At 39.5% G+C, this 576,716-nt stretch overlaps 16 protein-coding genes and 3 long non-coding RNA genes across 38 annotated transcripts in view; 9 read left to right on the forward strand and 10 right to left on the reverse strand.

Annotated features, from left to right (window-relative positions):
- The first annotated feature begins 12,622 nt into the window (after positions 1 to 12,622).
- errfi1 (ERBB receptor feedback inhibitor 1) lies at positions 12,623 to 18,237 on the forward strand. Its single transcript, XM_011474825.3, has 4 exons — positions 12,623 to 12,856; positions 14,758 to 14,966; positions 15,141 to 15,220; positions 15,393 to 18,237. The coding sequence occupies exons 2-4, from the start codon at positions 14,812 to 14,814 to the stop codon at positions 16,424 to 16,426; spliced, it is 1,269 nt and encodes a 422-aa protein (XP_011473127.1). The 5' UTR covers positions 12,623 to 12,856; positions 14,758 to 14,811; the 3' UTR covers positions 16,427 to 18,237.
- Positions 18,238 to 24,095: 5,858 nt separating this feature from the next.
- mrps16 (mitochondrial ribosomal protein S16) lies at positions 24,096 to 27,559 on the reverse strand. The gene is made up of 4 exons (XM_023954870.1): positions 27,382 to 27,559; positions 27,197 to 27,228; positions 25,454 to 25,720; positions 24,096 to 24,704 (listed from the first exon to the last, which is right to left on the reverse strand). The coding sequence occupies exons 2-4, from the start codon at positions 27,207 to 27,209 to the stop codon at positions 24,568 to 24,570; spliced, it is 417 nt and encodes a 138-aa protein (XP_023810638.1). The 5' UTR covers positions 27,210 to 27,228; positions 27,382 to 27,559; the 3' UTR covers positions 24,096 to 24,567.
- A 26,299-nt stretch (positions 27,560 to 53,858) lies between these two features.
- pax7 (paired box 7) lies at positions 53,859 to 97,000 on the forward strand. Of its 3 annotated transcripts, none has more exons than XM_011474827.3 (9): positions 53,859 to 54,388; positions 55,355 to 55,590; positions 56,162 to 56,291; positions 56,632 to 56,760; positions 72,951 to 73,150; positions 81,135 to 81,300; positions 81,668 to 81,864; positions 93,100 to 93,349; positions 94,355 to 97,000. In XM_011474827.3, the coding sequence occupies exons 1-9, from the start codon at positions 54,301 to 54,303 to the stop codon at positions 94,468 to 94,470; spliced, it is 1,512 nt and encodes a 503-aa protein (XP_011473129.1). In that variant the 5' UTR covers positions 53,859 to 54,300; the 3' UTR covers positions 94,471 to 97,000. The 3 variants fall into 3 exon arrangements, with proteins under 3 accessions (XP_011473129.1, XP_011473130.1, NP_001292564.1); NM_001305635.1 differs by having other exon boundaries at positions 54,301 to 54,388; positions 56,162 to 56,306; positions 94,355 to 94,470; XM_011474828.3 differs by lacking the exon at positions 56,632 to 56,760 and having other exon boundaries at positions 56,162 to 56,306.
- Positions 97,001 to 122,602: 25,602 nt separating this feature from the next.
- Positions 122,603 to 134,935, forward strand: park7 (Parkinsonism associated deglycase). 2 transcript variants are annotated; one of them, NM_001104721.1, is made up of 6 exons: positions 122,603 to 122,759; positions 123,194 to 123,295; positions 128,250 to 128,309; positions 129,775 to 129,844; positions 134,110 to 134,196; positions 134,511 to 134,775. In NM_001104721.1, exons 1-6 carry the CDS (start codon positions 122,670 to 122,672, stop codon positions 134,669 to 134,671), a joined length of 570 nt encoding a protein of 189 aa, NP_001098191.1. In that variant the 5' UTR covers positions 122,603 to 122,669; the 3' UTR covers positions 134,672 to 134,775. The 2 variants fall into 2 exon arrangements, with proteins under 2 accessions (NP_001098191.1, XP_011473046.1); XM_011474744.3 differs by having other exon boundaries at positions 122,727 to 122,821; positions 134,511 to 134,935.
- A 211-nt stretch (positions 134,936 to 135,146) lies between these two features.
- On the forward strand, positions 135,147 to 230,183 carry kcnab2 (potassium voltage-gated channel subfamily A regulatory beta subunit 2). 6 transcript variants are annotated; one of them, XM_011474830.3, is made up of 16 exons: positions 135,147 to 135,256; positions 173,049 to 173,216; positions 179,858 to 179,899; positions 210,875 to 210,918; positions 211,178 to 211,215; positions 211,519 to 211,598; positions 215,196 to 215,240; positions 215,699 to 215,743; positions 215,998 to 216,041; positions 216,303 to 216,389; positions 218,007 to 218,092; positions 218,253 to 218,373; positions 220,730 to 220,824; positions 221,800 to 221,920; positions 223,748 to 223,836; positions 226,415 to 230,183. In XM_011474830.3, the coding sequence occupies exons 2-16, from the start codon at positions 173,140 to 173,142 to the stop codon at positions 226,502 to 226,504; spliced, it is 1,104 nt and encodes a 367-aa protein (XP_011473132.1). In that variant the 5' UTR covers positions 135,147 to 135,256; positions 173,049 to 173,139; the 3' UTR covers positions 226,505 to 230,183. The 6 variants fall into 6 exon arrangements, with proteins under 6 accessions (XP_011473132.1, XP_011473134.1, XP_011473133.1 ...); XM_011474831.3 differs by lacking the exon at positions 135,147 to 135,256 and adding an exon at positions 144,977 to 145,278; XM_011474832.3 differs by lacking the exon at positions 179,858 to 179,899.
- A 1-nt stretch (position 230,184) lies between these two features.
- On the reverse strand, positions 230,185 to 297,814 carry megf6 (multiple EGF like domains 6). 2 transcript variants are annotated; one of them, XM_011474833.3, is made up of 38 exons: positions 297,092 to 297,814; positions 296,174 to 296,308; positions 295,322 to 295,431; positions 285,462 to 285,566; positions 257,307 to 257,429; positions 250,662 to 250,784; positions 247,466 to 247,591; positions 246,763 to 246,885; positions 246,012 to 246,134; positions 245,787 to 245,924; positions 243,104 to 243,226; positions 242,860 to 242,982; positions 242,247 to 242,417; positions 241,889 to 242,020; positions 241,675 to 241,803; positions 241,472 to 241,600; positions 240,467 to 240,601; positions 240,211 to 240,345; positions 240,009 to 240,134; positions 239,799 to 239,930; positions 239,383 to 239,511; positions 239,170 to 239,301; positions 237,193 to 237,321; positions 236,988 to 237,116; positions 236,630 to 236,758; positions 236,420 to 236,548; positions 235,435 to 235,563; positions 235,213 to 235,341; positions 234,282 to 234,410; positions 234,027 to 234,158; positions 233,829 to 233,957; positions 233,617 to 233,745; positions 233,254 to 233,382; positions 233,038 to 233,166; positions 232,353 to 232,481; positions 232,140 to 232,268; positions 230,990 to 231,118; positions 230,185 to 230,705 (listed from the first exon to the last, which is right to left on the reverse strand). In XM_011474833.3, the coding sequence occupies exons 1-38, from the start codon at positions 297,193 to 297,195 to the stop codon at positions 230,641 to 230,643; spliced, it is 4,809 nt and encodes a 1,602-aa protein (XP_011473135.1). In that variant the 5' UTR covers positions 297,196 to 297,814; the 3' UTR covers positions 230,185 to 230,640. The 2 variants fall into 2 exon arrangements, with proteins under 2 accessions (XP_011473135.1, XP_020558803.1); XM_020703144.2 differs by lacking the exons at positions 257,307 to 257,429; positions 285,462 to 285,566; positions 295,322 to 295,431; positions 296,174 to 296,308; positions 297,092 to 297,814 and adding an exon at positions 253,948 to 254,145.
- A 4,240-nt stretch (positions 297,815 to 302,054) lies between these two features.
- Positions 302,055 to 307,745, forward strand: LOC101175148 (aflatoxin B1 aldehyde reductase member 4). Its single transcript, XM_004068646.4, has 7 exons — positions 302,055 to 302,532; positions 304,333 to 304,520; positions 304,611 to 304,715; positions 305,103 to 305,199; positions 306,906 to 307,005; positions 307,113 to 307,242; positions 307,426 to 307,745. Exons 1-7 carry the CDS (start codon positions 302,250 to 302,252, stop codon positions 307,585 to 307,587), a joined length of 1,065 nt encoding a protein of 354 aa, XP_004068694.1. The 5' UTR covers positions 302,055 to 302,249; the 3' UTR covers positions 307,588 to 307,745.
- Positions 307,746 to 307,759: 14 nt separating this feature from the next.
- Positions 307,760 to 314,924, reverse strand: mrto4 (MRT4 homolog, ribosome maturation factor). The gene is made up of 8 exons (XM_004068647.4): positions 314,800 to 314,924; positions 311,379 to 311,437; positions 311,191 to 311,294; positions 310,002 to 310,083; positions 309,842 to 309,909; positions 309,604 to 309,755; positions 308,240 to 308,316; positions 307,760 to 308,161 (listed from the first exon to the last, which is right to left on the reverse strand). Exons 1-8 carry the CDS (start codon positions 314,825 to 314,827, stop codon positions 308,012 to 308,014), a joined length of 720 nt encoding a protein of 239 aa, XP_004068695.1. The 5' UTR covers positions 314,828 to 314,924; the 3' UTR covers positions 307,760 to 308,011.
- An 874-nt stretch (positions 314,925 to 315,798) lies between these two features.
- iffo2 (intermediate filament family orphan 2) lies at positions 315,799 to 357,266 on the forward strand. Of its 4 annotated transcripts, none has more exons than XM_020703145.2 (9): positions 315,799 to 318,476; positions 345,762 to 345,822; positions 348,607 to 348,702; positions 349,149 to 349,154; positions 350,490 to 350,654; positions 351,084 to 351,226; positions 351,556 to 351,757; positions 351,861 to 351,959; positions 353,359 to 357,266. In XM_020703145.2, the coding sequence occupies exons 1-9, from the start codon at positions 318,001 to 318,003 to the stop codon at positions 353,590 to 353,592; spliced, it is 1,482 nt and encodes a 493-aa protein (XP_020558804.1). In that variant the 5' UTR covers positions 315,799 to 318,000; the 3' UTR covers positions 353,593 to 357,266. The 4 variants fall into 4 exon arrangements, with proteins under 4 accessions (XP_020558804.1, XP_020558805.1, XP_011473137.1 ...); XM_020703146.2 differs by having other exon boundaries at positions 315,804 to 318,476; positions 351,586 to 351,757; XM_011474835.3 differs by lacking the exon at positions 349,149 to 349,154 and having other exon boundaries at positions 316,593 to 318,476.
- Positions 357,267 to 358,813: 1,547 nt separating this feature from the next.
- Positions 358,814 to 370,001, reverse strand: terf2ip (TERF2 interacting protein). 2 transcript variants are annotated; one of them, XM_023954874.1, is made up of 10 exons: positions 369,911 to 370,001; positions 367,158 to 367,395; positions 364,813 to 364,946; positions 363,395 to 363,636; positions 361,614 to 361,700; positions 361,322 to 361,522; positions 360,919 to 361,273; positions 360,741 to 360,832; positions 359,381 to 359,821; positions 358,814 to 359,298 (listed from the first exon to the last, which is right to left on the reverse strand). In XM_023954874.1, exons 2-10 carry the CDS (start codon positions 367,382 to 367,384, stop codon positions 359,077 to 359,079), a joined length of 2,001 nt encoding a protein of 666 aa, XP_023810642.1. In that variant the 5' UTR covers positions 367,385 to 367,395; positions 369,911 to 370,001; the 3' UTR covers positions 358,814 to 359,076. The 2 variants fall into 2 exon arrangements, with proteins under 2 accessions (XP_023810642.1, XP_023810641.1); XM_023954873.1 differs by having other exon boundaries at positions 360,919 to 361,522.
- Positions 370,002 to 380,746: 10,745 nt separating this feature from the next.
- pparg (peroxisome proliferator activated receptor gamma) lies at positions 380,747 to 421,011 on the reverse strand. 3 transcript variants are annotated; one of them, XM_023954652.1, is made up of 9 exons: positions 420,455 to 420,575; positions 398,796 to 399,089; positions 397,330 to 397,496; positions 394,015 to 394,153; positions 388,735 to 388,934; positions 385,981 to 386,086; positions 384,710 to 384,909; positions 384,213 to 384,456; positions 380,747 to 382,044 (listed from the first exon to the last, which is right to left on the reverse strand). In XM_023954652.1, the coding sequence occupies exons 1-9, from the start codon at positions 420,504 to 420,506 to the stop codon at positions 381,797 to 381,799; spliced, it is 1,650 nt and encodes a 549-aa protein (XP_023810420.1). In that variant the 5' UTR covers positions 420,507 to 420,575; the 3' UTR covers positions 380,747 to 381,796.
- Positions 421,012 to 427,137: 6,126 nt separating this feature from the next.
- syn2 (synapsin II) lies at positions 427,138 to 517,472 on the reverse strand. Its single transcript, XM_023954875.1, has 13 exons — positions 516,411 to 517,472; positions 473,459 to 473,516; positions 469,833 to 469,924; positions 466,211 to 466,367; positions 466,010 to 466,099; positions 440,912 to 440,974; positions 439,809 to 439,951; positions 437,451 to 437,525; positions 436,538 to 436,640; positions 436,105 to 436,281; positions 435,838 to 435,904; positions 429,245 to 430,070; positions 427,138 to 429,031 (listed from the first exon to the last, which is right to left on the reverse strand). The coding sequence occupies exons 1-13, from the start codon at positions 516,845 to 516,847 to the stop codon at positions 428,878 to 428,880; spliced, it is 2,442 nt and encodes an 813-aa protein (XP_023810643.1). The 5' UTR covers positions 516,848 to 517,472; the 3' UTR covers positions 427,138 to 428,877.
- timp4 (TIMP metallopeptidase inhibitor 4) lies at positions 441,653 to 465,182 on the forward strand. The gene is made up of 5 exons (XM_004068652.4): positions 441,653 to 442,146; positions 449,137 to 449,234; positions 451,374 to 451,488; positions 451,803 to 451,927; positions 463,677 to 465,182. Exons 1-5 carry the CDS (start codon positions 442,008 to 442,010, stop codon positions 463,872 to 463,874), a joined length of 675 nt encoding a protein of 224 aa, XP_004068700.1. The 5' UTR covers positions 441,653 to 442,007; the 3' UTR covers positions 463,875 to 465,182.
- Positions 517,473 to 521,137: 3,665 nt separating the features above from the next.
- Positions 521,138 to 525,515, reverse strand: LOC110015107. 2 transcript variants are annotated; one of them, XR_002290190.1, is made up of 3 exons: positions 525,188 to 525,515; positions 523,334 to 523,418; positions 521,138 to 521,260 (listed from the first exon to the last, which is right to left on the reverse strand). It is a non-coding gene; the product is annotated as an uncharacterized LOC110015107 (long non-coding RNA). The 2 variants fall into 2 exon arrangements; XR_002290189.1 differs by lacking the exon at positions 521,138 to 521,260 and having other exon boundaries at positions 521,571 to 523,418.
- tamm41 (TAM41 mitochondrial translocator assembly and maintenance homolog) lies at positions 524,634 to 532,407 on the forward strand. Of its 2 annotated transcripts, none has more exons than XM_020703149.2 (8): positions 524,634 to 525,286; positions 525,524 to 525,706; positions 527,900 to 527,992; positions 528,135 to 528,285; positions 529,585 to 529,730; positions 530,594 to 530,699; positions 530,922 to 530,984; positions 531,684 to 532,407. In XM_020703149.2, exons 1-8 carry the CDS (start codon positions 525,149 to 525,151, stop codon positions 531,773 to 531,775), a joined length of 972 nt encoding a protein of 323 aa, XP_020558808.1. In that variant the 5' UTR covers positions 524,634 to 525,148; the 3' UTR covers positions 531,776 to 532,407. The 2 variants fall into 2 exon arrangements, with proteins under 2 accessions (XP_020558808.1, XP_004068698.1); XM_004068650.4 differs by having other exon boundaries at positions 524,693 to 525,286; positions 530,534 to 530,699.
- A 2,609-nt stretch (positions 532,408 to 535,016) lies between these two features.
- vgll4 (vestigial like family member 4) lies at positions 535,017 to 573,314 on the forward strand. 2 transcript variants are annotated; one of them, XM_011474838.3, is made up of 6 exons: positions 535,017 to 535,170; positions 537,787 to 537,860; positions 560,607 to 560,829; positions 567,455 to 567,704; positions 567,846 to 567,963; positions 569,068 to 573,314. In XM_011474838.3, exons 2-6 carry the CDS (start codon positions 537,797 to 537,799, stop codon positions 569,322 to 569,324), a joined length of 912 nt encoding a protein of 303 aa, XP_011473140.1. In that variant the 5' UTR covers positions 535,017 to 535,170; positions 537,787 to 537,796; the 3' UTR covers positions 569,325 to 573,314. The 2 variants fall into 2 exon arrangements, with proteins under 2 accessions (XP_011473140.1, XP_004068699.1); XM_004068651.4 differs by lacking the exons at positions 535,017 to 535,170; positions 537,787 to 537,860 and adding an exon at positions 550,788 to 551,239.
- Positions 535,174 to 546,705, reverse strand: LOC110015108. 2 transcript variants are annotated; one of them, XR_002290191.2, is made up of 3 exons: positions 546,367 to 546,699; positions 546,162 to 546,288; positions 535,174 to 535,368 (listed from the first exon to the last, which is right to left on the reverse strand). It is a non-coding gene; the product is annotated as an uncharacterized LOC110015108 (long non-coding RNA). The 2 variants fall into 2 exon arrangements; XR_002290192.2 differs by lacking the exon at positions 535,174 to 535,368 and adding an exon at positions 539,469 to 540,486 and having other exon boundaries at positions 546,367 to 546,705.
- On the reverse strand, positions 563,689 to 567,447 carry LOC110015109. The gene is made up of 2 exons (XR_002290193.2): positions 566,574 to 567,447; positions 563,689 to 566,460 (listed from the first exon to the last, which is right to left on the reverse strand). It is a non-coding gene; the product is annotated as an uncharacterized LOC110015109 (long non-coding RNA).
- A 163-nt stretch (positions 573,315 to 573,477) lies between the features above and the next one.
- Positions 573,478 to 576,716, reverse strand: part of atg7 (autophagy related 7) — an 85,209-nt gene continuing 81,970 nt past the window's right edge. The window contains exon 19 of the mRNA XM_004068648.4: positions 573,478 to 573,981. Within this exon, the coding sequence (XP_004068696.1) occupies positions 573,949 to 573,981 (33 nt within the window). The 3' untranslated portion in view covers positions 573,478 to 573,948. The remainder of the gene's footprint in view (positions 573,982 to 576,716) is intronic.

Below are 576,716 nucleotides of genomic sequence, written 5' to 3' on the forward strand. Positions count from 1 at the left end.
TTATTTCAATAAGGCAGTGTGTTTGAGTCTGCAGGCCAGTGACTATCTTCAAGCAAGGATTTGACTCTGGCATGAGCTGGCACTGAACTGTTTAACTTTTCCCAGGCTTTTGGTAACACTGTGACAAAAAACAGTGACGTGGCTTAATAGCTTTAGGATATTTATCGCTTAGTCTGTTTCACGTGCTGGATTTTAAATCGTCTAAGACAGGGATGTCAAACTCATTTTCACTGAGGGCCACATCAGCATAGTGTCTGTTCTCAAAGGGCCAGATATAACTTATACATGTAACTAAATGTAATGAAAGATAAATGTAACTACTCCTTAATGTTAAATAACTCATTATTTACTTTAACTTTTTAAAGTGACAGTAACACTTGCATAGAAAACCTGTTTGCTTGTTACTCTAACATAAATTCTTTTACATTTGATTCTGTCAGGTTACGTTATATGGACCGTGTTTAAATCCTAATGTATAGTTGCCCAATCCCATATTTTAAGTCCGATTCCCCCTAGATATGTATAATTCAACACCAATTTTTATTTTTTATTTAAAAAAAATTAAAAACTTTTATTCTCTCGCGGGCCACATAAAATGACACGGGGGCCACATTTGGCCCGCGGGCCTTAAGTTTGACACATGTGGTATAGGAGGATGAAGGAGCTTAAATTGAAGGAAAAACTAATTTGGTAAGATTCAGTTTTAAAGATGAATACATCTACTTCTTTGTCTTCTGGTTGTTTCCTTTTCCAAACTCTGTGCAGCGATTACTCAGAAAACTTGGCCCTGGGCATTTGCGTAATCGTCTGATGCTTTGTACTCAAGGAAATGTTGTACATTTGTGACGGTGTGGCTCCTAAAGCAGGACTTGAACACTTTGCATCAGGAAACTGGCTTGTGAGCATGGGTTCATGCACACCACATGGGCACTGATCCCTGAAAGGGTGCACACAAACTATCTGTCGTAATCAGCACTTCTTATCTCAGCGTCCACAGAGGGGAGGGTTTTATCAGCTTGGAAACACAAACTGCAGGGAGACAAAATGTACACAGTGTGACAAGGCAGGGACACTGTGGGAAGAAAACAGGAAATAGAAGACAGGCGCTAAAACAAACACGTTACATATAATCTTTCAGGTTTTCTTCTGGACAGGAAGAGATTTTTGGACAAATATCTTTCAGTACTTTATAGAAAGAGAAAAAATGCCAAATTTCTTTGTGGAAGAACTTTTTGTCTTTTGGTTTTACTATCAAAGACAGGGATGATCCTGTTTCCCACCATGAAGATTGCAGACATTCCACGAAAAGTAGAACATACGAACTTAAAGCAAATTGTATTGAGTTTGTGAAGAAAGGAAAGCACATGAATCAAAGCTGTATGTAGTTTCTAAAGTGATACGCAGCTGGAACTAGGAAAGAAGTTGAGGATTGATGTTTTCCAAAAGTTTTTTAAAAAGGGTAACAGGTATATGAACATTTCCTCAGGGCTTAAACTGCATAATAAGAAAAAAAATGTATAGCTGTTTTGAACAACTTGCTTGTAAAGGCTAAAGGTTATTGAACTGATCAGAGAAGGTGTTGTGGGTGACCCGGTGTTTGCTGTGGCCAGTGTTTGCATCTCTGAATCATTTGCGCAGAACTAAATGAGTTAGTTGTTCCTGTGGGTTGTTAGCTTTAGTGTCCTGGCTGTCAGGCTCGACTGCTTATCTAAGACAAGCATCAGCTTATCAGCAGCCAGATCAGGACTTGACTTTGACATGAGCACACTCCAAGCTTCTTCATTTTTCCCCCTTTTTCCTTAATGTTGCTGTGCAGCTTAGACAAATATCATTTTTACACTTTCTGTAATCAAAGACGAGCTGAAGTGCTCAGAATAAATTAAAAGATTGTTTTACAAATGTCTTTTGTATTTGTACAGTACATAGAAGAGTTTCCCAAAAGAATCTACTCATTCTGTCTTTTTCTCAATTGTTTAAGTATAAAAATGAATTTTTTTTGGTGATGGATGAACAAGCTCCACATCCTTCCTTGCTGATGTAAAAAGTGCTGATGTAAAATGGTGACAACATGCAGTGTTGTCTACTGGGAGGTAAAGTATATCCTGGTCAAAATAGGTGTGCCTCTGGCAGTCCCTGTGGCTCCAGTCATTAAATCTGTTGCGAGTGGTTTGGGTTTAACTTTCTCCATGGCAGCGTCAGTTCAGGGTCAGGCAACACACGGTGAGTAGGAGCTCCAGTGTTAACACCTCAGTTTCACAGTCATGTGTCATTAAAACCGCTTCAGTCAAGCTTTTGTGCTAAGTGTGGGTGTTTGCTCTCCTAAGTCTACTTCCTGACTGACCTTTCTGTCACACGCAGATTTTCCTCACTCGTAGTCCTCAACTACATGAGAACTTCCCAGAACATTTAAGCTTGAACAGCTACTTTGACTGGACCAAAAGAAAATGCTTCTCCCTTCCTTGACTACGGCTGAATTAAATGGGTTGGTGGTGCTGACACTACTTAGGCCTTTGTTGACTGAGTTAAAGTCATGTCATATAAGAAACCTGCATTACGTCACATGGAACCACACAAACACAAGGGCAAGCAGAGCAAGGAAGGAGTGGTGTTCCTGGATTTGTACAAGTGAGGTGTTCAGTGCAGGTCAGCACTTTCAAGTCTTTTCTAATAAAACATCTCTTCCTTCTTCAGTGTGCTGAGCTGACAAAAGCTACACTCATACTGCAGGTCCTAACTCTGGTCAGGAAAATCTAACATGCTCACGCTTCCCTTTTGATTTGCATCAAATTCTAGTGTGGGCTCACTTGAACTTGACCCACATCTCCAGCATCGTTTTCTGAGCATGCTCAGAAAAACCCACAATTATTTTGAAAGCAAAAGAAGCATCAAAACGATTCATAACAAGAACATGGAATCCAATATAAATCCAACCTCGGACCACATTTCAATGGGACTGGGTTAAGATTTTTTTTAATGGTTTTGTGTTATACGGTCTGCAGCCGCAACACTTAAAGATTCATTCCAGTTGACTTCTTACGGACTAAAACCCGTAGGAGCCGCAAAGTCTTGACCCTTTTGAAAATGAGGCAGTGATTTGCATAAATGTTACTGTTATGATCAATACTGAGGAACCATTGTTCTTGGCATGAATAAAAATAAACAAAGAAAAATAGACTTTTATTTGAAATATGAAATAGTTTGAAAGGGAGGTTCATGAATCCCTTTCAAAATAAAAGACACCCTGTGCCATGTAGGATCCTCTCAAGGCAGAAAGTTTAGTAGTAGGTAGTGTAATGTCAGCAGTAAAATAAATATATGCACAAACTATTTAATTGTTGTTAATGCATCTCAGCCAGAAATGTGTTAATCAGAACAAATTAAGTGACCCTTTCCATGTTTTTCATAAATCCAGCTTGATATCTGACACACCTTAGGTATGAATTCTGGCTGTGGTTGCTGATCTCCGATTGGTTTTCTGTGGTACACAGAGATCCAAAATCTGTCAAAATATTTTAGAAGGACTTTGATAAACTATGAAGCCCCCTAACTTGACGTATTGGAGGAGCATTATGGGTAGGAACCTCATGAACCAGTTAGGAACCTCATGGGGAACTATGCTTAAAATGTTTGTGAATGAATTAAATTAAGTTTGACTCATCTGGCTCTTTGTGTCACTCGATGAGGCTTATAGTCCAAGAAATATGTTACTTTATTAATTTTTGAAACTTTTTAAAAGAAATTCTTTAATCAGAGAGCCAGAATGGAGGAGTGAAAGGGCCACATGTGGCTCAGGAGTGCCAGTTTCCAGACCCCTGATTGTCCTAAAACATTGAAACCAGGTCCCTGTCATTTTGGCCTGCAAAGTGAGAGCAGCCCAACAGGTGGCAGAGAATTGGAAAACACGTTCAGTGTTAGCCTGCTTTTTCTCACCCAGTCCTCACATAGTGCTGAAATCAAAATGTTGTTTGGGTCCTGTTTTTTCCTCTTCATCTGACATATTTGATTGCACTTTTCAAATTGCTAAAGCTTGGGAAAAGTAAACATAAACCTTCTGAATTTGATTTTAAATATAAAGAAATAACAGGATTTTAATTTTCAGCCTTTTAAAGAACCCCCTAATTCAGTTTGATTTAGCACAGAGATAAGCCTGAAGATACAGTTCTTTAACTTTCTCTGCTGGATGCTTCCTGTCTTGATGGGAGGCCAAATGAAGCTAACTCTGAAAGGAGGTGTTGCTGTGGGAGTGGGACGCGTAGGTGGCTGGGGTAACAGTTGTTTTGGACTTCTTTCAATGACTTACAATCTTATCTGGTCTCAGTTTGGAATGCATCCACTACACTAGTTGGTGCTGGGAAGAATTTAGGAGAATGTGCATCCCATCTCTTGTGCAAATAGTAAGCTTTGCAGAACCACAGATAACAGAGGGCTACTTTATTGCACTTTTGAGCAAGATCACTTCAACATTTGGAAATCTGGTCGGAAATGTAAAAATCCTTGATCGGAAATACTCAATTGGGCTTTGTTTTGCCATTGCAGCTTCTCAGAAACTGTTTTCCAGGTGCAACTTTTAGCAACTTAACAACCATAAACTTAATTAGCAAGTCTTGGTGGGAACTTTGTGAGCTCATAAGACTGCAGTCATGAAGGATAAGCTCAAAGTACACTCTCAATGTGAAGCAACACATTGTTTTACGTAAACAGTAAAGCTTCTTTCACAAATCCTTGCTGAGACATTTATCTGGATTTAGCTGAAAATCTTGGTTTCACGTGTAAATTATCTACCTGGCCTTTTTTCCCCAACACCTAAAGATCAAAATGAAATGATGTCATGCCAAGTAATATTTACAGGTTACTTTTAATGAGTGTAAGGTGTAAGCCTGAGAATCAACAGATGCATTTCAGTGTGCTCATGCATGGGTTTGGAAAGCAAATAACTGCATAGAACAACAATATTAAGGCTAATTGTTGCCTCCGTTTTCTATCACTGTCTGCACGGTGTTGAACTGTATCTTGCTCCCCTTAGTTTTATAGCCTGTAGTCTGCACAATTATCTTAATTGTCTGAGAGTTCCCATCCAGCAGGTCACAGTGAACTGCCATTAAGCAACAGTCTCCACATTAATGGGCAAAATAAAATTACCACATTTTTACAAATGACATTTCGGATTGCCTATTGATATTTACATTAAAATGTGCATGAACACTTAATTTCATGTGATAATGCTTCTTACAACTTCCCTTCCTGGTTGACTTATCTGTATCATTTTTTTTCTTTAATTCACAGAGCCCTCATCAGGTGATCATTACTGGAAGACACCCATCCCTAATGATGACGGACCTTATCTTGCAAGTGGTGCACGGTTCACAGTTTAATGTGTCAAGGGAGTTTCATGTTTTTCCACCAGCACAAAGACCGCTTTTCTGTCATGCACGTTTGCTGCTTTGCTACCAAGCAGCATTCTGCTGACCTTGACTGGGAGGTGTGTTCAGCTGAAAATGAGGTGTGTACAGGTAACTCACAGGCATGCTGCCAAAAAACGGTTGCCAACAGCCTGAACCATGTCTTTGGTGGACAATCAACATTTTAACTGGTGGTTGATTGTCTTGTGTGTTCCTTCCTGAATGCTTGCTCAATGTGCATCTACTATTTTTGCAGAAACAAGCAGCACTTTGCATTTAAAGCAGAAAAAAATATGCACATACCCATCTGCGTGAGTTTTTTCTCAATAATGCTCTTCCATTTTTTTTTAAACATTTCTTATCTCATGATCATGAAATAGCACGATGGTGTTGCACAACATTCTCATGCCTCTGACTTTGAACCAAATCGAGGATATCTTTGAATCCAAGAGTTAGACTAAATGTGAATTCACAAGAAAATTATAATAACTTGTGAAGGAGAAATCTTTTAGAAAAGGGAAATGAATTGTTCTTATATTTATGGATAAAGATGCACCTTACTTTTTTATGGAGTGAGCTGTTTTCTCAGAGAAGGACTACATACCCTAATTATGTCAGCTTTCCACTAAATACTGTTTTGGGTCAATTTCAGTGGAGACTCTTAGAGGAAAAAATACAAAAGTGCTGTAATCAGGCACTAAATTCCTGTCTCCCTTCTTTTCTGTGCATTTCTTAAGTGTTAAGTCAGGTTTGTAAATGCAGTTGTGTGCATTGTTGCACTGACTTATAAGTCCACATCTATGACAAGGTCATTTTTTTTCTTTTTAACTGAGCTGAAAGAAAAGAGTGCTTTGCCTCTGAGCACACAACTCCCACACACCTTCACGCTCAAGAGGCCCCTCGTGGTGTTTGGTCTGGAGCTCTTTGGCTGATTTACTTCCTGCGCCAGAGACTGCAGCGATGCTTGGCAGCCTGTGCCTCCAGAATTTACTGAAAGGCTTAAAGAAGTCAAGGATAAACTGAGATGTATTGTTGAGTTAGAAGACACTATGCCTGTTAATCCCATATATCATCACTCCTTTCAATCTAAGGATAAAGATATTTCATATAAAGATATTAGATGTTTTTATATAGACCTAATTTACAGAAAAACTGTCATTCTGATCACCCAAAACTGTTTTATCATTCAAACTTCCTAAATCTTGTCTTTGTTACGTGATAGAGGTCTAGTGTGAGCAGTGAGAATTACCCGTTCACTGAGAGCTAAGAATAATCTGCTGGCTCCAAGATAATCACAGACCTCATTTTAAATAGTTTTTGAATGTTCTTTTCTCTTTAAGCTAAGTATACAGTAATGTGCAATGAGGTGCCCCCAGAGACTCTTCTGTATACACTTCCACATAATACATAGCTATTTCTCATAATTATAATGGGTTTAGGAGAGCCAAAATGTTAAATATAAATCTGTTATATTAAGAAAATTGACAAAACAACTATTAGAATTTTCTTTTGCAGAGGAACTTGTTTAAATCATGAAATGTAATGTTAATCTAAAATAAGAAAGTTGTTTTAGGTGTTTAGTTTAGTTGTAGTTGTTTTAAAAAAATGTAATGGTCTTATAAAGTCTGCAATAATATTTTAATTTTTGTGATGTCTTATTTTCTTATTTTTTACATCTGATATTTTATATATTGATATAATCTAAAAACAAAATGTGATAAACTCAAATTTCTGATCCAAGCTTCAAACGTAATAGCTAAAATGCTTCCACACTTTTTCATTTTTAGACATGCATTTTCAAAAAGTGTGTTTTTCGTTTTTTTTCTTCCATTTTTGCACATGGCTAATCTCTCCTTAACACATGGATAAATGTGCGAGTGCTTTAATTCCACAGCGTGACTTTGCCTAAACACCTGGAAGACAAAGAACAAACGCTGTTGTGTTTAATAGCAGATAGCAGTTTAACCATTCATCTAGCTTGGTTTTCATCATGTCGCCTCCAGGCCATTACTGCACACTTACATTTAAATAGGACCATGCATTTCCACCCACGCAGGTTCTCTGCCCGGAGCACCGCATTTTACTCCTTATGTATGCATCTGCACACCACACTGCTAGCAGGGAATGGAAAATGGGAGCAAGGCCTCATTTCTACACTGATGAACCTGTTCTTTGGGAGGTTTGAGTGAGCTATGATGCAGAACCTTACTGTTGTAAGAACTTAATGTAGCTGCTGCCCAGTGCCTCGTCTGCTGGAATTCATCAGGCACCCTAAATCCATTGGTGAATGGGACAAAAGCCACTGTGACAGAGTACATACTCTGCCCTGAATGACTCAGTCTCTGTCATCAGGCTAGGCTTTGGACGTGCTCACGGACACAATCACTAATGAGGAAACAGGCCTTGCTCAGCTCACAGAGTTTAGCTCATCTGTGGCATGCATCTGTGTGTACAGCTGTGTTTTCTGTTTCAGGTGTACCCAGAGTGCAATTCAAACTTGACCCTACGGTCATTGATTTATACCTCCTCCGTCAAAAGTACTCCACTTTGATTTAGAAAACATTTGATCTTCTTGTTGGACAACATCTGAAATCTTTATCAGGGGAGCTAGGGGCTTTGGGCCACAACATGTGCATAAAAGCATCTCCCATGGTTGAGGATGAAACAAGAAAAAGGGGATCAGATGTAAGGAGATTAGATGTAACCTAACATATGTGGGTTTCTCCATACAGTGAGGTCTGAATTTCCTTTTAAACAGGCTAACAGCCGTTAACATCGGAAACCTGGATTACTAGTTGGCCTAAGACCCAAAGCTTCTGTTTTGTTTAAAATACAATGTAGACATTGTGGGTTTCATTTTATGGGGCAATTTTGGATTGAGCTACAATGCAGACTGAGTATATCAGAGCATGTTAGCGGTTAGTCTGGAAAACAGCTTCCATCCTTGTCGGTTCATCTTGTTGCAGAGCTGGATGAGGATCAGAGGCTGGAGGAGAAACAAACCAGTGTGACGTCCTCCACATCCCCACAGCAGCTGTTTTCACAGCTCCTCTCTAAACATGAAGGAGTGTTTGTGTGGATGTCGATCAGTGGGATCAGGGGTTACTGTGGAGGTCATACTAAAAGAATGTTGTTGGTTTTTTCCTCATAGAAGAATTTGCCATTCTTGATAATTACCAACAAGTCTTTGATTCATTCTAAGTCATAGGGCTGAGCTCGCCAAAAAACTCCCTCGCTCTGAGTCTGAGGTGATCCAGTTCCTGAAGTCTAAACACGCCCGTTTATTATAAAAGGAGGTGGATGGACTTGCTCCACCCATTATTAGCAGCACCCTGTAGCTCCACTTGAACAACTCAACAATACTGAGGAGTGATGCAATAATGACTAGGTATTGCTGCTTGTCACTGCACCACGAAAGAGGAAACATTTGTGTTAGTCATTTTACTTTGAAATCCCTCCATTTCCAATACAGGACCTGATCACTGAGTGAGACATCAGGAAAATATCTGAGTTACTAATGTTTTGGGATTTTGGCATGGACTCGCTGCCATGGAAATGGGAAAATGGCAGGACAATCCTTTGGAATTTTAGTTACAACTCCACAAATTCGAGCCAAGTGTTGGAGGAATAGGATCAATGTGAATTGAATTAATTGATGCATGCAGAACTACACAACTGGACTTAAACTCTAACAGCTTCATAAATACATCCAATGGTCCAATGAAATTTTATGGTAAATGGTAAATGGCGTATACTTATATAGCGCTTTTCTACCTACAAGGCTCAAAGCGCTTTACAGTCACAGACCCATTCACCCAGTCACACACACATTCACACACTGGTGGCGGTTCCGCTGCTGAACACTGGCGCCAACCTCCCACCAGAGGCAAGGTGGGGTTCAGTGTCTTACCCAAGGACACTTCGACACATGGGTGTGCAAGGCGGGAATCAAACCGGCAATCTTACGATCATGGGTTGACCGCCCTAGCGCTCCACCACTGTCACTGCTTTTTGGTCTGTCCAACAGAAAATGAACGACAAATAAATGATACATAAATAGTGCTTCGTTTAGTCACTAAAACCACAAAAATAGAATTAAGTTGTCGCCAAACTAAAAAGTGGACGAGTCATTAAAAAACACAATAACATTACAGTACAATAATTTTACAAAAATGTACATTTGTTAGCTTAATTAAATACAACATTTTTGTCTCCCTTTAGGACAATACAATGCAAATTCTAATCAATGTTTAAATTGTGCTATGATCTACTTCACAGCATATGAAAAATGTGATTTTTTTGTTGCATTTTTAGCAGGAAATTAAACTACTTCTATTAATGTGCTTTGATATATAGTTAAACTATCTTTATGGTTGTAAAAATTCTCAGCCATTAAGGTGATGTTATCGGTGGATTCTTTTCGTCAGAGCAACTGGACTCTACAAGAGGCTGATCAGGAAGGTGTGTCCCTGCTCATCCGATGCAACTTTTTCCACTTTACAAAAACTCAGAAAACAAAATTAAACAGGCATCATAGTACAATACTTTGGTACAGTGGAGGAACCAACTGCAAATCCACTTTTGGGCAATAAAAAATGTGCAGATTGAATCTGAGATGTAATAAACTGGGTGAAAAAAGCTTTATTTTGTAATCAGTTACTAGCAGCGGCTCCTGCCTGCTCCGTAGACTTCTCTATGGGTTCAAAGGATTGACGTCACCTCAGCAGGCACGGCTAAGTCTGTATCAGTGTGAACTTTGGATGGAGTCTGAAAATGTGCAAAATCTAATTAGCTCAGCAGGTAGGGGTAATAAATGCTTTGACCTCACGAAATAAATAATTTACAAGGATGATGAAATGTTATTTGTGTAAATATTTGGTTTTTATAAAGGGGTGTTGGGGGTGCTTTTATTAGACAACTTCATCAGCTGATGGGCCCCAATGCTGTAATGCACAGTGAAGGGAAATCCCTCTGTTCTCCCATAGCAGCTCAGAGCGAAATAAGCCAAAAGCTGTCACTTTTTGAGTGGGTGTTCAGAGCATCTCAGACGAGGCACAGTGCGAGTCATGAAGGCAAAACCAAAATCAAAACAAAAAGGCAGAGTGACACTTCCTGAGAAGCATATCCTCCCTGACACCAGACCTTCCATCTGCCATCTGAAGCTCTCCCAAGGGCTGCCTGTGGCTTCGTCTGTTGCTTAACTCCCCAAGTGAGTTTTTTTTCCCCTCCATGACTAACTTTTTCAGGCACTTCCTGTGAGTGATGACATCACATTGTGGTTCACAGGAAGGGAGGGGTAAGGGAATGTGGGGGTGGAGAGACGATTTGGATGTGAAGTCTGTTTATCTCCTGGCACTTGGAAACACTTCCACTAAATAACAGACTTAGGGAAGTTAAGCGTGAATGCATGTAAACTTACTGAACTTTTCAAACTTTTTTATGTTCTGCATTCTTGGTATGTACCACTTGCTAGCTTTGATTCCCTCATTTGTCTCTAGCACAAATAAACTGAAGAATTCCAACTGCAAAGCCCACTGTCTCCCCTGGTGGTCATAGCTGGTCCAGAGGAATTCCAATGTCGTGCCGGAAATTATAAAACTGGATTAATGAGTGTCTGGTCGGTGCAGGGGCCAAGTATGCATCGATAAGTCTTTTGGGTCTGAGGGGGCCTACGAAAGGATTCCTAAACTTGTGGACAAGAACAGTGTGTTCTCTTGTGCACAAACACACATCTTTTATTCCATCATCGATACAACTCTTCTTCAACCCATTTACATGGGTAGAACACCTAATTTGGTGCTAGTAATGGAATTAGTGGGATAATATGAACAAGTGCACTCTTTCGTTTTTCTAGAATAAGACTTATAGTTTAAACTCACACTGCCTTCCTAATGGATTTATGTACAGATAGTGCAAGGAAAACAGGTCGAGCAGAAGGGAAGCGTGCAGGCGGCTCAGATGCATGTGCTGCTTGGTGCAGCTGGCAGCAGAGCAGGATATTTGTTCTCTGCTTGTCTCAATAAGCTGTACTGCAATGGCTGAGCGAGAACATTTTACATGGGGGCGGGGGCAACTACAGCAGAGTGGAAGGCCATGCAAATGAAATAATAGAAAATATATATAAATAAAGACATACTTTATTGAAGGAGCTCAATATTTCATTTCAAACTGTTACTTTTGTTATTTTTGCAATTTTTTGAGTCCCTCTCTGATCATCTTTTGACCTAATGTAAAAGTGCTCCCAGTGGTCTTTTTATTCTAATTATGTCATCTCTAGGCAAAATCCAAAACCTGTGTTTTTTCCAGGACATAGCTCCTGCAGATCAACAGGAGTTCATCAGAAATTTACTTCTGAGTTGTGCAGAAGTAAGCCTGCCTTCATTTCCCATCAACTCTTTGTTTACACTCTCTCCTACTAGCTTACAGCCCCTCACAACCCCAACCCAACATTAAAGATTTAAAAAAAATGGGGAGCAATATTGGAGCTGTCCAGCCGTACAGTTTTGAGCCACATGCCAGCTTGGATGAGGAAAATGAAAACATACATGATCTATTTTTCTGCAAGTGGATGCATCAGAACTGAGCTGAACAGAGAGCTAGAAACTATCACCTTTTTCAAATAGTATGCTTTCATCTCCTCCGTCTGTATTCACCATGATTTGAACAAAGAAGTATTCAGAAACAAAATTGTATCTTTCTTCTTTATCTATCCATCATGAGAAAAAGGCTATAAGAACTTATTAAAAACACCAAAAACAAAATTTTCATTGGAGTGGGTCTTTAAAGAAGCTTTTTTTGATGATTTCTTAATCTTTGACAAAAATGATGCTTATATGATTTTTGGGGTTATTATTAATAACCCCAAAAATAATTATTAATAGCCCCAAAAATGGGGGGCAAAGCTTTTTGCTGCCCCTCCGTAGGTCCGCCCCTGCTGCGCTCTTTTTTTTTATATTGATGGCTTTAGCTTTATTACTGCACATAGGGAGTTTAAAATCAGAATTCCAATGTCTTCATTTTCAATGAATACTTGTCTAAACCCTACCATAGTGGCTCATTGGAACCTAAACCCCCGCCCCTCCCCGCCGCCGCTTGTGTAAATAGATGACTGTCCAGCCACCTTGTTTTATTTCAGTGTGAGTTCCGGCTGGAAGAAGACTGTGGCTTTAAGAGAAAGCGGGGAGGGGCGGAGTCACAGCGTCTGCCTATAAGAAGTTTCCCAATGCAACAGTGGACTGATCTAGAAGTGTCAGAAAAGCCTGAGCGCAGATAACACACGCATACACACGCGCGCGCGCGCGCACACATGCAGGCGTCCCGTTCCTAAAGCAACAGAAGACTACCAAAGCTTCAGAGACTCAGGAGATATAATCTGTGGACCAGGATTTGGAGTTTCTTTTTTTTTTTTTGAGGGTGCAGTGGGTCTGTCAACGAAGGAGAATTGCCAGTCTATTTCGGTGAGTCCAGAATGTGATCTGAAATGTCTGGTCAGACCTACAAAGCTCTTGTTTTGTGTTCCAGCATGGACTAACTTAATGCAACATTAGATCAGCTTTTTTTCTCCATGTCATCACTCGTTCTATGACATTATTGTTTATTATAGTGATAAATAAAAAAGTAGGACTGAAAAGGATCATGTGACCATATTTTGGTTCCAACTTTTGTCCTATAGCATTGTTATGGCCTTACCTTTTGGGCTGCAGTATTGCTCAGAATGGTTTCCACCCACAAAAAAAGGGAAATAACAAATCACTGCATCATCATTAAACCTGGCCTTGCCAAATAGCTGACTTGTGTCTTGTGTCGTGAGTCACCTACCTGCTAGAGGCCTTTTAACCATTATTATCTCAATCCGGTAAAGTGAGGGGGTGTGCACAGTGTTTGCTTGCCTCACAGGTAGAGCGAGTATGGTTGCTTGGAAACCTGCTGCAGGGCTGTCACGAGCGGGGTGTGAACTCTTTGCTTGAGGGACTATAGACGACACAGACTGTATCTGAGCACCTTGGATGCCTCTGCCTGTACACCTGGGAGTGAATTGCTCTGCTCAGGTTTGACCTTTAAAAAGACCCACGTCCTGTGGTCATCTGATGAGCAGTAACTGCCTGAAATAATGCCTCCGCAGGAGAACTAATGCTCTGCATGGCTACATCATTTGTTTAATCCCACTGCCTGTAAATGCTCCTGTGGTTGAGTTCCAGAATGAGCTGTCTTTGCACCTGTTGCAAGAGGAAGCACAAGCCCCTAGGGATTCATTATCGAGGATCATGTTGCTTCCCATCCCAGCGGAACCGACTCAGAGGCTCTGGATAGTGGGCTTGCATGCCTTGTTGGGCAGCTTGGCTTCGACTGATGCCCCTAAAGCTTCCTGTTGTTTCAGAGCTTTGTTTTTCCCCAGCTGTCAGCTCAGCTCATACATATGGCTCACAGGAGACTGTGAGAGAAGGGAGCCTCGCTCATTTCAGTCATCACGTCTTCATTATTAGCTGAGCTTCATGCGTGTGCATTCATCTCATTTGGAGTCTTATGGGGAAACGACCATTAGGCTGCACCTGTTAGAATGAACCGTGAAAAAGAAGGACTTTTTGTGCTGCAGGCTGCTGCTGGTGACAGGATTCCACATAAACATCCAATGCCTTTCAGTCGGTCTGTTTTGTTCCCTTCCGCTGAGACACTGATGCCTGTAAGCTCAGTGTCAAAAGTTTGATCAGCTTTTCTTACAGCATTCAGCTGACTTCAGAAATATGAATGGGCTCTGCAGCCCTCTGAATATTCTTTGTTTACACAGCCCTGACACACTTGACATGACACAAACATTCAGGTCACTTGACATGAGGGACTCTTGCATCATCAGGTATATCTGTGGTAACCGGAGGAGCCCCCCCGAGTTTCCTGCTCAGGGGAAACAGGATTACAACACTCTGGTGCAGCACAGTCAAATGCTACAACAGACAACCCATATCATAAGTGTGTAGAAAAGACGTTTTCAAGGTTATTTCTGCACTTAAGCTCCACATAGGCTTCAGTTAGAGTTCAATTCTCCATATACCCATGAAATTATTTAGTTTTTAAAATACAAATATATACATCTAAGGTATAAAACTACATCAGAAAACACTGGTTTGTTCTGTGTTTTTAATTACGGAAATGTGAACTTCTTATGGTAAGGTGCTTTTCAAAAGTAAGCAAGATTAAATAAAACATATATGCTATTTTTTAGGAAGATTTTTCTCTTACTGTCTAAAGGATGTTGGCTTTTTTATTCAAAGATTTTTACCTGGCAACCTCATTTTCTCTTCCATTTCTGCACTCTTTGCTTTCAGTCATCATCATTAATGTCTGTGCTTTGGTTGTGTTATAGGTACAACAGAGGCAGGGGTAGCCAGCCGGGCGATCTGAGTGTTTCCTGGCTTTGATGCGACCCGACTGTGCCTGGAGCATGTCCACAGTGGGCCTGACTGCCCAGGAGACCTCTTTTCCCATACAAAACCCCTTCCTCCAGGGCGGCTTCTGTCACAGCATGGCTGGATCCAAACCCTCCTTGAGCTTTCGCCATGAGCTCATGGACAAGTGAGTGTTTAAGATCAAGAAGGTGGTGGTGGTGGTATGGTTGGTTAGAAAGCTTACACTGGTTCTGTGAGGCATGATAAAGTTCTGTGGTTTGCATCAGTGACATATTACCTTCTAAATTATGCAATGCTTGTACATAGCTCTCCTAATCTGTAAATCTTTTTCCTTTATTAGCTTCTACTTTAGCATGGCCTCATCAACTACAGATCATACTTATCGATCTCCGCAAAAGGGGCAACTTTCAAGCAATGAAAGTAAGTGTGTTTATGTTTGATGAGCATGAATTTTAAATTTCATGTGTTGCCTTTGCTGTTATGCATGAATATCTCAATGAGAACAAATAGTTGAAGGATGCTAAGAAGACAGGCTGTTGTGAAGCAACTTGTCAATTGAACTGAACTGTTTTTTTGTGTTTCTCTCTTAAAGGACATATGTACAGTTCACACAGATTACCTTCTAAAAAATTGCGGCCCGCCCTCCTCTCCCTGTCCTTCAGTCCTGAACCATCCACCCCAAGCCCTACAGATGAAGACCAGGTGGTTCCGTCATTCCTGAAGCTGTCAGTTAAGGACTGTGGCAGCCCGCCACGGACACCCGACAGATGTTCCAAACCCTTGCCTCCAATTCCCCTACAAACAGACATCTGCCATGAACAAGCTATAGACAATGAGGTGGAATTTTTCACGAGTACGGACAAAAGCTGCTTGGTTCCGAGTGATGACCAGTGTTCCAAACCATCTCCTTTTCGATATGGACAGCTTCACAGACGGAGCTTCCGGGACTGTGGGCAGATTAACTATGCTTACTATGATGGCCCTTTAGGAACAGATAGGTCTGGCCATCCCCAGCAGCACCATCAGGTGAAACATGTTCAAGCCGTGCATGGACATCATGAACAGCAGCAGCAGCAGGAGCCACTCGAGCCAGTGGTATGTCAAAGATCACAGGACAAAGCTCAGAGGAAGTTGCGGCGTTCTCACTCTGGCCCAGCTGGCTCTTTACACAAGCCGCGCCTCATATGCAACAAACGCCACACCTATGGTACTGATAAACCAGAAGTGCCACCCCCTCTTCCTCCACGTTCACTCAAGACAGGCGACAACCGCCGCTGGTCAGCAGAAGTCTCGTCTGGGGCTTACAGCGACGATGACAAACCACCTAAAGTCCCCCCAAGAGACCCCATGTCCAGAGGCAGCTCTCGTACTCCTAGTCCGAAGAGCCTTATTCCCACATATGTTAATGGGGTAATGCCCCCTACTCAGAGTTTTGCACCTGATCCCAAGTACGTAAGCTGTCGGAGTTTTTTCAGACAGAACAGCGAGGGTTCTCCCTGCATCCTTCCTGTTATGGAGAACGGAAAGAAGGCCAGTGCCACGCATTATTACATTTTGCCTCAGAAGTCTGCATTCATGGAATCACCTTGTGACTGCAACTCGAGGAGGAAGGAGGATTTGGTTTGAAGGGCTTTAGCAGAAACCGTAGAGGACTCTATGGAATATGAGCAAAAACCACTTGACACAACAGTGCATCTGTACATCAAACTGCTGCTTTTAGATGATAAATGTCTGCAACACCTACACATCCTGAACTGACAGGATAGCACACTGTATACAGTTACTGGTCATGTTGACAGAAAGAAAGCTATCGCCTAAAATACAGCAAAATCTGTATCTGACTAAAGGCTGTGGGACAACTCTAACACATTGTAGAACGTATTTTGATATGGTTTTATTTCATTGTTGTGCTGTTGTTTTTGATGATGTGGTGCAGTCAGAGGGTGCAAGCAGGCATTGGATCTGATGTGCTCAGTGTTTCATGTCTGGAAAGGTGAGGATGTGATGGCACTGGGCCTTTTTTTTTCATGCTGCTTTTGTCTCTCACAGGTCAGTGACATAAATGTGCATCACTTAATATATGAAGTTTAAATCCAAGCCTGGTGAATTTTGGATTAAAAAAAGAAAAATGAAGGATATTAGTACTCAAATTGTATCTCTGTGTGCTATTGTTTATCAAACACAAAATAATTTATCTTTCTCAATGAAGTTTCAATACTACTCAAGCCAGCCATGTCACTGTGAATTTGTACTTCTCATGGCATGTTGTTGCTGGCAGCTATGCCTTTTTCCACTAAAATTTCTAGTGCAGCTTGTGTGTTAATATTTGTATGTACAGTCCTACGGTTGTGCATTATGTGTGCATGTGAACAACCTGACAAAGTGTTCAAACGACGTGGAGTGCCTTATGTCAGTGGAGAGTTGTCAACCATCCTTGTTACTGCGTGCTGTACGTTTGCAGCTCACATTTTAGTTTTTTTCTTTTTCTTGAAGTCTCCAGGTTTCTTTTTATTTTCTGTTGCACAAAAATTGGTCTGTTTAAATGAAAGTGAGTATAAGCTGATCTTTTTGAAATTTCCTGAAACAGTTGGAGCTTAGTTTTGAGTCGCTAGAAACCCATTAGCCTCAAGCCCTACCTCATGTCGATGTTAATCCTGTATTTCACATTGACCCCCCCAAAACAACCAATCAAACCAGAATATCCAAACCAGAAAAGCAGAGGAATTTAGCCTCATATTATACTTGGCACTAGTTCTATTTAAAATTTTTCCACGATTTGGTCAAGTGTCAAAAGAATATCTACAAAGGAAGCTCTTGGGTCAGAGAATTTAGCCCAACCTGTTAATACAAATGCATTACAAAGATAATGCAGGCTTCACCTGTCTGACACAAACTTTCCTGTTCTGCACATGCATTCCTGTCTTACGTGATTGCAGTGGGTGTGGTCCCAGAGACTTTGGCTGCTGGCAGCCAAGAAAATGCATGTATTTTTTATTGTTGTAGATTATTTACGAAGTATCAGGATATTATAGAAAATGTAGCACACGTGTTAAGAAACCCTCTGTATCAAAAATGTTGTTTTAGTTTGGGAAACAAAACAGCTAAGGTCAATCGGTCATTGAAGTAAACTTTTTTTTTTTCCTTTCTTTCTAGCTCACATGCCTTGACAACCACTATGTTGCTTTTGACCTATGTTTGAAATGTTTACATCTTATACTATTTAATCTTAAGGTATTCACATGTCTTATCAGAAAAAGTAAAGCTGAATGAAGACTAGTTTATCATAAAAAATAACATCTCTGCTGTTGTGAAGACACTGAGAGAGTTCAGTATGGTGTGTACAGTATTTAACAATTCAATGTGTTGTTATGAATAGCTGGTAAGCATATAGTCTTTTAAATGACAAGGCCAAAATAAAAATAAATTATTTATGAGTTTGTTTCGTTCTCTTTCTGTCAAGAGTGATATCTCCACTCAGCTGCTTGGCCTGTTTTATCACCCACACGCCCTCATCCTTTGGCGTTTTGTGACTGGCCTCTATCCAGAGAAAGGAGAGTAGCAGGTGTACTCTCTTCCTCTTCCTGGTTACAAAACTTTTTTTTTTTTTTTGCGTGACTGCTTCGATGCTTCCTGGCGGCCAGTTTTGCACATGCTGATTAAGAAAATGTTGCAAGTCCCTTGACAGGAGTCCATGTGCTGCGGCAAGGAACACCACAACCCTATGAAGCACCGGGCTTCCAATCATGACTGAATTTCTTATAGTATGCCACTAATTCCTGTTTCCAACAGCTACTTGGTTGTTTTTTCCCCATTGTGGTCTCAAAGTAACAAAAAGTGGCATTTGAACATTCAAAACATCCTGCAAACCCTTTCACCTGGTTCACTTGAGTTGCTAGGCAACAGCATAGGGGATGGTAACTAAAGAAAGGCCGTTGCTGTGCTTGTATGTAGCTTAAAAAATATATATATATATATATATATATATATATATATTTTGGCACTATTGTTAATGCAATCCATTCTAAACTAAAAAGTAATTAAAAAGCAGATTTTGTAAATTAAGCTTTACGTTTCATTATTTTTATTTACCAAATAGGGTCAAAAATATAAACAAATGTTTGTTTTTCTTTTTCTTTTCTTCCTTTCAAATCCCAAACTGCAATGAACCTCATATTTCCACACTCAGTTGTTTTTCTGACCTGTTTTTGTGTAAAAAAAAGATAGGAAATGAAGCCTATGATTATGACTCATTTGCACATCTTAATAAGTGCATAAGGTGGTATTTACTCCGCTTGAGCAACGACCTGAACAAACATTCTCATGTGGGCTTAGGGCTGTCTTGAAGCTTTATATTATTTTTAACATGCTGAAATTATTGACATGCAAAAGAAAAAGGACTCTGACACACTAAATCCTCAAATTGACTTTGTGAAAATTTGGTTTGGATGTAGTATATCTTATCATTTTATTTGGAAGACAGTTGTTAATGTTTAACTTCTCCTAAAGCATTACTGGTTAAAATGTACTCAGGTCAGAGTGCTTATGTCTTAAAGACAGCAAATTAAGCACTAGTAAAAACCTTTTTAACTGTCCATATCTTTCTACGGAAAGTAAAAAAATACATTTTTTGATCTAGATTTGTCCAAAAACTTTCCAGATTCAATGTATTGCATATTTAATGTCTTGACTGATCAAGTCAAGCAACATCACATTCTCACTAAAACTAGTGAAATGTGTAAGTTTTAACTTCAGATCTCTATTTTGCCATTTTTGGGGACCGTCATGATCAATCCCTTGTATTACTCCTCAATTACCCCTCTACCTTTTCTGTTGTTTTGGAAACCAGTTTAAATTAAGGCATTTATGCCATCTAGTGTCAGAGCTTGTAAAGAGCCCTGAGATTTCCATAGGAAAAACAAACCCTTGACCCTTTAACCTTTTGACACCCAATGCATTTCTTGGGTATTGAAATTTCCATGTAGTAATTTTCCTGTTTCAACTACCGGCCACTGTTTGTTCAAATGGTTGAGAGAAATAAACAGCAATACATTTCTAACAGCCAGAGTATGAGTGTTGCGATACAAATTCTTAGCTACATCTGGAGTACTAATGGCTGGATTGGGGGGTCTGACATGATGGAAATGGCTGCCTTATTAACAGTTTGTTGACAAAGGGAGGTTGGTTGGTTGGAGGCTGCATTTATGGTAACTGGAAAAGTTGGTAAACAGTTTTAGAATTTGTTGTGGGCACTAGTGTTTTTAGGCATTTCTGGCTGCAAAGCTACGGTGGCATTTGTATCAGAGCTGTGAGCTGAAGAGGTCCGTTTGTGATCAGTGGGCGGGAAGTTGATTTGGAGCGGCCTGGTGTTGTCAGTACGGTTGACTTGTTCATGGTTACCTTAAGTGACTGCTGACCATGTTCTACAAGAGTTTTAGTGAGTGCAGACTCCTCAGCTGAAGGTGAGGACAGCCTCAAATTGTCTTTGGTCTGTTCCTGCATGCAAATTTTAAACTTGGGACACACGTGTACAAGTTTGTGGTAGAGAACTTTGTGTAAAAATATCCAATTCTCTTACGTGACAAACCCCCAAAGGTTTAGGAATGAAGGTCTTTTAGGAAGAGTTGTTCTTTAGGTGCTGATGCTAAGACCTCTTATGGGTACTGTTGATGATTGGATCGCACAGGCTTTTCCAACACAATCATTTAAATTCTGCGCTGTGGTTGCTCTTCCTGGTATTGTAATGCTGTCTTCAATGGAAACTGTTTCAGTGAACTAGACATTCATTGTAAGTGGGGTTTCTGTATGACATGTGGGCTACATTGGTTTCCAGGAAGTAGTTCAGGACTGACAACTTAAGAGACCTGTGATGATGGAGCGGAGGTCAATGCAGGATTTGAAGGCTGTTTTTTAAACTTTATTGTTCTATTTCTGTAGGGGCTGTATTTACAGCACTTTCCTTGTTTTACAATAACGTCAACTCGTTTGTCTTTTAGGTTCAGTGTGAATAAATGTAATCAAGAACAAATAGGTAAGCTTGATGGAATTATGGGGTAATTTGTTCTTCAGTTCAATCAGCCACAACATCTAAACCATAAATAAAGTTGATTAATTAAATTGATACAAAGTTTTAGAACAAAAACTTTCTGTGAGTGGAAGACTTGAATAAAAAGATGATCTTCTTGCTAAAAGAGTAAAGAAAAACTTTTAACAAAATATGTCCGACATAATTAATTAAAAAATGACCACTGTTGTCATGGGCTCAGCGTTTGAGAATGAGGTCAAAGGCGTCAAGTAATTCTACCTACATATAATTCTTCTCCATTTTTCTATTTCCCTAATTTTCAGATGTTTTTTAATTGAATGAAAAAAACTTTTTCTAAACATTACAATATTCTTTTAGCACTAGCCTCTTAACCTGCTTGGTTGAAACGTACAGAAACCTTACTTTTGCTATATTTTGGTAGTGTAAGTCATGACTCATAAAACTTTTACTCATCGCATGCTCAATTACTCTTACATTACAACAGAGTTGTTGTCTAATATATTTTTCTGATTGTGGTCAACCTATTTTAATTAACAATTATCCCTTGTGCTATCTTAAATGACCCCACCCTTACATTGACGTGTTCTCCCTACCATGACAAAGGTGGGTAAATGTGGAAAGATTTCATGTAATCCATGGACACCAGTGAAGATCACAAATCATTGAAGAAAAAAATGGTTCAGAGCACTGTCTGGTGGGTCTAGATGACCCAACCCCCAACGTTAAAGTGCCTAGGATAGCACAAGGGTTACAAAAACATGAAATAACTTTTACAGTATTGTTATTACTATAGTTAAAATAGACGACTAAATATGAAATACTTTGTGATACATTTGTCGGTTTAATTTGTTAGGTTCTACTTCTGCAGTAATTTAAACAGGACTCGTAAGGCATCACAGTATATGTGAAGTATTACTTTTGAAGAACAGTAACAAGTAAGCTAAAGCACATTACAGTTTGGAAGTCGTTTGCACAACACTCCACACGTGTGACTGAGCTGTGTGAAGTCTTGACTCAAAGAGAAAATGTGCTAAAAACAAAGTTTATCATACTTAATAGCATCAAGGTAAAGATTAATGATCATGTTGAAATGGGATGAGTGTGTTAGTTTATCCTTAACCAGGTATAGTTTGTGTAGACAATAATTTATCACTACTCTGAAGCATCTCACCACATTAAAGAGCATTTCCTATTGCAACATTGGTCACAAAAAGAATGTCTTCCTTCATCGCTCAGTCAGGTTCATTTAACTTAATCCCTCGGTCATATCTCACCATTCCCTCCATTTACTTTTTTGTTTCACTCACGGCTTTGTTCAGTTGGACTTCCTGTCAAACATGGGGCTTTTGTGGAGCTTAGGCTCTAAGATAAGAATGTTCTGCTCTCACACAGTAACAATTCAGACAAAAAGAACAAACATTTAGCATAAAAAAATATCTATATATAGTCAGGTGATCAGCACCTTCTCTGTAATTTTTCAATCTAACCACAGATTTAATGTTTTTGCATTTAAATTCACAATAATAATTCAAATGCACATTGAAGGATCACAGTAATATAACTGAATAAAAGAAACATTTGCATAAAACAAGGTTTATTTATTTGTGGAACTTGTCTTAAGACAAGTGCATTTCAATGTGATTATTACAAAAATGCAGTTTTCTCTCCCTGTTTCAGTTTCTTTAATCTTCTTTAATCTTCAACTACTAATAACAGCCAACATTTGTGACACTGGTTGGATTTACATGTTTTTTTTTCTTAAACTGCAATTCAGAGATGAGTAAATGTCCCTTTTAAAACCTGGTGAGCTCCTTAGATGATCTTTTCTCAACATGCAACACAGATCCAGGATTTCTACAGCGGTTCGTCCTTCTTGTGCCCTTTCCTTCTCCCTCTAATCCCAATCCGTGGAAGTAAATGTCTTTGGCACAGACCCTGGTTCCGCTCTCATTCCTTCCTGCTGTGCTGCTTTTCATGCTCATTAGATTGTATTGATTATTTTTCCTCCTAACATATTGAATTCCCCCACTATTAGTATATTGTGATACAAAGATGAACTGGATTGAAACTATTTAAGATTATTTAAATTTTCAGGCTGTGTGCATTTAATAATAACAATAATAATAATAATTATTATTATTATTGTATGCATTTAGCTCCTTGAACTGTTTTGTAAATGATAAAATTTTGATGTAAATTCATGTTAAAGGTTAATAAAGAAATGCTAGAAAACCTTCTCAAGTTCCATGAAAATTACATTTTAATGTTTTGTAGTATAATTTCACCAAATAACATGTGCTCTTTAAACAAAAAAATTTTTTTGTATGTTTTTCTTGTTATTGAAATTACATAAATGTCACAAATCCACAAAGAAACAAAATACTGTAACTTATTCTTTCAGCAACAAAAAAATTAGAATTAGAAATGCTTGAGCAGCTACGAATTGGATAGATAGTTAAACATGATCACAGGGGTGAAACAGTAGAGAACACTTCAATTCAAATATGTTTATGTTTGATCCTGAAACCATAAAAAGTGAAGATTAAAAACAAAACTTCCACATCTTTTTTAATGGGGGAAATTTCATGATGATTTTGAGAAAGATTGAGAAATTCTAACTAAAAATCTGAGTGAGAGCTTTAATGCTTTTTAGGACTACAACTGTTGTAGTTGTGCGTCCAGCAGGTCACCCACAGACTTTGCTGCTTTGTGCCCAATATTGTCGTTGTGATTGACTCACAAACAAAATAAATAAATGAACAGTTCATACTGGTCAACATTAAATACTTCCCAACATTTTGCTCTGTAATGTTCATGGTTAAAGTAAATAGGAAGAACAGACTGACGATATCGTGACGAGCAAGAAAAATTTAGAAAGATCATAAGATTTTTTTTTAATTGAATGCAATACACTTCCATAGCAACACCATCATTACCAGTTTAATAATCTCCAAAATATTGAAAGTTCATGACTTTTCCAAAACTTTGCAGATTTTGTTTTTCACAAACTTTTTAAGGACCTAGAAATTGTTTTTTCAATTTCCAAAACCTTTCGAGGTTTTTCATGACCATACGATGGTATATTTCATAAGGAAAAAAAAAGTCAATTATAGTTAAAAAAAAAACTTTTTCTATAGAAGACTAATGTATTTTAATATTGTTTTAAGTGTTGCTAACTGTGCATCATGTTGGCCATCAAACCTATGGCGTAACCCCAATCTTGCTTTAAGAACTAATAAATATTGAGTAGCCTTTTTTTAGATAGTTTCTTTTTATTAAATGACTTGCATCCAGGCATGTCTCCAGTTTACAAAGGTCCCGTTCCTTACAGAACCACATACAACCACTTCTTTGTGTTTTAAATGAAACCTTTTATTTGTAAGAATGAAAGACAGGAAAAAAAATGAACAAAAATCTGTGAGTTCATCATTTATGCAGACCTATGACTGAAGTGTTTGAACTGAAGGAGTTTCTTTTAAACAAAACTGGTCAATTTTTTTAAAACAAATTATTGATGTTTTCTGATATTTTACAAAGAACTTAAAGAATAACCAGAAGCATTTGTACTTTTAACGCCTCAACATATTTGGTGGCTCTTTTAGCCAACTTGTGGTTAAAAGGCTACAATAAAAAAGACTGAAGTCTTATCAGCATAAAGAAACTGTAGAAGCTGTTTTGTCTCTAAGCATCAGCAGCATCTCTTCATAGTCCTCAGCTTCACCTGTCAGACTTCAGCGGGCTTCTCTGTCTGCCTCTCAGCCTCTGCTCCTGCTCCTGCAGCTTCACTCAGCTCTGCCTGGGCTCTTCGCCGCTCGGCCTCCGTGATCGTCATGGGGTGCAGCGGAAAAAAGCCGGCCAATCCTGAACACCGGAACAAAAAAAAAAACAGTTCACATGTCATCCTATATTGAAAATATGAATTATCTGTTGCCATTAAAGGCTCATGTGTAACAAATCTGAATCTGAAACAAAAATACTTTATTTTTAAAAGCTTTCAAATAAAAACCCAATTTTCAACCAAACTAAATTGGGAGCTGCAATAATAGCAAACGGTAATATCTAAGTCAAAAATAGCATTTATACGAAAATGATACTTTCTGGCGTCGATTTCATTCATCAATAACTTGCACTATGAGATATTCTAAAGAAAAAACTAAACACGACTTCATTGTGTCTTTTTAGATCCCTCAAACCAGAAGAAATGGAATGGAAAGAGGAAATACATAACACATTTAGTTTATTGTATAGCAAAGGAAAGAAAACTAAGTTTAAAAGTCTTTATTTCACATGACTAATTTTTATTTGAGAAATGTATACATTCACTTCTTTCCACTCCCTTCTAAGTAACTAATCAAACTATTTGACAATACACTGATTGTGCCATGTGTGTACTGTATGTATAAGTGCAAACATATCTATTTATGATTAGGAGCCATTTAAATGTATAATGTTTTACTTACTTTCTAAGAAAATGTATTAATTAACATCTTTTGATATATCTGTGTTTTTTTGTTATTTATTGTCATTCTCCTTGTTTTCTGAAGAACCTGCATTGGTGAGAAATATCAAAGTTCTCTGACAATTAGCTATGTGGCATTTTTAAAACACACCCAAAAGTTTGGCCACTGGTTTTGTTGGATGTGCTCCACAACCAATCCAGTACTTGATCCGGTCGAAGTTGAAGCTGACAAGCTTCTCGTTGTAGATGTTGGGTAGGGGGTCGTAGGTACCCAGCTGCTCTAAGTATTTGTTGTCTCTAGCTCGTTTGTTGTAAGCGGCTACGATGCGATAAAAAGGTCTGTTAGCTTGTTTATGTCCTGCAAGGGCCAGTCGGATGACAACGTAACCCCCGTGATATTTCTTGAGGAGAAGCGATGCTGCAAAAAGAAATGAACAGAATTAGCAGAGTTAGAAAAAAATTCGATTCTATGGTTCTCATCTCATGGTCTCACTTTTATCCAACAGTAAGAGGATGAACACAAAGAACATAAAACAAACATTTTCATGGCAGCTAAAAGGACAGATTGATTATGACAAACATTCACACAAACATCTTTTGTTTGATGGCAGCTTTACAGAAATGAACCGCAGTCATTTGAATTATTTGTATGTTTGGTAAGAGGAAAATTCCCAGGCAGAGGTATATCAGGACTAAGACTAGGAACAAAGCTTTAGAGTCCGGCGACGGTGTGCTCTACACTATTGCAACTGCAGCTTTGCATTGCTTTCAGTGATTGGCTCAGATGCAGCCTTTCAAGCATGGAAACCCATCTATAAAACTCCCTAAACACTGTTCTTGAGCTAACATTTAGAAACTAAGAGTTTGGAGCTCTGTCGTCATGGACGGTATGCAAAATTGGCAACCTTATGACCTTAAAAACTCCCTTTGATGAAAATCGTGGTTTTTTTTACGTTCTTGTGGGGTTTCTCTGTTGATATCAGACATACATAAGCAAAATTAAGTTTAAAATTACGTTTCAGAGTATTTATTTCTTCAAATCATAATGAATCAGAAACAGATGAAAAAATGCAGATGGAAAAAAGTTGTAATTGTCATGTAAAAATACAATGGGTGGGCCACAAGGTCCCTGCGCCGCTCCATTTTTATGCATCCACTCGCAGACAAATAGATCCATCAACGTCTTCTTCATCCAGGCTGGCTTTTGGCTCAAGACTGTACAGCTGGATGGCTCAGATTCTGCTCGCCATTTTTGTTTCACCAAAATGATAAGAAGGGTAAGGGGAAGCGGTGTTGCTCTGTGCAAATGAGCACGCTCACAACTCAAAGGTCACTTTCTAATTAACTACTGCTGCTTGGCAGAAATTGTGCCCAGAAAACAATTGTTTTTTTTAATGTATTTATTTATTTATTTTGCCTATAAACGGCAAAATCATGACCGCACGACCACTGAGAAGCCTTTTAAAATAGATGAAACGATTGGAGTGGGACTTTAACATCCAACGCTAATCGGCATAATTGGCATAGTTTCCATCCCCTGCCACTTTGTTTTTAAAGGACTGACAGCTGAACCTAGAATATTCTGTGTCATAATGGATATTTCATCAATAGACTTTTTGCACAGGTGACATCCAATCACAGCACCACACTGGAAATTAATTTATAATTATATACATGGTGAGTGAATATTTTAGCAAACAGTTTTATATATATATATATATATATATATATATATATATATATATATATATATATATATACGCATATGATGTTCCCATGACATTTAAACCTCAACAGCAAATTTGTTTCCAAGAATTGTAATATTATTGCAAATTAAACTAGCCTTTCCAAATCCTCATTACATCAAGATGTAAGTACGGCAAACAATACTCACATAAATGCACCATGGTGTCTGCCGAAGGTCCCCTGCAAAATACAAATAATTATATATTAAATCAGTACTTGTAGAACAAAAATCGCGGCAGCGAATCCAACGCTTCTGTTACTTAGACATAACGTCAGTGGCTAACCAACGACGGCTAACCTTTAGAATACAATAGGACCCGCGTTAAATTTTACCTTCAAGGACGTGAAGCAATGTAGGAGAAAAAATTGCAGATGTCGCCTGAGGTCTGATGGTGCCTTGGTATATGCGACACTAAAAAAAAAAGAACATGTTTTCTCGTGATTTGTTTTAGCAGAAGATGTAATGTGACATTTGTCAGGGCGCTGCCATGTTTAAACAGGAAGTGACGTATTACGTTGTTAATGTTTCACTTGGACGCTAGATGGCGGAGTTGCATCACTGTCTCCCATAAAAACGTTGCACCAATGCTCCGAGCTGAAAAGTCTCCTGAAACGTCTTAAACTGTAAAAATGAGCATGTGCCCATAATGTTAGTGACATTCTTAAGCGTATGAGTAGATTTAGAAAAAAAAAATGTACAGGTCAGATTAAATACATATAGAGACATTAGGGGATATGGTATTTGTCAAATATTTTATCACTGACTTATGTAAGTAAACATACAAAGAAATTATAAAAGTGTGATATTAGCATTGACATAAGAAAAAAATTAATTTCCCCTAGCTTCTTGAAGCATTGTTATTATTTTGGATTAGCACAGGGTTGAATTAACCCTTTCATTGATCATTGGTTGTATTTGAAAAGGTTTTATATTATGTTCTGACAAAATGCTGTTCGATAATATTTATTTAACTTATTCTTCATTTTTAATTATTTTTTCTCCGTTTCTGTGTCTAAAAATAGGTTTAAAAAGCTTTTAAAGTACAAGTTTTCGATTAACACAAAGTTTTCAGATCATGGCTGAAATAAATACAAAGAAAACATAGACAACTGTTATAAATAAATTTGCTTTTAAAGATTTTAATCCAAATATTGTGTTTTCTAAAGTCAAATCAGGATCAAACAAGTATGGACAACAAATGAGTTCTTAATACTAAAAATGCCACAATTTACTGTATCTTTCATTATATTGAACCAAAAAAAGTGAATCAGAAAAGTCAGGAAAGTGAATCGCTGCATCCCCATACCAGTAAGTTCACATTGAAAGTGTCAAACACATCGTGCTGAATTTACCATAGTTAATATTGTTTTATTACATTACATTAGGCTTAGTATAAGCCAACTGAAAGGTTTTTCCTCATTGTTACTTGTTTCATAGCAAATAAAAAGAAAGGAATTTTCCGATCTTATAGTTTTTTGTTGTTCTTTTGTAATATATAAATATTTTATTGAACTGAAAGAAAACTGTGACCTAAAAATCGATGGTTAAATTGAATTGTGGGGAAAGTCAATCATTGAATCCCTATACATGTTACATGACAAAAACTTAAAACTAGACGCCAATAACATTTCAAAATTCCAAAGTAGGTATATCTTTTAAAATTTTGACTTATTGCAATTTATTTTAACATTCAATTGAATATTGTTATTAAATTTCACAAATGTAATATTCTTTTGAAAGTAAATAAATAATACAGGCTATCATCCAAATCTTTGTGAATATTTTATGGTAGACTTCATTATTGTGCATCAAATGGGTACTTTTGTATTTCTACGGAACCCGTGTCCTGACATGGGAAAAATAAAATATATCTCGTTCCCACAAATTATTATCTTGTTCCCAAAAATTAATATTCCGTTCCCACGAAATATTATCCGTTTCCACGAGATGCTATTTCTTTCCCTGGAAATAATTAATTGATGTAAATGAAATAATTATTCACGTCACAAGTCATTCATAAACACAGATGATGCATGATGGGATACGTAGTATGTAGCCTTCGGATGTTAAGTGACTGCTAAAGAGTATGTTAATAAAACACAAGTCCTGTATATTATTTTTCCAATTCAACCCTAAACTACAATATCCCATACCAAAGCTGGCTGGCCAGTAGACGGCCAGCCAGCTGCCCGAATGCCGGCATGACAAGCAAAAGAGCTCTGCGGCGGAGTCCAGAGAATCGCTGCGGTATGGCGAAGCACAAAGCTTGGACATATTCAATCTCATGATATTTTTCTTACATTCATTGAGACAATAATAAATTGATCATTCTTGTTTTTCTTTTTCCTTTCTTGAACGAATGTGGGTCACAGAGACACGGAAGTTACCACTGATAGCGGCTTTTGCGGCAGGACGGAGAGCATATCCGTGTTTATGAATGACTTATGACGTGAATAATTATTTCGTTCGCACTAATTACTTCTTTTGAGGGAACGAAATAGTATCTCGTGGGAACGGAATATTATTTCGTGGGAGAGGAATAATAATCTGTGAGAACAAGATATTAATTTGTGGGAGCAAGATAATCATTTGTGTGAACGAGATATATTTTTTATTTTCCATGTAAAGACACGGGCTCTGTATGTTTCCTATATTGTCCCCTCCATAAGGAACAAACCATGTGCCATCTTCCCTAAGATCAGACGTCCTCACCTGGGGTTACATGTCCCGCATCTCCTGCCATGGTGGGGTACGTAGAACTCTCAACCTTCTCAAAAACATTTTTCCTGGCCCCCTATGGAGAAGGATGTGCGTGTGCGTAGCTGCCTGTCCCACCTGTGCACGCTACAAGACGTCCAACTCTCCCCCCGCTGGTCATCTGCACCCTTTGCCCACTCTTGGTCATCCTTGGTCCCACATCGCCGTTGATTTCGTGACCACACTTCCTCCCTCTCATGGCAATACCGTTATCTTCACTATTATTGATAATTTTTTAAAATCTGCTCAATTTATTCCCCTTCCCCAGCTACCTACACCTACTGAGACCGCTGACATCCTGGTCAACCATGTTTTCCGTCAGCATGGCATTCCCTCGGACATTGTATCTGACCGCAGCCCACAGTTCATCTCTCAGGTTTGGAAGGCATCTGCTCCACCTTAGGAACCACTGCCAGCCTCACTTCCGGGTACCATCCTCAATCCAACGACCAAGCGGAGAGGGCCAATCAAGAGCTGGAAGCGGCCCTCCGATGTCTGGTGGCTCAGAACAATGCAGACTGGTCTAAGTACCTGGTGTGGGTCGAGTATGCCCAGAATACTCACCCGTCTTCTGCCACCGGGGTGTCTCCCTTCAAGGCCTCCCTTGGGTACTCACCACCTCTGTTTCCATCGCAGGAACTTGATTAGGCAGTGCCCTTGGTCCAGCATCACCTCCAACAGGGCCAAACCACCTGTTCACGCCAAGACCTCCAGCAAGGCCACTGCAAAAACCCTCCTGCCAAGCCACGACTCCAAGCTAAGATTCCCACTCCTCATCTTACCACTCATCTGAACTCTGTCACCATATTTGTCATTGGATCAGCATCCAGGAAAATAAATCTTGTAACTTACCTTTGCACTCTCCTCTGTTTCCTTCAGGGTTCCAGCATCTGGGTCTGTCTTGGTTTTTGAGATCACGACACTCAAGAGTTTATCAAATCAAATCATCCTACAAAAAATACGAATTGCAAGAAGCATACACGGCAACAGATTGCTGTAAAATTTAATATTAAATTTAGATGAAGGCGATACATACAAGTTGGCACAGCATCAGTGGAAAATTTATTTTCACAAAATTCTTTTCAAGCATAGCGCTTACACTGAATCATACGTTTTTGAAACAAGTGTTTCTGGAAACACCCAAATTAACCCTTGTTCTATCCTAGGTGTTATGGCGTCGTAGACGTAGCAGACCCAGATGCTGAAACCCGGAAGAAAACTCACATCAAGGATGACTTTAAATGGTTTTATTTTACCAAAGGTAAATACGTTTCTGAGGGAACTTGGATGTATTTCCTCCGTGGATTGAGCTTGGTGTTTCTTGAGGTGATGCAGACGAAGAGGGGGGGGGGCGACACGAGGACGCATCGAACCGTGGATCCGGAGGGAGCGAGGCTTGGGCGCTGAGGACAGCGGGACCAGCTTGAGATGACGCGTGGACGCCGAAGACGGCGCAGACCAGCTCGGAGCGAGGCGTGGATGCCGAGGACGGCAGGACCAGCGTGGAGCGGGGGAACCAGCGTGACCAAGGTAGGAACCTGAAGGTGAGCACAAGACATGGTAAGTATAGAGACAAGATTAACTTAGCTGAGACTAAAAGGCCAGGCATAAGCACTGCAGTGAGTATAACAAACTGGCATCGACTTCTGGTGAGAGCTCCCTTATGAAGACCGGCAGGATGATGAGAAGATGATGATCAGCTGGTTCCAATCAGCAAGGTGGTGAGAGCTGTAGGAGGGGGGGAGGTGAACTGACAGGCACCGTGACACTAAGCACTTTAACATTGGGAGTTGGGTCATCTAGACCCACTAGACAGTGCTCTGAACCTTTTTTCTTCAATGATTTGTGATCATCACTGGTGTCCATGGATTACATGAAATCTTTCCACCTTTATCCACCTTTGTCATGGTAGGGGGAACACGTCAATGCAAGGGTGGGGTCATCTAAGATAGCACAAGGGTTAATTAAACACATCATGTTAAAATACACAAAAATTCTTAGTTCATTTCTGTTAATTGTATTAATATGACTTATTTGATTGTTTTAATGACGTTTAGAATTGTATTCTAATATTTCATTAACCCAAAAATGCACACTAAACTTCAAAGTCCCTGTCTTTTAAATCAATTTTAAAAAAGAACCCAATTGTTGGAGCAGTTTGGACAGCAAATGACTCCATTTTGGAAGTATTACTTTGTCTTCGCTTACTTACATTTCCTTAAAAATTGGCCCTGATTTTACTCCATAGCCCTTCAGTGCAGTTTGAATCCACAGTACATTTTAACCCAACATGTTTTGGATGATTTTGGGGTCATTAGTAAGACCGATCGCTCCCAACAGAATTGAACAGTTTGTATATTGAATAGTGTTTTATCAGTAAAGCACCAAATCATGCTTGACACTAATATTTATTTTCACTGATGTGAAAGTCCCTTTTCGCAAGTCAATTTCAAGAAAAATATCTTTGCATATCATTTCAAGCCAAGACCCAAGCCTTTGATGATAAATCCATGTCAAGTCTCCAGTCTTAAACATAGTCAGAATGAAGATTTACTTATGACAAATTTTCATGAAACTACTATTAAACAGCTTTTGGGGGGGTGGTGGGGGGTGGTAATTCGTGTTTGCAAACAGAGCTTTTACTTCTAGACCCAGTAGTGAAGAATTAGAGTTAAAGAAAAAAACAGGAAAAACAAAACAAATGAACATTGTTCACAAGTGCCAAACTTCAAATTTCAAGTCAAGTCTGAAGTCTTTGAGGTAAAGTGTCAAGTTAAGTCTGTTTATGGGAGATTAATATGTGAGTCAAGTCTGATTCTCAAGTCCAAGTCCCCCTCTCTCATGTGATGTTTAACATCAACGTTTAACACTTTCATTTTGGTCTTTAATGTCTAAAGGATTTTAACCCACAAATGTAATTATTTAATTTCATTTAACTTTGTAAACAGCATTTCTTTGTTGTGACAAGAAGCATTTTTTATTTCTTTTTAAAACAATTAATTCATGTTCTCAACTAGGAAGTTACTCTTGAGCTTTTTCTTGCTTCTTGAATATTGCATAGACTGTGTCATGACTTGCTAGGCGAGGCAGACCCAGGCGCTGGAACCCGGAAGGAAAACACAGGTGAGTTATGAGGTAAGTAATATAGTTTATTTTATGAAGTCGTGGCGAGGCTGGAGGCTTAATAGAGGCTCGTGACATGGCTGGAGCGTTAGTAGTGGCTCGTGGCGGGGCTAGAGGGTTAGTATTGGCTCGTGGCGTGGCTAGAGGATAAGGCGTGGCAGGATGTTTCCAGGAACTTCCGTGAGGAAACTTATGCTCTGGGAGACGGTAGACTCAGATGAGCACTCATGGTTAGTAGTCCTGTAGATGAGGCGCAAAACGAGATAAAGCAAGAGCAAAAACACATGAGCTGAGAATAAACTTAGTGAACAGACTATGCACCATCAGGGGCAACGAACTGGCGATGAATGCTGGCACTGGATCTCCTTAAAAAGGTCTGGAGGATGCTGAGGTGAGTGGACACAGCTGGTTCGAGTCAGGAGCAGAGCAGACAGGGGAGGGGGAGGAGAGCTGCCAAAGGCACCACGACAGACTGAATTCCTTGGATGAAATGCAGTGTTTAACATTTTCTGTAGACTGCAAAAGATGACTAAATAGTTTGAAGCTAAAATGTACTATTTGACAAAGATGTCAAACCAAAACCCTCATGTTCAGGTCAGGTGAGTTTGCTGGCCAACCAAGCACATTAACACCACGATCATTGAAGCAACTTGTGGTGTTTTTGGTGGAGTAATTGGAATAACTGAAATTTAAAAAATCTGCCTCTCTATGTAGTTTGTCAGAAGAAGGAAGCATGAAGCACTGTGGGGTGTACTGGTAGATGTCTGCAGTGACTGTGGACTCAAGAAAAGACCTTGGACTAACACCACCAGATGACAAAGCACCTCAGGCATCACTGACTGTGAAAATTTTCCCATTGGACATCAAGCAATGTGGGTTCTGTCCTCCTTTTTTTTCCTCTTCCAACTCTGGGGTCTTGATATTTATATTGACATTTCATTTTACCTTGTACAACTTCAAGACACCCTGTGCCAGATGCAGCAAAGCAGCCCCAAAACAGAACTGAGCCTCCTCCATGTTTCACAGGAGGGACAGTGTTCTTTTCGTTGTATGCTTCAATTTTGAGTCTACGAATATAGAGCTGATGTGCCTTACCAAAAAGCTTCAGTTTTGTCTCATCTGTCCAAAGGACACTTTTCCAGAAGCTTTGTGGCTTGTCAACATGCATTTTTGCAAATTCCAGTCTGGCATTTTTATGATTTCCTTTCAACAGTGGTGTCCTCCTTGGTCCTCTCCCATGAAGTCCACTCTGGCTCAAACAACGACGAATGGTGCGATTTGACACTGATGTACCTTGATCAAGGAAATCACCTTTAATGTCTTCGGAGGTTTTTCTGGGCTCTTTGGATACAGTTCCAACTATCCATCTCTTCAATTTGTCATCAATTTTCCTCTTCCGGCGACGTCCAGGGAGGTTGGCTACTGTCCCGTGGGTCTTAAACTTCTGAATAATATGTGTCACTGTTTTCACAGGAATGTCAAGCTGCTTAAAGATGGTTTTATAGCCTTTACCTTTACGATGTTTGTCTATAATTTTGTTTCTAATGTCCTGGGACAATTCTCTCCTTCGCTTTCTGTTGTCTATGTTCAGTGTGGTACACACCTTTTCACCAAACAGCAACGTGACTATTTGTCTCCCTTTAAATTGACAGACTGACTGATTATGGGTTTGAAAACAGCTGTGATGTCAATTAAAGGACATACCTGAGTTCATCATGACCCCCTGGGCAAATTAGTTCTCAATCTTTTATGGAAGTACCATCATTTTTGTCCAGCCCTATTTCATTAGTTTGTTACTAATGAAATTACTAAAAAGTAATAGCTGATTTTGATGATTTAATTTTCAATACATTTTAATTTATTGTTACTCTTGAACGTTTCAAGTAATTTCAGTGAGCATTGTGGACTTTCTTTCTTTAACTGAGGGGTACCAACAATTTTGTCCACCACTGTACATTCAAATTTCTGCCACGGCACTAGTGCTCATCATCTTCTATTAAAGGAGACCTTGGCATCTTAAACTCCCTACACGTGGGAGCGGCTACTGATGAAGTAATGCTGATTTTACAGAGGAGCTTAGGATCCAACATTTCTACATGACACTCTCTGACCCTCTTGTGGTACCCACTGTGCAGTGCCCAAGGCATTTAATTCATGTTTTCATTGCAGTTTTGCAAAATATGTAAGGGTTAATGGTCGACAAAGTCTGCATTATCAGAAATTAAAGCACAACGTAGAAACCTGAGCTGTCCTTCACTTCGCCAAGTGCAATAATGCTGATAATGCACACTTCGAAGGCCATTACAAGATTCTGTCCACGACATGCGTCTACAACTTAATCTTGTTGAATGTCTGGTCGTTCACCTCAATTATGTGTCTTAAATGCAGTGTGGCAAAAAAGTTTTTAGTCAGCCACCAACTGTGCAAGTTCTCCCACCTAAAAAAATAGGGAGCCAAGTAACTTTCATCATAGGTATACCTCTACTATGAGAGACAAAACAAGAACAAAATGTTTAGAAAATCACACTGTTGGATTTTTAAATAACTTATTCGAAAAATGATGGTGGAAAATAGGTATTTGGTCAAGTAATATGTCATGATATTTCTAGACTTGGCAGACCCAGATGCTGGAACCCGGAAGAAAACCCAGACGTCGTGAGGTAAGTAAGAGGTATTTAATTTACAGTCGCATATTTTGGTAGCAAACTTGAAGGATGGCTTCAGATGACAAGAGGAACGATGTGGATCAGGAATCTTGACCTCTACACCTGTAGATAGTTACATAAATAGTCTTGCGATATACAGTACGTATGACACTCTTTTGTTATGATTATGTATTATCAACTGCTCCACCACCCCCCTTAATCTCCCCCATCTTAACCCCTCACCCTCCATCTGTAATATCCTACTCTCTTCTTTTTTCCATCCGGTCCAAAAAGGAATGCATACAAACATAGTTGATATAAATAAAGTTTAGCCTCAAATACAAAAAGGGTTTATACAAATATACTCATTGTCTCTGAAGATCCATAAACCTACATTTTAATAGTAAAATTAGTCCAACACAACAGGCCTTCAGCTATGATCTGCCTGCTCAGCTTTTGGACAGGACAGGTTAAAAAATAAATACAGAAGAAGAAGAATGTTTGTGTTGCCCAGTGACAGCCCCAAAACATCACTGCTCTGGAGGAGATCTGCATGGAGGAATGGGGCCCATATACCAGCAACAGTTTGTGAAAACCTGTGCAAACTTACGGACGTACTTATGGTAGAGTGTCTTCCCTGTGAATGGAAGGGTTTCAGTTTAAATCCAGGCCAAGTCATACCAAGAGTCTAAAAATGGGACCCAGTGCCTCACTGACACTCAGCTTGACACAAGGAGTTGGATTGGAGGATTAAACCGCCAAATGGTTCCTGACCACTGCTGTGTGAAAATCAGACAATGGGATTTTCTGGATTCTTTTCCCCTCATTTTGTCATAGTTAAGGTATACCTATGTAAATTACCGGCATCTCTCATGTTTTGAAGTGGGAGAACTTGCACAATTGGTGGCTGACTAAATAATTTTTTGCTCTACTGTACATCCGCTAACCTCCATAAGTGGCTGCTCTGACCATGAAATTAAAAGCCCCAAAGCTAACAAAATGGAAATAATAAAAACAAACGTCTTCGTAAAGTTTCTTTGGGCAGAAAGGAACCATTGAGGAAATGGAGGAAGAGTCTTCAACTCCAAAGAAAAAGAAATCTGCTATTTACAGGCAAAACCAGGAGTCTTCCTTGAAATATGGATTTTTTTGAGACAGTTGCTGTTCCCGGTACCAAACCCACGTTGCATAACATTCAGCCACTGATTCTTTAATGTTATACATACACTGATAATAAAGTTGCAAAACATGGTGGATTCATGTTTGTTAGTATATTAAAAATATTAGTTTCATGACGGTTGTATAATTTTATTTTGCTTCATTTATTTGTTACACCTAAAAAGCTGGACGGGGTTGAAGTTAGCCTCTGATTCAAAAGGGAAAACCTGTATCTACATTTATAGCAGGTGCAAATGTTTGACAAAGCATAAAGATTCAATTAAAACAAAGTTCATCAGTGGAAACTTGTCAAGAGAACATTCAAAAGTTTTTCTACAGAAAAGCTGAATTAGGCAGGTGTCTGTTCAGAAATTTTAACACAGGAAAAAAACCCACAATGAATCAATATTTATTTAAAGACAAAACAGGATTTACAATTTTACATTGAAAGATAATGTGAGCCTGGAATAAATTATCTGTGTTATTGTGAAATTCCATGGGGAAAAAAACTGTAATGCTACATTTGTTGAATTTTTACAAATTTAGAAATAACTTCTACAAATCAACAACTATGTTTCATTGAATCTTCCTCATTCGTAAAATATCTACAGACAGTTTCCAATTGTTTATTTAAACAAAAAAAATAATGTAATAGCATTTTATTTGAAAAATGTATATTTTGGAAACTGGCAGCTTAAAAAAACTGAAACGCCACCTTCAGTCCCAGCCTGTGAAAATATATCCTGACATTAAACCGGTCTGTGGGATAGAAAATGTTGGAGACCATTGCTGCGGTCACTGTCTTCTAAACATCGTTCAAACCAGCCCCTTCTCATGACTGTGTGGCCTTCTGATCCAGACTGAGGGAATTGGTAAAGTCCCACTCCAATCATCTTTTGATCCATTGTAAAATTGTTTCTAGTGAACTTTTAATTATGATTATGCCATTTCAAGTCAAAAAAATAAAAGCGGTGCAGTTTTCTCAGATATAGTGTCTGATTTCATTAAAAATCGCCTGAGTTTTGGGCAGGACTGTCGGCGTATAAGAACCTCATCTGCCTTCTCACCACCCATCTATTAAACTATCTATTAAACATCATGTAAACTAACTTTTCATTGAAGTCAGTCTTTAAAGGATCAGGAAACCCTCTGCAGCTATTTTGAGTTGATTAGCTGATTAGAATAAGGATAGGTTTTCAAAAACAATAGTTTTTTTTTTGCCTTTTTGTTTGTTTGTTTTTTACAATATTTTAGTTTTCTGAGACTTTTGGGATTTCCTACCCAAAGCCATAATCATGGAAATTTCAATTCTTACCATTTAATGAATTCTTAAAGCTTGAAATATTTCATCTACATGTAATGGCTGTAAAAATAACTTTGAAATGGCCAAATGAAATAGAACTTTCTTTCTAAAATAATTGATTTTTTTTTATTTTTAAATTTTTTATTAAAGAAAACTCTTGCTTTTGCCTGATTTGCTTAAACGTTTGGCTGAATAAATGAAGTATATAAAATGTAGTGTATAATTGATTGTCTGAGGCTAAATTGATCTTGAACAAGATGGTCAAACCCCTAAAATTTGGAACATCTCTTTGGTAAGAAAAAACGTGCTACTCAAAGACCTTATTTTTTTTAATTTTGGTTCTAGTTTTGCGTATGTCACAACACATATAAATGCATTACTTGATTTAATATTACCACATGTATTTTTTAAACAACTGCATAGATGTTTTGAGTTTAGAGTTTCCAGTGAAGGTGAAATAGAGATTCCTTGAGAGTGAATTCAGATGCCACCATTGTGGCCCAAGTGTGCTGATATTCCAGTCCTCTGGTAGCCCAAAAGCCCCACCTCTAGTCCCATCGTCGGAACATGAAGATTTCACACTCCTGTTGTGTAAAGCTTGTTTTTCTGTGTGACAAACACATGGTTTTCTCTGAGGAAAGGTCACTGAACACACCAAAGAGATGGGACCTTGTTTTTTGCAATTCTGAAAACAAAAAAGTGGGAGTTTCATATTTCTTCTTATTTATATAGGAATAGTGCCACTTTTTTGTTATTAATGCCACAAGGTACACAGTAACAGATGAAAATGTATATGGAGGTAAATGAAAAAAAGATGACAAAACAATGGCAGGCAAAATGGATAATTTACTAAAACATAATTGATGGTAACAGCTAGTAAGGAAAAATTGTTAATGAAAACAAAAGGGGAACCATTGATTTGCTGCTTTTGTAATCATTCGTGATGGAGAAATATAGTATTGACTGATAAGTTTACAAAAAAAAAGAACATGTTGATTTCTTATATTCAATATATTAATCGTAACAATTGACGTCTGAGAATAAACTGTTACTGTAGTCTGACTTCTTCTGGTATTTTTTCATTTTTTTTCCCATGCATGGCCTCCTGATTATTGTTATACAAATGTGTACTCTAAATGGGTACACAAGGATTTTACTTTGTTTATTTTACTTTATTTATACTATTACTTTTATTCTTTTTTGAGCAATTGCAACAAATAACTGATTTGATTAGATATCCACTTGTTAAAAAAAGTGGCTGCTTGTTTATTTGCAGCTAGTTCAACATAAACCAACTAAACAACAAACTATAAGCCATTTACAATTCCTTAAAAACTCACTTTTTCTATTTTTTGTCATTTAGTTGACCCCCTTTGTGATAATGTGTTATTATATACATGTTTAAGTACAAAACATTTTTTTTGTCAACAACTGTAAATTATTAATGTTGTTTGACCTCTTAAGACTTAATTTCTCTTTGATTTAGCCCCATAACAGCAGAGTTAAAGACCCACTCTGAGGAAAAGCATGTTGTTGGTGTTTTTAACATGTTTCACGATGTTTTCATGATGATGGACATAAATAAAGAAAATCAAACTTAGAATTGCATTTCTGAGCATTTCTTTATTCAAATCATTGTGAATTAGTAGCAGACAAAAAAACACTGTCTGAAAAAGATTGTAGAAGTGACAAAGGTGCTACAATCAGCAGGTCATAAGCTCTCTGCTCCGCTTTATTTTGATTTATCCACTTGCAGACAAATAGATCCATTTAGGTCATCATTTTGCTCGTCTGAGCTCACTCACAATTGTACGGCTGGATAGCTCCAGTATTGCTCGCCATTTTTTTTTGCACCGGTAATTTTAGGTTGGGGTTGTGAGGGGCTGTAAGCTAGCGGGAGAGCGTGAAAACAGATTGGTGACAGGATTTGGGGGGCGAGCTTACTCTGTGCCAACAGTCTCGCCCACAACCCAGAGGTGAGTTTCCGATGAACTCCTGCTGCAATGCAGAAACTGTGTCCAAGAAAACAACATGAGTTTTTTTATTTTGTCTAAAAACGGAATAATCATAATTAAAAGACTATAGGGAACACTTAAAATAGATCAAAGATGATCGGACCTTAGTAATAGAACCGAAAATGTGATCTCTACTATGAGGACCCCAGTTCTTAAAAGGTTAATATATAGAAGGCAGAGCTTAGTGGTTGAGTGCTTGTCAGACCGTTTACTGATGGTTTAAATCTCATCGTGGTTTTAACCCGTCTCTCACAAGTTTTAACCCCCTGAAATTAGTACCATTACATACCAGGGCTAAACCTAATTCAGTATCACCTTTAATGGAAAAAGCACTAAAGAATATATTTTTTTATATAATTGGAAACACTTTCAGGCATGAAGGGGTTAAAGCATTCTCGTGAGACTGAGTGGCTTTTACAGATTTTCTTTTGGAGTCTGAAGATGAATCCAATCTTTATGAGCTGATCATTAGATGGTTCTGGCTTTCAGTTATGGAGGTCGTGATGATGCAAATGTTTTTAGACTATGTTCTTCAGTTAAAAAAAACTAAAACAATTAAACCAAAAGTGAACATATATACTTAGGCCTGACAAAACCCCTATCAAATAGTTTTTTAATAAAAGCTCCATAAATCACAAGGTAATAACTCTATTAATAATGGATCTTCTAGTATGTGCATAAAGTAAATACACTTTTTTACATTTTAATCCAAGTTTAATCATCTCTTTAATATAAATAACCATATGATTAAATTTTGACAGCCCATTCAGCTTGTAAAGAGTTAGTAATTACCACTTCCGTCCACCTTCGTATTTAGTAGTAAATACTAAAACACCTATATCTATTTTTCTAAAGAGTTACCACATAAATTTGGGACACATTACGGTCACTTAATGAGCAAAAATCACTCATCTCATAGTCTAACTAACTTAACCAAGTAGTTAATCATCAACACAGAACTGCTTATGTGTGAATTTGCAAATTATTTTAACATTTCACACAGCAAACATGAAAAATCGTGCACTAAGTGCCTCAATTTCAAGAATGAGAAGTACTAAATGGTTTTTCAAACAAATCTAATTGGCTCTCACATGTCTTTAATTGGAAAGAATAACAAGATTATAAGCGTATTAGTTTAAAAAGATTTGAAAATGTTGTCATTCTGGTTTGTCACTGGAATAATTCCTCTAACCAGATGAAAAATCCAGTACAGAAAACTTTCTTCTCAACAATCAGGGCAGGAATTTAGAGAGGCAAGCCCTATTACTGAGCTGACCATGTTTTTTTTCCAGTGGAAAAATCCGAAAATGAATAGAGGCTTTACACAGTTAGGCAGCAAACAAAATGCATCTTACATGGTAAATCGGGATGCGTGATTATCTGAACGGTGACATTGATTCTAGTTGTGGCTCACACTCTCTCGTGAGGACCTCATGCTCCTTGGGATACCAAGACAAGTTGTTCCTCCTCTAATCATCTGTGACAGCTCAGTTAGAGACGCTCAGATGACCAGATATTTTACTTGGAAAAAAAAAAGGCAAGGGGGAGCTCGTTTCAAATGACGAAGGCTGCTCCAGACGTTTTAGTCGAACATGTCGGATTTTAATCTAATTATGTGGAAGACACGCTGAGCTTTCTCAGATACTGTACAACACCTTTTGCTTCATGACTTGGAGTGTCACTCTGAATACTTTTAGATGTTCATCAACACTAGTTTTTGATCTTAAATTTTATTTTGAGAGATTTTCTAAAGCATTTTGTTTCCTAAAATCTAGGAAGTTAAAAAAAATTGTTGACGCACAGATGTGGTGCTCACAATTTTAGTTTTGATTGCGACACAGATATATAGCATGCATGATTACTCTTTCATGAGTCTTTCTCAAGTGTTTTTTGTTACGTTTGCAAATGTTCCAGTGTTTTTAAAAGTATCTCAAGAGTGTGAGGATTTCTTAATCACTCTGTCCCCAAGTATCATTTAAGCCTAAAACTGATAAAAAGCTAACTTAAATGAAAAGCATGACACTTGCAACAATAAATGTGTTTTTCTGAAAAATGACAGAAAACTAGAAGAATTGTCCTAATAGACTCATATTTTAGGTTAAGTGGGGAATCAAATGTAGCATTCAACCCAAATAAACCATGTGCAGCTTATAATAACTGTGCACTGTCAACTGTCACCTGGTTAACCATCAATCGTTTGAAGGAATGCAATGCTTAAGTGCTTGAGTGTTTTGGTGCCAAAATGGCAGGCAATTCCGGAGCTATCCAGCCATTCAGCTTAGCTTAGATCCAGATTCCAGCAAGGATGAGGAAAACGAAGACGATCATAGATCTAGTCGTCTACAAGTGGATGCATCAGAATGGAGCCGAGCACAGAGCTTGTGGCCTGCCTGTTGTAGTTTCTACGTAACAACTACAGGCTTTTTAAAACTGTATGTTTTCATCTGGTCCTGATTAACAATCATTTAAATGAATAAATATTCAGAAATGCAATTTAAACTTAATTTTCTTTATATATGTCCTCCATCATTAGAAAAAAGCTATAAGAATGTTAAAAACACCAAAAACATGATTTTCTTAGGAGTGCATCTTTAAATGATTTGGATTTGAGGTCTTTACTTGAAACATAGAAATACAATTTTAACCTTTGTGTAATGCAACATTAGCAATTGATGCTCATTTCCATGTATATGCAAAATTTATCTGCTGCAAAGCTGACTCAACACGGAAGAAAGCAATCCACAAAAACGTTGTTTATTAATGTTTTACAGGAGATGTTAAAACAGAAGTGTGATCTTAATTGACTAAAACGTATGTACTGGATTTCCTAAATATATGCCAGCAGCTGTATTTCATATGCTATTTAAAGTAATTGGTAAAAAAGTGCAAGAATGGATTTTTAAAAAAAAAAGAAGTAAAAATTTAAACTAAATTATGCTTTAGTTTTTAAAATAACTACATGCACAACACATCAAATGTCACTTTCAAGTCAAGTCAAGCCGGTGGAGGATGTGAAGACACATCAGATGAGACTTACTTTTACAAATATTGATGTTGTTGTTTTGACATCTCTTCTGTCTAATTCTGTTTTTTTTATATGTGAGGTTGAAATCATATGACTACACATAAAAACCCCACATGCTGCCTTGGAGAGGAGTCATTCACTTTAACATGCAACACTCAAAAATAGTGCAGGGAAATATCTGTACCCAGCCATCAGCAACATCACAGCAAGACAAGCCCTGAAAGGAGTCTATGTCCAAAGATGAGATTTTAAAAAGCAACACAAAAGATTTCAACTTCATATTAATAGAATGTTAAGAAATAGAAGCTCTAAAAATGACCAGATTATATATGGGTTGCTTTCATCCAACTTACAAGATGCAATGTGACTCACATCTCTTTCATCTCCCTCAAACAAAAATAAATTATATTGCTTTTTTGTTGAAAAAGAAAATATAGTTAGTCAGGGCAGAGTACAATGGCAACTTTCATATTGAAAGTGGAAGATCTTTTCTTGATAAGCATCCGTAATAAGGCTTTCATGTGAGGCCACGTCAAGGATGGTATTTTACATTTTTCAACCTCATGGCAGCTTTATGTTGTCTTAAGTTTGTTCTTGAAAGGAGCAGCATATTCATAAGATTCTTCAACTCATTTAGTCAGAATAATGGACCTTTTCAATCACAGATGCCGTGTGACTTGTAGACTGTCAGCTCTTTGTGATGCCCTTTTCTTTTTTAAGCATCTGTGTCCAGCATGAGTAGAGATAGATGTTATGCTTGCAGAGAGCACCTAATGGGAAGATGGGATTCGGTCACAGATGGAGGGTCAAGTGATCTCCCTTTTCTGGAAGAATCTTTCAGATGGTTGTGGTGAGACTAATTGTGATAGCATGCAAAATGGAGCCATTACTTTTATCTTCATTAACAAAGAGACTTTTTCTTTTTCTGTGCCTTTTTTTTCCTGAGATTTATCAACTCTTGCAGACACTGACTGAGCCAAAGATGCTCTGTGTTCTTTGGAACTGAGAAGGCTTTGCTTTAGTTAATAAAGTAGAACATATTTTTAGAAAAAGACACATTTAAAAAGAAAAATGAGCAAAACTCCCAGCAACTTTATGTAAACTTTTACTCTGCAGTTGGTGTGTTAATCAAGACCACATTAAAACATGACTTTTCAATATTTATTGGTTTGCATTTGCAATCAAAGCCTGCAGCTGTGATTTATCGCTCAACACTGAGCTTCATAAAACAGATTATTCTACCATTTTTTTCATTTACTTTATTATTTTTCATTAACCTCTAAAATATAGGTAACTTGACATAAGGACAATTTAGAAGCCATATAAAAAGAAAGGTTGATGTATCATGATGTTACAAAATCCTCCATTTCTCATTTGGCTTTTAAAATCAGGCATATTTAACTTCAACTGAACAGAAGCATGCCATGTAGAATCAGTAATATAAATAAAAAATAACAGCTTTTTGACAATACACTGCACAGATTACATTGAATAATTGTAATCTTTTACTGTCATTTTACAAGACTAACATTCTTTTGCAGGAATCTTGTCCCCTTCTTTTTTATAGTATTGCTTAAACAGGTTTCAGTTAATCAGCATTTCTTCCTTTTCATCTATTTTTTTCGCACTTTACTGATATCGAGTAGAAAATTGAATTCCTTTGTTACCTTAAATCATTTCTGATTTGCTGTTTGTAACCTAAAGTTGCACGACTGACCCAAACTATAATATTTCTACTCCCATGCCTATAACACTAGGTTTAATGGATAAACAGTGGGGAACTTCAAATCACAACAAACAAATTTCACTATTTTAGAGAAACAATTATTTGTTTAGAGTAAGACATTACTCCTGCACTTTTATTTCCAGCTAGACTGTCTTAAACTCTACTGTAGAACGTTTTTACTAAAGTATGTTTAAACTCTTCAGTGCTTTGATATATTAATTTATTTTTACTGTATAGCAGCTCACTCCAGATGTTTTAGTAGGTCTCAAAGTTATTTGCACATTGATGCCTATTCCTCCTAGTAGACATAAGAATGTTCCAAACTACAATAATCCATAGTGAATGTTGGAAATCTACTTTGAAACACTAAAGTTGCCTCACACAAGAAAATGGGATTGTAAGTAACCAACTGTAGCAAAGGCTTTTGATATTACATTTAACCAACTAAAACCTGTGGAAACCTCAACAGAAAAACACAAAAACACAGAGTTATATGTCTGTTCTTCTGTTGCCCTTAGTTTAAAGTCTGGCATTTAAAAATTATGTTTTGCTTTTTATTTTGTACTGACATGTTTTCAAAGCAGGTGTCAAAAATGAGAAGTTGCTTGGAGTTTCATATATAGATTGCCTATAAACTAACTCCAATCATCCTTTGACCTATTGTAAAATCATTCCCAGTGGTCTTTTAATTATGATTATGCAATTTTTTTTTTTGCCTAAATCAATAAAGCTGTGTTGTTTTCTTTGACATAGTTGCTGCAGAGCAGCAGGAGTTCATTAAAAATGTCCCCCTTCCCGTCATCTATTTCTTTGCCCTCTCTCCTGCTAGCTTACAGCCCCTCACAACCCCAACCTAACATTTCCGGTGCAACCAAAATGGTGAGCAATATTGGAGCTATCCAACTGTACATTTTTCAACCAGATTCCAGCTCAGATGAGGAAAATAAAGACATACATAGATCAAATCGTCTTTAAGTGGGTTCATCAGAGTGGAGCAGAACAGGGAGGACCCCATATTTTCTACTTAACAAATACAGTTTTGTCTGATTCACAACGATTTGAATAAATTTATACTCAAAAATGCCATGTTAAGCTCAATTTTCTTTATATATATATATCTATATATATATAGATATATATATATCTATATATATCTATATAGATATATATATATATAGATATAGATATATAGATATATATATATATGTCCTCCATCATCAGAAAAATGCCACAATCATGTTAAAAACACCAGAATCACCATTTTCATCAGAGTGTGGCTGGTGTTAGAGGAGAGAATGCAGAAGACACCACCTGCATCCTGGCTCATTTCTCTTCATTGACTCCAACACATGTTTGTGTTTTGTTCTATTTTAGACAAAACACATATTTCCCCCCAAATCTGCAAGATTTGCCTTTTTTCCCAGCAGTAATGTAACACTAAGCTTTGCTCAAATCTGCCGTGTCATTCTTTTGTAATCATATTAACACCAAAAAAGAAAAAACGCCATTCAATGAATTTTCACACCACCACTTAGAGGTAATAAAATAATAAGACGATTAGCGGCCGGTGAAAACAGACTGGAGCAAAGGTAGCGCTTGGCAACATTCATCCAGAACAGTGCAAAGAGGTCACGACCTGCTTCCTGTGCTGCTGCTGTCCTCAGACTTTCATTGGCAGAGCCGCAACAGCAGAGCCACACTGGTAGGTTGTGTGAGAGGACAAGCGGATTTGGCATGCACATCAGAGCGTGATACCCAGGCATTTTGCTCCTATCACATGCCACACACACACTGACACTCACTCACGCACACAAACAAGTACAACACACACAGAGCATCTTTGGTCGTGTAAAATGGATTTTAACACTGGCCACAGTAATGAAACGATGCCAGCAACCCACAGTATTCCTTTACAGCCAACTCGCTAAAAGGTCTGAGTGTACTTCTATTTTCCAGTCGTGTAACTGCACTAAAATAAATAAAAAGAAAGCTCTTGAATTATTTCAGCCCTCTTTACATTACAAAAAAAGATCATCAGGTTGGTTTGCTTAACTGGACCGAGCTCAAATAACCAAATATGACAACTGTGTTCAGTTTAATTGCATCAGCAAACATTGTAATCACTGGAGAAACCCTTCTGGTTGTGCTCAAGTCAAAGCTTTGAAGGGATTTTGAGGCTAGTGACGGATATCGTCAGGGATGTATCCTTCCAAAATGTTAGCTGACTGATTTAGTCTCACGCGCGCTTCGGGGAAATCTGTTCATCTCTAATCTTTCACATTTAGGTGTTCCTCTAACCTGTTTGTTTAACACCCAGCAGCGTTGCACAGATTTCTCAGCATGTAATGGTTTAAGGAGGAAAAAAAGGCAAAACTCTTCTCTGAGGAGACTGACACTAAACCCAGAGCAGCCTTATCTTAAGGGACATTGTAGGCGGCCATGACAGGTTACATACCATTTAAAATGTTGCATTATGTCAATGCGTTCGCGCCGGTCTGAGGCAAATCATCAAAGACACAAAATCAGCGGTTGGCGGCGATACGGCACCTTGTTTACGCGGGGTTCGGACAAGCAGACATCGCATTAAACTCTCGCGTCATCTTTATGTAAACAACTGAGGAAGAAAACGGCGCGTTTCAGGCGGAAGTGTTATATCATGTGACGGTGGAGCAGAAAGGAGAGATTTTTGTTGGTGTCCTCTTGTGTTAAACCGAAGAGGGCAGGTGAGCTCTGCCGCAGGCGATAAGAGCCTCGGGGTAGCCATGTTTTTTTCACATTTTTTTGAAGGGCATAAAGAAGCACTGTTGCAACAGTCATCATCAGCACTTTATCATGTGCCTCGTGTTTTCCACTAGTTTGGTCCGTGGCTTCAACGTGTGAGATCCTCCTCATTTGCAGACTTAACACTCCCTCTGTCCATGTGTCGGACCGGCCACCGTCTTGACTGATTCGTCTGTAATCAGACTACATTTGCACTTTCTTGATCTTTTCCAGAGGCTACATTTCTGTTTATTGCATTCTGCCAGGAAAAGGTGTAACCTGGGATAAACAGGGTTCACACTTTAATGAGCATTGACAGGATGTCACCTGCTCTGACTCTGATCAACCCTTAGCCAGTGCACTTCCAGGCCGCACTCCTCCAGCTGAGTCTCTGTTAGTTTGATGTCACCCGCAATAACTCGTTTTGGCTGATGGAACTGCAGGGGAAGAAAAACGCAGCCTTACCCTCCACATCTCTGAAACTTGGCCACATGACAGAGTCATTCCCAATATTTTAACCCAAGTCTTGCCACCCTTTGAGTCTTGCTTGTCCCTTTTTGGTAATCTGATCTCTGAAAATCCAAATCCTGCTGTCCTCAAACGTCGTCATTGGTTGAATGATGGTTTTCTTTGTGAGTTTGGGAGTTTTAACACATTTTGTTTTTCCTTTCCCACACTACAGTCAGGGAACTTGATGTTGCAGCGATAAGCAAGTTTGTCATGAAGTGTTCGTCCTGCACAGACTCCAAACCTCTTTGGCTGATCTGTGATCTATTAGGATGTTGAGAGCAAATCAAACAAGGAGTTTTTGACACTTGTTGTTCCATAGTTTTCAAGTTCATACACGGAAGGAAACTCAAAAAAATGTAGTTTAGGAAAAGCAGCTTTTTTCTACTTGTCACAAGGTGGCTGGTTAAATTCCGTCCCTTGGCAACGCACATCTTGATTTGTGAAAATATGTGAAAATGGTAACAACAACAAAACGATAAATGTCGTTTTAAAGACCAACTCAGATCATCTCTTGACCTGTTGTAAAACTGTTCCAGGTGATCTTTTAATCATAACTATGTCATTTTAGCCAAAATGATAAAAAAAAACTGTACTTTTCAGGACACAGTTTCTACAAAGTGGCAGCAGTTCATTAGACATTTGTGTCTGAGTTGTGGGCTGGACTGTCGGCAAGGATTAAGCGTGCCCATTTCGCATGATCCATCTGTTTACACTCTTTCCCTCTAGCTTACAGCCCCTCACAACCCCTACCTAACATTACCGATGCAACAAAAATGGCGAGCAATGTTGGAGCTATCCAGGCGTACAGTTTAGATCCAGATTCCAGCTCAGACGAGGAAAACAAAGATATACAGTATATGGATCGGGTTGTCTGTGAGTGGATGCATCAGAATGCAGTGGAGCAGGGAGCTTGTTGCCAGCCCCAACGACATTTTTTTGTCTGATTGCAACAATTTAAATAAATGCTCATAAATGCAATTTTAGTCTTTGTTTTCTTTACAACTGTCCTCCATCATCAGAAAATGCCATAAAACATTTTAAAAACACCATTTTACTCAGTATGGGTCTTTAAGTTTAAAAGGAATTCTGAGTTTCAGCAAAAACAGAAAATTACGAATGACATTATTTTTACATGGTTTATTTGTACAGCAGTCAATGAAAATCAATTTAGCAAACTGTGTTCTATATTTGATTGTTGATTTTCTCCTGTTCCATCAGTTAATGTTTTGTGTCTTTTACACGCTGTTTCATTTCTTATTCTTAGTCCTTACTTTGTTTTGAAGTGGCAAACTTCTTTTTTTTTCATGTGAAACCCTCTTTTAGAATTTTTATTTTTATTATTTTAGTTCACTGGGGGACAAATTCTGATCCATATGACAATAACACAGACCTGCTTCAGGCTTAAATCAACCCCTGGATATGATGCTTTCAAAGTCATCCTGAATGTCAGGTAAAATTGACTCACGCTGTGTCCCTGCGGATGAAAATAATGATTTTTCTGTTTGTTTGTTTTTGTGAGAACAGTGAATGATGATCATTCGTTGTTGTTCTGACACACTGAAAGAGAGTGTTGTTCTGGTTTGCTTCTATTTTTACTTGTTTTTCTAACCTGATGGATTTTCATAGGTGTGTAAAAATTGAGAGTTCAATATCTTTGACCTTTACAAATTTGATCTAGGACTTGTCTTTTAAATGTACAAAAATTGTGACATTAGGAAAGATTTTTTCATAGTTTTTGTTTTACAAAATAGTTTAAAAAAAGTAAAAAACATTCTTTCAAATTACATTGTCTTTCTGTTTCCTATTAAGTGTAGAGCCAGAAAGTCAGGAGGGGGTATCGCAAGACCACAACCGTCTTCCACTGTTGAGGAATTCTTGTTCTGTGTTTTAAGGAGTTATCAGGATGTGATAAACAACCTAAATCAGCTTTCTTTGATTACAGTTCCTGCGCACATGAAGCTTCTCTCCAGCCTCCTCAAGAACACATTTCACATTTTTGCTCTCTGCTGAAAATTACTGCCACAAGAGGATGATGACAGATTTGGATGATTATGAACAGATGTGAAAACATCTCAACATGTTAACAAGGCATGGAAGCTCTACTGAAGCAGCCTGAAACCCCCTCTGTGGTTTTTGAGGCTTTCAGCTGAGGTAAATCATGAATAAATACAGCGCGATGGCGAAAATGTGGTTTAAGTTTTGGTCAGTCTGCAATGAACAATATTGTGTGTTTTTTAATCTTTCAGCTGTAGTTTGTTATAGTAACATGTGACTTTACATGTGGGTGAATTGAGTAAAAGGGAAAGATGCATGAATAAGAAAAAAGAAATCACAGGGAGAGTAAATAAATGTCTTTTTGCTTTATTTTTTTAGAAACACACTCAAAAAAAGGAAATTACCAGCCAATTAAGTCAACGAAAAAGTAACTTGTCATTTCAACCAGAAAATTTTATGTTTGTAAATCTTACGTGAATGAATCATGTCGATTGTACATAAAAATAATCCATTTAAAAGTTACTAATTTCAATCATGTTGATCCAACATGATACCATTAAATTGGATACATTAGTAATCGCAAGGAATTGTGGGATTCCATTTTCTTTGTCTATCTGGGCAGATTGGGGTCTAAGTGTGAGTTTTTGTCCATGGGTTTTATTGTCTAGCTGTTTTACTCTGTTTTAACTAGTGATTTAAACTGTTATGTTTATTTTTTTTTGCACCATGAGTTAAAGTTTGGTAGAGGATGAAGACCAACCCCCTTGTGTGGCAAACTGTTAATGTTCCAATACTTAACACAGAGTTCGCAGTAATTGAGCTCCTGTCTTGTGATGTGGGACTTTGCTGGGTAATTCATGTCTTTGATGTGAAAATTAAAAGACCCATTGGTTGTAACTTTGGAACAACATATCAATTACAGATGAATAAATAAAATTATAGAAATAAATAGAAATTCAAGTTAAATAAACTTAATTTACTTAGGTGTGACCAATTGAAGTGATTCAATTAAATTGGTTCAACTTTTTTCTTTTTAGAGTGAGCAACAATATCAATTTAAAGTTGGGTGCAACTGCTCTATTTAAATTGAATCAACTTAAATTTATTAGTTTGAACCTAAATACATTAAGTTGACCCAACCTAAATACATTAAGTTGAGCCAACCTAAATAAATTAAGTAGGACCAACATGATTCATTTTTGTTCAAGTAACGCAATCTAATCATGTGGAAATCCTTTCCATAATTTTTTTATGTTCATTCAAAGTGAACGTTTTTTGAGTGCAGTTGTGATTTCATATGAGGACAGTTCAGTGTTTATTGGCATGTGGAATAGAAAAATAGGGATTTACAAACAATTATAATTTTACAGGGTAAAAGAAAATCTCAAACGTGTGTTTTTGTCTTTTATTGTTTGATTTTTTTCTTTTTAATTCTGTTTTTCTGCAAACTGTGTTTTCAACACAAATAAAAAAAACATGTGTAAGTCTTTTGTGATGATTGACTCTAAAACATAAAGTTGGAAAAGGCCATTTAAAGAAAATTGTCAACACTTTTGAAAAAATATTGTATTTGCACTTGATGGCTTCATGTTCAGCCTTTATTCCTGCAAATTAGTAGATTAAAAAACTGGCAAAGCTTCTCATCAAAGCCACTTTCTGTTTTGTCTTTGTGAATAACTTAAAGAACTGCACAAAGAGAAGGAGGAGGAGGAGGAACGGGTGGGGTGTTCACCTACAAGCAAAAAAAGAAAAGTAATTGCCATAACATAAATAATAAGGGGCTATATGCAGGGAAGTGTTTGAAGAGCCGGCCCTGATCAAGATAAGATTGGAGACAGTATCAGGAGACAGAGGAAGTGTTTTTTGGTGTCTGCAGCAGCTGAGAGGAAACTTCAGTGACAGAGTTAGTCAGCCAGACGCAAAGCTGAACCCTGCAGAAACAAGCAGCCTAAATGGGGTTTAAGGTGTGACGAGGATAAGCGGGAGTCAGATGCATATGTGGGGCTATGAAAGTGACATGGAATTTACAGAAAAGTGGCTTTTGTGTCGTTTCTCAAACACTATTTCATTGTATTTAGAGCAGCATCCTTGCCCTTCATTAAACTATAACTCTATAGAAGAAAAAAATATATTTTCCTGAGAATTTAGAGTATAAATCTGACTCTCCTACTTCAGCTGCAGTAGGCTTAGGCTACTAATTTCATGCCATTAAACGTAAAGTGAAGGTAAAAGTGAGCACATCTAATCGTTTGACTTATGCAGCTGTTTTTAGTTAGGTCAAGTGCACAAAACGTGCACTTTTAAAGACTAAGGCATTATTAAAGATCTTTTTTTTATCATTTTAATGCTGCTATCTAAAATCTTGCCTCATGTGTTGTTTCATTTTGTCTCTTAACAGCAAGAAATGTTTGGAGCAACAAACTGCAAAGCCTGTTGAATTCATTACATCGTAAACGTTTCTGCACAATGCCGATGCTTTTCTGCATGGTGTAATTATTAACAGCTGTGGCAAATGAATATCAGGCTTTAAAAGATTAGCAGAACAGAGGTAAGACCTGGTGGTGCTGCATTGTGGAGTAGAGATTGTCGCAGGAAGGAGCGCGGGATCCTTTCCCTTCAGAACCCTACCTGCTGCTGCTGCTGCTGTTGCTGCTGCTGCTGCTGCTGCGGCTTCAGGAGGAGAAAACAGATCTGGACGCAAATGCGCCGTTGTTTGGACTGTCCATGATTGATGCTTGACTTAATCCAGTGCTCTGTGCGCCTTCCCGGGAGGTTGGCGGTCTCTTTGTGCCTCCGTGTCCCATGTGAAGCAAACCAAAGCGGGAGTGTGAGGGTCATAGCTATTCGGCAGGGTACCAGATCTTTCCCACCGGCACATCTGCATGTGAAATCGCCATTTCACCCCTCCACACTCCCTAATTGTTGCTAAAATTATTTGTGAAATTGCCTTCCACCAGGAGTGTTTTCCACGGCAATTGTCACACAATTTTATATGCACGGTGGGCCCACAGAGTTAACACATGCTGCTCCTCTCCTCTGCCATATGGGCCCTTTCTGTTTTGCCTTTAATAGTGACACATCACAATCAGTTTTTTAAACAATTACCTTCGAGCAATTACTTGAACAAGTCAACCTGTTGTCACCAATACCGGGTCGATCCGAATGTTGCAGGGTAATTGCCACAAAAGCTGTGAGAGCGACTTGGTTGTTCATGCTGCGCGCATTATCCTAATTGAAAGGTTAACAAGCTGAAAGGCATCTTAAAGTGTAACCCTGGCCTGGAAGAGCTGCTTTGGTGCCGTTTAGCGCGCAGCGGGCCCCAGAAAATCAGCGGTGGAGACTCAACTTTTGATGGACAGATTTCATTAAATTGGGATGACTCAATAAAAAAACTGATTGAGAATTTCTGCAAAATGTTTTTAAAATAGATTTTATTAATATATTTTTATCATGCGCTTCACTTTTCTAATAGTTTATTTTACTTTGGAGGAACACTTTTTACTTTATAAAAAAAAAAAAAAGTAAGAAAAGGAATCTATAAATACTAATATTTCACGGGTTTGATCAGCTGAGTGACGCCCAGACAAGAGGCAAATGCTTTCAAACATTATTTAGATCTATTGCGATCCTGAAGTGCTTTTCTTGTTTGGGCTCTTGTGTGAGAAGCGGCAGTGAATTAAAAAAAAAAAAGCGCACGGTGCTGATCTGATTGGTCGGCCGGCTCCTGGCTAAACCCACTCTCCTTCATCCATAAAAGAAAGGGCAGGGAGCCTATGGGAGCGCGCGGCTGTCTCCTCCTACGACATGCACGAAAGTTGGCCACTTAAACTACTTCCAGCAAGCCACCAGACATTATACTGAACCCAAACTAGAACGAGGGGGAAGAGAAACACCAGCGCTCTCAATTTAGGTGCCACTCCTCCATTTCCAAACCTAATTTGTTGCAACATTTTTCTTTATTTTGTGGCACATTCATCACGTCAGGGGAGAGGATCAGTTTTATTCCCCCCTCCGGTGGAAGGAGAGCTTGTCAAGATCACCCGCCTGGGATTAGGATTTGACAGCAGCGGCGCATCTTGTTGAGCGTTTTGAATACATTCCTTTTTTTTCTATTTCACTTTGTTGGGGTTGTTCATCGTTTCTCTGGTTGGGCTGGGGGTCTGGGGAGCTTGGACTTTCTCAGAGCTGAAGGCTCGATCAGTGTCCAGTTGGGTGTTTTTGCCTGGGTGGCTAGATGATGGCTACTCTGCCCGGAACTGTGCCTCGGATGGTGCGCCCTGCGCCAGGCCAGAATTACCCAAGAACCGGTTTCCCCCTAGAAGGTAAGGAAGGGGACAAGGAGTGCTTCTTTTTTGGACTTGTGTTCGAACCCTCAGTGGTTGCCCGCTGTGTGAGCCCTCAGATGTGACACATGCTGAGAAATAAAACAATAACATTGTTGGAACAAAAGCGCAATCACTGCGTATTAAGTTCAATTTAGTTTAGATCAAAATGTTTTTTTAACACAATACTTACATATATATATATATTATTTTGTCAAATGAATACATTTAAATAAACTCTGATAAATTATATCCCAACTTTACTGCTTATCAAAAAAGGCCTCTACATATAACCGTCATATTTTAGTTTCTCTCTTTAATATCCAAATGTTTTCATACATTATTTAACAAATATCTGCAATTTTAACATGTAAATCCATTTTTTAAAATAACTTTAATTTATTCTACTTTTACATTACCCCCACTAAAATCACCAGACACATATGGGCGGGAAAACAAAGAACATTTTTATTTGCATGCATTTGTGGAAACACTTTTCCCAACACCCACTTCGTGCTCAAGTGCTTCGGACGGAAGCGTAAAAAACCACGTAGCTCGCGAGTTCCTCGAGCCCCGGGATTTGCTCAAGTGTCCTGCTGCTGGAAATGGCAATAACACACACAGCAAAAAGATGGCTCAAAGGATCACATCAATATTTGTACAGCATGACTAGGAATAATCAAGGTGGGGAGAGTTGGCCACTTTAGGGTCTCTTGAATGTGAAATTGCTTCCTCAAGTGGCCTCGGACGCATCCTGTCATCCAGACTAAGGCTGCGTCAATTTGGCACCACGCTCCTTTGAAAATGTGCAATATGATAATGAGCGCGTCCTGCTAAATATCAACAACAAATGCGCCACTGATGGAAAATTATCTTTTCAAATTGAAGTGATTTGTTTTTGTTGGTTTTACTTTTATTATTTTCTGCTGCGCGTCTTTGAAGCTGTTGTTGTTTGTTGTGGCGCAGTGTCTACCCCTCTGGGCCAGGGTAGGGTGAATCAGCTTGGAGGAGTGTTCATCAACGGGAGGCCCTTGCCAAATCACATCCGACACAAGATAGTGGAGATGGCCCACCACGGAATCCGACCCTGCGTGATCTCGCGGCAACTGCGAGTTTCTCACGGTTGTGTGTCCAAGATCCTCTGTCGGTACCAGGAGACCGGATCCATCCGTCCGGGAGCCATCGGAGGCAGTAAACCCAGGGTGAGTGGCGGTCCGCCGCCCCAAAAAACTGGGTCACCGCAGCAGGCTGATGGACCCCCTATCTGTCATTTTTATTTTAACAATCCATAAAAGTTTTGTATTTTAAATAATATGAGAAAAAAAACGTATTTTTATATATATGAATAACAGATTATGGATTTAATTGTGCCCTTTTTGTTAATTAAATTCACTGCTTCATCCTTGATGACAAAATGCAAATAAAAAAAATGTTTTAGGCTTTAAACTAAATAACATAACTTTTGGTTTTTGGTTGGAAATATAGAATTAATAATATTTCAAAACATATTTATATATGTGCATTATAATAACATACATTATAGGTCCACACATTTATAAAATATAAAATGTTTTTTAATGAGTTAATTCGTTTTTTTAAACATAAACAAGTATCATATTTCTTTTAAACCCCCTAAAATGTAATTAGTTTTTTTTTTGTGAATGAGATTTTCTTAAAATAAAATAGATAAATAAAAATACAGGTGAAACTAAAATTGTTCGTTTGTTTGCCCCCCCCCCCCATTCTTGCTTGGATTCCATTTCAAACCTAAAGCAGGTGGCAACTCCTGATGTGGAGAAGCGGATCGAAGAGTACAAGAGAGAAAACCCTGGCATGTTCAGCTGGGAGATCCGGGATAAGCTGCTGAAGGACGGTGTGTGCGACAGAAGCACAGTTCCTTCAGGTGAGGCTTCATCTGGTAAGCTGCACTTTTTTATTTTTACTCACTACCAGTGAACACTGCAGCATCACTGACTTCAACATGTCCACTTACTGAAAATGAAACCCCATCAGTAAGCAGCTGTTTGACCTAGAAAAAAAGAGAAAGCTCCTGTTGAAATGTGGCTTCAGTGTTTCTGTTTCATTTTGCTTTAACATTTTGGACAGTTTGGTTTAAGCTGGTGCTTCATGTCAAACTTTTGCTGTGCCTTATTCTGTATCCTTCTAAAATGTTTGATAGGATTATTTTGGTTCTTTTATGGGTTTTAGGGCTAATCACCCATTTACCTTTTTGTTGCCATTAGTGAGCTCCATCAGCCGCGTTTTGAGGGCCCGATTTGGCAAAAAAGATGACGAGGATGACTGTGATAAGAAGGATGAAGATGGAGAAAAGAAAACAAAGCATAGCATCGATGGCATCCTCGGTGATAAATGTAAGTTAACTCAAAATTTCTGAAATTTCAAATTTTATTATCATCATCAAAGTGGGGGAAATGTTTGAAATAGACTTCCTGCCTAAAATCAGATTGTGGGGGGGAAAAACTGTTCTTCCGAGCTGCTGCTAAACAGGCAGAATTCATGCCTGCTCTGATCCTCCGAGCCAGGCACTTGTTCGTTCATGCAATTATTTATGAGAGTCTTGGCAGAAGGTATTTAACTGCAGAAAATTAATTTGTGTGGCGAATTCCTCCTTATTCATTTTCTCAGTCATTTAACGACCTCTAAATGACAGCTGACAGTTGACCCATTTTGCAAACGGTGTCAGTTCACTGACATTTCAACACTTGTCAGTTAAAGTGAAAATCAATCTTTGAATTATAATTATTATTTTTATTACTATTATTATTATTATTATTTCCGGGCACATAAAACAATATATTTTGTCTGTTCGCTTCCTTGTTTTCTACCCTAAAAAGGTCAAATGCTTCTTTAACAATAAAATGTACTAAATGTTCATCACACAAATATTAAAAATAATAATCAATGTATAACGTTGTTTTTTTACTGTCCTGCTTTGCCGGTTTTACACCAATAAACTGAGACTTGCGCCTCTTTAAACCATGCAAACTTTGGCCCTCTTTTATGTGAATGGATTGGAGACAAAAATGCGCAGAGGCTTCATTCTTCCTCAAAAGGACCCCCCCCCCCCCGCTCCAAATAATAAAAAATAGTTTAAAACTTGAATCTGAACTTCACGAGCAAAACCTCCTCTGTCGACGCTTTTCTGAAGTGATGAGTCCGCGGCACAAAAGCAAATCCTGGAAAGCAGGGCGGCGAAAAGAGGAGACTATAGGCCTGACCATTCTCATGGAAAAAAAGGAGAGAAAAGTTTGGACAAAGGGCAGGAGCAGACATAAAGGGGGATGAATAATTCAGTACGCCCCGCTGCTAGATAGTTTTGTAATTTTATATAATGGCCTTTGGAGAAGAATTGGTTGATAGCGTGAAAACGGTCCTCTTTTCTGTCACACCACGCATTAATGTTCGAAGAGAAGAAAAAAAATGTCACCATTTTGTTGCAAATATCTTCTGTGTTCCAGCAGAATGGTTGTAAGCACTGCTGGCCGAAAAACGACCGACATCTTGAGCCGGACCGCGTCTTTACGCACAACCATAAGGCGGTTAATGTGATAGTTGGACGTGTGAAAGGTTGAATTATCACTAAATCATCAGTTCCCCGCAGACCCGCGCGCTGTACGCAGACCGCGCGCGCGGGTTTCTGTCGCTTGTGTTTTAAATTAGGATTGATTTACGTTGCTATAAAAAGCGACGCACGGTGCGCGTAATGTAGTTTAGACGACGAGCATCCGGATGGCGTTTAATAATGTTAATACTTATTAGAGTAAGCGCTTGGAACGGCGCTTGCTGAATAGGTGGCTGTGTTCGTGCCGGGTGTAATAGCTTCCAGGCATGGTAAGAAATGTATTTATCCCCAATCAGCCCCTCACTCTCTCTGAGTTTGAAGCACAGTTCTTATGTGGAGAGGGGTTTTAAAGCAGATTAAATAGAGCCTTTTATTTCTTTTCACTTTCATCTCAGAGCGGAGCTCATAGTGTCTCGCCCTGGGCGAAATAAAAAAACATTTTTTTTTATTTATCCAGATTTTAAGACTTTTATTTATTTATCTGTTAGTTTATTAGGTTTCGCTATTTGGTTTTCTCATATGTTACATCACAGGTTTACTTCAATTTTATCTTCACTGGGATTATTTTTAATTGAACAATGGAGGTTGTTTTTATTTTGCTGCAACGAAAAACGTTGTTTTTCCAAAAGGACATTTATTTGATTTTAACTGGGAAAATGTTCCACTTTTTTTCACTTTCAAGATTCACAACTTATGCAGAAGCGCATGAGCTCTGCAGAAAATTATGCGCAAGAATCTGGGGAGGAAGACGGTGCCAGCGCACACGCAGGCGGCATTATTTTGCGCATGGCCTCGGACGGAATCAGCCGTAATGCACGCTTTTGCCACATTGATGCGTCCTGTTACCGGTCACATGCAGTGGAGACACGCAGCACACACTTCAACAGCATTTTCCCTGCTCCCCTCTAATTACAGATGACACGTGGGGTCACTTCAAAGCTCGGGAATGGAAAAGAAAAAAAAATCAGAGCATTCATCAGGATACATCAACTTTCTTTTTTTAATCATCTTTCTGCAGTCTTCACTTTTTTGTTTGGCATTTATGATATGCTCAAATCATCAGACACAATTTCCTTTGCTCCAAATTCCAAACGCAGTAATCGACAGGCCATTGTTTTCCTCATGAAACAAAACAAAATAAGATGCTTCTGTTTATAAGAATGAGTGTATTTTCACTGCACAAACACACACATGCGCACAGAGATATCCACTCCGTGTGCGCACTTCCAGTCTCTAAGTGTATGGTAATATAATGTAGCTATATTTCGGGTCTAAAGCCGCGCTGAATGAGAAGGACAGGGGAATGAAGCGGGAGACCACTTCAAACAAATCCATCTGGAACAGTGTGTGAGAGAGATTCAGTGAAAGTATGGGGAAGTTATTTAGCTATTAATAACGTTTTTTCCTCAGGCATTGAGAGTGACTCCATCTGCACTTTCTCGCAGCTATTTGGCTGGGTGGAAATTGAGGGAGACCCAAATGTTGGGCAGAGATAACATACCCATCATAGCCCAGACCCTGCGCTGTGCATCACTGCATTAAACTCGGATTAACCTCCCCTGTCCCCGCAGCCACTCAAGCCACATTTCACTGGAATTTACATTGGTAGGCCCGCATTTCTTATGGAAAGAGTTGAAAGAAGCAACTATTATTATTATTATTATTATTATTATTATTATTATTATTATTATTATTATTATTATTATTATTATTATTATTATTGTGTTTTATTTAATTTCTAATGGATTTGTTTATCAACTTTGAACAAGCAATTTCCCCAAAATACCTATATGAATTAATTTAACATACTCTTAAATCACTTAATGTTATTTTTTTCCAACACTATTCAGGTTTTTTCCATGTTTGGATATTTTTTTAGGTTACTTTTTGGAGCAATACTACTTTTGGGGATTAAAGTTCATTTTAACTCAATTTATGTTTTTCTTTTTTCTGAGTTATTTTCTTTTATTTTTCATTTTTTATTTTTTTAGTTTAAACAACCCAGAAAAAAGTCATTCCCTTTTTTTTTACTTTAGAGTTGGGTTTAAAATGACCCAGCATTGGTTATTTTTAACTGTGGAGTTTTTAGTGTGTGATAAGAATAGCCTGAAAGTTTGCGCTCTTAAGTGAACCATTGCTAATTGTAAGATCTGTTCATGTAGTCTGTTCGTATCTATTTATGGATTGTAAACTAATCAGCAGCCTAAATATTTATTCAGATCCGTTGATCTGTGGCTTTTGTTTTTTTGAAATGCATGTGCTGTTATATTGTTGTGCTGGTAATTTACTGCAAGATGTTTTTGATTAGTCCGCCTATAACTGATTAGTTATTGTAATGATTATTTTAAGTTATACCTAACCGTCACTCTTTTTCTACTCTAATGACATGAAATGAGACAGTTGCTGCAACAATTTATTGGCAGGTTTAAACTTAAAATGAACAAAAACAAATAATCTGAAAATATAGGTAAAGTTCTTTTCAGCATGGTCTTAGTGGAGCATGTTGCTTAGCAACTATGTTTTACCATGTTATGGTTAAAAAGGCTTCACAAGTAGAGATTCAGTTAAAAAAAGATGTAGCCTGTTGCTAACTATAAAAAAAAGTCTATCCATGCTTTAATTAGGCCTTATTAGAGGATTTCATTTTTAATTTGTGTTGTATTTTTGATAGTAGACTATTTACACGACTTGATGATAGGAACGACTTGCGGTGTAACAAATTGCCCTTTTGGTAACTTGAGGTAACTTGAGCAAACTGTGCAACACAATAACAAGAAACCCAGTGTTATGAGTAATGAGCATCATTTCTGAGGAGGACAGTTTAAGCTTACAGACCTACAACCCGGCAAGGCGTTTCAGTGTCAGGAGCTTTAAGTGTCGAAAGCATTAAAGAAAAAAAAGTAGAGTAGGTTTAAATTCACTCTGCGCTGGCATTTGACTTTGATCACATGAGAAATATTCATGGAAGCACAAACACCAGCTCTGTCACCATTATCCAGGCTGACAGTGATACCTCTCAAGGCTGTCTATTAATTAAAGTACCGCTTACCATGTGGGACGACTTCCTATCTGGGCACAAAAATGGTTTTTCCATCTCTTGTGGGGCTCTTGAAAAGGGGCAATCTTCCCTCTCCAGCTTCTTGTGGGAAATTTAAAAGTGTACAGAGGAAGACATGGGGATTTCTAGCTCATTTATAAAGACGAGTTTATAATCCTTTCCTGCTTAATAACTTAAAAGGATTCAATTTCTTCCCTCATTTACGGGGTTATGATCACACATTGTTAGATGCAGATAGCAACATTTCAAGGTTAACGTTTCCTGTTTGCAAATATCAGAAAATAAGCTGTAAGCCCATAGGTGCCCTTTGTTTGGCCAGCAAATTTCCTCTCTCAGCACTGATAGGGCCATTTTAGATGTTGTTAGAATTAATGTGATAACAAGAGTGATGCTGCTGAAGACCGGCTGGATAAGATGCCACAAAGCGTTTGTAGAATGATGTGATATTTAATTATAGCATATAATTTCACCACCGAGAATTAAATTCCGTAGGCTTACGCAGACTCTGAGGATTGAGTGACTGGTTGGGGGTCTCAAGCCATACGAGACAAATTAAAGAGGAAGCACTGCCCTCCAGGTATCCTGTCACAACAGTAGGGTGCTTCAGTGCGTCTCTCATTTCTGTCTGTGTTTTACTCCGCCAATTTTCACTGTGGCACTCTTGGATGCTGTGGCGTGCCTGCAGGGCTGTGGTCCAAAAGAAATAGAAAATCTCTATGTTTTATCCTCTACTTTCCTTCCAGTTTGATTTTTCTCTCCCCTCTTTTCTCATTTTTTCTACACACCACACACAACAGCTGGGGTTTGAAAACTTAAAGAAAGATCATTTCAATTTTACATTGACCAGAAAGTACCAAAAAAGTTTTTGTCAATGTTGTCTTGTTTTTGGTTTTAGATCATTTTATTGTAAATCATTTTAAACAGGAAGACGCTGTGAGTTTGTCTAAATTGCCAATATTTTATATTCCAAAGTGTTGTGCAATTATTACAAATAATAATAATTTTCTTGTTTTTTTAAATAATCACATGTGTACTTCAAATATAACAAATTTATGCCACACTTTTTACTATTATTTTCCTTTTATTTAGTATTTTCAGCCCGTCTGCCACACACCCACTTCAGCCCTTTAATTTATTCCCCAAATTGGCAGCGTTTTGTTAACATTAATGTTTAATTGGCTGTAAGAAGATGAATGAGGCTGACAGGAATCAGCTGTCCACAGATTCCCCTGTGAGTCTGACTCGGAAATCATAACCTGCCCAGCTTTTCCCTAACTGAAACCAGCTCGTTGAACTTGTCACATCTAATTAGTCTGTTAAAACGCAGCCAGTGAATCAGGGAGAAACAGTAGGCGGTTTGGTCCGGGGCAGCCAATAAGGCCTTTTTGGGTCAAATAGTAAAGGGGTGGGGGTCAGTAATGGTGGAGTGGGCGATGGGGGTATGGGGGGGATGACAGCGTGGCTGAATTGGACTGCTGCAAATATTATTTTTATCCTTTCTTTAACTTAAACTCTTATTTACCAGCAAACTAAACATGCACTGGTAAGCTTTGATTTAATCATGAAAAAATATATATCTTTATGAACGACTATTTCATATTGAGTTTTATTTTATATCTATCTATCTATCTATCTATCTATCTATCTATCTATCTATCTATCTATCTATCTATCTATCTATCTATATATATATATATATATATATATATATATATATATATATATATATATATATATATATATATATATATATATATATATAATGAGAGAGAGAGAGAGAGAGAGAGAGAGAGAGATAGATAGATATATATAGATATTTTTTTTACAAACTTAAACAACAGATTAACAGTTTGCTTCCTCCACACTTTTTCTTTTGCAATCTATTTTCTTAGTGTGTTAATACATAAATGAGGAAAAATGACTGTTTTATTCATATTTTAAATCTTAAACAGAAATTCATACATATCTAAATGTCCATATACTTCCTTTAAAATAAACATTTTTGGGCTGTTTCCTTTTAAGACACATTTACAGACTTTTATTTTGTAAATATTTTCAATTAAAGGATCTCTTTGTACCTTCTGTGCAAATGTGTGAGATTTTGCAGAAGCGTTCTTTCTTCGTTGGAATGGCTTTTTTTCCCTTCTCGTCTACTTGCTACATGAAGTCCCTGTGATGTTTGACAGCCTACTCTCACCATTGTTGGATGAACGGCCACAAGAATAGAAAGAGAGAAAGAAGAGGGAGGAGAAAAGGCCCTTCTGTTATTTTCGGTCTTGTGACTTGCTGCATAGGCCATTCAGCAAAGTTGATGAACTCCTCCAAAAAGTTTATTAAGGGGACGAAAACAATGCAAACCAAAGCCTCCGGGTGCCTGCGCAGACAGTTTATAAACTAGCTGCTATTGTGCCTCAAAGGCAGATGCATGAATACTTTTGAATAGGAGCCTTCAAACTGACACGATCAGGCTGGACAGCAGCAGTTTTAAAGAGAGACAGGGTGCTTCTGCTGGAGCTCAGATCTCTGCCTTTTTTGCATTAATGTACATCTGCAAAGGAAAGGGGGAGGAGGAATTGTCATGGTCACAGAGTTTCTCTGTGGCTTTGTTCTACATGTGCTTTAAAAAAAAATGATCTGAGATCGTCTTGGATTCTTTGAGTCCAAAATTAAAAAAACGCACATAAACTTATGTCAAAGTTCAATTATTCATTAAGTCAACATGAATGCTTTTAGTTGATGAACTCCTAAAGTAAAAAGAACAGCATCCCGGTTTTTGTTTTGGATAAACTGGGTGTGAAAAGTTGGGACATTTCTGATCATTTGTGCAAACAGAAATGAGCTTGTGAAGTCGATTCCTTATTTTTCTCTTTTTCAGTAAACAATAGACTGTCACTCTTTGTCCGTCCACCCTCCTTCTGTCCCTCCCACCTCCACTCTCCCTTTTAGCCCTCTCCGTCTCTGGCTCTGTGCCTCTCAACATCAGAGGGAGTCCAGTGATTTGTGACCCCAGCAACCCACACTTAATCTGGCTAAAGAGGGAGAGCATCCCGTTTTCAGCTCGGCGGGCCCCAAACAGGCCAAGCCTGCTCTGGCAGGTGTCACCATTAGCAAACAATTGGTCCCCAGTCTCATGGCCCGTACCCCAGTGCGACACTGAACCTAAACTATTTGAGACTTGATGAAAGGATGCACCAAATAGGGAATGTGGACGGGAGGAGAGGAGGGTGAGGACAAGGGAGAGATTACACTCTCAGACAGCTATTAGCAGGGATGAGGCTTTTCTAAACAAACAAAAAGAACGAGAAGAAGACGATCAATATTGTGTTAGTTTAGCGAGTGGCAGAGTGGCTTTGGAGTATTTATTTTCTGCCCCATTGTTTTTTTCGACCTTTCAAATGTCTGTGGGCCATATTGGCAATCCAATTAGGTTCTGAGAGGGTCCCTGGGAGGCCCAATTTTTCTGTCGGCCAGTTTGTGGGCAGTTCATTCACAGATTTTGTGTTGTAATGAATCCTGATTGGCGAGTATTACTTTGGATGGTGGACAATGACCGGGTTGTCTGCTGGGGTGGGGGGACAACACTCTGTGATGACAGAGGTCTGCTTCACCCGGTGGGATTGCAATCCCTCCACTTCATTAGACAGAAACGTCTTAGCAAAGAGGCCTGAGGTAATGGGAAGAGAATGAGTTGACATGTGGACTGCTGCTTCTGTTGAGTTGGTATATGTCCTGACAAGAGGGTCTATGTTTTTTTAAAAGCCATTTATTTATCCCTCAAGACTGATTCCTTGCCATGCCACAAGAAAAGACAAGTGTTCGCTGCGGGGGGGGGGGGATTTGTTTCAAAGGTTTTAATGGGAAAACCTCTGGTTTTTGCAATTGGAACAAAATCATATTTAATTATTTTAGATGTCAGCACCAAAAAATAGAAACATCTCATTATTGTTGCTGGTATTCTGCAAACAAATTGTTTAAATATGTGTGAGGAAAAAACCACAGATTCTCTAAAAATATTTTTCAGAGAACTACAGTAGTCAAAATAAGTTGATTAATTTATTTTTAGGATTGTTTCTGCTTCAAACAACACAACTAATATAGAGACATTTCGAAAATGTCCATTTAAATGTTCCTCAACTATTTTCAAACCATATTTTCATCTTTAAACTTTAACAGGAGAATAACTTTTATTACGAAAATTAAATTTGGACACATTATGACCAAATCCTGTAAGTCTGTAAACACTCCATCGCTTACGTTCCACTGTGTTTGATTAAGAAACTGGAGGCAGCGCTTTTCTTTTTGACCTGAAGCACCTTTTTCTCGGTTGCACTGGTGATGTGTCCCCTCTTTTATATTGAATTTATTCATATTAATTTTCCTTCCCAGCATTCCCTGTCCATGTTTAAAAAAAATGATGACTGAATTTCAGTAAAAAAAAGCTAAACTGATCAAATCATAATCTCTTTCTGTGAAATTGAGAAATAAACAGTCGTACCTGTAATTCAGTCAAAATTTTTATCCGATCAGAGTAAAAAAGAAATGTAACGGATCTTTGGCTTGACCATTAAGCCGTTGATATTGAGCTAAACAATAAAAGAACATGAAAAAATGCTTGTACGGTACATCAGGATATCTCAGGCTTTATTATGTCCATATTAAATTATGCGACGGATGAGCGGACTAGAGGCGCATAATTTATTGAAAGAAATGTAGTTTCCTCCAATTCGCCTTGCTAGCTAAGGTTGTCAAAGTCTGACAGCTGGCACAGATCAGGACAGTGTGTTGCATTATGGCCGTCCGCTGGTTACCATGGAGTTGCATTAGAAAAGACAAAAAGCATTTCTGGCTAATTTTATTACAATACAGGAATAGCCCACATAATGTGCAACAGTAATTATGTTTAGCACAGTGCGCCCACGCTCTCCCTGAGTGATGAATGAGGAACATTGACCACGGTCTCCTAGTTTTAAAATCGCCATTAGCCTATGCTACTTAGGGCCAGAACATTTCACATTTTATGCTCTTGATGTGCCACACCACTGAAATATTCATTTGTTTTAATTGTGCAGGTTTTTTTTTTTTATTACCACAAAGACAATAAACATGTTCCCCAAGTGTTGCAAATCAGAAGTGTGTTTTTTTTTCTGTCGCCACGCTAAAATGTGAAAGCGCTTGTCCAAACAGTGGGGTGGAGCTCCTGTTCCATTCCACAAAATAACAACTTGAAATGTTGTCCCCCCCTTTTCAACTAATGGGCTTATTTCTGCATCGTCAGTCATTCTCTCCTTGGGGAATATGTAGTCTCAGTATAAAAAGCTTTTCTGCTGTGAACATTATAACCTCTTACTATAGGGGGACTCTTGGAAATTAATGCCAAGCACTGAAATGCTGGAATGTGTCCCAAAAAAAAGGCTTTTTATGGAAAATGTTTAGTTGATTCTTGAAGATAAAGTGGTTTCTTTAATATGTGAGATCAGAGGAGACTGGTTTTTAAAGATTTCTATTTTCTAAGTTATGGTGATAAAAAAACAAACGTTTTGCTTTCACAAAAAATAAGGAGCTAATATGATAGTAATTATCTTTGGTCAAAGTGTCTTTTAAAGGAGAAATGTGGTGTTCCTTTCAATTATTTCTTTATTTTCAAGCTTTGTTTCAGCTCCTCTTTCACAAACTCCTCTTTTCTTCTGGAAATCTCAAACTTTTCCACAATATTTGCAGCCCATCCCTGTCCAGAAAATTAGAAAACTTCCCTGAGGCACATAAAAATGTCCAGTGTGCATTCCTATATGCTGCCCAGTAATCTCTCCTTGGCTTTATTGAGAAAATGATTTGTTCCTCCAGGAGTCCTCAGCTCACAGCCTTGAGACGTAGCTGTTTGATTTCCTGCGTTGGTTTTTAGAGATCTATGCTGGGGGACCGGAGCACAGGCTCTAGTGCCATTTGGAGGAGACCCCCATGGGCGCTTCTTTACTTTCTTGTGCTCTCTTAATTTCATTACTTTGGTGTGACCTCAATTAGCAAAGACTTGGGTTCAGGCTGTGACATTCTGTTCACAGAAGAGAAACCCCAGTGTGAAGTTAAGTCTTAGTGAAGAAGTGAGAGGTGGCAGAAGTCTTATATCCAGAGTTACATTTAGCTTCTTCTGAAGTTTCAAAATGATCTTTTATACATTCTGTTGTAAAGTTTTGTTCTTAAAAATAAATTGTGCACAAAAAGTTCAAGTATTTAGTAAAAACTAATGAAAACTTGAACGATTAAAGGTTATTTCTGCATGGAATTGATGAGAAGAACCAATGCAGAATAAAGAAATAATAATGCTCCAAGACGCCTTGAGCCCTAATCAGAAACATTGCACGCCTTGAAGTCAAAGGCAAACGTTTATAATGTCTCTAATATCCCACATTTAACCAGTAGTACGTAAAATAAAAAGAATCCCACCCTTCAAGCTCTTCACGCTTTCACACTTAGGCAGCGCAGAGGCATGGGGAGTCAATATGTCAGCGTTTATGGATGCCCTGCGGAGGTGCACAGGGCTGTCAAGCCTCTATTCATGCTCTAATGGCCCCCTGAGGAGCTCGTCTCTCTGGGCTGAAAAGGCCGGGAGGCCCAGTGGACGCCCTGTTGTTGAAGGTGAGCATGCGCTCTCATGGACGCGCTGCGCCTTCATCCATATGACAACAGCCATAAAAGAGCATCGCTCTCACTGCTTCCCCCCCTCTCCTCTGCATACCCCTCAACCCCTCCACTTTCTCCCCACCTCAAACAGAGAGAAGGGGGCTAATTGTTTGTTGTGAGAGCCAAAGATTATAGAGCCTCCCATCTTTCTTTCTCCCTTGCCTTTTTCCTCCTTTTTTTTAAACCCCCTTCTTTTTTCTTTTTTTTTTCTTCTAAGGACCACGATTCTGTCAGACAAACAAGGGAAGAAAAGTGTTGGAATTTTCCTGAGGAATGTCGATCCAAGACAGCCTTAAACTGCCACTCTGGCAGGCAGAGCTTACATGCTAAATTGCAAAAAGCTAGCCCCTCTTTTAGTTTCATCACATAGTTATTGCACTCGGTCGAAGTTGCTTTCTCACGTCCTTGAACTGAAGTGAATTTTTTTTGGCACAAGTGCTCCTGGCGAAAAGCCACTTGCTGTAAACCTGTAACTGAAAAGATGTAACCTTGAGATACAGCAAACACCACTGACATCTGCCTGTAAAAGGGTGAATTTTTCAACTTGAACTCCACTTAATGTTTGATGGAATAAAATTCAGCTAAATTACAAATTATGAGCCCCAAAAAATCCACCGACAACCAGGGGAAGTTTTTTTTACAAGGCCGAGTAAACAGTTAAGTTGATGTTCTCTTTATATTCTGTTTATCTTGTGTTTGGAATATTCAATTGCATGCAGATATCCACAGGAAAAGATTATTCAGAGACAAACTGTGTTTAAAGCGTTGTGGTTATCGCTGTCTTCTATCTTGTATTCACATAAGGGTCCTATCTCATACATCGTAAATGCCTTGAATCGCTTGCCTCCTTTAAATTGGCAAGCCCTTCAGGATGAACAGGCAAGTGTATTAAACTGAGATGCCGCACCATTCTCCAAAAAATGCAAATTGGGAAGTTGTTAGTTATTTGATGTTGCTGCACGATCCCCCCCGCCCCCGAAACATCCCTCCACTCCAGTGTTGGTGGTTGAATCGCATGCAGTCCTAGGGACAGGCAGGGCTGTTTATATGCAGGCCTGGAGCAGAGAAGACAGCGCAGAGACAGATGCATGTCAGAGATAGCAGATCCCATCTGAGGCAGATGCCTCTTATCGCAGGCCTGTTTGCATAATTAGTCCTTTTGATATTCACTCCCTCTGACTGACAAAAAGTATAATTGCAGTATCTAGTACGACAAAAGGTAGGCACAAAATAAACAAGTCAACATAAATAGGGAGAAAAGATGTGGTGTTATTTTTGTCCTGTGGGAAAAGAAGAGGGAGGAAAAACAGCATTTTGAACTAAATCTGCTGTCAGTCACAGTCAACTGGTGTGACTCGGTGCTCAGAGGCTGGTCCTGTGAATGCTTGCAAAACACTGAGCGTGAGGCCTGATTGTAATTATGCTGGAACTAATATGCTTTTCAAAATGAGCCATTATGAGCTAATGCTGCACTGCCAAAGCCCTGTCTGTATTTGTCCCTCTGTCTTGAACAGTTTGCAAAGGTATGCCTGATATTGAGGCCATGGGTTATGATATCAGAGAACAGAGATGGTTGCTATACTTTATGCTGCTTTTAGGTGAGTTAGAGTGGAGGCCAGTTTTGCATCTGCTGCCTTCTTGCAGCAATTTTTATAGCACTATTTAAATGCATTTTATGGAACCCAAAACAAATGCAATTTTAAAATAGTTTTATATGTCACAAAAACACATTTAAGGAGATACCAACAGATCTACAACTACTAACAACTACTAACAGATCAATTAGTTAATTGCCACAATAAATGGACTGTATGGAATGGAATAAAATGGTCTGTTTTATTAGCATTACCTCAGCTTCACTGCTGTAAAGTGAACAATTTGAAGATGGAGTGTAGGAGGGGAGGAGAAGACATGAGGGCCGGGGTTGAGGAAACTGGGTGATGAGGATCCCAGCTGCTTATGGTCTCTTTGGAAGGTCAGCAGAGGAGCATCAGAGAAGAGCCTTTTAACCTCCCAGTAACCTTAAAAACTATTCACTTAAAGCGCAGGTCACCCAAGGCAAGATGGTTGCCTCGATGTAAAGATCTGGTGGGAATTTAACCGTCATTAGACCATAATTACGGTGGAGTGAAAACACCAAATGTATTTTCTCCACATCTTCAAGGTTTGGTCAGCAGCAAGTCAGATGTATATATATATATATATGTACATATATATATATTTTACCATTTTTTATATCTCACATATAACCAGAAATAAATGTTCAGCCAGTTTAATCTACCATAATGGTCTCTGCAATGTCATGCTTTTTTCCAACAGTGTTCTTCTTTGCGCATGCTCCCTTGTCTCCACCGATTTTCACGAAATTCCCCCTTGGTAGCTTTTTGCGTAATCGGACGGACAAACAGACAAAGAAAATGACGTCGATTACATCTCAGCTCTCACCTTGCTGGGGGAGATATTGAATTTGATAAAGATGGAGAAGCAGAGTATTAAAGCTATTGCTGTGGCTGGTCCTCCCTTTATTCTGAATCCTATTTCTTAGCAGGTTCTTTATTCTCCAACATTTCAATGTTCAAAGGAAATGAGGGGGGCAGAAGAAAAGCTTATTACACCGGAAGATATTTGAAACTAATTCTAAGAGGTTGTGAAATATCTCCTGGAATTTTATTTTTTACTTTATTTGGGGAAAAACACATTGCTGTTATCAATTTTAAATCTAAAACTTTGTGTTTACTGCAATTCTTTCTTTGCTTACTAATAAGATTTCTAAGAATCTGCAAATGGTAAAATAAATCATAATTTATATTTATATGTTTCAATTTGAATGTTGGTCAACTAAATCTTTCAGAAGCCATGAAACCCAAGAAGTCTAGGTGCTTTTGCTCAAATAGCTCCCGGTGTTATTTTTCATCTTAATCAAGCATTTGCACTGACAAAGTAGAGTGTAAACCTGATTAATTCCTATTTATAATTTAAATCATTATTGGGGTAAACCTTAGAGGGCCCCTGGAGGAGAGTACACAGCACTAATCATGCCCAGTGGATGGAACATAATTAGATTCTAATTGGACAACAACTAATGAGACAAGGCACGAGTGGTTTATCAATATCCACTGAACCTTTGAGAGGGAATTACTGCAGTCGTATTATACAAAGGTCTAATCAGAATGTAGCTTTTTGTGGCTGGTGGACCTTTAAAGAGTTGACCTCGGCAGTCGTGCATGGATTTCATTCAGTCGCATTTTATCTTTGGTAATTTAATCTTTTGTAATTTAGAGCCACCTCTGAGGTGCTTGCTTTCTTTCCATTGTGGTGTATTCATTCTCTGTTGCAGGCTGAGCCTCACATCAACAAAGAAGGCAGCCGTGTGTTATTCTCTTTCCCTCTCCCACCAAATATAGTCAGCATATAGATGAGTTTTAGACCCTCAGTCCTATTTGGCTCCATGCAGCAAAGACCATGGTCCATTTTGCCTTACTTATCGCAGACAGGGCTGTTGACCTGCTGCCTCTGGTTCATGTACAAGAGCAGATGTGTTGCAGTTTAATGATTCTTTTGGTATTTAGCAGTCATTAGCTTAGTGGCACAGATTGCTAAAGAGGTTTACTGGTGTAGTAAAGCCAATGCAAAAAGCAAGAACAAAGAAAATAATGAAGGGGGATTTTTTTTTTTGGCGTCTTTCTCCAAAGTCCTCTGAACATATGTCCATTCCGACCTCCGTTTCTTCCCGCTGAGACACAGAGGTGACTTTGGAAAGTGATCTGCAGACTGCCGGGCTGGTCTCAAGTGTCGTCATGGCAAGTTACCGTGTAAATGAATGTAGGCTTTTTCATGAAAACCAACAAAGGGGTTATGTGGTGTATGTACATATTCAACTTTGTATGTTCAAGGGTGTCTGCAGTGGTGTGAGCTTGTGCTTCAAGAATCAATCTTTATTAAAAAGGATAAGACTGAAGAATTGATTTAATGAATGCGGCCTCATGTCCTGCAGCCACATGTAATCCGCAGAGAATCATTGAGCACGAGCTCAGGGGGACAAAAAAATGTTCGTAGAAGACTCGTAGAGTGGTCTGTAATGATAGTCTCCACATAATCCCATAATTCCTTGTTTAATTAAACTCTGGAGCTGGCCTTGAGACTTCACCAGCTCTGTTGCTCTTTTGTTCTCACAGTTGTTATTTGGAAGCATGGTCTGAGTATTCCTTTTTTTTCCTTCCACTTATGCTAAAAGATTTGACTGAAGTAAAACCAATGTGAGCTGTGAAACAATGAGTTAGACTCAGGTGAGCCTCTCCGGTTCAGTCGAACGGCATAAGGTCTCCTCCAAAGCCAGAAATCGCTTCTTGCACCCTCTTTTTTAAACATCTCCCTTTTTTTTTGTCTCCCACACTTTCTGGACTGTGCATGATGCAATCCAACAAGGCCTAGAGCAAGACTGGCACATCACTCCGCCTTGTCAATGTCTCAATGGGGAAATTATGAAAATAAGAATTTTATGACATGAAATGAAAAGGGCCATGTAGTTTGAATAGACATGCAGAGGAGGTGAAAATGATGCAATTTTCTAAATTCAGTTATAATGGTAATGTGCAATGCTAATGCGTATTTGCTGTCAAAAATTCCCCTGTCGGCCTGGATTGTACAGCTTTGAGCTGCATCTATATTTCTCAAGCAGAAATTCTGCTCAGTTGAATGCTTGAAAAGTAATGTCAAATGTGCTTTAATTCATTTATTGATAGCAGGTGGAAACACACAGGGACTGAATAGGTTTGGTGTGATATTGTGCTCTATTTTACACACTTTGGCTAAGTTGTGTATAAGCAGTGCACCCTGGGCCATTGACAGAGAAAAACAGGGTGAGGAGCAGCAAGGTGGCCTGTGCAGATTAACCCCTCCACGCATCAGCACCCCTCTCCCTCTCAGCTCTCAGCCCTCACCGCCTCTGGGGCCCAGCTCAAAGGCAGGATTGTATATCAGGGCCTCTTCTATGTTAAATAAATATCCACAGATTAAGATAATATTCTTCCAGTTGTATATTCAGAGTAGAGTAGCTGTCATGTGAATCCTCTCTGATGCCAAACCTCCTTCTCCACAGCAACAAAGGAGGCTCCTTTTTAAAATGCAGATAACGCTGGTGTTTCCTGCAAACAGCCCACAGTTAATTCTCACAAAAGACGACCTAACTTCGGTTTGATTGTGTTATCTCACAGAAGGCACCCTCTGCACCTTTCTCCTCACCTCAGGTAGCCGCACAGATGACGGTTCAGATGTGGATTCGGAGCCCGATTTGCCCCTGAAGAGGAAGCAGAGGCGCAGCCGCACCACCTTCACTGCGGAGCAACTAGAGGAGCTGGAGAAAGCTTTTGAAAGGACACATTATCCTGACATCTACACCAGAGAGGAGCTGGCTCAGAGGACAAAACTCACGGAGGCCAGAGTACAGGTCAGATCCACTATTTGTGAGCCTCCGTAATTCAAAACGTACTCCAAAAACTATCAACCTGCTGTTGTGATTACATCTTTAATGTTGCAGCTTTTTAAAATTGAAGGGGTCTAATTTGAAATATTACATTTCATAAACTTTTCTTTATACTGCTTCCTTATTTTATTCATTTTGTATTGATTTATTTGTACACGGCAAAATATAGAAAAAATGTAAAAATCTTTCATATTTAAACCTTTTCTTTAAATAAGCAAAAGAAAATCTGACAATGGGTTATGAAAATAGTCTTACCAAGAATTCGTAGTTTAAGAAAAAAAGTCTTGTCACAAGGACATGTTTTTTTTAACTATAGGGGTATAACGAGTAATCGACCTAATCATTGAATCGATTTATATTCCTATGATCCAACCAGATCGGTTTGTGTGAGGCAAGTTGTTCATTGAATCGACCTATACCATTATAAAATCTTTTCAAAATGAAACAAATCGATAATTTACTTTGGAAAATCCCATATGGATGGAAGCACAGTTTGTTTTTTTAAATATAATATATAATCAACCAAGTGCATCACAGTGATGCACACTTGTGATGCAGCAAAAATGAATCAGTGCATCATTCCAGTCCAATGTGTGGAAACACTTTGAATTTAGCTAAGATAGCCACACAGTGTGCTAGAATGTGCCGACAGAATGTTGATCATTTTGATGTAGAAAAACAACAGTGGGCTGAACTTAATGAAACTAAAATGTGAATGGATTTGTCTTTAATTCTTGTTTACATATTTGTTTGTACACGTATTTAATTTACACTTGATCATCTTGCAAGAAATCTAAGAAATCTGGAAAACCTAATCTGTTTAGTACCCGAGTGTTTCTCTCTGAGTCACACTGGTTGAATTTTTGGCTAAAAAGGTCCTGGATTGATTTTAGGTCAGTGAATCAGATCGAAAGGGAACGTTTATAATGAACCAACATTGACTATGAATCTTATCAACAACAACAGATTACCAATGGTAAAAATGACTAAGATTATTTGCAAATGAAAACTTTCTTGATAAAAGTACTGGCTTGCAAGTCTGAAAATAAGACAATTTCTTCAAAACAAGGGACTTTTTACTTTCTTAAGATTCAGTATCTGCAGTGCATTGTGGGTGACGGGACCTCGAAGTGAGCCTTCCGTTAAGCAGAGAGAGCTTCTTCCATCAGCATTGGTTAAAAAGCCTTCAGAGCTCTGTACAAACAGAGAAAAAAAAGAAAAAATGACAAAAAAAGACACCACTTGTTCTTCCAACCAGAGCACTGATATATTCATCTATCAAGACCATGTTCCGCTTTTATCATCGCTCACTGTGAAATTTTGGAGAGTTTGCTTTCCATTATTACCCTTCATGTTCAAACGCTTGACAGAGAGACTTCCTGCTTCCACACTCCCGAGCAGCAGCGAGCGCGCTCTGACAGCCTGAGTGCTCCTCGGTTGTATGTGAGATTGAAGAAAGATGTGTACAGTAGAGTTACAGCAGCAGCTGTTCCCCCAACGATGGAGAAGGAGAGAAAAAAGGGGAGAGAAAGGGAACGCATTCCTGATGGATTTCTCATTTCGGCCTTTGGCCAGGATCTCATCCCATCACTTTCAAGCTTGCCGCTGCTTGTAAAACCCTCCACATATCACACAGGGCTCCTCATCCTCTCCAGGGACCCCATGCCCGGACAACAACATTAATCAATCAGCCACTTGTAGTAAAAAAAAGAAAAAGAAAGGGGGGGACGGGTGAGGGGTGTGTAGGTTAGCCCTCTCCTCTTACCACAGCCCCACAGACTCACATTAAAACTACCCAAACTCCTCACCGCTTGCTAACTGTTCATCACACTGCCAACACGCAGCTCCGGTAACTGATTCCACACATGTCTTTGTCTGTCTTAAAGCACCCCCCCACCAACATGGAAGAGTTTCCGACATATCTGTGTGTTTAATAATTCACTCAGAATGGTCTCATGGTTGGACCTCTGTTTGGCTGCAAACAGAGGTAATAAAACAAAAACGGAAGAACATATCAGCTGCTTCTTATGCTACGTACACAATAAGCATGTGATGCGTGTCCAGGAACGCACTAAATATACATTCTTGAATGAACGGTTAGAATATGATGTTCACACGTGACTGTCGCTACCCAGTACTGACGCTTGAACCTGCAGTTGTGAGAAGAGTTGTGAAAAGAGTCGTGGTGCGAAATGTCAAAGCGGTGTAAATCTGGTGAATCTTACTCCAGGCTTTTTCTTTCACAGCTCTATTCTGATATGAAAGACTGTGTGTCCTAGAATTACGGCCGGGCACAAACAGAAATGACTAATTTCTCCTTCATGATTAATTTTCAAACAGTTGGCACTACCGTGAATTAAAGGGGGGATCATCCATACGTCACTACCAAATCTGAGTCCCTGATTGGTCAAAGTTCAACTGGTTTAACTTTCTAAGGACGTTAAATGGACGTGCATAGACACGCATAGAGGCGCGTTTACATAGACTCATTTGAAAGTGGCTAATTGAACAAGCGTGTCAGAGCCCAGTGTGAACGAGACAGATTGTAGTCATGCTTATTTAAATGAAACACAATGATAAAGTTCAAAGAAAACGTTAGCAGGTTCGTGCTTCACCGTTAAAACTACAACAACGTCAATAAACAACTGCATTTTTTCTGCTCCCATCAGAGTTACCATCAAGGGCAGTAAAACTTCATTTTGGAGGGTAATTCATGCCCATAGAAATACCTGTGACTTATTGGAGCAGTGTGGCAAATATTTATGGACCAGCACTCCCAAAATTGGCTAAATGTGAGAGCAGGAGAAGAAAGACACTGGAGTGACTGCTGTCTCTTTGCAGTTAGATAATCAACTTAAATAATCTCATGTGAAAACCTGAGGAATTTGAGTCATGGCTATAATTTGTTAATGCTGTTTTCCTTATAATCTAATTTCTTAAGGCTTTGAAAGTCTCAAAAGGTCAACTCAAACTTAATTTTCTAAGAATGCTATAAAGAAAAAGGAGCTCTGGTAGCCAAAATAAATGTCCTTCGTATTGCTGCAGCTTGTATGCTTCAAGGAACAGTTTATCTTTGTATGCTTGTATGTCAACTTTAAGTTAATCAAATTTAGAATCTTTTTTTCTTCTTAAAATGCTTGTATAATTTTTTTTAAATACCAAAACGCGAAACAAAGTCCCACCCCAGGTTTTCACAAGGGTGCCCACATGGCCCATTGTGAATCAGAGGAGAGGACACCCTTCGGCCTGAGAGCAAAGCTTCTCCAGAACAGCTGCAATGACGCATCCTGCAGATGTCCAGACACTTACTACAGTTTGGGGCTCCCATAGACACTGGGGGGCTGTGGATGAGTCTCCAACACTCATATTTTACCAGGAATTTGTGTGAGCTGTCATGCTTCTCTGTCATCCATTTGTCATTAAACATGGTGATAATGTGGAAAGCAGTTTTTAGCCTGGTGCAAAAAAAAAAAACAAACCAAACAAACGTGCCTTTAGAACCTCCGTAAAAACGCGAACGTGTGTCGTCAATTTAACTGGTGAAATCTTGCGGAAGTGACAAGCTTAGCTCTGACTCCAAACCTAAACTCATAAACACAGCTACCCCCATTACCCCCAAGTGTCTGCCTTCGCCTGTCATTTTAAGCACCTCTCACCATCTATCTTGGTCAGCTCAACTGCCCCTTTCAGCTGAGCTACTGGCGTTCCTTTACCACCATGAGTCCTGCAATGGTTTTATCACCCCACCTGACAAATTGTGTGATGTGATCCATATCTCTCAGCAATTAGTTCCAGGCTGTCTCAGTTGGAGTGGATGCTGCCAATTCCACCTTCACTAAATCCTCTGCTCATGCCGTGTGCTCTTTCCTTTTCCATCTGATAACCTCTCAGTTTTAACAGAAGCAAACAGCAAAGCTATTCCATGAGAGCATCATCCGTGCGTGCGCTCCCTCTGAGGAGAGGACCAGGTGCGAGGCGCGTTCAGGAGAAGGAGATGTGCAGGCAATGGGCTGAAGGTCGCTGTAAATCAGCTCTCACGGATGTGGCAAATTACATTGGCCTCCTGTTTAAACTGAAGTTTTTAAGAGACTGAGAGCAATACTGAATGTTGGCTGAAGCTCATCATCTCAGCGTGCAACTGCCAGCTCGCTTTACCAAATCTGTCACATAGGTTCTCTTTCATTACCAATAAACATTCTGCATGTAGCTATTATAGTTAGTGGAATCTAATAAGGCATAAGCATGGCTTTTTATGAAGCGTGCAAATCAATTTGGTAAAAAGTTTCCTCCTTTATCTGTGGTTGTGCAAGCCTAAATGAGAGCACAGGGAAAACGCCCGTTTGCTGGACGTTTTTAGCTATAGATGATGGAACTGGAATCAACTGAACCAGACGCACATGCATTTAACTGGGTTTCCTGCACGGTTTGTAAATCATAGCGTCCTGATAATGCATCAAGCTTCAGTAGCCTGCAATGAAAGAAAAACCACAACAAAGCGAAATAGTCGCAAGCAAACCCAATAGGCAACTGAATTCCCGCAAGTGCTGGTTTACTTTTCATAAAGGAATAAATAGGATTTGTGTAGATTGTAGGGGCAAAATTGTTGCAATGCATCAATGTGAATGTTCTAACACTTTCTTATTATTAGAATTTAAATGACTTTGGTACAGTGCTTCTGTACTCCTGATACTTATCAAGCTAATCCCACTCTCCTCACAAATTCACACTTCTAGCTACTTTAATTAGCATAGTGCCAGTCTGGAAGGCAGGCAGGGAGGGGAAAGAAGAGAGAAAAGAAGCTGGATGTGTGAGGCAGGAGTGGGGGTGGGGTGGGGGGCATTGCGTGGTACGAGACAGAAAAGGATTTATATGTTGAAGCTGGTTGCATCACCTCTTTGCATTTTGGTGGAAAGAAAGTCAGCGGCCCATTTTGTTTTGTCATTATCTCTCGCTGCTTGGTTTTTATCTAACGAATGTTGCAAATTGGCTCCTAAAAGCCTTCCCAGATTCAGGTATTTGCAGCACTAAATCATGGGGGATTGTTTAGCCGAGATCCTATTGAATACAAAGCCAACACACAGTATTTATTTAATTTTTGTTTTTCTCTGCAGTCCAATGTCATGCATGTACTACACTGAGGATTTTTTATCGCTGATCTGCGAAGGCAGGATGTAATTCTTTTATATTTTTACCAACATTGAATGAAAGATTTAGATCTAAAAGACTAATTTATGCAGGAATTCACGATAAGGAAAAATTGTAGCACTGCTTGTGATCCAATTTAAGGTTTGATGTCGGTATCTACAACCTCCTTTTGTGCCTGTCATTCTTTTTTATTCTATTTGTACAAGCTGCATGTAAACCCTCCAAAACTTTCTGCACAGCGATCCACTGCTGCAGAGCTGTGCAATAGATGCAGAGCAACCTCTTTATTTCACAAAAATAAGGCAGGAGGGAGTCTCTGAATTCTGCTTCATACTAGTGGGCAGATAGGGAGACATGCAGGTGGTGCTGCAGCTTCCTGTACTGCAGAGAATTAAACCGGATTGAGAGCAGAGAAGAATCTCTCGTCCAAGGTGACTTTGTGATCAGGTTCCAGCCTCAGAGTGCAGCCTCAAATCCTCAGCTTCAGGCTGTATGTTAGTTCAAGAGTGGATGTGTGAATGTGCAAGACTGCACTAGTATTGCATGCATATGTGTGATAACATATGGGCACGCGTGCATTGCCATTTTGAGTGTAGGTTTATCGCTGTCTGTGCTGAGAACCTGAGGACCAGAGAAAGCCACTCTCTGCTGCACAGTCGGTTCTGCTTCCATGTCATTGGAGTGGATGAATCAGCCCCCTTTTGTGTTTATTTTAAAAAACTGGATTGTATTTTGTAGAATGCACCATTTTGTTGACGTAATGGGTTTTTATGCCATCTCGAACCACCAAATTACAGCAAAAAATGTAGAAAAAGAATTCATTCCAACAGATTATAATAATTATATGCATTTTTAAACATTTTGATATGCCCTTTTGATATGCCTTTATTTCACAGTCAAAGAGCCCTTATTAAGCAGCATTGTGGTAATGTAACCCCCAATGGTTCGAAGAGGTTATGGTTTTCTAACATCTAAAATTTCTGACAAAAATAGGCTCAAATCCCCCCGGTTATTCATAAAAATATACAAAACAACCAAAGGGGTTAGAATTGGGTTTTTCTCTAATATAAAAAATACTTCTGACATTAACAGCAGATGTGTTAAGTTTGATTTAATAATAAGCTACCTGACATTAACCTGAGAACGAGGTACGACTATGTAAAGGTTTTTGATAAGGTCTGACCCCCCCCCCCCCCACACACACACACACACACACACACACTTCCCAAAATTCAACCCTAAAAAAGGGGACAGTGGTATCAATATTTAAGTGTTTTTGTGTCTGCTGTGATTGAGCACCTCCTTCCTCAGCTTGGATGACAAAGGCCGAAGGAAGTTAAAGTGAGCATAAAAGAGAGGTGGAGTGAGTGGACGGGGTCAGAGGTGAAGTGGCACAGCGGGGTGGGGGAATCGGGAGGGCAAAGAGGGAAAGGGGGTGCCCCTCATCCCCCACCCGTGCACCCCTGCCTCCCCCCTCCTTTGGGCCAGGCAGCTGTTTGTCTGGCCCATTCGGGGCTTAGTTCACGTCGGAGCACGCTCCACTACATCCCAATAGCGTAAATTTCATTGGAGCCACATTTGTTTTGGAATAGCTGCTTGAGGGATTCCGGACGGCTCTTTGGAAGCAATCGGGCTTGAGATGAAGATTTCCTGTTGGTTTTTCCATTTGTACAACTGAAGTTTGGCCTTTTCAGCAGCACTCACACAGCAAGCCGCAATCGCCTGTTGCATCTTATTTTTCCTCCTTGTAAACCGAGCCAAAGGCGGAGAGCGGAGAAGGTCTTTACAGAAGCAGCGCCCTGGGTTTAAAAAGAACCACATTTGAATTAAGATCTCTGTTGGGCTGAGATCCCTTGTAGGCCTATATGAGTTCTGTCTTATGTATGTTTGTGTGTGTAAAAAGAGGCAGCCCCCAAAAAGCAGAGTATGTCGCTGTGTAAGTCCCCTTGAAAGTGTCGCTCTTAAAGACCTGTTTAAAAGGGACGCCCCCTCTTTGTGTCCACTGTTCTCTGTGGCGTATGGAGGGGCTTTTGTCCCCCTCTTTCATGTTCTCTCACAATAGCCCTGGCCGTTTGAAACACAACAGTAGATGAACTGCGCTGACAGTGTATTAAACTCTGATGAATTGCTTGTGCGAGGCATAGATCAATGTCCTTCAACCCCAAGCACACAGTGAAGCCTTAGCCTTGTCTTGGTTAAATGGAACAGGTTGCTGGCTCCTTTCAAAAGAGCCTGATTATATTCATGTTTTGTTGAAGCAGAAGGCTTTTTAAAATGTGTAAATCTTTTGCCATTCTAAAGAGTCCTCTTTTTCCCCTTCCATTCAAGAAACTGACATTGTGAGTTTGTTCTCTTTGGGTGCTGCTCATTTCTGCCATGCTTTTGCCAAATCTAGTTTTAAAGTTGATATTAAATAGCTTCGTCTCTAAATAAAACTGATGAAGAAACGTTTCAAGATCGTACAGGATTCTCTTGCCTTTAGAGAAGTAATGTCCCCCTTTAAATGTTCTTGACTTTACAAACACTTTTGTAAAGTATGATGCACTAGATAAAAGCCCACCTCTGACCTTTGAATGACTTCTACCCCATGAGAAGGGCTTAGAGTGGCCTGTTTACACAGATTGTAGCTTCAGCCATTTAAGAATAACAGCTCTAACAGAAGCTGCAGACTAGAAGCTTAGAAATGGAGTCCAGCCATGCAGGCACACTGAGCGGAATAGCCACAGCAAACAGGATAAACTGAATAAAAAATGTATAGTTTTCTCTTCAGAATGTAAATGTTGTGCTGAATCTAATCTTCCAGGTGTGGTTCAGCAACAGAAGGGCTCGGTGGCGTAAGCAGGCTGGAGCCAATCAGCTAGCAGCTTTCAACCACCTTCTTCCTGGAGGGTTTCCACCAACAGGGATGCCAACTTTACCCACATACCAGCTGCCGGAGTCCAGCTACCCCAGCACCACCCTGTCGCAGGGTAAAACTCTTTCAGGCTGCTCAACACAAACCTACACCATGCTGTGTCCTCTGACCATAATTGAATTTGAGCAAAAGATTACATTAGTCCTGTTTATTAGTGGTATGCCTTCATATTTTATGTACATGTTAATAAGGTTGTATTAATCATGTGCTGCGCATAAGAACCATACAGCAAGTAGTTATCGTTCATAATCACATCTTTGCCACAGTAAAAAAGACAAGTCTCACACTATAAAGTTTCACGTCAGTCCCCCTCCACAGCTAATATCTGACACATGACCCAATCAGCTTAAGCTGAGCTGCAACTATTCTGAGAAGTTGGCACATCTTTTTATGCGGTGTTTTCATTTGTGTGTGTTCCTCAGAGGGCAGCAGCACTCTCCACAGACCCCAACCACTGCCTCCCTCCTCCATGCATCAGGGAGGCCTGAGTGCTGACAGCAGCTCTGCGTATGGCCTGTCATCAAATCGCCACAGTTTCTCCAGCTACTCTGATACTTTCATGAGCCCCTCAGCATCGAGCAACCACATGAATCCAGTTGGCAACGGGCTCTCCCCACAGGTCAGTCCACATTGTCCAATATCTGTACAAAGGCACGCAGTGATGTTACCTCACAAGGTGCCATTAGCACTCTTTAGTCTGCCTCGTCCCTGCTGCTCTTCTTCTTCATCAGAATGTGTAATTATATTCAACTGAAATTAAAAACTGAAACAGCATGTTCAGCAAAATAACTGCCAGGGTGGGCTTTTATGTTCGCCTTTCCAAAGCCCTGGATTTATTTTAGCTACTCCAAATTACTACATTCGTAAAACAATTGGATTAACATCAACAAATTAAAATTCATCTTGATAGCACCGCAAGTGCTCAAGCTGCTCCAAACAGCGGTTTCGACTTTCCTGGGACATCTAAATCCTGCACAGTGCAGTGAGAATGCATGCAGATGAAATAATTAGCTAAAGCTTAAAAATGTAGACCCATAATCTTCTTCATGTAATTGTCTGCAGCTGCAAGAATATGCTATATGTGAGTTTGTTCATGTCTTTTTCTGTGAAACAGAGGAGTTTCACGCTGCTGGTCATTTCTCTTGTTACTGTGCTCGGCTGTTTGACTGATAGATTTCTGGCCCTTTTTTTAAATTTAAGTACACTGAATTTTGCTATTTTGGTGTATGGGATTGTGTGTGCTGTTTTGTTTTCCTCTATTTCTGAAAAGTGCAGGATTTTAATTGTTAACCTCTTTTGGACACCTTAGTTAATGAGCGTTTAAATGTCACTATGGTAAGAGGTTGAGCTGTAAGTAGCACAGAATGGGAAATGATTTGGATTGATGCAAATCGTGTAAACGGAGTGAATTATACACAATTACCCATCAATACTGGCCAGTATTGCCCACCCTCACCAACAAGATGTGGTTAACAGGCAGAAAATAAGATTGAAATGGTGTGTAAAGAGTTGAAAATGAATTTCAATGCTGCATTTGTCCACAATTACCCTGTCGTTCACACGTGTTTTATTGGGAGTTTTTTTTATTTATTTTTTTAATATTTCTCAAAGCAGATTGGAAACATTCTTGGTATTACCCTCTTTCTTCAAAGAAGAAAGAATTAAGGATTTTGTGACAAAAAAGAGATTTTCTCTCCTGCTGGAGCGACGGAGGATAACATGGAGGCTCACAGCGTGTTTGATTGTTAATCGTGGCACCGCGGTTTTAGCTGCTAATGCTCTCACTGCAAACCTGCAGAAAAACACCAGGAACGAAGAGTGATTTTAGTATTATTATATACATATATCTTTTTCATTAATGGCTTCCACTACTGGCGTGGGGTGCCCTGTCGCGCTCTTTCCCTTTCTTCTCATGCAATTGGAGAATGTCGTGGGATATTAAACACTTCCTGTCACAGTCAGGATTAGGACAGGAGCTTTTGGGCAACTGTACAGCATGGATTCCAGTATTCAATTACTCTTTCAAGTGGGATTGATGAAGGTCTTTCCAATGACATACTTATCAAGCATTTTTCTGCGCATTATTTGTACTTTTAGTTTATTTTGCTACTTTAAAGTCAAATACTGGAGTCTGTGCATGTTTCATAGATGTTTTCATGGTACACTGAGAGGGAAACGGTCTGTGTGCCAACAGAATAATGTGTGGCATTCCTATCAGTCTCTCAGCATGCAGATTCATGTTCCCACCGTCAGCAGAAGGGAAGTTAACTTTCTGTTGCTGCGTCCCGCAGCGCTGGCCAACCCTTTTCATTTCAAAAGCATGCAAGAAAAAAGAATAAAAACATCTTATGGTGCAGAAAACTTTTAGAATCAATGTTCAGATTGATTTAAGCTGTTACTTTTGTTTTCCTGCAGTGTAAAAGTTAATAAAATAATAAAAAATTTGAACAGAACATCTCAAAGATACTGTCGAGATAGGAGGAACAATTTGATGGCGCTAGGAGCAGATCTGTTTGCTGGAGATATGCTTGTGCATTGGTACAGTACGTGCAAGCCATTTCTTCAAGTGCCTGGTATTGATAGCCTTGCAGTTGCTGTAAAGATTGACAAATATTCTGTGATTCGCAGTAAATGGGCTGCGGTGGCGAGGTGCCATGTCTGTAATGGAATCCTGCAGCGTTCAGCAGTCCCGACAGGAGCCCGCTTCCATCCCAATTCCATAACCCATCCCGACAGCTCACATTTTCCCATTACAGGCAGTGGCAAAACCATCCACACTCCAAACTGCTTGGTGTCATTGTGGGATATACAATATTTTTGGCCGGTTCAGGAAAGCAGTGTATTAAAGGGTCAGAGTGAAGCTGTGCCTGACTGGGCAAAAGGTATGGAGCCAGAAGTGTGTTTTTGTTGTTGGTGTCCTTTCATTTACCAGCACAGCGGGTGTTGGAAACCGGAAAAGGCAAGGGCATGAAGGTTTCTAGTATTTTTTTTAGCTCAAACTGTCTCAGTTTTTACCATCATAGAAAGAAAAAGCTTGAAAAACTCAAACATGAACCTTTCTTAAATGAGGCTTTGATGGTCAAAAGTCAATTATTTCTGAAGAACTAGTCTTCTTTCAACAAAGTTGAGGCTGGAAAAAGACCTTTAGGTATTTTTTTCCCCCCCAGATGATGTGCAGCAGACAGATTCATGGCCATTGCATATGTGTGAAAACATTTGGGTAAATTCCTAATCATTGCATGACAGGGACACCTGCTGGGGGAGGAAAGAAAACAACTGCTGGACCGGTTGCAGAGCTGGAAGATGAGCTGAATTACTGAACTTGGGTTTTTACTCTTGTGGGAATTTCTAGAACCAGGGAGGAGCATTTGTAGAATAAAAAAGGTCCACAGCTAAAGTGCTGTGTCTGCAAACAAGAGGTAGGAAGGAGCAAATCAAAGTTGGAGAGAGATATTTTGGATAAGGATGATGTTGCTGTTGTGATGGCGATGAAGTTGAAAAAGTTTTGTGGGGAACTTTTTTTTTTTTCTTTCTCGCAGTTTTGTGAAAGTGTTTCGGAATGACAAGGATGTGTGAGTGTGTATACGAGCAGGGCCTTTGGGCTGTATGAGTGGGCCGGGCCTACACAAACACGCACACACACACACACACACACACACACCAACACATACACAGGATCAGAGGCAGAGCGACTCTCACCCCTGCCTCCCTTTGATCTGTGTCCCCAGGCCTGCCTGCCCGCGCGGCGCTGCACCGCACAACGCACGCTGACACCATGCTCACCAGCAACTCCCCACAACTGTCTGAGAGAGATAAGCCAGGGGAGACTCCAAACTGTGCTGCTGCTCTTCCATTAGCTAGCGCAGACGCTTCTTTTAAAAATGGGATGAATTATTTTTAAGAAGCAAGCTCTGCCGTTGCCAAAAAAGAAAAAAAAAAAAGAGGGGAAAATGTAAGGAACAATCTGGAGTGCTGGCTTCATTCCGCCTCCCTCCCTGACTTCTAACAAGACATTCTGCACCTGAATACCAATGAGAAGGGGAGATTCGTGTAGTCCCCCACATTATTAAAACTTGGGCATTAAGCCTCTCACCGGGCACTGTGTCAGCTGGCAAGCTCCGCTGACAACAAATCAAAGGGGATGAGCGCATAGCCTGCATTCAACGCTCAGCCACTCGCAGAGCAAGTGGGGGAATACATACTGGTTAATTAGAACTCCCATTAAAACAAATACTGTTTCAATTTGGCAAGTACAAAAAAAGATGTAAGAGGCTTTCAAAAAAGGAGACCTGCTGTTGGCAGTCACCAAGAAAATCCAGGGACTGTAAATCATATCCACTGGCTATACTGTTTCTGAACAGATTATTAGTGCTCGCTGTTGTTTTGCAACACTTTTGAACTCTGAGAAAATATTTTTTCCACACCAAATGATCCTTTGCAAAAAAAAACGTAGTTGTCTTGTAAAAGATTGTTACGCAAACTTGTCAGCATTAGGTTTTCATTTTGCTCGTCTTTCAAGTGGAAACTTTGAGACCCCGTTCAGAAATAGGAAGTGCCAGGTAAACAGCACATCGGTGGCTTTGAATGTAGGCCTCCTTCTCCAAAAAGTGCATGCATGCACCTGAGCCATTTGTTGCTCGCTTCCTCTTTTGAGTCTCTCCTCGCTGCAGAGTGCTGCCATTTTGGTATTCATTCCAAAATATTTCTAGTTGGCGCTTGGTGTATTCATAATCTATTTTTCACCTACCAACCTTGCTTCCCTCCACTTGGCTTTTTGTCATCCAATGATGCCTTGCCAATAGTGCTTTGCATTCTCTCCCTCTCCCCACCTTCCTCTCCTGCTCCAGCTTTCTCCCCTGGAGAGGCAGCTCTTCTCCCTACGCCCAGATGAAAGGCTATGGCGGACAATAAAAATGCTATTTAAATGCAAGGGTGTTTGTGTGCGGGTGAGAGATATTTCCTGCTGAAAGTGAGCTGCTGCATCCTGATAAATAGTAAATATAAGGGAATGTGATTTACATTTATCTTGCAGAGGCAGCCAATATGAATTTCAGTAAATCCTAGAAGATGGGGATTTAAGGAGGAAAATGACTGAGACTGATTCACATGCTGTGTGTCCCACGCAGCTAAAATGCCTATAAGGTGGAGAGTGGCACTGCTTTTATTAAAGTACGGGCGCAGACACTGATCCTATCTAAAACACTTATTACACATGGGCATACACAGTGTCACAAGCTCATCTGCGGAGATTCCCGTCTCATACGGACACACAATGAGAAGGCAGATGGTGTAAACAACAACAAAAGTAATACAAAAACAATTGTAAACCTGTGGAAAGGTGGAATATCTGTCACAAACTGGAGGTGACTCATCTCTCTGGCGATAGAATGCATGGGGTTGTGGGAGGGCTGGGGAAAAAAGGTGGGCTCTTTTTGGCCTTCAATGCTAGCCCGACGTTTGGATTGTTGTCTAGCCCCATGCGGTTCCTGTTAGTTCCAGATGCCACTCTGACAGGTGCATTGCTGTGATTAATACTTTCTGACTTCTTCTCCCTCTCGGCATGTCCCCCTTTCTTTACTCTGCAGATTCCCCCTTTCTCTGTCACTTGGCAAAGCTCATCCAGCTGCTAGAAAGACTTCTTAGGGCAAGAAAAAAAAGAGCAGAAACATGTCAGCAAGCATCATTGCTCTTGTCTCTTCATCTGTCGCCTTTGACAATGGGATGAGAATGGAATAGTGCTGGATCCTCAGCTGGTTGTCTCGTGCCGCAGCTCTTCCCACTCAGTCTCCAGCTGAGAGCTATTTCACTATTTATTTACATGTAATTATTGCTATGAGGTGCAGTTATTAACACTGTCAAGAACAATTTGACCTGACATTTTTCACTAGACCTGGCCCCTGCTGTTTTCAGCAAACAGTCTCCACTCCTCCTCTTCTCCCACCTCTTTCCTCCTCCCTCCCGCTCCCTCAATCTGCCTCGCCTTCCTCCCCGGAGCACACACACAGTCCATGCCTCGCTGGAACCACTCTCCTGGAATCAGAAAATCTGCCGTTTAATTTAGAAGAGGCGTCTGTGCAAGGTGCGAAGAGTTGAAAGTGTGTGTTTGTGTGTGTGCCTCTGCTGAGAGGGGGCCCTCTCTTGTTCCCAGTGGCTGAATCCATCCCATAGTTACTCAAGCATATCACTAGCAGAGAATAGAGGATTGCTCCCCACACATTCGCCAATTGCAGTCCAATAGACGGCATATTAACCTCTGGTTAGTGCGGGGCCAAGTTTATAGCTGATACAGTGGGACGTTTGGGAGGGAGGCGACCTTCCTCTGCTTTCAACAGCTGTGCTATCTTGACACAAGCAAAGTGGACCAGAAAGGAATTAAAAATTTGCAAGGTGAATAGGTCTAATCTGAACACGAACTCTCATCCATTTTCACTTGTTTGAGCTTCTTTTGTATGCATGAACACCTACGGAGGAGAGGCAGGCGCAGAGGGGCAAATGTGTTGTGAGGATTGACAGCTTGTTCCAGCGCCCGCTAATCGTCCTCATCTGTGCCTGGCTTGTCAATGCCCAGATTCTGTCAGTGCCAATCAGCAGCCTAATTGAACACAATTAGCGGCCCAACCCAACCCCGCCAATACGCATTTTATTCTTCAAAACCCACTTCCTCCTCTGCATCGCCACAGCCCGCCCCTCCACCCCTTCTACCTCACATGCTGGCTCCCGATCCTGCAGCGATGGTGGAAGACACTTCAGTTTTTATTAACGTGCTGCAGCTAATTAACGCGGTGGCACTCGGGCACGTCATCTGCTGCCTGCCACCGTCCCTGCTGTCTGCTGCGGCCCCACGCCACCCCTCGCGCCACCTCCACCGTGACCAAAACGCTTTAATTCAATTTATGCAATCACTGTTATTTTTAAATAGTCATTTTGTCTGCTCAGATGTGGGGCCTTACTGCCCGCTGGGTCGGCCTTCTAATGTGAGGAATGGGGGAAGGGTGGGATGCTGTGGGAGTTGACTGACTTTTGGGGGGGAAAGTCTGTGACATTTTTATTTGTTTGTCCGATTTCTATGTGGACATGTTGCTAATTTAAGTAAATACATATTTTCTATTCTTTTAAATTCAATTATGCTGGCTGCCCATGTAAAAATCTGGTCTGTTTGCAAAGTCACACACTTTTCAGACACTGGATTTGTGTCACTTGTGGGTCATGGAATTAAGAACTGTTCTCTTTCTGTAATCACACCCCCAGGACAGGCCTTCAAATATTGATCTGAAAATTCAGTGTCATCACTGTGGATCTTTAATCGTTCCCCGCTGGAGCGAATATCAGCCAGGCAGATCTGCTAAGGTGCACAATGCTATTCTGCAGCGCTCAGATAACTTGCAGACATTTGGAGTGCTCATTCTTCCCTGTCTGCCCCAGTGACCTCTGCCTAACTTAAAGGTATATCTTGGGGGCATTTTGATTTGGGCAGAACGGGGAGGTATCGGTGACAGAAGGACTAATCCAGTATTGCGCAGATTAAGAGTATTTGTGGAGTGAGGTGTGTTGGAGCTGGTGCTGGGTGAGGAACAGAAGGGGTTCCTATCAGCTCTCCAGGCAGGCTGGCCCTCAGGCCACCACAGTCCTAGAGGAGTTTTTGTACTTCCACTTTTCTTTCACCCCCAATATTGGTCTCTCCTTTGCCCCTTTTTGCTTTATTTCCAAGTGCATACACCATTTTCTATTTTTTCTCTTTACACAGGTAATATATTGCTGTTTTAATCCAGTAAAGGCTAATCCCTTAATCAGGTGCAACTGTGACATCTGCCACAAGGGTTATAATTTTTTGGATAGTTTTTAGTCACTTCCAGAAGTGTCTAGACCACAGGTCAGCAACCTAAAGCTCCAGCGTGACATGTGGCCCTTTTACCTCCCATTATAGCTATTTGGCTTTTTTTAAAAATGCAAACAATTTGAATAAATATTAATGTAGTTAAGTTGAGCACATGTTTATATCTTCCGCTGCACAAGAGTGCCTAGTTGTTGCTCAGGTATCAGTGCATTTACAAGTCTTCTTCTTTCTCTTTTGGCTATTCCCATCAGGGGTCGCCACAGTAAAACAACCTCTCTTTTGAGGATGAGTTGCATGGTTAACTTGCCAATGTTTTACGCCTGATGCCCTTCCTGACGCAACCCTCACAATTTATCTGGGTTTGGGACCGGCACAGAAGCAGAGAAGCGAAGAGGGAGCAGCCCGGATTTAAACCTGGGTTCCACGGATAGAAGGCGCCGCAAACCAGCACGAGCTAAACTGGCTTTTATCATTGCATTTACGAGTAAAAATTAAAAAAACAAAGGATTTTATAAAAAAAAGGGGGGAAAGGGTGACAGTTTAACAAAGTCACAACAATAGAAAATGCCCTTTTTGACTTGGCTTTCTTGCATTTTTAATTCGTCCTCCTGCAACAGGAGGATGTTTTTTAACACATGGTGTACTTTATTTTGAAAGGAACAATGCTGCTGTCAAACTTAAAGAAGTTAAAATGGTTTTGTAAAGAAAATATAACTGTTTTATGATTCAATTATTGTAAATATTTAAAAGCTACATTTTATAAATGTATACATGTGATTCAAATTTTAAAAAATTATTTCTATTTAAATTTCGGTTAGAAAAAAGAAAGAATTTGCCAATCCAAGTGAGTGTTCTTGAAATAATCTATAATGGTTTAAAAATAATTAGCACATTCTTGTTCTCTTCACGTTTCTCTGCCAAGTTTTGATCAGTTTTTCCTTGTATGACTCCTAGCGCCGCTCTCAGCTTTGTCTGGGTTTTATTCGACAGCAAACACCAACAAAGGACAACTAGTAAACATTCAAGCAAACTAAAAAAATAACAACAACAAAAAAAAAACACATAATTGGACTGTCGAGGAAAATTAAGGGGCTATGAAAGCATTTCTTTTTGTCTAAAGTGTGCTATTTATTTATCTGAAAGGATGCACATTGTATCAATTTACACTTCCCCGCTCACTTTGCCACAGGCTGATGGGAGGCTCAGAAGTTGAGAGAATTAATTACTTTTTATTATTATTATTTATAAAGTAATCTGTCTGCAGAGAATGAGGGACGAAAAAAAATGAGAGGGTGTGAGACAGAAAGGGAGGCAAGAAACGCCCTGGAGCATTGTCCTTTAAACTAGGTCCTGGCTCGCATTATCTCCCAAACCAGCACTCACACAAAGTCAAACAACAAATGAACAACGGGCTGCTGAGAGCGCGCTGCGTGCTAGGAGAGGGAAAGAGAGGAGGATGAGGAGGAGGAGGAGGAGGGAGGAAGGGAGAAACTCCTTTATCTATGAGAGTTTTTCCTGTATTTATGAAAAACTTTGACTTAAACTCAGTAGTTCTGTCTCAATATTTTAAAACGTGTGGCAGAAATAAACTGATTTATTTGCTAACATCATGTGTTAATATTATAACATTTGAAGCAACAGGTGAAGAAAAATGTTACTTTGATGTCTAGAGATAATTTTGCTTTATGAAATGTGTACAAAATAGTCTCAATCCTAATAGTTATCTTGTGTAAAAGTGCCACAAGATTAAAGATTAAAAGATTAAAGCCAGTCCAATGAAAATTGTGTTTTTGTTGCATTTGTCTTATGATGGAAAACATATATAAAGAAAATTAGGATTAAAACTGTGTTTCTGAGTATTTCTTTATTTAAATTATTGTGAATCAGAAGCAGACAAAAAAGTCCTGTTGGAAAAAGCTTGTAGCTATGTCGTAGATGCAACAATCGTGTACGTCTTTGTTTTCCTCGTCCAAGCTGGCATCTGGATATCAAAACTGTATGGTTAGATAGCTCCAATGTTTTTGTTGCACCACTAATGTTAGGTTTAGGGTTGTGAGAGGCTGTAAGCTAGCGAGAGAGAGTTAACAAAGGGATGATGGAAAATGAGAGCAGACTTACTTGCGTGCCAACAACTCAGAGGTAAATTTCTAATGAACTCCTGCTGCTCTCAGGAAACTATGCCCTAGAAAACGATACAGGTTTTTTGATACCCTACAAGCGGCATAGTCATAATTAAAAGACACTTGGGAACGCTTTTTCAATAGTTTAAAAGATGATTGGAGTGGGACTTTAAGAGCAAGTTTAAAAGTAGATGACTTTGCCTGAGTGGACTAACAAAAATAAGTGCTTTAATGAAACAAAAACAAAAAAAGTATGCACAGAAAACCAGGATCTGCCCTCTGAGGTATGCCTCATCCAAACTCATTAATATACTCCTTTCATTTATACAAACGCGCATCGCAATCTATAGCAGCTAACCCGTCCTAATTTGCTAAAATAGAAAAGCTCCAATATGGCTAAGAAAAGAGGCCATCTTCTTTTGAAGAACTTGTACAAGCATGACTAATAATGGAGCCAAATGTTGGCCATTCTATTTCATGAGGAAGCGATGTGATCAAGCTTCCATTAACCAGTGACTAAAATGGACTGGTGCCCTCCAGCTGTTTCTTGTCGGACACTTTGCTGCTTCCTCTTCCTTCACTTTACATTCAGAATATTCACCCTTCTTCCTCCTGTGTGTTTAACTCAGCTCCATATGTGAGGAACATGTGTCCTGCATGAAGGGGGCTATGAATCTTGTTTCTTATAGATAAATGTCACACACTTTGCCTGCAGATGTGTAAGGGACGGTGGGGTTTTCCTCACTGATAGAATGAACATGTGGAATTGACTAACCAGCCTTTATGTCTCTGGTTTGCTTGTAGAGCATCCTTATGGAGGACATTTCCAAAGATGAATTTATAGAAAGTCGTTTATTTACCCTCTGTGGGATACTTTTGGCTGCACACATCAGTGGTGCATTGCTCCTGCATCACCACATTTGTCTTTTCCTGCACACTTGCAGGCATTTGTCTGTGTTCTTATCACCCCTGTTTAACCACCTCCATGATGGGCTAATTGGTTTAGCAGCAGAGGGGCCAAAGGCCAGAGCAGCATAGCAAAGCTCAACATGAACCTGATGTTGAGAGGAAGGCCTTCCTGCAGCAGGAGGAAAGCATGTGTGAGACGGTTTCCTATCCACCACACCCTCTGTCTGACTCAGACACACCACACCACTCTTTACTTAAGAAAATGTGCAGCAAAAGATAACAAAGCTTCACTGATTTATCACTTCAGCTTGATTAAGCATCTTCTATTGTAAAATATTTTCCAACCTTCCTCTGATAAATTCAACTTATCCGCTACACTGAACAGAATCGCTTTCATGCAACATAAACAGAATCCAGACTTTAAGGTTCAGATGAACCAGAACCTGCAGCATCAATGGTCCACTCACTTTGGTTTGTGCAACCTTCTTTGTGTGGGGATCTGAGGGGATCATTTACCAGTTCCAACTCCATTACTATTCATGAGATGGGTAGGCTAGGGGCGAGGGATTAGGGACTCCCTTGGCGCTTGTTGAGCTGTAGGCCTGGGCTCAGGCCTCAGGCTCTGGGACAGGGGCTGTCTGGCAAGGATGGTGGGTCTATTATCACCCTGGGACTCTTCTGTCCCACTGCAGAACACTTACTGGCAGAGCCAGCTAATGGAAACAGTATCTCTTGTTCGCTTTTCTTCTTTTTTTTTTTTTAGGTAACCTCATCAGGATCCTTGTATCCTTGCTCTTCAGAAAAGATGGGAAAGTTATTCCTTTTCCCCATTTCATAGCTGAAATGGTGTCTTTCTGAAGGCTTGTTCACCGTGAAGAGCAAAGATGACACTACTTGCATGAAAAAAGTACCATTTCTCAACTCGGTGAATGCTTTGATCATTCGTTTTAGAAATTTCAAACATCTTTCTCGTCCTGTGCTTTCTTTCCAGGTGATGAGTATCCTGAGTAATCCCAGCGCAGTACCGTCTCAGCCGCAGCACGATTTCTCCATATCCCCCCTGCACAGCAGCCTGGAAAGCTCCAACCCCATCTCAGCCAGCTGCAGCCAACGCTCTGACAGCATCAAAAGTGTGGACAGCCTGGCTTCCTCTCAGTCATATTGCCCCCCCACCTACAGCGCCACCAGCTACGGCGTGGACCCTGTCACTGCAGGCTACCAGTACAGTCAGTACGGCCAGAGTGAGTCAAACTCTTTTTTAATGTGTCGACTAACTAAAAAACACTATGAATGGATGCCGTATCCAACAAGAGAGCCTTCTGACCTTTGGAGCCTGAATGGTGGAGGTAGACACGTGCTCTTGATAAATCCCCCCTTCTTACCCCACCACCTCCATCCTGGTTCAGAGCTGCCTCAGTCACACCCCACTCCACTTGGATGGGAACGAGTAAAAGGGCCACTTCAAAGAACGGGACACCCTGAGGGGCCACAATGTCCTCTTGCCCACCTCTCTTTTTCTTGTTTTCCTCACTCATACCCCCGCAGGACAGGAAAGAGTTTGCCTTATTAGATTAGCATAATTGAGTGATGCTGTCAAAGCCATTCATAGGAGGTAAAATGAAGCACACTTCCCCATTAAGCCCACAACTGACATTTGTTTGTATTTATGTGGTTGTGACTTGGCATATTGTGCATCTGGCGACTCTCATTTTCAAAGTGGGCCCATGTTGCACATGAATGCAGGCCTGCAGTGCCCGTCAGTCTGTCACCTCTTGAGTGTGCAGCGCAGCATTTTGAAGCTGACGGCAGTGCGGATGTGAGCTGATGTGAGGTTAATTAAGATGGTGATTGAGCACAGTGGATGGGTAATGAACGGAGGAGAGAGGAGAGAGCCGCTGTCTGACGATGAAAATGATCGGCCATGCAGAGTGTGGAGGGCATGAAATCAGAGATGCCAGTAGTAATGAAGACTGGCACACAGAACACACACAGGGGCCCATGTGAGTGACAGCATGGAGGCTTTACCAGGATGCACATGCTCTGTGCCAACAGCATGCCATCCTCAGACAAGGGGCAGGGGATGGATGTTTATCTTTCACTCTTACTGTGTGAATCTTTTATTTTACTATTTTCTTCTGCCATAACTCATTTCAGCCCTAATCACAGGATTGAGATGAGGGCATGACCCTAAACTACCACCTGTCTAATCCACTTTTTCTTCTTGTTGTGCTGTTGTCTCTGTGCAGCTGCTGTCGACTACCTGGCTAAGAATGTGAGCTTGTCCACCCAGAGGAGGATGAAGCTTGGGGACCACTCGGCGGTGCTGGGGCTCCTACAGGTGGAGACGGGACAGGCCTACTAGAACCTGCTCCGAACCCACACCGATTTCTTTCTTTTTCACTCTATGCCACCAGCTTCACGCTCCATCAAGTCTGAACTCCAGTGTCCCTCTGCTGCTCATTCTCCAGCTTGGCCATTTCCTCAGAGAAAGTGACAAAGTTACATGGGGCGGGGGGTCGCTTTGGGGAATGGAAGTCAAACCTGTTTGAAGTAACAGGTGGCTTTCTCCATGTTTTTCTCAAATATATTTGTGCCCCTGTCCAATGAACCCCCCCCCCCCCCCAAACCCTGTTTATTTTTCTCAAGGGGGCAGAGACAATTCCAAGGGTGGAGGGCCTGCTCTCCGCCGTTCCATTGGTGCAGCTCAGCACACATTTGACCTTCCACAACATGTACTTTACCTTGCTGTTCATGGTAGTTAACAAAGCCAATATCACTTGAGAGACTCTAATTCTTGTTCCTTTTTTGATATTGTTAAGATTCTCCTTGCTGTTATATGATTATGGTGAATTCTGTTGTTCTTCAATTCCATTTGTATCTTTTTTCTCTGTTAGGTGTTGGTGTGTAAAAGCACGCTGGGTGACAGACAGTCTCTGAGTGTCTATCACCCGCGTATGTTTGTGTGTGTCGGCACAGGAGTGGATGATCGTTTTCCAAGCTGCTCTTCCCCGAGCTCGAAGCGATTTGACCTTCCCACTTTCATATTTCTCTTGACATTCCTAGAGGACTTGGCCACTCTGTGGGAAGTCTGGCTCGGATGGATTCAGCAGGGAATTTAAGCGAGGGTTTTGGCGACCAATAGCTTTCCCGTTTTAACCTCCTTCCCATCCTTAGCCGTCGTCCACGGGGAGAAGGCATTGTTTGCAAAAACAGGATTGGGGAAATTAATGTATTTTGAAATATGGACCTTGCCAAGGAGGGCTAACTCAACTCCACCTCCGCCCCCATTCCTTCCAAATCCCATCTGCTAGGGAAATCCTGGGTGACTTAAACAGTGTAAAGCAGATTAAATCACACAAATATAATGTCAAAGCTAATTCACAATGACCCTCTCTATTGCTAATGTCCCTTTTTTACTTCCTCATTTATTTAACCTTTTTTTTCTTTTAACGTCTTCACTTGGTTTCTACTTTCTGACTAAATAGGCATTCCTTCAATACATTCCTAGGGCTGTGTCTGCAAAAACACTATGAGCATTCCAGAATTTTCTGTCACAAGATTAAAAAGTAGACAAGCTGTGCCATTTACACGCGCTGTGGAAAATCTCATAATCCAGTCAGTTGTGAAAGGCCACAGGTAAAAACCACTGATTGTCCCCCCCACTTCATTTTGGACCGGAGCCCTGTCTAATCCTCTACTTAAAGTACTGAATTATACAAAAAAAAACACACAAAAAAAGACAGAGAAAAAGAAAAAATGCATTAATAGTGAATATGAAGCATTTGTGTAGTACTCATAGTTAACTTTTGACATGATCTGGGACCAGCTGTTCCCTTGAAGTATTTTTTCCCCTTTCTTTCAGATAATTTTTTTTAATTGACATCATTGTGATGATGTATGCAGACTTTTGGCAGAATCTGGTTCTCTTTCACCTCTAAAAACATAATAATGTACAGTAGCTGGAGGAGATTGTGTATTGTTTGTTTAAAAAGCTATGTTTTACACTAAAACAGAAAGTACATTTAGTGAGAGGTAAGCGTGGGATCTGTGGAAGTAAACGTTTTTATTTTAACTTCTTTCACTAGCTTCTTTTAATGTTGATTTTGTTTGAATTGTATTTAATTGCTTCACCTGTTTCAGCCAAAAGTGCGGTTTCTGTTTTTCTGCCCTTTGCGAAAACAACTTTGTATAAATTAGTAAAATCTTATTTCCACGGGAACCTTTCCAAGCCGAAAGGAAAATGGAGGCTTGGTGTCTTCAGATGGACTCTCCGGACCACTCTGTATATTTTAAAGGCGGTGAGAAACAGTCTCATCTCTTATTGAACTTGGACCACGTGGGTTGGTGCTCTAAATGGACCAAGGAGGAAATTCTTCGGCGTGTGCCGTTAGGGTTGGGCCAAGCATGACTGTGACAACAGCTTCTCCTGCACCAGAAAACCAAGCAGAGTCACATATGAGTGGTGGACCAATGAGACTTCAAGAGAACAAAGGAAAGCTGATTCTGCACTGAACTGCAGCTGCTGCAGCTGCTCCGCTTAGATGCCTCTCTCGTGTATATTTTAAAAGGACAAATTTTAGAATTGTCTTTAGTGTATCAAAACCATTTCTAACACTTGCTTCAACAAACATTTGGATATTTAAGGTATACAGCTCCTTGCCCCTCCTCTTGTCTGTTTGATCCCTAACCCGTTTAGTTGCTTTCTGCCATCTGTGCTTTCCTTTCCTCCTTTTTCAGTTCCGCATGTGTGTATATTATCATGGTATAATTTATTCTGCTGTATGAAGTATTAGAGTAGTGGGAAACTTGTATTGGTATTTACTACCTTCAGCCTGTTGGTGTGTTTACTGTAACACTGGCGTAACTGTTATCAATTAAAGATCCAAAACTGATTTGGCCATTTGTTTCCTTTTTGACTGTGTGAATGATGGATTTTTGTTTTTTTAATAAAAAAAGTTACAGTTTGTTTGCTAACAAGGCATCAGTTTATCTGTGTGTGTGGGAGAGTGTATGGGTGTGTGTTTTAGAGACCCACTCTAAACATCTTTCAACTATTCTAAAAGTGTTCTTCCCAGTGGTTTTTTAATTATGATTATGCAGTTTTTAGATAAAATAAATTTTAAAAAATGCCTTTTTTTTAGTACATAGTTTCTGTAGAGCGGTAGTAGGTTATTAGAAATGTAACTCTGATATATGAGTGGGACCGTTAAAGTGGGGGAAACCCACCCCATCTTCCCGTCATCCATCTGTTTATACTCTCTCCCACTTTACAGCTCAACATAACATTACCGGTGCAGCAAAAATGGTGAGCAATATTGGAGACAAGGAAAACAAAGATGTGCATGGATCTATTTGTCTGCAATGGATGCATCAGAATGGAGCAGAGCAGGAAGCTTGTGGCCAGCCTACTTTATTTTCTATGTAACAAATATGCTTTTTTTCAAACAACACATTTTTGTCTGCTCTTGATTTACTATGGTTTGAATAAAGAAATACTCAGAAATCCAATTTTAAGCTTAATTGTGTTTAAATATGCCCTCTATCGTGAGAAAAATGCTACAGGAACATAACGAAAAAAACACGTTTATTAAAAGGGGTCTTTAGGCATAAAACAATACAATGTATTTGTCATCTTTTAGAGATTTGAAAGGCCAAAACAAAATTTCTGAAAATTAAAGTAGAAGCAAAAACTTATCAGCATAGCAGTTGGTTGTAAAAATAAACGATGAAGAAATTAATTGCAAGTTTTCTCCTTATGCTGCAGTCCCACCTGCATTGGCGATGTGATCAGTGAATGGTCCGACACCCAACACGGAGAGACATACAGAGTGTGTATGTCAAGCTGCAGCTGCAGGAAGTAATTCATTCTTTCCGGAGACCACCAGTTTTATCTGTCAAGTAGTTTGCAAGGGAATGTGGTCAGCAAATGTTTTGTGGTCAGCGCCGATGGACTAACCAGTTCAGGGCGTTCAAAACAGCAGGAGATACGTGAGACACACAGGTATGTTCTGTGAGAACGTTTCTGCAAAATATTAAGACGTGATCTCCTACTGATCAGAAAAAAAGCAAATGCAGCTAAACCGCTAACTTTTATGGCCCATTCACATGCAGAACAATAACTAATGTCGTTTGCATTAAAAAAAATTGAAAAATTAGTATTTTCAAATGTATACCAATTCAAAGGTTAAATGTAACCCTATAAATTGAACAGACCCCTGTCCTGAGTCAGATTTTATATGCCCCGTAACAAAAAAAACATGAATGCTACTAACGTTCCATTTCTTTTAAATTGAATGGAAACTACGCTTTTTGTTTCTATAAAACTGATTCTAAACACAAAAATGTAAGTGTCTGACATTTTTTCAGGGAGCCATCTAATAACATCCCACAAGAATTGTTGCCAGACTCTCTCCCTGCTGTGTGTCATCCGTCCTAAATTCCTCTGAAATGTTGTGTTCTGGTCGTCCAGATTAGACCACGATAGGTGCCATGCTTGTCCCCTTTGCTCCGGCTTGTCTTCTGAGGTGCCGGGCTGGGAGTTTTGTCTCCCTCAAACTGGACCAGGTGGCGGCTCAGTCGTTGGTGTGTAGGAAAGCTCTGTGACACTTGCCTCATCTCTTCTTTTGATCCTCTAATTGATTGACTACAGGAGCAGAGGATAAACAGAGCCCGAAAGAGCCGATTCCACTCGCCTCGCTGGAGTGCTTTAGATAAAATGTAGAGACCCGAGCTCTGCGTTCTTCCATTCCTCTCTTCTATTTGGACATACGGGCATTTAGGGTGGTTCTGTGCCATGGTGGCTTAGCTGTGGGCTGTGACCTCAGGCCTCCTGCTCCTGTACAGAAATGGCTGGCAAAAATGGGTTTGTTTAGATCACAGGGATGGAAATGAAACTCCTGAGCCTTTACTGTAGAAACCAGGAGGTCCTATCACTCAGGAGGAGGTGATAGGGAAGTAGCAATGCCTTAGACTTTTAAAATAGGTCAGGGAATGGGGGCCTCTGATTTAGATCTAGTTTTAAATTGTGCTCCTGAACCTGTGATAAATAGCCTGGTGCTGAAAGTCAGGGAGACCATGATCACAAACCGACAAAAAGCAAAAAAAAAATATAAAGAAAAGCAGGAAAGAAGTTACAAATCTGTCTCATTTTGAAATAAAAACTGTATTTCAAGACACAACTTGACAAAAGTCTGAAGCAAAAGTGATAATTATATTATAATTTTTATAAAACTGTCTTCATAAAGAGTTCAGAACCGTGTGCAGGTATGCTAAGAAATGATTAAGAGATGCTCTGGGGTTCTTGATTTTATTCTTTGAGATTATGTGTCACAGGGGGAAAAAAAGCTCCCAGCTGTCGCCATGAAAGTACTTACAGTGTAATAATCCCCCAAATCCTGTAATTATGCCAGCATACGCTGTATACCTGAGCCTCAGCTTTGTGCTCGTCACCTCAAGGATCCCCTGACACAGACGCACAGCTTGCTGTGCTATATCTCCTTACCAACTATGTATTTTACATAGGGAGAAAATCCTATTTTCAGAATATTTTAGGTTCTTCGAATTTCATGGTTACTCTTCTCAGGTATTTTAAACAGATAATCAGTCATGTATAAGTAAAAAGTAGAAGCTGAAATAAGTATTGTCCTACATTAGAGCCATCTAATTTTAACAAGAATCCCTCTCACCTGTATTCCCCTCCACGTGCCGATTACTGTCTTACAAGATCGGCTTAGACGTTTACATCCGGAGCTGCAGCTGCATTTGTAAGCGCTTCCCTTAAAGCTTCTTCTCAAACAAAAGGAGCAGAATAAAGGTCCAAGTAAAGTTGTAAATCTAAGAAATCGCAGCTAGATAAAAATCGCTGTGAAGTCTAGCTCAATTGACATTCCAAATCTGTGCTCCCTTCATAAACTAATTAATATTAATAACAAAAATGGAAATGAGTGCAGTGGCAGCCCTAAGTGACGAACAAGCTGGGAGCATTCAGTCAGGAGATTCATATACAAGCCCTTTCTCAGGAGAAGTGGGCTCTAAACAGGCGTGACGGCAGGGCATAGACCGCCATACACAGAGACAATTTTTCTAGATAATAGCCTATCACGCAGGATACAATTTAAATTAAAAAATGCAATTTTCACCTTGAAATGAACAAATGATTACAATTTCTATACAAATTAAGGCATCCAGGCTGTGCCTCAGTACTGCGCCAGGGCCATGAAACCTGACATAATTACCATGAAATACATTTTCAAATATTTGTATTTTGTCCATTGCTTTAAAACATGCCACTCTGCCTTCTGTGGGTTTGTGATCTCACCTTCTGGGGGAAATACATAAAAAAGAGGGAAAATCATCAGAGATGAAAAGCTCTTCAGCAGGAAAGATAAAATGTGGGGGGAAAACAACCTCTCATGCACACAGTAAATCAGCGCAGCTCGGCACAGCGGCCCCCAGAGCTATCTCTAAAAGCCAAATTACTGCTCCTTATCTAAGGAATCATATCTACCAGTTATCTGCTCCTGAGATAGGCTCCTCTCTCTCTTGTGCCTTGTGCTCATCGTCAGAAAAGCTATTTATTTGTGATTACAGCCACCCTTTGAATAAAAGATGTTTATGTTTGAGATCCAAAGTTTTGACGGATTCCGAACTCCTCAGATTCTTCAGAGAGAAGAGTATTGAAGGCAGAAAACCTTATTTGAGGAAGGTTGCTGGGGGTGGTCTGCTGCAGAGAGAGGGATGAAAGTGTTGCCGATGGGAAATATGAGACAAGACCTCAAACTTCTCTGACACTCCTTATCACACCAGTTTTCTGAAAGGGATTCACACAGAGATGAGGAGTGGAATTGACTTTAAATGCTGAACTTTGCGTTTGACACACGGGAAGTTCTGGCCGGTTGTTTTCAGGAAAGACTGGACAGCTGCAAAGTTTGGAGTTTTTGATGTTGCATATCTTTAATCTGTAGTCTGAAAATGATCAGACTTTGCTCACAAATTCACAAGTTCAACTCAGGATCGCCAACACTTTTTGGTGCGTAATTTGAAAAAAAAAAAAAAACAGTCGATAAAAATGTCCACACCTCACTTGCTAATTTAAGAATTCTTCCCGCCTTGTTTTCAACTCTTTTACTTATTGTTATCAAAGCTGTCATGCACTACTTGTTAATCGCCTCCTTTCTGCCTCCTCTCTTTTTTCCTCCATCTGTTGAAGTCCCTCAGCCAGAGAGGTGCACATCAGATTTCAATAGTTGACCTCTTAATGCTGAGGTCAGTGCTGCACCGGCAGCGATTTCACACTCAAGATGAAAGGGAAATGAACACTGAGGATGCTTGGGGTGACATGGGGCCCCGGCCACGGCAGCCATTGCCACTCTAACCGCTTCACTGCACCAAGGCTGGGATCTGAGGTGAGGCCAGAAGGAGATGCAGAAATTGAGGTCTGGATAAAGTCCATGGCCTATACAAATCTGCTCTGAGTGTCAGCATCGACAGAAGTACATTCAAAATTTAGTTGGCAGCAAATTGTTTGTAATCAAGAAAAACATGTAACGCACAATTTTTGTGTAACATTTTTAATTTTTTTATTACATACAATGTTTTCTTTTCCCCCCCCAAAAAACTGCTTTAGTTTTAGCATTGTTTTTTTTTTTCTTCCAGTTATCAATTTTACATCTGGAGAAAACGCATTTAAATATTCCCTATTTTTAATTTCTGGCTCAGAATTTAAGATTTTCTGGCGTCCTAAGACACAGCCATGTGCGTCGATGTGGTCAGCTGAATGCAGAAACACAAATGAGTTTTTCAAATTAGAACATCCAGACACAAAAACATAGAATAGCCTTGAGCGAGCCTAAATGTCCTTCAAGTAGACGAAAAACCAAATCAATTTATTTTCGCAAAAAAATTCTAAATATTATTTAATAATTAACTTAACTACCATAAAAGAAGCTAAATAAAATTATATGATGGATGAGGGAAACGTAGTTCAAACAATTGCTTCATCTTAGAACAATATAGGTTTGAGATCATGCATTTGAGGACAAATTAAAAATCTAAAACACTAACTTTAAGTTACTAATGTGATCGGAAAAGACTAACATGTAATATCATCAGATAAAATCAAAGGAAAATACAATAAATTTGTGAAAAATAACATTTCTAGATGGTCAAATTATCAGTTTGTAGAGGATTCTTGTTTTATTTTTTATTGTTTTTTATTGACATTAAGTTGCACCCTTTTAGCTGTTTTGCATGTGTTGAAGGAGCAGCTCACCCATGAATGACAGACCAGTAAGTGTTGTAAACTCAGGCTTGTTGTACTGTGGAGGTACTTGAGTGAGAAAAACAGAAGAAACAGTCCAAAATAAAACATTCAGAGTGCAGGTTTGTTTTATGAAATGGAACCATTTTTGAATTCTGTGATGTTGCGCTCAGATCTTGCAGCTCTGTTGACCACTGGTGAGCAGAAAAACATGGGAGACAGCTGAATGACTGCACTCAACATTTTATACTGACATGGTTTTCTCTTCAGCTACCGTCCTAATTTCATTCATTTACGTCATCCACAGTATGTGCTCAACTAATTATTCAGTGATGATGAAACTCAAACAAACTGAGCTGCACCGCTTGTTCCTGATGTGGTACGTAATGCAGAGATGCTGATAGAAAGAGGCAAGCCGCCGCAGCATCTGCAGCTCTGAAGGAGCTCCTTCGTGTCACCGCTGCAAGAACCACTGAACCCTGACAGATTATTCTTTTCCACAAATGAGTCTGAGCCACGTGAAAGGTGTCCTGATGCTTTACATCTGCCTGCCCACTTACTTGTGCATTTCTTTGCCCTCATTGAATGGCCACTGAGAGACAGTGGGACAAGGCTCGCAGTGAATGGACAGTTTGGTTACACCGCCATGAGGCTTGAGCTCCTCAGAGTAATGTACCGCCTAAGTACCTGTCAGCTTTATAAAAGGAGGGAGTAGACTGTGTAAATGTGTGTGTAAATAGAGTGTCAGATCAGGACCCCAAGGACTGGAGGTGGGGAGTGTGCACGTGAGTCCTCATGAGTGTGTGTGCCTGCACGCACATGATTGTGCGTTTTTTTTTCTTTTTTCTTTGGTGCTCACTGATGCATGCGCAAGGACATGTGTGTGTTGGAGCATGTGCTCGTGAGTGCCACAGTAATGATCATTTAACCCTGCTCAGCATTCCCCTGGGCTCCTGGTCCACCGTTTAGACTTCACAGTGCTGCAGGCTCTCTGCCTCTTCTGTCTGCTTCTCACGGCTGGGCACAGTTGGGGAGCGCCTCCTTATTCATTCATGAGAGGTGCACCGGATAAATAAAAAGGTTCATTACTGTGCTAAAGTGTTACTAATGACATGTACCTGCCACTGAGCACCTCCGAAAATCTAATGTGACACACTAAAATGGAAAATCTATTCTGCTGCACCAAGGCCTCCAGTGGTGCCAGCACATACTCTATGGAAATTTCTCTCCGCTTGCCCTCCAATTGTGTCTCTCTAAAACCAATATTTACAATCCCATAGCCATTATGTCCTACTACGCCCTCTGCGCCTGCTGTTGCGACCTCCGTATTAGTTGAAAATTGGACTTTGCAAACTTAGCAGGGGAGACGAGACACTTCTCACAGATGAGAAGGGGGCAGCACCAGGGGACTCAGCATGAAGCAGGGGGGGGGCTCCTGACTCCCTTCTGCCCCAACCCAAAACTCAGTCACAAAATGCCAACAAATATACACATAGTGTTGCTGCACTCCATCTTTCCACAGTTTAAAGTAAATGCCAACAAAAGCAAACAAGTCACTGAGTGTCTGACTTCACATTAAAGCTTGAACTGATTCTTTATGCTAACGGGTTGTGAGTTTTGAGTTGAATTTTGCCACCATAATGTTTCACCTGATCACGTACTTTCATCCACGCTAATACGCTTGACAGAACCATTGAACCAGCGACGGGAAAGGATGCTTTGGCAATAGTCTGATTGATGCAAGGCAAATGCAGCCACAAAGCTTGAGTGACAGGAGATGGGCAGGAAGAAGAAGCCTTCAAAGCTCCCACATTGACAACACTTCACATGTTTGATGACACACTTCAATACAACCGCTGTGTAGAGCACAACCAACTCATTTCTCTGACAATTTTACCGTGCTTCCATTCTAATGCGACAGATGTTATTGTTTTAATAATTTTGCAAGCAATAAATTAGCCTAAAAGTGTTGCTTTTTAATTAAAAGCATATCTAACTGCAAGACTTTAATTGCATATTTTTGTATAACCTTAGATTTGACCATAGGTCAGCTTCTACGTATATAAAACAGGCATTTATTTTGCAAATGTGCAAAGAAAAAGATAAATATTATCAGCAAAGTGATCACCTAAATAAGCCTTTGTACAGTATGAACTTAAAAAAGACATCTTTGAAAACAAAATTGAATTTAAACGTGGAGAGACAGCAAACATCAAGTCTTACCTAGTAACTGTTGTCAGATGGCTTTGTATAAATTTTTGTCTTGCTTTAAAATAATATTCAAAAATACTAAAAACATTTTTTTGGAAATTTCACCTCATGGTGCCTATTGATGCAAATATACACCAAACTACTTTAAATTATCTAATTTTAGCATCTACCTGAAAGCAAAAACATTTTTTTTCATAGCTGGAAATGAATTCACTCTTTAAGAGGGTAAAAGATCACCAACACTTTTTGACTTATAACTTGTTTTCAAATCTTTGCATGATAATGCAAACTCTGAGCGCTAAGCTTCAAATGATACAACTTTTCTTTATGCCTCAGATTGACATAAAGCCCAGAAAATAACGTCTGCTCCATTCTTTGAGTCAATAAATCAAAAAAGGCTTTTTTTTTATTTATCCACTCACCATACTCATTTCAGAAACATTCACTTTTTAAATGACCCTGAATCTCTCCTGCATGCCCCCTGCTCTCTGTGTTATTACTCAGCTGACAGGGTGTCAATGAGCTGTGTTTGTCAGCCCCCCGCCCTCCTGAGCTAAGGGACTTGTTGCATCTTTAAGGGCCTAGAATCTAATTGAATCACGACTCTCATCTGTGTCTCAGCAGAGTTTTTAAATGACTGTTTGCTCAACTTCTCTGCCCATTTCCACTGATTAATTCATACCAAGCCAAACAAAATGTTCTGCCTTGTTTGTCATGTCACATCCAAGCCCTGCAGCCCAGTCCTTATCGCAAGAAATGTCTTCAGATGTGCGGAGACCCAACAGAAAACCAGTGACTGAGTTCAAGGAGAATATCATCACTCAGTCAGAGAGACATTAGTCTTCTTGAAAATAATAAATACATTTCTTTAAAAAAAAAAACATCGATGTCCTGAGGTTAAAATCCCTCTATGGCAACACAAAGCATGAGAAAAGCGGAAAATTGTACAACATTCACCTTTTTGACCAGACCAATACACGGTGGCAAACGAGCATTTATGAAAACCTAATTTTAAAAATGATTACGGTAATATTTTCATATTTAGGAAAAACCTTTTATATGCTTTATTAATTAAATGTTATCACAGATTTGCTAAGCAGGTATATTTGAAATGGAAATGTAGAAATAATTTATTTTATAGACTTTCTTGATCACTGTCTTGTCAGGAATTTTGGGAATAAACATTTTTGTTTTGCTTTTTCCTGTGTTTTGTAAAGTATGGGTGTTGGTAACAAAACATTTGACAGTCTGTATAATTTCTGTAGTTTCTGTTGATTATGTCTTTGTTTCGAATTATTTTCCAATGCAACTTTTTATTCTTTTTATTATTATTATTATTAACATGGACATTGTTTGATGATGCTTAAACCCAAACTGCACTGATATTCTAAAGTGTATTTATTTTAAATTACCCAGAAAAGGAATTGTTCAAGTAAGATTTTTCTTTTTTTTAATTTTCTTATATTATACAGATTTTCCTTGATCATACATCCACCATAATCTTTATTTTGCTCAAACAGAGCCAATCAGAGAGGAGGTGATGTTTTTGCATGATCTCCAAAGATTTATTCATTCATTCATTCATTCATTTTCTTGACCGTTTTTCCCTTTTGGGGTCACGGGGCTGCCGGAGCCTATCCCGGCCACTTGTTTGACCAGACCAATAGACGATTTATTTCATTTAAAAAAAAGAAGGTGCTCAGGTTTTGGCTGGTTCTATTATGCTGAAAGGTTCCTTATTCCAGCATTTTCAGCTCCAATTATAACCACAGCTTCATTGGACTAAAAAATCTACATGCAAACTTCAATGTTAAAGCAAAACCACTTTTCTGTAGTATATGCCTTAATTGGCCTTTTGTTTCTTCGGTTTTCCTTATTTGTCGCCGCTTAAAAATACGGACAGAAAAACAAATATTTAAAAATGTAAATAACCCTGTTTCTAAGTTTGACATTCTGCCCCAATTTAAAGTATTGGATCATCGAATTTTAAGGTAATGTGGCATGGGCTTGTGTAAAAAATAAAAATCAGATAAAGAAATATTCTGACGCATCTTGTCATGTAGTCTATCTGCTAATGATATCATTGAATTAATTTTCCCCAAAAATGAAAAATCCAAGTCTGATTTTTATTTTGTTTTAGTAAGATTTATTTCTTAAAATTTAACCTGATTTTTTTCTAGAAACTCCTTTAAAACCATTTGTCACTGGGCAAAAACAAATGTGTTTAAAGTGTGGGTGGTAATATAGCCTCAAAGACATGTGTTTGTGTGCCTAACAGAACAGAGATCATTAAGTTCACAATAGATCATCGTAAGAGTTAAATGCTCTCCTGTTTCTGGATGACTATGGGCCTTGTGACAGCCTCTGTGATCACAACCCCCCGATGCTTCCCCAGGGTCCCATAAACCACATCAGTCCATCACCCTGACAGAACGTTCGGATTCCTGTAAGGACCCCCACCACCGCCACATCAACCACCAGCATCCAGAGTTTAGTTCTTTAAATGAAGTACAGAAATTTCAATGACTTTTACTTTTTCACATTTCAGTCATTTTAAATGACTTTTAAATTATTTTTTTATTTAACATTTTTACCAGTCAGGCTTACTATTTTATATTCAAAAATTACACATCAGGGCTCAGCTTAACTTCCATTTGTTGCACTGTCTAAGTGAAAAGCCAGCTCAGTTCCTTATTCAGCAACCTCCTCAGTCTGTGATTGACTTTTCCCCCACCAGCCTGCAGCAGATGAAGGAACAGAGCTTAAACCTGTTACTGTCAGCTTCTCACCTGGATCATAAGAACTCCTGCTCGGAGCATGCAAACCAATATCCCCCTATTCTTCGCACAGCCGCCCGGGATTCACTGCACTGGCTTTTCACAAAGAGGAGAGCCAAGCGCACTCTGTGTTATCTTATTGAGTTACCTGTAGCTAAGCTCTGAGCGAGCGCACACAATGGCAGGCAGTTAATGACAGTGCAGGGCCTAACCCCTTGTCCCCTGCCTTTCCCTGAGCCTCATTTCCGCGCGGCGGCTGCCATTTCACAGCTGTTAGCCACAGACTCTCTTTGTCATGATTAAGGGCAAATTAATAGATGCCTCCTGGTAATCAGCTTTCATTAGGGCTGTCAAACCGTCAGTGGCATTCGCTCAGTGCTCAGGACTTGGGATGATCACCTCCCATTTGAGAGACAGTGCCGCTGACAGCTGAGAGGCTGCTGTATTTGGTGCAGCTGGTGTGGCTAAAGTGTGGGTAACCAGTGCATTAGCACGCTCCTTCATGGCACAAGTGCTTGTAGTTGGTGCTTTAACAGTTCTTCTCCGTGTGGAGCTGCAAGATGGAGGTCATCGCGGGAATGACATAAAGAGTGGTCTTTCTGCTGGGTGTAATTGGCCCCAGCATGCTGAAAATGGGCTGTGAAATGTAAGGGGGGGTCAAATAATTGATTTTCCTCCAAATGCAGAATCCAGGGCAGGCGTGTTTAGTGAGGAACATACAAGAGCAGTTCAGCCCGGGCTGACTGGCATATCTGTTGAAAGTTCCCAGGGGCAGGGGAAGAGATAACACACACCTGAGACCCCGGAGCAGAGGGACGGCCATGGCGGTGCTACTCAGAGGGCAGCAGCGAGGATTCACATCAAACTTCCTCCCTCACAAGCCTGTATGTGGGGGTGGGGCTCATGCACACACACACATTCGCGCTGAGAATGATGGACAGAGACTATTGTATGTAGAAATACACTCTCCTCTCTCCCTCTGTCCGTCTCCGGTTCTCTTTCTGTCAGCCTCCCACCCTCCGTCTCTCTGCAGCATTTCTGGAATTGATGAAATAAACTCATCAGACTTCCACCAAGTTTGGTATTGTGAGGGAGAGCTGAAGTCATTTCAGTATGTAGATTTCAGACTTAAACCCATAACCGTGTTGCGTGGTGCATGACCACCCCCACCTGCTGGAGAGAGAAGGCTCGGGTGTGCATGATGGGATAGGGATGGCTGTAACAGAGGATACAGCCTGGTCCTGTGAATGTTTACTGATTTCTCAACACTACAGCCTAGGGGAATTAAGACAATAGCCTTAATGCAAATGGTATAATCTAGTGACAAAATGACACTTTATTTGCTGTGCCAAAATGGAGCTGGAATACATGTGTAAGCTAATTGAGAAGAACCAGCCACTTAACCGTCTGCTGTGCTAAAATAGCCTTCATCTTTCATTTGAAGGATTTCTTCATAGGAAAAAAAAAAAAAAGATGAATGAAGATTGTCAAGTTCCGTGATCTCTGTAATTTGATTTTGCCCAAAACACAATGATTACAAAACTTTTGCATTTCTCCCAAAGAGTCACTGCTGTCAAAAATGTAGATGAGCCACCCAAAGCTGGCACGTTGAGCTCATCATAACAGGGCATTTGCGCGATGCGTCGTCACTTCTCTTCAATTTCCTTAAGCATCTTGGTAAATTGCACCAAACAAATTCAAGATCAACTCCAGCGTCAAAAACAATGCACATAAATCCCATTTATTCAACCCATATTGTGCCGCAGAGGGCCCCTGTGTTTGCATGAAGGTAATTACAGTGGGATTTGATGTTGTGGTGTGCCCAGAATTCTCTAGCTTTAGATCAGGCTCAGGGTGCTCCACCCCATTAATACTCCATATGGGGAACCCAGCTGTGATCAGAATTGGACGAGCGGGAGGGGAAATCGATTTCATTTGCAGGATTATTGATGTAACCAAGATGCTGTTTGTATGAAACATAAAGTCTCATTTCAGAGGTTATGGACAAAACTGGATTGAGGGGCTGGCTATTTGTTTTGTTCAGTGAAACATTACAGAAACAAAGAAGTCGGTGCGCATGCTGCTGTACCGTCTGCACCCGCATTGCACCACATTAATACTCTGGAACAATTTTTTTTTCTTCTCTTTTTCATCTTTTCCCAGCCACCTCTCCGCGCTGACACAAACAGCTGCATGCAACAAATACACAACAAGGTGGGGGAAAGAAAGGAAGACTGTGGGAAAATTAATGATTTAGTGCTGCGCAGGAGACAAACACGAGGGTTCAAAGTATCACATATTGTTGGAGTAAGTAGTGACCTGGCATCCAGCCTTTTTTCAGCCTTTGCCAAACTTCCCCCTCCACCTGTTCCCTGCATATTTCGGGGGGGTGGGGGTTTATAAGTCAGGCTGACGTGTTGGCGAGGTGATCAAACATACATTAAAAAAGTATCAGACTTTCCCAGGGTTCAGATGGCCTAACAGCTGGTTCTTTCAACTGGATCTGTCTCTCCTCTAATATTCCTCCTTGTTTCTCCGTCCTCTGTGCCTGGTGGGGACCATTGTGGTTCCTATTCATTCAGCAGCAATGGCTGGAATGATGGCAATCAAGACGGGAACATTTTTGTTGTTTTTTTTTCTGTTGTGTTGCGCTTCACTTCTCAGCTCAGATGAGATTGTCCCATAAAATTGAATATTGCCAAATTAAATTATAGAATAGCACGTATGATAAAAATTAAAAATTAAAAACTGTCAATTTAGCTTAAAGTTATACCATCAAAGGCATTTGTAACAACTGGCTCTGGTCGTCAGTTATCGCGTGGGGGCCTGTGAGGGCGGTCTCCTTCTCCCGCTTCCTCGGCTTGTTCAGAGCAGATGTTCGGGGCGCTCTTGTGTCAGTGATGGGCGATGTAAAGGCAGACTTACACATGTTCATGTCGCCATATCTTTACAACTGAAGAAGGAAGTTATGTCATCGAGCCAGCTGGCTCTAATGTGCACAGCGGCACTGTGTGAAAAATATGGATCAGAGGGGGAGCCAAACTTGAACTTGGCCGACTCACTTAGAAATATTTTTGCTTTGGGTTGGAGGTGTTGAAAGATTGAAGGCACCTGGGGTGGAACTTGTGCAAGTTTGAGCATTCATGCTCATTTTACAGCACTTTACTTTTGTCATTTACACTTGTTGTTGTCTTAAGAAAAAAAAAGAATTAGGATTCAGCTTGCTACTCCTGGAAGTTGTGGTGAATGTGTATTTTGTCAGAGAGAAATCTGAGCCAAGCCGTTTTCACAGGCCGTGTGTGCTGTTTTGATATGGGCCTGTTTGGAGTGAGAGGGGCAAGAGGGCCCCTCTGGGAGAGAGGGCTGAAGCTCTGTTCTGGGGTTTAGGTCTCCATCTAGCCTAATAAAAAACACTTAAGCCAAACAACCCCCTCTTGCTCTCCCAGTGTCTGATCCTGGGAGCTACCTGTAGGCCTTCCACAGAACACATTTAATAACCACCCCCATATGGCCTAGCCTTGCTGGGCAGTGCACAAGCACTAGAGTAGCAGCACACCATTCTGGGAAAGGTTTTCTGCTAACAGACTGTTGCAAAGGGTGCATACGAAGATCCGCTCAAATTAAAAAAATTGTTGTTGGTGTTTTCAACATGTTGTTGCACTTTTCTCATGACGGAACATATGTAAAGAAAATGTAGCTTAAAGAGTGTGTATTCATTCAAATCTACAGACGGTGGGCCACAAGCCTCCTGCCCCGCTCCATTCTGATGCATCCACTTGCAGACGACTAGATCATGTATGTCTTTGTTTTCCTTGTCCGAGCTGGCATCGGACTAAAAACTGTTCAGCTGGATAACTCTGACATTGCTCGCAATTTTTGTTGCATCAGTAATGTTAGGTTGGGCGTGTGAGAGGTTATAAAGCAGGAGAGAGTTTAAACAGATGGATGATGGGATGGGTGTGCCAAAAACTTCTACCCACAACTCAGAGGTGAAAGAACTCCTGCCACTCTGCAGAGAGTCCCAGAAAAGGACCTAAGTGTTTTATTTTATTTTTTTATAACAATAATTAAAAGACCACCGGAAATGCTTTGAAAATAGATCAAAAGATCATCGGAGTGGGGCTATAACCACCACAAGACTCTTCTTCAAACTTTGATTCATTTAACCACACTCAAAACAAAACATGTTCATGTTTGCTTTTCTCTAATTTAAGACATTCTCCCTTCAAGGTGCTTGTTGAGGTGGCTTTTCCTTTCGCCACCATAATCCCTGGTTTCGTTTCCACACAGACTGTGATGTGCATGAGCAGGAACATAATAAAAGAGACTTTTGTTTTTCATAGTGTTAAACCTGGATAAAAAGTGGCATTTTTTTATTTGTTTTGCCTCATGTTTGATTCTTGGTAATGCAGACAATCAACAGGGTAGAGGAGTTAAGTGCATTATAAATTACTGAGAGGGAGCCACCTCGCTCTTGGAGCTCATCCTGATGCTACTGCTGCCACTTTGGGTTATGTGAGGAGGAAAGTACTTTAGCGAAGACCGTGGAGCTGCGCCACAGCGCTCCTTTGCATATCAAATAAACAGCAGAGCACCACGGCTGTGCCAACCCAGACGGCTATGTTGTATGTACTCTCTGTTGCACATGCATGCATATGTTTGTGAAAGAGCCATTGAAGTCTATTGAATATCTCCTGTAATGCAGGTCATGGTGAAACAGTGTCTATGATGAAGTGTTTGCGTGCAGACTTCTGAGGAAGCGTCTCGGATACCGAGCTTCACCTACGACATGTGACATTTTGCATTTGGAGCATCACAGGTGAATCTGGTAATTAAGACAAAGCTACACACAGTGAAGATAATTAGGAATTTTACACAAGTGAGGTTGCATAGTAGCTCTAACTGGTTTTGTGCATTTGAATTCAGGTGTATTTAAATGCTGCATGCCATGTCTGACTGTAAAAAAAGAAATTTTTCCATATTTTCATGCCGAAATCCCTTGTTTATACTTCATTTCTCTGTGTCCCCAATCCACAAAGTAAAGATCCATGACTCTTATTTTCATAACAAAGCTTTCCAGGGTCCAGCGAACAAACTGTTGTATGGGTGTACTATTGATTTCACATTCACACGTCCAGACTTAAAGGGACTATAGGATTGCCCGTGAATCCCAAAATCTCTGTGCTACTCACAGTCTGTCAAGTTGACATCCACTCTCCTCTGTAAACTGGCAAGATTATTCACTCAACAGGATCTCTCTGCCTTTCATCCTGCAAACTACAGGCCAATTCCACCGCTGACAGCCAAGTGATAGCATACAGATGGAAATGAGGGCGAGTGGGGGGAAATGGTGCTGTTTGTCAAACACTGGAAAGAGCTTCTGGGTTCACACACTAGACTCGCACCAGGCTGGGTCTTCTGAACTGACTCAGAGTGAGGTCTGAGTAAAGCAAATCGTCCACTTAACACAACGCATGATGGCTGTGGGCTTCCCTTTATTGCCAATCTTAACTTATAACAAATATGCAGCAATGGAGACAAAATACAATTTTCCCGCTGTTACTGATGTCACTTGTCTGTGAATGTAAATTCTTGGTAAAAATCTGAGAGGAACTAAACTGGTCTTAAAACTTTATAAAAGCAATATCTGCTGTGAAATGTATTTTTCCTTTCCTTGAGCGACAGACTCCTCTCTGCAGTACGCTGAGCTACACAAAGACTGTCATCTCCCTTTTCAATGAAAGCAATGGTATCCGCTTGGAGATGGTCATTGTGCTCTCTGGATCACAATTCACAGTCACTGGAAAGAAACCAATTTGAGCTCCTTTCAAGATAATGCAAATAAATATCAGCCCCGATTTGCCTGTTTTTTTTTCTCTCCCAACTTTTCCTCTTTTCACCACTTATCAGCGAGAAGAGCTTTTCGCTCTTTCTTGAGGGTCGAATGAAAGGTCTCTCTTTTTTTTTCAGAATCAAGGCAGTGGAGAAGCCTGGTCCAGGACTGATTCATGTCGCACACACTGGCGGGATGTTATGCATGGATAATTGATTGTTAAAGCAGCATGGCCACTGTTGGATCTTGATGGTGCTGCCGAAATGTCACCTTACTGATGTTACAGCGGCGCCGATATTAAAAAGACTGCTCTCAAAGACTTCCATCTGAGCGCACTGCTCTCCCACTGTGTCTGGGAGAGACAGCACTGTTTGTCAGGCTTCTATTTCAGTGAGACAGATCTCGCATTTGCAACCTTATCTGCACAGGACAGTGCACCCACTTCCAGAGATGCATTGAAGACTCCCAATCACAGGGATATATCGCTTTCCTTTTAAAGTGAAAATCAAACGTGTGGGAATACTGAGAGAAAAAAAACATAATTGAGAACTCAAATGATTTATTTAAAGGTGGTTTGTCTCCTTCCAGACCCAGAAAAATGACACGCCTCGCGGCAAATACCCCTTTTAATAATAATAAAGAATCCGTCATTTTAATGAGAATCTTTGCATTTAGATTCTAGGAAGTTTCAGTCAAAAACTACTTGAAAACACCTCACATATAATGACCAATAATGTCTGCATTTGTGAGAATTGTAAAAATAATTTTAAAAACTAGTTATTTTTAAAGTTATAGAGTTTACCAGCAGCCCAGATTGGATTTGAAGACTTACAAGACTACACTTGCAGGTTTTATCCTGCTGTGCACAAATGAACTTCTTCAGAGCCTTTCGGCTGCTCCCTTTAGGAGTTGCCACATCCACCTCCATCTCCTCTGCATTCTCCTCACTCACACCAACCACCCTCATGTCCTCCTTCACTTCATCCATGAACCTCCTCTTTGGTTTTCCTCTAGGCCTCTTCCCTCGTATATTCATCATCAGCTTCCTTTCACCAACATAATTACTGTCCCTCCTCTCAACACATTATCTCTTGAACGACTGACATCTGTCTCCCCAATCCTACCCACCCTGGTCACTCCCAAAAAGAACCTCAACATCTTCATCTCTGCTACCTCCAGATCTGCCTCCTGTCTCAGAGTCTCTAAACCAACAATATGGCTGCTCTCTCCACACTCTTACACACCTCTCTTTTCATTTTTGATCTTTGGTCACACATCACACCTGAAACCTTCCTTCACCCCGTCCACCTGCTTGGACACGCCCCTTCACTTATTTCCCACTCTTACCATTCCTCTGAACTTTTGAACCTGAGTAAATAAACTCCTCTTCCTTGTTCACCTCTGCTCCCTGTAACTTCTCCATTTGTGTCCAGACTCTCATTTACACACAGTTACTCCGTCTTGCTGCGGCTGACCTTCATTCCTCCCCTTTTTCCAGAGCAAACCTCCATCTCTCAAGATGTTCTTCTACCTACTCCCTCCTCTCATTACAGATCAAAAAGTCATTTGGAAACATCATTGTGGACAGAGATTTCTGTAACTCCACCTTGAAGTCCTTTTTCACACCGATAGCACACCTCATCTCTGTCTTACAGCTTTCATACATGTTCTAAACAACTCCAATGAACTTCACTGCTACTCCAGGCTTCTTTAAGCTACGTTCACACAAGGAATGTTCAAGAACGTATTAAAAGCAGGTTCTTGAACATGCCTTTAGCCTGTGATGCTCACACTGGACAAGCAGAGAGGGGCTTCTTTTCCTTTTTTTGCTGTTTACTAGCACATCTCCGCCACCTACAGTTGGAAGAGGCTCCTGGCTCCAGGCTTTATCTTTCACAGCTCTTTCCGATATTATAAAAGACTTCAGGTCATTTAGTTTTGGTCGGACAAAAACCACAATTATTAATTTCTGCTCCATAATCAATTTTCATACAGTTGACACTTCTGTGAACCCCTATGTCATTACCAAATCAGTCCACGATTGGTCGAAGTTTGACCTGGTTTAACTTTCAACATGCATTTTATATGAGGAACCCAAAAATGGTCGTAGAAACTTGAGTGGCGATGTGTGAACACGCAAGTTTTGAACCTGGAACCCCAAAATGCACATTTTTGCACATTTACGAAGACTTTTCATTAAGTTGAAGCTTGAAGACGCGTTTCTGAGAGCGTCACACAAACCATTTCTCCTCTCTCTCTATCCTGTCATAGGTTTGTCTTTAGCTCCTTTGGTGCTCCCTTCTCTGTTCTTCTCCAGATAAATCCTCAAAGTAAATATTGCATCTGTGGTTTTCTTAAGTTACATTAAGCTAATGCTAAATAAAACGCAAATAAGGTGGAATTCTCACGACAAGGTTATGTCATGAATTTATGTTTAATTAAATGTTTTTAATTCAGCTGTGAAAAATTGTGGTTACCTGTATTGTATTGTAAATGAATCTAAATACAAGCCATAGAATCTGGGGACTTTCATTAAAAGACTATTTAAGGGGAGGAGAAGACACAGGAAGGAGTCAGCTGGCTTGAGGAGATATTATTTTCACCTGGAAGTTGACTTCTCCACATTAAGAAATTATTTTGTGCTCAATCCATTTTGCATACATATTCTTTAGTAACTTGACTGGTTCTAAGTATTTGCTGTAACATGAAAACATACTGTTGCTCACAAATCTTCACATTTGACCTCAGCTCAACTTCTACTTCTCTTTCCCAGATTAAAAAAGTTTTAAAAATCGAAAAAGATCACTGAACATATGTCCCAAATTAAAAAAGAGAATAAAGAAAATGTTTAACCTTCACTTTTAGGGTTGAATCTCTACCTGTTACTTAAAAAAATCCAGCAGAAATTATAGTTAATGAGCTAAAAATCCAAATTCAACAGCCAAACAATTGCTAATTATGTTGCCATGATGCGTAAATAAATATAAGTTACACCAAAAAAAAAATGTTTATTTAGATTTGCTATAAACAAACAAAGCATGAAAAAAATATATATTTCTCTGTCTTTTTCCTGCAAAAAATATAAAAGCTCATCTATGCGTTTGGCAAAAATAAGAGCAGACATAGGTTAGTTTCTGTATTGAACTCTTGGGGTTTTTTGTTACCTCATCCATCCTGGTCATACTGAAGCAATTTAGAGATCAGAGCTTTTATTATGATTAAGTGTGAATGAGCATGTAAACTTAGCCATGCACTGACAGAAACTGGCCTGTCCTCCATGCTGCCATGTAATTCCTGTTTGGCGTGAAAAAGGTAAAAAGCCCCCAGCCTGAGCTGCAGGAAGACCCAAACTAGACAGGCACAAACTTACTAAACCATTGGGCTGCAGTGGAAAAACTGAAAAATGGAGTATTAATAGACACCATATGTCTGCATACTCTGGAGTCCTCTGCGTGAATTTTATTAGCCAACATACAGAATGGAGCATCTAAAAGACGGGTGTAACGTTGCCTGAGACAGTTACCGTGCGAGGAGCAGGCCTGTAATGTGTGAGAGTCATGGCCCGATCTGTCATGCTGGGGTTTTTAAGAGGAAAAACAGGGCTAGCAGCTGTTTGGTTCACCTGTCCTGTCCTCTACACGGCTCTCCATCAAAGCAGAGGCTACTGTCCGCCTTAGCTCCTCAGCATTGACACATGTAACACTCCTATCTAATGTGACAACATTTACAAGAGCCTCTCTATTTACCACACTTGTACAATTATATGGTGCTCCATTTGTGTAAGCACACTGGATACAGTGGGAAAGATGTCCGTGGAACTTTTACCTGGGCTGGGTTCTGTGGGACGGGGATGAAATGTGCAAAGAAAAATGACAAACCACGATGTGTTAGGCTTTTCTAAGACCATACAAATATGTTAAATGTGTTACAGGGTGTGACTATTCATTTTAACAACGATTCAATTCATATCTATCTTGGTTCATTCTGAACGATTCGATTTTCTGATCTAAAATCAATCCAGGACATCTTCAACCAGTGTGACTCAGAGATAAATACCTGGGTACTGAACAGGTGAAGTTTTTCAGATTCCTTTTGTTTCTAGCAAGATAATCAAAATGTGTAAATTAAAAATGTGTACAAACAAACACACAAGTAAACATGAATTACTGCATTCACATTTTAATTTCATAAAGTTCATCCCATTGTTGTTTTTACACATCAAAATAATCCAAACTGAACATTATTAGAACATTTTACCACACTGTATGGTCACATGTCTTTGCTAAATTCAAATTGTTTCCACACATTGGACTGAAATGATGGACTGATCATTGTTTGCTGCCATCACATATGTGTTGTCTGCTGTCATGCACTTGGTCGTTTTTACGTGATATTAAAATAAACCTGTGCATCAATCCAAATGGTATTTTTCAATATCAATGTAATTGATTTAGTTTGTTTTGAACTGATTGATCAATCAGACAAATCCATCTGGTTGAATTGTAGGAGTTTAAAGCGATTCACTTAATAAGCTGATTAAAATAGTTGTTACACCCCTAGATACTTAAAAGAGGACCTTTTGTCTTGTGCATGTGTATTGGGAAAAAAAAGAAAGTACGACACTGTGCATATGAGATTGAGTTTTATTTAACTGTTCACACATATGTTCCCTTGTTTAAGGGGGAAAAGTTACTACAGCGCTATTTAAGCCTTGGATTATCTGTCTGCGTCCTCTACCGCTTTAGCATCAACATGAATTCACCCACTCAGAGTCTATCACACATTCACAGAGCTCCCTGAGAGAGAGCAGACCTTAGGGAAGCCCTGGCAGGGGAGGGGGCCTCGACAGAGCCGAGCGAGTTGTGGATGCACCCATGGGCATGGCCCTCTCACTCTCTGGCAACCACTTCGTTAGGCAAACAACACTAATCCTCCTTGTGTCTTTATTGCCCTCTGTGCAGAGGAGCAGGCCGGTGCTGAGGATGGGGAGAAGCATCGCTGCAGGGCCAATAACACCAGTGCTCCTGTTTGAAGATAGGCCACACTGTACAGCATTATGACATCTAATAGAGGCAGGCTGAGAGCAAAACAGACTGAAGACAGAGAAGAAAGAGAAAAAGGAGAGTCCTCAAATAAACGCCCCCTCTTTCTCCTGCTCCTCCTCTACCACTTGGGTGGGGGGCACAATTTGAGGATAGGCAGATTATTGCAACCAGAAATGACTGTGAGGCTTTTCTGCTCCATGTTGTTACACATACTCAATAAGCTAAACAACACATTAATGTGCTGCCTTAATTTATAATACAGCCTCTGTGGTTGAAAACGATTTGTCATGGATTGGATTTACAGGAATCTCATTTTGGATATTCCAAAGCATTTAGCACAATTTCTTTAATGAATGCTGGGACGTACTGCACACCCAAAGATGTATTTTTGTTTAGTTTACGTTTTCCTAACTATTTATCATCGCCCACAGAAGTTGATAACTCAAAATTTCACTTGTACCTATCCCCACAAACAGAACTTTTGGATCAAATTCTGAGGACTGATTGCATTGGCTGCTGGTGAAAAGGATTTCCAGTTCATCTGCCGCCATCTTGTGTTGGTGCGCAGCAGCTGCCTGGAGACGCAGGTGCACAGAGTTCAATGTCACCTTTTTTCCCAGATCTCCTCACTGTCTCCCAGCTGTCACCTGAGCGCTTGGCAGCATAAGGTAATGGCATCAAGATGCAATCAAGATTATATGCTTGTCACTCATTTCATGCTCTCGGCAGCTCACAGTATGTGAAACAGACACAAGATAAAGCCTGCAAACAGATGGAAAGATAAACTTCCTCTAAATATTCATCGCTTTTTTAAATGCAGAAATGGGATCCCTGAATGCTGCCTTTAGCTTACTAAAACTGAGAACTGGTAAGACAAAGGTTGCTCCAAAATAGGATAAAATTAAGTAATGCAAAGAGTTAATTTCAAAGAAAAATCTGAAATTTTCATTTCTATGTAGACTCAAACGTTATTTAATGCTTTAGTCAAAATGTTTTGGTGCTCTGGGGATATAAAAAGGGTTTTCCACTGGATATCTCAACTGAACAGAGTCTCAGCTATACGCTACATCCCTATTAGCAGTTTATTTCCATGTTTACACCATTTCAAATTCTTTGCAATAGTAACAGGATTACTTTGTGATAAATGGCAATTTGTGAAATTCCCTTATTTCAGTTTGAGGATTTTATTTTTTCCCCTTCTCCCATCTTATATCCAAAAAAAAAAAAAAAAGGTTTCTACATTCTTGTCTCCCCTGAGGTTTGATTCCAGAAGCCCTTCAGGTTTTTGAGCAGACCTCTGTAAGCAGCCAGATAAAGCCGAGCAGAAAAAGGCCCAATGACTCTGACATCAGGGAGCGGAGGAAAAATAATAATAATAAGACAGAAATCCAATGACAAGCATGAGTTTGGCATATTCCAAAACAAAACATGCAATACTAAAAGATGTGCCATCATTTTTGGATAATTAAACTGATATTGGTTCTTAAACAGAAAGTCTTCAAATCCATAGAGCACATAAAAAAAAAAACTATTCATTTTTTCAGAAAGATTAGTCATTAAATTCATTTTTTAACAGTTAAAAATTTGAAAAACCTTGGGACACAGTGTTCTTATGGAAACAAAACAAAATTCTAATTACACGGAGGCCAGGTTGCTTAAAGAAATGATGTCTGCATGTTGGGTGGACAATGTGTGAGTCAATGCAGTGCAAGGAATAATTTAAAAATTTATTTTGAAACCGCAAGGTTCAGTTCTGGGCCCAAAATTGTTTATCATATAAATGACTTATGTGAAATTTCTTTATTTGATGACACAAACATTTCTGCTTACAAGTGACAATTTACAACAATTGTTACACATACACAACTGGGTCAAACAAAAAACTGGTTTGATATAAATAAACTATCTCTAAATAACTTCTTTGTATTCAGTAGCAATATAATATTTCCCAACTCAAGCACTGATTGATGGTATAAACATAGACATAGAACATGAAACCATGTTTAGGAGTAATGATTGATGATAAAATATGTTGGAAACCTCATATCAAACAGACCAGTTTTAAAATTTCTTGAAGTATTTCCGTCATAAATAAAGCCAAATACATCCTGGCCATAAAATCACTGCATATTTTGTCCTACTTCTTAGTAACAATAAAAAGATTCTGCATTACAGTAACCCAAATAAAACTGTGGACACATCCAGATTCTGAACTAAAAATGTCCAAACATTTGTCAGTTTAAACATTAATACAAAGAAATTATTTTCAATCTTTACACCAAAACTCAAGAAATAATGGTTTAATGGTCATTGGGTATTGTTGATGTCAGAGCCCCATGATGATTTTGATGAATGCCTGGTGATTGAAAATAATGTGATTGATGGCGATTAATAAAGAGCCAGCAATATACTTCTTCATTTTTTATTTTTTTGTGTCAAAAATGAATGAGTATCAAGGAGTAGGCTTCAAAAAATACAGCTTCTGCCTATCTCCTTTTCAAACATGTGGTTTTTATACGTTGTGTCAAATGAAGACTTTTTTATTTTCCCCTCTTGCCTCAAAAGATTTGCATGACTGAACGAGTGATTATTGTTATCAATTAGCCTGGTAATTTATCTGTTATTTTGGAAATAAACTGAACAATAAATAAATAAATAAACAAATAAAAAATACTATGGGCAAAAGTAATAGATCTTAAGAATGTTTAAAAAACAACAAAGCACCAAGTGCCATTAGAGGAACTCATCAACAATGTTAATACTTCAATTACTTAAGATTTAAACCTTAAGATGAAATGAAAAGCTTGTAAACATGAAATTCTGTTTGGCAGTGGCCAGACTGTTTTATTTTCATGATTTATTTATCTGCATCAAAAGTCACAAGTTAATATATTTCCGCGCTTCATGTCCTCGATGGAAACATACTGAGGGGAATTTGTAAATGCACATTAGTGAATTAATGTATGAAAATGAGCTTGAGTGTCTTTGCGGGTCTGGTTGAGTTGATCCCCAAGCTGCATGTTGGTAATCACTGCTGCTTCTTGAATTCACTCACAGGCACGCAATAAACAACTTGCTGCCAGCACCCCCTACGCTTTTGTCTAATCCGCTGTTTTACTGGGCTTTGGTTCTCCTTGCAAATATGACAAACTTCAAAAGTAGGAAACGTAAAGACACAAACTGAAAGATGTGCCGACTTACACTCAAGCAACCAGACATCAAATCTAGCACCTAAACTGGAGTAGGAGTCTGCATGGATGTAACACCTACGACAGGTGTGCAACTAACCAGACCAATGAAATAGAACATGTTCTTGAAGAAAATATTTGTTGGTATGTGTTTGAAGTTAGAATAAAACTTTTGTTTGTAAGATTCAAAGTGGTGATGACTAGAACTTAAGTACGATATTGATCTTCCATTTATTTCACTAACTTCTTTGCTGAATCTGTGGCCAACACTACCATCTGGTGGAAGTACGGTCACATTGCATGCTGTTGAGAAAGGTTTGTTTGCAAGTAGCTTTATTCCCTTTGGCAAAATTCATTTTTTTTTGATACAATGCTTTGATAATGTTTCTTTTTTTAAATAGAAGATTTATTGGTTATGTAAAATGAAATTAATTTAAACCACTGTTTACTATAATTTTGTTGTTTTATCAAGATAAGTGGACATTAACAAAGTTGCAGTCTGCTGCTGTAAAGTTTAAAATGAAGAGTTAAGAGACAGCATAAAATGTGAAAAAAGAACTCTGTTTACTATTACTGTTAATCCAACCAGATGGATCTGTCTGAGACAAGTTGTTAACCCTTGTGCTATCCTATGACCCCACCCTTACATTGGCGCATTCTCCCTACCATGACAAAGGTGGATAAAGGTGGAAAGATTTCATGTAATCCGTGGACACCAGTGAAGATCACAAATCATTGAAGAAAAAAGCTTCAGCACACTGTCTAGTGGGTCTAGATGACCCAACTCCAAATGTTAAAGTGCCTTGGATAGCACAAGGGTTACTCAAATCGGCCTATCCCAATGTTATTATCTTTTTTTCCAAATGAAATGAATCAAGTATAATTGATGCTGAAAAATACTATTTGGATTGGAACATGGTAGGTTTATTTTACTAAAATGTAAAAACGACCAATGCATCTTATCTCTGAGTCACACTGGGTGCATTTTTGGCTAAAGATTCCCTGGATCGATTTTAAATCAGTGAATTAGATCGTTCAAAATAAACCAAAATCGATACGAATCATGTCGTCAAATTATTATGAGATTGATCTGTTAAAATCGCCACAAAACATGGGATCTAGTGAAGGGGGATAAAAGAACGATATCTGGCAACCCAAGTGCAGTCAAGCTCCATGCTTCTCGCTGCGTGAAACAGCACAGGCGTTGCAGCGCATTTTCAGCTGTAAAAGCAAAACTGTTCGAACAGAAATGGCCGGAAAAAGAGCTTTAGTAATTCTGTCTAAAGGCGCAGAGGAGATGGAAACTGTTATTCCTGTGGACGTCATGCGCAGAGCGGGGGTTTGTACTCGTTAGCAGGACTGACGCAGATGCTAGGAGTTGTTGTTAGCAACTTTAATCAAGTTAGTTACAATTTTTACAACGAACTCTGCGAGTTGATTTGTATTATTCGAACATCAACGGCCGTTAATATAAATATGAATTGTCCTAATAATTATAGCTAGGTATGTGGAGGTTATTAAAGCTAAAGTTATATTAATGAATGCTAACATCGTACAGCTGCAGATTGAAAATAAAAAAATAAAAATAAAACTTCTATAAGAATTTCTAGTGAGTCCAAAAAAGGTTGCTTTTCTTTTTGTCTCTTGGTGGTGCTAACTTTAGACGGAATGTCAGGCTAAATGTCAAAGTCCACGGTCACTTTAAGTTTAAGTCGACGCAATTTCATTCCCTTTCAAAATAAGAGTGTCAGTGCATTTCTCTGTTGTTGGTAGATCGCTGTGACTGTAGCGGGTCTGACCGGAAAAGAGCCCGTCCAGTGCAGCAGAAACGTGGTCATCTGTCCCGATACTAGCTTGGAAGAGGCCAGCAAACAGGTGAGTCTCTGCATCTCACATCATCAGGCAAAGTGATGGCAATTGCGACGGATTAAGCAAATAATGGTTCCTAATAGCATTTATAGGTCATATATTCACAGTATTACAGAATAACTAAGATAACTTTTTGTTTTAAAACAAATGTTTTTAGCCAACCCATATCTGTGGAAATGCAGCGTTGTTCACACAACTGATGTAGTGATATTTTAAAAATAAGAAAAATGCAATTCAATAAGGGATATAATCAAAAGTTACATTACAGTGCCATTCATCTTTTTACTATTTGGAAATGAAAAAAGTTTAAAAAATATAATAGTTTTTTTTTTTATTGTGAAAAGATGCATCTGCACCATTTACTGTCAACATTCTGCACATAAAAATATTTATAATCGTGATATAACCCTTGAATTATCCTCAAATATTACTCACGCATATTCACCCTTGGGGTCAATTGGACCCCAGGGATATTTGCCTTCAGAAAATCCTTTACATAAAATTGTTAACCAAGTTTTTGGTGTGTCAGGCACATTGTTTATTTGTTGAATACATAAATAACCCCTTGATAATGAAACAGATCAGTGGGTTGACCTGTTCTCTAGCGCCACCATCAGGCCAAACTTTTAAATGATAATGAATGTATCTTGAAAGGTTTTCAGACAAATCTTCTCCAAATTAACGACAACAGTAATGACCACAAAGTTTGAACCCTATTGGTTTTGGTGATTACATGACCTTTGCTGTAACGCCACCATCAGGTTGAACTTTAGTTAGTCTATCTTGAAAAATGTTCATCCAAATCTTTTCTAATTTGGGTGCACATTCATGACTCTTACAGAATAAAGCATATTGGTTGATGTTGGTGACCCCCTCTACCTTTATGAACATATTTATTTACTTATTTTTGTCTCCTTTTTTGTGGCATATTTGTGGTTAATCACTATAAAGTCTCACTTACCCCTCCTCTCTTGTTATCCGGGCTTGGGACCGGCAGAGTTAAGAGTTTTTATTTTCTTTTTTTAATGTTTTTGTGTGAAACAGAAAATCATAATGAGAACACAAGTGAGATAGTCAGAACATGGAACAGTTCTTTATGTCCAGAGTCGAGCTTTTAGTCTGCACTACTGTACACAGGATGTGCAGAGAGTTTGTGCATGCTCCTTGCAGACATATTTCTTGCTAAGAGTGCGTCCCACCAAACACACAGTCAGCCATGTTGAAGACAAAGTCATTATTCGAGCTCTATGAAAGTGACCTTCAAGTGCTACAGTTCAACATTATATTTATGTAACAGAAAGTATATAACCATCACTTGAAAATATTTTACATGAGATAATAATTTTAGAGGAGAGGCATGTGTAGTTGGAAAGACTTTGATGTGATCGACTCACATTGGCTTCCTCATTTTGGCAGGAGTTCACACCAAACCACGAGAAATATCAAAGTTCTCGTGGGAATAGTTGTTTTCTCCACCCCCCTGTTATGTACCAACTCAAAAGTATCAACTCTGCACCTGAAGGTGTGGGGATGTTAGGTCACACACTAGGGTTGGGCGATGTCCCGTAAATTGGCCGTTGACGATGTTTGCTGTCAACCATCGGGATGGACGATGACATCGCCTGGGGGGGGGTATTTTTACATTTTTCGTTCTTATATAACTGCTATTCGTTATTTTGCTTTTTTCATTTTATTTCCCAACTAATGACTAATCCGCGATGATCCAGTATAAACTGAGGGAAGTGACTTTAACAAAAAAAGTAACAAACAAAGTAGAAAAGAAGTGTAGTCTGCTCCCGCACTTAACTAGCGAAGTGGACCGGCGGAGTGCGGATTTACAGCTTTGTGTTTGATGGGAAGGGGGGGGGGGGGGGGGGGGGGGAGGTACATGAGCGGTATATGTGGGAGATTTAAGACTGCGATCCGTCCCGCAGCTCTAGGGGTACAAGCAACCGAAATCAGAACCGGGTCTAAAAGTGTGTGTCTGAGCACAGCTCGGATCGTCAGCACACACACAGCGCTGTGGGGCTGTGTGAGCTCCAAAGCAGAAATGTCGCTCAGTCCTTAGAAAACATTCAAACAATCACGTGGATTTGTGTTTCCAGTCGTGTCCCGACTAAATAAAGGCTGATGTTATTCACAGCATGCAGCGCCACCCAAAGCTAATGTTGTTAGCCCGTGTTAGCATACTGCTAATCCTGGCTCCGTTCAGAAAAAGCACTGACCACACGGATTAAAATTCAAATGATGAGCGAACAGGTGTTTGATAATAACCGTAACATTATTAAAAGCACGTTTAGAAGATCATCTCGTATTTTACCGAGCTGACATGTCAATGTATATAGCCGCTCGGCGCTGTTTAACATTGTTTTGTATTGAATTGTTACATTCAATAAAGTTTGAAAAAAAAAGCCGCTCAGCGGAATTTATATTCTTCCGGTTTCCAAACCCTACTGCGCATGTGCGAATGATTTATTCCGAGCGAAAGTGTGACCTTAGTGAACGTTTTTATATTCTGAAAACATTTTTCTGGGCCCATCTACACGGTTGGATTCTAATCCGACCATTGATCCCCTCAAGATATTTTGTACATGTAACCGCGGTTTATGGTGTTGACTCGCAACGTGGCGGGGGCGTGGCATCACGATGGTGGTCTCTCCATCGGGATGTCAGTCAGCCATCACGATGGACGATGATATCGTCCATCGGCACAACCCTATCACACACAGACAAGTTTTACACAGGTAAAACAGCCTGGGGTCAAATTGACCCCAGAGGAACACCAATGTATGCAATATTTGTTTAGCACATTGAAAAAAAATATCATGATCATTTTATGTTTGATCAGTTGTCCCCATCAAATTAGGAAAAGTCATGAAATATGAAGTAAAAAGAAAAAGGTTAACTATTATTTTTTTAATGACAAACATTGAATTGGGGTCAAATCAACCCCAAGGATAATAGGAGGGTTAAGTATTTAATGAAAGCAAAGCAAAACATGGGATGTTATGAGGGAAACTCTGCGATTAAAAACTGAATAGTCTACTTAATATTCCATTTATGTCATGACATTGTGTGAGGTAATGGTGTGTATAGTAACACTTTTTAAGAAGAGGATTTAGAAATCTAAAGTACACTCTAAATATCACCTTGTTACTTGCAACCTTTTTGGAGAACCACCGGTCTATGAATTGCATTTTCAGTAGATGTTCTTTATTTACATTTATTTGAAGAGCACCAATTTCCATGTAAAACTATCCAAATCGCATTTTTTAAAATGCTAATCCTTCCAGCAATGGCACAAAACTGTATATACAAATGCATGGAAATGCTGAAGGATGCAAGGATGTCTCCTCTGTCATGTGTGCCTTTGCAGGCTCGAACTGCTGCTGTTGCACCTCTCAGTCATTTACTGCTGCGATAAACTGAAGGATGCAATTAGAAGTGCAGTGTCATACCTGCAAGCTTTATTTCTGTTTCTATTTTCAACACACATTGTGTTCTGTCTTTCACAACAGACAGCTTTAGGCTGGTTTGTCTTTTCGGCATAATTATTCCTACAAAGGTGAAGGAAAGAACACATGGACTGGTCTAGAGTGAAATGCGAGGAAGAACACAAAGAAGTCTATCTCGTGGTCAGGACTCGAGTTTTTTTTTCTTACAACTCATGTTCATGAGCAAGTATAGTCAAATCTCAGTTTAATACATTAAAACCCACAAAATTATAATGTGCAATAAAATTAATTTGTTCAGTGGTTAAAATATACACAACCAATGCAATCTTAACAAATGACTAAATGCATTTTAATTACCTAAATAATTGATGCCATCGCTGCTTCATTATGAAAAAATAATTCTGATTTGCAGAAAGAAAAGAGGTTTAAATGTTAGAAATGAACATTGTAATTTATAGGGGTGCAGAGGAATGTGGCACATATTGACATTAAACTGTTAAGACTTATAGGAGTGGCTTGTGTTTAAATATTTAAATCCAAAGATTGATGATTGCATCAATTCTACGGCTGGGCTACTTAATATTAACTTAATAATATAGTTATTTTCACGTCAGGTGATAAAGATATGTCACAATATAATCCAAAAAACTGTTTTTTGTCAAAGTTGAACTCTGTTCATAAGAAAAATGTGTAATCATCAGCAGGTTGTTTAGATTTAATTCCTATCAACAGATGCACTGAAGGAACATGAACAAAGATAAAGTTTTCAAGTTTCAAAAGAGAACATAAATAAAACAGAATGCTGAACTGATTGATCTGTTCCATTTATAAAGAAAACATTCATTCTACAAATAAATTCTAAGGTTTTCAAGTTTTACATAAGAAGCATAAAATTGACAATGGACATCCTGTGAATAAGCTAGGAGCCGGGCCCGAATTTAGGCATGGGCAAGGAATCCCCCCCCAAATGCCAGGAGTCTAGGAAAATGTGCCCCCTATGAGATCGCCACTGACTGTCTTTTTAGAAGAACTTTCCATCCCATAACAGCCTCTGGTCGGCGTTCACAGCTTAGGACACGCCCCCTCCGCGTGCTCACGCTGCTCTCTTCCTCCTATCCGCTCGCTCTACCTGACGGTGTTAAAGGCACCACGACAATCTTAGAACATGATGGTTATTTTAGAAAACCACAGAGAGCCGCTTTTGCCGACCCCTTGCCCCAACCACTAACCCTAAAGCTCTTTTCTGTTTGCTCAGCTGCTGGAAGGAATAAGTTCCAAAAAATGAAAAATTCAGCAACAGTAAAAGCATTAATATTATAAATATGTAAATGAAAAAAAGGGTCACAAGACTACTTGAAATAGGTTCAATTTTGTTGAAATATATGGTTTCCCTTTTATTGTTGAACACTAAGTTATAGTTAAAGTTTAATGTCATATCTGTAATTTGAACTTGTGTAATATTTGACATTCTGGTTGTAATGATGAATATTGTGGATTGTCTTTAGGGTCCCTATGATGTGGTGCTGTTGCCAGGAGGAATGCCGGGGGCCCAAAACTTAGCAGAGGTGATTCATGATTCATGATAACAGTTGGGTTTTTTACATAGTGAAGGTTTGTAGACTATCTTCTATACCAGCATCTTTCAGGTCTAAAAGACCCAAAATGTCTATTGTTAAAATAAAAAGACGGTAAGAAAAAATTGAGTTTCTCTGTTAAGAGGCAATTTCCTTTTATTGTTTTAAATGAATAGATTGTATCCATTTAGGTAAAATATTTGGACATCATTGTATCACCACAGAGTTGGTTGAATCTTTTAGGTATCGATTCGTGTATCGAGATGCATATCGACTCATTTGAGAGGGAAAGCTACACACCCCTATTAAACATGGAGGAAACCAAACTGTACAGTGCTCCTTACATTCACTTCTTATTTTACTACAACAAAGTTTGCGTATCAAAGTACAGCGTTCCCTTGTTTATCACGGGGGTTACATTGTAAAAATAACCTGCGATTGGTAAAATCCACAAAGTACATTTATAGATATTTTAAGGCTGTAGAATCCCTCACTGCACACTTTAACACTTTTCTCAGACAGACATGAACATTTTCAAACCTTTCTCTCTTGTTAAAACTTTCAAAGTTCAAACCTTCACCGAAAATTAGCCATTATTATGGATTGAAAACTCAGATCTGTTGGCAATTGAATATGTATGCAAATGGAATACATGCAATAAAGGAGACGCAGCAGACAAATCAGTGAAATAGTGAGACTGCGACAGGTGAACCACAATATCGTGAAGGGCCACTGTATAACGAACAGTTCTGAAACATGTTATCATTGTTTTAGAGTTCTGTCGTGCAGATCTTTTAAACTTTTATCCAAACTCCCTAGCCACTCCTTGTCTTTTTCTTAGTCTGAATACATTTGTGCCATTGAAGTTGGAAGTTAAATCACGTCATGTTTTGAAACATTTTCTTGAATTTGAATTGACTCAATCCTTGTAATTTCATATTACAAACATCTTTTTAGGAAATTTTAGACATTGTTATGTACTATGTCTTTGGTCATTCAGATTTATTTGCCAGTCTCTGAAATTCCTAAACAGCTGCGTCTTGCCCAGAGCATGATGGGTAAAGGCCTCTATGTGACTATGGAAAGCATTATTGGTAATGTAGATTGGTGGGACTGCAAGAAAATAAACATGGTCAATACAAAAATGCATCAGTATGTTAATAATATATTGCCTGTTCATTATTAATGTATCTAGTCCATCATAGAGCCCATTAGTCTCTCTGTGTTCCAGCGCTGCCGTAGAAATTGTCTTTTAGGATTATAAATTACAAGTAAAAGTAAGCAATAATCTTACATAACTACTGTAGTCAGAAACGGCTCTGAATGCAATGAAACCTGTTATTATTTTAATAGATGTGTTTAAAACACTCCCTGCTTGTTGTTGTGGTGTAGTAAACATAAACCTAGTAGAGTGCGAATGACTCACTGTGCATCTGCTTTCCACCTTCTCCTGCAGTCCCCTGCTGTGAAGGAGGTGTTAAAGGATCAAGATGGTAGAAAAGGCCTGATTGCAGCCATCTGTGCAGGTACTGCTTCAGAAAACAAACCAGTGGTAATTATGTGGGGCTCACCTCTTCATTATTTTTATTATTATAACAATTGCTGTTCCTTTAGGCATACAAGGGATTCAGGTTTAAAAGAAATGTGCAAAATTTAAAAAATAATCAAAGTTTTTATAGTTGCGTTGACAACGGAAGTTGTGTGGCATAAACTAACTTAACAGATTCCAATAGAAAACCTCCAAAATCACAAGTTAAAGTAGAAATTTTGGATAAATGAAGGTGCTTATTTCAACGATTTAAAGACCCACTACAATAAAAATTGTGGTTTTTACGTTTTTAAAATGTCCTTGTGGCATTTTTTGATTATGGAGTAAATAAATAAAGAAAATTAAGCTTAAAATACAAAAAAATGCAGTTTGAAAAAGAGCGTATTTGTTTTTTTCATTCATCTTCTTGACCGTTTATTCCCTTTCGGGGTCACGGGGTTGCCGGAGCCTATCCCGGCCACTTGGGCGTAGGCAAGGGATGCCCTGGACTGGTCGCCAGTCTGTCGCAGGGTGGAATGTCCTCAATCACACATCCATTCGCTCTCACACTCACACCTATGGACAATTTAGAGTTGCCAATCAACCTATGAAGCATGTTTTTGGACACTGGGAGGAAGCCGGAGACCCCGGAGAAAACCCACGCATGCACGGGGAGAACATGCAAACTCCACACAGAAAGGTCCCCCATTGATGTTGTGTTTTTCATGTCCCCCAGCTGGGACTTGAACCGGGGGCCTTCTTGCTGTGATGCAAGAGCGCTAACCACTGCGCCACCGTGCAGCCCTATTAGCGTATTTGTGACACATAAAATACACTGGGCGGGCCACAAACTTCCTGCTCCGCTCCATTCTGATGCATCCACTTTCAGACAAATAGATCCATGCACGTCTTTGTTTTCATCGTCTGAGCTGGAATCTGGCTCAAAACTGTACTGCTGGATAGCTCCAATATCGCCTGTGATTTTCTGTTGCATTGGTGATGTTAGTTTGGGAGTGTGAGATAACAGGAAAGTGTGTAAATGGAGAGCTCTCACTTATGGGAAAAGGAGCAGGGTTTGCTCCATGCCAACGGTCTCACCCGTAAACTCGAAGGTGAATTTCTGATGAACTCCTGTCGCTCTGAAGACGCAATGTTCTAGAAAACGACCCAGGTTTTTTGATTTTGGCTAAAAACTGCATATTTATAAGGGAAAGACCACTGGAAAATGCTTTCACAATAGATCAACAGATGATCAGAGTGAGACTTTAAACATATTCAGAAGGATGTTTGTATGATACTGTGTAAGAAGTCATCACAAGAGCAAATGTAGAGATTTTGGCATTAATCTGCGTAACCACACAAGAGCTAAAGGTATGAAGAGTTTGATGACAAAAGAAAAAAACAGACATTTGATAAATGGCCCTCTGTTACAATTGATGCCAAATAATACAGGAACTGTAAAATAAAGAGGAGATGTTTGTTCAGGAAAATGCATTGAGGCAGTGTGATTCATAGGCTTGGATGGTTGCAAATGGCAGTGGAGCTCTGTGGTGAAGGGGGTATTTTGGAGAGGCAGCCAGTGAACTGTGAAAAGTGCAGCTTTTACAGGGCCTGTTGGGATTGGAAAGTTGACTTGACAATGTTTCAGCACAAGTTTAAAACTCCCCCATGCACCTTTTATTAGGTTTCATGTATGAATGGATAACTGATGATTGTATTGTTGTTGTGTATTATTCTTATTTGATTGCTTGAAATAAACCATTTCAAATCAAATTAAATCAAAATGTCATATTTTAATATGGGTTTGGGTATTTTTTTTTGGTTCATTGGGAACTATTATTAGTCCAAAGAGTTTAAGGAATGCCTCTTACTTGATTGAAATAAATCATACGCCGTCAGATTTCAAAGTTGATTAAAATGTGGTCATTTTCAAATATTTTACATAAAAAACCCTTGTTCCAAAACTACTGAGAAAACTCACAAGTAGTTTGATTTACTTGTTTGCTTGTAGGTTAGGGGTAAAAAAAAAAGATTGAATGATTTAAAAAAAACATCGATCTTTAGCTTTAATTAATTAAATCAATTGAACAATTTTACTTTAAAGTCATTCTTACTTTTTGTGGGGGGTAAAAAAAATCCTTAGTTCATTTTCTATGATAAAAATTATGATTTTTGTTGATGAAACTTCCACTTTTATGAAGTCCACATCCGTGGTTTTTTGAAAGTTGGTTTTCATCATCAAATAAAAATGGGTTTATATAGAGATTTAGGGGAAGAAAATGTATTGAATCAAAATTTGAATCAATTTAGTGTTTTGGCAGCCGTTGATCGTAACAACGTTTAAGTATTATTACATAAGTAACAGCGTTATAAGTTAAGTAACTGAGTAATTTAAATAATTACTTTTATCCCGGCTGCCACGCTGTTTTAGTCACTTCGTATAGATTGTAGTGCGTTACCTTTTAGTTAATTGATTTGGTTTAAACTTTTTTTCTTTCCCTGAGCGTCTTCTGTGTCACGCGACGGGGGTTGTCCTACTCGAGATCACGATTGGAAAGGGATTCAGGTGGGCGGGGGCACACTGAAGCGCTCCAAGATGTGATTGAGCAGCGCAGCCAGCAGGATCAAATCAACAGGACGTGTCAGCATTTTGAGGCTGGAAATATTACGTTTACTTTCTTTAATTAAAACAAGAGGAACAGATGTTTGTCAAATTCATGCTGTGTATCGGAACAAAGACATTTACCGACGTCCATCTGAAGCCATTTAAATTTAATGAACCACTGAGCCTCAAACTTGTATTTTTTCATCTCACAACCCACCGAGTGTGTGCTCCGGTGACAAAGCAGAACCGTTAACCTTATTGCAAAGTACCCTATGTGGTGGAAATCATGCTTCCACTGATCACTGTTGACTCAGACATTCGGAGATCTGAGCAAAGCCGAAGATGTAAAACGTCCATAAAGTAGATTAATGATGAAAGTGCAGCTAAAGACATCATTTCAGGGGATACTTGAAATATGTTAGAAACATTCTCTTTTATTATCATGCAACATTTGGTTTTGCCTTTATGTAAAATTAATATTTAGATTTATAGTTTTCTTGCTGCAGTTTTGAAGTGTGATATTTCTGACTGACAATGTTAACGTTTAGGTTAAGATTTAGATATTGTTATTTTATTGTTATTAATTATTCCTGTTGCTTTCCATTGTTCCCCTCTATTTCTAAAAAGGAAATTATTTTGTTTATTTAAAAAAAATTGGATACCAGTAACTAAAAGAAGTTGATACTTCAAACCTTTATGTTCAGTTTTTGAAGTTAATATCATTGATTTTTCTATATAGCTTTTTGAGTGTTTTTGTGTGATACTTCAAAATTTTCTTTAGAGTTCTATACTTCAATTCCCTCGCTCTCTGATAATTTAACAGAATTTCATTGGTAGAAGTATACCAGGATACAAGAAGTGTCAATTTCACTAAATTATTGAACTTAAGTTATTAGTTGTTTGTTAGCAGCTGAGGAAAAATATATATTTTTTTAGCCATTTTAAATTATTTTTAAAATGTAGTAACTGAGTTACTAACTCAAATACTTTTTGGGTTGATGTAACTAGTAACTATAACTAATTACTTTTTCAAAGTAAGATTCCCAAAGCTGGCCCTAATGAGCAAAGACGGGACAGAGAAAGAATTTTTAGAAGATACGGAAGGGGATAAATCCAGCAAAGCGGATTGAAAAGTCTCCTAAAAATGTCTGAAAACTGCAAAACACTATGCCAAATTATAAACAGTGTTAACTTCTCCATTTTAATAAAAGTTCTATTTTATTCATTTCTCCTTCATTGTACTTGAGCTGTATCTGAATGTCTTCTATGAGACATGGCGTCTTTTGAGTTGGGACTCGTCTCAGGAGTAGTTTGGACTTTCGGTCTGCTGCCCTGAGTGTGAACAGGAAAGCAGCCAAAGCAGCACGATCAATAGTTTTCTATTAACTGTTTTTGTTTGGATGAGCTCACTGCACTGCTTAGACATGGACAAAGTTAATGCGGCAACCCCACCCTTTTTTGTTGCTTTTTTCTTTCAATAAGCTCTTCAATAATAAAATTCTTGCCTTTTCCTGCTTGAAAATTTGAAGGTTTTTAATCCCAGGTTGCTGCATTTTGCTTTTTTTGGGAGGAAACGGAACTCTCTCAATGCTTTTTTAAATATTACTTTTCAGCAGGAAGCTGTCACATGAGACTTGAACAGTTTTGCACTTTTGCAGGCCCTACCGCTCTTTTAGCCCATGGCATTGGCTTCGGCAGCACAGTCACAACGCATCCTGCCATGAAGGAGAAAATGATGGCTGGAGGTAAGAAGTTGGTGATTTCTAATCTGCTGCTGTCATTTCAGCTAAGAAACGTGTAATTGTTTTTAAACAGCAGCAGATGGTGCTGTACTGGCTGCTCCTTTATCTATAGTCTTCCTGCAATGAGAGCACACCACTCAGAGGTTAAAGCAGTTGCAGGAATTTAATAGAACACGCTAGAACTGGGTCAATTGAAATGACAACAGATAATCCGTTCCTGAAGCACGTTGATGGGCAGCATGTGCGATTTCTTAGCTGCTGTTTGAAACTCCTGTATGGTCATTAACCAAATCTTTCTTTTTTTTTTTTTTTTTTAGATCACTATAAATATTCAGAAGCTCGAGTACAGAAGGATGGACATTACATCACCAGCCGTGGACCAGGAACCAGTTTTGAATTTGCCCTGACAATCGTAGAAGAACTTATGGGGGCCGATGTTGCAACTCAAGTCAAGGCTCCTCTTATTTTGAAGGACTAAATGTTTCCACTGTCACCTAAAAAAAGAGGCCTTGCCTCAGTAATAACTATTAAATTCCTTAAACTGTGTTTCACATAAAACAGTAAATATATTTTTCAGCCCAACTAAGATTCTGAGTGTTCTTCCTGTGTCATAGATGCTTACAAATGCTTTCAAAACGGAAATAACACTAAAATGCATTCAAGAGCTTTTCAAGCAGTCAACATGCTCAGCGTATTTCGACAGTTTAATGTTTTTCAAACTAGAAATAAAAGTTGAAAGTGATGGATCTTTGTAGTGTTACTTGTACTGTAGGTCACTGACGTGTTTTCGCATGCCTGCGGCGGTTGTTGAGACCTAAATATAGACGGCATATTGTGTTTTAACGGGGTTACAATTCAGAAGGCGGGAAGCAGAAACCGAATGGATTGACGGTTCAGCTGACCAATCAAATCCCCCAGCTTGGCTGCAGTTGTGGCTCAACCGACGAATGGCACGCGGCCGGTGGGCGGGGCTTTGGAGTCAGCGCATGGTAGCTGTTTCAGAGCAACACAATCCGGAGGGTCTTCATCTCAGTCAAGAAGGAAGAGAAGCGTTTTGACGAAGGTAAGAGCAGTAGGTTTCGGAAATACTTTGGTTATTTGGGGTTTTGTCAACGAGTAATACTCACCCGAGGGGCTTTAAACGGCAAGGATGGTCCCTTAAAAATTTCATTCATTCATTGTGCGCAACGAAATCACATAAATAGCCACTAAAGGTGTGTAGAGTTTAAAATTAGGTAAGATTGTTAAGCTACAGCCGAAACAAGCAGCTGTCTGTTACAACAGTAAGTGTGTGTTTGCCACTAGGACTCATTGTACTCGCCGTGATTAGCCTGCTAAGTGTTCAAATAGGTGAACATCAAGTTCGCTGCAGTTCTTGTATAATGGGTTGAATTCAGCTTTTTTTTTTTTTTTTTTTAAACTGGCCCGGTGGGGGAGCGGTGGCGGCATTACGCGCTCTGATGTGCTGAGACTAAACGCACAAGATTGAGTCCTCACGCCGGGAGATGGCTCTGCAGAGATGGGAGCCGACATGAGACGTCGGTCTGAGGAGCCGTCCGTCCTCAGCAGCCACCGTAGTCAGCCTGAGCCGCAGAAGCTGCGTTGTGGAGCTGATGGGAGTGCGGCAGAGGCCAGCTTCAGTCCATCAGACCGAGCGAGGCATCCCCGCCGCCGCCGCCGCGAGGAAACCAGCTAGAAAAAACCTTCCGCTCTAATATAGGACCATGTTCAAAACGCAAAACTGCTGCCTTTTAAAGAATAAAAAAAAGACTTTTGCCTGCTAAAAAGGACAAGTCAAGATGCTATCTTAGTTGTCTCGTTTTACAATGGGAGGAAATGCAACCCTAGTTTTTACCTAACAGCATTTTCAGAGTGAGAAAGTGCCTGACAGTACTGCCGGACTGCAGGCATTGTTTGCAAAGCATGCAAAAGTCAGAGGTCATGATTAGAGAGCAAGTCAAATGGCTTTTTAACACATCATTATGCAGTCTGACGTTCCCTGTTACACACTTTATTTGCATTTTTTTTAATTGATCAAACTCAAGAAGGCGAACTCGGTGTATTGATTATATGTCTATATATGAATACAAAAAAAAATCAATACCCTTGCCATAAAACGGTCTTCAATATTTCATTTAATGCTGTTGCTGGTATGTAAAAGCAACATCAGCCCATTAAGTGCCTCAGCTAAAGAACCAATATTTGCCTCTCCCTGGAGGACAAATGCTCTTCTGCCTGGACAGTTTCTTGACAGTACTACACAGTCCCAAACATGCAATATTTGATATTTGTATATTTCCTGATAAATAACATTTTGCACTGTTGCACATAGCATGTTAGAATTATTCTGCTTGAGCAGCTGTACAGTAAAGAGCTTGAGGCTTGACTCCCTATTTCTGGATGGGGCAGAGCGGGGTAGGGTAAGGCTGTAGTCTCTGTGACTGAGTCATTGGTTTAGCTAATGATGCAATTAGAATGCTTCACATTGCATCTACTGATTAGACCATAGGGTTCTCCATAGAATGTCACTGCAGTAGTACTTGTACCATTTGGCTTAAAAGGACCTACCGGTATATCTACTCATAAGGAAACGGTCATGCTTTGAGGACAAAACCTACTTTTAAACCTTTATTTTTTCCCCAAATGCGTTTAAAAAGCATTTGAAATGATGTCATACGAATTTTTGAGGATTCCATTGAATCTTGCAAGGGAATTTTGCAAGAATGTAGTTATAAACTAAGGAAAAGGAAACTAAGCTGTTTATTAACATTGTTGAAGCCAAACTATTGGCACGAAACACAGCTCAGCCCTAAAGCAGCAAGATTTTTTTCTTTTTTGGACAAATGTATCCAAATTGTCTCTAAGTTGGAACTAAAAAAAAGTTTTATAATTGTTTAATGTACAATACAAAACATTACCACAGTTCTTGAATAATACATTATAAGGGTCTAACCATTCATTTTAGCGATTTAATTCATTTCATATGTCGTTGCTGGTCCAATTTATAGTCAATAATGGTTCAATTTTAATGATCCAATTCGATCTGATTCACTGACCTAAAATCGATCCAGGACATCTTTAGCCAAAAGTTCAACCAGTGTGACTTGCATACTGAACAGCACAGGTGAAGTTTTCCTTGTATTTTTTTGCAAGATAATCAAATGTAAATCACATATATGTACAAGTAAACAAGAATTTCTGGAAAATCCATTCACATTTTCGTTTCATGAAGTTCAGCCCACTGTTGTTTTTACACATCAAAATAATACAAAGGGAACATGTGTGTTGTCCGCTGTGATGTTTTACGTTATAGTTAAAAACCTACCATGTCCAAATCCAAATGGTATCTGCCAATAACAAGATAATCAATTTATTCCTTTTTGAAATGATATTGTTATTGTATAGTTGGTCGATTCGATTAAATTCGAATAAGAACTTGCTTCAGATAGGAATCGTAGATCGTAGGAATATGAATTGATTCATTGATTAAGTTGATCAATTTTTACACCCCTGATACATTTATTTACTAATTTTAGTTGTGATTTTTCCTCCTCAAAAAAAATTCAGGTTTGATACCCTCTACTTTCATTGAAGACGAAATATAACTATATTTTAAGAGGAAAAAAACTGAAGAATTGAATTATCGTTGGTACTCAAGTCTTTTCCTGAAAACGTAGCTAATACCTCAGCCACAACTGTCCTTATGGGTGGATACAAGTTGTCTGCACTCCAGAAATAGGCCAACCTGTACGGACGTTATAGACTTTTGTGGCCCGCAGGAAATTTCAAGGTAGTAGACGACTTGGTGAGCCTATTGGACGAAAATATTCTTGCACTTCTTTTTTTTTTTTTTTTTTTTTGCTAGAGGCATGCTGCGAGTGACACGTTCTGGTGAGTGCCTAAACAACTCGCCAGGGTAAATAAGGGGGAAGCAGGCGTGTCGTACAGAATTGTATTTTTTTTTCCAACCCCATGAACATTGCGCACTGCTCAAGGGGCCTGTTAGTGATGTTCAAGTGATAAGTGTGTGCTGGTTGCGTGTTCCGTGCTTGCAGCCTGACTGTTAGAAATTAGGCAGTTAGAGTGTAGTTTGTGTGGACATCCCATGGGCGTTCTGCAAGCACTTATGTGTCATCTGCACACCCTGTGCTTATGGCGTTTGTGCACAGTCAACAAGAAGTCAATGTTTGCACCTCACTAATGGCTAGAATGCGGCGATAGGGCACCGTACGACAGCATCACCCTTATGTCAAAAGTGGGTGAAACTTACATTATCCTTACAGATACTTCACGATGCATTTACCACATGCACCATCATTGTATGTTCCATTTTCAGGACGTCCATTAAGGTGGCAGCATGAACCACAAGGTAACTGTAAGACACTCCTGCGCTCCCTTTAAGACTCCAGTCTACCGCCATTTATGGCCTCGGTCAACTCCCGTAAAGGTGCATGTAACTAAGACTAAACTATCTTCACTTTATGCTAAGTATAAAGTTGCATTACTGGACTGGTCTAATCTAATGTACTGAAAATTATGCTGAAGATCTGCTTCACTTATATATTTGGTGTTCGGAATAGACATGCTTTTATTATTGGTAAATGTAAGGAAACCCTTGAACAAAAGCTAATATTGTTGCAGTATTACATATATATATATATATATATATATATATATATATATATATATATATATATATACATTTGAAAAGGCGTGCTGAAAAATCTGACATTTTTGCATTTTTTAACTGTAATCTACCAAGTTAGGGGTTTAATGAGAAATGTGTATTTGTCTTGGCTTTGCTGGCTCTCAAGCTGCATATTTTAAAATTTAATGCCCACAAAAAGGATTACCACTCCAACAATTAACCCTTTACAGATTTAAACATATTTTTTCCCTAATATTGCTGTACAAATACAAACGGATGACCTGAGCTCTTATTTTATTTTGCTTCAATAATTAGATTTTGCTGCTTTTTCATTGGAATCTTGGTCACCTCTAATTTAGCTCTCTGTCCTGCATAAATCCCAAAAGGCCAGATTTATTTTAAACTTGTCCTCTGTGGTTCTTCAGACAGAAATGTCAGTCAGAAAATACACACAGTACAAGACGTCCCCTGTAAATAACCAGACAAATATTTCATAGAATAGCTGCATCTTTGTACCACCATTGCAGATTGCCCTATTGTAGCTGTGGGTCTGTTGCATGTAGTTTGAAACAAACTATGACTAGGAAGTAAAAAAAGAGGAAGCAAATTGGCTAGTCCTGCTCATTTTCCGACTATTAGATGTTGATAAGCGGCTTCATGTTCTTACCAAAGCATGATCACAGGCCAAATATTTTTGATGTTTTTCTAAATTGGGCTGGGTTGTTTCCACTTGTAATGCATGAAGTGTTCTCTTATTCTCTTTGGAAGACTACTTGCTGACTCTTTGGTTAGCTAGACATCCCGTTCTCATTCACACTTCAGGTGAGATGCACCAAGGTTAATATTTTCCAAGACCCTCCTTTTCATGTTAACAGGGATTTTCCTGTTTGGTCCAGGTTTGAGTTTACTGAGCAAAGATGGTACGTTCAGGGAAAGTAAAGTGCAGCGATCAGTTCTAGCTATTCCAGTTGAGTAAGTTTATGACTAAGTATTTGCCACACCTCTATATTTTTTTTTCTACAAGTTGTCCCGCTCAAAAGATAAGATAGTTCTGTAATGTTCATTATAGATACACTTCAACAGTGAGAAACTGGATGTAATAAAAACAAAATGCCAAGAAATCACCTTGTAGAATTAGTTTGTATGTTGGTGCAGAAAATAAGTATTTGGTCAATGACAAAAAATGGCTTAAATACTTTGTACTTTTAATTGGCAATGACAAAGGTCAAGCGTTTCTTGTTGGCCAGACATTTGACACACAACTGCTGTTATTTTGGTCCGTTCTCCCATGAAGATCTTCTAAAGGGCTGTAATAATTTGCTGCTGTTGATGAGCTACGGACCACGTTTGCTTGCTATGCCGGCACCCGGGCAGCTGGCTGGCCAGAATGGAAAGGCAGCCAGCCCAGGCCTCCTCAATCTTATGATAGTTGTCTTATTTTCATCAATATAATAATAAAAATATCCCTTACTTTGATTCTTGTTTTTATTTTTCCCCTCTTGAACTAATGTGGGCCACAGAGACACAGTAGTAGTGGCAGAAAGATGTTTTTGCAGCGAGAGACAGAAAACGTCATGAACCCAGACATGGAGACGTAATTACCGATGGTTTTCTAGAACTTCTTCAAATACATAAATCCAATCTAAATAAATCCGATCGAACACAGACAGAAATTTGAATGTATTTGCTATAAATCATGGTTTTATTTATATCCATGTTTTTGAATGACTTATCTTGCGATTTGGTTTGTGTTTATTGGCATAATTTTGATTTAATGGAAACAGTGTTATTGCGAAATTGTATTTTTTTTCCGACTTTTCTAGAATTTTGATTGCGTTTTGTGCATTTGTGTAATGGAAACACAGACTGTTTTCAGTTTCTTATTGAAACAGTCAATAACGCGGGCCCGGGAAAATTGTACAAGCCGTTGAGGGAGAACCATTTGAACATTTGAATCTGCTAACGGGAATTTTGCATTTGTTAACCTTTATTCTCATTTTAATAGTTCTCCTGGTTCATCCATGTTGAGCCCGAAACACACGGGAAAACCTTTTTTCTTTTTTTTAAAGCTTTTAAAAGAATTGCAAAATAAGAAGGAAAAGACCTTTTCAGATGGCATGGATGAAGTCTGCTGCCATTTGCTACCCAAAATCTGTCTGAAGCATCTGCTTTGTCAGTTAATAACTTGCGATAAAGAAAAAATGTCCATTAATTTTAAGAGTCAATCGCCATCTGTGCTTAATTTGGTCCGGATCGAATCCTGCGCTTAGTCTGTATTCAGATTGCCGTCTACTGGAGATTTCTGTTTTGAACTAAAACCTGTAAACAAAACCATGTGACTAAAGATCGCTTCAATCATTGTCCAGAAATTATGAGGGTGGGGCAAAGACCAGGGTCCGCTTGGGTAAATCCAGACTTTAAATTTGTTCCGGATTATCGGGGGAAATGAACTCTGGCTCACTTTAAGCGAACCAAATGTGTCCAGCCTGAATACACCCTAAGGCATTGTACGAATATGTTATCCTGTCCCTTTTGCAGAAAAGCAGCCTCAAAGCATGATGTTTCCACCCCCATGCCTCATGGGAGATATGATGTTGTCGGGATCCAGAATTCTTCTTGTCCAAAACACGGCGAATGGGGTTTATACCAAATAGTTCATTTGGATCTCACTTATAAAATTCAAAAACTACACAATAAGAAGACACCAATCTTTGTGAGGAGATGGTTTTGTCGTTTGTATAATTATTATTTTTGTATCGGTACATAATTAGAACAGATGAGACGTTTTATTATGAAAACAGAAAGCAGTGACAATCGTGTTTTATGCTTGGCTGTAAACCGTGTTATGGGAGGGGGAGCATGACATTTCTAAAGTGCGGCTGGCTTAACTACGATTGAGCAAACAGCCGCCCCTTCTCCGTGGGTAGCGCTCTAGGACCGTGTGCTTCTGGACAACGTTGCTGCCTTAGTGGGCCCAGATCCCCCAGGTGAGAACTGCGGAGCCAGCAGGCATCGTGGCAGGGGTCAGATGGGGCGTCTCCGTTCCTCTCCCGAGGAGGCACGTGGGCGACTCAGGCCTCAATAAATGCTGCTGCGAGGCGGAGTGGTCCTCCGCTGGGGACTTGGCGGGCAGTACAGGTATCGGCTTTCCGATGGCAGAAAGAATTTGCGCTCAGTGTATTTAAACATGCATATGCAGTGACGCATGTATCAGAGAATGTTTGATTGGCCGTTCTGCATGACAATCAAGTCATGTACTTCTCGATGAGGATGACGATACAGTGACGTATTTTAAAAAAATATATTTAAATTTTCTGTTTATTTATCTTTGATGATATACCCACATGTCCTTCGACGTAATGAGAACCCCTGATATACAGTACATGATCTCTGGCAAGCTTTAGCCGAGCTTGGTCAAGTGCAGACTTAAGCAGGTGGACCTTTGGAGCTCTGCATGATTTTAGTCCCAGATTATGTCGTTTGCTACTAATAGTAACTTTTATACTGTTTGTTGACCAGTCCCCCTGTGTAGTTCTAGGCGGGTTCCTCGCCATTCTCAAGATTCTTTGTCCCCCATCAAGTGAGATCTCACATGGAGCTCTAAGGTGGAGGGAGGTTGTCAGAGATCATTTATTTCTTCCCTTTTCTAAATATTGCTCCAACAGTTGATCTCTTCTCACCAAGCTTATAATTTGAAAAAATTGCTATAAAGCAAAAATATCAAAAATCAGGATTAGCAAGAACATGTTATAAATGTAACAGAGCAAGAATGGTGACTCTGACATATGACAATTGAGTAATAGCTGTTTATTTCCCAATAGAAGTCTATGGGATTTTGGCTTCTTGGAACCATTAAGTGCTTCCTATATGAAACGCAAGGGAAGATGCGGTCATCAGTCTAGTCTAGTCTAGTCAGATACAGTCAATTGGGTGAACAGATGTATTTTATACAGAAAACCACTTCAAACAGGTGCTATTAATACAGGTAACAAGCAGAGGGTAGGGCAAAAGAAGTAACAGGTGGACACAATTTTTGCTTGTTTCTAGAAGCTAAACATTCCCATTCTAAACATTATACAAATAATTTTTTTTTTAAAATCATACAAGGGGATTTCTTGGATTTTTTTTTCTGACTGTCATTTGTTGAATGATAATGAACATTAGGACCTGTCTTTTCTAGTAGGTGGGACAACCTGTAGAATCAGTGATTGTTTTTAAAGTGATTTGCTTCTTTGTTGTAACAATCACAAAAAAAGAGGCTTATTACAAGATGAGCCCAGGTGTTCTCCAACTCTATAAATATGTCAGAGCTTAAAATTTGGTTCTTTTTTTAAGTCACTATTTAAATAGTGGAATCATTGGTTCATTTAATGTACTTTCCTTATATGTTATGTTCCTGTCTGATGTGATTTTCCTGTACGCTGCAGAAGCGCTACCTCAAACAACACCGTGGGTTAAGGGGCCTATACCATACAAAATCTAATTTTTGAGCTTTGAGCTCAAGCTGTATTTTGATACGTTTCTGAGTATTCCTCTAAAAACCTGCACTCTGAGCATCAGCTCCTCCCAACCCACGAAAACGAGCGGGTTCTCGTTTCCCCTTTCAGACTAACACACACCCACTATCTCCGCTAAGCTATTGTTGAAAGGCTAAACAATTTAATTTAAATGCAAAATATGCACATCCATCTTTGCAAAAGTTTGGATGTTTGTTTTTGGGGGCAAGATGCAAACACACTGCTGAGGCTGGCCCTAGGATGATGTCATGAAATGGGCGGCACCCACACGGAGCGAAAGCCAGTGCCTCAGAGATCGGGTCGTCTTACTTCCGGGTTGGGAAAGAGCTCAGAAAAATAACTAATATTTAATTAAATTTTAGTTCTTTTATGTGCCAAAGGTAATATATTTTTATATGCATAGATATTGTTTATTATAAAAGGCTTAACAATAGCATGGTATAGGCTCTTTAAGGCTGGTGCAGTATTGCATTGTTCTGGCCACAAAGTAAAAGCAGAACTTTACTGGCAGGTCATATTGGCAGAAATTTTACAAGCTGCCCAGACAAATAATTGGTTTTTTATGCAAATATTACGCTGACACAGTCATGCATCTCTATTAAATAGTTTAATTGGTTGGGTGGATGACGATCTCACCATCACTGCAGCATCATTTTTAGAGCTACCTGGTCAAGTTCCAACGCCTGGCATACAGAGTAAACTCTGTGTATGAAGATTATTAGGTAAACAACTTCTAAATAACATTCAGCGTAACCACGGAGGCACAGTATGGGGACAACGGGTGTGGCCATTTGTGGATTTGCAGGAATAGTACATTTTTAAGGTCCAGTCAAATCAAAAAAAGATTCTTTACTAAATATGTCTTATTTAAACTATTTTTTGAAAAATGATTATGTTGTCAGGTTTTTACTTTTTTTTTTAAATCGGTAACATTAGGTTAAATCTTCATAAGCTTTGAAAGAGTCTCGGTCTTACAGTGTATTGATTTGTGCTAGCTTTACTTGCAAATAAGATCAGCAAGGTAGGGTCAGTTTCTCAGAAGTTTCCACCCTCATGTTTGCCATTAAAATTCAAAGAATCCTGGAGAGAGAAATTGGATTAGGATGTTTAGGACTATATTTCATAACAAATGATTGATTCTTTTAGGGAAATAAACGTCACACTTGACATCTTTGTGTGTATCAAATGTGTTTTATAGCCAAAAGACATTTTGGCATACAAGGTGGTACTTAAAGGATTTTTGGTTGTTAGGCAAGGATCCGTCCGCTTAAACTAATGATACTTTCTGACAAAATTACGCATTCGATTTCTTCATAGATCTTACATGGGTCTTGTTATTCCCTCTTGTCTGAGTTTGAGTGCACTTTGAGCATTGTTCATTAGCTTTGTGGTTAGTTTAATTTTAACAATCTACATTGCCTCGTAATGGAATTCACACATAATGCGCACTTCTGCATTATGTGCTCCACTTTACCCTCCTTTTCTCACTTGTCATTTAGAGGACACTCTTGATTTACTGAAAGTACGCTTACTCAAATGCTGAAAGTGCAACATGAGGTGTGTATGACTAAGAAGAAGAAAGAGGGAGGGGCGTGTCCTTTATCACATTTCCTCTGCTCAGTGACTCCTAAGCCTGCACATTTCTTCTGTCTCTTTTCCCGGTGTTTCTTTTCCCTTCATTTATGTCCTGCCTTTGTCTCTATCGCTTTTGTTCTGTCTCACAATCTCATGTCAGACTTGCGTACTCATCTGGTGCATAATCGTTGTCACACTGGATCTTACATCCTTCGCTCTTGTCTCATTTCTCTTCCCGCTCTCTGTTTTCCTGCTCAGTCCTTTAGATTTCAGCTGCTTCACTCACTGTGTTCTGTTTACCCCCCTATTCCTGCTGACTGCGTCAGGAATCTGCAACAGACTGAGGTGGGTGTTTTAAGACCATCATTGCTAGGTCTGAGGCTGCGTGGTTTCTCTGTTTCCTCTCTCCTCTGCTCAACTCTGTTAGTTTGATTCGAGAAGATCATGCATGTCTGTCTCCAAAGTGGAGCGAGTACCGCACTGTCTGTGAGCAGCAGCGTTTAACATTGTCACACACCGGGCTAGCGACTTAGCACATCTATCTCTCCAGATCTCTCTGACTGTCTGAAAGCTGTCTATGCGGTTGATAGTGCTGCTGCTGCATTGAAAACAGTCTTTGCATACCTTATTATACTGGCAGGAATTTTTCTCTCTTCCTGGGTGCAGGCTTCTGTTAAAACACGAGGATTGATTTTAGCCAGACTGACCTGTCCTGCTGCTGTTCCATCAGTTTAGAGGATGGAACTGGTCTCACAGTGTTGTTGTGGGTTTCTGAAAGGTTGTGACAGTCATCTGCGTCTACCCAAACATGCGGCTGTGTTTGTGTGTCTGTTGGTTTCTATGCCGGGGACTGATTGTTGGAAGCTAGTAACGCTGCACGTACATGCACGAGCACTATTTCTGCTTTGTGCATCTGTGGAGGGGTGTGTTTGCATTTTTTGTGCATGCACACTTGCCTGCCTGTGGGCTCTGGTCCAAGAAGAAAGCACAGGAGACGCATGCTGCAGGGTTTCAGTTTGGTGCAGTAAGCTGTTGAATGCACTGTAACAAGCAGAAAAAGACAGACTCGTGAGCTGGTGTCCTTCCACTGGGCTGGTACAACTATACTGCAGTACACATCAGGGCTTGTCTAGAATGTATGCATTTAATGTTTCGTCTAATAGAATAGTACTTGTTTATATTTTAATAGTCGATGATGAAAGAGACAAGACTGAACATCAGTATTTTGTTGAATTTTTTTCACTTTTTTCTCATTTTGCAATTGTATAAAATGCAGCAGTGATGATGTAAGAATATTTCTAAGACTTTCAAAGCATCGTCAATTCAAAGCACTGTGACATTTAGTGACAAGAAAGAGCTAATTTATCTGTGAATGACAGAAAGGCTTTGATTCAGTGTTGGGCATTTTAGTTGCTAGATAGTAAAAGAAGAAGACAACACCCGTTGATGCGTCAAACATACTGGACCTTTAACTTGCTGATTTCAAAGTGAACAGCTCTGAGGAGTCACTCTTTGAGGAAGAACATTTGAAAGTGCAGATGAGTTCATTTGTAGCTGTTTTTTCTTTTGTTTTTTATGGTATTATTAGGGCTGGGTTGATAAAATCCCTTATTTGATCTGAATCGGTCCAAGCTTAATAGATCAATAACCGATCCATGAAAGTAGAGATTGATCTTTTATGGTCCATGGCCGGAAAAATGTTGGAAAATGGTTTAAAGTACTGTTTTTGCTCAAATCCTCTGGAGAAAAGTGTAATGCTACAGCTCAAACTCCACCTAGTGGCCAAACGGAAACGCTTTTTAGTAGAAGTAGAACATTGATTCTAGAATATGAGCCAGTTTTGAGCCTTTAATGATCTGCACATTTTTGTTGGAGCTTCTCTGTTTGAGCAATCATGTAACACTGTATGGTGTTAACAATCTCATTGGTTTAGTATTTCACTAATACATTTTACAGTTTGTGAAAAACTACGGTACATTCTATTGCTGAATAAAAAAAAACCTCTTTATGTTTAATAATATTCAAATGTCCTTTAATAATTGTTTCACAGAGTATCAAAAATGTTTTAGAAGGGTTTTAGATGAGTAAGAGTCTCCGGTCCCTAATCCCGGCGAATAAGGGGGAACACTGTAAATCTTTATAGTACAGATATTAAGATCTTTACCTTTTAGTTGTATTAAAGCGCGAATATAAATTGGAATCAAAAGATATCAACACGTTGTGGTTCCTAAATCTTAAACCACACATCTTGACATTTTTTGCTCCATAGTAATAGTGGGTTCCCAGGACTTAATGGTGGCTCGATTACCAGTGCTGAAGTAACAAGCACTCATCAAAAGTGACTTGTGAGCATGGATGGTATTGACTAAGACAGAAACACATTATCCAAGAGTCCAGGCAACAGCGTGCTGACAGTTCGTGTGAATTACAGCAACAGAATAGCAGGTGTGAATAATGGTTTAGCACTGACTGTTGTGGTTGACGTGTCTGTGTGACTTATGAGACATCATACTGTTGGTGATGACAGTTATTGAGGTCATGTGGATACTTCTTGCAAACATTTTAAATTGATTTACTTTAAAGAACATGTAATGTTTATGCTCAGACTCCAGACTGCTCCTTTATTTACCAATAGACATCCATAGCCTGCCTGAATGGGGAAAAAAGTCTTGAATTGGACTGTGTGTTTCTTTTGAGGTGACTTCAAAGCAGCTAACGTTTTTCTTGCTGAGCGTGTGACCAAAGGAGTTCTCGTATCCCTTTAAATTCTTCCACACATTAGCTAAGCGTTCAGACAGAACAGATGCCTCTAATGGTTTTGCGGCCATTCTTTGGCTGGTGATGCTCCAAGTACTGTCAGTTTCCTAGCACAAGCAGGTATAACCAGCTGCTGATACTAAAAAATAAAAAAATAAATATTTGTGTACATTGAGAAAATCAGAGGAATCCAAGCTTAGTTTTGTTTATGCCTATTTTTTTTTATTTGATTTGCCATTTGTAATGACATATTACAAGTTCTATTGTTGCTGCAAACAAAAACATAAATAAGAATTTTGGAATTTTGAAGTAGTTGTTTTTTGTCTTTGTTGTGCTGAATGGTGTCGGTCTGTACTGAGCTCAGAGTGCTGGCAGGCCTGACACAAACGTCTCAGACAAGCAGAAGAGAAAGAAAAGTGTTTGCTTGAGAGAAGAAAAACCTTTTAGTTAGCCATTATTAAATTTTGAGATGGACCATTAGGGTTTGGCTTTACAAGACTAACAGGAAAATCAACCATTTTCCTTTTCCTTTTAAATATTTTCATATTTTCTGTAGAATGACAGGGTTTCTATTTATCAGGTACCTTTCCACCTCCATGTCTTGGCTCTCCTACTTTTTTCTTACTCTTAAAGTCCTGCTCCTGCTAGTTAAAGTCCTGAGGCACAAGTAGCTCCACAACTATGATGATTTTACCAGAGTGATATTAGGTATGAAGATAATTTTGATATTATTTGGGGAAAACTTTAGAGTCCTTCCAAATTCCAAAGACAACTTTGGCAATTGAATCGGTTAGATCGAAAGATGATTTTTCAAAATAGAGATATTAAATGTTCTATGGTCTTCAAGGGAAAAGCTATCTGATTATGTGCAAAAAAGTCCCAAGTCTGTTGTAATGTATTGACTGTGATTGACATTTAAAATGCATTAAGTGCAAAATTCCTGGACTTGGGCCTCTCTTGCATGGGTTTTGATTTATCCCATAGATGGCAGCACTAGTTATCCAATATGGCAGCGCCCCTGTTTAATTCAAGAAGGGCCCAAGTCCAGAGACTTTAGTTTGCTAGTCCTCTGAAATGATAAAAGTGAGGTGCTTCATATTATAGCATTGTGAGCTATGAACTGGTGCTAAATCTGGGTAAAGTATTAATCTTTTGGTGTGTCTTGAACTAACCAATTCAATTGCAAACAGATGTTGTGTTTTTGTGTTCATTCATTTAAAAAATCAAATTAATTCTTTGATGGGTTTTTATCTTTAGAGAGGCAAACATAATAGAACCAGAGAGTGTCTGTTAAATATCTGATAACACCACTACGGTTATGAACCTTTTCCTAGAGCTGTTGAACAGCACTTGGGATGGACTTTTTTTCGACTAAGAGCTACTGGAAGCATCATTTGAAACCCAGTTGTGGTAATTGAATTGGTTTAAGTGAATATCACGAACTGCCTGGACTATGCTTCATGCCGGGTGTGTCACTGTCACATGATTTTCTTTTCCGCAACGTGTTTCCAACCAGTCATCATATTGCCACCCATTGGCTGGAGCTCGAATATTGACTGTGCGGACTCCTTAGATTTTGCTCACTTTTAGTACTTTTATCAAATCTTTGTCATAACAGAAAACCAACAATATTCCCAAAGCTGCTGCCCCTATGAGAGCTCCGTAATGTACCGTAAGAGCTACTGTTTCAGAATATTCCTTAGAGTCATTGCTAGTGTGACTGCCACCATTGCATTTTGCCCCTAAGACCAGGGAAGTGCTTGGCTATTAATGCAAGGGTTAGTCTCTTGAATGTTCCTGGGTCATTTTCAGCGGGGGACTGATTTCTTTGAGAAACTACATGACTTCATGTGTTTGTCCTAAACACCAAAGAATATCAAATCACACATAATCATCAGCAAACTGCCCCCGCTGTTCCAATGTCACCTCTTCTTTTGATGGGCAGGACTTGAAGACTTTTAGAACAGCTCATTTCACCTCAGCTCATCCTTGTACTCTGCTTGTGTGATCACTATGTCTGATTGCTCCAAGTTCTGGTCTCTGTTAGAATCACTTAAGGCGCTATAAATATGTTGGTCCACTTTTTCCAGTGAACAGACAAGGTTCCACTGGGCCTTTGTCCAAGAAGCAGCTTTGTGAAGACATAGAATTGTTAATAAATGCAGCACAACACACTTAAAAAATTCCACAGTTGAATGCTGACACAACTAACCATAATTTCTGCTGTACGGCTCCTCTTTTGTCTATTGTATAGAGCAAAATCAGGGCCATGATGTTTGTTTGATGGAGAAATGTCTTCCATTGAAATTAAAAAAAGGTGCAATGAAATCTAGGTTTTAATGTTAAACACTAAAATATTCAACAAACTAAACAACACATTTTCATCATAACCTTTTGTTTGAAATGGTTTGTTTTATATAAGTCCATTGTTTTTATATTTTCCATTAATATTACTGTAATTTTTGAATATAATTTTATATTATTCTCTCTTTTTTCATTTTCAAATAAAAAAATGTTATAGTTTCAAACATTACCTTTTCTATTTCAAATGCATGTTTTAGTTAAATTTTTTCTCACTTTAGACCTAAACATTTTAGTTTCAGGTCATAGTTATTGAAAATAATTAAACAGTTAAAACCAACAGTAAAAAAAAAATCTACATTGGTTTACATTAAACCCAAGAATTTTACCTATACCTTTGTAATCTCAAACGACATTTTTCATTCAAATAAAGAAAAAATATTGCTCTCACTTAGCTCCATAGCACGTGAAGAAAAAAAAACATGGTTTGATGACTAACTTGCAGGAAGAAAAATGCTTTATTTTATTTTTATATTTTTTCATATTACAGATGTGTCTTTATCTAAAAGGAGGTCAAAGGTTTCAATTTAACAATATTAAATGCATTTTGACTGTGGCTCAAATTCTCTTTTGCTGTAGCCCACATAACAGGTTGAAACAGACAGATGGACAACACTGTGGGAGACAGAGTGACAATTTAATAGAGATATAAAGATTCTGCTAGAAGATTTTCAGTGGGTATTTTACACTAAAGGAATGACATCCATTATCACTTGGGCTAAGAATTAGGGCTAGTGTTATTAATAAACTAAAAAAAAAGCAGACACACAAAACTTGAGTGAAAAATGTCATGTATGAATGAAACTGTTCTTACCTATGAAGAATATGACACACATTTTTCACTAAGTGTAACAACAACAAAAACCTTTAGGTTTATATCCAATGGTGCTTTATTTTCATACTGAAGAAATATTAAAGAGAGATGTACCTACAGATTTGGTGTTATTTAATCAGTAATACCTTAGTACTAAGCTGCATTGTTGAATATCCTGCAATAGGAAATTATGCGTTAGCCACCAACTGCCCTTATGGTTAGATATGGGCTGTCTGCCTGTTAAAAAATGGGCAAACCTGTGTGGGGTACGCAGGTGACTCACCCAAAAAAGCATGGTAGTTGACTGCTCGGTGAACCCGTAGGGCGAAAATGTTCATGAAAATGTTTCTATGGGCATACTGCAAGCGACAGGTCACATTAAACGCTTATACAACACGTAAGGGTAAAGTAGATGGGACACTTGTGTGTTGTATGGATTCTTTCCTTTTTTTTTTAACTCCCCTAAATCCCCTGACTGTGCCAGGGGCTTGTGAGTTCTGTTCACGTGATAAGTGCGTGCTCCTTACGCGCAGCTTTACTGTTAGAAATTCTGAACTTGGACCATTGGAGTGTAATTTGGGTGGGCATCCCACAGGCATACTTCTGTATCATGTGCACACCCAGTGCTTGCTCATTCGTGAGTACTTCAGCACCAAACTAATAACTAGAGTGTTGCTTGATAGAAACCGTGTGACAGCATCACATGTATATCATCAGTGTGCAACTTACATTACCCATACGGATACTTTATGATATACTTGCAACATTCGAACCTCAGGTGAACTTCAAGACAAACCTGCGCTCCCCTGAAGATATAGCCTCTCAAATCTATGACCCTCCACAGGTCAGGACAACCCAAAAACTCACACCATCTGTATGAGTCAACCCTCATATGGGTGCATGCGACTGAGGCTTAACATTTCTCTGCACAAACACCTCAGACTTTCATCCAACACACTTACCCATTAAATACGCAAATAGGAAAATCACCAGTGCTGTAACACCAAAGCATGGGTCACTCCCCATATGACCAGTGACTCATATGGAGAAGCTTTACAGAGAATTATCAGTGAGTTTAGCATTTAAAATGTTCCGTTCATTCCAGCAGTACTGAGCAGTTTTAATGGTAACAGAATAGTAACAGCTTGCCTTTAGCTACTACACCCATTCATTATTGCTATTAGCAGGTTTCTATATATTAATAGAAGCTGTTATGCTGAGCTATGAATAACACATTGGTTCACTGTAACACCTGGACATATAGCACTGACACGCCATCAAAACAGGAGCTTTTATGATTAAACACACAGAAAGCCTCTAGTTAAAGAGTGTACCTGCGGTTGCCTGAGGGACATGGTGAAGCGGAATTTCGACTTCAGCATTTATTCTTCATGACATAGACTGTGGGCCAGCCAACGGCATGTATGTGGACCTGAATAAACAACATGATTTTAACCCTTAATGCTTCAGGACGCCTTGTGATAAGCTTTTTTCTGACAGTGCAATTGCTATGTTTTTAGGCAAGGAACATGATGTAGTGCTTTTTTTTTGTGTTAGCTCAAAAAGGTTGGCTGTTCCATCAGATGTCCTAGATACTCATAGCCTTGATGTTCAAGCATACTTATGTAGAATCTTGTATATGGCCAAGGTTTTGCCCTAATTACAGAAAAACGGTCATTGCATTTTGTGTGACCGCCTACATGTTGGCAAATTAAAAGCAACTCCGGTTGTATAAAACACTAGAAAAGGAATCATCAAGCAGTTCTGTTAGTCCATGTTTTCTCCCAAAAACTGTAGCACTCTATAAAATTCAAATACCATGATAGGCGGCCTGCACAATAAATCACAATTTTTTTGTTATCGCAATTTCAAGATGTGCAAATACGCATATTGCAAAAGACAGTTAAATGGTTATCTTAAATGTGCTAAAACAATCTTATGGACGCTTTAAGTATGTAACGAATCAAAGAAATCCATTTATGCATTTGACTTATTGGATGGACCTCTTCACATTGTTGACCAAATGGATGGAGCCCTTTTATGTTAGATGTTCGCCTACTATGTAGACGAGGGTCATTTGGAGGATAGTTTGTTATGTTGACTCTTATTTAAATTAAACTGGTGCAGTGAAATTTATGTTTTTTGGTTGTTTTGCTGTTTGTTAATGCATCGCAAATTATATCTTCATTGCAATGTTGATCACTAATATCACAAATCGCGAGTTTTCCCTCATATCATGCAGCCCTATACTATGGTAACAAATAATAATAATAATATTCCATCTACCACTCTAAGTAAACAGTCGGTTGTTAGAGAAGAACAGATGTCTAAGTGTCCTGAGGTGGTCTGTATGTGTGTGGAACGTGACCTTGGCAAGTCATCTGTGAGTTTGTCAGATATTAACACACGCATGATGTAATATGTGTCATGTATGTCTGAGCTTTTAGTTGCTAAATGCAAGAGCTTCTGCAGCTTCCGATCTCACTGATGATCAAGGGAAAACATATTAGTACAGAATGACACTGTCTCACAGCTGATGGCAATAAGGAAAAACCTAAACCATCTAAGCTGGCATTTAAAAGATGTACAGTATATTTTGAACCTTATGTGAGACATTATGCCAAACCGCCTGGAACATCACATTTGTGTTCCAGAACTCTTAAGGCTGCCACTGTTTTTAAAAGCACAGCATGGAGCCCAGGTGGTCATGATTGCATGTGTTTTGCTCTTGTATTGACACCACTCTGTTTATTAATGAGTTTGTGCTGATATAAGGGATGCTCCAACCAGCATCTTTCATAGACTTTTAGCATAAGAACTTTCTACATACAGTTAAGTCCATTTCACCATTCTTGTTAGTGAGAGTACCAATACATTTTTACGATGACGTATAAGTGTGTTTGGAAATAGTTTTATAGAGTTATTATGCATACCTGCATAGGTTTGTAGTAGGCCTGCACAAAAAACCCCGCAAATTTATTATTATCGCAATATCGCAAAAGTCGGGAAAATTACAATAAATGGTAACCTTAAATGTGCTAAAACAATCTTGAGGCGGCTTGAAGTATTTAACGAATCAAGTAAATCCCATTATGCATTTGACCATTTGGATTAAATCTTTTACATCATTGACCAATCGGATAGAAACCCTTTTATGTCAGATGTTCGCCTCCAATGTAGACTAGGGCCATTTGGAGTGTAATTCAAGTTATGTTGACTCTTATTTAAATTAAACTGTTGCAGTAAAATGGAAATAATGTATTTTGTTGTTTTGCTATTTCATTGTGCATCGCAAGTTATATCATCATCGTAATATATTGATCACTAATATTGCAAATTACGAGTTTTCCCTTTTTTAGTGAAACACCCCAAACACACATTTGCTAAGCAATTAAAGGAAATCTAAGATGAGTTGTATTTGCTATTTTATCATGTTTGTAAATTAGTTAAAGAGAGAATATGATTTAGCTATACTTGCATATCAGAACAACTTCTAAATGCATGTTTTGCTTTAAAGTGTTTTTTTCCCCTCTGTTCTTCATCTCTGTACTTGCAGCTTGAGTTTTTTCCTCTTCACTTATCAATCATTCATAAATACAGTTGCAACTCGTCTGATATCAATTGACTGTTTAGTTTAGCAGAAGTGAAGTTCTTTTTCTTTTTAAGTTGTGACTGTTGGGAAACAAATATTCAGAGTGCTGCCACTTTGTAGTATTTCTCAGACGTTACCACCAGCCGCTACGACTTACACAGCTTATGTAAATTCAGGAAACACATTAACCCTTTTGTTGTGTGTACATTTCAGACAAACAAAACCACCTTAATTTAACCTCAGAGCAACATTCAATATGAACAAAGAACTAGCTGTTGTAGCCAACTTTAGTTTTGGTTTCAGATCTGTAGATCAGTGTTTTTCAACCCTTTTTGAGCCATGGCACACTTTGACCTTGACTAAAATCCTGCGGCACCCCAGCATCCAAAAAAAAAAAAAAAAGGTGAAACTCATAGTTTGTATTGATTTACAGCCCCTCCGCAATCTCACATGCATTTTTGTGATAATTGTGGCAGAAAAAGCTGGAAGTTGCAGCTGTTTTTTCTAAAAGATGGAATAAAAGTTAAGTTAGAAGATTTAAAAACTGTTTGATGTGTGTTCGTTGTGGTTTGAAGACGTTTAACAACAAAGATTCATTGTGCACTGAGACGCTGTCACTTTAAACCAATGCATCATGGGAGCTGTAGTGCAAACAGCCGCCGAACGCAGATAGACTCGCTTCTCTGAGCTTCATGGTTTTGTTCACTTGTTCCACGGTCTGACACCGGATCCTATGGAAAGCTACATCGCTAAAGACGAGCTTTAGCTGGTATTTTTGTTAGAACTGAGCAACTTTATGAGTAGAATCGGAACAAGGAAGTGAAAACTTTAACCACTTCTGATTGGTCAGACTGATGACGTGTGAGTAAGCCTCCGAGAAAGGAGCGGGACTTTTCCGAAAACGTCTTAAGTTACGGCTAAATCGCGGTACCGTCATTCTTATCAAAATATGTCTTTAACATAATCAAATAAACACAAAGAAAAAAGTATTTTATGACCTTTCATATTCCTAACTACTCAGTGTTTTATCAGTGCCTATTTGGATGAACAAAGAGCTGATATCCTGGAGATGGTAAATCTTTTTAGATCAGTTAATGAGGGCAATTTCCCACGGCACACCTGACCATCTCCCACGACACACTAGTGTGCTGCAGCACACTGGTTGAAAAACACTGCAGTAGATGGTTAACCATCTTAGATTATCTTAAACCTTGACAGTTTCCAGGGGGTCTTAAACGTCCTAAATTTATGAAACAATAAATAACACCATAAAAGGATTAAAGAGTTTTCATGTTTTATCTGAGTTATGAAAAAGTCAGTGGACAAAAACTATTTTCAAAAATGCTTTTATTTCCTAAATGAATTTATAAAAATGTATAAAAATGCTAAAAACTATAGACCACCACTTCTGGAATGTTGGTGCCTTTGAATGCCCGGTGTAATAGGAGGCAGCGTAACCAGTTTTTGCTTGATTCTTCAAACTTATAAAAACAAGCATGCTGGTAATTCTCTGTACTTGACAAGGATGAGCAGAAGCCAGGCTGTATAACAGTTCAGGTGGCTGGAGCAGAGCTTGACTTCCTGTGCGATAGCCACATTTACACCATACAGAAGCAAAGCTAAATTGTGTGAAAGTACATATAGCAGTTTGCAATGTTAGTGAAAAAGAACAGAAACGTTTTCAGCATAATTTTTTTCTAGTACACAGAAAACACAAAATGATGCCTTGTTTGAACTAAATGCTTACTTTCTGATTTCTGATAAAGGTATTATCTGAGTTTTAAATATGATGCTTACCATTAATAAAGTGAAAATTGCAGCACAAAATAACAACAAATATAACAAATGGAATATAGCCATCCTTTCAACAGAAACTTACATAAGTTAGGATTTATTAGGGGAAAAACCTAATAAACACTAGCAGCATTCAAGTTACACAATTGGTCAACTACTTTACATTGATATTTTTGTTTCTTTCCTGATTATCTCCTTAAAAATGTTCTGTTCTTGTTCAAGACAGTAAACAAAATTTTGCCAAATACAGATACATTTAGGTCTCAACAGACTAAGCAGATGTAATTTAAATTTTTTTAAATCTTATTTTTGTTTATCAATGAAACCCGGTATACTCCTGACTTTACAAATGGATTTCCTCTGGTATTTCACAGATCATATTTACATTCTTATAGTAAAACTGAAATGTCTAACTTTTAAATTGTAGTCAGAAATAAATATGTTTAGAGTAACATTTTGCTCTGTCCAAATCATGTCAAGAAAGAACTCAGTGTACATAGATTAATTTGTTATTGTTTATGTTGATAAAGATAAAATGACATATACTCTTCCATCACAAAAGCTGGTCAACGGTTGTTTTCTTACACTTAACACAGACGCATACACGCACACACACATGCACACACGTTCCTTTATTTAGGTCTATAGCTCCTCTTGCTTTGGAACGTCCGTGCCCATATGTTATATGTGGTCTCATTGAGCACCAAGCAGGTTGCCTCCCTTTGATCCTCTGCTCTCCAAAAGGTGTTTGTCTTGTGTTCTCTATAGGCTTCCTTCTCCTGGGTTTACTCAGCCTACTCAAAAAGCAGTCATTCATTTCAGTTTTTAAACCCAATCTGATATAAAAGCCACACTTGTGTTTTGTTTTTCTTGCACGTTAGGAGAAGACATTAATCCTAGCAGCATTTAGTGGAAAAAGAATGTCTAATTTGATACGCATTTTTAATACTAAGAGCATATGCAAAATTGTTGTTCACCTTTTGGTTTATCCCTTCAGGAGTCGCCAGAGCAAAACAGCTTTCACTGATTTACAAAGTTGGTTTGGCAGAGATTTTTATGCCAGATGCCCTTCCTGACACCCCTGTATTTTATCGGGCTGGGGACCGGCACATGAGGACCCAGACTTGGACACCGTTCTGGCTACCATTGACTGTAGGAGGAGTTGAAGAAGGCCGCACCTCTACCACTGAGAGTGTGCTCTGGTGAATCTGTCAAACGCTTCGAACGTTCGACCCGAGCCACTTACTTTTATTGAGGCATCTGATTCCTCATTTTATAACTTAATTAACTTGTGCTACAGCAAAAATATGAAAAAATTAGGATTAGCAAGAACAAGTTAATAAAAGGAAAATCAAGTTAAAAAACAGTTATGAAAAAAGAAAATTCATGAAAAAAAATTTTGGATTAGCAAGAAGTTGTTTAAAAAACAGTATCAGCGCAAGAATGGTTATTCTAACAAATAGAATGACTGAGTAATAGCTGTTTATTTCTGAGTAAAAGTCTATGGCACATGTGTCAAACTCAAGGCCCGGGGGCCAAATGTGGCCCTCCATGTCATTTTATGTGGCCCACGAGAGCATGAAAGTTTTTTTTTTTTTTTTTTTTTTAATAAAACTAAAAAATTGATGTGTATTTTTTAATTCTAGGGGGAATCAGACTTGGAATATCGGATTGGGAAACTATACATCAGAACTTAAACACTGTCAAAATAACCTAACCCGTCAGAATCAAATTTAAACAAATGTTTTCTATGCAACTGTTCTTGTCACTTTAAAAAGTTATAGTAAATAAATAATGAGTTATTTAACATTAAGGAGCAGTTACGTTTATTTTTCATTACATTTACATGTTGTATATACAAGTTATATCTGGCCCTTTGAGGACAGCTGCTATGCTGATGTGGCCCTCTGTGAAAATGAGTTTGACACCCCTTCTCTATGGGATTTCGGCTTTTTTGGACCAGCTCGTACTTCCTATTTTGAAAGTGACTTGGGGAACGGTCGCTCAGTCTAATTCTTACTTTCTGTCAAAAGTGGCTGTAGGCAGTAGCGTGAAGGGTCTTGCCTATTGATTGAATATGAGAATTGGACAAAGCAATCCCTCCCCCTTCATGTTCCAAAAAGAAAAACACCTGCTGGCTACAAGAAGCCAAAATTCCATAGACTTCTGTAGGGAAATAAACAGCTATTACTCAGTCATTCTATTAATTAGAATGACCATTCTTGCGCTGATACTGTTTTTTAAACAACTTCTTGCTAATCCAAAATTTTTTTTCATGAATTTTCTTTTTTTTCTTATCACGAGCAGTTCAAGTTATAAACTGACCGGGTCCCTCAGTAAAAGCATGTTGTCCCCACTGACCCCTACCTCGAATGTTTGATTGACAGATTCTCTTGAGCCCGCTTTCAGGGGAATGGGTGTGGATTTCGAACATACTCTCACTCATGATTGGCGACAGTAGAAACATTGACTCAGACCACTCGCACCAATCACTGTCATCTGGCTCCAACATGCAGACATCTTTATTGTGGAAAAATGGCGACTGAATTGGCTTTATTTTGCTTGAGCTGGAAGTAAGGCATTTTCTAAGAATGACGTTACCCAAGATTCATCCAGTACTCTCCTTTCTCAAAAGTCTTGCCCAAGGACCCACACTGGATGAAGCTCATTGTGCCAATGAGAGTCAAACCCTGGTTTCCTGTGTGTCGATCATGCACCTAACCAACTGATATACAATACTTATATTTATTTAAAACAAAAAGACAAAATCAAAAATAACTGAGAATAAGTAATTCTAATAAAAAAACAAAAGAAAAAACAAATGATTGACAAAAATTGCCTAATGTAGTAGCTCCCTGCCTGTTTTCTTATGTAAGATTGTTACTGTCTCAGTTACAGTATGTGTTTGAAGACGGATTGTATTTTTAAGCAGCCTAAATTTCTTTGATTTTTTTTTTTCTTTAGATATACACTGATCTCCTTGTTGTTTTGTGTTGTTATTATGTAAGGTTAAATGAGGCTGCAGTAAATGTCACAGCACTGTAGGCTACATCACTACTAAATTTACTTAATAATAAAGCTATATTTATACATGGCATCATTAGAAGTGACAGAATCATTCCCCTTTACTCTCACAACCTTGTCAGCAGCGGAGATGCCCTGTCCCCCTCTGCCACTTTAAGACACAGATATCACATTGGCTGCCACATCTTTAATTAGCCACCCCTAGATTTGTATTACACTCTTAAATCATTGCAGCACTGACTCCAGATAGGAATAGGAAGAACAATAGAAATACATACATAACCTTTTTGCTTTTTTGCCTTGGTATGTTTGTTTTCCTCAATTTTGTTTTTGCCTCAACCTAAGTCTGTTCAAATGTTGACCAATGCGTTGTACAGGTGAAACAGAAATAAACGAGGTTGTAAAGCATTACTTCAGAGCAGGTCAGTAAAATAAATAAAAGAAAATGTCAAACAACAACCTTTGCTAGGCAAGGGCAGCCGGTTTGGAGAGAGATCAAATTTTCAGAGATAAATTATTGTTGTGGAGCCAGTTCAGAGAAAGCATATCCACCCAATTCAGGGTTCAACTAAGGGATACAGAACAGGAATTCTATTGTGGAACGTACTACCTATGCAATGGCACAAGGTGAATTAGGAGATAAGTAAAAGGTGGCAGTTTCGTCGGTGGCCTTAAATGCAAAAAATTAAATTATACATGTAATGTGAAACTCAACTAGCAGCCAATAAAAAGCACGGCATTCAGGGGTAATGTGTCAGTACATTTTAAGCGAGGTCAGATGCTAGTATAAAGAGCATTGCAGTGGTTCGGTCTAGAACTGATGAGAGCTTGAATGACTTTTTCAAGGACCTTGCAGCCAAGAAACCTATGTTCCCCCTGAAACCTGTTCCCTAAAGTGCAGTTAAGTGTCAAAGAGTACTTCAAGGGTTCTGACAATGGTCATTTAGGAGTAATGATAAAGCATCCAGAGAACATTGGCTCATCCCAAATGTGATGAACTTCAATTCTTGTAATTTAAAAAAAAGAAATTACTGCTGAGCCAATATTTAAAGCCACCAGTGCATTCTGCGACACAGGAAATGGGACATAAATGAGCCATGTCAACGCAAATATAAATTTGAAGATCATTAGCAAATATGTGATTAGCCATGCATTTCTACAAAATCCCACCTTGAGGGGAACAAACTAAATCAAATGAATATTGATCCTAGAACTTAGCTCTTAGGCACACTGTGGATGAAAAAGGAACTGGATTGCAGAACTTCGTACCCATTTTCAGCACAAATGTTCTTGTTCACTTGTCAGTTGCTTGATTTAGCTTTACTTTATACGCCAGATCTACCTGCAACTTACCTTTCTCATCATTCCATTATGTTCTTAGCTGGCTCCTTGTTATCTTTTTACTCTCTGCTGCTGCAGTCTTCATTCATACTGAAGAACTGACCTCTATTGCTCTTTTGAAAAGGCCGGTAGTTAAGGAAAGTAGAGAACTTCTCATGCATGTGCGACACTGTACAAATGAAGAATTAGTTTCCTTTAGCAGAAAAAAACGTTTTTTTAAATGTGCTTTTTCAAAAAACAGTTATGCCATTTCAAATGAGGTCTGCAACGGGATAATGTCTGAAAGTGACGCCTAAGCATTAAACGCCGTTTAAAACAACGGCATTAGTTACCTCTCATTATTTTTTTCGCTAACAGGGTAATCTAACTAATTGTTTTTTGGGTTTACAACACCCTTAATGTTTCTCAATGTTCTATGTGATCCATTCATACGAACCAATTCAATAAACTGTACAAACCAAACACAACATTGGCTGATGGAAACTGGGTGGGTTACAATGATATATGCCATTATAATTGGCCAAGGCGATGTCATCCTTTATGGTAGCCAATCAGGGCTAACATTCATTTAAACACACAACCCAGAACACTTGATCCATACACACAAACAAGCGCCAAACTCACAAACTACTTAATAGATTTAAACACACCTTCAAATGTTTACTTTTGGTGTGAACTAAATATTTAATATTTATTAGTTTGATTTCTTTTGTCATAGAGTTGAATACACTTTATAATATCTTCATTTCCTTTTGTTGCCAAGTTAATACCTTGAGTGCAGGATAAACTATTTTTGTCTGTTAAAATGTAGGAAATATTGAAGCACGTATACATATATATTTTACTAATTTTCATTTAACGGATCAGAAAAATTCAGGTTTGTGCAGTTTGGTAGCAAGTAATTCTAACTGATTACTTTTTAAAGTAATTCCAATACTGATAAGAATCCTGTATTTTAACAGTTGAACTTTCAGTAAAGAACATTAGAAAACATTGGATTGGATTCATCTTTAAAATGTTCACCTTACAGCAGCTCATTTTGTTTCTGACAAATGCTGGAAGAGGCATGCCTGTGCAGTTAGACGAACAGTTTTGTCTGATTACAAATCTTGTTAGAAAATAATCAGATTTGTCCATTTAGAAGAGATTATACCACCCAGCCTTAAGCATCCCAATCCATCCTAGCGGTTTGAATCTGAGTACACGGTAAAAAGATAAGACTGACATTTATCCAACCTAATTCAATCCCATTATCCTACTTCAATTCCAGCAACACTAGGCACTCTTGTGTGAAGAGGTACAGGAGAATACTGCTTACTTCAATCAATTTCAAGCCCAGTTTTGATTAAATTCATTTACGTTTGGCTGGCAGGTAAAAAAAAAATGGCAAAGATGAATGCAGGACAAGAGGAAGAGAGTTTCATATTTCTACTGCAGTGTTCCTCTTTCAGCTCCTTGTTGACTGCAGCACATTGTTTCCCTGCAATGCCAACAAATGCTTTGTTTTAGCTGCACAGGACAGACTTACATTCATCTTTTTACAAAGGGTTAGAGTTAGGGTTATAAAGCTTCTTTATAGTCTGATTTATTAAAAACCTTTAAGTCAAGAGCCAGAAGTAAAAGTTGAGCTAAAAAACACAAAATGCTGATTCATCCTCATGTCAGAGATATGAGTAATGGGAACAAATCTCTCATTCTATAAGATAACCAAGACTTTGACAAAGTATAAATATGTCTAGACTTGATGGGCATTCTTCCTTTTATAAAATATTTGAAACATTGTTTTGGCTTATTTTCCTTTACGTCTTTTTCATTTGAACTAGTTTGTTTCAAGTTGTCTTGTAATCTCTAACTTTACCTCTAGATCTTTTTATTTTTACGTTTATTTTCCAAATGCAGCAGTAAAATGAGGAGCAGTAAAAAGTTACTGTAACATTTTTATCAGCAATTATGAAATTAGCAACTATGTAGGCACAAGGGATCCCTAGTCTGGGTCCCCCTGTGCCAGTCCCCAGCCCAGATGAAATACAGGGTTGTCAGGAAGTGTAGGTGGCGTAAAAGTCTCTGCCAAACCATCTGTGCGAATTAGTGAAAGCTGGTTCTCTGTGGCGACCCCTGAAAAAATATGCCGAAAGGTGAACATTTGTGCTAAATGAAAGCTGGTGTACAGTGTACTTGTACTGAAAAAAGACGTTTTTTCTATAGTGAGACGACGGTCACATATCCCAAAAGGCCACCATATTGCAACCTAAATGCAAGTTTTTCAGCAATATTGGCAGGTGGCTGCATGCCGGCATTTGTAGACAGCAGTTGCATTTACACGCTGCAAAGCGGCCGCTGAGGTTTTCAAAAAAAGTGCAGTGCGGGCAGTCAACGAGGGCTGTTGAGATTGGCCGGGGGACTGGCGATGACCGGGCGACAATCTGGGAATCCCAGCCACCATGAGTCCAAATGGGGAGATGGCATTGATGCTGCACAAAAGTCATCATGGTGTTGATAGCACCACAGCGACTCCCAGACCTGTGTATTGACGAATTGCGGTTGATGCTGAGAAGCATACGAAGAAGACAGAACAATTTGCTTTCTTGGTAGGCATGTTGTCTCAAAAATGAGTAAATCTGTAAAGTGACAAGATTATAATGTGTGTTTATGACCAGTGGTGCAGAATGGCTTGCTTTATAAATACCCCTTGTAGGCCCATGGCAGTTGATATGGACGGCCGTCATCAGGAGACATTTAGACATCGTCCAATCAGCGTTGCTGCAGGCCGGTGCCACCAATTTCGTAATGACGTCATCCCCCCCCTGACTGACCGCTTGACTGTGGCCATGACCTGCATTCGTGACCTCGATATTGATTTTTCAAAAAATCAGGCGATGATAGATATATGTGATCATAGCATAAGCCATTTTGCTGGTAGTGGCTGTCTACAATTATTGGTTCTAATGATGTAGTTTAAAAAATATACATTTGGTTCCTTATTGTTAAGACGGTGTTTTATTATTCAAGTTTAAAATATCTTCATTTAATGAAAAGAAAGCATGTTAGACAATAAAACAAAGATTCGATACTGCAAAAATCCAAAAACCCGACTTCCTTTTGTCAAAGCTTAAAGTTTACCCTGCACAGTTCTTCCAACTCCCCTCTCCATTTGCAAGTAATTGGGGCATTCTGCCCAAATGTATTAAAAATGATTACATTTCATGCACTAACAACTATTACTCACCGTAAAGCAGTGGCTGTGGTGCAGTGATAGAGCAGTCAGCCTCTGATCAGAGTATTGCAGGTTTGGCTCCTGCCCACTCATCTGTCGAAGTGTCATTGGGCAAGACATTGAACCCCACACTGCTCTTGGTGTTTACAGGTTGGCACCAGTCTTAAGGCCCGTACACACCGGGAAGAATATTCGCCAGGCGTTATTCGCCAGCGTTTTTCGCCACGTTTTTTGTGTTCACACCCAGGCGATTTTCGCTGACAATGAGCCGAGCGAACATGCAATTTCATTCCCTGACATTAGATGGCGCTTAATGTAAACAGAAATACTCCTGTACACAAGGTGGCGCTGCGCAACTTTAGGCTTCTTAAAGTCGCTTTTCACTCAGAAGAAGAGAGCAAGTATTTACGCGCTTGTCAGAATAATAAAAAGAAAACATGAATATTTCAAGCACCAGTAGCTCCAACTGGTGCTTGGTTCGGGGATATTTTAGAATGTCCGTCATTATTTCTTCGCGGCAGTGTAGACGCTACTTGGCGTCTATCTTCTTCGCTGGTATGTGTGCTCAGCAAGACAGTTTTGTGTTTGAGCGCCCCCAAGTTGTGTTTTACTGTAACTTCAGAAGCTCCAGACACGTGTGCAAAAGCGGCATTCTCATTGGTCGAATAGATTTCGACGCGACGCGTCGAAAAAAAACAACGAACCCGAGGCGTTTTTATTTTTTGACGCTTTGACGCGTGGCGTTTTTTCGCGTCGGTGTGCACACTCTCATTGGTGCCCTTTGTTTAGTCACGAGGCGTTAAACGTCGGCGAAAATCGCCGGCGAAATTCGTCCCGGTGTGAACGGGCCTTTAGGCAGTGGAGCCGACATCAGTGTGTGAATGTGTATGTATGTGCATGCTTGTGTGCCTGAAAGAGGGGCGTTTTGGGAGAGACATTGTTTAAGATAGTCTGGTAAACTCATGTTGTACTAATAAAAGCCTGATGCTAAACTTATTATGTTTTTGCTCTATTGTTAAAGCCTGACAGGGCAGATTTGAACATGGCACATTGACACTGGCAATTAAAGAAACTAACACAGATAACAAATAATGATAAAGATGAGCATTAAAATAATTAAGATACCAAGGATTATAACTTTAGTTGACAAAGGCCAGAACGAGATATTTACAGCTAAACTTTAATCCATGTGAGACTGCTCATCACAGCCTTTGATGGATCAGGCTTAAAGTTTGACTATAATCTGTCACAAATGTCTGTGTGTGGTACAGCTGCAGCCATTCAAGAGTTTAATGGTTCCTGACAGCACAGCTCTCAGATGCGCTTTTTATGTCTTTTACCCTGGTTGGGGGGATTGGTATTGGAAGTTTGCTGTGTAATTGGGTTATTTATGCAAATTGCTAATGCATCTTTTTCTCACTTGGCAGACATTGACTTGCATCCTTCTGTTATCAAGGGCCCTCTGCTGCTTACATATTCATAAAATCAGTAACTATGATGAGATAGACGTTGCTTAGAACCCCATCTTTATGTGGCTTTGATTCTAAGTATTTTAGGCCATGTGCACATTCCTTTGTGAATCACTGTTGGAGCTTATCCTTAAACGAGTTTACATCAACTTTTTTTCCCCTTTGCCTGACTGGACTCCCATGTAGGATATCCCCGGCAGTTCTCGTCTGTTACCCTGTATCCCTGTTCAGCAGCCATCTGCTCAGATCGGTGTGTGTGTGTGTGTTTTTTTTTTTTTTTTTTTAGCGGCTTACAACACAGTACACAACACGGTGCTATGCTTTCCAGGCCAGCAATGCCTGCCCGCTTGCCTTGCTCACGTAAGCCCTGTCTCAAGAGTGAATTCACTGGCTGGGTGTAGGTGGATTTATGGATGGAAAGGCCAAACAGCAACCTTTTGTGACTCAATTTTGCATTTTGTGTAGAAGGTGCATGAGCTGAAGAGAAGATGTGAAGATGAATGTATGTATGTCATGGTTGCTGTTTTCGCATCATTACTGTATTTTATTTTATGTTTACTTGGAGAAATACATTTTTACCTAAGTGTCTATTTTCAAGTGTTTCTATTTTTGTTTTGTTTTATTTTTTTAAGAAGGCACTAGAGATTAGTGGTTTTGTAATGGGGCAGGACAGCCAAAAGCTTTATTTTGCTAGTTTAGTCTGTTTGAGATCAAATGATTCCATCAAATGCTGTATTGCTTTAACTGCTTCAATGGCTGCAGATCTGCGGTTTTAGTGGCCATCTGCCATTAGGCATCTGATTGTGAACAGGAACTTCTTGAAAGAGAAATTGTGGCTTCATAGATCTATGTTGTTTTTTTTGCATAAACTCACTTTTGAAGAGACACCAGTATTTCTTTGCTTTGCTTGTATGAATGTTTGTGGTAGTGGACACACTCCTCACTATGTAATATTGCTGATGAGTTAAGCATCAAAGTTAGGGCTGCGTGATATCAATAAAACTGATCAATGATCAACATTGCAATGATGAATATAACTTGCCAAATATGAACAAATAGCAAAACAATCAAAAACATCATTTCCATTTCACTGCAACTGTTTAATTTAAATAAGAGCCAACATACCTTCAATTATACTCCAAATGACCCTAGTCTACATAGGGGTCAAACATCATAACATAAAAGGGCTCCATCCAGTTGGTCAACAACATGAAGGGCTCCATCTGATTAATCAAATGCATAAAAGGATTGATTTGATTCGTTAAATACTTCAAGCTGCCATAAGATAGTTTTGGCACATTTAAGGCAACCACTTATTGCAATTTTTGCCATCTTTTGCGGTAAACATATTGCACTGCTTGATATGCGATAACAATACATTTGCGATTTATTGTGCAGGCCTAATCAAGTCCTTGTTAGCACTAAAGACTAACCTTCCATTTCCAAATATAAGGTCAATCAGGAAGAACCGAGTGTAGCTATTTCACCAAAAACCAGTGGAGGGAGGTTGAAGTAGGGAGCAATTTCCCATGGACTCCAATGATTAAGAAAAAAAGACTTTACTTGGAAAAAAAAATATTCAGTTAGTATTGCTATTTTCTTATATTCTTGACAACTGCCACGAATAGAAGGGATTTTAGAAAAACTGCCAATTTGATGAAATCAAATTTATATGTTACACAGGAAAAAAACTTAAAAAAATTAAAGACCAGATATTTGAACATAGTGAAAGAGGGCACTGAGGATAGTAGACGATACAAAAAAAAGGAGATGGGAACATATAATCTACTGTCGTCATCTTTAAAAGGAACAGCTGAAAGATGACAAAGATATGTTAAAAGTTGTTTAAACCTTATAGTTAGACATTGGTAGTAAATGTTCTCCAGGTTCTAGTAGGGGTCCTAAAGTACATGCATTCATCCAGAGCCATCTGGTGCGACCGTGTGGTGCATGCACTTGTTTGAAGAATATGCCAGATTAACTTAAAATAAATCCTGCAACAACAAACACATGATGCCAAAGCTAGAATGGAGCCAAAAAAACAGCACACACCTGTCACATGTTCAATTTGACCAACAGCAACAGGAAAAAGGCGAGCGGTGGACAGCGTGTCAGCTGTGTGACAGCTTATGTAAGTGTAAATATGTCTAACTGCTAACACATTTAAGATGACTTCCAGAGGTGAGAACAGGCAGAACCAAAGTCATTACAGACACAACAGCCACAAACGTCTCAGCATCAGGGCAGCCCTATACAGGAGACTCTAGGCCTCTAGTATTTTTATTTAGCCCTGTACCATTGTTACCGGTAAAAAAAGAAAAAGTATTTTGGGGGGAAAAAACTGTAGACTAAAAATGTTACAAGTCTGCCAAAATTGTTTTGCAATGCCCAAAAATACTGATTTATTTGTTTTTATAGCTATTCATCTTTTAGGCAAGACAGCATTTTTACTGAAACAATTTAATTTTTTATTTGTAACAAGGTCGTTAAGGACAGACTACCAGTACTATGAAAATTAATTTTTTGGTGTTTTTTTTAACATGTTCTTGTAGCATTTTTCTTATGATGGAAAATATATATAAAGAAAATTAAGCTTTAATTGCATTTCTGAGTATTTCTTTATTTAAACCCCGTTGGAAAAAGCTTGTAAATGTGAAGCAGGATCTACAAATGCAAGCCAGAAGCTCCCTGCTCCGCTCCATTCTGATGCATCCACCAATAGACTACTAAATCCACGTGCGTCTTAGTTTTCCTCGTCTGAGCTGGTATCTGGCTCAAAACTGTACGACTGGCTAAAGTTCGGATATTGCTCACCATTTTTGTTGCACCAGTAATATTAGGTTGGGGTTGTGAGGGGCTGTAAGCTAGCAGGAGAGATTGTAACGAAAAGGGATGATAGAAAATAGAGCGAGCTTACTTTGTGCCACAATCTCGCCCAAAACTGCGAAGTGAATTTTTCTAATAAACTGCTGCAGCTCTGCAGAACCTATGTCCTTTTTTGATTTTGGCTAAAAACTTCATAATCATAGTTAATAGACCACTGGTAACGCCTTAAAGTAGACCAGAAGATCGGAGTGGGACTTCAAATTAAACCACTACTTTTTTTAAAACAACTTTTCAAGCCAAACAATACAGAATCTTGACAAATAGTGAATCATGCAGAACTGGAAAGTTGTGAATATTTGACTCAAAATTGAATCTGTTTAATGGTTTGGCAGTGAAACTCATGCTTTTTTTCACATTGTAATTGTGATCTTCTGTTTGCTGCTAACTGTTTAGTTTAAACCTTCTTGTGTGTCAGTTAATGTTGATTAAACTGTTCTTTACCAACATTTTCAGAGGTATGACTTAGGTTCTGCTCTGTGAAAAGTCTGGTTAATCCTTTTGAGCTACTTGCCTTTGTTGCCACAATTTTCTACATCTTTGTAGAATGTTTCACCAAATAGGTGGTTGGAGGTGGTTCAACTACTTCAAACCGCTCATGGTTTCTGAAGATCCAGTACTGTGAAGCCTTCAACTGGAGTACAGCAGTTTGTCTGCTGTAAGTTTGTGACTTTAAGAAGGCAAAACCACAGTTTGGGGGGATAAAATAGGCTTTGGTATCTAAAGAACCTCCATTTAATTTTGTTTTTGTCTCAGTTAAAATCTAAACAGAACTTTTGACAACTTTAGGCATCAAAAGTAAAACTTATACGGTGTGTCTACTTTCCTTAATAAGAATAGTTATTTATACTTATTAAGGCAGCAAATGGCATAAAAATATAATAGTTTGAAGAAAATAGTGATTCTAACTGAAAGGTTTGAAGATGAAAACTTGATCACATCAGATTTAATCTCTAAACTAACTACATTTATGAATACTCTTTAGAAAAAAGGAAACTTGTATTAATTTGATAATTTAGTTGTAAGTGAACAAAAACAATACAATCAAAGCAAATTGGGTTGTTACTGTTTCTTCTGCCTAAAGTGCATCTCCAAAGTTATTTTAAACCTGACAAAAACTTGAACTGAGTGATTGTAGAGATATCTTAAAAATTCACAGTCTATTTATAGACATTGACAGCTTTGGGTATTTGCTCAGTAAAACGTTGACATTATTTTGCCTCCAATCATTTTTGTTACCTTTTAAAAGTAAAATGTGAAGGCTCGCCCCCCTCTCATATTAGCCTTTATGCCCTTTCCTGCTCTATTTGCAGCTTCAGTCAGCATAGTGCACCTTTGCCCATTAGCCCAGTAAATCTGAACTCTCTAAGTTGAGCCGTGCTGTGTTTTTAGTGTACCGCATTGCTGCAGTCAGCACTAGCACCCTCTCCGACTGCAGCTCTCCAAAGAGACCTCTGTGAGTTTGCTGCATTGCTCTACAATCTTCCATGGCCAAATCTGAAACACATGCACATTTTTGTTAAGCAAAAAACTAACTTATGTAATTAAAGTAAAGATGTAGAAAGAAATTCAAACTTTTCCAATTTTAGAATTTATTATCTTTGTGCTCAAATTTAACCCTAAAATTTGTTCTTTTTTTATTCATTTATTTCACTTGCAACCTATGCAAAAAAAAAGTGCTTAAAGAAAGTAAAAACACATTGAGAAATACGTTTGTTGCCCTTTTCTGTTTTAAAAAATAGAGGGAAAAATACATTTATCATTAACCCTAACATAAATGTGTTATTTTTGAAAGTTCAACATTATAGCTTTGTAAAATATTTTTCCACATAATTTACTCAAAACCAGTTGAATTACTTTGGGGCTTTTAAAAAAAAATAAAATTCAGGATATTTCCTATTATGCAAATTATTTGAGTTTGGATTTTATAAAACTAAGTAGAGACTAGGGCTGCACGATATGAGGAAAACTCACGATATGCGATATAATTTGCGGTATATTAACAAATAGCAAAATAACCAAAAACATAATTCCCATTTCATTGGAAAAGTTTAAAAATTATACTCTCTCTCAACGTAGGAGGCAAACATCTAACATAATAGGCCTCCATCCGATTGGTCAGATGCATAAAGGGATTTATTTGATTCGTTAAATGCTAGATATTCCGATAACGATAGATTTGCGGTATATTGTGCAGGCCTAGTAGAGACCCTTAAGAGTTATTGCATAAAGAAAAATTATACCGTTAATCGTACTTGATAGTATTAGAGCATTTTCATTTTTATAAAAAAATGCTTTGGAACAAGTGCAGTAGCAATAGCAAAGACAATCCCCCAGATATCAAGTAAGGCCCGTTCTTTTTAAGCGTTCACCTGTGGACTTAGCGGTCCGTGTCTTCTGCGTCTTGCTCACTATAAAACAGTAAAATACTCCAATGCATTTGATCTTTAGTGAGATTTAAGATTTACACATTTTTCACAGGGTCAAAGCCATATTTAAAACATGCCATTCTTTTTCTCAACTTCCTATGTGAAATATGCGAGCTTTAAATATGTGTTTGAGTTAATATGTTTTATCAAAGAAGAGTCAACATCCTCGGATGAGTCTTCATTTCTTTTTGTTGCCTACTTCCAGTGGATGTATCTGCTGTCGAGATCAAAGACAACATATTGCAAAGAGCCTCGACCTGAACAAAACAGTATCATTTGTTTGAAGAATAACACTTCCAAAAGTCTAAAGAGATGCCATCAATTAAATTGTTCATTTAGTTTTAGCAAGAGTTTGAAATCTTAAAAATTAGTAGTTTGTTACTAAATGATTCAAAATGCACAAAAATAACCCTTGTTAAGTCAATGCAAATTGACCCTGTTTGTTGCTTTGACTAAACACAAGGTAGACTTTGACAGCCTTTAGTATTTTTATGTGTTCAGTCATTTATCCAACCAATATAGATGACTTTCCATGCACCCAAATGCTTTCAGGAACGAGAAATTTAAAAATACATCAGTATATCGGTTTCAAAAACCACCCACCTGGCCAACAATATCCTGTGATTGCTGGTGACAGACGATCCTCAAGGTCTCTGCTGGCAGTATTGTAACTCTACTGTCATGCTTTTTGTCCACCAGGGTCATGCAATCATCATCATCATCATCATCATCATATAATAAGAGGAATGACCTGTGTTCAGTGGAGCCATGATTGAAATGAGTGCTAAATGTGTCAACGGGAGCATGGGACATGCTTTGTGCGGCTGGGAAATTGACGGGAGGTGAATGTCACCTTCAAGTTATCATCGCAATGTCGGTTATGAGCCACGACTTACACGAGTGCAGCGACGGGTGAAATAGAGTAGCGCGAAGTCTCAGCTTATAGCTTTGTCAGTTGCACACAAATGTCAGTCTGTCTTGGTGTATTTTTATTCCCATCGTAAACTAAGCTGAGATGTCAGCGCTGCCGATTGCATCCTTGCCAAAAATATGGGATGGTGATAATAGAAAAAAAGAAGAGTTCTTTGAAATGTGTGTTAATGGACTCCATGTGTGCCTAACCACCCTCCTCATACTCACCATGCTCATTTTTGCTTGCCATGTCTCCAGACATGTTTGAATTGCTCCTCCTCTAGAGTTCCTCTGAACAGTGGATCAGCTGTGGTTTACTGAAGTGAACTCAATCAAGTGGACTGAGCTTTTTACATTTATTAAACTGAATGTTTGTGTTGTCTGTAGTTTATTGTATGACTGTCTTTTAGCATATTCGTTTTTTGATGTTGTTAATTTCAATAGTTTACTTACTGTTTACTTGTTACAGAACTTCACAGAAGTTAAATTGCTTTGACTGCTTATTATGGTGACTTACATCTTCAGTGTGAGGACATGACGCCATCTAGTGGTGCAGAGATGCAAAGCAAAGACAAAAGGAGGCAAAATATTCCCACAAAATCACATTCACAGTATCTTATTTATCAAATAGGTATTGTGGATTTTGTGATGTTCCTCACATAAATGGCCAATTTAATTTTTATTTTTGTCCTTCAGATCTATAAATATAGATATAACGGTAATCTAAAAGTCCTTTCTTTGTGGTGCCTCAAAGAGGCACTGAACTCCCTATTGAATGCATTACTGTAACTTAAAAAGATAAAGGAAATATTAGCTGATATTTTAAAATAAAATTGGCAAATGTCAGTTACTGCTGCAACAAATACGTTCAAATACTAAATTTACTTTGGGTCTTGTATATATGTCTTCCAGGCAAAATTTAGCAATATTTTGCTGCTTATAGCTTCTAAAAATAACATGTTCTGTTCATATCATATGAGAACAGAATGCATTCTTTTGCTTTGAAAAAAAGTTTCACTTCACCTCACCTTTTAATGAAAGAAATGCCTTCATGTGGATATTTCATCATGCAGCAACATGATACGGTTTCCCAGCCTCCTTTGGGCTTTTGCTGTATTCTCATCACAGCATCTCCCTATAAAGCACAATTTAAGTGCAGTCAGGTTCTTTTAGCAGCAGCGTTGTCTTTTCAAAGTGCACCCAGGGAAATTCCCAAATCCTTTTAGCATTTTCCACAAAGCCAATGAGAAGCATTTAGTAGCAGAATAGACATAAAACATTTTGTGCAAAGCTGCTTATTTTTAGATCTCTATTGTAAAGCTGATCCAATGGTATTTTTGTTGTTTGTGGCGTAGTCTTTTTAAACATGCTTTCAAATGATGCAAGCAAAACAAATTCAATTCCGTTTCGATTTTTATGATAGAAGACACTTTCATTCACCTCTTAAGGACACATTTGTAGGATGTCAGCCGTGTGCTTTGAAACCCGGTCGCTCACTCATAAATGTCTTTGCATTTCTTCCCAGAGGCCTTCAGCACTGATTCAGTTCAATCTGTGGTCCCAGTGAAAGAGCACTACCCCCGGCAGGCTGGCCCCACCCCTTCCAACCTGCCTCCATGTATCCTGAATCTACCACTGACTCCCCCGCCCGTCTCTCCCATCGACAGACGGGCTCCCCTGGAATGATTTACAGGTGAGCTGAGACAAACACCTCTGTAGCCGTCATGTATGGGTCTACCGATACCCCTGTTGTTGCACACGTGCCATTTATGGAACTCTGCAAGCTTTTCCTCATCTAAAAGGTGAAATAACTATGGGTCATCACCACCCACTACTGCCCCTAAACTTTATTCATTAATCTGTGTGACAACATGGTCCTTAGAAACTTAAGATTATGCCAGGAACTCAAAAAATAAATAAAAACAGATTAAATAGTTGAGGACTTCTAGTCTGAAAAGATGTTTTGAAATTTCTAAGGATTCTTTTTTTAATAACTCATGAATGGTAAGATTATGGAACAGGGATTATCCTTTCCACAAGTGACCTAATGATCATCGGGTCATGATGACCCGATGATCAAAATACTCTAATTATACATCAGAACTCCCTCACTTCTCCCTAACTACTAAACATATAAATACTGTATATATTGGGGCAAACAGTATTTAGTCAACCCCCAGTTGTGGGTGGCAGTGGCTCAGGAGGTTGAGGGGGTCGTCCAATGATCGAAGGATTCGTGGTTCGATCCCCGCTCCCCCCAGTCAACTGTTTCTGTGTCCTTGAGCAAGACACTTCACCCTTCCTACCTCCAGTGTGGCTCCATTGGTGTGTGAATGCATACGAATGTCCCGTAATGGTCAGAGGGACCGTAGGTGCAAACTGGCAGCCACGCCTCTGACATCACCAAGTATACATTATACATTATATAAGTGCTTTGAGTGTCTGGAAAAGCGTAGATAAATCTAATCCATTATTATTGTGCAAGTTCTATTTAAAAAAAAAGAGAGAATCCTGTAATTTTCATCATAGCTAAACATCAACTATGAGAGACAAAATTAGGAAAAAAATCCACAAAATCACATTTTCTGATTTTTAGATACCGGTAATTTATTCGCAAATCATGGTGGAAAATAAGTATTTGGTCACCTACAAGCAAGCAAGATTTCTGATTCTCACAGACCCGTAACTTCTTCTGTAAGAGGATCCTCTGTCCTCCACTCGTTATACTCGTTATTTGACGCCTGTTTGAACTTGTTATCTATTTAAAAGACAATTGTCCACAACCTCAACAGTCACTCTAAACTCCCCTAAAGCCAAGACCAAAGAGCTGCCTAAGAACACTAAAAACAAAAATGTTGACTTGCACCAGGCTGGGAAAACTGAGTCTGCAATAGTTAAGCAGTTTGGTGTGAAGAAATCAACTTTTGGAGCAATTATTAGGAAATGGAAAACATACAAGACCACTGATGATCTCCCTCAATCTGGGGTTCCCTGCAAGATCTCACCCCATGGGGTCAAAATGATCACAATAACAGTGAGCAGAAATCCCAGAACCACACGGGGGGACCTAATGGATGACCTACAAAGAGCTGTGACCAGAATAATCAAAGACTACCATCAGTAACAGACTAGGCTGCTAGAGACTCAAATCCTGCAGTGCCAGACGTGACCCTCTGCTAAAGCCAGTGCATGTGCAGGCCCGTCTAAAGTTTGCTAGAGAGCATTTGGATGATCCAGATTAAACCAAAAAATAACTTTTTGGTAAGAACTCTACTTGTGTTTGGAGGAGAAGGAATGCTGAGTTGCATCCAAAGAACGCCATAACTAATGTGAAGCACGGGGGTGGAAACATCATGCTTTGGGCTGTTTTTCAGGAATGGGACCAGAATGACTGATCTGTGTAAAGGAAAGAATGAAAGGGGCCGTGTATCATCAGATTTTGAGTGAAAACCTTTCATCAGCAAGGGCATTGATGAAACCTGGGTGGGGTTTTCAGCATGACAATGATCCCAAACACACTGCCCGAGTTATGAAGGAGTGGCTTCGTAAGAAGCATTTCACGGTCCTGGAGCTTCCCTCTACCCCTAAAGTTATCCCTCCAGGGGAAGCAGTATGAAAAAAATAGTGTCTTGAAATTCAAACATTACTAACGCTTAATGACTTCATTCATTCAATAGCCACCGGTCATCTACGTTAACACGTAGCTGTCAGCGCTCGAAAATACATAATACCATTGGTTTTATAAATTTAAAAAGTCGTGCAAAAACTCAATACTTACATTTAAGTGTAAACTTCCGGGCTTCACAACACACCCACGTGAAGAAATGTGACACGGAGGACCACCCTACTGGGGAAGGGATAGCTAGTCCTAAGTCTGTATGGCCCCTCCTCAAAAAACCACTTTCGGACACCACTAAAGCTCAAAATCCCCCAACAACTGGAGCAATAGGGAGTAGTCAGAGGGGTAGGGAAGCAATTCCAATTCAGCCTTGAAGTCACTAAAATAACCCACAAAACTTCCTGGCTCTCTTGCTTCAGGTAAGTTTAGAGTTCATGGCTCCACTTTAGGAGAGAGACTGGTCAAAATGGCTCGTATAGCAGAGGGCAAAATTGAATAACAAGCTACGAGAACAAAATGAAGTATTTCTCTCAGTTTTTACAGAAAACCCTTTAATATTCTCTGTTTTGTTTGGAAAAAAACTGTGAACTAATCTGGCAAAAATTAAACTTCTTTAAAAAGCTGTATATCCTATTACAGCTAGTGTAAATAACACTGGATTTCAGAAAAAGAGCCTCCTAAAGGTCAAATTTAGTGGTGGTAATATGATGATCTTGGGCTGTCTTGCTGCTCAAAGACCTGAAAGACTTGCTGTAATAAATAGAACCGGGAGTTCTGCCGTCTACCAAAAGATCCTGAAGGAGAATATCCTTTATGTGTTTGTGACCTCTAGATGAACTGATCCTTCAGTCCATTTTGACTCTGCATTAAGGAGTACATTCTCCACGGCAGAGATAAAAGTCGAATTTTTGTAAAGTAATTTGATGTTTTTTATTAACAAAATTGTAAGTACAAATAAAAAAAAATGCTAAAAAAAATGCATGTTTGATTATTTTCTGGATACAAGATGATAAAGTATGTAAAGATAGAATGCTCTTACATAACATTTTCATCAATTTTCTTTTCACATATTGCTTTATGTTTACATCATTTCAAATGGATTGAAAAATGCAGATGATATAAACAGCTTTTGCTAGTAAACAAATAAGTGTTTGCATTTTTTTATTCAGTGGGTTATTCCTCACACTGCCTTCATTGTGGCTTTCACAGTGTGATACAGTGCTGAAAGCACACCGGACCCTCGTCTTTTATAGACTGGAGTAACAAAATTATGTCAGTGGATTGGAGAAGATTAGGGCGTGGCGGCTTTATGTGAATTCTCTGAGAGCCTTGTTCCGTAGGGACACTGTAGTAAAGCTGCACATGAGCACTTCTGAATTTTGAAATCTGAGAGCCACTTTTTTTTACACTTAAGTGCAGCTTTGTGCAGTCTAAGACTGAACTGAGAGCAAAAAAATCTTTTTTATTCACATTTCATCGTTTGTTTCATTTATTTTCAGCTTTTTTTAATGCTGCACAACCCTGTTTTTTCCATATCTAAATGGGAACATAGTAAAATAGTAAAGTAGATTTATTTCATCACTTATTTGATAGAGGCAACGCATATTAATGTGCCAGATTATAGCAATTCTGTTGGTCGGCATCTGAAATCTTTCAGCAAATAAAAACCAAAGCATCATTAAATACAGGAACAATAAATCTCAATAAAAGAGGTTTAAAAGGTTATCAGTCTATGGTTTCCAGAACCACTTTGCTATGAGCCACAGTTTGTGGTGAGTTCTAAAAGTTTGTGATGTCAGGTTCTCCCTCATGGATGTTGATGTAAAGCTGCAACGTTGGAAAAATCACTTATACTTAGTTTTTAAATATGAGTCGTTAGTGTCCCCTTCCTCCCTTATCCACTACAGATTGTCTTGTCCAGTGTTTTTTAACCTTTTTCTAAACCAAAGTACATTTTCTTCTTGACAAAAATCAGAAGGCAATCACCAGCAACCGATAAGAAAAAAAAGAGAAACTGTTGTCTGTCTTAGTGACATTCCAGTCCCTTCAGAATCTCACGTGCATTTTTTAATGGTTGTAATAGTTTTATCAGTTTTTCTTTTTTGCTTGGATAACAAATGTAACTAATAAATGTTTTATTTATTATTTGTTGTATTTCAGTTTAGTTTTAGTTAAATGTGCGTTCACCTTAATTCATTTTTTTTCATTTCATTACTTATATTTAAACGTGACTCCAATTTTTTTTAAGGAGTGCTTGACGTCTAAAATTGAATGTCTTTCAAATCAGATATTATTAGAAAGCAGCTGCTTACTTTAAAAAGACAATAGGACCAAATACTGTAATCTCTGTGAATAATTCCTTTATGCTCCAATGCAAACCTTGAAGGAGAACTAAACTGTTTAGCTCTGTTTACATGAAGAATAATTGCAAAATGTTTGATATTTGCATTTTTGGTGCTTCATGACAATTAACAGTAGAATGATTGGCGGGTTCGGTTTTAAGGGGGTCAAACTTTTTCCAAAATGAGAACAAGGTGGGGCAAAACTGCGGTACAGTCATTCTTCTCAAAGTGTCTTGATTAGGAATCAAATGAACACAGAGTTTAAGGTATTTTATTATCTTTCATACTATTCAGGTTGAAACCTGGGCCTGTTTGGATGAACACAGAGCTGAATGTTTTTATACCAGTTGGGTGAAATTGAATAATTTCCCACAGCACACCTGACCATCTATCATAACACACTAGTTTACAGTGACACTGGTTGAAAAACACTGCCTAGCCCATGTCAGTATAGACCAGGGGTAGCCTGGATATGTGGTCAGTCTTTCAACATTTTCTAAATAGGCTAAAAACATAGTAGTAAGAATAAAGAAACTTGAAGACAAGACAAAAGTTGAAAACTATTAGAAAATGTCCGCCTGTAGAGTGAATTCATATGTAAAATTAATCTGGAATCTAGAAGTATTTCTACTGTAAATCTGTGATGTTTAATATCTGAAAACGGACCTAACTGCAGACGTTTTCTATAAGAAGGTAAGCTGACTGTTACAGTCCGAAAGAGTGTGGAAAATGTATGTGGAAATTATTTCAATATTCAACCCAGTTTCCTTTAACGCTAATTTTGTCAATTGTTTGAAGTATTTCAAGCATTTTTCCCCCCTTCTGCGTTAAAATGAAGGGAAATGAAGTTGTACATTGTTCTGTTTTTCTTACAAATCTGTGTTCAAACCATTGACTGTATAGGAGAAGTGGACTGAGCAATTGTGACGTTACTCGTAGAAAATGCCTTTCTTCCGGTTGCAACCAAATGAAGTCAATTCAGTCGCCCTTTTTCTGTGATACATCCGTTGCTTTGTTGGAAGCACACGTCCTCAGTAAGCAGTGATTGGTCTGTGTCAGTCTGAGCCTACATTTCTATGGAAATCACTCTCTCCGATCAGGAATAAGCATGTTAGAAGGCCTTCTACTGAACAGTAATTGGTAAATGGCGTACACTTGTATAGCGCTTTGAAGGCCCCAAGCTCTTTACAGTCACAGTCCTTCACCCATTTACACACACAGACTCAAACACTCTGCGTTAGGTCAGTATTCATACACTCTGCTGCCGAACGCCAACCTACTGTATAACCAGGGTAAGGCGGGGATCAAACCGGAGATCTTCTGATCAGTCGACCGCCCTACCTCTGGGTAACGACCGCCCCATGGCTTAGGAGAATCCGTCAATCAAATGCTTCGAAGGTTCGATGCGAGGCCACCTGCTTTTATTGACTCATCGGATTAGTCGGTGTATAACTTGAATAACTTGAACTACAGCAAAAATGTAATGCAAAAAAAATAAGAGGATCAAGAACATGTTAATAAAAGGTATCAGAGCAAGAATGGCTATTTTTGAGTATTAGCTGTTTATTTCTCAATAGAAGTATGTAGGGTTTCAGCTTTTTGGGACCAGCGGGTACTTCCTGTTTGGAACGCAAAGGGGGAGGGGCCACTCAGTCAGTCCAGTTCTCTTATACCGTCAATGATTGAAACTCTTGCTGCACAAGCTTCAGTTTTGGAGTAAACAAATGTTGATGTGTCTGGATGTAAAGAGATTTTCCTCCTTATTCATAAAGTGTATGTTTGGTGGGAATTATTCTTGAGATAGTTAAAGATATGCTGATGTCAATGCCCGTTGCGCACATTTGTGTTTGTTGGATTGTGTGCTGTCTCTTTAGATTTGTTTCTTTCTTTTTTTTGTGGTTGCAGTTGAAGAAGTCATACCTTGTCTCTACTTTTAAGACACAATTTAACAGAATAACCTATAAATTATTGGTATCATTTATGACACTGTTGTTCAAATTACAGCTGCGATAGAGTTTGAAAGTACCATTTTTTGACGTTTCACTTGGTGAAGAAACATTTCTTTGGGATGCGAGTCATTCTGAATGTGAATTAATTCTGAATGGTTTATTTGGACAAATTTCAGACTTAAATGGCATAAAAAGGTGATCTTGCATCTTAGTCCAGGTGTTATTTTGAACACATTATGAAAATTGTCGAATAATAATAACATAAATAGTACAGATCTTTAGGAAATGTGTCTTCTGATGTTCTTTTTTCGATCACTTCTTGTGAAGTTGTGCTTTGTCTGCTTTTCTTTCACCTCTAACGTATTCTTTCCCATCTTTATTAATTGAAACTGTCTTTTTTCCTCCTTTCCCTTGACATCTTTAGCGCTCGTTATGGGAGCCCCAAACGGCAGCTGCAGTTTTACAGGTACCTGTCTCTCTGTGTGTGGCAGATGCATACGTGCTCAGGAATCATTTCTGTGTTTGTGACCCGTGTTTGTTTGGCGTCTGCATTTTTGGTTTAAGTTGAGCGGGAGCTCTGTTTGTATCCTCGTCCTTTTTGTTTTATTTCACTGCAGTAACCTTGATGTACAGACATGCTGTTCTGTCACTTAAAACCAGGCAACCATTCTGTGCAGCACAGATAACACTTCTCTTCTGCTATTTAGCTGCCAGTGCAGATCCAGTCTAAACCTGATAGGGATGACGGGAGCTTTGGTTACAAGGTTGCTGACAAAAAACCTTTGAATCAACAATAGTTGTTTGTGTTTTTTAGTTACAAGATTTAAGACTTCCAACTTTGCACTTATATATTTAACTCAATAAATTTAAAACAAAATTGATCACATCAAAAACTTTCATTTTTGTTCAGATTTTCTTAATTTTGACTTTTTACAGTTTGTAGCTTTAAGGATCTTTCACTGAAAAAACACACACGCCTGTTTTAGCATTTCTGAAGAGAAATTATTATAAATGATATCGATAAGAACACATTTAGGAAAGGTTGTCATAGTTTATTATCTCAATATTCAACTGATCCAGTATAAAGCACTGACGGGTTTTTCTGGCAATGAACTCAAAATTAAATGAAGACTTTGCTTATTTCTGTTTTTAGTGCAAACCTCTTTGATAACTAAACATCTGTTCTAACTGTATTTTCCTCAAGCAGTCCAGTAGGAGGATAGAATGAATCATGATAAGGTTTACATGGGTAAAGTCACCTTTAATTTGATGCAATCACTCTGTATGGTTTATTGTACTTTGGACACATTTTTGGTACTTTTATTTCAGCTTCATTGTTTCTTTTTTTCATTACAGATAAATTACATATTACAATCATCGACTTGACCGAAAATGACAGATTTTTGGGCTGCACGGCGGCATAGTGGTTAGCACTCTTACTTCACAGTAGGGCAGCTCTGGTTTGAAACCCAGCTGGGACCTTTCTGTGTGGAGTTTGCATGTTCTCCTCATGTTTGTGTGGGTTTTCTCTCCGGGCACTCAGGCTTCCTCCTGTAGTCCAAAAACATTCTTTATTGGTTAAATGATTTAAATTGTCCCTATGTGTGAATGTGTGTCTGTGATGGACTGACAACCCATTCTGGGTGTACCCTGCCTTTGCCCAACAGTAACTGGGATAGGCTCCAGCAGCCCCAGGACCCCAACAGTGATTTAGTGGGTTGGGAGGATGGATGGGTGGTTTAAGGGTGTGACTCTATATTGGTGTGATGTTCTTGTCTTTCTGCTTTGTATCTGATGCTGACATTGACGCTGGACAGCCAGTCGGACATTGATGGTTGTTGGCATTATTAAGACAAACACTGTTGCGTATCGACCCACTTGTTAGTCCAGTGAATTTAACCAACAACCCCTAAGTCAAAGTTTTACATCACTTATCATGAGGTCACTTGTTATAATAATTAATCAAAAGCTGTCCTCTGTGGATTAAAAACATAAAATCTATGTTTTCTTTGTAACACAGACACTCCAGAATATCTGCTAAGGTGGTGTCACCAATGACAATTCTTTTTCATACACGAGACCGTCAACCTCCAATCAAATGATAAACTTTTGTCGGCTTCTTTTTGTTTCCGTCCTATTTTATAATCTATTTGGTCCAAAAGTAAGTTATGCAAGGGATTACTGTAGCTGTTGCTGTTGGTACATCATTTGAGAGAATGTCTTCCAAAACAGTAGGAATGTGGACTTCTGGCTCTCTCATGCTAGTGGAGGTTAGTAATAGTTTCAGTGTTATGCCTGCTAAGTCTCACGGCTGCAAATGTGATAAAGCAGTTTGGAGGCTTTCATATTGCCAGCTAACAGCTTTTCTTTTCTTTTTTCGCTTCAAATCAATTTCTATTCAATTTTTTTTAATTTCAAACACAAATTACATATACACAAGTTTAAAATAGACAGATAAAACAAGACAGTGTGCTTGAAAAGGAGTGGGTTGACGAGACAATTCTTGTATGATCCCACCCCTTTTTACAACACCTGATGATCTGCCTATTTCTCTTTATTCACATTACATTCTGCACAGCACCTATGCAGAAGTGACATTTTTGTTGTTGTACAGTTCCATCAGTGACATCTTGTAGGTCTCACTACAATTACATTCACAGTTGGTGAATGTCATTTTCTTCTTGGTAGTCCTTTTATTTCTTAGTGTGAGCCTTCAGGCCAGACTCATACAAAATTCCTATGCTTAACTTCTGCTGCACACAAGATGTTTTTATAAAGAAGAAAGGTGTGAGAATGTGAAGATCTTTTTTTTTAACCTCTTGGGAATCAGTCCAGTCATGCATTTCATCTGGAATGGATATGGGTTTTAAGTTTTGTGTTTTTAAGCAATTCAAACATTCCTAAAAAGGACATCTCATGTGTTTAGGCGTAAACATGGAAACTCCTGGACCTAATAAAGACTTTACAAAAGTTGTTTTTTTGTCAAATTTGACAATTTTTCCTTTTTTGTTTGTTTCTAGTAAGCTCATTATGATACATTTTGTACTGTGTGCACATGCATATGCATCTATTCTTTTTTTTTGTTTGTTTTTATTTCGTAAATGTGAGTTTGTGCTTTAAATGTACCCAGGATTCATCCACCTCCCCATTGTCTAGCTCTTAGCATTCTTTCCTGTGGAACAACATTAGATGCTTTTAGTGCAAAAGCTTTTGTGAATAATTCAGGCCTGATAATATTTGCTGCGGTTAGCAGAAACACGGCGGGCAGCTAAACGACATAAATGGATTTCTTCCATGTGATCTCATAGAGAGGGAGAGGAGGAGAGGTGTTGGTTGGGATGATAGAGTTTGGTCCAAGCGGTGAGGGGAGGGATGCACTCTCTCATTCACTAATTGGTTTAGACCTTTTTCTAGTAAGACACTCCCAGTTTGGGTGGACCTGCTTTATGACCGTCCACAGTGTCTGTTTATAAGAGCTAACTAGCAACCCACAGCCTTGCTCATGAGCCGACCTCCAAGAAATCAGGTGAGTTTGAGGGCAAAACGTGTGTTTTGAAGCACGCCCAAACTTTTTGATTGCATGTGAATTTTGTATGTGAGAATATATTGTTAGAATTAACTGATGCGACCTGCATGCAGCCTTGCCTGAAGCCTCAGACAGATAAATTCTGCTTTACTGAGATTATTTCTGTTTTACTCCGACATTATGTTGTTGGTCCAAAGGGGGAGGCGTAGAAAAATATTTGTAGTTGATGAAGGAGCCTTTGTCTTGTCGTAATGCTTCTGTATTTTACCTAAGTTCAAATATTTGGGTTTTCCAACCTTAGTGCAAATTTACAATTCACCATTTGTTTGCCACATTTAGAAACTGTTTTATTGGAGGATTTGGTTGGACTTTGAGAATTAGACGCTTTGCTATGAGGCAAAGAAAATGCTGTTCAAGATTTGATTTTATTCTGTGTGGATATTTACACGATCAATACTGTCTGGAGCTGAAGTTGTTTGCCAAGTCAGCAGTACAGTGTAATTTGATGTTCATGATGCATTCTCTTTAGAAAAAAAACACACAAAAATCTAAATATTTTTTCAGTAATTTTGGTATTCATCTCCTGTGAACAACGCAATACCATTATCTTCAGTTAAAGTTTATAATTTTATACATTTATATGTAACGAGAAAAACTAAGAGTGCAGTAGTCTATGCCGCTCATTCTTAATGTGACATTGTACATTACTTTACAATGTTTTAGCATTAATACTTTTAGGATATCATATAGGAACTGGACTCTGAATATGAGATGTACTCATACTACTAAAAAGGGTGAACAAATGAGTACTATGACTTCAGGCTGTAATACTTTAAAAAAAAATTTTGATGGATTGTTTTTTTCTTCCTTAAGCTTGTTGAGCTCTGACAGATCTACACAAAAGGCTGTAAGGGTTCTGCAGTGAAGCTTCACTCACTAATTTTGATAAAGGTGAGAAATGTCTTGTGAAACAGACAGGAACCTGCTCCTTCCAATTTCTAACATTTCTAGTTTGGTGCATTTAGATTGTGTAACTATTTGTTAGGCCAACGTGTTTACTCTGATTTCATCGTAATCACCAAAACTGTAAGCATTAGATGAAGAGCTCCCCTGTGAGAGATTTAAGTAAGACGGGTCCAATATTTACTTTAATTGGCAGCTAAGCTCAATCAGTGGTTCTACAGAACCACTAAACCTTGGCCTTAGGTTAAGAGCCATGATTCAAATTGGGTTTTAACCCTTTCTGACGTCCCAGGCCGCCTGCACTACTGTTTGCACGTCTGTTTTTCAATACTAACCAAATTCTTCCTATTTACAGTATATAGAAACCAAAAAAAGTTAGAGTTCCTGTATCATGCATTACGTCTTTATCAGGGGAAAATTCTTCCATTCAACCAGTAACAGCAAAAACCTTTATAATTCAAACTGTGTGTGTCTTGTAGATTTAATCAGGTGTTCACAGCATATTCATGTCGAAGCACAAGCAATCATCACTCCCTGCAATCAGAAATGACATCAGTTCCCTGGCAATGGGAGTGTTAGTCTGTTTTTTCTTTCTGGCTTTTATTTTATTTCTTTTACTTTTTATGGATGAACTTGGCTTTCTGTATATATTTTATACAGAAAGCCAAGTTCATCCATGAACGTGTGTTTTATTTGGCCCCATTTTAGTTTTGTTAGACTATATAAATGGGAGAGTTTCACAAAGAATTATACGGAGACATTGAACTTCACTTCTACAAGGTTTAAAGTGTTTTTCTTTTACATTTCATATAAATACAGCTAAAAGATTTTCATATTTGGAAAGGAACATGTAAAAAATCATTTTTTAGGTGTTTATTTTGTTGGAATGGACTTATTTTCAGGTAATTTTAGATTGTACTGAGATAAATTAAGTTAAAATGGATCAACAAACAGCACTATGGTGTGTCAATATGTGAAAATATTCTCAGGCTGACTTGTTCCTCTTCAGGATGTCGTAAAACCTTGTGAATCTATGTTAAAGACCCTTCTCTGATGACATTTTTGTTCCTGGCATTTTTTTGGTTTAATTCAAATTGTGAATCAGGAACAGACGAAATATGTTATTTGAAAAATGCTCTGGGGAGGCCACAAGCTCCCTGCTCTGCTTCATTCTGATTCATCCACAAGTAGACAACTAGATCCATGTTCGTCTTTGTTTTCCTCGTGCGAGCTGGCATCGGGCTCAAATCTATACGGCTGGAAAGCTGCGATATCGGTCCCCATTTTTGTTGCACCACTGATGTTAGCTTGGATGTGTGAAGTACTGTAAGCTTACTCTACGCCAAGAGTCCCGCCCACAGCTCAGAGATGAATTTCGAATGAACTCCTGACACTCTGCAGAAACTATGTCCTAAAAAACAACCACAGGATTTTGATTTTGGCTAAAAATGACATCATAATTAAAAGACCGCTGGAAACACTTAAAATAAATCAAAAGACGATAGGACTGAGTCTTTTAAAGTGCTTTAGTCACCTTTTGACTTTGGTGTTGCAGCTTCTGTATGTAATATCTGAGGTTGGAAAATTGTTCTGCTGATTTTTCTCTTTTTTATACTTTATTTAAGGGAGAATTGACAGTAACTAAAGGAATGTGGCCCCTCCTCTCACACGATGCACGTTTGAATGCTTCCTATTTGCAGATGGCATTTGTCCTTTTCTGTCCTGCTCCTTATTTCCAGCAAGTCACCTGGATGCTCCCTATCAGTGTTACCCTGGCAATGTGTACCTGTAATGTGAGGGGAGTGTCAGTATATTATGCAGACTCTGATTACAGGATGCATGGCCGTGTGCTGCTGCAAGCAAGAGAGCATTTCTTTCTTTCTTTTTTTTTTTGGATCAGGTGCTATTTAGAGGTGTCCGTACCCTGGCAACTCTTTGCTTCAACTGTCTCACTACTTTGTTTTCCACTGCACGGGTCTGAGCTAGCGCTACGGAGTTGGGGAAGTATGTTTGCGGGAGGGTATTCCAGCGGGCCCCGGATGCCTTCTGACAAGCGCAGATCCAGTTATTGTCCTCCTGAAAATCTGCAGATCCCCAAACCGCCAGGGCCAGGAAGCGGTGTTCGGAAGAGCAGCAGCAGCGGCAGCGGCAAGATGCTGTCTATGTCATACAGTGAGAGCATCCGAAGCGGCATCAACCGCTACCACTCGGACCAGGGGCTAAATCAGCCCCCAACCCGGCTCACTGACCAAGCTGAGCTGCAGAGACTGCGGGAGCAGAGGATTGCTGCTCAGATTAAGAACATGGAAGACTTCCTGAAGATGAATGGCTTAGCCCTGGAGGAGTGTGTGTCTTTTCAGACAGGCATGAAGTACAGGTAAGAGAGAGGAAGAGCTTTAGGGGGCAACTCAGTATCTGGACCCGGACTTGGGTGAGTGCAGAGAGGCAGCAGGTGAAATTGTATTTGTAATTCAAGAGCCAAGGGTTTAGCCGTCTTCTAAACAGCTCTGTTGTAGCTATATTCTGATTTTTCTTTCTTTTGAACTTGTTGCTTTTTTTTTCTAGAAAGTGATACTTTTTTTATTTTTTTTTTGGCAGGCATTTTGTAAAGTAGTGTTCTGCTCCTTCCATGGTAAAAAACCCACATGCTTTGTTCAGTGCTCTGGTCAGACTGGACTAATGCACAGGTGCTGGAGCCCAGGTTTTATTTTAATCATCTAGGTCGGTGGCATATTTGCCCAGCTACATAGGAAGGACATACTGCTCCATAAGGAGTTATCTGGCCCCTTAAATTTGCAGTAACTGTGTTTTTACCTCTCCCCTTGATCATTTACAACAGTATTTTCCTTAGTAAACTCTGTTTAAGTTCTGACGTGTAAAAAAAAATTTCCTTTATTGCTTTTAATTTAGATAAATGCCATTTTGACTGTTTGCCACTTTCCTGATCATAACTTCAGAGGAAAAATCTGTTTTTTTCTAATAACTTACAGCTTTAAATGTAAAATATAAAGTTGTGCAAATTCTTAATCTTTCTTAATAAGAAAGTAAAAATAATAAATAAAAAAGTATGCAACAAAACTTTTAAAGAGGCTGAAGTTTGTAAATCTTGTGATTGTAGATTGTTATTATAAACATTAGTGTGACATTAGCGCTTGTTTCTCCATTTCTAATGAGCGTGACACACAATACTGAGGAAAACCCAAATTAGAAACCTGCTGCTTCGGCTCTTTGTTGTCCTGAACTGTTGAACTGGCATGGCATGCTTGCTGTCTGTTGTCTTGGCTCGTGTGGCTGGCTGGGCTGATGTTGGTATTGTCAAGACGTTGGATTATTTTCATCAAACACAGGCACAACTGCTGTTGTTTTCACCCGGCCGGTGATATGATAGGAGGCAAAGCTGGCTCCCTTCACCAGCATTGTTGTCATCTGCAGGCACAGTTTCATGTCACCACCTGTACTTACCTTTATAAAGCAGACTCACTGGTCCTTTGCAGGGTTTGTTATGGCTGTGTGAGCCCTTAAAAATAAATGAAAGAATAATGTTGTAGTCACTACTTTTTGTCAGAACTACTTTCGGGATTCTCCATTTATCGTACGTTTCTGTGGTTCTACTGAATGGTATCAATGTTGAATTCAATGGTTAAATATCTGATTTAAAAGTGATTGGTCAAATTCCAGAAGTGACTACTCGCTGTTGTAAACAATTGTAAATGTAATGTTAAAGGACAAAAAAGTTATAACAAGAACCTTTTCAGGGACAAAGATTTTTAAATAATGGATATTGTATTGACTGAATAGCCACAAAGGTATCCAAAATCAAAATGGAAATTTTAAAGTATGAGTTAAAAAATGTATTAAATATAAAATTGGAAACGTTATATAAGGCTTGAAACAAAGAACAACTATTTTCTATTTGTTTATGCCCTGATTCAAAAAGCCAGGCAGCAGTAAGGAGCCAGCTTGATGTCAGAGTGGAGACAGGAAGCTTTGTGTCTCCTGGACTATATAGAGAAGGACTGAGTGGTTATGGCTTTTATAGGGACTTAACACTAATGGAAGAGGTAAAAACATCCATTAAGTCTGTGTCTTTAAGCTACAGCTTCCCTTCTTCCTTTTTTTTTTTTTAAATCCTTTAAAAATTTAAATTTTCCTAAACATACCTCAACATAAGTTTATTTGGAATTTTTGAATGAGTGGCAATCATTGTTTCAGTGGAGTGTCATTATACTTTTAGTCACTAGAGGGCAGAGACGGATCATTTCTTTATTGTTACAAAGCATAAAATATTTTTTTTTTTAGTTATGCTGTTGTCTTGTATATTGTTAAGATTGTTCTTCATTAAAACGTTCCTCAGTAAAGTATTGAAGGAAGCTAAAAGCAGCTTTTTGACTTAAAGACGTATTTTGATTTTTTTTGTTATTACTTGCTGTGGTTTTAATATTGCTTTCCACTACATTGAATTGTTCACAAAAAAAACCAGCTGATAAATAAATTATTTTGTCATTGGCAGTCCTCCCAAAGCTATACGTTTAAGTGCCTTAACCCCAATCCTAAGCATCATTCCAAGCATTACACCTTTATTTTGTCAACAAATTTGTGTTAGTTTGAGTTTTCTCTGGATTTGAAGCCAAGAATAATCAGTTTTATGCTTTACTAGTGGCTTATTGACTCTTGTGCTTTGGAATTTTAGCTATTAACATAAACAAAGAGTGGAATAGGACATTGCTTAAAGTATGTGTTCAATTAAAAGGTTTTCCAAAATTCAAATACATTGTGAAACACTGTTAACACACACACACACACACAGCTGACATATGTTCTTAACCCTTGTGCTATCTTAGATGACCCCACCCTTACTTTGACGTGTTCTCCCTACCATGACAAAGGTGGATAAAGGTGGAAAGATTTCATGTAATCCATGGAAACCAGTGAAGATCACAAATCATTTAAAAAAAAAAAGGTTCAGAGCACTGTCTAGTGGGTCTAGATGACCCAACTCCTAATGTTAAAGTGCCTAGGATAGCATAAGGGTTACAGGAAAAGGAAAAACTTTAAATGACTTTAAAAGAAGTTTGATGATACATTTTGTAACAAACATTTACTTATTCTTTCTTGTAAAAAAAAAAAAAGGCATAAATATTCTTTTTAAACAGATAGAAGTCATGATGTTATCTTATGGTTTCAGAATGAATGGTGCTCTTCATCTCATCTCCACTTGGCGGCACAGATGCTCCAGTTTAGCGGCTGAAGTTAAGCAGAGGTTTTAATGCAAATATCTGCACTGGCACTTGACATAATGCAGTCAGTAAATGCAAGCAGCCTCGTCCACCTCTTTGCAAGTCCTGCAACCTTGAAGTTTTATGTCCAGCAAATGCTCAACTCTTTCTTACATTGGAGGGGAAAAAATTCAAATTAAAAACATGGTATATTGCAGAGTTATAATATTTATTCACAGTTTGTGTTATTTTTTTTGTAAATGCTCATACTTTTCCTTTCTGCCACCTAATATTAAACGTCCAAAAAATGCATTTTGATGATCAAATCTTCTCAGATTTGCTCAGCTTTCAGTATTGTCTCATTCTGCAGCCCTGCAGCGTGTTCTTTTTTATTAGATCTACTGTGACGTTTTGCATCAGGCAATCCCCTACTTAAGCACTAAATTTAGAAACCAAGTCGTATCCACAGCTGCAGCTAGATACAGTTGACTGGGCTGCGCAATTAACCTGTTCACTCAATATTGTTTACCTCAGGCAAAATGCCCGACAAACAAACAACTGTGAGCAGCACACAACTGTCCTGGCTTTACCTCAAAAGCAGGAATTGATGCTCACTAACATGGAGTGATATATCTTTGGTTTCCAGAGGTGGCATCTCCAGTTCCTTTTAGAGCTAACTGTGGCTAGTTTAGTCTGACAGCTTGTCAAAATGTTCTAGTCAGAAACCAAGCGTAGGCACAAGAAGTGGAAATGCCAAGAATTACACAATGCCATTTTGTTATGATTTTTGTAGGTTATTGTATTTAAAGTCCTGTATGCCAGAAACATAACTAAAAAACAATGTGTGGTTTAGCCACAAAGTTTTTGTATCTTTATATTTGAGTTCACTTTACTGTAGAAAATAAAGGAATCTCAAATGAGTCATTTCATATGGAACAGTTCTTGATTTGATGTTTGATGTTTAATACTATTATTCCTCAAGTGCATGTGGTTTGTTTGTATTTTTTTTTTTTAAATATCTTAGTATATCTTAGTCACTTTTAGAGCCTCCCCAGACCTTCACCTAAGGCTGCTTCTTGATGGTGTTCAACATCTCAAGTTTACATCTTCAACATTTGAATTTTCCAACCCAGCTTTTTCAATGAACTCCTGACCATAACTGTCTTACTGCTTGCTCCTCATTCATTGTTGCGACATAAGCTCTTGGTTACAGATTACGCACGTGTTTCATGCTGAATAATATCCACAAACGATTTTTTTTGGACACTTTTATGGGTTGGTTGGTTGGCTGCTGATTAATTCAGAGGGAAACTTGTTTCACATCTGACTGACTTCCAAGAAATGCAGTAAAACTGCTTTTGTAATTCAACAAAGGCAAATTTAAACTCCATTTAGTAATCAACATTTTAGTCCGGCCTCCTTGTGTTGTTGTGTAAAAGCTGTTTCTTTCTTAGCATGTCTGTTAACACGATCCCTTCTGTAATTTGCCAACACGTCTCATGGTGAATCACTTGGATGCATGTTGCAGCATTTTTCTGTTTTTTTCACTTTTGTTTGTGTGTCTGGCTCATTTTTATCATTAGCTGCGTTTTTATTTGGCTAAATTCTGCTCTATGTCTAAAAAGTGTTACTAATGTGTGTACATTTTATATATGCAAAGTAATTACACCTAAAACATTTATTAAATGGACCATAAACCTCCTACGTCACACAAAGCCTGAACTGGTTCAGCCATGTGGAATTACGGTTACTCCATCCAACTCTACGTTCCTCAACGATTGGGAGAAACAAAGTAAAGTAAATTACATCCCTAATAAATCACAAACCTTATCTCTAATAAAATAAAACCAGCTGGTTTTGAACTCAATTCTCTACAGTTGTTATAAATAAAAGTAAAGAGAATCTTCTTTCACTTTCGGCTTCTCCCATCAGGGGTCGCCACAGCGAAACAACCCTCCCACGAGGAAGAGCCGCATGGTTACCTTGGCAATGTTTTACGCCGGATGCCCTTCCTGACGCAACCCTCTCAATTTATCCGGGCTTGGGACCGGCACATCAGCAGAGAAGGGAATAGGGAGCAGCCTGGAATTGAACCCAGGTTTCACAGATGGAAAGCCTCGCAAACCAGCAAATAAAAGTAAAGAGAGTAAAGAGAATAATACACAAAATAACCACTTAAATCCGTAATGCATATCAATTTATATTGGGTGTAAATTTGAATGTTTTCATCTTAGAGTTGATGGGAATTAGTAGGCCTGCACAATAAATCACGAAATATCAAACTGTGCAACACGCATAATCGCAAAAGTTGGCGAAACTTGCAATAAATAGAAACCTTAAATGTGCTTCAACAGTCTTATGGCAGCTTGAAGTATTTAACAAATCATAAAGATATATTTATGCATTTGACCAATCAGATGGACCCCCTTACGCTGTTGACCAATCAGATGGAGCCCTTTCAAGTTTGATGCTTGCCGCTTATGTAGACTAGAATCATCTGGAGTGTAATTTAAGTTATGTTGACTCTTTATTTAAATTAAACTGTTGCAGTGAAATGAAAATTATGTTTTTAGATGTTTTGCTATTTTAGTCATGTATCGTATATCGTCATCGCAATATTGATCATTATCATGGCAAATCGCGAGTTTTCCTTACATCTCTGCAAACATCACTTATTTAATTACTGCAAATTCCATTGCAAACATTACTTGCAAAGAAATTAAACCCATTCGGGACAGAGCTTGTCACAATAACTAACCCTCATCCTTTCTCCTCCTTTCCTCCTTTGGTACACGCAGTACAAAGCTTTTCAGACTTTCCAGACTTCTCTGCCTGAACTCATGTTTTTGTGACAAATGCTAACAGGCAGAGGAGAAGGCCTGCCTTTAAACAGAGCATGTGACAATGCTTGCATTTATTTTGCCATTTTTTAGTTTAGTATTATTCATGTTGTAGTTTGTAGTTTAGGCTACTTTGTTTTTACTTATAATGCTTCTAAATCTGTATATTTATTATAAATTAAGATACAGTTGTTCGTGGAATATTAACAAAACTGTATTTTCATATTAAAATAACAGAATTCTCTTTCTCCTTTTCTTTCTTTTCACGATTACATAAATTACACAAGTGCAGGGGATTCCTGTTTAATAATTTTTTTTTTGATTGTCTCAGTTCTTTTACTCTGTTAGATGTGTCAGAGGGGACAGCTGAGCTGACAGCGCCTCCTGAGCCCTGCTGTCTGCCGGGAATCTGTCATGTTCACTGGAGAGTTAAGAATCGCAGCACTTGCTTCTCACAGATGTGACCTATGTCCATCCTTACTCCTCTATTATTTCCTTAGGAAATCCCATAATCTCTAAAGAATGAGTCGACATTACTTTATATGTTTGTTAATTTAAATCTGAAGGTCTTTTTGAGTTTAATTGTCTCAGATCATCTGGCTTTAAAGTTGTTTAAGAAAATCATTTGTCATTAGAGTGACTGAACAGCCAGCACCCACAAATCTTAAGATCCAGCCTCCAGACGCATTATGCTGCCAGGAAAGCATTATCGCATTTGTCCATCAACACTGTCAGCCTGCCAGACCTCACTTTACTTTGCATTAACTTTCTGAAGCCCCTGTCAACCTCTCAAGCACACTAATGCTCCTCTTTCTCCCCAACCCTAACCACATATCAAATTTGGGCAGGCTTCTATTTTCACGCAACGTTTAAATCCTCATGGAAGCTGTTCAGTAAAACTCAATGAATGGTGTTTAATTAGCTGTGGTCATTGTGTTTGGCCGTACATACATAGCATTACCAGCCAGTGTTTGGCACAAATGGTCCTAGCTGTTACATTTAAACAGAAGAAAGCTGAACTGCACACAGATTGAACATTAGCTTTGAATTTTTTTAAACATATGTATATATATGTACAGTACTGACCAAAGGTTGGGACTCACCCTCTAAGTTTTCTTTATTTTCATGACTATGAAAATTGTAGATTCACACTGAAGGCATCAAAACTATGAATTAACACATGTGGAATTATAACAAAAAAGTGTGAAACTCTCTCTCTCTCTCTCTCTCTCTTTCTCTTTCTTGTGGGGTCACAGGGTTGCTTGAGCTTGTCCAGCTACTATCAGGTGAAGGCACGTCAAGACCATGGACAGTTCACCAGTCCATCTGGCAGACAATCTGAGCTGTATTTATGTTTTCCCCCTTTGTCATTACGTCAACCCCAGAGTCGGTCTCAGCAGCGTGCCTACATCGCCCCCACGAAAACAAACAACAACCGAACTTTTGCAAAGATGGATGTGCATATTGTGTGTAAAAAGAAAATGTTTAGCCTGTCACCACTAGCTCTGTGGAGACAGTGGGTGTGTGTGTGTGTTAGCCTGGGGGTGGTGCTGGTAGAGCAGACTCTTCCTGGAAGGGGCTGTTCCTCACTTATCTACATCACAATGTGAGAACCTGCTCGTTTTAGGAGGGGCTGGTGCTCAGAGCGCAGGTTTTTAGAGGAATACTCAGAGATGCGTGAATGGCTCAAAATACCTCTTTGGGGTTGTTTTCAGTGAGGAAAGAACATTATAAAACACTTGGCTTAAAAGCTTAAAAAAATAATTTTGCATGATGTAGGTCCTTTAAATACTTTTTAGTAAAATTAATAAAAACATTAGATTGTATGTAGTAAAACTTTTGATCAGTTGTGTGTGCCTTGCTGTATTAGATGGAAATATTTTATTTGGCAAATAGGGATCGTTTGATAACTGACTGATTTCCTGAGTCCCACGCTGACCATCTTTTGATCTATTTTTAGGGCGTTCCCAGTTGTCTTTTAGTTACAGTTTTGAACCAGATGCCAGCTCAGACGAGGAAAATGAAGATGTACATGGATCTAGTCGTCTAAAAGTGGATGTATCAGAATGAAATAGAGCAGGGAGCTTCTACGTCACAACCACAACCTTTTTCCAATTACATTTTTTCGTCTGCTTTCGTCCTGATTTCCAATGATTTGACTAAAGAAATACTCAGAAAGGCTACTTTAATATTAATTTTCTTTATAAATGTCCTCCATCTTAAGAAAAATGCCATGGGATCATGTTAAAAACACCAAAAATGCAATTTTAATCAAGTTTATTTAAATCAAGAGTTTGAATTTAACATGGATTTGAAGTTATTTAACATCTGAGTACTAATAAAACTGATATCACTAATGTAAATGTCTTTTTAAAAAATAACATAAAACTTCCTTCAATGACATTCCTCTATATTTGACTAGTTTAAGTTGATAAAATGCAATGTTGAATTAGAAACAGAGCCTGTTGGGTTTTTGTAAGCATCTCTACTGGTCAGAACCCTTTCTTAGGAACTTTTCATGAAAGTTTGTATCTTAAACTGTGCTCCTCAGCTGCAGTATGTTGGCTGTAGTTTGGTGTAGGTCTGTTGTGTGAGTTGAAAATCCTGTGCAACCACAACAGACTCTTGAGGCCTCATTACAGCGTGACGTCACTGACGGCCTGTATGACTCTTTCACAGAGGGCTGCAAAGAGAAGCAGAATCGAACCAATAATATTGATTGTGTGTGTTTGTATGTGTGTGATTTTCTTATGCATCACTGGCAAAGTAGTTGGATTGCCAATAGCCAGTGTGAAAATGTTTTATTGTACGTTAATGGTTTTAAATCTGGATCTTTTGTCCAGTTTGCTGTTTTTTCCTCTTTGTTCCCTCCAAAGAAGAACAGGTTTCTTATTAATTCTATTCTGCCACAGATTTAATCATGTCAACACCCAGATTTAGCTGCAGTTTTAACTTTTTTCACCATTCACATTTGCTAAAGCAAAGGGTTCCATCTGCAGCACTTCTAGTGATGGCGTATCGGAAGATTTTTTTAAAGCTCAGTAAGTGACCAAAAGTCAGATTCCTAATCAAAGTGAGAAGGTGAAGACTCTGACAAATGGGAAAATATTTTATGTGAAATAAAAACTGATTTGTTTAGCACTTCTGAATATCACGACAGGAATTCAAAAGTCTTTAGTTTTTTAATTACTACAAAAATCATTTGAAAAGATCATCCCTTTTTTAGCTCTAGTTGTGTTCTTAATTTGTACACCCAAAATGCAAATGAACTTTCTTTTCAGTGATATGTCTTCGAGGGCTGATTTATCTTGTGGCAATGACTGAATAAACAAGGAATCCTAATGCACACTTTGATGAATGGCCACAAAATAGATTTTAGCTTAGGCCAGTGTTAGCCTGATAAGTATGTATTTAAAAAAACAAAACAATTAAAGTGTCCTAAAGTTTTAAAAGAGTAAGCAGCTTTTCCAAATGATCTTTGATTCTTTGCCCCTAATTGTGCAATGGAACATTTACAATCAATTATACTGAATAAAAAAAAAAGAAAATTAGATGAAAATCAAACCACGATCGTTCTTTCTAAGTTTCCATATGAAAATACACACACAGGTCACTGACTGGATTTATTGGCTCATTCCTCCTTCAGCCATGCTCAGAGATAGGGTAAGTAGTGTTTTTTTTTTCTTTTTTTTTTACAAAGTTTTGACTGTCATAGATAATTAGCTCTCACTTATCTTTAATAATCATCTGCTTTTTATCTCTTCTATTGCTTTAGTGTTGTGTTTTGTGAAAAGCTCGTAGTTAGATTGAGTTGGCAGATGTGAGTTATTGGATCACAGCCAGCGGCAGGCAGGGTTTATTGCATTAGGCATGTTTTTGCAATGTTGTGTTTGCATATTTTTGTAGCAGTTAATGGCTTCTGCTGTCTTTTTTTCTTTTTAATTACGAGGCGATGGTACATGTGGTGTGCTGAAATTTCTGACATTTTCCAGCCCTGATGAACATGCCGTGTTTGTGCGCCGGTTTGCATTTGGTGGTCAAATTTGTCATCTTCACAAAATGCAGTTTGACTGATCCGTTGTTAAACTGCTGAAGTCTGCACACTTTCATCGATGGCTGCAGCTTCAATTAATAAATGTGCAGCATTTATAACATTAACCTATTATCACATGTCTTGGATGTTGGAATAGATAATGTGATTTTAAAGACCTTCTTAAATAATCAATAGAACACAGAATCACTCAATGATTTTTATTTTAGTCTTTTATTTTCTCTTTTACTCAAACTTGGAAAACTCTTAGATTATTGTGAGTGGTGCATGGTGTGGGCTTACTGAACTGCAACTGACTCTTGTGGCCCCTGAAACAGAGCAGAACAAGCAGTGGCATCTCCTTTTCCCAACAGTACCACTCGTCACTAAAGATCAGTTTAGTATTTTGTTTTCACGCTGAACTGCTCTGTAGAAAACGAGAAAAAACTGCAGGGTTGTGTTACCTAAAGATGGTTCTGCTCCTATTTCAAAAGCTGACATATTTGATCATATCACCTAGCAGTTCCTTTAACCGGTCTGTCTTTTCTAATGATCCCTTGGAACACTTTTGACTCACCTTGCTCTCAAAATCAAGACAATAATCTGGTTTCAGTTCAACTTTAGTCCCCTCAGAGTTGTATCTAAGCCCAAGAGACCAAACGGTTGTAAGTCTAAGAATAGTTTGCAGCATCCCTTTTGCTGTACTCCTTTGATGGAGGTTTCTTCTTTTGGTTCTTCTACAACGCCATGCATGCCTGCTCCTAATGGCATCTCTTTTAATTATCTCCAAGGCTCAGCCGCTGGTCCACTCAGATAAGCTTCAGTATTATATTACTAGGAGTGTGCGCACCGTCTATTGTCTCGTCAATTTGCAGCCACTCTGACACTGAGTCCAGCTTCTGTGGTGTTCACTTTCAGCCTCCAATTATTACCATCATATCTTCAGTTTAATTTGTGCTTCCTGATGACCTAAGAGCAGTTTTGTAAGCAGGTCAATTCCTGAGTCGTCATCCTTCAGGATGAGGCTGAAAGGAGCAGAAATGACCCTAAACCCACCAAAGACAAAGAGCGTTGCCTTTGAGTGACAGCTGCTTTGTACCAAGACTGATAAAGTTACATAATAAATATTCGATGGGTAGTTGAATGTGTCCCCTTTTTTTCTGGGGCTGCTGACTGTTACAAAGTCCAGCCCTCAAAGCCCTCATACCTCTCTTTCCTTCTGACGAAATGAACTAAATCAAGCCGGACTGCAGGGCAACAGATGGACAAATATGAGGACAAAAATGTACGCTCCTTTCTTGGGAGAGGTGCTGCACACACAACGCATTTCTATGGCGTGCTCTCACGCTGCTGTGAGTCTCTGAATTTTCCTCCTCATAGCCTCTCTTCATATCCCTCCCACCACATTCACTCACTCCCTCTCTCCCTCTCTTTCCTCTCATCTCTCGCCTTTGTGCTCTATCTGGCTTTTTGCTTAGCACAAGCCAAACAGATGTAAGTTTAATCCAGGCAACAGTCAAAGCTGGGAAGTGAATCTGAGGCTGTCCCTTTTTACCAGCGTGCCACTGTGTTGACAGGATACGCATCAGGCGGGGCAACTGTCAGGAAGGCGAGATGAAATGCTCCTGGAGCTGCACACCGGGCTTTATTTTCTCAATTCCTTTGCTTGGATCTATTAGTTATCACTCTTGAAGGTTGATTGAAGCTTACTTTAAAGGAATCTACAAGACTGTGAGTCTGACTGTTGTAAGGTAGAACAAGCAGGCGAGCATGTCGAGGAATGGAGGAACAATTTAAAAGGACATTCTAACAACTTTATGTTTTTTTTTTGTTTTATCCGTCTCGTTAAAGTGGACTCAGTCTTTGTTTGCTTTGAATTCTGCAGCGACTGCAGGTGTTTCTCCGTCTGGATTTATACACCTGCTGTCCAAGAGAATTGATGGTTCTCTACCCTGACCTGGACTTCCTTTGACAGGATTTTTATTTCATCAGTGATTCATCACTCTTTGCCCCCCCCCCCCCCTTTTTTTTATTGCAGCTTGAACTCGCCACTTATTTAAAAGACTGGGCAGTGATTTCCAACAAAAGCCGCAGTGTTTGGTTTTTAGAGCAACAGCATCTTCTGGACAGAACTGTCTCGTCATTTTGAGAGGATTTGCAGACTTTCCACCGCAGGGAGTATTTCATATCTGATTTACCCGCAGCAGATTTTAATTAAAAGCCTCTCACTCGGACTGTCAGCCGGAAGCCAGGATGCAGGTGTCATTAGTGTGCACAGATCACCGTGGGGGGGTGAGCCGCAACACAGAGGACCGTCTGAACCGGCAGAACGCCAACAGCCCCAGCACAGGCACTCGCAGCAAGTTCAGAGCTGTGGCCATGGTGGCTCGAAGTCTCGGGCAACTCTCTGTTCAGAGTGTGCCCTCCTCCAGCGAGCAAAGTGTCAAGACTGGCATGAAGTATAGGTAGGGATGACTGAAATGTTAAGCTGCCACATTCGAGTCTGACCCTAAAGGAGGCAGATTTTAAATCAGTCTGACGTACAGTTCGCTATCTCGTATACTTGAGATTGATACAGTATTTTAATTTCCCAAAATAAGTGCTCACCAGAAGAGACCTGGCAAGAAACAAATGTGCATCAACCTCATTTTGCTGTGTTTTTTAGATGTCAGCCTAAATTTTATGTCAAAATATGAAACAAAAATTGAATCTCTAAAGACAGCAGTAACTCATGCTGCAGTTTGATAAATGTAGCAGTAAAAACACCCCTGACATGCAAATAAAAACAAACATTACATAAAGCTTACCGCAGGGATGCCGCTGGAGCTTGCAGGCATAGTGTGGTGCAGCAAAGGGTTTTTATCCCTACCCCTTCAGTCAATAACTGTGATATTTACAGTTCAGTTGCTTTCGGTCTGATGTGGTGTTTAAAAAGGCTCCATATTTTATTTACTGGAAGAAACTAAGCCTGTTTGGGTGTTAAATTCAGAAGAACCAAAAGCTGGGAAATGAATATGTTTGAACACAACACATTTCAAGCATCCAGGCTCAAGATTATAACACAAAGCATCAAAATGGAAGGATCCTTTGTGTTACGAAATCATTCAAATTAGTTAGGCCAATGTACTTGAGCTAAAAAAAAAACACTGGGAGATTTAAAAGAAAGAAATATATCTCTAAAGGAAAATGAAAAGCTCTGAGGGTTGAAGAGTTAGCGCTACACTCAGAGGTAAAGCACAAAACCTGCATAGATTCAGCTGTAGAGTAAAATTATTAATATCTGCTGCCTTCTGACTAGAAATGGGGTAAATTGGGTTGGAAACACAAATAATAGAACTTTATTTTATCTAAAAACCATTGCAGCAATGTAACATTTTATGTAGTGTATGAAAGTAGTGAAAATACCTAATTATGTTTTCGTTTTTGCTCAAATACACAACAGTGCATATGAGCACCAAATAGTTGTTTCGGTTGAGTTAGTAATTATGAATTAACGGAATTATTAGGTTATTCAACTTTAAATTCTTCGACGAGTTGTGTATTCAGATGTTTTTATTAGAACTAACTCGCAGAACTTTATGGTTGTTATGTTTTTTTTTTTCATAAACCTGTTAAAACAGACTTGAGTGTGAAAAAAATCTGTAAGTTCAAATGGTGACGTCTGTGCCGCAAATCTGAAGATAACAGAAATGAAAGCTTGGTTTATTGTTGAACCCAAACCAAGAGCTGATTGGAGGAGCCAAGTTACCCGCCTGTGTTGTCTGAACTCACATCGCGATCCTTTGTATCTGATTAGCTAGCGGCATCCTCGTCATGTAGAGGCACACTGTCATTATTGAAGCTAATGATATTGAATGAGAGAAATTATTTTCTGCTTGGGGGCCAGCGGCTGTTTGTGTTCCTTGCTGTTGCAGTGCACTACAAAGTACATAACGGGAAGTGTGTTTTGGAGATCTGGGCTTGTATCTGATGTAAACCGAAGGTAATGCATGCCTTGATGCAGCATGAAGCTCAGAGACTCATGCACTGAGGGCACGACATAGTGTTTTTGGTTTTGTTTTGAAGAGACAGGAATGAAAGGGAAGCAAGGAGAGAGTGAAGGGAAATGGGGAGGGGGGGGGGGTGCTTTGGTTAATGCTGGTGTAACCACTATGCCCAAGAGGAAGAATAGTGGGCTGGAGTGATCTGCGCTCATGTCACAGTGAATCTCTCAAACTCTTGAAGCCTGCAAAGCCTTAAACTTCAGCGTCCATTTCTCTTTTTCCATCCTTGAGCTTCTTTCTTTCTCTGATTAAGAGACTTTTTCAGTTTGTCCTTTTGACAGCTTGAAGAATTCAGTGGTTTTAATAACTGGACCCCCGAAAATCACCACCTATCATGCAAAAACCTTCCTTGATTATCAGCACATCAAAACATTCTCCTGAAATTCAGGCTCCACTGAGTTTGCTTTCAGTTCTCCTTTTTTTATCCCTTCATTGCAGCCTTGAATCAGTGCTGCCTGCATCTTTGAGAACCTGAACGTGTAAGGCAGAGAGTGACCTCTATCCACAAGGCCTGTGAAACCATCAAAGCAAGCATTCTGAGGGCATGGAGGCTTTATTGGGCCGTCTGTTGTTCTGCCTATGACTGATTTGACTGGTTAAAATCGCCGGAGTTGACTGTGAGCCTGCACCTCGTCAAAGGAATGATAAATGCCTCCAGTCGGAACTGAATTAATGATGCTCACAGAGGCTTGTGATTATGTAAAGAAGTGGGGGAATGGAAGGGGGGATTGGGAAACAGTGCAGGTGAGAAGTCACCAGGCTTTTGGTCCAGCGTTAGTTTTCTCGGTCAGCTGAAGCCTGCTGATTTAAAGAGTTTTATTTGCAGAGGTTTAGCAAAACACGCACGGTTATGCTGAGGTAGATAGGAGTATCGTTTTACAGCTGGACTGCCATTTCTGGGCTTTGTGTCGACACAGGAGTCAGAATTCATCTAAAAGTGCTGTGCTGAACAGTTAGGTTTCCTGCATTTCCAGTCAGCATCAGCGACAAAACTCCTCTCTTCTTTGGTGCATTAAGTCAGAGGTGAGTCACTGCTGCTCCCGTGTTGTAACTTTTACACATAACTCGCATGTTGCTCTCTTCTCTTCTCTTCTCTGGAGGTCCAATTTTAAGGTTGACATTGGATTCCAGCCACGGCAGATGGCCACTGGCAGCATCGTGTTAGTGGATGGCATTTAAATCCCACCACTGTGTTGGGCAAAGTTGTCCTGTATCATTATCAGCAACTACGCCGAACAAAAACCCCGTCCCCTACGGTTGTTTTTGTTTAGCCCACTCTGTGGTCACTTGAGAGAACAGATGGCAAAAAGAAGCGAAACGAAAAACTGCGAGCAAACTGACAGGATTGGAAATAGTGAAAGTTTTAATCGTTTCAGCATTAATTAGCTCCATGTGGCCTTTAACATAAAAGCTGTGACTGCACAATCAAAGTGCAGCGAGACGTAGTGAAACTAAGCATTTCCTCCTTTTTTATGATATTATTATTTTTCTGATTGCACAACCAAATCAGCACGCAGAAGCCAGGCTCTGGCAGGGGTGACAAAAGCTGTGGGTGTTGGATTTGGGTTGTCATGAGTGTGGGTGCACGCTGGGACGTTTTTATTGCACTCCGAGGGCTCTCATTGTCGGGGAGGCAGCTTCCCACCGCATTCACTCCCCATTGAAATACAAATCGCCAAAATAGACCACGTTAGCTAATAACAAGGATTCTACGGCTCAGTTTGTTCTATCTAAAGATAAAGACTCAGCCACCTCAGCACCATTCTCCATGTCCTCACAGCATTTACATGCATTCAGAATGGAAAGTGCCGGCAGAAACTTCGGAACCCTTAATTTTAATTTTTCCATGAAAGGAAAGCGCTCTGTAAGGCAGGGGCTGCACAGGAATATGTTGCATTTGTGTCTTTGAGTGTGTCTGAGAAACGTGCTTGTGTTATGTCAAAAGAGAAAAGTAAGGCAGCTGTTCTTTTTTCGCTTCACTGCTAAACTTTAATTAGAGCCTGCATGTGTTTGTGCGTTATTGTGGCGCTGCTCCTCTCTGTCGGTTTTTAGATTCGTAAATGCTCGGAAATATTTCCGGATCGTTTGTTAGATATTTAATTAGTCTTTTATCTATAGTCTCATATTTTAAAAATGTAGAATAGGTGCATTTGCAGTATATACAGTCTTATCTCAGACTTTTAGGAAGCTGCCCTATTAGGCCGTCGCTATTCTGCTGATGGCAGCATGTGTCTGGAAGCCGCATTAAGCAATTTTCTTTTTTCTTTTTGTTGCATGTAGCATTAGTTTCTGCATGACAGACATTTGAACTGCTCGTTACATAATGTGCGCGACACTGATTGAAGAAAAATAAAAGAGAACGGAGAGGGAAAACTGCATTTTAGCAGGAGGCCAGGGCTTCAGCTTACGCAGCATTATGTTTGGTTATGTGCGTGATGAATATTTAACTTGGCATTTTCTATGAAGGTAATGTGACCTGTTTGTTCTCAACTAAAAAAGCCCTCAGACTTAATCAACAAGACCCTTCACCACTGTGTTGTCTTTATTTTGAAGAAACCTCTCATTCAGTGGTTGTTTAGTTTGGGCTGCATTATTTTTTGTTTCACAGAAAAATCTTCTAAAACTTCTCTCAGCTAAGACAGTTTGGCTAATCATCAGAATCAGAATCGCGTTTGTCATGTGCACAGTTTACACTGACACACAAAATGTCGTTCCAGTACAACCCAAACAAGATCAGACATACAACAGAAATATGCACATACAGTTCAAAGTTGACTATTTATTGATAAAATATTAAAAATATTCAAATATGTTTTCCACTATTACTGTATTTTCTTTACATTTTCAGCATAAATGACTCAAAAGGGCATACAATTCACAGCTTAAAGAATTGATACCCACTAAGCAGCTGCAGCAGAACAGAGTGCCAGTCTGCACATTTATTACATTACTTGTATGTCAAAATCAAGTCCCAAAGCACCATTTGTGTGCAGGAAACGTCCTGAAAAAGAACTAGACTATATTCTGAAGTCAGAGGGAAAGAGGTGAAAAATAAAAGTCTAACCTTTAGGCTGACTAAGCATTAACCAATGGCTGTATGACGGAACTAGACGGAGTGAGTGTGATGTCACCCATAGAAAATGGTTTACTTCCGCCTCCAATGAAATTAAGTCAATTCAGGCGCCTTGTTTTTATTTATTTTTTTGCAATACGGACGCCGCCATGTTGAAGCCAGATGACATCAGTAAGCAGTGATTAGTCCGAGTCAGTCAGAGGCCACACCCCTACCCCTTGAAAGCGGGCTGAAAGGAATCTGTCAATCAAACATTTAAATGTTACACTTGGAAACACTGTTATTGAGCCATCTGATTGGTCAGTTTATAACTTGAAATAAAGAACAAAAATATATAATGTAAAACAATTAGGACTTGCAAGAAGAACATAAAAGTAGTAAAGCAATAATGGTGATTCTGACCAAGAGAATTCTGAGGAAAAGCTTTTAATTTCTCTATAGAAGTCTATGGGATTTTGCCGTCTTGGAAACAGTAGGTTTTTCCTATTTGTAATGTGAGGGGGGAGGGGCCACTCAGTCCAGTTCTCATCTATAGTCATTGGTTATAACATATCAATACCATCTATTAAAAAGGACAATTAAAACGTAAAGAAAAAAAGAAAGAAATTTACCATGTTGGAATGGAAACCAAACATTTGCATTTTTAAAAGCTGATAGGTTTCAGTGCAAAGTTATGGGCTAAAGCAGGAGCTCAAGAAGCATCAGCTTTTCTTTTTTCTCTGTTTATTTCATAATTTTTGCTTTAGGTCTCAGTTGTATCATCCCCTTCAATGCTTTTGTCATTTTCTGTGATGATTACAAGATGAGGCATCGTGGCTGCTGATTTGAGCAATTTCCGTTCCACATGGAGAACTGTTTGCAGGAATTTACTTCCACATGGAAAGGCTTTCTTGGAACTTTTTTGGGTTTCGTTCTAAAAACTCCTATTCGTTTTAGAGCTGCAGTGAACGGAAAATGAATTCCTAAAAGCAGAAAGTGGGATGCAGGATGAAGGTGAACTTTCAGATTTATTCAGACCTCTGCTTTTGGAGCAGTTCTGCATTCCTGGAACATATTATTTCTATGCAGCAAGAAGTGCTCCGGTCAAGATTCCTTTCTCTTCTTTGGCTTGCAATTTCTGTATTGATTAAAGCATTCGCAGAAAACGTGTTCTATAAGGAAAAGTGTGAGAGCAGAAATATAGATCTGTGTATTTAGCACAACTTCCTTCAATGTCCCTCTCTGCCTCAAAGGATTTTAAAAATCTAAATCTTTTGAAGCCAAATATTGTAAGAAAATTCACAAAATCTTCTATTTTTGTGTATTTTTTCACTAACTTAAATTAATTCCTCCTTTCATAAAAAAAAAATCATCCAGCATCGTCTCTCCTACAAAGTTTTAGACCCTCATATCTCCTTTCAATACAAGTCCTTTCAAGAAAAAATGCTGCCCAACACCTTAAAACCCCCCAGTTACCCCACCTTCTACCACATCGATTTAACGATTTAAGAGTAAAAAAAATGAACTTCTTAAAGGATTTTGAATCATGAATTGATTTGTAATAAAAGCTCAGCACAGGAGCAGCTGCTTTAGCTTTGAAAAGCTTCTATTTGCTGTTTTTTTACAGTGAAAAGCAAAATATATTTTGTCACCGGGGGCACTAGAAGAGACTTACCACACTAAATGCTTTTTTTTATTTTTTATGATTGAGTTAGACGAAAACAAATTCAGCCTCAGGAAACCTCTGGGTCTTCAATCTGTTAATGCCCAAATAAAAAGCAAAGTTAAACAGCCATCGACAGCTGCCTGGACTGCCTTACTGCCAGTGGCCCAAACTGTCTTTCTGACATCTGAATGTATGAAGCTGTTTACGTCTTGCAAGTAAAATTACAGTTGACGTCTTTTCAGGCTGTTTATAATGGCTTTGGAAGCAAACAGCACATCACAGTCTATATAAGGCTGGAATATTTAAAGCTAAAAAAAATGCAAAAGCAAGATGAATTTTAAACAAAGTAATTTGCTTCAAGCTAAGAACATAGCATGGGTTTTCAGCTGAGGGTATCAGCGCTTAACCAAAAAAAAAAAAAAAAGACAATGATGGCTTTTCCTCAGTCTCTATTGATGCTAAAATGAATGTCTGGAGATTTTATTACTTTCCATTTTTGGTAATTTGTCAAAGAATGGACGATAAACTAAAAACTTGCTTAAGAATATTTTCATAGTTTTAATTGTTCCAAAACATTGCTTATATATGAGAACTGGACTATTACTCACAGAAAATGACTTTCTTCTGGCCCCAGTGAAGTGAAGTCAATTCAAGCGCCATTTTCTCGCAATAATGACGTCGCCATGTTGGAACCAGAAATCAGTAAGCAGTGATTTGTCTGGGTCAGTCTGAGTTAACGTTTCTATGGCAACCCATTCCTGCCTATCAAAGGTGAGTTTGCTGGAAGGCCACACCCCTACATCTTGAAAGCAGGCTCAGGAGCATCTGTGAATCAAATACTTCAAATGTGTGACCTGAGACCACATACTTTTATTGAGGCATCTGATTGGTCAGCTTATAATTTAAATTACTTGCAAAAATGGGATTATGAAAGAGCATGTTCAAAAAGGTAGCAGAGCAAGAATGGTGATTCTGAGCAATAGAATGCAGCTGTTTATTTCTCTTTTCAAAGTCTATGGGATTTTGGCTTCTTGAAGCCAGTGTGCACTTCCTGTTTGGAATGTAAGGTGGGGATAGGCCACTCAGTCCAGTTCTTATTTGCAGACAATATTCCTGAATGTATTTAAATGTTTTTGTAGAACAGCATCGTATACCTTTATGTCTTTAAGTAGATATTTTTATTCCTTATTTAACAGATTTAAGAAAATAGTGCATTAATAATTCCTTCTTTTTTTAAACATTTTTTTATTTTGTCCACCTGCTTTCTTACTGAAGAAAGTTTTTGAATCCCTCTGCAGCTTCAAGTCGTTTCCACACAAAGCAGGATTTCAATATAGCAGATTTCAAATAATAAAAAAACGTTTTTAATTATTCCTTTTTTTGCCCTTGAAGGATTACTTTGTTCATTCTCCTCCATTCAAGAATGGCCCTCAAATATCCATTTGGGGTTTTTATCAGATGAAGGACCTGCTCCTTTTGTCCAAAGTTACAAAAGAAGGTCATTCAGCGGGAGAAAACTGGATTCAACCCTGAGGTGAAAAGCTTTTGGACTTGTAAAAAGCAGACTGGGCTGTCTTTTCATGCCATTGAGGTAACTGGATAATTGGGCCTTCTGTGTTGCATGCTTGGGTTTGACTAAAACAAAAAAGGAGCAGGTAATAAGGATGAAGTCTTTTTTTGCCACAGCTATTGTGTTTACAGTTTCTAATCTCCATATTTCTGATTTTACTTACATTACAGTAGTTTTTAAAAAGCTCTTTGTTTGCTATCTTTTAATCTCTTTCTCCAAATCTTACATCTATCTACACCAAGGACCATCTCTAATGTTAGAATTGAGATGTTTATTATTCCAGTTCACTCTTTAAATACTAATGAGTGTGGGGGGTTTACTGGTTTGTCATCATGTGTGACTGAATTTTGAATATTCTTGCACAACGTTCCAAAACGGTATGTCAATTCTATCTTTTCTTTGGGTTGCAAAGATTTAAAAAAATTTGGTTGACCTGATGTCTATGTGTATCATTTATAGTATTCCCTCTGGCTTTGCCCCTGCCTCTGCACTGGGGTTACTGTCCTGCACCGTTTGTGACTCTGTCATTGAAGGGAGTGTTGAAGGGACTCCTGTCTGATGTCAGCTATGACCGGATGCTGCCTCTTCACAGGGAGGGTCCATGCAGCACAGCTCAGTCTTCACGGCTGATACAGGACAACAGATCAAAATATGATTGAAGTGGGACTTTAAATAAGGATTACAAATTCACCAATATTAGCTAAACCTGAATAAACATTTAAAACTAGTCAGGCTGACCAGCAGGGATGCAACGATGCTACTCTTCAAGATTCGGTTCAAACCTTGACTTTTGGACCATGGTTTTTTTAGATTCAATATACGATTTGTGTATCACAAAACAAAACACAAAAATGCCTTTTTTGATTTGCGAACAGACAAGTAACAACTAAGCAAAACATTTTGGTTGGCTTATGCAAAGCCTTTTGTAATGCAATGAAACAATAAATAATAAATCACAATATGCGTTTGACACTTCAAATGTAAACTGAGTGGTAGGCAGAGTAGGCATGCAACAATACACTTTGTCCACGACATAAGGCAACATAAGGTTCATTTTTAAAACATGAATTATGGCATCGCTAGTGACCAGCTATCCGGTTCTTAGGCACTGCTTCATCTTCAATCTCTTGTCCTTTCCTGTGGTTCAGGTCTGTCTCTTTTAGTGTTTAGTGTTCCAACTTTCTGGCTGCTTCCTGTCCTCTCTTCTGACACAATTATCAGTCTCCCACCTTGTTTTTCATGGGCAGATGTTTCCAGTAAGTGTGTGTAACAGTTCACACTGTCTGATTGAATCCAGACTCATTAAAGATAAAAATCTACCACTTTTGATTGACTGCAGTAGAGGTTGCCATGGCTCGCTGTCCCCCTCGAACTCGTGTAGACTTTGCTAACGAAGCATGTTGCAGTCTTGAACCAGAGCAGTACTGGTTCACATTAGGGTTGTGCCGATGGACGATACCATCGTCCATCATGATGGGTGACTGACCTCACGATGGAGAGACACCATCGTGATGCCACGCTGTGAGTCGACACCATAAACCGCGATTACATGAACAAAATATCTTGATCGCTCAATGGTCGGATTAGAATCCAACCGTGTAAATGGGCCCAGAAAAATGTTTTCAGAATATAACAAACGTTCACATGGGTCACACTTTCGGTCGGAATAAATCATTCGCACATGCGCAGTAGTGTGTGAAATACAGGAAGAGGAAATTAGTTCCGCCGAGCGGCTACATACATAGAAATGGCAGCTCCGTAATATACGAGATGATCTTCTAAACGTGCTTTTATTAATGTAATGGATATTATGAAGCGCCTGTTCGCTCATCATTTTAATTTTAAATCCGTGTGGTCAGTGCTTTTTTTGTTGAAGAACGGAGCCGGAAAGAAGCCCGTGTTAACTTATTAGCAGTATGCTAACACGCGCTAACAACATTAGCTTGGGTGATCATAAATCCATGCGGGAAACGCTGCAATCTGCAGCTTGGCTAAACGTAAATATGTGGGAATAACATCAGCCTTTATTTTGTCGGGACACGACTGGAAAGACAAATCCAGGTGATTGTTTGAACGGTTTCTGAGGACTGAGCGACGTTTCTGCTGAAGCTTACACCGTCAAAGCCGCTGTGTGAGCAGGGGGTCGAGCTCTGCCCCGGACACACACTTTTACCGGGACACCTGGTGTTTGGTAGCTCGTTCACGTAGAGCTGTGGGACGGATCGCAGTCCTAAGTCTCCCACACGTAACAAAGCATCCTCCCTTCCTCAAACAAAGCTGTAAGTCCGTCTTCTCTGCTAGAGACACGGTCGCTCGCTCCACCGGTCCACCCGACTAAGTGCGGGAGGAGCGGACTACTTCTTTTCTAATTTTTTTATTTTTTTATTTGTTAAAGTCACTTCCCTCAGTTTATACTGGATCATCGCAAATGAGTCTTTAGTTGGGAAATAAAATAAATAAAGTAATAAAGTAAACTAACGAATAATAATTATATAATAGCAAAAAATTAACAACCCCCCCCCCTCCCGACGATATCATCGTCCATCCCGATGGTTCACTGCAAACATCGTCAACTGCAAATTTAAGGGACATCGCCCAACCCAAGTTCACATTTGACCTCACTTAGCTCTGATATGTGACCAAACAAAGCCTTTATTGAGTCCTCAGCCATAGATCAGGGGATATACAGTTTGTTCTTTGGAGTAGAATTAGCAAGTCATAGTTCAAACCAGAAAACTATATCTGCTTTTGTTAAAATCGTCAAACTTGATGTTTTGGCTTGAATCTGCTAACTTTGTATTTAAAGAGCAGCACCTGACTGCTGCTTAACCTTTATTGCTAAGGAAGCTGATAATGCTGATAATGTGTTTTTACACATTGCTTCTATTTGTTTTTTTATATATATATATATGTAATGACTGAATGTGAATTTTTCATAAGATAAAATACATGACACAAAACACGTAAACACTTTCAGAAAATCTTTTGAGTTTCATAGTTTTTCTTTTACTATATACGTTTATTTGAGGCTCTTTTGCCCTGCATCTACTTTATAGAAGGACTCATTCATCTAATTTAAAACCATGTTGAGGTTTGTCTTAATATATTTACTACAGTAAGATCTGGAATTAAAATTGCATTTTTTATTGCTTGTGTTTTACATTTTTATACTAACTTTCCTTTTAGTAAAAATATATTGCGTAAAAATCTTGATCCATAATGAAAAAACTTCTACTGGCTTCTACTTCTACTTTCCTGTCTGGTCAGAGGGCTCCCTTTGGTTCCAGTACAGACTGTGAATCAGTGCAGCAGCACCCCGGGGGGCTGTTTCTTTCATGCAATTAAGATGTGGTTGGTTGTTGATTAGCTTTATTGTAACATGATTACAGACCTCACCGACCGAAAACGGATTCAAGCGTTGCCCTTTTCATGAACGGGCAGACCCAAACGACTGACAAATTACACAAGCTAAATTTGGTTTGTTAAAGATAAGTCGATGCAATCGAGACCTTAAATGTTGAATCTTAAAAGGGTACTGGTTATCACTGCAGCGGTTCTTTTGGTGTCATACCCACACGTGCAATCAGAAATCTGTTCATACATTATCAGCGCCCAAACACGCCTCACTCCTTTCAATCCAACTGTTCTATACAGCCAGTCCTAAAAAAAATGGAGATATCCTCCCACATGCTCACTGTGACTCCTGCACATTACATAATCTCTCCATGCACTTTTTTTTAACTTGGCCAGATTATCTCAAGTGAAACGTTGACCAAAAGTGGCACGCTTTATGTTGAATGTCTATGATTTATGTGACATTTGAAGGGTGCTGTGGTTTAGTCACATTTTTTTTTCTAAAACATACAAGTAATCAAATGTTTGAAAAAACAGTTTGCACTGCTGCATTTAAAGTAGAAAGCCTATTTCTTTTTAGAAATCCTCTGCATAAATCAAAGAACCATCCAGAGTCACGACTGACATAGAAGGGTCTGTCTGGGCTTTGATTAGCTGAGAGTCGGCAGCTTTAGAAGCCCGTTGTTGTGACTAGTCAAGCTTCCGAGTTGCTGCAGGGCATTCAGAGGCTGCAGGATCCCGGTGTGCTGTGAGAAACTTTCTCTGGATGCCATGGTGGGCCTGCTTCCTCTTTCTGATTCATTCCTGACATTTTATTGAGCACGCACACACTTATCATCCTCAGCGTCTTCTCCTCACACATCCACTCAGCATATGTCAGTGCTCCAGTAGATGGGGGGGCTCACTTCAAATGCATGCAAAGCCCTGCTCTTCTGCATGACTGTAAGCCTCCACTGCAGTAAAGACCTCAGGGAAAAGAAGGCGAAGCACTAGGAGAATAGTACTTATTTAATTTCTTATTTATTATCATTTTTCATTTTTCTTTTCTGGTTCTTTGTGAAATTCTTTTAAAATAGAAACAAAGCCCAAAATAAGGTAGAGTCTGAATGCAAAAGCACCACCAATCACTGCCATCTGTGTGCTGCATTAATGCAAATTTATTTCTCTTTTTAATCTGACAGAAACCTTGGCAAATCAGGTCTGCGGGTATCCTGTCTTGGATTAGGTAAGATCAAAAGTTTGGTGAAGACCGCATGACAGGAATATATGACCCCTCCAAACTTGAACACTGCCTTTTTTTTACCCAGAGTAAAAAGAGGGTGTAAAATCACTGAAACACTGTTCCTTGAAGACTCACCGCGTCACAGCGCTATGTGCTGCATCACTTTGCGCAGAACATACGATATCACTGCTCACTTACTTATCAGTTCCCACATATGTGCCTGCTTGATCTCTTGACCTCTTCTCCCTGTTATCGCCTGCAGGAACATGGGTGACGTTTGGTGGACAGATAACGGACGAGGTGAGAGCAGATGGATTTTTTCCCCCTGTTATTCACTGCTTGGAAAGGAAGACTGCATGTAACCTGGCCTATTTGCAGTTTCTATAGAAACCTTGTACTTTGATTATCATTTCAATTCAATTCAATTCATACTGCCAATGGGAGCCAAAGGCAACAAAAAAATCTCACAGGAAGCCAGAGCACCTAATTCTGTAAAAACATAAACATAGTAAAAAAAGAAAAAAGGCCCTTACAACTTTATGTTAAAGCTCTCACCTCATTGTGCCCTGCCCCTCTGTTCCTTACCCCCTGTTTTCTCAACAGATGGCAGAGCAGCTGATGACTCTGGCCTATGAAAATGGCATCAATCTGTTTGACACAGCAGAGGTCTACGCTGCTGGGAAGTGAGTATATCCGATCCCGTCGCTCACTTATTGTTGATTTTATTGGTCATGTCCCAAGGGACTATACAGCTACCATTTATAAGGAAATAAACACATTCATCTGTTGATCCTATCAATAATTTTTAAAATCTGTTCAATTTTTTAGTGGATTGTTGATTTCAGTTGGTTTTTCAGCCAGCATAATGCTCTGTGTTGTTTCTGGCGGGGCTCACAGGTTAAGTCAGTGGATCCACGGTGCAGCTGAAGATGCAATCCTTTTCATGTTTCTTAAAACTATGTTATAGAACTCCAGCTGACGTCATAGCGGGCGGAATTTTGATTCATCCTCAGTGGATTTTTCTAAAATCTCATCGTGCTTATTTATGTATGTAATTTATTTATTATTTATGCATTTCCTTCAACAGGACGAAGCCCATTAATAGATGAATTCACGCGCTAAAACATTTTTTTTATTACTCCTGTTGCCGCAATGTTAGCACATCTTCAGTTATATTCAATTGAAATAATGCATTTTAAAAATAAAGGGTTTGAAAAGTTCACACTTCTGAAAATATTATTAGTTAAAAAAAAATGTTTGTGACCTAAATTTCCTCTGAAACCTTAATTTTAGTTAAAGGACGTAAACCTAAATCTATAAAAGACAATTCAAAGATGAATGTTTTTTCTTTTTGCTGTATCTGCGTCACATTTTTAATTCAGTTCATTTACAAAAGGCTAGTCAAGAATGTCTCAGGGTGCTGTAATTACTCATGTTATAAAATCTGTAGTCCCGTTACCCGTCACACACCTGGATGTGTGACATCTGTCCTCCACACATGACCCACGTTGTGACACATGGAGGCATCAGATCCTACTTTTAGTGTCTTTGGTGTAACCCAACCGGGGATTTAAACCCACAATCTTCCCAGGGGGGACTGAACTGGTTGGTTACCACTTTTTAACTTTATATCCTCGACACCGAGCATCAGCGATTGGAAATCGGCACCAAACTCTGGTTTTCAGCAAATATATTATTCCTTTTCTTGCCACTGATGATATTGTAACCCCAGGAAGTAGGGATGCCTCAAACTCATTTAATCCACCTTTTTTGTAAGATACAGATTTGATGTAAAGGATTATCTGTTGGGAGTAGGATCTCAGATTAGTCGCATCAAGTCTGTCTCTAATCCTCCAGAGAACACTCTACCTTTCTCCTGATGTTATGGAGGATGTTTGGGAACACTTCACAGGCAACAGGGGAGAAAATAACTGTCAGTTGCACTGTCCTGCTTTTTCATCTAATACCTTCACAGCTGTTGTCTGACACATGTCAGCCATCCACGAGTCTTTGTTCTTCTGTCAGGAGCAGTAAAACAAGAACAAGGCTGACCTTTGACCCAGACGCGCTACCATCCTTGTCTCTGATCATCACGCTTCCACAAAACAAGCCAGAATTCAATAGAAGGAGACAAATCCGACTGGTGCGCATGTTCCTTTAGCAGCTACAGCTGAGAATCTGTTACGCAGCTATTAATCCAAACAGAAAATATCAGCTTTTATCGCACAGACACGTGTGAGCTGAACAAATCACACGCTTTGCTCATGAGAATGAAGGAGCTTTGATGTGAAGTCCTTCATTCTGCCTTTCGGTTCTTTAATCAGTCACAGGTTGATGCAGTAAGAATCTGTCGGTGACGGTGCAGTCAGCCTCACTGATGCTGATCCCTCTTTGTCAGAGCGATAGTGAAGTCTTAGCTCATGTCATTTAGCAGAAATGTTTATCTTCAGTCACAAAGCCAAAAACTGAGCAGCAGAAAAATATTTATACATCCACATTTTGTTCTTTTGCATACCAATGCAGTGTAGATCATAATTTCTTTGGGTTATTGATAAATCTGCCCCATAATTTCCTGTGCCTCCTAGGAGTATTTGTCAGGAAACACATTAGGTCTTTTTTGCAAGACACCTATCAAAACAACATTTCATTTACCATCCAACCAGTGACAAAACAGCTGCACAACTAAAGAAATATTTGAAGGTCAAACAGCCTTATTCATGCATGGCTAATGTACTGTTGGATCTCAGCTTCTGCCTCCAAGTCACAGCATCAACTTTGCAGCACAGAGACCTAATTAATGGGTGGATAAACAGTCAACCTGCTTAAGGCGTCTTGCACCTTACATTTGGGAACTCAGCTTACCATTTTAAAAGTGGAGCTGCTCATACTATCCCTGTTTTTAGGAGTGAACTTATGCAAGGAGGAAAAAAGAAGGAAAACTGATTTTAAAAAGACAGAGAGAGGAGAGGCTTTCATTTTAGAGATTTTTTTTTTACATTAAAGTTCATTGTAACAGAAATGCAAAAAGACACAGGAAGCACAACTGGCTTGGAGGTTTTGCATGGGGGAAACTGCAGAGGAATACTGCAGTGTCCCTGGTTGTTATAAAGTTACAAGTGTCTTTGAGAAAGTTGAGACCGAAGGGTTTCCCCGTCAGACTGACATCAGCACCAACGCTCAGAACAGTGCTGCCCCGGTTATGCTGTGGCTTTAGTCTTTAGCCACTGGGTAGGAATGTGGCCTCGTCTGAGCTGGCATCTGGATAATGCTGTTCGGCTGGATAACTCCGATATCGCTCGCCATTTTTGTCACACCGCTAATGTTAGGTTGGGGTGGTTGGGGGCTGTAAGCAGATGGAAGATCGTGTAACAAGATGGGTGACGGGAAGTGGGGGAGGACTTGGTTCACGCCAGCGGTCCTGCCCACATCTCAGGGGCAAATTGAACTCCTGTCACTCTGCAGAAACTATGTCCTAGTAAACCACACAGGTATTATGACATTTTGGCTAAAAACAACATAATCATAATTCAAAGACCACTGGGGATGCTTTACACTAGATCAAAAGATGATTAGTCTTTTAAGGATTTAGTCAAAAATAGGAGAAAAAAGTGTAAAATGTGTGTGGCAACCATTTAGAAGGAAAAAAGAAAATATTTGTTCAAATGGGATCGGTCACACACTCTTAGTGTGTGATTGTGAAAAATCTCCACGTCTGTTTGTACAGCAGCATCCAGGCTCTGAGCGTTTCTCTCAGTCAGCATGTGTCAGTCAGATGACGCTCCAGCAGCTGCGGCGAGCTGTGAACTATGATGCTGTTAACCCAGTTTTACCACAGATGCATCGCTGCACCCGAAACCATCTCAAAACAAGCCGCGCTTGCTGCTGTTCTAAGTCTTTCTCATGAAACTGCAACCATGAGGCATCCCGGTATTTCTCAGAGTAAGAGGACCGCAGAGACATTAGACTGACATCTTTCTGCTCAGCCATAATGAGCCCCATGTTGAACATAATGTGGCTCATTAGCACTTCTTGGGCTGCTAATGAGCGACATAGTGGAGGCTTAACAGCACAGCTGGGTCCAGACCCCAATGACTCTGGCTACGCAGCCAATTTAACACCCACCTATACTGAACAGGTGCTCTTTTGCATGAAGCTCCCCTATGCATTAAACAGTGTGTGCAAAGTCAGACTGAAAATCAATGATCAGAGGGACGCCAGAAAATATGTCCCTTGCAGGATACTGTTCCATTTATCTTTCCTTGTGTTCATTTGCTTCACAGGGCGGAGGTGGTGCTCGGAAACATCATAAAAAAGAAAGGATGGAGGTAGGAGACATGCTTCCATTGGGTCAGGGTTGATTTTTTTTTTTTTTTTTTTGATTTCCGCCCCCTTCAGCGTTACTTATCTTCTGTCCTCTCAGTCCTGATGTATATCAGGTGGCTTTGTGTGTTTTGACCTGGAACAGGAAGGTTTTGAACACAATATTAATGTGGGCAGCTGTGTAATGCCCCCTTCAGAGACGCTGAATTATGAATGAACTTTAAGGCCTTGTGTCTTGTGAGTCCAGGATTGACATTTGCTGCTTGAATGCTATATTTTTAATGTCATTCCTCGCATTCGTTCAGCGGTGCCTTCACCCCTGACTGAGATGATCAGGTGATTGCTGAAGAAAATGGCTTCATTCTGAGATAGACTGTAATCAGTTTGGGCTCAGATATCATCATTTTTCTTTTTGAGCCTCTACTGTTTTTCATCCTAACAAATTGTCATTCTTCATTTTTAGACGTTCCAGTTTGGTGATCACAACAAAGCTCTTCTGGGGTGGAAAGTAAGTTTTTTTTGTGTGGCTGCCAAACAGAAAGCAAATCATTTGGTATGTCCCTAGACTTCTGTGATGCTCATGCACCTACTAACAATTTCATAGTTCACCCAAACTGATCAGTCGAGCTCTTTCTGCTGAGCAGAAGCATCTTTTGTGTGTCACAAAGACTGAGATGAAGTTCTGTCTGCACTGATGAGTGAGTGCGGTCAGACTTGAAATTTCTGGTTATTATGCAAATTCTGTGCTTTGGTTTTTTTCAGAGCTGAGACTGAAAGAGGCTTATCCCGAAAACACATTATTGAAGGTAAGGAGCAGCGCAGCATGCTTTGGGATTACATGTTGATGCTGTAACAACAAATAACTCTAATTAGCTGCTTTGGTTCGAGGGAATCAAAGCTGCGTCTTAATGTTTGATCTTCTCTTGAAATTATTAAAGCTGCTAAGAAAACTTTTGGGGACAATAATCCAGAGATTCCCCAGCCCTAATTTTAATTTTGCATTTCAGTATTGTTGCAGCTGTGACGGGATATTACAGCTGCTAACTTGGAGCATTGTTTTGTTATAGGTTTAAAAGCCTCACTAGAAAGACTGCAATTAGACTACGTGGACGTGGTTTTTGCCAACAGACCAGACCCCAACACACCTATGGAAGGTAACCCCTTGACCTGTTTCTGTGTCACCTTGATGTTGTTTTCTTTTTTCATTTCACAATCTTCTTCATATCTGTGACTACTCAACTGTAAGGAGGATGTAGAACTTTATAGTCCCTGTAGCATCTATTTTTAAAGGCTGCATGTTGTCTCCACCTCCACAGTAAGAACAGTGATAGACACTGATGCGGGAGACCTTTAAATGGCACAGGGCTAACCGTGTGTGGGCTTAGCTGGTGGCACAGTATCCATTTGCTGCGCTGGCAGAGGTACTTTTCAGGCTAAAGTTGAATCCAGGGTCACCGTTTGCCCTCGGTTTGATGCTTCGCTGGCTCTCTTGCAGTGTCTCCTTTGGTACAGGAATCCAATCTGTGGAAAAGTCAGTGGGTTTTTCTTTGCTTCTATGCTCTTTGACAGCTAAATGGTGTTTACTTATATAGCGCTTTTTTACCTTGATTTTAAGGACCATAGCACTTTAAAGTCACAGCCCCGTTCAATCAATGGATAGACACACAATCACGCACTGACAGCAGCTCCTATATCTTACATGACGCCAACCTGTAACCACCATGACTGTCTTGCCCAATGGCGCTTCAACACATGGGCAGGCAAAGCAATCTGCATCTGCAGCCGCCTCCAGCTACAAAGCTGGGTTTGTTGCACCGCTGATGTCGGGTTGGGGTTGTAAGTGGGAGAACGTGGAAACAGATGGGTGATGGGAAGTGGGGGTGGGCTTACTGCCACTGTGGACGGCCACAACTCAGAGGAGAATTTCTGATGAACCTCTGCCGCTCGGCAGAATCTATGTCCTAAGAAGCTTTTTCTGATTTTGGCTAAAAATGTCATAATCGTAATTAAAAGACCACTGGGAAGGCTTCTAATAAAGATCAAAATATGAGCCGTTGTTGCTTGGTACACACCTTTTTCTCCTCCATGCTCTTGTTTAGGAAGCCTTATCGTTATCATAACACATGTCTCAAACAGTAAATTTCATTTTAACTGACATCACAGGCGGAAATTACAGCTGGGTGATGTGAGATTTAAACATGATATCAAGCAAGTCAGACATGGCTGTAACTCCCTTATAAAAGATGCTCATCTTCAGAAACAATACCAGCAGAGGAATCTCGTTTACATTCACCCAAAACATTGAAGGTTGGTGGGGAAAAAAGCCTCTCTGACATACTTTGAACCCTCAGTGCTTAAAATACACAAGCTGTCATCCAGGATGTCAACTCACTTTGTGTGCGATTAAAGATTTTAACTGCTACGCGTATGGCTGTCATCTCCTGTTTACTCACGGGATCCCTTTTCATGTAACATGTTGCAGATCAAAAAAAAATAAAGGAAAAAATCTCTACACTGTGACTTCAGACAAGTTCTTATGAAATTTAAACATGAATATCATTCAAGTTGGCCTTGTTAAGATGTCGTCCTCATCAGGAGGCTCTGCTCTCTGATTAACATAATCAGCCTCCCCCTTCTCCCCTCCTCAATGGACGGGGCCGATTTGGCTTGCAAATGATTACAAATATGTCTCTTGTAAGATTAAAGAAAAACCGTATAATGCAGGTTGCAGCTCATGGTTACATGACGGTTTTGTGAATGTGCATTTGCAGAAACGGTTCGAGCAATGACGCATGTGATAAATCAGGGCATGGCCATGTACTGGGGAACGTCCCGCTGGAGCCCAATGGAAATCATGGTGAGAGATAGTGTGTTTCTGCAGAAAATTCTCCATATTTTTAACGCCAGCTTTGGGAAATTCAAGTAATAATGTCGGTTTCATTTTGTAGGGAAACCGTCATGTGACTCTATCCTTTTTAATAAAGCTTGACTGTTTATATTACTTTTTCTTTTTTTAGGAAGCGTATTCAGTGGCGCGGCAGTTCAACCAGATTCCTCCTATCTGTGAGCAAGCAGAGTACCACATGTTTCAGAGGGAGAAGGTGGAGGTGCAGCTCCCTGAGCTCTTCCATAAGATAGGTGAGTGGTGGTGCATGTGTGGCTCCATCTGGGAAACTCATCGCCTTAAGCAGCGATTTAAAAGACTACAGTTTTTTATCTCTCACCTTAATGAAAATCATGTTTTTGGTATATTTAACATGTTCTTGCAGCATTTTTCTCACGATGGACATTACTATATATATATAAAAAAAATTCAGAAACACCTAAATAACAACTACACACTATAAAGCATTAGTTAAGCAATAGCTGAGCATGAATAAACACTTAATAAATTATTTCCAAAGCATCACTCCTACTTTCTTAAGGGTAAGAAAGTAGCTTATATGTGTTGTTATTAATACTTTATTCTTGATTAAAAATAATTACTTTTTTGTGTATATTAAGGACATTTTAAGACTTCATTCATTAACTATTTAACATTTTAAAATTAGCTATTAATTGATTTACAAACCAATTTTTTTAGAGATGATTTTTTTAAGTCCTAAGTTTAATTTTCAGTGTAAGTAAATAATTAATGTCTTCATTTTCCTTATCTAAATGGCATCTGGCTCAAAACTGTAGAGCTGGATAGCTCCGATGTTTCTCACTGTTATTTTTATTTTTTTGCTATGCTAATGTTAGCTTGGGCCTGTGAGGCTGGAAGCTAGCAGGAGAGAGTGTAAACTAAGGGCTGATGGGAAATCAGCCAAGGATAACTTCTGCGCCAGCGGTCCCGCCCACAACTCAGAGGGGGCGGGGGCACACCCAGTAATTAGAAGTAATTGCATATTTTTAATTGAATTGAGATGGTTCTGTAACTGCAGCACATTACACAAAGAGAGTGAAAAGATATAATGATAAATATCATCTGTTGATATTTATAATAGATACCAACACAATACTTAATTTAAAAATTTAAAAATAAACTTAAAAAAACAACATACTTAGCACCAGTAACAGATGGAACTGACCTCATCCATACTGGCTTTCTTTTTTGACCCGTACACCTGTCGGGCTTTATTCAGAGCCCTCCATGTGATAAAGTTACTGCTACACATCTTACCTTCCCGCCGTCGATGACGTTTACAATCGCGACTTTTTCTCGTTGGTTTTACTCAGTCCCATTTTAGTTACATTTTTTTTTTTTTTTTTTTTTTTTTTTTTGGGACTAGTGAAACAAGTGTAAAATAACAAAATAAGACAAAAACGAGACTAAACTTGCAAAAAAACAAAAAAACAAAAAAACAAGAGAAAGACAAGTAAATTATATTAAAAAAAAAAAAAAAATTATATAAACACCAGTCCAAAAGGGAGTGAGATTTGAAGTGGATGGACAAGATGCAGAAAACACGTCAGCCTGAGGTCAAACAGAAGTCTAAATGACATTCACCAACGGATATTCTGCCCATGTCAGCTGTGCAATATTTTATTATTTCATAAGGATTTTATTTGTATGATTTTTGATCCGCTGTTGACATGAGGACGCTGTGGTCTTTAATGTATTATTTATTTTACTGGAAAAATGTTTATTAATATCATTATAATTCAAATCTATTTCTGTGTGCTGTATTCCTCTGTTTTGCTCTTTTTTGTTGGGAAGGTAATGGAACATTTACTCAAAGAACCATCTCTAAATAACTAGTTTGTAAATCATTTAACACCTAACTTAAAAATGTTAAGTAGTTAATGAATAAAGTCTTAAACTGTCATTAATAAACACATTATATTAATCATTTTTAATTTAGAATAAAGTATTTTATAACAGCACATATAAGCTATTTTGCTAATGCTTAATCGAGTTGGATTGATGCTCTATAAATGATTAAGTGTTTATTCATGTTTAACCATTGTTTCATAGTGTTTAGTTATTATAAAGTGTTGCCAAAAATTCAGATAAAAAATGCATTTCTTAATATTTATTTACTCAAATTGTCGTGGGTCAGGAGCAGAGGAAAAATGCAGTTGGAAAAAGCGTGCAACTGTGATGTAGAACCTCCAATCGGCAGGCCACAAGCTCCCTGCTCAGCTCCATTCTGATGCATCCACTTACAGAAAACTCGATCCATGTTCTTCTTCCTTGTCCGAGCTTACATCTGGTTCAGAACTGAACGGCTGGATAGCTTCAGTATTGTAAGCTAGCAGCAGAGAGTGTGAAGAAAGGGATGATGGGAAGTGTGGGGAGCCCTATGCTGCGCCAACAGTCCCGTCCAGCATTTAGAGGCAAATTTCTAATAAATGACTGCCGCTCTGCAGAAACTATGTCCAAGAAAACTACCTAGGCTTTTTTAGCTTTTGGCTAAAAACGGCATAACCATAACTAAAAGACCACTGGGAACACTTTTACAATTGATCAAAAGACGATTGGAGTGGGACTTTAAACTTTCTTTGTTTTCAGGTGTGGGGGCCATGACGTGGTCTCCACTGGCCTGTGGGATCATCTCAGGGAAATACGACGGCAGGGTTCCTCCTTTCTCTCGAGCGTCTCTGAAGGTAGACATGTCGCCCCCCCACACACACACACACACTTGATCTCACCTAACTCCAATCGTGTGTGTGCAGCCCCTCATCGTGCTGTACCCCCCCACACACTCACTGGTTGCTGGTCGTTTTCATTGTGCTTTTGTGTCTTTCAGGTTCTGTATCTGTGTACCTGTGTGTTTTCAGTGCCGTGCTGACCCCCTGTCTTCCTCTGCACCAGCACTGCTGTTTGACGCAGTTTGCCAGTCGGTTCCACCGAGAAGCGTTTTAGTGCGCAGAAGAGTTATGGCACGACATCAACCCAGATCTCATTTCTGCAATTAACATTAGCTGAAGCTGAACGATCAAAGTGAATCCTGTCACACGAGAGTCTTGTTTTCTCTCAGCGTGAGGAAGCCAAAAGCAGATTCTAATGATGAAAACAGGAAGCTGTTGTCAGAGTTTAAGTGAGAAAATATTCAGCCCCAGTGGACCTTTCTGCTGGAAAGGGACAGATCTTCCATTAGCTGCGATGCAATTATGTGTTTTGGAAATAAGCAGTACCGTTTGGCATCCAGCGTTCACTCCAAACACCTGACGATGTGCAGTGCTGTGTGTTATTGTGGTGAACTGGCATGATGTCTGTTTGTGGTTTTTGCATCTGTAACTCCCAGTTGGACCCTGTCTGGCTCTTGTGTTGGTGTTGTGCAGTTCTTTCTTGCCGTTTGGCTTCTTGTTGTCTGTGGATGTTTGTGGTTTCAGTCCTTGTCCGATGTGTTGCAAAAGGCTGTTCAGGATGCTGCTTGTTGTCAGACAGACTTCTTGTATTATAATTGTTTTGTTTTTTACTTCACAACATTTTTATAAAAAGAGGCTGGAGCTTTGTTCCCCGTGCTGAACAGGAGACAGAGTCACGTGTTTAAAAACAGGCCCTGGTGACACCGGCGCTGCAGAGCAGCAGTGTGAGCAGGGCTGTGTTTTTGAGCAGGTGTGCTGTGTTTTCGACAGGGCTACCAGTGGTTGAAGGACAAGATCTTGAGCGAGGAGGGCCGGCGTCAGCAGGCGAAGTTGAAAGAGCTGCAGGCAATCGCGGAGCGGCTGGGCTGCACTCTGCCCCAACTCGCCATCGGTACGCAGATACACTCTGCTGCTCTCTCTCTTTCTGTCTGTCTGTCCGTCCGTCCCTCTGGGGTCAGCGGCACGAAAGAATCCTGGAGCGTGAGCAACATCCTAAGCATAACATTACAAAAATGGCTGAAAAAGATTCTGTAAGGTGAGATTCAGTTTGAGCATGAACGCAGGGATTGCTAACAACATGCAGCATATGCAGGCTGGCGGTGTGGACATGAATCCAACAGCTCAGGGCATCCAAACAGCTTCCCAGAAATAAATCTAGTGGGCAACGCGTATTGATTTACTGCAGGGCAGCACAGCAGAAAGGTGCAAACCTTAAAGACAGTCAGCCCTGCGAGGGCCGTTATAGCAGTATACGCCAGCGACGCAGTGAATAAATCTTAAAGCAGATCCAATGTAGATTTTTTTTTTCACCGTCATTGTAAAACTAGTGTCATAAACTAGACTTCCCTGCACTTTAATGGGCAGCATGAGCTCGTCCAGCCTCAAAGACCCGCTCCAAGGAAAACTGGGCTTTTAACTTGTTCTTGTGGCAATTTTCTGATGATGGAGGACGAAGAAAATGAAGCATTTCTTTGTACATTTTTATTGAAATTGTGAACCAGGCACAGATGAAAAAATGAAGTTGGTAAAAGAGCTTTTTTGTTAAGTAGAAAATACGCTGAGCAACTCTAAAGGAAATTTCTGATGAACTCCTGCCGCTATGCAGGAACTGTGTCCTAGAAAACAGTTTTTTTTAATTTAGACTAAAAAGGCCTAATAACATAAGAACATTTTTTTTAAAATAGATTAAAATATTATTGGAGTGGGACTTTGAAGGAGCCGTGATCTGGAATAGGAGCAGCAGGACCATCAGCGCCACTGTGGCGTTACAGAGCTTGAAGCGGCAGGAGAAAAGCTTCCATTCTGGATTTAGACTGCGACTAGAGAGCAGGACGCGGTAATCTTACCTCTGAGAGGTTCTTCTTGTCTGGTGTGTTTCCAGAGTGTTCTCATTATGATGGATGTTTGTGTGGAATCGTAATCCCACTGTTTTTACCTCAACATTCACACTTTATTCCATAATCTGCTTACACCTGTGTTTTTTTCCCCCCGGTTGCATCCAGATGTATAAGATGATGCACAGCACAATGATTACAGCACAGCTCTAAGTGTGCATTTGTTCTCAGTCTGATTTCCAGCCCGTTTCTGAACAACTACGATCACACAACTTCAGTTTTGAGACACAATGTGTTCTCTGTGTCGGCTGCCACACTTGATTTTGAGCAGCGAGCATCCATCGTTAAGCTCTTCTGTCAGCATCATTCTGCAGTGTAGTTACTTCAATAGTGACAGGAACTCTGGCCTTCCATGACAAATGACGCCAGTCGGTTCAACGCAGTGAGGTGAGCAAAAAAGATCCGAGCTGGGGAGGAGGAGCCATTGGAGTTTCATGGCTCGTTGTTGTAAACAGATGAAGAAATGATCCGTGGAGACCTTTCTTCTCCGTGTGGAGGGTGTGTGGGGGGATTAAATGTAACAGTTCAGCCACAAAGTGAATGATTAAAGGTGAGTATGTGACACAGATTTCTATTGGAACCCTCCTGAATCCTATCATGCCTAGTTTTAAATAAGAAGACAGTCAGACGTTTTGGAGTGTTGTGAAATGAAGTTTTGGATCAGCATGTCTGCCAGCACTGTGACTGGAAGGCATCCTCTTTTTAGGTCAAGTTCATCTGATGATTTCTTCTTCTCTCGAGCGTTTTTTTTTTTTGTCACAAAGAGTTCCGTGCTTGTTGTCACTACGGTGGGGGTGTCATTTCTGTTTCCCGCTCTCCTGCAGCGTGGTGTCTACGGAATGAAGGGGTGAGCTCTGTGCTTTTAGGGGCGTCCAACACCGACCAGCTGATGGAGAACATCGGAGCGATACAGGTGAGGCTTCGGAAGGAGCAAGTGAAGAATAAAATGTGTCCCCGGGCGCGTAACAGCCCTGTTCTGCCCCCGAACGCAGCTGTGTAGTTCAGCGCTACATGCTCGGCTGCTTCACTGTCCCACGTTAATAAGGTCAGAGAAGCATCCATCGTCGGGGGGGATTGGAGTCGAGCTCCCGGGCTCTTCTTCCTGTGCTGATAAGACGTGCTCTTTAATGGGCTTCTTGGATGGCTGCTGGTGACGTCCTTTCCTCACATCTTAACTGGTCCCCGCAGTAATCAGCATCTCCACTTTCCACTGTTTGAATTTTCTGTTTTGGGATTTTTCTTTTTGGCTGCACAACAGGTCTGCTTGTTTGATGTTTCCCCTCCAAAATGCTAAGTTCACATTTTTCAAAGGTCTCTGCTGTTTTCTGATATTTTAGAATGGCCACCCTAAAGTAGGCCACAGCCCCCGTCCCTTCCCCCCTCAGAGCAGGTTTTCCGTTTCCTCAGGAATTAAATTAAGATTACTTGTTTCATTCACTGCCTCCATTACTATACCCTTTGTTGCAGTCATTGAAGCATTGATTTCCATTATTATTTTGGGAGCAATAAAAAATAAAATCATTTATACGATGAAAAATAATTAAAAAAAGGCATATAATAAATGTGTATAAATGTTCTGTGAGGGCTGGGTTTAAAAAACAAATATTAATAATAATGGAGATGGATGCAGCTTCACTTTTAAAAACTACACTGCAAAAAGAGGTAGCCTAGAAGAAAATGACTAAAAAGTAGCAAAACGCAGCAAGTCCTTTTTACCTAATAAATTCTATAATGAAATATAAAAATCTAGAAACAAGGAGTTCCACAAAAATGTTTAAAAAGGGAAAAATAAGCTAAAAAAACAACTGACAGAATGACTTCAAATTGGATCTTATACAACCCCAGAATAAGTCCTTATTTTGCTACTTCTATGCAAATGCTTTGTATTTTGGGGGGGTTTTCTGCACCTAATTGTTGTTCATTTTGAATATAGTGACAAAAAAAACGAATTTAATAAGTAGAAATGGTTTATTTTAGAAAAAAACAAGCAAAATGGAAACAGATCTTAGTATAAGTTGGCCTATCTCAATAAATCCTCATGAAATCATGAAAAACTAGCACTTATTCTTAGAAGGTCTACATTATTGTTTCTTAAAAAATATCTCTCGATGTCTTTTGAACTTTTCCTGAATCAAACAAGTTGAGTTTTGAAAACCTGATGAGGTTTACAATGCACCATAAACATCATTATTTTATGGTTTAAGGCTTGGATGTAACAAAGCATTGGGGTGATGAAAATCACATGCTGATGATAACTTACATCGTTTAGAAAAAGAGGTCAGAGGGGCAAAAAATAGCCTAAATGATAATTCTATTCAAACTACGCAAATAAAATCCGCTTTCAGGGAAATATGAAAGTGATGAATATGTTTGCTGAATGATAAAACTGGTGCTTTGAAACACACACACGTTATTTATGGACTGCAGAAGAATGAGTGTTTCTCCCCCACAACAAATGAACTCTGCACAGAAAACCACGCCCACTCCCCCCCCTTTGTTGATGAGCTGCCAAAACATCCTTTCCTCACTTTGTCTTGCCGCTTTAGTCCCGATGAGCGGGCCCGTTATCAAAAACATTCATTACTGCTCTGGAGATGACTGGAGCGCATTGTGACAGACTATTCATCCCCTGTTTGTCAATATGTAGGACTTTTTTCCCACTGCAAATGCCATTTTAACCTGCTACTTCTATTCCTTTATCAGGTTTTCAATTGTTTTTCTTTCCTTCTGTAGCTTTTTTATTTGACATTTTTCCCCGTCCCGCCCTTCTTTACATGATAAAAAGCCAGTTTGCTCTGTAATCGATCAATAACAAATGCGAGACTGAACTAAATGCCCCCCTCTCCCACCCTCAGCATTAGCTGCCTTCTGTTTCCTGATATTTTAGTGCTTCTTATCAGAAAACCTGTTAAAGACCCACTCCTGTGAAAATTCTGCTTTTGGTGTTTTTAACATGATCTTGTAGCAGTTGTCTCAGGATGGAGGACATACATGAACAGCATAGCATTTCTGAGTGCGCCTTTATTCTAATCGTAGTGGATCAGATGGAAAAATGCAGCTGGACAAAGCTTGTAGTTGTTACGTACAAACGACAGTCAGCCGGCCAGAGGCTCCCTGCTCCACTCGATTCCGATGCATCCACTTGAAAACAATTAGATCCATCAATGTCTTTGTTTTTTTCTCGTCAGAGCTGGTATCTGACTCAAATTCATAAAGCTGTGAACAGTCCCAATATTGTTGATAGTATAAACAAAAAGGGAAATGACTCCACCCCAATGGTCCCGCCTACAACTTAAATGTGAATTTCTAATAAACTCCCGCCACTCTGCAGAAACTATGTCTTAGAAATCGACAGGCATAATCATGATTTAAAGACTTCTGGGAAAGCTTTGAAAATAGATCAAAAGACGATGGGAGTGGGACTCTACACCAATAGTGATGTTGACCGCATTCATATGTTTGGAATCTAAATGCATCTGTTGTGTTTGTAGGTTCTTCCCAAGCTGTCGTCGTCCATCACGCACGAGGTGGACAGCATCCTGGGGAACAAACCGTACAGTAAAAAGGACTACCGCTCCTAACGCGCGGCTCGGCGCCGCCCCGCCCGGCCTGCAGCTGCAGGGCCCCACCTTTGCCTGATCCTCTCTTTGCTTGAGCTTTTACTGAGTGAGACCCTGGCGCATGAGTCTGGCCCCACCAAGGCCACGCAGGGCACCTCATTTAGAGTTACAAGGATAAGTTGAGAAAAGGGTGGGGGGGGCAGTAGTCACCTCCACAGAGCGAGGACGGGATAAACAAAGAAAGACGGACAGCAGTAAAAGAGGTTAGGGAAATGCGCTCATACGTAAATCAGTTATACATTCAATCCTGCTGAACATATGTTAAAACCCATAGAGAATAATTAGAAAATCATTTTAAAAAAGTGTTAAAAAAAGAATAAATAAGCACACGCTTGCTTGGCAGCCAGATTTCTATTTTTTGTTTCTCAGTTATTTTCTAAAACGGAATGCAGCTAAAGAGAAGTTCATAGAGTTTGAATAAATGAGAAAATACTGTTGCACATGTACCTTATGCATTCGTTCCTGAGACGCTGGGACAGGCGTCCAGGTTCCTGTGAGAGTCGGTGTTGTCGACATAACCAGCCCAGTCTGGGCTTCAAATATCAGCACTTTAGTACTTACTGTCAGTATCGGGGGTTGGGGGGTAGAGAGGATGGGTCTTAATGTAATCTTATCTCACAGCCATTGCACTATAGAATCACGTCGCCTCCTGACGGTTCCCTCGCTTCGTCCTCCCTCTGCGTTTTCACTGGCAGCGCGTCTCCCGCTTCTCCTGCTGAACCAGGAAGGCGAGAACTCAACAGGAATGGCTGCCCCCTGCTGGCGAGAAAGTCCCCTGCAGTGATGGAGCTTGAGCTCGGGCAAAAAAGCTCTGCCACTGACAGCCGCATTTGAGTTTCCCTGCTTCACTGTGTTCCCCAGTGCGCCGGCCGTCCCCCTGAGGAGCTGCGGTGCAGGGAGTGATCCGTCCTCACCCGAACCCCTCCTTGATCAAGTTTTGTTCAAGAATTTTGCCTTATTTGCAGTTGGATCAGACTGTGCTTCGGGCTTTGGTGTAGAGGAGCAGCGCGGCAGCTCAGGGAATGAAGCCGGCGGTTTCAAGCGTTGTTAGCGGTCAGGAAGTTGTGCTCTGTTGTCTTGTCTCATGTGGGGTGGGGGGTGGGGGTGGGTGGGGGGCAGCATCTCTTAAGCGTGGCTAGAGCCAAAGATATTTGACTTCTTTATCTGTATTCGCTGACACCCTCTGGCATTTTACGACCACTTCCTGCATCATAGAAAGCATCTTGAAGCATGTGCAGCCCAGCTTCTTACACATCTTTGTTATAGACTGTACTCCACACATATTTATATATATAAATATAAATACATATATATATATATCTTGACCTAACCAAGCTCTTTTAGCGGTTAAGAAAAAAGAAAATCCTTCATATGCAGAACGCATAGGACAGCTTTAGGATCGGTAAGGTTTGTTTCAGGCAGCAAGACTGTGATGCCCCCCCTGCATCATTCTTTGTCCTTTGGGTGCTCTCTTACTGTGATTTAAGCACAAGTGGATAGCATGTGGACCATCCTCTCAGCATGGACCTTCTTCACCCAGCCTACAGTACCAATAGGATGCTTCTCAGCGTTCTAACACATGTACGAAAAGTTGATAAACTGATGAAATTAGGATCAGGAGCGGTGGAATCATCAAAAGTGAAGGTCACTGTGCGCGATTTGAGGGGTCCGATGATACTCGTAGGTTACTTTGACAGCAGCAGAATCACTAAAGGTCTGTGCTGCTGCTCCTGTGTGTGTGTGTGTGTGTATTAGACTAAGACCCCCTCTTACCCTGCTGTGTTATTTTTTAATTCCCTGTGTTTTTATGTGCCTGAAAAAAGAATCAAACAAGCTTTGTCTGTGAAGTTCATACTGAGATGCAGGGAGCGGAGAAAAAGTCTGAGATTTGAAGGGAATACAGGAAGTTTACTAAATCTTAAGAAGGGAAACTTCTTATTTTCTGTCTTGCAAGAAAAATAATCTTATCAAGAAAGTGTTTCAACATCACAATTATCTTAGTTTGAGAAAACGTGTTGGTGACTAGATTTTTTTCTTAAAAAAGATTTTTCTTACCCCAACAGCAGATTATTATTATTTTTTTTTTACTTTTTATTTTCTTCTCTTTTTTTTTTGAGAATTTTTTCAGCGTAGGGGGTGGGAAGCTCAGTCGTTCCTGCTGTAAAGTGAAAGGTGACTGAAAGGGCACTTTCTGCTGAGGACGACAGTGAGTTTAGCTCAGACCGCAGCCCGTCAGCTTGATCCTGCAGTAACAGAATCCAAAAGCGGGTTACTCTTGTGTTTCTGAACACAGATCAGAGCTGCACCATTAGCTGGTCTATAGAGCTAACATGCAGACTTAGCAAAAAAAATGAGGATACTTTTTTAACTCTCTCACATTGAAGATGTCTGAGATAAATGTCAAACCACCACAGTGTTAGTCAGAAGCTGCAGCCGGGCTAACCCTTTCTTTAAATGACTGATTTGGACGCTGTTTTTGACCGACAGCATCAGCGCAATCTCCGTCTGAGTTAGACCCCGATTAAAGTACTCAATATAAATTAATGAGCTCTTCTTCCCAGGTTAATTGGTTTCTCTAAAATGTCCCGTGTGAATGAGGTGTGAATGTGAGTGTGTATGGGTGTGTGATTGTGGCTCTGCGACAGACTGGCGACCTGTCCAGGGTGTCCCCCTGCCTTCGCCTACGGGTGGCCGGGATAGGCCCCAGCAGCCCCATGACCCCGAAAGAGACAAAACGGCTTAGAAGATGGATGAATGAATTCTTCTTTGGCATTTTCTCTGACAAACTGCTTCGTTTCGCTGCAGATTGTCGAAAAATGATTTTAGTCTGTCATCTCGTTTTCATTGTCATGTCGGGATAATGACATCTACTATCTCGTTATCACAAAAAAGAAAGGATGGGAGGCTGTCTGCAGCTTCTGGACAAACCAACAAGGATGCACTATTTCCTTCCAAAGCAGCAGCTCCTGCTGTCAGATTTAGAGCCAGATGTGGGCCGTCAGCCTTCTGAAAGCAGAAACCGATGAACGTGTTTCCTAAATGCTCGGCGTTTCCCTTTGACTTGTGACACTGTGCGTTTCGTGAGGACATCAGTGTTTCTGTTCCCAATGTCCTGATCCGTTCAGGGATCCTGCGGTCTTAGTTGGTTGACCCGCATTGTCCCATTACATGTGTGTGTGTTTGGTGTCCTCACCTTTTAGGAGGGGTGAAAAAAAATGCTTTAAGAGGTCCTAAAACGGACCCACAGGCAGATCCAGGAGAATATATTTTTTTGTCATTTAGCTGTAGAGTTTAAAACCGCACCTGCCCCCTCCCAGAGGTCATAATGCATTTTTCTGTCAGTGTTGTATCCACGTTAATGCGGATAAAAAAAATAAAAGCAACCTGTTGGTGTGTATGAGGAATGCTGCGGTGCAGTGTTGTATGGAGTTCACTCTGCAGACAAACAGTGAGAGTCTGTACATATACTCTTGACCTTTGTACATATGTCGGGTTGTGATCACCTCTGCCTTTTTCTTTTCTGATTTCAAAATTCTTCTGCAGGCGTTGCTATTTGCACTGTGCTTGAATCTGAAGTTTAGACAGGATGTACAGATTTGATCTTCAATCAAAAGATAAAAACTAAGAATGACAAACCAAACTGGGAGCCGTCTCTTTATTTGTTTGTTTGTGGAGTGTTTGCAAAAAATATAAATATGAAGCCATTTACACTCAAAGAACAGTTAAAACTATAAACAGTCGTGAACTTTTGCACAATGTTCAGCTTCTTGGGGCTTGTACTGAGCTACAATCAGCTGTTCCTGGGAAGGAATGTACAGTAAAAAAGGGATCTGTACAGTAAAGCAGCATCAGCCTGGACAAAAAGGATCCTTATCAAACAGTGAGGCTGTTCGCTTTAAATACAGTTTGTTAAAGACAAAATTAACAAAGCGAGTGCAAAAACAAAAAGCAACAATGAGGCTGCACTCGTTCCCAGAACACCACGGTTCTGATGTGACAGGATCCCCCTGCAGTTCCCAGAGTCTGCTTCCATCAGTCTTCCAGGCGGCAGCACTTTCACTGAAACTTTCCAACTCCTCCCCGTCTCAGTTCTTCTGCTATAACGAGTTGTCGTGCGGTGAGTCCCCGTGGCGGCTCCCATGGGTGAAATGCGGAGGTCCCCCTGAGGAAGCGCACACACAGAGCTGTGAGTCCAGCTCAGCAAGCACAACACTCACATTCGATCAGGACCAAATCAGCTGCAAAGCCGAGTGCAGCGTCTGCAGTTCTGCCTCCCAGAAGGAAGCGCCACGCTGTCAGCACCTTTACTAGTTATTTACTCCCATTTCAACATGTCAGCAAGAAATGTCTCCTCTGCTCTGTGTGGAGGGAGGAAACTGTGTCGCCTGCGGTCCGCATGGATGCGGCGGTGAGGCGAGTCCCAGCGGGCTGTGCCCGGCTCCCTACCTTCTTGACAGGAGGGTCCGATCCAGCTGTGCGAGCAGCGACAGCGGCCGCTGCGGGGATCGCACTGCGCCTGGTTCTGGCACGTGCAGGTCTCTGAGCAGTCTGGCCCATAAAGATCGGCCCTGCAGTCTGACGGGGAAACACAGGAGATCACGGTTCAACGCCCAGCTCTGAACCGCCCTTGAAACAGCAGCCATGTGACGCAATCTCAACGTAAAAATCAGATTTTAGACAAACCTTAACAATGAAAAATACAAACTCAGCAGTTCCTTCAGCCAATCAACAGTCTGTGTAGCAAAACTGCAAAAGTCTCTTTGAGCAGTGAATATTTGGCCAGATAATTACAGACTTCAGGTCTGGTTCTTTTATTACATCTGAGATGTGGGATAAAGTGAGGAGGGAAATGGAAAGCATGATTGCTGCAGAAAAACTTCTTCCATCCTCGGACAGTAAAGATGAGAGGCGGATGTAAACACCGACAGCATTATTGGTCCCATTGAATCAAAAATCCTAATGCACCATTTTAAATAACAAGTCTGAGGAATTGGATGATGGGAGAATGTAGAAAACAATTTTTTATTCATTTATGAGAACTAATTTGGGGAAAAAAACTACAATTTATATAAATATTTTTAAAGTTTGGATTTTTTTTTGCTTAGGAAAGATATTTATTTATTCATTTGGTGAATTATTCCAAAATAGTCACGAGTTGCAACTTTTCTTTAATATTTTGCAGCTTTCTTGTTGACTGAAGAGAATTCCTCTTTTTCTTTTTACTGTTCCTTTTTATTCCTGTTGATGTTAGTTGGGTTAGTACTATTAGTTTTATTTTAGTAAAATAAAACACTATTACTAAATTAAAACAATGTTCTTCATAGACGAGAAGGAAAAACTGAATTTTAAATGCCAAAAACAGGTTGTTTGTTGCTTTAATTTGAGAAAAAAAAGACGTTAGATTATGGATTTCTGTAAAACCCTTGATAATTTGTGTTTCAGTTCTACAAAATACTTAATTAGGGCACAGTTGAAATGAATGTTTGTCGTGTAATAAAATCCTTTTAAGCGCTACTATCATCTAAAAATAAATTCTATTGTATTTTTTTCTTGAAAAGAAGGTTTTTTTTGTTTGCTTATGAAGAATGGAAAGTACCAATGTCACATCTGCGTCCCGTCTTCCCTGATGGGCAGATGCATCTCCCTGTCACAGGATCACACGGGGCAGCATCCTCGCAGTCACACACTTTGGCGCAGTCTTGACCGTAGCTGCCCTGCTCACACACTAAGTGGAAGGTTGAAAAGGTTTTTAAAATTTGAACCAAAAAAATAAAAAAACACCGCCAATCCCACTGAACCAGCGCCTGACCTCGGTGGCAGTGGCCTCCATGATATCCCGGAGGACAGATGCAGCGGCCCGACACGGGGTGACAGGAAGCGCCGTTCTCACAGTCACACTGCAGCTGACACAGCGCGCCGTGGAAACCAGGAGGGCAGGCTGACGGGGAGGAGGAGACAATTTGAGCTTAAAGGTTTTCCTGCTGTTTGTGAAAAAAACGTTTGAAACATTTAAACTGAGACAGTTTCTCTTTTTGTTCCGGGTGTAACTGGTTTTTAATTTAGCATTTAAAGGCTAAATTAAGGATATCTGGATAGAAATAACTTCTATTTAAAACATGTGCTCAATTTTAAAAGAAAACATTTAAAGGAATCAAACATGCTATGGATGATCTCTGTGCTTCTGAAGGGTTTCAGTAACGTCACTACTTTCTTTATGTTATTAATGCAGAAGGGATGCATTGCATACATTATATCTGGAGAAACTGCAAAGTATTTCCAGCTGCAGGATGTTGTCCACATTCATCATGATCAGAGAACACACATCCAGAGTTGAACTGACTCACTGATGCTCTGTGTTCAACAGCCTGTATCACAGAGGACGGACCAAAGGAACATTCTGTTTCCTCTGAATCAAAGAGGACGCCACCCACCATTATTGTTTTTGATCACGGTTTTTCTCCCCCTCACGTTTGTGACATGTGATCAGCCCTCACCGTGTTCACACAGGCCTCCGTAGTAACCTGGTCCACACCGACACGTCCCCGTCACTCTGTCACACGAGCCGTTGTTTTGACAGTTGCACTTCAGTGCGCAGTCGGCCCCAAACCGACCCGCTGGACACTCTGAGAGAGAACACATAATTCAGCCTCAAGCCTTTTTGTTCAGCCGTGACCGCACAGCAGACCTCATGCAGGAATCCCCGCGTTCACCTGTGTCGCAGTGTTCACCGGTCCATCCCAGAGCGCAGGTGCAGTTGCCGGTGGCAGAGTCACACACTCCTCCGTTGCTGCAGTTACAGAAGCTGGCACAGTCCGCCCCGAACCAGCCTGCAGGGCAGCCTGAGGCCAAACGCACACACACCTCATTAAACTGAGGGAAACAGCCACATGGAGGACTGTGAAGATGCATCATAAAAGCAAAAACTTTTACAGAAGGATATAAATTCAGAGTCCACTCATAAACAATATGGATTTTCTTGCTTCTCTCTTAGATGATCAGCAGAGGAGCCCCCCCGTTCTGAAATGAGCAGAAATCAGCTTCACAGTTGTGCTGCTCTGACACCCAGGCCTCACCCTGTCTGCAGTCCTTCCCCGTCTGTCCAGGGAGGCACACACACCGACCAGTGACCGGGTCACTCTGGGTTCCAACCCCACACAGCGCCACCTGGGCGCAGTGGAGCCCGTAACGCCCGGCTGGACACGCTGTGGTGGGAGAAAAACACGCACTCACCTGAGTCCACCGCCACTCAGACTCCGTCATTTTCAAAAGGTTGAGTCAGACTTACTGGTGTTGCAGTGCGGACCTATGAAGCCAGCGGGACATTCGCAGGCTCCGGTGAAAGGGTCACACTTGCCGCCGTTGTCGCACCGACAATCTTGTTTACAGTCGGGGCCGTAGCGGCCTTCGGCACAAACTGGAGACGGGGTCAGGTCATCAGAGTCATGCCTCCCTCACAGTGAGAGCGAGTGAGTGGGCTGCATACCATGCTCACACTTAAGACCATGAAAGCCTGGAGCGCAGTAACATGATCCAGACACCGGGTGGCAGAGCTGGTTCTTCTCTGAGCACCGGCACACCTGATTACAGTTTGGCCCAAAGGTTCCTGGAAGACAAGCTGACACACCAAGACGGCTTGTTTTTCCAATAGTCCGTGTATGAGCTTATGACAAAAATTAGGATGCTTTAAATGAAGCACAGGAAGCATCCCGCAGACACAAATGAGCTCAGCATGACTCACTCTTTTCACATCCACTGCCTGTGAATCCAGCAGGACAGCCGCACTGTCCAGAGACGTGATGGCAGGAAGCTCCCCGAGCGCAGATGCAGGGCCGTGAGCAGCGTTCGCCGTATGTACCCGGCAAACACGCTGGAGGACACGCAGACACACCGTTACTGACACAACTCCTGCATCCATCAGCTCCAGGGTACAAACGGCGTTCGTACACCTCAAGTTAAACTCAGAAAGATGTCGAGAGTTTGGGTCAACAGAGACCAGGTCATGCGTATAAAAGAAAAGACATCGTTAGGCTGATCCTACTGTAGTCTGGCTTTGTGAGCTTGTATTATAATCATGACATCCAAGGAAAAAACAAACACAAAGCTCTGATCCCAGAAGAAGATGGCTGTGACGGATTTGTGTTAGTTTTTGTCCGATTCAGCGTGCTATTTATTGTGGCAGAGTGGGACCTCACCGTGTTTGTTCAGACAGTTAACGTTCATAATTGAATTTCAGGTAAAGTAACACATATGGGCTCAGATAGTTTATTGTTATCTTGGCCTTTGGCTCACCCTGAAGCATTAAGGTATCACCTCCTTTTGATTTTGTTGATTAAATATATAGATATATCTATACATCTACATATATACACATCTATATATATATATATATATATATATATATATATATATATATATATATATATATATATATATATATATATATATATATATATAGACATACAGAGACAGAGATATAGAGAAAGAGAGCAGAGAGAGATAGGGCAGCACAATGTGAGGAAAACTCGCAAAATGCAATATTAGTGATCACTATTGCGATGACGATATGACTTGCGATACATGCAAGTCCTGCTGTTTCCTGCATGCTAACCCCATAAACCTGTGACGTAGTGAGAAAAGTTTAAAACTGCGTTTCATTGACAGGTCTGTACCTTTGTGGCAGTGTTTCCCCCTCCACCCTGGCAGACACTGGCACTCCCCAGTTACATGATGACAGGAAGCTCCATTCCCACAGTGACAGCGCTCCGTGCAGCCCACACCGAAGCGGCCGGCTCCACAGGCTGCTCAGGAAAATACAAATTAAGGCTTGTGACAACAACAACAACAACAAATTAGCACCATCAGATACTAAGCCAGCATTTGCTCGGACTCACCTTTCTCACAGCGCTCTCCCAGCCAGCCGGCGCTGCAGCTGCAGCGTCCTGTCCGTCTGTCACACTGACCGCCGTTCTCACATTCACATTGCTGCTGGCAGTCCGCCCCGAATCGTCCAGCTGCACACTCTGAGCGTGCAACCATGTGCACAAATACACAGGAATGAATACAGAACAACAGAAACAACAATCATGAGCTGTTCCTCCTACGGAAACTTTTCATTCTCCTCTTTTGATGGGCTGAAAAATCACAAGCTTGCATCCACAGGGTGAAAATTCTTGAAAGACTGAGGCCTAAGGAGGCCGACTGCAGTTATGCTTCAGCACTTACTGCCAGCAAATAATCAGACATAAAAATAACCAGGCAGCAAATTCAACTCAGATTGATCTCTTTCCTGAACAAACTACACTGCAGCGCTCTGCTCTACATGCCAACTCCAAGATTCAGGTACAGGCATTTCTCTGCTCTTCTCTTCAGATGAACCCACTTAATTATAGCATCACTAAATTACAGGTCACTGCAATTTAACCATTTATAAGTTAAACGTGTCCAAAAATGAGGTTTTGAACTCAGAACCTCTTTTCTGTTTTAGTCCTAAAGTCTTGTTATATTTAGAAATAATGTTTCAAGGTTTAACGCTGGAAATAAATCCTCAATTCCAAGTGTTGTAGAAAAGGGGGAGAAGAATACAAAGAAGTCAAATCCGTGCAGAGGCAATTTTCTTTTACTAAATAACTTAGTTTGTTGAAGTTGGACGCGAACACTGTATCTTTTTTTGTTTTTGTTTGTTTTCACCTTTAAAAAAAAAGACTTCTTTCCACAAACCAACTGACCTTCTTCAAACTGACTCCATTTTTAATATCCCAGATTTTAACTGTGGGTTTCTTTAGTGATAAGTTGATTTGAGAAAATACAAACATTAAACCTCCTTTTGAACCCGTTTCCTCTTCTGTTTCTGTCTGTTGAACGCAAACTGAGGCTTACCCAGCTCACAGGCCGCACCCATCCATCCACTGCTGCACACACATGCTCCATCCGTCTTGTTACAGGCAGCTCCGTTCTGGCACAAACAGCGCTGCTGACAGTCTGCGCCATAAAATCCAGCAGAGCATTCTGGGAGAAGAAAACTAATCTCAATCCTAAAACCTTTTTTCAACCTACAGCAGAGAGCGCCTCTTGACTCTGTTATTTTACCTTCTTGACAGTTGGGCCCGGTCCAACCAGGTGAGCACAGACACCCCCCGCTGGCCGGGTGGCAGATACCGCCATTTCTGCAGGAACAGCTTTGGTTACACGCCTCGCCATAGAATCCAGCTGGGCACGCTGCCATCAGACAGACAACAGTTACCTGCTTATGAACTCTGCTGATCAAAAGTGAAAACTCTAGTCTAGTTCCTGAAAAGTCATCCTGCATTGGAAAACAGATTTGGTGATTTCTCAAATGTTACCGAAGAGGGATTTCCTGCATAATTAAAACCCAGCAATTTTTATTTTGGATTACTAAAGGAAACTGTGAAAACTGTGGCGCTACCGTCTCTGAGCATAAACTCACTCAGGTTGCAGAACCGGCCGATCCAACCAGAAGGACAGGAGCACACGCCGCTGACGTGATCACAGCTCCCGCCGTTCTGACACAAACACCTCTGCTGGCAGTCCAGACCATAGAAACCCTGAGGACAAGCTGAACACCACAAACTGCATTTGACTGCATGGATGACGGAAGGTCTTCGGTCTTATGACAGTGGAGCTTTTCTTACGCTTTTCACAGAAGGTCCCTGTCCAGCCCGCCTTGCAGGTACAAGCTCCACTCACATGGTCACAAAGGGCGCCGTTTTTACACTGGCACTCATGATGACAGGTAGGACCAAACATTCCTGCTGGACATTCTGAATGAATAGCACACACAGGAGCACAATTGGAATTGGTTTATTTAAAGCAATCAAACAAAGATATATAGATATATATAGAGATATGTAACCCTTGTGCTATCTTAGATGACCTCACCCTTGCATTGACATGTTCTCCCTACCATGACAAAGGTGGATAAAGGTGGAAAGATTTCATGTAATCCATGGACACCAGTGAGGATCACAAATCGTTGAAGAAAAAAGGTTCAGAGCACTGTCTAGTAGGTCTAGATGACCCAACTCCCAATGTTCAAGTGCCTAGGATAGCACAAGGGATAGATATATATAGATATATATGTGTGTGTGTTTGTGAATAGATCAACAATTTATTTAACAAGCAATGTTTAGAGCAGGGGTCGGGAACCTATGGCTCGCGAGCCATATATGGCTCTTTTGATGGTCACATGTGGCTCGCAGACAAATCTTTAATTATACTTTTTTTTTTTTTCTTTCATTAGACCAGTCCTTCTCGGGCGCAATGCGATGCCAGAGGCGCGCAGTAGTAGCGGTGCTTGGAGAAAAAAATCTGCGCCAGCGCTATCAGTTACTATTATCTATTATTTCACAGAGTTTGTACCACCCGGAAACCTGTGAATTACCGTGCCTAAAAGTGCGCGCTCCCGTCTCTGAGAAAGAGCGCGCAGATGCGGGGACGGGATGTGTGAGGGAGAAAGCAGAGGGTGGGGCTGAGGTGTTGTGGGGACAGGCAGCAGGTGAATCGCGCAGGGATTGTAAAAACGTAAAACCCGCTGCCCGTCACTCACTGCAGCGTGTGAGTGTGTGTTTGGCTCCGTATCTGCATGTGAGCAGTCTGTCTCACATCTACAGAACATTCAGACCTACGATGACGTTTAAAGTCTCAACGCCTGCACGAAGAAGAAACTCACCACGTATCAACCAGACTAGACCATCAGCAAAACTACCACGAGAAATACTCATCATTTATCAGCAACAGCATAACAATGTTATTAAAAAGAATCCTCAGAGTTATTGTACTTTAAAAATGTTGAAATTAAATCAAATGCACACATTCACTTGTATATTTAGTTTTAAACAAATTGTCGCGGACTGAGTTGGATGGCTGTTGGGCCGCGTTAAAAGTTCTGGAGTTCATTGAACGCGTCAAGCAGAGATCTGATTGGCCCTCAGTTCTGTCGCTCAGCCTGTTGTTAGGTAGTTTGGACCAATGGGGTTCAGCTGTGGGCCGAATAAGGAAAATGGGAGGGGCTGGAGCGGGAGCAGGGGAATATAAAGTTGGGAGAAGCGCTCTCGTCTCGTGTCGACAGGAGAGATTCAGGAGTTGCTGAATGAATTGAACGGCGTTTGTTGCGGTCTGCAGTAATCAGAATAAAGAACTTTAAAAGAGGTTAAGTCTCCGTACCTCAGTGTGGGAAAAGGACACTACATTATTGTATGGCTCTTTCGAAATTACATTTCAGAATATGTGGCGTTTATGGCTCTCTTGCCCAAAAAGGTTCCCGACCCCTGGTTTAGAGCGAGACTCTTTTGCTCCCTCTAGTGGCAGCTGAGTGTATTACCACTGCAAAGGGAAAATCAGCTGCAAAGGGAAAGAAAATGTTACTTTACATTTTTACTAACTGAACCAGACAGAATCTCTCAAAAATGCTAAGAAAACAACTTAAGATGGATAGAAATAATTCAGATCTACCTGGTTCATGGCCTGGCCGCTCTGGCCTCATTTCTTTATAAGATGGAATTAGTCTCCTTCTTACTTTCAGACTTTTGGAATAGTGTTTTCCTTCATGCCTCTGTTTGATTTTCTGCCTCATTAATCATTGATCATTGCATTGAAGACACAAATCTTACTCTGCTGGCAGTGTGTTCCAGTAAAACCAGCATCACAGCTGCACTGTCCCGTCACAGCGTCGCAGCTCAGGTCTCCGTTGCTGCAGTTGCAGGTTTCTGCACAGTCAGCTCCCCAGTGTCCGACGTCACAGACTGCAACAGCACCAGTCAGAGACATGAACAGAGAGCCTTTCATCTATGTTGGTGTGACCCCCTGCTCCCTGAGATGTGTACCTTTACTGCAGTGGGGTCCAGTCCAGCCAGGGGTGCAGCTGCACCGCCCACTCACTGGGTCGCAGTGGGCATTGTTCTCACAAACGCATTTCAGTTGACATCTTTCACCGAAACGTCCTGTTGGGCACGCTGTACGAAATATAGGACTTAAAAAAAATCCAATAATCTTCAATGGCCAAAAGCACCAGACTGCAAACAGAGCACTTCTGCGCTGTCACTCAGCAATGATAGATGCTGAGAACTTAAAATCATAGTGGCTCTTCACAGCTAAAATACATTTTAAGGCAGCTATAACATAAAAAAATTGGAGGAAATTATCTTTTCTCTGTTTCTGCTGTCTCTAAATAATCCTGAGTGCTAACCTGTCCTGACCTGGTGGACTGTTCTCATGCAGATTGATGCTTGCTTCTACTCACAGCTTTGACAGAGTCTTCCCATGTATCCCGGCGGGCAGTTACACGACCCGTTGAGTTTATCACACACTCCACCATTCTCACAAGCTGGACAGGCTTCTTTGCAACCGGGACCCCAGAACCCCTCAGTGCAGGCTGTAAAAGATTAAAGTCTGTCATCTGTTAAACCCTTCAAAGAAGCTTGGACTCCGACCAGAAATCTACTTGACTCACAGGTCTCACAGTGCTGTCCCATTCTGCCTGCGGGACAGAGGCACTGCCCCGTCACTTTGTCACAGGAGGCGCCGGTGCAGTTACACAGCTGCATGCAGCCCGCTCCAAACCTTCCCTCCGGACAGTCTGACACGAAACACACAGCTCTGCTTCCTATTCACAAAAACAGACCAAAAGTGTCCAAATGTGCAAATCGATTTACCTTGATCGCAGTTCTCGCTGTGGCGACCAGGATGGCATGTTTTCTGACAACGTCCTGTCACATGATCACAGGATACTCCTGATGGACACGCGCACTGCTTTTCACAGCCAGCTCCATAGGTGCCTGATTGACATGCTACAGAGACAACATTATTCTTCTCTTGATTGGTCCAATCCTCTCGCTCTGCTGCTCAGTACACAGTTTTAAAAAAATAATTAAGTATTCCAGAAGTTCCTCTTCTGCTTTGAAGCCCTACCTTCCCTGCAGGTGTTGCCCTGATAACCAGGTTTACAGATACAGGTGCCATGGCGCCGGTGGCACTCCTGCGTGTTCTTCTGATCACATTTACATTCGTCAGAGCAGCCAGGCCCATAGGTCCACTTAGGACATGCTGGAGATGAAAGTTCAGGAAAGATTTCACTTCTGAGGGTCCAGAACCCGTCAAATATGAGATGAAAGTTTATACAAACAGCTATGATTTGCTGGATATTTTACAATTATAGTTCTTTGGAATTGTTCATGAAGATCGTGACATATGTCTTGCAATGAGACAATTGACTGTATACAAGAACTGGAGCGAGTGAACCCCTCCCCCTTCAAAATCCAACCAGGGAGTACCTGCTGGTTCCAAGAAGCCAAAATTCTATTGACCTCTATAGAGAAATAAACAGAATTACCGTTCTTTTACTGTTTTAACATGTTCTTGCGAATCCAAATTTATCGTTCAATTATATTTTTTTATTGCAAGTTATTTAAGTTGTAAAGTGGCCAATCAGAAGGCAGAAAGATTTTCCAAAGAGGACCTGGCTGCAGACATCAAAGTCCAGAACCGGATGCCATTCTTTATCACTTGGGAAAGAAAAGTATTTTAACTGGCAACCCCAACAGTTACGTTTTTTCCCATTTTAAGCTTTGATTTAGAAAAATCTTCTATACGTCGGATTAGGATGTTTACATTGTATATTTTCCACTTCTGGTCAGAGATTTCAGGCAACATCTTGTCTGCAGCCAGGTCCCTCTCAATTTTCAGTGGAAGGGGTGTGGCCTTCCACCATGCTCACTCCTGATTAGCGAGAGTGGTTGCCATCGAAACGAGGACTGAGACAGACTTTGACCGATCACTGCTTACTGACGTTGTTTGGTTCCAACATGGTGGCGTCCAAATGAATTTTTTTTCCGTTGTAGCCAGAAGTAAGCCGATTTTAAAGAGTGACATCACACTCATTCATGGTCTGTATATGAGAACTGGACTGAGACTCACGGAGGTGACAAAAGCGTCCATAAAGTCCAGGATCGCACAGACAAGCTCCATAGGTGCGGTGGCAGCGGCCGTTGTAGGCACAGTTGCACTTTTTGTTGCACAGCTTCCCATAAAGACCTTTAGGACATCCTGGAAGAATACATTGTGATGGTACGAACACCGCACACTTCAGGTGAACAACCTCTGTTTAGACGGTACCTCACCTTCCTGGCACAAGTCCCCGCTCACACCAGGGGGGCAGCGGCAGCCTCCGCTGATGGGGTCACAGCTGGCACCGTTTTTACACTTACAGGGAAAAGAGCAGTTTTTGCCAAAATAGCCTCCAGGACAGCCTGACGTTTAAAAAATAAAACAGGAATGGTGATCACACACAGGCGTGTCTGAATGTGGGCTGCCTGTTGGTAAATCGACACTGACTTTGGTTGCAGACGATGCCCGTCCATCCATCAGGGCACTCACATCCAGTTTTCCACGCGTTACACTCGCCTCCGTTTGTGCAGTCGTCACACGTCAGGCTGCAGTCGCTACCAAAGGTGTCGTCCAGACACACTGAAAGTCACAGAAAATCCTGTTTAAACTCAGGCGGATATTAATCAGTTCATGCGCTGAAAGGCTCATCCCTTCTGGAAGAACTACAGTGGCTCACTACCATGCATGAAGAAAGTAATTAAACCCCACCATGCGGTCCACTCCTGTCCTCAGTTATTGTGTTTCACCAAAGCCCAAGTTTCCTGTTGACGGTGAGTCATTTCGTGCTTGGAGGAGATCAACTCACAGAACTTCTCTGCCAGGTTGCTCTCAGCCCTCAGCTCTCCCTCATCATCCTCGTAGTCGTCGTAGCGCTCCAGAGCTTGGCCGTACTCCTGCAGCAAGACAAGCTGAGGGCGAATCCGAGGCAGCTCGATGGCTCCCCCGCTGGAGAGGGCCTCAACAGCATCCTCAATGGCTGCAAAAAAACTTAAAAGTTAACTCAGAGCAAAGTTACCTGCAGTTATGTTCACATGGGTTAAAAACATTAGGTTGTCACAGTTTCCTAAAAACATACAATGATAAACTTTTCTGTGAGAGAAAATGCTGTCTTTTCTACAACTGGATTCATATAAGATGTTCAAACTAATGAATATGATTGCAAATATTATTCGAGTAAAGGAGCAGCAACTTCCTCTTAGAAACTTGAATTTTTTTTTTATAGAGTTAAATAAAACCTGTTTTTCTTTGAAAAGATTTATTTTGAAGTCATAATTTATGGTTCTCACACAAATCTTTACTGTAGACCTGGGATATTTTTGCTCTGACCCAGGGTAAGCCACTGGTATGAAGTAGCTGACCTAGACTTTAGTAACAGTTCCCTCTGAAATCCAAAACAGCAAAAGATGGCAGACACTCACGCATGCAGGACAGCCGGTCCTTGCCTAGCCGGTAACCCCAGAGGCAAAAGCACTGGAAGGAGCCTGCAGTGTTCTGACAGGTGTGATCACAACCTCCGTTTGCAGCGAGACACTCATCTACATCTGGACAAAACAGACAAAGCAATGAAGCTTTTCCCTCCAGAAGATTAGGAAGATCTAAATAAAAAAAGATCTAAATAATGCCAAGATGTGAAACATCTGACCCTTCGAGGCTTGAACCCACCATCACAGCTACATCCGTCTGCATTGAGTCTGTATCCAGCAGAGCAGTAGCACTCGTAGCCACCGGGATAGTTGGTGCATTCCTGCTCACAACAGGAGACCTGCTCTCCACACTCATCAACATCTGCCAAATGCAACAAGCAGGGAGTGAAAAAGTACAACTTGGCTGCTGTAATCTGCTTCCTCGCTCCCAAACACACTTTTAACAAGATTGGATAACATTTTAAATAAAAGCAACATCAATTGAATTTAAAAGTGGGATAGGTTTTTGGGACAATAGTTCAAACGAAAATTTCTTTTGCAGTTTTCAATTAATTGTTGAATGTGGTCATGCATTTTTAAAATGCAGTTTGCTATTTACAAATTAATATAAAAAAAATAGACTTTTTTTTAACAAGCTGGCATAAACTGTTTCGATCTAACAACCCGTCAAAGTAAAGTTACAACAGTAGTATTCCAGAACTGAACTGGTTCCTATACCAGTAATTTCTCACTAAAACATTCATTTTAGCTAGATTAACTCTGGTATAATAATCTTCAATGGGGGTCCCAACACCTGAGTGTATGTTTGCCAACACCCCTGATGGAGCAATTACCTTAGTGGAGACACTCTTTCACAGCTGAGCTTGACTTTAAATCCAATTCAATATACTACTCGATCTCTGAGGCACCGCCTTTCATTCCTTGTGGGTGTCGCCCATTTCATGACGTGAACCTAGATTCGGCCTCAGCAGCGTGTCTGCGTTGCAGAGGGGTTGGTGCTCAGAGGGCAGGTTTTTAGAGGAATACTCAGAAATGTGTGAATGGATCAAATTAACTCAGAACACTAGCTAATTCTAGTGTTCAGTATATTTTTCTACTTCATATCTTTAAGTGAGGAATGAACATTATAAAACACTTAAAAGCTTAAAAATATTTAACTTAGCATGATATAGGCCCTTTAAGAAAAATAGGAATTAAAGTGGTAACCATTTGTTTAATCATCTGTGAACAAAATGGAGTGAAAAATCAAACCAAATCAATATTTGCTGTGAACACCCTTTGCCTCTAAAACAGCATCCAATCTTCTCTGTACACTTGCACACTTGAAGGAACTTGGCAGTTCTGTGGATGTAGGCCTTTTCACATCCTTCTGTCTCTTCATGGAGTCCCAAACACACTTCATGATGTTGAGATCAGGGTTTTGTTTCATCCTTCCCAGTATTGCGGTTTGTTCTTCATGCTGAGGATGGTTCTTACTGACTTTGGCTGTGTTTTTGGGGTTGTTTTCCTGCTCCTGAATATATTTGGGGCCGAACTTACACCTCTCCATTGGTTTTGTACGATGGATATGTGTCTGCCCGTATTTCTCAGCGTTGAGAACACCATAAATTCGGACCAAATGAACCCCCAAATGCTCATGGAGCCCCCACCATGCTTCAGTGTTCCTGGCAGACTCTCATTATTGTGTTGTTCTCCAGCCCTTTGATGAACAAACTTCCAACTACAGCCACATTTGTTCGCATTTTGCTTCATCAGTCCAGAGCACCTGCTGCCATTTTTCTGCACCTCAGTTCCAATTTTTACCTGCATGCTTCAGCTGGCTGGCCTTGTTTTTGGAGTTTTGGATTTTTTAAAGCAAATCTTCACTGAAAACTATCACCTGCAGCTGTAAGTTTCACTGGCTGACCACTGCGCCTATGATCCTCAGTGTTGTTCCTTTCTTTGTGCCTCTTAAAAAGAGCTTGAACAGCACATCCTGAAACCTCCGTCTGCTTTGAAATCTTTGTCTGATAAAGTGGAACTACTGTGTGTCTCGTTGCTGTGCCAAGTCCTGCCATGAAGAGACAAAAACCATCTTTGTCGCCTCACCTTGGGAACAGTTTGGCTGTTCCTCAACCAGAATTAAGCTTCCTAAACAGCGGGTTCTGTTGCAGCTCATGACTGGATTCCAACCTACATGTGACTGATAATCATCAGCACCTGTCTGCTATAATTGGTTGATCAAAAACATGACTATAATCCTATAAAATCCCTGACTGTGAACATGCACCTATAAGAAATGAAGGCAAAAGTCAGAAGCACAAAATATTGATTTGACTTAATGATTTTCTTTTGTTTCTCACCTCTCATTTTGATCAAATTTGATAAAAAAAAACTTTTTTTTAATATATCTCTCTGAAAGTTTTCTTTGTTAACACCATTTTGTCCCATCTGCCTTTTGTACAGTCCTGTACATCTGAATTTTTAACAGCAATGTTTTACACTGTCATTGCTAATAAATACAGCCCAAGCCAATAGTCCTCTTGAAAACCTGCCATTTTGGTGAACTGACTTTGAAAAGTTAATAGTCATGTTTGAGGATTTAAAGACAAATTGAAAGACTTTTCTGAATTTCACCACCATCATTTAGCAAAGTTGATGACTTGCAGGCTTTGTCGATGTATAAAACAATGTTGATGATACTTTAATCCGGTTTCTTGGTATTTGTAATCATAAAAAAACAACTTTCAATCATTTTAGAGAAATATTTCCTTCCTTTACATTTTTAAATGCCAAGCCTAAAACTTTTCTTCTTTCCAGTCATTTTGACAATATAAAAAGAAAAAATTAAGTTATAAAAACTATGAATAAATTTTAATGGGATACCAGGCAAAATTCCTTCTATAAATGACCAAAATAAACTTTTTGTCATATTTTCTTACCAAGACAGGTTTTCAGGTCATCATCTAGCCTGTAACCATGGTTACAGGTACAAACAGGGCCGCTGGTTGAATGTTGGCAGTGGTGCGAGCATCCGCCATTGTTGTTCTCACAGCTGTTCACAATTTCCATCTCAATTCCTGGACAATATGAAAAATCAGAACAACTGCTGGTGGGAAGATGTTGAACAACCAGAAAGTAAGGACACTAAAGCAGATTCTACTGACTGTAGCACTGTTTCCCGTTAGACCCCAGCTCGTAGGCAGCGTTGCAAATGCACGTGTAAGAGCCCGGAGAGTTACGGCAGCCGTGTGCGCAGTCATCTTCTTTTGTCTCACACTCATCGATATCTGAGGGAAAACACAACAGTATAAACCTGTCAAAGAGTGTATCTGATCTATTGAAGGTGTTTCATCCATAATTCAAAGTCATTTGCAATTCTCAAGTGACGATTCAATTTGCAAATTTGTTCAAGCATTTTGAAAATGCATTTTAAATTTGACAATTCAACATGCAATTTGGGACTCCAAAATGCAAATGCAAAGGCTATTGATTTACAAATTAAGGATGAAAAATTACAATTGAATCTTACAAATTAAACAATAAAATTTTAAATAAAAACAACATCAATTGCATTTAAAAGGGGCATAGGTTTGAATTGAAAATCCCAATTTTCAATTCAATGTTGAATTTGGTCATGCTTTTTTAAAATGCAGTTTAGTATTTACAAAATAATAATAGGAAATGACATTTAAATTCCTTGCTTCTATCAGATTCATTTTAAAGTCACTTAAAATTTTTGCATTGTAATTTGTCAAGGCATTTGTGTCCAAATTCAAAAGAAATTGTAAAACAGACCCCCCCACCCCACCTGCCAATGAAATGCATCACTCTTCATCTGACTTAAAAATTCCAACTGAGATGCAATCTCTCAGACTTTCATAAAGTTGTAGCCAATCAGTGCAGACGTGGATGTACCTTCGCAGGTTTGTCCGTCTTCAGCCAGCATGTAGCCAACCTTGCAGTCACAGTGAGCCTTCCCACCGTCCACCCGGCATTCGTGCATGCAGCCACCGTTCTGATTCGCACAGGGATTCTGCACTGTACACAATAAAACACATGTACCGTCACAATTCCACATTCAGTCAGTGAGGGATGCTCAAAAAGCAGCATGAATCTGACTGTTCTGGATCTCATTGAATCTAAATAGCTTCAAATCCACCTTTCACCTCAGCCTCAGTCTCTCCCAGCCATTTACACCTGTGCTTGACGTGTCCAAGCCTGCCTAACATCTGGAATGGGAAACTTTTGCTCCGCAGAAATGAGAGGAAGCTGCTGACAGCCAAGAATTCCAACGCAAAAGGATCTGAAATATAGTCATTAATGACTAGGGTTTATTAAGCTTTCTTTATCTATACTTCACTTCTCAAATTAAAATGGTGGAAATATTTTTTAAAAAGTAATATAAAAAAGGATAAAATCACAGCCATGACTCCTTCTAATTATGTTCCAGCTATGAATTCCTTGGAGACGGCAGTAGATGCATTCACTGTCTTTTTAATGTGGTCAAACATCTATAGTTAAAATCCTAGAAGTACTTAAGTGCACTGTCCCTCCTCCTTCAACAAACAATTACTTTTCACTTTTTTAAAGGAGACATATTAAGTTTAGAGATACTGACGCATGCAATGCTTCCCGTCCTCTGCCAGCTCGTAGTCAGGCTTGCAGCGACATCGGAAATTAGCAGCAGACTGCTGCACACAGGAGTGCTCACATCCTCCGTTACGGATGGCACACGAGCGTACGGCTGAAAGAGCAAAGCAAAAACAAAGCAACAAAGTCCATGACACAAAAAAACAAGAATCAAATCAGTCAACTCTTTTTTTAAGTGTGCAGAAGAGATAAAAAGTAGTCGTATACTTGTCACCTGTCTAGTATAACTCATCACTTTAAGACATGTCATGTTAGAACAAAACAAACACCACCTGTTTAAACTTGTTTTTTGATTTTGTTACGTTTCTCGCCTCCTCTTCCTGGCGCCCAAAGGACAAAACTTCACTTCCTGTTTCAGGATTGGGCATAGGAATTGGAAGGGGTTTGGATTTGTTTGCTTACCTTTTGGTTTATTTGATTTTGTCTGTCTTTGTTTACAGGACCTAAAATGTATATATTTTTCAAGACAATTCTATCTTTTATTTCTGTTCTTTATTGATTGATTCAAGTGGCTTCCTTCCTGGGCGTGGCCAGCCAATTAACTGGAGTCCAAAAAAGGGAAGGAGCTTGTGTGAGCTGTGCAGACAATGTCGATTTGCTGTGAATGAAAACTTCTGTTCCTGAACTTTAAGGACGTCTGCCTCCTATGTTGACCAGGCCACTCTAGTCACACCACACTGTGACACAGGGTTACATGTGTAGAAATCTTCTGAAGCGAGGCTTTCACTGCCACGTTGACACATCTGCAGACGTTGAGCACATCTGTTGATCGCTTGGTTCCTGAACCATGAGAAATTCAGCCCAAGGAAAAAAGGCCAAAAATCACGGAGAAACTTGACTGACAGCACGTCTGCGGTGGATTCACACTCATATGTCGATGAGGTTGAGTGAAGTTTGAGCTCAGTGGTCTTCTCAGCTTCTTTGAGGCAACAGATGGATCTGGATCTCTTCAGTGAAAAAGGGGTTGAGGGAGAACAGCCTCAAAGACTGTGTTGTTCACGCTTAAGGGCTTAAGCAAAGATCCGTTTATCTCTGGAGCACGATGAACCACAGAAGGCTTTCCAGCCCAAATATTGTGCAGCAGCTGGCTTGTGTGTGGGATATAGATGACCTCCACGAGTTCTGGCTAAGACACTTTAAGTTGGGACTGAACCAACTGAATGGATTCTGATGAGATGAGGCAGATTTTTTTAATACAGTATGCTAAGTTGTTCAAGCATGCTCAGTGAATTTTTGCCAAAGGACAAAAGCCTGAATAAAAGTAAAAATGGTTTTATAAAAGCTAAATCAAACATAATAGCTGAAGGTAAACATTACGGCCTGTACACAATGCGGATCAATTCTGCCAGCATATCTGCTGCAACATCTTCAGGTTTATCTTCCTGCTTGGACCTGATACCTTCATTTTGATTGTGGATCAAAGTTAATTTATTTCTTCTCAAGTTTTAATTGAATGTAGTTTTGTAAATTATTTTAAATAATTTTAACAATGATGTAAATTGTTTTAATGGGGAGTTCTGATGTAATGTAGAGATGTATTGAACTTTTTAACCCTTCATTCCCTATGTCGTTAATTTGCAATGTCATCCAAGACTCCACTTGTAATATTTTTTTATATAATTGGAAAATACATTCAGGCATGATGAGGTTACAGTAATTTGAACAAAAATGCTGTTTTTAAAATGTGCCTAAGAAAGAAAACATTCACTTAAACCAGGAACTGTTTTGCAAATTATAACTCAAATATATTCACAATATAATAATTCATCTCTTCCAGAAGTCTGCTGAGTTCACATTCATAGAGTTCTTTTTTAACTACCAAAAAATTACCAACATAAAATTATAATCTTTAGCTATAAAATTACCCTCACTGGTCACTTTATTAGGCACATCTGTCCAACTGCTCATTAATGCAAATTTCTAGTCATGGCAGCAAATTAAATGGATTTAGGCATGTAGACATGGTCCAGACGATCTGCTGCAGTTCAAACAGAGCATCAGAATGAGAAAGAAAGGAGGTTGAAGTTACTTTGAATGTAGCATGGTTGTTGGTGCTAGACGGGCTGGTCTGAGGATTTCAGAAACTGTTGATCTACTGGGATTTTCACCCACACCCATCTCTATAGTTTACAGAGAATGGTCCAAAAAGAGAAAACATCCAGTGACCTGCATTTATATGGGTGGAAATGCCTTGTTGATGTCAGAGGTCAGAGGAGAATGGCCAGACTGGTTTCAGCTGATAGAAAGGCAACAGGAACTCATATAACCACTGGTTACAACCCAAGATTGTAGAAGAGCATCTCTGAACACACAACATGTCCAACCTTGAGGCAGATGAGCTACAGCAGCAGAAGACCACACCAGGTGTCACTCCTGTCAGCTAAAAACAGGAAATTAAGACTACAATTCACTCAGGCTCACCAAAACTGGACAATAGAAGATTGGAAAAACATTGCCTGGTCTGGTGAATCTCCATTTTTTCTGCGACTTTTAAATGGTATAGAGTCAGAATTTGGTGTCAACAACATGAAATCATGGATCCATCCTGCTTTGTATCAATGTTTCATGCTGGTTGTGGTGGTATAATCGTGTAGGGGATATTTTCTTGGCACCCTTTGGGCCCCTTTCTACCAGTTGAGGATGGCTCCATCGCCACAGCCTGTCTAAGTATTGTTGTTGGCCACAGTGTACCATCTTCTGATGGCTACTTCCAGCAGGATAAGGCGCCATGTCACAAAGTTGGAATCATCTCAGACTGGTTTCTTGAACATGACATAAGTTCACTGGACTCAAATGGCGTCCCCAGTCACCAGATCTCAACACAATAGATCATCTTTGGGATGTGATAAAACAGGAGATGTGCATCATGGATGTGCAGCCGACAAATCTGCAGCAATTGATGATGATATCATGTCCATATTGACCAAACACTTGGAGGAATGTTTCCAATATCTTGTTGAATTGATGCCACCAAGGACTATGATAGTTCTGAAGGCAAAAGGGGGTCCAACCCAGTACTAGCAAAGTGTATCTAATAAAGATACCAGCTAGCATTAAGTACAGCAACATTGTGATCCTATATATCAGTCTTTTTTTTCTTACACTGAGTGTTTTTTAATATTTCCTGGTTAAGAAAGACAGAAAAAGCAGCAAAGTTTACTCACGAAGGCAGGTGCGTCCGTCCACATGAAGACGAGAGCCAGGGTTGCATTCACAGTGGTAGGAGCCCATTGTGTTAACACATTTGTGTTGGCAGCCTCCATTGTGGACCTGGCATTCATTAATATCTGAAGTGAGGGGAAAAAAAGAAACACGGTGGGCAAAAATTAGCACAATTTAACCAATCCTCTTGTAATAACTTGAAAATGTGGGTAACTGCCAAAATGCAAGTACGGTACATTCCATAGATGTGAGCTTTAGGAGGGATGCAACAGAGAAGTGCATCATTAGAAGGGATTTAACAAGCAAACCACAACTCACACAAACATACCATCCATGTGGTAACAACTACAGAGCATTTAAAGCAAATTTAAATTCCTGAGCCTCATGTCAAAGCCCCTTGGGTTAGCAAACATATGGAAACTTGAATCGGAGCATGAAAAATGTAGACATTCCACCCAGCCAACTGTTTTGACCATAAATAAATAAAAGAAGCTGAAAGATGGGGTGAGTGAAACGTGACGCCATCACGGTGTGAACACTTCTCTGATGAAACAAACCCTGTTTCTGCACAGTATTTATTTCAGGTGTCAAAGACAAATAAATTGTCTGGGGAGCTCCTCGGCAGAACACCCCTGAGGGATCTGCACTGATCTCTGAATCTCGCCCCTGTGTGGACTCCTGCTTACAGCTCCTTGTGTGAAATGATACAACTTTTCTTTAAAAAGGTGTGTGGACACCCTTCAGCTTCTTGCCCAAACTGGTAAAACAGCTTACACTTCATAAAACACTGTTGTTTAATCCCAAGTGAAACCTTTTGGGAGAAAAAAGGGTCAGTAGGAGAAATTTGACAAGAAACTGCAACAAGCATCCTATGAAATCCCTGTGATTACAATGATGCATGAAAATTCAATTAAAACTCTGAATCCTGTTAATGACAGAAAAATAAATGGAAAGAATCTTTATTCAAAATGTCAGATTTTACGAGAAAATCTCACTTTTTTATAGTTTTAAACCCAGGACTGTATGAGTGGGTTAAAGCTGGCAGACTCTTGTCAATGATAATCCTGCTTGTTCAGCTTTGCCATCGCAAATGCAACAAATTAAATAGTGTGAAGCATTTTCAAACTGCTTAAAACACCCACCTTTAAATTCCCACCCTTCAACAAAAAGTTGAGATCAATTAACCCTATGTAGCCATCATATTTGACCCACATTTTCTGATCAACGGGTTCCTTAAAAACCCATTGTAATTAACTTTGGTCCATGTTTTCTCCCCTGCAGTTCATCATAATTTCACTAGGGGCAATATAAGGGCTTTTCCTACTAATTTCATAATGACCGCTTCTTTCGATTCAATTTTATTTGTGTAGCCCAAATTCACAACAACAATCGTCTCACTGGGCTTCGTATCGGTAATTGAAAAAGTGAAATATGAACTCAAAAGGATCATGAATACATAGAGTTCAATAGGAAAATACTAAATTGAACCAACAATCTGACTAAGCTATACTGGCATCCCTGCCCTTAGACCCCCCTTCGCGGCTTTTGCCTTTTGGCAGGAAAGGTTTTTGCTAATTTTTCAAAACTTATGGTGGAAATGGATGGAGAGGAGAACATTCTTCATCTGAGCATCGTGGTGCACATTAAATATCAGCACTGGGGTCTTCATGTTGCTGAGATACTGTATGTGTCAATAGTTGTGTTTACACCGCCCTCGGCAGCCGCTTTCTATGAAATGTCTATGCAAACATGCGTTCACATTCAAAACTTTTACATTCACGTGCAGCTCTGCAAGTTTCTACGATTGTTTTCAGGTTCTATGTACAAATCCTGCGCCAATCGAACGCACGTTGAAAGTTATACCAGGTCAGACATTTTTTTAAACGTCAAATATGATGTCACAAAATTTACAAAGTGAAAATCTAATTGATATGAGTTTTATACAACGACTATTTATCTACCCACTGTGTTCTGCTGATGAAAATGGTCAACGCACTATATATTGCACTATGTAATGATTAGTGAAGGAATTCAGACACAACCATAGTGTCTTCGAATTCAGACGGCACTAACCCTCCATGACGTCATCAATATTCACCGGTCATCTATGTTGGCGGGTAGCTGCCAGCGCTAGGAAAATACATATCATTGGTTTTATAACTTTAACAAGTCATCCTAAAACAAAAAGTCCCTACTTTTCCTTTTAAAGATAAACTTCTGTGCTCCAGATCACACCCACATGTAGAAATTCATTTGTTCTCGACGTGGAACACCCTTTTCTTAAATAAAAACATTTCGGACACCCCTATCTATTCAAATGCACCTACGATTGGAGTGGTAGGGAGAAGCTGGAGGGGTAGAGTAAGAATTTGGCCCAAGTCTATATCTGAGAATAGATCTGTGAAAGGAAACACCTGGAACAAGATTCTCAAGATTAGATAACATGTTTAAGGTTTATCAACAGAAACACGGTTTGACTGAAGAAAAACTGTATTTTCCTGTAAAACAGATATAAATTATCTTTATCTTTTGTACTCATTTGAGCAGAAAGAGGCTTTTAAATTCTTCCTATTTGTAGTCTCAGTATTGCTAAACATCAGCTCCAATTTTTGCAGGAAAATGGCAGAAAGCATCCATCCATTTTTCCACTGTTGCAGCACTGTGTCTTTTGGTTTGGCTCTTCACATGATGAGACCAGCAATCAGGAGCTTCTGTTACTCTGTCGGCTGCAGCTCACAGTCCCTTCCAGCCTCATTCTCACGTCCAGACCACATTCCCTGCCAAGCCGGAGCCACAGCTTCAGCAGCCGCTGGATTTTCTCAAAATTCATTCAAAGGAATAGTTTCCTCTCCTGGAAAAACCATTTCATCTGTTTTTTTCTTTTCATTTGTGCTCAGCTGACTATATATTTCTTAAAAGTCGGAAAAGTCTTGACTTCTCTGCAAAAATATTGCCACTACTCCCCGATTTCAAAGGGAATAAGAGCAAAAGTGTAAAATATATTTTAATTGATTTATCTGCATGCTGTGATCACAAAACCTCAAAAGGAATCTTCAGTAACAAGACTGCTAACATAATGTGGGGATAACTCATCTGGTGCTGCGCTTGTCTGCGCATTATAACGATTCATAGTTCATGTGACTCATCTCTTCTGCTTCAACACAAACCAACATTGTCTTAGTAGAGAGTTCGTTTCTATTTTCAGAAACCTTATTACATCATAAAAACGTTAAGGTGATTATGTGGCAGTTTTATTTTAGCTGTTACAGCTGCAAAACAATCCCTTACCTTTTGGCAGGTACCCAACGTTGTAGCCATGGTATCCATAATAACAGTAAGGCCTAAAACAAATCCTTCTGTGATAAGTGTTGGGGAAGTTAGCTGCCAGACTGGATACTGCCTCCAAAACCACCAGGAACCAAATCTGCCACCCAGATGGCAAAAACATTGCAAAACCATCAAAAAAGCTTGTTCATTATGTTTGAATCGTTCATGTCAATAAGTGTAGCAAAGACCTCTGGACAGAAATAACTTATTAGGTATTTTACTCCCTTCTGTGTCCCTCCCTCCATCTCCTTTTCACATTTTACCCTCCCATCTGCTGGAGCTAATGTCCATCATGCAACCTCCTCTCCTACATCCCTCCTCTTCATCTACACCTTCACTACACCTCAAGACTGTAGAAGTTAAATGCATTTGTCCTTTAACAGCTCAAATAAAGTTTTTTGGTTTTCAATTTAGTGACTGATAACATTTTATCTTTTTGCTTATTATTTAGAGTAATATTAGGGGAATCGTGCAAAGGAGGGATTTATGAGCCAGTGTACTTCAGGTGACGAAGAACAAAAAGAATATTACCAGACTGAGGAATTTGACTTTTCTTTGATTCTGGCATGTGTTTGAAAAGCTGCCGCTGAAGGAATGCTGATTTGAAATGTGCCAGAAGTCAAAGTTAGTATTTTTAATCGAAACATCTGAGAAAGGAGTGAGCCTTTCAGGGAAACTGTCTTTTTGTGAGCTCTCATCTGCTGCCAGAAAATACAGCACAAGGACCGTGACAGCACTTTATGAAACTCATAAAACATAAACTACAGTTTACTTTGCCCCAGCAGTTGTTTAAATGAACAATAGGGGCTGAGGAGGAAAATGTCACCTCTGCAAGCGGTTTAAAGATTGTCTTAACAGTAAGTACACATCTGGGGATAACAGCAGAAATGAATACTGGTTGATTTTGGGTTCCTGTGAATGTGACATGTGCTCCGGCTGTGACGGCCTTTGCTGTAAAGTCTGTTTGACAGAGTGTTGACACAACTTCACCACTCTGTGCCAGCTGTTATTGTTGGCCTCTACTACTTTGATAGCCATTTCGAGTCTGAAAAACATGAAGTCAAAGGAATCTGGCAGGAAGTTTCAGAAAGAAGTGTGTGCAGGGTATTATGCTGTTGTTTTGTTTTTTTGTAGCACAAAAACTTTGTTTGCCCTGGAAAATATTAAAGGAAACCTTTCATGATTTTCAAGCTTTAAGCTAAATTTGTCTTCTTTACCCTTTGGCTGCTCCCTTCATGAGTCGTCACAGGGAGTTTAATTTGCTTCAACAAATATTTACAGTGAACAAAGTCCAGAGGTCAAAAGCAAAGTTTCCTGTGTTTTTGCTCTTGAAACTACATGGTTCCAATTTTGTATATATATATATAGATATTTTTTCCTAAAGGTCATCCTGAACCCTTAATATCAGGGAATCCTGGATTGTATAGGCTACGCAGACCACAGAGAAGGAGCAGCATGTAGCAGTGATGGCTGTTTCAGTGTTTGTAAGTGTGTCTGCTGTGCTGCTTAGAAGGATTTTTTCTGGGACCTTTTGGGTTTATCACAATGCTCAGAGAGTATGAATAAAGCAGAACATTTCAACCAGTTTTGCTAATGTATTCTAGTGTGCTATAAGATCACTTCTCAAATTTCACCTGATTGGCAGGACATCAGCTGTGTTCATCAGGACCAGGTTTCACACGAGTAGGCAGACATATGAAAGATCATAAAAGGCATTTTTTCGTGTGTCTATTTGATTCTTAATACACTTTGAGAAGAATGAGTGTATATTGTTAATACTGATAACAGAGTTTTATATTCGTGAATATAAATATATACCTATTTTTAAATTGGTGGTGCCCCTTGAGTGTTTTTTGAAGAAAAAAGTTAACCTTGGCTCAAAAGAAGGTTGAAAGGCCCTATTTTGAAGGAAATTTGTATTAAAATGCAGTGGATGCAGTTTATTTTACCCAGACAGAAGTGTTATTTTGAAAGGTATAGGGATCAAAGGTTTATAGGATTTCGGATGTCCTGGAAGTCCCACTCTGATCATCTTTTGATCTTTTTTTAAACCCTTCCCACTGGTCTTTTTTTTAAGAATATGCTGTTTGTAGCTAAAATTTAAAAACCTGTGTCGTTTTCTAGAACATAGTTTCTGTAGATCGGCAGTAGTTCATTAGAAATTTGCCTCTGAGTTTTGGGCGATACTGTTGGGTGGAGAAGGTGACCCGCGAAGCAAATTTTCTACGTCACAATCAGCCCACATCAGCACCGTGATGACAAAGGCTCGTCAGCGTCTCTACCACCTCAGACGTCGGCGAGATTTCCAGATCCCTACAAGGATACTCAGGAACTTCAACACCTGCACTGTTTTAGTATCCTCACCAGGAGCATCATCGCATGGATGGGGGACAAGCAGGATGTCAAGACCATTAGAAGGGCGGTTCACTCAGCCGAGCGGATTATCAGAACCACCCTTCCAGGCCCACAGGACACCTACTTGAAGCGGTGTGAAGCCAGGACTTCTCTTTTGCCTGCTGCCTTCAGGGAGAGATTACCACTCCCTGAGGACCCACACAGGGATAAGGAGGAGCTTCTTTCCTCAGGTGGTGCTCATACTCAACCACACATCCAAGAGCTGATTATATATAGTATATATGTATTTATTTTTTTCTGAAGGTATTTATTTAATTATTTAAATTAATTCATTGTTGGAGTGGCACACAAAAAATCCTTTCACTGCTGCATTGCAACGCAATTCAAGTATGTGACTAATACAGCTGGATTAATTGATTTATAAATAGATACTCAGAAATACAATGTTAAGCTTAATTATTCTTTACATATGTCCTTCATCATGAGAAAAATGCCACAAAAACATTTTAAAAATAGCAAAAACACAATATCCGTCGGAGTGGGTCTTCAAAAAGAGGTTGATATACACACACACGTACACACAGAGACAATACAGTGTGACAATGTCTTTTAAAATTTTATCCCTTCAGGAAACTTAATGGTTGTTGCTTTTTTTCCTCTTGAATCAAGAGGCTCCTGAGTGTTCTATGTGAATGAAACACTCTTCAACCAGAACATCTACAACACATAATGATATTCAGAAAACTTCTACTTTGTCCAAGTTGTTCGCACTGTCAGAGATTTAGGAAATCTTTGTTGTAGGAAGCAATTCGGGTTAATCAATAAACAAGTGTTAAAGGGCAGCAGCGGCTCAGAGGATTGAGCAAGTTTGACAAATGATCGAAGGGTTGGCAGTTCGATCCCCAATACATAAACGGGAGTAGAGCATCACCAGCATAATAATAGGAAGAAGAATAACCACTGACCTTGACACGTTCTGCCATCTTCATTTAGCTTCTGCCCAGCAGGACACCTGCAGTAGAAGCTGCCAATGGTGTTACAGCAGACAGCCTCACAGCCTCCGTTGGTTTCCTCACATTCATTCACATCTGTTTGAAAAAAATAAACATTTATTTAGCAGATACTACAATTTCCTTCCACTTCCAGGAAATGTACCAAAGGGGGTTAAAAATACACAAGACACCAACTCAACACCAACATGGTCTTTCACACAGAGCATCAGCATTTCCATAAGGAGTTGTTGCTTTCAATAAGCTCATTTATAGATGAATTTTGCTTCTAAAGCCTGAACCATCTAAACCAGATGCAATCTTTCCCATCAATCAATCATAATGACCAGGGTAAAATGCAGATTCTGACAGTCTGGCCGGCAGATGTTAAAGCTGCAAAGCCTCTGCAAACCAAAATAATATTAAAATTAAGAATGAAAGGAATGGTGTTTGACAGATTTATGGATGTTTCTCTACACTGGCACAACACAGATCTACATCTGATGCTTTGACATCTCATTTTACCCACATGGGTCTCTGACAGGAAAGCTCCCTTTCATTTCCTTTTTGATTCAACGCCTCCTTTTTTTCTGTTGAATATGCCAACAGGGGGAATCTTAGACCAAACAAAGCAATGAAGCAAATCAAGCAGGAACAGTGATTTGGCACTTGTCAGCTTGTAAACTCTCTCCATGCCAATAAAAGAAATGAGTTGCTGCACAAGACAGAAGGAAATGAATGCAGCCATGTTTTCCCGAAGAGCATATTCTTGCAAATTCTAGTTCACTGCAAGGCTAGATTTACAAGCCAATTAAGTAAGTTCCTTCTCAGCTTTCAACATCTGGAAAAGTTCAAACTTACAACTGTCCTCTCTTTTTATGGCTGTACAAAGTACAACATTTACTTCAATATTTTTAAATACACAATCATTAAAGCAAAATACAGCATCTATTTTTGTGACTCAATTACAGATGCAATTTGGACGTTGACTGATTCTGAGCTCAGCACTAAACAGAAGGTGTTTGGTTTAATAAGTCTGAGTCTTGAGGCGAGAAAGGGTGTATGAGGACATTTCATTTAACTTGCACAACAGAGATTGCTGCTGTAAAAAAACAAAAAATGAAAACAGGAAACTCGCGAAGCTGTAAAGTGATCATTGGACCCATGAGGCTGCATGCACGGTGGTGGTTGGACTATTCATGTTTTGGGGTTGCAAAAGAGATGGAGAACATTTGGTGATGCTGCTCTGCCGTGGGTCTGCCTGGGGTCAGCATCGCTCTAGATCTCTTTCTGCTCAATAAGCAGGCAGGAATGCTAAACTCCTGGGGGTTAGAGGTCAAAGTTGCAAAGCGAGAAAGAAACGTGTGCACACACTGAGTCTCTGGTTGTGTCCGAATTCCTTCACTACTCATAGGTAGATCAGGTTGTCCAAAAACCGATAAGTTGGCGGATCGATCCCCGCTCTCCCCAGCCAGCTGTTGCCCCCCGAGCGCGGCTAGTCTGCAGGTCACCGCTCCTGCCAGGGGATGGGTCAGAATGTGGAGAAGAGTTTCCCCATTGTGGGATAAAGCATCAATTATTAATTATTATTATTATTATTATTATTACTCACTATATAGGGCACTATATAGTGCTTTCGCCATGTTGTAGAACTGTCCAAATCTACAATTCCAAAATCAAGTGCCCTAGAAATTTCCTAGAAGTCTCTGCGAAAAACCAGTGTGTATTGATTTTTACTAGAATGGTGAATATAGACCACCGTTTCAACAATTATTGCGAAAAAATAATATATTTTTAATTACTCATCAACGAACACAGTGGATTCATGAATAGTCTTTGTAAAGTGTTTGTATTTTAGGTTCTTACTTTGGGAAATCGATTACCAGTATGTTATATTTGCTGTTTTAAAAAGAAAAAAAAAAGCAGTGAGCACGGTGTCCGAATTGCTTTTAATATCCTGGGCACTAGATGGTCCCACACTATTTTTTGAAAAGTTAGGGACTAGGAAGGGCATTCAGACATAGCCTCTGTGTAATTTTTCCTTCTTTCATCTGTTTATCACTTGTTTTATTTTGAAAAGCGGTGGAAATAGGAAATGCGTCAAAATCTCTGACAGAAAAAGAAAACTACTTGGACAAGTTAAAACTTTGCAAAACATTGATAACCCCTAAAGCAACTTGCTCCATAACACATCCTTCCGTCTTCTCAGTGTGAGGACAAACACCAAAATATTTGAAACAAGACATGTAATCTCCTTTAAAGAAAAGAGGTGTCACATCCAGTAAAGGCTAAATCACAGAGACATTTTTTCTCTCTCCTTGGCCTGAGAATTTGGTCAATTTGGAGGCTTGTTGGAGTTCACGTTCTCCAGAAAAAGGTCAAACGCCTGGGGTCCTGAGCTCTGTCTGCAGTCCAATTTATGTCTGTGCTCAAAGTCAAAGGTCAATATTCATGGGGCAAAATGTGCTCCAGGAATTACATAACGCTGTGCAACAACTGTTCAGAAACATGAAGGGGGGAATAAGAGAGGCTGACCTTTTCTGTAATGAAGGAGAATTTACACAATCCTAAAGTTAGAGGAATACCAAGCTAAAGAAATACATTTATAGAACCTCAAATGTCTGTTTTAGCTGGATTTGTGAAAAGAGCTATTACTATTTACAAAATGTGAAACTTTAAAACCTATTTTTGCGGCCTTAATTTACATTTTAAAACGGCAAAATATAAAAACAGCATATAGGGTCTTTATCATGTCAAACCTTTTGACTTAGCAGGAGAAAAGATGTGAAATGCTACTTTTAGCAGTAGAAGACTATTTGTTTGAAGGTATGGTCTCAACTCAGCGCCTAATGTATTGGGCATCGAAACCGTAAAACCGCGAATCAAAACCCCAATTCCGCGAATCGAAATGCATAAATTGAGAACCAAAGCCCACAATTTGCAACCAAAAGATATAACCCAAAGCACAATCATGTTTCTCAGCTGCCAATTTGTTTTCTCACCATTCTATAATCGTCGTTTTGAGTTGAGCTTTTATTCTGAAATTGACTTTTTGAGTTGCGCATTAATTTTTTTTCATGCTTTTATTTTCTTGCGGTTTTGATTCTATATCTGTTGACACGTAAAATCAGCAAAACGTCAGTCAAGGGGAGGGGAGGCGGGACATCCCCTAAATCCAGTAGCTCATTGGCTACCGAATAACTCTGAGTCTTACGTCAACATACCAGTTTCAAAAGGTCTTTCATATGTTTTTCAAATCTTTTACTATATTAACCAATCAAACAAGTACTTTATGTAACCGAAGGACGCCAGCATAGTCAGATGAGCTCCACCAGTACCTGCTAGTGAAAAAAGATGTTAGAAAGTAAGATGTTGCATGGAAAACTAACGCCATTCATTGTTAACAATGTTCTCCTGTGCTAGCCATGCTTTAGCTGGATCAATGCTAGTGGTGTTTCCGGCTCATTTCAGGACTTTTACGGATTAAACAAAGTCGATTTTTTACGACAGTGTCAGGATCGGTCACACCAAACCTGGGAATAATTGCCTGTGAACATTTTTGGTTGGCTACCCAAGTAAAGATTTAAGAAACAAAGCAATAAACATCTCCATTTCCTTTCTTGAAGTCAAGTTCCAGTAGGACCTTACATTCCTGTGTTGTACTTTCTGGCTGGTTCTGCTAAGGATGAAGCTAAACGTCTAAGCAGACCACAAGGGGCTTACTGGGACAAAGAAAACTGCCAAAGTGATATTATTTTGGTAGGTCACAAGCTCAAAAGTTACAGAATTCATCAAGGATCATTAGGTGGAATGGTGCCTACAACAATAACCTGTAGAACCTGCTGCTACACTCATGTGCCTCTCCTTTCCTTTGGGCCTTGTTTGCATTCCCTCCAGATCTCACAGCTGCTTTCATTTACCAGGTGCCATGACTGTGGTTGCAATGACACATAACCGAGTTTGCAAGTTTAATTTAGAAAAGAGCCAAGAGAGGATTGCTGACCTGCAACATGTGGCAGCTACTGAAACTCAATACACCGCATCTATGAACTGGAATTTACTTCAAGAAGTTTTTCTGAAATCTCACCTTTGGCCTTCTGCTGGAGCTCTTTCTCCATAAAGCATTTTGTCTGACACACAGCAGCACAAACCTGCCTCCGCTAGATTTAAGGGAAAGTAATGTTTGCTTTTAGTGGGTTTTACGAGTTTGGCCGAGCATATTTTTCAGTTGGTAAAGTTTTAGGGGATATTGGACTGCTTTTGATACAGACCAGATTTTGAATTTTTTTTTTTTTCCAATTACTTCCTGTTCATTCATGTGAATGTCATCTGGGATGATATGTTTACTCCTTTGCACCAAAAATCAGTGAGCAAGCAAGTAAAAAGTAAATAAGTAAATCCTCATGTGTTTCGCCTGTTTTTGCATCAGCTCGCATTCGGAATGATTTATGTTGATCAGAGAACACACATGACTCAAACTAGAGACTTGGACTGTCAACTGAGTCAGGAATCACTTCAATATGATCCACAGGAGATTATTACATAAAAAAATTCAGATGATGTGGGGAAAAAAAGCTGATGTTCTGCCTTTAACAAAAAAAAAATACATCATATCGCTTGTTTTTCACCCCTGATTAAATGGTAACACGCTCATGCTGCACCCCAGCCGTGACCCAAGGACAGCTCAGAAAGGTTTGAACTTTACCTAATGGCCCTAAAAGGAAAGGAGTCCATTCGTATAAATGCATCCATGCACTTATTTTCTGGAATGTCACAGTTCAAGTTCAACATTGCCCCCTGCTGTTAACCCATCGCAATCCAGATGTGCAGCTGATTGTTTATGGGGCTGACATTGTAGAGTTCTACGCGCTCTTTAATATGCGACTAAAATGCAAACAACACACTAAATCGAGTCACTATGAAAGGAAGCCACACTTACCACAATTCACCACATTGACTCAAAGCGATGAATGTCTCATCCCATAATTTCTACCCCAACATCTACTTGATGTATTTAATGCCAGTTTTGAGCAAGAGCTTCTTCCCGAGACCCTGTAATTGCGGCAAACATCAGAACGGAACTGTTAAATAGGAATAGAAGTGGAAGTGGGTTTCCCGGAACCAGAGAAGTTAAAAATGTCTTATTAAAGATGAAGCAGAACACAAATGTCTGTAAGGGCTCACAGATCATATTAAAATAAACGTTTTTAAACCATTTTGTGCCAAGGTTCACTTTTTTCCAGAGAAAAATCACAAGGCACTCCAGCAACCGAAAACATAAAAAAGAGAAACTCTGTTGTCTGGATTATTAATGTACTAGTCCCTCCAGGGGACTCGCATGCATGCTTTGTAATAACTGTAATAGTTGTGATAGTTTTTTTTGTGGTCAAAGTAAAAACTGTAACTTTAACAAAGACATATTTTACTTATTCACTATTCCAATTTAGTTTTATATAAATGAGTCTGCTGGACTCCTAACAGACACTCTTAATGCTGTTTTTTTTAAACCTAACTTTTGGGTGCTTTAAGAGTGAAATTGCATGTCAATACAAATCATTGACTGTATATGAGAACTGGACTAAGTGGCCCCTCCCTCCTCACATTCCAAACAGGAAATACCCACTGGTTCCAAGAATCCAAAATCCCATAGACACCCATAGAGAAATAAACAGTCATTCTATTTGTCAGAACAATTGTTCTTACTGTATTTTTGTTTTAGCAAGTCCTATTTTTTTCTTTTTTGCAAGTTATTCAAGTGATATACTGACCAATCAGATGCCTCAATAAAAGTATGAGGTCTCATGTCGAACATTCAAAGCATTTGATTGACAGATTACCTCAAGCCCGCTTTCAAGTGTTAGGGGTGTGGCCTTCCAACAAGCTCAGTCCTGATTTATTTATTTATTTATTTTTTTAACTTGTCCTGTCCAACAGCTTGGCAAACAGATGAGATCTGAAGGCCTCTTGTGTTGGACCTATTTTACTTTAACAACAGGGGTTCTGAATTTTCTGACAAACCAGAGGTATGTCTGAATAAACCCCTTTTGTAATCGAGGCCAAACTTTATTCATTTTAATCGTATTTGTAGATCATTTGTGTTCGACCGGACAGAAAAGGAAAAGAGGGAAGAAGAGAGAGGGATGTTAAGGGGGGGGGTAGAAGGGAGATTATAGGGGGGGGGGGGGGGGTAAAACAATGAAGCAGCATAAAGCAACAAGTTGCTGGATGTTTATCAATACGGTCTGGTTCAGATGTAATACAAATCTAGAAGGGGCGGGGCCTGTCCACACACACTCAAATGTTATAAACACACCTGTTAGCTGCAAAAATGTCCACATGTCAACATGTACACAATACCGATAGTGTTCACACACGCATTCTTATGCTTTCAGACTAACTAGTGTGAAATATTTCATTCAATCAGGAAAAGTGTTTGTGCAAAGGTGAGCTAACACCTGTGCTCAGGTGAGTGTTTATGTTCTTCTAAAATGGATGGTGGAAAGTGAAAAGAAGGAGGGAGAGTTCCCATCCATCCCCACACCAAGACCCCCGCCGCAGCAGGTGCGGCAGCCAGAACCCCCCATCGCAACTCGGCAGTAGGCAGAGAACAACAGCCCCTCGGGTGACCACATCCGCCACCCAGGCCAGGGCCAGCAGGACCACCCCGAGGCCCCCAGAGCCAGAGAACAGGGAGGCACGGAGGGACAGAGAGCGCAGCCCCGGCCCAACCAGGAGAGCAGCCCCCCCACCGCACCAGGAGGGCCCAGCGCCGGGCCCCACCCGAGAAGAGTGCCCGCAGCCCGAGACGAGCACCCCATCACCAGGAGTTCTGGGCATCCCCCCGCCCCACCCCAGGTACGGGCCAGGACCCCCCAAGGGAGACCCGCTTCGTGCTCCAGGCAGCCACGCACCCGGCCCACGGTAGGTCCAGGAAGAAGTAAGGCAGGTGCCAGCCGCCCCCGCCCAGGAGGAGGGCACACAGGAGAAGAGGGGGTCCACAAGAGATGTTGTAAACATGGCCCGACCAGGCTCACCCACAGTTGGAAATTTGGCGAGGCCCAGCACTCAGGGGCAAGGACCAGAACCCACACCACACCCGACACCCCCGGCCCAGGTGTGATGCGATCCCCGGCTCTTGGCCTTGCCAGAGAGCTTAGGGATCCCTCTCCCTGCATGGAGAGAGCACTGCCGGGCCCAGAAAACCAGCACCCAGGGGACGTGGCCTCCGTTGCCAAGGGCCCAGTTCCCCCTACCAGGGATGGGATGGGTAGGGGACAGATGGTCCAAGGTCCCACTTTCCTTGCGTCTGTGTTTGTGAGGGTGTGTGTGTGCATGTACGTGTGTATATGTTGGGAAGCTCAGTCCTGATTTATGAGAGTGTTTGCCTTAGAAATGTTGACTCAGACCGACTCGGACCAATCACTGCTTACTGACAATTTCTGGTATCAACATGGTGAAGTATGTATCAAGTAAATCTGCATTCATACCGAACACAATTCTCGCCTCGGGGCGTCCGGTTTCCAAGTTAAGTCACTAAACAAACGCGATCAGATCAAAGGTCCTTCAGCAAGATTTGAGTGTCAGATATGGCGCATCAGTCTGGCAGCAGTGCGATTTGAACCCTGCATTGCGTCCAGAGTTAAAAAACGTTATGCTGCAGCATAAAACAAAAGCAGCATTCATGTTCTGTTTTTTTCTTAGTCTGGAGCACGTGATTGGCTAAGGACGTCCAGCTCCGGGTTTAAATATTGCCACGTCATCCCCCAACCCCTCACCCCCCAGCTGGCAGCAGCAGAGCTTTACTTTGCTTGCCATTATTGCTATTGTTAGAGGCTTTGGTCCTTGCATTTGGTTGTTTTTGCGTAGTTTTGATAGTTTCTGTAAGTATATTCCCAGCTCATTTTCAGCTTGGGTTTGTTTGTGAGACGTTTTTAGTCATTGGGGTATTTCATTTGTTCTTTTACCTTTATGTTACATTCTTTTACAAGCCCCTAGACAGGGGTGTAAAATTTGGTGTGGACGACGTGTTGCCAATCAGGGACTCAGTTTTGGGCATGTGACATGTTCAGTGACTCGATTAGCAGCTGTAGTCCAAGTGAAGACGTGGGTGGCAGAGCTTTGTACCAGTTGAAGTTTGCGGAGAGTTTTTTGTGGGAGTCTAAACAGAAGTGAATTACAATAATCTATGCGAGATGTGACGAGGCTGTGAACCACTACGGGAGCGGAATGAGGGCTGAGGGAAGGGCAAAGATGTCGGATGTTCCAGAGGTGGAAGTAGGTAGTCTGAGGGATATCGGTAATGTGAAAAGTGAAGGAAGGAGTCCTGTTAAGGATGACACCCAGACTCCTAACATGAGGGGAGGGAAAAAAGAGGGAGTTGTCAAAAGGGATGATAACATTTTTCATTTTACTAAGAGCAGACTTCTACAAGTAGAAGTTCTGTTTTATTGCTGATTAGTTTGAGGAAATTAGAACTGAACCAGGATTTTAGTGAAAGAAAGCAACTGGTAGAGGAGGCAGGTGGGAGGGTGGAGTCTGGTTTGGTAGAAATGTATAGATGGGTGTCATCTGCATAGCAGTGAAATTGTATTTGACGTTGATGGAAGATACGACCAAGGGGAAGAAGGTGAATGATAAACAACAGGGATACCCAGGACAGAGCTCTGGGGCACGCGTGTTATGATGGCCAGTTGAGAGGAGTGTTTGTGACACCATTGGTGGAGAGTCTGTTGTATTTTTTCCTTCCCTTGCAGGTGTTTTGCCTAAAAAATGTGCAGCTCGATCATCTGCTCCTCCATTCATATGATGTTGAACCGCTCTTTTTTTTTAAAGGCATGCTTTGACAAGAAAACAGAGACGAGCGGCTGAGTGTCCTGGTGACAGACACCATCTGTCTCTGGGCTGTAAATATTAATTAAACACAATTCTGCGTGCACCTCATTGACCTCAAAACCTTCACTTAGGTTATCTTTGAATGTTATGCCACTCAGGAATGCTAAGTAATAAGAAAGGCTCAAAAATCCCAAGTTTGTTTTTAAACCTTCTGTCGGCTGGGTCCTAAACTCTTCTAATCCTTTTTATATAGATCTATGTCAGTGAAGCACGAGGAGAGCCTTTTGGTCGTGTGTACACATATTTACACATCTATTGTGGTTGTATAACCTGAAACTGACAGCTGCCTAACGTCTCATTAGACTCCTCTTTTTTCTTCCAGCGTGACTTTAGCTGAATGTCACAGAAAGCACAGCAATAAGAGTCAAAGTGCTGCTTACAGCCAATCACCCCAAACGCAGAACCTGAATGATGTCAAGAAAACACCAGCTTTATGTCTCAACCCTGTTTTGTCAAAACATTTAAGGAAAGCTGGAAGGGCAATAACTAATGCAGGAAGTGTGTCCTTAAAGAAAGTAACATTATATCTGCTGTTCAGTTTTACACAGTAAAAGGCAAAAGCAGGAGATTAAAGAACATACATTGGCTAATTAAATCTGTTCATGTCTAGAATAAAACCCTTTGGATGGGAGAAAAAGAAATCCCTCACAAACCTTGGGTGCTTGACCTCCTGACCTGAACATGTGCTTTATCTGTGCACCGTCTGTTGCAGCCTGTCTTTCTCTGCTTTGGTCAGGGGGTTTGGAGCGTGTGAGACATCACATGGAGACATGCAAGAATCCAAAAATGACTTGTTGTGATTCCAGCCTGTCTCTCTGCGGCATTCATTAGATACACAGGTATGCGCGGAGTCTGAGCAGAGAATATCCCCCAGAGACATTTACCTGTGAGGCTTAACCACAGACTGTCCTGCTGCAGGTCGACAGCAGAAACACAAAACTCGGATTCTGACGGCTTTAATACAGACTGTGACACTGGATACTTCCACTGTCCTTCAGACTTGAATAGAGCCAGCAAATTACATAGTCCCCAGGGTCATTTAAAAGCTATTTACATTTTTCTAATACGATATCTCAAGCAAGGCCCTGCTGGGTAGGATTCTCCAAAAACCTGAATCAGCCCTCTTGTCTTTGGTGTATTTGTGAGCTTTATGTGAAAAAAACAAAAGCAGGATGATAACATGGTCAATGACAAGAAAGAATGGTATATGAACATCTGTTTTTACACTTTTGTACTCTTTGCTCTGCAAAGAATTAGTGATTTCCTTTTGGGTAAAAACATAGAAAATAGATTAAATTGTGCATGTCCAAAGTCCGCTCTGTAGGCCAAATTCATTGCATGATTGTGTGTACGATTTCTTGATTGTGATTGTCTAAATTCCGTCATAAGGCATTGTAAAACTTTTGCAACATAATCGCTGGACCCTACGGTCCCACTTTCTAGCTTCTTTCTAAAATGTCAACTGTAAATAGTAATAAGGAAAGTTGACAGACAGAGCTGAGAGGAGACTGGAGAATTTTTGTGAAATACTAAACAATAGTTTCTTTGAATAGGATAGCCTTTTCTTTCTTGCTAAAATGATTTAAATTTGGAAGTTTACAGTGAATATTAAATATGTAATATTTTACATGAACCAAAATTTCATGTTGACTAAAGCTTTTTATCCCTTTTTATCCAGACAGAAATTTGCATAGAAAAATTAATCTGCATTTAATGTTGAGATAAAAGTTAAAAGAGTGCAGGCTGGCCTTCTCACACTTTCACCTGGCCTTCTTTGTAAAAAGTTTGGACACCTCAGCTGTTAACTCAAAGCACAGATTTGAAATGCATGGTTGACTTAGTTGAATAAAGCAGTAAGTGATTAAAAAAACAACAACAGAAAAATCAAAATTAGAGCAGGAAGTTAGGATCAGGAAATCAGAGGAACACCAGAGGAAAAAAGAATGAGTCCACACTGATTACTCCTACAGCTTTATTTTGCAAACTCCTGTCACTTCTGATTTATTTAGACCTGATGTTCTCTCTGCCAAGGTGACCAAAAGTGACCTTTTATCAGGAATGCTGTAAAGAGCCTAATGAGACGGGGTGAGAGCCAAAAACTAAGCACAATTATAACAGATTAGGGCATTGTGCAGGACCTGATGGCAGGTAGATGGGTGGTGATGTCCCCAACCACTGACTCCAATGGACCCCGTTTAATTAGAAACTCCTTCTTTGACTTCCCAGGAGCAGTTAAAAACCTAAATCTCTCCCACTGAATGAAAAGATCCTACTTTTGTTTGGCAGAGAAAAGTACAATAGAGAAGTGCAAAGAAATGGTTTGATACATGTATTCTCTCGAATTTTAATTGCGTTTCTACTTTTCAGTATCATAAATCTAATGTTTACTTCCAAACGTTGCAGTTTTCTTCTCAACAGAAGTGCAGCAACTGAATGCAAAAGGATGACTTTTCCTAAAAAACTGAAGTTACGGTTATAAAAGGGAAATGAGAAGGGTGTAAAGAAATAAAAGAGACTGAGACAAAAGAGTTCAGGACAAAGAGGGGAAGAATGCGTGAGAAAACCTCAGCTTGCTGCTTCTCCTGCTCTTTGCAGCACCTTCCCTCATCAACAGGGTCTCCCCCCCTTTAGCTGGTTTGGAGGTCTTGCTATGCTGGCTGCTAACTTTACTAAAAGAACAGGATCCAAACGTCAAGAGAAACAAAGCAGAAAACAAGCCGATGACTCTGAATGGAGCCAAAATCATTCTAGGATTGATGGGAGAGATTACAAATCACAAAAAGTTAAAAACCAGAATATGACACACATCAAACACACATCTCCAACTTTTTTGTTCCCTCAGAACCAAAACCGTATTTCTGCAAGGTATAAAACAGAACTGCTCACAAACTCAGATGATTCCATCCAAAAGCACAAAGCCTGAAAATAATTCAGCCTCCATGATTGGTTTTTACAAGGCTATTTGTCATCCATTATCATTTTTGGGTATAGGTATGAAAAACAAACATGTCAGCCATAACGTTCTGATATGTGGCGCCTTTTGACCTCTCGGTGAAGGATGTACACACAAGCTGTGGATGACAAAGCACAGCAGCTGGGCTTCTCACCTCCACAGGATCTCATCCTTTAAAGGCCTTCCATGTTTTCACAGACGAAAATGTCAGATAATGGCGTGAGTGATGTGAATGTGTTACAGTACTTTACCTCAAGCAATCCTTCCCACCTCTAATGTGCAGTCAATGGAAAAAACAGAGCAGGGGTGCATGGGAGGGGGTAACATTCCAGGAATAGGAAAATAAAGAAACTGACAGATTTGCACATTAAAATATACCTTGAAATAAAATGTGGCCGTTGAGGCATTTCATTCTCTCATGGTTTCTTAACTTCACTTTCCTCCTGCACTATAATGAATGTGTTTCTCCATCGCACAACACCTCAAACACCCCCGCTGTTCACAAGTCAAACATCTAATTGGGTTTGGAAATGTGACAGCTAAGGTGTGACAGAAATGAAGCTTTTTTCTCTGAAAAACTAAAATGTACCTGATTTTTATTAGGGGTCAACAGAGGTTAGCTTCTTGCACAAAGACATGAAGGATGGCATTCACTGTGCATTCTCTGTATTACAGCTAAACTCACAACTCTCTAATTTTTAAACATACAGCTAACAAAAGGTTGCTTTGTTAAGTGTGAGAATCTCTGACTTTAAAGTAAATAGTTTCCCTTTTACGACGTGTCCCACATGAACCTCCATCTCCCAAACCCTCCACTCGCTCTGTCCCTCATCCTGTCAGTCTCAAAGCAGGTCAGGGAGTTAATGCAACAAACAGTCAGCCTGCATTTTCAAACACGGCGCATTCCTGCCGTTCATTACCGCTGACCCCGGCTACGGAGGTCAGACTTAACCTTTTGTATCTGCCTTTGTGCCAAAATGTTCAATTTAGGGCAAAGCTTAAAAATGGCAAAAAATCTGCTTCAAAAAGGAAAAACATTTGTAAATAAATCACACAATTCCAACTAAAATGATCCATTTTAATGACATAAAGTTCACCATCAAGGCAGGACGTGTTTGACATGTGGAAAAGAAAATCTACCAACATTTATGGTAACAACTGACTTCAGGTGATTAATCATGATGTCTTCATCTGTGTTATATAATGATAAAATCTCATCATTAGGTACTTTGTGTGAGAACATTAGTTGTTTTAACAGCTATATAAAAAACCTGTTTTTAAAACTTTTGCTGACAGACCAGGAAAAAATGTTTTAAATACCTGATGCACAATTGTAAACATCAGATTTTAAAGAATGAGTTAAGTCACGGCTGTCTGACATTTAACCAAGAGCCCAAGAACAAGACTTTTCTTCTGAGCTTTTTATTTTATTTTGACTTTTTTGTTTGTTTGTTTGTTTGAAGTAGCAGCAACTGACAACAGCCAAAAGATACAACTAAAAAATAAAAATAAAAATAATTTTAAAAATGTGCCCCTTAGGGATCTCCAGGGTTAAGTGCTGGCGTTTATGTTCCAGTGGTATCTTTATACACTATTTAATCAAAATATGTATTTTTGCCATTTTTTTTTCCAACTTGTCCTGTCCAACGGCTGAGCAGACAGATGAGAGCTGAAAGCCTCTTGTGTTAGACATATTTCACTGTTACAATAGGGGTTATGCATCTTTTCACACAGGAGGTGTATATTTAAATAAGCCCCTTTTATAATTTAGGCTAAACTTTATTCATCCTACTTATGTCTGTAACAGTCATCTTGGACCGGACAGAAATGAAAGGAAGGGAAGAAGATAGAGGAATGTTGGGGGGGCGTGGGGGCTAGGGGGTAGGGGGTAGGAGGGTAATTATAGAAGGGGGGGGGGACCATGAAGCAGCATAAAACAACAAGTTTCTTGGGCAACAAGTAATACAAATCTAGAAGGCCTGTCCACACACACACTTATAAACATGGCTCCAAAAATGTTCTCATACAAATATGTCAACATGTACACAATACAACTAATGTTCACACAGGAATACTTATGCATTCAGACCAACACATGTGAAACATTTCATTCAGTCACACAAACTATTCGTGCAAAGGTGAGCTAACACCTGTGCTCGAGTGAGTGTTTATGTTCTTCTAAGGTGAATGATGGAATGAAAAAGGAAGGAGGAAGAGTGCCCAGTCATCCCCACACCAAGACCCCCACCGCCACCCAGGCCAGGGCCAGCAGGACCGCCACGGGGGCCCCCAAAGCCAGAGAGCAGGGAGGCATGGGGGGACAGAGAGTGCAAGCTCCAGCCCAACCAGAAGAGCAGCTTCCCTGCCGCATTGGAAAGGCCCAACCAACCGTAGCGATAGTTAAAAAGAAAGATAAAATCAGAAAAAGAAAGGAAGTTGGTGGATGTATTGTATTCTAAACCTGTTTACATTTTATTTTATTTTATTACTGCTGCTGCAGTAAGTTACTAGTTAGCCTGCTTTAGCTTAACTGTTTTTGTTTCAATATCCTCTTATTATTAGCCAATTTTGACAGAAATGCACCCTTATTTTGTGAACAGAGTGGTACATCTGCTACTCCTTTTTGGACTGGTTTCCACCACCAATTGTTTACAATTAGTGGATTCTGGTGGACACTAATACTATAATATGATCTCTTTCAGAATAGAGCTATGGCTATCAAGATCAAGATAATTTGTTCTCTGCATTTGGCCCATCCCCTGGGGAAGCAGTGAACTGCACAGCTACACTCGGGTGGATTAACCCCCAATCCAACTCCTCACTGCTGAGCGTCAAGCAGGGAGGGATTGGTCCCATTTTTAGAGTCTTTGGTATGACTCAACCTGGATTAGAACTCACGGCCTTCCAGTCCCAGGGCGGACAATCTACCACAAGGCCTCTAAGATGGTCAGTAAACTGTTTGACATAAAGACAGCAGGCAGTAAGCCAGTTGCGCTTTTTGAGTGAATAAATTAACTATAGAACACTGGTTTATGAATGGACTCAGGTTTTTTGGAGGATTTTTACTGACGGTGTTGCACAAAATTAGGAAAATACTAAATATTTTTAGAGTAATCCCAGTGATGAGTACTATGATTTAGTCTTTAACATTTTACAAGGCCTAAAAATGATATTCACAATGATACGTTTTAAAAAAAAATCGAATCCCTCTGATACGTTCACAAAGACACACCAAGCAAAAAGTGAACTCATTGCTGAAAATGATGCCAGGAGTCCAGCTCCAAAAAAACTGACAAAAGAGCAAAGAAAACGGAAAGATTTGATTTATTTCTTATTAATATTTACAGACTTAGTTTGTTTTGTGCTGCATCATGTTCACATTTGTATTATTTTGACAGAATATATTTTTATGGAGAGCAAAATATTATTTAAGGTTTAACTTGATTGAATCTGGATTAATATTCCCGTCTGCTTTTATTCGTATTTAGGTTCAAAAAGTTAAGTTTTAAAGGTTTAAAAGTTGTAAAAGTTTAGCTTTAGTGTGTTCAGTAAATGTTCATCTTGTTCAGTTCGTAACCCAAAGCGTGTTTTGGATTCAGGCCCCCTGTGCAACTGAGTTTGACACCCCTGTAATACGGGTATATAAAATTCATGAGTTTTTTGTGTAAAATGGGCTAATAGAAGTAATGAACATAAAAGGATGTCAAATTGTGTGTGCAAGGGGGTGTTACTCGCCTGGGGAATAAGTAAGTATAGAACTGCCACTGATGCCTGTGCCCCTGAGACGTATTTTGGACAGTTTGTTGACTTTCGTATTCAAAACAAAGAAAAGTCGTAGTCAGAACAGACATGTCAAACGTGAAACTAAATGAGCAAGTATTCATTGGTGCACAACATTGTCTATGAATATGTTTCTTATTGACAGTTATCGTACCCCATAGTGTGTGTCTTCAAACACTTATTTGTGTCCACAAAATGCCAATTTGTGGATAGTTAAGAAAGTTCAATTAAAGTCATTTAAAGAAAACTGACCACATTTTAAAAATTGCAGGATGGTAGATGTCCTCTAACATCATTAAGTATTTAAGCCACATTTAGATTTGAACAGAAATATTAGGATTTTAATTTAATTCACTGTCCAATTCAAATGTATTACCTTGTAGCCAAATTTTTAGATTGTAGTAAAACAGAAATCAGGAGCTGCAGCTCAAAAATCTCTGATCAGTTTTCCTAAAATATTTTTTAACGTCAAATCATTTAGAAAATGGTTTAAATTTCTTGCAGCTGTAGTATTCACTAAGTATATTTCGTACACTGATCACTTTATTTATTAATGATAAAAGACAACAAAAATATTTCTTTTTGTGAAAAACATTATCTTTTAGAATCAAATTGAACTGATTCAAAAGTGTAGATGAAAACAGGAGGAACACTATAGTCGCTCAGTTCTAACAAAATACCAGCTAAAGCTCGTCTTTAGCGATGTAGCTTTCCACAGGATCCGGTATCAGACCGTGGAACAAGTGAACAAAACCATGAAGCTCAGAGAAGCCAGTCTATCTGCTTTTGGCGGCTGTTTGCACTACATCTCCCATGATGCATTGGGTTAAAGTGACAGCGTCTCAGCGCACAATGAATCTTTGTTGTTAAATGTCTTGAAACCACATCGAACTCACATCAAACAGTTTTTAAATCTTCTAACTTAACTTTTATTACATCTTTTAGAAAAAACAGCTGCAACTTCCAGCTTTTTCTGCCACAATTATCACAAAAATGCATTTGAGATTGCGGAGGGGCTGTAGATCAATACAGACTGAGTTTCTCCCTTTTTCTTTTTTTTTTTGGGATGCTGGTGTGCCGCGAGATTTTTGTAAAGTTTAAAGTGTGCTGTGGCTCAAAAAAGGTTGAAAAACAATGATCTAAGATAGCACAAGGGTTCAAAAGGATATCAACAAAGTAGCCTGCATGGTGGTATAGTGGTTAGCACTCCTGCCTCACCGTGAGAAGGCCCTGGTTCAAACCCAGCTCGGTTTTCTTTCTGTGTAGAGTTTACATGTTCTCCTCCTTATCCATGTGTAGATTTATCTGGGAACTCCGGCATCCTCCCACAGTCCAAAAACATGCTTCATGGTGTAACTGATGTCTCTCTAAATTGTCCCCGTTGTGTGCATCGTTCAACAGTAACTGAAATAAACCTGCTTAAAAGAACTTAGAGGTTTGGAAGACGGATGGATGATATTAGCAGGTTTAGTTACTTACAGACTAAAGGAGTTTGTGACTGAGAGGGGATTGTTAATTAACTGTGTGGGGAACAAAAACTATTAGGGCAAAAGAAAATGTAATTTCAGTCAGACAACTCTTGCAGTAAGAAATATTTATTTGACATTTTTCCACATTCTTTAAGTTGGCATTCACATATTTTCGTTTGGCATAAGGCTCCATTCAATTCCATAAAACTTCCATAAAATTCCATAAAATTTCCATAAAACTTTCGGGTAACAAAACCCCCAACACTAAAATCATCCAGAAGAAGAAAAGTGTGAATGTATAATCAGTGTGTAATAAAATGGGGTGTGTTTTCGGCAGCATTCCATTTTCATTTCATTTCCCAGTATGACTGCTATGTGTGACCCGGCACCATTGACCGTTTGGGCCGCCCCCGTTCGAGTACAGCGCCACGAAGGGAACATGCTATCTAGTGGATCTGCTATGTGTGACCCGGCACCATTGACCGTTTGGGCCGCCCCCGTTCGAGTACAGCGCCACGAAGGGAACATGCTATCTAGTGGATCTGCTATGTGTGACCCGGCACCATTGACCGTTTGGGCCGCCCCCGTTCGAGTACAGCGCCACGAAGGGAACATGCTAACTAGTGGATCTACTATGTGTGACCCGGCACCATTGACCGTTGGGCCGCCCCCGTTCGAGTACAGCGCCACGAAGGGAACATGCTATCTAGTGGATCTGCTATGTGTGACCCGGCACCATTGACCGTTTGGGCCGCCCCCGTTCGAGTACAGCGCCACGAAGGGAACATGCTATCTAGTGGATCTGCTATGTGTGACCCGGCACCATTGACCGTAGGGTCGCTCCCGTTCGTGGAAACCACTAGAGGAACATACTATCTGAAAGAGAGAGGGAAAGAAATAAAAGGGGAGCCAACATAAAATTACTTATACCTGATCTTAGAACGTAAGCTCACTTCCGCAAAACGCTGTGCAGAACTATAATTTAAACCGCCAAACAACCCGTATGATACACTAACTTAACATCCAATCCAAAGCTTCCGATGGCGTATGACATGCTTAACAGCCATTATTCAAACTTCTATTAAACTAAGAACAAGTTTGATGGCCATAAACTCTTCCATTTTGGCAACTATATATACACGCGCTTAAGTAACATCCATTATTTCGAAGCTCCCAACAACAGTACCACGAACGAGCTTAATAGCCATAATTTTCTCCATTTGGCATACCAATTATAAGCGCTCAAGGAACATCCATATAAATGAGGTTCCATCCCAATATTAAGAACGAGTTCAACGCCCATATTTACTATGCTTCATTGGCATACTACAAACAAATGAGCTTAAGAACCAGATTCGAGCTCCGCGCATACTATGATACAACTTAGAGCAACCCAAATTTTGAGGCTTCCACCTGGCTATAATTTTCTTTTAACATCTATAATCGAAGAATTTACATTCATTCTGCGGTTGACATTGATTAATTAATTCAGTCAGAAGTGTCATTGGAATGCAGAGGAGGTCCAACGCCCCGTCACTTTCAGTGCAGCAATAGGTACGTCGAGCAGTCATCGTTGCAGCACCAGATCAAGGAATGCATGGGTGACATCATTTCCTAGAAACGGAGAAGCTGATCGGGGCGTAGGGGTTTCCAGGCTCAGGATGCGATGCATAGATAAAACAAAGCAGTATTAGTCTTGACAAGAATATATAAATAACTCAGAAACTGATCAGTTTCAAAATGATTGAGATAAATTAAATAACAGTGCTTTAAAAAAAAACAAATCTGAGAAAGTGAAATTTAGTAGATAGTTAAGGTAAAGACCCATTGTGGATTTATCGCACCCTAGAAACCACCATAATTACAAATTCCAACAGTGAAATGATAGTGAAATATATGACCTGCACGAAATCTTAACACCAATTTTTTATATATTCCAATGATGAGAAAAGTAACCTTTGACAGTTTCAGAGGGACGCACCTTCAGGAGGCCATCGAGGAGTAGTAGATGGGAAGAGTAGCCAAGGAGATTTGTAGATGAGGAAGGTCAACATCCCACGTAGCAGAGGATTACAGCTCGGCTGGATTTGATGCCTTGTATTTGATATTAGTGGTTCTCAAATTTTTTAATTAGCCAAGGGCGACTGGATACTGCAAAAGAGAACTTGAGAGCCATGAGGGATCATAGGTTTTGATAGTATTTTTGCTAGACTGAACCTTAAGCATTTAGAGGCGGAGTATAACAAGCCTCTAAATGGGGATGCATCTAGCAGAGTGTCATCTGCTTAAACAAGGCAGATAGAAGACTGACTTGTGGACACAAGATTTAACTCTTGAACTAAGCTTGAGAGCGCAAGTGATATATTTCCTATGGTCAGGGTAGAAGTTGCTCAAGGTGTTATTTAAACATTAACCAAGTCAACCGATGACACAATACTATCATTCAATATTGAAACAGCCTTAATATAATCTCCAAGGATGAAATAACCGGACGACCCCTTAAGAACCATCAGAGCTGTAGATTCTGGCGGCCGGACAAACACAAACCACTCTTCTTAAATCCTTTTCCCCCAAACCAGAAGGCGCAGACTCAGGAGAACAAGTGGAGGGAGCCTGAAGACACAACAGGTATCACAAAACCACTCCAGGCATAGAGAGGGAAAGATCAAACGCAAAACACGAAAATCCAGAACAGGAACACGTGGCCCAGGATCGAACTACCCAGAACAAAAACACAAAATGAACGGATGACCATAGGACCAAAGCTACAGCAAATGTCAGGTGGCCCAATCATTGACGAATTATATCCAACCAGAATTTGAATAAACGACATGCTGCACAAAAGCTAGAGATGACATAACGGGGAGAGACAAACGTCAATGAACCACCCAAATCTATAGAAGAAAAATAAATCCGGACGGGTGGAGGACCGTACATTATAGATAACGTGGAAACCCAATTTTGAAAATAAAGTTTTTCCACAGAGATTCAAAAGACCAGGGATACAGAGGAAAGTTGGCCACCAAGAAATCATCAATAACATGCAAAATGAAGGGCACCCATCGCCTACAAATATCCAGTACAGGGCGATAAAGTCGATTTTATGAGGACTGCCACGACAACGGAAAGGTAAACCGGCAAACACCTCGAGCGCCAACTGAAGGCCAAGAGACGCCACTGAGAGGCATAGAGGCAGAACAGTGAGACCATCAGTGACAGTCATCCTCAGCCTTATATCGCGTTCGGAGGAAAATCGTGGAGACAGCATGGGGAGCTGAAGAAAACATATACTAATCCTGAAGGCGCATTGGGAATTAGGCCACTGATGCCCAGAAGATGAACTGCGAGGCGCTAACAGGTCCAGATCAAGTCACATCAACCTGAACACTTCCCAGGGGCCACCCTCAGTGGCGGCTTTGAAAACGATGCCCCGGAAGAATCCATCACATAGAACCCACAAACCTCCAACCAAACTAGAGAGAGAATAACAAATTAACTGTCCAGCCGAGAAAACAAGGCCGCGACGAGACCGACACACTCACTAATGCGGCCGACGCAAGTCCCTGAGGACAGGGCAGGACCCACTGGGGTACACAGAGCGGGGAAAAACAGGCGGAGCAGAACCAGATGCAGAATGTGCGGGGGCAATGAACGAGGATCGCTGAGTGAATAAAATGAGCCATAGACGCTGCATAAGAGAGACCAATCATAGGGAAAAATGTCCACAGAGCAGAGACGGGTCCAAGAGACACTGATTCACATTCTAACTAACCAGCAGCTACAACAACGAAGAAAACAAACAGAAGAACCGCCATAATAATAAAGCCAGCATCAAATTAAAGATAAGATTTACACACAGCTCCCAAAGAACAAAACAGCAACAGAAAACAAATGCTAAAAGCCACGATAAATTCAGCCAGCATGAGAAACCTGTCCAAACGAGGACTGCCAGCCTTCACAACCACAGAAAGGACCCCACAACCCCTGAAAAAACAACCGGACGACGCAGAACTACGCAGCAGAAAAGGAATCAGAAGTGCATCATGAAGGACCCGGAGTCAAAACCACAATTCCCAGGGTCCTTAGGGGCGTGACGTCACCGAAGTAAACAGGAAGTGAGACGCAGCCATAGAAAACTACACGGGAAAAGTACCGCATGACGCTCACCGTGGACAATTGGGGCGACCACGGCAGACGAGAAGACCCGGACTACTCCTGATCGGGGGGCACGGACATCCCGAACATCGCGGAAAGCACACCCATTGCGGATGCACGCGACCGCGGCGAAACGAACGCGCCGTGCGCCGTCAGCCGCCCGCGGATCGGAGGAGAAATTAAGGAGAGCAGACGCGGCGAAACGAAAACCCCACATCAGAAAGATGGGGATCATCCATCCGAAGAACGGGGGAACACAGCAAGATGCCGAAAGAGACGGAGACCCGCGGGCTCGGAGACCGGCGAAGAATGAGCGCTGAAGGTAAGAAAGAATGAACAACTGCGCACCTGGCTTAAATAGGACGCTGAGCAGGTGAGTTAATTAACTGAACCGCCCTAGGGTATTTACCTGAAAAACACTGCAGCGAGTATCTGCCCGAAATACGATAAATCGTCATTAAATGCAACTCTCTTGTTTTCTAGATGACTTTCTGTGTCTGTATTGACAAAGTAAGAAACGTTGGAAAAGGGACAGGTTGCAACAGGTTACTAGACTTGAGGGAAAGAAAAACCAGTGAACCTTCAGTAATTGTAGAGTAAAACAGCTATTTGAGGAGGCGCTAGAAGTACTTCAAAGGACTACCTGTGAAGTCATCCTCACTAACTACATCAGTACACGCAAACTCATCTCTCATCTTAACAGGACACAGATAGGACAAGGACACTGAAACGCCTGAAAAACAAAACCCCAGACAGGAGAAGTGTAGAAACAGGTCAGACCTTAAATGAAACATTTGACATATACATCTGCAAGGACAATTTTAAAAACTTCCGTTTACAATGTTTAAGGTTGATCTGGAAAAGAAAGGGTGGACAGACAAAACCAAAGTGTCACCCCGGTCGTTGCTTATCCTCTCATTTCAGAAAAAATGATTTTTCTTTTACTTGTAATTCCCTGCCCAGACCACCCTGTTTTAAGCCTGTTTGCATGTTGAGAGGTGCACCACAGAGCAGAGATTTAACAAGTCTAGGAATTCCCACAAAAGCTCTATGGTTTCTTTTCTGGCTCTTAAATTGTCCAAACAACCATCCAGCTCACAAAGCCGAAGATCAGAAGCAGATTAATCTGGAGAGCAGGAGCAAGAACCCATCATACACTGCCAAATTTGAGGTTAGAGCCTGTCAACTCATACATCTCTCTTTTGTGGAGGAAGCGACTACTACTCTAGTCTTATCTCTTATTCTGCAAACCTTTTTTGGCCAAAGAATGTTTTAAATTCTACAGTAAGCCTCATAAACTACTGTGCTCATGCGGTCAAAAAGACCAATAAAACAAACTCTGAAGCTCAGATGACGGCACATCTGGTGCTTTAAGATACTCAAATGACAGAAAGTCCTTTCATTTATTTTCTTTAAATATTAGATCAAAAGAGCAGTACAGTTCAATCCAACTGTGCTCAAATTTGATTTAAAAAACAAAAATGAATGATACAGTAGGAATTTTTGCTGGTATTGATATAATAAAATAAAACAACTTTCCATTTAAACTCTAGTTAAGAACACGTACTTTGGTAAATTATTGTGTTCCTTTTCCTCTTTCTCATTATTCAGTGGTGCCTCATGTAATCTTGCATCAAAACATCTTAATTAAAGGTCTTCAGCCAAAGCACGTAGACATCGTGACAAATATTTAATTAACGTTTTTTTGTTGTTGTTGCTAGGACTCCTTGGAACTGAAATACAACGATTTAAGTTTAGGCTTTTATTTTTTGTAATCAGTCTAGTTTTAGTTTTCCACATCTTAATCATTTTATCTGCAGAAGCATTGGAAGCCCAAAAATTCTTCCCCTACCCTTACAGCTTTTCTACACCCCTCCAGCTGTAGGGACATTTGGAGAGGTTATCCAAAATAGTTTTTTAAGGGGTTACCCTCGCGGCGGAGGGATGCTGAACCTCACCCCGACGCGAGGTCGTTCCGCATCGCGGTGTGACCCGGGGGAGAAGCGCTTTTCTTTATGAGGGTGTGATCTGAAGCAGAGACGTTTACGTTTAAATGTAAGTAATGACTTTTTGTTTTAGCACAACCTTTTTAAAGTTATAAAGCCAATGTTTTTATGTAGGGATGGGAGTAGAAGCCCCATGAAGCTTTCATTGGGTTCATGTAATTGTGCCAGAAACATGAAACAACCATTCGGGGCTTTGAAACCACGCAGATCAGCGGCATCTGGTGGACTGGACGTATGTCATCTGCTTCAATTAAGCTCCTTGTCCTTGTAACACTTCAATGTGGAAATGACATTAGATATAATGAAAAACAACACAATGCGTGATGATTTCTGTAAGAAGTCCTTTGTTGATTCTGTAAACATACATCACATGAAGAAAATGAACGAAAGGCAAAAATTGTGAAATGCTGATCTCAAACTCACTACCTTCAGATGCAAATACCACTAACTTAGTCATCAAGCTATCTGTACTATGAATACATTCCATTGCCATCATAAATTTATAAAACTGCCACCTTTATTGATAATGTTAATAGTCACCTTATTAGGAGAAACCAAGCTGAAATTATTCCAAGCCACAGAGCGTTTTTTATCAGGAGCCATAGTAAAGTGCAATGAACTGACGCTGATTCTGATGCAGGGGAAACAACAGAACTGGTCGGGAAACGTTGTTTGGGATTCATTTGTATTTATAGAGAAATGTGCGCCCAACTGTTTAAACACAAGTGACATCTGAACCCTGGTTCAACCAAGCAATGCATTCAGCGCTTCTTAGGTCGTTAACCACGTGATCTGCACTAGTTTACACACGCCTCAAAATATTGTGCCGACCACTCTGCTTCACGAAGGTGAAACAAGCATCGGAGCCACCGTGCCAAAAAATCCATGCCTATTTTTTATGTATTTCCGAGCGCTAGCAGCTTCTTGCTAACGTAGCTGACTGGCAACTATTGATGATGTCATCACGTGGGAGTAACGGCTAAACTGGAAGACACAATTTTTCCTTAACTCTCCGTTTGTAGGACCAAATGTAGCGATAGGGGAATAATTCTGATTCTGTCTAAAGCAACTCAATTTGCAACAGTTTGGTCTTTCAATTATTCAAAAATTGTTTCAAAAAGCAAAAAGAAGCTTTAAAGCATTTTACCAAAAGAACAAAACGTTTTTTTTAAAGACGGGAGTTTGTTCTGCTCTTATGGGAGCCGGTTTAGCTCGTGCTGGTTTGCAGCGCCTTCCATCCGTGAAACCAGGGTTCGATTCCAGGCTGCTCCCTGTTCCCTTCTCTACTTCTGTGCCGGTCCCAAGCCCGGTTGCTTTGAGAAGGTTGCGTCAGGAAGGGCATCCGCCGTAAAACATTGCCAAGTTTACCATGCAACTTGTTCTGGCTCATCACTCACATTCTCTATGTTTTTAAACTGGATCTTTCAGCTATTGTCCCTAACCTCTGGAAGAAAAAGATTAATGTAAACAAAGATTATTACCTAGAACCTGTTTGGGTGCCTTCAAATTAACCAAAAAATTGATCAATTTCCCTTTCTCACCTCCTAAACATCTTGTGTTTGGTTTAAATGTATATGACAGATCTCAAAAACATTACCTGTCCATGTATACATTCACCATTGCATTTCCTCCACATGTTTTAGAAATTATGTTGCATGCTAAAGCTCACGGGCTGCTTCAAGCATCCATGTTTGGTGGGTGTTTTTTTTAAAATCTATTTTAATCTAAGTTAGTAGTTCAGTTGAATACTAATCCTGACATTTTGCTGCAAAAAAAAATTAATTTTAAAGTTTTATGTGGCAAGCTTAGACAAGATACAAGACACTGCAGCTTTAAATTCCCAGGAGCCTTTGGAATTCCCAGATCTTCATCTGCTTAACCAATTCTAAGATCAAACGGGAATAACTTGCAGTGGACCAAGAAGAACCGTAAATAAATCCATGCAAACAAGAAAAGCAGGAAAATAGATTTTTACAAAAAGCAAAAACATAAAACAAGCTGTAAACTTCTGCAGCAAGAGGAAACGAAATAATCATCAAACGACTTGCTCATTTAATAATGAGGCTGCACTGAATGTTTTATAAAAAAAAAAAAAAAAAAAATATTACAGTTGGGCCACTTAAGTACAATTTGCATTATTTCCTAAACCCATGTAAGGCTATTTTTATTAAACACTTTGGTTTAGCTAAGAAGAACAAATCAATTGATGTGCCGACAAGAATACTTAAAAATGAATAAAAGCTTTAAAATAAAAAAAAAGTTTTTAATTAAAACATTAAAAAAAAAGTTTTTAACTTATGATAATTTTGCACTCATGCAGGATGAAAATTGTGGTTTTTCAAAGGTCGATTAGCTGGTCCCCTGATATCTTGCATCATTTACTGTATAGGCACTTAAACATTTTAGAGGCAGTTCATGGAGTTTAGGCGGAAAAATAGAAGGACATAGTCACTTTTATGATCTCACACACTGCAGTGACACAATCCTGCTGAGGGGTGAGCAGATGACAGCTTGAGACTGTCATGTTTGAGAAGGGGGAATAATTGGCCCTTTTGAGTGACATAAACACATCACAGCTGCTATATGCAAACACGGACAAACCACATCAAAAGTGGATTGGAGAGGACGTCACCATATGTGTCTGTGGGGGAATGTTGCGGAAAAGCGTTCAAAGAGGGTGATTTTTGAGGGAAGTGAGGCTGCCCACATTTACACTCTGTTAGATCCTTCACTTTAAGCATGAATGTGTGTGTGGGGGGGGTTAAAGCATGCACACCGCAGCAGCAAAAGATAATGACACCAGCCGGTTTGCTTTTGCAAGATAGAGGATTATTTAAGAACAGACACAGCTTGACCTTGATGACTTTTAAATATTCTTCAATGAAAATTCACTCTCCTCTAAAAAGCTCTTTGTTTGACAGATGCAGCATCTGTGAGCTAAAAAGAAACAGCTAAAACGTAGAGTTTCAGGATATGGGCCTCAGGTTAGCAGCTGTCTGCTTGTAAATTCCTTTTTGTGCTGACAATAAATCTTTAACATTTATTTTTAGAAACTTGTGTCCTTTTTAAAATACTTTGATTTATTTTGGCTGAACAGATGCTGCGCATGCATAATCAATCCATCGGACTTTATTAATAAAAAAAAGTGCCTCTCATATTTGCGCAACTCGAATTGCATTACAATTAAAAAATAGAATCAGACAATAAATTAAACCAGTAAAAAGAGAGAAATCCACTCCATCCTTTAACTACCCCCCTCACGCCATTAACGCACACAAGCATAAATACTGAAATTGGTTTATCATATAATCATTGGCATAAACATGAGGTCAAAGCTTAATCTCCAAACTCACCTTTCAAATAGCAAGCTTTTGTCATCTTCCTAATCTTTTGTTCAAACTCTTTCAAACGCTTCTTCAGCACAGCATTTGTGCAAAACCCTCTGGATGTCAGAAGAGTGCACCCCAAAATATTTCAACATTTTTTTAAGATACTTTATTGGAAAATTATTGCTGTGATGTTAAACTTTAAACTTATTAAACTTCAAACTTTCAACCAAAAAGACAAATAAAAACAATTTTGATGCAAGGGAGTCTTCACTTCAAGATTAAAACAGATCTGACACTTACCGGTAATCTAAATGAAAAACAAACCTATAAAGTTTTAAATCCTTTCAGTCTGCAGCACACACTAGAATCATTTACAAAAAACCCTTAGACTGGACACTTTTATATCAGAGACAGTTTTTAAAAGGAATCTTACTCATCATTTTACAGAAAACTGTTGCTGTATTCTAGTTTTATGATTTAAATTTTTTGAATACATTAATGATTTTTAATTATTTCAATGATGTGTTTTTGCTGTTTTATCCTGATTGTTTCTGTCGATGTGTTTCCAGATACGCCTCTGATTTTTCTTTCTCAAATGGTCTCACCTTTTGCCAGGAAATATTTGTTAAAAATATTTTTTTTCTTAATCTGTCTTCCTCGGATAAATAAAGGTTAAATAAATAGATAAAATTTCCACAAGAGGAAATTCTGAAGTTTGTCAGGGTTATACAGAGACACCTTCATAAAACCCAATCAAGTTAAACATATATTTCAGTGTTCCAATGACCTATATAAAAAACAATAAAACATTTAATTACTCTGTAATATTGTGTTTAAGTTTATCATTGAACTTTGAAAAAAAAATGCCTAATGTGCTGAACCTAGAGAGGAGCTATAAGTGATTCTTTGTTCAAGACGTAATGAAAAATCACATATTATAAAATGGTATTATACTGTTAGAAACTAAATATATTGTTAGAAAATTACAGCTGTTTCCATTAGTAGTTAGAAATGTAGACATTAACACCACAGTAATGTGCAGACTGTGTTCAGAACTGCGGTAAAAGCAAACAATGTCGTCGCCTCCCTTTGAACAAAGACACAGTCTGGAAGGAGCCCGTTTTAGGATGATAGAATTCTGCTGAAATTTTGACACGCAAAGGAATTTCCTGTCATGTATTGTTATCTGGAAAACAACAAAGTCTCCAACTGTTTTACTTCAACATCTGAAATCTAACAATGGAGTTTTCTGATAAAGTTCTGGTGGGGAGAGCCAACTGCTGAAGTGAGGAGATTCCACTAAAACTGAGAACATCAAAAGTTTACACTGGAACAAAGAGTGATGTGTGTCAGCTAAAAAGTTCCAATGTGTCCATAAAAAAAATCTACAAGTAGAATAATAGGAATACCTCCACAGAATCCCAAAAAATAAGGATTAGTTTTGCTCATGTGATAAAACTAATATAAGAAAGGAAAAAATGTTCTCATTCTAATAAAAGTAGAGTAAGGCAGAAAGAAAAGAACACTAAAAGAAATGTCATCCTCACCGTACTGACAGCTGGGCCCTCGGAATCCTGCAGGGCAATCACAAAGTTGGGTGGATCCTTCCCGACATTTTCCCCCATTGAAGCACACTCCATAGCTACACACCGCTGCATGTTAGCAAGACAAGACAAGACCGTGAAAAAAAAGACTTTGGAAGTTTTCTTATCCCCTGTTCCCTCTAACTCATCAGAGGATTTCAATCCACTACCTACACAGAATGATAGACAACAAATAAAGGTCTTTTCATAAAAGATCCTCTTTTGGAGTTTTTAACATATTCTTGTGGCATTTTTCTCATAATGAAGGACATATGTAAAGAAAATAAAGATTAAAATGGCACTTCTGAGTATTACTTTATTCATTAGAAGCAGACCAAAATGTGCAGTAGAAAAAAGATCCTATTTGTGACGCAGAAAAAATGGGTCACAAGCTCCCTGCTCTGCTCCATTCTGATGCATCCACTGCAGACAGATCCATGCACATCAACACTGTACTGTACAAGACTGTTCAGCTCCAATATTCTTTGCCGTTTTTGTAACAGTTGGGAGTGTGAAGGGCTGTAAGCAAACAGGAGAGAGTGTATACAGATAGGTGATAGGAAGTGGGGGCGGGATTGTTCCAGGCAAACGGTGTAATCTGAGACAAATTTCTGATTACACCATGCCACTCTGCAAATACTATGTCCTAGAAAACAACACTTTTATTATTTGGGCTAAAATCAGCATAATCATAATCAAAAGATCACTGAGTTACGCTTAAAATAGATCAAAAGATGGTCAGAGTGGGACTTTAAATCACTTCAGAATTGAATAAAAAATTGTCACTTTTATGAACAGTTTACATGAAGGCCTTATTTGAAAATAAATTCTTCTCTTTTCTACATTAAATCAGAAATCACTCCTAAAGTTTTGAGTTTTATCACGGTTTGTTAAAATTGTTTAAAAGAAAAAAAATAGGGAAAACCAACCCAGCATATGAACTGGTTTGATCAATACTGAATTGTGTTCCATTGAAACAGGTAGCTGATAAACTGATAATAACACAGCTTTTTATATGATTTTATTTGCATTTTAAATTTTTGGAAAAATGGCAGTGTTCTTTTTGGGGCAAGTACAGTGTTATAACAGCGTCTGAAGCCACATTAGTCAGGTTTACTCTTGAGCTGCACAACATCTCAGTGCAAGAAGCAGAGATAAGTGAGGGCTTCTATAACAGTGAACTGGGATGGAATCATGTATTACATATTTCTCAGGCAAATCTGACGGAGTCAGCATTTAGTTGAAATATACATCAATCCAGCCTTAAACACATGCTGACCATCTGGACACACATGAGAACTGCAGGCCCAGGTTTAGCCAGCCCCACCATGGAGAGATTGGGGGAGTCAGGGTGAGCTGAGAGTTTGGGGTGTCATATCCCTCTGAGTCCCTAAAATTAATAGAAAACCATGTTATCATCATAACATTCTTGTAGGTTTTAGGCTCTTCCTGACACTACGCTCTACATTTACCAGAGTTTGCTACCGTCTTTCTGCCCATCCATCCTTATGCTTTTTTGTGATTGTATCTATTTTTATTTCTTTACTTAATTGTGGATTTTTGCAGACCATCATATTTGGGGGGCGGGCAGTCACTGCATTTAGGGGGGCAGTACCCTCCTGTGCCTATGTCTATATCAAGCCTTGGAGAACTAACATTCCCAAAAATACAATTTAGTGGGACTCAAAACATCCTCCTTTTTCATCACACATCACAATCATAGTTCAGTAAATATTATGGATTGTATGCTGTAGTTATCATGACAGTGATGTGGTTTCAAGTTTCAAGATAGTGAGACTTTCCTAAAATATAAAAAAATAATAATTTGAAATTGTTATTTTTTTTTATCTTTATTTAAAGTCTGCCGAAGCACAGAAAAAAGTCCAAATGTCTTTCAGTCACTGCCGGCTAGCATGACTAAGTGACAACAAGGGGAATGTGCATTCCTCACTCAGAGATGTGAGTCGTACAAGCCTGTTGGCAGCAGTCCAGGACATTTTTGGGCCGCCCCCTTTCCTGAGCCCCTTTCGCTGTTTAATCTCCACTGAAATAAATCCTTAATGTGGCGTGCAGCATGGCATTAAACCCCCTCTCATCTGTTGCCGTGAATGCCTCTGCTCCGTCGCAAAGACACCTTCTCAGGGAGGCTAAGCAGCTTCCACAAAGGGAGTAAAGTAAAGTTGGGGTGGGGGGGGGGGGGGGGGGGGACAGATGAGTTGGCGTCACCCTTAAAAGGAATGACCACATCAGCACAGAAGCACCCCCGTGTTTGTTTAGGCTCCCACAATCCGGAGCGTGACCCACCGGGAGGACACCTCACAGACACAAAACCTGTGCTAACGGCTCCGTTTGGTGCCATAATTGGCACAAATACAGCTGAGCTCTGTATTTTGAGGCAACAAATCATGTTTTGCTCTGACGAGGAATGTGTCATTTCAAAGGGGTCTTGTGAAAGAGGTAACTATGCCAAATCTCCACCAGGCTTCTTTGAAATACTTTAAATACCATTTTTACAAGGCGCTGGGTTGAACAGCACAATGATGGTTTGGGGAAAAATAGAAGCTTCAATTTGATGCACAAAACTCCAGGTATTACAGGGCACACATTTTCCCTCCTTCTCCATAGACCTGAAAGATAGACCGCATGTAAAAATGCAGTAAAAATGAGATCTTTTGTTTTTTTTGTTTTCTCAATTCCCTCTGTGCATACACATGACAAATACTTAAATCTGCTGAACATTAAGGATTCGCCTTAATAATCTTTCACCAACATTGAAAACTTTTTACGGGGAAATAAAAACACACAAAACTCACATAAAAGTTGTTTCTTCAAACCTGACCTGAGATGTTTTTGGACGACATGCAGCTGAGACGACCTAAGTCTACTTCCTGTGTCAGGATTTGACACAAACTCATCAGTTCAGAATACAGACCGTCTCCAAAAAATTAGAACATCGTGGAAAGTGTATTCATTTTCATAGTTCCATTAAAAAGATATTAAACTTTCATAGTATATAGATTCAGGGCCCATTGTTGAATTATTTTCAAGTATTTGCTTATTTTTACATAAATTGGGGTTCCAGGTTGTAAAACCCACAAAAAAAGAATTTCAAAATCTGTGGAGAAATCTGCCCCAATGTTGCAGGACATGAATGTTTTAAACTGAGTTTCACCAACTAATCATTTACTAAACTCAAAGCACCTTCACAGGTTCCACAGATGTCGTTAAACGGGTTTGATTTGGTTCAATATGGGGAAGACTTCAAACTTGACCACCAGTCAGAAGACCAGCATTGATTTCTGAGTAAACCACAAAGGTTCCTGGCTAAGGAGGCTGTCTGTTCACAGAGCGTGTGTCCACGCTGGAAGGGCAAAATGTAGCAGGAGAAGATGCAGCAGCTAAAGAGACGACAGTGGGCTTCAGCAGATTATCAAAAGGTCAAGATTCATGATTCCTTTTGAGGGGAATCTGGATGGAGATGCATATTTTATCTACCAGCAGGACCTGGCCCCTGCTCAAACTATTGAAGTGTTGAAGATGGACATGTCATTGTGAAAATACTTTTATTTTAGTTGATTTGATTGGATCATAATTTTCATAACTTTATCTTTTTGCAAAACTGAGAAGTAAATAAGGATTTCTTCAGAGTTTTCTAATTTTTGAAAACCTGTTTTTGTGAGTTTTATGATGCGGAACCTCAATTTATGTACAATTAAATACTTGAAATCAATGACACAGTGGGCCCTAAATCTATATTCTATGGAAGTTTAACTTTTGGGATGGACTCATGGAAATAAACACACTTTTCCAATAATATTCTAGTTTTTTGGAAAGGGTCTATAGGTTCAATGTTAGCCAGCTGCTGGTCTGACACTTCCTGTATCTGATAAAGCTCAGACAATAACAGCTTTAAAGTCATAGGGGTGAAGAACTATTGGTAGTCTGCAGAAGCGCTTCCCTTTTTGCAGAATAGTTCCCCCTTTATTGCCCCATTATTTACTATTTCTATGCTCCTTGCTCTGTTTAATCAGCCCCTAAACAAAAGACCACACATGGAAAGACACAGGACCAATTGCTTCCTTCTGGTTCACATGTAGCTACTTTTGCTTATCCCATCCCGATAGGAGGCAAAGTTCCTGTTCAGCAGTTAACGAGGACAACAAACCAGAGGAGCTATTGTGCGTGCTCCTCAGCCCCTGTCACAAAACTTATTGTTGCTTTCATACGACATAACTGCTCATTTCCACTCAAAGCTGAACGTGGTCGTCCTGCACCATTCCTCTGCTGACTGCCTGCAAAGCGAACATTTAACCCAAAGAATGCTGAAGTGGAGGAAGCTGACATCAGAAAGTCAAGAACCCGTCACTCATCACACAATGAGGCGGAAAAGGAGCAAATTGAAGGAATGCAAGCAAAATACTTTTGACAAAAAAAATGTATTACAAGAGAAAATTGTTAAATGTTCCTATTTTAAAAAAAATGTGTGCATGTGGGTAGATGTGAATCCGCTTCTAAAACTTCAGTTTGGATCTCCAGAAATTTTTTTATCTCAGATGCAAGAACCTGGAGAAGAAAACTTGCAGAATTTTTCTAAGAAAGTTTCTATTCGCACGTAATTTTCAAAATACTTGTGGTCCACCCTGAACTTTTATTCTTGGCCCTGGAGACCTAGAGGAAGGGTGAAGGTCAGGATTACGGTTACAGTTAGGGTTAAACCACCAAACAGCTCCTGAACGCAGCTGTTTCTGCTGCTCACCGTTCCTCCAGGGGAAGGATCAAATGCAGAGAACACATTTCACACACGTTGGAGTGGTACAACTAATCAGACTTTAACATGAAGTTTAATTTTAAATATAAACAACAAAATGCAACCTTGGACGCACGTTTTTAACCCTTGTGCTATCTTAGATGACCCCACTCTTGCATTGACGTGTTCTCCCTACCATGACTAAAGGTGGAAAGATTTCATGTAATCCATGGACACCAGTGAAGATCACAAATCATTGAAGAAAAAAGGTTCAGAGCACTGTCTAGTGGGTCTAGATGACCCAACTCCCAATGTTAAAGTGCCTAGGATAGCAAAAGGGCTAAATGTGCTGGCAATGCATCTATGTGCATCTTAGCTGCACAGATTTCGTGCTGCCAACATGAATTTACATCACCTTTTGTACTGGTCACACGTAAATATGCGCAAATAACATCAGCCTCTTTTTTTTCTCTGAGCACATGTTGCGAGAATTATGGACCTGTGATCTTACATGGGTAGAAAAAAATATATACATTTGTTCCCTTGAAATATTAATTTATTCCCTCAAAATAATTGTCACCTTTACACACCCCGTATTTTCAACCGTAAATAAACTTAAACGCTTCCGGTTACATATTTACTGTAAATAAGATAAGTCGTTTAAAGCAATATTAGAAATAAAATATATTTTGCCGCAGCAGCGTTGATGCTTCCATTGATTATTGCGAGGTGATCGCTACGCTGGGCAACTTGCTGGATGGCAGAGAGAGAGCCGTTGTGGGATGGGCAGGCAGCAAGCTCTGTCCTCCTAAATCCTATGATATTTTTCATATTTTTATCAAGACAACAATAAAAAGGTCCTCTAGTTTGATTCTTGTTTCTGTTTTTCCCCTTTTGAACTAACGTGGGTCACAGAGACATGGAAGCAGTGGCGGAAAGCACTGAGAGACTTTGAGAAATGCCGGGAGAGACTTTGAATGATCTCATGGACCAGACATGGAGACGTGACATGGAGACGTGAATACAGATGCTTCTGTGGAGCTTTTTTAAAATAAATAAATCCGCAATCATGCATTGTAATGAGAAATATACAGACAGAAATTATTATAGCATTGCTCACATCCGTGTTTTTGAATGACTTATTGTGTGAGTTGGTTTGTGTTTTTTCGCATAGAGGATTTAATTCAATCAGTGTAATTACACATTTTGCAAAGTGACACTTGACAAATCAAACAAAGTAGATGAGATGATTTGCTTCCTTTTGCACAAAATCGAGGCTAGCCAGAAAAGAGACTGCCCGACAAGTAGCTATTTTCTGGTTCATGTCAGAAAAAAAAGGCTGCTTTTAGGATTTTCTTCATTTTAATCACTTCTTCGTTCGAACAATTAAATCCTTCCATGGGAACAAATTGTTATTTCGTGGTAACAAAATCCTAATTCGTGGGAACGATTCAATCATTTTTTTACACGTCAGGTAATGGGCTCCGTGCAAAAGAAAGATAATATAAACCTTTAAAAGAGAATCACAAAACAAAACTCTCATAGTTATAGAAAACAAGTAAAGTAACTTTAATAGACACTAGAAGAAGGAACCACAAAAACAAACCTGTTGCAATGATTTGGTGTGTCTGCAAACATGTTATGTTGGACAACGATTGGAGTCACAACAGCAAGCCTATAGGAAGAAGATGATGGCAAACTCTGCAGCTGATGGATTTACCAGGAGAGGAGAAATGAGCCTTTTGGGAAAAAGCAGGGATGAGGGGGTCTGACATGTGGAACACTCCACTCCAGGACATAATTACAACCTCAGTTCTGCTTAACTAACTGAAGGGTCATTTGTCCACTGACCTTAAACTGATGGAAACACACACAGGAGGGACGACAGAGAACGTAAAGGAAAACCAGAAGCTAACTCAAAGCATTCCCATCTGCTGAATTATTCTAGAATTTGCAAAAGTTGTGCATTCTGCAGAGCAGATTTTTTCTTCCCGTTGGCAGTTCCTTTAAAAAAAGAGGCAAGCAAATTGCATTGTGCTGACTGAGGTACAGTGCAGGAGCAAAGTGAGCAGGAGGATCACGGTGTGAGCCTCCTTTTATCCGGGTTCAATGGCTCAGAGAAAGGAGTGATTAGTCTGTCCCATCTCAAAGTGCAGCCATGTCTTCGGTTACAGAGATAAAAGCCATGCCTCGTGTTGAAGAGAGAAGCCATTGTCACATAAGAGCAAACGGGGACGAATGGTGGGAAAAACTCTTTAAAGCTTTTGGATTTGAATGCTTTAACATGAACTGCTCTCTCTCAGGCTCAGAAAATGTGTCAAACTCCAGTAAAATTCAATACTGTAATCTTCAGCTTCGAGACAAAGAGCTCCTTGAAGTCTATAGAAGCAACAATAAGACACCTGATGATATAAATGTCCAGGAGATCTCCCACACCCCATTCTATCTACTTTCTATTAGAAGGTCGTCCTGAAAAGGGATTTCCCATGGCGGAGGATCAGCCTCATGGAGAGCTTCCAGCACGAAGGGCACGGAGAGTGCAAACTTTTCCTGTGTTTCTTACCAGGTGAAAAACACTTTACTGAGACCTAGTACCGCATGGTATGCGTGCTGTGCGATCTGGATCAGCGGCTGCAAAATCCGATCAAAGGGAGCTTCGTGGTCCCAGCGGTGAGAAGCTGAGCTGATCCAGAGGCTATTTCCAGCTTCAGTGGGACCAACACAACTACATTTTAATAAATGAACCTGGAAATGAGATTATTCTCACACCTCTTTGTTCCTGTGGGGCATCTCGCCAGGTGGTCGCCGCATCACCACACTTCAGGAGGCATTAGCTGTGACGGGTGGGGCAAGTTCTTTTTTTTTAAATCAGATCTAAAATCCTTTGGTTCGGGCAAACAAAATGAGGAGATTTTGTTGACATGCAGGGGTCAAAGGTACACTGGTGGATTAATGCCATACTAGCTGGTCTTAAAACACTAAATCCCCTGCAGACACTACAATGCAAATCTAATTTGGGGAACAAATGTCAACACTTAGACTCTGTCAACAATTAATGCTCTTGTTTCCAGGCATCCACAGCTGAACCTCGTTTGAGTTTTGCGACAACACAAGTTCCCAGGATGTGAGACAAACCGAAAACATCTGCTCAGGAGTCTGGATGAGCAAAGGCACTCCTGACCCTTTAGGGTCTTTGCAGTCACCCATTTTACATAAGGACTTTGTTGATGTCTGAGCATTGAAACTGTAATTAAAGTCCCACTCTGATCATCTTTTGAGCAATTTTCAAAGCGTTCCCAGTGGTTTTTTAATCATGACTATGCCGTTTTCAACCAAAATAAAAATAAAAAAGGTTTTCTAGCATATAGTTTCTGCAGAGCGCCAGGAAGTTATTAGGAATTTGCCTCTGAGTTATGGGCAGGACTGTTGCCATAGAGTAAGCCCGCCCTCATTTCCCATCTTTCATCTGTTTCCACTCTCTTCCGCTAGCTCATAGCCTCTCACACCCCCAACCAAACATTCTCAGGACCTCTAAAATGGTGACGGTCACAAATACAACTGCCACCAACTGGCAAGATCAGCTCCCGACGCTCAATTTTTTGACAATCGTGGTCATGAATGTAGATGGCGGCCATCAGGTGTCAGTGAAAATCAGTGATAAATAAAAAGCGGGACACATTAGCGTTTTTAGACAACGTGCCATCCAAGAAACCCAGCAGGGGTAAGGCCCCAGCGCCTTAAATGAAGGTCCAAGAGGTCCAACCAAAGCAGGATTTGGAAGCTGGACCCACGGTGGCCGGGATCGCCAGGTTGTCCTCCGACCATCACTGGGCCTGTGCCTATTTCAACAGCCCTTGTCGACTACCTACACTGCTACCAAACAATTTCTAACTATCGGACGGTGGCAGTGGGACGCCAGCACGGGGACAGAGGGGAGGCTGTAGGGTGGCAGTTTGAAATTGGCCGATCATCTGATGATTTTGGGGACCTTGGAGACCCTCCGATCAGTCAATTAACGCGCTGATGTCTTGAAATGTGCCAGGCCAATCACTGACTGATGTAAAAAAATCATTTGGACAACGCTCAAGTTCAAAACGCTCAAGACGCTCAAAACCTCGATGGCCACCGAGCGGGGTGTAAAAATGCGACTGCTGCCTCTGGATTGCAAATTCCACTGTGCAGCCACCTGCAGATTTAACCGACAAATTTGCATTCAAGCCACTGCGCTGTGGCATTTTGTAATATTTGACCTAGGATGTACATCAGGGGTGTCAAACTCATTTTACTGAGGGCCATATCAGCATAGGGGCTGTCCTCAAAGGGCCAGATATAACTTACACATGAAACTAAATGTAATGAAAAATAAGTATAACTACTCCTTGATGTTAAATAGCTCATTATTTATGTATTAAAACTTTTTAAAGTGACAATAACAACATAGAGAACATATGTTTGCTTGTTACTCTAGCATAAATCCTTTTATATTTTGTCCGCTCCTTAAAACCCACATAACTCCAATAATGAAGGATCAAGCTGTCCAAGTGAATAAAGAACAATAACATAAAACTGAGCTAAAAGGAACATGTATTACACGTGTAACATTTTACACAAAAGGCTGCACACAGCTTTGCATCCAACTAATTTTCTGATGACATTTTCTGATATTTTAAGAAATTAAAAACATTTATGCTCTCGCGGGCCACATTAAATGACATGGCGGGCCACATTTGGCCCCCGGGCCTTGAGTTTGACACGTGTCGTACATGGATCTATTTGGATGCATCAGAATGGAGATGAGCAGGGAGATTGTAGCATCTACCTCACAGCTATGAGCTTCTTTCAACTAAATTTTTTTTCATCTGCTCCTGATTCACAACCATTTGAAAAAAAAGAAATACCCAAGAATGCAGCTTTAAGCTTAATTTTCTTAATAAATGTCCTTCATAATAAAAAATAATAAAAACTCACAGAAACATGTTGAAAACACCAAAAACATAATTTCTATTGAAGTAGGTCTTTGAAAGATCAGAATCAAAACAGGAACTGAATGAACTCAGAAAAAGAAGAAGACACTTACGATGGAGACAACCTGCTTCATCGTTTTGTTGGGTCCATCCCGGGCAGCACTTTTTCACAGTCTGATAATCCTGTCTGTAGACTTGTCTGTATGCTGTATAGTACGCCGTCCTATGGACACGATAAACAGTTTAATCTTTGAATCAAATTCCTCTGCAGCTGCTACAGACAGCTTCACAGACTGTACTGTATGGATAAATATCTGTAGCTGGGAAACAAAAAAGGGGCATTAGTCTCATCTTTGTAAGATTGATCTCAAGCATTTGAACTTTCTCAGGCTTTTTAGAAACTCTGTGAAAAAGTGCCCGACTCTACATTAGAGGACGCAGCTCGTCCCTGTACTTTGGGACCCCTCTCAGTGCTCAGCCGTCATTATGCACCGTGGAGACCTATTTAGTTTACGGCAAAGTAATTGTGGCCTTGGCTGCCATCAAAGCAGCCTTTGACTTTTGTGGCAGGGTAAATAATGCAGAGAAATGGAGCGTGGACTGCACAGTGAGAAAGATCCTGTAACAAGCTCTGATATAGAAAAAAAAAGTTCACGTTGGGTCTTTCCTTCAAAGGAATGTTGGCTGCAGTAGTAATACCACATAATAGGAGGGGGGGGGGGGGGTTGCACGACAGGTAAAAAGCTGCAGAAGGAGCTGTTTGCAGATGGATTTTGATGAAAGGTCATATTGTTTATTTTGGTTGTGTCACTACGACTGCAGAAAAAATTTGTTCGTAATTTCTCAGAGCTTCATCAGAAAAGCCTCTCCTGCAGATGAGGTCGGCAGAGTTTGTCCAGCAATCAGAGGTTCCGAGTACAAAAAGGGGAGGAGTGGGCAGACTCCAAATGAGATGTGCGACTCACCTCCTCTCATATCCCGCGCACCACGCTTGCCCCCCACAGCCTTGCTTCCACACTTTAACCATGCGTGTGAAGGCTTGCACGCTCGGCTGCCTCTGGGCGACCAGTGCAACCTCTCTGGCTGTGCACACGTTGGGCCTGAAACAGGAACACCAGTGAAAATACTTAACATGTCAACATGTTCCGCTGTGCATTTACAGATGTACAGGTGGCAGTTGGGAAATTTATGACCACATCTAAGACCACTGTGATGGATGCTCCAGTTTTCATCTGTCTGATGCACGTCAGGGCTACCTGAACTCTTTTTTTCTCTCTTTTAAAAAAAATCTAAAATGTTGGAAATTCTTGATAAATTGTCTAAGATGATGCAGAGAGACAAACAGAATGTTTACTTTAACTTAAACCTATCCCAGAGAGAAGCTTACATGTGAAATAACAAAACAATAGGCAATTAACTCATTTAAAACATTTTTAAATGACACCAAAAAGAATTTGAGACTTAAATATGGGAGTGTGTATCCCTCAGGCAAATGTGGTTAACCATTAGACCTGTCTGCACAACACACTGTACACACACAGAAGCCCAGACAAAAAGAAGAATGCAACATTATCTTCAACAGACTCACTGCTCTCTGACAAATCTTCTAAGCAAACAAGGCAGATCCCCAGAGCATCATCTCATAAACAACAGGAATTGCTCTTATGGAAACTCAACTTTGTTTTTTATTATTCTAAGCTTCAGAACTCTGAGTGTCTTAAATGTAGACTGAGATGCAGAGGAGCAGAACTGATTATCAACTACAGACAGGAAAGACTTAAAGCCTAATTGCTGACAGAGCAGAGCACTGAAATCAACAAGAACCATAAATAAGTTAAAAACCATTACTTTGACAATAATGAAAAAAAAAACAATTGACTTACATGTAGGGTTGGAGATTACTGGCAATTTTGTGAGTGAACACGTTGGCCTCGTAAATAAATATTAGCAAAGATGAAAACAGAATTCTGTCCATGTTGGTCTTCATAAATTAACCGGAGGTTTCAAAGGAAATAAAAACACGCATGCAAACATGAATCACGAATGTCAATAATTGAAAAGAGTATCAAAACTCCCAGCTTGAAGAAGAAACTTCAGGTGAAGATGAGTGATCCCCCACGCGGAAATGATGAATCTTTGCGCCATCGTGCGTGTCCCCCTTGCCTGTCACAGCCGGTGTTCGTTAGAGTCCGCAGCCCCTAACGCACTCCACGCACGGCAGATGTTGGAATGAGCAGCAGAACTTCTGCCTCCATTCACTGACTCAGAGGTGGTAGTTGTGATTTGGGGTGGGAGGGGGCGCACTGAGACCCATTATTCACAGCAGCCTTTCAGAGTCGCTCTGCAGATCAGCAAATGCGCACCGACTGCCAGGGTTTTCCTCCGTCATCACGATGCTGGGAAGTCTGAAATCACACATAGATTTCATCTGCGCACAGACTTTTTCAAAGGTTGCATTTTTTACACCTGGAATTTTAACATTAACTTCTAAGAAACCAAAAGATGCTGCGTTGGTCCGTGCGTAAACCAAACTTTACGCGCCTATTACGCTTCAAAAAACGTTTGACTTTCCCTCGTGAGGCAGCAGGGGTCTGATGATATCCAAGTTTGGGAAGCAGCTCATGCTCCCTTTACATACAAAAAAACAGCTGATGGGGCGGTCCAAGGGTCAGGAGCCAGAAGTGACCACAGCTAATCTCCAAACAAAGCCTTTATTAGACTTTTGCGAGCCCGCGACCCCAAAGAGTCTGGGTCAGTTTTTGCATCTAGAATCCACTACAAACTACCATCTGTGCAGCACGCTGTTTAAAACAAGCTCCGAGAAATACTACAGCTCACCTCAGACAAAAAACAAAAGTGTTCCATCACAAATATCTAAACGAATCTGACTGTTTTAATGATCTCACACTCATGACTTTGTATACTTTAGTTATTGGGTTTCCTGCTTATGGATGATTTACTCTAATGATCAGTTCCTTATAGGGATTAAATACCTGAAAAGTCAGATCTAATGTTTAAGGAAAGTGAATATCAACTAAGAAATAGACTGACAACATAATGTCAGTCATTTATTTTCTTTAATTTTATATGAAATAAATGTAAAACCGTGTTTTAATGAATTCCTGTGAAAAACAAAAACACGGTAAAACCCAAAACCATGTAAATTTCCCCCACATAGCTGTTAATTAGAGACTGTAATTAGTGTGTATTGCAGAATCTTCACAGACCGAGAGTAGGTCACATAATCACTCCCTTCAATTCTGTGGGGCAAATGCTTTTGCCTCAACAGGCCCTGACCTAGACTGAGACTAAGGTCCCTTAAATGTCCTATACCTGCCCATATCACATTTTTTGGCTGCTTCTGTACAGCAAGTCGTGTGTTAAACTTCCATTTGCGCGAATAGACCAGAACCTTAAGACATGAAACTTGCACAAATTGTAGCCCAAAGCCTTGTGATACTCAAAAGGGTTCAACACTTCTGATAAGTGAAAGACTTTTGAAGATATGAACATTTGTTTGGAGGTAGTAACACCCATAGAAATACATAACGGTTTTCTACTTAGCACTGTGTGTGGTTAGGGAGATGAGTTGTACCTGTGCTCCCAGTTTTTTTAAACACCTGCCTGTTAGACCCTTTGATGTCCTCCTGACTCATTCTAACACTTACAATCACATAGTCTTGTAGATTAATTCACATTTGCACATATTCATAATTTAAACAAGATTTTTAGACACATTTTTGCTTTTCTGTAGTGGATTCTTTTAACAGTTTATACTTAACTACATGTTATGCTGTAAATGCAGAATTTCCCCTATTTTATTGCCTTCAAGAGCTTTTCATGCTTTTGCAAAGTATTGAAATGATCCTACCAACTGCAGGAATGCATTGTGGGAGTTAAATATGTTTTTTTTTTGTCTGTTGCACCTTGATTTAGTGGTCGACTTCCAGAAATGACATTGCTATGCTGTCACAGAGTTTGTATGCTTGTTCATATCTCAAATACCATAGATGTGGCTGCACTGAGTACACAATACTCTTCCACATCTTTAGGCTGTCTGATAGGGATGGTGAGAATTAGGGTGTTGATCCAAAATCAAGTAAATACAGGTCCAGTATTGTGGATATTAATACTGAAACCAATTCATTTCTTAAAAGGATTGATTATAGAAAGTTTATGGAAATACACCATATTTTGGTATATAACTCTATGATAAAACACAAGACAGAGACTTTTGGCAAATAAAAAAGCTTGTTAACTAATTATAATAATCTGAATTTAACATGCATCAAGTGTGTGTGTGTGTGTGTCTCTTTTGGCTTTTCCCATCAGGGGTTGCCACAGTGAACGAGTCGCATGGTAAACTTGGCAATGTTTTACGCTGGATGCCCTTCCTGACACAACCCTCTCAAAGCAACTGGGCTTGGGACTGGCACAGAGGTAGGGAAGGGAACAGGGAGCAGCCCAGATTTGAACCCTGGTTTCATGGATGGAAGGCGCCGCAAACCAGCACGAGCTAAACCGGCTCCCTAACATGCATCAAATGTAAAAACATATATGTTAGTAATGGCAGAGCTGTCACTAGCTATTACTTTAGTAGTCCATTAGTCAACGATTATTGTTTACGTAAAGTGATGGTCAATTTTTTTTTTTTTATATGGAGGGTGATAATGCTGGAAAGATAGTGTGATAGTGACTCTAAATTGTCTCTAGGTGTATGTGTGGTTGTCTGTATTTGTGTGGTCTTACAGCAGATCAGCAACCAGTCCAGCACCAGCTTTAGTGAGATGTGAATGAAAAGAAGACATTTCTCCATCATAGTTTAACTAATCAAATCGTTTTATCTGTTTTATTGGCTGATCAGGTAGTTTCTATACAGAGCGGCAAGAGTTCCTCCAAAATTCACCTCCTTATTTGTGGATGGGACTGTTTGGACAGAGTAAGCCTGGGCTTATTTCCCATCATCCCTTTGCTCTCCCACTAGCTTACACCCCCTCACAACCCCATGCCAACATTGTCAGTGCAACAAAAATGACGAGCAATATTGAAGCTGTACAGTTTTGAGCCAGATGCCAGCTCAGACAAAGAAAATGAGCACCTACATGGATCTGTTTGTCTGAAAGAGGATGCATCAGAATGGAGCGGAGCAGGGGGTTTGTGGCACGCTGATTGTAGCTTCTACTTTACAGCTAAGCTTTTTCTGACAGCCTTTTTGTGACTGCTCCTGATTCACAACAATTGGAAATAGAATTTGAATCTTAATTTTCTGTATATATGTGCTCCATCATGAGAAAACTGGAACAAGAAGATGTTAGAAACACCATTTTCATTGAAGTGGACCTTTAAATGCTTTTCTACTAGCAAGACGTTTAAGTGAGCTTATATTACATAGTTAAACTTTTATTTGCTACTTTAAACAAAAATCTGTGTCAGATAAGCACTTAAATGTAGTTTTATGTCCAAAATTTAAGATTTTAAGATTTAAATGAGGACTCTTTTATTTATTTTTTATTTGTAAAGAGAGCAGGGAACAAGTGGAGGAGAAGCCAGAGAGCTGAAGGTTTGCTCTGGAAAGGAGAGGAATGAAGGTTTGTCGCAGTAAAATGGAGTACGTGTCAGAATGAGAGGAACCCAAGAGGAAGAGTGAGGCTACAGGGAGAAGAGATAAAGAAGGTAGAGGATTTGAAGTATCTATGGTTAACAGTATGGAGGAATGAAGAGAATGGAAAAGAAGTGAAGAAACGAGTGCAGGCAGGTTGGAATGGGCGGAGAAAAGTGTCAAGTGTGATAGAAGAGTTTCAGCTCAAATGAAAGGAAAGGTGCAAAAAACTGTGGTGAGACCAGCATGTTGTTTGGCCTAGACACAGTGGCACTGAGGAAAAGACAGGAAGCAGAGCTGGAGGTACCAGAAATGAAGATGCTGAGGTTCTCTCTGGAAGTGACCAGGATGGATCAGGAATGAGGACATGGTGGGGCTAAACCTGGAGACGGTGGAGGCAGCGACAGAGCAGAAGATGCTGTCCAAACTGGACAACATAGTGAAGAACACTGGTCACCTCCTACACAGAGTCTTCAATGACCAAAGGAGCGCCTTCAGTGACCGTCTTCGCTCTCTGCCATGCTCTACAGAAAGGCTCAAGAAGTCAGGAGGGGTCACTGAACGGTCAACTACTTTCATTGTTTTTATACTGTTCTTAGTGAGTTCAATTGACATTGTTTATATGTTTTTATGATTAATTTTAATATTTTTAATATAATTTTAGGATCCTCATTTTTAACTTATTGTGTATATTTGAAGCAATGGATGGACTTGCAAGTTCCCTCTCGATTAATAAAGTAATCCATCCATCCATCAGAGGGACGGCACATGTACTGACATGGTTGGGACATGTCCAGAGGAGAGACAGTGAATGTGTTGGTAGAAGAATGCAGAATCTAGAGCTGTTGGGCTCAAGGTCTAGAGGACGTCCAAAGAGGAGGGTTATGGATGCGGTGAATTCAAGATTCAAAGGGTTTATTATCATATGCACAGTAAAGAAACAGGTTTCCCTGCACAATGAAATTCTTTCTTTGCTGTCTGCTCCAAATGCCAAAAGTATAGAGGAAACAAGCAATTCACTCACATCATACACACAAAAACACAAGATGTCGTCATGAAGACATGAAGGCAGCTGGTGTTAGAGTGGAGGATGTAGAAGAAGGAAGCTGATTCGCTGTGTTGACCCTGAAGAGAAAACCTGAAAGGAAAAGAAGATTCATTTTCTTTGAGGCTTCAAGTCACGTGTCAAACTGTGCTTTGCTGACACCTTGTGGTCAAAATAGAAATTACAGGTGCACAGTTTGTGATGTAACAGTGAAATAAGCAAATATGAGCACGTGCGCCTGCAGCTAGAGTGGGTCAAATTGAACTTTGCGCCCACTCACAGCGCTCTAAGGACCAGGATCATCCTCAAATGGTTTATTCTTAAGCGGACACGCCTCCTAGTTCCAGCTTCCAGCACGACCTTTGACCTTTCTTAGCGTGATCTTCCGCGCAGTAGCATGCTGTGGGCGACAACACGCCGACTCTGCACACTGCGACAGTCCCACAGCCCGAGGAGCGCGCTCGTGACGTGGAGCAGAAACATGTCGTGCTCCTGCGAAGTGAAGCCGGTGACTCTGCTGGGAACCATGGCGTTCGGAGGCCGAGCTGACGAGGAGCAGAGCCGGGAGATGGTGAAGACGTTCCTGGGCAGAGGACACAAACACCTGGACACGGCGTTCATGTACACGGACGGAAAGTCGGAGGCCATCATTGGAGACATGGCTCTTCTTCCTAAAGCAGGTACTTTGACCTGCTAACTGTCAGCTGCAAACCGCACTGAATTGTGGGTAACAGCAGACGATTGTTTTTAATGCCTGTCCATAGGTGAACATGTAACTTTCCTATTACACACTTAACATAAATAAACTAACTAAATAAAAAAGTATAGAATTGCAGTAAACGTGAAGGCAGCCCCACTTTTAAATCTTTTAGTGTGTGGAGATTTGTGGCTGTTTTGTTTGTGTTTGTTTTCATTGTTTTAATCGACAAAACCATCTTAAATTCCAGCTACTACGGCTGTTCTGGGGCGTTTGAGTGCAGAGGGTTTTTGCATTTACTCCAACACATTTCAAGTGCAGTTCAATTGATTTTATTGTTTTATTGTTTTTTTTTTATTGCATCATATTGTTTGTGATTTTATTGGATTTTATGTTAAGCACTTTGGTTGCCTTGGCTTTTATAAGTGCTATACAAATAATAAATTGATTGATTGATTGAAATCATCCAACTTTTACTCTTAATAATACTAATGATGAGATGGTTATTTCCAGCATTTTATTTCCATCTGTGGTTTATCTAACAATTGCTAAGGTCACTACAGTGCATCTCGAATTCCTTCTGTACTGCTTATATATCCACTCTCCTAAGTGTCTTCCATTAACTGTACACTGTAAAAAAAACATGCACCCTTCAAATTAAGTCAAACAATTTGACCCCATCAGATTTTCTTTAACGAAAAAATCTGCCATTGGGAAAAGAAAAATGGTCTTACCATGAATTATTATTTTAAGAAAAATATTCTAGTCACTGAGACATAAATTGTCATATTAAGATTATTTTGCTATTGGAAAACTTAAATTAAAGTAAATTATTTTTCTTGGGAGAAAAAAAATAATATGGAGCCCTGGACATGACATAAAAAATGGTTCCCTCAAATTGGTGCACAAAGTAGTATTTGTTGGCCAGGCAATTAGCATTTTCTGCACACTAGTTAGCATTTGTGCAGATAACTTCGTATTTTGCGTACACAAAGTGCTTATTTGTGCACACTGTGGGGCAGCCATGGTGCAGCGGTCGACCCATGATCGTAATATTGCAGGTTCGATTCCCGCCTTGCACGCCCATGTGCCTAAATGTCCTTGGGCAAGACACTGAACCCCACCTTGCCTCTGTTGGTAGGTTGGCGCCAGTGTTCGGCAGCTGAGCCACACAAAGTAATAATAAAATGCTAACGTTTGTGGACAAAATACTAATTTGTGTGCACAAAATGCTAATTTGAGGGAACAATGGATTTATTTATTTTTAATGTCATCCAGGGCTCCAAACAATTAACAATTAAGACAATTTTTCTTGAAACAAGTCTTTTTTTTTTAACCAAAGATTCGGTGTTTGGAGTGCATTCATTTATTTTCTGTCCGTTTAACTTCTGCTGCAGCATCACTTTAAACTTTAACCCCTGCACAGATCAACAGGATCTTGTTCTGAATTTGAAACATTTCTTTTTGTTTGTTTAATTTCTAAAGCTTTACTAGAATCTCATGAGAAAAGCAGCTTTTCCAGGCCTTCTGGGTCTAACACCATCTGAAGCCAAATCCTTCTGCTGCTCATTTGTATTTTTAAACTGGTCAGCTTCATTCTTAAAACAAAATTATATCGAGCAAAAACAACACAGAATGGTTGTTTTGTTTCCGTTGACTGAACATTTTTTCATAAAAGGAGCTTATCCAGTTCCATAAATGACACCAATTGTAGCTCGTATCCTTTTCAAATGGTGAAACATTCTAATAAATATCCATTTCGTGATTTATTCCCCTCTTACAGTGAGCATAGCTACTAAAGCTAACCCCTGGGATGGGAAAACTCTGAAACCAGAGAGTGTGCGCTCCCAGCTGGAAACCTCTCTGCAGAGGCTGCGCACTGACTGTGTGGACCTCTTCTACCTCCATGCCCCTGACCATCAAAACCCCATCCAGGACACGCTGAGGGCCTGCAATGAGCTGCACAAAGAGGTGAGCTGAGCAGATTTAGGCAAAAACAAACCGAAAGAAGACTAAACCTAGACTGTTTCAATGAGGCGGATGTGCTCTTCTGACTCTCAGGGGAAATTCAAGGAGCTTGGCCTGTCAAACTATGCATCATGGGAAGTGGCAGAAATAGTTTGCATCTGCAGACATAACAACTGGCTTGTCCCAACTGTTTATCAGGTACCGTCTTAATACTCTAAATTCAAAAAATAGTTAAAGAATCAGTAAAGCTTAAGTTGAAGTGTTAAGTTAGTTATTTTTAAGGATTGTAGTTCCATATCATAATCTTACAGCATCTTCTGTACTGTTGATTGAATGTACTCAAAGCAAAGTTTTAAGATGACAGAATATTAAACTATTTGCAGAAACAAAAGTGAAAATGATCTCACTCATTAAGATTTTTGTTGTCATTTTGATTTTTCCCCCACAATGTTACTGTGAAAAAAGTAAAAACGGACAAAAAAAAAATTTAAAAATTTTTTTTGCATTTCAAGTTTTTTCTAGGAGTCATGTTTTGTCCCGTAGACAGTTCTCAGCCTCGGTGTTGGTTTTTGCTTCTCATCACAGGGAATGTACAACGCCACAACGAGACAAGTTGAGACAGAGCTGCTGCCATGTCTGAGATACTGTGGATTGAGGTTCTACGCATATAATCCATTAGCAGGTACTGGTTTTATCTTCTGCTGTGCACTTTTCAGTAGAGCTATCACCAACGATTATTTCAGTAGTCGATTAGTCATAGATTATTGTTTACGGAAAGTGATGGGCAAACTTAAAAAGACAAAAAGTGATTGTTACTCAGTCTATGGAGGTTGGCCTCATGTCTGGTACTGCTAATGCTTGGCGTATGGTGTGTTCAGATATTGAAATTTTACATGCATAGTTCATGGATTTCAACATCACTTTTTGAAAGATAAAAAGTTTAGGGTCCCAGGTCAGCTTTATGCTAGCACAAAAAAAAAACACAAGCTGGCAAACTCTATGGTCCCTGCACTAAATCATTGTCTAAACGTCCCATATAAAACAGTAAGCAAAAATAGTTTTATGAGCATGGGTTTTACTTTGTTGCAATTAGTGAACAGTAAAATATTCTACAATCATTTTTCCTCCATCCGTTTGCAAAAGGGACTTAGGTGCTAGCCAGGGTGCAGCCCCTCAAACATGTCTTCAAATCCATCCTCTTCAACCAGCAGTGGTCTCATTCCTTTTAGAAACACGTTAAGGATGCTCTGTGGAAGTGTTGCTGCCATCTCTGGTGCACCGGCTCCTCCCCCGTCTACAGTCAATGACGTGGACCAGAATTTCTGGCTTCTGCGTCCGTAATGCCTGTGATCACGCAGTCGCTACACAAGTTTTTAAGCGCGGTTGCGAGCTCTACGTAGAAATCGGGCATTCATTGATCGCATGCTGACAGTTTAACAGGCTGAACATTTTCACGCTGAATCGCAGCACTGTGACCAATCAGGGACTCCGATTTAGTAGTGACGTGTGGGTGCCGTCCGCTTCAAAACATGGAAGTACCAACCGTGGTAAAAATGATCACAAAGGAGTCATTAATGACTGCGAGTTGTGTCCAGTCGGGTTAATGACACCAAGACGGACATTTATAGCAACAGAGCTGTGAAAACAAAACTGAGGATTTTTACAGCTTCGACTTTGAGCACCGAGCCGCTTCCTATAGTAGATGGTGGACGAGCGCTAATAAACAGTTAATCTACAAAAGAAGAAGAATCTTCCCCCTGGTTCTACCTACGTGTCTGGTGCTTGTCTGATGTGAAAACACCCGGCTGGATGCGCGTTCATAAAACTGAAATGACCAAAAAAAAAAACGCGTCGACAATACCAAATTAGTGTCGATGATTTTTAATAGTTGACTAATCGTTGCCAGCCCTACTTTGCAGTCACCTTCAGAAGCACAAAAACAGCAAAACGCCTACTGCACTCAAATCTACCAGTATTTGGCACGTTGCTGCGTTCACACCAGACACAATTTCGTCAAATTTGCGTCTGGCGCCTCTTTTGATGAGCGTCAAATTTACTCCTCTATGCCTTGACGCCCCGGCCGCGTCAGAATATGAAACCGCTAACGTTTTTCTGGACTTCATTCGTAAAGAGAAAACATGCGTGATGTTGAGCGATTAGCTTGGGTTCACATTTTGAAGAGCTCTACAGAGGCGCCGGCAAACACGTCGCCGTGTCCGGGTTCACCAGGTCCTCCAGAGTCTCTTCCGGTTAACATCACTTCTGTCTGTGGCTCAGTTTGCATGTTAAGCCGAGAGGCGAAATTAAAAATAAAACCGGGGAAACTTTTTATTCTTGTCTCGATGAACATAAGCTGAAGATCAGGCTGACCCTTTGGTTCACTCCCAGGAGGCCTTCTGACAGGAAAGTACCACTATGAGGACAAAGACGGTTCTCAGCCTGCAAGTCGGTTCTTTGGGAACAGCTGGGCCGCGGCGTACAGAGACAGGTGAAACCAAACTGGTTTGGCTTTTCCTTTCAAATCCTCCTGTCCTTGGAAACATTTCATCTTTACTGAGGCAGAAGATAAGCATCACCTCAAATCTCTTGCTTCAGGTACTGGAAGGAGAGTCAATTCCAGGCCATAGATTTGGTTCTGAAGGCTTTGGAGTCGGCATACGGCTCAGAGAAACCCTCCCTGACTTCTGCTGCTATCCGCTGGATGTACCACCACTCCCAGCTGAAGGTAGCCACTGGACTTCAATTACACAGGAAACTAGACAATGCCAAATGTTTAGGCAGATAATCCAACAGCTACTTATCCTCAACTCTTAAAAACGCTGCTTTAACTGGTTGCAATCTTCATTTCCACCACAAGGTGTCCCTTTTTCTTTAAACTGAATCCAAACAGAACTCTGTCTGTGTTCAGGGGGATCTTGGAGATGGAGTCATCCTTGGAATGTCGAACATTGAGCAACTTAAGCAAAACCTGGATGCTGCAGAAGAGGGTCCTCTGGACCAGAGAGTTGTTGATGCCTTCAAGGACGCCTGGAACCTTGTATTTCACGACTGTCCAAACTACTTCAGATGAAACGACTGCAAATGTCAAAAAAGCTCCAGAAAATTTCACTTGATTTCTGCACTGATTTGTTTTCTGAGATAAACGGTAATGGACCTTTCCTTTTTAAATTCCTTAACTGTATTCAGGTAAGGAATTAATTTTCACAATAAAAGCTTTTTCCACTTAAATGCTGAGCGTGACAATCGGTGAAAACAGACATTTATTGGGAGCTTTGATGAACCACATTGAAAACTCGGTTTGCATAAGCACAATCACATGGACTCAACCACTTCTTGATGCTAATAACTGCTTACTTTACTTTCATTGAATGAAATTAAAAACGGAGAGAAGTCCGGACTCAGATGTGTGTACAGCGGCACAGGAACTTAGTAAAATAATTGTCCCTCTGCTTTTCAAAGCAGGCATGAATGACTTGGAGGTGAAGTCATCCCCACTATTCTGCATCCTCATCCTCTTCGTCGTCGTCATGGTCGTCCAGCTCTGGTTCCTCCTCACCAGCCAAGCCCTGGAATTCCGTTGTTTCTGAATTCCACATACATTTGATCTTCACTTTGAATTCTGCCATCTCGATGGCAAAAAGTTTCTGTTAACAGAACATAGAAATTGAAGCTCACTGCAGAAAAACAAAGGTTTCAATCACATGAAACGCTGAGAAGCTCACCAGAATCCGAGCCTGCTCAGGAGTTAGGATGTCTCCTTCTTTGCAGACTTCGTAGTCTTTCAGCAACGTTACCACTCCTGAAATACGGCAGATCAAAACAAACAAGCTGACAAAATGTTCCTGTTTTCCATTCATTATTTGATTCATTCAGGCTTTTCTATTTTACTGCATATTTAATGTGTGTAAAAACAATATTTTAAATATTTATTTGACTGGTTATCCATCCTAAATCTAAAAGTAAACCGACACTGAAGGGAACCTTTTTCAACACAAAACTGCAGCGTTTCAGGACTGCTGTCCAATTCAAACAGCATTTCATCTAAAAGTAATGTTCTTCCTTGTTGATGAAGTCCACTCTGATCATCCTTTGATCAATTCTAAAAGTGTTCCCAGTGGTCTTTGAATTATAATTATGCGTTTTCTAGTCAAAACCCTGCCAAATATCTCCCGTTTTCAAGGACAGTTTCTGCAGAGCAGCAGGAGTTCATTAAGGCGGGACGTACACAGATCTGTCTGCGAGTGGATGCATCAGCATGGAGAAGAGCAGGGAGCCTGTTATGGAAGTTTTTCTGTAGCATAATTAAGAATAAAAGTCAATACCAGAAATGCTTTTTTCATTTTCAAAATGAAGCTGCAATTGTTGACTCAAAATTAAAAAGAAAAAGCGGTTTGGTGGATTGCTTTTTTGCTCCTGATTCACAGCTATTTGAACAAAGAAATTCGCAGAAATGTAATTTTAAGTTTAATTTTCTTTATATCTCCTTCATAATCATAAGAAGAAAAAAAGTTCAAAACACCCAAATCCTTATTTTCATCAGAGCGGGTCTAGAAGACTAGTCGAGTTATGGATCCATCTCCAGCATCTCGTTCTGTTCCAAGGATTTAGAACAAAGTTCTTAACCACATTTGATTCGGATCCCTCTTCATATAAGAGCTGCCTGTAACAGAGGGACAGCTACATCCAGACCAGATGTTTCTCGTCATTCTTTGACCATAACAAAAGCCAGAGTTCTACCGTGTGACCGGCTCACTCTCTACCTTAGCACATGTAATTGGCCCCGATGTTTTTCTATTGATCGCAAACTTCAATACACTGACCACTATCTGCCTTTCTTATCCCTCCATGTATCTCCATAAAACCCTGCTGTGCTGGCAGGACAAGGTTTCCAATAGTCACTGAGGGGGCTTTTGAGGCGGCTGTTCTTCATGTAACACTAAACTTTCCTGCTTATTAAAAGAGATTTGTGTTTTTTTTTTTTTTTTTACTACCATTCCTGTTTTTAAGAGCTTTTCAGGTTAACAGGGGTTACTTGTAATTTTCCTTTCAAAGGTCATCAGAAAACAAGTGTTGAAGTGTTTTTTACCCTTCTTGAGGGCAGTGGGAAGCCCCAGCTGTCTTAGCTGAGGCTCCATTGAGTGTGGGAACTGCTCAAGAGGTCCCTCGTCCAGCGTTACGTCCATCTGAGCTTGGTTTCCAGCGCGGGCAAAATCCATCTCTTTGAAATGACTGAAGTATCTGCAGGTGAAGGCCAGCACTCTTTAGCTGATCAACACATAAAGCACCAATAAAACAACAGAAGCTTTACTGAAACCATCACTTACTCATATACTTCATCCTTTGTTTTGTTTGTGAAGAGAACCCCAACTTCCCCTCGCAGAAACTTGCTGACCTGCACACCAAAAGCGTAAAAACTTACAACCTCTTCAGTATGGAGGATCGGATTGCATTTATACATTTCAAAAACAGTCAATATCTGCTTACCTTGTGCAAATTGTCTTTGTATTCATCTGGACTTCCTTTCCCCAAAGCTACAATCATGACTTTATTTTTGCCAAAGAAGAATCTGTAGATTAGACACAAACATCAGAATCAATCCCCCAATCCTCTGCATTCCACAGGAAGCTTGTTAATGCTGTTAACGGGAAAAGTGGTTGCTCTTTGGACTCCTGTTGCATGCAACCAGGCTCGATCCTGTTGAGAAAACTAGATAATCAAAGATTACGTGGACGTCCTACCTATCTCATGGACACTTAGGTATGCACATCACTAGTGGCTGAAGTGTGGCGTAGGGACACCGTACACCAGTATCACCTGTACGCATTGACTGGATAATAAATAACTGGACGGATCGCGTGTGCCGTCACCATAGTCAATGCCTTGATTCCAGTTCCAACCAATTTAAGATCAAACTTATTAAATCCACAACTTCAGGGGACCAGCGTTCAGCTTGTCAATAAGATATCTGCCCCACTTACAGCAGATTACCTGGATCAGGTGTGTCCCATCACTAAGAAGCTGCAAGGGGAGGGATAGATGGAAAACCAGCAAGACAGCAGCCCTCTAGAACGGGGATTGTGCACCGTGAGCAGAGAAGTGATCAAATAAAATGATAATAAAATTATTGTGGCGATCGTTAATGATGGGCAGATGAAGCATTGAAGCCTTTTGTCCGATTGACTCACTCAAGTATAGTGATTCTAGTATGACTTGTACTGGACTCAAAAAAGAAGTTGGCATGAATTTGAAGTGCATGGCATTTTGCAAAAAAGTCTGTGACTAAAACTGTTGAGTTGGGCGTAAAGTGTATTAGTAAGTTTGTGATATTAAAGTGTACACGTGAATACACACTTAGTACACACAGTGACACACAAAATATACGTATTATACACTGAAATCCATTTAAGACCATTTTACCTCCATATCATTAATTAGAAAATCCTTATTCCAGGCCATGTTATGGCCAAAGATTCAACAAATCTTCTTAGATCCAATTCTTCAGTGTACGATTTTATCAGCTACAATAAAACATGTGATCTCAGTTCACCCAGATGATGGAATGAGCTAAATCTGTCCCAGTTTAGCTTGGTGGACTTCAGCCAGGACAGCAAACTGAAAACTACACAAAACCAAAACACAAGCAGGAACTTGGAACACAACAGAGCACCATTACCTGCTGTGCTTCCATGCTGTCCGGATATCTTTTAACTTGTTATTCCTCATATTTTCAACAGAAAATATGAACAGGTTCCTGTATGTGTCCACGCATTTTCTTAACTACAAAATAAAAACAAACGAGGAGGTTTTAGTTCATTGTTTTTTGCTTGATTCTATCATTGTTGTGTGGTGACTAACACTTACCTCCTCAATTAATTTCTGCTTCGACTCCAATCCTTTCTTCGTGGTTTTCGTTAACGAAACTGAGAAAATAAAAAACAAATAAGAATACATTCTCTAAGTTAGACTGAAACGATGCAGTTGCTTTACAGCGCATCTTCTTTCTCTTTCGGCTTTTCCCATCAGGGGTCGCCACAGCGAATCATCCTTTTCCACCTCACTCTATCATGAACATCTTCTACCCTAACATTAGCCAACTTCATGTCCTCTGTCAAGACATCCATGTATCTCCTCTTTGGCCGTCCTCTTGCCCTCCTGCCAGGCAGCTCCATCTCCAACATCCTTCTACCAATATATCCACTATCCCTCCTCTGAACATGTCCAAACCATCTCAGTCTGGCTTCTCTGACTTTGTCGCTAACACAGGCAACATGAGCCGTCCCTCTGATGTACTCGTTCCTTATCCTGTCTAACCTGGTCACTCCTAAGGAGAACCTCAACATCTTCATCTCCGCTACCTCCATCTCAGCCTCTTGTCTCTGTCTCACTGCTACCGTCTCTAACCCATAGAGCAGAGCTGGTCTCACCACTGTCTTGTACACCTTTCCTTTGAGTCTTGCTGGCACTCTTCTGTCACACAACACTCCTGACACTTTCCTCCACCCGCTCCAACCTGCCTGCACTCGCCTCTTCACCTCTTTTCCACACTCCCCATCACACTGAACTGTTGACCCCAAGTACTTAAACTCCTGCACCTTCTTCACCTCAGCCCCCTGTAACCTAACGCTTCTACCTTGATCCCTCTCGTTCAGACACATGTATTCTGTCTTACTACGACTGACCTTCATGCCTCTTCTTTCCAGAGCAAACCTCCACCTCTCTAGCTGTTCCTCCACCTGCTCTCTACTCTCACTGCAAATTACGATGTCATCCGCAAACATCATTGTCCAGGGAGATTCCTGTCTTACCTCGTCTGTCAGCCTGTCCATCAGCATAGCAAACAAAAAAGGACTCAAAGCTGATCCTTGGTGTAGTCCCACCTCCACCTTGAACTCCTCTGTCTGACCTACAGCACATCTCACCACCGTCATACTTCTCTCATACATGTCCTGAACTACTCTGACATACTTCTCTGCCACTCCAGACGACCTCATACAGTACCACAGCTCCTCCCTCGGCACCCTGTCATACGCCTTCTCTAAATCTACGAACACACAATGCAGCTCCTTCTGACCTTCTCTGTACTTTTCCATCAACATTCTCAAAGCAAAAATGGCATCAGTGGTGCTCTTACGGGGCATGAAACCATACTGCTGCTCACAAATCTCCACCTTCTTCCTAAGCCTGGCTTCCACTACTCTTTCCCACAGCTTCATTGTGTGGCTCATCAACTTTATTCCTCTATAGTTGCTGCAGTTCTGCGTGTCACCCTTGTTCTTAAAGATCGGAACCAGAACGCTTCTCCTCCATTCCTCAGGCATCTTCTCACTCTCTAGAATCCTATTGAAAAAACTCGTTAGAAATTCCACTGCTGTCTCTCCTAAGCACTTCCATACCTCCACAGGTACGTCATCAGGACCAACGGCCTTTCCGCTCTTCATCCTTTTCAGAGCCTTCCTAACCTCATCCTTTCCAATCTCTGCTACTTCCTGCTCCACAACAACCACATCTTCCTCCCTTCTTTCCCTGTCATTTTCCTCGTTCATCAGCTCCTCAAAATACTCCTTCCATCTTTTCTGTACACTCTCCTGGGTTGTTAGCACCTTTCCGTCTCTGTCCTTAATCACCCTTATCTGTTGCACGTCCTTCCCATCTCTGTCTCTCTGTCTGGCTAGCCTGTACAAGTCCTTCTCTCCTTCCTTTGTGTCTAACCTGTCATATAGCTCATCGTAAGCTTTCTGTTTGGCCTTTGCCACCTCTCTCTTCACTCTACGCTGCGCTTCCTTGTACTCATGTCTACCTTCCTCAGTCCTTTCTACATCCCACTTCCTTTTAGCCAACCTCTTCCTCTGGACGCATTCCTGTACTTCCTCATTCCACCACCAAGTCTCTTTACCGTCTTTCCTCTTTCCAGATGACACACCTAGCACCTTCCTACCTGTTTCCCTGATAATCTCTGCTGTAGTTTCCCAGTCATCTGGAAGCTCATCCTGACCACCCAGGACCTGCCTCAACTTCTGCCTAAATTCCTCACAAGTTTCTTCATTCTGTAGCTTCCACCACTTGGTCTTCTTTTCTGTTTTCCCTCTCTTCTTCTTCCTGACCTCCAGAGTCATCTTACACACCACCATGCGGTGCTGTTTGGCTACACTCTCTCCTACCACCACTTTGCAGTCATTAACCTCTCTCAAATGACCTCGTCTACATAGGATGTAGTCCACCTGAGTACTCCTACCTCCACTTCTGTATGTCACTCTATGTTCCTCTCTCTTCTGGAAGTAAGTGTTGACTACAGCCATTTCCATCCTCTTCGCAAAGTCCACCACCATCTGTCCCTCCAGATTCCTTTCATTCACACCAAACCTGCCCATCACCTCCTCATCACCTCTGTTGCCCTCACCAACATGCCCATTAAAGTCTGCTCCAATAACAACTCTCTCTCCTCTGGGGATACTCTCTATGACCTCATCCAACTCACTCCAGAATCTCTCCTTCACTTCTAACTCACAGCCAACCTGTGGCGCATACCCACTGACTACATTCACCATCACCCCTTCAATTTCTAACTTTAGGCTCATCATCCTGTCTGAGACTCTTTTCACCTCTAGAACACTGTTTACAAACTCCCCCTTCAGAATCACACCTACCCCGTTTCTCTTCCTATCAACACCATGATAGAACAGTTTGTATCCTCCTCCAATACTACGTGCCTTGCTGCCCTTCCACCTTGTCTCCTGCACACACAGTACATCTACCTTCCTTCTCTCCATCATGTCTGCCAGCTCTCTGCCTTTCCCTGTCATTGTGCCAACGTTAAGAGTCCCTATTCTCAAACCTATGTTCCTGCCTTTTCCCTTCTCTCTCTGGCCACGGACCCTTCTGCCTCCCCTCTTTCTTCGACCAACAGTAGTCAAATTTCCACCGACACCCTGTAGGTTAACAGCATCGGTGGCGGTCGTTGTTAACCCGGGCCTCGACCGATCCGGTATGTCAAAAGTGTTGTGGATGATTCGCATGGTTATTTTGGCAATTTTTACGCCGGATGCCCTTCCTGACGCAACCCTCTCTATTTATCCGGGCTTGGGACCGGCACAGAGGCAACTGGCTTGCAACCCCTGTGGCTAGATTGCTTTACAGCGCATCGCGTAACACATTTGTGCTAATTTTTGTTAGCTTATAAAACGTCCACGACCGAAAAACGAGTGCTTTAAGTCGGTAACAGGTTTTAAAAACTGGAATCGAATAAATATACCAAACACATCAATATAAACTTTTAATTTCTTACTTTTCTTGTCTCTCTTTGACTTGGGCATGGTTGTTCACGTTGGCAGACAGCGCACGTGAAGCAAAAGGACCCCAAATGTTTCTTTTCCTGTAAGATGACCACACAGCGCCTGATTAAAAATAAAAAGAATTATCAGGTTTTTTTTTTTATTGAAATTACTTTAAACAATGATTTACCTAAACTAAACGCATTAAACTCATTGGTGATGCATTCCCCCCACATTCTAACATATTTTATCCATTAATTAATTTATGTATCAAACATGTAATTAGTTTTGTTCTAATGCCTGAAGAAATATGTGGACTTCTAAACTCTGCAACGTTGTGGACAAACTTTGATAGGGTACCGGATGTTCTCGGGTTGCCGGATGTTCTCGGGGTCCTTCGGGGTCCTTCGACCAATGATGACGTCACACTATTTGATTGGCTGTAAGTTGCCACGACCAATGAGTTAACGTAGCTAAGTTTTTTAAAAAACTTTATTGACAATTGCGGTATCATACATTAACAATGACATTAACGTTAACAACGAACAATAACGATGTAATCAATATTGCCTCGAAGATCAGTCACCATTGCCAAATATAACATATTGACATAGAAAATACATAATAGAGGGGAAAAAAAGAAACAATGAACATAACACACAAATAAATAAAAACATAAGTAAAATAAAATAAAGGAACATAGAAAAAATCTAAGTAGTCTAATACTAGTTAAGTTAGGGGTACTCGTGAAGTTTTTATTTCTGAACAAAACTAAGCAATTTCAAGCCATTCTTCTTTTTCATATAATGAAGTGATTGAAAGCAAAAACAGAGCTCTTTATTAAATGTTATAAAAGTGGTTTGGTCTTCAAAACTTGACCTCACCAAGATGGCGGTGCTCTCCTCCCATGAGGAACCACGTGATGTCTCCTCTAGTGATAGAACTCATTGGAAGGACCCTGAAGGACCCCGAGAACATCCGGCAACCCGAGAACATCCGGTACCTACACCGCCTATTTAGGAAACTAACACAAAAAACCTTTGGCTCTGATAACACAAATGGGTCACCTGCTTCACACTAGGAACTGAACATCGGTGTAGTGTTACTGCTCCAAATACCATCATGTGAACACCTAGCAGTGCCAATCAGGGAAAACTGGAGGGCAGATCATGTGTTGGCTTACTTGCTTCACTTACTCAGTGTGATGCACCATAAAGATCATTTTGAAACAGCTGGGCACTGATTTTGCAAAACAGCTATTAATACTTCAAATGCCCTTATCAATCATATACTTTCTTGAATGTTATTGCAGGAAAAGATTTATTGCATATTCTTTTCCGTACTCCTGTACACACTGAAGCTTTTATGCCCATTATAGCTGCCATCTGGTGGGGATTATGAACAGATTAACCTACAAAACAGCACCTGAGCCACAGAGAAGCAGCACACACAGTCAAAGCAATGCAGTACAGGTACAAATTGTTTCTGTTTACCTCTTTGTAATAGAATAGAGCAAATCTATCATTTTTGTAACCCAAAAATCCAGTTTGGACAGCTACTTCAGGAACAATATGTAACTTTAAGAAACACAAAAAGTGTTAGGGCTTCACGTAACAATAGAACATATAGATCTATTATGGTATAAAGTGGAAAAACAAGGAAAACACCACTGAAAATGCTATTAAAGCAGAGGTGTCCAAACTTTTGCAAAAAGGGCCAGATTTGGTGTGGTGAAAATGTGTTAGGGCCAACCTTTGTTTTGCATTATTTGTACCGTTATAACATAAAATGCAAATGAACCGATTGATTGATTTTTTTTCTCCAATGGGAAACTTTTCATTTCTTCACATTGAAAGGAATCAAACCAAAATCAACTTTCAGAGAAATGCATTCAAAATTACAGTGAAATTCCAATTTGAAGACCAAAAAGTCTGTCGGTGGAAAAAAAAACTTTCGTCAACACAGAATCTGAAGTGTTATTCCCCATTAAATGCTCGCTGTAAACTTTTACATGTAAATCATGAGAACAGGAAAATAAAACAAATAATGTAATTCAGAGTTGCAAACCATTGTGGTTTGTATCTGTAAGGCTCTAAAGGTAAAGAAGACAGGTTGTTGCCACAAATTTACAACAGCTTATAATAACATTTAGCCGAACACAATAAAAAAAAATCGTAATTCTGAGAATGTGCTTATGGGTCTGCATATTGTTGCTTTTATAACTTGAGCAGGCAAGGCAGTAGAGATTTGAACGGGATGGACTTTGGACATGCCTGTCCTTAGGGAAACAAAAAAGAAAAGGAGAGGAGACCTATTTTTTTTTCTAAAGGATTTCAACAGCCCATTTTCATTCATTTTACCATAAAAATATTTATTTGTCCATTTCAACCCTTAAACGCTTCAATATCTCCTTTCATGTATCACACATTAACTGTACAGATGAGCCTTGAAGACAAAATGGGACACATTGTGTACACACAATGTGATAGAGCGGATGAAAACTCCAGTAGGGAGGTTTTGCCTCTGTTTTCAGAGTTTGACATGAATCTATTAAGCCTGCAGCAGTTGGTGGAAAGGCTTAAGGTTTTGAAATGAGCGCTGCTTTCGGTTTCTGCCACAGGAGGGCGGAGGGTGGGACGTGTGAGGGGTCGATGTAGGTGATAGTGCCGAGTTTAGCACTTTGCAACCTGATCTTCACGGAGGCAGGGCTCTGCGGTGCCAAATCCTGCCTCGCCGCTCTGTATGGAGACCGGATGGAGTCACCCTAGACGGTATGATAGAGACAGAAGGTGGGCCTTCCTCCTCATCAGTCAGCCGGCTTGTCATCATCATCACCACCACGCAGCAGCAGCAGCAGCGGCGGCGGCGGCTCTTGAGGAAGGGGCAGACGTGAGGGGAAGTGCGCCTGGAGCTTATTGCGCCCTGCGTCAAACTCCCGTCCCTTCAGGAGATGCTGTCCTCTGTGGCTCTTAAAGGACTTCCCGGAGTTGTTTTGGCTGCAGGGGTTCATGGTAACGTCGCGGGGTAAAAACAAAAAAAAAACCCAGCTGGACAGTGATGGACTATTCCTCCGTCCCCGCATCTGCATTGTGAGGAGGAGCGCACTGTCAGTGGGAGCTCGAGGATAAATCGGAGGAAAATGGCATTTATTTGTCTGTAAAACAGACGAAAGCATAAAGCTGGATTGTGGTTTTTCATTGTCTTTTCATTCCAACATGAGTTCGCTGTTTTTCTCCGACTCCGTGCCTGGCCCGGTGTGCAGCGTCCCAGCGGGCTCGGGCGCGGTGACCAGCGCCCTGCGTAACGACCTGGGCTCCAACATCCACGTCCTGAAAACCCTCAACCTGCGCTTCCGCTGCTTCCTCGCCAAAGTCCACGAGCTGGAGAGGAGGAACAAAGTGCTGGAGAGCCAGCTGCAGCAGGCCCTGCAGCGACCGCAGTACCGACACCCGTTCGCCCGCGAGGTGGCCGTGCAGACGGACGGTCCCGGATCCAGACTGCCCGGCACCATCTGGAGCTTCACCCACATCCGGAGGCAAGGAGAGCGCTATGAGACCCTGCAGGGGCCTGGAGTCACGTGGACGCACCCAGATGGAGTTGGGGTTCAAATTGACACCATCACCCCAGAAGTGAGGGCGCTGTACAACGTGCTGGCAAAAGTCAAGAGGGAGAGGGACGACTACAGGAAAAAGTGAGTCCAGTCCAGACCAATGTATCTACTTCAATTCTTGTTTGGGGGCCACAATAACTAAATATGAAGGATTTAGTGCGAATCACATGGACTTCTCCACTTACATCTCAAAAGCACATCATCCACCCTGACCCACTCCCTTCCTGACCTCTGCCCCACTTTGACCCCACATCACTTTCCAGCATCCTGAGTTTAGAAGCCAGGAGTGGTTAGACTTGCTCACTTGTCTTGAGTCGACATCAGGCTCAGTTTTTTTTATATAGAACCCTGTGGGTCATTGAACTTATATTGCAGCCATTCAACTGACTTAAGTCCAAAGTTTTTTCCATGTAGCGATGCCTGTTGTTTATAAAGCAAACATAATATATTTAAGAGATAGGCAGTGGTGGAGCTTGAACTTGAAGATGTTACATGGGGGGTCGGGAGGGGGGAAGACAATTTTAGAAGGGTGGCAAATGAGAACAGCAGAGTGGAAGGCCTTTACAAATGAAAGGATCCAAATTTCAAACTGTTTTGTTCTTGTTGTTAATTTGATAACAGCATTTTTTTAGCTGAGATGCAATTAAAATATTGCTTTTTTTATTTTTGCCATGATTAAAGCAGCTTATTGATGATTTCTTTATCTTTCTTTATAATACTAATATTGACTCAAACTTTGGGGGAGGACAAAGCTTTTTCCAATGGGGCAGGTGCTTCCCTTGCTTCCCCCATAGCTCTGGACCTGGAGATAGACTTTACTTTTTTAATAAGCAGCTGGTACAGCAGATTTAGCTGGCCACAAAAATGTGAAACATTCTTCTTTTTTGATTTTTATTCTCTTTTTAATTTATAACAAATATTTGTCACTGAGACACATATTGATAGCCAAAATATAAAACCTCCTTTCTTAAAAAAAAATCAAAATTTTCAGGAAACAAGAGCAATGTTTTAAATGTTCCAGGCAGTGCTGATAATAAGTTTAAAAAAGTCATTTAAAAAGGCAGGATTTTTTCTAGATTCACCTAAAATGTGGAGTTATACTTATTCTCACCATTTCATTTAAAAACTTAAAATCTAAAAATTTGGCCATTGATATATTTTTTACTTTCTGGTTTCTTGGATACTAATATTTCTTCTCCTTCTGTGGATGTTGTAGGCCAGGCCTCATCACGAGGATATGGCAGATAGCACGGGGCTAAAGTTACTTCAGCTACTTCCCTCGAAGGAAGTCGAAGCTTTTATTTTGTCGCTCCACTGAGGAAATCCTTTTTGCACGACTCACCCATGCTGTGTTTTATTTTCCAAGTCACATTAAGTCTGCAGACTTGGCTGACTGCTAGAAGGAGACGATGTCGTGTAACCGCCAGCTTCTGTTCAGCGTCATGACTCAAACGGAGAGGCATTTGAACAAGGCTCTGTTGCCCGTGACGACCGCTAACTTTCCAGTGAGCAAGCTGACTCAGTCACACAGAATGTGTGCGCTCTCACACTCCACTGGGAAAACAGATATCCTGTCCAGTCATCCTCCATAATCTTGTCATATCCTTTTTTGTGCATTTCTATTTCTGACTGTGCCAGGGGCCACATTCAAAGCTTCAAAATCTTGAACTAAGAGCTTTGGATTTTGGGAGATTATTAGTAAAGTCAGTTGTGATTATTTTATTTAGTGAAGCATTATTGTTAAACAATCATCAAGGTTACTTTTAGGATTCTTATTTAGACATTTTTACATATCAAAAAGGAGGAATCAGACACCTTTTCTGTGTTTCTGTGCCAGTAGTTACATTTATTGTGCTCTCTCCCGCCTTGCCTCAGTAATTGCATCAGGAATCCACAGCTCGGTGTTTTGTTTTCTCTTCGGCTCTTAATCCTCTTTACAACAGTCACGTTTCAGCATTCAGTCCATGAGTCCCATCTTTTCTTCTGTGCTCTTTGTGCTCCACCATTCCTTCACTCCACCCTTCTATAGCCCCCTCCACCCCTCTGCTCCGCTCTGTGCCACATACAGACAGCTTTGTAAGGCATCCTTGCTCTCAAATGAAATCTCCCATGATTCCACAGGAGCAGGCTGATTTATGAAAGTATTAAAAAAGCGGTGGCACTCACAGCAATCGATGGCTTTGTGGACTGTTTCTGGTTTCCCCTAGCATGTGTTGGTACAGTAAACTAGTCTTTTGTTTATGTTCCTTCGGGTTGGGATGTGTCCCTTTCACATTTTAGTATTCTATTTTTGCAAACCACAATGAAACAGTTTAATTTGGATGTTGTGTTTACTTGTCATCTTAAAAGTTAAACATAACATAGGGAAAAAAAGGTAGAATTATTGTCAAAATTTGTGTTGATTTTTTAACAAGTGCAATCCCATTCCTAACGTATAGAGTTTAATATGATGTCGGTTCAACTTTAACAGCTTCAACTCTTCTGGAATGGCTGTCCAAATGTTTAGGAGTGCGTGTTTTTAGGAATTTTTGACAATTCTTCCAAAAGCGCATGAATGAGGTCACACACTGATGCTGGTGAAGGACTGACTCTGAGTCTCCGCTGCAATTCATCCCAAAGGTGTTCTATGTGGTTCAAGTCAGGACTCTGTGCAGGCCAGTCAAGTTCATTCAGACCAGACTCTGTCATCTATGTCTTTATCAGCATTTGTAGTGTTTTAATGAAACGTTCCTTTAAAGACCTTTAAGATCAATCGGCCAACTTAGATACATGTCCACATTGTGCCTCTCTGTCTGGACTGTGGGCTCTCTTACTCATCATTATGATGCATAATAGTACCTTCTTCCAGGGCAAAACGTTCCATTCCATTGTCAGCCATGTTAGTTAAATGTACCGATAGGGTAGTTATAGCGAGTCTCAATACGTATCGCAACTATAGGCAATGATGTTAAAAAAGGCCATAGAAGGAGTGGCCCATACCCAGTAACAGATTAGACTGTTTATAGCATCCTGGAGGCTGAAAACAGACCACTGTTATGTGATCTAAATAAATTTCACATTTGGGTTTCGTTTGCATGCCATGCGGAAAGCTGTTGTAGAGCTGTACAGACAAACCGATCTGGAGGAAAAACAGACATTTGCACATGCAAAACGATGCATTTAAAGTCTGCTGCATGATCAAATGTCAGCCTAGTTAATGCCAAAGAATGCAAAATGAAGTGAGACGCAGTTTACAGTTATTTGCATGGCTTTTGCTGAAGATTGCAGCAGGATGCAGCTATTGAGATAAGAGAGAAGCACTAGAGAGACTAATTTACAATTTTCTAAGTGCCTCTAGGTTCTTTAAAATGCACGTTTTTGTTTTTCTTCCTGCTGTAAAGGAGACATGAAGAGACAAACTGTGCTGAAGCTGAGATTTGAAACAGTGATTCTTGTTGATTCCTCTGGCTGTTCCTAATTGGATGTCTGTAAGGGCCAAACACTCTTCCTGCTAGGTCAGTGTGGGAGCAAAAGTGGACACAGACCAGAACCAGACCAGCTTCCAGGCCTCCTGGGCCTGTTTTCTAAGCATGAATTATTCAAATGCTGCTGAGTTTAGAGTGTGTGGATCAATGCAACCAGACTTCGGTGAAGGCATTTTTCTGGGGCTTTGATCTCAGTTCCTGTGCTGCAGAGGGATGAGAGGAAGAACGAGGCCTTATAGCTGAAAGCAGAATTCAAGCTTTGCAAGAATAAGAATATTTAACAAATTAACATTAGTTTGGAAGCTTATAACTGCATTGTGTTAGGTAGATCATATTTCTTTCTGAATAGCGACACGCCTCGTTTGACTGTCGTGGAGTTGGTGCCGACCTGCGCCGTTTATAATCCCGGCTGTGTTAATGAGAAGGATTTTCTCTGAGCCGTCACCTAGCACCAAGGTCTCCGCATCCAGCCAGCTCTGCACCGCATCCTGGCACGCAGCCGCCGCACTGTGCTGGGCCTCTTCAAGTGGGAAGACTTCCTGCTGCCGAGATACAGAGAGATGCAAAGAAGTAAAGCTCAGTTCACTAAGACAATGATCTCCATGCGGCTTTCCCTCTGTACTTTGTTGTTTTGAATTTGCAGAATGTTCTTGCCTTTTTAACCCTTGTCCTATCTTAGATGACCCCACCCTAACATTGACGTGTTCTCCCAACCATGACAAAGGTGGATAAAGGTGGAAAGAATTCATGTAATCCATGGAAACCAGTGAAGATCACAAATCATTGAAGAAAAAAGGTTCAGAGCACTGTACAGTGGGTCTAGATGACCCAACTCCCAACATTAAAGTGCCTAGGATAGCACAAGGGTTACAGACAATCTGCAGGTCATTACTACTTAAGTCTTTATTTTGCTCGTGCCATCTTCCCAATGAATCTGGATGGCCCTGAGTGGAATCATTAAAAATGCAAAGCTGTTGATAACTGACTCCTTTCAGTCAAAGCTCTCTGCCGTTGCCTAAAAATATGTACACTTGCACTCAATGACATCTTAATTATGGCGAAAACTATGAACACAGCTAAATCCCAAATCCAATGTAAACTGGAAAAGAACATCTTAGGGACTCTGAGACAAGTTTACATTCAAGCATGTGGAAAAAAGTGGCTTTCCTAAATCCTTTTCCTAGCCTTTTAATGAATTATAATGTATTTTTAATTGGAAATGTTATATACTTGCACTTGTTTAGCTGCATCATCACACGTGATGCAACTTAGTGAGAAGATCTGTAAGATTTCAGTTTACGGATGCATTTTCTGTGGAGCTGCTGCTTTTCCATGCATTTTTACTTTATTATTCGATTATTATACAGCTGAGAGCAGGAGTGCAGGGTTGCACCTGTCTTACATGAGAATGAAATTAAACTCAGATTCCATTGGATGTTTGTTTTTTACCTTTTACAAAAAGGCCTGTTCAGTCTCGCTCCATTCTCACACAAACTCAGACACCTGCTTAAACATTAAGAACAACTAACACTAAATATTCCTTATGTTTTATAAAGCGTCTAGCCTGTCTTGCTCAGACCGGTTGGCTTTTTAAGAAGCTTTTGCCACCTCAGTTCATGCTGACACAGCATGCAGCCTCAATAACCTCCATATTTCAAAAGCTTGTTATTTCAGAGGAAATGCCAGGCGCTTTTCAAAACAAACACATGCCATTGCGCACACACACACACGCACACACACACCATACGTTGTATATAATGTTGTGTATGGGAGAGACAGGAAGGCAGTGTGCAGGCATCTTGACAGCGGTGTTAAATCTGCCGCAACTTTAAAATGTACAGCAAACTCAGAAATCATGTTGGAGAACTGAGCGGCTAACCAGAGAGCTTTACCACAAGGGTGGACCGGGCCTGCAGAAGCATAGACAAGACCAACTGGAAACTATTTGTGTGATAGGAGTCACATTCTTGTGGGAAATCACAAATCCAACTGCTCCAGGGTAAAATGCTGCACAGCAGAAAGCAGAGATTAAGTCAAATAACAATTACCGCCAACTGTTAACTCAGAATCTTTTGCTTATCGGTATGTTTGCTGTTTTCAAACTACATGGTTTTGGTGCTATATTGAACATAATATTTAAATCCTGCTAAAACAAATTCAATAAAATATTTCATGGAAAATTATCACCTAATATCTTATTTTTAATAACTTCGCTATCCTCCTGAGAACCGGCTCATTCACTTATATCTTCTGTAAGGACATTTGATTTTGGATTGTGTCCTTTGACTCATTTGAAGTTCCATACTAAGACCTAATTAACTTAAACAAGACTGGGAAGCATATGGTTTACATTAGGGCTGCTTAATATAAGGAAAACAAGTGATCAACGCTAGTTAACTGCAACAGTTTCATTTAAATTAGAGTCAACATAACCTAAATTACACTCCAAATGACCACGTGAAAGAGTCCATCCGATGATTTATTTGATTCGTTGAATACTTTAAAGCGGCATGGGATAGTCTTACCACATTTAACCCTTGTGCTATCTTAGATGACCCCATCCTTACATTGACGTGTTCTCCCTACCATGACGAAGGTGGATAAAGGTGGAAAGATTTCATGTAATCCATGGACACCAGTGAGGTTCACAAATCGTTGAAGAAAAAAGGTTCAGAGCACTGTCTAGTGGGTCTAGATGACCCAACTCCCAACATTAAAGGTTCCTTGGATAGCACGAGGGTTACGGTGACCATTTATTGCTATTTTCGCCGACTTTTGAGTGTATTGCATACCTTGATATGGCGATAAGGATAAATTTGTAATTTATTGTGCAGGCCTAGTTTACAGTTTTATCTAATAGTCAATAAATGAACGAATAATCTGAATGTTTTCAGATATACTTTCAAAGTTTTAAAGTGATATTTGTTCCGATGAGATCCTTTGCTGTATGTTAAAAAGGTAAAGTACGATGCGATTGTATAGCAAAGAATAGTTGTGCATTTCTAACAACGCAACAATGGAAATCTAAACTTTGTGTTACTGTAGACACTTAAATATCGACTATCTGCCACAGCTGCACGGGAAATATCGGTTATCGGTATTGGCTTAAAAAAATGAAATCGGCCCATCCCTATAATAAATAGACATTACATTTTCGATTAACAAAACATTTTTTTTTTAAAATGGCGGAAGCAACTAAAGTTCACATACTTCTAAGTTGATGTGCTGATGACAAAACCCCGGAAAAATACAGCACAAAAGCCTTTTTGTCAGGCATGCATCATGCATCTGTCTATAGCTGTTAGTTTTGTTGATGAAGTGAGGTGTTTGCCTTACGCCCCTCTTCCTGAGGGTGTTCCTTCTTTTGATTTGGTTTTTACCAACTTCCTATGCTGAACAAATGCAGCAGGATGTGAGATTATAAGGAAAAAAGGCCTGCCTGCATAACTCTAGTCTGATCTGGGTTCACAGTAAACTCAACACAAACACAACCTCAAAGAAAAAATATTTCATAAGTTAGGGAGTTACTGTAAACACTAAAATTCTCAAGATCAGACTAAACTTAAAACATTTTCCCTTCATTATAACAGACAATGTTTATATTTTCTACAGTTTTAATCTGTTTCTGTGCACACACATGCACGCATGCACACACACACACATGCACGCATGCACACACACACACACACAAACATTTTCTGTGATGCTCGGTCGACAGATCTTTCATTTCATATTTGTGAAGTGGTTTATTCCAGACTAACAATCTGTGTTAGAGATGATCATTTCTTCATTATAAAAGCCATCTTTCATTGCCAGTATGGCAAATATGTTCTTGATTATCCCATCATACATTGGGGCCATAAAACTTGGGGGGTTTCGTGTAAAAAAAATAGGTAAAGGTTTTACAAATGAAGTATCTTCCCCTCCCCAACAAAGAAATGGTCACAATCAAAAAAAGAGAAGCAAATCTGTAGGTTTTGCACTGCTGCATCATAAAATGATAAAAGGATCTTTAATGTTGATCATTTATACCTTTGATGCATTGAAGATCTTGTTTTTAGGTTCCTAATGCACAGATTATTTCTTTATTCTGCACATTTCATATCTTAAATCACAAAAAAACATGGGGAATCCTTGGTGCAGAAGCTCACTGGTTCGAAACCCGGCCCTCACGTTTTACAAAAAATCTTTTTTGTTATTGGGATGTTTTCACTTTATTTATGGACATCTTTGATAATTTCTTTTTTTTTTTTTTTTTGGCCAATATTAACCTTTAATTTTTATTTTCATTCAGCAATATAGCATTAGACCCTGTATTTTCTTCTGGAAATGCAGCTCCTTCAAGTTTAGACTGAATTTTATCCAGCTTTTCTACTGTCACTAACACTGTTGGGACATCAAGACACAGGTGTGTGTGCTAAGAGACACAAAAGATAATTGTCTTGTAAAGATGTTTCAGGGATCCATTATGAGTTATGTAACTTCACCGACACACCCCGAGGATCTGTGCCAGAAGATCTTCATTCCTTTGTTGTTGGTGTTTTAATGTTTTCTACAGAACTCCACCCAAACATGGCCTGGGCTTGCACACTGTGCTCTTGCATGGAACCACACAAATCCAGGCCATTTGTCAAAGGAACATCCCCATCGAAGGCTGACATTAAAGGATTAAAGGGGTCAAATCCTTCTGCTGAAAACCTTCTAGAGGTCCTTCAGTCGTGCATGGGAACTAAAACAACATACAGTTCATCAGAACATCAGTTCCACGGGCGGCCGTGGTGCAGCGGTAGGGCGGTCATCCCATGATCGTAATATTGCAGGTTCAATTCCCGCCTTGCACACCCATGAGTCAAAGTGTCCTTGGGCAAGACACCAAACCCCACCTTGCCTCTGGTGGTAGGCAGGAACCTGTATTTGGCAGCAGAGCCGCCACCAGTGTGTGAACGTGTGTGACTGGGTGAATGGGTCCGTGACTGTAAAGGGCCTTGTCCTTGTAGGAAGAAAGGCGCTATTTAAGTATACGCCATTGACCAAAAGGATTAGATGTGAGTTTAGAAGAATTTGAGGGAAATTCATTTCTATTACACTGTGATGCTGCTTGTACATGCACATCTGTATTCATTACAGATGTGCTTTACATTAAGCAAGACAAAGGATGCATGTAACCTATGATGAAAAGTATGTTTTTGTGTGTTTTTTTTAGCTCTGGTAAACTTTTTTTCTCCTAAACATTTGTAACTGAGAGCTTTGATAACCAAGAGACATTTTTTCAAGTCTGTCCTCTTAAGGTAATTACAGCTATTTGAAAAAGTTACTGAAGTAATCATCTCCCTTTTTTCCCAGGTCAGAGCGTTTAACTGGAAACTGTTGGTAATTATCATAAAAAAGTACTTTCATGTTTGTCGTATACCTGCAGGGATTATGCCCAGTCTGCCCCCAAGCCAGAAAAAAACAGGATTGGAAATGGCTTTGGTGTACAGACTGTGAGATTATTGTTTTGTGCAGTGAAAACAAGTCACGCATGCACACATTAATTATCATTCAAATCCGTTTGGAGCCAGATCTTGACAGCAGATTAAACATGTCCTAACTAAAGCTTTTTACATGTTAGACGGTGTTTTATATGCTTTACCAAACTCTTTGTTGCAATGAAAATCAGGAACAAGTTATTTTGTTTTGTTGAGCTGCATCTTTCCGTTTCACCTGGATCCTGCACTTTTGAAATTGGACTTAAGTCTTGCGGTGGATCATGAAAATCTTCTGACACAAACAAAGATTATGCAAGCTTAAAAACATATTTTTTTTTTTTTTTTTTTTTTTTTTTTTTTAACTTGTCCTGTCCAACAGCTAGGCAAACAGATGAGAGCTGAGGGCCTCTTGTGTTGGACATATTTTATTCTAACAAGAGGGGTTATTCATCTTCAGACAAACCAAAGGTATGTCTGAATAAACCCCTTTTGTAATTGAGGCCAAACTTTATTAATTTCAATCATGTTTGAAAATCTTTGGTGTTGGACCGGACGGAAAAGGAAAGAGGGGAACAAGAGAGAGGGGGGGGTAGGAGGGTGATAATAGGAGGGGAAGGGGGGTAAGACCATGAAGCAGCATAGAGCAGACAGGTTTACTGGTTGTTTATCGTTACGGTACGGTTCAAATGTAGTACAAAAAGGGCGGGGCCTGTTCACACACACTCAAATATTATCAACACACCTGCTAGCCGCAGAAATGTCCACATGTCAACATGCACACAAAACAGATAGTGTTCACGAACGCATACCTATGCCTTTAAACCAACTAGTGTGAAATCTTTCATTCATTCAATCATGCAAACTATTAGTGCAAAGGTGAGCTAACACCTGTGCTCAGGTGAGTGTTTATGTTCTTCTAAAATGGATGGTGGAATGTGAAAAGAAGGAGGAGGAGCGCCCAGCCACCCCCACACCCATACCCCCGCCGCAGCAGCAGCGGCAGCCGGAATTCCCCCAGCGCCACCGGGAACAGGCAGGGAACAACCGCCCCCCGGGCGACCAAGACCGCCACCCAGGCCAGGGCCAGCAGGACCGCCGCGAGGCCCCCAGAGCCAGAGAGCAGGGAGGCGCAGAGGGAAAGAGAGCGCCGCCCCAGCCCAGCCAGGAAAGCAGCCCCCCGCCGCGCCGGAAGAGCCCAACGCAGGGCCCCACCGGAGAGGGACGCCCACAGCCCCAGACGAGCACCCCACCACCACCCAGGAGTTCCGGGCATCCCCCTGCCCCGACCCCAGGTACGAGCCAGGACCCCCCAAGGGAGACCCGCTCCGCACTCCAGGCAGCCACCCACCCGGCCCACGGTTGGTCCAGGTAGGAGCAAGGCAGGGGCCCGCCGCCCCCGCCCAGGAGGGGGGAACCCCGGGGAAAAAAGGGCGGCCCATAAGGGATGTTATAAATATGGCCCGACCAGGCTCGGCCATGTTGGAAGTTTGGCGGGGCCCAGCGCCCAGGGGCAAGGACCAGGACCCACCCCCCAGGGACACGAACACCCCCGGCTCAGGTGTAATATGAACCCCCCCACCGCGCGGAGAGAGCACCGCCGGGCCCAGGGAGCCGGCACCCAAGGGACACGGCCGCCATCGCCAAGAGGCCCGCACCCCCCACCAGGGACGGGGTAGGGGACAGATGGACCCAGGTCCCACCTTCCTTGTAAAATGTGTGTGCGTGTATGGGTGTTTGAGAGGGTGTTTGTGTGCATGTGTGTGTGTTTATGTTTGAATGTATATATTGAAGGGGGAGGGGTGTGTGTACTAAGGGGGGTGCAGTTAAAATTGGCGAGTAGGGCACTAAGGGGACATCTCCTGATTACTCACAGTGATGTCCCCTCACCCTCCACACCAAGGGGCCCTAAATGTCTAAGGTGCGGTTAAAATTGGCGGGTAGGGTGCCAGGAGGACATCTGCTGCTTGCTTGCAGTGATGTCCAAGCACCCCCCCTACCAAGGACCCTACGTGTCTAAGGTGCAAATAAAACCGAAAGAGGGGGGGCCCACTCCATACGGCAACCATAGGAGGGGGGGGCCACTCCCAAGTAGCCCCCCCCCAAGGCGCATCGCAGGCTAAACCCCCCACCCCCTCACCCTAATATGAGGTTATATAAGGAAGGGGGTAAGTTGGGGACAGCTGGTAGACTGTCCCCCGGTGGTCAAACAGCCGTCCCCCAGCCCACCCCCAGCAAAGGGGCCAGGGCCACCCAGCCCAGGGGCCCACCCCCGGAGGCGCCGACACCCCAGGCCCGGCACCACCCACCCCACACAGAGAGAGAGGAGCCAGAAAGCGTCGCCCCCCCCCGGAGCAAGCCCAGGCCCCCACCCCCAGACGCCGGCCCTAGAAGAGCTCTGGTCAGGCCTCGACGGGACCGAGGAGGCCAACCGGCCGAGGCAACCACTGATTGCCTCAGCGGAGACCCCGACCCGCTAGCCCCCCCGACCCGTACTAATAATGGGCCCCCCCTCCCCCCCAGAACGCCCCCCCACAGGACAGGGCCGACAAGCCCCCCACCCCACCCCACCCCAGACCCCGCAGCCGAAGCGGGTGATACCCAGAGCGACCGGGGGCCCCGAGAGGGTTGTCCCGTCCCGCCCCAGAGCCAGGGAAGGGCCGATCCCAGCCCCAGGTGCAGATGGGCAGCCCATCCGGCGCCGCTGGGCCCCCCCCACCCGAGCAGGGCCCCCCGCCAACCCCCCCAGCACAGGCAAAGGGACCACCCCCCCAAGCCAAGCCAGACCACCACCCCACCCCCCCACCACGCACCCCCACACCCAAGCCCAGAGGACCACGCAGCGCCCCAGCCCGCCCCACCCAGGCACCGGACCCGACCCCCCGACCAACGGAGCCCCCCACCGCCCCCGCCAGGCACCGGAAGCCCCGACCCCCACCCCAAACCACGGCAGAAGGGCAAGGAGCAGCGACGACCAAGCCCTCCACCCCCTAAGTCATGGAGTCAACCACAGGAGACCAGAGAGACTGAATTCTTTCAAAGTTACTTGAGCTTTGGGCTGTCATTTTTTCCAAGCTGATATGATCAAACAGCAGATTTCTGTGTTGACTTATGTTTATATTTTTCTTGTTTTTCCAATTTATTAAAATAGTTTTTTTGGCAATACAAAGAGTTATGAAAATGATAGATGCTAATCCTTCTTCTATATCGATGGCACTCATGTCACCAAGCACACAAAGTGACGGTGAGGCAGTGATTGAAACCTTAAGCCAGACTGATAAATCGGCACATACCTGCTGCCAGAGAGCCCTGACAGGAGTGCAGAACCACAGTGCGTGCATGTAGCTGTCGGGTAGATTATTATCACAGTGCTCGCAAATGTCTGAGTTACTGAGACCCATCTTGAACATCCTCTGTCCAGTGTAGTAAATTCTGTGAAGAGTTTTGAGATGGATTAGCTGTAGATTTGAACTTTTTGTCAGTTTAAAGGTGTTTAGACAAAGTTCTGACCAGAAGCTTTCATCTGTGCTGATGCTCAAATCTGCATCCCATTTTTTTGTTGGAAGGGCAATATTGTTATCTAAATTGCATAAAAGTTTGTATATTTTGGAGAGAGTTCTATTCATTGAAAAATTAATCAGAGTGGTAACTACATCTGGTAGCTTTAAATCGTCGTCTTTAATTTTATACTTTTTAGTAATACTTGATTTAAGTTGCTGATATTCCAAGAAGTTATTTATTCCATGTTTGTCTTGAAGTTCCTGGGGGGTTATGAATCTTCTATCAATAATTACGTGCTCTAGTTGTTTTATGCCCCCTGCTTGCCAAGCTGGGAAGTGAATCATTTTTTTGTTAATAAGGATGTCCGGGTTGTTCCAGATGGGTGTCATTTTGCACGGTTGAATTGATGATTTTGATATTTTGAGAAATTCCCACCAGGCTGTTAAGGTGGCATTTATATTAATGCTTTTGAAACAATCCTGTTTTTTAACTATTTGGCTAATAAATGGTAGCTGTGACAGGTTGATCTTTCCACATAACACCTGTTCCAAGTCTAACCATGAGTTGGTTTCTGGATTATTTTTTAACCATTTTAAGATATATTGTAATCTATTTGCAAGAAAGTATTTGTGGAAATTAGGTAGTTCTAATCCTCCACAGCTTTTTGCAGATTTTAAAGTTTTTAGACTAATTCTTGCAGGTTTGTTGTTCCATAGAAAGCTTGATATGGATGAGTCTAATGTTTTGAACCATTTTAATGGCGGTTGTGTGGGAATCATTGAGAAGAGATAATTAACTTTGGGTAAGATTTTCATTTTAACCGTGGCTACCTTGCCCATAAGGGACAGAGGCAGGTTGGTCCAGCGTGTTAGATCGTCCTGTATGCTTTTCAGTAATGGGGTGTGGTTTAGCTGCACCAGTTCTGATAGTTTGGGGGAAAAGTAGATACCCAGATATTTGATATTTCCTGTTTTAACTGGAATTGTGAGTCTTTGTTCCATATTCCTGTTGAGTGGTAATAAAACAGACTTATTCCAATTAATGGAATAGTCTGATATGGAGGAGAATTCATTTATGATCATTGCTGTTTCATTTACAGAATGTAAATTCCTTAAAAACAGTAATATGTCATCCGCATAAAGACTAATTTTATGATGGCTGTGTTTGGTTTTTATTCCTATAATGCTCTCATTCTGTCTTATTGCTGCAGCTAGAGGCTCAATGAATATAGCAAAAAGAGAAGGAGAGAGTGGGCAGCCCTGTCTGGTTCCTCTTCCAAGAAAAAACCTGTTTGAAGTCTGTTTATTAGTTCTAACTGATGCATTGGGGTTGTGATATAATATTTTGATCCAATTGATGAATGCTTCTCCAAAACCAAACTTATGGAGGGCAGCAATAAGGAACTTCCAATTAACTCTGTCAAAGGCTTTTTCAGCATCCAGCGATAGTACCGTCATTTCCTGGTTTTTAATGGTGGCAAAGTCTATTATATTAACTAGTCTACGGACATTATCATCCGAGTGTCTGCCTTTGATGAATCCAGTCTGGTCGAAGTGGATTATGTGAGGAGTGATTTTTTCTATTCTCTGTGCTAGTGCTTTGCAGATAATTTTTACATCTGCATTGATTAAAGAAATGGGGCGATAGCTTGAAGGACTAGTGGGATCTTTGTCTGGTTTTAGAAGAAGAATTATGTTGGCTGAGTTCATGTTATGTGGCATTGATTGGCTCTCATTAATAGATGTGACAGTTTTATAAAATGTTGGTGCCAGTTGTTCCCAGAATTCTTTATAAAACTCAGCAGGAAAGCCGTCAGGCCCTGGTGCTTTACCATTAGGCATTAGTAACAGAGCTTCATGAAGTTCAGACGGCGAGAGCGGAGAATCTAAGTTTGTGATTTGATCCTCATTTAGCCTGGGTAGGTTTACATTATTAAGAAATGAGTCAATACTTTGCTCTGACGGATTGATCTGCGGTGTGTACAGGTTTTTATAAAAGTTTTCAAATTCGTTATTAATTTTGACCGGGTCATGGGTGACATTTCCTGTTTGGTCCATAATAGAGGTGATTGATGATTTTTCTCTGTTAATTTTAAGCTGATTAGCCAGAAATTTGCCAGATTTATTAGAGTTTTCAAATCTTTCAAGTCGTAGCCTTTGTATTTGAAATTGTGTTTGTTTATTAATGATGTCATTTAACTGCAGCTTTAAATTTTTCAGATCTCCCAGAATGTGTTCCTGTGCAGAAGCAGCATAAGCAGTCTCCAGGGTTTTGATTTTATTTTCTAATTCTAATAAATCTGCTTTCTCTTTGCGTTTTTTGTGCGTTGAATAAGAAATGATTTTCCCTCTCATGACTGCCTTTGCTGTTTCCCAAAGAACGCACGGTGGGATGTCTGGAGTATTGTTGAAGTCTAAGAAGGTTGCCCACTCTTTTTTAAAGAATTCAAGAAATTCCTGGTCCTTTAACAGAGACGTATTAAACCTCCAGGTTGTACCAGAGGGTGTGGATTTTTCCCTAGAAATGTTTACAGAGACTGGTGCATGATCACTGATAATAATTGGATGGATATTGGAGCTTTGAATATTTTTTAAAAGAGAGTTACTGATTAATAAATAGTCTCTTAAAAACATATTTGTTTGCTATACTCCTGGATTAAGAACTTTATGAGACACATATCTGGTGCTTTGCAGAGAAAATTCAAATAATAGCACTTTTTGCATATGCAATTAGGTATAAAAGCTCAAGACCCCTTAACCCCAGTTTGACCAGTTTAAGATTTCATTCCCTCTATTACTATATTGAAAAAAGAAGTATAAATACATATGAAGCACCCAGTGGCTGTAATGCATATATAAGGACCTTTGTACTTAGAATTCCACAGATCTTTTAACCCTTGTGCTATCCTAGGCACTTTAACATTGGGAGTTGGGTCATGTAGACCCACTAGACAGTGCTCTGAACCTTTTTTCTTCAATGATTTGTGATCTTCACTGGTGTCCATGGATTACATGAAATCTTTTCACCTTTATCCACCTTTGTCATGGTAGGGAGAACACGTCAAAGTAAGGGTGGGGTCATCTAAGACAGCACAAGGGTTTTTAAAGATCTTTTTCTACCTTTAAAACTACATCGGTCAAACATTAGTATTTTAAAGGTTGGTGTATTGCAAGATAGTCTTACATCAAAATTAATTGGAAAAAAAAAAGTTTTAAAAGTGAAATAAGATGACAGACTAAAGACAGGGAAAATAAGAAAATAGAAAAAGAAGATTTATCCAAACTTGTTGAACTTACTTTATGAAACTTTACTGACATAAAACAACTTAATAATCGGAAGTTCATGAAAAAAAATATGATTTAAAAAAATCATCACACGTTTTCTTTTTCATCCCACCCAACAATATTAGTCTCAGTGTAAATACAAAATCAATTCTTGTAAACCTTTTAAACGTTTGGCATCAATTCTTTTTATGAAAAGACTAAAAAAAAGATGCTTTTTTTGGAAAATAACATTACTACAATTGTTTTCCTAAAAAGTCTCCACAGTGTGTACAGTCGCAAACACCATGCAGGTACACACATATGTGTCATGGTTTGAGTTTCTTTTGTATTGGTTTTTGCTTTCTGTCTTGTTCTGTCATGGTTTGGTTCTGTTTCCTGTTTTATTTTGAAAGGTCTTGTCTTGTCTTGTTTCTTGAGTTTTACTTCCTTTGGTCCCCATCAGCCCTGATCGTGTCCACCTGTGTCTTGTCTGCCCTGTCTGTATTTAAGTCTTGTCTTTGCCTTCCTCCTGTGCTGGTCCATTACCTTTTGTCATGGTGTTCATGTCTCCATGTTTTTGCCACACTCATGTTTCCATGTTTCATGCCTCGCCACGCCACAGTGAGTTTTTGTTTTGTTGTTGTCATCCTGCTCTGCAGCGCCTTTTGTTATAATTAAACCCTCTAGCCCTGAACCCGTTTGCCTCCCGCCTCTGCGTCTGGGTCCTACCGGCTCTCGAGCCTCCCGCACATGACAATATGTTTACTATTTGGTGTACGCAGTACTTATATAGAGCTTTTCTACCTTTCTTTAAAGTCCAAACATTTACAGTCACAGGCCTATTCACCTATGCACACACTGATGGCGGCTCAATCATCTGGAGCAATGTGGGGTTCAGTGTCTTGCCCAAGGGCACTTTAACAGATGGGCAGAGAAGACAGAAACAAAACGCGCAGCCTTCTGATCAGTGATTGACTGCTATACTTCTGCATCACAGCTTCCTTAGTATCTATAACATATAAGTCAAGAGATTTTAATGTACATAAGTTGAAACCTGCATCATACATTCCTTTGAAGTGTTAAAAGGCCTATACCATGCTATTCTTAAACCTTTTTTAGTAAACAATATCCATCTATATGATACTATATGTTACCTTTGGCACACAAAAGAACGAACCTTTCATGAAAAAACAGTTATTTTCCTGAGCTATTTTAGCTAACCGAAAGTAAGACAAGTCAATGTCTGAGGCCCCGCCTTTCTCTGTGCGGGTGCCGCCCATTTCATGACCATTTCGGCCTCGGCAGTGTGTGCGTTTCGCCCACGAAAACAAACAACATTCAAACTTTTGCAAAGATGGATGTGTAGATTCTGCATATAAATGTAAAACGTTTATAGCAGATCACCGCTAGCTCCGTGGAGAAAGTGAGTGTTTGTGTAAGTCTGGGGGACAGTGCTGGCAACGCAGACTCTTCCTGGATGGGGTGGTCCCTCACTTATCTACGTCATCTTGTGAGAACCCACTCATTTTTGTGGATTGGTAAGGCCTGGTGCTCAGGGAGCAGGATTTTAGAATAACTCTCAGAAACGTGTTAATGGATCAAAAAACCGTTTTGGGGTTCTCTTTTGGGACGAATGAGCATTATAGAACACTTAAAAATGCAAAAAATGGATTTTGCATGATATAGGACCTTTAATATATTCTCTGACCCACATTGTTTTATTGCTTTAGATTAAAGTTCCTATTTTCTTCTGTTCTGCAAAAATGTTGGTCTTTGTGGTTTTGTGCCGAGCAAAGCAATGAAATGAGGCTGAACCTTTGGTTGTTGTCTTCTCAGCAGAACCCCTCAGTAGGTCAGGAGCCGCCTGACAGTCTGATATCTTTCACACGGCTTCCACATTAGCGTGCCTTGTCTCCCCGCGGAATCAGACGGGCCTATAGATTACAGAACATCCTGACATTCGATCAATGACCTGCTTCGGTTCTGGTCAGTTAAAGCGTCCCTTGCTCAATTTCTCCCACATCTCTGTGGCGCATGTATGTTTTCCCAGCAAGCCCCTCCTTAAGAGCAGAGATTATCCAAATCCAAATGTTATGAATTATCCTTGTTTTTTTAGACCAGGGCTGAGTAAGACTGTTGTCATGAACAAGACATTTCAGACACACCTATAGAGTCCACTGGGAGGAATTGTAGTTGTTTTTCTCTGTATATTCAGAGGTGATTTATTAAAGCTGTCATAGGCCAGCCTGCATGCAAGCTACTAAGCTCCATCGAATGTTTGTCATGCATGTCGCCAGATGAATCGACCTCCAGCGTTTACTGCTCTATCTCATTCTGCTCCTGGACTATTTAACAAAATTGTTTTTTTAGTTTAAAAAAAAGAAACCCCAAGAAAATGTACAAAATAAATCTATTCTAGTATGTGAAAGTTGAATAATTTACCATAAAACATAAGGAATCTACTGAGAAAGCATATTTTTAAATGAATTATTCTGAAAGGGGTCAACTTCAAATCAAGTCAAACCCTTAGAGCTAAAAAATTCTGTTTTAGCTTTTTAAGTGTTCAAAATATGCAAGTACGTCAGAGAATTTCAACAAATAGATGTACTCATTTGTTAAAAAAAGCTTTTTGGCTAAGAATATTTGAGAAAAGGGTTATTCCAAAATGGAGATTGGAATGCACATCTCACAACTTGCAAAAGGAGACAAAGACCAGAAAAATCAGAGCTACTTTTTCAAAAATGTTGTGTGGGTAAGAAATAAATCCCTACACAGAAGCTGTGATCTGTTTTGAAGCCTTAAAACAAACAGCGACAGGTAGAGCAAAAGCCTGATGTATCTCCCAGAATTAGCATCTGAGCTTTTAATTTCATGTCTGGCTATAAAGAGCTTCAGCAGACTAACTCTTTCCAGAATATCATCGAGTTTGACAAGGGTGTTGTTTGGCTCAGAACATGTTTAGTGATGAGCCACGGAGGCTTTCCACTTGTACCTGTCGGTATTTACCGCCTCTCGATTAAAAAATGTCACATCTTGACTCTAAAACTTTGGAAAGCTGGGAAAATCAATGAAAACAGGATTAGAAAGATAAAAGTCTGTGGTTTCCTATTACGGTATCTTTTTTTAGTGTGACGTCTACCTAATACAGACAGCTCTAGGAGAGGAAAAAAAGACACGAGTGTGTCGGACTCGTAAAAATGTGTTCAGACTGCTTATTATCCTCGGGTGCAATCATGGAAAAACAGTTAGGCTGTTCCTAGACACCTGACACATGGCAGGGAGTGCTTGTTGGCAAGTGCTGCAGGGATTCCTCTGATAAACAGATCGTATGTGTGATAGGACGATCTATTAACTTCTAATCAGTAGCTTATTGTCTCTCTGTTTCAAGGATGGACAAGATAAAGCATGTTTGAAAGCGTTAAGTTTTTGATTTAAGTGGCAGATTTAACAGCTGTCTCTGAGCGAACACGTGCTCCAGCATCCAGGCTGTCTTTGTCCTGTTATGGGTTTGCCCGGACTCAGTTATGTCAAACTTACAAGAAGACCAGACTCACAGATAAAACTAAGAGGAAAGATAAAAATATTTTGAATGTTGTTGCTTTTTATTTTTGTTCTTAACATGTGAAAGCACTTGCCACTCAAATTGATTTAATAAATGAGGGTTTTTTTGGGGACAAAATCATGTTTTTGGTGTTTTTACCTTGTTCTTGTAGCATTTTGCTCATGATGAAAGACATATATTAAGAAAATTAAGACTAAGACTGCAGTTCTATAGTATTTCTTAATTAAATAGTGGTGAATCAGGAGCAAAATATGTCTTTGAAAGAGCTTGCAGCTGTGACGTAGAACCTACAGTCGGCAGGCAACGAGCTCCGTGCTCTGCTCCATTCTGATGCGTACACTGGCAGACAAATAGATTCATGAACGTCTATGTTTTCCTTGGCATCTGGCTCCAAACTGTACGGCTGGAAGGCTCCATCATTGGTCGCCATTTTTGTTGCACCGGTAGGGTTAGGTTGGGGTTGTGAGGGGCTGTAAAGTAGTGGGAAAGGGTGTAAACAAAGGAATGATGGGAAATGGAAGGCGGGCTCAGTTTGCCTCAACAGTCCAGCCCACAGAAACTATGTCATAGAAAATAACAGTTTATAAATTTTTGCTTAAAACAGCAGAATTTTAATTAAAAGACCACCGGTAACGCGTAAAAAAAATAAATCAAAAAGTCATTAAAGTGAGACTTTACAGCAGGGGTCGGGAACCTTTTTGGCCAAGAGAGCCATAAAACGCCACATATTTTTAAATGTAATTTAAAAAGAGCCATACAATAATGTAGCGTCCCTTTCCCACACTGAGGCACGGAGACTTAACCTCTTTTAAGGTTCTTTATTCTGGTTACTGTAGACCACAACAAACGCCGTAAAATTAATTCAGCAACTCCTGAATCTCTCCTGTCGACACGAGACGAGAGCGCTTCTCCCAACTTTATATTCCCCTGCTCCCGCTCCAGCCCTCCCATTTCCCTTATTCGGCCCATAGCTGAACCCCATTGGTCCAAACTACCTAACAACAGGCTGAGCGACAGAACTGAGGGCCAAACAGATCTCTGCTTGATGCGTTTCATGAACTCCAGAACTTATAACGCGGCCCAACAGCCACCCAGTCCAACTCAGACCGCAACGATATGTTTGAAACTAAATATACAAGTGAATGTGTGCATTTGATGTAATTTCAACACTTTTAAAGTACAATAAGTGTGTGGATTATTTTTAATAACATTGTTATGCTATTGCTAATAAATGATGAGTATTTCTCGTGGTAGTTTTGCTGATGGTCTAGTCTGGTTGATACGTGGTGAGTTTCTGCTTCATGCAGGCGTTGAGACTTTAAACGTGATCTTATGTCTGACTGTTCTTTAGATGTGAGGCAGACGCTCACATGCAGACGTGGAGACAAACACACACTCACACGCTGCAGTGAGTGACGGGCAGCGGGTTTTACGTTTTTACAATCCCTGCGCGGTTCACCTGCTGCCTGTCCCCACAACACCTCAGCCCCACCCTCTGCTTTCTCCCTCACACATCCCGTCCCTGCAACTGCGCGCTCTTTCTCAGAGACGGGAGCGCGCACTTTTAGGCACGGCAATTCACAGGTTTCCAGCTGGTACAAACTCTGTGAAATTATAGATAATAGTAAACTTATAGCGCTGGCGCAGATTTTTCTCTCCAAGCACCGCTACTACTGCGCGCCTCTGGCATCGCATCGCGCCCGAGAAGGACTGGACTAATGATAAAAAAAAGCATAATTAAAGATTTGTCTGCGAGCCACATGTGACCATCAAAAGAGCCATATATGGCTCGCGAGCCATAGGTTCCCGACCCCTGCTTTACAGGATGGAGACCGGACCTCCATCCCACGTTGGCATTTCACTGGGTTATACTTCTATCGGTCACAGTAAAAGCTGTGAAATTGATGCGGATGCTTTGACGAGCATGTGTCTGCGGAGGATGCGATGAAGTGCTGAACTCCAGTGACCTCAGTCAGAGTCCTGCGGCAGACAGTGTTGTGGACACTGTAAATATCCACTGCCAGCATTTTTAGAACAAGGATTGAGTCGCAGAGTGAGCTGGCAAGCTGTGCTGAGGGATACTTTCTTTTTGATTAGGCAGTGTTCTTTCTTTAGGTTCAGAATGGAAACAGTTCTGAGGCCTTTTGAACCTCTTGGGACGTTTTCATTTTCTGGTTCGAAGACCCTTAATTCACTGATGGTCCTGATGTGTTAGCTTAGATGAAATATGTAATGATGTCAGCATTAGTTACATTAAAACTCTGTCTCACACTGCAACTTGTTTTCTGTTTTTCCACAGGAGTTCATCACTGCACAAATGTGATAACTTTTTACTACTCAAAAACTCTTTTTTATTTTGGAAATTACATAAATTTTGTTTTAGTTATTTTTAGTGATGCTTTTTTCATTTTATATAAGATGCATTTGTGTTAACACTGTAAAATCCACCACAACAAAGAATTTACAGAAGAGTCAAATTTTATGGAATAAAGATGTTTTTTAAACTCTTTGATGAACTCAACAAACAAATGCATTTTTATTGAGATAAAGATTGTATTGATTTCAACGTTTTGGGTGATTTGGTACGTTTTTTTTTCATAGCAATGTTAGTTGAAGAAGCAAAAATACTGAGCATTCAAGAAAAAAAACACCTTATTTACCCAAAGTCTCTAATTTGATCCACACATTTTTTAACCTGGTGCAACTGTACTATACACAATTAATTATCAACAAATGTTGCATTCTTTCAATACAGCAAGTTGTCATTTAAAAAATTGAGAAAGCGATAGATGAGGTTTTTCTTACCATAAAAGTTTTGAAAATGAACTAAACTTTTCTGCCAAAATTGTTTTTGAGACTTAATGGAAGCAGCCATTTTGAAATGAACAAAAAAAAAAAAACGCCCTTCTACTGCCCCTAGTGGAATGATGATGAACTGCAACCAAGTTATGCAGGGGTTTGTCCTCCCATGAGGATCTGTCCTCCAGCACTGTATCCTCTGCTCTCCATTGCCTGAAACATTCACTGAGCACACTGTCATTTGGGGCCTTGAGCTTGATGTACTCATGGATCTTGGATGTTTCATCCTGGATAGTGGCTTCTACGCTCACTAGTCCTCGGCCTCCTTCCTTGCGGCTAGCATACAGTCTCAGGGTGCTGGATTTGGGGTGGAACCCTCCAATAATGGTGAGGAGCTTTTGTGTTTTAACATCCGTGGTCTGTATCTCTTCCTTTGGCCATCTTATTATTCCTGCAGGGTATCTGATAACTGGCAGTGCGTAGCTGTTTAGTGCCCGGGTCTTATTTTTGCCATTGAGCTGGCTTCTCAGGACTTGTCTTACTCGTTGGAGGTATTTAGCTGTTGCAGCTTTCCTTGTTGCCTGCTCCAGGTTGCCATTTGCCTGTGGAATTCCAAGGTACTTGTAACTGTCCTCGATGTCTGCTATTGTTCCTTCTGGGAGTGAGACCCCTCCTGTGTGGACTACCTTGCCTCTCTTTGTCACCATCCGGTTGCATTTCTCGAGCCCGAATGACATCCCAATGTCAGTACTGTAGATCCTGGTGGTGTGGATCAGGGAGTCAATGTCACGCTCACTCTTAGGATATAGCTTGATGTCATCCATGTATAGGAGGTGACTGATGTTGGCCCCATTTCTGAGTCGGGTGGTTTTCCATAGCTTCATTGAGTTTCCTATGAAGGCTCTTCGAGTCCTGTTGATGTTGTACAGCTCCAAGCATTCAGTGATCCATGTGTGGGGCATTGAGTCATAGGCCTTCTTGTAATCAATCCAGGCTGTGCACAGGTTGGTGTGTCGTGACTTGCAGTCTTGAGCGACTGTTCTGTCGACCAGGAGTTGGTGTTTGGCTCCTCTGGAGTCTCTACCAATGCCCTTCTGTGTGTTACTCATGAATTGATCCATGTGCCTATTTATCTTGGTTGCAATGATGCCTGACATGAGCTTCCATGTTGTGGAGAGACAGGTTATTGGCCGGTAGTTGGATGGGACTGCACCCTTTGATGGATCCTTCTGGATCAGGATCGTTCGCCCTTCCGTTAGCCATTCGGGGTGAGTCCCATTTCTTAGCAGCTGGTTCATTTGTGCTGCCAGGCGCTCGTGGAGTGCGGTAAGCTTCTTTAGCCAGTAGGCATGTGTCATGTCAGGGCACGGTGCTGTCCAGTTCTTCATACCTGAGACTCTTTCTTGGATGTCTGCCACTGTGATGGTTACTGGATTCTGTTCAGGGAGGTTGCTATGTTCTTTTCTCAGAGAGACCAGCCACTGGGCATTGCTGTTATGTGCTGTGTCTTCCTCCCATATACTTTTCCAGTACTGTTCAGTTTCTAGCCTTGGTGGGTCTGCTCGGCTGTTTTGACCCTGCCACTGAGCGTACACTTTTGCAGGTTGAGTTGCGAAGAGCCTGTTTATTCGTCTGGCTTCATTGTCTCTTGTGTACCTCTTTAGGCGGCTGCTCAAGGCTAGGAGCCTTTGTTTGGCAGTTTCCAGTGCTTCGGGTATAGGCATCTGGCTGTATCTCTTAGGTACTTGCTTTCTCATTGTACCTCTTTGAGCCTCTGTCAGCTTACTCACATCCTTCTGAGTTGCCTTGATTTTGGCCTCTAACCGTTGCTTCGATGGTGGGTACTGTTTTCTTCCATGGTTGTTCTTGGAGCCAAGCATCTCAAGGATCACTGCTGCTGAAGTGTAAACCAGTTCGTTGGTTTCTGTGATGGTTGTGGTAGGAATTGCCCTCAATGCTTCATTCACAGTTTCCAGTAGACTTTCAGGCGGTACATCACTTAACCGTTGTAGCTGGTGTCGTGGTTGCCTAGTGTTCATTGTAGACATGATCTTGTCTTTCAGGTCAGTTACTGCCTTGCTCAGCGTAATTGGGGTTTTTGGGGCTGTGTACCCAATCTCAGGGTGGGAGTGTGGTATAACCTCCTCTCTGACCTGCTGTTCTGGCTCTCCCGTGGCATTGTATTTTATCGCTTCAATCTCAAGTTGTGATAGGAGTTGCCGTTTGTGTATGTTAGAGCACTGGGCTACCAGTTGTTTGGCAGTTAGTCTTGATTGTGGGTTTCGAAGCATCCATTCATTCCACATTCTCTGCATGTAACCCCTCTGGGTGGGATTACTTGAGTAGTAGCATTCTAACAGAACCTTGTTCTCACATCTAGTCCATTTCCGTCTTGTTCCAGTAGCCCACTTTCCATCAGAGTGCTCTGGTCCCTCAGCACCTGTCGCAGACCTTGTTTGGCCGGGCGACGTCTGAGCCGGCATGACATGTGGTTCATTGTCTCACATAGTGAGGTAGGCATTAGCGTTAAGGGTCTTGCCCAAGGACCCTCACTGGGTGATGTCAATTTGCCCGTCATTGTTATGGTAATTGCCCCATTTCTTCTTGATATCAGCCACTTCAGTTATGGTCCGGTGGTACATCCCATGCAGGGGTTTGTCCTCCTATGAGGATCTGTCCTCCAGCACTGTATCCTCTGCATTCCATTGCCTGAGACATTCACTGAGCACACTGTCAGTTGGGGCCTTGAGCTTGATGTACTCATGCATCTTGGATGTTTCATCCTGGATCGTGGCTTCTACGCTCACTAGTCCTCGGCCTCCTTCCTGACGGCTAGCATACAGTCTGGTTTTGTGCTGGATTTGTGATGGAATCCTCCATCCATGGTGAGAATCTTTCGTGTTTTAACATCCGTGGTCTGTATCTCTTCCTTTGGCCATCTTATTATTCCTGCAAGGTATCAGATCATATATATATATATATATATATATATATATCTGTCTGTCTGTCTGTCTGTCTGTCTGTCTGTCTGTCTGTCTGTCTGTCTGTCTGTCTGTCTGTCTGTCTGTCTGTCTGTCTGTCTGTCTGTCTGTCTGTCTGTCTGTCTGTCTGTCTGTCTGTCTGTCTGTCTGTCTGTCTGTCTGTCTGTCTGTCTGTCTGTCTGTCTGTCTGTCTGTCTGTCTGTCTGTCTGTCTGTCTGTCTGTCTGTCTGTCTGTCTGTCTGTCTGTCTGTCTGTCTGTCTGTCTGTCTGTCTGTCTGTCTGTCTGTCTGTCTGTCTGTCTGTCTGTCTGTCTGTCTGTCTGTCTGTCTGTCTGTCTGTCTGTCTGTCTGTCTGTCTGTCTGTCTGTCTGTCTGTCTGTCTGTCTGTCTGTCTGTCTGTCTGTCTGTCTGTCTGTCTGTCTGTCTGTCTGTTCTGTCTGTCTGTCTGTCTGTCTGTCTGTCTGTCTGTCTGTCTGTCTGTCTGTCTGTCTGTCTGTCTGTCTGTCTGTCTGTCTGTCTGTCTGTCTGTCTGTCTGTCTGTCTGTCTGTCTGTCTGTCTGTCTGTCTCAGGGGCTATTATTATAATTATTGTCATTTTTTATAATAACCTTTTTTGTTATTATTACATTCATGATATTTAAGGTAATGTTTTAACAGTTTCTAAGGTCTTCTTTCATTTAATTACCATTATTGTTATATTTTTTATTTTTTTTCTCCTTTCTATAATTTTTACTATTTTATTATTATTAAAATTCTGTTGTTTGTTATTTCAGTGTTTCCTCTTGGGGATCCATTTTTCTTGGTAACTACCGGCTTCGCCTCTAGGGGGTGCTGTTGCGGTTGTGCTCGAGTGGGCCCTGAGCTGCTGTGGCAATGATCCTCGTGGTCGGGCTGGGCCTTGGAATAAACGGATCCTCATTATACCGTTTCTTAGCAGCAGTACCGAACCAGAGTTTTTCTTTAAGCTGCAGTTCTTACGTTTCTGTTCAGAGTTATGTTGGGGGAACTGTTCGGTTGGAGGGAGGAATCTGGTAGAGGAGGGGTGCCAACTGTTTTGTGATTGTCCTGTGTTTTCTATTTTAATTAATTAATTAATTTTATTACAATTTTGTTGCTTTTACAGTATGTACAGCGATTTGTGTTGTCTACTGATATGAAAGGGGCCACACAAATAAATAAAATTTGAGTTAGAAATATCCTCAAGCACAAAATTAAATTTATTAACCTAAACCAATATCCTAAAAATTAAAGTGAATCATTTAAAACTAAATTACATAAAACTGTTCAAAGCAACCAAAAACAAGGAGCTAAATCTTTAATGTTTTGTTACTAAAACAGGTAACATTTTTAAGAGGTTCTTAAAATGTTTTTAGGGATTTTAATTTTGGCTGGGTACAGCTGCTGTGGCACTAAGGAGGAATATGGCGAGAATAAACCAAGGAGGAACAGAATTTCCTAGCTAATCAGAACATAGACACTGTAACGGACTTGATTTTGAGCAACAGCATGAATGCACAAGTCAGTACTATTAGACAATGAGCAAATCATAATAGCAATGTAAATTTACATGGATTTATAGAAATATAGAGTTGCTTTTGTGCGTTTGCATATTTCCAAACAATACTTGGTATATACATATCAACTTTGAATATTCATAATTTTTCTTAGAGGCAAAATTATGAATAACTTGTATAGTCAATGAAACATAAAATATTTTCCCCTGTTTATGCAACTTGACTCATTGTGAAGAAAAATGAAAGGAACTGATAATATTGTGATTGGAACGTGACAAACAGCTGGATCAAATTGTGTGACCACTGCTGATAAAAGAGCACAGAAGAATTTCTAGCATTGTTTTTCTTGCTTCTCTTTATTTTCTACACAATTCTGTATATGTTTTGGCTTCACATTTGTCACATTTACAAAACGTGTTCTTAATCTGTTGTACATAAGAAATGCATTACCTAGTTCTTATATCACACCATCTCCAGAGCGTTCTAGCATGAAGGAATGCAGGGATGCTCCACCCACCACTCGCTCAAATGTTCAAAGACTTTTATTGATCCATGTTTTGTGTTCATGAAAGGTTACACTTGCATTCTTTCAGCGTTATTGAGGCAGTGGGGTTGTAAAGATGACAATAGGAAAAAAAAAAAAACAAAAGAACAGAAGGGTGAAAGAAGAGGGGTGGGGGTGTGACTCTACACTGTCAAGGGCTTTTTGTAATCTGAGATGGGAGGAACATCCCTGAAAAGAGCAGTTTCCCTGTATGGTGAGCCCTCAGGAGGACCTGGCTGCAGATACTGACCCACCTCTGTCCTCTGTGTTACAGATGGGAGGAGGAGCTGTCCAAGCGAGAGCAGCTGGAATCTATGATCAAATCCCTGCAGCAGGTTGGGAAACAACAGTGAAACACTTCCTAATAATCTGTACATTCACAGATGTTTGACGTCGCGTTGTGTGTATTTTCAAAACTACGGAACATGGACTGTGTTCATGGGAACAGGAAACAGCCAGGAGTGAGATATCAAGATAAACCACATTACAAACCCATCAAGAGGCCTAGATTTAGATCTGGACACTGAAAACCACCAGCTGTTTCCTACTTCTGCTCAGAGCCAGGTGGAAGGAAACAGACATAATAACAAAATCAATAAAAAGTGTCACCCTTAAGCCTGCCAGCCCAACTCTTGTACCTCTTATAGTGTATTTCCCTTTTTTCTGCTTTTGCAAAAAATCGATGCATGTATGTTTGTTGGGCTTCGAGTCAGCAAAACATCAGACAGGGAGGGGGACCACCAAACCCCCCTGAGAGTTTTAACCGTGCAGAACTTACAGGCAGGCGTTGCTGCGTATGATGGAAACATATTTGTCCAGTGACGGGTTGTTATTGTAAACCGAGATTCAAAGTTAGAGAGACTGAAATGCAAGATTGAAAGGCCGTGTCATACAGCCACTACAAACATTTTGCGCATTTTCCACAAATAAAATTTCGGTCTTTCGTGGTAAATGTGTGATGTACGTAATTCACAAGTGTTTCTTGCGTTTGTTGTTCGTCGATGTGCACAGATGGGATTTTACATGAATTCTGTGCTAAAATGTTCAAAATGTTGGGGAATGATGCAGTTTTTTAATACTTTAGGTAGTTGAGACACAATTATCATGCAAATCTTAAGTAATTGTGGGCGACTTTTAGGAGATGCGTACGCAAATTTGTGGCTTTCCACAAGCGTTCCACGTATGTCTATCGGAATTTTCATGCATGTCCCACTGATGTATAACTTTTATATCACTTATTTGGCGCACATATCTCGTTCAAATTATGTAATTGACGCACAAATCACTAATGAATTGCACATAAACACCGCAATAATCACACATGATTAATGTTTTGCATTGATTGGTTTATTTAGTACTTCTTCCGTGGTTTGAACGTGATTCTTCGTGAAACATCTGTGAAAATTTCACATAAACCTCAACGTTTCTCACTTTTTCCACGCATATTCACATGTGACCAATTTCCATTTGTGCAATATGCGCAAAAGGTAGTGGCTGTTAATTCAAATGTTAACCTACTGTGTCAAAAGATTGATAACCCCTGTAGAAACAGTAAAATATGTCCAACACAAGAGGCTTTTAGCTCTCATCCGTTTGCTCAGCTGTTAAACAGGACAAGTTAAAAAAAAAATGTAGTCGCTGTGTGACTAGGCCTGAAGATTTGATGCAATGACCTACTGTACAGTAAACAGGCTAATTTGACCTCATTAGACTTATCTGGGCTAAAATGTATAATAATAATCATAATTCATTTATCTTTGATTTTGGATTTTGAAAGAACCTTGGTTGCGAATTCATACTTTAGAAATAAACTTATGCTTCAGTCCCGAGTGTTAATACAAGTGGATAAGGGCTGCCTGTAGGCACAAAAAGGCAAACCTGCATGGGGTGCACAGATGGCCCATTTAAAATTAAAAGGTTGTAGATTGCTCAGTCAGCCCGTAGAATGAAAATGTTTACAAACATTTTTTCTGCTGGCTCAACGAGCGATCTACAACCTTAGAATTTTCACTTCACGGGTCAGCCAACACACACAACCCTAATACGACACACAAGGATAAGTACGGGTCAAGTAGGTCTGAGGCAGGCAGGTCAGTTTATTTATTTTTTTCAAAGTATGATTAATTTAGAATTTTTTAAATAAGCAAAAACAAACAATTCAAAAACACAATTGCAAAAAACAAAAATTTTAATAAATAAACAAAACAAAAAAAGAAAAGAATAAATAAATAAAATAAAATAAAATAATTATACAAACAACATGCTGTGCTACTAATCTATGTCCAGCATAGACATTAAACATCTCATACCTGTTAATATATTTGAAAGTTCACTCGGTTCTAAGGTCAAAGACATGTTCTAGGAAAGGTGACCAAATTTCAGAAAATTTAGATCCAGAGCCCTTAAGAGAATGTCTGATTTTTTTCCATCTTAATAAAAGAAAGGGAGTCTTTTATCCATTGTGAATGATTTGGGGGGCGAAGATCTTTCCAGCGTATCAAGATAGTCCGCCGGGCAAGCAGTCTCAGAAAAGCTACAAGATCTTTTTTTTTTAATCCCTGGAACGTACACACGGCGCAAGAGGTCAGTTAGTGCTGTTCAGTAGCAGTTTTAGGCACGGGCCATAAAGGCAATTGCCCAGGGGCGCAAATTTAAAAGGGGGGTGGCAGCACAGTGCTTGTAAAAATAAAAATCTGTGCCACTGTTGGTTGACTATTAGCTATAATATCACAGAAACCTGAAACCTGCGAATTGGCGCCCCTGCAGCTGCAAGTGCCGCAAATGTGTGTGAAGAGAAAGGGGAGGGGTAGTGGGCACAGCCAGCGAGGTTAGCATGGAGCGCAGCCACGATTGCGCAACACCTGGATCCTTGCAGGCCTTTAGATTACTCAGCTCGTGCTAATAATGTCATTCTGTATTAACTATTGTAGACATTTTTATTACGTGTCTTTATTTTCCATTCTTCTCCCGCATTTTGACCCATTTTACTGTTGGTGTTGCACAGAATTAAGAAAATGCCAAATATTTTTTGAGTAATCGCTAAAGATCTTCACAATAACATTTTGCTGTAGTGTTTTATTAACCTCCTTTGTTTGTCTTGTTTCCTTTTTCTCTACTAGACTGCTCAGGAGTCATCAGAGATCCAGGAGGAGCTGAGCGAGAAGGTGGACAGGTTAAAAGCAGAACTTGTGGTCTTCAAAAGCCTGATGAGTGACGTAAGCATCGGATTAGGGCAATATCACTCCTCAACAAAGCTTCCATTCAGAGAATAAACGCTAAAAAAGAACTCCCACGCAAGTAGCAACAGAATTTGGGACTGTTTTCTTAAGCTTTATCAGAATGAAGACGTCAATTTTCCTGATCTAAGTAGGAACACACACCCTTCCTCCTATTTGATTTCATAAAAGACTATTCCACAAAGCTGCAAAGACAAGCTTTTATTTAAAATAGCTCAGATAGCAGCTGCAGATTCTTCCTGTTCCCTGCAGCTCTGACTTGTTATGTAGCAGTTGTGTGGGGTTGATATTCACAGTTAGCACATACAGCTGCTGGCTGCACAGGGATAAATATAGACAGCATCTGTTTGTTTTTCCCCTGTTTATGCTCACATTGTCCATTTTTAATTTTTATTTCTGCTTCATTATTACTTGTGCTAATTAAGAGACAGGTACGTCTAGTTTTTCTACCTGAAATGTTCTTTAAGTAGAAAAAAGACTGGTACCATTTAAAGCCTAGTTAGTTTGCTTATAGAAAACCCTTAAACAAATGGTTCCCTGTTAGCGCTATGAATGTTTATCTTCATCTTTCCCAGTAAGCTTTATCATCCCTTCATATTTTTACATAATTACATTGACAACATGAGGATGGAAGCATATCAGTTTCAAGCCATTTAGTGGAGTTGGGATAATATTAACAGCGGTTGTTCCAATTTATTTTCGACCTGAAACATTTGCAAGGGCAATTTGACAATACGTCAATTTAAATTACATGCAAGGAAAATTGGATAAAGAGGTATAATTTAAAAGTAATTGATTTTAGTACAGATTCATAAGAGAGAGGAATAACAATGTGGCTATTTGATTATGATGAGAATTTTGATTTGAAACTAAGGTTTTCTATTAGATTAAATAATTAAAAACCCTCAAGTTTTCCACGTAGAACAGGCGTCTTCAAACTCAGTGTCTAAAGGCCGCCTGTGGCTCTTTTATACCTCTAATGTGGGTCTTTGGCTTTGAAGAAAAAAGCGAACAATTTGATTAAATACCAGGTTTCTAGTTTTGGTTCATTTGTTTTAGTTAATTAAGTTTTGTCAGTTATTTTTAGATTTTTTTCAAATGTGGGATAACTGAACAAAATGATGTAAAAGATTTTATTTACGTTTAGATTGTTTTAGAATGAGCATAAAGCTCATACTCTCATCTTCTGCTGCACAGCAGTGTGTAGCTGCTGTTCAGAAGCAAAGCTCTTCATATTTAAATTGCATTTAGATATATAGATTTCTTGTATAAAAATTGGATTCCACACCAATGCTGTCAGGTTTCCATTTAAAAGTAAAAGGAGAATAGTAATGAAGCCTCATCAAAGTTAAATATCAGTGATGATTGTTGGCTTTCTAGTATTTCTAATTCCAGTAAATCTGCTATTTTGTAGTAGTATGTGCTGATGTCAAAAAGAAGTTAAAATTATTATATAGAAACATGTAATACTGTTATAATTAAACTATTATACAATCTACAATCTGCACTACAAAGGAAGGGCTTAATGGCCACACAAACTTTCCATTAAGTGCCTTTTCTAATACTCAGGAAGGGGATTTTAGGGGTCCCACTGGGTTTTGGTCAGTAAGAAACTGGACCAAATAGCTTTTTTTTAGCATTAAAGGTTGCAGACCCATAATTTAGAGTATCACTTTTAAGTGTCTAAGAAGTGTCTGCTTTGATCATACTGATGCTGCATATAGTAAGGTTCATGGGAGCAAAAATAAATTCCATCCCTTTTGCAGCAAATGTCTGACCTAGACTCCAAGATCCAGGAAAAAGCAAGACGAGTGGACATGGACATATGCAGGCGCATCGACATCACGGCCAAGCTGTGTGATGTCGCACAACAACGCAACTCAGAGGACATGTCGAAAATGTTCAGTCCTGCCAGATCGCTCCCAGAAAAGGCAAGTATCTGTACACACCAGCTTCCATGTGGCGATGCGCTAGTTTATCAGAAAAGCTGACTGTGAAAGAAGCAAAATTATTGAATGCACTCGGAGAAGTCATTCAGCCCAAAGGAAATTAGAGCTGCGCACTCAGTGACCCCTTTTAAAGGTCCAAGGAGGGCAACATGCTTGCTAATAACTTAATAAACTTATAGACATTCAAGGTTCTGATAGAACTGTGCACAAACATGCCCAAACCCTCAAAAAACAAATAGTTTATCATTTTATCTGTTCCAGTTGGGTTTTTGGTCTTTTTTCTTTACTGCTTTTGTAAATAAAGAAATATTTTTCTTCAATAGGAAACGTATTTACAGCAAACAGCATTTCAAAACGACCATTTTATTACTCTCTTTAGACTCTTTGCTAATGTTTGTGTGCTTTTCGCAGGGCGCCATGGCGTGCTGCAGGAAAAAGGAGCGAAAGGGGATTTCCGACGAGGAGAATTCGGAGATGGAGCAGAGCGCGTCGGAGGAGGAGGTTCCTGGATCGCTCAACATCACAGACGAGATGAAACGCATGCTCAGCCAGCTGTAAGTGACTCCTCCCGCTGCCGGGAGGTCGGGATGGGACAGTCACGCCGCTCTGCAGACCGCCACAGTACCTCTGTAAATGCTGTGTGATCCTCGCCCCCCTCTGCTGTCATAGCAATAAGCAGCATGCAGATTCAGTGAATTTGTGGACATCAGTGTGCACTCTAGAGAGAAATACGGCTGCAGCCTCTTTTCTGTAAACCTTCTTTCATTTGTTGACTTTCTGCTCTTGACCCTTGCTAAGTGTTGTGGCTGTTACACCTGTCCTTGCTTTTTCTTTCTTTCTTTTCTTCCTTCTCTGGTCCCCCTCCATGCTCTGTCCCACGCAGACATTGTTCAGATAACTCCTTTGTTGCCAGGCGCGAGACGTTTGAAATCGACGACGACTGTGACAGCCTGACGTGGGAGGAAAACGAGGAAACTCTGCTGCTGTGGGAGGATTTCACGAACTACAACATGCCATCCACCATCACCGTGACGACTTGCCCACCGGTCGGCCCTTGTGACGGCAGCAATGAAGCAGCCGATCCCGTGAGTGCTGTTTTAAGATGCGTGTTTTTAGACGTGTTTAATGCTGCGTTAGACCTTTCGCTGGTGATTGATGAATGAGGCCTCTCTCGGCGTGCTCTCTCAGGACTCTCAGGATGGAAGTCTTGGCAGCCTCATTGATGAAACAGAGTCACTATTTAAGACCAGAGAGCAGGAGTACCAGCAGACCATCGGCCAGATAGAGGTAAAGTGCTCTGCGGACGGATTTTGAAAATTAAACAAAGGCATAAACAGAAAAACCCCAAAAAAAGTTAAACTGATTCTCCACACACAAATTTGATGTGGTCATTTTTGGGGAGGTATCTGATTCCTGCATTAATTAACGATACGACTGCACAATTTACAGTGCAGCACTGACTAGGCTTTGAAGTTTAGCATTGCAGAGGGACTCTATAACACCCTAGGGCAGGGGTGGTCAAGTGTTTTGTTGGGGCCACAAAGGATGTGTCCAAATTCAAGAGCTGCATCCTTCAATGGCCGCGGCCTTCCAGGCGACGTTGGCCAGGTCCTTTGGACGAGTCCACCCTTTAGATAATTCCAGCTGTTACATCAGCGAATGTCCTGTCGCCTAGCAACCGTGAGTCCCAAACAGAGAGGAGTAGTGAAGCCGGGATGGAGCTCAAAATTTTCCCTGCTTATTTGATCCAACTTTGAATCTTGGAGGTGTAATTATAAAAAGGTGTAATTATCTCCAACTAATTTTTGCTGTATTATCAAGTTCTGCTCTGGAAAAATGTAAAGCAATATTTGCAGCACATTCAGGTTAAAATGGAGTGACGTTCAGAAATTACGGTACTTTTTGTCAAAATATCTGATCATATGATCAAACATCTCCCAGGACCCATAATGGGAAACGTTTGTAGTTAACCAAGTTATTTTTTTAATTTAATGCACGTATGGTTCAAAAAGCATTAAGCATACATTAGCTTAAAGACCCACTCCAATAAAAGTTGTGTTTTTGGTGTTTTTAACATGTTCTTGTGGCATTTTTGATGCAGGACAGTTTTTCAAAAAGATGCCGTTTGTAGGCGTGATGTAGAAAATATACAGGGTGGGCCACATCTTGCTCCGCTCCATTCTACTCCATCCATTTGTAAACAAATAGACCCATGAACTTGCCTGGATCCAAACTGGATAGCTCCAATATTGGTCGACATTTTTATCGCACCATTAGTGTATGCTTGTGGGTGTGAGGGGCTGTAAGATAGCGTGTAATGGGATGGGTGGCAGGAAATGGGACCGAGGTTAGACAGAGGTGAATTTCTGATGAAGCTACAGTTGTTTTTATTTTTTTGGCTAAAAAAATTATAATCCTAGTAAAAAGACCACTGGGAGCACTTTAACAATTGATGATCTGAAGGCGGCTTTAAATTTGAAAGTACTCACAATCTTTAGTGTTCTGTAGTTGACATTTTATTAAATTCCTTGGAGTTTTTGACATAGATTGACAATTCTACTCACTTCAGTTTCATTTTGTTCATCAGTTTCTTTTTTCCAACCTTTTAGAAAGTATTTATATGCTACAGATTTACTCTTTTTGAAAAAGCCTTTCCGAGCTCTCGATGCATTTTGTTCTCCTTCAGATGGAACTGGCCACAGCAAAGAGCGACATGAACCGCCACCTGCACGAGTACATGGAGATGTGCAGCATGAAGAGAGGCCTGGACGTGCAGATGGAGACGTGTCGGCGAATGATTAAAGGCGGCAGGAACTCTCCTTCGTTCAGTTCCGGGGCCAGCAGCGACTCAGGGAACACAGATGAGATCCAGGACGAGATCTCAGACAAGGACGCAGAGGCCGAAGTCCCTGTTAGTTGATGGTCCGCCTCGTTCGTTCCTTGCGCTGTGCGGCCCCATTGGCCACAGGGGTTCAAACGCGGGTGGAGCCATAACTGATTTTTGGTGAAACAACCCAATTGTGGGGTAAAGTTGGGGTTCAGGCCCAGAACTGGTGCTTTTATACTTCTTTGGTTGTTTAGAAAGTTGTGTTTTGTGGGTAGGGGTCGTTGACTTTGCTTTATATGGAGAAACAAGTGAATTTAAAACCCAAACTGAGCTCCTTTCCTCTTTGCCGCCTCACTTAATCCGTGTCCAGGATTTTACCTCCAAATACAGAACTATTTTTTTTAACTGGCAGAGAAACGTTTTTACCCCATTCATTTCCTTTTTTTCCCTAATGAATTAAAAGACTAACTGTATGAGTCTATTTTAGTTTATAGAGTAGTAGGGCCACTACTACTCAAGGAATAAGGAATAAAGGCAAGGAATAAACAAACAAACAGAGAATAATGTTGTAAAATTATGAGAAAAAGACATAAATTTACAACAATAAAGTGATACAATTAATGAATAAAATTCAATGATTTTCAGTCGTAAAATTAAGAGAAAAAAAGTAAATATCATGCATTTTTTAAAAAGTCGAGCTAATATATCACAGAAATGTCCTAAAAATAAAATCCTTAAATAGTGAGAAAAAAGTAAACATTTCAAAAGAAAAGTTGGGCAATTGAAAAAAAAATCCATAATTTTAATTTTAAAGGAATAACATTAAGAAAACAAAATTAGAAATGTTATTAAAAAGATAAAGTATATAAAAAATTTAACAATTCCTAAATATAAAGTCATAAGGCAACATTTTATAAAGTAGTCATAAAACAAAGAAATTCAACAATTTATTGATAATTCATAAATTCTTGCTTCAAAAATTAGCAATATTACAAGAAAAAAGTCAGAATTTAAAATAAAAATTTATGTTTATCTTTTATAATGTTTCAACAGAAAGTTGAACTCATGAATCTTGCTGAATTTACTTCTTTTTTGTAGAACTGTAACTTTTTCCCCCCTAAAATTATCATTATATTAAAAAAAATATGGCCTTTTCACGTAAAATGTGGTCCTTATGAAAAATAAATTTACGATTTTTTCTCATAAAATATCGACTATTTTATCATAATTGAATCGCTTTATTTTAATACAAGTTTAACTTTTCCTCATAATTTTATGATTTGTTTGGTCATATATTAATTTTAGAAATTTTTCTTTTATGTTGACCCTAATACCCTGTTGTATAAAACAAATGCATTTTTACTTTTTTTTTTTTTCATTTTTTGGCGACTTTTTGCATTAGCATCAATTTTAGGGTAACTTTGTGTTTATTTCGGGTTTAACGAGTCTTTTTCTGCCAAAGATAATTGGAAACAGAAGATGGAGTTCTGTTTTTCTCCAAGGAAAATCTGCAGACTTGCCAAAGTGGACAGAGGAAAGGAGCCCAGCCTTTGGATGCATCGGTGCACTACTGAATTTCTATGCAATTTAGCTGGCCTTATATTTTTGTACTGGCCATCACCCTCGCTAATTTCTCTAAAGAAACACTAAAGAATCTCAAGCAAAGCAGGTTTTTTTTTCCTAAATATATCGAAAGTCTTGTAATAAACTTTGTTATTAAAATAAGCATCAACTGGAACATTTCCCTCCATACTTTATTCATTTATTGGAGGGATCTTTTTCTTTTCGGCTGTGTTTCTTGCTGCCGTTTCAGAGGAAATATTGCTTCTTCTTTTTTTTTTTGTCTCCAGTTCACATCCATTTCTAGAATGCTGTGTCAGAGACATACCAATGCTTTCTGCAAAGCTTTTAAGAAGTTTTGTTTGTGAAAAATCTTTTTTCTTCATTTTCTTTCCTGTTTTCAGCAATAAATGAACAAGAATGGTTGTTCATTTGGGCATTCAAATAAAAAAAAGTAGGTTTTTCTTTAAATATATAAAAGAAAAAAAGATAGTATTTTACTACATGGCCTCTAGACAGGAGAAAAGGAAATTCAGTTTGGAAAAATGATCTACCTTATGGTAAACTAATATAAACATTCGACTAAATTTCGAGCACAAAATCATCCCTTTGCCGTACATGTTATGAAGGGCAAAGAAAAATCAGCTGATAAACTAATCAAGCTTCATGAGAACCTGGTCAGGTTCTTCTGTCTGATGTCAGAATTGAAGGAACCGGTTCCAAACACGACCCGGATCACATGTTCGAAGCAAAAGCAAAAAAAAACTTTCTAGGACCTTTTCAGCAAAACCCAAAGCGACATTTGACAAATCTTTTCTGTGACATTCTATTTACCAATGCTCATTTCATTGCTGCTACTGTGCGAGCTAAACCATATCCTGCTGCAGGGGTCTAGTCCAGCTTTCTCTTTTCAAGAGGAGCAACCATGAGACAGTGCTGAGGGCTGCAGGCATGTGTTCACAAACACCCCAGAGGCCTTTGCGTTTAGACGACAGACTGCGATGTGTCTCAGTTAGGCTTTTTTTCAGTGCAGCAGAACCGGATCGACGCATGCAGACAGGCGTTTGCTTTACAACCTACCGTTTGTACGGTTTGCTGGATCAAAGTGCCACTTTTATCCTGAAGTTTTCCAGTGACTTTGTTAGAAATGGGGCCATTTGTTTGTTGCTCAGGCATGCCGATGGAAAGAAAAGAAACCTTTTTTTTTCTTACAAAAACAAATGCTGTTTTTTGAAAAAAAGCTGCAATATAGGCTGTGCCCTGTTGTTAAATCAAAACTGTCTTTCCTAATCCTTTATCTTGTTTGTTTGAACCACTTTTTTATTTTTATTAATATGTGACACAATAACAAAGACGACTGAGGAAGAGTCTCCCTCCCTCCCTCATAACATTTTATGGAGTTTATATGAAAACCAGCCTGATGAGTAACAAGGATCCATTCTTTCTGTGAGATCGGAGCTTATTACACCGTACATAATGCCTGTGATGTCCAGGAACAGCAGCTTCACCGCCCGCACCGCGCTCAGACCATCACTCCAACCAGCCGACCAAAGCAAATGTCCTCCAAGACGTAAAGCAAGCTCAGAATCCTGACAACTCTGGACAGACGTGGATTGTCGTGGACTCTGAACACAAAGGGGGTTCTGCCTTTTATATCTGAAGGACTGTGTTAAATCCTCTTTTTCCATGGGAAGGGTCATTTCCACTCCCCTGTGTCAAGGAAATGCTCTTTTTGCTGAATGTAGTTTGATTTGAGGCGCCTTTTTAAAGCTAATCAAACCACAGGGAGCTGTCAAAAACCCAGGGAAACACGGTGTACCTGTTACTAGTCCTCAACACCCCAGTCTGTGATGTATGTAAACTCAGTCCTGATGGACGTGAATGTCTCATACGGGAAAGGGAATTTATACTTGAGGCCTTTATCGGTGAAGTGGTCATTTCCATAGGCTGTTATGATCACTTTTGAATTTTGTAGACATGACTGGGAGGTAAAAGTGGCCACAATATTTGGTTTAAAGACTCCTGTGTATCTGTGGGATTTCTTCATCTTTATTGAAATGACAAAAGTACTTCATAAAGTACTTTGGTCCTCTTTGATTCAGGTAAACTGTAATCCTATGGGTCCAGGGTAGACTTGCTTTCAACTTTATGAATGTACTCAGTTAATATTGGGGCAAAATAAATAAAGTGGGATTGGTTAAAAAAAATAGCTCACAGGATCCGTTTATTACTTTTCTACTTCTCTTTTATTTTGCATTTGTATCATAAACTCTGTAATATATCTTAATAGTCTGCCACCTTGGAGCATTTTTTAGTAACTTTCTAATTTGCTTCAATAATTTACCTTTTAACAGTTTTAGTGGCAATACTTCATATTATTTTTTCTAGTATAACCCCACCTTTTTCAGATATTTTTTACACAATAATTTCTCAATAAATCTTAAATTGTACAAAAATCCTGAGAATTAAATGTAATGTTTTTTTTACTAAAAAAATGAAATAAATTGAGACAATTTTATGTTTTTTATAAAATAGGTAAAATATGTAAAATTAAAAATGAATAAACAAAAATTATTAATTAAAATAGCAACTTTGCTGTTGGTCTAATATCCATAGCAACCATTTTATGTTTCGGTCGCCTGGGGATGACAAACAGGTTTATGCACTTTTTAGACGAATCGGCAAAAGAAAACATTTGGATTTCCTCAGCAACAAAGTTTTTTTGTTAACCATGCCCACAGTCCTAATAGGTTGATATATGTATAGTTTCTGAGTTTGTGCATTAAATATTCACAATAATCTGGTAAAAAATCTGCACGCAACAATTTTTGCCCAAAAAATTTATTTGAATTAATTTTTTTTTTTATAAACCATCAATGTTTTCATCTTCAGAAGACAGTAGTTTCAAAAATGATTGCCGCAAAACGCTCATTTCAATGAGATTTTAACTTTTTGAAATTGATGACGTCATATCCACAGTCTAAAAAAAGTAGTAAAAGTAGTGAGCATGGTGTCCGAATTGCTTTAAAAATCCATGGGACTACATAGTCTTTTAGTGGTTAGGGTGGGAATCCGGACATATCCCAGATGATTTTTTTGGGGCGAAAATTCAAGATGGCGGCCACTTTCAAAGGTCAACGAAACCTCGGTTTTGGTTGTAGACTTAAGCCAGTCTTGTGTGTGAAATTTTGTGAAGATCGCCCAAACCAAAGTCTTCTTTTTCTACATTGTGTGAAAATTGCAGAATTTCACAATTTGCCACAAAAACCTGTAGGTCCTGTGGCCATCCCATAATAAGTTTAAAAGTTCCCATGGATATCCCTAAAACGTGTGTTTTAGTTTCCTTAGTAGATTTAAAATACTTTTTTGAGCCCCACAAAATTCTAGCCCTATTCCTTTTTCAGCCGCTGTGATGTCATCACTTATTGTGTGTATGTGTGTGGGGGGGGGACTATATCACTAAGCCCAAAATTCATTTTCACCAGTTACTAGGAACATGTACATTTCTGCGCCTTCGCAAACTTTCAGCATGACTGGCAAATTTGCTGGTGAGTTTACAGACTAATGATGGTTATTTGAAAAAAACAACACATATATTTATGTATTTTTTAGATAAATATCTAACCATCCATATCTAAAATATATCTATTACTATTTTTTCCACTGACTTTAAATTCGGCCACATTTGATTTAGTTTTATTTTAGACTTAGCCCATTTTTTTTTTAGTATCAGTAAAAAAAATGGAAAAATAAATAAATAATAAAATTCAGAGGTTTATTATTAACGGTTTCCAAACATAAAAGCATCAATAAAAACCGGCTTAAAGAGAGAGCTCATCGTCACAGACATCAAGGTCCGTTCATTCCTGCGTCATTAAAAATGTTCCACATTTTACCCGTTCACTCGTCTTCTCGTCCCTCAAACCTGATGGGCGTAAACAGCAACACTTTGCTGTAAAGCATCAGGACACATAAAGATATCTAATGAAATTCCACAGACAAAAACAAAGCCTCCAATCAGCCCTCCACCTCCAGGAACACCATTCTCTTGGCCACGCCCTCCTCCCCGTGTTTCTCCTGCAGCTGCTGCCGGATGACAGGATCAGCTGAGAGCAGGAGACTGTCGTCACGGCGACTCCAAATCGGGACAGAAAGAGAGGAGGGGTTCAGCAGCAGGTCTAGAGCGGCAGAGAAGTTTCCGCTGGTCTTTAGCAAAGCCTTGGTGACACTAACCAAGTCCTAGAAGGGAAGACAGAAGAGGACAACTGTTGGTGGTGCAGTCATCTGGGTTGTATCAGAACAGCTAAAGTAGCATCACTACCTGCTGAGTCTGGACCATCAGCTCTTTGATCCGCTGTTTGTCCTCCTCTAGCTGCACTTGAGTGAAGGACAGAGACGCGTCTTTGCTGGCTGAGTGTTGGGGGTTGGATGGAGCCGCTGAAGCGTCCCCGGCGACACGCTCAGAGTCGCCTCCCTGTGATTCGCTGTCGAATATGAACAGGTGGGCCTTCGAGGTCACGCCGGCGGGCTCAGAGGCGGCCGGCTTGGCGGCTGCGGGATCGGAGGGGCACGTGTCTGGTACACAGTTGGAGCTGGAAGCCGAAGACTCCGGCACATTCCCGTTTGGGCTGGATGCGGTTTTGGGGCTGGGTTGCGTGGGCCTCGGATCTGCAGCCGTCTCTGCGGGTGGAGGGAGCAGTTCTGCTGACGTGGCTACAGTTTCAGCAGAGTCTTCAACAGTCGGATCGTCCTCTTCATCACACTAAAGCATTAAAATACGACATTAATGACATTTATTTTATTTAATTAAGACAGTCAGCAAAAACCGGGTACCTAAAATATAAATGGGGTGTCTGCAGATCTTTAAAAGTCTTAAATGGCTTTAAAAAGCATGAAACTGTCTTAAATTCTGGTGGATGGGTCTTAATTTTTATTCTCATCACTGTGATGTGACCTCATGTCATTAAAAACAAAAATTTCCATAAGATGGTCAAAAATCCTCAAACCTCAGCGAGCTAATTAGCTTGTGCTCATCCATGCGGAAAAATGCAAAATCGGGGAGAAATGGCTGGAAAACTGGGATTAAGGGTAGATTTTTCGGTGAGTGGAAACCTTAATGAAGCAAACTACGGTTTACCGAAAGACCGAAACTCGGCCTAAATGAGATCATGGCGATCAAATCAGATATGAAGAGCAAGAAGCAGCAAACTCCAAGCTAGGCCTGCACAACAAATAGCAAATTTATCATCATCGCGATATCAAGCTGTGCAATACGCACATGTTAACATCCCCATATGATGTTTGCCTTCTATGTAGACTAGGAGTAATTCTTATTTAAATTAAACTGTTGTAGTGAAAAAGAAATTGTGTTTTTGGTTGTTTTGCCATTTGTTCATGTATTGCAAGTTATGTTGTCATGGCAATACTGATCACTAATATCGGAAATCCTGATTTTTCCGTCATATTGTGCAGCCCTACTCCAAGCCGTTTGTTTCCTTTTCTTTGTACATAACGTCTTAAATGAGATTTTTAAGTCTTCCAAAAAAGTTCTTCTGGAATTCAATCAATCCTGATAAAGCATGTGGACAGAAATTTTGGTCTATTTAAGTTTCATATAGAAGAATAATGGCAGCCCTGCTGGGTTTAGGGTTAGTAATCCTGCAGATCAGAATTCAGTCTACCTCTGACTCAAACTCCCTTGTTGCCAGTTCCAGAATTCCCAGCTGCCTCTTTGGTTTCTTCTTGTCCTTCTGCAGCGCTGACTTGGATTGATCTAAAAAAACATGAACAGAGATGAGAGAGTTCAGTCTTCAGTCTCACAGAATTCAGAACAGTCATATTTACTGATGTGTGTGGAACCTGCTGGTGTTGTTTTCCGTTCTGCTTTGGTTTCGCTCTGTTCTGCTGGAGTCTCTCCCGCCGCCGCTGCTGCGATGTTTCTTCTGGCTCTCTTAGGAAGCGGCTGCTCTGTTTCTGTGCTTCTTTGAAGAGCAGCTTTAACTGGTGTCGTTTTCTTTGATGGCTGAGGAGAAGCCGCCGCGCTGCTGGAGGACGACCGGAGTTTTTTCCCGTAGTGCTCAGGGGACGCCGCCGCAACCTCGAGTTCCAGTTTCCGGCGTGTCATTGGCCTATCCAGGGTGGGTGAGGCCTCCTGTTTGTCCTTCAGTTTTCCAGGAGTCGCCGCTTTGGGAAGAGACTCCGGCTGAAGGGGAGGAGAGTCTTGCAGCAAACTTTGTTTGGTTGGGATATCAGCTGGTTGAGGTCCATCTCTGTCTGGAGAACTGGGCTGGGCGTCTGCTGGCAGCTCAGCACTGGGATCCTCAGTAGTGGAGCAACGAGATGCTGGAACTGTCATGGCTTGTGATGGCGCGCTTTGCTCTGCCGGTCCATCCGTCTGCTGGCTCTCACTCCCCGATTCTCTAGAAGAGGTTGATTTATGCGCGTCTGCATTTGTTCCACAAACCTGCAGTAAACCAATTGTGCCCAAGAGAATTCAGCCAAGTTAGTTAGAACTTCACAAAAGAGGATCATCAAAGATTCACACATGAAATTACCTTTTCGGATTCCTTTGATTGTTTCTGTGGAGAAGCAACAGCTGCTTCTGCAGGGATCTCAACCTCCAGGACAAGATCCTCTTCATCCTAAAACAGACAGAAAATGAGCTGTAAGTGACTCTAAAGATATAAATAACAAAGCTAGATTTGTATATTAGCATCATTATTATGATATAGGTGGTTGGGAATGTCTTGATATTAAGGTTTGTATTAGCTGCCACCTAGTGGTAGGGTTTCAGTACTGCTATAAATGCAAGAAAATATTAATGCTATATATTATTTTCTTATATTCGTTTTATTTATTTGTCATCTATCTTTTATGTATTTTACTGTCCTTTGTACATTTGTGACATTGTTTTAATTCTTTTTTTATGATCATAAAGCCCTGTGGTGCCCCGATATTGTTCTAAAGTGCTGTTTAAATAAAGTTTCAGACAACCTCAGGTGATCAAAGAGCAGCACAGACTAAACACCATAAATTAACACAATACAATAAAACAAAAATCATAAAAACAATAAAAGTTAAGAACTAAAAAAATACAAAATAAAATAAAATAAATGTAAACGCATTTAAACAACATTTAAGGTGGAAAGTTAAGGAAGTTGAACTCAGATTTTGAGTAGAGATGGGTCTTCAATGAACCACATTCTGACCAGCTCTGATCTGTTGGTTTTGGGGGTGTGGACCTGCATTTGATCAGAAAATGAAGGGAGCAGTTCTGCTGACGTGGCTACAGTTTCAGCAAAGTCTTCAACTCTGGGAAGTTTGAGGTGGAAGTTAAGCACCAAAGAAATAGGAACACATCATTTTCTTGTTGTAGCTAAAAGGCGAGCTGCTGCATTCTTACAAATGATGCAGCAATCCCAGCAGTAAAGAGGTTCATACACGGCCTCTGAATCCGACTGCAGTCCGGAGGACCTTCACATAGCGGCTTGGAAATGTTCACGTTTTCTCTGAAGCCTTTCTGAGGCGGCCCTGCTTCAGCTTTAGGTCACAACCAGGTCCTGAAGCTGCAAGACAGCCCCAGACTATCGCACTACCACCACGTTGTTTTTCTGAAATACTAGGATTCTTTCATACCAGATGCCTTGGGACGCGATTTCCCATCATCCTCAGCAGTTTTCCCAAAAGTCTTGGGAGATAATCTGGATATTTCCAGGCACAACTTTGACAAACTTAATGATCTGTTTCCTATGAACTTTGAGCTCGGCCAAGGCAAGTTTTTGAGGGGTCTTCAGCAACTTTAACTGTGGAGCTGCACATCTTTTCCATCTCACCAATGTCAACAGATGGATATAAATGACTTTTTTTTATTCATTGGACCACACTTTGATCTAAACACTAAAAACTTTCTAAACTTTAAGACAAAAAACCTCAGTCCAGCAGCTCTGCACAGACCACCCAATTTAAAACCAATAAAGTTGGTTAGCTTTTGATTTTTCCTTCTAGAATCTGAGTGCTATAGGATTCAGGGATGACTCATTAAAGAAAGCCTGCTCCCAGGTTGGAACCTGCAGGTTCATCTGGGACTTTTCCACGTCATCTTCATCTAAAAACAAAGCAGTTGAAGTACAGAGCCTCAGGTCACCCTGAAGAGCTGAAGGAATCTCTAAGATTGTGCCGCAAATATATTCAAATCTCTCCTTATTTAATGAGAAAATCGACTTGATGGTTGGAGTAGATTATTAAGCTTTGCATTAGGACTGCTGCATGACTAATTTTTACAGAGTTTCTGCTAGAATGTGTGTGGGTATATTATTATTTTTAGTCTTAATTTGACCTTAGTATCGTCTTCTTCTGCTTTGTTTCCTTCTTGCTTTTCGGTTGATTCAACTTTCACAACTTCCGGCTGCTTCTTGGCCAGTCGGTCTTTGTATCTGCACTTCATGGACTGCCAGCTGTGGTGAGTCACGCGCTGCTGTTCCATCTCCCGCCAAAGGCGATTCCCGCCGATTTCTGCCTTCCGGGTGCTGACATATTCCAAGATGGCCGTATCGTCATCAGAGGTGTAGGCAAGCCTTCCTTAATTCAACAACAGAAACCAAAAGACAAAAAAGTTTGTTTTTTTTTTAACCTAACCCTGGTTCATAAAATGTTCAAAGATACAAAAAAGTAGGTCGGCACAATAAATCGCAAAATCTTCATTATTGCGATATATCGCAAAAGTCGGCAAAAATTGCATTAATTGGTAAACGTGCTAAAAAAATCTTATGGCAGCTTGAAGTATTTAACGAATGAGATAAATCCATTTACCGTATTTTCATGGACTATAAGTCGCTCCAGCCCAAAAATGCATTATAAAGTAGAAAAAAACACAGATAAGTCGCACTGGACTATAAGTCGCATTTTGACGGGAAATTTATTTGACAAAATCTGAGACCAAGAACTAATAACTTGCACAACCTCATATGACACAATCATAGCAGACTGTTTATCTCATAATTTCACAGTAATTCTTTCTCATAATTATTTATTTATTCTTTTCATGAAGCATCATTGGCTAACTAATACTCTGTTTTCATCCTGTATTTGTAGAAACAGTTGTCATTTTTATTGCATTTCTGAATCTATGAAATCATTGGAAAATAGAATATTATGTTGTTAGCCTTCAAGATCTTACTGTAAAAAAAAGTTTGCTGATTCTCTGAGTCACTTAACATACTCTTAACACTTAACATACCTCATACATCAAATTGACCCAGAAACATCATCTCTGTTCCTCACAAATGAACATAACAGGAGGGTTAACAATGTATTTATTTCAATTTATTTCTAGTATAAGTCGCACCCCTTGCCAAACTATGAAAAAAAGGGCGACTTATAGTCCGGAAAAAACGGTATGCATTTGAGACATAGGATGGACTCCTTTACATCATTGACCAATCAGACGGAGCCCTTTTTTGTTAGATGCTCGCCTCCTAAGGAGGCATTTGGAGTATAATGCAAGTTGTGTTGACTTTTATTCAAATTAAACCGCTGTAGTGAAATGAAAATGATGTTTTGAGATGTTTCACTATAAGTTTATGTATCCCAACTTATATCGTCATCACAATATTGATCATTGATATAGCAAATCGGGAGTTTTCCTCATATTTTGCAGCCCTACAAGAAAAGAATTGACTTCATTTGACTAAACCTATAGGAGTTTGAACATCAAAGATACAGGAAAGGGACAAGAACCTAAATAGTCTCGAGTACCTCCTGACAGTCTGGGACAGGCCGCTTTAGTCCTGTCCTTCTTTGGCACATCGACAGGATTGAACCTGTAGTCTTCTACACTCAGCTGTTCCTCCTTCTCAATGCAGTCAAGAATGTACTGAGTGGAAACATACCTGGAAAACAGAAATCTCTCTTTTAAACACCAATTTAGGAGTTTTCTTTTATAATGAGCAACCTTAGAAAAAACGGACACATATATTCAGACATTTTTCTGATTAGATTAAAGTCAGAAGCAACCACTGAAGGACAAATGAGGGCTTACATTAAGAACAACATACATTATTCATACATTAAGAAAAATCATACATCAACAACAATCAATAACAGGGCTCCAGACTAACTTTTTTCACTAGGAGCACAGTGGCCCCCAACTGAAAATTTTAGGGGCACAACCAGAAAATTTAGGGGCGCATACCGTAAATCAACATTCTAACCAAATCTACTAATTTCCACTGTATTGTGAATAAATACTTTAATAATAGATGCAGAAATTACAATGCGCTGTTTCAAATTCAGTGTCACATTTTAATCTGCACTTTTGAAGATGCAACAACAAGGTAAACTGACAGAAGAAGGTAAACTGTAAAAGAACGGGCGATGTTCACTGGATATCAGAACAATCGATACAGATACCTGAGATCAGAGAAAGGCTCAAAAACTGATGGAAATTTATCTTGGTGACACCAAATAAGTGCAGCCAAGAAGCACAATAAGCGTGTTTGAGATCACCCAGGTGGACGCAACGCTGTTCAGATCACCTGGTGAGACATATATTTTTGTTTTTGCTCCAACATCACCTGTCAATCATCACAAAAATATCAGGAGAAAGGGGCGGGAGCAGCAAGGCTCCAACCTACCGAACGCAGCTGGAAATTTAGTACTGCACTGACTGAAAGCTGCCCTATGACTACAAAACAATGCATTATGGGACATGTGTCCTGATGGGTTTTTGTAGTTAATTGAGAAATTGAAATAATTTAAAATACTAATTGATTAAAAATAGGCTACATCCATTACAAAACATTCAAATAAATATAAAATATATAATAACACGGATCATACTGATGGGGAGAGAAATATTAAAACTAAATTGAACTGAGCTGCTGGTTCATCTCAAACACGTCTATCGTTGCATTTTCTCCACGTGTTTTAAGTGCGTCTAAGGCTAATCTTGTTGTTGTTCGCACGTGTTTAAAGTTCAAGCCCCGTTAGCTGTCACGCATGTAGGTGTGGGACATTTATTTTCCTCAGCTGACCCGACTCCCGCGGGAGCGGTGTGCTGCCGTAACACAGCCGTGCATAAACCGTTTGGTTGGGGGGATGCGACGCTGCGCGCTTAACCGTAACCCCCGTAACCTCCGGGCCTGTGCGGCCCAGAGAAAAGTTCAGCACGGACTGCATGCATTTAGAAAATTACGGGTGAATGGATACGTTCTAAAAATTAAAGTAAGGAACTCCTTCATGTGTTCTGGGGAGGGGGCTGTCAGGTCTCCTGCTTTCAAGCCCGGTCATTGTCACGCCCCCAATAGTCATTTACTCCACTGTGATTGGTTGGTTTGTCAGCTCCGCACACGACAATGAAAAGGTGTCATTCATACAAACTGGCAGGACGCATTAAAATTAAACTTTCATTTCAAGGTGGGGGCCACAAATAGCCCGCGGGCCGCGAGTTTGAGACCCCTGCTGTAGACTGGCACTGGTACACCAGCCGCAGGTCGGAAGAACGAATCAATAGTTCGCTTGCTCATAGCTCAGACGCACATATCAGTTTGTGATGATATTTGTCTCCGTTTCCTTCCCACAGATGTTTACGCTCGCTCGATTATCCCTAGGCCCCTCCCCCTACACGCATTTTAGCCACTTAAGCGAGTGTGTGCTCTCGTCTCATGAGTATGTGTGCGAATTTGTGTGTGTTTGCGTGTGTGTGCGCTCGTGTCTCATTGATTATTTCATTGATCATTGACGTGCCCCTTCCACATTTAATGTATAAAAAAAACGTAGGGTGGGGGAGGCAAATTTACTGGTCGCACATGTGCGACTGGATGTAAAATTCAGTCGCACACTCACAAATTTTGGTCGCAAAATGCGACCAAATGGTCGCATTTTGTCTGGAGCCCTGAATAAAAGAAGGAGGGTGAAATGAACCCCACATGATTCAAATAATCGGGGTTTTGATAAAATGTCCCAGAAAACAACACAGCTGTTTTGATTTGGGCTAAAAACGACACAATCATAGTTCAAAGATCACTGGGGACGCTTTTTACAGTAGATCACAGATGATCAGAGTGGGACTTTTGCTAAAGGCGCTTCCCTCTCATACGTACAGGTGAGCGTCAGATTCGGAAACAGAACTTCTGTCCTTCGGATCCATCAGCAGTATGGCTCCTGGCTGCTGGCTGCTGCACATCAGCCCTCCTCCAGCTTTGATTTTCGGCTGGAGCTGGCGTTTGGTGGGTCCCGGCCGCAGGAAGAAAGACATGGGCTCCCCATCCACAGTCAGAAAGAGGACTGGGGAGATGGACTGGGCCGCAACTTGCTGTCTGGTTGGCATGGCGAGAAGTCCTGATGAAAGAGGGAAAAAAAAAGAAAGAAGTCAATTTGTTCCAGTTTATTGCAACAGCAAGACAGTAGAAAAGGTATGAGGGATTGGATAGTTTTTCCTTTAACCTGTTTGATTCATTTGGTCAGACTCGGTTTCTTTGAAACAAACTTTTGCTTCATCATCTGGACAAAAACTTTCCAAAATTTATGCTTTTTAAAAAAAACAACACAAAAAAACAACTTTTGTCTAATCCACTGTCCTCCGCTACCGCCATGCAAAGTCGGTGCAGGCTCTGTAGCCGTTACCATGACAACGCATGGTCAAATGGTCCATTTTTTTGTGAAAAATTATTTAAACCTAAAAAAAAAACAAAAAAAAAACCAAGATGAAAGTACTAAGAATGAATTAAATATTAGTTTCTTTTGTAGACGACCACGGTATGAGCGGGAGAATGCCTGTCAAAGCGCGCCTCATCAAAAATGAACAGACTTTGTGGAAGCAACTGTCCTCTGCTTTGCGTCCGACGGTTCAGGCTTCCACTTGTTCCATCCAATATACGATTATGCACACCTCGCTGGGCATTGTGGGTTTTTTGTAGCATTACCTTTGTAGTATTACTACGCAAGTAGACTACAAGATTAAAATGCCACCAATTTCAATCATTTTTCCTGACAAATGAACATTTTGCTCACTTAAACCAAGACATGTCTATGTAACTCAATGCAGTCCCAAAACAAACATGGAAAATCAAAGTGGCTGTGCTTTCTCACAAGCACAGGTGTGTTCAGTGTGTTTTCATACAGAGTAGTTTAGCCAAACTGTCCGAAGTAAAAGGTATTACACTTTTCATTAGTATAATAATAAAATAACATGCTGTACTTAATAAGTATAAGTACAGCAAGTACGCTATAGAGCATGTTCGCGTAGTGCAGGAAGTAGTAAACTTCAAGTATACTTCTTCACTTTTAGTAATAGATCAAGTGTCCTAGTTGTACACTTAGACTACTTTTTGCTAAGCGCAAGTCTAAAAAAGGAGATTTTTAGGGTTTAACGATTAATCAACTTTATTGATTGATTGATTGATTTTCATTTCTACGATCCAACCAGTTCCGCCCGAGGCAAGTTAGTCATTGAATTTAATATAACAGATGTATAGCATTATAAAATAGTTTCAAAGTGAAATAAATTGATTGTATCGATATTAGAAAATACCATTTGCATTTAGGCATGGTAGGTTTATTTTACTATAAAACATAAAAAATGACCAAGTGCATCACATTAGACAAAAAAATGTGACTTCAGAAAAACTGATCAGTCTGTCATTCAAGTCCAATGTGTGGAAACGCTGAATTTAGCAAAGACATGTGACCACACAATATTGTTTTCCCTTTGAATTATTTGGATGTGGATAAACAACAGTGGGCTGAACTTTATTAAACTAAAATGTGGATGGATTTGCCATTAATGTTTGTTTACTTGTTTGTTTGTACACATAATGAATTTACATTTGATTAACTTGCATGGAATCTGGAAAACTTCACCTGTTCAGTATCCAGGTATTTTTCTCTGAGTCACACTGGTGGAAGTTTTGGCTAAAGATGTTCAGGATCCATTTTAGGTCAGTGAATCGGATCAAATCGGATCATTAAAAATGAGCCATCCATTTGTTTGTCGTTTGTGACACATTGTGGGAAAATAAACTAAACCAAACCAAAACAAACCAATATCGACTATAAAAAGAATCAAATCGTTGGTAAATTACACTCCTAGATCATTGGTCAGAAATGTTGACATACTGTATTTTGTAAGGGGTTGATTTTGGACACTTAGAATACAGAACTAGCTTATGGGAGCCGGTTTAGCTCGTGCTGGTTTGCGGCGCCTTCCATCCGTGGAACCAGGGTTCGAATCCGGGCTGCTCCCTATTCCCTTCTCTACTTCTGTGCCGGTCCCAAGCCCGGTTGCTTTGAGAGGGTTGCGTCAGGAAGGGCATCCGGCGTAAAACATTGCCAAATTTACCATGCGACTTGTTCGCTGTGGCGACCCCTGATGGGAAAAGCCGAATGAGAAAGAAGAAGAATACAGAACTAGCTTGATTATTTGGACTGTGTGTCCAAGTTTCCTTTCGAAATAAATGGAAACGTTGAGATGAGTTAACCCAAGCAGGTGTTTACCCTTGTTTTTCGCAGCATTATTTCAGACTTCATTATCATTATCGGAACGAATAGATAGAAGAAGAAGAAGAAAAAGGGGAGGGAGGGGGGGGGGTAATGTGACTTTTTTATGGACTGCAGGTTAAGGCGTACAGCAAACACTGTGTGGTATGCGGTGACCGTTACTTTAGAAGCTTTCAGATGGGCACTTCTTCTTCGTCTTGATGCGTAACTGAAACAAATCTGCCCGTTTGCTGAAAAAAAGCTGCACAGCGAAATTTTCTTTAGCTGTCAGGGATGCTGCCTCGCCATGGCCACTCTTCTCTTTGTAAAGAAAGCTATAAAGACACTACTAAGATTAGAAATTCTTTTGAAAACTCACCTTTTAACGATGCACCGGACTAAACTTTGCGCCAAGAACTCAAGCAAAACATGGTTAACTTCCGGGACTTAGTTTCTTCGTCGATAGTGGAAAAAAAAAAAACCTCAACAGCGCCCCTAGTGATCATCACTGTCACAGACACGTCGGCCGAGTTGGGAAATTTATTAAATCTAAATAATACCTAAATGTTATTATTATTATTATTATTATTATTATTATTATTATTATTATTATTATTATTATTATTATTATTATTATTACTCCTTTATTTCAAATGTGACCAGAATACAGAAATTCAATTTGTAATAATAATGATAATAATAAAAATGAAATATTGTCATATTTTTATTTACAAGGAATATGCTTCTCTTGTTCAATACATTATTACCCATTATACTTAACCTCAATAACCGGAACCAGCTTCAAACTCAGCCTTACATCATCATACAAATGTCCAAAATCCGTTTTTTAGAATAAGGTATCATGTGATCTGGCCCTCTCATTGTCGGTAGTGTGTGAGGACATGAGTAATTTGTGGTTAAAATCATCACGAGTGTGATGACATCCATGCATTTTTCCTGCACTGCAGTGGAAAATGTGACCGCAGCTGTGACCACACAGTCTGCATTTGTCCCATCTGCTGATGGGTCATTTCACTTTTTTTAAACTTTTAACCTTTGTGCCTCATTATCACTGTTAATAAAGATAACATTAAGAACTAGTCAAATATGCAAAAAAATAGAAAAACAGGACACAATACTTAAAACAGAAATGTGTGAAAAGATAAGAACTGATCAAAAGTTTATTTGATTCCAGGATTATTTAACTTTTTTTATTTAGCCTTCATTTTGACTCAATTTGTTCATTGTTGTGTTAATTTTTTATTTAAAAAAGGCATGAAATTAGTTTTTTTGTTAATGAGAATTTTAAATAGGTGTTTTGTCATTTAAGAAAATTTTTTAAGGATATTACAATTAAGCTCTATTTGAATCAACTCCAAATGAATTTGAACCAGAGGCTGTGAACAAACAGGGAGAGTGTGTTTACTCTGTAACCTCCCCAGCCTTGCCTCCTTCACAGTCCTGACAACTACACTGTTGTCATTGGCCTCTGTTCCTCTCCTACCTCAGCTCAACCAGCTGAAAAAACAGCAAACTGAAGTGCTACAGACCCCCCCCCCCCCCCAATCAACTGTGTTTAGATAACCTGCAATTATTACACAGATCCAAAGATATGTTCTATCTTGAACCCGCTGCCCTGAAATACTCATCTAATGTCAGTGCTGTACAACAGTGATAAGCTGATGCTAACACCACTGAAAGACTGCAGATCCAGGTGACACTGTTTTTGCAGCTTTTGGTTTGGCTCAAGAAAATCCCAAACACTAGAGAGAGCTGTTGCACAATCCAGCAACAGCAAAACAGTCAAAAATAAATAAATTAATAAAAAGCTTGGATTTCTAGCAATTGGTTTGGGTGACAGAACTCTGCAGGAGTCTTTAACACAGATTATGCTTGGTAACCACATGTCTGTTACACCTAAAAAGCCTGTCTATACTTTTACAACATTGCGCTGCGACAAAAAGCTGTTTTTAGTTACGCTATTGAAAGGAGATTTGATCTATTGTTGATCCAAATATAACTCAGATGCATATGTAAAAATACTACATTTTTGGGATGCAAATAAGAATGATATAAATATATTGATTTATCGTATAAAATATGTGTACATTTGTAAATATACACGCAAATAGATTTCCAAAAAAGTATTTGTCAGTAATAGATTTAGTAAGTTATCTCATTTAAAAATATGAGATAGGTCTGTAATGTTCCACGTCAACTGTGAAAGACAGAATGAAAACAAATGAATCCAAATACCATAGTTTGACTTTTAAATAATGTATTTGCATAATGGTGCAAAAAAAAAAATATGTAGCTCCAAACATAGATAAATTGTGTTACATCTTCTTTCAGAAGCACCTTTATCCTGTACTGGTTACCTGTATTAATGGCACCTGTTTAAACTGGAAATATATAAATATGTGAGAATCTATAAAATACACCTGTCCACATTCTTAACCCTTGTGCTATCCTAGGCACTTTAACATTGGGAGTTGGGTCATCTAGACCCACTAGACAGTGAACTGAACCTTTTTTCTTCAATGATTTGTGAACCTCACTGGTGTCCATGGATTACATGAAATCTTTCCACCTTTATCCACCTTTGTCATGGTAGGGAGAACACGTCAATGTAAGGGTGGGGTCATCTAAGATAGCACAAGGGTTATACGATCAAGACATTAACCATTCCACCAATACATCGACCAAAGAGCTGTCAAACACCAGGAACAAGATTGTGGGCCTAAACAAGACTGGGGTGAACCAATGAACAAGCAGCTTTGAGAGAAGAGATCACTGTTGGAGCATTAAAAAAAAAACAACAACAACAAGATCACTGACAATCTATCTCCACATGGAGCTCCATGCAAGATCTCACATGGTGGAGTACAAACATCTTAACCCATAAGAACCCAGACCATTTTTTCTTATAAATAAAATTATGTGTATCCTATATCTTCCAATAGTGGCTGGTCTCTTATAGACGCAGATCTCCAATAAACACCGGGTATAACAGGTGCTCTTTACTTTAGACCCCGGTCGCCAATAGTGGCTGGGCTCCTCTAAAAGTCTCCAGACTTCAATACAATTGAAAATCTGTGTTGTCCAGCAAAAGCTGTGGGGCAGAAGTTCACCACAACTGAGATCCTCAAAACAATCTGCTGCAACCAAATGGCTCCACAAACAGAGGAACACATCAGCCTTTATTTAATTCTGATTCTTTTACCTTTTGAAAGCCCAATGCTTGCTGTCAGCAGGGGTTGCTTTGCAAATGTGGTTCCTTTTACCTGAAATCTTCTTCAAGGAATCAGACTTCCTTAATTTGGTAACAATTTGTTTGACCTTTTTGGTATCTGAATGTACATTCAAGTACAGTGTGAACAATAATTATTGGGTTTTTGTGAAACACTTTACTCTTAAATCTAATTGGCCGCATCGACTTACGTTCAAGTAGCCACTTTCAATGAAAAGTCTCTGTAAACGCACACAAATACCCCTGATTCAGGCTTCCGCCAGTTCTATGTATGTTCATTGATCAAGCTGGAAGTTCAACCAGTTAAACTTCTGACTGCTTAGTCACGAAACAGCTGAACTTTGACCAATCGGGGATTCTGATTTGGCAGTGAGTGATCCTTTTTGAATAATGGAGGTGCCAACTGGTTCTAAACATGATCATGGAGGAGACTAATAATAATTAGAGACTAATAAGACTAATAATTGCAGTTTGTGTACGTTTGGAATTTGGAATAGAGCTGTGAAAGAAAAAGCCTGAGCCAGGTTTTCACCGCTTCGACATTTCACGCAGAGCCTCCACCAACTGCAATTGGGAGACAAGCAGTAGAAAAACAAAAGAAGAGGCTCCTCCCTGCTTGTCCAGTGTGAGCACTACGGGCTAAATGCCGTTCATGAAACTGCGTATAGAGTGTTCTTGAACACCCCACACATCCCTGAAAGCTATGTTCACACCTGGAAAACCGCGTTCGAGCGACCACTTCCCATGAAAAGTCCATGCAAACACATGTTTGTGCATGTTTCGGGCTTCCATATTCAAAACTCTTGTGTTCCCGAGTCGCTACGCAAGTTCTTTAAGTCCATCTTCAGGTTTTGCGTGCGCAACGCGCGATCATTGAACGCATGTTTAAAGTCAAACCGGTTCAATTTTGACCAACTCAGATTTGGTAGCGATGAATGGATGGCGCCCTTTTCAAAACACAAGTACCAACTGTTAAGAAATTTATCATGGAGAAGAAATTAGTCGTTTGCAGTTTGTGCCCGGCTCCATCAGAACACAGCTGTGAAAAAAAAAGGCTGGAACAAGATTCACCAGATTTGCATCACTTGGACATTTCGCACCAAACCTCTTCCAACAGTGAGAACATGCTCTAGTAATTACTGACAATCTGTTGTGAACACCGTATGCTAAAAGCGTGTTCAAAAATGCTTCTTTAGCGAGTTTTTAGCCTTCGTGTACGTAGCATAAAGGTGAAACGCAAAATAAAATTCAACTCATTCTTTAACAGACACTATGTTTTTAATCGAAGTCTCACTTAGTAAAAATAATGCTTCCTGTGAGTAACATCAAATTGTCCTTTATTCATATCACATTAGGGACAAGGAGGCAAATGTGAAGCAGATGTATGGAATTACTTGAGCTCTTTCTGCGCTTTAACATAACATCAAGTTGTTTTGAAAATAAACAGGAGAGAAGATAAAAACCACATTGTGCAACTTTCAAATGCACACATTAGCAGGTGTATGCTATCAGAAAGGAGGCTTGTACAAGGATGCATGCATATCAGGTATAAGGGAGTCAAATTTGACCCTGACACAAAAAAATATTATAATAAAGAGGAACAAATCATTTTTTAGGGAGCGCAAGGAAAAATAAAGCTTCCTAGTGTAAATTATGAAAGCTATCTTTGGACCAGGGTCCATGTGGAGAGACAACAACAGAATTATACTTTTTGAAAAATATTTGGCAGATTAGCTCAGGAATCTTGGCAGCGTTCAGTCAGTGGGGACTTGCTCCAACAAAGTGAGGATATGCTGACTCGACATGAAACAACACATTTATTCTCCATCTTCGTCAGGCATCCGAGATGACCCCCCTGACCCCGAGCAAGAAAACCCCCCACGACCATCGGATCATTTCAACTTTGTATTTTTAGAGGCCGAACTTTTTCTTCATTCGGGAAATTTCTCTCGCCCTGCAGAACCGAGAGCTGGAGGGTTTTTGTCTAAGCATCTCACTGGAAGATTAATGTTTCAGACACTTTTACTTACAATTATTGAAAAAACATTAAATTACAAACGAATTTTTAAAGGTTTGGTATTATAAAACCTGCTTCAAGAAGAGGTAGCCTAAAAATAAGTAAACAACACTAACCTTTAGAAAGGGGGAGGGCAAACTTTTTGACTTGTGGGCCACACAGTGTTCTAATATTTGTCACAAGGGCCAGAATAGGAGCAGATGCGTAGAGGGTTTTGGAAATCCACCACATAATAGAAAGAAATAACAAAAGCACACTTTAATTTTGATTGAAAATTGATATATATATACTTTAAAACAGAACGTTTTGGAGGTTTTCTTTTCAAAACTGTGGCCTTTATTCTCATTTTGGTGCCAATTGCACCAATGGGTTGATGCCCCTCAAGGAAAAATGTAAACTTGGAGAAATGCTGCATTCATTTAGTGTTGGAATGATCAGAAAAATGACTTTCCAACTTGTAAAACACGCATGAACGTCAGAAAAAAAACAAATCTTCCATTAACATATGAATAAAAAATAACTTTCTGCACCTCAGAAAAGGTAGAAGACATAAGAAGTTCTGCATAAGCATTCAAAAAGGGGAAAATAAACTAAAAAAAACTGTTAGATGGAAATACTTAAAACTGAATGTCATATAACCCAATATCAAGATTTTCTTTGCTATCTCTAAACAAATGAATTGTTGTTATGTTTTTATGTACCTAATTGTAGGTTTTCTTTTTGGTTATTGAAAAAATTTGTGTAAAAAGTGGAAATGTACGGAGCCCCTAAGGAGACATTGAAGAAGGAAAAAAAAAGGGAAATAAAAAAACAACAACAACTATCTCGTTAGGTTTTTATTATTATTTTTTTTACATAGATATTTTTTTCAATTTCCCTTTAGGAGCGCCATAGAAATAATTTCAGAAAAACATCTGAATCTTTAACCTGGTGAATGGTTGACTTTAGAGTTCTTATCTTAGTTTTCCAGTTGTTTCTTAAGTTTGATGATTTTCTAATATTTGCTCCAGCAGTTGATCTCTTCTCACAATATTTCAAATCATATAAAGGAACGTCTTGTTTAGTTTTTTTTATGTTCTGCTCCCCACGGTTAAAGTGTACCTATGGTGCACAGGACAAACGTCCATCTTAGTACAAGCTGGCCCATCTTAATAAATCCTCATAAAATGTGAAATGATCAGTTATTCTTAGAACATAAATTTAGGGGTGTAGCCGCCGTCTCCACAGTGACTGCCTTGGAGCATGCCTCCACCGAACCAAAGCAGCAAGTAAAAAGTGTTGTACCTGATGTTGGTAATACAGACATTCGAAATTTAAAGTTTGAACAAGTGAACTATTCTAACAAGGATGGAAAAGGGCAGGACTTCCATAATTTCTGCCTCTCGTTGTTTAGCTGAAAAAGGATTTTGTGTTTCAATTTGTGGAGTGAAGTTGTAGAACAGAACCAGTAAATGCTTGAAACAATATCCAAACATAAAAGAATTTAAGTATAAATACAGAAATATGATCATTGATAAATATGTACAAATACAAAACAATACAGAACATAAGCATTTGTAAATCTGCATACTTATAAAATATGTTTTGTTATTCATTTGTGTGTTTTTTGGAAATTAGAATTACGTGTGCACCTGTAACAGAATATACGCTTGGGTAGGGCACTGGACTTTGATGGTGGGTGTACTGGGTTAAGTTGGGAAAGTAAGGACTTAAGGTAAAGGGGTGAGAGTTTTTAAGATTTTTCTTCTTCTCACTCCCTTTTGGACTGTTTATATTATTTTGTCTCGTCTTGTTTTTTATTTATTTTTGTCTTATTTTGTTATTCTACACTTGTCCAAAATAAAAAAAAGGTTACTTACTTACTTAGCCCCGCCCTTGTAAATTCCTGGCCAATGAGTGTAGATATTGTTAATCACAGGGTTTTGTTTACAAGCTTTGGCTTCCAATCAGGAAAGTTCGCTTGACGGCAATCTGAAAACAGGCCAAACGCAAGGACTCAATCAAATGAAGCGGAATTGGTCTGGACCAAACGGTTTTCGCAGTCCAAATACACATGGCATATAGAATAGTGAGAAAACAATGTGAGAAGACTTAAAAGTTGTTTTATTGATCCTGCATTCATTATACTTAACTTTAATGAGTTGCTGTGTCTCATTGTTGCTTCACGTTTGTGGTTCATGTCCGTGGCTCTCTGTTTACCATCTACGGTGGCTGTTTTGGTTCAGTTTGAAAAGGCACTGAGCACAGAGCCAATTCAGGAGGAAACCCAGATAAAAAACCAAAGCTCAGTCTGACTGGAAACTAATCGAGACCACCCCCAAAGATGGGTCATAGAGTGGTTCCTGGTCCTTGACCGGGGTCCACTTGGGTGTATTCAGACAGAAAATTAGTTATGAATAATCAGGGGGGAAAAATGGTTCACTTTATGCAAATCAAATCTGTCCAGTCTGAACACAGCCAAAATCTTTGTTTCCAAAATAATAGCAATAATTTCCAGTCCAACATTTATTGAACTTTAAAATAAAATCCTTAAAATTGAACCAAAAATAAAAGTGCAATTTGATGTTTTTTGAGTCTCAAATCCAGATTTTAAACTGTCAAAAGTTTGGAGCAAAAAGATTTTGGCTTATTGTACTGTTATCCTCATTTCTAGATCCCAGCTCTTCATGAGGCAAAAATTCCTGAATGATTATGAGAAAAGCTTGTTAAAGTGTAGAGCAAAGAGAAGTTACACAACTTCAAACCTGGTAAATGTCTTGAATGCTAAGAACAAGGTTTTAAATCTCAAATAGTCTGCTGTGTGAGAAAGAATTTTGTGTACAGAGGAGAAACACTTTCTCCTTGAGTGTGTTAACCTGAGACCACTCCCAAACTCTGTGTGGTCTGAGCTCATGCAAGAACCACAAAACAAAGTCATGCAAATCCAAGACGGACACAACCACAGCGGATCCGAGTCAGAGCCACTGCTAGTTGGTATACATAGGTTGTGTTTGATTGGCAGTCTGCTCACATTTATGTTCATCAGGATTTAAAAAAGAGACAAACTGTTGTGAAGAGAAAACAGACCCATAATTCACTGGTTTTCAGGCTAACCACATCATCCAAAAATATCAGCACAAAATAAAGGAACGTAAGAAACCATTTCAAAGATACTTTTGGGTTCTTTCTGAGATTTCTTGATGCACCTATGAGCTGTTGGTGCTTTACTTTCAGCTGACAAAAGGTCGGTTTGAGGTCGGACTCGATTTTTTAGAATCAATGAGAAATGACTGAAAATGAAGTAACATCAACAGTCAAGAAAGTCTAGATCTCCAACATCACACAGCAAAAGCAAAATCTTAGGAAAGTAAAAAAAACAGTGTGTCAAGACTTTCTTCCTTGCAACAAATGATCTTATTAAGAGAGTTTTTCAATAACAAAATAAACTTAGGTTAGGAAAACGAATGTCTAGAATTCTTTTCTAAAATAAGAATTCTTAGCACAACCATTTTTCTGACCCTATTTGCAGTTTTTACGTTTCTATTTAAAGAACTTTTTGTCAAATTAAGAATGTTTGACTTATTCTGTAGGGACCTGTTTTTGCAGTGCAGTTTCAAGGAAAACTATGTTGTGGATTTAAATGGCATCAGCTTTGCTCTAAACTTTCTCTTCAGTTGCAGAGATGTTCCTGGCGGACAGCTTTGACACTACCCAACTTCTTAAACATGTTGGACTTCCGGTTTTAATAAAAGGTAAAACTCAAAGGTAAAAACCGGTTTGTTATGGGGGAAAGTAAGTGTGGTTCATCCTTTGGGTATTCTACTAAAATCCTTTGAACTACTGCCAAGATTTGTGTAAACGTCAGGAATATCTCTAATTTAGTTAAATTTGTTTTCCACTTGCATCAATAAATATTTGTTTAAACAGATCATTCACAATCTCTTTTCCCTCTTATAAGTAAATATGTGTGCGTATGTTTTAGTACATCAGGAAATGTCAACCCCTTTAGTTATAGTTATTACTGCTCAGTCACTTCTACACCTTTCATCTTATCTTTTAGAAGTTATCTAGCACCATTTAGCATTTTTCTGGATTCTTAAACCCACTGAACTTATCTAGTGGCACACCCACACCTCTAACAAGAGCCAACCTTTTTTCTCCTTTAGTGAATGATAGCAAAAACTTTAATAAGAGCACCGACTGGGACATAAATGAATTGAATCAGTTGTTTGATGGTGCGTTGCCCAAACACAGTTTAAGCAACTTAAAACAAATAAAGAATTCAGTTTATGAATTTCATGATGATGGAATGAATGAATGAATGAATGTTTGAATGAATGAATGATGACTTAGTGACCTATGGCTTAGTGTGTAGAGGACCATACAAACATTCATAAGTTCTTCTACTGCAGCAACCTGAGGCCCTGGAGCCACATGCAGCTCTTCACTCCTTCCAATGACGTTCTTTGGGTCAGTAAGTTTTGTCATTGTTGATTAGATTTTGAAGCTGAGCAAACGATAGTAAAACCTTTAATCCACTGTCTAAGTGGTTTATTGTTAAAATGTTAAAGCATATATTCTTGTCCTACACTACACAACAGTGTCCAGTTGTTTAGAAGCAAAGTTCTTCAAGTGCATTTATATGCACTGTCTAGTTAAAAAAAAAAGAGTGTAAATCTAGGCCAACATTTTCATGTTTGTGTTAGATAGTCACATTGAAAAAAGGATGACGACACACCAAAACATAGTGTTTTTCTAAAAAAAACGCAATGTTTGAATTCTGGAATTTTCAACGGGAAGTCTTTTTGACACAGGCTGCATTTTATTTTGAAAGAAACTTTTATGTACAGCTTTTAATTACTTTGAATAATTAAAAGCTTTCTTTCATAAATGAGTAGATTAATGGCCATAAAAAGTGCAAGAAGGACTGGGTTTTGGTCTTGGAAGAAATTAGATTAAATGACTCTTTTAGTGGTAAAAGTTGCAGCCCCCTGGTCTGTTGTAATGTTTATTTCTTTTCATTTCCACAAATCAGCAATAACAAAAGACCTTGCACAGTTCTTACATGGGGAATAAAAGAAAATGTGTTTATCTGCCCCTTTGAAATTGGAAATTTGAATACATTTTAGAGTAGAAAGAAATACTATTATATATATATATATATATATATATATATATATATATATATATATATATATATATATATATATATATATATATATATTTTTTTTTTTTTAAAACGCCACTCTCACCCTCCGTGGGTGGTTTCTCCTCCAAGCTCGGGTCCTCTACCAGAGGCCTGGGAGCTTGAGGGTCCTGCGCAGTATCTTAGCTGTTCCTAGCACTGCGCTTTTCTGGACTGAGAGGTCTGAGGTCTTTCCAGGTATCTGTTGTAGCCACTCCTCCAGCTTGGGGGTTACTGCCCCGAGTGCTCCAATTACCACAAGCACCACTGTCACCTTCACTTTCCATGCTTTCTCATAAAAATATAAAGACCTTTAAAAAAAGGTTGTTTTTACAAAAAAATTGTATTTTAAAACTATTACATCCTTAAGTACACAAGACAAGAAAAGTTCTATTTACAAAATAAATGTGTGTTTTTTTTTAGTAGGTTTGGTGTTTCGTGTAAATATTAAGTGTTTGTTCAGTCACTGCAATTTGTACAAATTGAACTTACAAGCTGAAATAAAATAAACTATTTAAAGTGGAAGATCAATTGTCATTAAAATGACCAGAGTGAAAACACCTTTGCACTGCTGCCTTTTGTGGAGGCGACCTGATTCTTTCACCGGGTCCAAGTTTAATGGCCCGCGTTTGATGGCTTTGACCTGGTTTTTGCACGCAACCTGGTCTGAAGTCTGGCCTCAAAATGCAAAGTCTGCACCCCAGCATCGTTAAGTGTCTCGAGTCGCTACAGAAGGTGCTGTCCCAAAAGGAATTCATCTAATATAACACACCATAACCCAGAAAACGTGAAACTGATTTTTATTTCGCAAGCTGGTGAAATTCCCATCCACAGAACATGCTGCTCAGGTGCGGTTCAGCAAAATTCAGGTGTAGCAAACAGTGCGGGACTTGATGTCACAACAGCAGATTGCATTTCGACTGACTGGAAAGGCCTCAAGGGGGAGGAAAACAAATGCCTGGAAATTCTTTAATATTGTCGAGTCAAATGCCATTCGGGCAAAAAAAAAAAAAAACAGACTTACGTAAAAAGTTATAAAATATTTTATTTACATATAATTGCTTCATATATTTCCCCCAGCGGTATTAATCCAATCTCTTTGTCTGCAGAGCCCCCAAAAAACTTCACAGTAAAAATTATCAACCTGACCAAATTTCAGAATTTGTAATAAAATATGGCTCAATAGAAAGTTTCTGTCAGATTTTATGCAAAAAAAAAAAGAGGAAACAGCAAAAGTTACTATATAACATTAATTTTACACAGATGTACATTCATTCTTACGAAAAGATTTTAAAGGCACTTTATAGCAACCATGGCTTCATTGTTAGATAACGTCAACATTGTGCGTCACCTTTTGTTTCTCGTGGGCATCTAGGTCTCTGATTTCTGTTGGACATCAGCCCTTTATCCTGATGTAAACAACTGCTCTCGATGTTAGACATTTGTGAGCTTTATTGTGCTCCAGCTGCTCTCGGTGGTCATTACATAAGAACCTGCTCCTAAGCAACATTCATGACATGGCAAGTGAAAGAAGATATCCATCTTTAAGGCATACAGTGCTGGCTGTGCAGACATAAACATGGTTTCATACCAAGCTCCAGTATAACGTTGACTGCTGCAGTACGTGATACTTGAAACTTACACGGGAACTCATAACAAAATGACTGTGCACCATAGGTTGCACACATGTATACTATACAAGCTGAGATTCAGTACTTCTTTCCTTTATTTTCACTTTTCCTGCTCTTCTCTTGTCAATTTCAATCAGTTCACTTGCAAACCAAACAGCTCACGCCTCTACTTTGTCCTTTTTTTAAAAATTCTCTTTTCATTTTCAGTACAAGTCCTTCATGATTTCCTGCAGCAGGGGATGTAAGAACATGTCCACCTCAGTCTTCTTCAGCAGCTGGATGAGCTGGACGTGGTCTGTGACCATCTGACGGAGGTCCGTCATCTTCTGGAGCACCTTGGCGAACAGCTGCAGAGAGTCTGGGTGGTTTATTTTCAGATGCAGCTCCAGGGAGTGAAGCACTGTCTCCTGAAGCTGCTCGATGGGCTTCACGTTCAGCAGGCCCGGCCGGTCTGAACACATACAAAAAAACAAGAAAAAAGATCAGCGACACCTGTTGTTTCAACCTTTTCTGAGTTAATGAAGGGTGTAAGGACATAAAAGCTTCATTATTCATTTTTACTGGTAGAAAACATACAAATATGAGTCTGACTGACCTTTTCATTTTTTTTTGTTTATACCAAAGGTTATTATCTTCATTGCATAGTCACAATCACCTGGGTTAATAATTCACCAAGGTGTTGTATTCTAATCTTTTTCATGTTCAAAGTCAGGTTTTTATCAAGCTGCTACACACTAATAACCAATGCGTTATTAGGGTTTGTTGAGATATAAAGGAGTAGACGAGGTAAGAAAAATGCATAGGGTTTGTTTATCCACATGCATAAAAGTCTGAACTTATACCACCTGTTTAAAAAAAAAAGGTTAAGCTAATAATGAGTGGAAGCAGAACGGAAACTTGAAAGGTAATTGTCCTTGAATCAAATTAAATGCACCAGAAACGCACAGAAACCCACAGCTTTTTTTTTTGTGCCCTGTTGCAATGAATTGACTTGTGCTGAAAGTACACCTCTTATTCCTGTGACGTCCTACTTCATCTGATGCAATGGCTGTACAGAGTTCCCACGTAAAAATGATTCATTCACCTTTAGAGGTCCCTTGCTTACTTTTAAAGACGTTCCAAGTCTGCTCTCCAACGGATAAATTAGGTCAGGGTTGTGCGTTGATAGCACCCCATCATTTAGGGTTGTAACTTAAAGGAGTGTTTCACAATCTTGGCCCTCAGGCTCTCCTATCCCATTCATGTTTTATCACTATCAGGTTTTTGCTGAAAGCCTAAATGAGGGGTGTTGGAGCAGAAAAATGCATAGCGGGGGAGGAGGGGGGATTGACAAATACAGACTGGAGCAGTAGTTGCTAAATACCAGCTCTACCACACTCGGCCACATATATTTAACATTTTACACACCACAGAGAATTTTCCATCCATCCATCCATCCATCCATCCATCCATCCATCCATCCATCCATCCATCCATCCATCCATCCATCCATCCATCCATCCATCCATCCATCCATCCATCCATCCATCCATCCATCCACTGTCACTTCCTCCAGCACCTCCAAGGGGACAAGAGATGTAGTCTCTTAATCATATTCTGGGTCCTCCCAGGGATCTTCACCCAGTGGCACATGCCCAGGGAGGCGCCCAGGAGGCATCCACAACAGATGCCTGAGCCACCTCAGCTGGCTCTTCTCGATGTGGAGAAGCAGAGGCTCTGCTCCGAGCGCTGGATGACTGAGCTTTTCACCCTATCTCTAAGGGGGCACCCAGCCACCCTGCCGAGGAAGTTATAAAGTTATAAAACTGATGTTGTTGTGTATTTTCTGAGCACTGGCAGCTAACATAGCCCATCTGTGACTATTGATGACGTCATCGAGTTGTAGAAGTGACACCATTTTTCCATAACTCCCCGTTTGGAGAGCTAAATGTATGGGTGGGGAGAAACCAGACGGGTAGGGGAAGAACTCGGATTGAGCCTCAAACTCCTCCACCTGAGGTGGGAGCACCTCACCCACCAGGAGAGGGACAACTACCTTTCCCTTTATGAAAACCATGCCCTCAGACTTGGCAGACTTGTGCTGACCCTCATCCAAGCTGCTTCATACTCTGCTGTAAACCACCCCGATGCATGATGGAGGTCTTGGATCACCTGCAAATAGCAGAGAGGAAGTCCTGTGATCCCCAAACCAGACCCCCCCTGGTTCCCGGCTGCGCCTAGAAATTCTATCCGTAACAATAATGAACAGAACCGGTGATAGAGGACAGCCTTGCCGGAGTCCTCCATGCACTGGGAACCCTCCCTATCTGCCAGTCCAGAGGTACTGTCCCTATTGGCCACTCAAAGCTGCAGAGAGCTGTCAGTAAAGACAGTCCTACAGCATCTACAGCACTTGAGGAACTTAGGAAGCTCTTCAGTCATGGAGCTGTTCAACTCCCTCAGTGACTTTAGCTTGGGTGACGGACAGCCCCATCCCAAAGTTACCAAACCTAACAGGGTTCAGGAGATCCTCAAAGTATTCCTTCCACCTCCGTCGAAGTCAACAGCTCCCTGCCCACACCAAAGAAGGTGCAAGCAGAAAGCTACTTATATGAAATGTCCTACGGAGAACATACTCACCCCCACTGAGGATAATAACAGCCAGAAAGAGCGCCATGTCGCTGTCGTCCAGCTCCAGAGTGTTAAACTTCACGGAAAAGTCAAACTTTGGTTCCAACATTTGACAAAAAGGTTTCCTGAGACTTTTGAGGAACTCCCGCGTCATGAAAATCTGTCCATAAGAGATCAGGGTGCCATCTTTGTTCATCAGAGGAGACATCATCAGGATCAGGACTTCAATTACTCCATATTTCAGTAAAGTTACCTAGAAAAATGACATAGAACAAATTCTCATCCAACCAAACAAGATTATTTATCCTAGATTGGGAAGTACGAGTAGTTTTATAGTTATTCACTTTTTTTCTATGTAAGCACAATTTAAAGTTTACTTCTTTAGATTTTCACTTTGTCCAGCACGTAAAAGTAATACTTAATAAACAGATTTTACTTCTGACATGAAAGCAATCCTTCGACATTCAAGCAAAGTCAGAGCTAGTAATTAAGAGCGACTGTCTCACTTGATCGTTGAGGTCCAGGTTAACAAATCCCGGGATGCTTTTGGCGAACTCTGTCACTTCCCTCACTGCTTCTGCTGAGCGTGACTGGCAGCTGTAGAAGAAACGAAGCTCCACGCCATCCGGTGGTTCTGATCCAATGTTGCTGGCCATCCCGAAAACATTACAATCTGGACTTGAGAGGGCTCCAGCGATTCCAGAAACTGGAACCAGAAAAAAATGGACAAAAAATGCGGGATCAAAAATATGTGTATAGTAACTATGTATCCTTATCCAAGTCTTCTCAAAAATTAAATACAAGGGGGTCCCATATTAGATCTCTTAGCTGTTAAGAAGTGTATTGAGCGTTGATCTCCCTCTAAGTTTTAACTAACCACACAAAAACTACTATTTATGGTGTTTTACAGCAAAAAAAAATTCAAAAGCAAAATCATTCATTTTAATTATGAGATAAAGAAAACCCAAATTTGCTTAATTACATCAGCAGATCAAAAGCTTGAGGCAGCACATTGACAACTTTCATGGCATGCTGGGAAACAACAAAATCACAAATATAAATAAAATGCGGCAAAATATTTTAAATACAAGAATAACCACATATTTTATTTAATTTTATGCTAATTGAAAATGTCTTTTGGAATCAGATAAGATGTTTGTAAAATACATATTCCAAGAAATTACAAACAGTGGCAATGTAAATATTCTCAAAGTAGGACATTTTCTTTGTCCTTAAAATCTTGCCTGCAATTCTTTTTCCTTCTTTTGCATGTTAAAGGACTCATTTTTAGATTTAAAAACTAAATAAGAAAGGAAACATATTTTCTTAAAACAATCAGTCTTAGACATCTTTTTGTTTATTTGTGTAAATATCTAAAATTAAGATCAATAAGATTTTATAGCTTGTTTTAGGATTATAAATCTTGGGTAGATTAATCAAATTTGCACAGACTATCAAGAAAGATAGTAAGATAAACCACATGGGCGGCCGTGGTGCAGCGGTAGGGCGGTCAACTCATGATCGTATTATTGCATGTTCGATTCCCGCCTTGTGTCAAAGTGTCCTTGGGCAAGACACTGAACCCTACCTTGCCTCTAGTGGGAGGTTGGCGCCAGTGTTCGGCAGCAGAGTCGCCACCAGTGTGTGAATGTGTGTGTGACTGGGTCTGTAACTGTAAAGCGCTTTGGGCCTTGTAGGTACAAAAGCGCTATATAAGTATACGCCACATGCCTTCATTTGTAAACTTAAAACAAATATCTTCAAAGTATCTACCAACCTCCATGTCCAGCTGTGGCAATCTGCTGCTCCTGAAAAGATGTCTGCCCATTGTTGATTAACTGCTCTCCTTCCATAAGAGACTTAATGTCATGGATGACAAAAGGCTGCAAAAAGACCACAAATTTGAGAGACCATGGTGAGAAAAGTAAAAAGAAATATGAATTGGCGTGAACGAGGTCTTTTGAGGACCCGTGAGTCACAGAAATAATAGTCTTGGCTCATTAATCAGGCTTACAGGAGCTCACATTACAAATGTGTGCAATGGGAAAACCGTAAAAAAGCCTCTGCTGCTGAGGCAAATGAAAACATCACTTCTTTGTAAATTAAGCTTAACCGATTTAGCTCAGGCTAAAATGAAAAACCGAAAAAGACGTGCTCCGGCCTGAAAGATTCATTAAGTCTCAATTCTTCAAAAAGAAAATTAATAAGGGAAAGCCCAACTGCAGTTTACAGCCGGTATTTCGACCCGGTGTGTGAAATAAACAATTCTTTCATTTTCATGAAATTGTGCTCTGCCTGTGAAACTTTGTGGGCTCATCCATGTCGACAGCCTGTGAAGAAAGTCTCTTTATGTATGATTGTGATCTGCAATATTTTGATTAAAAGAAGAACATAAAACTGATTTACAAGACACTCTTTACAACTTTGATCTTTTTCTTTGAGAAATAAAAATTTTAAGTGCAATAATGTTGTTTACTGTGGCCTTTTATGATCTTCCTACAACAGTTGATGGCAAAAATATCTATAGTATTTAATGAGCTGTAGTCATCTCCCTTTTCAGTCAGTTTTTGTGGAGAACTGCAGGAGTTACAGACTGATTAAACTTCAACTCATATCAAGGCCTCGCATGTTCGGAAATGTAAATATTCAACGAAAGCTAAAATGATTGACTCCTAGTTTTGTTTTAGGAGGTCTGCTGTGGTTTAGTAAATAACTCAGGAGTGGCTCAAACAAAGAGATGATTCGGCGTCAACTGTCTGCCACCGCTGTCTGAACAGTCATAACAAGCAGACCAAAGTAATGCGCAGCAGCCTTGAGCACAGAAGGTGCTTCTATCATTCAATAATAAAACTATGATGACAAGACTTTACCATTATTAGTTTTTATTACAAAAATGTCCAAAAGTTTAATGAAGATGTTTTAAATTGAACTAAAAATGCCATATAATGAACAAATAATCTACTTTTTCTTTTCTTTTAAAATATTTTCTTTCTTTTAAAATACATCATATAAGAATCAGTTCATGTCGGTGTCAGTCAATTCTAGAAAGTCTACAAAAATACAAGCTGATGATGGCACAATGACATTAAACAATTGTCTAAGATGTTATCCCTAGATTTTTTTTATTTTGCAGCATACTTTTTATCTGCAGGATTTTGACTTAAAACTATCCAAATGATTAATTATCCTTCAAAGCAGAAGTGAGAAAATACAATTCTCAAAAAGTAATAAAAGTTAAAAAACTTGCGCCACGTTGCTGAATTTAAATACTTCCACATAAATCTGCTACAAAATTTCTATTTTTGAAATATGTATTCTAGAAATGTGAAGAATGACTCTCTGAAGGCCAAATAAACTATAGTGCAAACATTTAATGGTAATATTTAGTGATGTATATTTTATTTTTGACTGATTATGATAAAAGTCTAACAAATTAGTCAAAATCTTCGAAAAGCTAAGGAACCGTTTAAAAAAAATCCAATAACCAAAAATGAAACCAATCACTAAAATTTTGCTGCAAAGCAATCATATTAATGTATAATTTTTATAAATTTTAAACAAACAAACAAACAAAAAAAAGACCAAACAGCAGTGACCCCTTTATTTGCTTCCATACTGAGGGGAACATTTAAAGCTCCACTTCAATCATCTATTGTAAAAGTGTTTTTACTTAGGATTGTGTCGTTTTTTAAATTTGGTGTTGTTTTCTAGGACACGGTTTCTGCAGAGCGGCAGGAGTTCATAAGAAATTCACCTCTTAGGTGTTTTGGTGCAACGCAAGCCTGCACTCATTTCCCACAATCCCTTTGTCTACAAATTCTCCTGCTAGCTTACAGCCCCCCCCCCCCCCCCCCCCCCCCCCCCCAGCTAACATTAGCATTTTAGAGCTATCCAGCCAAACAGTTATGAGCCAGATGTCAGCTCAGACAAGGAAAACAAAGAGGTACATGGATCTAGTTGCCTATAAATGGATGCATCAAAATGGAGCGGAGCAGGAAGCTTTGCCTGCTGACTGTAGTTTTTATACGCAACAGCTACAAGCTTTTTCAAACAGCTTTTTGTTTTTTTTTTGGTCTGCTCCTGATTTACTTAGAAATGCAGTTTTCCTCTTAATGATCTTCATATTTGTCCTCCATCATGGGAAAAATGCTACAAGAACATGTTAAAAATAACTCAAAAACACAATGTTCTTTGGAATGGGACTTTAAAGCTCTTTATCTGATTTTTCAGTAGAGAACTTTTTTGCCCAATAATAGAAGTAAAAAAACCTGACAGGAAAGCACAACAGGTCTGACTGCTCACATGGGGCTAAAGATACAAAATAAACAGAACACGTAGAGAAATGTGCAGATAGGAGGTGTTACAACTTTAACTGACGACTCAACATCAAGTTAGGTCCAATATTAAAGCTCTCTTTTCCTATGAATCATTTAACAAACTCTGAAATCCTTTGCCTTAAATTATAATTTTTTTTTTTTTTTACTGTTGGCTACATGATGACAAAAAGTGAAACTGAAGTGTTTCGTCCTACCACGTTGTCTCCGGATTTCCCAGAAAGGATGGCCCTGGCCTTGGCCTTGGTGAGGGGGAAGTATTTCAGATAGGCCTCGTACAGATGTCGAGCCAGAGCCCTCAGATCTGCTGCCTCTGGGTGCATGTGCTCCATGTCAGATGAGAACTCGGCCAGCAGCTTCTCCTTTTCTGCTTGGGGCATTCGGCCAAAACGGATGGCTGGGAAAGGAAATAGAGATGTTTACAGAAACATCTCTTAAAGACCAGATTTTTGACAAATTTACAGAAGACAAAACTTTATTTACTCCCTACTTCCTTTCATGAGTTATCTTAATACTACAATGAGGTGCACGGCTTCATTACACTGCACATAGTTGCAAAGTCTGATAATAAGAAACACTCCTGTGGAAGCAACCAGTTCAGAAAGTACCAAGTGGTTTATGTATAAAGTGCCAGTTCAGTTCCAATTTATTTCAGATTATTCCAATAAACACCTTCCTTAAATAGTCTGATCATCTTTTGATCTATTGTAAAAATTTTCCCAGTTGTTCCAGTATTATAAACTAAAACTAAAAAACTGTGTTGTTTTCTAGGACATAGTTTCTGCAGAGCAGCAGGAGTTCATTAAAAAGACTGTTGTTGGCGTAGAGTAAGCCTGCCCCCTTCCCCTCTTCCATCTTTTTTCATGCTCTCCCACTAGCTTACAGCCACTCACAACCTAACCATACCGATGCAACAAAAATGGCGTACTATGCTGGAGCTATCCAGCTGTACAGTTTTGAGCCAGATGCCAGCACAGACGAGGAAAACAGCAAATAAGCCCATTTTCTAATGGTGTTTTTTCATCTGCTCCGGATTCACAACGATTTGAATAAAGAAATAGTCAGAAATACAATTTTTAGCGTAAATTTCTCTATATTAGCCTTCCATTATTACTATAATGCCACAAGAACATGTTAAAAACACCAAATTCCTTTTTTTTTTAATTGCAGTGGGTCTTTAAGCCTCAAGGAAACTATTTTAATTGTTTTCATTTAGTTTTGGTAAGAAGAATCATGCATCATTTTTTAATCCATTATTGAATTATTTAATTCCTAATCAAGAAAATATTTTAATACAAAATGCTTGAAAACCAATGTTTGTATGAAATTAGCAGGAATTAAACAAAAGTTTTACAAAATGAAAAAAACACAATTTGTGGTCAAAACATAGTGGTTGTCTCGTAGTCATTCGCTGAACGGCTGTGGAAAGCCACAAATTTGCGTATACATCTAGCAAAAATTACGCACAACTGTGTATGATTTACGTAATAATTGCACATAAACTACATAAAATAAACGTACACTGAGCAATCCTCAACCGGCAAAAAATTTTGAACAGCTCCAAACTGAATTTACATAAAAGAGCTGCGATCGACATCTGCGCACATTGACGAACAAGGAACGCAAGAAACACTCATGAATTACATGTATCATGCATGTATCACGAAAGACTGAAATGTCTTTCGTTGAAAAACGTACGCAAAATGTACATAATGGCTGTGTGACACGGCCTTAACAAAAAAATGATCGCTAATCGCTACTTTTTAGGAAAACAAAGAAATGTTTAGTTCGTGGTCTAAATCAAAAATATACTGCATTGGCTCAAACGTGTCTTTAATTTCTGTGCACTGTTTCGTACAGAATTCCAAATTAAAGAAAGGCGTTGAGTTGCCGTGCAGACGCGTCTGATCCTTGCATGTTTGGAGGCTGCACCTTGCAGTCAATGAGCAGACGGATGAGGCAAAGACCCTGCGAGCCTCTGCAAACCAGCCTCACTGCCAAAGCTATTCACCTGCAGAATATTTCCACTGTCAGGACCACGTGAAAAATGCCGTTTTTTTTAGGTGTGTCTCGTGACGCACTAGTAGATTTCATTCACCTCTTCAACATGTTGGCAGCAATACTTTCACAGCTCATTGAAAGCTCTCTGTTTACAGGTCTTGCATATGACACAAGTGGCCAAAACTACACAAGACAGTCAGACTGCCATTCATTTATAGAAGATGGACTTTGGTTTTCCTGAAACTACATACCAAATAGATGGATTGAATAGATTTTAGTTAAAACATAATCATAGTCAATGATTGTATATAAAAAAAAAGATTTGTCTGTTTGATCTTGAGAGGTTTTCTATTTTTTGAAACCAAAAGTGTTTGTGACAGCTGTGTTTCCATAAATTAGGCCCTTTGACTCTTTCATTAAAGTTCAAACTGTTCTTGATTCTTGGTTGACCCGGGTGAGAAAAAGGCAAAAAGAAAAGCGCATGCTAAGGTGTGACAGAGCCAAACCACTTCACGTGGGTGGAAGTCATCAATTACCGCTCCCTCTCATTTAAACCTCCATTCCGCCTTTACTGCGCTGTAAGTGATTGTGTAATATTAATTACGCAATCACGGCTTCACCTTACACAAATTAATCTACCTCCAAACTGGCCCCTCCACTTTTTGGGCAACGAGCCTGCAGCTGTGACACAGCACGACGGAAAAATGAGTTGAGTTGCATGCAGCCTGAGATCGCTGATAACCTGCACGAGGAACATTTTAGAATACAATTCCATCAAAACGATGTGAGGGGGAAGTGGAGACGTCTGTCACTGCTTTGACTCTAAAGAAAATTCAGTTTGTAGATTCAAGTTGCAAACTTTTCTTGATAAAGGAACTGGGAAGATGCTGCTGAGAGTCCCTCTTTGGTCCAGTACCCATAAAGCTAAAACAATGGTGGTATTTAGAACCATATTTTCCAAGTCTACCCTTAATGACAGACACTAAAGGTGGGACATACCTGTAGCTGCATGTATGGTATAAAAAGAGGTCTGTGCACGGGCAGTTGCACTATTAATTGTCCAAAGAAAAACATGAGAAAAAAATAGTTTGAGAGCCACAATTGCTGTGGTTTTTCTTTTAACGTAGGGGCCAGTAAATTCCCAGAAATGGCTTTAATTCACTTTTCAAGCCTGTAACTTTTAAAACCAAGATAATATTTTTGGCAAAATAAAAACACAATTTAAGAAAAGAATAAATCAAAGGTCCTGCGACAGATTGGCGACCTGTCCCAGTTGTACCTCCCCTTTTGCTCAACAGTAGGCGGGACAGGCTCCAGCAACCCTGTGACCCCGAAAGTGGGTTAAGAAAATGGATGGATGGAATAAATCAAAAGAAAGAAATAGGATGATAAAAAGCTAACTGACTGTCAGTTGGGTTATAGACAACAAAAATTGAAGAATGAAGTAATGTCCATGCACCGATAACAAAGAATAGAAGGTGCCTTCCAAAGAATATGGTTGACAAATGACTATTTACAATAGATAATAGTTTGACAAGTTGCTTGCTAAACACCCATGATTTATGAATAAATAACAACAAGATCAAATGTGACTAAGCATGAAGTACAGTACCCTCATATGGCTTAACTTGCAGTTTGTCTCAATTTTCAAAAACTTTATTGGTATTTTATTGATTAACATCCCACCAATGTATTTCCCAGGAGTTGCTTTTCTTAAACATGCAGGTTTGCACTGAAGTTCACCATTTCTCTGTTGCATAAGGTCTGTGACATCATCCACTTTTTTTTCTGTCTGAAAACACGTTGGCTTGTGGAATGGGGAGGTTAGAAATATTACATATCAATCAAGCTCAAAAACTGAAAGAAACCAGAAGTTGTTCCACCCCAATGGCTTCAACAAAACTAACAAAGGAGTCGGGGAGATTATAATCAAGCACAACCAGTGTACACAGTCACGAGGTCTGTGCTGAAATACACTACAGGAGGTGGAGTCGGTCAGGCTTCAGCGAGCAACAATGCCTAACAAAACAAAACCCTCTGTTGATGAACAGTGTTGGGGCGAGGGAAAAGATTTTACTATAAAGAAGATGATTTTTCTTCTATTGTTGGAGCGAGTAAAAAGCTGTCATCCAAAATTCTGCCTTGAATTTTTCTAGTGAATAACCAAACATGCTTCAAACAAAACGAGCAGTGAGTTCAAAGAAGCTCAAATAAATAAAAAAATAAATGCAATTTTATGTCCGTAATAAGCACATAACAAATGTTAAAAACTAAATTAAAAAGACGGGGTTATATTTAATAACAAAGTAAACATACAGTTGATTAAATTTAAATGTTGATATCAGTTTGTTTAATTTTATTTAATTGAATTAAATTTTGAATTAATTGAATAAAATGTTGTTTAATTTAATTTTGTTTAATTGTTTAATTTTTTTAGATATAAATTATTTCGTGACAAAGCTGCATAGAATAAAAGGTAAACTAGGTACACAATATTAAATTGAGTGAAAATAAAATTCCTAATATTTATATTAAATACAATTATGAACCAAAAATATCTTTAAAGTGTTTAAGCGATGTATTTATTTTTTTACCCCTGGTGTTCATATTAGGTATCTGTGTTTTGTCCTTTACCAAAGCTGCATTCTGGAACCAATATCTGAGCTGATTTCATGGCAAAAATCTTATTAGTACACACAACTGATGTTAAAATCGAATGTAGCAAATGATTGATGAAATCGTCTGTGCAAGTCAAAACATCTAGGCCAATATTGATACAGCTAATTTGATTAATCATGATGCATTTTCATGTAAAAGGATTTTGGTTTTCCTTGGAATCCAGTTTTATTCATAAGGATACTAACTAACTAAATACAGTGATTGAAATAAAATTAATGGAAAAATCCTTCCTCGCACAGAGTTGAGTTCGTACCGAGCATTTAAATAGAGTTATCTCATGCAGAATAAAGCCATAAACAAAAAAAGTTTCTATTTGATGGACAACAAATTTGTATTTAGATCGTGCTAATGGGAGGGAAGTACAGTTAAAGCTCTGATAACGTCTTGAGAGCGAAAAAAACAACAACAAAGACACCACACAAGGCGATGTGCTACATGTACACCACACCCCATAGTGTAAAGAGGCAGGTGTGTGGTCAGAAGTGTGTGTGCTGTTCTCAGAGGACCTAAGAGGCAGAGCAGTTGTTCTGTAAATGTTTCCTAGACCACAACTTCAAAGTTGTGTTTTTTTTAACCTGCATCTGCTTATTTCTGGTGAGCATGAGTGTGGGGTTTTGTTCCTGTCAAGAGCATATAGGTGTGACAATTATGACACTCAAATGCTGAGAAACTTTGACTTTTTTTTTTTCTCAGACCGACGGTTATTGTTTTACTTTAGGACGTGAGATTGCTTTACGCAAGAAGAACAAACACACAAAAACAGAATCTGCACATGAGGAGCAACAACAGCATCTTACCGTTATGCGACATGCCGACGTTGAGGCACTTCTGGAAACGACAGTATTGGCATTTGTTGCGGGACTTCTTGTGAATGCGACAGTGAAGGTCGCAGTGATCGTACACCAACTTTAACCTAATAGTGCGCCTGAAGAAACCCTACAAAGGAGAAAAAAGAAAAATGGTCACTATAGATGCAATTCAACTTTTTTTTTACACTCTTGCAACTCAAAAGATTTGCTTTTAGAACCCTGTTCGTTCTCCATCAGCACTCTGCAAAGCAATGTCTGAATCTCATAAGAAATGAATAAAAAAAGTCCAGATTTTATTTTTAATTATGAATCCATCTCAAGCAAAGTGTGGTAAATGAAAGCAGATTACTTTTGGGTGGAACTGCACATGAGTGAAGTTGACTTTAGGACCAAGAAGCCATAAGATTGTTACTTATCGCAGCCATTAGCTCTGTATACACGGTCAAACTCCTAATGAACACATGCAGGTACACTCTTTTTCTTTTTTTTTGATGACTGCGCCGTCTGAGCTGATTGTAGAATCTAATCACCACAACCTATTGAAGCCTAAATATAAATAAAGACTTAAAAGGGAATTGCATAAACATTCCCACCTGAACTCTGTATTTCTTTTATGTTCAACCTTTTTTTTTTTTGCAGACATATATAAATATATTTTTCAAATTGTAGGTTATTTACAGAAGGAGGAAGTTAAAGAGGGTCAAGGCTCCTCCTCATTAAAGAATGTTTTTCTGTTTTAAAACAATTCAGGGATTGCCTGCTTGGCTGACCCCTCTCTTCTGGTGAGTCTCCCCTGAGACGTGAGCAGAACAATAACCACTGTATTCCCCGTACCTTACTGTGTACAGCCTTTGAAGATACAGTACGAGGAGACTTGAAAACAGAAACTCCTTCAACTGCAGCTACCAAAATAGTGGAAAAAAGGCACAGTTTGTTACTCTCTTTGTTGTCAATTATTTGTACTTGGGAATGTATAAAGATTTCTTCCAATAGGTTTGAAAATTTGACTTTTTTTTTTACTGAAAAATACACTTTTTTGTGTATTTTGTGTGTCTTCTGTGTCTTTTGTGACCAAAAACATTTGGCGGTTAGCAGTTGAAGCGACGAAAGCTCTTCTTTTTATACCATTTTTCAAATTTGTTTAGTGCTTAAAAATGTGTTTTGGGGAAAAATTCTGCAAATATTATGTCAGTAAATGTGAGTCTCAAGAATTATGAGATCATGTGTTGTTGCCTCTTTGTAATCATATTAAAAAAAAACTGGAATGTCACTGATCTTTGAATAGAAATGGAATTCTAGGTAAAAACACAGATAGATATTTTAAGACAACTCTGTCACTTTTAATATCAAATATAAGTTTGTGACATTTTTGAGACACAACAGAAAATCCTTTGATTCAGGTGAAGACTCTGACAGATTGAACTTTTTTCTGTTAATCATAGTGAACTTTAAAACAGATTTCTCCAAAAAAGTCACTTACACTTAATATTTAGGAATTTTTTCATCTCTTAGTAATTTGAATAAATCCATTTAGTAAAAGTTGCACTGAGAAAAAAAGCCTTCCAGTTCATTCACTTTTCTAAATTTTCTTTCTTTTTTAAAAATGAATGAAAGAAAATAGAGTTGATATAATATAGAATATTTCAATCATTATGCTTTTAGTTGGATGATTAGATCTTGCAACTAACTGAAACGCATCTTCAAAAGTGTTAAATTACTTAAGACATATAACAAAAAAAAACAAAAAAAAAAAAATAAAACAAAAAGACATAACAAATAGCTTATTAAATGTGAGTATGGTCAAACATGCACCCTAAACTTGAACGCTCTATGACAACTTTAAAATGATAAAGTATGTCAAAAATACTTTTAACGCTGCTTTAAGAAAAAAGAGAGTATCTATTAGACACTAAGTTCTTTATAAAGTTAGCCTTCTTTTGGTAAATGCTGCCTTATGGAAGAAATGATTGGACTTAATAGTATTACAATATTCAATCTGCTGCAGGTTTGGTCTTTTATGAAGAAGAAAAAAGACACCTTCTTCCAATAAATAATTATGGCATGAATGTTTAATTGGACTGTGGTTTATATTGCTAAATTCCTCGATGGCTACTCACTAAAGTGAAGCTTCAGCACAATTTCAATCAGGAAGATCCAACTCATTTACAGATGTCCTGGGTTGTTCCGTCACTCGTCCTTAGCAATTAGCCCTTCACTTTTAAACGAATTGCTTTCTTCTCAGCCAATCATAGTCATATTTTTGTAAATTCATGATTGTGTGTCTCTCTCCCTGCTTTCTAGATGGTCCCCCGGCCCTCCTCCATCCTAGGAGAGATGCTTTGGAATGGTTTGGCCTCTGACCACCATCAGCGTCTAGGCTCTAAGGTCAGAGTTCAACCTAAGCACGGATCACCCCAGAGCCTCACCGCTAAAGAATAAGGACATTATTAATTTATATTTTCCTCTTTATTTGTACTATTCCAAAAATAAGATTTTACTCCACACATACATTTCTAAGCCCTAATTAAACAGACATTGTACTTTTCTTATCATTGCTTTTATGATGCGTTGTTTTATCCTAAAATGAAATAAAAGGAATTCAGTTCTTTATCTGTAGTCTACTTAATGTAGACTGCTAAGATATTTCTGCTGCAAGAAGATCTTGGTTGTAAAAACAGCTTTTGTATTGGCAAATACAGAATATTTGTTACATGTTCATGCTGGTTGAACATCATCTCACTTATGCTAAGAGACCAGTGACAGTTTCTAGCTCACCTTCCTATATTGACCTAAAATTTCAAAGACGATAAAAATGTGCCTGAAACCTAACCCACACTCGATTAGATACTTCAGCTCAAGAAGACAGGTGATACAGAGAGGGAAATAGTCGTTTAAGGGTTTGATGGTACGCCCACTATAAGACTCATGTCTATTTTCTGCCCTCACTGAATGGAAAATGCTTGGTGCTTGTGGTTAGAGTGCAAGACATCAAAAAGATAAAACGTGCAGGCTTCTCTCCTACCAATATACAATTATTCATTCCGCCAACATGTTTAAACTGCAAGTTACAGAGTGGTAGAAAATAACTTACAGGTTTCAACCAGGCAGTTAAACCTTTCCTAGAACTTTTAGAGAAAATCATTATCATTGTCAAGTCCTTCATGTACTTTTTCTGTTTTCCATGATGCTTTTTGCAATAAAAGGTATATATGAGCATCAAAACATTTGTTTTTGGACAAGCACAAGTAAGAAAATAAAACATTTTTGTGGTGATGTAAGTTTCATCGTTGCTGTCAGGCCTACCTTACAGCCCTCGCAGGCATGAACGCCATAGTGAAACCCTGAGGCTTTGTCCCCACACACTCTACACTCGATGTTCAACGATGATGATGGCGTGTCTTCTGGCAGCTTGGAGAACACGGGGCTGTCCGAGTACTGAGGGGGTGAATCTGGCTCCAACTTGACTGAACCTGAATGGCAACACCATATCAGACAAGTAGAAGAAAACCAAACCTTTTAGGTTCTTTTCAAAATCGTAATCACAACAGCAGAATGCTGCATAAATTACTTCTGAAACTACGTACACACCAGGCATAGACAGGCTTTCTTGATTTTTAGCCAGTGTTCGCACTGGACTGTCGCAACCTGATACAAGCGCTTGCACTCATGGTTGGGAGAAGCTTGGTGTGACATGTCAAAGCGGTAGAAATCTTTTAAATCTTGCTCCAGGCTTTTACTTTCACAACTCTATTCCAATATAAGAAAGACCTGGTGACATAGAATTTGGGCATAAACCGCAATCATTCATTTCTTCTCCGTTAAAATATTCTACCGGTTCTGTGTTTTGCAAATGACACTACCCATAGATCACTACCAAATCCAAGTGCTCAAAGTTCAACAGCGTCGGCGGGGATGCTCCTGGTCCGGGGGTCTCCCCCTCTCTCCTGGTGTGGCTGGTTGGGCTGGGGAGGATCTGGTTCCCCTAACGATCGCATGGTTCACTTTGGCAGCGTGCATGTTTCTCCACCCCCACTTGCACGTGCCCACTGGCACACTGCTCCCTTTCTGCTTTATCCCTCCTAGCCCACAGTGTATTGATGGACCGATATCTTCTGCTTAACTTAGTGTCACAGTTTCACATTTGGATGTAATATTTGCCTTTCTGCAGATCTAGCATACACGTTTCACAGTTAAAAATCATGACCTATTCAAATTAGCAACTCTGCGCTTGTATCCCCTCACCATCTCCCCCTCCCTTTTTATTTCTTTTTCCTCTACCCCCCCCCCCTCCCACACACACACTCTTTCCCCTCTCCCTTCCCTTTAGTAAAAGGAATATGCATAAATACTTAAAACACAAAATGTAACAAATATATAAAAAATAATAATAAAACAAAAAACAAAAAGGGATTCATACAAATTTACACCCTGGTTATCCCAAGATTCATAACCTCTTTTTGTAATAGTAAAAACTGTCCAACACAAAAGGCCTTCAGCTCTCCTCTGTTTACTCAGTTGTTGGACAGAACAAGTAAAAAAAAAAAAAAAAAGTTCAACAGCGTGTGTTCCATTCTTTATGTAGAGCCTGAAACCTGACTTAAAAACTTGCATAGCTATGCGTGAACGCAAGAGTTTTGAATGCGGCATTAATGCATTCACATAGACTTTCTACAGGGAGCGGTCCCTCAAACGTGCATTTCCGAGCCCGGTGTGAACGTAGCATAAAAGTTGAAAACACATTTTACGGAGGATCAACAGACCGTACTTACTGTGGGTGTCTAGTTCTGTCCTGTAGCTGTGCAAGTTTGTATAGTCCATGTTGGTCAGGTGGTCCTCGCTCTGTGGCGGACTAGGGTCGTAGGCCATGCCAGTGGACGACATCGAAGACACAAGTGGGGGAGACAAGGAGGAAGGTATGGAAGAGGAGGAAATGGAAGCGTAGTCTGATGTGGACAAATGTTTCATGTCAAGGCAGTGGGAGCTGTCGTTGAACTCTGGCAGGTCCACGGTGCTCAGACTAAAACCAACAGGCCAAGCAAGGAGCTGCTGGGTGTCCACCATGTCTGCAGCACAGAGGGAGAGAAAAGGAGGTGTTCACTGATGCAATATGAAAATGCAAAGCTGGCAAATGATATTTTATCAAGTGCCGACGTTAAGTGGCCTTGGTTAAGGAAAACACAGCCCCTGAGGAGGAGAGGAAGGGGAGAAGCTTAAAAGTGAGGAGGATGGGATAAATAAAAAAAACAAAAAACAAGACTAAGTGAAAGGGAGAGCAAAAAATGACAATGCAAACATGTTCTCGTGCCTCTTGCAGTATTCCACTGACCGTTAATCATTAAATGTGTGCAAAGAAAAGTTCAAAACACACACCCTCCCATACAAACACCAAGAGGAGGACCCGTGGTCCTCACGCCCAGTCCTGCAGTCTGCCTGTTATCTAGCAAACAGGGAGGCAGATTGTGTCACAGGGAGTACAAGACGAACTCTGGCACTGAGGATCGTCTCTCCTGCTCAAAACACCACCTTCCTCTGATGCTGTTTGGGTGGCTGGTGTCTGATTGCCTAACCAAAGGACACAGAAATCAGTCCAAGGATGCAGGACTGAGTTTTACAAACTGCAGTCTTTGCGGCGCAAAACATACAAGTACTGAAGTAAGAATAAAAAAAGAACAGCAAGTGATTAGGAAACATTTTAGACATAAGCTCCATTAAAGCAAGTTTCACTAGACTGTTGCAACATAGACAGCAATACTTGATTCATTTGGAACCTTACATTCAGCAATCCTTTAATTTAATAACAACTAAACAAAAAAATCCAAAGAAAGTTAGGAAAACTCACTTTAGATTATCTTGTTGGTAGTAACTTTTTTTTTTTTGTCACAAGTCATGCCAATGTTTGAACACAAGTGGTCTGGCATTGGAGGAGAAAAGTCAGCTGAGATGCTCAAAGTTCAGTCATCATAGGTTACCACCGTCCACATGAAAGCAACCCAGACATAAGCACGGGGTAAGTTTGAACAAGGTTGTGATGTAATGCTAGATTCACAGATCGGAATTAAAATGTGAGACCTTTGCAGGGTTGTAGCAGCCTTTTCTTTTTCTTCACAATTCGTTGGAAGGTACAGTTGGTGTGGCTTTTTAGAAAAGCTGTGGGCCAAATTCTTTTGATAATTTAAGTGTTCTCTAAAGGGGGATTTGTCACAGTGATGTGTTGAAATTTTTCCAAAATTAACAACATGAAATATTCCTTGTTTTTGTGGTTTATGGTTTATATTTTTTTGACTGATGTCCTTTTTTAAACTTGAACAAAAAACCCCAAAGGAAGTTTATAAATAATCAATAGACACAACATGAACCACCTGACATGCCCACCAACCTTTATAACCAACACAGACTCTCAAAATAGACCTCCGCTAATTAACCTCCAGCTTTTTAAAAGCATATAAAAAGAATGCAAAGAATTATGCAACAGGAGAAAACTAAAATAGTAGTACCGAGATGGCACCGGAGCCCCGGGTATAAAAATGACTTGAAAAGGTTCCAAATCACTTAGCAAAACTTCCCAGTGGAACAAACATCCTCCTTTCCCAACTACATATTGTTTCCTCCTTACATGTTTGGAATGTGACAGCAGCAAATCCAAGGGGGTTCACTTAAAATTCACATAGCATTGTTCCATAGCAAAATACTGCTGGTGTGTGTATGTCCGAACGTGGAAGCTTACGCTCCCTCGGAAGTTGATGACTATTAATAACCATAAAACCTGGTTCTTTTTTTTTCTTGATCTCCTGCTTTTAGGTCTGAAACTAAAATAGCTGATGCATTGGTGACTTCTGCTCTGCTTGGCTTCAGGTCATCAAATGGAGAAAGAAACTCAGTCAGAGAGGAAGGGGCAACGGGAACACAAGAAATAAAGCAAAAGGGGTGAAAGAGAGCGAGTCCCTAGGCTACTTAAAGAAATCAAACTGCACCCTTGGGACAGAGAAAATCCCTTATCTTTGGAAAAATATGCTCTGTACTGAGTTAGTTAGAAAGAAAAAAAAAAATGAAGAAAGACGGCGGTTAAGCCAAGGTGCTTAAATCTTGTTGTAACTAAAGACGAAAACAAGTTTGGACTGAAATATTCTCTCCTTAGCTTGTTCAGGAAAAAAAACACAGCATAAAATCTTTTCAAATTCAAGTTAGTAGTTGCTGGTGTTATAAGTTAAAACAAGCTGTCAGTTTGTATAAAAGGTGACAAATTATTAGTACAGGACATGTATTGCATCTTTGGTTGGCGAACGTGTGTGCGTGTCAGCACGTGTGCGGCTGTTGCGCCGGTGTCTCCAGCCAGTTCTCAGGTTTCCACGTGTCAGAACTCGACTTCCAGGTAGCACCACGGTTATAGGAGTGCTTTCTATTATCTGCTGCCTCTTATGGACTAACAAAAACACAACAAACACAGACAAGCAGGGAGATCTGGCAACAGCTTTACTTGTGAAGATCCTGAGACTGATGAGGGACTGTGCACGTGTGCGTCCAACGCTCCCAAAAAACGAGACTAAAAGATCACTTCAAACTGTAACTTTTCTCACGCAGCCTAGAAAAGGCAGGTTTAAAGAAAGGCATAGAACAAAAAGCCCAAAGTGGGAGAAGTGAAATCTTTCCCAAGGGACGGAGTTGCAAAACAGATGTAATGCTGCAGACATTCTTATTTCTTCATAATAACTGTAACTGCCCAAAAGAGAATGAGGCAAATGAAAAAAAGGATCAGGTTACTCTGCAGTTGACTTCTGCGGACTTTTGTGAGGCGTTCATGATGTGGCCAAAAGTTTAAAAAAAAAACTAAAAAGGGTGACTAAAAAAATAGCATCATACAGAAAAAACCCCACTCATTTAATGTATTAAAAAAGAAAATTTTGTGAAACAAAACAAACCTGAAATGGTCACATTAACTGGGACAGTTAACGCTGAAAGCAATCTGCTATATTTAGTTTAAAAGCAGACAAAAGGAGAAACCTGTTCTGCTGCATTCAAGGTCCGACACTTATCTTATTTGTTTGAATTTAAAAAAGCACCATCTTCTAAAATAAAGGACACTTTATTCTCGTTAGTTTAGCATTTCATTTTTGTTGAATTACTTCTTCCATGCTCTGAATATGTTTGTGTACTGTATGTGACTGGGAAATAAAAGGAAGGAGTCAGTGTTAAGGCTGAGTTCAGTGACTTCCTGACCTCTTCATGTAAAACAGCATGTGGTTGAGAGTCAGTGACTAAAACCAAGATATGCCCGCCTGCACGTCTGCCTCAGTCCCCGCAATTTCTTTGAAAAGATAAGTATGCTTGATTTTTTTCCTTGCCTCGTTAGCACCACAGAGAGATAAAGTGGGGCTGTAAAAACAACCATAGAAAGGGCATTTTTTCACCAAGCTGTGAGACTTAAGTGACACGTGACTGATCATTTTTGACACATCAAACAATACAAGGTGCAAAAGATGAAAAAAAAAGTGAGACAAGGAAGCTTTACTTTTCAGGAAAGTGACTTACTTTCTTTCTTCTATTTTTTTTGTTGTTTGAGGTGTAAAGCCACCGGTGGCAAACTTACCTGAAGGGCCTCCCCCCAGTGATCAGAGGGGTGATGGAAAACCAAGTCAACCAGAGTGTCAAGAAAAAGTCTGGACTGTTCTCTTAACAGAAAGCAGACTTTCCTTTCGTCTCGAAACCCACTAGTTTGTACTGAATTTAGTCATGAAAATCTTCAAACACCTAAGTAGGCATTTCAAAAACCACTATCTTTGACTGCTTGGCACAGCTCTGAGCAAAAACGCTCTCAGACAACTTGCACTCCTGATTTCAATTAGATTTTTAACCACCTTCTTTTTAAATCTTCGGTTTTAAACCCTGATTAACCCGAGGTGTGTTTGTCGAAAAGATCTGCGCTTTGAGAAAGTCGACCAAGACGAGTATTTTTAATTTCAAGTTTCAAAATCAGCATCTAAATATTATCAGAAAAGGAAAAAGTGGAATGTTTATCTATGATTTGTCTCCAAAAAAATCTGATAAGAAAAAAAAAACATGGCATGTGAACATTTTTGGAGCCAACAGGTATGTTTACAACATTTGAGTGTGTGTGTGGACAGGCCCCCCCCTTATGGACTTGTCTTTAATCTGAACCTGTAATAAGTATACCCATCCAGAAACTTGTTGCTTTATGCTGCTTCATGGTTTTAACCCCCCCCCCCCCCTTCTATAATCACCCTCCTACCCTCTCCCATCTCTCTCTCTTCTTCCCTCCTTTCCTATTCCGTCCGGTCCAACACAAATTTATTTTTTATTAATTTTTAATCAGATTTTCAAATATGATTAAATTGAATAAAGTTTGGCCTCGATTAGAGAAGGGGTTTATTCAGACATACCTCTGGTCTGTCAGAAGATTCATAACCCCTGTTGTTAAAGTAAAATATGTCCCACACAAGAGGCCTTCAGCTCTCATCTGTCTGCCCAGCTGTTGGACAGGACAAGTAAAAAAAACATAAAATACTTGATACATCCGTGACAGTCGCAATCAGCTTGATTATGTAAATATAATCAAGCTGATTGAATACAGGGGCTGCACACAGTGGCCAATGGCCTTGGTTCGAATCCCGGTAGGGACCTTTCTGTGTGGAGTTTGCATGTTCCCCCTGTGCATACTATATATATGCAGGTTTTCTCCAGGAGCTCCTCCCACTCTCCAAAAACATGCTTCATTGGTTGATTGATGACTCTAAATTGCTCCTAGGTGAGCATGTGAGAGTGTGGCCTGGCAACAGACTGGCGACCTGTTCAGGGTGTACCCCGTCTTCACCCAACAGCGACTGGGTCGGCTGTAGCAACCCCGTGACCCCAAAAGGGATTCAGTGGGTTCTGAATATGGATGGGTGGGTGATTTAAACAGGAACTCTGTAAAGGGCTTCTCCTTAAACCTTCATTTCAGTGGATTCATGAAGATGGGCATCACTTTCTGTATTTATCGTTACTTAGAACCTATCAAACCTAAAGTAAGTGTCTTTTTATAGACATTAAAGTCATTATTTTTATGGAGGTCAGAGTTTTCTTACATTGGCTTATAATAGTAAATAGATGTAACAATTAATAAGAACCAACCCTTGATTGAGTAAGCTACAAAACATGCAGTTTAATTAAATATAGACACGTTTTGCTTATAAAGTACTCCTGCTTGCACTCGTGTGTGCATAAAAAAGGAAGAAGTCTATGAGTGTAAATTAGGTTTCATTTAACATTTAAGATGCAAGCTGCTACTAAGAAAGCAGCAGACTTGCTGTGAACATATGCCAGGGACTGTTTTTTGGAACAACTAAAGTGACAGTGTCTGCGTCCATAGAGGAGAACGCTGTGCGTGGCTGACTTTCCTCAGGAAGTGATGACCAGCAGAAAGGGAACTGCAACACACATTTTCTCTCTCTGACAAAGTCTGGGCTCAGCAGAAGTTCAGACAGCGAATTATCATGTGTCTTATGTGTGTGTGTCTGTGTTTGTGTACGTGGGTGTACATTGGCGTCTGTGTGTGTCTCTCTGGGTCTTTCATTCTCATTTCTTGAGATGTGTAGTTGCATGGCAGTTTCACCGTGTTGCACGGGCTAGTGTGTCTGAAAAGTGTTCAGATGTGATTTCTTGTAAGCATCCACTCTCTTATGTGTGTAACTGCATGTGGGTGTGTGCATGTGAATGAGGTGGCAGACATCAGATGCAGATGATTTCCTGTTGCTTCACCCTGACAGGCAATCTAATCATTCCTCCTGGGGTTGCACTTCTCTCCCCCCTTCAGTCACTCAGTGTCAATGTGACAGTGGGGACATGCTCACTTCCCCTCTTTATGCAATATATAAACCAAAGACGACACTAATATGAATACTTTTTAGAGTAAAAACAGTATCATAAAAGGTTGCTTCTCAAGTTTAAAAAAAGATTTAAGACTCACAATGTGACTATATTTTTCTGATTTACTGTGGCAAAACTATTTGTTTTATTCAAAAAGGCTGACTAAATATATATATATATATATATATATATATATATATATATATATATATATATATATATATATATATATATATATACACACACACACACATATATATATATATATATATATATATATATATATATATATATATATATAAAACGCCCCTCTCACCCTCCGCGGGTGGTTTCTCCTCCAAGCTCGGGTCCTCTACCAGAGGCCTGGGAGCTTGAGGGTCCTGCAGTATCTTAGCTGTTCCTAGCACTGCGCTTTTCTGGACTGAGAGGTCTGAGGTCTTTCCAGGTATCTGTTGTAGCCACTCCTCCAGCTTGGGGGTTACTGCCCCAAGTGCTCCAATTACCACAGGCATCACTGTCACCTTCACTTTCCAGGCTTTCTCCAGTTCTTCTCTGAGTCCCTGGATTTTGTAGTTGACCCTTGTGCTATCCTAGGCACTTTAACATTGGGAGTTGGGTCATCTAGACCCACTAGACAGTGGACTGAACCTTTTTTCTTCAATGATTTGTGATCTTCACTGGTGTCCATGGATTACACAAAATCTTTCCACCTCTATCCACCTTTGTCATGGTAGGGAGAACACGCCAATGTAAGGGTGGGGTCATCTTTTAGAGGGGGGAACTTTTTTTTTATCATTGCCTCGATGAAAGTAAAAAATAAAAATCATTAAGTTCTGGGGGCCGATCAGGCTGGTCCTTCAAAAATCTTTGTGCTGACCAACTCACCTAGGATGTGAAAACCTTTTCAAAATTTGAAAACTTTGTTGTTTTTTTGTTGGTCTGGATTGTTCAGCCTGGGATTTATACTTTTTTTATTATATAATGGATTTAAAGCATAAGTAGTAGTAGTTTTGGTAAAATAACCATCTAATATCAGGATTCGTTTTAACAAATCAATTCATGATTAATTATCCTAAGTTTGATATAACTCTGTATAAATATGTTTGTTTGCCATTTTTTAGTTTAGTTTAGTTTAGTTTAGTTTAGTTTAGTTTAGTTTAGTTTAGTTTAGTTTAGTTTAGTTTAGTTTAGTTTAGTTAAGTTTAGTTTAGTTTAGTTTAGTTTAGTTTAGTTTTAAATGTTTACGATCAACTGATATCATTTCCAATCTTTGGAGTCTGATGGTAAATATTCATGGTCCAGTCGTTTCCGAAGAGAACTGTGAATAGAAGTTGACTCTGAGGTCAGACAGGCAAAACTTGTGAAAACTAGAAAGTCAGACTTCAAGATCTTAATTGTTAATGAGGTTTGCTAAACGCTTAAGCTTGTCACATTAAAATAAGAAAGCTACTCAACAGGCATGGCGTCTTAAGAATCTAAATGAGGGACTTAGATTTTGCATTGATTCATCTGAGGACCCATGCACCCTACCCACACTGTAAACTCTCAACTGCCTCCACAGTTTGAACTGCACAATAAGACTGATTGGCCTGTTTGGTTGCATGTATTGACTCATTTTTGTTTCTGGTCGACCGCTGTTTCTGTGTCAGTTGCTACTCAAAGAGCTACAGACTCAGTCCCTATGAAGTGATTATGGAAGGCGAATTTCCTTTAAGCTTTATAAAAATGAAGGGATTATAGGACTCAGATTACAGCCCTGGAGATTGGTATTGTATATTAATCACTGAAGTCAGCAAGGTACCTTCATATTAGCTCTATTATACAACTTGAAAAAGTGCAAAATGTTGAAAACTTCAAATCTCCATGGCTTGTGGAGTACAAGGGTCAGTGACCAGAGAAAATATGTACGTATGTACTTTCAATAAGAGATTCTTCAAGGGAAAAAAGCCTCCTTAACACTGGAGGTGAGGCAACAATAACCAGTATGATCTGTTGTAACAAAAAGTCACTTGTTACAACAAAGTTATCCAGACAACAATAACCTCTGTTTGCTAATGATTTCATTTCCAAGGGTACAACCATACAACCAAATACTCCAAATTATGCTTCGTTATCTAATAAGTATTGGTTTTTGTTCAATCTTTGAGATTTTAGGGACAAATTTGGCAGAATCTTTATGAAAGCACAGAACAATTCAGCCAACTACTGCAACTATTGCTTTAAATAATAGGTTTGTCTTTACAATTAGATACGTGCTTGAATACTTTGAGTTACTGTCACGAGACTAACTTTGGCATTTTTTGCATGATTGAGTGGTAAAACAGGTACACCTAGTTTAATCACAATGCCTTATCAATCCCTAAAGAAAACCTATTCGCTCCCGTTCAAATGGCGGTTGGGAGTCCTTCTAAGACTTTCTAAGAATGGTGGATCATAAAGTAAATGGGACGCTCTAAAAGACTATTATTGCTGAAGATCCACGTTAAATAATCTCAGGGGGCCAAGTTTTAAGAAGTATGCAAAGCCACATAAGATTGACACTTCCCTTTCACTCCCACACCAAACAATTCTAGCAATGCAGAAGCCCTCGTAGAAAAAGGAGAAGTGAATGTTCCTAAGATAGACAGCAAGCAGGTTAGAAAAGTTGAACAAAAAAAAGAAGTTAAACAATGGAAAAAGGGACTTAGAAAATAATGAATCTAATACTGAATGTGTTTGGCTTGCAAGGACTGATGGATTGCCTTCCAATAAAAAAAAAAAACAAGCTTTGAAAATGTTACCAGCAAGGTGGCTGCCCACACTATGACAGCTTTACCAAGGTGTTCTTATATTTGAGAAAAATACCATAGCTGTGAAGACACAAACCTCAGGCACAAATTGAAACTGCACCTAACAAGTTTCAGCTCAAGGGAAAGACTTGTCAACAATTGCTAAACGAAAGGAAACGAAGGGGGCGATTTATCTTTATGCTTAAACCCTTGAGTTATGGCCAGATTAGTTTTATCTAGTAAATGATGCTATTTGAGAATGCAGTATTGAGTCATTGTGTACAGTTTCCAGGACTTTTGGCTTAAGATGGTTTATTAAATGAGATTTTGCATAATGGTTGGATTGATCGTCATTAGGAAACGACAATATTATTTTATCCAATCAATTCACTTTTAAAACAATTTTTGAGTGTTTTTAGGCAAAAATACTGAAAATGTTTGTAATATTACCATTGAGAACTCCACCTTTGCTTAGTTTAATTCCTCTTTAAGGAGTTTTTTTTTCCAAACCAAACAAAATTGATTTTAAAATAAAACAACATGTTTTCAACTTTTACGTTTAAATTGTGGTTACTGCCTAGCAAAGCTCACTGCTATGATCCAGTCTGTATATCCATCACGGTCATGTTTGGATCTGCAACCAGACACCATAGGGACAGATTGCAGAGAATCATCAGATCTGCTGAGAGAATTATTGGGTCCAACCTTCCCTCCATTCAGGACCTGTACCGGTCCAGGGTCAGCAACAACCCAGTCTCATCCTAAAATGTCTGGCACAATCCCAACAGACCCTTCGCATCCTCAGTGACAATCTTTTCAGTCTGCTACCGTCAGGGTGGCGCTTCAGATCGATGTGTCAGCTTTATCCCCCGAGGTGTCACTATGATGAGCTATGAAACATCAAACATGAGAACTGTTGCACTGGAATAACTGTTGTATTTATCTTTATCTTTGTCTTCATACTTTTTACCTTTTTACACCTATTTATACCTTCCCTAGTTTGCTCATGACAGCATAAGACACAGAAGCTAAATTTCTTGTTTGTGCACTGCACTTGGCCAATAAAGCTGATTCTGATTCAGATTACTGGAAATCAAATCAAAACATGAAGTTGTAAAGAAAAATAATAAAAAAAAATAGCCATAATAATAACATTACCCTTCTGTATAAAGAAATGAATTGTTTCATGTACTCTTTTCACTTTTATTTTAATAAACCTCAATGCTGCAGTAACAGCTGTGAAATTTTATTGAAATATCAATAATGATTTTTCTTTGTTTGTTAGTCTGTTGTCGTTCTGTGATATGATGCCTTAGATTTACTCACATACTACTACAGGCAGCCTTTGTAACCATTGTAGTATGGATGGATGAAGCATTTGTGCCAGTTTCCTATGTTGCTCTCTGGGAATCTGAGGACACGAACCTTCCCCTAATTTCCTTAAATAGTTATGATTTAATGATAGATGAGTCCCTTGAGCTTTAAGAGCTTCCTCACTGGATAAGGGAACGAAGAGAAGCATGCGTCCAATGACTTAAGGCACACACATACCCACAGAAAATCACATTCAAACACCTCTATGTAGTATTCTGGATGGTTTAAGTCATGTATGTGAAGTACATTTCAGGGCGCTCCCTACATTTACGACAAAGGAACAAAGTCAAACACTGTTGATCTCTGTTGCACCCACACATGCCTTCAAAGTGATGCAAACACACACTCCTGTGTTTGACAGCTGTTAAGGGAATATAAGGTACAAAATAAAATCCTTGTATACCAATAAATAATCCCAAGCAGAAGGTTTTTGAAAAAAGCCAGCAAAGAGTGGACAGTGTCATTGTCTATATCTTCATAATTTAAGGATATTAGATAAATAGATAAAAAAATGACAGAGTGTCTTGTAATCCGAAGCGCCTTAAATCTGGATTAATTCTAGCGGTGCTTACTGATGTCGAAGTGATTGTAAGTTTTTTTACCTTTCAGCACATCCCGTCAGCTTTCACTGATTTGCACAGGTGCTTTGACAGAGTTTTTTGCACAGGGCTCTGTCCAAACTTTTGGTTGGGTGTTATTGGGAATATGTTAACAGGGCAAACATGTAGCAGTGTCAAACTATGTTTTTTAAGTGCAACTAACAAGGCTAGGAGTTAGCGTAGTCACAGCAGCGTTTGTTTTAGCGGCATCTGTCTGTTATTTTTTTGTGCTGCAAACAAGATTGGGAGTTAAAGGTGTTATGAATAATTCTTTTAATTCTCTAATTCTTTTAAAGTGGGTAACACGCAGCCTGTTACAAACAGTGAACAGAGTTAATGAAGCTTGACTCTGACGGACTTATTTCTGAGTCTTTTGTCTCACTTAATGCGCCTTACATATGAAAAAAGTTCAAAAATAGACTATGCATTGGCGATGTGCCTTATACTCCTGTGCGCCCTGTAGTGCAGAAAATAATTGTAAAAAGTGAAGTACTCTAAACAGTGTTTAAATAACAACTTTGTTTTTAATTTTATTTAAAATACATGATTTAGCCCACACACACACACCCATTCTGGTCTGCTATTACAGAAGATGAATTAAGGGGTTTTTATTTAGCAAATTACGTCAATGTAAGACTTTCTTTCATGCGAGATTTAATCTTTTTTTAACGCATTTCTTTGTTTTGTAATACTTCTAAAAGAGCTATGAGTTATGTGAATTATGTGTAAACTAAACTTTTGAACAAAAGGAAACCCAAATGTTAGTCGACCTAATAACGGTTTCATTTAATCAGGTGGGAAACTGTAAGGATATAAAGTGAATATCTAAAACAAATTTCAAAGAAAGTTAATGTCGTTAATTACAATTTACAAGAAAATGACTGTCATTTAAACATCTTTAAAAATGTGTTTATAGGAAATGAAAATTTAAAAAATAAATTATATAAAAAACAGAACACAAAAATGCTAAACTTTTAGAAAGAAAAATCATGTTTTACTTTCTGGACTTTTTTAGTAGTACGTTGCTTACAGATTCCTTAGAAACTTTAAAATCAGAAGGAAATAAATCTTGTGCCATTCAGTGCAAGACCTGAACAAGATACATGTCAAGCAAAACTTCCAGTAAATCATCTAAGGTCCTTGAACACATAACGTCTTAGTCATTTTTGAGTTTCCTCAGGGGGAGAAGGCCCAAAGGGCTCCCACACATTTTAAAAGAAAAATGAGGACAAAGGTTCATAAATATTCCTACTGTCTGGATAGTAATATCTGTGCTAAAGTGCACTGGCAGGAAAACTCCTCTTACTTCTGTGTGAATAACTGTGTGTTTATATGAGTGGACATGTGCCTTTATGACGACAGATAACCCAAACCCTCCTTACAGAGCCTCGGGAGCTGCATGTTGAGAATGCTTCAGCGGCTTGATCATTAACTCACACTGATTTAAAATTTAAAGCAACATGTGTGCCATTCTACTTTGTAAGCCTGGAATTACAACATTTCCAAAATACCCCTGAAGCATAAAACATGTTGTTTGTTCAGTTTTTTTCTAGAGAAAACGGTGACAATTTTTTCTTGGTGAACAAGTGTGCCTACAAAAAAGGTTTATTGGTTTGGTTCCATCAGGTAATTTAACGCACAATGGGTCAACTGAGAGACCCAACTCATCATTGCTGATAAAGAAATGATGATAAATGTTACAATTCTGCAATTCCCATCTTTATTATTAAAATATATATATATTCAATATATATATATATATATATATATATATATATATATATATATATATATATATATATATATATATATATATATATATATATATATAGATAGATAGATAGATAGATAGATAGATAGATAGATAGATAGATATATAGATATATATATAGATAGATAGATAGATATAGATATAGATATAGATATAGATATAGATATAGATATAGATATATAGATATAGATATAGATATAGATATATATCTATATCTATATTTAATTCAGATGCTAATTTTCCATAGAGTGGGCCTACCAGTAAATTCATTTTTAAGACCCCTTTTATTGGGGTACCAAATTGACTGGTAAAGTTCTCTTACAAGTAACTGCTGTTTGTCTCTATGACTTAAGGTCAATACCATGATAAAGGAATGAGTAGAAAACTGATGTAGTAAGTGCCTCTACAACCTTTAAATAATTGATATACTTCATTTTTGACATTTGATTACCGTCTCCCTACTTTTCTGTTTTACATTTACTTGTGAGCAAACATTTTTAAGCCGTTGGAGTCATTGCATTAATGATGAAACAGTTACTTACCAACACTTACCAAAGACATAAAAAGAAGCATTTTAAGGTTTTAGTTTTGCCACATTACAGTTTACATAGAACAGACTTATTCGAAGTTAAGAAAGCTTTGTAATCCCTTCCCCAAGTTAAAGTCTTCCATTCGGAAAGCCATAATCCCGGAAGAATATATATATATATATATATATATATATATATATATATATATATAGGACAATTGGTAGGACTTCAATTCTAGCAATTGAAGTCCTACCAATTGCTAGACAGGGCTGGCCTACAGGACAGTACTGAAGCGCTCATCCTGGCAGCTCAGGAACAAGCCCTGAGCACCAGAGCGATAGAGGCTCAGATCTACCACACCAGACAAGACCCAAGGTGTAGGCTGTGCAAAGAGGCCCCTGAAACAATCCAGCACATAACTGCAGGGTGTAAGATGCTGGCAGGGAAAGCATACATGGATAACCACAATCAAGTGGCTGGAATAATATACAGGAACATGTGTGCAGAATATGAACTGGAAACCACAAGGTCAAAATGGGAAACACCTCCGAAGGTGGTAGAGAATGAGAGGGCAAAGATCCTGTGGGACTTCCAGATCCAGACTGATAGGATGGTAATGGTGAACCAACCAGACATTGTAGTGGTGGATAAAGAACAGAGGAAAGCCGTTGTGGTGGATGTGGCAGTGCCAAGCGATGGAAACATCAGGAAGAAGGAACATGAGAAACTGGAGAAATACCAGGGACTCAGAGAAGAACTGGAGAAAGCCTGGAAAGTGAAGGTGACAGTGGTGCCTGTGGTAATTGGAGCACTCGGGGCAGTAACCCCCAAGCTGGAGGAGTGGCTACAACAGATACCTGGAAAGACCTCAGACCTCTCAGTCCAGAAAAGCGCAGTGCTAGGAACAGCTAAGATACTGCAGGACCCTCAAGCTCCCAGGCCTCTGGTAGAGGACCCGAGCTTGGAGGAGAAACCACCCGCGGAGGGTGAGAGGGGCGTTTTTTTTTTTTTTTATATATATATATACACACAGTGGTGGACTAAATTGTTGGTATCCCTCAGTTAAAGACAGAAAGTCCACAATGCTCATTACTTGAAACGTTCAAAAGTAACAATAAATTAAAATTTATTAAAAATTAAATAATCAAAATCAGCCATTACTTTTGAGTTGTTGGTTAACAGAATTATTTAAAATAACAAACTAATAATATAGGGCTGGACAAAAATGATGGTACCCATAACTTAATATTTTGTTGCACAACCTTTTGAGGCAATCGCTGAAATTAAACGGTTTCTGTATTTGTCAATGAGCCTTCTGCACCTGTCCACAGGTATTTTGGCCCACTCCTGCTCTAGTTGTCTCAGGTTTGACAGGTGTCTTCTCCAAATGGCATGTTTCAGCTCCTTCCATAAATGTTCAATGGGATTCAGATCTGGGCTCATTGAAGGCCACTTCCGAATAGTCCAACGCTTTTCTCTTAGCCATTCTTGGGGGTTTTTGGCTGTGTGTTTTGGATCGTTGTCCTGTTGGAAGACCCATGACCTGCGACTGAGACCAAGCTTTCTGACACTAGGCAGCCCATTTCTATCAAGAATGCCTTGATAATCTTGAGATTTCATTTTACCTTGCACAACTTCAAGACACTCTGTGCCAGATACAGCAAAGCAGCCCCAAAACAGGAACTGAGCTTCCTCCATGTTTCACAGTAGGGACAGTGTTCTTTTGGTTGTATGCTTCATTTTTGACTTTACAAACAGAGTTGATGTGCCTTACGAAAAAGCTCCAGTTTTGTCTCATCTGTCCAAAGGACATTTTTCCAGAAGCTTTGTGGCTTGTCAACATGCATTTTTGCAAATTCCAGTCTGGCTTTTTTCTGATTTCCTTTCAACAGTGGTGTCCTCCTTGGTCGTCTCCCATGAAGTCCACTCTGGCTCAAACAATGACGAATGGTGCGATCAGACACTGATGTACCTTGATCTAGGAGTTCACCTTTAACGTCTTTGGAGGTTGTTCTGGGCTCTTTGGATGCAGTTCCAACTATCCCTCAATTTGTCATCAATTTTCCTCTTCCGACCATGTCAAGGGAGGTTGGCTACTGTCCCGTGGGTCTTAAACTTCTGAATAATATGTGCCACTGTTTTCACAGGAACGTCAAGCTGCTTAGAGATGGTTTTATAGCCTTTACCTTTACAATGTTTGTCTATAATTTTGTTTCTAAAGTCCTGGGACAATTCTCTCCTTCACTTTCCAGCACATAACTGCAGGGTGTAAGACGCTGGCAGGGAAAGCATACGTGGATCGCCACAACGAAGTGGGTGGAATAATATACAGGAACGTGTTTGCAGAATATGAAAATGGAAAGTAGTCAAAATGGAAAACACCTCCGGAGGTGGTAGAGAATGAGAGGGCAAAGATCCTGTGGGACTTCCAGATCCAGACTGACGTGATGGTAATGGTGAACCAACCAGTCATTGTAGTGGTGGATAAAGAACAGGGGAAAGCCAATGTGGTGGATGAGGCAGTACCAATTGATGAAAACATCAGGAAGAAGGAACATGAGAAACTGGAGAAATACGAGGGACTCAAAGATGAACTGGAGAAAGCATGGACAGTGAAGGTGACAGTAGTGCTAGTGGTAGTTGAAGTACTCAGTAAATGGTAAATGGCGTATACTTGTATAGCGCTGTCTACCTTCCTCGAAGGCCGAAAGCGCTTTACAGTCACAAATCCATTCACCCATTCACACACACGTTCACACACTGGTGACAGCTCCACTGCCGAACACTGGCGCCACCTTCCACCAGAGGCAAGGTGGGGTTCAGTGTATTGCCCAAGGACACTTCGACACATGGGCGGGCAAGGCGGGAATCGAGCCTGCAATCTTACGATCAGAGGTCGCCAGCCCTACCGGCCGCACCACAGGAGTAAACCTCTTGTTCACTCTAGGCATTCTGGGTAAGGCAGTCATACCAAAGGTTCCACGCCTCAAACTGTCTATTGCACTCTTAATGTTCCCACTTTGTCATGACTGTGATAGAAACTTGGGTGATAAAGTCACCAGTTTCCAACATAAATCACAGTGAAAGATTTTCAGTTTGCAAATATCCTTTATGAAACTTTTTTGTTCTTCTTGCAACAAGAAGAACGGTTCCGGGTTATACAGCAGGACGCGTGGCGTGCCTCTCTGCTATTAATTATGTCTAATTATCCTAAGTTTGATTAGTTACTGTATGAATGTATAACTGATGATTATATTGTTTTTGTGTATTATTTCTATTTGATTGCTTGAAATAAACCATTTCAAATCAAAAATCAAATCAAAACATTGTGTAGAAGCACAGACGAAAGTTGACAATTGATAAGCACTTTTTACCCAAAAACATACACAAAGAAAAACTAAAAGCTGTGCACAAAGTATGCAGGCATGTGTGTGACTTTACCATCTGTGGGTTTGAAAGAAATCTAGTGTCCAGGGTTTAGCTGAAATATGGGCTCATTTAATGTGATCACATTTAAAGAACAAGTTTTTTTTTGTGGTTTTTATGTCATACCTAATCCAATTGATAAAAGACCTAATGATCTTTTGATAAAGATATATAAACAAAAGAACTAAATGTTCCATCCATCCATTTTCCAAAGCCGCTTAATCCCTATCGGGGTCAAGGGAATGCCAGAGCCCATCCCAGCCACTTACGAGCGAAGGCAGGGTACGCCCTGGATTGTTTGCAATAACTATACAGTTAATGCAATCATCACGTATCAGAAATTATTCTAAAAGTTATAAACACAAGTGTTTAGTCCAAGCAACCTTTCTAACTCAAGCAGGTGTTTTTTTTGAAAGAATGTCTATGTGAACGACATTAATCTCAGATTTCTTTGTATCACTTAAGAGAGCAATGGAAGAGAAGATTAATATTAACAACAAAATAAAAGAAACAGCATTAAGGATAAATTACCTATGGCCAAGTTTATTTCACAAATAAACTTAACTCAAATATACAAGGTCACCAGAAAAGAAAGAAATATCATAAAAGTATGAGAAAAAAGTTACAAATTTAGAAGAAGAAAGTCATAAAATTAGGAGAAAAAAAATTCAACATGTCACGAGAATAAAATCGTAAGATTAGGAGAAAAATGTCATAATTTTACAAAAAAAGGCAAGCTTTTTCAAAAATGAAGTTGGTTGCATAGGACTCCATCCACATTGTGTGCTCACTTTTGGTGATGCCTTAAGGCTTTAGTTTATCATACGAATCTATGCACTATAATGCAATTAGACTATAGTGCAGACGGCGTAAACGGCGTGCCCGCCAGAAATCCACTCCTTGTGGGTCAAGAATGTTCTTCTGAAGAGGCCCAGTTTCCTGTAAAGTCTTTTCAATGTCCTTATACTTAAAATACTACGGTGATGACTCGCTAGAATACTTAGTAAAGTATTAGTATTCCCTTAGTTGTGAAGACAATCCTGAAGAACAGCTTTCATACTGAAACACAATATTGGTTCTTTCTTTGTTGTTTCTATTGATCTTACTAAGCAGCCTTTTGTTTAATAAATTTACGACTTTAATTTAGTAAGTATTCAATTTATAACTAATAGAGTTATAACTTTAGTCTTATAAAAAATTGCCTTGTTTCCTCATAATTTAACGGCTTAATTCTTGTCAAATATCCCCTCTTTTCTTATTAGTTGACAACCTCATTTTTGTATGTACATATAGTTATTCTTTTACTTTTTTGTTGGCCCTAAAACTCGTAGAAATAATTTTTTTCTGGAAATTTAAGGAAACCTTTTTTTAAATATTTGTATTTTTTATTTAAACAAATAATCAATTAATAAACCTCAGCATGCCAACTTTTTTCAACATGAAAATATATATTTTTGTACTACAACTGTTTATGTTTTACCGTTACTCTTGCACACACCTGAAAAAAAGCTTTATTTTAATGTAAACCAGTGTAATGTATCAATGCTGAGCTAGTCTTGTGTGGCTAAACAAATTTTGTACTTTAACAGTTAATACATTTATACATCCTTCTGGAGCCTTTTGTAGAAAACTATTGTTGAATAGAATTTTCCTTCTAAAAATGTACACTCTATGTTGAAAATAAGTGTCCACTGGATCCCCACACAAACATTCAGAGTTCTGTGCAGCAAATAATAAAAAAACCCAGAGTAAACAAGTCAGGGTGAGACGCAGCCTTGCAGCCTGTTCGATCCCCATTTGTTGTTCCTCCCATCTTTTTTTTCATCTCTTATAGGCTCACAGATGGGTAATTCTTCAAAATGGAGATAATGCCGGCAATAACTAAAAAGTTTAAAATTGAGAAGTGACGCACTGAAAGACTGGCCAAAATAACAGTATTTTACTGGATTTAATTACAATTTAGAAATATAATTAACAAATGTCAAAATCAACTTAGTCCAAAAATGAGAAATACTGCCAGGATATTTTCATACTGATACCTCCATAAAACTGATCAGGCTCACTCTTTTAAATTCTACTTTTATCAAAAGTAAGTTACAATTTCTTAAAAAGATTGAGATGATCATTTAGTTGAACTTTTATTTTGAACTAACTTAAGGTTTTTTAAAGCAAGCATATTTGTTTCTGTGTCCCAAGGAGTCAGGGCAAAACTATTTTTCAACTTTATTCACTAATTTGATTCATAAAACGCTGTATAAATTTCATGTTCAGTTCAATTTAGTTTGATCAATTCAACCAAGAACATCCCTATTTACCAAAGTGTTTCCAACTTAATCAGACGTTTTCTGTTAGATAGCTCAGCTTTAATTAATGAGTCAAACAGGACAAGGATTATCAACCAAAAAAATAATTTAAAAAAAAAGTCAAAAACAGAATCACGGAAAAAAAAGAAAGCACCTCGGTGATGAAAATGCCCAGGCTATATCCAAATCGCAAAGTCTTGAAATGGTACGGTGTAACTCAGACAGAGCTGTGCTGTCAACAAATGCATGCAAACCTCAGTGAAACAACAAAGCATTGCTGCAGAAAAGTGTGAACCAACACTCCATAACACGCAAAGGAAACTGTTACACACATTTCAATAAAAAATGACTGGCTGTCACTACTAAAATGTTTTTAGGTTTTTCTAGCAAAAACTTTTTATCTCTGAAACGGACTCCGTTTGTTTTGTATTTCAGGCCAAAACCCCAAGAACTAATAAGACAATAATTAAACTGCAATGCTACAATTTAAGCACTGCGTTCTTCAAAAATGTGTTTGTATAACTTAACTATTATGCTAATACAATATCTAATATCTGTAAATCTATTCTGCTAATATTTATTATTCCGATATTGTAAACATATTTACTTGCCATAACTGTACAACAATGTCAGCATTTCGAAACAAATTTGGTCCAAGTGTAAACTGTGTTTACACCTCTTGTTAGAATGCATTTTTCCCACCAGATGTCAATTTAATGCAAAAAGTGCAAGAGAACATTTCTTTGATGTTGCTTTCATTGTGACTCACCTCACATGACAAGTGTTGTGTGATCAAAGAAACAATGTTGATAGACACGTAGGACTATACAGGGTTTACGCTATAGCAACGGTAATATGAGATATCATACTTTAGGCGTGTTTATATTAATTTGTTCGTGGAAGTTGAATTTTTTGTGTTGCATTTCTTTGCGGTTATTAAAATAAAATATTCTTCAAACTGAATCTTAAACTTAAGATGTTAACGTCTGATTATTATGTCAAATATCAACAAAGATTGACTTAAATTTAAGTGGAAATTCTTAGTACCAAAATTATAAAACCTGTTTTAATCCCTTTATACTTAAACTTTAACAGTGAAAACACCAAACATCCATATTTTCCCATTGAAAAGCTGTTTTGAAACACAACTAGTAACAAAAATGTTTTCTCTGTCTGTTTGTGTCTACAGCTTTGATTAATGTCAATGTCTGTGCAAGTCTACTGCCAAAATTTTGCTGTATGTTGACAGTATATGACGAAATGTTTGGACACGAAGTTAATAATTACACCCAATTTAGAGAGAGAAAAAACACGACCTGAAGGCTAAACTTTAAAGGGCTGCGTTTTCTGATAAAACAAAATCAAAGGTTTCTTTAAAAAAAATGCTCTGAATACAAGAATCTCTGAAATCTGGTGAACAAAAGGTGGTTAATTGTTTGTGGGTCAATCTAAAGTGTGCCTTTCTCTTTTATTGAAATGTTTATGTAGAAACAAATGACCTTTTCTTCATTTGAGCTTTTTCTGTAAAGCTTTTTCACACTTTTTCTTCTTAAGAAAACCAAAGCAAAAGCAGAAAACATCTGTGGAAAATTCAAACCAACACAAAGTAAGTATTTTTCAGTAAGAATATTTGTAAAAAGCTAACCCTAACCTTCAACCAAGATAAAATTTAGTCAGCATGTATGTCTTTTAGTAACAGTAAAATGTCTTTGAGAGCACATGAAGGACAAAAATATAATCCAGAACAGTATCTTGAGGCACTCCTTCCATTTACGGTCCAGAGTAAAGTCCAGCTCTTTCTCAGTCATTCACACACACATCTAAACACACTTCACTTTAGGAATTACATAACTTGATAAGTAAATAATTCAATGATGGATGAAAGGATCAACACACTCAGATTCACAGAGACACTCAAAGGTGTCGCTGCAGAGATTTTGAACCGATCTAGTTGCGACGGATCAATTACCAAAGTCCATTTGGAGATGAAATGATCTGAAACTCTGCAGTTGAAGTAATTTGATAAATAAGTAAATAAAGTACAAACATTAAACGGTGACATAACATTAATCTGGTCCATTATGTTGTCATTTCTATTTCTCCACCAAAGATCCATTCATCATGTCAATGTCGACCGCCATCTTTTTCTCACAGAGAGCTAACAGGTTGTGTTTCCTCGGAGTTTATCGACTGCAACAAGAAGGCTGTGTTATAGTATTAGGAGACAATATTTGCTGATGACTGCCACTGACACAAACAAGTACATCACGTTATTTAGGATTTTAAATAAATCCAGATAATAGCAACGTTATTAACTATCAGAAACTCTGAAAATAGTCAAATTGTCTTCACAAAAAACAAAAGTTACAGTTCCAGTGTAGGAAAACAATACTTTCTATTTGCTAAAAGACGTTGAAAATATTTGATCATTTGGATACGATGCGACGAAAAACCCATCTTTGCTCATAACACAAAAAAATGAAAAATTGATGTGTTAGAGCTAAAAAAGCTGGGACCAAAGAGCAGAAAACCCTTAAAGACAAAATCAGCATTTGTCCCTGAGTCTGTTGACCACATATGTGCTGAGTCACGGCCATTATACTCCAAAGCGTTCAAAACTACAGGACAGCTTCAAGGTTGAGTAATACGCGCTGCGTGACACAGGAGGGATGACATAGGTTTATAAACGACACATGAGGAGCCACTGTCATGCATATATGTTTATGTTGAGTGGGAAACTCTCACTGCTGATCACTGCAAAAACAAGAAGAAGAAAAAATAAAATGTCTGCACTCACCTGAGTAGCTGTGACCACTTAGATTGTTGAAATCTCTGCCTGGTGTTTGCATGTCAGACTTCCACTCACACTGTGGCCCACAGACACACTCTGGACCCACACCTTGCTTTGTGTCACTTGTCAGTCCTGTGACCGCACCCCCATCCCCGTCATCACCCCCCCCCCCCCCCAATCTGCACTGGCTTTCCCAACTTTAAAGAAAAAAGTGCCCATCATTACCTCCACCTCTGTCAGATCTCACCATGATTAGGGAATTTATTTATTTTTTAAACTTTATAATTGCTAATAATATTAAATCACGATTAGGGCTGATATTGTCAGATCTATAAAGCAGAAACAAATGATTGATAACCGCGAACAGTCTTGATGATTGATGTTTTTTTTTTAATTACACAAGCCACTGCAGTGCCACAAACAGAAGCAGCTGAACTGACCTGATCAATGCGCCGAACCTCTCCTGACGCTGTGGATCTGTTTGGCTGAGGCGGCGTCGGCACCAGGCGCACAGCAGCGCCGCGTCTGAGCTTGAGTCCGGCGGCGCTCATGCTGCCGCAGGGGGAGGCTGAGGCGGCGGTGCGCCTGCCTCCCTGCTCTCTCCCCTCCCTCCCTCCCTCCGCTCAGCACAGCCAGCCCGCCGGGAACGAGGGGAAGCAGACGAAGGCATCAGATTACTCCTAAAAACTTCAATTTACGCCATTGAAACTTTTCATTGAACCAAACTGTCCTACATCCCACACAGGTAATAGTCATTCATATACCTTTTCCCCCTTTAAAGTTACTAATATTTAGTAGTACACTTAAACAAACTACTGTTTCTAAGGGACGTCATTTGTAGCCATCTAAATATAATTTTGTTGCTTAAAATTACTTTCTTTTATAAAAATGTCTACATGCTTCCTCAAGCATTCAAATGAAACACTTATTGAAGTAATTAGTGTAGTTCACCCTTAGCAAATAGTGTACTGCAAGAATACTAAGTCTATACTGAACTGAGGCAGTACTTACAAAGTTTACTTTTCACATACTATCTTTATATTGTAAAGATAAACTGTTCCAATGTAGTGTGAAGAAATAATCCATTAGTATATTTCATACACTACACTACACATACATGGACTATAAAGTAAACTTGTATACATTATAGTATACATGCTATACTTATACTCAAGTATATTTCAGTTGTTTTACTTTTTACTAAGGTCAGTAGTGCAGCTTTGATGGGATTCAGTCCAAATGTTCCACACCCCTTTAGCAAAAGTATACACTTGAAGTGTATTCTATCAAGTATTGAGTATAAGTATAGAAAGTATACTATAGACCATGTATTTGTAGTGTAGGAAGTATACCAACAGGATCTTTCTTCTGACTAATTTGAATTTTTGATATATATATATATATATATATATATATATATATATATATATATATATATATATATATATATATATATATATATATATATATATATATATATATATATATATATATATATATATATATATATATATATATATATATATATATAGAAAACGTATACTGTCTCACTTTTTGTATAAAGACTAAGTATACAGTACACTTAGTACACTAAAATATAATTTTGCTAAGGGACCCTTTTATTAAACTTATGATCTTTTTAAAATTTGAAATTGTAATCTTAGACTAGCAATTAAAGAACTTTGTGGTATTTCTTTAGACGTGATGGATATACATTAGTAAGGTCAATATGGTTTTGTCTGGTTACAGTTAATTAGCACTTTTAACCAGCTCACACAAGTCTCTGTGGTAATCAGTTGTCAAAGCAGCGTTTTTCACACGAAATCATTAATTTTTTGTTTTTTTGTTTCTTGGGTTCATAATGTTTTAATTGACCAAAATGGTCAAATGCTGTCTCTACAATAACTGTCAGATTCACCATGAAGTGCTGCGGTAACTCAGTAGTGTTCGTGTAAATACTTGTTTATTCTGTTTGTTTGCAAATGTCAGGATATTGAAGCAGTTAATTCTCAGATGGCAATGCTCCTATTTTATATATTTAAGACAAAATTAAAGATTTACATTTGTGAACCTCGGATCTAAATTGTTCAAAACCATGACTTTCAAATGCTGAAACTCAGTTTACTGTCAGTTGCAGACATGTAAGCACAATGAAGTAGTCATTTGGCAACTCGCTTTATCTCTACAGTCTTAAGGTTTTCACCAGTGACTGAAACTACAGGTTTTTCTTGTATTTTTTTTTTCTTAACATACTTGATTTAAAGGCACAACTCTTATTTCAAGTTGAAGGTAAAATCTTCAAGTAGCCATAGATAGAATATTTATGTATCTCTTGCTCTTCACATTAACTGCAATTTTTTGGGGGTATGAATGGGGCATTACATCCTTCATGCTAGCAACAATCATGAAATCAATCAGTCTATGAGAACCTGGTTATTAGGTTAAAACTTTTGGTGGTACTACAGTACACATGAGTGCAACATCCTCAAGAGCGTACTATCACTCCTAAATCGCTGCTTTCTTATTTGTTGCTTGACCAGAATCTGATCTACCAATCACAGTCTGTAGTACTGCATGGCAGTGATGTGGCAACCAAATGAAAGGGTTTAAATTCCACCTCTATTGTTTTGTTCATTTAGAAAAATCTGAAGCTCCATAAAGGTTTATATTCTATTGAAAAACAGATTTATAAAGCTTTTGTTTAGTCTTCTGCAGTACAAAAACACAGAAGGGGTTGATTTTAGAAACATAACAAAAAGGAAACTAATGCAGGAAACTCAAAAAGATTAAGACAAGGTAACAATCATTTAGTAGCTTTAACTGAACAAAACTGAATCTAAAAAATAAGCCTGAGGGTTATCACTAATAAATCAATAAAAAACCAATAGAGAGGAAGAAATATAACCGAATTCCTGATTTATAAAACAATCACAAAATAATATTAAAAAGTTCCTGTTATGTTTTCATGTTTTTTTCACTTTCAGGGAAACCAGTTTGATTTAACCTCCGTCGTTTTTGTCAAATATTGAAGGAATACATTTTGCCTCAAGTTTTATTTACAGACATTTGTAAAAGCAATGTGTTGAAGAGTCTTTCCCATAAGCTTCTACTTATGGGAAAGACTCTGCAAAGTAAAACGAAATCAATAAATTACACCCCTGAGAGTTTTTGCTGTAAAAATAAAATGAAGCAATTCAGTTTAATTGTTTATATAACTGAGCCCCACAAAGACATGACATGTGGTAACTGACAATGTACATCTTAAAAGTAACTTCAAAGGTCTCCGACTCTATCGCAACACTCAGTATCATAGACTAGGGCAATAATTAAATGGGCTCAGGGGAATTTAGCATGCTTTAATTTACTAATTAGGTGGAATTTAGTTGATGGATGTTACTTTTTAAGGATATACTGCAGTTCTGTCCAAGTTTTAAATGTTTACATTTAAAAGTTTACCTTTCAGTTTAAAGGCTGAGTCCTGTCCCTTAATGCAAGTTGGGATGAGCACCAAGAAAAGCACATTGATGTAATTGCCGCCCACATTGTTATTCCAAAGAGTTCTAGCACGGTTCCTTTGGAATACAAAAAAAAAAAAAACAGAGCAAGCCTTCTTTTCATTTGTTCCTAGAACTCTATGTTGCATTTATTGAAGGTTAATTGACATAAATATGTCTTTTTGAATTTTGTCACTAAATACTACAACACTGTTTGCCTTGTATATAAAACTTATGGGATTTTTTCCCTTTGCTGAAGAAAATGTGTGTAGTTGTCAGTGTTCATGTCTGTGTAAATACTGCCACCTGTTGGCTCTCCACATACAAATCAACCTAGAAGTCAAAGTCAAAGTCAAAGTCAGCTTTATTGTCAAGTATGCTGCATCCATAAGACATACAGCACAGATGAAATTGCTTTCCTCTCACCCCACAGTGCAAGCAGCATATAAAATAATAAATAAACGACTTAAAAATAGATAAAAAGACAGTAATAGTAGGAAGAATAACAGTAGTCTAAACAGTGCTAAAGAACAGTGGCATGGTTAAAGTGGCAGTTTAAAGTGACGTCAGTGCTGAGAACAGTAAGTGGATGAGTCAGTGATGGCAGTCTTTGGTGATGATGATATTCTGAAATGGTGTGAAGTTTTCAATGAGAGCTTGTAGGATGGAGTGGAGGGGCCGGGGGGGGAGGGCAGGGAGGGAGTTGAGTGTCCTTATTGCCTGATGGAGGAAACTGTCCTTGAGTCTGCTGGTTCTGGCCTGCAGACTTTGCAGCCTCCTCCCAGATGGCAGCAGGTTAAAGTGTCTCTGGGATGGGTGTGAGGGGTCCCTTGCAATCCTGATGGCTTTGCGGGTGAGGCGGGAGAGGCCAGTAAGAGGGACACCAACGATCTTCTCAGCTGTTTTCACAATGTGCTGCAGAGTCTTCCGGCAGGACGCGTTGCAGGCTCTGTACCACACGGTGATGCAGCTGGTCAGGATGCTCTCGATGGCGCCCCTGTAAAAGGTCTGCATGATGGGGGGAGGAGCTCTGGCCCTCTTCAGTTTGCGGAGGAAGTACAGGCGTTGTTGGGATTTTTTGGCAGGTGATGTAGTGTTGTGGTTCCAAGACAGGTCGTCGGAGATGTGCACCCCCAGGAACTTGGTGCAGCTCACCCTTTCCACAGCAGCACCATTGACGATCAGTGGAGCATGCTGGGTGGGAGTTCTCCTGAAGTCCACAACCATCTCCTTTGTCTTCTCCATTAAAGGTCATTAAAGAAGTCATTAAAGAAGTTCCAGTAATGTTGTATGATCACAATAAAAAAATTATAGGTGATAATCACCTTTTCTTAGTTTATTCTGATAAATATAAAATTTGCTTATAGAATTAAGTTATTTTAAGATTAGTTAAGGCCCTACCCTTTGGGCTTCTCCCTCTCTCTCCAATTGTAGGGACATTTGGAAGGATAGGGGTGTCCGAAAAAGTTTTTGAATGGGAAACCCTTGTGGCGGAGGGATACAGAGGAGAGAAGAGGAGGAGAATTAAATTTCTTCACATGGGTGTGCTCTGAAGCACAGAGTGTAAATGGTAAATGGCGTATACTTATATAGCGCCTTTCTTCCTACAAAGACAAAGCGCTTTACAGTCACGGACCCATTCACCCAGTCACACACACATTCACACACTGGTGGCGGCTCCGCTGCCAAACACAGGCGCCCGCCAACCACCAGAGGCAAAGTGGGGTTCAGTGTCTTGCCCAATGACACTTCGACTCATGGGCGTGCAAGGCGGGAATCGAACCTGCAATCTTACGATCATGGGTCGACCGCCCTACCGCTGCACCAGTATTTACATGTAAATGTAAGTACTGACGTTTTCTTTTAACCCGACTTTTGAAAGTTATAAAACTGATATTATGGATTTTTCGAGCACTGGCAGCTACTTGCTATAGTGGATGACCAGCGACTGTTGAAGACGTCATCGAGTGGGAGGGAGATCCGAATTCGAAGACACTATTATTCTAAAACTCTCTATTTAAGGCTAAATGGATGTTTTTTTCTAATGTTTTTATTTTATTTTAGCAGCGCTACGTTTTCTTATTTGAGCTTATCGCAACATGTTTTTAATATTTTTTAACTAAGACGGGCTATTAAAGAACCTTTATAACTTGTGTTATCATTATTACTTTTCCATTTTATTGTAATAAAACCACATGTAAACTATTGTTCCATTTCTTTTATTATTCATTTTAATGGAGTGTTAAAAAAGCAATAAGTCATGCCTCAGTTGCAACCTCATTCTGTTTTCTATGCTTAAGAGATATTTCCTCTTATGTCAGACATTTTTTAAATAAAGAAAAACATTGGGATGTTTACACATTTACAGGACTTTTTTCTTTTTTAGTTTAAATCCATCCTGATAGGTAAAACGCCCTTTTGCTCCAGTGTTGTTATTGTTAATCAAGATTCCAGATTATCAATCTATTTATGAGATCAGATCATGAGTATCAGTTGAAAACCACAGAGACAAACAAGATCATGTTGGTAAGAAGGTATAAAATTGATTGAGAAATTAATAATCAATTTCTGGCAAACTTTGTCAGTTTCTCTTCCTTTTTGTGTCTCTACTGTCTGCCTTTTTATGTGGATATGATGCAAACAAAAAAATGTCCAATCACAAGTTCAGCCAATTGCAGGTGAACCACAGTATGGCATGTATGTTTTGTGCATAAACCTACAATAAACCTTTTTTTTCCGCAGCTCTTCAAATAATGCCTGGAAAAATCAATAGAACACACTTTTTTTTAACCACAAAGTACAAAACATTTCAAAATACCCTATATGCCAGGTTTTTATTTTTATCTCTGTTATAGACAATTTGTTTATGTGGCTTGATATAAAAAATGCCAGTAAAAGAAAGAAAGTTTCTCTGTTAAAAGGCCTTTTCATTTATAGTTTAAATATCTAGGATTTATATATTAAGGTAAAAGTATTGGACTGGATCATATCCTTACAAAGTTTGTTGAATCTTTTTTTGTATCATATCACTGACCATGTTTGAGGATATGTATCAAATCATGTGAGGAAAAGATACTCAACCTTATTGTTAACGTTTGCTTTATAAGGTACATCTTTTATAAAATATATGAATCTTCGGAAAGTCCTTTGACCTAAAAGTTGGAGCTTTTTTCAGCATGTATTCCAGTGAATCTGTGGAGTGATGGAACCACGACTTTATTGACATTTATATTTACAGAAATAAGGAAAAAACATTAGTCACTGGATCATGCAAAGCAGTAGTCCATTACAAATAAAAACACAATACAAAACAAACAATATTACCATACAATTTACCGTAAATATGGATCCTCAAAAATAAATAAATCAATATTTTACAAAAAATAAACTTTTAGGATGACACATATACAAATACAATATGCTAGAGCTTTCCTTTAACATAGCGCTTGAAGTGGATACAGTCTGGTATGAATGCCTTTTGTGGAGATTTTCCTTTAATTTTTACACACAACTGCATGGACCTGAAATGTTTACAACAGAGGAGGAAATTCTGGTTGCATTAAATTTACTCCACCCATAAAAATAAGGTTAATGACAAAGTCGCAACATATCCACATTTAATCCAACACGGCTGATTATGTGTAGTTTGGAAAGTCATCATAGAAAGGAATCTTAAAAGGATGCCAAGGTTTTCAAAGGATGTACAGGTCCTGTATATCTAGTTATATTTATAGCAGGGTGACAGTGCTCAACGGGGATGTTGAGTTGTTATTGCACTACTGTCTCAATGTCTTTTCATGAGAATAACCAACAAATTACAAAACTGTCGATAGATCTACACAGTCACAGCTAAAGACATGAATTGCTATTTGAAATGCATTCATTCACTGTCAAAGGCCGCTTCAGTCACCCAGCCACTTTCGTCAGAATAATTACAATCAACCTTGCTCTTGTTAGTTAACTCACTGACTGATTCATTGACTTATTGACCTCCTCAATGTAAATGAATACATTCCAGGTTGTTATCGACCCAGGTCTGCAAAGCTAAACAACGTAGCTGTGATGGGAAAACATGTTCACAATAAGGCTACAACATCTAGAAAGAGCAGAGGCAACAGAGGGCAAAATTCAACACTGCTACAGCTCCCATTTGTTCCAAAAGTCACACCGAGCCACATGGAGGAGCCATGCACGACTAGTGAACACAGATGAACACGTATACACTTATTTCCGACTCCCTCACAAAACAAGAACCGTTGAGGTTTTTGAGACAAAAAAAGTAGGCATCAGAAAGGAGCCCGTTGGTCAGCAGCGAGAGACAAAACAGCTGAGAGTACACGGGAAAGAATCCCTTTATATATGATTCCTTTTTTTATTTTTCTTATTCACTGACAACATTGATTAACCGTTGAGGGATACCAACACATGTCAAACATCTGATAAGCTGAAGTTTGTCTAAATACAGCATGGAATGAAAGAGTTATGTCACTGACAAATGCTAATTAAAAAGTCTCTTTTCTTCTGTATATTAATTTATTAGTAATATTTCCATAATATTTATATAGTGTATGTACATAACTTGTAGCAATTTTAATATGATTTCCACATAATTTTAAATAAGTTCATCATATCTTCTCTGGGAAAAAATAAAGATCTCACTTTACTCTAATCTGTTCTACTCTAATATAATGTATTTTACATCAATGACGTAACTCCTTCAAAGCGAGTATTCTTTCAGCAAACACAGATCCTCACTCTGTTCCACAAAGAGAAGCTGAAAGTGAAGCTGAAGAAGGACTGGAACGCAGGAAATACAGTACAGTTAACACACAAACTTTAATCTCAAACTTCACATTTATTACCAATCAGGACGTCTGCCCACTGGCTAATGAAGGACCAGCATCACTTAGTGGCAGAGATGCAGTTTGATTGTGTCTAGTCAGAGAAAAGGCTGGCAAAGGACTTTCGAAGGTTGCGAATGGTCTCTGCCTTTGCCTCTTCTTGACCCTCGCCCCCAGAGCTTGTGACCCCGCGGAAGAAAGAGGAGTCGCTGAAGGCACTGAAGGCATTGGTCAGGGACTGGGACTTACTGGGAATGGAAAGGAAAGGAAATAATGAAGAGAGGGAATAATGACGGGGAAGGAAAATTGAAGATGAGCAAATGAATGTGAGTGTATTTGCAGAAGAAAGACAATAATTAACAAAGACCAGATGGTCCCATGTACAGTCAAGTGGGAAAATATGAAGATTGCTTCTAAAAACACTTAAAGAATTCCTCTAGGACTGTTAAAGTGGCTCTTACTTCAGCAGAGGGTGGGTCTTTTGTTGGGGCTGCTCCTCCATGGGGGCCTGGGCATCAGCTGGTTCTGCAGCTGTTTCGGTTGGAGCTGGCTGGGGGTTCTGGGAAGGAGCAGCTGGCTTGGTCTGAGCCTGAGCTTTAACTGGAGACTGGACATTATGTGGAGCCTGGCTAGTTTTGGCTGGGGAGTCAACTTGCACTAAGGTGGGGGTTGAGGAAGTATCTGAAGCTTGACTGGGAGCTGGAGCTTGAGTAGTGGGTTGGGGTTTAGGTGAAGCTTTTGGGGGAGGTGGAGTTTGTGGTTTTGGCTGAAGCTGGGGTTTGGAATTCCTGCGCACAGGAGGGATAGGCTTTGCAGGCGGTGTTGGTTTTGGGGGCAGATCTTTTGGTTTTCCAGGTACCGCTGAAGGGGACCCTTGAGGCTGGGGTTGGGGCTGCTCTGTGGTGGCAGCAGGAACTGAGGGAGGGGCTGTAGAAGAGCTGGGAACTGTGGTGGCTGCAGCTGCTTTGGTTGGAGGAGACCCTGGAGGTGTAGCTGCTGCTGCTTTAGCTGGGGATGAAGGGGATGCCTTGGCTGGGGCAGAACTGGAATCAGAATCTAGAGCGGGCTTTGTAACAGACGGGGCTCTTGTCATTGGTGGAGGCCTCGGCACTGGAGGTTTGGTGACTGAGCCAGCCTTCTGGACCGGGGCTGGTTTTTGACCCTGGGATGGCTTTTGAGCAGGACCTGGAGCAGGTTTCTGAGCCTGATTGAGCTTTGACACAGACTCAGATACTTTTTTGACTGCATCTGCGGAAACGTCAACACTCTGGGATTTCAACGGTGCTCCTAAAATGAGAAAATAGAGGTCAGTTGTGTCAAACTAAAATGAATCACCAAACCAACACCAAAATATAAAAAGCAAACTGCAACAAAGAAAAAGTTACAAGATTCAAAATCTAGAAAAAAGTATAAATATTTAAAAACCTGGTCCCTCCAATTTAAAAGCAGCAATTCCAAAACATGGCAACAACACTCTTCAAAGACCAAAGCAGACCAGTGATGCAGAATCTAATGAGCTACATGCTCATTCACATATAGAGCTGGTAGTAACCCTGTGCGTCTCATCTAAAAAGAAAAGATTTGGGCCTTCTGGACCAGTAAAGGACACCAGAGGGCAGCAAATCAGCGTTAAAAAGAAAGAGGAAGAAAGGAAAAAGATGCTATCATGCCAAGTGTTAGGTTTTGTGCAATACAGCTCATAGAGTAATAATTAGTAGGGGGATGATAATAGAAAGGAACAAAAAGGAAGTCCTGCAGGAAAAAATAAACAGAATTATTAAAAAAAAACATTGATTTAAATAAAAGGAAATGCACAAGCGGCACAGAATGATCAAAGGTTCACACATGCAGAAGAGGCTGGACAGGGATGAGTTTCCACTGACGGACATGACACTTTCCTGGATGCAGGATTTCAGTGTGACATGTCTCTTGTATTTACCAGCTACTTTAGATATGGCATGGTTGCATAAGAAGATACTGCAACCATTATTCATTCTTTATTGAATTGATAATTATGAAAGTATCATGAAAATTCATCCCACACAATACTAAAGGCTTATTGCAGTCAAGCAGCTGGTAATGGCCATGGGTCTTACGTTTGATCAGAGATTTGTCTTAACGCATCCTAATGGTAGCTCGGGACTCACGATGCATAAAGACCAAAAAAAAAAACATTTGCAATAAACAGAATTTGTAAAGGTTGACACACTAAGAAATTGGCTTAAATACAAACCCTGAATTAGACGTTATTTTTGTTTACTCAGGAATTTTACTAGTGCTTTAATGTAATTCATTATATTTGACAGATATTTTCACTTTGCTGCTGTCTTGTGAGAAAATACAAACTCTCTTAGAATGTTGATATTTCTTAAAATGTTTGACGAGAAATGTTTTTCCCCCCCGAATTAAATGTCATTAATTCAGTGGTTTGGATTTAGGCTAATACTTACAGCAAAAGAAAAAAATGCTTATTTCCATAAACACATGCAGGGAATTCCCAGAAAGTCATTGAAGTTAAGAGAAATGAAATTGTAAAGCTGCGTTCACACCGAACACGATCTGCAGAGGCGGCCAGTTTCAATGTTAAGTCAATAGTACAGATGGGATCTGAGGTCCTGATGCACAATTTGAGTGATGGGCGCGGTGCAGATGTCTGGTCACAGAGCAATTTGAGTGGCACAATTTGGGCAGCACAGCCAGGGTTAAAATATTGGAACTTTGGAGAGCTTACTGAGGCGTGTCAACCAATCAGGGACTCAAATTTGGACACGTGACATTTTCAGTGTTTCAATCAGCAAGTAAAATACACATCCAATACGGTGCATTGGTCCAGTAGTTCTCCTCCAAAACTTCCATCCATCCATTTTCTTAACCCCTTTTTGGGGCAGCGGGTACCCCATCCAGGCTACTTTTGGTCGCAGGCAGGTACACCCTAGACCAGGGGTGTCAAATTCATTTTGGTTCGGGGGCCACATTCAACCCGTCTGATCTCAACTGGGCCGGACCAGTAGCGTAAAGGCAAAATAAAGCTTTATTCTTGTTTTTTTTACCCAATTGGAAAACATGCCTCAACCAACATGGTAGCCTTATCATTTCTTATTACACATTTATTCACAGAGGCCAATGGATCTTAAATAATATTAATTTCACTTTAAAAAATATTGGTTTGTTCAATTTTATACAGACTGAATATTTTAAATCTGACACTGAAGCAATCCTGATAATAAATTCAAGAGGGGCTACAGAAAAAAATGAAACATCTTCCTAAAATGTAGACGTCCAAACAATGAGAAAATAACACTAAATTAAAATTGCAAACATTTTGAACATAAGAGTTTGGAGTTAACCTCCTTTCTCTCCTGAAACTTCACCCGTCCATAGATATCAGGATTTAAATCCTGTGCAGAAACACATTTACTGTCATTCAAGTGTGCAAAACACAATGAAATGTCCATTAATATTATCATTCATTTTTATAAGAATCTTTTCCTGGTTTCTGCCTGAATTTTGTGGCAACACCTGCCTTCTTCCTGACATTTGATGGAGCGCCATCAGTGACCAAAATTACTTGATGTGACCAGTTCACTCCAACATTGTCCAGCACAGTAACTAGAGAGCTGACTATGTCATCAGTTGTTGTTGTGTCCATCAACTCCAGAAACTCCACTGTGACGGTCTCTTCAACACCTTTAATAAATATGCACAGCTGTACATATCTGTGATGTTGGTGCTTTCATCAATAGTGACTGAAAATACAATAAATGACTGGATTCCTTCATATGGCTGCCCTTGTTTCCTCAGAGATGTTGGATCTGGAGTCGTAATTCTTGACAGACTCATGTTTAAGGTTGACTCCTTTTTGGGGCACAAGACTTCTGCAGCCTTCAGCATTTTTCAATAAGTTCACCATCAGAAAATGGATGGGATGTTTGCTCCAACTTGTCTGCAAAAAGGTAGCTAGCTTTCACTGCTCCATCACTGACGTCACGGCTGCAGTAAATCCAGATGGTTATTTATCGGTCCAGCTAATAGTTGCTAAATCTTTTTTTTTCTTAACTGCAAATGGTGAAACTTTTCTTTGTGGAGAGTCTCATAGTGGTGCTGAATGTTATATTATTGGAGAACCTGTTAATGACATACCAAGCATGCAGGTTTGCATTCAGCTCCGTGAACAAATAAAACACTTTCCATTTTCCTGGGAAGCTCAGGACTTCACTTCAACCTTTTTTTTTTGACAACATTTTGGTCATTAGGGTGTCACTACTGATCATCCTTCAGTAATGAAGCTCACAGGGAACCAAACTACTGCCTACCCAGACACAGAGCTGTCAGGTTTCGTTTTTAGCACATGCAGTTATGTTGTTTCACTTGTTAACCCTTGTGCTATCTTAGATGACCCCACCCTTACTTTGACGTGTTCTCCCTACCATGACAAAGGTGGATAAAGGTGGAAAGATTTCATGTAATCCATGGACACCAGTGACGATCACAAATCATTGAAGAAAAAAGGTTCAGAGCAGTGGGTCTAGATGACCCAACTCCCAATGTTAAAGTGCCTAGGATAGCACAAGGGTTAAGCTTTTCCTTTGCTCCCCCTAGTGGCGGAATTGCGCATTTTGATTATTTCTTTAAAAAATCACAACTCCCCACAGGAATGGACTAGAAACTTACTTTCTTTTTTAAACATCCTTGTGATTTTTACTCTTCATGTGTGGGCCGGGTACGGCCCACGGGCCGTATGTTTGACACCCCTGCCCTAGACAATCTGTCACAGTGCCGATGAAGCTGGACAATCACGCTTACTATGGGAGGCGCGCTCGTGGCCAGACAGAGGGCCGCTGCGAGATGGGGAGGCAGCCTGATCGAGCCGCCTAAACTTTATGATATTTTTCTTATTTTAGAAAATAATAAATAAGGTCCCCTAATTATCTTCTTGTTTTTATTTTGTTCCCTTTTGAATTAATGCAGGACAGCAAGCCTTCAAACTTGGTCTGAGAGAGACAGAAACACAGCGGAAGCGGCCGACTTTCAGACTCAGCAGCCCGAGTGAAGTTCACTGTAACGGGAGAGTCTCTGAATGATCTCATAAAACCAAACATGGAGACATGATCATTGCCAATGTTTTTGTAAAGCTCTTCACAATAGATAAACCTGGTCTCTTCAGCATCATCCGCGTCTTCATGCATTGCAAAAGAGATAAACACAGACACCGCTCCATGTAGCGATCAGGGTCAATACATTAGGTGGTAGCTCCTAACCACACGTGGCCGGGGCGTCAAGTTTGTGAACACGCTTTTGGACAGGAGGCGAGCCGTGAATTTGCCGTGTGGTGAAAGAGCGGTGGCCGATGCGAATTTGTCGTGCGAATTGCGTTTGGTGTGAACGCAGCTTTATTTGAAAAGCCATTCATGTTAACTCAAAAATGCCCATAAAAGGAAAAAGTGAGTAAAAGTAGAAAAATTCGTCTTTTTTTATATAGCAAGCCTCTTACTTGAAGTATTAAGACACTATAGAAAACAGAAAGAAGATAAAGGAAAATGACTCAAATGCATTTACAGAACCAATCTAAACTGACAAGAACCACACTACTTTACAAATCATGAGCTACACACAAAGTTATGAGAGTTTTTATCAATGCAACAAAGATTGTGTCATTTTCTTAAACTGTGGCTGCTGAAATGATAAGTTCTATAATAATTGTAATCCCAATGGAAATTATCACAATCGACACAATAGAACATAAAAATCTCAAACAAATTCCACAAAACTTTACACAAAAGTCATTCCTTGACTTGATTAAACACCATGCATGAAGCAAGAATTCACTCTATCCATGCAAACTAAGAAAGCCAAACAAAGAAGTCTGCGCTTCAAACGCTTCAACACTACTATGGCTTGATGATTTAGGTCATTATACCTATTTAGGTTGGTGCAGTTGTCTTGTCTTTTTCTGATTCTGATTGACTGCACTGATTTTTGCTAATAGTTGAAGACAGTGAACCCCTGTAGTACCTCCCACATAACCTATTTACCTATTAGCAACTGTTTGTTTGTATGTTGATATTTTATCTCTGTCTTGAAGTTTGTGCTAAGATAGTTAACTTGATTCTTGTAAATTATAAACACTAAAAATGTGTATTTTTGCATTGGACTTTGTTATAATTACAATCTCTTCAAACATCACGACAAAAAAATCTTAAGTACAAAAGAATCTTCTGGAACACCTATTGTCCTTTGCTTATATATACCGCTGTCCCCTTAATATCACATTGGTTCACCTGAAAAATGTTATTTTGTGGGGAGCTTTTCTATGTCCATTTCTGTCTTAAGGCTTTACCAAAAGCGCCAATGCAAAATTGATGAATAATGGTATAGTGGACTAATTTGTAGTTCTTTGAAATGTGAGATTTTTTATCTTCACCCCAGTCAGTGCAAGTTCTGAGCATTGAAACTTTCAGACCAGCTCCTGTTCTATTCAAAAAGTGTGATCTAAGGACAGCTTGAAAAGGTTTTCTGAAAAAAAACTTCTTTACATATTTTATATAGGTTACCAAGGGAAATTATAATTGGTTCTTAATGAAAAGAAAACATTTCATTGAGACATATTTCATTATAAATTAGTCATTAACAATACTTAAAAGTGGGGAAGACCTGTCCTTTATGTTCCACCCTTAATTTAATCTCAAAGAGTTTCAGGACCGAGAGGCAACAATCAAATAAGGATGGATTGAGGCAGATTGAACAGCAAGGATTATGTCCTATATCTTTTTTTGTTTAGATGAAGTTGTAATATAATAAAAAAACAGCAGGCTAAAAATGTTTGCTCCAATTAGTAGTTAAAGCTGATGCAAACTCTGAATTTGTGTTTTATTGTATGTTTTGGTTATTTATCAGTCACTTCTATTCTGACCTCAGAAAACTGAAAATACATGGACAATTATTTTTGGCTAGCAAAAAAAAAAACTGCGAGTTTTTTCCCCCGTTCATGGCAGTTTTAATTCCGGTAGTTACAAGAAAAAAGCAGCATTTTAACTGTGGACAGTGTTCAGATAACCTTGAGGCTGAGTGCGCTGGCCTGTGGTTCTGTTTGGATCTGCCAGTCCTTCCTTTAGAGCAGCACTCTGGTAGTCAGGGAAAAGATGAGAGAGCAAACAAAAACAGAAAAATCAGCCAAACGTTGAGTCTGAAGGATTGTATGTTTTACTTCAGGTCTATAAAAGCAGATAGTATTTCAATAAAACATTTAAATGTGTTATCCTCCATCCATTACACAGTGAGACGTAAAGCACTTAAATAAAAGTACTATTGTTGAAGGTGTCACCTGCTGGGGCTGGACGGTTGTTGGCTTCTGGCTTTGAGGGGAGCGAGCAGGCGAGCGGGAAGCACTTGATGACCTGGCAACCAAAGCTTGGTTCATCTTTGCCAACACTACCTCTGAAATGAGCTGGCGGTCTTCTGCCTGGTGATCACCAATCAGCTGCATAGATGAGCCTATGACCTGGACAGCAAGACACCAGCAATGAGCTCTTAGACATTTAATGCACAACTTTTCAGCTACATTATTTTTGTTAATGACAGTTGCTAAGTAGACTGATCGTGATTTGGCCATCAACTCTCAAACCTTTCCTTTTATGCTGTCATTTTAACAAATTACGTGTAAAGGCACAGCATTTTTGTGGAAATGGTAATAGCTGAGGGCAAGATGGTCTCAAAGACACCGAATCAGCAAAGAGAACAGTTCGATGAGCACTTACCTCTGTAATGTAGTCGTTACCATCCTTTCCACAAATGGCTTTGACAGCACAGATATCCAACCCTCCAAAGATCTCCGAACAGGTATCAACCCACAGTTTATACCTGTCATAAAGAAAACTATAAGTGTCTGAGGAACCAAATTCAAGTCGGTGTTGTACTTTGAAAAAACAAAAACTGCACTTCTATTTCACCCAGAATGCCTTAAAGAGATTGCAAATTTCTTCTCTTACTAATATTTTACAATGAGTAAAAGCCACTATTTTAATCTCACTGAGGATCTTCTACAGCCCCTGGATGTGTTGGTTGACTGGATTGCACACAGTGAAACCAAAATAGATCCTAATACTTATACTATGCAACAAAACATTTTTGTTTTATTTAACTTATTTTACTTAACTTTATTTAACTTTTTATTTAACTTATACTATACTTGCCTAAAGTAAGAGAAAAAACAATCTGCTTCTTACCTAAATTAAACATTTATAGTCCACGTTAAATTTATGTTGCTTTTTTTACAGCTTTTCTCCAGTTTCAAATAGAAAGGAGATCCTCTTTCCAATGCATTCTCAATTTTTTTTAACTTTTTTTAAGTCAAAATCATGCTATGAACATTGTTTTCAAAACACATCTCTAGGCATGGGCAGAGTGATGTGTTTCTCCACAGAATATTCTATTTATGCCAATTCACAATTGGACTTGTTTTTCTATCCACAAAAACATGTCATAATTGACTCACAACAGCTAAACCATGCAGTCATCCAGCAAAAATGTCAAGAAAATTCATTTAATCTGTTGGCTTCCAAATGCGACCTGGTTTCAACTCATGTGGTCTGCTCTGCATCCATCATGATGGACTGCAGTAGGACGTTTTATCAGGTTTGTGGCGTCACTGATGTAGAAAGAACTGCTTACTTGTCAGTCATGGCTACTTGTTCCAACATGGCAGATCCGGTGTTGCTTTTCCAATTACCAGAGATGGATGTTCGCCTGGAAGAGAAGAACTAATTATTTGTTAAAGTTTTGTAGTCACAGCCCTTCACTTCAGGACTGCACATTCAAAGCAAACTTATGAGGACAACCGTTAAATTAAGATTGGGGTTTCAGTCAATACTTGTTTTAGTCAGATGATGGGCAGAGTAGTAAACATTAGCAGATAAGTAAGTTCACATGAAGTTCAGCTTTTATATCCTTTTTCCTTTGACAAGCTAAATAATTAGACTACAGCTACATAACATGTCAGCTGTTGAAAATTCATCATCATGCAGTTTTTAAGATATCCAAGCTTTCACTAACATACACCATCATTATTATAACCACATTTATTCTACAAAAATACTTGATCTTTTTTTCTTTCCATTACATTTAATCAAAGTGAATTCTCCAGGGGTGATACCCCACCCCTACTGACACACACTTTAACAAAGTTACCATTTTGTGACAGTACTTTGGCACTAACATCCAACCACCTTACATTTAGTTAGGTTATACATCACCTTTCAACAATGACTCTAGAAAAGAAATGGTGCACACTTATCCCCACAATGTACTTTCAAGGCCATGTCACACAGCCACTACGTACATTTTGCGCATATTGCACAGATGAAAATTGTGGGAAAAATGAGAAAAGTTGTAGTCTTTACGTTAAATTTTCACAGATGTATCATGAATGAACCATGTTAAACTATGGAAGAAGTACGAATAAACTACACAAAGAACACGTAAATGAACAAAGAACATGAACCGTGCACTGTTTATATGCAATTCCTTAGTAAGTTGTGCGTCAGTTACATAATTTTAGCGTGAGATATGCGTATGTGTACGCAATATAAAAGTTATAGTGGTACATGGGAGAAAAGTCCATTAGACACACGTGGACATACGTAAAAAAGTCATGGAAAACATGTCGCAAAACTCACGCACAATTGCATAAGACTTATTTATACCATGGTCCGGGTGAATACTCGATTCTGATTGGCTGCTGGGTTTGCATTAAAGTGATATACCACAGTGATAATTGCACGCCTAAAGAAGAAGTTCCGGTCACCTAGCTTAAATGTTCTATATCACTGCGCTGGCCTCTTTAAAACAAACTTTAGCTTTATCATCTGGACAAAACCAAGTGATAAGAAGAGAGCTTTCTCTCTGAATTGATGCTTTATTTAACCCATCGTGACGATCAACATAGATATCGCTTTCCTTTGCTGCTGCAGTCGATATCGGAGGTCAGAGCGCGCACCAAACAAATAGTCGTTTTTTTGTGAAAAAAGCTATCCAAACCGAAAAAATAACAAGAATAAAGTACTAAAAACTGGTTGAATTTATTTGTTTTTATAAGTGACCATGGTATAAGCGGGTTAATGGCCTTAAAAGTATTCCTTATCAGCTCCGCTTCGCGTCCGACGCTTCAGGCTTCCCCGTTGTGCGTTAATTTCTGGTAAAGCACACTTCGTTGGCCATTAACCCTTACGTAATAACTGCGTATAAACTACGTGAAATACGCGTAAACTGCGTAATTTGCCGAATTCATGTGAAGATGCATCGGCTGAAACCCTCATCTTCTTAAATTTGAATGACGAACGCAAAAAAAACATTTATGAATGACGTAAATCATGCATCACGAAAGACCAAAATTTCACACGTTGAAAATGTATGTAGTGGCTGTGTGAAACTTACCAGTATTTTTAGCAGACTCGTAATGCATCCGATTTAAGACGGAAGTTTGTGACTAATTTAGCCTAATGATAAATTTGTATTCGAACGTCTCTTTGTGAAGTGTTGCAACCAAAGCTGCACATGTGAATGTAAAAAGTAGCATGCACTGTTGTATGGTAAAAATAACATTTGGAGCAAAACACAACAAGCTCTCACAGCTAAAAACACACTTCATAAAAATCTTGACCCTCTAACAACTATTGTAGTCTATATTACTAAGTGTCCCACTGTGACCTGCTTTGCTCTTTTCCCAGTCAAGGATTTCCTCACACCAGGAGCTCTAAAGAATTTCTTTAAACATCTGAAAGAAATTATAATTTTTGGAGATGTTGGAAAAGTGGAGAGTTGCTGAAAAGGAGCATTTTTAAAAAATAGTGATTGTTGGTTTTACCCTTTGGTTCACATTTCTTGAAAATACTGTATAAATCAACTGTGGAATCCCATACCTTAAAAAGACAAATTACCGTATGTTGGACCCCCTTTCTCTTACAATTAATAGAATTCCTTTGATCAACAAAATGCAAAAACGTTGTTTTTAAAACAATAAAACATACTTACATATAAGCTTTGTAATCAGCACCGATTTTCTGGACTCGGATGTCATACTTGGCATCTATGAATGGCTCTGTGGTACAGTAAGTCTGAGTGATGGCCACCACACTTGCAATGTCCTGAAAGTCACTAATATTATCCACCTTGACCTACAGCAAAACAACATAAAATAGAAAATGGTTTATGTATAAATGACTAAGGTAACGTTCATTCATTGTTTTTCATTGTTTAGTTTGATCTATTTACCTGTAAGAGCAAAGATTTAATTTCTTAAGCTTAATTTTCTTTGCTGTGGTACAAATCCTTTAAACACTGTGGAAAAATCTCCATGGTCAGCAGACCAGCTTCAGAACTTTTATTTTAAGCATATCAACATTCAAAAAGACTGATGACATGCAACTGATTTAATATCACTATTAGCCAGCAAATTTGTAAATTTGGATGAACCCAGGCTTAACTATTAAGGATATGTATTACCGTAGTTTTTTCAACGTGTTTTTGCCCGTGTCCTTCCTTTTTTCTTTTTTCCTCTCTAAAATGGCCTCTCTGGGACAATTTCAAGTCCATCCATTACACCATTACACATACAATAACAATTTCAGAGCCATCTTGGAGAAAGATGCGCAATGGATCAATTTAGAAAGTCTTCAGTGCAATTTCAGGCAGAAAATATCGTAACACCCTCCAATCAATATCAGCACAACAAAAGAGTGAGCGAAAAAAAAATAAGTCAGAGGAGAATGAAAGATAGAAAAAAACAACAGAATAACTTCATATTATGGATACAATATCTGCCATATGTTTTATATGTGAATAGGGGAAGGAATTTCACAGTGACGTGGTTTTACATGTTTAATAAAGTTCTTTTATAGTAAAAGAAACCCACATCTGTGCACAAATAAAAAATAGATTTCCAATGGCAGCTTGCTAAATGATGAAGATGTCATTGAGTGGCCCAAAAAAATAGCGGCAATTTGTCCCTTTACATAAGAATCATTTTGCTCTTTCATTAGTTTGGACTTTGCTATGGAAGACACCCTTCTGTATCTCACAATTTGAGCAATGAATAGGCAAGGTTTAAAAAAAAAAAAAAGGAAACATTAGATCACCTTTCCCATTCCAGAGTGTGCATGTCCAATTTTCACCACGACTGGAAAACCCGGTGTAGTAATCTGTGGAAAAAAAATAAAAAGGTTAAAATGTCTCCAATTAGCTTCACAAGATGAGAACAGCTGTTGTAACAACATAAGGAACCACATCAGCTATGAGAATGAGCCAGAATTTTTCATTAAATGATAAAACTATGTCCAAGATTTTTTCTGATTTTTTTTTCAGTTTTTGAAGACGACAAAAAAAAGTGTTAAAATTGTTAAAAAATGTTTTGTTGCAAAAACTTACTTTGAGATCCATACTTTAAATTTTAAATATAAATCTTTAATTGCAGCTTGTTCAATTTTCACCATATTTCTTGCAATAACAGGCAAAGTACAGCTTTTGCGGTAAAAAGAAAAATACTTCTTTGCATTTGCATTTTAAGCTAAAGACACAGAATAACTGGGTTTTATAACAGGAAAATTAACCCCCTGATCACTAAAATAAAAATAAAAAACGTTAGCTAATTATTTGAATAATTTAGAAATCTGTTGTTAACAATCAGATTTTGAGCTTGAAGCTTAAACTTAACTAAAGTCTTAAATCTCAACCAGTGAAAAAAAATTCTGGGGGGAGAAGAGATAGTAGGGCTTCAAAAACAGAAAAAGAAGCAGAGGCAAAGACGAGTTTTTCTGCATTCGGGAAGGCTGCCCCTAAATTGTTGAGCACATAAGAGGCTCCCTGTGTGCGACCCTCTCAGCATTCAAGACCAGAGTGTGAGGAGATCCAACTATTGTGAGTCTCCTTGGGTGTTTTCCATGGAGAAGGGGAGAGGGAAAGAGGAGAAAAGAGAGTGGAGCAGAAGCAGCAGCAGCCTTCAACTCAATTTATTTGCTGCAACTTGAATTTAGAGCTGCAATTTAAACTTATGAAAACATCTCTATCCACAGCTGCCTCTAAGCTCAGCGGAGCTCACCCCAAAAATTTGACCCCGCTGTTCTATTTGCCACGCTCCCCCTTTGTTGACTGTCGGGCTGAATTCCTTCCAGGGAAACTTAACAGCATCAGAGCGTTCATCAAGTGGTGGAGCAGTCAGAGGTAGCCAGAGCCGTCATGGCCGTGTCCCAGGAGCAGAGTGTGTGTTTGGGGCTGTGGATGGTCCTTTTGCTTGGTGCGGGCATGGAGGAAGCTGTAGAGGGATGCAGCTGCCACCCATCACACCCACAGCAGCTCTTCTGCAGCGCTGAGATTGGTGAGTAACTGACCACATTCACGTAACAATAGCCAGAGGGATCGTTTCTTTGGTTGAAAATGGAATTTGTGTCACATCGTTCGTAAAGGAATTATTTCACTGACCAATTTTCTAAGATTTTATAAGGCAAAAACAGTGACAATCAACATAAAAGGTGATTGAACTGCCAAAAAAGAAGCATTTAATTGTTGTTTTGCTTACATGCAGATGTTGTTGCTTATGAGGGGCCGGACGTTTTTATCGCTGTGAAAATGTCACAATGTTAAAAAATTGTTGAACTAGTTGCTACCTTTCTTTGTGCATAACACCAGCCCCTAACAACACAGTCATCCCTAAATCAACACGGCCTAGTTTCTGTCTGTTTGTCAGATAGCATGCTCGTCTCCCAGACCCATGGCCCCCACTATACAGCTCTCTCTTGTCTAAGGGCTGGCCAAAACCAACACTCTGCTTTGACTTTGAGTGCTTGGCTCCAAAGTGTGGAAAGCTGGAGTATGTGCTCTTGTCAAAGGTTACAAGCCAGCAGGGGAATGGGAGGAAAGAAAAAAAAAGGGGGGGCAAAGGAGGGATCACTTTCTTTGAAGTCTTGCGTTTCTAATTGGTTCCTATCCCCCGTCGGGTTGTGGGGGTCAGATTTGTCAAAGTTGCTCAAAAATGAGTCTAAAAACGAAGTCGGAGCAAAACTTCATCTGGGTTACTGAACTTCATGACAGCTTTTTGAAGCAATACTTTTAAAACAGCTTAATTCAAAGGAAGTGGGATGTTTGTGACCAAAATGGAACTCTAGGGTAATTACTGAGATTTCCACAAATGTAATTAACATTTACCACTAAATAATCAAGAAAACCAGATCTGCCCTTGAACAACTTAATTTCCTGAAAATTTTAATCTGATATTACAAGATCTGTAAAGATCTGTAAACTAGATCACTTTGGTCTCACAAAACAGATGATGGCCTTGACACCATTCTGCTTTATCAACATTTTATCATCAACGTGTTGTCAGTGCTTGTCTAGTTAGTCAACACAAAGACATTTTGCAAACAGGATAAAGATGTGACAGCCCTCAGCAGAGACCGGGATTGTGTTAGTGGTCAAATCTATATTGTAACTTGAGGAACTTAGAAGGTATAGAATAATGACTGTGCTTGGAATATTTTAGTAAAAGCTGGGAAGAAAATGTTTAATTGAACACTAGTTAGATTGTAACTTACAAACCTTAAAAACTTAATACCTCAAATTTATCCGAAAATTTTTTGAAAATGTGAGCCATGATATAGGGGACTACAGAAGAAAAATAGCCTTGGGCTAATTCTGGAGCATTGCAGCCATGCTTTTAATGTGTACTGTCCTTGTTAAAGAAATGAATGAATAAATAAATAAACAAATAAATAATTAAATAAAAATGCAGGACAGCTGTTTAACATAGTCAGCAGTAAGTCAGATTTGTTTCTAGTCAGAATTGAACTTCACCAATTTTGTTCATGCCTTTCATTAACAGATTTTCTCTGAGCTGCCAAAAGTCTGAAGGGTTTTTGCTTTGGGAGACTTTGAATCCAGTCTCCGTTATTTCCAGATGAAAGGATCATTTTGGCTTCATCCAGCCAAGATCTTTGATTCTCTAAGGAGGGGTTTGCAGCTGGGTGTAAAGTAAATGGGATAATAATCAGCTCCTCCTAATCTGAAGCCATGGTTTTTATCCAGAAAAAGAGGGAACCCCCCCTTCTCCAGGTTGGGGGTGAGTCGCATCTCCAGGTGGAGGGACCTAACTATTTGGGGGTTTCGTTTACAAGTAAAGAAAGGATGGAGACTGAGATTCATTGATGAATTGTTGAAGGTCGGCAGTAATGCCTACTTTGCGAAGTGAGAGTTGATTCAGGGGACAAAGTTCTGAGTTTACTGGTCCATCTCTGTTCCTTTGCTTTCAGCTGTGGCCAAAAGCCACAAGCGTGGCAGCGGACATGGACCCTTATGCCTGGTGAATATTTCTTAGCAATCGGCCATCGCATCAATCGCATTATGTCCCTACTGCCAACCGAGCTACCCAGCCGGTTGGTAAGGTGATGGTGACAGTGGTGTCAGTGGTAATTGGAGCAATCGGGGCAGTAACCCCCAAGCTGGAGGAGTGGCTACAAAAGGTCCCTGGAAAGACCTCAGACCCCTGAGTCTAGAAAGTATATATATATATATATATATATATATATATATATATATATATATATATATATATATATATATATATATATATATATATATATATATTTTTTTTTTTTTTTTTTTTTTATTGAATGTAGACAACGTTAAATATTTGCATTACAAAGTGAATATGCAGTGAAAATGTTTTTTTTTTATTGTGCAACTGAGTCAGAATTAAATAATGTCTTACTCCTCTTGTATTTAGAATGCATTCAAATGCTGATGATGATGTCATCAGCTTGTGTAACATTTTGCAGCGATTGGGGTGATTCCCTTCCGATGCCCTTGCCACCTGAGCAACTACAAATCACCATGAAGTGTAAACCGGGTCTTATAGATACAGCTGAAGCTCAGCCATCTAAAAGGAACTACAAACAGAACTACTATGCCTTTACACTTAGACGAGCCAGTTAGGGTAGTTTAGAGATTTGGCGAGAATGCCATCAGACATGTTCCTAGTGAAGCAATACGGGTGTGTCCAACCAGGAGAAAGTGCTCCAGCCGACCATGAATAGAACTGCTGACCTGGGAATGCCAGGCATCCTCCCAGAAGAGCTGTAGGAGGTGGCCAAGGAGATCTGGGCTTATTGCTGAGACTGCTGCTTCCGCAACCCAAAGCCCAAACGCAGACGTTTATGAATTAATGTCTGAATCAGCTACAGCTTGTCTAGCAATTACTGTTGATGTGTGCAGTCGTTGTGTGTCAGATGAAAGCACGAAATGTTTGAGCACACCTTCACTTCACCTTACAAACCAACAGATGTATTTGTTCAACATATGAATATATGAGAACTCCATTATGAAAGTAATGTGCTTAAAACAAATATATTCTATTACAGAACATGTGTGAAAACAAACTAATAGATACATATTCTCTGTTTTAATGGAAAAATAAACAACAGCAACTCTGCTGTTTGCAGATTTATTTCCACCAGGACAATATTTAATTACTGTGACAATAATAAGTGATGGTCCACACTGGAATTTATGCAAAAATGTTCTGACCATGCAGGAAGAAGCTATAATATAATCATTTGTAGATTCAGATGGTATTATCAGATAATAGTACATGTACCGGTATGCTGGAATAGTTTTAAAGACATCAAAATCCCAAAATGAGCATCGTTTATAGAGTCACCTTAATACCGTAGGGTTTGGTGTGACCTACTTTCTCCTTTTCTGATTAGAGATTTCAGTGTCCCCCAACTGTTTAGGCAAATTACTTGTTTTTTTTCTCTCTTGTAAATGTATGAGTTGCAAACCTAGCTCACCTAATCTATTTGGTTTTACTACGAGTTTGATTTACTACTAAAGTGTTATTACACCAGGAAAGACTCGCTGACATAAATAACTGCTTCCACAATGATGGTCGGGCCGAGCAGAACAGCAGCACAGCCTCAAAACGAGAAAAACTGTTTGACAAATACGTTTACAAAAAGGAAATATGTATAGTTACCGTATATGTAAAACTAATTAAGATGACAGTAAAACCAATTTTGAAACACTTTTTGTTTTTACACCAAAATCTGGAGTTCTACAAATACAATAATTCAGTTTTTAGGCTTTAAATCGTGTTAGAAGACGATACATATTTAATGCCTAAGTCCTTCTGAAATTAGTTTACTTCAGAGAATGAAAAATTTGTAACTTTATTTTAAAACCCTTTCTTCTAAAGATGAGCTGCATCTTTTATAGGTTTATTAGATGTATGGGAATGTTGATTTACTGAGCGTTGCTTCACTCTTCAGCTTTGCACCCAGGAACAAATTAAACCCAGCAAATCTTTCTTTGTCTTTGGTTAGTTTGCATGATAAACAAAAAATAATAGTCTTTGTTCCTTAGGAAAAATCTTCATAGTGTGCCATGAAGCTTTTTCTTGTTATTAAAACAGAAAAGGTATGAGCAGAAGAATGCTGCAGACATGCAGAACCTGGAAGTGTCTCTTTTCACCTTAATCTTGGACAGCAAGGTGTCATATTCACCAAAAAGTTTTTTCTTTTTCTTTTGCTGGACCACAGTCTTTGTTGTTTCAAAGCTGAGGTGCTGGTGGCCTTAAGTTGACCTGTCGGTGCTGTTAGAGCCCAGAAGCTCTGTGAAGTTACTGTGCATCTGGATAATATATTGGTTTCTGCACACTCTGGACAATTCCCTGGCCGTGTCTTTGTGCATTTTTAGTTGTGTATATGTGTGTGAGTGTGTATTTCCCGGGCTGAAGCCATTCCATGGCAGCACAGCCTACTCCATCTCTCTCTTTCTTTCCCTCTCCCTCTCAGCTTCATTTACATGTCTATAGGCTCAGTCTGATGGTCTGCATACTAACAATATCGATGTGAAAGCGCACTAACAGTCCAGCTTTGTGAGCATGACAAGGGTTGCCAATTCATCTGGGAATGAGAAGTTACTTCATCAGTTCTCATGGTACAAGTTTGCAATATTTCTCCTCGCTGATGTAGCTCTGGAGCCATGGAGGAGGCACTCTCACGCTGCCGGCGTGGCTGCAATCAATTCAGGGCAAAACACAGCAACGGTGACTTAAGCTGCTGATCTAATCTGCCGGAGATAATTCATGCAATTTCAAGATGGAGGAGAGTTGGGATTAACATAAACATTCAAATATGCAGCACTCAATCATTCACTCAGCTATTATATCTGCCTCGCCTCCCGAATTTAACGGCAACAGTTTAAGTTTTATTGCTGAATAGCTCAGTGCTGTTCATCTCACTCTGATCTGTGTTATCCCTTGTTTTTAACTGTTAGCAAGTGGCATATAGCCATTATTCAAGATTTACCCAGCTGTTCCCTCTGGCATAAAGAAGACAGAGCAGCTGCTTTAGAAAAACAAATGCTGCAGTTTGGTATGGCAGTGTGGGAGGAGCTTGTTCTGTGGCGCCATCATGGCGAACGCACCTTGCTTTAGACATTTTTAGAAACAGGTGTTTACTTCCTAAACCCAAATTTAGCTATTTACATCAAATTCAACAAGCTGTTTCTCAGTATGTTGGCCTTTGTTCCATATAATTTTTTTGGCCAACAGTTTTCAAAGAATAGGATTACATAAAAAAATATTGACAGATAAATAGTGGTAGTAATCTATAAAGGTTTGCTGGCGAAGCTTCTCATTTATCCAGGTGACATTGTCTTGAGGTTGAGTCATGGTGTCTGGACCATTTTCCCAAACACATGTAAAGTTATTGAAAGGCCAGAAAGAAAATTGGGATCTTTAGGTTAGCTGTGAACAAGTTTTAACTCAAAAGAACAACATTCCAAAACATTTATGAAGAGGTTCTAAGGAAAACAAAGAATTAAAATCAGCCTAATCCAAGAGAAAACACATTTGATTTTACTTTTAATCTTTTTTTCTTTAAGGACAGAGACGTGGTAGTTTTTGTATGTATGCTGTGCTTTAGTCAACTCTCTTGGTTCTTATATCAAAGTCACAGTAAAACCTTTAGCTCCCTGACATTTCTTGCAAAAGACACATCCATTTACCACCGTCTTGCTCCGCAGAGCCACAAGGTCTAGCTTCATCGCTTCAAACAAGTTCAATAATGTTCATGAGCCTTTCTTTTGACAAACAAACAGAAAGTCTCAGTTTCCCCTAAGCTGATTTCACAGAACAGACTGAGCCCCTCCTCCTCTTACAGCACACAAAACACTGCTGTACTTCTGGGCTGTTCCAAAAGAAAAAGCAAGGGGGCAGTTTGCTATCAGCTGTGCGACCTTTATTCATGGATGCTGTTGTTTTTCTTTTGTCATTCAAAGTTTTACAAAATCGGCTTTTCCAGCCTCCTGCTCTCAGCTTCCACTATGAGCTTCATTCTTGTTCAACTGTACTGCGTAGTTCTGAGAAACACGAGCGAGTTTATGTCCCTGCAGGAGAACCCTTTACAGCCGCATGAATGAACAAACGTCACCTTCCAGGAGTATAGAATTACTTATCCTTCCATTTAATGATGCTTTAATATTACATGGCTAAACCTAAATTGATCAATAAGCTGTAAAAATGTGAAACATAATGTGTACAGAGGAACTATGGGTAAAACAAAAAAAAAACGAAAGTATTGTAAAGCAAATAAAAATAAATATGAAAGACCTAATTAACTCAAGCTCTTGTATTTTTGGTTTTTTATTGTTAGTTCTGTTATTAGTGCTAAAGTTTTTTTATTTGTTTTGATCCAGATTTCTGAGCATTGTTTGCTTTTTTTTTAATATTTTCCACCCTTCAGCTGTCTCTGCAGTAATGATACTAAATAACAAACTGATTCATTTGCTCAAAAAACATTAGAAACAGGACAAGTCTATCATTTGCACAGCAAGATAACGACATCTTATTCTGCAGTAGTTTGTGCCAACAAAATGCCCTGTTGCAGCTTCACTTGGCAAAGCAGAGGCTGCATGTTGTGGTCTGGCTGCATTAAAACAAAAAATGCCCATGCATGCTGTGCATGTGACATTGGTTAGGAGTGAGCAAGCAGACAGCTAATTGTTATTCCATGTGGGTTTTGAATTTCCTCCCAAGAGAAGAGGGGTACATCCTGTATCACCACTGAGAGGCTGCGACACTAGGGAGGAAGAGGAGTGACGATTAAAGAGATAGAGGAGGGAAATGGGGGGGGGGACACATGTCTCCCTTTATACATGCATCTGTCAGTCTATCCATCCATCCAAAAATACATAAATCTGGGTGCTTAAATTGCCTTTGCCCAGTGACTGGGCTCCTTTTATCTTGCCTCTTGCATTCAGGAGCCAATTCAATTTATCCTAACCCTTCTTTTTGTCTGCTTTCCACAAACAGTGATAAGGGCAAAGATCTCCGGTGAGAAGATTGTGTCACCTAGCAACAGCTCCTCACCTTACATGAAGATGATCCAGTACGAGATCAAAATGATCAAGGTGGGTCTTGTGGACGACATCAATAGACGCTTTTGTTTCACACAGCTTCAATAAAACTGTCAACACTTGTAAAAGCCACTGAGCTGCGCTGCAGGCCTACCTTCTGATATGCTTATCCTTGAGCTTTTTTTTTTTTGCTACATCTCAATTTCTTAAAATGAAAACAAACAACAGCCACGTTGTGGCTGCAGCACGTCAGACCCAAACTCAAAGAAACCAAAGCATGACAGAGACTGCAGCTGACTGTGAGAAGAAAAAATGTTGCACAAGGTGTTTCCCCTCCAAACCATGAAGTCGAAAATGAGCTTTTTGTTAATAATGGGTGTTTTTAATGACTACGTAAGGTTCTATACAATTCAATGCTGGGTTTTAATCTATTTCTATCAGCTGACAGAAAATTTTAATCTAAACTGGGATTGCATCTTTTTGTTCTTCCTTGTGTTGAGCTTTGCAGCTTCAACAGCAATGATTTCGAAAGCTAAAGCGGACGGAAGCACCTTTAGCTTCTTGACATTTTTTGGAGAGAAAAAAGGTAAACGCGTTTCTATACTTTCATTTTTTTAAGCCAAAAACAGCTCAAAATGACTCAAATTTCCCAAAACGTTTGTGTACATCCCTGACCTCCCAACCCGCGCTTCACATTGAAGATCTGTTCCACTATTTAAGACACCAAGTGTTTTCCTTCTTCCTAACCTCTGGTTGATCTAAGTAAACCTTATAATCAGTGGGATCATGTAAAATAGCTGTTTCTACATTCATTTGATGAAGTAAAAAACTCTTTTGTGGTGCTTTTTAAAAAAGTGTCTCATTATTGATAAGTTGATTGTTGGAGAAAAGGTTTCACCATAATCGATCCCATCTGTTGGCCAAATCCCTCAGATATAAATCATACTTTTATATTTATCATCACCTTCAATCTAAATCTTAACCCGCTGTCCCTCCATTGTTTTGTTTTATAAATATTTGACAGAGTTGTTAGGGTAAAACTGCTGTTTTCTTTTAACGACTGGATTTCCTTTAATCCGTTGCTTTGAGCTGTAATCTTTAGTGAAGTGAATCTCATCTGTGTTGTCAGCTATCAAATCCCTTTAATAGTAGCAGACGTCCTGTTGGTTGATTCATCGCTTACTTCTCTAGACTCTTTTTGACTTTTCCCATCAGATGTGTCACTTTGTGGGTTTTTGTTTTTATACTATAGACTTTTGAATTCATTATCTCGTCCTTCATTCAGTTCTACCCATTGACTGTATATGAGATCTGGACTTAGTGACCCTTTCCCCCTGTTGGTCCAAATAAGAAGTTATTGAATCCAAGAAGCCAATATCCCATAGACTTCCTTTGAGAAAACAGTTATGACTCAGTCATTCTGTTTGTCAGAATAACCATTCTTACTCTACCTTTTTGTTGTTGCTTATTCTCATTTTAACAATTTCAGTTCTGATTGTCAAGAGTGTTTACCATTGAAATGTTGACCGAGACCGACTTGAAACAAAGACTGTTTCCTGATGATGTCTAGCTCCAACATGGCACCATCCGTATTGGGATAAAATGGCGACTGAATTGATTTCATTTGGTTGGAGCCGGAAGCGAATCCTTTTCAATGACTGACTCTTTGACTATGACTGACACATTTCAAACGTTTCTGAACCCTTTCTGCGTCAGGATGATGAGCCATTTAGGTTGGGCTGTTCTTACTACAAAAAAAAAAGTCTTTGGTAACATTTAGAATCCAGCTTTTCAAAGAAGCACATTTCAACATTTTTGATAAATCTGGCCTTTTATCTGTCAGCATTTAATAAGGAGTCTTTCCTGTTTGCTTATTGAATTTTAAATAAACTGCTCACAATGACTCAAAACAATGACTCTCACTAAAACGTCAATGTGGTGACATAACATCCACCCTTGACCTTCAAACCTGCGTCTCATAAAACAAACATCACATTAGTCAACAGCACGCAAATCGCATTTTCAACTTGATGGATTTTGATTTGTGCACTCATTTGAACAGCCATAAAATGCAGTAAAAATGTGTTTTTGTCATCAGACCAACCTTTACTTCTGCTGCATGTACCGCTCTAAAGGTTATGTTCTCTCTGCGTAGCTTCATGCTTTTCTCTTCCTGTACATCTCTGTGTCCAGATGTTTAAAGGTTTTGACAGGGCCAAGGATATCCAGTATGTGTACACACCTGTCTTCTCCTCACTGTGTGGAGTCAAGCTGGACTCCAACAACAAAGCAGGGTATCTGCTCTCAGGTACAGCTTTCTGAAGGTTTCGCTCAACAGGCACATCAAGTCTAGGGATATGCTTTTAACTGTAATAAAGGTTTTATTCTTTTTCAAAGTTAAAGTTTCTTTGGGTGGATTGCTTACCTTTTATAATGACAATTAGTAAAAGAGCCAATCAACTGAAATTCAGAACGAAACACCTTAATCTCACTACAGATATAAATTTAAACTCTTTACAGATTGTGACAAACCACAAAAATGAAGAATGGGATAAATAAATGTTTTTAGACATTTTTAGTATTAATTGTTAAAACTAGTTCCTTTTTACTGTCTGTCTTCAGGGAGTATGTGGAATGATGGCCGGGTTTCTATTGGCCAGTGTGACCTGGTGGAATCATGGGACAACTTGTCCCTTTCGCAAAAGAAGAACCTTAACTACAGATACCAGCTGGGCTGCGAATGCCGAGTGAGTAGCCAACTTGGGTCCACGTTCACATATTTATCTTTCTCACACTTCTGAGCTTTGAGTCGAGAACAGTTATAAAAGCTGCTTCCATGAAACAAATCTAACATTTTCCTTTTTACATATGAAATCTTTTAGAGGTCTTTCCCAATGGCCTATTTGTTTCTCTCCAGATGTGTTTCCTTACATTGTCCACTTTAAGTGAAGTTTAAAACTTTATTAAAATAATTAAACCCTGATCTCCGTGAAAACTTATTTCTTGGTTCACTTGCAAGTGAACCCTGGTGAGTTTCAACCGCCATGTAAAGGTGAGAAGAGGAGTAAAGTAAAGACAGGTACTGAATTAAAGACCCACTCTGATGAAAATTGTGTTTTTGGTGCTTTTAACATGCTCATGTGGTATTTTTCTGACATCCATAAAGAAAGTTACGTTTTAAAATGCGTTTCTCAGTATCTCTATATTTGAATCCTTGTGAATCAGGAGCAGGGGAAAAAATGCAGTTGAAAAGAGCTTATTTGTTATGTTGAAAATACAACTGGCAGGTCACAGGCTCCCTCTATTCTGATGCTTATAGACAAATAGATCCGTGTATGTCTTTGTTTTCCTCGTCTAAGCTGCTGTCTGGATCAAAACTGTACGACTGGATAGCTGCAATATTGCTTCTCATTATTGTTGCACCGCTAATGTTAGGTTGAGGGTGCGAGGGTCTGAAAGCTAGTGGGAGAGACTGTAAATGGATAGCTCTCAGTAATTGGGATTTGGAGGTGGGGCTGCTCCACACTAACAGTCCTACAACTTAGAGACACTTTTCTGATGAACTCCTGCCACTCTGCAGAAACTATGGCCTTGAAAACAACACAGATCTTCTGATTTTGACTAAAAAGCGCATGATCATAATTGAACGCTTTTACACTGGATCAAAAGATGAGCAGACTGGGTTTTTAAATGCTTTACATTCCAATAAAAACAACCAATTAAATATTTTGTTGTTCCATGTGGTAAAGGAGGAGATAAAAGTGTTTCTTAATACACATATTGTGGGCTATTTGTTTTGTTTTTCTGGTCAGGGCTTTTCTGTATTTTTGTGTGGCGATTGTGCGGTTCGGGCGACTTTTGATGGTGCAATATGAAAACAAAACCAAATAGAAGCGTTAAACTGATTTGCTTTTTAAATCCATTCATTTGAATCAAGTCCCTTTGAGTAAAATCAACTTGTTACAACATTTATAACTAGTTGAAGATTGACAAGATAATCCCCCAGATATTGATAACTGTTTTTTTATGGCCCGCAGCACTCACAGAGTGCAAGGACCATATTGTAACTGGTACGAGGGTCGAACACTCAAAAGGTCCAAAACGTCAAAAAAACGCGACGAAACGCCAAAAAATGGGGTCAAAAGTCGCCCAAAGCACAAAACAACACGACAATTGTGTAACGCAACAAAAATACACACACACACGCACAACACCAACGCAAAAACGTAAAAATTGTAGTCGCAAAAATGACGACAAAAGCACAAAAAAGCCCTCAAAAGACGGGTTTAAAGCCAAAAAGACATGCCCAGCCTATAGTAAAAGACAGGCCGCATTGAAATACATAGGCCACCTGACTGCAAAAACTTCTATATTGTTTCTGCTTTGTTTCATTATTATTATGGCCCGCAGCACTCACAGAGTGCAAGGACCATATTGTAACTGGTACGAGGGTCGAACACTCAAAAAGGTCCAAAACGTCAAAAAAACGCGTCAAAACGCCAAAAAATGGGGTCAAAAGTCGCCCAAAGCACACAACGACATGACAATTGTGTAACGCAGCAAAAATACACACACACACGCACAACACCAACGCAAAAACGTAAAAATTGTAGTCGCAAAAATGACGACAAAAGCCCAAAAAAGCCCAAAAAAGCCCTCAAAAGACAGGTTTAAAGCCAAAAAGACATGCCTAGCCTATAGTAAAAGACAGGCCTCATTGAAATACATAGGCCACCTGACTGCAAAAACTTCTATATTGTTTCTGCTTTGTTTCATTATTATTATTATGGCCCGCAGCAGTCATAGACTGCAAGGACCATATTGTAACTGGTACGAGGGTCGAACACTCAAAAAGTCCAAAACGTCAAAAAAACGCGTCAAAACGCCAAAAAATGGGGTCAAAAGTCGCCCAAAGCACAAAACGACACGACAATTGTGTAACGCAACAAAAATATACACACACACGCACAACACACCCGCACAAACGTCAAAATTGTAGTCGCAAAAATGACGACAAAAACACAAAAAAGCCCCAAAAAGCCCTCAAAAGACAGGTTTAAAGCCAAAAAGACATGCCCAGCCTATAGTAAAAGACAGGCCGCATTGAAATACATAGGCCACCTGACTGCAAAAACTTCTATATTGTTTCTGCTTTGTTTCATTATTATTATTTTTTTTATTACGTTTCTTCTTTCTTACGGATCCGTTGAGCTCAAATTTGACCCCCGCCACATACCCGAAAACTCACCAAAATTGGCACACATCTGGGATAAATTGAAAATGAATTTTCGACAAAGAGAACGTCACCCCCCCGAAGTCGATGACATCACAGCGAGCGTTCCCGTAAAAAAAATGAATGGGCCGAAAATCGCTTATGGGGCCAAAAAAAAATATTTCGGAATACAGTTACGAAACCAAAACACGCGTGTTGGAGATATCCCCAAGAAGTTTTGAAATCATTATGGGATGGCCACACGACCTACGGCTTGGCAGCCATTTTGTGGCGAACTCTGAGAAATGGCGATTTTTGTGTTTTTTGACAATATGGTAAAACAACACTTTTGTTCAAGCGATTTTCACGAAATCGGACACACATGCCACTAGCAGGATTCTACAATAACCAAAGAAGTTTCGTTGACCTTTGACCTTGGCAAGGGGCGGCCATCTTGAATTTTCATAAAAAAGCACTTTTAGTAACGGATACAAACGAAAACTCGTCCTAGGGATTTTTTCCGAGCTTTTTGAAACTTCTCGGGCATCAATGGCAAGCTACTGTGGACAAAATGTTGGAATTAGAAGTTGTAGAATTTGAAACGCGTGCGCGTGGCGAATTCGGAACCGTCGCCATTTAAGCTAGCACGCACATATTTTATCGGAATGTCGTGAAAATGAAATATACGATTCCCTGGCCCACACTGAACAAAACGATGTCAGATACGACAAAATCGATAAAGGAATGTGGCCGTGGTAAACAAAAAACCGTCGCAAAAAAAAGTGCTGACTCGGCAAAAAAAAAAATTTTCGGATTTTATTTTTAGGAATCGGCTAACGAAACCCAGATAACTTTGTCGGGTATATCCAAAGAAAGTTTTGAAATCATTACGTGATGGCGACACGACCTACGGTTTGGCGGCCATTTTGTGCCAAAATCTGCCATTTTGAGTTTTTCGCGTTTTTACACAATATGGAAAAATGAACTTTTTTTCGAGCGATTTTCACGAAATTTGACTCGCATGTCCCTAGCGTAAGTCTACAATCACCTTTGGAGTTTCGTCGACCCTTGACCTCGGGAAAAGGCGGCCATCTTGAATTTTCTATAAAAAACACATTAACCACCAGATTCAAACGTAAACTTGTCGTTGGAATTTTCTTCGATCGTCTCAAAACTTTTTGGGCATCAATGGCAAGCTACTGTGTAAAAAATGTTGGAATTAGAAGTTGTAGATTTTGAACGGCGTGCGCGTGGCAAGCTAGCAAAGTGGCGCACTGTTATAACTCCCATGCATTTCAATACAATACAGTGAAAATTGAATGCATGCATTAATGCCTGAAACTGAATACATTGAAAAACACTGGATATGGACATATAAGGAATGTGGGCGTGGTTAGCATAAAACCACTGTTGCTAAGGACGACAAAAAGTTTACTTTTACCGATTTGTCCGAAACTGACGTCAATCTGTTCGTCCTCCCGAGGGGACCAAAACATAAAATGGTTGCTATGGAGATAAAATCAACAGAAAAGCCGCCATTTTGGAAAAAGTGGGCTTTTTAGCAACTTATGACATATAACTCTCACCAATGGAGGAATGTGTTTTTCTGAGTCAGTTGATGATGCTGATCGCTATGCTAGCAATTTTAGCCACATTAGCATAGCTAGCATAGTTAGCATAATTAGCATTTCAGGTATTGTGTTTTTTTGAGTCAGTTGATGATGCTGATCGCTATGCTAGCACTTTTAGCTATGTTAGCATAGCTAGCATAGTTAGCATAATTAGCATTTTAGGTAATGTGTTTTTCTGGGTCAGTTGAAGATGCTGATTGCTATGCTAGCACTTTTAGCCACATTAGCATAGTTAGCATAGTTAGCATAATTAGCATTTTAGGTAATGTGTTTTTCTGAGTCAGTTGATGATGCTGATCGCTATGCTAGCACTTTTAGCCACATTAGCATAGCTAGCATAGTTAGCATAATTAGCATTTTAGGAAATGTGTTTTTTTGAGTCAGTTGATGATGGTCATCGCAATGCTAGCTCATTTAGGCACATTAGCATAGCTAGCATAGTTAGCATAATTAGCATTTGAGGAAATGTGTTTTTCTGAGAGAGTTGATTATGCTGATCGCTATGCTAGGACTTTTAGTCACATTAGCATAGTTAGCATAGTTAGCATTATGAGCAAATCCAGCCTTGATTAGCTTTTAATTTGTGGGCGGTGAGGGCGGAGAGGGCCGCGGTAGTGCGTAGAGTTGGGCGTGGAAGGCGGGTTGCGTCTGCGGGCCATACAACGCCGCTTGCGGCTTTAATTTTTCTTCTACTTTCTTTCTTCCACTTTGAGCTCAAATTTGACCCCCGCCACATACCCGAAAACTCACCAAAATTGGCACACACCTGGGATAAATTGAAAATGAATTTTCGGCAAAGAGAACGTCACCCCCCCCACGACGATGACATCACGGCTAGCGTTCCCGTAAAAAAAATGAATGGGCCGAAAATCGCTTATGGGGCCAAAAAAAAATATTTTGAAATACAGTTACGAAACCAAAACACGCGTGTTTGAAATATCCCAAAGAAGTTATGAAATCATTATGGGATGGCCACACGACTTTCGGCTTGGCGGCCATTTTGTGGCGAACTCAGAGAAATGGCGATTTTCGTGTTTTTTGACATTATGGGAAAACGACACTTTTGTTCAAGCGATTTTCACAAAATTGCACACACATGCCAAGACCATGATTCTACAACTACTGAAGAAGTTTTGTTGACCTTTGACCTTGACAAGGGGCGGCCATCTTGAATTTTCAAAAAAAAGCACCTTTAGTAACGGATACAAACGAAAACTCGTCCTAGGGATTTTTATCGATCTTTTTGAAACTTCTCGGGCATCAATGGCAAGCTACTGTGGACAAAATGTTGGAATTAGAAGTTGTAGAATTTGAAACGCGTGCGCGTGGCGAATTCGCAACCGTCGACCTTTTTTAGCTAGCTCGCACATATTTTATCGGAATAGCCTGACACTGAAATATGCGATACCCTGGCCCACACTGAACAAAACGATGTCACATACGACAAAATCGATAAAGGTATTTGGCCGTGGTAAGCAAAAAACGATCGCAAAAAAAAGTGCTGACTCGGCAAAAAAAACTTTTTTCGAATTTTATTTTTGAGAATCGGCTAACGAAACCCAGCTAACTTTGTCGGGTAAATCCAAAGAAAGTTTTGAAATCATTACGTGATGGCGACACGACCTACGGTTTGGCGGCCATTTTGTGCCAAAATCTGCCATTTTGAGTTTTTCGCGTTTTTATACAATATGGAAAAATGAACTTTTTTTCGAGCGATTTTCACGAAATTTGACTCGCATGTCCCTAGCGTAAGTCTACAATCACCTTTGGAGTTTCGTCGACCTTTGACCTCGGGAAAAGGCGGCCATCTTGAATTTTCTATAAAAAACACCTTTACCACCAGATTCAAACGTAAACTTGTCGTTGGAATTTTCATCGATTGTCTCGAAACTTTTTGGGCATCAATGGCAAGCTACTGTGGAAAAAATGTTGGAAGTAGAAGTTGTAGATTTTGAGCGGCGTGTGCGTGGCAAGCTAGCAAAGTGGCGCACTGTTATAACTCCCATGCATTTCAATACAATACAGTGAAAATTGAATGCATGCATTCATGCCTGAAACAGAATACATTGAAAAAGACTGGACATGGACACATAAGGAATGTGGGCGTGGTTAGCATAAAACCACTGTTGCTAAGGACGACAAAAAGTTTACTTTTACCGATTTATCCGAAATTGACGTCAATCTGTTCGTCTTCTGAAGTGGACCAAAACATAAAATGGTTGCTATGGAGATAAAATAAACAGAAAAGCCGCCATTTTGGAAAATGTCGTTTTTTTATCAACTTATGACATATAGCTTTCACCAATGGAGGAATATGTTTTTCTGAGTCAGTAAATGATGCTTATCGCTATGCTAGCAATTTTAGCCACATTAGCATAGCTAGCATAGTTAGCATAATTAGCATTTTAGGTAATGTGTTTTTCTGAGTCAGTTGATGATGTTGATCGCTATGCTAGCACTTTTAGCCACATTAGCATAGCTAGCATAGTTAGCATAATTAGCATTTTAGGTAATGTGTTTTTCTGAGTCAGTTGATGATGCTGATCGCTATGCTAGCACTTTTAGCCACATTAGCATAGCTAGCATAGTTAGCATAATTAGCATTTTAGGTAATGTGTTTTTCTGAGTCAGTTGATGATGCTGATCGCTATGCTAGCACTTTTAGCCACATTAGCGTAGCTAGCATAGTTAGCATAATTAGCATTTTAGATAATGTGTTTTTCTGAGTCAGTTGATGATGCTGATCGCAATGCTAGCACTTTTAGCCACATTAGCATAGTTAGCATTGTTAGCATAATTAGCAAATCCAGCCTTGACTAGCTTTTAATTTGCGGGCTGTGAGGGCGGTGAGGTCAGCGGTGGTGCGTAGAGTTGGGCGTGGAGGCGGGTTGCGTCTGCGGGCCATACAACGCCGCTTGCGGCTTTAATTATTATTACGTTTCTTGTTTGTTACGGACGTTTTGAGCGAAAATTTGACCCCCGCCGCATACCGGAAAAGTCACCAAAATTGGCACACACCTAGGATAAATTAAAAATGAATTTTCGGCAAAGAGAACGTCACCCCCCCGAGGTCGATGACATCACGGCGAGCGTTCCCGTAAAAAAAATGAATGGGCCGAAAATTGCTTATGGGGCCAAAAAAAAATATTTTGAAATACAGTTACGAAACCAAAACATACGTGTTGGAGATATCCCAAAGAAGTTATGAAATCATTATGGGATGGCCACACGACCTACGGGTTGGCGGCCATTTTGTGGCGAACTCAGAGAAATGGCGATTTTCGTGTTTTTTCACAATATGGGAAAACGACACTTTTGTTTAAGCGATTTTCACGAAATTGCATACACATGCCACAAACACGATTCTACAATAACCAAAGAAGTTTTGTTGACCTTTGACCTTGGCAAGGGGCGGCCATCTTGAATTTTCAAAAAAAAGCACCTTTAGTAACGGATACAAACGAAAACTCGTCCTAGGGATTTTTATCGATCTTTTTGAAACTTCTCGGGCATCAATGGTAAGCTACTGTAGACAAAATGATGGAATTATAAGTTGTAGAATTTGAAACGCGTGCCCGTGGCGAATTCGCAACCGTCGCCATTTTAGCTAGCTCGCACATATTTTATCGGAATAGCCTGAAACTGAAATATGCGATACCCTGGCCCACACTGAACAAAACGATGTCACATACGACAAAATCCATAAAGGAATGTGGCCGTGGTAAACAAAAAACCATCGCAAAAAAAAGTGCTGACTCGGCAAAAAAAAAATTTTTCGGATTTTATTTTTAAGAATCGGCTAACGAAACTCAGATAACTTTGTCGGGTATATCCAAAGAAAGTTTTGAAATCATTACGTGATGGCGACACGACCTACGGTTTGGCGGCCATTTTGTGCCAAAATCTGCCATTTTGCGTTTTTCGCGTTTTTACACAATATGGAAAAATGAACTTTTTTTCGAGCGATTTTGACGAAATTTGACTCGCATGTCCCTAGCGTAAGTCTACAATCACCTTTGGAGTTTCGTCGACCTTTGACCTCGGGAAAAGGCGGCCATCTTGAATTTTCTATAAAAAACACCTTTACCACCAGATTCAAACGTAAACTTGTCGTTGGAATTTTCATCGATTGTCTCGAAACTTTTTGGGCATCAATGGCAAGCTACTGTGGAAAAAATGTTGGAATTAGAAGTTGTAGATTTTGAGCGGCGTGTGCGTGGCAAGCTAGCAAAGTGGCGCACTGTTATAACTCCCATGCATTTCAATACAATACAGTGAAAATTGAATGCATGCATTCATGCCTGAAACAGAATACATTGAAAAAGACTGGACATGGACATATAAGGAATGTGGGCGTGGTTAGCATAAAACCACTGTTGCTAAGGACGACAAAAAGTTTACTTTTACCGATTTCTCAGAAACTGACGTCAATCTGTTCGTCCTTCCGAGGGGACCAAAACATAAAATGGTTGCTATGGAGATAAAATCAACAGAAAAGCCGCCATTTTGGAAAAAGTGGGTTTTTTATCAACTCATGACATGTAGCTCTCACCAATGGAGGAATGTGTTTTTCTGAGTCAGTTGATGATGCTGATCGCTATGCTAGCAATTTTAGCCACATTAACATAGCTAGCATAGTTAGCATAATTAGCATTTTAGGAAATGTGTTTTTTTGAGTCAGTTGATGATGCTGATCGCTATGCTAGCACTTTTAGCTATGTTAGCATAGCAAGCATAGTTAGCATAATTAGCATTTTAGGTAATGTGTTTTTCTGAGTCAGTTGAAGATGCTGATTGCTATGCTAGCACTTTTAGCCACATTAGCATAGTTAGCATAGTTAGCATAATTAGCATTTTAGGTAATGGGTTTTTCTGAGTCAGTTGATGATGCTGATCGCTATGCTAGCACTTTTAGCTATGTTAGCATAGCTAGCATAGTTAGCATAATTAGCATTTTAGGTAATGTGTTTTTCTGAGTCAGTTGAAGATGCTGAATGCTATGCTAGCACTTTTAGCCACATTAGCATAGTTAGCATAGTTAGCATAATTAGCATTTTAGGTAATGGGTTTTTCTGAGTCAGTTGATGATGCTGATCGCTATGCTAGCACTTTTAGCTATGTTAGCATAGCTAGCATAGTTAGCATAATTAGCATTTTAGGTAATGTGTTTTTCTGAGTCAGTTGAAGATGCTGAATGCTATGCTAGCACTTTTAGCCACATTAGCATAGTTAGCATAGTTAGCATAATTAGCATTTTAGGTAATGTTTTTTTCTGAGTCAGTTGATGATGCTGATCGCTATGCTAGCACTTTTAGCCACATTAGCGTAGCTAGCATAGTTAGCATAATTAGCATTTTAGATAATGTGTTTTTCTGAGTCAGTTGATGATGCTGATCGCAATGCTAGCACTTTTAGCCACATTAGCATAGTTAGCATTGTTAGCATAATTAGCAAATCCAGCCTTGATTAGCTTTTAATTTGCGGGCTGTGAGGGCGGTGAGGTCAGCGGTGGTGCGTAAAGTAGGGCGTGGAGGCGGGTTGCGTCTGCGGGCCATACAACGCCGCTTGCGGCTTTAATTATTATTATTATTCCGCTTTCTATCTGCGCCTTTGAGCTCAAATTTGACCCCCGCCACATACCCGAAAACTCACCAAAATTGGCACACACCTAGGATAAATTGAAAATGAATTTTCGGCAAAGAAAACGTCAACCCCCCGAAGTCGATGACATCACGGCGAGCGTTCCCGTAAAAAAAATGAATGGGCCAAAAATCGCTTATGGGGCCAAAAAAAAAATATTTTGAAATACAGGTACGAAACCAAAACACGCGTGTTGGAAATATCCCAAAGAAGTTATGAAATCATTATGGGATGCCCACACGACCTACTGCTTGGCGGCCATTTTGTGGCGAACTCAGAGAAATGGCGATTTTCGTGTTTTTTCACAATATGGGAAAACGATACTTTTGTTTGAGCGATTTTCACGAAATTGCACATACATGCCACTAGCACGATTCTACAACTACCAAAGAAGTTTCGTTGACCTTTGACCTTGGGAAGAGGCGGCCATCTTGAATTTTCAAAAAAAAGCACCTTTAGTAAGGTATTCAAATGAAAACTCGTCCTAGGAATTTTCATCGATCTTTTTGAAACTTCTTGGGCATCAATGGCAATCAATTGTGGACAAAATGTTGGAATTAGAAGTTGTAGATTTTGAAACGCGTGCGCGTGGCGAATTCGCAACGGTCGCCATTTTAGCTAGCTCGCACATATTTTATCGGAATAGCCTGAAACGGAAATATGCGATACCCTGGCCCACACTGAACAAAACGATATCACATATGACAAAATCGATAAAGGAATGTGGCCGTGGTAAACAAAAAACGATCGCAAAAAAAAGTGCTGACTCGGCAAAAAAAAAAAAAAAAATCGGATTTTATTTTTAAGAATCGGCTAACGAAACCCAGATAACTTTGTCGGGTATATCCAAATAAAGTTTTGAAATCATTACGTGATGGCGACACGACCTACGGTTTGGCGGCCATTTTGTGCCAAAATCTGCCATTTTGAGTTTTTCGCGATTTTACACAATATGGAAAAATGAACTTTTTTTCGAGCGATTTTGACGAAATTTGACTTGCATGTCCCTAGCGTAAGTCTACAATCACCTTTGGAGTTTCGTCGACCTTTGCCCTCGGGAAAAGGCGGCCATCTTGAATTTTATATAAAAAACACCTTTACCACTGGATTCAAACTTAAACTTGTCGTTGAAATTTTCAGCAATCATCTCGAAACTTTTTAGGCATCAATGGCAAGCTACTGTGGAAAAAATGTTGGAATTAGAAGTTGTAGATTTTGAACGGCGTGCGCGTGGCATGCTAGCAAAATGGCGCACTGTTATAACTCCCATGCATTTCAATACAATACAGTGAAATTTGAATGCATGCATTCATACCTGAAACAGATTACATTGAAAAACACTGGATATGGACATATAAGGAATGTGGGCGTGGTTAGCATAAAACCACTGTTGCTAAGGACGACAAAAAGTTTACTTTTACCGATTTGTCCGAAACTGACGTCAATCTGTTCGTCTTCTAAAGGGGACCAAAACATAAAATGGTTGCTATGGAGATAAAATAAACAAAAAAGCCGCCATTTTGGAAAAAGTGGTTTTTTTTTATCAACTTATGGCATATAGCTCTCACCAATGGAGGAATGTGTTTTTCTGAATCAGTTGATGATGCTGATCGCTATGCTAGCACTTTTAGCTATGTTAGCATAACTAGCATAGTTAGCATAATTAGCATTTTAGGTAATGTGTTTTTCTGAGTCAGTTGATGATGCTGATCGCTATGCTAGCACTTTTAGCCACATTAGCATAGCTAGCATAGTTAGCATAATTAGCATTTTAGGTAATGTGTTTTTCTGAGTCAGTTGATGATGCTGATCGCTATGCTGGCACTTTTAGCCACATTAGCATAGCTAGCATAGTTAGCATAATTAGCAAATCCAGCCTTTACTAGCTTTTAATTTGTGGGCGGTGAGGGCGGTGAGGGCGGTGGTGCGTAGAGTTGGGCGTGGAAGGCGGGTTGCGTCTGCGGGCCATACAACGCCGCTTGCGGCTTTAATTTTTGTTTGTTTTTTTGGCAGATCAACACGTGTTACACGGTGCCATGTGCGTCTACAGGGGAGAACGAATGCTTGTGGACGGACTGGCTGCTGGATAACAGTCTAAACGGGGAACAGGCACGGCAGTACGCCTGCGTGCGCCGCTCGGACATGAGCTGCAGCTGGTACCGGGGCGGACCTCAACCAGATAAAGACTTCTTGGATATGACCGACCCCTGATCAACAATGCTCCTCGTCTGTATTCCTGCAAAAAATGCTTCAACAAATTGAAACAAAAATACTGACAAAAGAAAACTGCTTTGGCAAATTTTTGCAGTTTGGGTGCGCAATCCAGACAAAATGTCAATTGTAAAGAATTTGAAGAGCTTTTAGAGTTCAGGTGGTTGCTGCAAGAAGATGCTAGAAAATGAAAGAAATTCCTACATTTCTGTGTCTTTCATGTCACTTATTTGATGCCACAGCACGAGACCAGCAGCAGATCCCAGCCACACTGCAAATCATGTACATTCCTGAGGGTAAAAATGAATTCCTTTCCACAAAATAAAAGACCTTTCAATGGTTTATTTATAACATCAAAAAATGGGCTAACGTTAAAAATGTGTCCAAATATGTGAGAAAAGACAGGAGATTTGTTGTTTTCCCACAGTTTTTCAGCTGTGCGACTGTGCAGCATACTAAGTTTGTTGGAGATAATGATGCTGTTGTGTGATAGACAGCAACTGAGCCTCACTCAAACCTTTCAGTCTATTTGCTCAGATGAAATCAACACCCCGCTAAAGACGCTCTGACCCACTGGGACACTGGAAACCATGAACGAGACACATGATTCTCAGACTTTATTACAGTTTGATCTGTGAGAGAAAACTAAATGTAAATATTGTATTTTAGCTGGACTTAACACCTTAAAACTAACAAGATTTTATGTGTAGCATAGAATTTCTTGCGCTTTTATTCGCCTTGGTTCATCTCTGTATTTTTTATCTGTGCCAAAAATCTAATCCAGTTCTTTAACAACATAAAAGCCGAGTCTCCTCTACTTTTACCATAAAGGATTATTTTTATTTTTTTAACTTAAAAAAAAAACCTAAAGTAGATAACCCTTTGCAGTTAATTGGATTTTCAATGAGCTATTAAGCATTATTCAAAATGAAAATGAATTTATGAAAACACCTGAAGTCTAAAGTGACCCCTGTCTTGATTTTGGATTACTGCATTAAATGTATGCAGATTAAAATGCATTTTTTATTTTAATATTTTGCTTTTTGTTCCATAAAATTCAAGAAATTACCATTTAATTATCCATTTTATTTTTTTGACAATTTGAATGGAAATATTATTTAAACATAAATATGATATTGAAATAATAAGTAATTCCAGGATCTTAATGCATTATCATTGGTATACCCCTAAGTAGGAGGGGGTTAAAAGAATTTTATGTTTGTTTTCTATGAAAAGTATTGTTCGGCTTTGTATTTATGTTGTGTTTCTGTCTGAATAGTTTTCTATCTACATGTACCAAAAAAAAAACAAACTGATTATATATAAAATGTCTCAGTGGAAAGAAGTGTTGTCGTCTCTTTGTTTTCCCTTGAAGTAGTTATTTTCCAACACATCACCCATCTGCACATCACCCGTCCACACATCACCCATCCTTTATGTGGATGCCTCAGAGCTTCTGTAATGCTTGTGCCAGGGTTTAACTCCCATCCTGGACCTTATACATTCTGCTTGCCTCAGTAAAAATGCTCTGGCTCAAGAAACTACCTTTTACAAAATAAGCACATTCATGTTTGTTTAAATGACACTAAAATCAAATTAATCGCAGTTTTACCTTTTTTTTTTCAATTTATGGATCCTTGCGTTAAAAAAGCTGCATGGATGCAATGCACTAGAAAATTATTTTACCAAACTGCTTTGTTTTTTTGTTTTATTACAGACATTGAATTTTCTCCAATTTGACAATAGCTGTTAACAAACAAAAATATGCGAGCCTTGTAGAATTGTCTCCCCGGGCCTTTAAATATGCCACCCTGCTCAAAATGTTGACATTCTTTGATCAAGATCATGCTTATCGTATGTACAATCAAGCTTTGTGTTACATTGGGGATTGTAGCTCTTTATTGTAATCTGTTCATGAAGTATTGAAATAATTTAACCCTGTGGGGTTTTTCAACTTGGTAAAAGTGCTTTTGATTCCTTAAATTAATATAATTCTGGCAACTAAGAATGAGTGATTTTCTAATTCAGGATGGCAAACCTTTAAATCTCCCTATTTCATTGAGTCAAGTTTTTGTGCTGCAGATTGACTTAACAGATGGGTTGAATAAAAAATGTAAAAAAAAAAAGCTCTTTACCATGTCTTTGTAGTTGGGGTAGAAAGTCTGATCGATTAGAGGGAACTTGTCTGATCCCAACCGCTTCTGATTATTGATTAGCTGGGAAAACTGGATCAAAGTAGAACAATCAAGAGGAAAATGTTAGAGCTTCATCAAAGTCTGCATGCATTTTTTTCAAAGTCCTTCAGCAGTTACAGTTGGTTTATAAGAGACACTTACAGCCCAGGGTTTGTCACAGAGGTTGTAGATGGTCTCCAGGGTGTTGACTGAGGGGATGCCTGCATACTGAAGGCCAATGATCAAGTTCCTAAAGTCTTCATTTTGGGCCATGCTGAAGGCGTGCTGACGCACCAGGACAAAATCAGGCTTGAATGACCTGCAAAAACAAAGACGAGGAAAGTTCAATTGAAAGATGAATTAACGACACAAACTATTCACACGATGCAGGAACGCCAATAGTTTTGTTCCTACAAGAGTAGTGCAACTGGTTTGACCATTAAGTTGATCGAACACTTGCAAAAAAAAAACAAAAAACAACAACATACAAACATTAATTAGTGATGCCTCAAGTAATAGGAAAAAAATTATGACCAGTGATTTTTTTTTTAGTACTGTCAGATCCTTGCCCCTGATAGTCTGTTTTCATGAATTTGATTGCGGTTTTGTGATTTCCCAGCATCAGCCTATAAGCAAATGTTGTTTTCCAGCTTCCAGCTGGAAGAAGATGTGGGTTGACAGGCAGCGGGGTAAGCCTCTCGCACATTTTGTCCCGTTGAATAACCTCCTTGACGGAAGGTGAAAATAAGCTGCTGGTCGCTGCGGTGGCCGACTGACGTTAACTGTCAGAGAAACACACTGTCGCTCTGTTGAGCAACTACCAGCGAGTCTTAAATTGAAGGGGAACAAAACATAAAACAGCATCATAACAAGAATAACTCCTATTATCCACTAAGTGGACATGTGGTAGAACGTGTTTGTGGGTTTTTTCACTTCCTGTATTTGTGAAAATGTCTGCAAAGAGAAGAAAGGAAACAGAGCTAAAACTCTGACTTTGAATAAACATTTTTAAAAAAGATATTTCAAGAATATTTGGATTTAGAGGAAACAGCTATCAATCCAATTCTAATAATTTGTTACTTGCATCACAATTTGCAATCATCTACCAATTAGTGTTGTCAGATGATGATTTGCTTTCTTCAAGGATAATAAAAAGCAAAAAATGAACTAATAAAGATTTTAATATAAAAAAAATGGTCAAAAATATTACCAATACTTTCACAATTTCCAAAACCACAAAGATTAGGAACATTTTACAAAAGGAAAGAAAGCTACATGTTTATACTGTCATGTAACTGTCAATGTTGTTTTTGACACTTTACAGGTAAATTAAAGCCCCAAGCAGCGTTGTATGACCTGCAGGCACTACCCACCCTAGATGTGATGTCATCGCCTTAGGTAGGGGGTTATTCAATTTGCCCTAAAATCATTTTTGCTGGGTACTATTGTGTGCGCAAATTTTGGTGAGTTTTCGCGTGCCGGGCGTGAGTAAGACGGAAGAAGAAGAAAATAATGAAACAATGCAGAAAAGATGTGAAGATTTTTGCGGTTTGGACTAACTGTGCCTCAGTGTGTATTTTGTGTTCTACTACGCACTGATTTGGCCTGGTCTGTTTGGCGCTTATTCCTTTCTTTTAAGGTCTTCTTGAGGCTTTTTTGTACCTTTTTGAGTTTCCCTCCTTCTTTGCTCTTTTTTTTGAAAAACGCTGTGGCAGGGACTTAACCGTGCCCTTGCTAAGCTCAGCAGACATGCATGCACATTTGCATGACACGTCAAGTATGCTGCAGACTTCCTTTTCTGTTTGTCTTCTTCTTGTGTTTTGAGGTTACCGAGCTGCTGAAACTGCCTCCCTTTGTGAGAGCCGGTTTGTCACCAGACCTCTGGTATCTGGGTCAGAGTGGTTTGTGGCGTAATGGTACCTGAGCAAGTGTCTTGCTCATGGTATCTTCAGCAGCGTATCTTCATCTTCAGACTTCTGCTGTCAGCTTTTGAGTAAACATTGCGGTCTGACGCTTCTACATTTAATCGCTAAAGAGATTTCAGGGAGTTCCGCGCCCCCCCTTTGTTTTTTTTAAATACAATACCTTCCAACTTTTCATATTTGTCAAAAAAGCTTAAAAGTTCCAACAATGAAAACAAATCTGCACTTATCTGGGCTTTAAAGGCATTAGGTTGGTCCATATCTAAAGAGGACCCAGTGTTCTTTTTCCATTTTTTTTTAGTTGTTGCAGCAGCTGAGCAAACAAATAGAAGCCAAGTGTTGCTTGTGCCGGGCAGATTTTGCTCTTACAGAAAAGTAACTGCAATCTAATCCTTGGACACACTAGTGGAATATTTATATAATTGTGTCTTTTTATGTTCTGCGTCCTACTGATTAGGTAACTCAGTTTAGCTGTGGAAGCCTGAGCTTTGTTCCTGGATTGTGCTCACCTGGATTCAATCCTGTTTTAGATCTGGAATTGTCACTTTAATTAAATATAGATTAATTTTTTTAATTGAATTTCCGGGCATGGACTGTCTACGTTTAACTGACGTATACCAAAAAAAAGGGGGGGTGTCAAGAGTAACCATCTGTGTTCCTACAGCATCTGTCCTTCTTCATCTGTTCTCTCTGGACTCTTCCAGCCATCTTCCAGCCTTAAACCTAGAGAGACCTGTTTTCCGACACCTTTCATCCTAGATGCTGCTACTGCTCCCTGCTGGTCAGGAGAACCCCTGAGATCTCCACTAAAAAGCTCCAAACTCCATTCTGACCCAATCCATTACATACTTTACTGCTTCTAACCTCTAGAAAACCCTTAAAAATAAATTTAAAATGTATCTTGATCAACGGATTTTAGTTTATCATCCTTTATTTTCCAACTATGATGCTGTTTCTAATTGTTTTTATTGTTTTTTCAATCAATGTGTGAATACTGACGTTTTTTATTAATCTTTATTGTTATTTTACTTTAACCTCAGAAACTAGAACCAATTTTAAAAATTAGAACTTTTTTGAAAGTCTCGTGGTTGTTTAAGGTAAAAGAAGTCACAGTGAACATAGTAGCAACAGTAATGAGTATCTCAAGCGAGCCTAGGTTTAGCCAGCCCCATGATGGGGTGCAGTTGGGATATCAGGTATGGGTGTGCTCAGGGTTTGGGGTGTCTTATCCCTTTGCGCTGCTAAAATGCATGGAAAAGCATGCTATCATCGTATATCTATATCTTGTATTTTGACATGTATATGTTTTATGTTTAATTTTCTTCCAGACACTACCATCTGCATTTACTTTGGACAGGCACACACCAGGACACTGGTTTATGTCCTGTTGAGGCTGGTTTTTAATTTTTTTCTATTTGTCTATCTGTCATTTCTCCACAAGTCTGTCCATCCTTACATTTTTTTTGTTTTGGTTCCTGTGTTTTGTTTTGGTAATTTTTTTTCTTTACTTGTGGATTCTTGTGGTCCATCACATGGGGGGGGGGGGGGGGGGTCATGGCATTTAGGGGGGCATTGCCCTCCCCCCTTGCCCATGCCTTTATCTGGCCTTAATTTTGAGTAATTTCTGCAAATTAAAATACTGTTTTGGCCTTTTCAAGCCCTGTTTCATTTTACTACAGTCTTTCCGCATTTTTCAAAGTAAGTTTACACACTGAAATCTTAAGATTTTGCTAAACTGTTTGTTTTGGTTATCAGCATTTTTTTGAAAAGAAAAAAAAAAAAGAAAGAACAAAACACACACAAACATGCATTGAAATAGCATGTTATGCATAGAGTTTCTGTTTGTGAACGTGCATGCTGACCTGACCACCTTGGTGCCGCCTCTCATCACCTGCATGTCCACGTTACAGGTTCCGTTTGAATGTGAGACAAGGTTGAGCTCTGAGAACTCGGCCTGCACGGGGAAAGGCGACATGAGAGAATTTAAACCCATTGAAGAAAACTTTCACTCACTTTGTTATTTTGATCATTTTAAATAAAAAAGGATCATGTCTGTTCTCATGGTTTGGTAACATAACTAAGAATGATAGCCCTTGCAGGACATATAAATTCAACAGCACATAGGCAGATGCTTCCGTGCCAGACACATCACACTTTTTTTACGATGCCATGGATCATATCAACTTCAATGTCCTCCAAAGGGGACATAAAAAAAAGTTAGGCAACAGCTTTATGCAGCACAAACTTTTGCAGATGTTATTTGTTTGTTTTTCCTTGATATATTTCATAGCTGACATAAACCACACAGTGACTCTTTCAAAATATGTGTGTTGCTGCACTTTGGTGTGGTTGGAAAGAGGCTGAGTTTTTCTCTGAGTCATATCAGCCAACCTCCATCATGTCGCTTCAAGTCTGTGGTGAGATGTGAACTCCACGTCTATTAGGTGTGAAACTGCTCTTGGTGAAACCCCTGAGAGCTGTCGTCCTCAAGGCAGTAACTGAGACTGGCTGAATGGTTTGTTGGTTAATTAGTGAAACCAATATGAAACCAACACGTAAAAATTCAACGTGAAGCTGGCCTCAGAAAAGGAGCACAGAAACCAAACAGAGGGTTGAAGAATCTTTTTTGCTACTTTTTACTTCATAAACACAAATAAAAAGTTAACTGAAGTCTCAAACAAGTCTCAAAACATGTCCAGCTGCTGATTTTTGTGTTAGTTTTCTGTTTATGGCTTCTCCCACAGGCTCCACCCACTCACCTATGGTTCTGGACTTTCAAATCCTGACCAAGGGTTACAGCAGGCTGCACTCAGTTCATTTACTGTCTAGTGTTTATGGAGCACCTTACTTTGGCTACAATCACAAGTACAACTACATCTGCTGATTCTTCAAGATTTCCAGCCACTGCCGGTTGATTTGAAAAATTGTTGGCGTTGACATGAATGTAGTCAGGCGTCAGTCAGACATGGTTGATGTCATTATGAAATTGGGTGGCCACAGGGCAGCAGCAGCAGCTCTGATTGAATAGAGCAGTCTTTATCAAGTGCCACCAGCCGCCCGGTAGCCTGGGGGTGTATAAAAAGCTGTTCTGCACCACTGATCATTCGTAACTCCGATTTTGGGCGCACATTGTAATCTTGTCAATGGGGTTTAGCTCATGCTGGTTTGCGGCACCTTTCCGTCCGTGAAACCTGGGTTCAAATCCAGGCTGCTCCCTATTCCCTTCTTTGAGAGGGTTGTATCAGGAAGGACATCCGGCATAAAACATTGCCAAGTTAACCATGTGACTCTTGACACATTTTTAGACAACATGTCTCCCGAAAAAAAACAGCGAGGGGCAAAGCCCCAGCGCCCAAAACTAAGGCATTTGGTCTTCATCGGATGAATATCATCAAGGCTTTAATGCATCCCCAAATGGGGAGACGGCATTTCTAACAATTTCTATCAATCGGACGGAGGCAGTGGGACGTCAGCACAGGGGCAGGGAGGTGGCTGTTGGGTGGCAGTCTGAAATTGGTCGATCATTAGACGATTTTGGGGACCTTGGAGACACTCCTGTCAGTCAGTTATGTTGCCGTTTCTGCCACCTGGCCGTCACTGGACTGCCACCGCGCAACCACAAAATGTGGCGGTCTGTGACCAATATTAAAAAATGGTCAGGTCGGGATCTGTGACTGTAGCATTAGCCTTTAGTGCTGGTGTGTTCTGGATATTTTCTGATTCTTCTTTCCAGTGACAGGCACCCCTCTATCAGTTCAGTTTCTGAGCTCTGGTTTTGGGTTTTTTGTTTTGGCTTTTCTCTTCTAGTTTTTATTGCTGTGGTTGTTAAACCCTGTTTTGGATTGATTTTGCTGACTGACTGATTTTTTTTCCTGCTCCTTTGTTTCCATCTGTTCACCCACATGACAAATGGAAAGTTAATTTAAAATATATACCATATATATAGGATATCACCATCTATCCCTCGATCTTCAGAACCCACTGAAGATGGAAGGCTGGAGCCAACCCAGCTACCGTTGGGCAAAGGCAGGTTACACCCTGAACAGATTGCCAGTCCGTTGCTGTGCCACACACTCACATGCACACCTAGAGAGGGTTTAAATTCACCTATGAAGCATGTATTTGGTCTGTGGGAGGAGAGCCAGAAGAAAACGTACACATGCATGAGTAGAACGTGCAAATACTACTGAGAAAGGTCCCAACTGGGATTTGAACCGAGGCCTTCTCACTGTGAGGCAAGAGCACTAACTACCGGTGTGTGAAACTACCAAATGTTGTGTTCCTTTGTTTGTCCATTGGCTGTTCATTTTTAGTTCTTTTGTAGATTAGTTTTTTTTTTACTTTTTATATTGATGTTTTTAATGTTGGTGTTTGAAAAAAAAAACAAGTAATAATAAACATTTTCGATAAACAATGAAAAGCAAATTGTGAGCGAATAATTGTCATTTTATACAACTTTTTCTGGCCATGGATTTGCTGTACTTATTGCAAAGGTTTCCTGTAGACCACTTCCTTTCTCACATGGTCTTTGTCTTCCAAAAAACAACATTTTTATTTAGCCATAGGTTTAATCACTTACATTTTTTATTTTTTTATTTTCCTAGTTCAAATTTCATTATTTATTTGTGACATGCTGGTTAACTTAAAAGACATAAGTATAAATGACAAAAAACATTTAATCAATGTCAAAGGAGGCAAGAGCAAAATTAGAGAATATGAGAAAAACAAAAAGTATGTAAATATTAAATATTGCTGTGATTTCCTTTTTCTAAATTACAAAAAAATCTATTTCTTTAAGTTTTGAAAAATAGTCTCAGTATGGGTAGAATAGAAGAATCTTACACTTTATTTTTATTCAGTGATCAAAGAAAATCCAAATGAGTAAATATAATTCATGACTCATGAATTCCTAAATCAGATTCATTTTATTTAAACAATAAGACTACGTGACAGCGTGAAAGTGCTCAGGTTTATTCATTAACTGGCTGGCGCCAGAGCTATCAGAGCTATCCAATCTCCGCTGAAGGACTCACCTGGTAATTAAAGCCTCTGGGAGAATGTCAATATTGTTTGCTGCAGCTTGTGCATCAAGATCTGAAGGACACCTTTCTGCATGCATATCCCAGCTACAGAGGCTTCAACTAAATGACAACTGACAAGCTGATTGGTAGCCCTGTTTAAACTAAAGCAGATTTGCGATTTTTAAACCCTCTTTGGTAGTTTGGAAAGGAGAAATTGGTAAATGGACAATTTTGTAAACAAACTTCCACTAAGCCTTGAGCAAAATTGCTTTGCAATAAAATTAAAAAAAAAAAAAGTTCTAATCCGTAGAGCACTGACATAATCCAAGTCCATCCACAAAGAACCCTGAATATCTGCAGCTGCTTCAGTGTGAATAAAACTGAACAGGGTGTCTGGGTTTTTCTTATTACCTTATTACCTTTACCTTATTCTGAGAGATGGCATCTTTTCAAAGTCTGTATCATACCTGCTCCACTTTGATGTCATAATCTCCAAGGACCTTCTTTCCGCGAAACACTTTTGCCCTGGAAGAGAAAAGAAAAGGGGAGATTCACTGTGACATGCGTTCACACTATAGCTCTCTGCTGTCTTTGCTGCCCTCTACTGGACTTCCACGCCTTCTGAGGAACAAATGCTGCAGAAAATGGACGCCTGCTCCAAGTGACGGAACCCTCTGCTGATGATTACTGTGCTGTTGCAGCCTTCATAGAGCTGCAGAAAGGTTTAAGAAGATGAGTGCAGCTGAAGCACATTATCCTTATTCCTGGGTATTATTCTAAATACTTAAATATGATAATGGAGGACATATATATGAAGAATATAGGCTCAAAATTGCATTTCTGAGTATTTCTCAGTTCAAAATTTTCTGACAAAGGTGCAGATAAAAAAAAATGCCATCTAAAAATAGTGTATTTGCAACGTAGAGAATATGCTGGGCGGGCAATAAGTTCCCTGCTCCGCACCATTGTGATGGATCCACTTGCAGACAAATAGATCCACGTACAACTTTTCCTTGTACGATCAGGCATCTGGCTAAAAACTGTACGACCGGATAGCTCCAATGTTGCTCCCCGACACGATCGTGGATCTCCAATGATTTTTCTGATGGACAGAGAGATTCTTCAGGCCCAGCTAACAGTCTAATAAATCAAACATTGATCTTCAAAATAGCATAACTACCAAACACTAAACCTCGTTTCATCATCAACAGTCGTTCTCACTGAAGCACGTGTGCTCGTTTCTGCTTGTGCTCTCAGTTAAAGCATTCTTTCCATAAACCCTCACAGGATCTTGTTTTGTGCAGAGATGAGGTATCTGCTTCATTAGCAGCAGCTTCATTAGGCTCATACCATCTGTGACCGAGACACTCGAAGGGCATTGTTCTCTAACACCCAACAATCAATAACCGCATCCAATAAATCGGTGATCTAACAATTGCTAGAATACATCTTCTTTAGGGACTCTGTGTGTGTTTGTGTGTGTGTTTTAAGCCCTGAAAAAGGAGACTGTTGTTCTGATGTACAGTCATCAGAGCAACAGTCTGTTCATTGAATAAGGCATTTAAATGTTTAAAGTCCCATTCCAATCATCTTTTGATATTGTAAAAGAGTAGTGGTCTTGTAAACCCCTTGTGCTATCCTAGCCACTTGGGCGTTGGGAGTTGGGTCATCTAGACCCACTAGACAGTGCACTGAACCTGTTTTCTTCAATGATTTGTCATCTTCACTGGTGTCCATGGATTATATGAAATCTTTCAACCTGTATCCACCTTTGTCATGGTAGGGAGAACACGTCAATGTAAGGGTGGGGTCATCTAAGATAGTACAAGGGTTAATTATGATTAAGCCGTTTTTAGCCAAGATGAAAAAAATATGTAGTTTTCTAGGACATACTTTCTGCAGACCAGAAATCATTTGTTAAAAATTCCCCCATGAGTTGTGGGCAGGACTGCGCACATTTCCCATCATCCCTTTGCTTACTATCTCTCCCACCAGATTAGAGCCCCTCACAACCCCAACCTAACATTAACGGTGCAACAAAAAAACAAAAATGGCGAGCAACACTGGAGCTGTCCAGCTGTTGTGTTTTTTAACCAAGATGCCAGCTCAGACAAAGAAAACAAAGACGTACATGGATCTATGTGTGGAGCGGAGCAGGGAGGTTATTGCCCGACCAGCGTATTTTCTACATCACAACTACAAGCTATTTCAAAGAGCCTTTTTTCATCTACTCCTGATTCACCACAATTTGAATAAAGAAGTACAAAGAAATGTGAAGTACAAAGAAAGTAAAACATCGATGTTCTCCACTGATGTCTTTATCCTGTTACCTGATTTTGCAGTTCAACAAACATTATTTTTAAGCATTTCAATTCTGTTTTTGTTATATTATGAAAACAACACCATTCATTTCATAGAAAATCAAGTATTTCTGGTAAAAAGCATAATATGTAAACCTAAAAGACAAAAAGAAAAAAAAATTATGACTGTGTTCCTCACATATAGGCTGATCAGTTAAGCGAAATAGCAAATGTTAATCAGGATGCACAAATAATCTAAATATCAGTTTTAACTTTTGCAACCTATAAAACAGGAGAAAAACTGGAAAAAGATGCATTCTGTACCTTGTGGTTGGGGAAGGAGGTTGTTTATATGACTCTCTTTGAAGGATTGCAACATGGTTGTAATTCTCAGACAGCAATAAAACCTCACAGTCATGCGGGCCAACATATCCAGAAAAACATTAATTTTTTCCTTTGTTGCAGTTTCTTTTTCATCCTTTGCATGAAAGTTTTTTTTTTTTCTTAACGAGGATGCCTCCTTTTATTTTTTATTCCACATAAAGCTCCACTATGAGGTTGTTTTAATGAGAATTTGATCTTTTACACCTGCAAAAATGTGCATTAAACCATAGAATGCTATCACTTTAACTGATAAGCTCTGAAAAATAAACTGATTAGTTGAGAAGTTCTAAGATTTAATCTGCCTTAATGGTAAATGTGCTTCATAAAACAAAAACAGCTTAAATTACATGTACTGGATCACACAACGGAGGCTGCTTATTTGCATGGAGACTGATAGTGTACAATGGGACAATTAGTTGTTTTATGTTTGTGCTATAAAGTACACAGTGATTTAATATCCAAGTGATTTTCTGGATCGAGGTTTGAAGCCAGTCTCAACATGATGGATGAAAACATTTGCTTCCTTTCTAGACAAATACAGTGAAATAGCAGATGTTCATTTTAATGCAAAAGTCCCTCATTGATTGGCTTCATTTGTCAACACCTGCACATCTTGATTATAGCAATAATTGGCTCGTTTTGGTTGATTTGTGAGCCAGTAAATGCTCTAATGCCACATTTTCTCCATGTTAACTTGTAATGAGAAGTATGTTATTAAACAGAAGGCAATTATTGCATTCATGTTGGAATTAGTTTGCAGCAGCCTGGCAAAGAACCTGATCTTGACCATATTTTGGCTTACTTTAGAGTGCACTAATACTTTTAGATTGTTTTTTTTTTCCCTGTATAACAGCTATTGAGTAAAAGATTATCAAACTTTTTCCACAAGGTTACAAAATAGTGTGATTTGTAACTTGGTAAACAGACGTGACAGTTGTTGCATCATGTTGAAGTGCTGATGGTCCAGATGTGTCCATCTTTGATTATGTTTGTGCAGCATTTCTGTCAAAAACCTGAAGTCATAAAACATGACCCAGAGTTTCAGAGGAAAACCAAAACAAGCCTGAAAGCAGAGTTTAGGATACATATGATTCAGTCTAATGGCAGCACCAAGAAAAAAAAAAAGTTTGTTCCTCTGATCCATAGAGACTTTGTCACAAAACAGGCAGATGGCTGGTTCCAATTGCAGCAGGTTTTGTAGCTCAGCTAAAAGGCCACAGAGCTAAATCAGGGTCAGGCAGGCAGGGGTCAATGACAGGCATGGGAGCATCAGAGAAGAGATGGGGTATTCAGGAGGCAAGAGTCATGGCAGGCAAACTAAGTCCGAAACAGGGTCAGGAGACAGAAGATCAGGTCCAACTATAACTCTCAGTGATGAAGGCAGAGTGGCCCCAAACAATACTTCACACTGAGTGAGGCTCAGTACAGTGTTTAAGTATGCTGTGATTGATTTAGTGAATGAGAGTCAGGTGTGTGGCATGCTGGGAGATGTGGGTTGCTGGGAGATGAACTGCATTCTGGACTCTGGAGACGGTTCCCGCTGGTGACCAGAGGGGGAGACAGAGCTCTGACTTCTGACATGCTTTCAGTCTTTTTTTCGCGTATGAACCATTTTTGTCTTTTCAGCATCTCAGCCACACAAGCATCTTTATTTTTGATACTGAAGAAATTAAAGTGACTATGATCCTTGGGGAGAAATAAGTTCTCACAGGTGATCCCAGCAGTTTTTGTTTTGAGAGATAGCCAAGTCTTAAAATCAAATGCTAACCACATAAGCAATTCTGTGATAAACTGGTGATTTAAACACACACTAATTTCAATATTACAAGACGATCTTCACACCACTTTGCTGTACAGCTGCACTGTGTTTTCTAAAAACTGTTTACTCTAACATGTAGCGAGGAAGGAACTGAACTTAACCCTCACCGCCATTGGATGACATTATGGACATTTTATAAATGGAGGGTAATTGAGCTTAATTCAAGAAAAGCGCAGAGGTAACCCGAGGATCTGAGACGGAGGTGTTTAAATAAGCACATGCTCTTTAATCGGCGAGGTTAGCAGCTCAAGCAAATGACACATCTGAAGGAAAGGGGGGGGGGGGGGGGGGTCAGTGGAGCGAGGAGTAAAAGGATGGGGAATGTGTGGTGCAAAGACATAACCCTGAAAATGCTTGTTTTAACACAAACACATGAAGATTTTAGCTTGAATTTAGAAGTTAGCAGTCAGCCAGCCTGATGTAAGTCTTTTAAACACAACAGTGATGAATTAAGAGAGTCGAGGACAGATGAATGTCCGCTTAAAAATATAAAAAACGTTGAAATCATATGTGTTGCCTTTGTTGAAATGACTTGATTTCTATTAATCTTAAAAAGAAATGTAACCATTATCCCGATCATGACTGATTTATTTACAGTTATATAAAACATATTCTTCATTTTTTTTTTTCTGTTCAGGGTGATGCTAAAATACAAAAAGAAGGGGTTAAGGTTTAAAGACCTTGTTTCTTACATTTTTTCTGTAATAGGGATTTGCTATTTACTTTCATAGTTTTAAATGAGTGTGGGGCATAAATAATTTAAAAAGAGAAAGCATTAAGGTTCAGGCGAGCCATCCATGACTCTAAAATAGTTGGACTTTTTATGCTTGGCTCAGCATGCTCACCTTTTCTCAGAGTCATTGGATGAAACCCCAGTTACAGTATTGACCAGAGGAGTCCACGAGTCTGAGATGCAAAACCTTCCAAATCAATGCATGATAATGAGAGACAGCCAAGGAAAGAGAGAAAGATGAGAGTGGAAGAAACCATGGAAAGCTTTTAGGTATTCTACTCCATCATTACCCACCAGCCTCTAAACCCCAAAAAGCTTTTCCAATGCCAGACAAACACGTTTATACCAATAAATGTAAAAAGGTTAAAGGTCAGACAATGTCCCTATAAACGGAGAAGTACTAAAACGGTTGTTAACCAGCAGGCTTTTACCTTACATGGATGGTTAAATTACAGGAGTTTCCGGCTGATAGAATGCCAACGCTGAGATGCATTACTCTATTTGCCAAGGTAAAGTGGTGCTGCAGGGACGATCTGAGCACGTGCAACTCTCATCATGAATCCCTTTCAGATTTCCCGACAGACATCTCTGCCAGAAATGGAGCGTCAGACTCGCCTGCTGCAAGATGCTGATCAGTAATTTGATGTCAGCTGGAGAACTTGAATTATGCGGCTCTCTGAGAACTCCATCAGAACTGATCACGATGTTCAAATTTGTTCAACCTCAATTAACCGACCCCCCCAACAGGATGAGCACTTTTGTGCCAAATGCATGGTCCAGTTCGGAATCAAGTATCATATCGACACGAGGCTCTCCGAGCCCCTGCTGCAGAGTATCATCTGAGAGAGAGGAAGAGTGGCAATGGAGACTCACAAAGGGGGTCTGAGTTCTGAGAGAGGAGAACTCAAACACAGCTAGACGCAGGTAATGCAGCTGGTTCAAGATAATGTCACGACATCCAGTCCCCACTCCCTCGATACTTCACTCCAGCTTCATCTCATCTCTTTCTTATCAAGCAGCCGCAGTTTACTCTCTGAAACGAGTTTTCGCTGATCTGGTTCCTCACCTCTCTGTTGGTTATTTTGATTTTGCTCTGAAATTATATTTTGTCAAATCATTGCCACTTCAACTATATCGAGTTTGATCTCCTGTCCCACTCTTTTATCTGTAATACTAGTCTGCACTGCAGAGAGCTGCACCGCACTTTGGTCCTTTCAGAAGAAAACACAAACTGGTCTCTGATTAAAGGTTTTCAAAGGTAAAAAACTACCAATATCCATGAAACGTTATGACTTCAACATTATTTTAAATATTGTTTACTTACTAACTATTATTTGAACATCTAAATAAGAGTAACATATGCATAATAATTCAGAATAATTCACAGCATTTAATGGCAAGAAGTACATTAAATTTCCTTAATCGCTATACCTTTGCACTTTTGGCTTATCTACTGTGTATCATTTAATATTTACTTCTAACTTTTCTTGTTTTTTTTCATGTTGGATTGCTAGAAGTCTCTTTCTCTTGCTGTAAAACAGTCAGTAGTTTGTATTAAAACTATTCCCTGCTACTTTTCCAGATGTCATAGTGTATCTGCAGGCACATGAAAATCAACGCATGATGGAAGAACATGGAAGAATGTGATCAGGTGAACTGAGCTGACTGAAATTCTTTGGTAAACTTACTGACTGGATGTTTCACCTCTTGAAAACATTTGTGCTGCCTGGACTTCTGCTTTTGCAGTAGAACAGATACTTTGATGCATGGGAACTGGAGCCATTTGACTTTCAGCAACCAAAAAGTGTGAACTGCTGTGAGCATCCACAGCAGGAGGGTTTATTTGGCTTTTGGTTAGCTGCTTAAAAGAGTCTAACAGATGGTCCTATTAATTCTATAAAGACACTTTGTACCATGGTGTAAACCTGCAATAATTAGCTGCAGCACAGCAAAGCTCATCGCCTCTAAAAACCCTTCTAACTAAAGGCTTGTATTCCCTGCAATATACAAATATTTTCTAACTTATTTCATCCACCATTTGCTGTTTGCTTTCAAATAAAACACTGTGCTTGTTGGGTCAATTGTTTTTTTTCTTCAAAGACAGAGTGACTTTTCACCAAAGAAAAAAACTGATAATCCTCAAAGTGTTTCCTAAATAAGGATGTTCGGGTTAAATGAATCCTCTGAACCTTTTTACTAGAAAAAATAAAAAAATAAAGACGTAGTCAAATTAAAATGCATGATTCAAGCAATAATTTGAGATTAAAGCATCAAGCAGGGTTGTATGCCCCTCTCCCTCTGCCCCTGTAAACCTGGTCAGAGCTAAACGTGACTAAATTATGAAAAGAAAAAAACTTTTTTTCAAAATGGTACCTTTTTTGTTTGTTTTATCTCCATAGCAACTATTTTGTTATTTGGTCGCTGAGAGGTGATGAACAGGTCTATGCATGTTTTAGAAGAATCCACAAAAGTTAACTTTTGGATTTCCTTGGCAACTGATTTTTTTATGAGCTAAACCTACTTCCCTAAAATATTCATATGTCAAATTGTTTTGTTCAGCTTGAAGCAACAATTTATGTATTCAATTTCCACAATATTACGGTAAAAAACGTGCGAAGGACAGGGAAGCAAAACTTTTGCAAGCGTACCTCACGATCCCCTTTGAGAATGTATAAACTTTAAAACCAAAATTCTTTTACAAATAGCTTTTCAATGATGGCCTAGGAGTTAGGAGGCGATAGATCAAAATACCTACAGGGGGAGTTAACATTTGTAGCTGGTACAAAATGTAACTTTTTGGAAAATTCCAAATGTTGGCCTTTTCCCGATTTTAAAGGTCAAATAATCTTTGGTTGTGGTTTTAGACGTTAGCTGGCGTCATGTATTGGAAATTTCCTAAAGTTTCTTTATAACTGATTTAGAGTTTTTTTTATGAGCACCATGAGAGATTTGGGCCCCATTTCGTTTTTGAACGGTTTCGTCCCCTATGATGTCATCCATCAGTTGTTTCTTGGGGGTGGTTCACTATGTTGAAAATTCCTTTTTGGTTTGGAGTATGTTGTGGGGGTGAATTTTTTGCTCAAAGGCGCAGTAAGAAAGAAGAATTGCGAAAACAATCTGGTCTTTGCAGTCCAGGACTCCTGGAAGCCAGAATAAGATCCAAGAATTTCACGTCCAATTCGTTTCAATCCCATTGTTGTGTTTTTGTATGTGTACCTCAGCTTTTTGTGCTCTTTTCACTTCTGACTAAAAGCTTTCAGCTCTGATTTACTTGCTTGACTTCTTGTTTTTGATCCCTTTCAGTATTTTGTTACAAATGACCAAGTTTGCTTTTCAGCCAATAACCCCCTCAGAGTATAGATCCTCATTGATTTTCTCCCTTTCTTTGCAGATTTTATCACCAGTGATTAGCCTTTATGGTTTCCTGATGCCTCAGCTTGCCCTCTTTTTCTCTCCTTTGTTTTGTTTCTCCTAAACTGCATTTAGTTTTTATTTCTCCCACCCCACTGTGGCAGCAGGATTTGGTCAGAATGAACCCAGCAGGAGAGCGTCTTAACACCACGCTTAGAAAGTCACAGGAAAATTTGCCACGAAACTCAGAATTTTTCTTTTAAAAAGAACAAAAATATAGAAAAAATTTGAAGATGCAATTTTTCTGTTTGCTAATCTAGAATGTCATCTTGTCTCTTACACTTGTCAGTGAGGCTTTTTTAATTGATGTTCACTACCAAAAGCTCCAATTAAACCCAGTAACAAGCATGGCCCACAGTGATTAAGGCAGAGGCGCTGGCTCATGGTGCCTGAGGTGAAGATGTCACCTGAATTATTCAGCTGCAGCACAGAAGGTTGTAACTGCTGGATTCCACTCTGTCCATACCCTGCAGGGGTGATGGCATCCTGGGAACTGTGCACCCCCTCCCTCCCCCCACTTCCTGTGCTGTGAATGTGACATGTTAGTGCAGCAAGGTTACAAATCAAATGGTGGTTTGCTCCTAACTAACCAGTGCTTCAATGATAAAAGCTCATACATTATGTGTAATGCTTTAGGATCTGTATTTGAAGACCAGTCTCAAGTCTCAAGTCTAAAGCTACACACTTGGCATGTGGCTCCACTGGTGTGTAAATTTGCATGATATTTCCGGTGATGGTCAGTAGGCGCAAACTGCCAGCCACGCCTCTGCCAGTCTGCCCCAGGGCCGCTGAGGCTACATCAGTAGCTTACATTCACCAAGTATGAATGAGGAGTGAATGAATAATAGACACATTGTAAGAACTTTGAGCGTCTGGGAATGTGCAAATAAATCCAATCCATTATTATTTATTATTTATTATTTATTATTTATTGTTTATTATTTATTATTATTGTTATTATTATTATTATTAGTATTATTATTATTATTATTGTGTGACACGATCAAGAACGAGGTAAACATGGATTCTTGAACTTGCATATCACCCATGGTGTTCACACTGGACAAGCAGGGAGGGACTTTCTCTTCTTTTTCTACTGCATATCCACCATTGACAGTTGGAGAAATTTTGGTGGGAATTGTTAAAGAGGCGCACATCTCATAAATCTTCCCCCAGGCCCAACCTTTAAACAGTTGGCACTTCCATGAATTAAAAAGGATGTCATCTATTTGTTACTACCAAATCTAAGTCTTCAATTGGTCAAAGTTCAACCTAGTTTAACTTGCTTCAATTGGTCAATGTAGAGCCTGAAAATGGTCTTAAAAATGTGTGTAGCTACACGGGAATGCAAGAGTTTTGAAAGTTGGGGTGTAGGGGTGGGATTATATCAGTAGAGGTGGGATTATATTGGTTCAAGCAATAAATCAAGATCTACTTAACTGTAGTCAATGATCAATGTATTTAATTAAGCAAATGTGATTTAAGTGACTTTTTTACTACAATGCTTGAAAAAATCAATAAATCAAATCAAATCCAATTTCAAAATGCCCTTTTACACGTTTACATAGACTTTTCACAGGAAGTGGCAGTTTGAACGTGCGTTTCTGAAGGTGGTGTGATCGTAGCTTATAAGAGTCAGAGTTAGTTCAGAGTTAAACTGGTGAAATACGGTGATTAATGACAGATAAAAACACAGAAATGTTTTAAACATTTCATTTAATTTGATTTACCTACAGATAGTTTTGCGACGCCCTCTGGGATTATGGGTGCTTGTGTGGACAAATCCCCACAGAGTTGGGATAATTCTTATGTAATGACCATTTAGAAAAAACATTCATCAAATGGCTCCTGGTGGAGGTAGGCAGCACATTAATTTCCATTCATCAGTGTGTGAATGTGTGCATGGGTGAATGGGACTGTAACTGCAAAGACAAGTAAAGAGTTATATAAGTGCACGCCATTTAGTATTTTTTGTTTTATTTCAACTTTTACTTTTATTGACAATGTTTTTTGTCAAAGGGATCAAGTTTGTGCCGGGGGAATGAACAGAGTGGTAGGGTAGGAAAATGTTCTTAGCAAACTGTTTTTTTGTGCTTTTACTTTTATTGGTTTTTAAAGTTTTAATATAGATTTTCAATTCTGTGGGGCACTTTATGCTGCTTTCACATGAAAAATGCTTTAAAAATAAAGTTTAACTTGATTTGAATTCCTCGTTTTGGGCTTTCTATACTTTGTTGTTGACGTGTTTGAACAGAACCACAAAAAACATAAATTCTTACAGGACCTGAAGCAGAAACATTTTTGGAGGTTTTCATGACTTCTGGATGATATATCCTGAACTAACAAAAAAAATCCCTCTAAACGCTAGTAAAATGTCATTGAAAACAGAAAATAAAATACTTTTAATCAAGCAAACAAAATTAATAATGAAGTTAAAAAAAATGTTTCGAACATGATTTCTCAACTTTAGAAGCAAAAATACATTTAGAAACCACACATTTTAAGAATATTCATCAATATTTTTAATTTACCTGAAAAGCATTTTTTTCTACAAAACAGAAAATGAGAATTTTCTTTTGGCAACAAATCTTGATTTATAAATCCACAAGTTGTTTTTCCACAGGGAGAGAGGCAAGTAGGTGTTGATGAGCATCCCGGCACATCGTCTCTTCTGATTTGAAATAACTATTACATATTCACTTGCATGAGTCAATCCAGGCGCATAAAGAAGGTCAAAGACATGAATATTTCCAAGTAAAATAAGCAATGGTCTGCATCAAAAGTCAGTTCAGAAACACCGAAAAGAAAGGGTCAGTAACTCAAAAACAGGGCACAGATGTGACATGACAAATGCTGAAAAGCCAAAGGCAACAGTTTACTGAGAAAAAGGAGTCAGACCTTATGTGCTGCTGAGAAAAGATGTTGAAAATAAGCAGAATTGGAGGAGGCAGGCAGAATCGGGTGAACAGCATGAGGCGAGATATAATGCAAAGACTGGGATAACTGATCTGAGCTGGGGGAGAAGTCATGGTCACTGCAATTTGTGGTAGGTTCACGCTGTCAGGCAGCATGAATAAAAACTAAAACATGGAATATAAGAATAAAAATGCAATAAATAACAGTAACATCTGCTGCAGCTTAATACATTTGGATCTATTGAATACTGAGCCTGCAACCTTGTTTTTGTGCAGATGCCACACAGCTCCCTGTATCCGTTTTTTCTGGTCATCATATTACATTACACTGATTAACAACGACCCACAGGCCAGGCTTTTTTCTTTTATTAAGTGACTACCTTCCAGGTTTATACCTATCCGTATATTTCTGAGCATTAAACTGTGCCGTCCTGCATTAGTCCTATTTTTAGTTAAGCTTTACATGAATTAACAAATCAAGTCCTTTTCCATTCTGTGACATCCACTCTTGAAAAAGAATGGTTTTACTCTGAGTGCTTTTTGGTGACTAGAGTTCCGTCTAAAGGCTTCAAACATGCAGAAAAATAAAATCTTCTGCAGTTCAATTGGACACAAGGAAAAGTTTATTCTTTAACCAATTGATGCCTATTTATGCAAATATACATTAAACCACTTTGACTCCAAAATGACCTAAATTTAGCATTTTTTTCATATCTGAAAATAATTCAAGCATTTAAGGGTTAACATATGAACAGAGAAAAATTGTTTTAAATCTATAGTTTTGTGCAACAATTTGCTACCAGTTTGATACACGGCAAACAACTTGTGTCTACTGACAGATCTGAAAGCAATTTCACTGCATTTTCAAAGTGAGACATGAACTTGAAGGTAAACAAACTTGAGTTCTCCTGTTTTAGTTCATTACGTTGTTGATTGTTTGCTGTGGACTCATTTTTCTTACCGCCAGTGTTCTCATTATAGCCTAACCTGGGCAACCAATTAGCCATTAGCGTGGTTCCCTCCAAACTGAGTGTTGTAGCATTTAGCTTGTAGTTCACTAATTAGGTAAGTGACGAAGCCAAACATGAACATTTCTGGTACAGTTGAATCATCAGCCCCCCAAAAACCCATCCTCCTCATTACAGCCGCCTTGAATCCAGGAAAATACTCTTCAAACGGATTAGCCTTGTGTTCATGTCAGCCTCCAGAGACGGGAATAACAAAAAGACAAGGCAAGGATGGGGCTTTTCATTGAGTCAGCCACACCAGTCATTTCATTTGGGATAAATATTATGTGTAAAATACTCCTCCCTTCACACTATGTATCACGCATTTCTATTTCTGAAGAAATTCTTTGTTTTATTTTAGTAAAATATCAGAAAGTACCCGAAACAAGTGTGGAACATTAAATATTGTAAAAATACATAAAGTTAATAACAAAGTTAGTTTGAATGTAGAAAGTAATTTGCCTTCTCTGGGAGGGTGGAGGGCTCCCTCCCCAGGTGGAGGAGTTTAAATATGTTGATATGTTGGGGTCTTGTTCAAGAGTGAGGGGAGATTTGAGTGTGAGATTGACAGGCGGATTGGTGCAGCGTCCGCTGTTATGCGGTCGCTGTATCCGTCTTTTGCAGTGAAGACAGAGTTGAGCCAGAATGCGAAGCTCTCAATTTATCAGTCTATTTGTTCCAAAACTCACCGATTGTGATGAGCTCTGGGTCATGACCAAAAGAACGAGGTCCCGAATGCAAGTTGCTGAAATGAGCTTCCTCCATTTGGGTGGCTGGGCGCTCCCTTAGAGATAGGGTGAGAAGCTGGAGAGAGCTCAGAGCAGAGCCACTGCTCCTCATCGAGAGGACCCAGTTAATGGGGCTCAGCCATTTAGTCCGAATGCCCACTGGACGCCTCCCCGGGGAACTGTTCCGTGCATGTCCCACTGGGGGGAGGCCCCGGGGAAAACCCAGGACAAACTGGAGAGAACACGGCTCTCGGTAGGGCCTGGGAACATCTCTTGGTCCCCCCAGAGGAGCTGGAGGAAGTGGCCGAGCAAAGGGAGGTCTCAGCTTCTTTGCTGCCACCACGATCCAGTCCCGGATAAGCGGAAAAAACATGAATGGATGAATGGTAAATAAGATAAATCCAATTTGTTTGCTTGTTTGCTGGGTTCATTCTGACTGGAAAACAGTAGATCCTGTGATTACTCGAAGAAGGATCTTTGGCGTGAAAAAACCCAAATGCATGACTTTAATGTTTCGAGGGAACTTTTGAAATTTTTTTGGCCTGATTTAAATTTAATGCTTAAAGCAAATAAACTTGAAAGCAGTGAGTAATTCTGAAACAGGGTTTAAAAACGTTAAACAGATTCAAAGTATGAAACACTTACGCTTACTAAATATTTTAATACACATTTCCAATCATGAGTTCAATTGGATTTGTGGTGCAATTATTTTATTATTTTATTTGAGTAATTTTTTTGCTCGAAGTAAATGAGTGGTGCCATAAGAAACTGGAGCATAATTAAAAACACTGGATGAATTATGCATGAGTCCCAAACAATCTGAATTATAACTTTTCCTAAAATTAAAAGCAATGATGGATTTAACCAAAAAGTTGAATTTGTTTGAAATAAAAGGTCACTTTCCTGTAAAGCAGTTTGGCATAAACTCTGGAATTAAACTTTTTAGAGGTGGTAGAGTTTGTGTTGGTTTGTGAATGATGCATAATGCTATAAGATCATGAAAAGTTGAATAGATAATTAATTGTTTTTTTAACCACATTTGCCAAGTTATGCACAGATGTCAATTTGATTTAAAAAACATAATCTTTGTGTAGTGAGGTAAAGTTTATTGCTGTCTTTGTCATGTGTGGGCGTGGCTCGAGAGCCGGTTGGACCCAGAAGGAGAGGCGGGAGGCACAGTTCCAAGGCCAGGGGGTTTAATAAACAACAAACAAAAGGCGCTGCAGAGCAGGATGACAAAACAAAAACTCATTGTGGCGTGGCATGAAACATGGCATGAACGGACGAAGACACATGAAGACGTTAAACACACGACCAGAAGTTAATGGACCAGCACAGGAGGAAGGCAGAGACAAGACTTATATACAGACAGGGCAGACAAGACACAGGTGAACACGATCAGGGCAGATGGGGACCAAAGGAAGTAAAACTCAAGAAACATGACAAGACAGGAAACCTTTCAAAATAAAACAGGAAACAGAACCAAACAAGACAGAACAAGAACTAAAGCGAAAAACAAGACACAACAAACTCAAACCATGACAGTCTTTTTTTTAATAATGCGGGTTATATTTCCAAAGAAGGAAAAAAAAATTCTCCTTTTTATTTTATTCCAGTTATTAACTGCATGCATTCTCTATTATATTGCATGAATCTTTTCCAGATGATCTTCAGCTTTGACAGACAGTTGAGTGTCTTATTTAAAACTTAACTGTCATTTTCCCTGACATCTCAAATTGTCATCCATGAATGATTTAACTTCAGATCAAAATGCATCCATTTGAATTTAAATGTAAAATTTGGTTTAACTGGCTTTCATATCTTTATACAATCACATTAAAACCGTGGTTTCTCAGAAGATGCTGTTGCTGAGGCATCAGAGGGATATCTTTGATCTGTGCTGATCGCCTTTATTTTTTTATTAAATGCATCAATTTTCCTCCGAGCTCCAGATGCATTTATCCTCTTGAAGAGCAGATCCAAATAAAAGCAGAACAACAATAACATGGGTGTTTACAGAACAAATGGAATCGGGTACAGTGCATGTCCTCACACAGATCAACTTTTCTATCATTTTAGGAGATAAAAGCAACTGTATTTTTGCTTTTCCAGAATCTGAAACAAATTCAGAATTGGAAGGATTCTTTTTTAAATTTTCTTTTTATTTAAAGGATTCTTTTGTGGCTGCGGGAAGATTCTTGTTGCTTTGGATCTCTGACGCTAGATAAGCAAACCGACAGGCGCACAAAATTGCATTACTCATCGGGGTCACATTAAGGTGAGGAGCCCTTGTGCTAAGTTGAGACAAAGATTTTTCCCTCCGCAAGACAGAAGCAAAATCATTTCAGACGGACCTGAAATGGTTCTGCATACATATGAGTTTATGCGTTTACCCAGACGTCTGTCCTGATTACATTTCCTTAAACACACACCTACACAAATAGACACAAACATGGGTGAAGAAATGGATTAACAGAGTTTCAGGTGCATGTGCGCATATCTCAGCTGAAGTTCCTCATTAAGTGTAATTTCTCTGCATGATGGATGACAGCAAGATACATCTGGGATTCATCTTTGGAAAGACAATGAGTTACTCAGTCAGCTGGCGGGGCAATTACTTTTTGGATAGAACTAAATAATACAGGCATTCAGTTGTCAAACTTTGGTGCAATTTTGATCAGGAAGATCTACCTCACTTAAAGGTTTCCTGGGTTGTTACATCACTCTACACATTATTATCGATTAGGTCTTTACCTTGAGCCAGTAGCTAAATGACCCGCCTTTCATCTCAGCCCATCACAACAATATTTTTGCCTTTAAATTCATGACTGTTTGTCTCTCTCTGCAATCTTGATGGTTCGCTGTACCTCTTCCACCCCGTTCTCTTCCTGGTACGATAATTTGGAATGGCCTGGCCCCTAACCACCATCAACATCCAGGCTCTGGGGTTTATACATCTATGGTCCGAAGTCAACCCAAGCATGGAGGACGTTAGCAGCCCAGAGCCTAACCACCAAAGATCATGGACTTATAATGGGGCAAAAAAGTATTTGGTCAGCCACCAATTGTGCAAGTTCTCCCACTCAAAAATATGAGAGGCCTGTAATTTTCATCATAGGTTTACCTTAAGTATGAGAGACGAAAGAAGAAGAAAAAATCTAGAATGCAGAATGTCTGATTTTTATAGAATTTATTTGTAAATTATGGTGGTAAATAGGTATTTGGGCAATAACAAAAGTTTAACTCAATACTTTGTTATATACCCTTTGTTGGCAAAGACAGTAGTCAAACGTTTTCTGTAAATCTTTACAAGTTTTATACAAGTAGTTCCTGGTATTTTGGCCCATTCCTTCATGCAGATCTCCTCTAGCACAGAGATGTTTTGGGGCTTTCGCTAGGCGACACAGACTTTCAACTCCCTCTAAAGATTTTCTATGAGGTTAAGATCTGGAGACTGCTTGGGCCACTCCAGAACCCTGAAATGCTTCTTACAAAGCCACTCCTTCATTACCCGGGCAGTGTGTTTGGGTTCTTTTTTGTTTTCATCTGACCATAGGACATTCTCCCAATCCTCTTCTCGATCATCCAAATGCTCTCTAGCAAGCTTTAGACGGGCCTGCACATGTACTGGGTTTAGCAGAGAGACACGTCTGGCACTGCAGGATTTGAGTCTCTGGCAGCGTAGTGTGTTACTGATGGTAGCCTTTGTCACTTTGGTAACAGTTCTCTGCAGGTCATTCACTAGATCCCCCCGTGTGGTTCTTGGATTTCTGCTCTCTGTTCTCCATTTTGACCCCATGGGAGAGATTTTGCAGGGAGCGCCAGATTGAGGGAGATCATCAGTGGTCTTGTATGTCTTCCAATTACTAATAATTGCTCCCACAGTTGATTTTTTCCCCCCCAAGCTGCTTCCTAATTGCAGATTCAGTCCCAGCTTGGTGCAGGTCTACAATGTTGTTTCTGGTGTCCTTAGACAGCTCTTTGGTCTTGGCGATAGTGGAATTATGAGTGTGACTGTTTGAGGTTGTGGACAGTTGCCTTTTAGATAACCAATTCAAACTGGCACCATTGATACAGGTAACCGAAGAAGGACAGAAGATTCTCTTCTTACAGAAGAAGTTACAGGTCTTTGTTATTTTCCGCAATAATTTGAAAATAAAATCTTTAAAAATCAGACAAAGTGAAATGAAAAGTTCTAAAAGATTTCTGGTTTGAAGCGGCTTCTTCCGTTCTGGTGTTAAGCTAGTGATATTTATCTTCCTCGCTGGAGTTTTATTCTTTTCATGGCTAGCAAAGGCCACTAACAACCGAGTTGTTGACCACCCTGTGATTCTGATCATTTAGATGGATGAACCAATACTTTTGGTAATAAAGTGTATATCTCGAGCTCATCGCCAGTCGGACAGATTTAAAGAAGAAGTTATTCTGATGAGAGGTAAAATACTGAGCCCCCCGGGGGCCAGTGGTTAAAAATGAAAAAACAAAAAAAACCAAAAAGGATAAATTGTATTCCGTGCGCATAGATTAATCAATTGTGCTTGCACTGTTAAGAAATCGTGCGTGCACGCACATTGCATGTGTGCCGGCTTGGTCATTATTATACACAGACGAGAGGCATTCAAGTTCCTTGTACTGCTGTTTATGTGGTGTTCCTTTCTTCAAACTTTACACCGCATAAACATCGTAGAACTAGCAAACAAAGGTAATTGTTAACTATAACACATGAATTGCACACTTTCACACAAATAATGCACAAAAGAATACACGTACATACCACTTTGGCCTGCAAATGAACCAACCGGTGAACTAAACACAAAAAATCTTCTTAAGTGCTCTCTTATTGCTGTCAGTCGTGCTGACTTCGCATGTGCTGCTCTTTTAGGAAACAGGAAGTGCTTCTTACAACCTTTTGGTGAACTCAAGTAATCTAAACAGTTAAATGCTCTTCAAAATTAAATGTTACTGCTTCTACAGCTCCATAAACGTGACATAAAAAATAGAAAATACAAAGATTTAAATCTACAAATTAAAGAAAACAAATTAAAACGTTTTCAGAAGCACTGCGGCAGAGCGCCCTCTGCTGGCTAAATAAATAGCTACTCACATATTAACTGCTACAGCGTGTGGATGTTTCTGAGCAGAGCAGCCGGACTCGTAGCTTCTGTTTGCAAGCGGGGGGTGCTTTGTTACAGTGTGCAAGCAACAGAGGAGGCTTTGGACCGCAGTCCGTTTGTCTGTTCTGCGTGAACAGGCTCCCGAACTCAGAAGAATCATGTCTCCCGGGAGATTTGTATCTCCAGACAGAGGAAGGGCAGAGACGGCTTATGAATGAACAGTCCTGAGAAAACGTGCAAAAAATCGTGTGAATTTGTGTTACTAGTCGGCTCCAGACAAAATAAAGGCTGATAGTCATTCCAGTTTAAATCGTCCACAGTTAAGTGTTAGCAAGGCTAAATGTTGTTAGCACGGCTAGGCTCCTCCGTTGCTTTCACACTGTAACAAAGCAAAGCACCCCCTGCCTGCAAACAGAAGCTACTAGTCCCCCTGCTCTGCTAAGAGACATGGACATGCACTGTGCGTGCGCACGTTCAGCAAGAGGAAAAGCACAATTGATCAATCCATTTAGTTATCCATGCACACAGTTTACTAAAGCAGATTTTTTTCTACACCGGCATCGGACAATGTGATTTTCTGGATTTTTTTTTTCTTATTTTGTCTTTCATAGTTGAAGTATAACTATAATAAAAATTACTTCTCATCTGGTGGCTATTGGTGGCTGACAAAATACTTTTTTTCCCCACTGTATACCACATTTTTCAGTAACAGATATGTCTTTACTCCCATTCCTAAAAGGTCTCCTTTTTGAATTAATATGTATAATTTTATTTAACTGGCTGTAACCCTTCTATCTTAAATGACCCCACCCTTAAATTGACGTGTTATTCCTACTATGACAAAGGTGGATAAAGGTAGAAAGATTTCATGTAATCCATGGACACCAGTGAGGTTCACAAATCATTGAATAAAAAAGGTTCAGCGCACTGTCTAGTGGGTCTAGACTAGAGGACCCAACTCCCAAAGTGCCTAGGATAGCACAAGGGTTAATATCTTTATTCCATCACATTAAAACTGTGGTGTCTCAGAAGATGCTGTTGCTGAGGCATCAGAGAAACATCTTTGATCTGTGCTGATCGTCTCGGTTTTTTTTTTTTTAAAGTTCATTTTTCTTAAACAGTAAAAAGTAAAAAAAAAAAAAAAGGCAGGGAAAGTTGTGAAAGATACTAAAAACAAGAATATTGAATAGAATCTCTAGGGAATAGGAACCTCTAAACAGCAACAAAAATAACTATTTTGAGAAGCAATTATTTATTAGCTTTTAAATTTGCATTAACTAAAGATAAATAAAACTCTACTGAATCAGAATTTTTTAGATTTATAACTATTAAAATATTTATGTAACAGCTGTGAGGTTACTGAACATTTCCAAAAAATAAAACTCAATCACTAAATAGCTGTTACACCTGCAGCAAAAATCCTGAAACTACATTTGAATTATTCAAAAAGACAGATTAACTGATAGTTTTTTAACCCTTTTTTCCTGTCGGTCAATTTAAACACTGGCAATCTTTTGAACAGAAACTTTCAGAGCCTACTTACAATCCACTTCTACAAATGGGGTAACTTTATGTTTAAATTAGTTTCCTTTAGGAAGGTCATCACTTATTTATTGAAGAAACAAAGTGCATATCTGAGTATTTAGTATTTCTGGTTTATTTAATCTGATTTGCAACACAGATTTACGTGCAGCTGAAATACCACCCTCGGTGATGCATGTTCAAGTGACCACTTTCAATGAAAAGTCTATGTAAACATGCATTTTGGGCCTCTGCGTTCACGCATTGTTATGCAAGTTGCCACGACAGTTTTCAGGCTTATGTACAAAACGCACGATAAAAGATAAACCAGGTTGAACTTTGACCAATCAGGGACTTGGATTTGGCAGTGATGTATGGATGGCGTTCCTTTTAATTCACGGAAATGCCATCCATGGGTCACATGCTTGATGTGTACAAAGCTTAGTGTGCAAATAGGATGAGCAAGAGAAACAAGAAGAAAATGCATTCAGCGCATTAGTGCATCAATATCTGATGCATTAGTAACTGATGCTCTGATATATCTCCTTGTAGAACTCAACGGATTGCTGCTTTACCACTTTTTCAAATATGTAATGACCGTGTTACCCACATGAATTTCGTACATATTGCATGGATGAAAATAGATCATACGTGAATATGTGTGGAAAAAGTGAGAAAAATTGTGGTTGTTACGTCATATTTTTACAAATTTATCACGAATGAACCACGTTGAAACCACAGAAGAAGTACCAATAAAGAGCAAATAAATCAACGTGGAACATGAACCGTGCGTGATTATTGAGATGTTTTTGTGCAATTCCTTAGTGATTTGTGCGTCAATTGCGTGATATAAAGGTTGTACATTGGTGGTAAATGCATGAAAAGTCTGTTATACATATGTGGACATACGTGGAACGATCGTTGAAAGCCACAAATGTGCCTTTGCATCTAGCAAAAATAGCGCACAATTGTGTAAACTTTACGCAATAATTACATATGAACTACGTAAAATACACATAAACAACATCATTCTCAACTGTTTAAATATTTTGAACAGCTCAAAACTGAATTCACATAAAGACCTGCGGGCCAAAACCCTCGAAAGCAATAAACACTTATGAATTAAGTATATTATGCATGGCTGCACGGTGGCACAGTGGTTAGCGCTCTTGCCTCACAGCAAGAAGCCCCCTGGTTTAAGTCCTGGCTAAGGGACCTGAAACAGAACATCAACAGGGGACCTTTCTGTGTGGAGTTTGCATGTTCTCGCCGTTCATGCGTGGGTTTTCTCCGGGGTCTCCGACTTCCTCCCACCGTCCAAAAACATGCTTCATAGGTTAATTGGCAACTCTAAATTGTCCATAGGTGTGAATGTGAGAGTGAATGGATGTGTGATTGTGACACTGTGACAGACTGGCGACCTGTCCAGGATGTCCCCTGCCTTCACCCACAAGTGGCCGGGATAGGCTCCGGCAGCCCCATGACCCAGAAAGGGACAAAACGGAAGAAGATGAATGAAAGAATGAATTAATATATTATGCATGTATCACAAAAGACAGAACTTTTTCACATAGAAAATGCACAAAATGGAAGAAGTAGCTGCATGACATAGATAGATCAGTTTTTATTGGTGCTATAATGTCATCTTGTCCCACAAACTGGAGTCACTCCTGTTCAAATATTATCCATCTTTACTAAGTCATTTCATTTCCTGGTTTACCAGACAGTTTGACTGCAGATTAAAACCTGCTGCAATGACTCTTTCATAACTGTGTAGACATTCACATGAAACTCATCCTCTCTTGCATTCACATTAACACCTCCAAATTATGACAGTGTGCCCCCCCCCCCCCCCACCTCCCAAAACCAACAAATCCTCACATGCTGGGGCTTCACAGTGTCCTTGTTGCAAAGTCATCATCACTTCACTATAGTTGTGCTTGTCTGGAAGTCTGTGTGTGTGCGCTCTTTGTTTGTCCACCGCCCACGCTGCCCATTTGTTGTGACAATGCCTGAAGGATGGTGCTTACATTTAAATAGATATAGAGGGTGCATACATTGTACTGGCGCCTTTCTTAACCGGAAAGGAAAGTCACTTTTTTGTTTAAAACATTGCAGACAGAAGGCCATAAAAAAACGTTTTTAAAAAGTTGTAATTTTTTATTTCCAGTTCAGCACGTATTCATTCTGTTAAAAAGGTTTACGTGCTTACATCCAATTTAATTCACCAGATTGTGCTGGCTCAATACTTTGATACAAAAACGTGAAGGATGTAAAATTCAGCTTGGAGCACAAACTTATTCTGAAAAACTTGTAAAATGTGACACTACCACGCATGAGTCACCTCGCAGAAAAAAGTTAGCAGCCAGCTTTGGAGTGCATGAGTATTTAGCTGCTGACACCCCCCCCGGACTCAGAAAATTAAAAACAAACATAAAAGGCTGACTGCATTACACATATTCAAATAAAAAACCAATTCTAAAGGCTGGTAATTTTGTTGTTGCTGAGTGCGACAGCTTGCTAGCGGCCAAACAAACAAATAAATTGCTGCAGTTTTGGTTGCAAAGTCTTTCCTAGAGGGGTTACAGTGACCTGCTGTGTAGCAGAATTAAGAGGATTTTTATGAAGGGAAAAACACGCACCTGTGACTGCTAGTTTAACATGATGCAATTTGAGGGCGGTTGGAGTAAGACTGACGCTTTTAGGAGGGGGCATCAGCAGCAGCTGGAAACGCTAGAGGTGTCAGTGTCTGATTACTTTCCTTCCATCTTCAGAGGCAGTGGAGTGTTTGCTGAAGCTTCTGGAGAATCCTTTTTTTTTTTTTTTTTTTTTAAATAAAGCCTTTAGACTCTAAAGATTAGAGATCCAGCACTTTAAATGGGGTACTTAGGACAGCAGGTTACTCATCTGTTATGAATTTAAGAAAAACAATAAATTATTCACAAATAATGTATTCCCAGTGCGTTCCCAGTGTTCTTTTTCATTATAATTTTGCCATTTTAGGCATTTTTTAAAATTGTTGTTTTCTTCTTTGCAGGACAGCAGAAGTTCATCAGAAATTTGCCTTTTAGTTGTGGGCGGAGTGAGCCCTCCCCTGTTCCTACATCCTTTGGTTTTCATTATCTCATGGTAGCCTACAGCCCCTCACACCCCTTACCTAACAACAAAAAGGGGGAACGATGGTCCACCCATACAGTTTTGAGCCAGACGCCAGTTCAGACGAGGAAAACAAAGACAGATGGATCTAAGAATCTATTTGTCTACTAGTGGATGAAGATTGTATCACCTGTGTCACTGCTAGCTTTTTCCAGCAGCATTATTATTTCATCTGCTCCTGATGCACAACAGTTTGAATGAAGAAATACTCAAAAATGCAATTTTTGATCTAAATGTTCATTATATGTGTCCTCCACCATGAGAAAAAAGGCCACAACCATAACCACGATTTTCATTGGAGTGGTACTTTACTGGGAGTGACACCATTCATTTTGATCCACATTCTCTACATCCACACAAAACTTGTGTCTTCTGAACTTTTTACATTTTTTCCCTGCAAATGTCCCAGATTCCTCCTTATTTTATCCTCCCTCAGGAAATAATTTGTTGGTTCGAGGAAAATTATGTCAATGCAATAAATTGATATACTTTATCGATAGGCATGCTTTGTACCAAATGAAGTATGGGGACAAAAGCTTTGGTAATTTTTTGCATCGCTGTGCAGAATGCCTCCATCTCTGTGTCGTTCTGTTTGCAGTAAGTCAGACTCATATCCAGCCGGATCATTTGCCAGCCAGTTCCACACTTGTAGTTTTCATAAGTAGTCCTGAGGCCGGTTTAAATGGGATTTTCCTTTCTGCAGACCCGCCACAGGAGGAAATGCAACAACCCTAATGAGGAAAATTCATAACAATGTCAAGTAAACTAATTGTTAGGAGAGCTGTGCTGCAGCAAAAGCTTTTGTAAGATTTTGTCTGTTTATGACATTCTTTAGGAGAGATAAGCATAACATGAAGTCAAAACTAACTGTACCTTTAACATATTTTAATTGCTTTAGTTTAGCAGGATCAGAAGTGCTTAAAGTCCCACTCCGATCATCTTTTGTTCTATTGTCAAAGCATTCCTAGTGGTCTTTTGATTCTGATTATGATGTTTTTAGCCTTAATCAAAAAACCTGTGTCATTTTCTGGGACATAGTTTCTGCAGAGCGTCGGGAGTTTAGTCGAAACTTTCCTCTGAGTTGTGGGGGGGATCGTTGAGCTGCCGGATCCTAAGAGCTCGGTGAAGGGAGCTTGTGGCCCACCCAGGATATTTTCTACATAACAAATAAGCTCCTTTTCCTATGTCTGCTGCTGATTCCCAATGGTTATGGAATAAAGAAAGGCTCAGAAATGCAATTTTAAGCTTAAATTTCTTTGATACATGTCCTCCATCATGAGAAAAATGCCAAAGGAACATGCTAAAAACACCAAAAAACAAAATTTTCATCAGAGTGGGTCTTTATTGACGAGTCATAATATGCACTGTATCAAGCCTTTTGTTTTCCATGAATACATGATTTTTTTTGTCACTTGCTAAAAACGACAAATATACAACAGTGAAATTTTTGGTGGCTGTTACTTTTTTTTAACTTTTGCATTGAATTTTGATGTGACAATAACTTGCACATATACTTAAATTGGTTTCCTTTTATGAGCGAGTCTTATGTAAGTGTAATTTGTATTTATTTTCCTTGTATATCCTTAGAGGAGCACCACAAACTTTGAGTCCTTTTGCTCGCACTGGAGCTCAGGTACAGACTGTGTCCCGTTATTGTAACACATGTCTACCAAAAGTAATTTGCATGACTAAACAATCTGAAGACGACACGTCAAGAGGAAAAATGTTCTGATGGATCGCTCCTTGGGGCTAGAAATCTTATCTGTGTTATAATGGAAAGATATTACCCAAAATGAAGGCATACAGCAGTAAAGACTTACTCATCTGTTTGTAAATCCACCCCTCTTAAACAAGTCTTTGTCATTTATATGATGGATCTCTTACTCTGAATGTAAAATCCTCATGCAGTCAAATGGATTCACCTCAAGTTATATCATTTGCTTTATTAAATGTTGGATATTTATTTCAATACTACAGTTCCAACTTCATCTAAATCACTGATGTAGTCATTTAAGGAAAGGAAAAAAAAGATTTTTTTCTGGAACAGTTTTGTCATAAATTGCTAATCTGAGGAAATTTGATCTTAAACCTTCAAAATCAACGAAGTGCTTAGATAAATGGGGAGTTATCCCTGCTTTAAAGTCCCCACTGCAATCATGTCTTGGTGTATTTCCAATGTTCTTTTAACATATTTATATCATTTTTAGACAAAATACAAAAAACTTTTTTTTCCAGGATATAGTTTTACAGAACGGCAGGAGTTCATGAGAAATTTGCCCCTGAGTTTTGGCTGGGACTGTAGGTGTGAAGTAAGCCCGCCCCCTTCCCATCAAGAATCTTTTTACACGCTCTCCTCCTAGCTTACAGCCCCCTCGAAACCCCCAACCTAACATCACTGGTGCAACAAAAATGGCGAGGAACTTTGGATCCATTGGAATGGAGCGCTGCAGTGAGTCTGTGGCTTGCTGTAGTAGCTTCTGTGTCACACCTACAAGATTTTTCCAATGGCATTTTTGCATCTGCTCCTGATTCACAATGGTTTTAAATACACATTAATGCAATTTTGACCTTAATTTTCATTATATGTCTTTCATCATGAGAAAAATTTTCGTTGTAGTTGGTCTTTAAAGGGCAAGTTTAACAATTCGCTGTACAATGTCAGGGAGATTCAGTGTTTCACTATTCATAAAGCCAGACACATTATTCTGTGTTCTTTGAGTGGTTTGGTTCTGACTGCGGCATTTAAATTGTGAAATGAAGAACAAAAATGATAGGAATCACAGTAAGGTTAGACACACAGTTGGACAAAATGAGCTGTGAATGAGCCCTTTTCTCAAGAGTAAGGCTGTTTGAGTCTGGTAAATCAGTAGGAGGCTATACACTTTTGTCTAAGACTTAAACTCAGGGGCAGAGTCACACTGGCAGGTTTGAATTCCATCACGTCCTTGGAAAGACGGATCTGTTTGCTCACCAGGGGTTGTATGAACTCAACCAGGACAATTCCATGGACTCGGTTTGATAGGTTGAAGAAAGAAGGATTGTCCCATCTTCATCTGCTCGGTTAGCTGTCACTCACAGGAGTGACTCATGGACCCTAGCAGACAACCAGCTAATCCCACTCAGACTAACACATTATTGAGCACCTCAGCCTCCTCACTACATCATGTTTACCTGAGATGTTTTCAGATTTTTCCACACTTCTTCAGTTTCTACATTTTAGCTGTCTTTCGTGCACATCTCATTTGGTTCACTTCCATGCAGCATTCACAGACCAGTGTCTGTGTACAAGTGAACAGAGACTGTCGTCCTCAAGCGGAGCAGTTTTAATGTGCTTGATCCAGGCGCAGGTGAACCAAACAACTTGCCAAACAAGGGAACTTTCCAAGAAAACAAACCCTGATTCAATTCAGACCTGCCAGCATTGATGTGGCTCCAATGAGTCACCCATCCCTAAAAAGTAATTGTTTGAGTGCACCAAAAACACTTGTGAAAAAATACACATACACATAATAAAACCAACAATTCCGCTTTAAGACCATCTTGACAAATAGTTTAACTCTACATTCTAAACCAATTGTTGAGGCCATAACTTGTGTATAAATTGAGTTTAAAGACAAAGTGCTTCACACGCTAACAGGGTTAATTAAGCTTATCTGCATCAATAACAGAGTGCTGGGATGCATTACAAGCACAGCCATTTCTGTGTTAACAAGACTTTGCACTGTAGATGGAAAGATCAATTTAAGGATTACCAGTTCATTGTGTTTGGTTCTATTGAACACACCTGGCACAGCACTGTAGACTGAAGTGGGGTCTTTGCTCAAAGTCCAGTCAAGGTTTATTGATCGAGCCAAAAGAGAGGAAAATGACTTAATGTTATCATTTTTTAATGTGAGAATTTTCACATTTCAATTAAAAAGCTGACAGCTTTATCAAGTTTCACTCGTTTGATTTTTAATAGGACACTGTTAAATATTTTTCAATATCAAATGGCTTTCTTTTCACTTTTTAAATTTCGCTGCGTACTGTACACCTGCCAGATCGAGTTAAATTTAAGTCCCAAATGTTTTCCCACAGAGTGACAGTTGAATTGATTTTCAAAGACTTTGTCTCCTCTAGAATGAGCTGCCCTGCTGTCATGCCTTCACACAAAGCTCTGCGTCAATCTACAACAGCGTAATGAGCTACTAAGAGCCATTAGACCTTCCTCTTCTACCTTCAATAACATTTCCTCAGTTGACTGGAGAATTTATAACGATAAAGATTCAAGTGGGTTGATCCGACAGATCCATGAAAACCTTTTAGGGTATGTCAGACGATAAATTGTTTTCCGCTTAATGCAAAAGTTGTGACTCCGAAACATTTAAGGCAACCTAAAATAAGTAGAACCAACAAAAATGCAGACAGATGTGTGTAAAAATATCAAACTTGCTCACAGAAAAATGCAAATTCAACTGTTGCAGCTCAGAAGTAGTGAGAAGTTTTCATATTCAAACAGGACTGCTTCGTAGTAGTTTTCTTTTTCCAAAGTTATTGACTTATTTTATCTGCATTCAGCCTTTCATTCAGGCAGTTGGCCACAAGTATAAGTATTTTTTTGCATGCTATTCATTTATGGGTTTGTGGGTTTTCTTACTTTTGTACCACAGTTAAATGATTTGGCACTTCCAGTAAGATGAAAAAAGAAACAAAAAAAAACAGTTAGTCACCCAGTCAGTGTGGAAAGAAAAAGGTTATAATGTTCCAAAGTCCATGTGACTATACTTTTAATCATTTTTATGCTAAAGTATCCCCCCCCCCCATGGGGAACTTCAGCAACAACCAGAGGATGAAAGGTGTAATGCACTGACACATATATGTGTGTTTGAATGTACACACAAACCCATTGGAGCAAATGCAAGTGATTATTCAAGGGGAAAATGCTTCATATGTTGACAATAATTTATGTACGGAAGGCTTTCTACGTAGTTCTTGGAAATAGACCTCCCCAGCTTTCTTGGTCCATCAGTGTGTTGTCTCTCTTCCATCATGTTTGCATCGTTGCTTCCTTTTTTTCTGTTTGGCCTCTCTCTGGTTTCCTTTTCTGTGTGCTGCAATCATTCAACCATGACATGGCTGAGTGCTCAGAGGCAGCCATGTGCCACGGCGTTCACTCAAATGATGGTGGCACGTGTCACACATATTTGCTGTTATCATTCAGAGCCAAGCTGCCTTTCTTCGAAACCCCGTCATACATCTTCCTCCATTCATTTATCTCTTTTTTGTTCTCTCTTGTTTTTTTTTATTCATCAGTTTTCCTAGAATTCCTTGTAACCCTTTCAAGTCCTTTCGCCCCAGTAGGTAGATCCCACTTTGTCATTTATCAGCTATTTTTTCCCTTCTTAAAGTGCCTCATTCATCCACTTCAGCTCTTTGCCTCACTTGGGGAGAGCAGAGCATGCCTCGACGTGTTATTTTGTCCTGCATTCAGTTTCAATCATCCTCTACTCCTCCTGCAGTGACACCTGGAGACATCACGAGCACAAGTCTCCTCTCTTTAATTTAAGCTTTTTTATCTCAAGTCCTTGCCTCTGCAACATAGTCCTTCTCCTGGTTTAAGCTCTCCATACTCATTTCTCCTCTTTGCTCTTGGAGCCAAATTGTAATTACTCTTCTTGCAAATTTAGAAGTAATATATGTGTGCTAAATATTCAATGTCTGTTCCTGTTTGGAAGTCAAAGGCTTCAACACATAAAATCTGCTTCATTTCTATTCTTCTACCCTCTTTAGAAGTTGCCACAGCTAAGCTAATTTATTTAAAAACGCCACTCTGGTGTCATTTTTCTGTTAGTTTTGGATTTGTATATAACAACTACAAAAACAAGACAGAAAATGTTTATTCTCAAAAAAGTTTTATTTTTAGAATGGCCTTTAGAAGCATTGGCAAAAAAAAAGGATTTTGCGTGCAGGTGTGTGTCAGCATGCATTCCATTCCATGTCCAAATAACTGGTGAAAATTTTTTTTTATTAAAAGACAAATTATTTTACACAATACCTCAATACCTTTGAAAAGAAATAAAACAAGAATAAGGAATATTAAAAAAGCTAAAAAAAAACTACAAAAAACAAAGAATGTTAAAGACCCAATCCAATGAAAATCGCTCTTTTGACATTTTTAAAACGTTCTTGCAGCATTTTTCTGATGATGGAGGACATAAAATTGCATTTATCAGCATTTAAATCATTATGAATCAGGAGCAGATAAAAAAATTGCAGTTTGAAAAAGCTCGTAGTTGTGACGTTGAAGCCACAAGCTCCCTGCTCCGCTCCTTTCCGATATATCCGCTTGCAGACAAATAGCTCCCTGTAAGTGTTTGTGTTCCTCGTCTGAGCTGGTATCTGGTTAAAAACTGTTTGCTGGATAGCTATAATATTGGTCACCTTTTTTTTACCCCGGTAATGTTAGGTTGGTATTGTGAGGGGGTGGAAGCCGGCGGGTCAGTATGTAAACAGATGTATGACCCGAAGAAGGGTTGGGCTTACTACACGCTAACTCAGAGGTGAATTTCTAAAGAACTCCCGCCGCTCTGCAAAAGCTATGTCCTAGAAAAAAACAGCATGATTTTTTTTATTTTTGAAAAAAAAATAGAGGACAAGGGGCCAATAAATCTTCTTCCTTAGTGCTACCAAAGCACTAAGAAGATTAAATGAGATAAACCGTGGAAGAGCACTGCTACTGGTGATGGCTTCTTCATCTACCTAGTTAACAAAACACCAAATAAGGCTGTCATGATAAGCCTTTTATGTGAAATCCCTTATTTAAAAGAAAAATCTTACAATTTAAACAGACACTCATTGCTAACTAAGGGGTATTTCAGAGAACGGACCAATCGGCCAGAGAAGGGAGGAAGTGAGAGTGGGAGGAAACCGGGACTGGACAGGAAAAAAACTAGGCATCTACATAAAAACATGCAGGCTCCAGAAACCTTAACACCATCAGACGATGGTGCTAACATTTACACCCCCCTGCAGGCTTCCTCAGCTAGCCAGACTTATTATTCTCTCCATTTCTCCTGAAAGCCAATCTCCATTTTGTAAAACAGTCACTGAGCTTCACTCTTAGAAGAATCTCTTTTCTCTTTACTTGTCATAACAAAAATGCAAACCATGCTGCACTGAACAGTCTTGTAGCACAAGATGGAAAAGAAACTTGAAGTCAATTACAGCTATTTTGTTTAGTTGCAGAAAAATACAGAGTTTTTCCTTTTTTTGGAGTATCAGTCTATTTTATTCTTACATGGTTTTCCATGCCAGACATTTTAAATCGCTGCATCGTTGTAGAAAATCTTTGACCTGTGCTTTTATTTATTTATTTATTTTGAAGAAAAACTAAAGAATACTTCTTTAGAAATCTCCTGCAAAAAACAAGTGGTTCAAAAACACATCTGCACTTCCTCCTATGAGCCTCTTCAAACAACACCTATTCTTGAAAACAATAAATAAGAGGACTTGCCTGCACCTGATCAGACGGTATGACTCACAGGATTTCTTTCATGATCCTCTTTTAATATTTTTACCAACTTGAGGTTTTTGCTGAAAAAATTGAAGGCCTTCAATGGTGATGGAGAAAGAATGCAATGGAAGTGACTACTGAAAAGCAAACAGGAAATGCAGAGGATGGAGGTTACATGGAACTGACACTGAATGTTGTCGTGTGAAAAGGTACTGCACTTAAATACTCACAGACATTCAGACTGGATCTTAGACATTGATTGCTCCTTTTATTCTCCCTGTTTTGCAGTGTGAGCTACTGCAATAAAAGGGCTTAAATGAAAACTCCTCACATGCTGTACCACTTCCAAGAAAGAAAAAGAGGAGGAGAGATCTTCTTTACAAGTGCTACCAAAGCGCTGAGGAGATTGCCAGATGGATGCTGATGTTTTAGGAACTCCTGTGGTGTGACTGCATCTACTCTTGTCACATATTTCACTAGACAAACAAACGCAGCAGCAAAAAAACCTTAATCAGGGTGTTTGGAATCTGCAGCGGGGAGGACTTGCTCAAGTCACGACTCAAAAAAGAGCGGACCCACGTGCACACCCTCACACACGCGTGTTCAGCCGCTCAGTCAGCATATTCCTGCTAGAATTCCTTATGGCCATGCTTCCCTTACAGCAGTGTTGCTTAGGAGTCACGCGACCTGCACCTGAAGTGCAGCGTGTGACTCATGCATCGGTTACACAGAAGGCAGAGCTCAGCATGACAACACACAGTCAGTCGCTGGAGTCCCACCCACTCAAGAACGCACCCAGCCTGTGTGCAGACATGTCAACTGGGAGCACATAAATGATCCCACCATCAGTTTTCCAAAATAAACATGCATCTCAACAATCTCTAACAATTGTAGATGTCATCAAATTTAAACAAATACGAAGATGCAACTGTGTTCCTTGATGCGATGTTGGAATAAAAACAAATTGATTTCTCAGGGAAAAGTAAAAAATATGACAAATAGCAATTAGATGTGTTTTCCTGTGAATACAGTATTTTGGGATGGAGTATGCGTGCTAGTTATTTATACACAGTGAGCAGGAATTGCTCTCCCATGTAACCTTTGCTGTTTCCATATTGGTGTTGTGACACCTCCACATCACAGTGTCACATGATGAGTGAGCTCTGCAGGAAGCCGGCTGCATGCATGTATATCAGAGATCAAGACACAGAGATGGAAATGTATTCGTCATTTCTGGTTTTGTTCACCGCTGGTGGTTTGTAACAAGTCAGGGCATTTCAAACCCAAAGAGCTTGAGCGCAGTACAACATTTATTATTATATATATTATTTTATTTATAAAAAAAATGTTTAAATGAATAAATGTACTTCAAGCTGTTTTTTCTTTATTTGGAGCAATTTTTTTTCCTATCTCAGTTTAAAAATAAGACTAGGGCATTTTGCTACGCAAGCTAGTTATCTGCTCCGAAGAACAACTATTTTTAAAACTAAACAGTTACTAACCTGAGACTGACATGGAGTTATCACCTACTGGACGTTTCCATAGTAACGCTCAGAGATAGCATCTGATGAAAGGACGAAAAAGATAGCTCATCATGCTGGCAGTATTTAGACACTTAGAAAGATGTAAGATTAATTTTCCTGCAGATGGTTTCAGTATTTTTCTAAAAAAAAAAAGAGTGTGTGCTGCCAAAAGCAGTTTACAAAAACATATATGGAAGAAATAAACTACTTTTTATTTATCGGGGAACCTGGAAACAAAAGAATAAAAACACCAAGACAGCTGCATGACGTGTTATTGAGGCTCACGGCAATTGTTTGCATCAGAGAACAGACGATTTCTTGAGGAAAAACATTTCCATCATTTCCGGTCGGCATTGCCAAGGACTGCATCTGGCAAGGTGCATTATAATGCAGATTTCTTCGGTCACATTTCCTCTTATGTGGGCTGTTCATGAAGTCTGTACCAGTTTACAGGGGAGGCAAAGAAAGTTTGACTAAAGGGGAACTTTTATGTACCAAAGAGCTCAGTTTCCTGACTGCCTGGTGGAGAAAACTGTCTTTGAGTCTGCTGGTCCTGGCCTGAAGACTACGTAGTCTCCTCCTGGATGGCAGCAGACTGAAGAAGCTACAGTTTTTAGAAAAAAATTGTTGAATGTTCTTGGGTTACAGAGTTTCATCTGTGCTTCTGTTGCATGGGATTTATTTTAACCCTTGTGCTATCTTAGATGACCCCCACCCTTACTTTGACGTGTTATTCCTACCATGACAAAGGTGGATAAAGGTGGAAAGTTTTCATGTAAGTCATGAACACCAGTGAAGATCACAAATAATTGAAGAAAAATTGTTCAAAGCACGTGTCTAGTGGGTCTAGATGACCCAACTCCCAACGTTAAAGTGCCCAGGATAGCACAAGGGTTACATACACAAAAGACAGACTAAAGTGTGCACAAAATCTATTGAAATGGCCTAACACATTTAACTGCATGATCACTGAGTTCAATGAAGTTCATTTCAGCTCAAATAAAAACTGAAAACTGAAAGAATATTTCAGATTACAGGGATTTGCATTGATGTTGGAAACAATGCATAGAATAATTGGTCAAAACTGTGCTGGCAGCTTTGTTCTTCCATTTTGCAAAATGCATGTTCCCCATTTGGTCAGCTTGATTGGTTTTGTAGTCCTCAGAACATTTTTATTTGATTTCTGTCACAGGATAATAAGACATTGTCCCACTCCAACATCTTAAAGAATGACTGTTTTTATCAAAATTAATAGTTGAGAGTGTTAGGGAGGGAGGCCCATAGGATGGAGGCAGAGAGTGGTTTACAACATGAGCAAAGTTAGCAGTTCCCTGGCTGTTGTGAAGTATTAAACACCTTTTCTGTCAGACATGATCACCTGCAGGAAGTAGGTTAAAAAACACTGCCAGACCAATGTCAGAACACTGACGCCCTTGATGTTTCTAAAAACACTTTATGTGATTAATAGAACTGGATCAGTGCAGATTTCCCACTTCAAAACCCACCAGAGCTAATCCATGTAACTGATGTGACTGAGGTTTGAATGATGTCAACATGTGACTGAGTACTCTGTTTTGACTCCTATACTGTGTCCATCTTGATTCCTAATTCTGTGATGCTTTTGACAGTTGACCATCACTTAAGAAAATTAAAACAAGAGGACAAACCATGCTATGTCCTTTGTCTAAGTGACATCTGTGCAAAGGATCGAAACATTTTATGTTGATTGATTCCAAACTGCTGAAACATGATAAAATACTGGGAGAATGCTTGATGTTGAAACTCTTTCCAAGAACTTTCATGTTTAGAATTACTTTTTTTTTTCTTTTTTTGTAAAAAAAAATGGCAGTTTCACATGAGCCATATTGGATCTCAAGAGGCCAAATACCTACAGGTCTGTGCCTCTCTATTTTTGGCCTGCTGATGTGTAGTCAACACTGAAAGTAAGTGGTGAGGTAAGCAGCCAGCAGCTTAGATGGCTTTAGGCCTGTGTGATCTTCTGATGGATTGTGGCCTCTCATCACATAGATTGAACGGAGAGAGGGAAAGCAACTAGAGTAGAAAAGCCTAGAGACGCGTTTGATACAGCATCCTGTTATACCCCATAAGTATTTAATGGTTATGACCGTAATACAGAAACTATCAAGCTTTGCTTCTGCTGACCTCATTTCCTTCTCCTCCCTCTTTCTCTGTCTGTATCTGGTAACCAGATTTCTCTGTCATCTGCTCTCCCATCTTTCCTTCCTACTCTCCCCTTAAGCTGCTTGCCTCCACATGCTGACAGACAACGCGTATTCCCTGCAGACTACAAAACTAACAGATCTTCACATAGACCCCTGATTTAATGGAAGCCAAACAGAGTACGTATATACTTTCACAGCTGAGAGACAAAAAAGGGAAGTATAAGCAGACATGTTTTAGATGTAATATCTACAAGAACCTTTGGAAGAAAATATCAAACACTCACATTTTTCACAAAATCAAAAGATTTGCGTTTCCAAAATGTGAAGTGCTTTAGGAAATCTGGAATGACTGAAGGAAATAGATTTTTGCAGGGCCATCCTATTTAACTGAACTACTCCTAGATTGATCATATCATGTTAGCTTTAATTGCAATTTAAGCAAGCTTAATAGAATTTATCCACATGATTTAAATGATATAATATTACATCAATATCCTACAAACATATTTGTGCCTATGCACATGTAAAGTGAACTCACTACAGTCATTTGTTATATTTGCTTTGGCACCAGCAATGTTTTGGCAGACGTCCAGCTCACATGAATAATGCTTTTAAAGGTTACAAAACAAAAATTCTGCATCTCAATCTAAGTCAATGCAGAGGCTAATTAATGATAAACATAAAGAACTCAGAGAAATGTTTTTCCTACAGTTTTTTCTTTTGCTTAATAAAGTTTAATGATGTATTACGATAACATTGTTTTGTTTGTACTGTCAGGTTACTGTCTTAAAATCTTTAACACAAAACATTCTAATTTTATCTTGACATATCATAATAACTGTAATTTTCCTAGTTATTTTAATTAAGGCAATTAAATGCCCTGTTTTAGCATCTTATATCATGTCAAACTGTATGGTTCTGTGATTGTTTTGCATTTATAAATAAAAAAAACAGATTTAACTTGAAAACTGACTGGTTTTGTAACGACTCACTAAGGTTTTTATGAGTAAGATAAATAACAAAAAATAAAATATTTCCCAGGACACATGTACAAGCAGCTCTCATATTGGCCTTTGTGGTACCTAACAATGTAATTGGAGATTTTCCATGGCAACGAGAATTTCAGAAACATATCAGTCATATAATTTCTTTTCTACCTGACATGGATAGCATTTCTTTTTCTTTTTTCCCAAAAACAGATACTCTCCATCTGCCTTAGTGTAGAAATCCCCTATGACCGGTGTTCAATTTGGTCTCATTACCAGGCCAAACAACAAAGAGGTCCAGTAAAGTAAAGTAAAGTTTTCTCCCACTTTCATCACAACTCTACTTTGAAAAGCTACCCTTTGATTTATCTAAATGTGGCAATAATTATACGCCAACTCTCAGAAATGCTAATTAGCCTGACAATGCACTCCGACCTTGTCAGTAATATTATCTAATTACAGAAATTCTAGTTCATGCATTTGTGCTGTAAGCTGCATTTTCCCTGTGTTTTGGCGTTTAACATTTTGCCATCCAGAAGGTTTTTTTTACACAAAAAATAGAATACCATGGTCAGTTGTGTTACAACATGTGGTTCTTTCTCATTTACTAAACTCTTGAATTAATTTTGTCCTGTTGCTTCTTGAGTTCCATCTCCATGTCTTTTTAGAAACAGTAGCTGTCTTAATTAACTCCTGTTGCTCTCCAGAAACTATGTCCTAAAAAACTGCAAAGGTTCTTTGATTTTGACTAAAAAAACAGGAACGCTTTTACAATGGATCAAAAAATGATCAGAGTGGGACTTTAAGACATGATTTGCAGTGACTTCAATCCAGCTTTAAAGTTAAGATTTTAAATGAGTTGTCTTTGTCAACACTGAGCTTGACAGTTGTTTGGTATTAAATCTGTCTTGGTCGCAATGAGATTAGTCTAAATAGTAATCAAAGAATGCAGTAAATTTGGATAAAACAGGTTCTTGAAATAATGCTAGTTAGAAACTCTGAGCATGAAGCATGAAGAAGATCATCAACCTCTGGACTCTAGAGGATTTCACTGCCATAATGATCCAAACATTTGGCCATGAGAATATCATCTTAAGAAGAGATGGTTAGAATTGTCCTCCATGATAACTTGGGTTAAAAGTTGCAACAATCATGTAGACTGATGGCAAGATAAAACATTATGTCTCTGCAGCAACAAACATAAAAGAAATTGGCTTGTTCAAACTGCATTTCAGCAACAGAAAATCTAGTTATCCAGCTAAATTCTGCATTGTGTCCTTGGGTAGAGGTGGGTAAAATCTCAGAAATGTTGCAAAAAAGGTTTTTTTAAGCTCCTCTTCGTCTCCTAATTTATTTGCTCTGTCTTTCCAAAGGTAACCGAAGGAAGTCAAAGCCTGCCAACAGTGAGCCTTCAGTATATTAATAAATATTGGAAGGGTTATTCTTTAGCAAAAAAAAATTGCAAAAACTTTAAAATAAAAACACACCAAACAAAAAAGATGTTCATGTTTATTTTAAGATGACCTGCTGCCATGGCAACAGTACAACCACACTAGTAAGCGCTGTTTACTCTACAGCTCACGGAGATGATTTTCTTTTCATGCACAGAAAAGCTTCTTCCATTGTAGGGAGAGTTCACTCAACAAAAAAAGATTATTCCAAAAATTCCAGCTTATTCTTGAATTTACTTTGGGATTTTACAAAAACTTTCAAACAGGATTCTGCTGGTAGATCTGTCATTTCTGGCGTTGGAACATTATGCATGAGCTAGACTAAACCTGAATCTGCTATTTTGTCAAAAGTATTATCTCTAACAACTCAAAACATCATGGAAAAACTCCCATCTGAAAACAAGGTCAGCAAGTAATACTCTTTTGAGGGACAGCTGACCTGTAGAGGATGAACCCTGACTTTGTCCAAAGACAGCTGGTTCACAGCTCCAACAAGCCCCACAACCCAAGCCAACTCTATAGGAATTGGAGCAATGAATCATTTGAGGAAAATCAGCATGGCAGGGACAGAAATTGGCCAAATAAACAAACTCAAAAACAGCATGAATGCTACCATGCCTTCACAACAGCTACCCAGTACTCATATCTTTGTTTTGACTCCAAAATTGAATTTGTCTTAACTCAGCAAGCCAAAAAAAGGAAAACAAAACAGAAAATAGACCCATACTTTTAATTAATATTGAGGACCTACTGATACCACTCCTGTGCTTGCTGTGTCTGACTCCACTTATCTCTTAACTCTTTTTACCATCGGTGCTCAGGCGTAACTAACACGTACGCTAATCGAGTAGGGGTTTAGTTCTACTTTACTTTTATTAGCTGCAAGAGTTGATGGGACTAGTACGATGGGAGTAGGCTCTAGGTCTAAAACTGGTGGCTCTTTAGGCCAGACAGTAAATTGATCCCTTAAAATTATGTTTGATTTTGCTTAAATAAAAAAAACATATTGCTTTCATGCAGGTTTTACTCAATACTGCTTTCAGGCTGTAGTACTGCAGCTTTTTCCATTCTACCAATAGCACAAATAATATTGTGCTCATAATCATAATTGTCTGGGTCCAATGTCTGCTGCAGAGCAGAATGTCACGAGACAAAGTGAGTGAAGGAAAACATGCATATTTGTTAACACACCTGAAACCTTTTTCTCCTGAAACATTCAAATTATCCAAATAACTGTTCTCTCTTCAGTCCTGACATTTAGCTAATGGACAGTCAGTGACACCTAGTCCCTACAGATGCTACGAAATAGCTCTTCAGAGATCCATTCTTAGTCACTGGGTATTAGCACAAATCTGCATTAATAACAGCGTGGTCTCTCTGGAATTAGAGCAAGCTCTCAGATGATAGCAAATTCTCAAACAGCAAATTCCAACAGACATTTACACTTGGAAAAGTCAATTTAACTTTGTTGGAAACATGTTTGTATTCCAATATACATTTACAATGATAAATACCAAGTGTTATGACATAATTCTCATCAACTTTCTCAAAGAAGTAACCAATTTCACTAATGTAAACTTTTTACTTATCAGTGGGAGTCAGAATGTCAGTGGTCTTGTTCAACAAGTGCTAGGTGGCAGCGAACATAAGGTCAGTTCCAAGAGCCTTCTGTCTGGCCAGCATGACACGATTCCTGACCATAATAAGGTCAGTTCTGAGGCTGGGTTTGAAAGTGCTACCTGCAGCTGAGACTCAAAATGTCACTAATTATTCTTTACATCACTGGCAAAAACTCATATCACAACCAGCAGTAAAAACACAACAAAATTATCACACATGTTTTGTTTCACTGACAGTGTCGGTGTAAATCCAACGCAGTGATGCTATGTCAGTCAAAGGACAAACCCACAAAAACAGCAACATCTAAGGGTGTGCCGCAAGTATGAGACAGAACCACAAATGGTTTGTGATGCCTTGTCAGAACACTGATCTTGATGTGTTTATCCATTATCTCTACCAATGTTCAAGATTATCAACTACTGGTAATGTAGTGAGGGCCACGATATTACTGTGGTCTGTGAGTAGCCCATGATTTCAACTTTACCGCTGCTAAAACACACCAAATCAGCCATGTGGAAGAAAAAAATCCATTAGGAAAAAAACACATTTTTCAAACTCCAATGAGGCCCAAAAGATTCCTCTTCAGCCTCAAAACAACAAAAGAGTTTGACAAACGAAAACTGAGAGCATTCAAAGTCAAGTTGGCCTGACTCCTGGTTCTGGTTGTCAGTTGACTCACTTGTGTAAAATTGGGGACAATTTTTGATCCTCCAGTTCATAAATCTTCAAATGTTTAGCGATATTATGTTTCTTCATTGGGGGAAAAACCCAGCCAAATCAATAAAGCTCAAACTAAACAAAGACATCCTCTAAAATCAAACTCCCACAATGCACCTTCACTCGTAATTCACAGCGAGCACACCCATGAATCACAATTTCTGGCAGCAGACCTCATGTCCTAGAACTGGCAACCACACATAATAAGCCATCACCAAAACATGTACAGAAGTCCATTAAAAATGTAAAAAGCATCAAGAAAAATCGAAATGATTACAAAAAAGGAAAAAAGGATCCCAGACAAGCCCCAATTTATCACAACCTTGCCCAAAATAAGTGATAGAGGAGAACTGCACTCAACAGTTTATCTGAATAAAAATATTTTAGTATATTAGTCAAATTTAGGTTTATATATATGCATTATAAAAGCCAAGCTGGATGGGTGAATATTTGTTTAGAGCTCCGGGCTGTCACAGCAGTATTTGGTAAAAACATCCCTAACCATGATGTCAGCATTTTCTTCAAACAGCCTCCAACTACCTCTGGAATGATGAGGTGTATTTACTTTAGCCAGTCTTTTGTAACATCCAGTCAGAAGCAAAAAAAGTCACATCATCTTAATCGCAATGTTTAAAAAACAGCTATTTAAAGTTTAAGCTCAAGTAACAGCAACGATTGGTCAAACCAACAAATCTCAGTCATTGTTTTCAATTGTTCAAAAATCTGCTTTGATGGCAACTTGCACAATATGTGTGGTGAATGCAGGGAAAGTCACTTTTCTGACAAAAACTGCAGAGAACGCAATGTAAGCAGTGGGTGGATGGGAATACATGGGGGTTAGTGGGAGGCAGACAGTGAAGATGAGCAAAGGAAAGGGAGCAGATGTGGCCCCTGGGCTTAAACTGCTGCATCACCACGTCCATTCTCATAACTTCATCACATTGTGAACCTGAAGCCCTTTCTCTGAAACCACACTTTGTGACTTTCAAGCTTAAAAAAATGAGGAGGATCCCCCCTGGTGCACATACACACACATGCAAAGGAAAGACACATTGAAATTCTAAAAGCCACAGTCACAGATCTTGGTCAAACCTCCCTCTGTCTTACCAGCAACCTGAAAGACCCTGAATGGTCTCTACCCCGTCCCATCTCATACTGACCTAGGTCAGTTATATAAGGTCTGTATGCATGCCCGCATCCAGATCTCGCTGACAAAAATGTCCTCTTTCAGCTAATTTGATTTCCATTACGGGCTTTTTTGTGACACAGTCACAGAGGAACATGGAGGATGCACAGTCTGATGCGGAGAGTCACGATTTCTGTGGTTGCTTATGTAACACAACCAGTCAAATCTTAATGGAGAATATGTGTGTCATTTGTTGATCCCATTTGTACGTCATGTTCTCCTCAGTTTGCAGTTCATTTTTAGATAGCTGCTTGGTTTCTGAGTAGTAAAGGAAGTTCAATTTGGATTGACGAAAAGTAATGTATCAAAGAAAATGAATGAGAGTTTAAAAAATATGGGTAACTATAAAAAAAGACATTGGGGCTCCTTAATAATACCAAGACATTTTATCTCGCATAATTGAGCCTGACGGGTGGAAATGGCCAGTGCCTAATTGCCTTTTCAGCTTTCCGTCATCCATCCTGATCAAAACTTGTTTGGAAGTCACTGATGTGGGCGTAAAGCAAGCTCTGTTTATGTTTTGTATGCATGAACTTAACAAGGCAAGGCACTTGTAAAGAGAGAAATCCCTCCCAAAAGCAATTAGTTCCTAAATTAAAAAAAAAACAAACATTATTTTTGTTTAAATAGATATTATGTTGAGACCTCATCTTTCCATGAATTGCAACTATTAAACGCTTGATGAACACCAGCTCCTGCTAGATGAAAATGTTGATCTCTATCCTATGGAGCAGTCAAAAACCAGCTGACATGCTCTTATCTTTCATGTCTGCTCAACTGCCGTGGAGAAGCTTTTCTGATTTAATATTTCTGTCAAAGTTTTTGTCTGTTTACCAATGTTAGTACACGGAAAGCTTCGAGCAACTCCCTCCTGGGTGGAAAATCGATCACATTTAGCCAAATGCTGCTCTCGCCAAGTCTCAGAAAGGAGAGCCCTGTCTGCAGTCCCAGCATTAATATTTATGTCCAGTATGCTCTTGATGAAATGCCATTTACAAGAAAAATAGAAAAACACATTAAAATGCCAGAGAAGGTGAAAATACCTTCCTGCCTTTCTCACTTGTCTCCATTTTTTGGCGTCACTGCAGTTTATTCACTGAAATCTGCGTACAGAAACCCACATTCAACCGGCACAGCGATTTTCAGAGTTACATTATCAGTTTTGTGAAGTCGCTCCACAGCGTGTGACTCCTCACCAACTGCTTCGAAACATTTTTAAAGGTTTATTAAATAACTGCAACAAATTAGAACCCTCAAACTGAAATAGCCGTTTTGACAGCACATGATGGAATGCATATCCTTAGAACTAACACTTGTCGGTGTGTTAAAATAGGCCTTTAATCCAAAAACTTGTGGAGTGGGAAGAAAGAATCTGATGTGAATCCAGATGAGTGCTCTGATTCCAGATTATAGAATATGGATTATATATACTAAACATGAGTATCAGTAGCAGTTTGATGCTTTAACTGTGTCACATATGGGTAAGTCAATGAAGACATCCTGGAAACATACTCATGCAAATATGAATGACATTATGAAAGCCTTAGTCAAAAGTCGCTCTTACGAGGGAATATGGGGTGTCGGCAGGCGAAAAATGGGCAAACCTGTATAGAGCACGGAAACCTACAGGACATATTGCTGTTTGAGCATATTTTTTTATGGACATCCTTTGAGCGACAGGTTGTAGTGAGCACATATGCAACATGCAAGGGTAAGTATGGGTGAAGAAGGTGAGACCCAGGCGTTTTTTACAGATTTTTCCTTTTTCAACACCCCAAATCCTGTGCACTGTGCAAGAAACCCATTAGTGTTGTTCATGTGAAAAGTGCTCGCTCTTTGCATGCTCCTTAAATGCTTCTTGCATGCAACCTGACATTACAAATTAGGAAGTTAGGTAATAGTGCACTTTCTGTCGGGATCCTACGACTGTCCTACGGGCACTTACGTATAACTACACAACCAGTGCCTGCAGCATTTGAGGTATTATTAAGGAGCCAGAGCAGGCACCTTAATGAAGCCTAGAATGCAGCGTAAGAGCACCGTATGACAGCATCACTCGTACGTCATAAGTGCGTGCAACTTACATGATCCTTACAGACACTACACAATACACTCCCCACACACATTAATTTAGTTTATAAAATCCAATCATCACCCTATAACACCACGCACATGCAGGCTTTAAACCTCATCCTGGACTAGATTTTCAAAGCCTTTGTCATTGAAGGGTTGATTAATTTTCTTCTGAAGCATAAAAAGTTCAGATCCACTCTCCAGATGTTTTAGCAGCTTTTGACAGAGGCTGTTGTCACCCTTAATTTTATGAGTACTGCTGGACAGATATTGCCTCATCATAACTCGATGAAGCATCCATTAGACAAAAAAAAGGTCAAAACTGTTTCACGCAGCCTCGTCCTTTTTAGCCATGGCATCCAATAAAAGGTTCACAAGATAAAGCCACATCCAGATATTGACACCTCAGAACAACTGTGAAATCTATCATCAAACATCCATTCACACATACACACAGAAAATAGAAAAAAAATACGGGTCAGAAGATTCTATTTTGTCAAGACAGACCTCTGCGGGCGAGATAAAATTGCTTGGGGTTGCCTTTCATTTGGATAACATTATGTTTTATTTAGAGGAACGTGCATTTTCATATGACCAAAATGTCCCAGTGGACAGCACAACAGTCACATCCTGTCCAGCAACTCCTGCAAGCAAGGGAGGGAAACTGATGCCTTTTAGCAGTCGCTCTCAAAGGCATTTTATTGAAAGAATGAATACAGCGTGTTGCAGAGGTGAAGCCTCATGGAGGAAGGTAGGCGACACTGCTGGGTGGTGAGATGTGTTAATTTAAACCCTACAGAAAACCTGCCTTGTCTGTTTAGTTTTTTCTGTTCTTCAAAGCAAATTTCATTAAATGAAACTGAAACGTGTTGGTTAAATTGATTTCATTTTTATGAAACCACTCAGAAAAATGCTAATCAATCAATATTAACAACAAGCACTCACTCTTCATTAGACAGGATGTTTTTAATGGTAAAATATGTTCTCCTTGGCTGATTATGATGCAAATATTTTATATTTCAGGCATTAATGAATCTTCCAAATACTCAAATACAGTTCACTTAGCAGTGACACTTAGACAACTGCCATCTTCCACTTACCACTCATGCTGAGGCTCATCAATCACCAGCAGAATCTTGAACTTCTTGGAAAGGGAAGGTGAGGGGGCTGACTGCTCCACAAATCCGGCAGCAGAAGCAGCCGTCTGTTTGACCGCGTTGGTGATGGAGCTGAAGGAGCTGAAGAAACCAGATGAACCACCAGAGGACTGGGCCTGCTGAGGCTGCTGGGCCAGCTGGGATGGACGCCGCTCCTGGGATGCAGGGGAGCTTGCTGGCGCCTGGGATGGTGCCGGAGCTTTGGTTGGGGACTGGGCAGGTACAGGAGCTGTGGCAGGGGCTGCACCCTGCTGGGGGGGAGAGGATGCCGTGGGGGGTGGTGGAGCAGGTGGGTCAGGCCTTTGGAGATCTGTCATGTAGCCATTGGGCAGGTTGGACATGAAGCTGCTGTCGGAAAGACGACGCCGAAGGAAGTTCATGGCTGCAGTTGGATGGTTGGTCTCTCAGGCTTCTTCTTCTTTTTTTTCCCTTCTGCGTTCCTTTGAATGTCCAGACTGAATGGAGAGCAGTAACTGAGGCAGACTGGACCGGAGGTTAGATGAATGACAGGGTACACAAAGCAGTCCAAATGGTGGAGAGATGTGTGATGGAGAGCTGCTCCTCTGTTGACTGAATGAGGAGCAGGGAGGGATGGATGTAGCGATGAAACAGCTTTGGTCCAGACTTCAAGAGACAGCTCCCCAAAGTGCTGCTACGCCAGCAGAACAGCGCGTGTGCGTGGTGTTCCACCTCCTCAGCCTCACGCTTCCAAATGTGTGACGTGTGAGATTGTGGATCTGCTTGCAAGAGAGAGGTGTGGTGTCGCCCCCCGTCGGTGAGGTGTCGGTGCCCCCCCCCTTCTTCACTCAGCCTTCCTGCCTCTTAAGCTGCTGCAGGCTGAATGTGCTCAGGAGATGCTGCCGTCTGTTTATCTCACCCCTTCTTCCGCTCACGCTTTCCTCCTGCTCTTTTCCTCTCTTACTCACAGCCTGCTGCCCCCTCCCCCTCTCCTCCTTCTCTCGCTTGTCATCCTCCTGCTACATCACAAACGATGCTCCAGTGTTGTGCTGCAACACTGTAGTGCTGTGTGCCGTGTGCAGCCGGAGAGGGTGTTTCCTGGAGGCAGGCATTAGGTGGAGTTCCATACATCCTGCAAGCCTGACACTCTTCTTTTACCATCCGTCTTTCTACCATTTCCACAACCTCTCTAAATCCCAGGTGTCATGTAAAGCGGATGAACCAAGGCTTAGTAGAAGATGCACACATGGATCTAATGGGCATGTGCGATTACACCCAATGTCGGTGCACACTGCTAAGACAAACTGAGAATAATTGGCAAATTGGGCAAACAGTGGCGCCTGGTGGCCAGAAACACCGTAACTTCTGCACACTTTGAAACATGCCTAAAGTGCATTGGTTTAGTAATATAACATTTAACATCTGGTTCTAAAGTGTTTCATTCTAAACCCAAACATTTGTAATCAAAAAATTATACATTTAGTGTCTTTCATGTTTGTTTTTTTCAGAAGCTGCAGATTCAAAATGAATCTCAATGCAACTTCCCTTGAGTTTTGGGTTTAAAGACCTCCTGGTTACAGGCTACACACTGCAGGGGGCAAGGAACAACTGCGGGGGGGAAAAACATCTTTAATACTCCATCATTACACTGATGACAGGAAATATGGAAGAAAGCCGCCACGGTTTTTCAAAGTATAGATGTAACCAAATAAATGTAATATTTTGGACTTCATATTTTTTACACTGTAAATCCACATTTTTCCACCTGGACTCTAGTTGTTTTCACGTATGAATTGCGGTGATAGTTTTTTATGGATTAAAGTTTGTGGGGAAAAAATCAATAACATAAACCTTTATAAACTTTTTAGATCTGATTTCTCTGTTTTGGATTGATGAAACTTCATGTAGCTATCGATTTATGTGTCAGTGCCTTTCAGTACAAACAAGCGAACCAGAGATCATCTTGAAAGACGCCATACACATTTTTCATGAAAGAGATTATCTAAATCCTTACAATGCGACCAAAACGTTATGTCTCTGCTGTATAATCTTATCAGATTATGTTTTAATTAGTTGAATGTGAACATTTTTAAAAATTAAAGATCCAAAGATATCAAAATGCATTGCAACCACTACAATAATTTACAATGAACACGAAAAACATTCACATATCGCTGGTTCTTCATCTTGTAATACAAATCATTTTCCACAGAGTGTGACACGTTTTCCTGACTACAGTTTTCTCCTCCTGTATCTAATCTTTTTCTGTGCCTGACTTCATTATGCATTCACTACGTGATGCTATAAGTGGAACAAAATTGCCAAATGCCATCAGTAAAAGCAGCCTGCATCCAAAATGTTTGCTGCTTTAAGCCTTAACAAAAATGCCTGAGGATGAAAGGACAAAGAGAGAAAGAGAAGGAAGATTATTCAAGCGGGAAGAAAATCCCACACACGTCTGAGCAGCATTAAAGAGCACAGTATGGAGTTAAGACACTGCAGTACAGGAGAGGAGGAAAGAAAAAACTTCAGTTTAGTGCTATTACCTTTTATTTTTCTAACATTTAAATATTTCCAAGATGCAATCTTGCATTAGTCCATTATGGGATTGATTCATCACCAAGGAACATTTATTTAGCGCTAATTGATTGAAATGCATTATTTAACCTTTTTCCCAGACAGCTTGATATGATTGGGGATCATAGAATTATCGATTGGAGATTAATTCTGTTTAGATATCTGCATGATAATCCATAACCACGTCACCTTCTTTCCACCTCTGATGCAGAAGTCAATATATGGAAACTGAGCTTTGAAGTTCAGCGCATTCTCTATGTCCTTTCCATGTGCGTTTTCATAAGTGTTTCTTGCGTTGGCCGTTCGTTGATGTGCGCAGATATCCGTTTAGGGTCTTGGCTGATGGCTCTTTATGCGAATTCTGTTTTCCGCTGTTCTAAATTTTTTTATCAGTTGAGAATTACGCAATATAAGTGTATTTTACATAGTTTATATGCAATTATTGGGTAAATCATATGCAATTGAGTGTGATTTTTGCGAGATGGATACGTAAATTTGTGGCTTTCCACAACCCTTCCATGTATGTTCACACATGTATCCCTGATGTGTAACTTTTTTATTGCGTACAAGGAGCACATATGACATTACGATGGTGCAATTGCCGCACCAACCACTTATGAATAGCATGTAATAACAATAATCAAGCACGATTCCTGCACACTCACGTATTTGTGACGGGTATATAAATCGACCTTTCACACTTCAGTCTAGACGGTGCCGTCTATGCGGACACACCTCTATGCATTCAGCTTCAGAAGACATCACCATGAACCCCCAAAGGCGAGAAGTGCTGCTTAATAACCAACTGGTCCATCTCCAGCAGCCCCTGATTAGGAGGCAGAGAAGGAGAAGTCAGTCCTTGGATCGGACGTAAAGTCCTTAATGTTTACGTGTTCTTTTCATGGTTTATTCTTGATACTTCAGTGAAAATTTCATGTAAAGACCACAACTTTTCTCCTTTTTCTATGTATATTCACATATGACCAATTTCATCCGTGCACTGTCCACAAAATGTTCCAAGTGGCTGTGTGACGCAGCTTAAAATATCCTTTTGACCTACGAAAACAAAACTAAAATGAAGAAAAAGGGATCTAATTTTTCAATGACTGCATAGTTTAAAACATGCAAAGATGCAAGATTAACTTCTGAAGCAAGTCGGGATGAGTCAGTGTGGGGAGCTGTGCTTAGTCAACCAAAAGAGAGTCAGAGTGTGTCGCAGAGGCAGTGTGAACTGCAGTCACATCCCAAACTAACATCACCTAACACCTCCCTTACATGACAGTGGAGCACAAAACGTGACCCATTTCTAGAAAGCCTTTGTGGGAAGTCTGAAAAGAAAAATCAAACAGGAGGCAAACCATGAAATGAAGCTTTAACTGTTTGTTTTCACAAATGATTGATAGATTTAAATAGGTCCTTTGATTTTCAAATGGTTGGCTTAACCCTTGTGCTATCCTAGACACTTTACCATTGGGAGTTGGGTCATCTAGACCCACTAGACAGTGCTCTGAACCTTTTTTCTTTAATGCTTTGTGATCTTCACTGGTGTCCATTGATTACATGAAATCTTTCCACCTTCATCCACTTTTGTCATGGTAGGAATAACACGTCGATGTAAGGCTGGGGTCATCTAAGATAGCACAAGGGTTAAAAAATGTATTTTTTAAATGCTGCAGGAAGAAATAGTTGGAGTTAAGAGAGAGCATCAAGTTCTGTGTTGTTGCTTTGCAAAAAACAAACAAAAATAATTAAAATAGAATTGGATTATTTATTTATTTTTTGGTTTTTTTTGTCTAGACTAGAACTAATTAAAATAGAATTGGATGCTGCACGGTGGCGCAGTGGTTGGCGCTCTTGCCTTAGAGCAAGAAGGCCCCCAGTTCAAGTCCCGGCTGGGGGACATGAAATACACAACATCAATGGGGGACCTTTCTGTGTGGAGTTTGCATGTTCTCCCCGTGCATGCGCGGGTTTTCTCCGGGATCTCCAGCTTCCTCCCACTGTCCAAAAATATGCTTCATAGGTTGATTGGCAACTCTAAATTGTCCATAGGTGTGAGTGTGAGAGTGAGTGGATGTGTGATTGAGGATATTCTACCCTGCGACAGACTGGCGACCAGTCCAGGGCATCCCTTGCCTACGCCCAAGTGGCCGGGATAGGCTCCGGCAACCCCGTAACCCCGAAAGGGAATAAACGGTAAAGAAGATGGATGGATGGATAGAATTGGATGAACCCAAAGAGTTTCCAGTATTTCTCTCCTGCAACAAGATCAAATGCACATAGGAATAATCTCAAGATGTTTGCACACATCTCTGTCTGCACAAGACACAGATATGCATACAGAAAACTGAGCCCTTCAGAATAAAAGCCTTTGTCTCAAATGGCTTTGCTGAGAGTTCGCATGAGAAAAATTCAAGGTTTAATGGCTCAGTGGTAATCTAAATGATTATTATTGCTGATGTACTTGCCTGACCAAGCAACTCCTTCTGCCAAAGTAAAGCACTTTTTTAAGTATTTGTATGAAAGGGATGTGAATGCAAGAAGAAGTAATTCCATAACAGAACATGGTCAGGATGTGGGAGTGTTTTTTTCAATTACCATTCATGCATAAACACAACACACTCTCAATAACACAAGGTGAATGATGCGCAATATAATCAGATGTGCTTTTTGCATGCCTGGAAAGAGCAACAGGTCGCCCTGACATGGTGTTACCTCTCCTCTATAGTGTTACCTCGGTAATCTGATGAAACTATAGCATTTTAGAGCCATACTAAAATCCTCGATACATCTGTGATATACTTGAACTGACTTTTGACCACCTGCAGTGGAAATAAATGAAGCAGAGCAAAGCTGATGCAGAAATAGTACAGTGTGAAACAGAGAACACTTGAAGTTATCCACATTTCCTTTCATAAAACAAAAGTCTGATTCAACCAGAGCTTTTAGAGTAAAAGACTAAGCCTTTTTTTGTTGCTACTTTTTTCTTCTTGTATTTGAAATGTGCATCTGATACAACACCTAACTATAAAAACAGATGGGTTTTCTATGATGAACATTTCAGCTTGAATCACAGAGTTATGGTCACAGAAGACTGGAACAAATGTCTGCAGCAAAATGTCTATGAAATAATGATCAGTGAAGCTACTTTGCAACACACTCTGGTGAACATGTGAAGCTGGCAAAAAACACGTCACTTCAGTTCTGTGGGGTTGAAAGGACGTTTTTTTTCTTCCCACACAAGGTTTCTTTGTTCCGTACATTTTAGAAAGAGCAGGAAACAAAACAACAAAATTTGTCATGACAACAAGTAAGATAGCGAGGCTCGCTAAAGTAACAAGGAATCAAATTCATCAATATACCATAACATATGTTTAAACTTTACGATTTGCAGAGACACAAAGTGTTATTACATACCATAAATATATATCGGATGCAGCACATTTTATTGAATCGGCTTATTGTAAAAAAAAAACAGGGCATGAGAACCGAAAATCAGAAAATTCTACCTGCAATGCAAAAAAATGCAGATGCTGATGGGACGTAACTATATAACTGATTTGAAATGGAATGTAATAGATCAAAATTCCCTTTGTGCAAAAAGCTACAGAAACATTAAGAGCCACACAGTCCCCACTCATTTGAGGTAGAACTAAATGTTCAATCAAGAATTGGAACTATTCTATTTTTTAACAAAATTAAACAAACATGGGGACTAAAAGACTTTTCAAATACCTCATGGTGATTTAGTTCCAAACACATTAGCTAATTATTGACATTAAAGTTTGTTAAAAAAAAAAGACATTTACAAATTCAAATACAACATCAACACTTGGATTATTTATGCAAATTTAGTAATCTGTCTCAGTAAATTTTTGTTTTACTAGCCTCTGTCAGAAACTGTAAATGAAAATACTGACGCAGTGGTGCAGACAGCCTTTTTTTTTTACTGTGGACGTTTTCTTTTGATGCACCCTCACTGGGTCCAGGCAGCAGTGACCATCACCATGGCAACAGGCATGCAAAAATTTGAAAAAATCTTGATGTTTCTACCTGTTGTTTTCCATGGGTTTACTGACATGTGTGTTCATGGACAGGAGTGATTTTGGTTTGATGGAATAAAAGAATTCAAATTACGGACTCAAAGAAGGATTTTCTTTGAACATGCAAATCTTTTGCAGTTTTAACATCTTCAGGCAGCATTTTTAACTGTCACGGTCCTGTAAAGAGCTAGTATCATAAGATTAGGTCATGGAAGAAATAAGCAATTCTAATTACGGTAGCTATAAGTTTAAAAGGCCTAAAACACTGAGATTTTGCAAAGCCTTTACCTGATGGCAAATACATTTAATTTTTCCTTCCACCTCCAGCAAGGGATTTAATCAGAGGACACCCCCAAGACAGATACTTCAATCTCTGTAAAAAAATAAAAAATAAATCAACAAATGTACAACTAAATTTCAACCACTTTAAAGTACAAGAATAGGAACTGAGATTGGGTTAAAAAACAGAGCATGCAACAAAATAGGAAACTGCTACTCTAGATGCTAAAGAAAATAATAAAGCTTTATGGATAAAGACTTGGGACCAAATACAGTTTAAAAAAGTCGAATTCTATAAAATAACAGTTTGATTCTTGCAACAGTTTTAATGGTTGTTTCACAAAAACTAGCTCTATAATTTCTCAATTTCTAAAGGCAACTGAAGACAGCTGTGAATGATCACTAACCTAAAGCTGGTGTGACTGACTGATGGGTAAACTTAATATTTTGAGAAAAAATAAAATAAAATCATAAATCCAAATCCAAATGGATTTCCAAGCATTTACTGAAATGCAGTTAAGCTGCATTTATTATTTTTAGCAATGAAAATAACATCACTTTACAAAGCTTGGCTCACTAAAGCTCCTTAAAATAGTTGTTTCTGTTTAAATTCTGTTAAAACGCTGCTTTTAAAATGGTCCAAGGATTTGAAAAAATCACGTATGGAAATAAACTATGAGAAATATTAATGTTGTTTATGTGAACATATTTTGTAAGTTCAGTTAAACAGAAAAAAAAACATTAAAACTAAACAGTCTTTGAGCTATGGAAGGGCTTTCACACTGAGACTGAGCTTGTTAGTCAGGATTTAGTGACCTTCCCGTTGTCTAGTTGGGTGAGAAAAATTACTTCCAACGATTAGAAGAGAGATAATGTTTTTCACAGTTTCATAGAAATCCCACAAAAAGCTGGACTGCCAGTCGTCATGAATCTACATTCATTATTAATGTATTCAATTAAGTGTGAAAAGTGGAACTATAACAGTACAAGCTGATGTAGTTAAAAAGATTTATTGCTTTCAATAAGAATTTTTTTCTCCAAATTCTTTTTTCCATCGTATTTGTGTTTAAATTAGGATGAACAGCATCTGCTTCTGTACAATTTTCAGACTCTAATTTTATTAGCTATTATTAAATGTCTTATGTAATTAGCAATGCAGCCATCACAGGAGAAGTTAATAATATGAGTGCTGATCATCCTCCTGTCGGCTAATCAGTTTCAGATTCACCTTTTCTTTTAATATTAAACGTCACATGCAATAAAACAAAAACAGAAATATAATGTAATTCCTTTATTTTTAGCAAACCGCTGTGCTTAATCAGCAAAACACATTTTACATGTGAGGTACACAATCACACACATGCACACAAGTACACAAAATAAAGGTGGAATGTGCATTTGTCATACAAGGAGAGCTTAAAAATATAAAAAAATAAATTAAAAATGGTCTAAAATTTATATTACAATGTAATAGTTGTCATTCTTACGCAAACAAAGTGCTTCTATGCTGCCTCCATTTTTACCATTCAATGTACCGTAAACTCAATTTCCCATCATACCCTACTCCGCGGTGGAATCCGTGACGCATATTTTAGTCGACCGTGTGGCAGAGAACTGACCCGTCCAAACTGAGCTGACTGTCTGTAATAAAACCCTTTTTTTCTTGTCATGCAAAATAGTTTCGCTGACACGTAACGTGACTAAACTTTCTATTCACTGAGATGCGTCGCCTACTTTACCCGAGAGCTACTTTGTTTTGTTGTTTATTTAGTTCCCTGTAGCGCAAGGATACACAGCTCAGCAGCAGTAGTAGTTCGTTCCAACATGAGTCTTCCAGCTCTGCACAACACCGGCGTGCTTTACCGGAGAATCCTGGCCCAGTTCCCGCAGGACATCAGCGTGGCTTTCGCATACGGCTCCGGTGTTTTCCAGCAGCATGGCATCAGCCAAGGTCAGATGGAGGTAAGAGGAGGTGACGGACAGCAGGCGGCACACCGGCATCACGAAGCTGGAGCAGCCTGTCAAAATAAGAGCCGCTGGTCTGCTCCAAGGATTAACCAAGGAGGATCATTTTTGTTAACTTGATTACCATTATAACGAACCTAAAACTGAGTAATGACATAGCTGTATTAGTATGCATGTATGTAGGATGCTATGTTCAGACATTTAATGCGTGTGCATGTTTGTGTCTGCGCTCAGAAAAACATGCTGGACTTTGTGTTTGCTGTGGACGACCCAGTGACATGGCACACCATGAATCTACTGCAGAATAGGAAGCATTATTCCATCCTCAAGCTGTTGGGTCCTGCCATGATCAGCTCCATCCAGAGCGATTACGGGGCTGCGGTTTACTACAACACCTTGGTGCCTGTGGATGGAAGGGTAATAAGCTTGTGGTTTGTTTTTGTTTTTTTTATAATTCACCTGTTTTTCTTGGTGGTAATGTTTTAATTAAATTCAATAGATTTCAGTCAAAAGGAATAATTTTTTACAGTGATCCCTGGTGTTTAGAAGAGGCGTCTGGAACCTGAGGTTGAAGAAAAATCAAATGTTTTTCATTTGAAAAAGGAACGTAGTTGTTAAGCAAAGGAAAACAGTCAACAAAGTCTAACTTTATTTGACTCATTCACAAACAACTAAAGCACAGTCCATACGATTCTGCCAGGCTCCTGACTACAGTACCCATAATGCTCCTATATGATTAATCATGCGGCTATTATTTTTCGTGCCACACACGCACAACATTAATCCATAATGTGCACCAGATTATAAAGTGGACTGTCCATTTTTGAAAAAGGTTTAGGGAATTGAAGCACGTCTTAAATTTACATTAAATACTGTATGGGTAGCTTCGTTAGCTCTGATTTAATTTTGGTTAAGTTTACAAACTCAAGGCTAAGAAGCTGTCAAAAGTTACAAACCATTTCATATTTAGAAAAAAACAAACTATTTTGCTCCTTCTGTTTGTTTAATTCATGCCAAAACACTATAGTTCATTTATTATTTTATCATAATAGTTACAATAATGTAAATACTAAGCAGTGCCGCACTTTTCTACAGGGTGGAGTAAAACTTTGTGGCTCCTACTGAGTTGTGGTCAGAGACAATCTGAACTACATTAAATGACTCTTTAAGATTTGAAGGTTGCAGACCCTTCATTTATGGCCGTGTCACACAGCCACTACGTATATTTTCCACACATGACACTTTGGTCTTTCGTGAGACATGCGTGACGTACGTAATTCATACGTGTTTCTTGCGTTTGTCGATGTGTTCAGATGTCCGTCCAGGATTTTATTTGACGGGTGGTTACGTGAATTCGGTTTTGAGCTGTTCGAAATTTTGGGTCGGTTAAGAATTTCACAGTTTACGGGTAGTTTATATACAATTATTATGCAAATCTTGCGTAATTGTGGGCGACTTTTTGTGAGATGCGTACGAAAATTTGTGGCTTTCCACGACAGTTCCACGTTTTTTTTTTTTTTTAAATGATTTATTTCAAGCAAATTAATTAGAAATAATACACAACAGCAATATAAACATCAGTTATACATTCATACAGTAACTAATAAAACTTAGGATAATTAGACATATTAATAAATATTGCTTGAAAGGGAGTGGAAGGAAGCGAACTTATATAATCCCACCCCGTTATACAATAACCATTTTATTACATGATTTATCAATATCCGGGTCCCACTTTTCATCAGACAGAATTAAAAATCATAAGATATCGATAAAGCACATGCCAAAGATGAATTACTTAAGTATTACATCAAAAATAACTATTTTAGAAATCAACATGGGAAATGCAGATCAGTCATCTGAACTATATGCAGATTATGTTACTTATAAAAGCCATTCATATGAATAAAACATAATACTATATCAGTAAAGTAGACACAACACTGTTTCAGGAATTTTCATAGCAAAATTTCATCAAGTATCAAAAGTTAAAAACATGTGCAAAATTATGCTACATTAGGAAAGATTTTTGAATCAATTTATCAATTTTTGGAGAAAGTGAAGTAATATCATTAAAAGTCAATCAATTTAACAATTTTCAATGAGGTCTTCGTATTCCTGGGGTTTCTTCGGGGGCATGGTCAGCTCTCTTTTTTGGGGAAAATCAACCTTTTAAGTAATTTGAAGATAGTTGTATTCGCGTCCTGCTGTGTAACCCGGAACCGGAAACCGGAAACGTATGTCTGAAAGACTTTTCACACATGTACTACTTATTTATAACTTTATTATCGCATACGGGGGCACATATCAGGTTAAAATGACGTAATTGGTGCACAAATCACTAATGAATTGCATATAAACAAAGCAATATATTCGTACTTGGTCTGTGGTTTTAACTTGATTCTTTCGTGGTACATCTGTGAAACTTTCACGAATATTCATGTGTGACCAATTTTATCTGTGCCGTATGCACAAAATGTACGTAGTGTCTGTGTGACAACGGCTTCAGTAAATGATATTTCCTCTTATTCTGCTTTTTTCATTCCTACTTTATTTGAGTCCACGCCACTGAATTTAATCAAATGAGTGTAAACATGCTCCTCCCTCCAGATGATCAAATATGGTGTGATAAGTACAGAGTCACTGATTGATGACCTGCTGCATTGGAAGACCTTGTATGTCGCTGGACGTCTTCACAAGCCGGTGAATATGCCAAACATTTAAATCACTTTAACCATTTTTAAATAAAAAGTCACATAAAAACACACTTCAGACTTTTATCTTTTAGTGTTTGCATAAATGTGGGCATTCATGCTCATAGTAGTTGTTCTGTACTCCTGTGCAGGTGAAGATGCTGGCGCAGAATGAGAATGCAAAGCTGAGGGCCGCTCTGGTTTCCAACCTGAAGAGTGCGGTGACGGCCTCCATCCTCATGCTGCCTGAGAGCTGCTCCGAGGATGACCTCTTCCTGCAGATTGCTGGACTTTCATATGCTGGTATATGGTTGTAGTCTCACTATAAAGTGACATAAACAGCGTTACATGGAAAATAATAAAATAAGATAAAAGGTCAATTGAACAAGAATAAAAACTAGGAAACCAAAAAAAAGGAAGTGGAGTAAAATATAGATTAATCTTAGTGAATGGAAAAGTACAGACATAGCAAAATAGGCATTATATACATAGGCCAATCATTTTGTGTGTGTACAGTTCTCTGCGTCTTAGAACAGCAAATAGCTGCAATACCACAGCTTCCATGACATCCATGACAGGTACTCAGTTTCTGTCATTGCTTTCAGATAAGGGATGACAACAGCAGACATGATTGGAGAACTTGTGCAGATGACACATTGGCTACCTGATGGAACACCCTGCTGTGTGTAGCCTAAGGAGAACAAGAGCATTGCCACTTCCTGCAGGCATTGGATCCCAATGTTTTTATACCAAAAACATTGTTCATCAACTCCTATTGCACATTAAAGTAACTTTTAGAAGGCTTTTAGCTCACATTAATGTTAGTCTAAAACTGAATTGCATTACAGTTTACTAGCTGTATTGAGTAAAGTATATAAACTTACATGAAGTTATTCAGACAAACAGTAAAAAGGGCCAACCATTGATAAATGTGCTATATGTAGCAACAACAACTTTTTCTTTATTTCATAAATATTATCAATAAAAAGCATTAAAAGCTGTGAAAAATGTAACTATAGTTCTAATTTGAACATTTTCTGAGAGGTGACCTAGGATTTGGGTTAAAAAACTGAGGTGGTGTGTGGAGTTAGTTTTGTGCTAAGCGTTGCTCAGTACGGCCCTGTATCCACATAGTGTCTGAGCCAAATTAATAGTGGCAGCAGTTTATTTCATTTTAAATAATTAAATCTGGACAAATTATTTAAGGAGAACCTAATTTGATGGTTATCTGTCTTAAAACTTTCAATGCAAAACTCTGTCAGAAATTCTTCTTCTTTAGGTCTTTGGAGAGCTTTGAAATAAATTAGTCAGAGTAAGGATGCAGTCGACTGGATGGAGACAGATTTATTGTTTTGTTGATCCACTGACTGTTATGAGTATATGAACATGGGAGTGCTTAGTGTAAACGGGGATGTGAGCATGCAAATGGGACACTTTCATTTCTAACTTCAAACAGGATATGCGTTAATGTCCTATAAGTCAGTACTCGTACCATATGAGGGAAACTAATGGGAATGATATCAGAGAGAACATTTCTCTGACTGTTTTTATGTCTTTTGGACACCAACAGAACAGAAACCAATTGATTTGTTTGTTCTAAAGGCGACTTTAGGATGGTGATTGGAGAGGACAAGTCCAAGGTGGCCAACATCGTCAAAGACAACATGCAGCACTTCAAGACTCTGTACAGCAACATCCTACGGGACTGCCCACAACTCGTCTACAAGCCTCAGCAAGGAAAACTCGAGGTTTGATGTGCTCCTTTGCACATTATGGCTTAATAAATCTTATCTTATCTGAACAGACAAATACCGGCCAACATCTACTTGCATTTAGACCCTCAGTTTGTGGTTTGTCTTTTTTTTCTGTTTATGCTTTAAGGCATTTTGCTGTTTGAAAAATCCAGTTATATCCTTTAAAAAAATCTTTGTGTCAACTCAAAACTGTTCCTATTGTCAGTGTTTCTGTGTACTCCAACTGTTCTCAGCACTCCCTTTTACATGAAAGAAATCTTCAGCCCCTGAGGCGGCACACAGCACTGGAAGGACCTGTTCAATGAGTCTGTTGTAGGAGCAGTTAGGCTTTAGTGTACTGGCTTTTGTGAGAGTCCCGTGACTTTGAGGAACACTGTGACTCGCTCCCTGTCAAAAAAGCAGGACATGCATTTAGGAGCAGGTGGCCATGACCATCTATCAAAATGACAAAAGCGTTGATTGAATTCTTTTAGGTGCAGAAAGCTACATTTGAAGCTACAAAGCAACAATGAACAGTTTTGGAGCTTCCCCAAAGAAATGTTTGGGCTTCAGTTGTGAATGTGTTCAATGTCAGCCTATGAAAGTGATGTTATTCTATGCATATGAAACTAGATTTGCTGATAAATCTGTTCTTTTTTGAATTAGCTGTACAACTGTATATTAAATACTATCAATACATGAATAAATATATCACAATAGTGATCTATTTGTTTTTTTAAAAACTGTTGTTATTAGTGCTCACACTTGCCTGGCTTTGTGCCTGTGTTTCTTTTGTGTTGAATTGCGTCACTCTGCAGGTAGACAAAAGCCCTGAAGGCCAGTTTGTCCAGCTAATGGCTTTACCTCGAACTCTCCAGCAAAGAATCACGAAGCTGGTGGATCCTCCAGGAAAAAATCGGGACGTGGAGGAGATCCTGTTGCAGGTGGCGCAGGACCCCGAGTGTGGAGCTGTTGTGCAACAAGGTAAAAATAAATAGGTAAAGAAGATGACCACTCTGTGGGATTACATCAGCTATGGAGAAAAGAAAATTACTCCTGTTTGAGTTAGAAACCATGAATAAAAGTTGGAACATTTACTTATTAGGAGTTTGGTGTCAGTAAAACTAAATGGATTAAGTAAAAAAAAAACAAGCAGATATATCTGCTCACAGACAGTCCTCTAAACGGGTTGATGTTCTTTTACAGGAATCTCATCCATTGTTAAATCCTCCAGTATAACACAGAGCATCAAAGGAATTGCTACAGCTGGTAAGTCAGTCTAAAATCCTGCATTGATCCACTTCTTTTTTAAATGCATTTTCCTTTAAAGACCCTCTCAGATGAAAGTTGTATTTTTTAACATGTTCTTCTGGCTGTTTTCTGATGATGGAGGACATATATCTGAAAATTAAGCCTGAAATTGCATTTCTGATTATTTCTTTAGTGAAATCGTTGTGTTGAATCAGAAGCAGACGAAAAAATGCAGTTGGAAAAAGCTTGCATTTGTGATGTAAAAAATACGCTGGGTGGGCCACAAAGCTTACTGCTCTGAAACTACGACTGTTTTCCTCGTCCGAGCTGACCTCTGGCTCTAAACTGTACGGCTGGATAGCTTCAACATTGCTCGAAATTTTTGTTGCACAGCTAATGTTAAATGGGAGGTGTGAGGGCCTGTAAGCTGGCAGGAGAGGGTGTAAACAGATGGATGATGGGAAATGGAGGTAGGCTTACTCCAGGCCAATAGTCCTGCCCTTAACTCAGAGGCAAATTTCTGATAAACTCTTTCAAAACTGTGTCCTAAAAAATGACACAGTTTTTTTTTGATTTTGGCTAAAAACGGCATAAATATAATTAAAAGACTTCTGGGAACGCTTCAAAGGATCAAAAGATGATCAGAGAGGGACTTTAAAGCTAACGTAGCATAAATTTTAAAGTGTGAAAAGCTACTGCTGTACTTTCTTGCCTCAGGCTTGTGGAAAACGACATCGTACAGCTCCAGAAAGCTGATGAAGATGTGGAGGGGCTCCAGGCGGAAGCCTTCTGTCTCACAGATGTCCTGAACTTGTCTGTCCGCAAACCTGCCTGCAATTGTTTCTGAGATGAGACATGATACTCCAGGAACCACTGTGACTGATCCCATCCTGGTGTCAGGCTGCGCCACAGCCACCTCTGAACTCTTCCTCACTGAACTCATACATACATACTGTACACATTATCGTGTTAAATGTTGCAGTGACGGAGCTATGAGAATAAAAAGAACTGCACAAAGTCTGCAGAAACACAGCCTGAAACATTTACCTCAAGTTCAAAGGAGAACTTTTTGTTGTTTATTTGTCAGAAGTGCATAAAGTTACTCTTGATGGATGATTCTTTCTGGTAAGCTTCACAAAGGCTCTTGTTTTAACACATTCAGATTGACCCAGCTCTGAGAAAAGACAATTCTAACACAATGTTCTGTCTTAAACCCAGCTGTGAAACTTTGTCTTGGTCTTATATTTCCATGTTAATGTTTTATATCCAGCATTTTTTTCCCTTTGCCAAAGATCAGTTTAGAATCACTCATGACCTTTTTTTATCTGGTGCTCATTGGCTGCATTTTCATTTTTTTTTGCCCCTTTAACAGTATGTGCTCTAACACACCTAAAAACCATGTGTTTAATGCACTTTTTAATTAAACAACTACCGGACTCACTTTCTTTATTCCCCTTCTTTGTGTTTTTAATGTTTAGTTTCTGGGAAAAAGTCCCCTGTGCTGAGATTGTTATCTGTAGCACACCCACCCACTTATCCATCTATCCACTGAACCAACCTAATCCCTTTCGAGGTCACAGGGATGCTGGAGCCAACCCAGCGAATGTTGGGCGAAGGTGGGGTACACCCTGAAAAGATCACCATTCAGTGACAGGGACACACACACACACTAGCTCATGTTGGGGCGATTTAAAATCATTAATTTCCCTGTTTTTAGCAGTTTGAGGAAGCCAGAGTATTTATTCCTCTTTCGGCTTTTCCCATCAGGGGTCGCCACAGCGAACAGGTTGCATGGTAAACTTGGCAATGTTTTATGCCGGATGCCCTTCCTGACGCAACCTTCTCAAAGCAACCAGGCTTGGGACCGGCACAGGAGTAGAGAAGGGAACAGGGAGCAGCCCGGATTCGAACCCTGGTTTCAAGGATGGAAGGCGCCGCACACCAGCACGAGCTAAACCGGCTCCTAGTTTGAGGAAGCCAGAGTGCCTGCAGAAAACCCATACACCATGCAAACTTCAAACAGAAAGGTCCCAACCGGGATTTCAACCAGGGCCTCGTTGCTGTGAGGCGATAGCACAAACCATAATGGCCCTAGCACACTTACTTTTTAATTAATTTTATATCCAAAATACTAAAAAAAAAAAAAAAAACTCAAACAAATCCCCAAACCATCATACTGTACATCATTAATTCCTACATAATCTTCATTGATTCATAAAAATAAAGAAACAATAATAATCAAATAAAAGACATAGGTTGTGTCCGAATTCCTTCACTACTAACTATATAGTGTATTGCTATGATAAGAACAAATATTGGAGGTTCCTACTACAGTAATTAAATCATTTCTGATAATGCTTCACTTTTGTCCGAAAGCCCTCACAAATTTTTATTTCATATTCAGCAATTTTCAACACCATTATAATAATCTTCAAAGCAGGACTTTTTCTCCTTGTAGGACTGGTGCGTAGGGTTCTTTTCCCAGGGTGCTTGATGAGCTTTATCAAGTCTGGGTCCTTTGGCAAGACCATTTGCGCTACTGTCTATCTACGTATGTAGCATCAAGAGAGCACAAGTCTCCGTCCCCCTGTACTAGTCCACAGCTCGAATAAGTTACAGGGTTGTTTCAGAAAGGGTATCCGGCGTAAAAATCTCTGCCAAACCACCTGTTCAAATCAGTGAAAGCTCATTCGCAGTGGCCGACCCCTGAAGGGAAATGGTGAAAGGTGAACAAAAACCACTCATGGCATTATGGATCAGATTTTGCTGTTCGTCATTTTCTCTTGGCAATAAACTAACTGTCACCGTCTGCTGTAATAACTACTCTCAAGGATTTTCCAAGATATATTTTAGATAAACAGGTGAGCATTTTATTTTTGTACTATGGTGCCATTGCAATTATAATAATGGATTGGATTTATCTGCGCTTTTCAAGACACCCAAAGTGCTTACATTGTGTCCATCTGCCCTGGGGCAGACTGACAGAGGCGTGGCTGCCATTTTGCACCTACGGCCCCTCTGACCATCACCGGGATCATTCATGTGCATACACACACCAGTGGAGCCACACTGGAGGCAAGGAGGGTGAAGTGTCTTGCCCAAGGACACAACGACATTTTGGCTGGTGGGAGCAGGGATTGAACCGCCAACCCTTCGATCATTGGACGACCTGCTCAACCACCTGTGCCACTGTCGTCCCAATTATTATTGGCAGGAGAGGGTGTACTTGAATAACTTTAATGGAGTTTTCTGTATATAAAAAAACAGCCCCGGGTAGCCCCGTTACTCTGTGACCCCGAAAGGGACAAAACGGGTTTAGAAAGGTGAATGAATATATAAAAATGACATAGGAACAGTTTTTGCAAAATTTAAGAGAAGAAAAGTCTTATAATAGTAAATTCTACCTAGAAAAAATGCAAGGAATTAAAACAAGAAACAAAACTGCTGTGTAAATGCTTTTATTTCTAATGAATTATCTATTTGTATAGTAATGCTTACAACTTTCTTTGATAATAACATTTATTTATCCATGTGTCATTTTTTGAATCAAGTGCATCCAAAAACACAATGGACATACTTTTTATTTTTACACAAAATTAATACAGTCAGCAAGGGTCTTGTGAATTAGAAATAACAAGTAACTAAATGGTAAACAAAGACTAATTAGAGAAAATTAAACAGGAGTTTATGTGACAAATTAAACATGGAAGTACAAAGTTCCACTGTATGGAACAGTTTGGGAGTTTGAATCGGTGCGTCTGCGTCACTGCGTCATGCCGTGTATTTCCTGCCTCCACCACTTCAGTTATCCACCCTGTGTTTTAGGACCCCCCCCCCCCCTGCTTGACAGCAGGCTGACCTACAGAGTGATGCAATGTTCCACTGTCATAATGTAGGCTGATATCACTGCCGCAGTCCTCCACCAATCAGCGCGCTTCACTTTCACCACCTGCTAGGAGCTGAATTCCATCATTCCAGGCATTCCTGCTCCCTCCCCTCCTTTTCCTCCTCCTTTCTCCCCCCGCCTCCTCGTTTACAACCAAGTTTGTCCCGTCAGCCCCGCTGCTATCTATTGTCTTTCCCTGAACAGGACTGTTTGGCCGTGGGGCTGGTTTTGTTTCTTCGTGGGAAAACACACACATTTGCTCTGGTTTTTACGCGCATATCACCGCGCTGGAAGGCTCCAAAGTTGCGCTTGGAGGAGGTACGTGCTGTTGTTCCGTGTTTGTCAGATGAGCAACTGCCGAGCCTCTCAGCTTGTGAGCGGAGACAGCCAGTGTGGAGGAATGGTTGACAGAGTAACGCAGGACACTTATTTCCCTTCCCGCTTTTGCGTAAATTGAAATTTCATTCAAAAAAGCGCAGAGATAAGTTTCTCCAAGGAGCTTCAGATGTTAAGTTGCTGCAAAGTGAAAGGAAAAAGTTACATTTAGTGACAAAACGGATAAGATTCATTCTCGATGGTGCTTGTAGCGCGAGACAACTTTACACAGCTTATCTTCGGAGTGCGCACTCACTGAGTCCGACATGCGTATAAATGTGGGCATTCCAGTGTCACTGGCTGCAATGTCTTGCACATCTCAATTTACTTATTGAATATATTATTTTGATTATTATCATAAAAGCGACCGCGGAGTCGCGTGCCTTTTGAAAACTCATGGCGCGTAATTCCACACCGTAGCTGCTTGGATTCGGAGCCTCGCCAAGTCTCTCAGAAATGAGTGTTAGCAGCTGAGTTTGACGTCGCAGCGACAACAAAACCACAGACTGTTGCTTGAAAATCAGTTTTCTAGAAAATTGCGGAGTGATGTCGGTGGAATGTGGAGGGAGTACGGAAGAGCGCACCACTGCTCCCCTCCTTCCTAAAAATCCTTAAATACTGCTCATAGTTCAGTCACAGTCTATGAGTTCAGTCAATGTTAAGGCTCAAGTCTGCAGAAGAAAAAATGTCCAAAATCCTAAAGCAAACATTCAGATGAATGGTGTCAAGATGCTCTGAAAGGTCAGGGATGAAGGGATCCATTGGCGAGTTCTTAAAGGAGCAGCAGGAAAACTACATTTTTAGAAAATAAAATCAAAAGCACTGTTTGTTTTTGTTTTGGGATATTTAGTTGATCCATAAGATTTAAGAGTATTTCACTCTATTCTTTTTACAGTCGAATTGTATTTATTTAAAGATAAGTGAGGACTAAGGAAGACCAGAAAAACAGGAAGGTTCTTTAAACCTGCTCGATTTGATTTGCTAATGTTTTCAACTGACTTGACTGATGCTAGTCCTCTGCGTATGGGCTTTATATTTATATACAGTCATGTTATGATTGTTTTTTTTGTTGGGTCTGTATGACGGTGAGTCATTAGTTCTAGTTTCGTTAGTTGCCTTCTAGTTTCACGGCTGTTGTAAGTTAGTCAGGGTGGCAGAGACCACTTTGGGTAATTTGGGTCTATTCCAGCAAAGATAAATAAATGCGATTTGACACTCAGATTGATTTGCAGGGTTGTTTATGATAAAGTTCCGTTGTGAAGGACAAGCCCAAATCATCAACCCTCCCTCATCATGCTTGACACTTATTATGGTTTTTGTCCTGACATGCTTTTTTGTTGCTGGTGTTGTTAGCAATAAATTTGGTTTTGAGTAATGTGCTCTGAAGCTGGTTGTATGTTACTTTAATAATAATAATAATTATTTTCTAATGTCTTGTGTGTTAACCTAAACCTGACTGCACTCGTTTTCCTGAAAACTAGGTTGGCTCCTGCATTGCTGTTATTTTGTAAAATAAATAAATAAAGAGAAGAAAAGAAAAACAGCAGAATATTTTGCTATTCTTTTAACTTCATTGTTCTGGACTCTGAGAGAATACAGGATTTTTAGAGTTAGATTTAGACTCAGTTTTGAGATTTGATTTGCTTTCAGAACTTTTACTCTTTACTTCTTCATAAATATTTTGTTAATCTTATTTTGGATTAACAGTCTTTTTCTAGTCATCAAATCCAGGGGAATTAAAGATTAGTCCAACAATTTTGGGGTCTTTACAGCTTTACAAGGTTAGGTTGTAAAGCCATCCTTATCTTAGAAGGACCCTGAAGTGATGCCAAACCTTTAAAGCTGCATGGTCATCTTTGTCTTGGACTTGACTTCAGATCCTTTTCTAATCTGATGGGTCTCAACAACTTCGGCAACTCTTGATGCAAAACAAACACCTAAAAGGCTTCAAACTTGCTAAATCTTATTCTTTGAGGTTTATATTGAGGTTGGTAAAATTATCAAAACATCTGCTTTTCAGGTATCGCTAGGTGAACAGCTATCCAAGTTAATAGTCAGTAGCATGTATCCTCATAATACCATGAGGATATAAGGACTTCTGGAGTTTATCACACACTGTTTTGCACTTTGGATCAGCTTTTGTTTAATGTCATATCAGGATGTTATCTAATATTATCTTGACTTGCATCAGCGCTTTTAAGGATCAGTCTGTCTGTTCTTATTCACAACTCCAGAAAATTAGTACAGTTGCAGAAAATACACTTGACTGACAAAGAACTCTTTCATAATTGGAACGTGTTGATATTCAATTGCAAAGTCTGCAAATCAGGTTTTTTATGTATCCTCTAGGAAATCACAAGTATAAGGGAGTTAAAAATAAAACCTATTATGATGTTTAAAGTGAGAATCAAAATCATTTTATGACAGATTTCAGAAATATGAAAGACCTGGGAACAGATTTGGAAACCACAAGGACCTGAAATATAAACTCAGTTTTTGTGTGAATTGTTGCATCAAATCTATTAGTTTGGTCATTTTTCCCTGCGCTGTGTCCTGCAGGCACTCAAGCATGGAGACTCCACTGGATGTCCTGTCCAGAGCAGCATCCTTTGTTCATGCCAACGAAGAAGAGAGTGAGTTGGGTTTTCTTGTTTTGCTGCGGCAGAGCGCCGATGCATTCGGTTTTTCTCTCCCTTTCTGCTGTGCCGCTTCAAGTGTTTTGCGTTACGTTGAGATGAAGGCCAAAAGCTTTGGCCCGGCTCGACAACAATAGGTAGCTTTGTGTTTTCCAAGTTTGCAAATACATAGGCAAATGAGAGCAACCGTCCTGAACTGCCTTCAGCTCTGCTCTCAAATCAGCTGCTTCTTTATGACAAGCTGTAGTCTTTGTGTCAGACTTAACATCTGCCTTGTTGACTTCTATTTTTTTCTCTTTTTGTCAGTTTAGATGATTTTTCTTTTATTTTTAGTTTTTTGGGGGGGATTTTTTGTCATTGGGCTTCTGGGCAGCAGGAAAATGTAGTGAAAGCTGGTGTGCATTCTCTGCATTAGGCAGAATATTTGCTAGTTATTGCAGCAGTTTTGTTGTTGTGGAAGTTTCTGTGTATTAGAACATTCTAAAACAATAACATAGATGATTTAAAATGCAATTTTATAAAAGTTTAAGTCACATTTATATAGAGTATGTTCACTTAAACAGACATTTTGACTGCTTAGAAGCGCAATTCTGCTTAAATTCCAATTGTAAAAGCACACAAAGATACTAATACATTCATAAATAATTTAAAATGCATTAAGAAAATAAAATGTAGCTTAGCAATATGGCTTGGGACTGAAACATTGTAATACCTAGCCAAATATTCCCACAGTGCTTGAGTGTAAGTGAGCTGAATATCAGCTTCCTTGTACTTCTGGGTAAAATGCCCTGGGAGTACTCTTCCCCTCCTCCTCAGCTCCCAGCTTTCCTGCAGTGTTTTTGTTTTTTCCTCTGCACTGATGTCACTTTTTGTCATAGGCCGTGCATGGACTCTTTGTCCAGAAACAAAGCGCCCGACCTGTTTCCACAATAGTCACTGAAAAATGTCAGCGCACACAAGTGAGCAAACTAGGTCAATCCATCAGTTTGCCTGTTTGCCAAACTGGCTAGGAATTAGTCAGCCAACAGTTAGTTAAGTCAACGGCTTGTTTGTACTTATGACAAGCCTTTGTGATGACTTGTCATGGAGGATTGCCACAGAAGAGGGAGAGGCTTGCAGCACATTCACAGCGGCTGCTTTGACTCGTAGGGACTGTGTGGGGCTTGGAAGGGCCGGTGACATTCAGTGCTCCAAATGTGGAGCTTTGTTCCATTTTTCTGAAACAGCCCCCACCTCCACAGACAGTCTATCTTTGTTATACACTTTCCCAAAGATGACACAAGTTCCTCTAGTACTGGATACAACTTACTTCCATAATCAGAAATGTCCCAAAAATAGAATTTTTCACAGTCATAATTCCTAGAATATGACATTAAAAATGCTATTTTTACAAAATATATTATTTTACATGTGATATATAAATAAGTAACATCTAAGTTTTATTTATCATATAATATATAGCAATACTATGCTCTGTCGAAAATTGAAAATAAAGTAAATCAAAACATGCTAAAGACTCACTGGGATCATCTTTGATCTGTTGTAAAAGCGTTTCCAGTGGTCTGTTTATTATGAGAATTCCATTTTTAGCCAAAATAAAAACAACAAAAAACCTGTGTCGTTTTCTAGGACATATTTTCTGCAGAGCGGCAGTAGTTCATTAGACATGTACCTCTGAGTTGTGGGTGGGACTGTTGGTGCAAAGCCAGCCCATCCACACTTCCCAACACCCACCTGTTTTCGCACTCCTATGCTAGCTTACAGCCCCCCAAGCGAATATGCAATATTGGAGCTATCCAGCCGTACAGTTTGGAGCCAGATGCTAGCTCAGACGAGGAAAACAACGACCTAACGATTGTAGGTTTTACTTCAACCAGTTTTTCATCTGCTCGAGATTCACAGGGATTTGAATAAAGAAATACTCAGCAACACAATTTTGATATAGATTTCTTCCATCATGAGAAAAATGCTACAAAAGCATGTTAACAACACCAAAAACACAATTTTCTTTGGATTCATTGAATTACATCCTTCAAAACAACATGTTGGTGACATAAAGCAGACTAAGCAGACTATGTTAACGAGATTTTAAGTATTACATTTACATTTTGCAAAATGTCTTTTAAAAAAGTGAGAATGCTAAGCTGCAGTATTGATGAGGTCAAACTTGTTCTTTGTGCGAATTTGAAATGTTAGGTCCAGAATGTTGGAATAGTTCTAATTCTCTGCACTCTGCCTTTAGAGTGAAGAGTAGTTTTTAAAAAAATAACTTTCTAAAATATTATATTAGTATGAAAAAAATAATATAACATATTACATTGTCTCTGTATGGTTCACAACTCATCCAATGTGGCTTTATGTGTTCCTGCAAAAAAGGCTGCTAAAAAAGGTGTCATGCTGTTGTGCAGATCTTATTGGCACTGACTACTGTAGCATAGCTTATGACAACATTTAATTAAAATAAAATATGTCTCACGTTAAACGTTGTTTTGATGAGCCTGCATTCATCCGACCACGTTTCAATGAGTTGCTGGTCTTATGGCATTGTTTTTGAGAGAATTCTGCTATGGCACTACAAGGTAGCTTTTAGGATGACATCACAGCAGTGCCCGCCGGGCGCATGCTTTGTAACGAGACACAGAAAAGCATGAAAGAAGCATTGTCAGCGGTGTTAAAACAAAATTTCTAACAAAGAAACAGTTTGACTGTTTTTTTCCTGTTTGATTACACGACCATCGTTGCTTTACATTCTTTACATTAGTCCACAGCTCATCTGTTGCATCATTCCTACTCTGTTTACGTCGGCTACGGTGGCCGTTTGGTCCAGTTGCTCCGCTCCGGGAATGGATTGTATTCAGGCTGAGGAATCTTAGAGCGAACCGAAGCTCAGTCCAAGTGGAAACAAACCGAGACCACCTCCAAAGATGGTTCTGAGAGCGGTTCATGGTCCCTGACCAGGGTCCGCTTGGTTGTATTCAGACTGAAGGTTTGTTCTGGACTATCAGGGGAAACGAACTCTGGTTCACTTGAAGCGAACCAAATGTGTCCAGTCTGAAGACACCCAAAAACTCTAGAAACAATCTGGCATAAGTATACATACTCCAGGTTTCTAATGTGTGTAACCACTTGATAAAACACATGTTGTGGAAACAGCAGTGATCGCAGGTCAATGCTAGTTATAAGTTGTAGTATCTGTTTTGGTGTCATTTTGAAAAACTTAAGACAGATAAAATGTGTTGGAAAAAGTGTGAATGAAAACATATTTTACATATTAGTATCCCATGTAAATTCAACTAGTTTTTTTTTTTTTCAGCTTTGAAAGTCTGCAAACTCTAAGCGCTGATAGTTGCACAGTGAGTGGTGTGGAGTTCTGTGGAAGCTTTGGAATATCCACTTTTTGCTTTTGAGGAGAACCACAACAAAAGGAGAACTGTTCCCAACAAGAGATGGTTTCCTCAGATCCGTTTAGTCTAGTTTACCACACCGGAATACTGCTTGTTTGTTTATGAAGCACACACACAGTCCCAGAGATTTACAAAGCCTCACAGAATCCGTTTTTCATTGTTACTGTTTCCATGGTTTGTTCAAACACTGACGACATTTCCTAATTCTGGGTAAAAGCAGACCATGAAAACAGTTTTTTCCTCTAGGTGACATTGTCACAGATTGGTAGTCCAAAAAGAAAAGAAAAAAAAGATCCTTCAAAATAAAATGTTGATGATAAATTTCAGCTTTATTGATTTGTTTGATCTCTTTAATGCCAAACTGTCCTTCTAAGAGAACTCGCAACAACATTTTACTGTTTTAACAGCCTGAATAATATGATAATCACATGATCATTTTTTTATATGAGAATAAATCCAGTTTTTCTCTCACACTTTTTTATGTGACTTTATAATAAAGCTGCAATGTAGTTATATTTCACTGTTAAATCGTATTTTTTTTATTGTTAAACATGCCAAAACCATTCTTTATGTAATGATGATGGCACTTCTGTTATAAGAAATTTTATTAGAATGCTATATTTATTAAAATTCTCTAACATGTGTGGACTTTTCGGGTTAACCCTTTGAGGCAGTGTCACGCAGACATTACAACACATTTTGTGCATTTTCCATGTGTGAATTTTCGGTCTTTTGCGATACATTAGTGATACATGTAATTTATAAGTGTTTTTTGCGTTTGTCATTGGTTGATTTGCACGGATGTCTGTCGAGGGTTTGGGCCGACGGGTCTTTATGGCCTTTCTGTGAAATAATAAGTTTTGAGCAGTTCAAAATATTTAGTCGGTTGAGAATTACACAGTTCATGTGCATTTTACAGAGTTTATTATTATTAATATTATTATTTATTTATAACGTAAATGTTACACAATTGTGGGGGATTTTTGCAAGATACATGTACATATTTCTTTCCACGATCGTTCCACGTATTTTCACGTACGTCTAACACAGTGTTTTTCAACCAGTGTGCCGTGGGAGATGGTTAGGTGGGCCGTGGGAAATTGCCCTCATTAACTGATCTAAAAACATTTACCATCTCCAGGAAATCAGCTCTGTGTTCATCCAAACAGGCCCCGATAAAACACTGAGGAGTTAGGAATATGAAAGATCATAAAATACTTTTTTCTTTCTGTTTATTTGATTCTATTAAAGACATTTTGATAAGAATGACGGTACAGCGATTTAGCTGCAGCTATAAGTGCTTTAGGAAAAGTCCCGCCCCTTTAACTGTCTCCACCAATCATTCTTGGAGGCTTAATCACATGTCATCAGTTTGACCAATCAGAAGTCTTCACTTCCTTGTTCAGATTCTGCTCACAAAGTTGCTCAGTTCTGACAAAAATACCAGCTAAAGCTCGTCTTTAGCGATGTAGCTTTCCACAGGATCCGGTCTCAGACCGTGGAAAAAGTGAACAAAACAATGAAGCTCAGAGACGTTAGTCTTTCTGCGATATTTGGCTGTTTTCACTAGATCTCCCATGATGCATTGGGTTAAAGTGACAGCGTCTCAGCGCACAATGAGTCTTCGTTGTTAAACGTCTTGAAACCACAACGAACACACAAACAGTTTTTAAATCTTTTAACTTAACTTTTATTACATCTTTTAGAAAAAACTGCTGCAAATTCCAGCTTTTTCTGCCACAATTATCACAAAAATGCATGTGAGATTGCGGAGGGGCTTTAGATCAATACAAACTCTCCTTTCTCCTTTTTTTTTTTTGAATGCTGGTGTGCCGCAGGATTTTTGTCAAGGTTAAAGTGTGCCGTAGCTCAAAAAAGGTTGAAAAACACTGGTCTAACGAACTGCACCACCAATGGATAACTTTTATGTTTCGTATACGGCCCACATATCATTTCAAATTACGTAACCGACGCACAAATCACTAAAAATTGCAAATAAACAGCGCAATAATCACCCACTGTAATGTTCTATGCTAATTTGAGTTTTTTTTGCCTGATTTATTCGTACTTCTTCTGTGGGTTTAACGTGGGTCACTTGTGATACATTGTGAAAATTTCATGTAAAAACCACAACTTTTGTCCCTTTTTCCACGTATGTTAACATATGACCAATTTTCATCAGTGTGATATGCGCAAAATGTACGTAGTGGCTGTGTGCCTTAAAATATGCAAGTTTCAAACCACTGTGCTCAACATTTTTACTTAGGTTTATTTAATATTATTGTAACTTTTCAAAACTTTCTGAGGGCTATCAGGGCTCCAGACTAACTTTTTTCACTAGGAGCACTGTGGCCCCTAAATGAAAATTTTAGGGGCACAACCTGAAAATTTAGGGGCGCATACCGTAAATCAACATGCAAACCAGATCTTCTAATTTCCACTGTATTATAAATACACTAAATAAAATAAATAAAGTAAATAAATACTTTAATTATAGATGCAAAAATTACAATCTGCTTTTTCAAATTCAGTGTCAGATTTTATTCTGCACTTTTGAAGATGCAACAAGAAGGTAAACTGACAGCACCATCGCTGTCATGACAGAAAAAATAGTAAACAAAATACCATAAATTTAGAATAAAAAAAGTTTTTAGTAACAAGTGATTACCGTAATAACCTTTCGGTCATTTCACAGTTAAGAACAATACTTAAATGTATGTAAACATTAGGGGATGGAAATTCATGTTGGCGACACCAAATACGTGCAGCCAAGATGCACAATAATTTGAGATCACCCAGATGGACGTAACGCTGCACAGATCACCTGGTGTGAGACATATTTTTATTTTTGCTCTAACATCACCTGTCAATCAAAACCAAAATATCACCAGAAAGGGGCGGAAGCAAGACCCCAACCTGACCAAACACAGCTGGAATTTTAGTACTGAACTGACTGAAAGCTGCCCTACAGACTACAAAACAATGCATTATGGGACATGCGTCCTGATGGGTTTTTGTAGTTCACAGATCAATTAAAATAATTTAAAATACCAACTGATTTAAAAAAGGCTACATACATCACAAAACATTGAAATAATTATAAAAGATGTAATATCACAGATCATACTTAGGGGGAGAGGCATAATTATTAAATTGAATGTTAAGGACAACTCCAACTTCCTGTTGCAGCTTCGCCTTCATTGCTCATTTCATTGATCATTGAAGGGCCGCTTCCACGTTTAATGAATAAAAAAATACGGAGGGTGGGGGAGGCAAATTTACTGGTCGCGCATGTGCGACTGGATGTAAAATTCAGTCGCACAGTCTCAAATTTTGGTCGCAAAATGCGAGCAAATGGTCGCAGTCTGGAGCCCTGGCTATATTGATTTTCTAATACACACTGAATAATTAAGTGAAGAATCTCAATTTATCTGCAAGAAAAAGCTTTTATTTTTAAAAAAATTCAATTTATTCTAAAAATGCTTCATCAATCACCTGGGTAAAATCTGGATTTTAATGTGTCAATGTTAATTTATTTAGTAAATAGGAAAAATGATGCTGCACAAACATGAAAAACGATCTGTTTTGACAGTTTATGAACCTCTTGTAGCGTTCCTCCCAAATAATTACTTCCCAAACATCAGCCCATTTCTTTTTCTCTCATCCCCCTGACCCGCATTAATGCGAGTGCAACACTTGGTCACTTCCCTCAAAGGTTTAACTTACTTATCGGTTGTCAATTACCTACATGCTCGTGCATAATTGTAAGGATGCATCCATCATGTCAGTGTTGGGGGGCTTTTTCAGAGCATGAGCAAGGCATCAACGTTTGGGGGGCAAAAGGTCGTGATGGTCAAGAGGTCAAAGGGGAAATGTCACCATGCCATGATCGCAAACCATCAGTTTCAAGAAAATCTGCCTTTATTTTGTTCTCAATTGAATTTTTTATAATTAAACAGTTAAACATTTTTTGATTTGGGGTTTAATGTTGCTTGCTGTCTTTTACAACTTTTTATATTGTATTTTCCGGCCAGAAAGGTGAGACCTTTGAGACAACAATGTGATGCATTCTGGTCATCATGGGCTGGCAGAGGCTGCAACGCAGATTGTTTTTTTAATCTAAAAGTGTGAACATTTTGAAGAAAACATTTTATACAATTATGATTTTCTTTGTCTTTCCACAATTAAATGTGATGTGCCATCACAGCAACACATCAACCAAGTCTGCAAGACAAAAGAAGGATTTTCCTGCATGAAAACCAGAGATTTTTGTGCAAAAGATACAATACGCTTCATAGAATTTTGCAGTTGGACAGTTGGATCCAGAATGTTGTAATTCCCTCTACTTTGCATCATCAATGAGATCCTCTTTGATAGAACAGCCTAAAACTCAGCCAAACTCAACAATAGACCTGCACAAAAAAATCGCAAATTTATCGTTTATCGTATCAAGCTGCGCAACACGCATATCGCAAAAGTCTGCGAAAATTGCGATAAAACAATCTTATGGCAGCTGGAAGTATTTAATGAATCACTTCATGCATTTGACCAATCGGAGAGACTCCTTTACATTGTTGAGCAATCAGATGGAGCCCTTTTTGGTTAGATGTTTGCCTTCTATGTAGACTAGGGTCATTTGGAGTATAATTTAAGTTATGTGGACTCTTATTTAAATTAAACTGTTGCATTGAAATAGAAATGATGTATTTAGTTGTTTTGCTATTTGTTCATGTATCACAAGTTATATCGACATCGCAATATTGATTTCTAATATCGCAAATCTTGAGTTTTCCTCATCTTTTGCAGTCCTACTCAACATAATCAAGTTCTTGTTGCTTCAGGTTCCTCTGGGCCACAAAGAAAAAGTCAACTGTTGAACCCTTGTTGAACATACCTCGTCAGTCATCAGAGGTGGACCTTTTGACTCTGTCCTTTAGATCAGCGCTTTTCACAGACCGGTGGCGACACTGCCTTGATTTCAGAGGCCATTCAGTGACCTGGTCCAAGCCACTTTCCATCTCCTGACATTAAGACAATTAGTTACAAAATAAGAGACTCAAATAAACATACTTTTTTCTCGACAAAGGGAACATACTTACCAGGTAGCTATGATCTGTTCCAGGAGTCTGAGAAATACATCTAGTGTAAAAGTCCTGCTTGCTTCTTCTGTGGCAGCTCTGCTGAGCAATGCAACCTCTCCTCACAGCTTTGCTGACCACATATACTTAACATTCCTTTGCTTTTGATAGCCCTCACCATAGTTACCAAGAATGAAATGATGCAGGGTTACAATGTCTTTGAGAAAGAGAAAAAAGTTCCCTTTTGTCTGACAGTTCAAAGCATTTTCAGCTGCAAAATGTAAACCTACTTTTATTTGATTAGACAAGTTGCAACAATTCAAAAGAATATTTAAAAAACTGTTTGAGGTGTCAACTCAACTGACCCAGACATAATTTTAAATTTTTTATTTTTTGGGGATGAAATGACGTTAATACAAGATTAATGCCGAGCGTTAAATATATTTATTAGTAATTCTAATCATAATTTAAGATATTGAATAGACTGACAAAGCTGCACCGTGACTATCTTGACTTTTTAATTTGATCAGATTGATTTCTTGTTTTCTTTCTTCAGTATTAATAAATGAACTTTTTCCTGCAGATCCGAAAAGGAAATGTGTTTTAAATAGAGATAGCTGATTTTAAGTCATTTCAATACGTAAAATGAATGTATTTAGTTTTTTTTAAATATATTTTATGTACAAATATACATAGTTTCATCTATTTACTAATTTTCTCTCATAGCATAAGAATGTATTTCATATTCTATTTCTTCAAACATACAAATATTTCCTACAATTATTCCGTTTTAATTGGACCAGCTTTCAACAGAGTCGACCTCAGGTTTGTGTCCTTGTTCTAAAATTTCTTGATGGTATAAATTCTTGTTCTGTTATTAAATTGAGCGACAAAAATGTTTGCATTTATATATTAAAATTCAAGTAGAATTTTGTTCAAATGAAATATAAAGGGATCTACATTTCACACAACACTCACATTTAGCAGGCACATAACAGACAAAAATGACAAAGTCACATATTCTAGGTTAAACTCTGTAAAATGGATGACCTACTACGGGTATTTTTGATGAGTGGACAGAATTTTTCCTTTTGAGAAAGTAAATTGGAAAAATATGACAGGACAGAACAAAGGGGAAAAAGATCAGATTAACTAAAATGCTGCTTTTTTGACAGACAGCTTCCTAGCATGTGCATTTTTCCCCAGCCAGGTTCTGTTTCCTACATTTTCATAGCATGAATGGGCAGGTTTTTTGTCTTTTCTTCAGTTAATTTTGAACTGATATGGCATAAAGCGTTTGAAAGTATCAGCAAAATGATTGCACAGCCAATGTTGTTTACATTGCTCCCTCAAATCAGCCAAATACCTAGGGGGATGATTTTAGTAGATAAAAAAAATCTGATCATAAAAAAACATTTTCGGTGAAGTTATGTGTATGTGTTGACATAGAAAATCTTTTAAATCATTGATCTACTATTGTTAGAGATTGTTATGTAAACTATTTTAGTATCAAAATAATGGAAACATATTTTTGAATAGTAGATAGCTAAAGATATAGTTTAGGTACATTTTTATACAAAACCAACTGGTTATTTTGTGCCATTACAGCTGAAAACTTTATTTTTAAATAAACACAGAGAGGAAGACTTTGTCATGTAGTTCAAGTGTTGCAAGAACATAGCTGGAGGAGCGAAGCAGAACTTCTTGGATCATCACTGCACCCGATTTCTTACTGCTTAAAAGGAAAACTGCTTATTTGGTTTATTCGTTTGCTTTTAAAACTGTTGAAACTTGTTTGTTGGACTGTTACTTTCACTTTCACTTGAAAGGATTTGATTCAGCTGAATGTGACCCAGCTTCTATTTTAACACAAAAAAAGCTAAAGCAAAACCAAACGTCATTCTAAAACTAGTCCAAAAGTGTTGAGCAAAAGCAGATTTGATCAAATTCTTTTGACATGTTGACCTTGATATTGTCCTCTTTTGTTTGAAACTCACTTTTCTGATCCAAAGACTCTAAGCAGAATAATCTGATGTGATAAGTTGTTATGTTTAACACTAAATGGTTTGGTTAATTGACAATGTGTGCTTAAAGACTAAAAACCAATAGAGAGGAATGTATAATGAAGTGAACTGATGGACTGACGGGCCTATCGGCTCTCACTTATTGACAGCTTCTGGTAATGACAGCAATGACCGCCTCAAGGGCTGTGCAGCAGAGTGACAGACACATTTCAGAGTTGATATATCTTTGACCCATTATGTCACCATAAAACAAAGCCAGAATCTTGTAAAGCAATCAAGGATTTGACCTTTGCTCGCCGCCACTGGCATGAGACCTTTCAGTCATGCCTAAGGTTGTGTTTTCATTCATGGAAAGGACACAGATTTCTAAACATTTCCTTACAATAACTAAGTGTATTTGACTCCACATAAAGGGAACGTTATTGTAAAATCTTTTTTTTTTTTTTTAGAAAACTTAAGATCCGCCTTACCTTTAAAAGCAGTTAACAAATCTTTTTTTCTCTCTATGTACTCTGTCTAATCTGTGATGGTTCTTGTGTCACAACATAACTAGTGGGTTTGTGAAGCGCACAGATGAATCACCACATCTGCCTCTGGAGTGTTATGAACCATGTACATCCACTCAGGGGAGGAGCCCAGACCTGTTCAGTGGCAGAAGTAGTGTCTCATTTGTGTGGATCACGGAAAAAAGTAGTCAAACTCCAAACAGAAGAAGCTTTAAAAGTGCTGCTTTGTTCTCATGAAAATGCAAGTGTATGGAAAAGTACGTTTTCTTTTGCAAAAGTATGACCCAACGTTTCATACTTTGACCCGAGAATTTTGACTTTAATCTGACTTTCACAAAAAAAAAAACACTCCATAAAATAACATTTCAATGCCGAACATGTTTCTCGCAGTGGGCTGTGAGTAACTCCTTGCCTCAGTGGAAGTGAGTTGGAATAATACAGAGTTCTTGTGTAACTATTAATCTCCTTAGTGTACTTATTCATCATCTTGCAAAATACCAGAAAAGTACAATGAAGCTGTGTTAAAGAGATTTTTTTGCCTGTAGAGCAAATTTCACTTTATATTTTTGAATCAGGTGTCAGACACACGTGCACATTTACGTAAACTCAGCAGTTGTTTAAAAAAATGTTAGATTGACTGTTTGCTGTCAATGTTCAGGAGTTTTTTTCTGTTTACAAAAATAGGTTTTCTGCTGCTGTTGTAACCATTTTATTTGAGCAAAACGTGTCTGTAATTTGCTCAGAACTTGCTGGCTCGACTCATAAATTGTTAGAAAGTCAAAATATAAATTGTAGGATATGCTTTTGTAATTTAGCTTTCATCTCTCATTGATTTTCCTTAAATTCTTCACATAAAGCCTTATGTATAATAGAAAACGAGCTGAGGTCATCCCCAGGTCTCAGGGTTTTCAGGTGCTCTTCTAACCTGCACTATGAACCGTGGCAACAGCTGAAGAACTACATGGACTCTAACTGAACTCGGTTTTCTATGTTCATAAAAATAAAAAACAAAGGTTGTCTAATTAGGCAGAGCCACAATTACAGTAGGAGGCCAAGATAGTGGAAAGGAAAGTGCCTTTGTGTATCTATTGTCAAGGGGGTTTGAATGGAAAATGGGGTGTAAATTAGTCACTACTGTAAAAATTGTTTACATGGAAGCATGAGAGTGTAAGTGTTTCTAATTTATTTTGTTCAGAGTTTAATTAAATAAAGGATTATGTCACACCCTTTCCGTTTCTCATTTAGTTGTGTTAAAAAAACTCCTTCTACTTATAGGTTAAATAACAATTTTTGTATTTCCAAGTAAATATAGAAGGTTAAAAATATAAAAGTACATGCAAAACAAGTTTTTACCAGATAAATGTATGTGGTTTTCGTTTTTATAACGACTAAAGGACTAAACTACTGAGCTTTGTTCTCTTGACTCCCCAAGATAAAGTTAAGTTGCTTTTTGACGCCAGGGGGCAGGCGTGAGCCGATCAAAAAGTCAGTGGAGATCACTGGGTCTTTGAAATCTACTTTTATTGTGTAATTGCACTAGAGTCGTGATTTTTTTTCCACATCTGATCAGTTTTAGTAACGTATAATATATATATTAATTATTAGTACTGATACAGTCTAAAAATAGCGAGAAAATGTCACTTGGTCTTAAGCTGTTCTGTTCGTAATATTTGGAATGTTAAAATGTATCGGGAATAACTGCAAAACTGTGACTTTTGGGGGGTTTGTTACTGTAGTGGGTGATCTTCAGAGAACAGTAGCTGGATTGCTAAAACTTTGAGGGCTCTGTGTCCCTCCGTGGGGCTCCGAATGCGCACAGAGAGGCTGATCTCGCGTGGTAAACATCTCTGACATCTGAGGCGCTCCAGGGATTTAGTGAGCATGCTCAGTGCGCTCCTCTCAGCAACAGTTGAAACCTCCGCCGCTGCATAGGAGTCATACCAAGCATAGCCTGCGTGTCAGTGCAGTCGACTTACAGCTGGCTGTGAGGAGAACTGTCGCTACTTTTATTTTCCCCCCTTTTATTTTCTGTTTTTATTATTTATTTTTTTTATCGCCGCTTTACATGAGCTTACAATTGAAGAAGTATCATTGAAACAACTACAAGACCACTTCCGGTGGGTTTTTATTTTGTATAGTCTTTCAGAAAACAAAGTTGGAGGCTGGGCCTTTAGCTTCTTTGACCGTCGCTTCGGAGAAGGAGAGAGAGAGAGAAAAAAAGAACACGGTTCTTGAAGTTCTTCACTTTCAATTTTTGGCCCCTTTAAAATCCAGCTCGATAAATGCTACTAACGAAGATGGACCTGTTGAACTACCAGTACCTGGACAAAATGAACAACAACATCGGCATACTGTGCTACGAAGGTAAACTGGACTTCTTTTGTGGACGTCATTACGATTTAAAAAAACAAAACAAAACTTCTACGTGACCGTTACACCGTCGGAGTTCTGACTTTATTATTTTTTTTAATCGAGTTGCCGCTTTAGCTAACAATTTTTCACTTGAGCTAGCTCCTTGGCTAAGAGTTTCTGTAGCTTAAATGTGTTCATAGTGTGAATATATTGATGCAAACTGTCGGTTGGTACCCCCCCACCTTCTTGTGTGTGTGTGTGTGTGTGTGTGTGTGTTTTAGATGGCCTTATCTTGCCTGTTATTGGCGGGTTGCTCAAAGAGCAAAGGCTAAAATAATACCGTCTAAACCGTGTATTAATATGCTTCCCAAAGCGGCCTCGCGGTCCTGTCTGCTCCGTGTTATGTTTATCTAAAGCTGCTGGTCTTAACGGCCCTTCGATAGCGGTAAAGTTGTGCCAATGGAAGAAAAGTATTTCATTTCATTTCATGCCACAAAATGCAAAGGAACTCTAGTGTTTCTCGTTTTCTCTGCATTCCTGGTTGTGTTCATAATCAGCCTGCAGGGTGCTAATAACACAAGTAGTAAACCGATGTAGTAATACTAATATTAATCACTTAAAATCCCAAATCTGCAGACAGTTTTCAGCACAAAAATCCATGTAAATAACTTTATTGAACAAGCTGTGTCTTTGGGAAAGTGACTTGATGGGACAATTTATATATTTATAAGTTTCTACAATTCAGTTTAATCTATAAAATTTATGGTATACAAATGAAAATAATGGGTTATTTTGTCTTTGTATATGACTTTTGCTGCTCTTGTTCCTAATAGTCACATCTGTTTTTAATCTTTCTGCTAGCTGCACTGTAAATATTTACAACTGACAGTTATAATTAATGTTAGTTAACATGAACATTTGAAACATTAGCTTGTTTGATGGCCTCAGGAATGGCAGTAGAATAGATTTGCTTTTGAATTTGATATAAACTGGCTTTATTTTTTTAATTGCTTCCTAATCAGAATTGCCATATTGTCCGTTTAAATGGCAGAAGACATGTGGAGCAAAGCAATTCTGATTTAAGAAAAAAGTGTAATAGTTTTCTTCTCTGAACAAAAAAGAGAAAATACTTGTCTGTCTCTTTTTATCCTTACTATGGTAGAGTAAAGACTGTTTTGCCGCTTTATAAAATGACGAATCTTTACTATTGCCGGCGTTTAGTTTTTGCTGGCTTTTGATTTAAAAAAAAAGTTTTATGTGATTGAAAAAAAATAGTTTAGTCTGAATACAGCCATTTGATTTTTATTTCATTAGAAAAAATACCTTGAGAACAATAGACTGATTGATCAACCAGTCCCAAACACAGTGTGACTAGTTGACACAGAGCAAAGCATTAAGGTTAAGTTGATGAATACCTAACAACAGCTTTGTTTTTTTTTGCTTTTAGACACACCTTCATGAGACTTCCCACATCTTATAGATGCCTGAGGCATGTTGGTTTTTATTTTTTATTATTTTGCTTATTTCCCCTTATTTTAATAAAATGGTTTGCCTGGAAGCCTTTTACAAAGTGGAACATGATGATTGCTAAAGTTATTATTAGAATTTCTTTTTACACGATTAGAAACCGGAACTTTTAGTTATAATTTTGAGTGAATTAATACACCACTTCAATGAAAATTGTGTTTTTGACATATCTTGTAGTATTTTTCTTATGATGGACGACTTATTAAAAAAAAGAAGATTTAAATTACATTTCTGAGTATTTCTTTATTGTTTCTTTATTATTGTCAGTTTGTTGTTTTGTTTTTATCCTGCATTGTTAAGCACTTTGGTCAGCTTCTGCTGTTTTAAAAGCGCTTTATAAATAAAGTTGACTTGACTTGACTATTGAAGTCACAATGAATCGGGAGCAAATGGAAAAAAATAATGTTTGAAAAAGCTTTCTTTTGTGAGCAACTGAAATGGGTGGGCCAACGCCTTCCTGCTCCGCTCCAGTTTGATCCATCCGCCATCGTATCTATTTGTCTGCGTATACAAATCTATTATTAACGTTTACATTTTCCTCATCAGAGCTGACATCTGGCTCTGATTTTGCTCGCCATTTTTGTTGCATCACTAATGTTAGTTTAGGGTTCTGAGGGGCTGTAAGGTAGTGGGAGAGAGTTTAAACATAGGGATGATGGGATATCAGGGGAGGCTTACTTCTGCGAATTTCAGATGAACTACTGCCGCTCTACAGAAATCCTGTCTTAGATAACGACACCATTTTTTAAAATTTGCCTAAAAACATCATAATCAGAATTAAATGAAAACAAATTTTTAATTCCCCATTTGTCTCTGGAAATACTTTTCTATATAAATAATCCATCTGACAAAACAAAAATCTGCTTTCATTTAAAGTAAAACGTAAACGCTAAATGGAAAGTAGCTTAGTAGTAGGAAAAGAAAGACAAGTTTGAGCATGTAAAGCCAAGAAAGGGTTGGGTAAAGCTTTGTGTTGATATGGGTGTCCTGGCTTGTTGTTCTATGCATGAGCACACCTACTCAAATACATTTCCTGGCAATTGCACCTGCATGCTCATACTGGTACTCTAACGTCCCAGCCTAAGGCCTGGTCTGAAGGCAGCACATTGTTGTCATTGGTCACACTCAATAGCAACTGCAGGTGTGACACTCATCTTAAGTGTCTGAAGAAGTGGGTTAGTGAAACATGTCTGCCTGTAAAATACATCAAATAATTAGTAAATGTACTGTAAAGATTTATGTCTTTGCACAAACCGGGCACTAAAGCTTGATTATGTATTGCATTGACGTTCATCCATTTCTTTTTTTTTTAAAGATGCAACTGAGGTGCTTGATTTCTGCACTATATTGAAAGCAAAGAAATTATTTGATTACATTATGAAAGAACTATTCTCACTTTTATTTGAGGCATAATGTTAATGTTTTCATTCATTTTCAATTTTTTTAGATTCAAATAGCCTAATAAGCAATATTATTAATTAATTCAATCCTTTATTCAGAAAATGATGTCATTTAGGGGTGCCAATATATGTTAAATAAGAGTTAAAAAATGTGACTTAGCTTGTATCAGTTCCACTCAAATGCAAACTATCTTAAAGTGTTGAATTTATGGCCCATTCATAAACGTCCTTTTTTTTTTTTTACTGTATGACCAAATTCTATGGCAGTTCAATTCCTCTTTTACGTATTGTAAATGCATTACATAATTCCCACACCGATCTCCATTTCTAGAAGAATCTGGAAACATCTTGAACATAACAAAACCACAAGTGAAAACAAAATGACTGGAAAATGACCCATAGACTTCTGTTTTTGGTGCCAAACAAGTTCTGTAAGCACACAGCTCACAAATTCCACTTTTTATTTTAACAGTTACCATTCTTTAGGTACAAACCCAGCATCTTTTCATTAGTAAAAGTGAAATATGAAAGGTAGAGTGCTGTAAAGTATGTTAGTGGTTTAGGCAGTAAGGCATTTAACCTCATTCCTTGACGTGGTACTAGTTTAGCTCCAGCTAAAAGGGAGTTGTTCTGAAGTGTAACCTAAAAGGTCAGCTCAACAACACCTGGGTAGTAATAATCTAAAGTGGAATACTCTTTCATCATCCAGTTAATACAATTTTCTTGGTTTTAAACTCCCAAAAGGGCAGCTGATTAAAATGCTAGACGCAGCCTTTTTCTGGACACAATAAATGAGGTAAACAGTGTAATAACTGTCATAAATAGGAAAGTTCTAATTTTCCGTTGCCAAACAATTCCCGGCTTTAGGTTGTATCCTGTAAATTGCAAACGGTTCCTTTTGTTGGTTATCTGTGTTGCTATCTTTTTGTCAACCTGCCATCAGTTGTGAACCTGGCAGTGAGAGGTGCAAGTAAATGCTGACCTGTTTTTATTCTTTTCCTTTTGTTGCTGAGCCGGAAAAAACAAAAAAGGCTTAAAACCACCTCAAAGCCATGCACTTCGGTCAACTTTTTGCTTTATTGGTTCTCAATGTTAAAAAGAAGAAAAAAAACATTTCAAATATGTATTTATCAGGCATAAAACCAACTAGACATTATCAGCTTAAACTCAAAGGCTTACACACAAGAATACGCTTGAATATACAATGTATATCCAGAAGACATTTGGTTGCACCTCTACCTAAAATAACTACTGTTTTGAAGCCAGAGAGGACATGTGGAGACTTATCTGCTTTTAAAAGCTGGAGAGGAAGAAAGACACGAGTGAGGGTAAAAGAAGGGAGACTGAAATGGAAAGAAAAACAGGTTCACTCTAGTTTGTAATGCAATCTCTTCCTTACTTGAAGCTGTTTGAAGTTCTATCAAAGGAAAATGACTTTGATCGTGTGGACCTAATGACCTGAGAGAGCAGAGAAGGGAAAAGCCAGAGTGGACATGCATCTTCATGCTAGCTCCTGCTTCAGTTCCCTGACACTTAAATACATAGCTTTTTGTTTCTAAGTAACTTGTTTTTTTAGAAAATCATTTTTGTGTGTGAAAATATATTTCTGTTATTTCTGTTAAGTAACTTGAAAAAATATGTAAAAATATTTTTTAATAGTTAACAATTATCTAGTAAAAATAGGTGATAACTAGTCATGTGAGAAAGTTTGGTGGCTGTAGCTCTAGGATCTTCAGAACTATTTGTCTTTTTTGATGAATTATGATCCATGTATACATGACAAATTCTTTAAAAACATTGACGTGATTTTAAGGTGATAGTAAGGTGATAATTGGTCATATCAGAAAGTTTAGTATCTTCAGAGCTATTGAACATTTTTGATCATATATATTTCATTTTCATCACACATAAAAAACAATTACTGTCTTTTAAAATCCTTTTTGTAGCATGAATCTAACAGGTTTTCATGACTAACTCAAGTCAGTGTAAATATGTATTTGTTTCTCTTTTTATTTTATTTTTTAAAGATTATGAATTTATTTTATCCTTTCTTTTTTTGATCACCTTTTCCCGGAGCCTGTACTTTGCAGCCGTCTCGTGCGGTTACCTGGACAAAAGTAATCGGATCATGTAAACACACCCTTCGGAATACTCTGCCGGTATAAGTACCGTAACCATTCAGCCTGCAACAACCATCCAGGGTCCTTCGACTAGTGCTGAAGTCACAGTATGTGATTGGCTGTCTGTTGGTCCGATGACGTGTCAGATAGTGATTGGTCTGGACAAATTACGATATTACCATAGAAGAAGATATTATGCGTTCCGTTTTTAAAAAAAAGAGCTCCGACACAGAGTGAGATTATCTTCTAAACGTGCATTTATTATTATGATTATTATTAAGTGCATTGCAGCCAAACGGACTGCAGTCTGAACCCTTCTCCACACTATAACCAAGCACCTTCCCTGCCTGCGAACACGAAGCAATGAGACTCCAGCTGCTTTGATTAGAGACATGGTTCGCTTGTGTGGAGCTGCCGGTTCATTCTAACAGCCACAGATCTTTTTAGAAAGTGGGTTGTGGCAAAGTCTCTCTATAAACACTACAAATAATAATGTCAGACACAACTTATGAAGGAAAAGAACTTTAGGTTACAAAAGGAAACGTGAAATGAAAATATGTAGAGCCCGAGCAGATCTCCGCGCTACGTAGTTTGTCCAAGTGGGGTTACTGTAGTGCAGTGCTTCTCAATTATTTTTTGCCAGGCCCCCCCTAGGAAAAGAAAATGTTTCGCGCCCCCCCTGACCCCCCCCCCCCATAACCCCCCCCCACACACACACACACAGACACACTCGCGCGGTGACAATACATCAGGTCAGTATCTATAAAATTTGTATACCTAAAATTGTATCTTTTAACACTAACAAAAGAAAAAAGCAAAATAAATCCACTTTCAACAAATATTAACTTTATTTAGCCACAGAAACCCTGTTCTAGTCTAAAACAGAAAAGAAGCTGAAAGTACCTGAAATAAAAAAAATCTGTCATTCCTTATTTAAACTAGAAACATTTTGACCAACTGAACCATTTGATGCTGAAAAAAATAATTCAATCAATAAATAATATTAAATCTAAATTGATCTGAAACATTAACACAGCAGCACCAATATATTTAACGTTTTTAGTCTGAAGAAATAGGTAAAAACGTGCTGATTTTTTTTTTCTAAATGACGGATTGTTTATTTCTGATCTCATAAAAGTGCAGCTGTTTTCCTGCATTACCTGCTGTCTTTATGTCTGTCTGACACCAACTAAACCACAGGCAGACAAAGAAAACATGGATGGAAAATAAAGACACGTCATCAAAATGTCTACAATAGTTCATAAAGAATGACATTGTTAGCATGAGCTTAGGAATCTAAGGGCAGCGGTGATCTTGGGCAACAGGCAGCGGTAGCAGTGGTCCGCGTGCCCCGATTCCCCTGGCAGACAGGGCCCACACCACCCCTCCCCTTTCGTTCTCACTCGCGCAGCCGCGGACAGACAGAACAGACAATAGGAACCGAATAGTGGACCAGATTATTTTCCAAGCACTGAGCCGCTGTCACCGCTGCCCCCACGTTAAATTTGCGCACCGGACAAACCTGTGCCTAAAACCGCCACCACCGCGCGCCCCCCCTGGCATCGCTTCGTGCCCCCCCCTGGGGGCGCGCCCCACTATTTGAGAAGCACTGCTGTAGTGTGACATTATCCTCAGTCCAAAGGACCCCGAACGGTTATTGCAGGCCGAATGGTTACGGTACCTACACCGGCCGGCTGCTCAGCGCGAACGAGCCATGTCTCTGATCAGTCCAGCCGGACTTGTAACCTCGTGTTTGCGGGCAGGGGAGGGAGCTTTGTTACGGTGTGCGCCGTGTGCGCCCTGGAAGAGGTTTCGGACCACAGTCTGTCCGACTGATGTGTGTGAGCGACCTGCTCGAGCGACCTGCCTGAGCAGAGGAACGGCTTTGTGACAGTGTGTGAGCTGGCGGAGGCAGCTATTTATTGAATGCGGAAATGCCACTTCACGCAGTCCTTAGAAACCGTGTAAACAATCATGTGAATTTGTGTTGCCAGTAGAGTCCAGACAAAATAAAGACTGATGTTATTCCCACATTTTTACGTGCAGCCAAGATGCAGACTGCGGCATTGACAGCACAAATTTTAAGTTCATCCAATTCCGGGTCCGTGCGGCCAGGCACTTAGTAATAATCAGAATAAGAGCTAAAAGCATGCCTAGAAGATCATCTTGCACCATGATGCAGCTTGGTTTGTTTCCAACAGAAATAGCTATTTCTTCTTCTTTCTTTTAAATATGATTTATGCCGATGAAAAGTGTGGCGTATGTATAGGTTAGCTATCGGATGAGGTTTTTTCCGGGCCCATGTACACAGTTCAATTCTAATCCAATCTTTGATCCAATCAAAGACATTTTACATGTGTAACCGCAGCTACTTACCTTGCTCTCAGCAGCAGGAGAGCACAACTTTTTCATTTATAAGAAACACAAACCCGATCTATTTTTTTCTGTTGAAATGCCTTTGTAGGTCGTTTGCGTTAAGACAAACCAATAGAGACACTTGCTGTCTGTCTTCAGCATTTTTGAGCTCCGAAGTCCGAATCTTTGAATATCTTGCTAACTTTCCTGACTGTTTTTGTCCTGTCTTGCTCAAACTGGTATTCTGCTGCACTGTAGGCCGATAAAATGGCTTGATGCGTTCATGAAAAGCAGCCTTCTATTAGGGCATTTATTGGAAATAATAAGCTTGAAATATATAGTGCTGATCACAATAATACTAAAATAAATATCTAATAACTGACACAACATCCGATATTGATCGGGTCTGAAACTATGTGGTCGGGCTCGTGTTCCAATGACGTGATCGGATCAGGACATCCCCACGTATGCTGTTTACTAAACATCAAGGCAATAGTTATGTTTTGTTAGTAAAAGCAGCCATTGGGCGTTTATTTTACAGCAAACTCTTCAAAAGATACATTTTCAGTTTTTTTTAAACAATACATTTATATAACTGATATATTATTTCAGGTAAAGCAAATCCTGATCATTATAGTTTCATTTATATAAAGCTAAGGGCGTGCTAGACTCAGTTGATTCACTTCATTGGGATTGAAAACGGGAGTGCTTCCGTCCTGATGGGAATGCAGTCTTACTTCCAGAAGTTCAGACGTCTCTTGTTTGCAGTGAAATACTCGCAGATGTACTCTTTGTCGAACCCTCACCCACTGATAAGCTGTTGTCACTGCCAGATCTTGATTGGGCACAGTGCGGTCACAGTCCTCTTTCTTTTATTGCCACCCTTCTGCCCTGCCAAAAATATGATGTCATCCCTGTTGCTATGGTCACAGCGGGGCGAGCAGGAACATGCCAGGAGGGACGAGCTGCTGGAATGATCCAGAGGCCTTGCAAAAACTAAATATACACCAAAGAGTTGTGGAAAGTATAGACAATGCACCAATTTAGCCTTTTTCTCTATAACTGCAACATTATTTTGATACATTAAAGGATGGTCACTTTAAACATCCATAATCTATGAATGTCCCTTTGCTGAAGTTTGATGGAACAAGCAGTTCATGAAGGATTGTTTTTTTTTTTTTGTAATGCCATTTTGTGTAATGCTGCTTATTTTCTAAAGATTAATCAGTTCTTCAGCTTGATGATTTATGTAACACAGTTTAAACTAAAGCAGTTTAGGAGATAAGTCTATATTGTAATTAAATCATTTAGGCAGTTATGGGGTAAAATGTAGTTGAAATTGGCTATTTGGTTAAAAAATAATGCCTGGGAAAAAAAAAAAAACAAGACGGATGCGTGGGCCCAAAGCAGTGGAAAGTCCCCATGAGGAGACGGAGCCAGCAGTAGTTTTCCTGATTTTCTTTTGCTTGTACTCCCACTCACTCACAACTTTGTTGGGGCTCTGTACTAGAACAAGGCTGAAGAGGTGGTGGTGGTGGTGGGGGTGGTGGTGGTGGCGGGAGTGGGGGGCGTTCACACCACACACATGTATGTGGAATCCATCCACAACTATTCCTCTCAAAACATTCCTGACCAGATACTCCTCTGCCAAAAGTTTATGCCTTCCTCAGCAAATGGCATAAATCAACAAAGTCCAAAGTTTGAGCTGACACACAGCCTGGTTTCTTTAATTTACCTATTAATGGCATGATTGTTGGGTTTGTTAGTAAAGCATCCAAAGTAATAAAAACTTAATAAATAGGGTTTTAAATAGTTAAAATAACGGCATATTTTTCTATTTCTGCTTTGGAAATGCATTCTATTTAGTTTAACGCTTCACTATTCTCATTTGTATGTTATGATCACGTTTTAAAACCGTTAGATTTCACAAAATAACTGTATTAAACTCCTCTAACAACTCTTACTTTCCCTTAACAGGTGAAGCCGCTTTGAGGGGGGATCACAGAATCCAGTCTTTGTCCCTGTCTTCATCTTCCTCCTCATCCTCCTCATCTTCCTCGTCTTCCTCAATCTCCAGCCACAGGACTGGCCCTCCTCCTATCAGCCCCACCAAGAGGAAGCTGAGTGGGGACCAGGTAGACAGTGACATGGACGACAATGAGCACGTGGCAAAGATGAGCCGACTGTTCGCTGCAAAACTGTGAGTGGACAAACACGCAAATGTGATTTGAAGAATGGGCTTGAGATTCTTTGATTGGCTGGTCTAGGTGACTCACAATGCTAAAACTTTCCCATGGAATTCCAGCAATACATGAAGTTATGATCATTGGGGAAAGACTAGCGGTGGGAGCACCAGACCATGATATTTTTTAAACTGTTTCATGAAATGCTCTTCTCTGAATTGGAACATCATTAATGTAACATTACTCCCTTTTTGGTCACATCTGCTCTATGGTCCAGTTATTTCTTAGTCAGCGTGTGATCACACTAAAGACTAAAGGTCCTTTGCAAGTAAATTGCGATCCACCTTGTGGAATGAACCAGGGTTTGCTTTACACTAGAATCTATGTTATCTTTTACATTTAGCAAAAGAAGTGGATCAACCTGAGGGAACTAGTTCTGATTTGGTTCAAACAAAGAGCAAATGTGTTGGTGGGAATCTGCCCTTACTTAGTCTTATGCAACTAGGACTGGTATAACAGTAGAGAGTCTTGTTTATTTTCAAATGAAAGCAGTCATGTTGTTTTGTGTCTACAAATCCATTAGCTGTTGGCAAATTAGTATCCCCCTCCACAGTAAGAAATCTATTTTCCACTGTGGGTGTTATTCTGTTGTGTCAGAGATTTTTTTTTATAGTGCCAAATATTATAACTAAACATGTCCATGCATGCATAACCAAATGCTACCACATGTCACGAGTTGACATGAGTTCATTAGAAATTTTTGTTTGGACAAAGGTAATTTGTTTCACACCTTAAAAAAATAGCATTAAAAAGGTTAGTGGTGTTTGAGCTTCTCTTTGTATTAAGATTATTTCTTTGACATAAACCATAATCCTCTGTTTGATCCACATTTGGATTATAACCCTAAAGACATTTAACTGGTGGTGCTGTGTTTATCTGTGACTTTTTAAAAGCAGGTTGCGTTTAGGATATTGACACTAACATTTTGTCTAAAGTTTGTTTTGTTAAAGAACAATTTCTCAGTAATTTAACAAAGTCATATCATGTTGTTTGGTACAGATGTTTTTGGTTTAAAAAGATAACATCTATGTAAATTTTTTACGGATTAAAGTGATTCAAAAATGTTACTTTTGGATAGTTTAAGGTGATTTGGCGCTGTCTGGATATAATGACCATGTGACCGTAACTGAACCTCTGACTATGGGATGGTTGTTTTTAAATAGACTTACTGTTAAAGATGGGACACAAGATTCTCTAAATCCATGAACATTTGTAAAATTATAAAAAGAGTGAGGCGAAACCTATTTTCTTGAATACAGAAGCACAGCCTGCTGTTTTAGAACATTCTGCATAGGAAAACGTGACTATTGTTATTTGTTGTGGAACTGTTGCGTGGTTCATAAAGTTAGTCAGAATGATCTGGAAGATAAAGTTGACCCTTAACAACTGCAGCCTGGTTAACAACAAAAATAGAATATATTTGTTTATGTTTATTCTAAAGTCGATTAAAAACACCTAAAGGAAGCCCACTGGTTTATTTATGTATGTATGAAAACAGTTGTGCAGCTTGTTACAGCTGTAGTGGTATTACGTTTATGCAGTACAACAGACAGACTTATGGATTCCATCAGGAGAATCATGAGGTGATCCGTCTTCCTCAGATGTTCAATTTAAGACAGTTAGTGGGAGTAACTGTTACAAAAAGGTTTCTTGTTGTCCTGCTTTGACTTTAATTTTTTTGTGTGTGTAAGCGGAGTCTTCTTGACTCAAAAATTAGACTGTGAGGAAACAGAAAGGAGGGCATTCAGGTTTCCTCCATTAGAGGATTGAAGCACCTTATATCTTTCACATGTCGGAGTTAAAAGGAATACATTGAGGTGAAGGTGTGTATTTAACTTTTTTTGGAGCAGAATGCATGTAATATAGTTTTATTTGATTCTTAGTATTGAAAAAAAAGACAACATTTATAATGCAGTGTATAAATATAATGTATGTCTTCATTTGCTTCCATAAGTTTGTACATGTGCTGTGTCTGCCGGTCACAGGTGCTTTTCTATCTGTGCTCAACTGTATGTCTGCTTGTATGTGTCTGTGTGGGGTGAGGTCCGGCTGCAGGGATCACTCTTTTTTTTTTAAAGTAGGAGGAGTCTTCAACAAAGAAGCCTTATCCTGTCCACTGGAGCCTGCAGGCTAGAAGCCTACTCCACTCTTGTTTTTTGTGTCCCATTTCCCAGTTGTACAACTAGCAGTCTGAAAGTCCTGTTATATCACTTCTTCATATACCTAATAGACAATAAACTTAAAGCAATTTTTGGAAAGGGAAAACAAACTAAATTCAACTTTGTAAATGTTGGTTGTATGACAAATCTGACTGTCTTTTCTCAGATTTGTCTGCATTCTTTTGTTTTGGTGTTCATCTAGAACAATGACTTTAATCTTTCTACTCAGAGTGACATTTTTATCAGGTGCTGGTTTGGAGCAAATGTTTATATTTAAGTCTTTGTTGGAGTTTTGAGTTTTGATTTGTATCAGTACCGGACAATGCTAAGTTAATCATATTTTAAAAATAAAACTAAAAAGAACCTGAGAATACTAAGTGAATATTGTACCTTAAATCCAGTTTTAGGGTCTATTTTCTTTGATACTGCAGCTGCTTTGTACTGGGAACTCCTCGGCTACATTGTTCTCATGGAAGTTTCTCCAGAGGCCAAATGGGGAGAAAATAAGAATGGAACAGTTGGTGTGTGTGTGCATGTGTGCTCAGGGCTGGGGAAGTCATTGTTACTCTACCATTAACCTGGGATGAATCCAGATATATGTATGCAATGAGTAACTGAGGAAAGAGGAAGGGTTTGGTTTCTGTTTTTTTTCTTTTAGTATGTGTAATTTTAATGTGTTACAATCGTCCCTCCCTTTTCTTGTAAAAGGTTTAATGTAATGTAAAACTGTCTGTAGAAGTAAAAATCTGGTTCTCACTGACTCAAGATTTCTATTCAGAAGTGCATGATTTCGGTCAGATTTTTGAATCGACACATCTGATCAGTCATTGATCCATTTTCCAGTTTCCATTTCATGACCTAATAAAAGTTGCCCATGAAAATTGAAACGCAAAGTATTTCTAACTTTTAGGTTTAAAAAAAAAACTCAGGAGACTAAAGGTTTTAATGTTTTACCATCTTTTAGTTTTTCCAAAGGGAATTCTGGGATTGCTCGGGCCTTGGGGGTCCTTATAAAGTTTTTTTATTGATGGTTGAAGTATTTCACTTAATTCTGGTTCCCTTCTAAAGACACACATAAATCAATGGTCATCTATTGATGTGGCTACTCAATACTTTACTACCTTGAATGATATTGTTAGTTGCTAAAGACCAAACTGAATAATTATATGTAATAGAAAAGTAGGGTTTTCATTATGCTGTATATTGTGTGGTTTTCTGCATTTTCTTCAGAACCTGGGTCTGGTTGTAACCTGTGGTTGGGCCTTCATCCTTTTTTTTCTGTCTTGGTCTTCTTCTTTTGAGATCCTAATTCTTTCCAGATGTTTCCTGTGTGGAGCTTTTTTTTCCCCCGTCTTTCACTTTTTGACATTTTATTTCTGGAAGCAGCAGGATATGAACCTGTGCCCAACCAAAGATTTACAGAGAGGATATCTCTGAAGACTTTTAATGTGCAACTGTGGGAAAAAGGTTTAGCGTTTATCCGCTTTCTCCCATGGCTGATGCAGACCTACACACTGTTTTCCTTGTTTATGTTTTCTATATTTACTTTGACATTGTTAAACATAGACCCTTGACAAAGATTCCCCCCTTAAGTCATTCAGGCTTATGATCATGTCTTAAACCTGAGGTTAACTTGATGACAGGATGTCATTCAAATAGTTACTAAAAGGCTATATTTAATGAATAATCTAAGTTTAAGATGGTTCACATTGTAGAATATCCATTTATATATTGAGTGTTTTGACTCGCTTGGTTTCTCAATGAAGGGGGCCTACAGTAAGTCACCGCCACAGTTACTACCACTAATTCTCGGGTGCACAAAAACCCGGACGCTTGTGAAACAGACTCCAACGGATATCTATAGTCTGTTTCTTTGTGCTACGGAATTCATTTTGACACCCAGACCCAAAAAAAACTCGTGGGATAGTCACTTCTGGAAGGATTTTCTCACCATAAAGAAGAAGGCTGTCAAAATGATTGTAATGGAGGTCATCTGATCTAACAAATGGTTGGTTTATGTCCACAGTGGATTATGGGATCTTGGGCTTTGTCATGATGAAATGTGAAAACCCTTTTGTTTGTCATGTTCTTTTTTTACATTCTGTTCTACCTCTCATCCACTTTAAACTTAACCCGTGTGGTTTAGTTTCTGAATTACTGTCCCTCTCATCAAGTCAGTCTATTATCTGCACTCACATGCACAACATGTCTTTGATCGGATCACAGATCGGGTTGGAATAGAACTGGGAACAGAGGCCCAGAAAAACGTTATCTGATTATAACAAACACTTTCCATCGGAATAAATCCTTTTGACATGCGCAAAACTATCCAAAATACCAGAAATGGCCGTAGAAGAAGAAATGGCCAATTTTGTTGTAAACAAACAAAGCTGCGGCATAGAGCCAGGTGATCTTTACGAGCTTTTATTGTTTTTATTATTCTTAAGTGCCTGTTTGTGCTTTACTCTTAGCCGCATGGATCCAGAGGAAGGGTTAGGTTAATACGTGCCAACAGCAACATTTAGCCTTGGATGCTCCAAAAACCGTGGCCTCCTCTGGAGCGCACACTGTAACAAAGCGCCCTCCATGAAGCTACAAGTCCGTCTGTTCTGATCAGAGACACGGTTTGGTCGTGTGGAGCAGCCGGCCAGTCCGGTTCGCCCTCCAAAGCCTTCTCTGGAGCGCCACACCATCTATGCATGACGTAAAAGCCAGAGCAGTAGTGACCCACAATCGGAATTGACTGTTTATACGCACCATCATCGGATCAACAGTCTGGATAACCCACCTGTCTTGATCGGAAGGCACTTTTGATCCGAATGAGTCCGATCGGGTCAGAGTATTCTGACTGTTTACATGAAGCAATATCTTAGAGTTTTGGAAGCTCTGTCCTTTACGTGAAATGTGGTTTGTCTGACAGTCAAATGTCAGCAAGGCAGAGAGGTAATGGTTGATTGGGACACTAAAATGTGTCAACGTACGTATGTTGTCGACTGCGTTGTCCGGCCCCCTGGGAGGCTGTGTGTTGTGCGAGGGTGTAGGCAGGCCTTCTGCTTGGCAGCCAGGACAGTTTGGATTCTCCACAGTTGAGTGGAAATCCCAGCTGCTCAAAGCAGATGAGAGATCTTTGTTATCTGCCTGCCCCCTCCCCCTTAGGAATCACCAGCAATTGGAAATAGTGAAGCTGGAATAACTTTAATTGAACACTTGTCAAAAAAGAAAACACACACACAACAGTTCGGCATTGATTTTATTGTGAAAGGTGTGGGTTTTAGGAGGATGAAGACATCTTCAGAGTAGATGAGTGAGACCGCTGGTTGGTGGAATAAAAACATGAAAGCCTATTGGAGAGCTGTGGGCCAAGGCTCATGCAAAGGCTGCCAAGTCTCTCCCTCTGTTAACCCTCAGGAAGTTTGCAGTCGATCGTGACTAAAAGGGCCAAAGAAAAAAGGCAATCAGGAAAATGAGGACAAGGGTGGGGTGGGGGTGGGGGGGTCCCCTGTTAGTGTAAGCTCTTGGCACAAATGAAGGAAACCACCAACCTGACTCTTTCAGGAATTAAAGGTCCAAAGCATTTACATGCAGCTCCCCTCTCCCATCCTCTTCCTCTTTGCCTTTCTGTGTCCTGCGTTATTTGTAGGAGTTGTTGCTGCGACTCCAGATGCTTTACACAGTAGTCAGGTTGCCTGGTCACATGGATTTATCCCCGTTTGACTTTGTTGTTCGCATCTAAACTAAACTCTTTTTAGTTCCGACTAGTGAGGACAACTCCCAACAAATCAACGCGTCCATGAATCCAGTGCCTGTAATTTCCATTGCCTGGTAGATGCTACATGTTTGTTTAGGAAGCAGGAAGCTGGAGCTGGTGTTTTGATTTGTGGTCGGTTCAGTCGTGTTTGTAGAGTCGTAGAGAAAAGAAGGGCTGGAGGCACGCACACCGAGGCCCTGCCCCCCTTCCCCACACACTGGGGGGGTGGGGTGGGGGGGTGGGGGGCACATGCACACGCACACGCGCAGAACCCAGCAGCACAGACCACATATGACGCACTTACCATAATAATCACCACTTGTCAAACTGCAAGCAAGTCTGCGCAGCATCAGGCATAAACTCTGCATCAAACATATCAAAGCCATTATCATCAGAGCAAGAAAACAAAACTAAACTGTGCATGGTGTTCAACTGTTGATTCTCTTATCATAATCTCTGTTTTTGAGCGATTACAGCATGATCTCAGAGTTTGGAGAAAACTGTGGGATTTTATTGTGGTGGGAACTTTTTATGGTTAGCTTGGCTTTCATTGTCTGAAAAAGATAAAACCTGTTTCCGTGCCTTATTTTGAATAAATAGTCATATTGTCTTACTGTTTATAGTAAACCTGATAAATATATAATGTAACCCAGTCTTTGTATTCATCCCCCCCAGAAATCCTAATGGAGATTACCGGAACTCCTCTGTTACCAGGGATCCTAGTCGGAGCCCCACAATGCCCAACGCTCTGGGAGTCCATGGCAACCACCTGTATAGCCACACCCACTACCACCACCTGGCGAGCTTGGGCGGCATGGACCAGCCCCTGGCACTTACAAAAAACAGCATGGTGGAGCCGGCGCGCAGCAGCACAGCAGCAGCGAGCGCAGTGGCGCATTCGGTCAGCGCCGTGGAGCGCCAGCAGGTAACCAGTCGCATCGTATTTTGCTATTTTGTTGGCAAAAATATCTGCTGTAATTAGTCTTGCTGCCTGGTTTGTGAAAACCCCCCTGATGTGTTATTAGTATAGCTTGACATTTTCCTGGTTTCATCCGTCATGTTTCAGAATCGGCCCTCGGTGATCACATGTGCTCCAGCCAACAATCGCAACTGCAACCTGTCACATTGTCCAGGCACCTACAACAAATGCTCCAACCTCACAAACAACTACAGAAGACAAAACAGTGAGTGACGCATGCATTTCCAGCTTCAAGAGATTCTTCTCAGAAGTTAAATCCCTTTGATCACGTCCATCATTTGAATGCTAAGCTATGAACACACCGGGCATCTGATGCGTGTTCAAGAACGCCCGTTGTGTTCACACTGGACAAGCAGGGAGGGGCTTCTTCTTCTTTTTTTTACCAGCTCATGTTCACCACCTGCAGTTGGAAGAGGGTTGGTGTGAAATGTTGAAGCGATGCAAATCCTGCGAATTGGGCACAAAACGACTTGGTCCATGGCTGGTGTCCTTATAATAAATAGCAGATATGGATTACCATCATGTCAGTAGAGTGGCCTTTTGGTTGATCTTCTTTTTGTAAAATAAACGCAAACGTCGTCAGGCTTGTTATTTCTGTGTTCACCAGATAAACCAGCTACGCTCTGGATTTGCTAGTGACGCGGTAAAGCTCGCCCAATCCACAGTCCCTGGTTAGGCAAGATTAGACAAAACCACAGGCCTGCGGGTTTTGTGCATAGAGTTAAACCAGCTGAACTCTGCCCAATCAGGATTTGGTTGGGACGTACGATGGCGTCCTAGAGATTTGGATCACTTTTCACATTTCACACCAAGCGTCTTCCAGCTGTGCGTACATCCGCTAGTATCCGATAACAACAGCGCATGCTAGAAGCGCGTTCAAGTATCTGCGTGCAGCACGTTCTTGAATGTGCATCACATGCCCTGTGTGGAACAAGAGGGTAATGGTTAATGACGCTCCCGAGGGAACTCACCGGTTCATGTTCCTCACGTCGAGACTCGGTCACAGTTTCTACCAAATCTGATGTTCGCAAGTCTCAACAGTTCTGATTAACTGTAGTCTCAAAGTCCCTGTAGTCCTCTCTGTGTGTTTGCTCCAATTCCAATCCACTCTTTTATAACTCCAGTGAAATCTTAATAACCTCATTGAGGTTACCAGTAAAAATGAAAGCTGGGATTAGAAATAAAACAGTAAAAAGCTGGGAAAAGGGGAGTAAATGTTTCCAGTGACCTAAAAACTGTTGCTGTGAATACACTTCTTTTTTTTTATTTTGGTGTCAGAATAGTAACTCCAACTTTTGTCTCGCTTTAGCCAACACAGCCTGTGACCCCGTGATTGAGGAGCACTTCCGTCGCAGCCTCGGGAAGAACTACAAGGAACCGGAACCCACCGCCACCAACACGGTGTCCATCACGGGCTCGGTGGACGACCATTTTGCCAAGGCGCTCGGCGAAACCTGGCTACAGATCAAAAACAAGGGGAGCCCTTCATCGACCAGCAGCAGCCCAAACTCCTCCCCTGATAGCCGCATGGTCAACCACAACCACTCGCCTTCTCTCGTCTCGTGAAGGGGCGCTGGACTTTTCCCACAATTCCCCCAGCACACACACCATCACACCCGCTCCATCATCCGCAGCGCTTCCTCTGGCCTGCTGTGACACCAGAGGGAACGCCGGCCTGCTGGTCTGCTGGACGCGGCCCCAAATCCTTCAACCTGCTCGCTCGCTGTGGACTCACCGACGATCAGTCAAGCAATAAAGACACGCCTTCCTGGACTGAACCGAACCATCATCTTCCGCCTTCCAGTCACTCACCACCCCTGCATGTGGAGCTCGAAGCTGACCAGGAGTCTGTAGTTATTTGTACATACGCAGAGAGAGGGAAGACGGTGTCTCACCTGTCCGCTTTTTCACCTTTTTTCTTTTCTTTACTTTGAGGTTTTACTGTAGCTGTAGTTCTGTGTACTGACCTGAGCATTTGGGGCTACAGCCGACATTTGAGAGAAACAGTTCCTAGAAAACAATCCCAAACCACCTAACCGTGCTACCAAAGAAACATCACCCGCTTCAAACACACTAACAGCACAAAGCCATTCGTTAGCCTCCTTTCAGCCCCCATTCCTGTCCCGTGGAACCGCCCATGTCGCCATCGTCTGTTGGAGAGCGACTCGGCCCCATTTGCACTATTGCTGAAGAACTTCTGAACACACTGGTTCTGATGATCCAATCAGATACCGAGTCCTTTCTAGTTTATTCCCCATGAGCCTTCCTTCAATGGACTTGGAGGAATATGTGGCCCCAGCTCAGGTACCATGTCTTTCCATAATTTATTATAAACATTTTAGAAAAACATTCACACTTTCGAGAATAGACTATTATGATTTCCTTTTTTTTTTTTGGAGTATGACATATTTAGTCACCTGCTATAAAACAATCGAAACAATCGCAGCAGAGACACTTATGGGCTGTTTAAAGAGGAAGAAATAAAACTCACTTTTCCACATGAAAATAGAAATATTTTGGGAATAACAGCGGCAAAATAAAAGCCTCTGCTGCCCAAGGCTTTAGTCATATGTGAGAAAAATCCAGTCAGCAGTTTGGAGATGGTTCTTCTTCAGCTTCTAAACAGCAAAACATGTGGCACTGGAAGAAGTGACCCAAGGGTTATCGGGTTAAAACATTTCATGCTGGAATAAGGACAGGATGAAGGTCTGATTCCAGGGGAAAGGAGATTATTCAGAGCTCTTAAAAGCCTTTTTTTTGGTTGTTTTTGTGACGACTCCTTTAACACTATTTGACCCCCCCCCCCAAAAAAAAACAAAACAAGAAAAGGTATGAAAGATTTCTACAAGGGTTTTAAGGGTAAATTAATGCTTTTATAAACGCATGTTGTTTTTCTTTAATAGCTGGTATCTATTAGCATTTTTAGCATTTCAAACGTATTAGCCTTTTTATTCAGATGTTAATTTCTCTTCTCAGTAACAGATGTAGAAACTATACACTCACTGCTGGGTCAGTTGTACTCAATATTATTAATGGTATTGCTATTATTCCAGTTTTGTACCTTTTTATTATTTTCTATTAATATCCGTGTATTACCAAGCGTGTGTCGATGGCACAGCCTCTGGACAGGCTCTGTTTCATGATGTCAGCGGGGTGACAGGTTCCACGCTACGAGATGTTGATCCATCAGAGGTACAGGCCGCTCCAGCACGCCGCACGACTGAGCTGAGACGCCGAGATGACGCCCATTTGTCGCTTGGCCTATTTTTTTATTGTTATTTTTCAACAACACCGCCGCTACCCGAACTAGATGTAGCCTGTTGGCTTTTCCTTTAGTACCGACAGCCTAAAACTATCAGACAATCTTGCAGGCGAGGAGTCTTTTGGGGAGGGTTAGGTGTTGTTAGGCAAAGGAGGAAGTCTACATCGCATCGTCAGGCATCTTGACAACGATTTGACAGTGTCTTAAAATTGTCCAGAAAAAGGAGGGGCTTAGGTCTGTTGGCAGAGGGGATGCGGTGGGGTCAAATCAGGATCAGCTAAACGTACGAAAAAGCAGATTGTAAAGTTCGAAACGGGGAAAGTCCACATTGGAAACAATTGAGATTCGATCAGTAAAATAGTAAATCTGAAAGGAAAAATATTTTAAACTTGAAAGAAATATAGAAAAATTGAAGTAGAAAAAAAACTCAACCTGAGCCGATCCTGATTTGACGCTAGCAGACTAGAAGGTAGACGGATTATTAGTCGTAAATTCATGTCCCAGCTCTGTCGGCTTTGGTGTCTAGACCATATTTTCTTCATTTCAAAAGAACGCACTCCGCAGTTCAAACCAATCACTGCTTTATCCCTTACTACCTTGTGGGGTCTAGATGACCCCCCCCTTACATTGACGTGTTATCCCTACCATGACAAAGGTGAAGAGGATCTCATGTAATCCATAGACACCAGTGAAGATCACAAATCATTGAATAATAAAAGGTTCAGCGCACTGTCTAGTGGGGTCATCTGGACCCCACAAGATAGCACAAGGGTTAGTGCACAAACACCTACAGGGTGCCACACATTCCGTCAGAGGGGGACTATGACAGATCCGGATGAGAAGGGCTAACGCTGTTTGTTCCCGAGTTTCCTCTCAGAAGTGTGTGCGAGCCGGTTTCATGGAACATTCTGGCAAAACCTGCATAGGAACAGTTTAGTCACACGCCGAGTCTCGTTTGTTTAAGAGCAAGCCTTCTAGCAGCAGCGGTGCGTATCTAAGGACACTGGGCTCAAGCCTAACATTTGACGAGGTTTTTGTTGATTTTGGGTGTTTTAATCAAGTGTTGTGAGCCAGCAGAGTTTATTACATAGAAAGTGTTTTCAGTTTAAAAAAATTAAAAAAAGAAGAAAAGTTCACACATTCCATCATCAGCTCACTCAGAAGTCACAGAACTGGAAAGCGTCAGAGGGGACAAAAGTCCCCTAAAAAGAAAAGAAAACCTCTTCAGTTGTAGAGGAAGAAATCGAGGCGTGGCGTTTTAGGGTGGAGCGGCTGAGCTGTGAGTCTTCTAGGTAGTCTTACTTCCAGCTGTGGCTTCCCAACGCAGCAGGTCCAAAACGTCAAGCTTCAAATGAGGATGTTTCCATTTCACCTCCACCCTAAAGGTAGCAGGCAGGCAGGCAGGCAGGCAGGCAGGCAGGCAGGCAGGCAGGCAGGCAGGCAGGCGCTCTCTCTGCTTCGGCACACACTGTAGGAAAATCACTTCAGAAAAATCAAGGTTTTCTTTTTCTAATAGGTAACTATAAGACCATCATTACGCTGTGCGTAATGAGTGTACAAAGGAAAAAATAATGTAGGTATTTTTTGAGGATTGGTTAATTTGTTAATGATATGTAGCTATTTAATTGTTGTTGTTCCTCCCCCTCCCCCCTGTCCTATTTTAATCATTGTATTTTCTTTTGTGGAAAAAAAAAAAAAAGTTGATCTTTTTGTTGTAGTTTATTAGTTTCAAGTGCAGGAACACGGTAAATGTTTGAAACCACAACCAGCGACAGGGGGGGATGGGGGGGGGGGGGTTCTGTGACGTCTGCCACTTTCCCTGAATCCTCCTCGCTCTGTCGGCCGATCAAACTCCGAACAAAAGAGCCTCCTGAGCAACGGGAACGGTTCACACCGGCGTAACAATTTCCGCATGGAAAGATAATCCGATCAAAACCAGCGTTTGCCATGGACTACGTGGAAACTTGTGCCCTGCAAGTAGGCAGCGGTAATCGACATGTAGCTTAATCGAAGCAGCAGAGAACCTGCTGCTTCAGTTTTATCTGGAATGGAGCTGAACAGATAATCAAAGAGGAGTTGATCTTTACTCTGACAGCGACACGTTCTCCACTTTCGTATGGAAGTTTGTAGGGCACTAAGACTAAACTGTAAGGATGTATTTAATCAAGAAACTGCAGTTTTTGTTTTTCGGTTTTTCTTTTTTGGCTCTGTGTCTCCTAAAAGGGTTTTGGCAGGCCACCTTTTTTTTGTACTTAAAGTAGCCTTGATGAACAATAAAGTGCTTTTAAATCACTGTGACTGTGTGAGCCTCCGTCTGTAAACCTTTGCTGTGGTTGAGGCGTCTCTATAGACCCTTGTGCTATCTTGTGGGGTCCAGATGACCCCGGGGTCATCTGGACCCCACAAGATAGCACAAAGGTCTATAGAGACGTTTCAGAAAAAAACATTTCTTTATAGCATGGTTTAAATCTCTCTTTACTGTTGCTTCTGCATATAAACACTGAGAAATGGACACGCCATTACACGGTAAACCTTAAACAAGAACATTGAAAAGACACAAACCATCCAACGCACTAAAGTTCATGAATTCCAATTCGGTACAAATGGTTTTACAGGAATGATCGCAGATAGAATTCCACATACATAACAGTCTGCAGGAAACTTTCTGATGACAAACTCTTATTGTGAGGGCACAACATCTTCAACACAAGTATTTTTGGGAGATTTGGACCCAAAAGTCTCGTGAGTGAACTCTGCTAAAGTATGGAAGGGTTACGACTCATTTTTTTTTTTTACATTAAAGTGGCTGATAGAGCAACTCATGTAAAGAAGAACTTTATTAGTAAAAAATAAAAGACATTCATTCAGGAAAAATAGCAAAAAAGTGAAGTGGAGATCCTCTGGTTGATGTTTTCACACCGCCGTCCGTCAGATGCTCTCATCGTCGCTCATATCCCAAATCTGTTGAGGCACAAAAAAAACAAACCGTTTCAGGATAAAAGTCGTTCAGGTTACTACTTTGTTTTCACATCATTTCTGCCTTAAATGGCTAAATGTCCATTCATGGATCAACCTTAAAAACTTTCAGCTTAGTTCCTAGAAAACAGAAGGGAATACACCTAAAACACTAAATGATCACAAACTAAAAGTTCACTTTAGACAAGCCCACAAATCTATCAGAGGTGTGATTCCGCCTCCCACCTGTTTCTACACACAGGAAAACTAAAGTTTGTCGCCCATTTGACCTCAGGAGGACTCCACCCTCTGACTGGAGATGACGGAAATGTTTAAGGAAGTGACACAGCAGACAGACTGCAGGCTGTCAGGAGTGTTGTGCAACATCCTCTTGCTTTGTCCCTGACTGTTTCATCTGATGAATGACCTCTTCCAGGCGTTTGTGACGTAGAAAGGTCTCAATAAAGGTTGAGGAAACGGGTGAAGCGGCTCTAAAACTGAAAGGCTGGCTTTGGTAAAGTCCACGCCGGGGATGGAGGCCATCTCCGTTGGCTCAGAGCTGAATGCAGACGTTTGAAACTCGCCCCTCTTAGTCCTCTGTGGGCAGAAATGATGATGCTGATGTCTCATAACCATCATGTGACTTTTTGGGCACGGCGCCCGCCCTTTTAACAACAGGCCCACACACTCACTTGTCTTCAGAGCCACTTAGGATCCGTTTGTCAAGTTCTGAACTCGGAGGGAGCTGAAGTCTCTGTCGTGTGGTATTTTGTTTACAAAAAGCAACAAAACAAAAAAAAACAATGTGATTTTGAAACCGGAACGTTGGCATTCTTCAATCTTTAGTCGACATGTTACATAAGGACAGAAATCGCTCTGTGGAGACCAGCAGGTAAAATAATGTAGAAACAGATCGGCTGAAAAAAGTGAAGGTCACTGCTTGTGTGACACTTCAAAATCATGAAAATAAAAAGGTTTTGTTTCAGGAAGTGATGCAAACACACACACACACACACACAAAGTAGCCTCTTTTGTAGCAGTGTGTTAACAAACAGTGGCCTTCTCCTGGCAGCAGATTCCCCACATTCTGCCTGTGAGACGCGGTTCACATACCTCTGACACTGTCTGGAATGCCACACACACACGGAATTCCACAACATGCTCAACTTTACAGACCCGCCCCATTGAAAAGTGTGTTTTTAACCTGTTCTTGTGGCATTTTGCCGATGATGGAGGATGTGTATGGAGAAAATGAAGCGTAAAATTGCGTTTAAGTATTTCTTTATTCAAATTGTTGTGAATCAGGAGCAGACGGAAAAAAAATGCCTCTGAAAAAAGATTGTAAGTGTGACATAAGAGCTACAATCGACAGGCCACAAGCTTCCTGCTCCGCTCCATTCTGATGCATCCACTTGCAGACAAATAGATCCATGAATGTCGTCGTTTTCCTCGTCCAAGTTAGTATCTGGATCCTAACTGTACGGCTGGATAGCTCCAACATTGCTCGCCATTTTTGTTGCGTCGGCAATACTGGGTTGGGGATGCGAGGGGCTTTAGCAGTAGACAGAGCTCTAAGCAGTTTTTGATCGTTTTTATTTGATTGGAAATGGTTTATTTCAAGCAATCAAATAAGAATAATACACAAAAACAATACAATCATCCGTTTTACATTCATACAATGACGTATCAAATTTAGGATTATGAAACATAAAATTAAATATTGCTTGAAAGTGTGAGGAAGGAACAATGAGTGGGGGGAGGGGGGAGGGCGCTCTGCAGAAAATGTGTCCTAACGACAGGAGTTGTTTTTTTTTAATTTTGGCTAAGAACGGCATAATCGTAATTGAAAGACCGCTGGGAACGCTTTCCCGATAGATCAAAAGATGATCGGAGTGGGACTTGAAAGGCCAGAGGAAACTCAAAAATCCTCTCCTCAGTAATCCCAAAACCTGAAAGATTTCCTGAAGCCAAAAGAACAAACTTCTGCTTCCTTTGCATCTTCAAGCATGGAGACATTACAGGCTCCGCTCTGCTTGAGTGCAGATGTCTGAGGACTTAGCAGGTTCACACTGATTTACCGAAGATTAGCATCAGTTTAATGAAAAACATGAACTTTTAGTACATCTGACTCATTCTTAAACTGTGCGGAAAGAATTTCTAAAAGCAAAGCCCCAAGCTCAGATTCAAACAGCACAACAAAGCAACTGTTCACTTCCAGCCTCGTCCTGCAGCTGCATATATGACAGAAAGGCACCCCAAAATGTTGCTCTGAAGTTCCTGTTCAACACCTTAAATCAAAACTTGGAAGATGCTCAAAAGCTTTTATCTACATCTGTGATGTTGTTCCCTTTCAGACGGTTATTTCTCAGTCCCGAGCCTTGGATTGACAGACATCCTGACAACAGATGTGTGTGCTGGCATGACGGCGCCAAACCTGGCAACTTCACAGTGAAACTGGATACCGGGCATGTCATGTCTGACTTGTGAATGAAGCTAGTGAGCACGTGGATTTAGCACTGGAGTGAGGGAGGAATAGGCTGGTGTGGGGCTCCTAATATTTCTTACAGATTTTCTTTCTTTCCTCTCAGTCATGAGCTTGAAGCAGATTTTTTGTCTTAGACAGAGACATACTTTTAGAATGAGTTGAAGTGGGTCACAGAGGAAACCATGGCTCTGATTTCTTCATTGAATAATACATGTTACAGGGGGAGGGACCCCATGTGCCTAACCTTTCTGCACCA

The sequence above is a fragment of the Oryzias latipes genome, chromosome 5 (assembly GCF_002234675.1).
Source record: "Oryzias latipes chromosome 5, ASM223467v1".
Classification (NCBI taxonomy): Eukaryota; Metazoa; Chordata; class Actinopteri; order Beloniformes; family Adrianichthyidae; genus Oryzias; species Oryzias latipes.

Coding starts and splice junctions, on each gene's coding strand:
- iffo2 (XM_020703145.2), top strand. CDS start 318,001: ATGAGTTCGCTGTTTTTCTCCGACTCCGTGCCTGGCCCGGTGTGCAGC. Junction 345,823..348,606: donor TGATCAAATCCCTGCAGCAG/GTTGGGAAACAA, acceptor TTTCTCTACTAG/ACTGCTCAGGAGTCATCAGA. Junction 351,758..351,860: donor GCAATGAAGCAGCCGATCCC/GTGAGTGCTGTT, acceptor GTGCTCTCTCAG/GACTCTCAGGATGGAAGTCT.
- vgll4 (XM_004068651.4), top strand. CDS start 551,158: ATGCTACTAACGAAGATGGACCTGTTGAACTACCAGTACCTGGACAAA. Junction 567,705..567,845: donor GCGCCGTGGAGCGCCAGCAG/GTAACCAGTCGC, acceptor GTCATGTTTCAG/AATCGGCCCTCGGTGATCAC. Junction 567,964..569,067: donor CAACTACAGAAGACAAAACA/GTGAGTGACGCA, acceptor GTCTCGCTTTAG/CCAACACAGCCTGTGACCCC.
- syn2 (XM_023954875.1), bottom strand. CDS start 516,847: ATGAACTTCCTTCGGCGTCGTCTTTCCGACAGCAGCTTCATGTCCAAC. Junction 440,975..466,009: donor ACCCCAACTACAAAGACATG/GTAAAGAGCTTT, acceptor TTTTTTCCACAG/ATTACTACACCGGGTTTTCC. Junction 439,952..440,911: donor CACACTCTGGAATGGGAAAG/GTGATCTAATGT, acceptor GTTTTGCTGTAG/GTCAAGGTGGATAATATTAG.
- park7 (NM_001104721.1), top strand. CDS start 122,670: ATGGCCGGAAAAAGAGCTTTAGTAATTCTGTCTAAAGGCGCAGAGGAG. Junction 128,310..129,774: donor GGGCCCAAAACTTAGCAGAG/GTGATTCATGAT, acceptor CTTCTCCTGCAG/TCCCCTGCTGTGAAGGAGGT. Junction 134,197..134,510: donor GGAGAAAATGATGGCTGGAG/GTAAGAAGTTGG, acceptor TTTTTTTTTTAG/ATCACTATAAATATTCAGAA.
- kcnab2 (XM_020703143.2), top strand. CDS start 185,572: ATGTGGCCCCTCCTCTCACACGATGCACGTTTGAATGCTTCCTATTTG. Junction 210,919..211,177: donor GGTATCCTGTCTTGGATTAG/GTAAGATCAAAA, acceptor TATCGCCTGCAG/GAACATGGGTGACGTTTGGT. Junction 223,837..226,414: donor AGAACATCGGAGCGATACAG/GTGAGGCTTCGG, acceptor TTGTGTTTGTAG/GTTCTTCCCAAGCTGTCGTC.
- megf6 (XM_011474833.3), bottom strand. CDS start 297,195: ATGAAGACCAACATGGACAGAATTCTGTTTTCATCTTTGCTAATATTT. Junction 296,309..297,091: donor AGTAATCTCCAACCCTACAT/GTAAGTCAATTG, acceptor TTCCTGTTTCAG/GCCCAACGTGTGCACAGCCA. Junction 232,482..233,037: donor CGGAGGCCTGTGTGAACACG/GTGAGGGCTGAT, acceptor CCTCCCCGTCAG/CCTGCCCTCCTGGTTTCCAC.
- mrto4 (XM_004068647.4), bottom strand. CDS start 314,827: ATGCCCAAGTCAAAGAGAGACAAGAAAA. Junction 310,084..311,190: donor ACAGCATGGAAGCACAGCAG/GTAATGGTGCTC, acceptor TCTAATCTACAG/ATTCTTCTTTGGCAAAAATA. Junction 308,317..309,603: donor TCCCACTGCCCTCAAGAAGG/GTAAAAAACACT, acceptor GCCGTATTTCAG/GAGTGGTAACGTTGCTGAAA.
- pax7 (NM_001305635.1), top strand. CDS start 54,301: ATGATGGCTACTCTGCCCGGAACTGTGCCTCGGATGGTGCGCCCTGCG. Junction 56,307..56,631: donor TTCAGGTGAGGCTTCATCTG/GTAAGCTGCACT, acceptor TGTTGCCATTAG/TGAGCTCCATCAGCCGCGTT. Junction 93,350..94,354: donor GTACAGTCAGTACGGCCAGA/GTGAGTCAAACT, acceptor GTCTCTGTGCAG/CTGCTGTCGACTACCTGGCT.
- mrps16 (XM_023954870.1), bottom strand. Junction 24,705..25,453: donor ACCAGTGGCCAAACTTTTGG/GTGTGTTTTAAA, acceptor TCCGGTGTTCAG/GATTGGCCGGCTTTTTTCCG.
- LOC101175148 (XM_004068646.4), top strand. CDS start 302,250: ATGCTGTGGGCGACAACACGCCGACTCTGCACACTGCGACAGTCCCAC. Junction 302,533..304,332: donor GGCTCTTCTTCCTAAAGCAG/GTACTTTGACCT, acceptor CCCCTCTTACAG/TGAGCATAGCTACTAAAGCT. Junction 304,716..305,102: donor TTGTCCCAACTGTTTATCAG/GTACCGTCTTAA, acceptor TTCTCATCACAG/GGAATGTACAACGCCACAAC.
- errfi1 (XM_011474825.3), top strand. CDS start 14,812: ATGCGACCCGACTGTGCCTGGAGCATGTCCACAGTGGGCCTGACTGCC. Junction 14,967..15,140: donor CGCCATGAGCTCATGGACAA/GTGAGTGTTTAA, acceptor TTCCTTTATTAG/CTTCTACTTTAGCATGGCCT. Junction 15,221..15,392: donor GCAACTTTCAAGCAATGAAA/GTAAGTGTGTTT, acceptor TCTCTCTTAAAG/GACATATGTACAGTTCACAC.
- pparg (XM_023954652.1), bottom strand. CDS start 420,506: ATGCAAACACCAGGCAGAGATTTCAACAATCTAAGTGGTCACAGCTAC. Junction 399,090..420,454: donor AAGTGGTCACAGCTACTCAG/GTGAGTGCAGAC, acceptor TCTGTGCTGCAG/ACATGGTGGACACCCAGCAG. Junction 384,910..385,980: donor TGCCACAGCTGGACATGGAG/GTTGGTAGATAC, acceptor TTCTGGTTCCAG/TTTCTGGAATCGCTGGAGCC.
- terf2ip (XM_023954873.1), bottom strand. CDS start 367,384: ATGCCAACCAGACAGCAAGTTGCGGCCCAGTCCATCTCCCCAGTCCTC. Junction 363,637..364,812: donor CTGTCCCAGACTGTCAGGAG/GTACTCGAGACT, acceptor TGTTGAATTAAG/GAAGGCTTGCCTACACCTCT. Junction 361,701..363,394: donor CAGAAGAAGACGATACTAAG/GTCAAATTAAGA, acceptor TGTCTGTTTTAG/GATGAAGAGGATCTTGTCCT.
- tamm41 (XM_004068650.4), top strand. CDS start 525,149: ATGAGTCTTCCAGCTCTGCACAACACCGGCGTGCTTTACCGGAGAATC. Junction 525,707..527,899: donor TGGTGCCTGTGGATGGAAGG/GTAATAAGCTTG, acceptor TCCTCCCTCCAG/ATGATCAAATATGGTGTGAT. Junction 530,700..530,921: donor TGGAGCTGTTGTGCAACAAG/GTAAAAATAAAT, acceptor GTTCTTTTACAG/GAATCTCATCCATTGTTAAA.
- timp4 (XM_004068652.4), top strand. CDS start 442,008: ATGGCCGTGTCCCAGGAGCAGAGTGTGTGTTTGGGGCTGTGGATGGTC. Junction 449,235..451,373: donor ACGAGATCAAAATGATCAAG/GTGGGTCTTGTG, acceptor CTCTGTGTCCAG/ATGTTTAAAGGTTTTGACAG. Junction 451,928..463,676: donor AGCTGGGCTGCGAATGCCGA/GTGAGTAGCCAA, acceptor TTTTTTTGGCAG/ATCAACACGTGTTACACGGT.